General features: G+C 43.0%; 2 protein-coding genes and 1 pseudogene across 3 annotated transcripts; 1 reads left to right on the top strand and 2 right to left on the bottom strand.

Moving 5' to 3' along the window:
• Window positions 1–108,829: 108,829 nt before the first annotated feature.
• On the top strand, window positions 108,830–131,284 carry LOC141141558 (multiple coagulation factor deficiency protein 2 homolog). The gene is made up of 4 exons (XM_073629152.1): window positions 108,830–108,987; window positions 124,394–124,480; window positions 126,201–126,325; window positions 131,107–131,284. The coding sequence occupies exons 1-4, from the start codon at window positions 108,830–108,832 to the stop codon at window positions 131,250–131,252; spliced, it is 516 nt and encodes a 171-aa protein (XP_073485253.1). The 3' UTR covers window positions 131,253–131,284.
• Window positions 131,285–140,893: 9,609 nt separating this feature from the next.
• On the bottom strand, window positions 140,894–486,882 carry RIOX1 (ribosomal oxygenase 1). 2 transcript variants are annotated; one of them, XM_073627655.1, is made up of 15 exons: window positions 486,736–486,882; window positions 480,015–480,251; window positions 467,993–468,138; window positions 459,664–459,763; window positions 458,774–458,887; window positions 440,480–440,586; window positions 429,042–429,149; window positions 397,808–397,842; window positions 385,777–385,955; window positions 383,508–383,612; window positions 300,312–300,453; window positions 282,569–282,689; window positions 251,594–251,693; window positions 146,043–146,129; window positions 140,894–142,796 (listed from the first exon to the last, which is right to left on the bottom strand). In XM_073627655.1, the coding sequence occupies exons 1-15, from the start codon at window positions 486,796–486,798 to the stop codon at window positions 142,719–142,721; spliced, it is 1,722 nt and encodes a 573-aa protein (XP_073483756.1). In that variant the 5' UTR covers window positions 486,799–486,882; the 3' UTR covers window positions 140,894–142,718. The 2 variants fall into 2 exon arrangements, with proteins under 2 accessions (XP_073483756.1, XP_073483757.1); XM_073627656.1 differs by lacking the exons at window positions 140,894–142,796; window positions 146,043–146,129; window positions 251,594–251,693; window positions 282,569–282,689; window positions 300,312–300,453 and adding an exon at window positions 334,101–334,311.
• LOC141141712 (5S ribosomal RNA) lies at window positions 454,770–454,888 on the bottom strand (annotated as a pseudogene).
• Window positions 486,883–526,878: the final 39,996 nt, after the last annotated feature.

The following is a 526,878-nucleotide window of genomic DNA, read 5'->3' on the forward strand; positions in this document are numbered from 1 at the left end:
GTAAAATATTTTGAAAACCATTTATCATTTTCCTTCCACTTCACAATTATGTGCTACTTTGTGTTGGTCTATCAAATAAAATCCCAATAAAATACATTTACGTTTTTGGTTGTAACATGACAAAATGTGGAAAATTACAAGGAGTATGATTACTTTTTCAAGGCGCTGTATGCTTTCATAAGGAAACCCTGACTATATCCCTTTTGCAGCAGCCATTCTCTTTAAAAATCCACCATATCTGAGCAATTGCATCATAGACACCAGTATTGGCTTTATGGTATGCTCCTGACTAAAGGAGTCAAATGTGCATTGCTTGCATGTAACAGTGTTAACTGCTATCCGTTTCCTAAAGACTGTACTAGCAAGGGTGCCATCTACATTTTGAAGATATGTACATCCAAAAAAACATCTGTGGGAATCAATGGTCATAATCGTGGTTCAATAATTCCACAAATGCATCCAGTTGTTTCTGGGTGCCATCCTACAATATAAATACATTGTCAATTTACCTGTACCACGCAGCACGGATTTATCACAAAAATATCTGTTCTCCCACTCCCTTAGGTAAAGAATGGCATTGGACAGTGCACAGCATGCACCTGGAGGTAGTGGGAGCCACCAAACACAAATACATTATGTGCTAAAATTATACTCAAGTCCTAAACAAAATTATATTTCTATTGCCCTAACTGCAACAGAAATCTTTCAACTACCTCCAATCGTTTCCTATGTGGTAATATCCTATATAATGCTTTGATATCCAAAGCCACAAGCTATGTCTCAGTAGGGACATATTCATCTTCAGTAAGAAGACGCTTGAGAGGGGATATTATTTCAATTTGCAAATCCCATACTGGTGACCCCACAAAAGGGATAAAACTTTTCCACAAAAGGGAGTTTAATAAGACACATGGCCACTCATTACAATTAGAAGAAAAGAGGTTTAATCTTAAACTGCGTACAGAGTTCTTTACTGTAAGAGTGGCAAGGATGTGGAATTCCCTTCCACAAGTGGTGGTTTCAGCGGTGAGCATCGATTAGTTTAAAAAAACTAAAAGACTAAAAACTATTAGATAAGCACCTGAACAACCGCAACATACAGGGATATACAATGTAATAGTGACATATAATCACACACGTAGGTTGCACGTGATGGATTTGTCTTTTTTTCAACCTCACCTACTATGTAACTTGTCTTTTTTATTTTGTTGTCTAAATATACCTTTTCAATAATATTCAGATATTCATTACTAGCATTAGTAGTGAGTATTTGTTTATACTGTTTTCTATTTTAGGGATGTTTGGGCACATTTTCTTTTGTCATCAATATTGCCCCCCTTGTCATAAGGCTAATGATAATATTGATGGTTTTGCAAATCCAAAAAGGGCTTTACATTGAGTTTTAGTTAGATTAAAAGGCTTTTTTTCCATTGCACTGAACTCACTGATGTACAATAAAATATTTTTATTAAATAATGCGTGGTGATTGGTTCCAATAAAAATGGCAAGCAAAGTTTAGTAATTGATCATTCATTTGAGGGATGTTGGTACTCATGACACTATGCAAGTTTATATGTACTCCCAGTCACTATTCGTTCCAAAAGGCAAGGAGGCATTCTTTGCATCTTGGACGTAAAGAGGCTGTACAGTCCTTTACATTCACTTACAGAGAGGCTCCTTTACAGTAAGAGCTGTATATGTGTCAAATAGATTTCCACATCAACTGGTTCTAGCCAACTCTTTGTATTGATATAAAAAGCAGTGTTTCTAAATGCACAATTTTTTCTAATGTACTATTATTATGTATTATAAATAACTCTTTAGATTGTTGACCCAGGGAATATCAGATTGCCATAGTGGATCAATACGTTTTTCCATGTTGGAGCATACTTTTTAAAGGTTTTTGCCTACCTGCAGGTTTTGGCTTCTGTTAATTCAGGTTCTTTATTATTGACTTTTGGTTCAACGTGATGGAGTTTTTTTTTTTTTTGTTTTTTTAGTCTGCTCAACTATGCAATTATGTAAGAAAATAAATGCTCATGTAGCCCTAGCCAAATCACCAGACTGCCCTCAAAAGACAGCTAATGCACTAGTGTTTGAAAATTTGGAGCTCTAGCCTTATTAGGTGACTGCCAACAAGTGGTTACGTTTATCAGAAGCAACATATTTAAAGATCTAATTCAGTGGGGGTTTTTTTATGTATAAATGTTCATACTTTTGCAATTGATATGTATATTCAACACACAGCATTAAATTGACCAGTAATCATAGTCCATGCAATGGCAATGTCCTATCATTCTTTGTTATTCTATATAACTGTTTTATTTATCAAACTTTATATCAGTCAAAACCAAATCCATTTACAGTGATTACAACTTTGCAGAACTTTTGCTAAAAAGTTGTCAGGTGTTGACATTTTTTGGTGAAATTTTGACTCCATTCCTTTATTCATTTCTTTCCAAATGCTACTGGCTTGTAAAACATTTTTTTTTTTACCTTACAGTGATGCTCTTCCTACAAGAGCGTGTCAGGGTTAAGTTATGGATACTTTAGTGGCCAGTCCATTTTAAGTGGTAGTCTGGCTTTCTGTTTCTTCATCAAACAGGTTTTGAACAGGCTATAAGTATGCTTCGGGTGTTTGTCCTGCTGCATGTTAGTAAACCAACATGATTTAAAACTAATGGGGCGTACACACGGTCGGACTTTTCAGCTACAAAAGTCCGACAGCCTGTCCGACAGACTTTCGACGGACTTTCGATGGACTTGCGGCGGACTTTTCTAACGAACAGACTTGCCTACACACGATCACACAAAAGTCCGTCGAATTCTTACGTGATGACGTACACCGGACTAAAATAAGGAAGTTGATAGCCAGTAGCCAATAGCTGCCCTAGCGTGGGTTTTTGTCCGTCAGACTAGCATACAGACGAGCGGATTTTTCGACCGGACTCGAGTCCGTCGGAAAGATTTGAAGCATGTTTCAAATCTAAAGTCCGTCGGATTTGAGGCTGAAAAAGTCCGTTGAAAGTCCGGAGAAGCCCACACACGATCGGATTACCAGCCAGCTTTAGTCCGTCAGCGTCCGTTGGACTTTTGTAGACGAAAAGTCCGACCGTGTGTACGCGGCATTAGTGGTAACCTTTCTTGTTCAATATTCCACTAGTCCTATCAGAACTAAATTTCTCTCCCTATGTTTTTTGAAGGTATCGGTCACTACTCCCGCATCCCTTAATTTGCTCTACATCTAAAGTTTGTCTTTTTGATGCAACACCTCAAACTTGGACTCGTCTACGGCTCAGGGTCTGTTTTTCTATTTCAACCTTTCTTTTTTTATTTGGCTTTTTTTCCTCTGACACTCTGTCTCTAAGGCCATAATCACAGATTCCTCTTTTTACTATCAACATTTATTTCTTGGCTCTAGTTGTAAATCATTTCAGTGGCAGATTGATGAAATGTCATAACATATGAAAACCATGTAGAGAATACCTACAAACCACAATGGATACGGAGTGGGTGGAGCCCAAAAATAACTATGTATATGTAATTCGTAATAAGAACACAGTAACCCTTGCAATGAAATGACGTGGAACCCAAGGTATGTATTGGTGAGCTTACTTTCATTTCTGTCAGGCATCCCTGCCTGTCTCAATTGGCTAAAAAAAAAATAAATGGTGAAAACAAGAGGACCCAGGAGGAGAAATGGAATAATAATATAAAACAATGTAAAAATGCAGTAGAACAATACAGATGTACAAATGTACAGTAATAAATGGTGTATAGGTCACAGGTACCCAGGCAAAAAAAAATTGACAGCTGAGCTACAAAGAAAAAATTAAATGCTACTGGGTGCCCAGAAGGGAAGCTTCGGAGCATGCAAAATATAAATGAAGAAAAACCAGCGCAAAGGCTAATAGTGTAGTATGTTTAAAAGAAAATAATATGCACTCACACATACAGTCAAGGGTAACACACGTAACCACTGGGGCAAAATGGACCACACAAGCGGCGCAGATACTGGAGATTGAGAAAACCTCCCCTTCCTGTTACTGACCCGAAGCAACTGTGTAAAATGTCATGACTGGGTCACTTTGTCTCGTTCTCCAGTCAGTATGGCTGGGGAAAAAGCTAATGGAATGTGATTTGCATTCCATCAGCTTCATTGTAGGACTGGTGAGACATCAGGGGTGTCTCAAACCCCTGATGTCTCATTAAAGAGAACTTATCACCAAAATATTATTACCTGGGGACTTTCTGTCCCCTATGTGATGAAGCATGCACATACAAACGAACAAACACATGCTTTGTGGGTGCCTATGCAAAAAAATGTTGATTGCCCTACACATTACATATATTTGCGTACGTCAGACTGAGAGCAATAATTCTAGGCCCGTTATTTATGGTTAATGCTAAACTGATAACCTATAGGGGCTGAGGTTTCACTGTTTGACGACCACACCCAGTTTTAGGGTTTGATATATTGGGTATCTATTTACTTATTTTTTACTTATTTTTTATATTGTAGGGAAAAAAAATGGTAATTTATTGCATTTGTGTGCCCTAAAATTAACATTAGTGTATTTTTTGTACTGAAATATGTGCATTTCCTAAATCGTTAGGCTGACATCATGTGACACACAATTGGTAGTTCCAATTTTTTGTATTCTCTAGGGTGTCTGCATTGGGGTGTCTGAAAATATATCATGTTTGGGGGTTTTAATCTAATCTTCAGGCTTTAAAAAATGTTAAAAAAAAAAACGCTTTAGGACTAAATTGTGAGAATCGTATAAGTGTGGCAAAGGGGGGGGGGGGGGGTTGAAAATTGGAGCAGTCCTTGGAGGGGCTGTAAAAGTTTTGGGTAGGACAAACCAGAGCAAATCGTAGGGATTTAAAAACCGGTCGACAAGTTCCATGCAACCCAACTTGATGTTCCACCACTGCGCTCCTGTATAAAAATAATTCAAAAAGTCCCTAAAGCTGCCAACTTAAATATAATGAAATGAGAAAAGTATTTTAAATGAAAAAATAGTGGTGCTGTGTTCAAATTAATCCAGTGACACCTGATCTAATATATCAATACCTCATAGCAGTGAATTGCACATTATGCTGTATGCTAGGTGACCTTAATCAATCCAAGCACTATAGCCTATATGTAAATATATCTATAAGTGAAATAAAACAGTGAGATGAGGGAAATAAAGAATTGATGATAATAAAAGTCCATGCAAAGTGAAGTATTTCACAAAATGTTCAGTGAATAATCTTCTTATGTACTTTAAATTTTCTTCCACCACACCAATTGTGACTGTGAATCACTCCTTTAAAACAGCACTCGCCACAAAGCTTTGCCTTGCACTCTTGTGCTCGGCTCATAACTTTGGAAGGACTTTTATTATCATCACTTCTTTATTTCCCTCATCTCACTGTTTTATTTCACTTATAGATATATTTACATATATGTTATAGTGCTTGGATTGATTAAGGTCACCTAGCATACATCATAATGTGCAATTCACTGCTATGAGGTATTCATATATTAGATTAGGTGTCACTGGATTAATGTGAACACAGCGCCACTATTTTTTCATTTAAAATACTTTTCTCAAATCATAGGGATTGTTTTGGCAGTTGGCTCATTATCCAAGTGACTTCTTCCTCAAAGATTGTGAGCTGAATTTCCACTTCCCTTTCCCCACCTTTCTGAAGAAGGATGCTGGTGTACAGCTCAGCATCTATTCTTTACGCCTTGTTGGCAACAGTTCTTTCCCTTGTTTGTCTTTGATGCCTTTGCGAGCAGTAAAAGGTGTTCTAATCCTTTTTACTTGTGCAAATGCATTCCTGGTGTGGCCCTTCATTTAGTCCTCTTCTAGCTATTTGCATTGTTGGATCCCGTAAACATCATCTTTCCTCACAGCCCTTTGGAAAACCGTGTTCAATCGCCTTGCATCCTACCATTGCTGCTTTTCTTTGCTCGACTATTGTGATGGTTTCATCAGAGAGGCGCTTGCATCTTTTCTCTGGCTTTTTCCATGGTATGTAGCAGCTGCTACAAGGATGGTTGGCTGAATTTCTTGCCATGGCTCGTCGGGTATGTTCTTAGGGTCAAGTAGTTTGAACCTATTTTTCATTTCAATTGCAATATGTTAGGGGGATTTGGATGACGTTGAACCTCCTAGTGAAACTGTCTTCATGTAGCAGAGTTTTGTTCTGATCTTAGCTGCCAGTAAATTCATATTCTGAACCATAGTTGGCACCTAGAAATATTTTGCCAGCAAAGACTTTCCATTGTTGACTGCAAGGGACATAGGATCCTAGGATTCAGTTCTATCCAAAGCTGATAACATAAGTCAACGCCCATCTACCCATTGGGGATGGAAAACTGTTTCTTTACAAATTAAGACAAAATAGGTATAATGTCATAGTGCATAAAACCCAATTAATAGGGGAACTTTTAATACTAATTTGCAAAACATCTTAACCACTTCAGCCCCGGAAGGATTTACCCCCTTCCTGACCAGAGCACTTTTTACAATTTGGCACTGTGTCGTTTTAACTGCTAATTGCGCGGTCATGCAATGCTGTACCCAAACAAAATTTGCGTCCTTTTCTTCCCACAAATAGAGCTTTCTTTTGATGGTATTTGATTACCTCTGCCGTTTTTATTTTTTGCGCTATAAACGGAAAAAGACCGAAAATTTTGAAAAAAATGATCTTTTCAACTTTTTGTTATAAAAAAAAAATTCCAATAAACTCAATTTTAGTCATACATTTAGGCCAAAATGTATTCGGCCACATGTCCTTGGTAAAAAAAAAATGTCAATAAGCGTATATTTATTGGTTTGCGCAAAAGTTATAGCGTTTACAAACTAGGGTACATTTTCTGGAATTTACACAGCTTTTAGTTTGACTGCCTATCTCATTTCTTGAGGTGCTAAAATGGCAGGGCAGTACAAACCCCCCCAAATGACCCCATTTTGGAAAGTAGACACCCCAAGGAAATTGCTGAGAGGCATGTTAAGCCCATTGAATATTAAATTTTTTTGTCCCAAGTGATTGAATAATGATAAAAATATTTAAAATTTTTTACAAAAAGTTGTCACTAAATGATATATTGCTCACACATGCCATGGGTATATGTGGAATTGCGCCCCAAAATACATTTAGCTACTTCTCCTGAGTATGGAGATACCACATGTGTGGGACTTTTTGGGAGCCTAGCCGCATACGGGGGCCCCGAAAACCAAGCACCGCCTTCAGGATTTCGAAGGGTGTAAATTTTTGATTTCACTCCTCACTACCTATCACAGTTTTGAAGGCCATACAATGCCAAGATGGCACAACCCCCCCCCCCAAATGACCCCATTTTGGAAAGTAGACACCCCAAGCTATTTGCTGAGAGGCATGTTGAGTCCATGGAATATTTTTTATTTTGACATAAGTTGCAGGAAAATGACAAACTTTTTTTTTTTTTTTTTGCACAAAGTTGTCACTAAATGATATATTTCTCAAACATGCCATGGGCATATGTGGAATTACACCCCAAAATACATTCTGCTGCTTCTCCTGAGTATGGGGATACCACATGTGTGGAACTTTTTGGGGACCTAGCTGCATACGGGGCCCCAAAAACCAATCACTGCCTTCATGATTTTTAATGGCGTAAATTTTTGAATTCACTCCACTACCTATCACAGTTTCGTAGGCCATAAAATGCCAAGATAGCACAACCCCCCCCCCCAAATGACCCCATTTTGGAAAGTAGACACCCCAAGCTATTTGCTGAGAGGCATGGTGAGTATTTTGCAGCTCTCATTTGTTTTCGAAAATGAAGAAAGACAAGAAAAAAATTTTTTTTTTCTTTTTTCAATTTTCAAAACTTTGTGACAAAAAGTGTGGTCTGCAAAATACTCGCCATACCTCTCAGCAATTAGCTTGGGGTGTCTACTTTCCAAAATGGGGTCATTTGGGGGGGTTTTGTGCCATCTGGGCATTCCATGGCCTCCGAAACTGAGATAGGCAGTGAAGAGTGAAATCAAAAATTTACACGCTTAGAAAGCCTGAAGGCGGTGCTTAGTTTTTGGGGTCCCGTACACAGCTAGGCTTCCAAAAAGTCTCACACATGTGGTATCCCCGAACTCAGGAGAAGCAACAGAATGTATTTTGGGGTGTAATTTCACATATTCCCATGGCATGTTTGAGCAATATATCATTTAGTGACAACTTTGTGCAAAAAAAAAAAAATAAAAAATTTTGTCTTTTTCCCGCAACTTGTGTCACATAATAAATATTCCATGGACTCGACATGCCTCTCAGCAAATAGCTTGGGGTGTCTACTTTCCAAAATGGGATCATTTGGGGGGGTTTGAACTGTACTGGCATTTTATGCACAACATTTAGAAGCTTATGTCACACATCACCCACTCTTCTAACCACTTGACGACAAAGCCCTTTCTGACACTTTTTGTTTACATGAAAAAATAATTTTTTTTTGCAAGAAAATTACTTTGAACCCCCAAACATTATATATTTTTTTTAAAGCAAAGGCCCTACAGATTAAAATGGTGGGTGTTTCATTTTTTTTTCACAGTATTTGTGCAGCGATTTTTCAAACGCATTTTTTGGGGAAAAAACACTTTAAATTTTAATGCACTAAAACACACTATATTTCCCAAATGTTTGATGAAATAAAAAAGATGATCTTAGGCCGAGTACATGGATACCAAACACGACATGCTTTAAAATTGCGCACAAACGTGCAGTGGCGACAAACTAAATACATTTTTAAAAGCCTTTAAAAGCCTTTACAGGTACACTTTAGATTTACAGAGGAGGTCTACTGCTAAAATTACTGTCCTCGATCTGACCTTCGCGGTGATACCTCGCATGCATGGTGCACATGCTGTTTACATTTGACGCCAGACCGACGCTTGCGTTTGCCTTTGCGCGAGAGCGGGGGGGGGGGACAGGGGTGCTTCTTTTTTTTTTTTTTTTGCTTTTTTATCTTATTTTTAAACTGTTCCTTTCATTTTTTTTTTTTTTTTTTTTAGCATTTTTATTGTTATCTCAGGGAATGTAAATATCCCCTATAGTAGCAATAGGTAGTGACAGGTACTCTTTTTTTTTTTTTTTTGAAAAAAATGGGGTCTATTAGACCCTAGATCTCTCCTCTGCCATCTAAGTCATAAAATGCTCGTAGCTTCAGGTTTCTTAGGCCATAGAGATGATTGGAGCCATTCTGGTCTCTGATCAGCTCTATGGTCAACTGGCCGAATCAACGGCTGCATTCTCAGGTTCCCTGTTGGGACAGGAGAGCCAGAAAAAAACATGGAAGACGGTGGGAGGGGGGGCATTCCCTCCTACTGCTTGTAAAAGCAGTCTAGAGGCTAATTAGCTGCTAGGATTGCTTTTACATGAAAGACTACCGCTGGCTAAAAAGAATGATACCAAGATGATGCCTAAACCTGCAGGCATCATTCTGGTATAACCACTTAAAAAGCCAAGAAACATACCAGTACCTTGTTGGGCATATATTGTAAACTTTTTTTTCATGCAGCCTGTGGGCTGAACGAAAAAAAGAGATTGATCAGTGGGTATGCCCACCGTTAGAATACCTCCCTTCATCCACCCACTTTTAATGATGGGCATATATGCACCGTTTATATATGCCGAAGCATGGGGGCATCCTCCCGCAAAAGGTAGGAGCAAATCGCTCCTCCGCCCACTGCTGCCCCCACGCTTCAGCATATATGCTGAAGTATGTAACTGTGGTGGTGAAATCACCTCCGACAGTGCTGGAGTCACAGCTTTATGTATCGTGGGAGCAAACGCTGTTGCTGTCAAGATAAATAAATCCGCGCTGCAGCTGAACGGCGTACCTGAAAACAAAAAAATGGTTAAAACACAGTAAACTATAAAAAAAAATTACATACCTGAAAAGCAAACATGATAAAACATAACAACAATAAAATTTTATCAAAGATCCCACAAAGAATAATGTACCTAAAAACAGGGTGACACTGTAGGTACAACAAAACAACGGTGTGCCAACGTCCCAGTATTGGTTTGTCATATAAAATGGCTAGAAAATTTGGACTTTAGAGGCACCCAGATAATTGAAACGATAATAAGTATGAAGGATAAAAGTATATTTTTTTTTTTAGTAAACTGTATCTCTAACAATTTTTGATTATATATATAATCTTTTTTAAAATTTAAACATAATAAAATAAAAAATACTTTTATCCTTCATACTTTTTATAGTTTCAATTATCTGGGTGCCTCTAAAGTCCAAATTTTCTAGCCATTTTATATGACATAACAACAATAAAACATTGCAGAATAGAATACAGTAAAAAAGAGCAGAGCAATAGAGAGCGAATAGACAGAGAGAGAACAATAAAATGACAACTATTTTTGTTTTTTTTATTTTATATTTTTTTGTGTATTTTTTTTTTTTTACTTTTTTTTTACATTTTTTTTTTTTTTTATAACTGTAACTTTTAAAACTGTAACTGTTCCAGGTTTGGGTCTCTCAAAATGCGATGGCATCTTGGGAGACCCTGTGAAAGTGTGTCCTAGTCTGTGCAATGCTGTACCCTACGCTAAAACTCAACTAGTATATGGTAGCGCTCAAAACTTTCACCAATGCAAATACCAGGATTGCCAGGACAGGAGGGACAATAATACCAGGTGTCACGCCTATATCCGTGCTTTCTGCAGACATGACATTTTCTTTGGGGGGCTCGTTGGGTAGGGGTACTCAGGAGGACATAAGGAAAATGCCTCCCATGCAGCCGGCTTACTGCATCTGGTTGGGGAAGGTGAGGTGGCGCACCGTCTGGATACAGAAGGGCTCTGACGATCTCTTCCTGGAATTTAAGGAAGGATCCAGTCTGTCCTGAAGCTCTGTATAGCACATGAGCGTTCACCAAAGCCAATTGAAATAAGTATACAGACACTTTTTTGTACCAGCGTCTGGCCTTACGGGCAATTAGGTACGGCGCCAACAACAGGTCGTTGAGGTCCACCCCTCCCATATTTTGGTTATATTCGTGGACACAGAGGGGTTTCTCCACAACACCAGTCGCCGTAGTAATTTGGACCGTCGTGTCTGCATGAAGGGAGGTAAGAACGAAAACATTCTTATTGTCCCTCCACTTCATAGTGAGCAAATTATTACACCGCAAGCAGGCTCTCTCCCCCAGCCTAAGACGGGAATCTAGAAGCCGCTGGGAAAGCCCCGGCAATTGGGTCGCACGTTGCCACATGCTCCAATTTGATGATCAAAAAGGTGACTAAAAAGTGGCACGCTCGTGTAATAATTGTCCACATATAAATGGTACCCCTTTCCAAATAAGGGTGATACCAAGTCCCACACTATCTTGCCAGCGCTTCCTATGTAGTCAGGGCAGTTTGTCGGCTCTACGTGACTATCTTTGCCCTCGTAAACCATAAAACTACATGTATAGCCTGTGGCCCTGTCACAGAGCTTATACATCTTGACCCCGTATCTGGCACACTTGCTGGGAAGGTACTGTTTGAATGACAAACGGCCAGAAAATTTAATCAGGGACTCATCAACGCAGACAACTTGATGGGGAGTAAACAAGTCTGCAAAACGCTGGTTGAAGTGGTTTACGAGGGGCCGAATTTTGTAGAGCTGATCATATTCAGGGTCTCCACAAGGACGACAGAGTTTATTGTCATTGAAGTGCATGAACCGCAAAATCTGCTCGTATCGTGCCCCGGTCATGGAGGCAGAGAACAAGGGCATATGGTGAATTGGGTCAGTGGACCAATATGACCGCAACTCACTCTTTTTAGTTATGCCCATGTTGAGGGAAAGGCCCAGAAAGATCCTAAATTCGGAGACCGTAATTGGTCTCCAATCTCTGGCAAGGGAGGACTGGGGAATAGTGGCAATGTGTTGACCAGCGTATAAATTGCTTTGGTCCACAATAGATCTATAGAGATCTTCGGTGAAAAACAGTGAATAAAAATCCAGTGGCGTAAAATCAACTGTTTCCACCTGAATTCCGGGTTGGCCAGTGAATGGGGGAAGTACGGGTGCTGCAGCAGTGATGGGTTCCCAATTCGGATTGGCGAATGCAGCAGGAAGGGCACTATAGGCACGACGGGCCTGTGTTCGTCTTCTTGGTGGCAGCGGGACACTACTAGTGCTTGCCACCTCGCCAGCTTGAACTGCACTTATGGGACTCGCCACGTCACCACGTGATACTGCAGTGCTGGATGTACGACCAGGGTACACTAGCTGCTGGTGCTTGCCAGTTCACCAGAAGGAATAGTGGCGCTAGTACTGCTCTGCTCCATACGAGGGACCTGCGGTTCTTGCACTTCAAGGACAGAAGAAGAAGATTGGGGTCTGGTACGCCTGACCTTGGCAGGGACCACAACTCCGTCGTCAGAGCTATCTGTCATGGAGCCGCTGTCGTCTACAGGATCGTATTCTGAGCCTGAATCTGACAGATGAGTGACTTCCTCTTCACTATCTGTCATGCTCAGAAACGTGTAGGCCTCTTCACTAGTGTACCTTCAATTTGCCATTTTGGGCTGTAAATTTAGGGGTACACTAGTGAGACTCACAGGCAAAAAAGCTCCTGACTGTCAGCGACTGTATCAAAACGCTACCAAAAAACTGTTAGCGATCGCAGGGATCAGGCCTGACTCTGCAAACGCTGCAGTTGTGTGCTTAGTGTTTTGTAAGTGTCAGTGATCGATCGATACTGCACTTGGGTGGGCTGGGCTGGGCTGGGCCGAGGGGCAAAACGCAGGTGCTAGCCGGTATCTGGGCTGATCCCGCTACCAGTGCGTTTTTGGGGACCCTAAACTGCTGGGGATAATGGAATAGATCTGATCGGATCAGATATTGATCCGTTCAGATACTATAGCACTAAGGGAGGTGTATGCTGCGTGCGTGGGTTTTAGCGATACTGGCGCTAACCTGACGCTGCCTGGGGTGACGCAGACCTTGTCTGACCCTAAAAACATAACTTTTATCACCGCCGGGCGACCAGGGGGTTAAACCTTTATAAGGTAATAAACGGCGGGTGCCCTAAAACTATAAAAAACAAACTAACTAACCAGCGTCACCCGTAACAATTATATGGTGATCACTGGTGAAAAGGTTAACTAGGGGGCAATCAGGGGGTTAAAACCTTTATTAGGTAGTATATGGGGGTCCCTGTTGCTATAAAACACTGACGGCGAACCTATATACTTACCTCCCTAACTAGCGTCACCTGTGTCACTAATACATCAATCAGAAAAACGATCGCTTAGTGACACTAGCGACGGGGGGTGATCACGGGGTTAAAACCTTGTTAGGGGGGTACCCCAGACCTAAAGGGGGCTAACCCTAACTGCCCTAACACTTATAACTGTCACAAACTGACACCAATGCAATAATCAGAAAAAAAAAAAAAACTGCTTTTGGGGTCAGTGTGACAGGAGGTACGGGGAGGTGATGGGGGGGTGAAAAGTGTGCCTGCATGTTCTACTGGCAGTGTAGTGTTGTGCAAACTTACTTGGATGTCTTCTCTCCTCGGCGCCGAAACGTAAAGACCGGCTTGAGGAGAGATGACATCACTTCCTCCGCTTCTGTCTACATTACAGAAGCCAAGGAAGCCTGTCATTCGCCAGGAGCGATCGCAAGGGGGGGAGCCACGAATGAGTGGCCTCCCCCTCACCTTTGATCGCCCCTGACCTGAATCCGACCGCCGCAGGCACCGGGAGGGGTCCGTTCGGACCCCCCCGCCCGCGGGAAGGCAAGGACGTACCTGTAAGTCCTTTTGCCTGCCCGTGCCATTCTGCCGACGTACATCATCGTGCTGCAAGTGGTTGAAAGAAATGCTCCTACACTTACCAACAAGGACAAACCAAACATTATATAAACTTTACAAACACTGAACATCAGAGACACATGGAACGCAATCCATCTCAATGAACCAGGGCATCATACCTTCTTCCACATCTCCAAGTCCCATGCGCAGCTTCCTGGCTGATGAATGCAAATGTTCCTCCAGTATTTTTTGATAACATACTGCATTCATCTTGCCATCAATTTTGACCAAATTTCCTGTAGCTCACACATCCCCAAAACATCAGCGATCCAAATCCGTGTTTCACAGTAGGAATGGTGTACCTTTCATCATAGGCTTTGTTGACTCCTCTCCAAATGTAGCATTTTTGGTCGTCACCAAAAAGCTCAAATTTGGTCTCATCACTCCAAATGACCCCTCAATCATTTAATACAAAACAGCCTTTTTGCAGACCTTATTCTGTACAACAGAATAAATAAGATATATGGTATACAGCTTGCCAAAAGTGAAGTGAGTGTAAAAATACACAATATGTGAAACCCAAAAAATATTCAAGATAAATATACACTACTTACACAGTGCAAATATAAACAGTGCCTTGAAAAAGTATTCCCTTTGAAATGTTCCACACTTTGTCATGTTACAGCCAAAAACGTAAATGTATTATATGGGGATTTTATCTGATACACCAACACAAAGTGGCACATAATTGTGAAGTGGAAGAAAAATAACTGGTTTTCCAAATTTTTTACAAAATAAATATCTGAAAAGTGTGGTGTGCATTTGTGTTCAGCCCCCTTTACTCTGGTACTCCTAACCAAAATCTAGTGGAACCAATTGCCTTCAGAAGTCACCTAATTAGTAAATAGAGTCCATCTGTGTGCAATTTAATCTCAGTATAAATACAGCTCTTCTGTGAAGCTCTCAGAGGTTTGTTAGAGAACCTTAGTGAACAAACAGCATCATGAAGGCCAAGGAACACACCAGACAGGTCAGGGATAAAGTGGAGAAGTTTAAAGCAGGGTTAGGTATAACAAAAATATCCCAAGCTTTGAACATCACACAGAGCACTGTTCAATCCATCATACGAAAATGGAAAGAGAATGGCACAACTGCAAACCTACCAAGACTTGGCTGTCCACCTAAACTGACAGGCCGGGCAAGGAAAGTACTAATCAGAGAAGCAGCCAAGAGGCCCATGGTAACTCTGTAGGAGCTGCAAAGATCCACAGCTCAGGTGGGAGAATCTGTCCACAGGTCCACAATTAGTCATGCACTCCACAAATCTGGCTTTTATGGAAGAGTGGCAAGAAGAATGCTATTGTTGAAAGAAAGCCATTAGAAGTCCTCTGTGTAGTTTGCTAGAAGCCATGTGGGGGGACACAGCAAACGTAGAAGAAGGTGCTCTGGTCAGATGAGACCAAGATTGAACTTTTTGGCCTAAAAGCAAATGTCACGGTCACATGACTTCATCAGTGTATATTTATCTTGAATATTTGTTTGGTATCGCATATTGTGTATCATTACACTTACACTTCACATAGGTTTATTCATTATTGTTTTGGCAGCACTACACCACATATAATGTATTTATTTTGTGGGAACACAAATTGGTATATTAGCAGCAGCTGTTTTTTCTAAACATTTTCACAGGAATAGCAGGTGCTCTAATGATTTCTTTTTATTTCATTTTGTTTGTTCCTAAGTATATATATACAGTTGTGCTCATAAGTTTACATACCCTGGCAGAATTTATGATTTCTTGGCCATTTTTCAGAGAATATAAATGATAACACAAAAACTTTTCTTTCACTCATGGTTAGTGTTTGGCTGAAGCCATTTATTATCAATCAACTGTGTTTACTCTTTTTAAATCATAATGGCAACAGAAACTACCCAAATGACCCTGATCAAAAGTTTACATACCCTGGGGATTTTGGCCTGATAACATGTGCACACAATTGTTTGGGATGCAAAGAAAAACCCACAAATAACTTCAGGTGAAATACAGAACTCTCGGAAAACATGTGGTGTGGCTGTTTCAAGATGCACAATAAGGAGGCACTTGAAGAAAGATGAGCTGCATGGCCGAGTCGCCAGAAGAAAGACATTACTACGTAAATGCCACAAAGTAGCCCGCTTATATTACGCCAAACAGCACAGAGACAAGCCTCAAACCTTCTGGCACAAAGTCATTTGGAGTGCTGAGACCAAAATTGAGCTTTTTGGCCACAACCAACAATGCTACATTTGGAGAGGAGTCAACAAGGCCTATGATGAAAGGTAGACCATTTCTACTGTGAAACACGGAGGTGGATCACTGATGTTTTGGGGATGTGTGAGCTACAAAGGCACAGAAAATTTGGTCAAAATTGATGAGATGAATGCAGTATGTTATCAAAAAATACTGGAAGACCATTTGCATTCATCAGCCAGGAAGCTGCGCATGGGATGTACTTGGACATTTCAACATGACAATGATCCAAAACACAAGGCCAAGTCGACCTGTCATTGGCTACAGCAGAATAAAGGGAAGGTTCTGGAGTCGCCATATCAGTGTTCCGACTTCAGTATCATTGAGCCACTCTGGGGAGATCTGCAAATGTGCAGTTCATGCAAGACTTACAAGAACTGGAGGCTTTTTGCCAAGAGGAATGGACAGCTTTACCATCTGAGAAGATAAAAAGCCTCATCCACAAATACCACAAAAGACTTCAAGCTGTCATTGATGTTAAAGGGGGCAATACACAGTATTAAGAACTGGGGTATGTAAACTTTTGATCAGGGTCATTGGGGTAGTTTCTGTTGCCATTATGATTTAAAAAGAGTAAACACAGTTGGTTGATAATAAATGGCTTGAGCCAAACACTAACCATGAGTGAAAGAAAAGTTTTTGTGTTATCATTCATATTCTCTGAAAAATGGCCAAGAAGTCATAAATTCTGCCAGGGTGTGGCCCAGAAGGAACCCCTAAATTTCAGTGGAAACCAGACAGCATAACATTTCTAAAGATCTATTTAATCCAAACCCAAAATACATGTTCTCCTTTAGTTATGCCCCCTTTACTAAAGTAAATTAATTACAGAGGGCAACAAATATAAAATTTCCCTTTTGAGCATGATAAAATCTATTAAAATAAAAAGATATTACCGCAAGATATTATACACATGTTATTCTATACCTATTCCTGTTTCCTCAACTGAAGTAAAATAGTTAAAACAAAATTAACTAAAAAAACTTAAAAAACTAATAGAATAAACTAAAATCGCATAACTCATTTTGTGTAGCAGGGAGGAACAAAGAATATAGAGAACTATCCTAGTGCAATCTAAATTATAAGAATTTAGCCTGCCCATCTTCCAAAAATACTACCTTGCCACCAAGTAGGCACAGATGCTTCTATGTAATGTTCCCCCTTCTTCAGTGAGGTGGGTTGAAATGAAAGCAAGCCTTTTCAGTTACCGTATATCAATAGTTAATAGAACTGAAATAAATGGAAGAACATATAGGCCCCCATAACTGTTGAATACAGAAGGCAGTTCACAGATGATAGGAAAAAGAAAGAGTTAGTAAATCATTTTTTTTTTTTTTTTATCTCCAGTTTTTACAGATGAGAAATTAGATGGTTTGATAGTCTTAACAGTAGTAATAATTGTTTCACTGACGGTACCTCTGTGGTTGACTGAAACCCAGGTACAAAAGAGACTAGAGAAACTTAACCACTTCAGCCCCGGAAGGATTTACCCCCTTCCTGACCAGAGCACTTTTTACAATTTGGCACTGCGTCGCTTTAACTGCTAATTGCGCGGTCATGCAATGCTGTACCCAAACGAAATTTGCGTCCTTTTCTTCCCACAAATAGAGCTTTCTTTTGATGGTATTTGATCACCTCCGCGGTTTTTATTTTTTGCGCTATAAACGGAAAAAGACCGAAAATTTAGAAAAAAAAATGATATTTTCTAATTTTTGTTATAAAAAAAATCCAATAAACTCAATTTTAGTCATACATTTAGGCCAAAATGTATTCGGCCACATGTCTTTGGTAAAAAAAATGTCAATAAGCGTATATTTATTGGTTTGTGCAAAAGTTATAGTGTCTACAAACTAGGGTACATTTTCTGGAATTTACACAGCTTTTAGTTTATGACTGCCTATGTAATTTCTTGAGGTGCTAAAATGGCAGGGCAGTACAAAACCCCCCAAATGACCCCATTTTGGAAAGTACACACCCCAAGGAAATTGCTGAGAGGCATGTTGAGCCCATTGAATATTAATTTTTTTGTCCCAAGTGATTGAATGATAAAAAAAAAAATTTTACAAAAAGTTGTCACTAAATGATATATTGCTCACACAGGCCATGGGCATGTGTGGAATTGCACCCCAAAATACATTCAGCTGCTTCTCCTGAGTACGGGGATACCACATGTGTGGGACTTTTTGGGAGCCTAGCCGCGTACGGGGCCCCGAAAACCAATCACTGCCTTCAGGATTTCTAAGGGCGTAAATTTTTGATTTCACTCCTCACTACCTATCACAGTTTTGAAGGCCATAAAATGCCCAGATGGCACAAAACCCCCCCAAATGACCCCATTTTGCAAAGTAGACACCCCAAGCTATTTGCTGAGAGGCATGTTGAGTCCATGGAATATTTTATATTTTGTCACAAGTTGCGGGAAAGTGACAATTTTTTTTTTTTTTTTTTTTTTGCACAAAGTTGTCACTAAATTATATATTGCTCACACAGGCCATGGGCATATGTGGAATTGCACCCCAAAATACATTTAGCTGCTTCTCCTAAGTATGGGGATACCACATGTGTGGGACTTTTTGGGAGCCTAGCCACGTACGGGGCCCCGAAAACCAATCACCGCCTTCAGGATTTCTAAGGGCGTAAATTTTTGATTTCACTCTTCACTGTCTATCACAGTTTCGGAGGCCATGGAATGCCCAGGTGGCACAACCCCCCCCCAAATGACCCCATTTTGGAAAGTAGACACCCCAAGCTATTTGCTGAGAGGCATGGTGAGTGTTTTGCAGCTCTCATTTGTTTTTGAAAATGAAGAAAGACAAGAAAAAACATTTTTTTTTCTTTTTTCAATTTTCAAAACTTTGTGACAAAAAGTGACGTCTGCAAAATACTCACTATACCTCTCAGCAAATAGCTTGGGGTGTCTACTTTCCAAAATAGGGTAATTTGGGGGGGTTGTGCCACCTGGGCATTCCATGGCCTCCGAAACTGTGATAGGCAGTGAAGAGTGAAATCAAAAATTTACGCCCTTAGAAAGCCTGAAGGCGGTGCTTGGTTTTCCTAAAAAGTCTCACACATGTGGTATCCCCGTACTCAGGAGAAGCAACAGAATGTATTTTGGGGTGTAATTTCACATATTCCCATGGCATGTTTAAGCAATATATCATTTAGTGACAACTTTGTGCAAAAAAAAAAATTTGTCTTTTTCCCGCAATTTGTGTCACAATATAAAACATTCCATGGACTCGACATGCCTCTCAGCAAATAGCTTGGGGTGTCTACTTTCCAAACTGGGGTCATTTGGGGGGGTTTTGAACTGTCCTGGCATTTTATGCGCAACATTTAGAAGCTTATGTCACACATCACCCACTCTTCTAACCACCTGAAGACAAAGCCCTTTCTGACACTTTTTGTTTACGTGAAAAAAATTATTTTTTTTGCAAGAAAATTACTTTGAACCCCCAAGCATTATATATTTTTTTAAAGCAAATGCCCTACAGATTAAAATGGTGGGTGTTTAATTTTTTTTATCACACAGTATTTGCGCAGCGATTTTTCAAACGCATTTTTTGGGGGAAAAAAACACACTTTTTAAAATTTTAATGCACTAAAACACACTATATTGCCCAAATGTTTGATGAAATAAAAAAGATGATCTTAGGCCGAGTACATGGATACCAAACATGACATGCTTTAAAATTGCGCACAAACGTGCAGTGGCGACAAACTAAATACATTTTTAAAAGCCTTTAAAAGCCTTTACACCTTACCACTTTAGATTTACAGAGGAGGTCTACTGCTAAAATTACTGCCCTCAATCTGACCTTCGCGGTGATACCTCACATGCATGGTGCAATTGCTGTTTACATTTGACGCCAGACCGACGCTTGCGTTCGCCTTTGCTTTTTTATCTTATTTTTAAACTGTTCCTTTCATTTTTTTTTTTTTTTTATCATTTTTATTGTTATCTCAGGGAATGTAAATATCCCCTATGATAGCAATAGGTAGTGACAGGTACTCTTTTTTGAAAAAATTGGGGTCTATTAGACCCTAGATCTATCCTCTGCCCTCAAAGCACCTGACCACACCAAGATCGGTGTGATAAAATGCTTTCCCAATTTCCCAGTGGCGCTGTTTACATCCGGCAAAATCTAAGTCATGAAATGCTCGTAGCTTCCGGTTTCTTAGGCCATAGAGATGTTTGGAGCCACTCTGGTCTCTGATCAGCTCTATGGTCACCTGGCTGAATCACCGGCTGCATTCTCAGGTTCCCTGTTGAGAAAGGAGAGCCAGAGAAAAACACGGAAGACGGTGGGGTGGGGGGCATTCATTCCCACTGCTTGTAAAAGCAGTCTAGAGGCTAATTAGCCGCTAGGATTGCTTTTACATGAAAGCCGACCGCTGGCTGAAAAGAATGATACCAAGATGATGCCTGAACCTGCAGGCATCATTCTGGTATAACCACTCAAAGTCGTGAATGGCGTACCTGAAGACAAAAAAATGGTTAACAATAAAACACAGTAAACGGTAAAGTATAAAAAATTGCATACCTGAAAAGCAAACGTGATAAAACATAATAACAATAAAACATTGCAGAATAGAATACAGTAAAAAAGAGCAGAACAATAGAGAAAGAATAGAGAGAACAATAAAACGACAACTATTTTTTTTTATTTTATATATTTTTTTGTGTTTTTTTTTTTTTGTAACTGTAACTTTTATAACTGTAACCGGTTCCAGGTTCGGGTCTCTCAAAATGCGATGGCATCTTGGGAGACCCTATGAAAAAGTGTGCCTAGTCTGTGCAATGCTGTACGCTAATACTCAACTAGTGAATGGTAGCGTTCAAAACATTCACCAATGCAAAGACCAGGATTGTCAGGACAGGAGGGAAAATCATAGCGGGTGTCACGCCTATATCCGCGCTTGCTGCAGACACGACATCTTTTTTGGGGGGTTCGTTGGGTAGGGGTACTCGGGAGGACATAAAGAAAATGCCTCTCATGCAGCCGACTGCATTTGATTGGGGATGTGAATGGGGGAAGTACGGGCGCTGCAGAAGTGGTGGGTTCCCAATTATTAGGATTGGCGAATGCAGCAGGAAGGGCATTATGGGCACGATGGCCTGTGTTTGTCTTCTTCTTGATGGCAGCAGGACACTACTTGTGCTTGCCACCTCACCAGCTTGAACTGCACTTATGGGACTCACCACGTCACCAAGTGTTACTGCAGTGCTGGTTTGACTACGACCGGGGTGTACTAGGCCGCTGGTGCTTGCCAGTTTCACCAAAACGCTACCAAAAAAACTGTTAGCGATCGCAGGGATCAGGCCTGACTCTGCGAACGCTACAGTTATGCGTTTAGTGTTTTGTAAGTGACAGTGATCGATCGATACTGCACTTGGGTGGGCTGGGCCGGGCGGAGGGGCAAAACGCAGGTGCTAGCAGGTATCTGGGCTGATCCCGCTAACACTGCTTTTTTGGGAACCCTAAACTGCTGGGGACGCTAGTATAGATCTGATCGGATCAGATATTGATCCGTTCAGATACTATGCCACTAAGGGAGGTGTACGGTGCGTGCGTGGGTGTTAGCGCTACTGGCACTAACCTGACGCTGCCTGGGGCTGGTGCTTGCCAGTTCACCAAAACGCTACCAAAAAAACTATTAGCGATCGCAGGGATCAGACCTGACTCTGTGAATGCTGCAGTTATGTGTTTTGTAAGTGACAGTGATCGATCGATACTGCACTTGGGTGGGCTGGGCTGGGCTGGGCGGAGGGGCAAAACGCAGGTGCTAGCAGGTATCTGGGCTGATCCCGCTAACACTGCATTTTTGGAAACCCTAAACTGCTGGGGATGCTAGTATAGATCTGATTGGATCAGATATTGATCCATTCAGATACTATGCCACCAAGGGAGGTGTATGGTGCGTGCGTGGGTGTTAGCGCTACTGGCACTAACCTGACGCTGCCTGGGGCTGGTGCTTACCAGTTCACCAAAACGCTACCAAAAAAACTATTAGCGATCGCAGGGATCAGACCTGACTCTGCGAATGCTGCAGTTATGTGTTTTGTAAGTGACAGTGATCGATCGATACTGCACTTGGGTGGGCTGGGCTGGGCTGGGCGGAGGGGCAAAACGCAGGTGCTAGCAGGTATCTGGGCTGATCCCGCTAACACTGCATTTTTGGGAACCCTAAACTGCTGGGGATGCTAGTATAGATCTGATTGGATCAGATATTGATCCATTCAGATACTATGCCACCAAGGGAGGTGTATGGTGCGTGCGTGGGTGTTAGCGCTACTGGCACTAACCTGACGCTGCCTGGGGCTGGTGCTTACCAGTTCACCAAAACGCTACCAAAAAAACTATTAGCGATCGCAGGGATCAGGCCTGACTCTGTGAATGCTGCAGTTATGTGTTTTGTAAGTGACAGTGATCGATCGATACTGCACTTGGGTGGGCTGGGCTGGGCTGGGCGGAGGGGCAAAACGCAGGTGCTAGCAGGTATCTGGGCTGATCCCGCTAACACTGCATTTTTGGGAACCCTAAACTGCTGGGGATGCTAGTATAGATCTGATTGGATCAGATATTGATCCATTCAGATACTATGCCACCAAGGGAGGTGTATGGTGCGTGCGTGGGTGTTAGCGCTACTGGCACTAACCTGACGCTGCCTGGGGCTGGTGCTTACCAGTTCACCAAAACGCTACCAAAAAAACTGTTAGCGATCGCAGGGATCAGGCCTGACTCTGTGATTGCTGCAGTTGTGTGCTTAGTGTTTTGTAAGTGACAGTGATTGATCGATACTGCACTTGGGTGGGCTGGGCAGGGCTGGGCGGAGGGGCAAAACGCAGCTGCTAGCAGGTATCTGGGCTGATCCCGCTAACACTGCGTTTTTGGGAACCCTAAACTGCTGGGGACGCTAGTATAGATCTGACCGGATCAGATATTGATCCGTTCAGATACTATACCACTAAGGGAGGCGTATGCTGCGTGCGTGGGTGTTAGCGGTACTGGCGCTAACCTGACGCTGCCTGGGGCGATGCAGACCCTATCTGACCCTAAAACCTAAGTTATATCACCGTCGGGCGATTAGGGGGCTAAACCTTTATTCGGTAATAAACGGCGGGTGCCCTGACACTATAAAAAATAAACTAACCAGCGTCACCCGTAACAGTTATACGGTGATCACTGGTGAAAGGGTTAACTAGGGGGCAATCAAGGGGTTAAAACCTTTATTAGGTAGTATATGGGGGTCCCTGACGCTATAAAACGCTGACAGCGAACCTAAATATTTACCTCCCTAACTAGCGTCACCAGTGACACTAATACAGCGATCAGAAAAACGATCGCTTAGTGACACTGGCGACGGGGGGGGTGATCAAGGGGTTAAAACTTTATTGGGGGGGTTAGGGGGGTATCCAAGACCTAAAGGGGGCTAACACTAACTGCCCTACCACACTAACTGTCACAAACTGACACCAATGCAGTAATCAGAAAAAAAAAAAAAAAACTGCTTGGTGTTAGTGTGACGGGGGGGAGGGGTGATTAGGGGGTGTATTGTGTGCCTGGCATGTTCTACTGTATGTGTGTGTGTGTTTGTGCACTCACATCGATGTCTTCTCTCCTCGGCGCTGGAACGGAAAATACCGAGCCGAGGAGAGATGACATAATTTCCTCTGCTGCTGTATAGTAAACAGCAGCAGAAGAAGAATCTGATTGAATGGGAGCGATCGCGAGGGGGGGCCACGAATGGATGGTCTCCCCCTCACGTGTGATTGCTGCCAGACACAAGCCGACCGCCTCGGGCACCGGGGGGGGTCCGATCGGACCCCCCGCCCGCAGGAGGCAGATCACGTACCAGGTACGTGATTTTGCCTGCACGTGCCATTCTGCCGCAGTATATCTGTGTTAGGCGGTCGGCAAGTGGTTAATGTAAACAAATTACCAGGTCTAGATGAATTATACCTATGAGTTCTTAGGGAACTGGAAAAAAATATTTTAAAGGGGTTGTAAACCCTCATGTTTTTTCGCCTCATGCATCCTATGCATGAGGTGAAAAAACACCTGGCAGTCACCGGCCCTCCAGCCCCCCGTTTTACTTATCTGAGGCCCTTCTCTTCAGCGGGGACGCGCTGTCCCTCTCTCCATGGGGTCCCAGCTCTTGATTGGATAGATTGATAGCATCGCAGCCAATGGCTCCCGCTGCTGTCAATCAAATCCAATGACGCGGGCGGGGCCAAGTCCAGCATTCATGTCTGTGGACGCAAATGCTGTACTCGGGAGCGCGCCCGCAAGGTAACCCCCTCGGGAGAGAGCTTCTCCTAGGGGGTTATCTGATGTGGGGAGGAGCCGCGAGAGAGTCACCGGGGGACCCCAGAAGATGGTGTTCGGGGCCACTCTGTGCAAAACGAACTGCACAGTGGAGGCAAGTATGATGTTTGGTATTTTTAAAAAAATAAAAAGCGATCCTTTACAATCAATTTAAGCATAAGACAGCTTGGATTCATGAATGACAGAAGTTGCCAGACAAATCTGATTTCTTTTTATGAGGAGGTAACTAAAACCTTAGACAGAGGGGTGGCATACAGTGCATCCTGAAAGTATTCACAGTGCTTCACTTTTTCCATATTTTGATATGTTACAGCCTTTTTTTCCTCAAAATTCTACAAACAATACCCCATAAGGGCAACACGAAAGAAGTTTGTTTGAAATCTTTGCAAATTTATTAAAATGAAAAAAATCACATGTACATAAGTATTCACAGCCTTTGCTCAAAACTTTGTTGAAGCACCTTTGGCACCAATTATAGCCTCAAGTTTTTTTGAGTATGATGCTATAAGCTTGGCACATCTGTTTGTGGGCACTTTCTCTCATTCTTCTTTGCAGGACCTCTCAAATTTCATCCGGTTGGATGGGGAGCGGTGGTTCGCAGCCATTTTCAGATCTCTCTAGAGATGTTCAATTGGGTTTGAGTCTGGACTCTGACTGGGCCACTCAAGGACACTCACAGAGTTGTCCCATAGCCACTCCTTTGTTATATTGGCTGTGTACTTAGGGTAGTTGTCCTGTTGGAAGATGAACCTTTGCCACAGTCTGATGTCCAGAGTGCTCAAGAGCATGTTTTCATGAAGGATGTCTCTGTACATTGCTGCATTCATCTTTCCCTCAATCCTGACTGGTCTCCCAGTTCTGAAAAACATGCCCACAGCATGAATAAACATATATGACATGCGCTCAGGGTGAACCCCTATAAAGGGCTGTGTAAAAACAAGTCCAAGTACTTATAATAAAGTTTTGCAAAAGTGGATATGATATCCAACAGGGTCCATATGATGTTCAATTAAAGGTAATGCAGGACCAATGTGGGAGGAATGGGCCACAGGTGGAAGTCTGTAATGCTTGTGTACTCAGGGCGAAGGCTTTTCTCAGGAGCAAAGTCGGCTCTGTGGTGGATGCATAAAAAGACAGAACGAAAAGAGCCTCTAAGTGTAGCATTTATGAGATATGGCAAGGGTAACAATATAAACTCACAGGAAGGATATAGAGCATAAGCTCATATGTAGATGAGAGTGGGCTCCTCCAGAGAGGCCAAGACCACGGTGTCACAGGGAAAGAAGGAAGGAAGCCAGCAAGGACCGTGTGGTTCAGGGTATGATAGTGTGGATGACAGCGTCCACGCAGCATCAAAAATGGCGTATGACGTCACCGGAAGATTTGGAAACACAACACGTTTCAGAGCATGCTCAAAACCCACACTGGGTATGCGCGCTCCTTTGTCAAGTGTGATTGGAGTAGAAAGTAGCCGCATAAAATAGGATAGAATTGATTGTCAATCAAAGTGAGTGAGCAGGGATGATACATAGCAAGGCTGGTAATACACTTGTACAACAAACACTAAATATTAATGACAGTATGAAGCAATCAAATAGAAGATCGGATGTATAAAAAAAAGGGGGGGAGAAAGGAGGGGATCAGGGAGGAAAAATAAATAAATAAATAGAGGCTCATATAAATACATGTATGAAGTATAAATAGCTTTGACATATAGATTAATTAATTGATTTCCTTGCTTCAATTAGCTGCTATCATTTTATGTCAGATATATATATATATATATATATATATATATATATATATATATCTGACATAAAACAATAGCAGCTAATTGAAGCAAGGAAATACATTATTAGTTAAAGGAACATTAAAACATATCAGAAATGAAATAAGTAATATCATAGATGGACTAGTATCATGGATGGGATAATGTATAAAATTTAGATTATGACTTAATATGATTGAATTAATTTAAAACACCAATTTAGAGTATAGATGGCGAAAATCTGAGCTACTTGGAGATAACCTAATCTCTATATGAAAATGAAAGATATAGTGTGTGTATCTGCATATACACAACCAATTTATTAGTAAGAATGAACATTATGTGTTAAGACGTACTAGTGGAAGTGTATCTATATATAAAAGTGGTTCAGGTATATATATGTGAATCCAATATGATCGATTGATACTTACAGTGGATGCTCTTAAAAAGATAAGAGCGAGGAACCTTATATGCTATGTGATGTAAATTTACCTGAAAGTTATAAAAAGTAATGTATTAGTGTAACATAAGAAAAATGTATTAGATTAGTAACAGAACACCATTTTGAGGAGAAAAGATGAAAAGGAATGTAGTAATGGCTATACAATTATAAGATAGTATTAATTTCTCATTCCTTTTTTAAGCTGTTAGGCACAAGAGTATCTAAGGTGTATATCCAGAAAGTCTCATGCTGACTGTCACGTACCTGGTTGGAGGCCGAAATGCCAAGAGGGCTCCCCTTGCGGCTGAGTGCAGTACACCCCTGAAGTTGGGTACAGAGGGTGTAGTGCCCAGAAAAGCACAGGCTGCCAGATGGATTCCGGAGAGAAGAGATGATGGGCACCTGAAGGACACCGGGTAGTACAGGAAACAGCTGGGCTAAAGTCTATAAGAATCCTCGGTAATACTTGGCAAGGTGTGCACATGGAACAGTAGTGAAAGCCAGGCCAGGGGTCAAACACAGTAGATCCGTCAAGAGGAGGAGGCAGGTTGCAGAAACAGGGACAAGCCAAAGGTCTGGTATCAGGAAGCAGGCAGGAACAGTTAATGTAGCAAAGTCGTTTATACAAGCCGGGATCAGGTACAGGAGAAGATAAGTCGGTAAAGCAAGCCAGGGGGGTCAAACCAGGAGAGCAGGTCGGACAGGTCAGGAACAAGCTGGGTCACAACAGGAATCCAAACAGTAATTTGCACAGGCTCAGGAACACAGGAAGACTGACAAACCAGCAACTGCAGACACTAGCAGACTTCCTTATATAGGCCCATGCGACCTGCTGGTAGAGATAAAGGGTCCTAGAGCCCTTCTCCTGCCAGAGATGCTGGGTCCTAAAGTCCTTCTCCTGCTGTTGGTGCCAGTTCTCCTACGGCCATTTCCCTGACAGTGCCCCCCCAAGGGGCAGCTTCCAGATGCCCCCACGGGCCAATGCTTCGGGATGTCTGCTGTGAAAGTCCCGCACAAGTCTAGGCGCATGCACATTGTTTGCAGGCTCCCAGGAATTGTCTTTGGGAGGTTACCCCCTCCATTTGATTAAATACTGGACTTGCCTACCCCTCCTCCGGCAATCCATAATGGCTTCAATCTCAAATTCTGTTTCCCCTTCTACCAAGACTGGAGGTGGAGGTGGCTCTTCTCTTCCAGGGAAGGGACTGGGTACAGCTGGTTTAAGCAGGGAGACGTGGAACACTGGATGGATCTTGTAAGTATTGGGAAGTGCCAGCTCGAAAGCCACCGGATTTATCTCTCTTTTGATTTCAAAGGGACCGATGAATTTGGGTCCAAGCTTCCGGGAGGGACATGAGAGCTTGAGGTTTACTGAAGAAAGCCATACCTTGTCCCCAATCTTAAAGACAGGATTCCCTCTTCTTCTTTTATCATGGAACTTTTTATAGTCCTCTTGGGCTTTTTGCATGGCCTCCTGAAGCAACTTGTAGTTGGATTGAATGAACCTTAATCGATCCTGGACAGCAGGAGCAGATGTTTCAGGTATAGTATTTGGAAGGATTGAGGGATGGAATCCATAGTTCGCCCAGAAAGGGGACTGATTGCTGCATGTAAAGAGTTATTATATGCAAACTCAGCACAGGGAAGAAGGGAGATCCAGTCATCCTGCGAGCAAGTAAAGAAACATCGAAGGTACTGTTCTAAGGTCTGGTTAGTCCTCTCTGTTTGACCATTGCTCTGAGGGTGGTAAGCTGAGGAAAGACACACTTCTATTGATAGAGACTTGCAGAGATCCCTCCAGAATTTGGAGGTGAACTGTACCCCTCTATCGGAGACAATTCTATCCGGTAATCCATGTAATCTGACAATCTCTTCAATGAACATGTTTGCTGTGTCCGAAACGGAGGGTGTGCCAATCATCGGAAGGAAGTGTGCCATTTTGGAAAGACGGTCTTCCACCACCATGATGGTGGTGCATCCCCCAGAGGGGGGCAGGTCTACTATAAAGTCCATGGATAGTTCTTTCCAGGGTTGTTCAGGAATGGGTAATGGCCTCAAAAGTCCCCATGGCTTGGCATTGGAACCCTTGTTGCGCTGGCAAATGGTGCAAGAGTTCACATACTTTTTGCAGTCCTGTCTTAGGCTGGCCCACCAAAATGAGTGCTGAACAAGTTCAGTGGTTCTTCGTATCCCTAAATGCCCGGCAAGTTTATGGTCATGTGACATTTTTAGAACTTGGAGTCTGACTGGCTGGGGAACAAAAATTTTATCCTGGTGCCACAGAAATCCATCTTGGTTTCTCAGTGAGGACACTTCTGATCCAGAGCACTGGGTTGAGGCTTGCTTGATTAAGGTCTTTAAGTCAGGTTGGATAAGCAAAAAATTCTGGGTGGATAGGATCGTACTTGGCTCTGTCGTTTCAGGGGTGTCCAGAAACATTTGGGAGAGTGCATCTGCCTTCCCATCCTTGGAACCTGGCCGATATGTAAGATGGAAATTGAACCTGGAGAAGAACAGAGCCCAGCGGGCTTGTCAGAGTCTTAAACGTTTGGCTGTCCTGAGGTTCTCCAGGTTCTTATGGTCTGTAAAAATCATAATGGGATGAGCGGCACCCTCCAATAAGTACCTCCATTCTTCTAAGGCAGATTTAATGGCCAGAAGTTCTCTATATCCCACATCATAATTTCTCTCTGGTGGGCTCATTTTTCGAGAGAAAAAGGCTACGGGGTGAAGAAGAGCCTTAGGTCCCTTCCGTTGGGACAGGCATCCACTTCCAACACATAAGGCAGGGTCGGATCTGGGTGCTGTAGGATTGGTGCGGAAGTGAACAGCTTCTTTAATTTGCCAAAGGCTGTCTGGGCTTCTGGAGACCACTGTAACCAGACCTTCTGGTGGGTCAATTGAGTGATGGGTGCTATGGTGGTGGAGAAATCCTTCACAAACCTTCTGTAGAAATTTGAGAACCCCACGAATCGCTGAACACCTTTCTTGTCCAAAGGAGCTGGCCAGTCTAGTATTGCTTACACCTTCTTTGGGTCCATTGCTATTCCTTCTGTGGAGATGATGAGACCCAGGAATTGAATAGATGTTTTTTCAAAATCACATTTGTCTGCCTTGACCTATAGTCCATGTTTTCTCAAGGTTGAGAGGACCTTTTTTACGTGAATTCGATGAAGCTCCATAGAGGCAGAAAAGATGAGGATATCATCGAGGTATACGATTACAAAGTAATCAAGGAATTCTCAAAAAATGTCATTCACTAGATGCTGGAACGTGGCTGGGGCATTGCATAACCCGAATGGCATCACAAGGTATTTGAAGTGGCCAAACCGCGTCCGAAATGCTGTTTTCCACTCATCACCCTGGCGTATGCGGACAAGGTTATAAGCGCCCCTCAGATCCAATTTAGTGAAAATCTGGGCGGTTCGGAACCTTTGAAAGAGTTCAGGAACGAGAGGGAGTGGGTATCTGTTCTATACAGTGATCTTATTGATTTCTCTGTAGTCTACACATGGCCGCAACATGCCATCCTTCTTCTCCACAAAGAATATACCCTCCCCAGCAGGAGAAGAAGAGGGTCAGATAAACCCCTTTTCAAGGTTCTCGTGAATATATACTCGTAGGTTCTCAAGCTTGTTTTCAGATAGGGGGAAGATTCGTCCAAACGGGATCTCGGCCCCCGGGAGCAGTTCAATAGGACAGTCATAAGGCCGGTGAGGTGGGAGGACATCGGCCTTTTTCTTGTCGAAAATGTCTATAAACTCATGATAAGCTGGAGGAACAAGCTGGAGATTACTGAGAGCAGGTTGTACCGCCAGACAGCTAACAGGCTTACTGGAGCTGGGAGTAAAGCAATGCTGCAGGCAATATGCTGAAGAGAGATTTCCTTCTTGGCCCAGTTGATTTGCGGGTTATGTGCCTGCAGCCATGGAATTCCCAGGATGATGGGAAACATGGGGGAACATAGGACGTCAAAGCGGACAAATTCTTGATGGCCGGTATCTGTAGTAGTGAAGATTGGCATTGTTTCCTGGGTGACAAGTCCAGAACTGGGCTGGGAACCATTGGCCAAAAGAACCTCAAGTCTTTGCTTTTTTTCACAGAGGGGCAGACCAAGTTTTTTAGCCAGAGATAAGTCCATAAAACAACTACATGCCCCGTAATCAATGATTGCTTGTAGCCCGATCTCCCTTTCTGCCACTTGTAAGGAAATGGGAAGAACAAGGTAAGAATGGCAGGATCCAGAGACTTGGAGATATGTGGAACTTGGTGGGTAGACCTTACTGGGTCTTATGGGGCAGCTGTGTAAAAAATGTCTGGCCCCTCCGCAGTACAGGCAGAGATTGGCTTGCTGGCGGCGTTGTCTCTCCTCAAGAGTAAGGGAGGAACGGGCCAGGCCAACTTGCTTTGGTTCCCTTTCCGGGATTGCAGGGCAAACAGACGTGGGTGCAACAGCAGGAGAAAACTTGGGTAGCATTCGTGTAGGCAGGAAGGATTGAGCACGTTCCGACCGCCACTCCCGCAGGCGCCTGTCAAGCTGAATGGCTAGGTGAATAAGTCCATCAAGAGTGTCGGGAATAGCAACTCGAGCCAGTTCATCCTTAAGGATCTCAGACAGTCCTTGGCGGTACTGGAACTTGAGTGCTGCCTCATTCCAGCTTGTGTCGGAGGACCATCTGCGGAAATCCATGGTATAATCTTCCACTGGGCGTTTTCCTTGCCGTAGGGCAACTAAGGCAGATTCAGCGGAGGCCGCACGCTGGGGGTCATCGTACAACAAAGTCATAGCCTCAAAGAAAGTGTCATTGTATTCAAAGCAGAGTCTTTTTGTTCCAGCAGGTTATGAGCCCAGGCTTGGGGTTCCTCAGATAATAAAGAAATGGTAAATCCTACTTTCACAAACTCAGAGGCAAAAGTTCTAGGTTGGAGGGCCAGGTACAGTAGGCAGGCATTCTTGAAGGCCCTGAACTTTTTCCGGTCACCGGAGAATCATTCGGGTGTAGGTACGCGTGGTTCAGGAGGAGGCAAGGACACGGGAGCCATGTTAGAGGAGGAAGAACTGGAGTCCACCAAGGCTGGAGCAACAGGCAAATGCTGCAGCAGATCCTCCAACCGGAAGTAGCCATCCTGGAGCTTCTGAACGGCTTGTGTAAGGGTGGTGACTTGTTGACACATCATCTTGAGTGGGGAAGCACCTCCGTCTGCCTCGGTCATGGCTGGTTTGTACTGTCACGTACCTGATTGGAGGCCGAAATGCTGAGAGGGCTCCCCTTGCGACTGAGTGCAGTACACCCCTGAAGTTGGGTACAGAGGGTGTAGTGCCCAGAGAAGCACAGGTTGCCAGATGGATTCCGGAGAGAAGAGATGTTGGGCACCTGAAGGACACCGGGTAGTACAGGAAACAGCTGGGCTAAAGTCTATAAGAATTCTCGGTAATACTTGGCAAGGTGTGCACATGGAACAGTAGTGAAAGCCAGGCCATGGGTCAAACACAGTAGATCCGTCAAGAGGAGGAGGCAGGTTGCAGAAACGGGGACAAGCCAAAGGTCTGGTATCAGGAAGCAGGCAGGAACAGGTAACTGTAGCAAAGTCCGTTATACAAGCCGGGATCAGGTACAGGAGAAGACAAGTCGGTAAAGCAAGCCAGGGAGTCAAACCAGGAGAGCAGATCAAACAGGTCAGGAACAAGCCGGGTCACAACAGGAATCCAAACAGTAATTTCCACAGAGGCTCAGGAACACAGGAAGACTGACAAGCCAGCAACTGCAGACACTAGCAGACTTCTTTATATAGGCCCATGTGACCTGCTGGTAGAGATACTGGGTCCTAGAGCCCTTCTCCTGCCAGAGATGCTGGGTCCTAAAGTCCTTCTCCTGCTGTTGGTGCCAGTTCTCCTATGGCCATTTCCCTGACACTGACATAATCTAGAAAAACATTCAGCTTCAGATACGTTTTTTGGTATGGACTCGATGACCCAGACTTGTAGTCCTACAGTAGATTTGTTATGTACTTCTAAAAAATGTTGCAGTACATTAGGTTGGTCCCAGCCCTCAACAAAGCGATGGTGTTTGCCAAAGCGTCATCTGAGGGGTCTAATGGTACGACCAACATACAGTAACCTACACAGGCATATAAGACAATATACTACATACGACAGCAATACATCCCTTTGAGGGGAAACAGTCACAATGGATTGGTTATTTTGGTGATGCTCTTAAGCTTGCTAGGAGCTATCTTATATTTCAGTGTAGGTGCTCTCCTATAGGTAACTTTGGGTTTTAGATGCAAATCTTGTTTTAGAATATTCCAATGTTTATATAAGATCCTTTCAAATTTTTTGTACTGATTATGGTATCTGGTAATAAAACGAACTGGTGGGTCTTCTGGTATTGATTTAGATTTGGGTGGCTTTCCTGAGAGAAAAGTGGTATAAGCCTGGTCAATCAGATCTTCAGGGTATCCTTTATCTAAGAATTTGTCTTTAAGGTGTCTGCTTTGGGTGATATAATCACAGTTCCTTGTCCAATCGTCTACAAAATTGACCTTTTCGTATGTTTTTAACCCATTGCGGGTGATGGCACCATAGTGTAAATATGAATTACCCGCCGTGGGTTTGGTGTAATTTCTGGCAAAAATGGTACCTTGTTCAAGGTCTAGTAAAGACAACTTATCTTTGTTCCAAACAGAGGTAAAAGAAGAGGCCTAATTTGATTGCAACAAATGATTCAATCAAAGTGGAGGGGCCATCCCAAATCACAATGTCATTGATATATCTACCGAAGAATATTATGTGTTTGGCGAAGGGATTATTTTTCCAAATGAACAGGGTCTCCCAATACCCCATTGTAAGATTAGCGTATGAGGGCACAAAGTTAGCCCCCATCGCTGTACCATGGATTTGTAGATAAAAATCATCCTCAAAAAGGAAGTAATTATGTGTCAAGCAGAAGTGTGTTGCATCTAAAATGAAAGTGGCTTGATGAAGATTGAGCATGGGATCTTGTAATAGAAAATATTGTGTGGCCAGCAATCCTATGTCGTGGTGTATAGATGTACAGTATCTCACAAAAGTGAGAACACCCCTCACATTTTTGTAAATATTTTATTATATCTTTTCATGTGACAACACTGAAGAAATGACACTTTGCTACAATGTAAAGTAGTGAGTGTACAGCTTGTATAACAGTGTAAATTTGTTGTTCCTTTAAAATAACTCAACACACAGCCATTAATGTCTAAACCGCTGGCAACAAAAGTGAGTACACCCTGGGCCCAATTAGCCATTTTCCCTCCCCGGTGTTATGTGACTCGTTAGTGTTACAAGGTCTCAAGTGTGAATGGGGAGCAGGTGTGTTAAATTTGGTGTTATCGCTCTCACTCTCTCATACTGGTCAATGGAAGTTCAACATGGTACCTCACGGTAAAGAACTCTCTGAGGATTTGAAAAAAAGAATTGTTGCTCTACATAAAGATGGCCTAGACTATAAGAAGATTGCCAAGACCCTAAAACTGAGCTGCAGCACAGTGGCCAAGACCATACAGTGGTTTAAAGTGACAGGTTCCACTCAAAACAGGCCTTGCAATGGTCGACCAAAGAAATTTAGTGCACATGCTCAGCGTCATATCCAGAGGTTGACTTTGGGAAATAGATGTATGAGTGCTGCCAGCATTGCTGCAGAGGTTGAAAGGGTGGAGGGTCAGCCTGTTAGTGCTCAGACCATATGCGGCATACTGCATCAAATTGGTCTGCATGGCTGATATCCCAGAAGAAAGCATCTTCTAAAGATAATGCTAATTGGGCTCAATTTGGACATTTTCACTTAGGGGTATACTTAGTTTTGTTGCCAGCAGTTTCGACATTAATGGCTGTGTGTTGTTATTTTGAGGGGACAGCAAATTTACACTGTTATACAAGCTGTACACTCACTACTTTACAATGTAGCAATGTGTCATTTCTTCAGTGTTGTCACATGAAAAGATATAATAAAATGTTTACAAAAATGTGAGGGGTGTACTCACCTTTGTGAGATACTGTACATAAGTATTTTTTTTTTTTAAATAAATTTGCAAAGATTTCAAACAAACTTCTTTCACTTTGTCATCAGGCCAGGTTTGCAAGATAACTGAAATACATCACAGGTGATATCATTTGCTGCTCAGTGATTGCAGTACTCTAGTCTGCATCTCCCCAAGGTAATATATAAAACGTGGCCTGTTAGTGGGTCCTGAGGACAGGGTTGATGACGGTCTAAGGTTATCAGTTGTGTACCCCAAGGTTCAGTATTGGGACCCTTACTTTTTAATATATTTATAAATGATATAGGGTCTGGGACTAAAAGTACCATTTCAGTCTTTGCAGATGACATCAAGCTATGCAGTGGAATAACGTCCTTACAGGATGCCTCCAACTTACAAGCCGACCTCAATGCACTGTTTAATTGGGTAATTATGTGGCAAATGAGGTTTAACCACTTAGCGCTCGCCATATAGCAGAATGACGGCGGCAAAGTGGTTGTAATATCCTGACCGGACGTCATATGACATGATCAGGATATCATAGCCGGCGGGCGCGCAGCACGGCGATCGGAAGTATTGTATGTCAGTCTGACACACCGCAACTCCAATCGTGGTATGAAGCCTCTGACAGAGGCTTCTTACCATGTGATCAGCTGTGACCAATCACAGCATGAACCAGGAAGTGCCGGTAAACGTCTTTCCTCGGTTCACGCTGACAGGGAGAACCCATCAGAGGGGGTCTGTGCTCATAATCAGCACATTGATTATCAGCACAGCCCCCATCAAAAGGCGCCCATCTGCCAGCCTGTCCCCATAATAAATGCCTGTCAGTGCCCACAACAGTGCCCGAAAAAGTGCCAATCAGTGCCCCATCAGTAATGCCTGTCAGTGCCCCATCAAAGTGCCACTCAGTAATGCCTTTCAGTAGCTCCTCATCAGTGCTGCCTATCCAGTGCCACCTGTCAGTGCCACCTATCAGTGCCCATCAGTTTTTTTTTTTTTTAATTGACGGTCTTTTTTTGTTTATAGCACAAAAATTAAAAACCGTAGAGGTGATAAAATACCACCAAAAGAAAGCTCTATTTGTGGGAAGAAAATTATAAAAACTTAGTTTGGGTACAGTGTTGCATGACTGCGCAATTGTCATTCAAAGTGCAACAGCGCTGAAAGCTAAAAATTGTCCTGGGCAGGAAGGGGGGAAAGTTCCTGGTATGGAAGTGGTTAATGTTGATAAATGTAAAGTTTATGCACTTGGGGGCTAAGAATATCCATGCATCATACATACTAGGTAAAAAGACAACAAAAAGTGTAGCGCTAAAAGCAAATCTTTAAATGACAGTAGATAGGTATATAGTAAAGGGGATCACCTATATAAAAACCTATGCATGGATAAAAAGTCTTAATGAAAGATAGCAACAGTAAGTCCTTAGGTAAACATAGTGTAAACAGGTAAATCCAGTGTCCCAGGAAGGCAAATAAGCTCACTACCACCGGGAAGAATGAAGGCTTACCAGATGTGGTGGACCCAACAGGGCATACGCCGAGTTGGGTCAGATAAGGCTTGGGTGGTAAGTGGCTGTAGGTGTCTGTGATGTCACGGCTTGCTGGATTCCTCCAAATAGTGCCCAGGTCATAGAAAATATGGGATGTCCCAAAGATGTAGATGATCCTATGGATCCTAGGGGAGGGATGGGATGTTCCGTGGACGGATTCCTCAAGCCAGCATGGGTAGGTAATGATGTTAATATGGAGAAAAGAAAAGGGAGGGCTACATAGTGTAAATCCAAATATAAAATATTTATTAAAAATATAGGAAATACACTCACGTATAAGTCCAAAGTAAAATACAGCGCTGTGGTAAAGTGGCGACAATGGGGTCCTGCCCGACGCATTTCGTCCTAAAAAGACGTCATCTGGGGGGGTTACCCCCACTGTAGCCACACTCATATATATAGGGGGTGCCATAATGGTCATGGAAAACGAGTCCACATTGAAAAAACGGCACTTCCGGTATAGGCCCAAAATGGCCGACCGGCGTGCGTTCCAGGCATGCGTTCCACGCACCACTTCCGGAATAAGAGGTAAACCGGAAGTGGGGGAGCGATCTACAACAAAAAAACAAAAATGAGTCTGATGGAAACTCTTAAATTAGTGCCCAATGAATTCGTGCAGCGAAGTGATGGTGAATAAGGGAAGACTCCCAAAACTGCATACAGCGCAGTATGTGTACACAAAAAGAGGAAGTGTCTCCGGATTATAAACAGGAAGTGACGTGAGACAGTGAGCGCCATATAGGCGCTGCAATTGGCCATGCGCAGTGGGGAAACAAGGAGGGTGAACACCACAGGATAGTTGGTCATGCGCAGTGAGAGTGAAGACAATGCTTTGAAACAGGATACCTCTATCGGCATACTAGTGTCATGCGCAGTGCGGACTAAAGGGAATGTAAACAAACAAGAAGGCAGAACAAAGACTGCACGGAGTGTGTATATATAGTGATGATGTAGAACCCAAACAAAGGTGCATAAATATACTACATGGATGAGCTTGTGATCCTGAACATGTGAATCAAGCGCTTCTTAGACACGCTAAAAAATCAATATAAAAGGGGGGAAAGTGGAGCGGGCTTCCATGGGACAATGTATGGGACACTATGCCCATATATATAGATACAAAAGGTAAATGTACAAAATAATATAAACATATGAGGCACTCCCTGTGACCATAAAATATAAAAAACATAAATAATAAAATGTACATTTAAGTGCCGCACAGGTATGTATGAGACATAAAAACAACGATGTATATAAATGTAAAAAAATCACAAAACCCCAAACAAAAAAGAAGAAAAAGAAAGCAAAACGCATAACCCCAAAAATGGGATGAAAAATGAAAGGAGAGAGTTTGTTGTATAGGGATGGACGTCAAGCTTTATTAATGAAAGCGTTGACGTCCAATTCCACATTGATACCTAGCGGAAAAAGGGTACGGAGCTCATGAATCCAAAAAGTTTCCAATCGTGATACACCTCTGGTCATGGCTCCGCCCCTCCATGGGGGAACGTATCGATCTATCACTGTAAATTGTGTACCCGCAAACACCCGATTATGATGTAACTTGTAATGTCGGGGAACTGTATGCTTGGTATCACCGCTTTTAATCAAAGCAATATGCTCTGCTACTCTTATAGAAAAAGAGCGAATAGTGCGGCCTACATATTGCTTGCCACAATGGCATGTGATTAGGTATACGATGTGGCTAGTAGTGCAGGTACAAAATCGTTTGATGGAGTATCGTCTCTGTGTGACTGTTGAAATAAAAGATGTGGTTTTCCTACCTATGCCAGAATTATGACGACATACTATACATCTTCTACATGAGTAGAAACCCTCCATTTCGTAAAAAAGGGGTTGATGTACAGGGGGATTGATGATGTTAGGAGCAATTTTACTTTGTAAGGTGGGGGCACCCCTAAAAATGACTTTAGCCGTGTCAGGCAAAACAGTGTTCAAAACTCGGTCATTCCTGAGAATGTCCCAATGTTTGGACATAATGGCTTTGATGTGTTTGTATTGATTAGAAAAAGCGGTGAGGAGGGACCACCTAAAAATTTCACCTCGCTCTTTCTTCGGCTTCTCAACAAGAAGTGACTCCCTATTAGTTTCTAGGGCACGTTGAAACTCCTGGTCGACTAGTTGGGGGTCATAGTTCTTATCACACAATTTCGCCTTCAAAAGGGCAGATTGTGTTTTGAAGACCTCAGTACTAGAGCAATTTCTTCGTAATCTAAGAAATTGGCTTTTCGGAACTGAATCTAACCAGGACCGGTGATGGCAACTGTCTGGAGGAATGAAACTATTCCGGTCCGTGGTTTTGAAATGGGTCTGAAAATGAAAACGACCATTACATATCTCAATGTCTAGATCCAAAAAGTTGATTTTTTGTTTACTGGCTGTATATGTCAGGGAGATGCCCCGATCGTTGGTATTTAGATGTTCAAAAAATTGATCCAGCGATTCGGCACTACCCTTCCACAGGAGGAGGATGTCGTCAATGTACCGTGCCCATATAGTTAGGGAAGGATCCCTGTTGGCGTAGACGACATCCTCCTCCCACTTGGCCATAAACAAATTAGCGAGGCTAGGGGCAAATTTAGCACCCATGGCTACGCCACGCAACTGTTGGTAATATTGCTGGTCAAACCAGAAGTAACTTCGCCTCATAGCGAACTGCAAAAGTTCCATAATAAAAGAGCACTGGAAAGATGCAATACTAGGCTCTTTCTCAAGGAAGTACCGAACGGCCTCCAAACCCTTATCTTGAGGTATGCAAGTATACAGGGAGGCCACATCGGCCGTAGCAATGATGTGTTCACCCTGTAGTTCTAAATTTTCAAGCATACGTATAGTGGCCCCTGTGTCTTTCAGGTAGGAGGGCATACGCCTAACAAGTGGCTGTAAATAAAAGTCAATATACCGGCCTATACGTGAAGTGACAGAATCTATGCCACTCACGATAGGCCGGCCTGGGGGTTGAACGGGGTTTTTGTGTACCTTTGGTAGGTAATATATAGTTGGAACCCTAGGTGCCAACGGCACCAGAAACTCTCTCTCCTTTCTATTCAGGATTCCCTGGTCATAGCCCTTCTTAACGATGGTAGACAGCTCTCTTTTGAAACGGTTAGTGGGGTTGTTAGACATAATTCTATATGTATCAGGTTCGTTAAGAATCCTGTACATTTCAGTTATATAGTCCTTCTTATCCAGGACCACAATACCACCCCCCCTTGTCCGCTGGACGGATCACAAGATCTTTTCGTGAGCATAGGGACTTCAAGCCAGTGTTCGACAAGGAGTGGTGGGATGTGCGTTTATCCGGAAGTTCGGATAGATCTTTAAGGACTAAGTCCCTAAACAAACTAATGGCGGGCGCCATAGGGACTGGAGGGATAAATAATGAGGGGTTCGACAGGCCAGAATGAACTGTACCTGCTGTGGCGCACCTCTCGTTTCTGACAGGATTGGAAATTAGATAGCGTTGGATATGTAACTTCCTTATGTATTTATGGATATCTATAAAAGTGCCAAACCTATCAAGCTTCTTAGGGGGGGCAAATTTGAGTCCCTTGTCTAATACAGACAGCTCCTCCTTAGTCAATGGCTTGGCACTTAGATTAAAAACACCTTGGCCCTTTAAGTTCTCCTTCGTTTTCCTCTTTTGGATTCTCCAACCTCCCCTTGTGCCTCTCTTGGGTCGGGGCCCCTTTTTCTGGGTCTCTGGACCTCGTGAAAAACCTGCGGATGGCGTGGGTAAGTATTGGATGGAGGATAATCCTGAACCGACTGTTCGTGTCTGAATCCGGGATTATATTCATATTCATCCCTGTAATCATCATCCCAGGTTTTTCTCAACGGTAAAAACCTGTTTTGAGTAGTCAGGGGTGGTTGCTCATAATAGTGAGGATTCTGGTGGTAAGTATCCATATATGACCCCTGTCGGGAATGTGAGGCCTCGCGTTGTCCTGAGTGGGATTCAGGGGGATACCCTCCCCGGCCACGTGGACCTCTACCACCCTGTTTGCCTCTAGTATGACCCTTACCCCTCTGGTTAACATAAGGAGTGTCAGGGTCATGGAAATATCTGTTGGTACGTGATGGAGATTCAAATCTTAAATTATCATACCTTGCCATATGAACCGGAGTACCTGAGGGTTGTACCCCTGTGTCAGCTATTCTAGCTGTGGAGGTACTAGGGGGGCAAGAACTGGAGGGTGCAGGGGCGGCATCCTGGGAATTTGTAGAATACAGCTTTTGCCACCCAAACACATTCCCAGTTCTATAGTCCCCTACATCTCTAGAGTACTTTTTTTGTTTTTTATTCCTCTGTTCCTTGTCCTCCTTCTCAAGATGTTTCTGAAGGTTGGAGGAAAGAACAGAGTACTCTGAGGAATTTTTATGGGTTGAAAGTTTGTCTTTAATCTCCTTGATCTCACTATCCAATAGGGATAGTTTATGACGTTTTTTAGAGATGAGGACACCAAGGAGATTAATCCCTGCCTCATTAAAGTATTTGTACCAAGATTCTATGTCTAGTTCTCCTTGGGGGGGATTTACATCCCACCTGAGGCTTCTGGCTTGAAGTCCCTATGCTCACGAAAAGATCTTGTGATCCGTCCAGCGGACAAGGGGGGTGGTATTGTGGTCCTGGATAAGAAGGACTATGTAACTGAAATGTACAGGATTCTTAACGAACCTGATACATATAGAATTATGTCTAACAACCCCACTAACCGTTTCAAAAGAGAACTGTCTACCATCGTTAAGAAGGGCTATGACCAGGGAATCCTGAATAGAAAGGAGAGAGAGTTTCTGGTGCCGTTGGCACCTAGGGTTCCAACTATATATTACCTACCAAAGGTACACAAAAACCCCGTTCAACCCCCAGGCCGGCCTATCGTGAGTGGCATAGATTCTGTCACTTCACGTATAGGCCGGTATATTGACTTTTATTTACAGCCACTTGTTAGGCGTATGCCCTCCTACCTGAAAGACACAGGGGCCACTATACGTATGCTTGAAAATTTAGAACTACAGGGTGAACACATCATTGCTACGGCCGATGTGGCCTCCCTGTATACTTGCATACCTCAAGATAAGAGTTTGGAGGCCGTTCGGTACTTCCTTGAGAAAGAGCCTAGTATTGCATCTTTCCAGTGCTCTTTTATTATGGAACTTTTGCAGTTCGCTATGAGGCGAAGTTACTTCTGGTTTGACCAGCAATATTACCAACAGTTGCGTGGCGTAGCCATGGGTGCTAAATTTGCCCCTAGCCTCGCTAATTTGTTTATGGCCAAGTGGGAGGAGGATGTCGTCTACGCCAACAGGGATCCTTCCCTAACTATATGGGCACGGTACATTGACGACATCCTCCTCCTGTGGAAGGGTAGTGCCGAATCGCTGGATCAATTTTTTGAACATCTAAATACCAACGATCGGGGCATCTCCCTGACATATACAGCCAGTAAACAAAAAATCAACTTTTTGGATCTAGACATTGAGATATGTAATGGTCGTTTTCATTTTCAGACCCATTTCAAAACCACGGACCGGAATAGTTTCATTCCTCCAGACAGTTGCCATCACCGGTCCTGGTTAGATTCAGTTCCGAAAAGCCAATTTCTTAGATTACGAAGAAATTGCTCTAGTACTGAGGTCTTCAAAACACAATCTGCCCTTTTGAAGGCGAAATTGTGTGATAAGAACTATGACCCCCAACTAGTCGACCAGGAGTTTCAACGTGCCCTAGAAACTAATAGGGAGTCACTTCTTGTTGAGAAGCCGAAGAAAGAGCGAGGTGAAATTTTTAGGTGGTCCCTCCTCACCGCTTTTTCTAATCAATACAAACACATCAAAGCCATTATGTCCAAACATTGGGACATTCTCAGGAATGACCGAGTTTTGAACACTGTTTTGCCTGACACGGCTAAAGTCATTTTTAGGGGTGCCCCCACCTTACAAAGTAAAATTGCTCCTAACATCATTAATCCCCCTGTACATCAACCCCTTTTTTACGAAATGGAGGGTTTCTACTCATGTAGAAGATGTATAGTATGTCGTCATAATTCTGGCATAGGTAGGAAAACCACATCTTTTATTTCAACAGTCACACAGAGACGATACTCCATCAAACGATTTTGTACCTGCACTACTAGCCACATCGTATACCTAATCACATGCCATTGTGGCAAGCAATATGTAGGCCGCACTATTCGCTCTTTTTCTATAAGAGTAGCAGAGCATATTGCTTTGATTAAAAGCGGTGATACCAAGCATACAGTTCCCCGACATTACAAGTTACATCATAATCGGGTGTTTGCGGGTACACAATTTACAGTGATAGATCGATACGTTCCCCCATGGAGGGGCGGAGCCATGACCAGAGGTGTATCACGATTGGAAACTTTTTGGATTCATGAGCTCCGTACCCTTTTTCCGCTAGGTATCAATGTGGAATTGGACGTCAACGCTTTCATTAATAAAGCTTGACGTCCATCCCTATACAACAAACTCTCTCCTTTCATTTTTCATCCCATTTTTGGGGTTATGCGTTTTGCTTTCTTTTTCTTCTTTTTTGTTTGGGGTTTTGTGATTTTTTTACATTTATATACATCGTTGTTTTTATGTCTCATACATACCTGTGCGGCACTTAAATGTACATTTTATTATTTATGTTTTTTATATTTTATGGTCACAGGGAGTGCCTCATATGTTTATATTATTTTGTACATTTACCTTTTGTATCTATATATATGGGCATAGTGTCCCATACATTGTCCCATGGAAGCCCGCTCCACTTTCCCCCCTTTTATATTGATTTTTTAGCGTGTCTAAGGAGCGCTTGATTCACATGTTCAGGATCACAAGCTCATCCATGTAGTATATTTATGCACCTTTGTTTGGGTTCTACATCATCACTATATATACACACTCCGTGCAGTCTTTGTTCTGCCTTCTTGTTTGTTTACATTCCCTTTAGTCCCCACTGCGCATGACACTAGTATGCCGATAGAGGTATCCTGTTTCAAAGCATTGTCTTCACTCTCACTGCGCATGACCAACTATCCTGTGGTGTTCACCCTCCCTGTTTCCCCACTGCGCATGGCCAATTGCAGCGCCTATACGGCGCTCACTGTCTCACGTCACTTCCTGTTTATAATCCGGAGACACTTCCTCTTTTTGTGTACACATACTGCGCTGTATGCAGTTTTGGGAGTCTTCCCTTATTCACCATCACTTCGCTGCACGAATTCATTGGGCACTAATTTAAGAGTTTCCGTCAGACTCATTTTTGTTTTTTTGTTGTAGATCGCTCCCCCACTTCCGGTTTACCTCTTATTCCGGAAGTGGTGCGTGGAACGCATGCCTGGAACGCACGCCGGTCGGCCATTTTGGGCCTATACCGGAAGTGCCGTTTTTTCAATGTGGACTCGTTTTCCATGACCATTATGGCACCCCCTATATATATGAGTGTGGCTACAGTGGGGCTAACCCCCCAGATGACGTCTTTTTAGGACGAAACGCGTCAGGTAGGACCCCATTGTCGCCACTTTACCACAGCGCTGTATTTTACTTTGGACTTATACGTGAGTGTATTTCCTATATTTTTAATAAATATTTTATATTTGGATTTACACTATGTGGCCCTCCCTTTTCTTTTCTCCATATTAACATCATTACCTACCCATGCTGGCTTGAGGAATCCGTCCACGGAACATCCCATCCCTCCCCTAGGATCCATAGGATCATCTACATCTTTGGGACATCCCATATTTTCTATGACCTGGGCACTATTTGGAGGAATCCAGCAAGCCGTGACATCACAGACACCTACAGCCACTTACCACCCAAGCCTTATCTGACCCAACTCGGCGTATGCCCTGTTGGGTCCACCACATCTGGTAAGCCTTCATTCTTCCCGGTGGTAGTGAGCTTATTTGCCTTCCTGGGACACTGGATTTACCTGTTTACACTATGTTTACCTTACTGTTGCTATCTTTCATTAAGACTTTTTATCCATGAATAGGTTTTTATATAGGTGATCCCCTTTACTATATACCTATCTACTGTCATTTAAAGATTTGCTTTTAGCGCTACACTTTTTGTTGTCTTTTTGCGTATATACCTTGTTGGTTGTGTTAGCTGCTTTTCTCTTGTTTTTCTTGTGAGCAGCGCAGAATTTTTTGTATATATACATACTAGGTATCCACACTCAATGGTGGAGAAGGATCTGGGTGTTCTGGTTTCTGGTACTAGACTCCAGAGAGGGAAATATCATTTTGCCTTTGTACAAATCATTAGTAAGGCCTCATCTGGAATATTTCAGTTCTGTTTGGGCACCAAGTCTCAAACTGGAGAAAGTGAAGAGAAAGGCAAACAAACTGATAAAGAGGCATGGAGGAGCTCAGCAATGAGGAAAGATTAAAGGAACTAAATTTATTCTCTCTTGAGAATAGGAGATTATGGGAGGTTATGATCAACATGTTAAGTTGGTGCGTATAGTGAACTTAGTGTTGAGTTATTCACTTTAAGGTCATCACAGAGGACACTTTACATCTGGAGTAAAAGAGATTTAATCTCCAAATACGTAAACGTTTCTTCACAGTATGAGCTGTGAAATTGTGGAATAGACTCCCTCAAGAGCTGGTACTGGCCAGCTCAGTAGATTGCTTTAAAAAATGCCTGGATTCTTTCCTAAATGTATATAATATAACTGGATACTAACAGTTATAAGTAAAGTTGATCCAGGGAATATCCGATTGCCTCTTGGGGATCAGGAAGGAATTTTCTTCTCCCACTGGAGCAAATTAGATCATGCTTTGCCGGGGGTTTTATTTTTTGCCTTCCCCTGGATCAACTTGGAAGAGGTTAAACCTCTTTTCTTCTAATTTTAATGAGTGGCCATGTGTCTTATTAAACTCCCTTCTGCGAAAAAGTTTTATCCCTATTGTGGGGTCACAGTATGGTATTTATTAATTGAAATCATATCCCCTCTCAAGCATCTCTTCTCCAGAGAGAATAAGTTCAGTGCTTGCAACCTTTCCTCATAACTAATATCCTCCAGACCCTTTAATAGCTTAGTTGCCCTTCTTTGTACTTGCTCCATTTCCAGTACATCCTTCCTGAGGACTGGTGCCCAGAACTGGACAGCATACTCTAGGTGTGGCGGGAGTGGGAGAATTATCCTTTTTTTTTCTGGAGTTGATCCCCTTTTTAATGCATGCCAATATTCTGTTTGCTTTGTTAGCAGCAGCTTGGCATTGCATGCCATTGCTGAGCCTATCATCTACTAGGACCTCCAGGTCCTTTTCCATCCTAGATTCCCCCAAAAGTTGGAATTTGTTTTTCAGCCTATCAAATGTATATATCCCTGACTCATCATAGATATCCCTCAAATATTTGATGCCTTTACTGGCCCACAAACCCAGGTCTTGCAGAGAGTGGAATTCCCTCAACCTTGGGTTACTCCAGAGCGGTGTATTAGGGGACCATTTGGCCTTTACCAAATTAGGTTTAATCACTACCGTGTGCCATAGCTTAATAATCGCTTTCATAGCCAGTGTTAAAGGTACCGGAGAACCCCCGACCCCTATAGAGGGCATTGCGAAGGGCCTCAAAGGATCCCAATTGTGCTGCCTCTAGGATGACTGACGCATTTGTGTCGTCCGAGACCAGCCAGTTATGTACATGAGTGAGCATTGCCGCTAAATAGTAGGTGTGAAAGTCTGGGCAGGCAAGCCCCCCCTGTGTCCAGGGCCTACGCAAGCTCTACTAAATCTAGCCGGGTGTGATTGCCACAAGAATGAGGCCACTGTGGAATCCAACTGCCGGAAAAGAGTCTTAGGTATCCAGACCGGGGAGTGCTGTAAAATATACAGCAAGACCGGGAGTAGTTTCATTTTTATTAAGTTAATTTTCCCTATAAGAGATAATGGGAGGTTCGACCAGGCCTTCAGTTTCAGTTTACACCACTGCAGCACTGGGGATAAGTTAAGTTTGCTAACGCCCTGGGTATTGGAAGAGATATTGATTCCTAGGTATTTACTGGTGCTTGCCCATTGTAAAGGAGAAGCAGGGTCACTCAGCCTCTTTGCCCCGAGATCTATGGGTAGAATAAGTGATTTGCTCCAGTTGGTTCGGAGGCCAGAGAGAGTCGCAAAGCGGTCCAGAAGCCGAAGCGCCCCAGAAAGCGAGGGACTAGGGTCCCGGAGGAAGAGGATTAGATCATCCGCATACAATGCTAGTTTCTCGACCACCGAGTCAACCCAGATTCCAAACAACTCACTCGATCTCCACAAAGCCTCAGCCAAAGACTCCTTCACCAGGGCAAACAGCACAAGGGAAAGAGGACATCCCTGTCTTGTCTCTCTATTAATTGGAAAAGAGGGTGAAAGCCTACCATTTAGTTTAATATGGGCCGTGGGAGTCCTGTGTAATAAGCCAATCCATTTCCGGAAAATTGGGCCAAAGCCAAAGTCTTCCAGAACCTGCATCATATAGGACCATCTGTATCGAAAAGCCTTTTCAATGTCAAGGGATACCAAAACCCAGGAGGCATTCTCCTCAGGTGGGAGCTGGAGATGGGTAAAGACTCGTCTAAGGTTTATGTCCATGGACTTGCCAGGCATGAAGCCGGTCTGATCTATATTGACAAGGGATGGTAGGACCTTCATGATTCTATTGGCTAGCATTTTGGTAAGTATCTTAAGGTCGTAATTCAGCAAAGAAATAGGTCTACAGGATGAGCAGCAAGTGGAGTCCTTGGTTTGGGCAGCAGCACTATGTGTGCCTGATAAATACTATCTGGCAACCTCTTGGATTCCAAGCAATCTGTGAATAACTGAGTTAGTTTGGGGACCAGTAAAGCAGCGTGTGTTTTGTACCATTCCCCAGGTAAACCATCAGGGCCCGGGGATTTGTTGTTGGGCAAGGAGTAGATTGCATCTTGTCGTGTTAAGGGCTTATATATGATAAAAGTGCAGCGCTATAAAATTAAAATTAGTTGATACAGACATGCATGTATCGAAACTAGATATTAAAGTGCAAAAATTAACCATGACTTTTAAACATTAATCGTGTAAATTCAATACAATGCACAACAAAAAAATGTAAGAGGTGAAAGTCCAATGCATCATGAAGTGTACAAAATACACATATTCATATAATTCATAAGTGACTAGAGTTCATGGATTAAGATCCTAGTGCAATGTGAGTTCAGTGGGGTGGATTATTCATGAAATGTTAAGCATAGAAAATAAACTTGACCACGTGAAACACAATACCACAGAGAGACAAGAGTCTTATCGGAAAGCCAGCGACCACCCTTACTCATACAAGGCTTGTTGGATCTTGGATCCGTTGAAAAGATATCCTAAAGATTAAGGCTTGACGGGATATCCTGATGTATTAGGCTTTCCCCACCGGAAAATTTCCACAGATGCTAAGCGGTAATCAGATCCAATTCCACAGCATTAATGCCAGAGTGCAGGTAAGTGAATATGTTAAAAAATGAAGGAAAAACTCCAATAGTACAACACTGCTTTAAAATGTTTTATTGGAGGGTAATGCAATGCTGCATGTAACGAAATGACCCACAACCAAGTCGCTCGATCGTTTAGGTAAAAAAAATGGAATTCCAAACAGAATAAAATCACATCAACATGTGAGGGCGATCGCGCATGCGCAGAGTGTGCGTGTGTAGCGTCCTGAGGATCGTTTCGTCAGATGTGACGTCATCAGGGGTTAAGGGCTTATCTAGTGCATCCCTGTCCTCGGAAAAAAGAGGTAAGGTGATTCCCCCTAATTCCTCCAACATGGCATCAACTGAGTTAGAGAATGAATCATCTTACAGTTTGCTATAAAAGAGATGAAATTCCCTTAGTATACCTTCGGGGTCTGCAATGAGGCAGCCAGTGAAACTCTGTATTCTAGGGATTACTGTTTGGAGCGTGGGTTCTGCCACCAGGTTGGCCAGTAGTTTGCCACTCTTGTCCCCTGATTCGAAAAGCTTAGCTACAAACTTCCGTGCATCAGATTGCACCAGCGAGGTGTAGTGGAGCTTCAAATCTCTTCTCGCTTGGGCTAGAGTAGAATCATTTTCAGGTGTTGGATGCCCCGTGAAAAGTTCCAGTGCCATCCCTTCACACTGTTCCAATTGAGTGGTCTGTGACGCAAAGCCGGATCTCACTGCCTTGATAGAGGAGACATATTCCCCTCGGGCATGAGCCTTACCCGCCTCCCAGATCACATCAAGGGAAGATGACCCCTCATTAAGCGTCCAGTATTCTGTGAGCTTGGACTCTACTAACTCCTGGATTTAAGGATTGTCTATCCAATGGGATGCTAGCCTCCAGCATCCTGGCTCACGGGAGGTACCAAGAGTCAAGCCCAGCTCCAGCAGTGAGTGGTCTGAAAGACCTGCCGGGAGATAGGAGACCGCCCCAACCTGAGACAGAGCAGAAGCAGACGCAAATAATAAGTCTATACGAGACCCTGATCTATGCGATGCTGAGATATGTGAATAAGTCCTATCCTCCAGATGTTTCCACCGCCAAATCTTCTGAAGACCAAAATTGACTGCCCAAAGGGTCAAATCGGGGGGGGCAGATCTAAGGGGGTTAGTAGTGTCCTTGGTATGATCTAGGATGGCGTTAAAGTACCCTCCAACCATTATATTGTGGACCTGGAATGGGGCTATTTTTGTAAGGATGGTGTACAGGGTGGAGGAGTCAAACGGGGGAGGGATATACACATTGACTATCGCCCAGCGTTGGGCATACATTTCAAGAATTAAGATGAGGTATCTTCCCCCCGGATCAATTAAAACTTGTTCTACCGAGCAAGGGAGTGACTTGCTCAGCAGAACAGTCATGCCCCTCGCAAAGGAGGAGTATGTGGCATGAAACCTTTGTTTTACCCATGCACGCTTGAGAGCTAGGATTTGCTGCCCATTAGGTGAGTTACTTGAAGAAACAAAATGTGGGGTTTATGAGACTGCAGAAATTTAAACAACAATCTTTTCACCCTGTCATTCAATCCTCTAATATTCCAAGATATCAACTTTAAATCTATACCCATTTAGAATAGGGAAGCTTAATGACAGTAGGAGCATAAAAGACCCATACCCATTAGTGTCCTGTCCACAGGCCAGTTGCAGAGGCAGTCCAGATGATGTAGCCGTCCAAGGATTCTGAAGAGGAAAGAGGTGAACAGGAGGAAAGAACAAAATGAAGACAACATAGTCCAGCAAGAGAGACGGTGTGGAACCTGAGCAGGTGTGGTAACCAACTAAAAGTACAAGTAACACCTTACCGCCTGGCATAACCCCAACTGCCAAGGCAGTTTCTTACCCTAAACTTGATAGTAGAGGTCGTCAACTGTAGGCTCAAAGTTCCTGGGATAACCCCAGCTTGTGTTCAACCTATAACAGTAGGCGAGGGTTAGGGGACATGTATCCCAACACCGCAAGGGGGACCGGGAATCCAGAGCAGTTCCTCCAGATAGTGAAGTTTCTCCAGGTAGATGGAGAGCACCAGGTCCTCCGCTCCTTAGGAAAAAAAAAACCCATGGGGGGTCACGTGTAGAGGTACATTTGAGGTAACTCCAGTGTTTACAGAGAGTTTAGTAGGATAGAGCAAACAAGGATGTGGAAGATCCGTGCATCAGATGGATTAGTGAGAAGAATCTTTCATTGCAAGGTGGTCAGCCAGTCGACAGCATCCGCTGGGTTGTCAAAGAAGCAGATCGCTCCGTCATGCTGGACTCGTAAGCCGCTTGGGTAAAGCATGCTATATTTAATCTTCTATTCTCTGAGTCATCTGCGGACATCATTGAAGGTTTTTCTCTTTCTCTGCAAATCAGCCGAAAAGTCAGGGAAAAGAAGAACAGGGGTGTTGCAATATTTAAGTGTGGGATGTTTGCAGGCTTCAGAGAGAATCCTGTCCCTGTCCAGATAGTTAAGGAAGCGGACCAAAAAAGGCCTAGGAAGATTCCCCAGGATGGCACGGCCCGTGGGCACCTAATGGGCCCTTTCAACCACGTAAGTAGGGGGAACATCCGTAAAGCCCAGGAGATTTTTAAAGAACCCCTCTGTGAATACAGCAGGGTGATCCCATTCTTCTCCCTTCTCCCAGATCCAGGACTCTGATATTATTGCGCCTCAGCCTGTTTTCAGCGTTGTCTGATTTTGCAACAAGGGTGTGTGCTGCAGCTCAGCAATGGAGGTGGCATGGTTGGCCGTAAGATCTTCGATGGCTGATACTCTGGACTTGGTTTCGGTCATTTTCCCCCCCTTATTTTGTCGAGATCGTTCCGTATGAGATTACACTCCTCAGCGAGGTGGTCGATGCTCACCAGCAGCGAGGTCCTACTTTGCTTGATCTCAGCAAGGATCATTGCTATACTGTCTTGAGACAGTGGGGCTGACCCCTCTGCCATTGGAGCCTCACCAAGAACCATTTCCAAGTCGGCCAGCAAGGCCCGAAGCCACCTGACCAGTATGGGATCTGTTTGCGGGGAAGATGACAGTGATAACCTGTAGCGGTGTTTTGGTCTTAGCAGCTTTGGGGGTCCCCATCCCCTTTTTGGAGGAGGAGGACGACATCTGATAGTTCACCAGGGGTCCCACTATACAGGATATTTGTCCATGCCCAGGTGGGCATCCAGGAAGCAGTTAGGGGGCGACCCCAGCTGGCAGCAGGCGTTGAGCCCCAGGAGAGCACAAGCTGGACAGGCAGTCAGTATTTGCCAGCAGCCCCTCACTTCACAGCAGACACGCAGGCAGAGACAAGGTAGTGAGGATGTGATGCTGGGAGCACCAGGGTGGGGAGGGCCCAGAGCTGTGTGACTGAGACAGAGGACAGGAGACACTAGGCCCCAGGATTTCACAGCCGGCTCAGACAAGCAGTCTCTGCTGGGCAGCACACCAGGCCGTGGCAGGGATGTGGGGGGGTGACAGGGCGGGTGGAGACAGGCGATCCACGCTACAGAGCTTGGCCAGGCCAGCCAAAGCGCACCCCCGCAGGATAGCGGCTCAGGAAACACCGGTGCTTTCCAGGCTTCACTAGGCCGCACCAGACCGCATTAGGCCTCGGCCGCATTAGGCCACAGCCGCCACGGGCGTCTCCAACAGCCAGGCAGGCCTCCGGACTGTGCCAGGCATGTGGATGGGGGATAGTCCCTTACCTACAGTCAGGCCGGGATCGGTTCTCCCCAGAATATCACAGGCAGGAAAGATGGCGGCGGCCGCAGGTGTATGGAAGCTATGGCATGCAGGCGACCTCGGGCAGAGCCACTCCACTATACCGGCCCAGGACATAACAGGGGACACAGAGGAAGAGACTGGCAGGGTATCAACTTGTTTTAGCTAGTCAGATGCACGGATGGCAAAGGATTCGATTCAGGATACCCGGAGCTCCTCACATACACATCCGCCGGCGCTCACATTAGGACACGCTCCTTGGGGGTCTTTAATGTTGGAGCAGCAAACATGAGGAATTCCCTCTCCCAGGAAGTGATGCTAGCATTGATAGGTTCAAAAATGTTTTAGAGGGGGGAGATGGGCGGAGCCTAGCGGAGCAGACATGCATTGTTAGAGCTCCACACTGCTGAGGAGAGAAGAGAAGGACAAAGCGGAGCCTGCAGGCTCAAAATGTATCCATTTGAACCTTTTTGCCCCTGGGAACAAACTGTGAAAGTTTGGGCAGGAAATATGGTACTGGGAGGAAACCGTGGCAGAAATAAAAATCACCTCACAAAGAGCTCACAGGCACTCACTGCAGCTGAAGCAGCTCCAGTCACCTCACAAGATACAGCATCAGGGCGCTCTCACAGACAGAAAATGTCACAGCAAGACTCTCCATTTGAGTCAGATACAGAACAAATCCTCTTACAAACTTCTCCACAAGCCTCCTCAGCATCCCCAGTAATATTATTACAATTTGAAAAGATGCTTCATAAGGTTTTAAAACAAACCTCAGACCAAATAACAAAAAGCCTAACCAAAGAAATAAGAGAGCTGGGAAACCGCACCGCAGCCTTAGAAATAAAAATGGATGAAATTGAAATTACAACCCAAGAAAATATAACAGAATTGGAACAATTAAAAGAAGAGAATTTAATACTTCAAACTAAGCTCGAAGATTACGAAAATAGAGCCAGACGTTCAAACTTGCGCATAAGGGGAATACCTGAAACTGTGACAGACCTGCAATCTACTATTACTGCTCTATTACAAGAACTAAAGCCAGATATCCCTATTGAACGTTTAGAACTGGACAGAGTACACAGAGCCCTCACAGCCAAAAAGAAAGATGGACCCCCACGTGATATAATCACAAAATTTCATTATTACAGAACGAAAGAACAAATACTAATTGCTGCAAGAGAAAAAAAGGAACTTAATTTTCAAGGACACAATTATCAAATTTTTGCTGACCTATCCCAACTTACTATTACTAAAAGACGATCCATGAAACCCCAACTAATGGAACTGCAATGCCACAACATTATGTATCAATGGGGCTTCCCCTTTTCAGTCAGATTTAACCACCAAGGTACAATTTACAGAAGCAGATCAGCAGATGAACTACAACAAACCCTTTTAAAATTAAATCTGACAGAACCCACAAGCAGCAACTCTCCCACACGCAGAAGAATGGCATCATCTTCACTTTCAGGCAGCACCCAGAAAACTCCAGAACAAAATGGGAATCATCATTCTCACAAAAGAGGCCGTTATGCCACATCATCCATGGACCAAGAAGATTCAATGGACTGACATCCTAATTCCTGATATCTCTTCATTTATTATACTAAGAGATGGTTCTCTATAAAAAACCTGTATTTATAACTGATTGTAACTGCATTCTGATAGTCACACACTGTGTGGGATCATGTTACATTCCAGTTATATTTCTTATTGCTTCTGATTCATATAGCCTTAGAATATATAAGTGAAATAAGGAAATTCTTGTTCAGTTATATATTATCAGGTAATAACAATAGATTTATTACTTTTTAGGACAAATATATTCAATAATCCAGAAGTAATGGAAGCTTTTTCTTTTTTTTCTTAAAACAAATATATTATTACCTAACTAGTTCCTAGAATTATGTTTTTGTTTATTCTAATCTGAAGCAATACAACCTCAATTAAATGAGTTAACATATCTAAACAGTTACATATGAATAAAATATGTAATTGTTTACTCTAAAAGGGTTAAAATCCCCAAATAATTCAAACTATCTTCATCAATACCAAAGTTATTAACAGTACCTTTCTAACTGAATTATTTAGCCTACGGCAAGACTAACCATATACAACCACCCTGGAATAAATAATTTCAACAAAAACTATATTCTGCACTCCAATTAATGAAACATAATTTTGATGTCTTTTGACATAGCACTTCTCTCCTGTAAGCGGAAGATCCGTGTACCCCCATTAGCCCTCCTCATTCTCCCAACCATATTATGTGGGAGTGTGACGAAGGCACTTATTCCCCTGAGAGAGATATTTATTCTCTTTCACGGGTAAATTGTGATTACTTGCAAAAAATAATTTATACAATGTATCATCTAATCTCATATGTTTTTTGTTTACTCTTTACTCCAGAATTCACTGGTTTCTTTTCTATCTTTTCATCTCTTCAGTCCACACAGGTTGATCTGCGCAGTCAGCTCTGCATAACAAAAAGTAAGTCAAAACTATTTGATCTGTTGCCATGGCACCACTGAATATACTTTCCCTGAATATTCAGGGAATAAATGTCCCTCAAAAAAGGACCAAAGCCTTCCGTACTTTCCATAACAAGAAGGCTCACATAGTATGCCTCCAAGAAACACACTTCACCAAAGATTCTACTCCAAAATATATTTCTCCTTTTTATCAACAAATTTACACGGCTTCTGCCTGTACCAAGCAAAGGGGAACTCTAATTGCATTTCACCGATCCACACCATTCACCTTATCATCAGAAATTAAAGACCCAGAAGGTAGATACCTGATACTCATGGGTTATATAATGGATAAAGCAATCACGGTGATTTCCTACTACGCTCCTAACAAACAACCTACACCATTCCTCTCACATATATTACAAGTGATTAATACTCACAAAATAGGAACAGTGATAATGTGTGGGGATTCGAACCAGGTCCTCCTCCCATTTCTAGATAAATCACCTTTTACACCATCCAAAATAACCTCTAGATTACCTTTTTCTCAACTTCTTTCCAAATACAATCTGGTAGATTCGTGGAGAGAAAGTAACCCAATGAAAAAGAAATTCACTTATTTCTCGCACCCTCATCAAACCTTCACCAGAATAGATCATATTTTTCTAACAATAGGAATGTTACCAGAAATTATTGCATCAGATATAATTCCGATTCCGTGGTCTGACCATAATGCAGTATACACTACCATAGCCTCAGCCATACCAAAAGCGCATGACCCAACGTGGTACTTACCGGACATAATGCTCAAACACCCACTACATCAGATGGCCATTGAACAAGCTTTAAAGGAATACATATCAATTAATAATACAACAGACATCTCCCCAATAACACTGTGGGAAGCTCATAAGCCTGTCTTGCGTGGTACAATACAAAGACAAATGGCACTATTTAAACGGGAACGCAAAAATCTAGCAAAGAAACTAGAACTCAATTTTAATGCAGCCTATATATCATTCCAAGATAATCCATCTCAGAGTACAAAATCTCATCTGGAAAAATCTAGATTGGAATACGATCTATTTCTCACTGAGTCAGTTGATAAATCCCTCAAACGCTCCAAACACAATTTCTACATGAATACAAACAAACCAGGTACATATTTGGCTCGGGCATTAAATTCAACTAACAAATCTTTCAAACCAATACGTTTGAAATTATCAAAAAATGTTTATACTTGTAATCCAGTTAAAATAGTCCATAAATTTCACTCACATCTCGCAACTTTATACAAGACAAACAATGAATTTAATCCTACAGAGGCTGAATCCTTCTTCTCAAAAATAACCTTACCTGAGTTATCTCAGAATCAAAAAAGCAGTTTGGATGAGCCTATAACTATAGATGAAGTTGCTAACGCCATAAAAGACCTAAAACTTAACAAAAGACCAGGCCCAGACGGCTACTCGGCTTTATACTATAAAACATTCTCAGAAATACTCTCTCCCATTCTCACTGAAACTTTTAACAAACTTCTAGATGGACATTCTTTTCGGCAACAAACACTAATGGCAATTGTTTGTATGATCCCAAAACCCCTTTCTGATGATACTTCCTGTGTGAATTATCGGCCTATCTCTCTGTTAAACCTCGATATTAAATTATTAGCAAAAATAATAGCAAAACGCCTCAATAGCATTATAGGAAAATTAATACATAGAGATCAAGTAGGCTTCATGCCAAATAGACAGGCAGGCGATAATATACGCAGGGCAGTGTTATTGGCACATATTGCTAAAAAACGGAAAATCCCTTTATGTTTTCTATCTCTCGATATTAAGAGGGCATTTGACACAGTATCCTGGCAATATATGCAATATTCATTACAAAAATGGGGTTTTGGACCCCACTTTTTAACATGGATCAAAGCATTATATAATAAACCCAAAGCCTATATAAAATATGCTGGATACAAATCTGAAGCCTTTAATATCGAAAGAGGTACCCGACAGGGTTGCCCATTATCTCCCTTATTATTTGCCCTTATACTCGAACCCATGGCCCAATACATCAGAACAAACCAAACTATAACTGGCATTGAAGTAGGAGGTATTACACACAAATTATGTATATTTGCAGACGATATATTACTTTTTCTATCATCACCACAGGTCTCTGGTCCTAACGTAATACCAGCTCTTGATGGATTTGCAGCCCTATCCGGCCTTATGATTAATCCTAAGAAATGCCTAGTGCTTAATATTTCACTCACAAATATGGAATTGATCCCGGCTAGGGCTGCACTCCCATTCACATGGGCAGAAAAATCAATCCCATATCTTGGAATTCATTTAACAGCATTTCATTCTGACTTATTCTCAACCAATTATCCTCCTGTATTAAGACAGATCACAAATCTAATAAAACAATGGTCGCAACTTCCTTTATCCTGGATAGGGAAGATTAATGCAATCAAAATGACTATTCTACCCAAATTGCTTTATCTATTCAGATTCCTCCCTATTCCAATTCCTTCCTATTTTTTGAGAATAGTATAAAAAAGAGCAACTTCGTTTATATGGGGCTCTTCTAAACCACGTATACCTATACACACACTACATCTTCCCAAAAATAAAGGAGGCCTGGGATACCCTAATTTTACTAACTACTACAGAGCAGCACATTTGGCCAGTCTGTCCAAATACCATGCAAAACAGAAAATCCCATTATGGGTATTTATAGAGGCTTAAGAAAATGACCCTCTATTAATATCAAACTTATTATGGCTTGATCCTAAAGACCGCTTTAAAATTCATAATCCCATAACTAAACACTTCTTATCTCTCTGGGATAAACTAAAAACCAAATATCAGTTACAATCTCCACACGATCCTCTCCTTTCTTTCTTTCTTTTATCAGAAATCCGGCCTTTTATCCGGCATGGATCTACCCAAATTCTTTTAAAGCTTGGACAACATCAGGCATTCAGACACTAAATGACTTCATAGCATCTAAATCATTCCTTTCATTCCCATCGCTTAGAGAAAAATATGATCTACCAAACTCTGAGATATTTAGATATCTCCAGATCAAAAATTTCTATACACCATTCCTAAAGGGGGATACACCATTATCCCAATTATCCATTTTTGAATCAATCTGTACAAAAGATCCATTTGCTAAAGGTACAATTTCATCACTTTATAATCAATTATATGGAGTAGCAAATCTTAATAGACCCTCTTACGTTCAGAGGTGGGAGGAGGACCTGGGACGAACTTTAGAAGACACGGACTGGTCTAACATATGGCTCACATCTAAGTCATCTTCACCCAACATCTTAGCACTGGAGACAAATTATAAAGTCCTAACTCGCGGGTACCTTGTACCCGCTAGAGTGGCAAAATATTCACCTAATACCTCAGTTCTTTGTTTTCGAGGATTCCCAGAAATAGGCACACATTTACACATATGGTGGACGTGCCCAGTAATCCAAACCTTCTGGAAGGAAGTCTTCGTGATTGCATCTAAAACATTTAAAAAAATAATACAACCAGATCCATATATAACTTTACTTAATCTAAAACCGGAATGGTTAACACTCTCTCAATTCAAACTTATGATCCAACTAATAACGGCTGCAAAACAAACAGTGGCCAAGGCATGGAAATCTCCTACATTGGTACTAGCAGAAACAATTCACAGAATGAATAATACAATGTCCCATGCTAAGATGGTAGCCATCGATCAAAATCAAATTCCAAAATTTGAAAAACTTTGGCATCCTTGGATAAAACAACAGTTCCTGTCAAACTTCAATGACTCTGTCCTGTTGCCATGGTAACAGATTAAATGACTTACAGAGACACCCATTCTAAGGCTTCAAAGAGAACTAAAAAGAATAATAAACTGACGAGCGGGACAACCTTGTGGACCATACCTCTACCTTTCTACCCTTTTTCTTCTTTCTCTTTCCTTTTCTCCACCTTACGATTAAAGCTCATTATCAGAATTTATTTGACCTATATACACTCTACCTGTAAACAATATGTATAGTAGGTATAAATCATTTAAATACCTACAAAAGTAACTAAGGAAATGATATATATCTTTCATTTAGGTTTACGTGAATCCAATGTTTAATATTTGAAATTTCATGATATTTACCTATATAAACCCTACTGTAAAACAATGAGCTTACTTTATAGATCCTTGTAAACTTACTTTATGTATCTTTATAATATTGTATACTCAATAAACTCCTTTTGACAAGGCAAAAATGTTTTAGATATCTTTCTCAGGAAGCACAATATACAGAGCTGTGGGAATTGTTAGAAAATAAAAATCACACGCACATACACAAATACATTAAACTGGTGTGTCTTTTTTCAACTTTATATCAAGTTATCCTCTATAATCTAAAGTTACATTGCAAAAACAGCCTGAGACGTAGACATGGGCAAAATGTGTCGACACCTAACCATTACACCTACAGTATATGAGGTTGTTGGACATACAATTCCAAAACCATGGAGATGGGCCCTTTTCTGCAGCTATAAAAGACTTGGCATGTAATCATCAGGGGAAATAATTTGGATTGTGCTTATGGGAATTTGTGTACATTCAGCCAAAAGAGCATTTGTAAGGTCAAATACTGATGTTGGACAGAAACACCTGGTTTGAAATCAGCTTTCCTATTTATCCAGAAATGTTCTAATAGTCAGAACTCTATGGAGGCCACTCAAGTTCCTCCACACCAAACATCTAATTCATGTCTTGTCTTGTCATGGGACTGTCTTTGCTTAAAATACATCCTAGAAATATATAGTTGAGAGATTTTGACACTGTTAACCACTTCAGGCCCGGACCATTTAGCAGCTCAATGACTGGAGGTCTTTTTACAATTTGGCACTGTGCTGCTTTAACTGGTAATTGCACGGTCATGCAATGTTGTACCCAAACAAAATTTTCGTCCTTTTGTTCACACAAATAGAACTTTCTTTTGCTGGTATTTGATTGCCTCTGCAATTTGTATTTTTTGCGATATAAACGGAAAAAGACCGAAAATTTTTTAAAAAATTACATTTTCTACTTTTTGTTATAAGAAAAATCCAATAAACTCAATCTTAGTCATACATTTAGGCCAAAATGTATTCAGCCACAAGTCTTTGGTAAACAAAAGTCAATAAGCGTATATTTATTGGTTTGCACAAAAGTTATAGCGTCTACAAACTAGGGTACATTTTCTGGAATTTACGCAGCTTTTAGTTTATGACTGCCTATCTCAATTCTTGAGTTGCTAAAATGGCAGGGCAGTACAACCCCCCCCCCCCATTGACCCCATTTTGGAAAGTAGACACCCTAAGGAAATTGCTAAGAGGCATGTTGAGCCCATTGAATATTTTATTTTTTTGTCCCAAGTGATTGAATAATGACAAAAAAAAAAAAATCTTTTCACAAAAAGTTGTCACTAAATGATATATTGCTCACACGTGCCATGGTTATATGTGGCATTGCACCCCAAAATACATTTTGCCGCTTCTCCCGAGTACGGGGATACCACATGTGTGGGACTTTTGGGGAGCCTACCGCGTACGGGGCCCCGAAAACCAAGCACCGCCTTTAGGATTTCTAAGGGTGTAAATTTTTGATTTCACTCCTCACTACCTATCACAGTTTTGAAGGCCATAAGATGGCACAACCCCCCCCCCCCCCAATGACCCCATTTCGGAAAGTAGACACCCCAAGCTATTTGCTAAGAGGCATGTTGAGTCCATGGAATATTTTATATTTTGCCACAAGTTGCAGGAAAATGACAAAGCTATTTGCTGAGAGGCAAGGTGAGTATTTTGCAGCTCTCATTTGTTTTTGAAAATAAGGAAAAGAAAAGAAAAATGTATTTTTTTTTTCTTTTTTCAATTTTCAAAACTTTGTGACAAAAAGTGAGGTCTGCAAAATACTCACCATACCCCTCAGCAAATAGCTTGGGGTGTCTACTTTCCAAAAAGGGGTCATTTGGGGGAGTTTTGTGCCATCTGGGCATTCCATGGCCTCCGAAACTGTGATAGGCAGTGAGGAGTGAAATAAAAAATTTACACCCAAGCCTGAAGGCGGTGCTTGGTTTTCGGGGTCCCATACGCGGCTAGGCTCCCAAAAAGTCTCACACATGTGGTATTTCTGTACTCAGTAGAAGTAACAGAATGTATTTTGGGGTGTCATTTCACATATGCCCATGGCATGTTCGAGCAATATATAATATAGTGACAACTTTGTGCAAAAAAAAAAAAATTTTATTTTTCCCGCAACTTGTGTCAAAATATAAAATATTCCATGGACTCGACATGCCTCTCAGAAAATAGCTTGGGGTGTCTACTTTCCAAAATGGGGTCATTTTGGGGGGGGTGAACTGTCCTGGCATTTTATGCACAACATTTAGAAGCTTATGTCACACATCACCCACTCTTCTAACCACTTGAAGACAGAGCCCTTTCTGACACTTTTTGTTTACATGAAAAAATTATTTGTTTTGCAAGTAAATTACTTTGAACCCCCAAACATTATATTTTTTTTAAAGCAAAGGCCCTACAGATTAAAATGGTGGGTGTTTCATTTTTTTCACACAGTATTTGTGCCGCGATTTTTCAAACGCTTTGTTTTGGAAAAAACACACCTTTTTTAATATTAATGCACTAAAACACACTATATTGGCCAAATGTTTGATGAAATAAAAAAAAGATCTTAGGCCGAGTACATGGATACCAAACACGACATGCTTTAAAATTGCGCACAAATGTGCAGCGGCGACAAACTACATGCATTTTTAAAAGCCTTTACAGGTTACCACTTTAGATTTACGGAGGAGGTCTACTGCTAAAATTACTGCCCTCTATCTGACCTTCGCGGTGATACCTCACATGCATGGTGCAATTGCTGTTTACATATGATGCCAGACAGACGCTTGCATTCGCCTTTGCGCGAGAGCAGGGGCTGACAGGGGTGATTTTTTTTTTAATTATTTATTTTGCTTTTTTTATTTTATTTTTAAACTGTTTCTTTCATTTTTTTAAATCATTTTTATTGTTATCTCAGGGAATGTAAATATCCCCTATGATAGCAATAGGTAGTGACAGGTACTCTTTTTTTTGAAAAAATTGGGGTCTATTAGAACCTAGATCTCTCCTCTGCCCTCTGAGATTGGTGTGATAAAATGCTTTCCCAATTTCCCAATGGCGCTGTTTATATCCGGCAAAATCTAAGTCATGAAATGCTCGTAGTTTCCGGTTTCTTAGGCCATAGAGATGATTGGAGCTGTTCTGGTCTCTGATCAGCTCTATGGTAAGCTGGCGGAACCACTGACTGCATTCTCAGGTTCCCTGTTGGGACAGGAGAGCCAGAGAAAACCATGGAAGACGGTGGGGGGGGGACATTCCCTCCTGCTGCTTGTAAAAGCAGCCTAGAGGCTAATTAGCCGCTAGGATTGCTTTTACATAAAAGCCAACCACTGGCTGAAAAGAATGATACCAAGATGATACCTAAACACGCAGGCATCATTCTGGTATAACCACTCAAAGTCCAGCAACATACCAGTACGTTGCTGGTCCTTGTCAGACATATATTGTAATCTTTTTTTTCATGCAGCCTGTGGGCTGAACGAAAAAAGAGATTGATCGGTGGGTATGCCCACCATTAGAATAACTCCCTTCATCCACCCACTTCTAATGATGGACATACATGCACCATTTTGTTTTTAACTGTGGTGGTGAAATCACCTCCTACAGCGCTGGAATCACGGCTTTATGTATCGTGGGAGCAAACGCTGCCAAGATTAATAAATCCGCGCTGCAGCTGAATGGCGTACCTGAAAACAAAAAAATGGTTAACAATAAATCACAATAAAACATTGCAGAATAGAATACAGTAAAAAAGAGCAGAACAATAGAGAGAGAGAGAGAGATCAATAAAACGACAACTATTTTTGTTTTTTTATTTTATATTTTTTTGTGTTTTTTGTATCTTCTACTTTTTTTTTTTTTTTACACTTTTATTTGTAACTGTAATGCCGCGTACACACGACCAGACTTTATGGCATACTTTGCCCGGCGGCTTTTCGACAGACTTTCCGAATGAACGGACTAGCCTACACACGATCAACCAAAGTCCGACGGATTCGTATGACCAGACTAAAACAAGGAAGTTCATAGCCAGTAGCCAATAGCTGCCCTAGCGTCGGTTTTTGTCTGTCGGACAGATTTGAAACATGTTTCAAATCTAAGTTCGTCAAACTTTTGAGAAAACAAAGTCCGCTGGAGCCCACACACGATCAAATTGTCCGACGAAATCCGGTACGCCGGACCAAGTATGCCATAAAGTCCGATCGTGTGTACGCGGCATAACGGTTCGGTTCCAGGTTTGGGTCTCTCAAAATGCGATGGCATCTTGGGAGACCCTGCGAATGTGTGTCCGAGTCTGTGCAGTGCTGTACCCTATGCTAATACTCAACTAGTATATGGTAGCGTTCAAAACATTCACCAACGCAAAGACCAGGATTGTCAGGACAGGAGGGACAAAAATAGCGGGTGTCACGCCTATATTCGCGCTTTCTACAGACACAACATTTTATTTGGGGGGCTCGTTGGGTAGGGGTACTCGGGAGGACATACGGAAAATGTCTCTCATGCAGCCGGCTTACTGCATTTGGATTGGTAAGGTGAGGTGGAGCACCGTCTGGAAACAGAAGGGCTCTGACGATCTCTTCCTGGAATTTAAGGAAGGATCCAGTCCGTCCTGAAGTTCTGTATAGCACATGAACGTTCAGCAAAGCCAATTGAAATAAATAAACAGACACTTTCTTGTACCAGCGTCTGGCCTTACGGGCAATTAGGTACGACGCCAACAACTGGTCGTTGAGGTCCACCCCTCCCATGTTAAGGTTGTATTAGTGAACACAGAGGGGTTTCTCCACAACACCAGTCGCCGTAGGAATTTGGACCGTCGTGTCTGCATGAAGGGAGGAAAGAACGAAAACATTCTTATTATCCCTCCCACTTCACAGCAAGCAAATTATTACACTTGAAGCAGGCTCTCTCCCCCAGTCTAAGATGGGAATCTACAAGCCTCTGGAGTGAGCCCCGGCGATTAGGTTGCACGGTGCCACATGCGCCAATTTGATGATCAAACAAGTGACTAAAAAGCACAACGCTCGTGTAGTAATTGTCCACATACAAATGGTACCCCTTTCCGAATAAGGGTGACACCAAGTCCCACACAATCTTGCCAGCGCTCCCTATGTAGTCTGGGCAGTTCGGCGGCTCTACGTAACTATCTCTTCCCTCGTAAACCATAAAACTACATGTATAGCCTGTGGCCCTGTCACAGAGCTTATACATCTTGACCCCGTATCTGGCACGCTTGCTGGGAAGATACTGTTTATTCTGACTCCGATTGTTGTGAAGCGATTTATCCCTTGTGAGACCTCTATGCCTGGCCTGTATAAGCAGATATAATCACTGAGGACAATCCTAATCAGATAGCTTGAACTCACCAACACCGATTCCATCCACAGATGCTTTATTCTGAACATCAGATTACAACAGATGACAGGATACAAACAGATGAATAGGTTGTGGTATTGTGCGGTCAAAAGATGATACTGTCTGTAGCTTGCAATGGAGAATACATGTGCCCTGCTACATGTGGCTCGTAACTGCATAGATGACACAAGAAGTACAAACACAGGAAGAAGGGTGGAGCATTACATTCAAAGGAAGTGTGTCATACCATAAGGGAAAATAAACTTCAGAGACAAGTGCATTACCACAAAGGGTCACTAGATGGCAGCATGTAAACTAAACATAAAAGTCCATAGAAAAATGGTTAGGAAAACAATATATATAAATCCTATGCCCTGTTGGGGCAGCACACTCCCCGTCTGGCATTGGTAAATGTCACTATGTATATATCAGAACGGTAGTGATACAACTGCAAATAACAACAGTGTAATTTGCTAGATGTCTTGAAGACCTGAAAGACATAAAGAACATGCATATAATGCAAAAACAACAACTATTAATTCAAGGCTTCAAGATATGTCAACTTAAGTCCAAGACACTTTCTTCTTGAAGTCGCAGGTAAGATCCAGCAGCGTAGTCAAACAAGTTCATTCTCCAAAGGGTAAGAGCAGAATAAGTTCCGTGATAGGTCTGATGAAGGTCTTGAAACCTTCACCTCCACCTTGAGTACCTTACCGTCATCACTAGGAACGCTCTTTACAATAAGTCCCATGGGCCATTCAATTCTTTCAGTTTGCTGGTCTTTAAGCAGAACAAGATCTCCAACTTGTATGTTAGGGTTCAGGCGTTGCCATTTCCTGCATCCTTGCAGAGTAGAAAGATACTCCATCTTCCAACAATTCCAGAAGCAGTTGGCGAGGTGTTGTACTCGCTTCCACTGGTCATAGCAAAGGTTTCCTGCTTTGAAGTTTCCAGGCGGAACAGGAACAGAACCAAGCTTCTGGGTAAGAAGAATAGCTGGAGTAAGGATAGTTGGGGTCTCTGGATCTTTGGACACTGGAACAAGTGGTCTTGAATTGATTATGGCAGATTCCTCTGCCAGGAAGGTAGTTAGAATCTCGTGGGTAAGTCTTGTGGAATTAAGCATAGAATCCAATATTTTACGTGTGATACCTATCATTCTCTCCCATGAACCACCCATGTGGGAAGAATGAGGAAGATTGAAAATCCATATACAGCCTTTTTCAGCTAACAGGTCTTGGATTGGCCTAGAGTTGAGCTGTAGCTCTCGACAGGCTCCAACGAAATTAGTTCCACAGTCAGATCTTAGTGTCTTGACTGGTCCTCTGATGGCTAGGAATCGTCTTAGAGCATTGATAAAACTTGAAGCATCCATAGATTCTATTACTTCAATGTGTACTGCACGCACACTCATGCAAGTGAACAGCACTGCCCATCGTTTGCTATTTGCTTGGCCACCTCGAGTTCTCGGGCCATTACCATTAACCTGTCAGCTGGCAAATCTGACATTTGCTGTTGATGGTGTTTCCCTCTCAGTTTACGGCAATGAACACAGCTGTGTAGTGTAGCTGTGATCTGTCTTTTTGCTCCTATAATCCAAAGGCCTGCAGCTCTTATGGCACCCTCTATGAAGTGTCTACCTTGGTGCTTAACCCCTTCATGGTAGTGCCGTATGAGCAAAGTGGTGATGTGATGGCGAGCAGGTATAATGAGAGGATTCTGTTCTTGCTTACTCAACTCAGCCTTGTTTAAACGTCCACCAACACTTAACATACCATGATTGTCAATGAATGGATTCAGGTTGGCAATTTGGCTGTTTTTTGCAATGTCCCTCTTGTCACGGATACATTTAATTTCTGAGCCAAAGACACTCTGTTGTACACTTCGTATTATGATCAGTTCATCTTCAGCAATGTCTTTTGCAGAAAGAAGCTTTTGGCACACGTGCCAACCTTGACAGTGAGCATCTGTGGGCTTTGTGTGGAAGCAATCTGCAATATGAACTAACCTTGCGATGGTGCGTACAAGCCTTCTCCACTTGGAGAAACGTTCAAAGCGTTGACAGCCCAAGGTGAATCTTTGTTCAGTTCTGGTGACGATGGTTTTAACTTCAGGACGAATCTCTGGATCTTTGTCAGGTTCTAGAAGACTGAAGACATCAGCTGTGGTTTCTTCTGGATGATCCAGCAGGAATTCAGGCCCTGTTAACCAAGAAGAATTTGCAAAGACATTTGCAGACACTGGCCTGGTGGCATGATCTGCAGGGTTAATTTCAGACGGAACATAATGCCATTGTTCAGGTTTAGAGGATTTCCTGATTCTCTCTACACGGTTGCTGACATAGACATAGAAACGTTTAGTCCGGTTGTATATGTAGCCCAGAACAACTTTTCTGTTCGTGTAGAATCTGACATCATCTATCTGAATGTTTAGCTCACGCAGTATGAAATCTGCTATTTCTATGGCTAGCACAGTCCCACAAAGTTCAAGCCTGGGAATCGTGTGTTCAGGTTTAGGTGCTAACTTAGCTTTCCCAAACAGAAACCCTATGTGGGCTTGATTAGAAGAATCTCTTACCTTGAGGTAAGCGACAGCTGCTATAGCCTCAGTAGATGCATCTGAGAGTATGTGAAGCTCTTTCCTCTGACTTGTTGCAAGGGAGGCAGAAGTGTAGCAGCGTGGTATATGGATTCCATCTAAGGCATGTAGAGATTGTTTCCAGGACTCCCACTTTGAAAGCTGGTCTATTGGTAGTGGAGCATCCCAATCTTTAATAGTCTCTGAGAACTGTCTAAGTAAGGATTTACTTTGTATGGTGATGGGAGCCACGAATCCCAATGGATTGTATAGACTGTTCACCACTGACAGAACAGCACGTTTGGTAAATGGCTTGTCTGCACAGCTGACTTGAAAGCCGAAGGTATCTTTTAATAAGTTCCACCGTAGGCCCAGACTTCTCTGTACTGGTGGTATGTCCATTCCAAGATTCAAGTCTTTAAACCCTGTGGCATGATCGCCAGGTTGAAAGACTTTCATAACAGCAACACTATTTGAGGCAATCTTGTTTAGTCTGAGGTTAGCCTCGGAAAGCATACCTTGTGTCCATTTGAGCAGGTCTATGGCTTTTTATCTGTAGGTAAAGATTGAAGTCCGTCGTCCACATAGAAGTCTCTCTCAACTAAGTGTCTCGCATCCTTGCCATATTCCTTTTCTCCATGAAGGGCGATCCTTCATAAACCATATGTTGCAACAGCAGGTGAGGGACTATTTCCGAAAACATGTACCTTCATGCAGTATTCAATCATCTCATTGTCCATGTTGTTGTCACGGTGCCACAGAAACCTTAGGAGGTTCCAATGATCTTCACACACAGTGAAGCAATGAAACATTTGTTCAATGTCAGCAGTTATGGCAACTGGCTCTCTTTTAAACCTCATAAGTACACCTACAAGGTTGTAGGTTAGGTTTGGACCAGTGAGAAGAACATCGTTCAGGGATACGCCTTGATGCTTGGCACTGGAGTCAAATACTACCCTGATTTGCTTTGGCTTACATGGATGATACACTCCAAAGAAAGGCAGGTACCAGCACTCATCGAGTCTTTGAAGTGGTGGAGCTGGTTCGGCATGATCATTGTCAAAGATCCTTTTCATAAAGGTGATGAAATGGTCCTTCATTTCAGGCCTGTTCTTTAGTGTTCGTTGAAGTGAGTTGAATCTGGATAGAGCCTGTTCACGATTGGTTGGGAGTTTAACTCTTGCAGTACGAAGAGGTAGTGGTGCAACCCAGCTGTTAGACTCATCCTGGAAGAACTCTTTGTCCATTATTTTGATGAACTCTCTGTCTTCGACTGACAAGGCTATTTTGTTGTCATCGCTTGTAGTACAAAACACTGTGGTACCTAGGTTGTCATCACAAAGGTTAGGAGTGACATCAGGTACTTGGATGATGTCAAGATGCTTCTCTTTTACTTCATAATGGCGAGAGCACTGTTTGAAGTGGGATGAACGTCCATTTCCTAACATGTAAGTTTTGAAGGAGTGGATCTCGGATGACGTACGCATACTATCCAAGCATACGTTGCCCACGATTACCCAGCCTAGGTCAAGTTTTTGTGCATAAGGGGCATCATCGGGTCCATTGCACTGCTTGCGTACTTTATGTACTCTGAGAATGTCTCTTCCTAGCAAGATCAAGATTTCAGCATTCATGTCCATTGCAGGAATTTCATTAACAAGGTGCCCCAAGTGAGGATGGTGATATGCAGCTTCTGGAGTAGGAATTTCTTCCCTTTCTTCTGGTATCTGGTCACACTCGACTAATGTTGGTAGGGGTATGCCCTCTCCCTTATTGATATGAGAGACCATGAACCCATCGGCCCTTCTGCCGAAGGTCTCTTCACGAGCAGAACAGGTTCTGAGAGTATACGGTGTTGCGTGTCCCTCTATACCAAAGATCTCAAAGAATTTATGCTTAACCAAGGATCTGTTGCTCTGTTCATCTATTATGGCATACATCCTAATAGCTTTCTCAGGTTGACCCTTTGGGTATATTTTGACTAGGCATATCTTTGCACAGCATTTGTTATCTAAGCCTTCTCCACAGACTTCTGTGCATGAAGAAGAAAGGTTAGCTGTGGCTGGAGCATGACCTTGTTGCTCCCCGCCATGACTTGAGACAGGGCTGGAGGTAGGAGGCTGCTGTGAATTGTCTGAGGGTGGACCCAGATGCATAGCTGTAACATGTCTGTCGCTACTGCATTCTGTGCACTTGATGACAACTTTACAGTCTTTAGCAAAATGTCCATAACAAGCACAGCACCTGTAGCATATTCCAAGTTTCTGAAGAATCTCCCTGCGCTCTTGTAACGTCTTTGCCCTAAGCCCACGACATTTCTTTAGGGGGTGAGGCTTCTTGTGAATAGGGCACTGACGATTAGAGTCTTTATCTCTGTCACCCGAATCGCTCTGGTGAGCAGGAGAGGATACGTGTGGTGAGATGTCTGTCCTTTTAAGAGATATTGCTCTATTAAAGTCTCTACGTTTAGCTGCTATGTTATCATACCTTGATGAAGATGATGAAGCAGGCAAGTTGGGTTCACTGAAGCTGAAGCTGGGATCGTTTCTTGTCCAGGCTTGATCACTGATGAACCTGCAAAAATATGCGAATGGAGGAAAAGATACGTTATAATCTCTTTTGTACCTTGAGCCCTGTTGTGTCCATTTCTCTTGCAGGCCATATGGCAGTTTAGACACCACTGGATTGACACCATGAGCAGTGTCCAGGAAGCTTAGTCCAGGTAGACGTGGGTCTGTCTTTGCCAACTCTAGCTCCATGAGAAGATCACTCAGATCTTGGAGCTTGCGGCTTTGTTCCCTATTTTTGGGAAGTTTTGCAGTCTCTTGAATAGAGCGCTTTCTATGGCTTCAGAGCTACCATAGGCTTGCTCAAGTCTTGCCCATGCAGCAACAAGACCTGCATCTGGCTGGTCAACGTGCACTGTTCTCAGTCTTTTAACACGATCTGCAGATTCCGGCCCCAGCCACTTTATGAGCAAATCAAGTTCCTCCTTGGTATTAAGGTTGAGATCAGCAATGGCAGCTTTGAAGGTTGATCTCCAGGCCCTGTAGCTCTCTGGACAGTCGTCAAACCTTGAGAGGGTAGTGTTAATGAGCTCACGGCATACCATATATCTGACAAAGTCATTCAAGTCCGATCTCTCACTCTTCGGTGCCAAAGTAACTTGTGGAACCCCTCGGGTGTGAAAGTTCTCTGGTGAAGTAGGGTGAGGTTTACCAGGATGAAATGATGTTGCACGAGCGTTTAACTGTGGTGTAGTCCCTAAGGCTTGTGCTGGCTGTGGCTTGAGCTGCGGCTTGTCACTGGAAGTCACCTTGTTGTCAACAAGAGGTAATGTGGGTTGCTGCATAGATTCACTTGTGTTGTAGACTTGAAGAGGCTCAGGCATTTGGAGCTGAGAGGTCTCAATGTTGAGTCAGAACAGTGTTGTTAGTAGGAAGTACAGGAGATGACTCTGTATCATTGCAAACATTATGCTTTAGTACATATTCACTGGTGTGTTCAACTGGGTCTTGCAGTTGTATTGGGATGGAACAGACTGAGTTAGCATTTTCTCCCATCGCTTGTTCAAGGACTCTCAGCCTTGCTAGGGCAGCTGCTTCCTCCTTTTCCACTTGCAGAATCTTTATTTGAGCTTCCATCTCGTCTTGCATTTCTGCTTGCCTTCTGGTAAAGGAGCTTTGCACTTTTTTTGCTTCCAGACTTGCACGGGCCTCTATTAGCTTGTCGCTTAATGTTGAACTTCTGGAGTGAGAGGATCTAGAAGAACATGCAGTGTGCTTGGTTGGTGTGGATCTGTGGGATCTGGTCTCCTGCAGTTGAGCAATGCGGAGTTCTGCCTTACACTGGGCATTTTGCACTAAAAGATCCCTTTGTTGGTTTAGTGCATCAGCCCTGGTCAGTTCTGCTGAAGAGTCCAATATATTACAGCCCTGCAAGAAAACTGTGTATTTTGCAGACAGCCGCTGGTAGCGTTTATACGTGGCAGATAAGCGATCTATAGAGTCTCTTAGTTCAGCCGGTCGATCATTAAAGTATGACAAAACTGACATGCAGTGTGAAGTTCTGTCCCATAAGCCTGACAGATTGCTGGAGAATTCATCTCTAGTGGTTTCATAGTTTTCTCTGCGTTTCTGTGTAGGTTTCATTGTACATTTGGGTCTTACACTCTGTTCAGCAATATCTGCAGAATCTGCGGGTTCAGAGGCATGATGAATCTACGTTGGTTTAGCCACAAAAGGGTGCTCAGAGTCATGTGTAAACATTTTTCACATTTTTGCAAAAAATGGTACTGTCTCTTTAAGAAGACGAACAGCAGCTTAGACAGGTGGGGTAACACAGTTCAATATAGAGAAACAGTTTTTAACATTCACATGAGGTGCAGTAAGCTTGTGCGACCATGTGCTTTCACAAGATGGCGGATGGCACTGAGCTTGATTGCAGATTAGGCGCACACATATACACAGCAGGCTGTAGGAATTCTATACATCTTTTGACTATTCTGACTCCGATTGTTGTGAAGCGATTTATCCCTTGTGAGACCTCTATGCCTGGCCTGTATAAGCAGATATAATCACTGAGGACAATCCTCATCAGATAGCTTGAACTCACCAACACCGATTTCATCCACAGATGCTTTATTCTGAACATCAGATTACAAGCAGATGACAGGATACAAACAGATGAATAGGTTGTGGTATTGTCCAGTCAAAAGATGATACTGTCTGTAGCTTACAATGGAGAATACATGTGCCTTGATACATGTGGCTTGTTAACTGCATAGATGACACAGGAAGTACAAACACAGGAAGAAGGGTGGAGCATTACATTCAAAGGAAGTGTGTCATAACATAAGAGAAAATAAACTTGAGAGACAAGTGCATTACCACAAAGGGTCACTAGATGGCAGCATGTAAACTAAACATAAAAGTCCATAGAAAAATGGTTAGGAAAACAATATATATAAATCCTATGCCCTGTTGGAGCAGCACACTGTTTGAAAGACAAGCGGGCAGAAAATGTAATCAGGGACTTATCAATGCAGACAACTTGATGGGGAGTAAACAAGGCTGCAAAACATTCGTTGAAGTGGTTTATGAGGGGCCGAATTTTGTAGAGCCGATCGTATCCGGGGTCTCCACGTGGACGACAGAGTTCATTGTTGTTGAAGTGCATGAACCGCAAGATCTGCTCGTATCGTGCCCTGGCCATAGAAGCAGAGAACATGGGCATATGGTGAATTGGGTCAGTGGACCAATATGACTGCAACTCACTCTTTTTAGTTATGCCCATGTCGAGGGATAGGCCCGGAAAGGTCTTAAATTCGGAAAACGTAATTGGTTTCCAATCTCTGGCAAGGGAGGACTGGGGATTAGCGGTGATGTATTGACCAGCATACAAATTGCTTTGGTCCACAATAGATCTATAGAGATCTTCGGTGAAAAACAGCGAATAAAAATCAAGTGACGTACAATCAACTATTTCCACCTGAATGCCAGTGGCCAGTGGTTGGCCAGTGAATGGGGAAAATACGGGTGCTGCAGAAGTGGTGGGCTCCCAATTCGGATTGGCTAATTCTGCAGGAAGGACACTATGGGCATGATGGGCCTGTCTTTGTCTTCTTGGTGGCAGCAGGACACTACTTGTGCTTGCCACCTCGCCAGCTTGAACTGCACTTATGGGACTCACCACGTGTTACTGCAGTACTGGTTTGACTACGACCAGGGTGTACTAGGCCGCTGGTGCTTGCCAGTTCACCAGAAGGAATAACGGCGCTAGTACTTCTCTGCTCCACACGAGAGCCCTGCGGTTCTTGCAGCTCAACAGCAGAAGAAGAAGATTGGGGTCTGGTACGCCTGACCTTGGCGGGGACCGCAACTCCGTTGTCAGAGCTATCTGTCATGGAGCTGCTGTCATCTACATGATCGTATTCTGAGCCTGAATCAGACAGATGAGTGACTTCCTCTTCACTATCTATCATGCTCAGAAACGTGTAGGCCTCTTCACTAGTGTACCTTCGATTTGCCATTGTGGGCTCTAGTACACTAGTGAGACTAACAGGTAAAAAAAAATCCTAGGCTGTCAGCAACTGTATCAAATCGCTACCAAAAAAACAGTTAGCGATCGCAGGGATCAGGCCTGACTCAGCGAACACTGCAGTTATGTGTTTAGTGTTTTGTAAGTGACAGTGATCGATCGATACTGCACTTGGGTGGGTTGGGCTGGGCGGAGGGGCAAAACGCAGGTGCTAGCAGGTATATGGGCTGATCCCGCTAACACTGCGTTTTTGGGAACCCTAAACTGCTGGGGACGCTAGTATAGATCTGAGCAGATCTACATAGTATAGATCTGAGCTGAACCTAAAATCTTACCTGGCTAACTAGCGTCACCTGTGACACTAATAGGGCGATCAGAAAAAAGATCGCTTAGTGACACTGGCGACAGGGGATGAAAGGGTTAACTGGGAGGTGATCAAGGGGTTAAACCTTTATTAGGGGGCTTAGGGGGGTACCCTAGACCTAAAGGGGCCTACCACTAACTGCCCTAACACTTATAACAGTCACAAATTACACCAAATACAGTGATCAGTAAAAAAAATAAACACTGCAATCATTGACACTGTGACAGGGGTGAACGGGGGGTTTATGTGCCTACCTGTACTGGTGTTAGTGTAATTTTGGTGCAGACTCACATTGATGTCTTCTCTCCTCAGGCGCCGGAACGAAAAGGCTGCATGAGGAGAGATGACATCACTTCCTCTGCTTCTGTTTACATTACAGAAGCAGAGGAAGCTTCTCATTCTCCAGGAGCGATCGCGAGGGGGTGACCATGAATCGGTGGCCTCCCCCTCAGCATGGATCGTTCCTGGAATGAAACCGACCACCGTGGGCACCGGGGGGCCCCTACAGGGACATACAGGTACACGCCCATTTGCCTGCCCGTGTCATTCTGTCGACGTACATCGTCGTGCGGCGGTCGGCAACTGGTCAAAGTGTATCTAAAGCCAATTCTTTTTTGTTTTGGGTAAAGTATAAAAGCTGATTAAAAACCTCAGTCAGTGTTTTTTTTCTGTCCCAATAGGGAGATTTCCCTTCACTTACTGCCTGAAATACAACAGGAAGGATAGGGGAATTCTCCATAAAGTAACAGTAAAAAAAAAACACAGGATTTTTGACTTGCATGTAAACTAATTTTCATTAATTAATGTAAGTACTGTATATCACAGGTTTTCTAATCATTACTGTTATATACTGCCACCTTTATGTGAATGGACATTGACAATAAGGCCTCATGCACACTGGACATTTTTATAGCTGCTGTTTTTGGCTTCAGACTTTTTTTTCAACAGTCAATAAACTCCACATCATGTTATCCTATGTCTCCATGCACACATAGGCTGTTATCAGCAGTTTTTGGCTGGGGTGTTTTTTGCTTTAAAAAAAAAAACAAAACAAGTGGGTTCCGAGAAGAGTTTTTAATTTTAATGTCCAGTGTGCATGAGGCCTAAAAGTGAATAGATGGTTGGCCTTATCCCAGGTTTGTAACCCCTTCTACCCCAGCAAGCCCACAGTTTATTGGCAAGCAATAGGAGAACAAAGGAGCAAAATCCCTGTGTCATGTGATGTATAGAGTTGGGCCGAACACCCCCCGGTTCAGTTTGTGCCAGAACTCTCGAACATCACAAATGTTTGGACCCAAACTCCAAACCCTATTAAAGTCTATGGGACCAGAAAAATCAAAAGTCCCCCATTTTGAAGGCTTATATGTAAGTTATTGGCCATAAAAAGTGTAAGGGGTCCGGGTACTGCCCTGGGAGGACATGTATCAATGCAAAAAAAAAATTTTGTAATGTGTTTTTTACAGGAGCAGTGATTTTATTGATGCTTAAATAGGAAGTAAAGTCTTCCTTTTTAATTGTACCTACAGGTAAGCCTATAATAAGGCTTACCTGTAGGTACTATAAATATCTCCTAAACTTGCACCGTTTAGGATATATTTACTATATACACCAACGTCATCGGCGCATGCGCTCTGAAGAAACGGCTGCCGGTGCTGTTTCTTCAGGACCCTGTGCCGTGACCGGCGGCCACTGTGCGCATGACGTCATCGTGCCTCCGGCCAATCACAGCCACAGAGCCCGTGATCCAGCGGTGTGCAGGTGCCACTGAGAGAGCTTTGTTCTAAGGTAAGTATTTCATAATGAGCTAGTATGTGATGTCTTACAGGTTTTTTGAATTTTTTTTAGGGGGATTTTCAACCTCTTCAGCCACCTCAGTGCAGGGCACTTACGCCCCACTTTCAGCGTTGTCACACATTGAATGACAATTGCGCGGTCGTGCTACGCTGTAACCATGTGAAATTTGTATCATTTTATTCACACAAATAGAGCTTTCTTTTGGTGGTATTTTTTAGTTGTTTAATAAGTTTTTATTAAAGAAAATATATCATGCATACAGTTGTAACAGTTATAACACAAATCTTCGAATATTTTAACAACAAAGGTTATAGGATTTGTAGAGTTCACTACTTAGTTAGTTTTGTCAGGTGCGCTTAAAAAGTTACAATAAGTCAACCAAGCAGCTGATTTGGATAAAGAAGTGTGAGCTAGGTGATCATCATACATTAAGTGGAATTAAAATAGAAAATATTGCTTTAGTTTAACAAAAATATACATCAGGACAAAATAGTGGTAAAGAGAGAGAGGATAGAAAAGAATGAGTTGAAGATGGGAAGGAGATAGGGTAGGAGGTTGCTGGCATGCTAGACCATGTATTAAGCATAGGGGAGGATTATCTTGGGTGGGTGTTTAATGGCTATGCTAAGGTATTTGGGTTGAGGGGTTAGAGCAAGAGGTTTATATATGTGGCAGTAGTCTGAAATTTTTTCCAGGGTTCCCAGGTTAAGGAATGTTTCTGGGAGGTCCCTCTAATATTGTGGGTGATACTCTCCATAAGGTATACATTGTCAATCATTTGTAGCCAGGCCTTCATAGAGGGAATAATTGGTTGGCCCCACAATGTGGGGATTAAGGCTTTGGCAGTGTTTAGTAGATGAGGGATGATTGATTGTTTGTACGCCTTTATGGGGGTTTTTGTGATATGAAACAGAATAGCCCATGGGTCATTTGGTATTTGAACATCCGCTATCTGAGCAATCAGAGTGCGAATGTTTTCCCAGTATGGTTTAATCAATGGGCAGAACCACCATATGTGTGCGTGAGTAGCTTTGTTCCCACAGTTCCTCCAGCACAATGGGGAACTGGCGGGGAACATTTGGTGTAGGCGAACTGGGGTGTAATGCCACCTGGTGAGCAGTTTATAGTTGACCTCTGTCATTCTTGAGGCCATGGACGAGGTATGAGCAAGTTGGAGGATCCTATCTTTTTGGTTGTCAGTTAGGGAGAGACCAAGGTCAATTTCCCATTTAATCAGGTAGGAAGGAGGGTCTGGGTTTTGAAGTGTAATAAGAGCTTTATAGAATATAGAAATGCAATGTAGAGGGGGGTCTTTTGGAAAGAATATGACTTCTATTTCGTTTAAATCGCTAATACCCCTAAGTGGATTAGGAAGGGAGCTTAGAAAGTGTTGTAATTGGTGGTATCTCCATTTATCTAGGAACGTGGCTGGTTTAGGGGTGAGGATTGAAGTTAAGGGTTTAAGTGTATTGCCTTTTAGAACATGGTGTAATAAGAGGGGATCCCCTGACCTCCAGGACTGAAAACCTGGGTCCAAAAGACCTGGCAAAAAGTATGTGTGATTGAGAAGGGGTAACAAAGGGGAGTCATAATTCCAGGAATGTTTTTTGTGTAGTGCATCCCATATATCCAAAGAAGAAATGGTAAGGGCCGAGGTGGTGTGGGCGAGGTTCCTGTGGGAGCGGGGTATCCAGGGAGCCATTGAAAGGTCCACTCCACTCAGGTGATATTCGATTTGTACCCATAGCTTCCTGCCAAGGGCATATTTCCATTCAGCTAGTCTGGCCAGTACCGTTGCTTGGAAATAGGCTTTAAAATTAGGAAGTGCCAAACCACCTGAGCATTTGGAGCGGAACAATAATCCCCTGGATATTCTAGGGTGTCTATCCTTCCAGATAAAGCGGGAGACCAGGGACTGTAGAGTAGTAAAAAAACCCACCGGAACACCTAGTGGTAGCATTTGAAAGAGGAAGAGGATGCGTGGCAGTATGTTCATTTTAATTATATTAACTTTCCCTAACCAGGTATGTGACAGGTTAGACCATTTTCGTAGGTCAGTTCTAATTTTATTTAACGTGGGGATATAATTATATCGGAAAATGGATTGAAGATTAGGGGTGAGGTAAATACCTAGGTATTTCAAACAGTTTGATTCCCATCGAAAAGGAAAAAGGGGTTTGAGGAAGAGAGTCTCGGCCTTGGGGATGTTAATGTTTAAAATTTCAGATTTAGATAAATTTATTTTGAAGTTAGAGATTGATTGAAACGTGGAGAATGCAGACATCAGATTCGGAATCGAGATCCGAGGTTGTTGAATAAAAAATAGTACATCGTCTGCATATGCCGCGTATTTATGGGATCTATTGCCTATTTGTATACCTTTGATGTTAATATTGTTCCTGATTGTGGCGAGAAAAGGTTCTAGAGTGATAGCGAATAGGAGAGGGGAGAGGGGACAGCCCTGCCTGGTACCGTTATGTAGGATAAAGGGGTCGCTCAACGTTCCATTAATCCTGACCTGAGCCGAAGGATTAGCATAAAGAGAGGATATACGGTGAAACATTTTAGGACCCACCCCAAAATGGCGTAAGGTTAGCTTAAGGTACTCCCAGTCCACCCTATCGAAAGCTTTCTCGGCATCAGTAGAGAGGAGTAGGGTGGGCTGGGAGCACCGTCGAACGTATTGAATCAGAGAAATTGCACGAAGGGAGTTATCTTTCGCTTCTCTGGCGGGTATAAAACCTGATTGGTCCGCCGAAATCCAGTTTGGAATAAGGGGAAGTAGGCGGTTTGCCATAACTTTGGCAAATAATTTAATGTCAACGTTTATTAACGATATAGGTCTAAAACTATTACAGAGTGTAGGGTCCTTGTCTGGTTTAGGGATAACTGTAATGTGGGTCAAAAGTGATTCTGGGCGTAAGCCTGAAGAGTGGGAGATTGAGTTTGCGTATTCAGAAAGTCGAGGGAGAAGGATGTCACTAAATGTTTTATAGTATAAGATCGTGAATCCGTCAGGTCCAGGGGCTTTACCAGAGGGGGAGGACTTCAATGCTGTCTGGAATTCCTCAACCGAAAAGTCTTCTTCTAATTCTTTTAGAACAGATATGGGTAATTTGGGAAGATTTGCCTCTCTCAAGTAGGATAGCATACGGTTTCGTCTCTCCTCACAGGGGAGAGATGATAAGTCATTTTTAACATTATATAGGTCCGCGTAGTAGTCTCTAAATGCTTTAGCAATATCTGGGGTTGCATGGGCCAATGTACCTGACGGAAGCTTAATCTTGGGGATGAATGATTGCGACTGTTTAGTCTTTAGTGATCTAGCTAGAAATCTACTTGGTTTGTTCCCCCATTCGTAAAATTTTTGCGACAAACGCTGAAATTTTCTCTTGGTATCTAGATTGAGGAGGGACTTCAATTCCTCACGTTTAAGTGTGAGAGATTTAAGGTGTTCATTATGTAAAGAAAGTTTATGTTGTTTATCTAAAGCCTCTATTTGTTGTAGCACCCGGTTAACTTGTTGACCATGCTCTCTTTTTATCCGCGCACCAAGCTCAATGAGCCGACCTCTAATGGTAGCCTTATGAGCTTCCCAAACGACCGAGGGGGAGGTATCAGAGGATTTGTTATCACTAAAATATTGCGATAAGTGGGAGGCTAGTATAGAGACCTCTGCTTCATTAGTGAGAAGGGAATCGTTAAGCCTCCAGTTGGTAGTGCGTCGGGGTAGGGAGGGCATGGTCAACGTCATCGACACAGGTGCATGATCTGAGATTGATGTGAGACCAATGTGGGCAGAGTGTAAAAAGGGAAGATGGAAATGGTCTAAGAATATATTATCTATTCTAGAGTATGATTGATGTGTTGAGGAGTAGTGTGAGAAATCCTTCTCCTTAGGATGAAGAAGGCGCCAAACATCCATCAATTGATGATCAAGAAGCCGTTTTTTCACAAATTTCAGTTTTTTGAAAGAAATAGTAGAACGGCTTTGTGATGTATCAATAGTGGGGTCTAACGGCATGTTTAAGTCCCCTGCTAAAATAGTGAGTCCTGTGGCAAAGTGTGATAACTTAGTCAGTATTTGGGAAAGGAAGGTAGTTTGGTCATGGTTCGGGCTATAGATATTTGCAAGCGTGCATTGGACATTTCCAATGAATCCCTTAAGGAAAAGGAAGCGACCATAATCATCCGCAAGCATGTCAGTAAGTCTGAAAGACAAACCTTTGCAGAAACCAATAGCTACACCTTTGGACTTATTGGTGTCTGACAGGCTATAGTACCACTGCGGAAAGTTAGGTGAGGTAAGTTTAACGGGTGTTGTATGGGTTAAGTGTGTTTCTTGGAGAAATGCAATGGAACATGTAGCATGTTTAAGTTCACGATATAATTGATGTCGTTTAGCAGCAACATTAAGACCCCTGACATTGTAGGATACAATCTTTACCTTAGCCATTTAAGAAGAGCATGGATATTTTCAGTTTGTTTTGCCAAGCATGCCAGCAGAGAGGGGGGAGAGGGGGGGGGGGAGGAGAGAGAAGAATAGTAGGAAAGAAGGAGAAGAGAAGAAGAAGAAGACAAACATATACAATAATTATACATGTAGGTCAGATAACTAGTGGGAAATGAAAAAATATCACGCAGTAAACTGCAGTGGTCCCGTTGGGGAGAGAGAGAGCGAAAGGCCATCCCAATCCTTAAACAAGGATTGAATAGGATATCTTCAGGGCCATTCACGCTCGCCATCCCCAGGAGGAGGTGGGGGGGTGGTGTTACGCTGTGGGGGGAGGCGGCGAGGGGAGTGTGCCCCGACAGCACACGGCCTGTGAAAGAAAAACATGTTACCAGCCCGTCATTAATAGGAGAGCAGTGAGTTCCAGTCGGAAATAAGAAAACCCATGTAAGTGGAACCAGAATCAATAAAAACAATAAGCAACCTGCAAGAAATCGCAAATATAGACCAATTGAAAACATGCAACAATTAACACAATAATAAAGGAAAACAAATATTGGTCATTTTACCGGTGAGTCCACCCCGGCTTCGCAAGCACGAGTGCAGAAAAGAGTAAAAAAAAAAAAAAAAAAAAAAAAGGATTCTATATGCACACGCAAACACAGAGATCGGGTCCGGACTCAGCCAATAGGGCCGTTTTGTAAGAATAAAGAAAAAAATGACTTATATTATTATCAATAATATGGGTGAAAAAATAAATGTTTTAGCCTTGTGTTTGTGCAGAGCCTGGGAGAGAAGTGCGACTCCTTTTTGAGGGGGTCTTTTTCCAGACAGAATCCATGGGACATGAGAATTTTGGAATCGAATCCTGCCAGCCTGGAAGTTCCATGGGTGAGAGATGTAGGTCCTGCATAAAAGTTGGAAGTTCCTCAGGAAATCTTAATGTATGGGAGCGACCATTTTTGGTAGCAATCAGGCAGGCAGGAAAACCCCATCTGTATGTAATCCCGTCGGATCGTAAGTTATCCAGTAGCGGTTTTAATGCTCTGCGGCGGTCCAGAGTATCTTTAGAAAGATCTGGATAGATACTAATGGTGGCACCGTCAAAGTCAATGTTAGGTATGCCTCGCATCTTTATCATGATGGCATTTTTGTCTTCAAAATAATGTAGGCGGCAGATGACATCTCTGGGCTGGTCCGAGTTAGCGTTACGGGGTCGTAAAGCCCGATGCACACGATCAAAACGCAGTGGCGCGGCGACAGGGTTCCCCAGGATGGTATTAAAAATGCCTCTTATGGAAGGTTCAAGATCAGTATCCCTAGTGGCTTCCGGCAACCCTCTGACTCGAATATTGTTTCTACGGTTACGGTTTTCGAGGTCTTCGAGCTTATATAAGGACGTACGATGAGCAAAAGCCAGCTGGGTAACGGTGTCTTGCAGTTCTTTAATGGCTAGTGCCTGCGTTTCCTGTCTCTGCTCCGTTTCCTCCACCCTGACCAGGAGATGTGACATATCAGATCGAACAGCAGTGATTTCTTTTTTGATAGATTTCTCCAAACTGTGAAACATACCTGCAAGTTCTTTTTTGAGGCCGCTCATGAGTGCTGACATTTCAGAGCCTACGGGGGATCCGGGATCGTCCATGAGATCCGAGCAGCAGGAAGAAGCTGGAGAGCTCTCCCTCACAGAGGCAGCGCGGGATGATGGAGAGGCACTTACTCTCGAGGCCCTGTCTTGGTCACCGCGTGCGTTGGCTAGGTATTGCTGAATAGAACCTGTGGAGACTATATTAGAGAGTGATCTCTTGGTTGTACGTTTAACAGAAGCAGAACGGGGCTTAGATGTTTTGGCGGGCATAATTGGAGCTATATGGCCGATGGCTGCAAGGGACACCCCCCCTCACATTTGAGCAAAGTTATATATTCATCAGAATGTTGTCAGCACCCGGATGGGTTCCCCTTTAAGTGGAGCACAGATATCAAAAAATGTATTCTAATGACAGTGGAGGAGCAAGTAGAATTATTAAAATTATTGTAATTAAGCAAAAATAGAGGCTGTAAAGGTAATGCGTCAGATAAGAGAGATACTTGCTGAAAAATGAGTGCTGTAGGCAAGGTTCAATAAGAAAGGTAGTGGAGAAAGATGGTTGTGGGAGTACTTGGAGCACCAAGATGGCCGCCGACCTCCAGGGGTAGGCCGGAGCCGCGGACTTTCCTAGTGATTGTGTCCGGTCTGACGAATGCCTTTTTCAGTGTGGAGTGTAGGTTCAGAGCGGATCTTTAGGGAGGGGGAGCTGTTACTCACTTAGTCCCAGGGGTCAGGCAGGACAGATCCACCTCAAGCCGGTGTCCAGCTCCCCAGATGATGCAGGCCAGAGGCTCCAGATATGTAACAGGCCACGGGGCAGCGCCAGGCCGTAGCGCAGCGGAGCGGAGGAATCGGGCCTCCAGGCAGATCTCGGGTGTCCTCCCCCGCCGCTCCCCCGACCGGTCGGCAGCCACTCGCCGAGGATGAGCGTCCGCTCGGCGCCCGGCTCACTGGGGCGGCAGGCTAATAGCTCCGATCGGGCCGTAGGCCTCAAGATGGCGGCGGAGCTCTCAGCCAGAAGCGATCCACAGGCCCGGGACACCAAAAACAGCGGGAGTCCATAGAAATAGCACTCCGGGCGCCAAGCAGGACAGCCTCAGGGGCTGGTAAGGTGCAAATCCGGCTCTCAGGGGATATTTAGAGCCCAGATGGCTGCGGATTGTCCGTGGCTTGGAGGAGCTCAGCCAGAACACGTCCTCCACCTTGCTCGTCCAGACACGCCCCCCCCCTTTTGGTGGTATTTAATGACTCCTGGGTTTTTTAATTTTTTCTAAAAAAAAAAAAAAAAAAAGATCACAAGTTGTGAAAAAAAGACCAAAAATTAAAAAAAAAATAGTTTTTCTTAGTTTCTGTCAGTAAATTTTGTAAATAAGTAATTTTTCTCCTTCACTGATGGGTGCTGAAGATGCAGCACTGATGGGCACTGATAGGCTGCACTGATGAAGTGGCATCTATGGGCACTGATGAGGCAGCACTTATGGGCACTGATTAGGTGGCACTGATGAGGAGGCATGAATATAACCGCGCTTATGGGCACTGATAGGTGGCACTGTTAGGTGGCACTGGGCACAGATAGGCGGAATTGATGAGCAGCAGTGATGAGCATTGATGGGCAGCAGTGATAGACAGCACTGACTGGCATCACTAATGGCCACTGATTGCTGGCACTTGTGGGCACTGATTGCTGGCACAGATTGGTGGCAATTGTGGCCACTGATTGCTGGCAGTGGTGGGCACTTAATTGTAACCAGGCACTGATGATCAGTGCCCTGATTACATCCCTAGCTGTCCCCTGTGAGGAGATGCCGCTAATCATCTCTCCTCTCCTCACACTCTGTCAGTGTGAGGCGAGGAGCGCCGATTACTGGCATCTCCGTGTTTACATGTGACCGGCTGTGATTGGACACAGCCGATCACATGGTTAAAGAGCCTCAGCCGCGGGCGGGAAGTGGTTAAAGTGAAATAATAAAAATGAAAAATGCCTTTAAATTTAGTGCCCTTAGTCTGCCTGTAAAGTGGCACATCTGTACCAGAACCTGCTGCAGGAAAACTGACATTTATAAAAAAAAAAAAAATGCCATTTAAATTGCTAGCAATACAATACCATTGCCCAAAGCACCTTGACCCCATGTTGATGGGGATAAGGGCCTCTTCCTAACAACCCCGGGCTGTGGTTGTGAGAGTCTGCAGCAGGCGAATGCTTATTGGAACCTGGAATCCCCCAGATCCCAGCCCCCTCCATACAATGAGGGAAAAAAGTATTTGATCCCTTGCTGATTTTGTATGTTTGCCCACTGCCAAAGAAATGATCAGTCTATAATTTTTTTTTTTTTTCCCCTTGTCAAAAAAAAGTTTATTGAACATACAATAATATAAAGATACATGAAGTTTGTTTACAAGGATCTATAAAGTAAGCTCATTGTTAATCATTAGAATTTGTATAAGTATTTAACTTAAAATTATCAGATAATAAAAATTAGGTACACAAAACCTAAAATAAAGGTGGAAAGTAGTACATCAATTTCTTTTAGAGTTATTTAAGAAATCTATATCACCTATAGATATTGGTGATATTGATATTGATATTGGTAATATGTGTACAGATCAGATGTATTCTGATAAAGAGCTTTGATCATGAGGTGGAGGAAAGGAAAGAAAATGAAGAAAAAGGATAGAAAGATAAAGATATAGTCCACAAGGTCGACCCGCCTGTCATTTTATCATCCATTGGCTTCTTCCTGAAGCATTGAAATGGATGTTTCTATAAGTTACTTAATCTGCTACCATGGCAAAAGGACCGAGTCATTGAAATTTGACAGAAATTGTTGTTTTATCCAAGGATGCCATAATTTTTCAAATTTTGGGATTTGGTTATGATCGATAGCTGCCATCTTGGCATGAGACATTGTGTTATTCATTTTTTGAATTGTTTCTGCCAGAACCAATGCAGGGGATCTCCATGCCTTGGCCACTGTTTGCTTTGCTGCCGTTAATAGGTGGATCATAAGTTTGTATTGAGAAAATGTTAACCATTCTGGTTTCAAGTTAAGCAAAGCTATGAATGGGTCAGGTTGTATTTTCCTTTTGAATATTTTAGAAGCAATCACGAAAACTTCCTTCCAGAAAATTTGGATTAATGGGCACGTCCACCATATATGTAAATGTGTGCCTATGTCTGGACACCCTTGAAAACAAAGAGCTGAGGTATTAGGTGAATATTTAGCCACTCTGGCAGGTACAAGATACCATCGGGTAAGAACTTTATAATTTGCTTCCAATGTCAAAACATTGGGCGAGGAAGATTTAGATGTGAGCCATATACTTGACCATTCCGTGTTCTCTAAAGTTCGCCCCAGATCCTCCTCCCATTTATGAACGTAAGTAGGTTTTTGAAATTTGTGACTCCAAAGAATTGATTATAAATAGATGAAATTATTCCTTTAGCAAATGGGTCTTTTTCACAGGTTGATTCAAAAATGGATAATTTGGACAAAGGTATATCCACATTTAGGAATGGTGTGAAGAAGTTTTTAATTTGGAGGTATCTAAACATTTCAGAGTTTGGTAGATCATAGTTTTCTCTAAGAGTTGGAAATGGAAAGAATGATGTAGATGTAACAAAATTGTGTAGTTTCAGAATACCTGAAGTTGTCCAAGCTTTAAATGATTTTGGATAGATCCATGCCGGGTAGAAGGCCGGATTTCTGATAAAAGATAGGAGGGGATTGTGTGGAGATTGTAAATGATATTTCATTTTTAGTTTATCCCAGAGAGATAAAAAGTGTTTAGTTATGGGATTATGTATTTTAGAACGGTCTTTGGGTTCAAGCCATAACAAGTTTGTTATAGATAGAGGATCACTTTCTGAAGCCTCTACAAATACCCATAACGGGATTTCCTGTTTTGCGTGATACTTGGAAAGACTGGCCAAATGAGCTGCTCTGTAATAGTTAGTAAAGTTAGGATATCCCAGGCCTCCTTTAGTTTTGGGAAGATGTAATGTGTGTATTGGTATACATGGTTTTGAAGAGCCCCATATAAATGAAGTTGTTCTTTTTTGCACTAGTCTCAAAAAATAGGAAGGAACTGGAATAGGAAGAACTCTGAATAGGTATAGTAGTTTAGGTAGAATAGTCATTTTAATTGCATTAATCTTTCCTATCCAGGATAGAGAATGTTGCGACCATTGCTTTAATAAGTTTGTGATCTGCCTTAGTAAAGGAGGATAATTGGTTGAAAATAAGTCTGAATGAGATGCTGTTAATTGAATTCCAAGGTATGGGATTGATTTCTCTGCCCAGGTAAACGGGAGTGCAACCTTTGCCGCAATTAGTTCCAGGTTTGATAGTGAAATGTTGAGCACTTGGCATTTCTTAGGGTTTATCATAAGGCCAGAGAAGGCTGCAAATCCATCAAGGACAGGCATTAGATTGGGACCTGAGACCTGTGGTGATGATAAGAAAAGCAGTATATCATCTGCAAATATACATATTTTGTGTGTAATGCCTCCTACTTCAATGCCAGTTATAGTATGGTTTATTCTAATGTATTGGGCGATGGGTTCGAGTAAAAGGGCAAATAAGAGAGGAGATAATGGACAACCTTGCCGGGTACCTCTTTCAATATTAAAAGCATCAGATTTGTATCCAGCATATTTTATGTAGGCTTTGGGTTTATTATACAATGCTGTGATCCATTTTAGAAAGTGGGGGCCAAAACCCCATTTTTGTAAGGAATAGTGCATATATTGCCAGGATACTGTATCGAATGCCCTCTTAATATCGAGAGATAAAAAACATGAAGTGATTTTTCGTTTTTGAGCAATATGTGCCAATAGCACTGCCCTGCGTATATTATCGCCTGCCTGTCTATATGGCATAAAGCCTACTTGATCTCTATGTATTAGTTTACCTATGATACTATTAAGGTGTTTTGCTAATATTTTTGCTAATAATTTGATATCAAGATTTAATAGATAAATAGGCTGATAATTTACGCAGGAAGTATCGTCAGAAAGGGGTTTTGGGATCATACATACAATTGCCATTAGTGTTTCCCGCCGAAAGGAATGTCCTTCTAATAGTTTGTTGAAAGTTTCAGCTAGAATAGGGGAAAGAATCTCTGAAAATGTTTTGTAATATAGGGCCGAATATCTGTCTGGGCCAGGTCTTTTGTTAAGTTTTAGATCTTTAATGGCATTAGAAACTTCCTCTATAGTTATAGGTTCTTCTAGACTGTTTTTTGGTTCTGGGACAACTCAGGTAATTTTTGAGAAAGATTCAGCTTCTGTAGGGTTAAATTCTTTGACTTATATAAGTGTAAGATGTGAGTGAAATTTGTGAACTATTTTAACTGGATTGCTAGTATAAACGTCTTTTGATAATTTCAAACGTATAGGTTTGAAAGACTTATTAGTAGAGTTTAATGCCCGTGCCAAATATGTGCCTGGTTTGTTTGTATTCATGTAGAAATTGTGCCTAGAGCGTTTGAGGGATTTATCTACTGATGCTGTGAGGAATAGATCGTATTCCAAACTAGTTTTTTCCAAATGAAATTTTGTACTCTGAGACGGATTATCTTGGAATGATATGGAGGCTGCGCTAACATTTAGTTCTAGTTTCTTTGCAAGAAGTTTGCGTTCTCTTTTAAATAATGCCATTTGTCTTTGTAGAGCACCACGCAAAACAGGTTTGTGAGCTTCCCATAATGTTATCGGGGAAATGTCTGGATTATTGTTGATTGATATGTATTCCTTTAAAGCTTGTTCAATAGTCATGCAATGTGATGGGTGTTTGAGCATTATGTCCGGTAGGTACCAAGTTGGGTCATGTGCTTTTGTTATTGTTGAGGCTATGGTTGTGTATACCGCTTTATGGTCTGATTAAGGAATCAGAATTATATCTGATGCAATAATCTCTGGTATCATTCCTATTGTTAGAAAAATATGATCTATTCTGGTAAAGGATTGATGAGGATGTGAAAAATCAGTGAATTTCTTTTTTATTGGATTATTTTCTCTCCAAGAATCGACCAGATTTTATTTGGAAAGAAGTTGGGAAAAATGTAATTTAGAGGTCGTTCTGGATGGGGTAAAATGTGATTTATCGAGAAATGGGAGGAGGACCTGGTTTGAATCACTGCACATAGTCACCGTTCCCATTTTGTGCGTATTAATCACTTGTAATATGTGCGAGAGGAAAGGTGTAGGTTGTTTATTAGGAGCGTAGTAGGGAATCACCGTGACTGCTGTATCCATTATATAACCCATGAGTATTAGGTATCGACCTTCTGGGTCTTTAATTTCTGATGATAATGTGAATGGTGTGGACCGGTGAAATGCAATTAGGGTTCCCCTTTGTTTGGTACTGGCTGAAGCTGTGAAAAATTGTGGGTAAAAAGGGGAATTATTGGTGAAATGTGTTTCTTGTAGGCACACAACGTGGGCCTTCTTGTTATGGAAAGTACGGAATGCTTTGGTCCTTTTCTGAGGAAAATTTATGCCCTGAACATTCAGGGATAGGATATTCAATGGTGCCATGGTAACAGATCAAATAGTTTTGACTTACTTTTTATTAAGCCATGCTGACTGCGCGGATCAACCTGTGTGGACTGAAGAAATGAAAAGGTAGGAAAGAATGCAGTGGAGTCTGGAGTGAAGAATAAACAGAAAACATATAAGATTAGTTGGTACATTGTATGAAGTATTATGTGTAAGTAATCGCAAGTTGCCCGTGAGAGAGAATAAATATCTCTATCAGGGGAAAAGGTGTCTTCGTCAGACTCCCACATATTATGGGTGGGAGAATGAGGAAGGCTAATGGGGGTACACGGATCTTCCGCTTACAGGAGAGAAGTGCTAAAAGGCATCATAAGGATGCCTCATTAATTAGAGTGCAGGATATTTAATATTTGTAGAATTAGTTGTTCTAAGGTAATTGTATATAGTTAATATCACCTTATGTTAAATAATTCAGTCAAGCAAGTACCATTCATAACTTTAGTATGGATAATGATTAATTTTATAATTTTCGGGAATTTAAACCTATTAGAATAAACTATTACATATTTCAATCATATGTATTTGCATAAATATGATAATTCATAAGTTTAAAATTGTATTGATACTGATTAGATCAACAGAAATCAAAAGTAGAGGAAGTATTTAGGTAATAATATACTTATATTGTGAAAAGAAAAGAAAAAGCTCCTATTACTTCAGGATCAGTTTTTGCATGTTTGCAACTAAAAATAATTTATCTGTTATTATTGTCTAAATTGGACAACTGAGTAAAGAGTTCCTTATTACATTTTTAGATTTTGAAGCTATTGAAACCAGTAATAATAAGAAATATAACTTGAATGTAATTTGATCTCACATAGTATGTAAATATCAAGATAAGGTTACACTCAGTTATATTTTCAAATCTCGTAGAGAACAGTCTCTAAGTGAGAATGTTGAAGAGATAATAGCAATTAAGTTGTCAGTCCATGGAATCTTCTTGGTCCATGGAAGCAGTTACATATCGGCCTCTTTTGTGAGAATGATGAATTCCATTTTGTTCTGAGATTTTCTGAGTGTTGCTTGAAGATGAGCATGATGCCATTCTTCTGCGTGAAGGGGAATTGCTGCTTGTGGGTTCTGTCAGATTCAATTTTAAAAAGGTCTGTTGTAGTTCATCTGCAGATCTACTTCTGTAGGTTGTACCTTGGTAAGTAAATCTGACAGAAAAGGGGAATCCCCATTGATACATAATATTGTGACGTTGCAGTTCCATTAATTGGGGTTTCATGGAGCGTCGTTTGGTGATAGTAAGTTGGGATAAATCAGCAAAAATTTGATATTTGTGACCTTGAAAATTCAGTTCCTTTTTTACTCTTGCAGCTGCCAATATTTGCTCTTTTGTCCTGTAGTAATGAAATTTTATAATTATATCACGAGGGGGTCCATCCGTTTTTTTGCCTGTAAGGGCTCTGTGAACTCTGAAATTGTGAAATTGTAGATAGTAAGTCTGTCACTGTTTCAGGGATTCCCCTTATGCGCAGGTTGGACTGTCTGGCTCTATTTTCATAATCTTCATGCTTAGTTTGAAGTATTAAGTTCTCTTCTTTTAGGTTTTCGATTTCTGTTATATTATCTTGAGTAATATTTTCAATTTCTTCCATTTTTATTTCTAAGGCTGCGGTGCGGTTTCCCAGCTCTCTTATTTCTTTTGTTAGACTGTTTGTTATTTGCTCTGAAGTTTGTTTTAAAGCCTTATGGAGCATTCTTTCAAATTGTAACAGTAATGCTGGGGATGCTGAGGAGGTTTGTGGGGAGTTCTGTGAGAGAATTTGTTCATTTTCTGACTCAAATGGAGAGTCTTGCTGTGACATTTTCTGTCTGTGAGAGCGCACTGAAGCTGTATATGGTGAGGTGACTGGCGCTGCTCTAGTCACGGTGTGTGCCTGTGAGTTCTTTGTGAGGTGATTTTTAGTTTTGCCATGGCTTCCCCCAGTACTATTTTTTCTGCCCAAACTTTCAAATTTTTTTTCCCAGGGGCAAAGAGGTTCAACTGGGTACCTTTTGAGTCTGCAGTCTCCGCTTTATCTGTTTCTTCTCTCCTCAGCGGTGCGGAGCTCTAGCAACGCATGTTCGCCTCGCTAGACTCCGCACATGCGCCCCCGATCAGTCTATAATTTTAATGGTACAGTGGAACCTCGGATTAGGAGCATAATCCATTCCAGCGAGTTTTCCCATTGAAGTCAATGGAAACAAAAATAATTCGTTCCGCATTGACTTCAATGGGATGCAATACCGCATGCGGCCAGAGGCGTGGGGGCGCCGGAGAGCCTCGGAAATGGCCGAAAAGGCCCAAGGACACTTCGGCGGACCTCGGCAAACCTCAGAAAGTCTTCCTACCCGAGATTTGCCGACGTGCTGTACTCGGGCCTCTCCGTGCATTTCCGAACGTGACAGCCTGCTCGGCTCCGGCGCCCCCCCACCTCAGGCCAAAAGCGGTACTGCACACTGCTCTGGCCTGAATCGTGCTTGTTTTGCAAGACAAGACTCGCAAACTGAGTTACGATTTTTTAAAATACAGTGCTCGTCTTGCGAAACGCTCGTTAACCGCGTTACTCGCAATCCAAGGTTCCACTGTAGTTTATAAATTGATTTGCATTTTAATGAGTGAAAAAAGTATTTGAACCCCTATTAATCAGCAATTTCTGGCTCCCAGGTGTCTTCTGTACAGGTAACAAGCTGAGAATAGGAGCACTCTCTTAAAGGGAGTGCTCCTAATCTCAGCTTGTTACTTGTATAAAAGACACCTGTCCACAGAAGCAATCAGATTCCAAACTTTCCACCATGGACAAGACCAAAGAGCTGTCCAAGAATGTCAGGGACAATATTGTAGACCTACACAAGGCTGGAATGGGTTACAAGACCATCAGCAAGCAGCTTGGTGAGAGGGTGACAACAGTTGGTGCGATTATTCGGAAATGTAAGAAACACAAAATAACTGTCAATCTCCCTCAGTCTGGGGCTCTATGCAAGATCACATTACTCCATGAAGGACTGAAATCCTCCAGCACCCGCAAGGTCCCCCTGCTCAAGAAAGCACATGTACAGGGCCCGTCCGAATTTTGCTAATGAACATCTGAATATTTCAGAGGAGAACTGGGTGAATATGTTGTCAGATGAGACCAAAATCAAGCTCTTTGGCATCAACTCGCCGTGTTTGGAGGCAGAGGAATGCTGCCTATGACCCCAAGAACACCATCCCTACCATAAAACATAGAGGTGGAAACATTATGCTTTGAGAGTGTTTTTCTGCTAAGGGGACAAGACATCATAGGGACGATGGACAGGGCCATGTACCATCAAATCTTGGGTGAGAACCTCCTTTCCTCAGCCAGTGCATTGAAAATGGGTCGTGGATGGGTATTCCAGCATGACAATGATCCAAAACACACGGCCAAGGCAACAAAGGAGTGGCTCAGAAGAAGCACATTAAGGTCCTGGATTGACCTAGCCAGTCTCCAGACCTTAATCCCATAGAAACTTTGTGGATGAAGCTGAAGGTTCGAGTTACCAAATATTAGCCTCAAAACCCTGATGACTTGGAGAGAATCTGCAAAGAGGAGTAGGACAAAATCCCTCCTGAGATATGTGCAAACCTGGTGGCCAACTACAAGGTTTGACCTCTGTGATTGCCAACAAAGGTTTTGTCACCAAGTACAAAGTCATGTTTTTCGAAGGAGTCAAATACTTATTTCACTCATTAACCGCTTGCCGACCAGCCATCGTCATTATACTGTGGCAAGGTGGCCCAATCCCGCAATCGGCTCAGGAACTCGCTTTTGTGGGCGCGCGCGCTCCCATTGGCCAGCGGGGGGAGCCAATCAGCAGGTCAGGCGGACTCGATGTCCGCCGGCCACCCGCGATCATTCCCCGCCGTGGCAGAATGGGGATCTGCCTGTGTAAGCAGGGCAGATCTCCGTTCTGACAGGGGAGATCACACAGATCCTTTCTTTCTGCTAAGCAGGAAGATGGATCTGTGTGTTTCTCCAGTCACACGATCCCCCCCATACAGTTAGAAAACACCTGCAGGGAACACATTTAACCCCTTGATCGCCTCTGTTAACCCCTTCCTTGCCAGTGTCATTAGTACAATAACAGTGCATATTTTTAGCACTGATTACTGTTATAATGTCACTGGTTCCCAAAAAAGTGTCAAAAATGTCAGTTAGGTGTCCGATCTGTCTGCCGCAATGTTGCAGTCCCGCTAAAAATAACCGATCGCCGACATTACTAGTAAAAAAAAATAATAATGCCATAAGTCCCCTATTTTGTAGACGTGATAACTTGTGCGCAAACCAATCAATATACGCTTATTGGGATTTTTTTACCAAAAATATGTAGCAGAATACATATCGGCCTAAACTGATGAATAAATTCGTTTTTTTTATATTTATTTTTTTGGGAAATGTTTTATAGCAGAAAGTAAACATTCTTTTCAAAGTTGTCACTCTTTTTTTGTTTATAGCGCAAAAAAAAAAAAAAAAAACGCAGAGGTGATAAAATATCAGCATAAGAAAGCTTCTTTTTTGTGGGAAAAAAAGGACATCATATTTGTTTGGGTACAGCGTTGCACGACCACGCAATTGTCAGTTAAAGCGACGCAGTGCCGTATCGCAAAAAGGAAGTGGGTAAATCCTTCCGGGGCTGAAGTGGTTAAAATGCAAATCAATTTAGAACTTTTTTTAAATGTGTTTTTCAGGATATTTTTGTTATTATTCTGTCTCTCACTGTTAAAATTAACCTACCATTAAAATTATAGACTGATCATTTCTTTGTCAGTAGGCAAGTGTACAAAATCTAGGGGGTAGTTGCGCAAAAAGATGTGGCATACAATGTAAACGTAAGTCCATACAAGAGTCCTTTTAGCTGTGTTGCTCTAGTGTGAGATGACAGTCTTTTATACCCAGGGCAGCCTTACAAGGGGAGTTGAAGCAAACTCCAAAACATGCGAAAAAGGAAACAAAGAGAAAAGGCGCCACTTAAGTAAAACTGTATGATTTTAATGAACAAGATGCATTAAAAGACTCACATGGAGGTATCTTTATAAAGGCATAGTGAAGTCCAGTGGAACGTCAGTCTCCTTTATGGCTGGCAGCATCAGTGTCTTCCTGTAGATTGGTTTTTTGATTCTTTATTTCCTGGGCACTAATATTCTAAATATTAATATATTCCTGTTCTTTTCCCATGTGAATATCCATTTCTGTATTTTTTATTAGTTGTATTTTAATATATGGGTATTATCATCTATTTAAGGCTTCTCATATGTTTAAAGTGCTTATTGTATTATTTATAATTTATATTTTATTATTTATTACTATTATATATTTTTTATTTATTTTATTCATTTTTCCAAGTAAAAACTGACATTTATTCCATATAATATCGTTTTGGGAAGTATTGAAATGTGTATATATATTGACATTTTTTAATATATTTTTCTAATATTGCAATTTATATTTTATTATTTATTACTATTATATATTTTTTATTTATTTTATTCATTTTTCCAAGTAAAAACTGACATTTATTCCATATAATATCGTTTTGGGAAGTATTGAAATGTGTATATATATTGACATTTTTTAATATATTTTTCTAATATTGCAATTCTGTGACCCCTTGTTAGTCTATTGCACACATTTCACCCTTGCCCCCATAATTGTAAGCCTCTATTGTTGTATGCAGTGTACTTACAATTATTCCCACAAGGTGGTGATACCACTGAGGCATATAAAAAGGCTGTTCACAGCCTATACAGATTAGCTCGAAAAAGGAGCGTGCAGTGCTTCCATCTCACCACTGCACACACTCTGAAACACATTGCACTACGTCAGTGACGTCATCCCGCCATATGCTGCATTCCTGCCCTCTTCCTAGGCCTGCTGACTGCGCTCCGGACCTTGTTCTGGTTCTGGTTCCAAGAGCTGGAAGACACCTGTCGGACAGGACACGGTCCTACAGGAAGACACTGATGCTGCCAGCCATAACGAAGACTGACGTTCCACTGGATTTCACTATGCCTTTATAAAAGATACCTCCATGTGAGTCTTTTAATGCATCTTATTCATTAAAATCATACAGTTTGTGGTGCCTTTTTCTCTTTGTTTCCTTTTTCAAGTGTACAAAACCAGCAGGGGATCAAATACATTTTTCCCTCACTGTATGTAAATGAGTATAGGGTACATTGTACCCCTACCCATTCACCAAAAAAAGTTTCAAAGATAAATAAAGACAGAAGGCAGTTTTTGACAATTCCTCTATTAAGAAAATAAAAAAACAATATCCCCCCGATGTAGCTCCATCATCAATCACGACGCCGGACCTAAAAAAAACAAAAACGCTCAGCCCGCAACAAAGGCTAACCGCCGAAAGCCTGCTCTGCCATTTGAATGTTCTTAAAAAGGTAAGGGACGGGGCCACCTGGTGACGTCACCTGGTGTCACAGCCCCCTTGTGACATCACAGACTGGTACATGCTGGGTCGGTGACATCACAAGGGGGCAGTGCCACCAGGTGACATCACCAGGTGGCCCCTGCCCCTTACCTATTTAAGATCTGTCAAATGGCAGAGCAGGCATTTGGTGGTTAGCCTTCATCACGGGTGGAACTTTTTTCTTTTTTTAGGTTTGGCGGTGCACCAGGTGTCGTGATTGAGGATGGATCTACATCGGGGGACAAACTCATCTCAAGTTTGCAAGTTTCCTGATTTAGTTGGTTTTGGGGTTTCGTTCTTTGTTAAACTGATTTTTTTATGAGACCTCAGCCGGGCAAAAAGAACGATTCTTAGGCAGTGACATAGAAGGCTTACCAATGGTTTACCCTCTTTTCCTTAGAGTCAACAAGGTAATTATATCACCCCAAATTCGTGAATGCAAGTATCTAAAGCCTAGTGGGCTAAACAAAAAAACTGAAGAGCTTGGGAGGAGAGCCTGTACTAACTATACAATGTTAGTACAGCGATCTCCCCACTGAGTTATTGTGTTCTGACAGGGGGACAGCCCCCCTGCCAGCACACACAGGTCAGCAATCTCAGTCATTGGCTGATCAGCAGACCTTTTTCGATCATGCCCCTTCGACAGAAACCGGACGTTCCGCCAGCTTCTTTCGGACCGGTTGCCGTACACAGGGGCTGAATGTTGGCCAGTTTCTGTTTAACCAGACAATACCATCCGATATTTGGTCCGTGTGTATGCCTGTGTGCCCCTCTACCTGTTTTTATTTGATTTCACAATATAGTCACTGGTAACACTTATTAGAATTGAACTGCTGTTGACAGATATCCAGATAGTTTCCTTGGAAGAACAGGTTTCTCTCCATGCAGACAACATGCTGCAATACCTGACAAATCCACACCACACATTAGATAAAATGTTGCAAATTCTCCAAAACTTTGGCATCTACTCTCTACATTTAAATATTTAGGGATTGATTACCAGTATACCCAGTATACCCAGTCTATTAAGCTTCCCAATTGGTATAGACCAGATATACAGTGGGGTCGGAAAGTATTCAGACCCCCTTAAATTTTTCAATCTCTGTTATTTTCTGCAATCAGCCATTTGCTAAAATCATTTAAGTTCATTTTTTTCCTCATTAATGTACACACAGCAGCCCATATTGACAGAAAAACACAGAATTGTTGACATTTTTGCAGATTTATTAAAAAAGAAAAACTGAAATATCACATGGTCCTAAGTATTCAGACCCTTTGCTGTGACACTCATATATTTAACTCAGGTGCTGTCCATTTCTTCTGATCATCCTTGAGATGGTTCTACACCTTCATTTGAGTCCAGCTTTATTTGATTATACTGATTGGACTTGATTAGGAAAGACACACACCTGTTTATATAAGAACTTACAGCTCACAGTGCATGTCAGAGCAAATGAGAATCATGAGGTCAAAGGAACTGCCTGAAGAGCTCAGATACAGAATTGTGGCAAGGCACAGATCTGGCCAAGGTTACAAAAAAATCTCTGCTGCACTTAAGGTTCCTAAGAGCACAGTGGCCTCCATAATCCTTAAATGGAAGACGTTTGGGACGACCAGAACCCTTCCTAGAGCTGGCCGTCCGGCCAAACTGAGCTATCGGGGGAGAAGAGCCTTGGTGAGAGAGGTAAAAGAAGAGCCCAAAGATCACTGTGGCTAAGCTCCAGAGATGCAGTCGGGAGATGGGAGAAAGTTGTAGAAAGTCAACCATCACTGCAGCCCTCCACCAGTCGGGGCTTTATGGCAGAGTGGGCTGACGGAAGCCTCTCCTCAGTGCAAGACACATGAAAGCCTGCATGGAGTTTGCTAAAAAACACCTGAAGGACTCCAAGATGGTGAGAAATAAGATTCTCTGGTCTGATGAGACCAAGATAGAAATTTTCTACCTTAATTCTAAGCGGTATGTGTGGAGAAAACCAGGCACTGCTCATCACCTGTCCAATACAGTCCCAACAGTGAAGCATGGTGGTGGCAGCATCATGCTGTGAGGGTGTCTTTCTGCTGCAGGGACAGGACAACTGGTTGCAATCGAGGGAAAGATGAATGCAACCAAGTACAGGGATATCCTGGATGAAAACCTTCTCCAGAGTGCTCAGAACCTCAGACTGGGCAGAAGGTTTACCTTCCAACAAGACAATGACCCTAAGCACACAGCTAAAATAATGAAGGAGTGGCTTCACAACAACTCCGTGACTGTTCTTGAATGGCCCAGCCAGAGCCCTGACTTAAACCCAACTGAGCATCTCTGGAGAGACCTAAAAATGGCTGTCCACCAACGTTTTCCATCCAACCTGACAGAACTGGAGAGGATCTGCAAGGAAGAATTGCAGAGGATCCCCAAATCCAGGTGTGAAAAACTTGTTGCATCTTTCCCAAAAAGACTCATGGCTGTATTAGATCAAAAGGTTGCTTCTACTAAATAGTGAGCAAAGGGTCTGAATACTTAGGACCATGTGATATTTCAGTTTTTCTTTTTTAATAAATCTGCAAAAATGTCAGCAATTCTGTGTTTTTCTGTCAATATAGGGTGCTGTGTGTACATTAATGAGGAAAAAAATGAACTTAAATGATTTTAGCAAATGGCTGCAATATAACAAAGAATGAAAAATTTAAGGGGGACTGAATACTTTCCGTCCCCACTGTAAATCCATTGGTGGCTCTTCCCACATTTGAATAACTCAGCAACTGCTGTGATTGTTTCCACTTATGAAACAATGGCAAATTTCATCTGTAGACAGACTTTGCCAATAGCGGGCACTGGTATTTTGAAAGTTTTGTTGAAAAATTCCAACAAGAGCGTGTCCCTGATGCCTGATTCTACACAGCTTTTCTCTCCAAATCAACCTATATGGTTTAAACCTGTGTTTGCACACTTCTATTTCCTGTCCGATGCTTGCCAGTGGGTGCAAAGGGGTCTGAAGTATATTCATTATCTTTATACACAAGGCTCTTTCCTAATGTTAAAGCAGGGGTTGGGCATCACAGACACTTGGCTTTTCAGATACCTTCAACTCTGACATGCAGCTGAAACCTCGTTTTGGACCACAAATGTACAATCTTGTAACTTTGAACTAAAAAACACCCCACTTCAGCTGGCTCATACACGAGTACTCTCTACTTTCTTTAGCACTCTTCTACGAGCCAAATCCACTAAATTCTCTACTTTGCAATGCAAATGGGTGACTGATATTCTAGCTATCTCAGAAGAAAATTGGAGTATGATATTTTAATACTACTATATCGGCCAGAGATAAACTCATCTAAATGAGGTTCTTCCATAGAATATATTATACACCCTTATGACTCTTTCAAATGCATAAAAAGGACACAACCATGTCATAAATGCCAAAAAGAAACCAGCAATTTCCTTCACATGATTTGGAGTTGCAACAAAGTCACTGCCCTCATACTTTGATCTACCAAATATTTGTAACCCTAAGGGGTGCATACTGGGTATTTTTGAAGACCTAGAAATAAGCAACACACAGAAACAACTTTTAAGAATTCTACTGTACTATGCTAGGAAAATTATGGTACTCTGGTGGACATGTATTCCAGTAGACCCTCTGGGAAAACCTCATTATCCAAACCTTACCACTTTATAAAATAACATATGAAGCTAGGGACTGTAAAATTTGTTGTTTGTTAAAATTTGGGGTAAGTGACTAAACTTTACTGATATATATGATATACCTACTACGTATGTCAATGATTTTGAGCTAAAATTTCCAGGCATACCCTTGTCCAGTTTTATTTTGTCATAATCATAAAAGCACATGACATTGCTCAACATTGTTCCATTCTTTCAACAGTCTTTTATTGCATACAGTTGTTGTACACTCTTATGTTTCTTTTTTATTTCACAGTTTTATTGTATTCTTCTTTTTGTAATAACCAGTCGGATGTTCTATTCTGTATGTCAATGGTCCAGTGTTTATTCTGTACATCCATGTTACTGCTTTTATTTGTCTTTTGCATTTCAAAGTCTATGTACTTTGAATGAATTGTGAATGTAAACCATTGTTCCTGGACCACCACTAACTTGCAATAGGGCAGTAAATGGTTAGGAAGAATCTGGGTGTTCTGGTATATCATAAAATTATTAATCACATGCAATGCCAAGCTGTAGCTTCTAAAGCAAGCAAAATACTTTCTTGTAGTAAAAATATCTCCAGGTAGAGACATAATCGTGCCCCTTTACAAACCATTAGAAAGACCCCATCTAAAATATGCAGTTGAGTTTTAAGTTCACAAAAAGGATATCGGTGAACCGTAGAAAGTGCAGAAGTCAACCAAACTGATAAAAGGCAAAGTTCAGCTATAAGGAAAAATTGGCTGAACAGAATATATTCTTTCTTGAGAAGAGACGATTTTCGAGATGGGGGGTTTTGGGGGTTGAGGAGAATGATCACCATGTAGAAATACATAAGTAGTCCATATAGTGAATTTGGTGTTGACTTATTCACTTTCAGGTCAAAGCATTTCAAAATGCAAGTAACAGCCCACGAGACCTCTTGCTGTTCCAAGGTAAGAAGGGAACTCCATCACAGCCCCAGGGGTATTCATCCAATCACGAAATTCAATAATCAATCTCAAATCATCAAACGTATTTTAAATACCCACTGGCACCTTTGGATTGATGACCCCACTCTAAGATTATTTATAGAACCTGAACCGCATGTCATTTATAAACGTAACCAATCACTACGCAAAATCTTAGTCTCTAGCCATTTTATGCCACAGGGATCTAAAGACCCATGCAGTAATTTACTGCGAGGTACTTTCCAATGCGGCAATTGCGATTTCTGCAAGTATATTATAACTGGGAATAATGTTGTTCTACCCACAGGGGAACATCTACGTATGCAACATTTCATTAATTGTGACACCATTGGTATTGTGTATGTGTTAACATGCGGTCGCGGTAATCATTATGTAGGTAAGACCAAGAGAAATTTTTGGAGAAGAATTAAAGAACACGCTGTAGATATAAAGTTAGGTGTCATTGAGAAACCAATACCCAGGCATTTTACGGAATGCCATGACTATAGTACCGAATCCTTGAAATTCCAGGTACTGGCCCGGGTACACCCCCCCTATCTGCGGAGGAAACTTTGACCAAAGAATCCTTCAAATAGAAGCTAAGTGGATTTTTAAATTAAGGGCAACACATCCACAAGGAATGAATGATGCGATCAGCTATGCCCCTTTATTATAACACTATAATTCGATCCATGTACTTTTTGCCTGTTTTCATTTGAAATTTGTTGTTTTTTCCTCTCCCCCCCCCCTCCTTTTTTTTTTTTTTTCAATACCTCCACCCTTGCAACCAGCAAAATGTTTATTTACTACAACCCTCCCACGGTACAAACTTAACATCCTCTGCATTTGTTTTACGTATTTTTGCTTAATAGTGTATGTATTAATTTGGATGTATATATATGGCTGAAACGGTGAGAGGAGTTGGAGGGTTTGTTTTATTTTTTCCTGTATTTATGCATTAATGTGTTGGCAACCATCCTGTCTAACTATTCACTTGTTTTTTTTTATGTGCCCCCTGCTCTGGAAGTGACCCCTGACTCATGAAGCATTTGGCCACGCCCGTGTCTATTCACTGCCTGAGGGGTCTGCCAATGGGCCATCGTCATAGATGGCTATACATTTGACAGTCTCTTGGTGATTTCACCAAATCCCCACAGAGGCGTTTTAAACAGATCCTCCATCAGGGGACACCGACACCTGACGGCCTCTGAGCTGACGAGTGTACGGCCCCTCCCCCATCCTGTGGAACGCAGCGTCGCCGACGCAAATCCACCAGCGCCGGCCAGACGCCATGCCGTCCAGGTGCCGCCCCTTTTCTCCGCACACTGGTGAGGCATAGCGATCCTCCCCCTTTGTTCTATCTGGACTGTGGAGTTATCAGGATGTGGATCGGGGGTCTTCTGCGTGCGATTCCTTCAGCATGCACTACCCACGGCATTCAGTGCATAGATGGACTTGCTCCAGGAATCCTTCCTCCCACACACACCTCCCAGGGCTAATTATGGCAGCTGGGCTTCCCTATATAGGATGCTATCCCTCAGTCTTTCCCCAGCAGCTCATCCCCCCAGTTGTGAGGAACGTTGTGGAGAGACTTTGGGTACTAGATCGCAGGTATTTGATCTGTCTTTTTTTTTTTTCCCTGTTAGCAGCCCTTCCTTTTAGACTCAAAAATCCCTTTTTTTTGTTTGTTTGGATTAGACTATCATCAGCTGTAAACTGTGCCCTCTTTTCCACTCTGGGACGTGTTCTAAAGCTCACATATACATCACCTTTCATCATAACTGAAACCAACGGTTTAATCTTTGGAAACAACCATTTTTTGGCCCTTAATGGTAATTCAACCTTTCAGTTAGGTTTGGTCTAATCCCAGTATATATACTTGGTGAGTAATCTTCAATATACATTCTCTTGCCCTAGGGGCTTTCTTTTTTTTTTTTTTTTTTTGGATCACTGAATTCACTACCTCCTATCAACCATCTGCATATTTATTGGCCCCTCCTCTTTCGTCCGTCCAGGTGGGGAGGAGTATTCCCACGGGCTCCCAGACCTCCTCTGTCCCACTGAGCCGGTGTTCTCCATGTGCGGTCCTTTTCGGTGAGTTGAGGGGTATGTCATTAAAACTTTGCATTTAGCATTTTATTAGATTGCCACATAAATATTTAATTCTATCTACATGATTTTCCATACTAAATTAATTATAGGCAAAACATGACTGTACACCTATGGGTATATATAGAAACCATCATTGTGTTTATATGTGCAATATTTTTTAATATAAAAATTATTTATTAATATTCGTTGCAATATATTTATTTCTAGATATGAATCCATGTAAAGACAAACAGGTCAACACATGTATGTTATTTGCATCATTATGTATTTATACTAATCATATGATGTATGGTACTAATTAAGACTCTATTTGTAGAATTCACATGACGCTTTCATCTGTGCTATCCGTAAGGCCCTGACGAAGCGGAATATCCGTGAAACGCGTAGGCCATTCCTTGTATAATTTGTTGGGAACCAGCACATCCCTGAATTCAAATTGAATTACCAAGATTGTAATGTATTTTAAACTTTGTTCTTTAAATAATAAAAATTTGATTACTCTTGTATAAATATATTGTATCTCATTCTGTTTATACTCGAGGCATAATTAGAGTCCCATTTTTCTCTACAAGTTTTTGGACATATAAGGAAAAATTGGCTGAACAGAATGTATTCTTTCTTGAGAAGAGACGATTTTGGATTGCCTCCTGGGGGTTCAGGAAGAATTTTTCCCCCCCGCTGGAGCAAAAAGTGAAGCGATGTGAATATTTTCCGGATGCACTGTACCCACAGTTTATACATGGGAATTGCATATAAATTATGATCCATGCATAAACTGTGGGTACAGTGCATCTGGAAAGTATTTACAGCGCTTCACTTTTTCCACATTTTGTTATGTTACAGCCTTATTCCCAATTAATTTTTTTCCTCAAAATTCTACAAACAATACCCCATAATGACAACGTAAGGGAAGTTTGTTTGAAATCTTTTCAAATTTATTAAAAATAAAAAAACGAAAAAAAAAAATCACATAAGTTACATAGTTAGGTTAAAAAAAGACAAGTGTCCATCTAATTCAACCATAAAAAAAATAAAAATAAGTATTCACAGCCTTTGCTCAATACTTTGTTGAAACACCTTTGGCACCAATTACAGCCTCAAGTCTTTTTGAGTATGATGCTACAAGCTTGGCACATCTATTTTTGGGCACCTTATTCCATTCTTCTTTGCAGGACTTCTCAAGCTTCATCAGGCTCGATCGATGGGGAGCGTCATGCACAATCAGTTCTCTCCAGAGATGTGCAGTCAGGTTCAAGTCTGGGCTCTGGCTAGGCCACTCAAGAACATTCACAGAGTTGTCACATAGCCACTACTTTGTTATCTTGGCTGTGTGCTTAGGGTCGTTGTCCTGTTGGAAGATGAACTTTTGCCCCTGTCTCTGTACATTGTTGCAATAATCTTTCCGTTGATCCTGACTAGTCTCCCAGTTTCTGCCACTGAAATACATCCCCACAGCATGATGCTGCCACCACCATGCTTCACTGTAGGGATCGTATTGGCCAGGTGATGAGCGGTGCCTGGTTTCCTCCAGATATGACACTTGCCATTCAGGCCAAGGAGTTCAATCTTTTTTTCATCAGACCAGAGAATTTTGTTTCTCATGGTCCAAGAGTCCTTCAGGTGCCTTTTGGCAGTCTCCAGGCAGGCTGTCGTGCCTTTTACAGTGGCTTCTATCTGGACCACTCTACTATACAGGCCTGATTGGCGGAGTGCCGCAGGGATGGTTGTTCTTTTCGAAGGTTCTCCTCCCTCCACAGAGAAATGCCGGAGCTCTGTCAGAGTGACCATTGGGTTCTTGGTCATCTCCCCAAATAAGGCCCTTCTCCCCCAATCGTTCAGTTTGGCCGGGTGGCCTGCTCTAGAAAGAGTCCTGGTGTTCTTCCATTTACAGATGATAGAGTCTACTGTGCTCCATGAAAAATTCATTGAAGGTCCCAAGCTTCAATGCTGTAAAAAAATGTCAGTACCCTTCCCAAGATTGAATTTAATCCCCAAAAAAATTTCCACTGCATTTATGAAGAAGGCTTCAGGACACCCAAGAAAATCCAGCAAGTGCCAGGACCGTCTCCTATAGTTAATTCAGCTGAGGGATCGGGGCACCACCAGTGCAGAGTTTGCTCAGGAATGACAGCAGGCAGGTGTGAGTGCATCTGCATGCACAGTGAGGCGAAGTCTTTTGGAAGATGGCCTGGTGTCAAGAAGGACATCAAAGAAGCCACTTCTCTCTAGGAAAAACATCAGGGACAGACTGATATTCTGCAAAAAGGTACAGGGATTGGAGTGCTGAGGACTGGGGTAAAGTCATTTTCTCTGATGAATCCCCTTTCCGATTGTTTGGGGCATCCAGAAAAAAACCTTGTCCGGAGAAGAAAAGGTGAGTGCTATCATCAGTCCTGTGTCATGCCAACAGTAAAGCATCCTGAGACCATTCATGTGTCGGGTTACTTCTCGGCCAAGGGAGTGGGCTCACTCACAATTTTGCCTAGGAACACAGCCATGAATAAAGAATGGTACAAAAACATCCTCCGATAGCAAGTTCTTCCAACTATTCAAGAACAATTTGGTGACAGACAATGCCTTTTCCAGCAAAATGATAACTAAGGCCTCGTACACATGGTTCGATTGTTGTACAAACAAGCGTCTGATTTTTGTGCAGGATTTTTTCTAGCATACTAACTATCTGCAAATTGTCATTCGACAAACACGAACGTAGTGACGCACTGTGAGAGTATAAAGAGGAAGTTAATTTCTCAAGCGCCACCCTTTGGGCCCCTTCTGCTAATTTCATGTTAGTAGAAGTTTGGTGAGCGTTGATTCACACTTTTTTGTTAAGTTATTTTTATTTGGATGGCAGATAGCATTTCTAATTTAATTTCTGTTGTTTTTTTTTCTGCAGAATAAAAAAATTGTGTATAATACTTGGCTATGTGTTTTTCTTCAAATGACAGTTTGGGAGTAGGCAGTTACATTAAAAACAACACAATAGAAAATTAACAAGGGACACCAACATAGTTGTATCGTTGATTTTAAAAACTCAGGGATAATGGTGTTGTGGTAACTTCCCCAAAAAATCAAACAACCATAATATTAATATTATTTATATCACTACAAAACAAATGCCTTTTAAAATACGTTTGGCATAACTACATCGGTATCACCAGCAAAGCAGCTTCATTATTATCCCATTAAAAAAGATGAGAATGTGCGCTACATTTCGCCATTTCATCAACTACCGTGTCACGAATGTTAATTCTAGATTACGAACGGTAGTTCACAAGACCGAACTCTTCCCGGTCGTTCCTTGATTCCGATCATGCGTGTCTGATTTTCGGATGGTCAGTACAGAAATCGCCACACAAAAGTCGAAAGTACAGACATTGAGTTCACATCTGACAGCTTTTGTCTGACGAAAAAGCGAAATTGGCTGTCGAAAGTATCGTACTAACGATCCGAAAATCCACAGGCAGCTCGTCTTACGAATTTTCCCATTTAATTTGCTTTTTCATTAGACAAAAGCTGGATGTGCAGGCTATAAAATTTTTGTCGGATGTGAACTCAATGTCAATGTCCGATTTTCGTTTCATCAGTACGGTTTTCGTACGAAAAACATCGTAAGAGCAAGATTACGCATGCTCAAAAACTAAAGAATACATACAAAACGAAAGACAACAAATACATTGATGTTTTTAAAAAGATTGTTTTAGACGAAATAAAGGAGGTGAAAATCAAGAAAAAAGAAGAACCGAATTTTATTAAAAGTGGGATTCAGAAGCTAATTAAGAGGCAAGATATAGTTATTCGACCAGCTGATAAGGGAGGTGGGATTGTGATCCTCTCCAAAGAACAATATCACAACACCATGACTCTTATGCTGAATGACACCAATACATATACCAGACTACTTAAAAACCCAGTCTTTAGCTGCCGGAAAGCACTAGAACAAGTGGTACATCTGGGGTTCAAGAGGGCAATACTAAATAAGAAAGAAGCACGCTACCTCATCCCAGACTCCTGCCGGACGCCAATAATTTACTCAGTGCCTAAAATACATAAAAATAGAACTGACCCACCTCCCAGGCCGATAGTCAATGGCATCGAGTCAATTACATCAAGGATGGGTCAGTACATAGATGCCTTCCTACAACCGGTGGTTCAAAAAGGGAAGCATACCTTAAGGACAGTAAAGAGATGCTACGAATTATTGAGAATATCCAGGGAGATAATAAATCTTGGATTATGGCAACCGCCGATGTTTCGGCGTTATATACAATTATTCCGCACCATAAGGCGTGCGAAGCAGCCAAATGGGGCCTTAGAAAATATACTCAACTCCCATGTACACAGAGGAAATTCCTGATCAAGTGTCTAGAATTCAATTTAAAAAATAATTACTTTTGGTACAATAAATCTTATTACCATCAGCAGACTGGGGTAGCCATGGGCGCCAAGTTTGCCCCAAGCATAGCTGGTATATTTATGGCACAGTGGGAAGAATATAGCGTCTTTGGAGACCGCCCCAGCCAGCTTGTCATATACAAAAGGTACATAGACGATATTTTTATACTGTGGGATGGAGAAGAAAAAGACCTAACGGAATTCCTCCTTAAACTTAATAAGAATGACAGAAATATCGCACTAACCTGGGACATCAGTACGGAAAAAATTAACTTCCTCGACTTAGAGATTTCACTGAATGGATCCGCATTTAGTACAAAGACGCACTTTAAAGGAGTAGACAGGAACAGCTACCTTCCAACCACAAGCTGCCACCACAAAAACTGGATTTTCAACATCCCAAAAGGACAATTGATATGTATAAAAAGAAACTGTACCAAAATCAACACATACTTTGAACAAGCTGAAAAATTAGGCGAGAGATTCATATCGAAAGGCTATGAGCATAGATTTATCCAAACCAAAATTACAGAAGTCTCCAAACTGGATCGTAATCTACTGATCGAAGAGAAAACCAAACAGCAGGAGAAGACACCTGAGGGAATACCACTGATCCTGGACTTTAATGTACAATATAGAAAAATTGAAAAAATAATCAAGAACCACTGGCACATTTTACTGGCAGATAAGCATTTACAAGACATCCTTCCCAAAAAACCAAAATTTATATATAAAAAGGCACCTACAATTAGAGATATAGTAGTCAAAAATGTTGTAGACCCACCCAAAAAACCTTTTTCCTTTTTTACTGGGAATGGATTTTATCCATGCAAAAGGTGTTTTGCCTGCCTTAGGACCAAACGCCCAAATAAGAAAATGTTCGACTTCACCTCCACCAGCACGGGGGAAAATTTTGCAATTAAAGATTTCATTTGTTGCAATACCGAAGGGGCTGTATACGCACTGGAATGTAGCTGCGGCCTCCAATATGTAGGCCGCACAAAAAGACCCTTGAGAGTCCGCATTAAGGAACACGTTAAAAACATTCTTAATGGCTACGACAAACACTGTGTGTCCAAACATTTTTTAACCTGTCACAACAGAGACCCCACCCACCTGAGGTTTTGGGGTATCACCCCATACATGAAACACTGGAGGGGAGGCCACAAGGTGAGAACCCTCAGTAAACTAGAATCCAAATGGATCTTCACCCTAGACACATTTTGGCCCCGTGGCCTAAACATAGAGTTTGATCTCAACTGCTTCCTGAGTGATTTTTAACTTTTAAGCAATTTTAATTACCAATTTTATCTGTTCTAAAGAACACCCTCTCAATATTTTTATAATATCTATAATAATATTTTTATTAATATTTTTTAACGTACACAATGTTGTGTCTCCCATGCCCTTATGGAAATACACACACTGTGATTGATCCATTTCTGTAGTCCGTATAACCTCACCCTCAACGGTGGCATGCAATAGAAACACAGTCAGCATGCACTGTAAGATAAGAGACCCAGATATAGAGGTACTATTCACATTATTATTAGCCACAATTATTCTAACGCCCTAAGAAAGACACATCATCTGATTTTTCTTGTTTCACATTTTTCAATATATAAATAGATTGTATTATTTTCCCATTCACCCTTGTTTCCGTATTTTATATCTTATCTATTTTTTATTTTATAAACAATCAATACACATCACTATTTTAGGGGTACATATTTATTAATGGCCATTCACCTTATTATTATATACATTGTTTTTATCTAATATGTTTGTGTATATATATTGTCTATGCCACTGGTGTCTGCTGCTTTTCTTCCCCCCGGGCTTCAAATCACAGACTTAACCAATAGCATTGCAGGATGTGTCCCCTGCACTTAATTAGCACTTGATCTGATCACTAGACCCATTTGGATCTAAATTATTTCCAACACTTGGTCCTTACTACAATTTAATCAGCGCTAGTACTTTTCTATTGTCCCCATCCAAATGCTCCCTCGCCGGTTTCCGGCTAACGGATTAGAAATTGACTCTCTTTGCTGACACTTGGAGACATCATCCATGCCTGAACTGTCTCCATTGGTCGAACGAGTCAGCTGAGGCGTCACACAGACGCATTCCTCAGCGGAAGTAGCGGCGCACAATCTTTGAGAAAATGGCCGCCGCATCCACTTCCTTTAGACTCCAGGAAAATGGCCGCTCCATAACGGCCAATTCTGAACTACTTAAGGACACAATTTCAAGCCTGTAATCATCCCCTGATGAAGTCACGTGTGGTGTGACGTCACGCGTAGGGACGAGACAGGCTGCATTCACCACAGAGGCACACGAGCTCGCCGCTCGTCGGACTACATTCACTGTTGTTCAATTTTAAATGTGAGTACCTATATACTTTTAATAAAAGAGGTTCAATTTACCAAAAACGGGATTACACTATTGGCCTTTTCCTTTTTGCCTATCATTCCTCATACCCCCCGCCCTGGCACTATATCTGAGGGAACCCCATTCCAGGACGTAGGTTGGTGAGGGACGCGCTGGAGCTAATAGGAGGATCCCAAAGAGTTATTTTGGCTACATGCTGTTGCCCTATTACCTAAAGGTAAGGGGCCACTACCTAACCAGAGTGGTGTTACACGAAGAAGCACTGGATGTTTTGCACTTGAGCACTTTAACTGCAACGTGTGCATGCCAAGACGTTGTCGTCACATTTTGTTGAATTTTTATGGACCTTTGTGTGTTTTTTTTGGTTTTATAAGACTTTCTCCCTGCCAAACCTTTTTCAAAGATTTGAGACACTTTAATATTCATTTTTTATATCTAATTTTTGCACTTACGCACTGTATGAATTAGCAGTCCACTATTACCTCACTGCCTTAAATAGGCTTGTCACGCTGCACTTTATACTAGCACAATTAGCATTGGCTACCCCCCACTGTGGATGTATTTACTCCCAATGGTTATGCACTATATTTATTTATCATTGACAGTCACTTAAGCTATATATCATCTTTTACTAGTACTGTTTTTATGTTTACTCCCAATTGTTATGCACTATATTTATTATTGACAGTCACTTATGCTATATATTATCTTTTATTAGTACTGTTTTTATATTGATTATCATCTGATCCCACTCAATCTTATTGATTCCACTCAAAAATTATCGCCGCCCCCTTATGCTGGATATAGACCCCTGCCTAGATCCCAGGGGGTATTCTTATTGTATATTGTATATATCATTATTTTAGTCATCACACCTTTAATCAATACCACCTTACGCTTATTTGACCTTAACAAACAGTCACGCATTCAAGTTCCTTATGTATACTACTGAATATACACCTTTTTGATAAAAACCTAGGATTAGCGCAGCACTACCCATTTTCTAGAATACATACAAAACTGTTCAACACATTACATCACTTCTGACGTTGTATTCTGTCGTATGAAAATCTTTGTATTGTAAGTAACCTCTTCATTTTCTACATTAAACTAGCATGCCACAAAAAACGGACGTTCGGTCATCCGAAAATCTAAGCGTGTGTACGAAGCTTAGGTGGATTGGGGAACAAAACATCTACATTTTGGGTCTATGGCCAGGAAACTCCCCAGATCTTAATCCCATTGAGAACTTGTGGTCAATCCTCAAGAGGTCCGGTGCGTCTCCATTCACTGTTTCAGGTCTGATTTCAGCCCAAATTTTTGGCTGAACTCGGACCTGAAACGGACCAAAAGACACACAGGACTCCTGTGCAATTCGCATCGGAGCCGCTCCAGAGATGTGTGAACCGGCTCCATTCGCAATACCCAGCCTGAAGCAGCAGGAAATTTATATTTGTGTCATTCTCAAAACTTTTGGCCATGGCTGTACATGTGATTTTTTTTTTTATTTTTAATAAATTTGCAAAGATTTTAAACAAACTTTTTTCACGTTGTCATTATGGGGTATTGTTTATAGAATTTTGAGGAAAATAATGAATTTAAACCATTTAGGCTGTAAAACAACAAAATGTGGAAAAAGTGAAGCGCTGTGAATACTTTCCGGATACAGTGCTTCACTTTTTCCACATTTTGTTGTGTTACAGCCTAAATGGATTAAATTCATTATTTTCCACAAAATGATACCCCATAATGACAACGTGAAAGAAGTTTGTTTAAAATCTTTGCAAATTTATTAAAAATAAAAAACAAAAAAATCAGAGGTTTTCTATTTGTTTTGGTCTCTTTCTGTTAGTTGAACTAGAAGCACTGTTTTTTTTCAACCTATAAAAAAAATGGCTGGAGTTAGCCTTTAAGTGACATTTGTACCTAAAAGAAGCTAATGTGGCTCAATACATTGCTTAGCTATTATTTAGAGGAGCTTGCTTGCATCTGTAAAGGTGGGAGGACACTGTTCAACTACTAAGTCTTCCAATGCCAGATGCTGTTGGGTTCTCTGGGAAACTGGGCAGCTGTTAAAAAGGCCACCTCAGCAGTATTCCTCAGTCACAGAGTCATGATGGAAGCAGGAGCAAGGAATGTCTTATGTTTTGTGCTGTTCTTTCTTGTGCCGTGGAGTGTTGTCAAAGCACGACCAGATGAGAAAGGGACATCTATTAAGAACAACTTTCCTACCAATGCATTTCATAATAAGACAATCATCACTGACCACCAGTAAGTTTGACAATAAGGGGAGATCTGTATGTAAACCATTTCTTTACAAAGATGTCGCAGTTGGCTGCTCGCGATTCCGGGCACAGGGGTTGCAAATACACTGTAAACTTGTTGCAGAGACTTTGCTAGAGCCTGATTCTTGTCCAGTTGTGTCACTAATTTATTTCATACATTTATTGATACACAAACTATTTAAAATTAATTTTTGTTTACAATTCAGCAAATCGTAGCTATACAACTGAATATTGGAGATCTTGGAACTTTAGAAGTCATACGGCCTTTTATAGAACAACTTTTAGTTAATAAACACACAGACATTTAGTTTTCAATTCCTAATACTTGGTAGTATCAGCTTTGGGTGTAATTACATTGTAGCATTTGTTGGTGCACCTCTGGTTCCCCCAATTTTTGCCTATTCTCAGAAAATTGCTTTTTCTCTGTCAGATTTGTGGGGACTTGGCATGAACAGTTCTTAAGCATTGACACATGGGGGAGATTTGCTAAAGCCGGAGCAAATAGAATCTAGTGCAGCTGTGCATAGCAACCAGTCAGCTTTTATGTTTTATTGTCAAAGCTTAAGTGCCAGTTCACACTGGGACGACTTGTCAGGCGACTTAGCCGCCTGACAAGTAGCGTCCCGTTCTGTACAATGGAACCATTCTAATCGGAGCGACGCAAGTCGCTCCGATTTAGAAAAAGGTTCCTGTACGACTTTGGGGGCGACTTGCATTGACTTCTATACAGAAGTCGTTTTGCAAATCGCCACTCCTGTCGTATCCAGGTCGCCTGAGGCAGTCGGGCTGCAAGTCGTGCTGCCTCAGTGTGAGCCGACACTAAGTGAACAAGCTGAAGTTAGAAGCTGATTGGTTACTATGCACAGCTGCACTAGATTCTATTCTATTCTGTGTTCCAGTTTTAGTAAATCTCCCCCATATTGTCATTTCGATTGAGGTTTGGGCTTTGAATGGCAAAACCACAGACTTTGTTAAAAGCAAACCTGCACATATAAGTATGCAAGGTTACAATTTCCAACCTCACGTTCTGAAGATAATATTTCCCTGGCTGTTTGCAGAAATATATTTAAGGGTTGTAAAGCATGCAATAAATATATTAATGTTTTTTTTATCCAAATAACTAAAGTGTTTATGAAAAAATACCAACTTATTACAACAATGTGAAATGATACAAAATGCCAATAATAATGTGAAAGGCAGATATTCAGGTTAGTGCAACCATGTTTGTCCTAGGGAGGTTCTAATCAATGGCACTTAATATGGAATGTCAGATTTTTAATGTATTGAATTAGAGGTAATTGCAAATGCATGTACTTACATTTATCACATACCTTATTTGTATTTTAGTTCATTTAAATTATGAAAATAAATATGCCATGCCAGGTTTATATGTAATTTGTTTACGTATATCAACTTTATCTGTAGGTACTGTTAAATGAAGATAAGTATAATGTTTGCCTGTTGAGGCACCTACTGTATTTTTTATTGGGTGCATCTACTCAAGTTGCTTTATCCAAAAGAAGAGGCATAGTATAATCCACCATTTACTGTTTTGTGATATGGAATTTATACTTATTTATATTTGCTATATTAGTAAAGTACTGGTCATACCTACCTAAATTTCTCAATTACCAGAATATCATTACAGTGAAAAAAAAAAAAATTATGTGCAAGGTCCATAAAGACATGGATGAGCAAGTTTGGGGTGGAGAAACTTGACTGGCCAGCAGAGAGTCTTGACCTCAATCCGATAGAACACCTTGCGAGGCCAGGCATTCTCGTCCAACATCAGTGCCTGACCTCACAAAGGCACTTTTGAAAGAATGGTCAAGCATTCCGATAGACCAGGGATATGCAATTAGTGGACCTCCAGCTGCTGCAGAACTAGAACTCCCATGAGGCATAGCAAGACTCTGACAGCCACAAGCATGACACCCAGAGGCAGAGGCATGATGGGACTTGTAGTTTTGCAACAGATAGAGGTCTGCTAATTGCATATCCCTGCCATAGACACACTCCTAAACCTTGTGGACAGCCTTCCCAGAAGAATTGAAGCTGTTATAGCTGCAAAGGTTGGGCCAACTCAATATTGAACCCTACAGACTAATGCCCCGTACACACGGTCGGATTTTCCGATGGACAATGTCCGATCGGAGCGTGTTGTCGGAAATTCCGACCGTGTGTGGGCGCCATCGGACATTTTCCATCGGATTTTCCGACACACAAAGTTGGACAGCAGGAGATAAAATTTTCCGACAACAAAATCCGATCGCGTCAATTCCGACCGTGTGTGGCCTGTTCCGACGCACAAAGTGCCACGCATGCTCAGAAGAAATTCCGACACGGGACAGCTCGTTCTGGTAAACTTAGCGTTCGCAATGGATACAGCACTTTCGTCATGCTGCAATGTTCAAAATGGTTTAATACAGCGCACTCTCTTCTTCTTTATAATGTGACAAGAATTAAGTAGTTTTGATGCTCATATTCACACACACTTCTCACAAACTTCTTTCGTTACTATTTATCGGGATTCCCTCAATATATTTTGATTTCTCACATCTGACAACATATTTTTTTTGTTTTTTTTTTTACTTTAATGTAGATTCTTTTTTTGTGTTTCTCTTTTTTTAATTTTTTTTTTTTGGTGATTTTGATTTGTACTCCCAAAAATGTTTGTGTGTTTTTTGTGACAAGTTCCCACAACACCATTGATATGTTGTTCTATTTAATCTGTAGGAGATTGTTTGGTGTTGTTGTCCCTTGTTAATTTCACATTTTATGTTTTTAGAAATGTACCTGAATCGTCACCAACAAACTGTCCTTTTTGGATGAAAACACACACAGGAGAGTAGAATTTACCGAAAAAATTTTATTAAGGGCTCACAACTATAAAAAAACAAAGAGGGAGGCAACGCTGGAGAAACTGCAGAAGTGGGTGAAGCCTTGGACCCCCAGGGCAGACATCAATTATTTAAAAGCAAAATTGGTGGCCTGAGGAGTCCATATCTAAGGGAGGGCAGTCTGGTCCAGAAGTCCCAGAGATCCGGAAAGCAGCAGATGACATCTATGTCCCCAGGCTGTGGTCATACGAGAGACTGCAGCTTTTGTCAGACCAGACTGAACCCAGGGCAATCACTCTTTGGTCTTCCTTCCATGCTTCCTTCCAGGCTTTGGCTGTGGTGGTGGAGTTGTGGCAGCAGGAGGAGGAGGAGGATCGTCGATCTCAATGACATCCGTCTTGTGTGTCAGTTCCCCACTCTCCCCCTTACGTAGGACTTTATAAATCAGGTCCTCAGAGATCTTGCATTGGCCCTCCTGCATGCCCAGCAATTTGGTTGCAGCCATGCAGGCAAAGGCCTCTTCAGGACTGGGGAAGGCTCTGAGGGACGCCGAAGCCTCCTGGATCAGCCTGTATGCTGAATCCTGCACAGGACTGGGAATCATCTTCCTGGCTCGTTTATGTGGCAGGCGGAGGGGAGGAACCTGAGACTCAGTCAGGCTGCGACTGGTCCCAGGCTTCTCTTGGCTGACACTTAGCCCCGCCTCCTCCTGGCTGCCACTAATCCCCGCCTCCTCCTGGCTGACACTAATCCCCGCCTCCTCCTGGCTGCCACATTTCACAGCCTCCTCCTGGCTGAGGTCTTCCTGTGTATGAAAAAGGGACATAGTTTTAGTATTTTTTACATCAATCACACACAATTTTCACCTCCTGACTGCTGCAAATTGAATGTTAACAAATATAACAGACTATCATTCTGAGCCCAGCATTTTGCATTCTTGTCCCAATTTTGGGTGCCCACTACTGTCTATTTATATGTAAAACACTTTTTTTAATCAGCAATTAGTGATCAATACTAACATCTAGTAAACATAATTTCTTTATTGCCCAGAAATCTGTAGAAGAATGCTATACCTGACTCCAGCTGGGCTCCTCCACTTCTTCCTGGCTGGAAGGCCCAGGTTGGACATCAGAAGCCTCAGCTGGGATGGAAGGAAGGGTGGAAGGAAGAGTGGAGAGGGATTCCCTGACTTCAGTGTGGTCTGACAGAAATCGCAGTCTCTCATAGTACCACAGCCTGGGGACATAAACGTCATCTGCTGCAGCTCCGGATCTCTGGGAATCTGTGACCTTCTTGCGCTCCTTAAGATAAGTGCTCCTCAGGCCACCAATTTTTGCTTTTAAATAAGGGATGGTTGCTGTGGGGACCACCGGCTTCACCAACTCCAGCAGTTTCTCCAGCGCTGCCTGCCTCTTCTGTTTGTGATTATAGTGGGGGTGTCTCACTTGCCACAGACAGGGCAGCTCCCTGTACTTATCAATGAACAGGGGCAGGAAATTGTGGTCGTTGAACCCATCCATTTTCTCTGCAAGACACAACACAAGACAAACCCTAATGTCAGGCCAAACTCCCCTAATATTGTTACAATATAGGCTTCCATTTCGAAGCAGTATAGGCGCAAGTTTAGATCCTACCTTCGTTAGCACGATCGGCGTCTCTGATGCTCCTTCCTCCGCTCACAGATCGTACGTAAGACGCGCGCGTTACGATTTATACACACTGCGCATGCGTATAACTCCGCCCGCCCCTGACGTTCTTTCTAGTCTATTCCCCGCCCCTTTTCGTTCGGCGCAGTGGGGGAAGAGCACATGGCGGATAGACAGCAGGATCGTGTTAATTGTAGCAACGAGGAGGAGGAGGGGGAGGAAAGGCCAGAGCCTGAAATTTCCCGATCCAGAAGGAGATTAAAGGACTCAAATATGTCCTTTGGGGAGATGTTGGAGATGGTGGACATCCTGAAGAAGGCCAACTATGATGGAAAGTATGGGCCTTACCCCAACCACAATGTCCGAAAGGCCAAGATCATGGCAAAAGTGGTCAGGAGTCTGCACCGGAAATTCGGGGTACGTCGATCGAAAGATCAGCTCAGGAAGCGGTGGTCGGACCTGAAATTACGAGAACATGAGCAGTACAGAAAGATCCGGAGAGTGCTGCAAAAAAGTAAGTATTTGTGCTGTGTTCCTATTCTTTTTGTGTTTATTACGTTCGTGCTGCTCCATGTGCTTTTAGGAACTGTTGTACAGTTTAAAATGGCAACTTTCATGTTCATGGGCACATTATTCGTTCGGATTACACATTTTTATTTCGGACGATAAAATACCATTGTTTAGGCCATATGCATTTGGCCACCATTTTGACGCCCTATACTTGTCTTCAAAGAATTGGGTTGTGTAGATGGGTTTGTTACTAGAATGAAATGCAAACTAGATTCTGTGTAAGGAGAGGACACTCAGCAGCTGTTTTCACATCTGGACACTGGAGCACTAGTGTGGGACCCCAGAACACCATTTTTATTAGGGGGCCACACAGGTGCTCCAGTGTATACTATAGGGGGGGTCTCCATCTGTGAAGCTTGTACCAAACAGGTAAAGTATTGCAGCTTGACAAAGGACACTAAAAAAGCTACATCTTGGAACTCTGCTAAAATAGATCATTGTACCCCACTTCCAAGCAATGTTTCATCTTTATAGTTCTGCCATCAAATATCTGTGTGCTAATTATACCATTTTTGTTTTACATAGGGGAGAAAAGACTCGGAGGACACCCCTCATCCCAGGAGACCAGAGCCCCCCCCCCTCTGGAAGAAGGGGAAATCCCCCCAACACAAGCTGAGCAGGAGGATGAAGACGTGGTGGAACTAGTCACCACAACAGGTGAGTGTCTGCGACCACAGGCTCAGATAAGAGATGGATGGCGGCATTTTTTGCAAACCTAATTTATTTTGGGTTTCCTCTCTTTTTAGGTGATCGTGAGGTTGTGGATGAAGATCCTTTCACATCCGAAAGTGCCCAGATCCTGATCGGGGAGATCATGGGGTGTAATTTACAATCGGAAAACATCAAGCAAAACATCAATGATGTTATTCCAAAATATAAAAACATCATTGATGTTTTGGGGCGAGTTTAAAACCCCTCCAAATCACTTTCTTCTTTTGTGTGCTACAATGTGCGAAATGTTTTTGTGATTTTTCCCAAAGCCAAATTTGAAGGATGCACACAGTGTGTCAACATGTGCTATCTGCTATCACGGGAGATCAATGGACGCGTTTTGGGGGTGCAACACCTTCCTCAATAATAAAGTAGCGGTGAGGAAGGGCTTTCTCCCCCAAAACACGTCCCTTCATCCCCCGTGATGGGAGATAGCACATGTTGACATTGGGACATTTGTGTGCATCTTCCAAATTTGGCTTTTCCAGGGGTGATTTCCCCCCATCTGAACGCAATATCAAACACAGTTCCTAAATACTGATGTCTGATATTGCCTTCAAGTTCTACCAAATGTGAACTTTGTAAGATCAAGATTTGTGTCTTTCTTGTGGGTTTTACACAGGCCTGTTTTCTATAAAATGCACATTTTGATTTTGGATAATGACACCACAAAAATTGTTATACAACAAACATGTTGGTTTGTCAGAAAAACCTTTGGTAAATGCACATGTGATTGTGCAGGTATTAAAAAGATTGTTAATCAAGAACGTGTGGATTATTGTCTCAACGCTACAACACTTTTGGGGTGATGTAATTGTTGTTTTAGGAGAAAATGGGGGTAATTTCCTAAGGGCAAATCCTCTTTGCACTACAAGTGCAGTTTCAGTGCAGTTGCAAGTGCACTTGTAGTGAAAAGTGTCTTTGCATTTAGTAAATAACAGCCAACAGTGCTTTGTATAAGGTTACACAATCACGACATTTTCTGGACTCCACACATTTCTGTCAGGGTCAGCTAAAACAAACACAAGCAGTAAATGTCCACAAAGAAGAGCCTGGGGGGAGATGCCTGTCGAGAACTTGAGGTCCTGCAGGCTTCTCCCTGTGGCCAAATACCGCAGGGTAGCGACCAACCTCTGCTCCGCAGTGATGGCTTGCCTCATGCAGGTATCCTGCCTGCTGATATAGGGGGTCAGCGAAGCCAACAAACGGTGAAACACGGGGTCCGTCATCCTGAGAAAGTTCCTGAAATCATCAGGATTATTCTCACGGATCTCACGGAGCAAAGGCATATGACACTACTGGTCACGCTGAAGCAACCAATTCTTGGTCCATGAACTCCTCCCCACCCTGTTCATGGACTGGACTTGTGTCAAGGTCAGGACCCCAACACCAAGCCCCCGCACAGCACGAACTCTACGAGGAGTACGCATACGAAACATGGCTAGAAAACGGTCGGCTGCTCAGAACGAAGTAACAGAACGCACTGAAGAACAGCAAGGCCTGTGAAGAGCGACCTGAAAACCAGTAACGAACGAACAAGAATACAATGACTACCTAAAGTCACGCGGAACTTGCTGCACGCACTGAAGAGCAGATACAAACCCACAAGCACAAACTGAACGGCAGAAAACGATCTGAAAGCCACGAGTCTGAAAAAGCGCGAATCGTCTCTCACCAAACTTTTACTAACACGAGATTAGCAAAAGGAGCCCAAAGGGTGCTGCGCTTGGTTCTGAACCGGCCTTTTCTAGTCTCGTTGTACGTGGTGTACGTGACCGCGTGGTTGTCGATCGGAAATTCCGACAACTTTGTGCGACCGTGTGTAGGCAAAACAAGTTTGAGCCAACATCCGTTGGAAAAAATCCTAGGATTTTGTTGTCGGAATGTCCGAACAAAGTCTGACCGTGTGTACACCCTATAAGACTGGAATGCCATTAAAGTTCATGTGGGTGTAAAGGCAGGCATCTGGCAATATAGTGTGTGTGTGTGTGTGTGTGTGTATATATATATATATATATATATATATATATATATATATACTGCATCACAGGACTTCTGTGGGATTGCATATATGCGCACCTGTGTTTGTGCTGGAAGACTGCTCCATAGCAACTGAGCTGTCACTAGGTCTTGTACTAACGATTGTAAGCCAAGAGGACTGGCACCATATCACATGATAGGGGATTGGCGCTGTTCACTAGTGAATAAATAAACTATAAACAGACTCTTACCACAAGGAGAGCACTACACCACAAATCTGGGTGAATCACAGTATAATTTAGTATGTATCAATAAATATACCTGCTAAAGATACCAAAAAATGTGCAAACAGCTCAAAGTGAAGAAATATATAAAATAATAAATAAGGCTCCAAACAGTAATATCAGTGAATGATCATTCAAGTGTGCAAAAAATGCAAAATCCAAGGATAATAATCATTGAAAGGTGTAAGTGAATAATGCCCTGAAAAAAACACAGTGTTACCCACTCCAGAGTAGTGTTTGTGCTAATGAAGTGAGGCTGGATAGTGATCAAATAAAAATATTAGAAACACAAAAAAAGCAATTTACATATGGTGTGCATGAAAATGTTTTGTTCAAGAATTAATAAATGAAAAAAATATGTATTTGAAAAATTTTTTTTTAAAAACTGACATAATAGTCTATGGTTTCAAGAGAAAAGTCCGTGCATGCAAAAATTCCAGAAAATGCCGAAAAAATGCTATATATGTTAAAGTGCTATATATATTAAAAATGTCCAGTGTACGTAAAAAGTTCTTGTGCAGCAGACTAGTATATCTTCAAATGGTTCCAGGTATGTCCGTCCCATTAAATATATACCGTCCTGTGTGGAGCCCCCTCTAGTGTCCCCACTCACCGGAATGCCTAACCCCTGCAGGGGTAATAGGCATGTAGACGTGAGTCCAATGATCCAGGCGGTCGGTGTCCCCCTCACCACCTGCTATCCACTTGTGTCACCAGATCGCTCTCAGAAGGCATCCACCAGGACAGAATACCATGTACAGGGAGAAGAGAAGAGCCTCATAGTGTGATTCCAAATATAACTTTATTTAGCTCAAGCTTACATTAAAACTAAAAAATGGTGAACTAAAATCAGACAACTCTCTGCTGGCTGGCTCCACGCCAGAAGCCGCAGACAGTGCAGTGTTAGCGGCGTGCGTTCCACGGCCGACTCCAGAAACCGGAAATGAATGACATAAACAGAAGGAAAAAAGGACGTATGCGTACCAAGAGGCCACGCCCTACGCGTTTCGTCATCAAGACGTCATCTGAGGCGCGGCCATCTTGGTACACCATACGTCTATAAATACTACATGGAGGCGCCAAGGAAGCCAATCGGGAAGCGGTGTATGACGAGCACATCCGCCCAGCTTGAGAAATGGGATGACCGCTGTAGTGAGAGGTGGGATGGTATAACCATCACAGCAGTCTGATACCCCCTAGTGGCAGTTCAAAAATAGTTCTAGAACCCAGGTTAACTGAAAAGGAGCGCCTCCGTGTGTAACAATGACATATTACCAGCATTTCAACAGACATATCTGTACTTCCAAAAAATATATATATTCAATACAAAAATGCTGAAACCTATGTTACAAAATGTTTTGTACCCCCATATTTATAGTACAACAGTATGTTACAGGATAAAGCCAGTGGACCTAGGGCACTCATGTTTCCTCTTTCCAGTTTCACCCATTTTTCCAGGGCTTAATTTCATTTTAATTTCATCTGATCTTCATTTTATGTTGTACCCTATTTATTAATTTAAGCCAAATTAGCTCTTCCTTGCTCTCACATACCTTTTTAGGTATGGTTGGTTCTGTTGTTGCTCTCATGATCCTAGACTTTAATCCAGGGGCTTCACCCTTAGTATCTTGAGCCTGGATGCATATATTTTTAACACGTCAAGTCCTAGGTTTTATACCCGTAATATTATAATTGCTCTTGGCTATTTTTACCCTACACTTTTATCTATTTTTTTTATAGTTTTTACATTTTATTTTAATCCATTTCATATTTCATTCTTTCGTTTAATATATTACAAGATAAAAGAATTTTTATTTTTATGTTTATCTTTATTTTTATCTTTTGTACAAGGTCAGTTGTAATATTATATCTTCTTCATGAAAGATCTTTTTTTATATGACATTCCATTGCTCATATCGATATGCCCTTCCCTTTATATCATTTTTAATTTATTCCTCTTGTTTCTTTGTTACATAGGTTTCAGCATTTTTGTATTGAATATATATATTTTTTGGAAGTACAGATATGTCTGTTGAAATGCTGGTAATATGTCATTGTTACACACGGAGGCGCTCCTTTTCAGTTAGCCTGGGTTCTAGAACTATTTTTGAACTGCCACTAGGGGGTATCAGACTGCTGTGATGGTTATACCATCCCACCTCTCACTACAGCGGTCCTCCCATTTCTCAAGCTGGGCGGATGTGCTCGTCATACACCGCTTCCCGATTGGCTTCCTTGGCGCCTCCGTGTAGTATTTACAGACGTATGTACCAAGATGGCCGCGCCTCAGATGACGTCTTGATGACGAAACGCGTAAGGCGTGGCCTCTTGGTACTCATACGTCCTTTTTTCCTTCTGTTTATGTCATTCATTTCCGGTTTCTGGAGTCGGCCGTGGAACGCACGCCGTTAACACTGCACTGTCTGCGGCTTCTGGCGTGGAGCCAGCCGGCAGAGAGTTGTCTGATTTTAGTTCACCATTTTTTAGTTTTAATGTAAGCTTAAGCTAAATAAAGTTATATTTGCAATCACACTATGAGGCTCTTCTCTTCTCCCTGTACATGGTATTCTGTCCTGGTGGATGCCTTCTGAGAGCGATCTGGTGACACAAGTGGATAGCAGGTGGTGAGGGGGACACCGACCGCTTGGATCATCGGACTCACGTCTACATGCCTATTACCCCTGCAGGGGTTAGGCGTTCCGGTGAGTGGGGACACTAGAGGGGGCTCCACACAGGACGGTATATATTTAATGGGACGGACATACCTGGAACCATTTGAAGATATACTAGTCTGCTGCACAAGAACTTTTTACGTACACTGGACATTTTTAATATATATAGCACTTTAATATATATAGCATTTTTTCGGCATTTTCTGGAATTTTTGCATGCACGGACTTTTCTCTTGAAACCATAGACTATTATGTCAGTTTTTAAAAAAAAATTTTTCAAATACATATTTTTTTCATTTATTAATTCTTGAACACAACATTTTCATGCACACCATATGTAAATTGCTTTTTTTGTGTTTCTAATATTTTTATTTGATCACTATCCAGCCTCACCTCATTAGCACAAACACTACTCTGGAGTGGGTAACACTGTGTTTTTTTCAGGGCATTATCCACTTACACCTTTCAATGATTATTATCCTTGGATTTTGCATTTTTTGCACACTTGAATGATCATTCACTGATATTACTGTTTGGAGCCTTATTTATTATTTTATATATTTCTTCACTTTGAGCTGTTTGCACATTTTTTGGTATCTTTAGCAGGTACTGTATATTTATTTATACATACTAAATTATACTGTGTTTTACCTTTGATTCGCCCAGATTTGTGGTGTAGTGTTCCCCTTGTGGTAAGAGTCTGTTTATAGTTTATTTATTCACTAGTGAACAGCGCCAATCCCCTGTTTTCTTAGAGTTTATAGCATTTGGATCGCACCTAGGTGCTTTCTTTATCTGGGGGGCTGCAGTTCGGTTACGAGCCCGTCCTGAGCGCGGAATACTAATACAACCATATCACATGATAATGGTGATTGACTATCATAGGGCTCACTACCTGTAAAACCTCTAAAGTTGGGTTCACACCGCTGCACAGAGCGGCTCACAGCAGGGGTCAACTGCGTCCCCATTCACTGTTTAAGGTCCGATTTCAGCCCAAATTTTGGGCTGAATTCGGATCTGAAATGAACCAGAAGACACACGGGACTCTTTTGCAATTCACACCGGAACCGCTCCGGAGATGTGTGAACCGGCTCCATTGAGAGCTGGTCACAATCTCCTTACATACAAATTGAATGTGGAGAAACACGCATCCAATTCGCACTAGTGTGAACCCAGCCTAAATGATGAAAAAGATACATTGAGGGTTATTTACCAGAGCTGGAACATACAGAATCTGGAGCAGCTGTGCATAGTAACCAAAAAGCTTCTAACTTTAGCTTGTTCAGTTAAGCTTTGAAATTGAAAGCTAGATGTTGATTGGTTGCCATCTAGATTTTGGCTGCTCCAGACTGAAGCTGGCTATAGATGGTTGTTTTTTTTCCATTTAGCCAGGGGGCTGAATGAAAAAAAAGGAACAGATTCCTCCATCAACACAAGCGAGGAATACCCTCCTTACTTATGTACAAGCAACAAATATTTTACACATACAGTATGTGGTATCACCACAAACATCATTAGAAGGAACATTTATTTTGGGTTTTTCTCAGTGGTGGGTCATGGTAACAACATAAAAATATAGTTACTTGTCAGCTCCATATTTGATAACTCTTAATCCAGTTTGATTAAGGATTTATCCATCAAGACCAGCCTTCTATTTGCTATCGCCTCAGCCAAAACAGTTTCCAAGATTGGGGCCTTGGGTTACAAGGAACAGTTTTTTACCTTCTATCTAGCCTAGGAAGTTTTTTATTTCCATGCAGTGATCCAATGCAAAAGTGGCTTCAACGTTTCACAAGAACCAATACATTATTCTCCCTATATTCAGGATGACTGAGAATGATCAGATCCATCTGCTGGGTGTTGGCAGGATGCTACATGCTTACTCACAAGCTACAGCTTCATTTAGAGATTCAGTCCTTCTTTTTGTTACTTTCTCTGGTAAGAAGCAAGCATAGTCCAAACCAATCACTGCATGGATCCTGTTGGCTATCCAACTGACTTATAAGGCAAAAGGCCTGGCTCCTCCTGAGGTGGTGACAACACACTCACAGCCTGGAGTGTTTCAACTTAATCGGTGCCAGAAATAATTTATAAGGAGATGATGTGGTCCTTCATTAATATCGTTTTTATCCTGTTAAGTTTTTTATTCGCAGCTATTTGCTGACACAAACTTTAAAGCCAAAAATTAACTTTCAGCATCCTACCCTTGGTTGTGGGGAGTTATTCTGTATGCTGCCATGGTGTTAGTAAGGAAAATGGAAAGGTCATTATCAAATACTTACCATAATATTCCAATCTTGACTCAACCACTTCAGCCCCCGGAAGGATTTGCCCCCTAATGACATGGGAGCGCTCCCGCACGAGTGCCCCCACGGAATGCGGCTCTCTGTGGGGACACTTGATGCTGAGGAGGGGCCAGGAGCGGTGCTGGGGGACACCAGAAAAGGAGGATTGGGGCTGCTCTGTGCAAAACCCTTGCACAGAGGAGGCAAGTATATAACATGTTTGTTATTTAAAAAAAACAAACAAAACTTTACAATAATTTTAACTCCATGGAAGTATAGTAGTTGTTGAGTAGACTAGTCATAACATGTTTGGCCTCAGTTAGTTTCAAATTTATGGGAGTGAGGTCCTATGAAGTTGAGCAAGGGTGGAAACCAAATCATATGCTGCCATGGTGTTAAATTGGGAAAGGAAAATGTTTGTATCTAATAGGGAATTTTCCTTTTTTAGCTGCTGCTCTCACTGCTCTTCAGGGTCTTGGCATTGGAGTCTATAGCTCTCCCCCCCTCCCCTTCCTACACCTCAGACACAGTTTCTACCCTGAAACTGTATGCATGTGAAGTTAACCGCTTGCCATCCGGAGGACGTCATATGACGTCCTCGACTTTCGGGACTTATATCTGAATGATGTCTGAGGCTACAGACATCATTCAGATACCGGCATTTTCAGCCGGCGATTCCGTACACCATAAGAATGATCATAGCGGCTGTTCCGCCGCTTGATCGTTCTTACGGGCGGCGGGAGGGGACGTCCCCCCCCTCCCGCCGCCCTCCGGTGCTTCTACCAACTCACCTCAGCGATCGGTGAGTCGGACAGCGGATCCGCCGGCGTCGGATGTTCACCAGATGGTCGCCAGAGTCTCTATGGTCGTTCGGAGGCCGGGCGCGATGTTATGACGTCACGCCCGGCCTCTGCATTCAAAAAAACGGCGCCGCTTCGGCTGTGAAGCGGCGATCGTTTTATTTATTTTTTTTATTTTAGGCTTCCCAGCCTAGAGGTGAGATGTGGGGTCTTATTGACCCCATATCTCACTATAAAGAGGACTGATCGTGTCATATTCCTATTACAAGGGATGTTTACATTCCTTGTAATAGGAATAAAAGTGATCAAAAAAAAAAAAATTTTTTTAAAGTGTAAAAATAAAAATTTTTAAGTAAAATTAACAATAAAAAAAAAAAAAATTTTTAAAGCGCCCCTGTCCCCATGAGCTCGCACGCAGAAGCGAACGCATACGTAAGTCCCGCCCACATATGAAAACGGTGTTCAAACCACACATGTGAGGTATTGCCGCAAACGTTAGAGCGAGAGCAATAATTTTGGCCCTAGACCTCCTCTGTAACTCAAAACATGTAACCAGTAAAAAATTTTAAAGCGTCGCCTATGGGGATTTTTAAGTACCAAAGTTTGGCGCCATTCCACGAGCGTGTGCAATTTTGAAGCGTGACATGTTAGGTATCTATTTACTCGGCGTAACTTCATCTTTCACACAATGCAAAAAAATTTGGCTAACTTTGCTGTTTTGTTTTTTTTTAAAGCATGAAACAGTTTTTTTTTCAAAAAAAACGCGTTTGAAAAATTGCTGCGCAAATACCGTGCAAGATAAAAAGTTGCAATGACTGCCATTGTATTCTCTAGGGTCTCTGCTAAAAAAAACATATATAATGTTTGGGGGTTCTATGTAATTTTATAGCAAAGAAATGATGATTTTTGACATGTAGGAGCGAAGTGTCAGAAATGGCCTGGATGCGTGGAGTAATGAGGAGTTTTAGTGAGGTCTCGCTTAAATCATGTTTTGCAGTTTTGAGAGAGATGATGTCTTATTGTGGCTAATGGCATATTTAAATCTTTGTAAAGTAGACAGCTATCCCTGTATTCTGTGATGATTGTCATGGATTGAGTAATATGCATCCTTGCAAAGGTCTGATGTTTTCAAGATAATAATTTCCCCTTGAGCATATTGCTTCCTGTTGTACTACAAGCTGAAGCCCATGTGAACAAGGTCTAAAACTTATAAACCTTTCATATGTAAGCTACATAACTGCCCATGTTGCTCTTTATTCAAAATCCTTCTATTGCTAGCCTACGAAATTTCAATAATTCTACATAATAATAATAATAATAGGAAAACCTCATAAGCAATAATGGATACATTACTTTTTGTTTCACCAACTCGGTCATCTAGATTGTGAAATCCGAGGGCAATAATGATCCTTTATATCTCTTTGAATATGTCCCATTCACAGTATACTTTTTCTTCTGCCATGGATTAAAAAAAATGTGATTTTATGACTTATAGCTACAGGGCAGGCAGGGCATTAGAAACTCATTGCTTTTCTTTGGTGACTGAATTATTTCTAATGATGTACGAATAATACTAATGATAATCTACTCTGTTACCTGTCTAGTCATTTAGAAGATGAGTTAAGGCACGAGATGGGAGAAGTTGATTTAGATAAAGCCTCAGAAGATGAACTTGAATTCTATTACTTCACGTAAGTGTGATTTATTGTTATAGGTGATACTAAAGGCATTGGCAATGTTACATGAATAGGAATGGATTTTTTTAAAATGCATGTAATTGTATCTAAGCACTTAAAAAGCAATCAGATATTACATACTTACAGTATCTGGTTTAACTAGTAACGGTCACATTCAAATGGACTTGTTCTCTACCGTTAAAGACATTTTGCTACTTGGCTTCCTCAGCTCATATAAGCATCAGAAATATACCCCAGCATACCCCAGGTAACAGTCACCTCAATCCAGTCATTATGGTTTAGGGTACCTACCATGTGACGTTTGAGTTTATCTTGCTGCATGGCAAATATTACCTGCACCTTCTATTACCAGAATCAGTGTTTTCACTAGGCCAGTACATAACACTTTTTCTTTTAACCATTCCTTGGTGGATTTGCTAGTGTGATTAAGATAATTATTGTGTTACATAGTAGGAGAGGTTGAAAAAAAACACAAGTCCATCAAGTCCAACCTGTGTGTGTGCTTTTATGTCAGTATTACACTGTATATCCCTGTATGTTGTGGTTGTTCAGGTACCTATCTAATATTTTTTTGAAATTATCGATGCCCCCCCTGCTGAAACCACCGCCTGTGGAAGAGAATTCCACATAATTACCGGTCTTACAGTAAAGAACCCTCAACGCAGTTTAAGGTTAAACCGCTTCTCAACTAATTTTAGTGAATGGCCATGTGTTTTTTTAATTCCCTTTCACTGAAAAGTTTTATTAAAATATTTATTTCTGGTTCAACTTCAACTTTTTGGATAGATGGCCTCACATTCTCATTCAGCACACTACATTATGTTGCAGAATTCCTAGCTGACATGATTGCAAGCTACCCAGGCCCTGAAACAGCAAACTATAACATTCCCACCATCAGGCTTCCCAGTTGGTATGAGGTTATTCTGTCTTCAGTTTGAGGCAAACATGTCTAATACCATGACCAAACAACTATCTTTGATTCATCAGTCCACTGGCAAGGACTTCTAATTTAAAAAAAACACTTAGATGGGCACCTTAGCAAACGCAATATACAGTGACGCACACACGTTGAACAAGATGGAATTATTAAAGACTTGTTAAACCTTACAAACTGTGAGACTAAGAAGAGCATGCAACCCCTTTCTTGCTTGAGAAATGCTTCTTTGAATATTCATAGTTGTTATGACAGTATAGGGCTGGTGCATTTTTTACATCAGCTATGGATTCCATACACCCAAAACTGGCAGGTACCATTTAAGGGACAACAAATGGGTGAGCAGATCTTGGCAGTTCTAAGCACTTAAGCCCCGTACACACACAGCCGAATATCGGGCAGTACTGGCCATTTCAATAGAAACCAGCCCAGCATCTGGCCCGTGTGTATAGCAGCCGGTCCGGTTTCTCTCAAAGGGACAAGACCAAAAAAGGTCTGCCGATCAGCACTCTCAGCCAGTGGCTGAGAGTGCTGACCATTGGGTTCCAGCAGGGGGGGGCTGTCCCCCTGTCAGAACACAATAGCTCAGTGGGGAGATTGCTGTACTAACATTGGATTGTTAGTACAGTTGCTCTACGGTTTGTTTTTTTTGTTCAGGCCTTTGGGTTGAACGAAAAAAAAAATTTTAGTGTCTAAGAGGCTTTAGCGGCCATGGCCTTTTTTATTTCTCTGCTGTTAAGTTCAAATTAGGATGCGTAATGCTCTTATTTTCTTCTGAAGGGTGCATGACTTTGATCACAATAAACTTCTAGATGGGCTGGAGATTATGGCAGCATTGCACGATTCCCTTGATGAATACATAGGCAATGTATTTACGAAGGATGAAAAAATTAAGCACTACATTGGTATGTTACTCTATTTGTGTAATGGTGATAAAATTACTTATGTAAAGAGCTACTAAACATTAAGAGTATTATTAAAACATCCATTATATTTTCAGGGCAGTCTTAAAGTGATTGTAAAGTCAGAAGGTTTTTTTTTATCTTAATGCATTCTATGCAGCAGGTGCCCCACCCTCTAAGACTGCATACACACTATACAATTTTCTGCAGATTTTTGTCTTCAGATTTACCAAAACCATATAATATGAGGTTAAACCTTAAGAGTCCCAATTTGTATGCAATCAGGCAGGCACTATATGGTTTTGTTAAATCTGAAGACAAAAATCTGCAGAAAATCCAATAGTGTGTATGGGGCTTAATACGTACCTGAGCCCCATCTCTATCCAGCAATGTCCACGAGTGCCTTGGCTGTCTAGGACTCTCCCACCTGATTGGCTGAGACACAGCAGTGGCACCAATGGTGCCTGCTGCTGTCAAAGTCAGTTAGCCAATCAGGAGAGAGAGGGGGCAGGGCTGAATGGACACAGGAGGCTGGGACTCAGCTTGGGTGCCCCCATAGCAAGCTGCTTGCTGTGGGGGCACTCGACAGGAGGAAGGGGCCAGGAGAGCCGAAGAGGGACCCGAGAAGAGGAGGATCCTGGCTGCTTTGTGCAAAACCATTTCACTGAGCAGGTAGGTCTGTTATTTTTATGGAAAAAAAACATTTACAATCACTTTAATGTAATGTTTAGATTTTTTTAAAGGTATATTTTAAATAATTATGGTGATGGATAATTTACACACCACATCCCTCAGAATTAAATCAGAGTACAAAAGAATGTGGGACTTGTCTGTAAATAAATATTGGAATTTAAAACTATTATGTATACATGTCTCTTGCCCCTGATGAAGATCCCACATTCTGTTTCCTACTGGCTATTTTTTTTTTTAGTGTTTATGCATGCATTTTATAATAATATAACAACCAAATTGCACACCCACAGGTGTGCTAAAAAGATGTTTGCTGTATACTCTATAGCCGTGGCCAAAAGTTTGAATGACACAAATATTATTTTTCACAAAGTCTGCTGCCTCAGTTTTTATGATGGCAATTGCATATACTTCAGAATGTTACAAAGAATGATCAGTTGAATTGCAATTAAGTGCAAAGTCCCTCTTTGCCATGAAAATCAATTTAATCCCAAAAAACATTTCCACTGCATTTGTGAAGGTGGCTTCAGGGCGCCCAAGAAAGTCCAGCAAGCGCCAGGACCAGTCAGCTGTGGTAGCTTGCTAATGAATGGCAGCAGGCAGGTGTGAGTGCATCTGCATGCACAGTGAGGCGAAGACTTTGGAGGATGGCCTGGTGTCAAGAAGCGCAATCAAAGAAGCCACTTCTCTCTAGTAAAAACATAAGGGACAGACTGATATTTTGCAAAAGGTACAGGGATTGGAGTGCTGAGGACTGGGGTAAAGTCATTTTCTATGATGAAAATCAGAGATTGTTTCTTCCGATTGTTTGGGGCAGCCGGGAAAAAAACCTTGTCTGGAGAATAAAAGGCGAGTCCTGTGTCATGCCATCCAAGAGCAGCTTTGGTGATGAACAATGCCTTTTCCAGCATGATGGAGCACATTTCCATAAGGCAAAAGTGATAACTAAGTGACTTGGGGAACAAAACATCAAAATTTTGGGTCCATGGCCAGGAAACTCCCCAGACCTTAATCCCATTAAGAACTTGTAATCAATCCTCAAGAGGCGGGTGAACAAAACCCCCCCCCTCACAATTTCTGACAAAATCCAAGCATTGATTATGCAAGAATGGGCTGCCAACAGTCAGGGTGTGGCCCAGAAGTTGATTGACAGCTTGCCAGGGCGAATTGCAGAGGTCATGAAAATATTGTAACACTACATGTATTGACTCTGCATAAACTTAATGTAATTGTCAATAAAAGCCTTTGACACTTATGAAATTCTTGTAATTATACTTCAGTATACCATAGTAACATCTGACAAAAAGATCTAAAAACACTGAAGCAGCAGACTTTCTTAAAATGTATATTTTTGTCATTCTCAAAACTTTTGGCCACAGCTGTATGGCCTTGCGTGCTTCCCTGGCAAGATAAGTTCTTGCCATCCTTTCATAAGCTGTAAAGGACTTGCAACTTTAGGGGACCACCCATAAACATGGTAAGTTCAGATTTATAAAGGATGTCTTCCCATCAGTAACCCTGGTTAGTTCAGGGGGAGACACCTAAGGTAAAAGTGTTTTTTTTTTTTTTTTTTAACAGGTAAAATGTTAACAGTTTATCTGATATATGCTAAGGGTGGAAGGGCACAGCTTCTAGATTTAGGCGAACACTGGATTCAAAGTTTTGGCAGTCATTCTCTTTCTCATACCTCTCAAGTTTGCTGTAACTTTAACCCTGGCTGCTGCTACGCTAACTTCTTTATCTGCATGTAGTTGCTGAATTTATTTTTTTTCCTCCTGCAGCTTGGCATCTCTGCTTCTTTGTTTTATCACAACCAACATTTTTGCTTCAATAAGATTCTACTCACGCTCTTATTTATGAAGCATTGCTTCATAAGCCTGGGTTCAAAAGTTAGCTGCAAACTCTGCTCTGATAGTTGGATGAACTTGAAGTTGGCATTAGAGCTGTTATCTGATCTTTGTGATAACAGTGGATATTCTGCGCTGTCAGAATACAATATTTTTGTGTGGATGGAAGAATCTATTTGACTTGTATCTTCTTGCAAACTTCTGGGAAAATCAAACACACAAGTGGGAAATAAAATTTCTGAGGGTGTTCTGTATACCAGCAGTGTATATATAATATATATATATTGTAAAGTTGGGGGTTGTTTAGCTCTCGTAGTAAAGGCTTCTGTATACCAGCAGTGTACAGAATGCCTCCTTTTACATAAAATCACAGCTGCTGCAGCTTTAAAAGGCAAGATCATTTTTAATAACATAAAAATTACAATATGGCTTTGTGTCCCCATTACAAGTGCACTGCAAGTGCACGTGGAAGTGTAGTCACTAGATCTGAGGGGAACATGCAAGGAAAATAAAAAACAGCATTTTTTCTTGTACATGATTGGATGATAAAATCAGCAGAGCTTCCCCTCATTTCAGATCTTCCCCTGAGATTTACAGCAAGTGCACTTGTAGTGCAAAGTGGATTTGCCTTTAGTAAATCAACCCCACTGTGATGATGCTGTAATGCTTATAATAAGGTTACCTCAGAGCAGAAAATGTAATATAATTATAAAGAATTGGGTTTTGGACAGTGCTTGTCTGGAAGATACTAAATGACCAGACCGCATCCAAAATGGCATAATAAAATGACTAACATTTACTACCCTTGCATACATTTAAATATTATGAGATGTAAGTTTCATTGAAGTCCTACATTAGTTTAATTTAATTAAAGTTTTCCTTACTGGTTAATTCTTGCTTTTAAAAATCTAAGCCAAATAGCGAAGCAAAGTTCAAAGAGATGTAAAACTAGGTGGGAGCTGTGCTAGATAAAGAAGATCAAAGCAAAGTTGTCAGTTCCTGCAGAGTTTCTGCTGTCACTGTACTTTTCTCTGGATTACAGTTTTAAGTCAGCCCAGGCAATCATTTGTGGAATTTTCTATAATTTCATCTGAGCAAAAAAAAAAAAAAAAAAAAACACATAACTAACATAAAACTTGCATTTTCGTTTTATTGGCATTTGTAGGACATCTAGAAAACAGATGGCTTGTACCACCCAAAAACCAATGCAAATTTTGTAAAAAATTTTGCAAACTGCATTAGTAACTATGGCAGACTTTGGCCATCTGCCTTTCAATATGTCATACTAATCAGTAATCGATAGGATATACCAAAAATGGCATCTACTTGTCCCCAGTAGATGACCATTTGGTTGAAACGCATAGGACGTTCTCATCACTCTTCATATTGCCCTTTCTTTTTATGTGATCACATGTATTTTATTGTTTTTTTAATAAATTACCTCCCGTTTTTATCTGCACCATGTGGAAGCATTGTTTTTTCTCCACATGATTCCCTGTTATGAGTGGACACCATAACTTGGCCATACCCACCCTTCAAGATTTTTGTTCCTGAGTCCCTGAAGTGGCGTTGGGTTTGGAGATCTCCACAAGCATTACCTCCTGGTGTGAGCGGTTATTCCTCCTGGCTTCATCCACCTTCTGTGTTTCCATTCTGTGGTTCCTGAATTCGTGTTGGACCCGAAAGTCCAGAGGAGTGCCCTTGGATTTCGTGTTGAGGTTCCATCCATTTGGACATACATACACCATCCTGTTGTTGATGTTCGCTGTTGATGTTCGCTGCCCTTCTATGTTCCCTGCCATGGATGGATCTGCATATTGATTCCCATCATTTTAGGAGCTACACCATCCAGTTGCTGTATAGTCTGTTTAGACATAGTGGGACTTTCTATTTTCCCTGTTCGGATACGGACACTTTCATTTTTTGTTTCTCATTTCTTTGATGTATTGATTCTCACCCTCCTCTACACCATATGTTTTTTTGTTGTTTTATATGGTTAGCACTAATCGTATGTTCTTTTGTCATGCGCTACGTAGTTATCACCACTTTGCCCAGTGTATTAGTCGCACCTTATGTAGCTGCTCCCCACCACGATTTACATCATAGTTAGCGCAGTGTTTTTTTTACCTCCATTTCTATTGGTAGAAGTTGCTGCCTGTCTGAAAGAGACCTTACTGTTTTCAACTGAGAGCACAATTCTACCTTTATGACACAAGTATTTAAAATCATTTTTCTGTTTATATGCAGATATGACTGATGAGGTCCTAAAGGAAGATGATCTGGATAAAGATGGGTTTTTATCTTTCGTCGAGTACATGCACTCACAAAAACGAACAGCAAGTCCAACTACAATTTTGGACAAAACAGCAAAGGAAAAGGGCTCCAAGAGCTGAAACCGAGAATAAATTAGAGACAGTACCTTATGTACCATGTTTCTATGTTGTCATGTTTTTGCAGCGAGCTTATCTTTACTTTATTGCAGAAATCATGCTCAATTCATTACTAACCATTGCTGTTAGCAATACATGTTTTTTAATTATCTAGTAAATAAAAAGTGCATACAAAATGTTATTATTGCTCAATCGAAAAGAAGTAGAGCTTAAATTGGTTCTAAAGCCTTGGTGTTTTTTACCCCAATACATTCTCTGCATTAAGGTGAAAAAAAAAAAACCCCAATAAAATTTTCCCATCCCTCCCTCTCACTTACCTGATCCTGTCAGCGATCCAGCATTGTCCCGACTTTAGGTCTTCTCTCCCCTCTCTTCCTCTTCTCACACACTTGTACAGCATTGGGAGCCATTGCGTCTGCTGCCGTCAGTCAAATTCTGTAAGCAAAGAGCAGGAAGTGGGGCTGAATTGCACTGCGTGCATTTATAGATGCACACAGTGTGGCTCAGGGGCAAGCCGGAAGGTGTGCCCCCATAGCAAGCAGCTAATTCACTTCCTCTTTGGTAACCAGGAAGTGAGTTGAAATCTCCCAGGGACACGGATGGCAATAAAGACCTAATAGAGCTTATAACATTTCTCTGCTCTAACTAAAAAATATTTTGTTGTGGACTCAGGCTTTAAAGGCGGTGTTAAATCCAAAAGCAAATATTTAGATGTGATGGCTGCATTATTTTTCTCTTTTAGGCTTGCTTTCCTTTATTTTTACCTGGTCTGGTAAGTCTGTTTCTCAACAGCTGTCCTGCAGTCTTTTTGGGGGGGAGCGGGTACCCAGTTTTTAGAGGCACCCAGCTCCCAATTCCTCCCCTGGTGGCGCAGCGCTGGAAGATCACCTCTCCCCCCTCCCTGCAATCTTCTGGGACACGTCACAGGTCCCAGAAGATTGCCCGGCCATTTCACAGCACGCAGCACAGAGCGCATCTGGCTGTGAAGCCACAGCCGGGTGCCCACAGTCAGAATGCTGGCACCGGGGAGAGGAGCAGGGCTTTGTACTCCCGCATCGCTGGACCGTGGGACAGGTAAGTGTCTGATTATTAAGTCAGCAGCTACACTTTTTGTAGCTGCTGACTTTTAAATGGGTGGAACTCCACTTTAAGTATCTGGAGATTTAATTAAATTTGCCAGTGTAACTAAATCTGGTAATGCATCTAACACTCCCCTACCCTTAGATTAACAATGCTGTTGTCCACAGGTGTCTCTGCTGCTCCTTTATCCAGAGTGCAGGCACCCTAATGCACGAAGTGTGTTACTGGAAGGATCACAGGTGAAAAAATAGAGGAAAAATATGTAACAACATAATTTGTCAAGAATTGCATAAGTGGGAGAAGGTACCTGTCAGAAAAAAAAAATGCTGCGAATAAAGGTAGAGAAGTGAGGAGGAGGAGGAGAAGAAGTGGAGACTTTCCCTCTTAAGTGAAGTTATGCTTTTAGTTGGAAGGTTGGGAGTTTTTTTTTTTTTTTTACAAAAGATGAACTTATGTTTACGAAGGATTTACAGGGTTTGTTAGGACAATATTTTCACTAGCCATACAAATTTTTGCATATTTTTATGCAAATATAGCTCATTACAACCTTGCAGAAAGCACAATGTTTTTTGGCAGGACCAAAAGATGTGGCTAAAGTCCACAGGATAGTGGGCGCACCGCCAGCATTAATCTAAAGAGGGAATTTTCTATTTTGCTTTGCATTTTTACAGGGAGGGTGCAATAGGGTTGATTTACTAAAGGCAAATAGACTGTGCCCTGTGCAGTTGCACCAGAGCTTAGTAAATGAGGGGGAGCTGTGCTCACTTCCTTCATCCAATCATGTGTAAGCAAAAAATGCATTTTTTTTCTTGCATGTAATTGGGTATTCTTTGTAAAGTGTAGCTTTACCTCATTTACTAAGCTTGGTGTAACTGCACTTGCTAAGTGTACAATCAAGTTGCCTTTAGTAAATCAACCCCAATGTGTTGCTGGATGGGTTAGATAATGATTTACCTATTTTTCCCCCAATTCTGAAGTCCCTAACTGTTTAAACCTAATATGTCAATATGATAAAATACCTTGCTTGTAGTAGATGTCTTTAATCCCATGCTGCTGTTTATAATAAACATAGTCAGGTCAATAAATATTGGGACATCGACACAATTCTAATCTTTTTGGCTCTATACACCACCACAATGGATTTGAAAGGAAACAAACAAGACGTGCTTTAACTGCAGACTTTCAGCTTTAATTTGAGGGTATTTAAATCCAAATCAGGTGAACGGTGTAGGAATTACAACAGTTTGTATATGTGCCTCCCACTTTTTAAGGGACCAAAAGTAATGGGACAATTGGCTGCGCAGCTGTTCCATGGCCAGGTGTGTTATTCCCTCATTATCACATTTACAAGTAGCAGATAAAAGGTCCAGAGTTCATTTCAAGTGCGTTATTTGCATTTGGAATCTGTTGCTGTCAACTCTCAATATGAGATCCAAAGAGCTGTCACTATCAGTGAAGCAAGCCATCATTAGGCTGAAAAAACAAAACAAACCAATCAGAGAGATAGCAAAAACATTAGGTGTGGCCAAATCAACTGTTTGGAACATCCTTAAAAAGAAAGAGCTCAGCAACACCAAAAGACCCGGAAGACCACAGAAAACAACAGAAAACAACTGTGGTGGATGACCAAAGAATTCTTTCCCTGGTGAAGAAAACACCCTTCACAACAATTGGCTAGATCAAGAACACTCTCTAGGAGGTAGGTGTATGTGTGTCAAAGTCAACAATCAAGAGAAGACTTCAACAGAGTGAATACAGAGGGTTCACCACAAGATGTAAACCATTGGTGAGCCTCAAAAACAGGAAGGCCAGATTAGAGTTTGCCAAACAACATCTAAAAAAGCATTCACAGTTCTGGAACAACATCCTATGGACAGATGAGACCAAGATCAACTTGTACCAGAGTGATGGGAAGAGAAGAGTATGGAGAAGGAAAGGAACTACTCATGATCCAAAGCATACCACCTCATCAGTGAAGCATGGTGGTGGTAGTGTTATGGAGTGGGCATGTATGGCTGCCAATGGAACTGGTTCTCTTGTATTTATTGGTGATGTGACTGCTGACAAAAGCAGCAGGATGAATTCTGAAGTGTTTCAGGCATTATCTGCTCATATTCAGCAAAATGCTTCAGAACTCATTGGACGGCGCTTCACAGTGCAGATGGACAACGACCCGAAGCATACTGCGAAAGCAACCAAAGAGTTTTTTAAGGGAAAGAAGTGGAATGTTATGCAATGCCCAAGTCAATCACCTGACCGGAATCCAAATGAAAATGCATTTCACTTACTGAAGACAAAACTGAAGGGAAAATGCCCCAAGAACAAGCAGGAACTGAAGTCAGTTGTAGTAGAGGCCTGGCAGAGCATCACCAGGGATGAAACCCAGCGTCTGGTGATGTCTAAGCGTTCCAGACTTCAGGCTGTAATTGACTGCAAAGGATTTGCAACCAAGTATTAAAAAGTGAAAGTTTGATGGATGATTGTTAATCTGTCCCATTACTTTTGGTCCCTTAAAAAGTGGGAGGAACATATACAAACTGTTGTAATTCCTACACCGTTCACCTGATTTGGATGTAAATACCCCCAAATTAAAGCTGAAAGTCTGCAGTTAAAGCACATCTTGTTCGTTTCATATCCATTGTGGTGGTGTATAGAGCCAAAAAGATTAGAATTGTGTCGATGTCCCAATATTTATGGACCTGACTGTATTTGTGCAAATCAAGTGTGTGAACTAAAAAGCACCTCTTTCTCCTCAAATATCAATATGTAACCAATAATAATAAAACAAACTGTTATAAAAATAGAATTAATTCATTTGAAAAGTTAAGTATGAAATCCAGTAATAGACATTTTATATATAGTTACATTGGTCCAGCTTGGACCAATAACTATACATATACTATACCTTGCCAATGCCCCTGGAAGCTGGAAATCACAGAAGTAGACACCGCTACTCTACTCCAGTGATCTCCACTTGTTCCCAGGTCCCACACCAATCGGCTGCTTTGCTGTACTCTGAACACAGGAGGTCGGTCGCTTGGCATGGGCACCAGAGAATGCTTTGCATTTTCTGAATGGATAAGTGTGAAAGCTGCGCTTAGGACAGAGGTTCAGGTATGCAGCCCCCTAAAGGAGCTTCCCTAAGGATTCTCCACAAAGTGCTTAAATTTAAGTTAAATAGGGTATGGTGCTCCCTATGGGATTATATGGGATGGTGCATAGGGGGAGGGGGAGTTTTGTAAATATAGTCCCTAGCTTTCCTAAAGTAGGCTATATCAAGGGCACTATGAAGATAATGTTCCCAAAGTGGTTTGTCCCCCCACTCGTACCCCTGTGTGTAGTACCAACAAAAAATAGTGAAATACAAAAATAATTAAATACAAAAACGATCTACAAGGGTTAAATATTGCAAAATCAAAAACCTTATATGTGAACACACTATATAAAACGGTGTATGCTAAACATCTACATCCGTGATAGGTCTACACCACCACAGATGATAGTGACCTCAAACATAACCATAAGCATAAACATACAAGTGCACCTCTGCCCAGGTGGTGCAAAATGTGCAAATTAATTATAAATGGTGATCAATGTCCAATGAACAATAAAAGTGCACATCAACCTAATTGGTGCAGGTACAAATCAATTAATGATTAGTGATCATAGTCCATAGATCCAGGACTGGAGCATCCCAATAAGTACGCTCCATTGAGTGACATTGGTGTTACCAGTCAGGGACCAGCACTGCTGGAGATGAGGGACTCTCCTAGCTGCCAGGGGAAGAACTCCTCCAGTGAGAGTGGGGGGGCAGCAAAGGGAAAGGAAAGACAGATTCTGGTGGTAGGGGACTCAATTCTTGGAAGGACAGAGAGGGCAATCTGTAACCAAGACCTGAAGCGCCGAACAGTATGTTGTCTACCGGGCGCTCGGGTTCGGCACATCACGGATCTTGTGGACAGATTACTGGGAGGGGCTGGGGAAGACCCGGCTGTCATGGTGCACGTTGGCACCAATGACAAAGTCAGAGGCAGATGGAGTGTCCTAAAGAACGATTTTAGGGACTTAGGAGCTAAATTGAGGAAAAGGACCTCCAAAGTAGTGTTCTCAGGAATACTACCGGTACATCGAGCCACACCAGAGAGGCAGAGGGAGATTAGGGAAGTAAACAAGTGGCTGAAGAGCTGGTGTAGTAAGGAGGGGTTTGGGTTCCTGGAGGACTGGGCCGACTTCTCAGTCGGTAACCGGTACTATAGAAGGGACGGACTGCACCTAAATGAGGAGGGTGCAGATCTGCTGGGAATGAAGATGGCCAAAAAGTTAGAGGGGTTTTTAAACTAGGCGATGGGGGGGAGGGTCCAGAGACAGTGATAGCCAGCGCGGAAGATATTCCAGAGGGTAGTATTGGGGGGCATTAGTGGTAGGTTAACCAAAGCACAAAAACACAAGGTGAGTATAGTAGCAAGTCCAAGTTGCAATCTTGAAACACCCAATACGAGGACAATATGCGACCGGTCTAAACTATGTGGCATGTTCACCAATGCCAGGAGCCTGGCGGACAAGATGGGTGAACTAGAGATACTGTTGTACAAGGAGGATTTGGATTTTGTGGGAATTTCAGAGACCTGGTTCAACAGCTCTCATGATTGGCTGGCAAACATTCAAGGGTATACCCTGTACCGCAAGGATAGAGAGGGTAAAAAAGGGGGAGGGGTATGCCTATATATCAAGAATAATGTACAAGTGAATGTGAGAGATGACATCACTGAGGGGGCTAGGGAGGAGGTGGAATCTTTATGGGTAGAGCTCCAAAGGGATGAAGCTAAGGGGAAAATAATACTGGGAGTATGCTATAGGCCCCCTAACCTGAGGGAGGAAGTGGAGACGGATCTCCTATCACAAATTGGATTAGCAGCAAGGATGGGAAGTGTTATCATAATGGGGGATTTTAATTATCCAGACATAGACTGGGCGGAGGGAACCGCGCATTCATTTAAGGCTCGCCAGTTCCTTAATGTCTTGCAGGACAATTTTATGGGTCAGATGGTAGACGCACCAACTAGAAATAAAACATTACTAGATCTACTGATTACCAACAATACAGACCTGATAACAGATGTGGAAATACGGGGCAATTTAGGTAACAGCGATCACAGGTCAATTAGTTTCAGTATAAATCACACAAATAGGAGACATGAAGGGAACACAAAGACACTGAATTTCAAAAGAGCCAACTTCCCTAAACTACAAACCTTGCTAAAAGGCATAAATTGGGATAAAATATTAGGAACAAAGAATACGGAGGAGAGATGGGTTTGCTTTAAGAGCATATTAAATAAGGGCATTAGCCAATGTATCCCATTGGGTAATAAATTTAAAAGAGCGAACAAACATCCTGGATGGCTTAACTCCAATGTAAAAATGCATATAAAAGCAAAGGAGAAGGCCTTCAAAAAATACAAGGTTGAGGGATCATCCACAGCATTCAGAATTTATAAAGAATGCAATAAGAAATGTAAGGGTGCAATTAGGATGGCTAAGATAGAACATGAAAGACACATAGCGGAGGAGAGCAAAAAAAATCCCAAGAAATTCTTTAAGTATGTAAACAGTAAAAAAGGGAGGACAGGCCATATTGGCCCCATAAAGAATGAGGAAGGACATCTGGTTACAAAGGATGGGGAGATGGCAGAGGTATTGAATTTATTCTTCTCCTCAGTCTTCACGAGTGAATCGGGGGGCTTCAGTAACCAAAACTGCAGTGTTTATCCTCATGACACAACACAGGAAGCACCTACATGGTTAACAGAGGACGGAATTAAAATTAGACTTGAGAAACTTAACATTAAATCACCGGGACCAGATGGCTTGCATCCGAGGGTACTTAGGGAACTCAGTCAGGTGATTGCCAGACCGTTGTTCCTAATTTTTACAGACAGTCTATTGACTGGAATGGTACCAGCTGATTGGAGAAAAGCCAATGTAGCACCAATATTTAAAAAGGGCCCAAAAAACATCCCTGGGAATTACAGACCAGTTAGCCTAACATCAATAGTATGTAAACTCTTGGAGGGGATGATAAGGGACTATATACAAGATTTTAGTAATAAGAATGATATCATTAGCAGTAATCAGCATGGATTCATGAAGAATCGTTCTTGCCAAACCAATCTATTAACCTTCTATGAGGAGGTGAGTTGCCATCTAGATAAAGGAAGGCCCGTAGACGTGGTGTATCTGGATTTTGCAAAAGCATTTGACACAGTTCCCCATAAAGGTTTACTGTACAAAATAAGGTGCGTTGGCATGGACCATAGGGTGAGTACATGGATTGAAAACTGGCTACAAGGGCGTGTTCAGAGGGTGGTGATAAATGGGGAGTACTCAGAATGGTCAGGGGTGGGTAGTGGGGTCCCCCAGGGGTCTGTGCTGGGACCAATCCTATTTAATTTGTTCATAAACGACCTGGAGGATGGGATAAACAGTTCCATCTCTGTATTTGCAGACGATACTAAGCTAAGCAGGGCAATAACTTCTCCGCAGGATGTGGAAATCTTGCAATAAGACCTGAACAAATTAATGGGGTGGGCGACTACATGGCAAATGAGGTTCAATGTAGAAAAATGTAAAATAATGCATTTGGGTGGCAAAAATATGAATGCAATCTATACACTGGGGGGAGAACCTCTGGGGGAATCTAGGATGGAAAAGGACCTGGGGGTCCTAGTGGATGATAGGCTCAGCAATGGCATGCAATGCCAAGCTGCTGCTAATAAAGCAAACAGAATATTGGTATGCATTAAAAGGGGGATCAACTGCAGAGATAAAACGATAATTCTCCCGCTCTACAAGACTCTGGTCCGGCCGCACCTGGAGTATGCTGTCCAGTTCTGGGCACCAGTCCTCAGGAGGGACGTACTGGAAATGGAGCGAGTACAAAGAAGGGCAACAAAGCTAATAAAGGGTCTGGAGGATCTTAGTTATGAGGAAAGGTTGCGAGCACTGAACTTATTCTCTCTGGAGAAGAGACGCTTGAGAGAGGATATGATTTCAATTTACAAATACTGTACTGGTGACCCCACAATAGGGATAAAACTTTTTCGCAGAAGAGAGTTTAATAAGACTCGTGGCCACTCATTACAATTAGAAGAAAAGAGGTTTAACCTTAAACTACGTAGAGGGTTCTTTACTGTAAGAGCGGCAAGGATGTGGAATTCCCTTCCACAGGCGGTGGTCTCAGCGGGGAGCATTGATAGCTTCAAGATACTATTAGATAATCACCTGAATGACCGCAATATACAGGGATATGTAATGTAATACTGACACATAATCACACACATAGGTTGGACTTGATGGACTTGTGTCTTTTTTCAACCTCACCTACTATGTAACTATAGATGGGCCTCTTCAGAACCAGCGTTCAAACATTTGTTCTTTGCAAGAAAACCGTGACTGGAGTGCTCTCAAGTGGTTTTTGTGACTTTTGTGCTCCCCCTCAAGGGTCCCCACTCACCGAATCCAACAGCCCCAGAAGGGGCAAACAGCATAGAATATCTCGACCACAATCTCCTCACGATCTCCTCTCAGTGTAAGGCATCCAGGATACCCTCCTTATTAGTGGTTAAATGGTAATCCCAATTGCTCCCTCTCACAGCTGTTGGCTTTTTGGCATCCCTTTAGATGTGCATGCGCCTCCCTGGTGGTCACAGATTGCTGCGGACTTACAGCTATTGTCTTTTCCTGCCATCAATGATCATTGCCTGTCATGTGTGGGTGTAAATTATAAAGCTGGTCTCAGTCACTGTGCTGCTTTTCCAGAGTGTTAGGTATATTTTCTGAATGAATGCAAAGCATTCTCTGACTGGATGAGATGACGAGCACAACTTTACTGCCCTGCCACTTCACCTTGTCCAATCAGAGTACGCTTTGCATTCTCTAAATAGTACCCACACTGAACGGCTGACCTCCTGTGTTTAGAATGCAGCTGGGCAGTCACTTGGCACATGACTCAGAAGCAAGTGGAGATCACTGGAGTAGTGATGTCTACTTCAGTGATTTCCAGCTTCCAGGGGCATTGGCAAGGTATAGTATATGTATATGTATATGTATAGTTATTGGTCCAAGCTGGACTATATCTATACATATATATCTATATCTGGAATTCATCCTTAACGTTTCAAAATAATTTCCAGCGGCATTGGCCAAGTATTGTATATGCATAGTTACATTGGTCCATGATGAACCAATGTATGTAGTAAAATAACCATGCCTGGAATTCATCTTTATATCATTTCATATTCCAAAATAAAGTGTCAGCCCCAGAACCAAAGTAAAACCGTCAGTGACTTCATAAATCGATCCCATTTCTTCTTTTGGTGACTTTATGAACGTCTCAAAAACTGTGATGATGTGAGCTCCCTAGGTGAGCTGCAAAGAACCCTACAACATTGGCCTGTACAACAATATAAGATCTTACAAAGACAGATTCAGTTCAAGTAGGGTGACAGGTAGTCTCCAGAGTGACAATAAGTGGTTGGGTATGGGGCAAAGAAGGAGCTTCTAAGTGCAGTAAAAAAAGACTTTAATTAGCCCAAAAGCGAATAAAAACACTTACAAGAGATGATGTGAATACAGGCTCATCAAATTACAAAAAGGACCCCCAGCAGGAAGTTCTCCCTAGAATATCCTAGTCGGCCAGCAGCGTGGAGCTGCGTGTCAGGCAACCAGGAAGAGCCACCACACTGCCGAAGCCAGCGTGCAATGTAAGTACCTGGATATGACGTCAGAGAGGGCGGGGCACATTTTGGAGCATGCGCACTAGCTCCTCCTTCATGACCAGGATACAGGGCAGATGGAAGGCTTATATAGTCGCTAGAGTGGGACTATGTGTGGGTGCAGAGGCGGCAAAGTGTAAAACACATATGCTGACTGACAGATACTGATAAGATGAAATAATAGTAATGGAAGCCAAAAAAGAAACAATGGAAGTACCAACTAAATTATAAACACAAAACAAGCAAGGACATAACTAAGACATGACAAAAAAAACAATAAGGGATGGTTTATTCACGTGGAACCACAAGGGCTAATTAAAGTCTTGTTTTACTGCACTTAGAAGCGCCTTCTTTGTGTTGCATAGTTATTTTAATTTTGGCACTAATTCCATCCTATAGTGTTTATACCATTCCCTCGGAAATCCATCTCAGGGTTTCCCTCTTCATTCAACAGTCAGTGGGATTTGATCTAGGAGATTTCTTAAAACTATTTGGTGAACGAGAGGGGGGAGGGGGGTCTTGGAAGTAATCAATAAGGCTTGCATTTTTTTTCTTGGGGTGATAGTTCCATCTGCCTTCACTTTATTCAAGATGTCTTCCTGCAGGTGGTATTCTGCAGCCACTCTGGCTAGCAAGCCAGTTCATCTTTTTTCACAAAAAGACTACAGGTTAAGACTTTCATTTTCATTATTACTCTTTGAAACAATATAGATGACAATTTCTAGCAGATTGTGGACATATATTTCACTGGAGTGGTAAACGGCTCAATTTTATCTCCTCTAAATAAAAGTGTTCTTAACACAAACGTACTTGTTTTTCTTCTGGTGCCGTTCACTTAAGTGCTTTCTGAAAAAGTTGACTAGTTTTAGCTCCTCCAAGGCAGCCTTAACTACACCCCACTAATGAATCATATTATTCTTACATCATATCATCCAAATTTCTATCATCTACATAGAAAAATTTTGAAAAGCAAATTACTGAAATGTGTTCATTCAGAAAACAGAAAATAAGACCATTTTTTTTAGGCAGTACTTTGACTTTAAAAACGTACATTAACAGAGGAAACACTCATCAGTGAATAAAGCGAGAAACAAAAAAAATTACAGACACTTGCAGAATTTTCAGCTAGACAATTATATCTCACTTGAAAATATTTGAAATGTAATTCACCATTGCTGGAAAATAAGAACAATGAGTATTATGAGGACTATAATACACCAGTAAAAAATCAATATAGAATTAGCTGCTATCTTTGCACCTTTGTTTGTTCATTAATTGCTCAACCAACCCTTAATTTATGGCATTTTGCATGGTGACTGAAGCGAATATGACCTTAAATGCCATTTTTTTCCTCGTATAGCGTTAGTTGTGATTGTTTCTTAGTTATTGAATACAACAAGGCAGATGTCTCTTTGTTACATATCAGTTCAACCATGAGGAAATAATGTATTTAGAAGTGGATTTGAGATGCTTCTTATTTTCTCCAGGTATGCTGCAGAGTTTATAAATTGCAAAGGCACAAATTATCACAAGTCAGATAAAAGTGTATATATATCATCACAGTTCTTGTAGACTCTTGACAATTGTCTATGCTTTACAGATCTTCAACAGTCAGTCATTTTTCAGAGAGAGAAGAAACGTGTTCTCTGGTGGTCAGTAGGCCTTTCTCAAACAACACTGTGGTCAGGGCAAGCTGCACAATGAGAATACAGGGTATTAGGTTAAGCAGGTTAACAATTACCAATTCAAATTAAACAAAGAAACAAGTTCAACAGCATTGATGTATTTTCAGAGAGCAATTGAAAGGTAGTGAGAAGGAATTATATTGCCTCCTCGCTGTCTGTTTGAACCCCTTTCACCCCACACCAGCACACTTGCATTGCATGTGATTACAGATTGGTTGCAGGGAGCTCCATTCAGTGAAATGGGCCATTTTTCACAGGCAATATGGCCCTCAGAACAAGACAGGAAAATTTCTGCTGCGTCACGATGCAAAGCATCATGTCCTTGGCATATGTACACCGCTGTCTGTGCATCTTTAAGAGGAGGGCAGTAAAAAAAAAACAAAAAAAACCCCGCTTAACCACACATTTTTACCGCTCACCAACCGCAACTGTAAACTAGGCCTAAGTGTAAGGCAGACCATTTTTACCTGGCTCACCACACAGGACAAGACATGTTTTTTTTTTTTTTTGTTTTTTTTAACAAAACAAGTTATACTTACCTGTTCTGTGCAGTGGTTTTGCACAGAGCAGCACCAATCCCCCTCTTCTTCGGTCCCTCACCGGCGCTCTTGGCCCCTCCCTCCTGCCGAGTGCTCCCGAGCTGCTGCTCTGTGTGTTCCCTGCTCTCTCCTTACTGGCTTTGGCTGTGATTAACAGTAGCAGGAGCCAATGGCTCACCCTGATGGCTCAGCCAATGAGGAGGGAGAGATCCAGGACAGCCGAGGCTCTCATGCACATCGATGGATTGAGATGGGGCTCATGCTGCTCACAGTTGTTTTTTTTACCTTGAGCCTTTAAACCATGTTAAAGTGTTAATAAACCCAAAACAGTTTCTGTGTACATCTCTTTAAAATTCAGCACTATAGTTGTGTGTGGAACCTTTTTTCAATCTGTTACTTCCTTGCAAATACCTAGTTGATCCTGCCACTTCCATCCACTGTGTTGTGAGCATGCCCTGGCTGCCTAATTCTCCTCTTGAAGCTGTACCACGTGACTCTTTGTCACTTGTAGGGCAGTTCCAACTGTCTGATCATCGGTTCCCCTGCCCTCTTCTAGCTGCTGCATAACACGTTCTGTGAACCTCCTCACAAGCCTCTGGAATGTGATGCAATGTAATGTTGGGTGAGTTATCAGAGGAGAGAAAACCTTCATCAATCATCGCTGACTGAGACACAATTTTGTGTTGCGGATTCTTCTCCTGTGATACAGCAGCCTGTCCAACTCAAGCCGGTCTAAGGACCAGCTTTTATCGAACGAGCATGCTGGAAAGCCAATGGCTGCGATCGCTGACCACTGTGTTCTGGCAGGGGGGCATATATGCTGGTATTTTTTTTTTTTTACAATACTAATGGCAGTGATCAGCGACTTATAGTGGCACTGTGACAGTGCAGCGGACAATGTGACACTAAGACCCCTTTCACACTGGGGCGGTTTGCAGGCGTTATTGCGCTAAAAATAGCGCCTGCAAACCGCCCCTAAACAGCCTCCTCTGTTTGTTCAGTGTGAAAGCCCGAGGGCTTTCACACTGAAGCGGTGCGCTGACAGGAGAAGAAAAAATCTCCTGTCAGCCGCATCTTTGGAGTATTCACCGCTCCTAAACCGCTCCTGCCCATTGAAATCAATGGGACAGCGCAGCTATACCACGGTAATACCGCGCTATACGAGGGGTTTTAACCCTTTTTCGGCCGCCAGCGTGGGGTTAAAACCGCACCGCTAGCGGCCGAATACCGCGGTAAAACAGCGCTAAAAATAGCGCTGTTTTACCGCCGACGCCCCCTACCGCCCCAGTGTGAAAGGGGTCTTAGGTGGCGTTTTTCAGGCGCTTTTTAGGCGCTTTAGTGTTAAAAAAAAAAGCGCCTGAAAGAAGCCTCATCTGCAATCCCAATGTGAAAGCCTGAGCCCTTTCACACTGCCAACGCCCGAAAAACGCTTGTAAAGCGCCGCTTAAGACCCTTTTCATACTGGGGCGTTTTTCAGGCGTTTCTCGGGCGCTAGCAGTGTGAAAGGGCTCGGGCCATCAGCGCACCCAGCCCGGTGGCAAAAACACGAAAGCGCTGCAAAGAAGCTGCGTGCAGGACTTTTTTTGACGCCCTGCCAGCGCAGCGCCCCAGTGTGAAAGCACTCGGGCTTTCACATTGGGATTGCAGATGAAGCTTCTTTCAGGCGCTTTACAGGCGCTTTTTTTAATGCTAAAGTGCCTGAAAAACGCCCCAGTGTGAAAGGGGTCTCAGTGTGAAAGCACTCGGGCTTTCACATTGGGATTGCAGATGAGGCTTCTTTCAGGCGCTTTACAGGCGTTTTTTTAACGCTAAAGCGCCTGAAAAACGCCCAAGTGTGAAAGGGGTCTAACGGACACTGGGTGGGAACCGAGTAACTGACACGGACATCACCGGTAACACTAATACAATGATTAGTGATAATACTATGCCCTGTCATGTTACTAATGACACTGGGCGGGTCAGTTTTTGATAGGAAAGCAGAGGGACTTGCAGGAACACCACGTATTTTACACAAAGGAAGTAATACAAAAAGAACAGGATACTTTTTCATATAAGTACATCGTACAGCAGGCACATATCAGGAATATGAAATGGTGGGATTTTTAAGGCACTACCATAAATAATACAATGTAAGTATAAAAATAGTTTTATTACAAAGATCAAAAAACGACAAAAAGTGAACAAAATATACAAATCAAATACAAACAATATGTACGATAGAATACATCAAAAGAAACATGTAATTTGGGATACCACTGCATGGCAATGGAAAGAAAACCAAAAATTGGAATGTAATAAGTCTCACTGAACCTGGTTCAGTGAGACTTATTACATTCCAATTTTTGGTTTTCTTTCCATTGCCATGCAGTGGTATCCCAAATTACATGTTTTTTGCTTTTGATGTATTCTATTGTACATATTGTTTGTATTTGATTTGTATACTTTGTTCACTTTTTGTCGTTTTTTGATCTTTGTAATAAAACTATTTTTATACTTACATTGTATTATTTATGGTAGTGCCTTAAAAATCCCACCATAGGGGAACTCTTTGATCTCTTTTAAATTAATTATCTAGGACATTTTAAAATCCTCCTGAAATATTACAGACACCAACATCTGCTTAAAAAATATACAGGGGATCACAATTTGACATAACTGCCATGAACACTCAATTTTTAAACCATTTCCTAAAATAAACACAAAAACATTATCTACCTTGTCATCGATAGTTTCACAGGGAAGGTCGTCAACATTCACGTAATTTGGGTAAGAACGCAGAAGATAATCTATGGCATCCACATGCTGAATCAGAATGAATAGGAAGAATGGTAAGTTTATTACATACAGATAAAGAATCTGCACATATTAAATAAATTAAAAAAAAAATCTTGACTATTTCCCTTACCCTATACCCAAACACAAGGCTCTAGAATTAATTTTCAATTGTACTGTAGGGGTTTAACTTGGCAGCAAAAGTAATTAATTGACTGACTTCTTCAAGCACAAAGTATGTTCATTCAACATCCAGTTCCTAAAATGTTTCCGATTTTGGTATGATCTTTGTACTTATTGTTTACCATTACTGCATATTTTCTCATCTGTATTAGATCATAAGAGATTGGAAATTACTATTTCTTCAACCAAAGCTCTAAGCACATTATTGCCAGATTCACATTCTTTGTAGTATAACAGGAAACTAGTACTCTGTAAACCCGGCCTTACTAGTAGGTGCAATTCACTAGAGCAGTGGATTTTTCATTTACAAAAAGTGTATGTTTAACACAACTTTCCAATTGAGCATTCACTTAGAAGTGATCAAAGTGTGCTTATGCTACCAGCAGATGTCTAGAATCTGCCTGAAAATGATAACTGAATTACAAGACTGGCTACACAGAACTGCAAAATCTTTTGGCAAGTAGAGCAATTTCCATATGTGTATTTCTTTAAATGGCGTTGTAACAAATCTCCCTAAAACACACGACTTTTTAATGTTTCTCAGATTTTAAACCCTAATTACATCCATCTTTTCGAGTTTCAGAGGGGGAACCAAAGAAAGTGAAAGGGTTGACCACAGCAACCATATTCAGGCTGACATTTCAAATGGAGGTTTAAAATTGCACTACAAACAAATTTTCATTTCCGATAGATACGCTAAACTCGTCCTTCCCTCTGTGAGCATGCATTTTACTCAAGATTCTTTCTGTGGTTCAAGCTTATGCCCCAAACCATTAATATAGTGTGCAGCAGTAGTATGGGCTTTGTGCAAATATTGGACACTACAGCTAATAACTGATTCATGGGCCCTTTGCAGTCAACAAGACTATCAGAAAACCAACATGGACCGTGTGTAGGCTCCATCACACATTTTCCATCGGATTTTCCCACACACAAAGTTTGTCAAATCTGACGCACAAAGTGCCACGCATGCTCAGAATAAATAAAGAGATGAAAGCTATTGGCTACTGCCCCGTTTATAGTCCTGACGTATGTGTTTTACGTCACCGCGTTCAGAATGATTGGATTTTCCGAAAACTTTGTGTGACCGTGTCTATGCAAGACAAGTTTGAGCCAACATTCTTCGGAAAAAATCCTAGGATTTTGTTGTCGGAATGTCCGATCAATGTCCGATCGTGTGTACGGGGCATAAGATTACAACTTTTTAAAGAAGAAATTATAACAGTCTAGTTTAAACTAGCCGCTTATGCTGTTTTGACTACTGGACCAATGACTTCGCTGCCCAGGAAAAAAAGGAAGAGCATAAAAAAAAAAAAACATTGTGCCTCTCTTTCATCCCTTGCTTGGTAGTATTTTGCTCTTAGTCTGAATAACTCAGCATCCCAGCACTGGCAAGTTAGCCACTCACAGTTGATTGAGTCCAGATGCACAATCAGGGCTCAAACATCACACATATCAGCCAAAGAGAAGTCATAAAAAAAAAAAAATTGGTGCTGGGAATATGCAAGCATCTTGTAAAAATACTGGAGGTGCAGAGATAGGCCAGATGGCAGGGCCACTCACTAGAAGTGCAGAGGACTCACAGGAAAGCATAGGAATCAATAATGAGCTGGAAAAATGGGGTCGTGAAGGTCCATGATGTCCACAGAAACCAGGACTTCTCCCTCAGAGAGAGCCTTGAACAGATCTGGTAGGTTTGATGTGGAATTTCTGGACCTGAGTGAAGACATTTAAGGCCTTGCGCTCCAAGAGAGGGCACATAGCCCCTTTTTGGTTTGGGAAAATGTGAATAGGTTGGAGTAGAAGCCCAGGAACTGTTCTGCCGCAGGGACTGGGACAATGATGCCTTGCACCAAAAGATCCAGCAGGGCCGTATGGAGATTTGCTAATCTGTGCAGTGACACAGAAAGCTTGGAACAAAAAGAATCACAGTGTGCGGAGAATGAAACTATAGCTTGTAGCTTCTGCAAACAACCTCTCGCACCCAAGCAATGCAGGCTATTCTAGTATCCTCGAATCTCGGTCGGTTCAGCAGTAACCGGCTAAGATGCGAACAGTTAATTGTCAGACTGAATGTACCAAGTTGATCAATCGACCAAATTGGGTACATCCAGCCTGCCGGATTCTCTTGTGATTATCGCTAGTGGCTCCTATAGCCTCAAGCAATAATCAATGTCTTCGCCCGGTGGGGATGGATTTTCTGGCCAGGAGAAGACAGTGATTATTGCCCAGGCAGCACTGTCTGTGTTGATGGAAGAATCAAGTGAATTTCTTTCCCGCAGGCCCGCCTAACTTTGGAAAGTGGGGGCACACCCTCATGTTGAATATTTATCTGACGTTTTGAGGAAAGAAACTTGTAGGTGGCCTGGGTGCCAGACCAGGGCTTGGCTTTGGAAACTGAGGCCTGGGAGAAACAAAAACTTTTATTGGCCTCTGTTCAGTGAGACTTTCCAGAATGAGCTCTAGGCTCTTTCTGCTGAGTAAAGGGTACTCTTGTGGCCAGTGACCACATTCATGAGGGCATTCTGGGTGGCCTTGAAGAGACATCCCTCTAAGAGCATGTGGCCTTTTAATTGTAGATCAAGGTTTCTCAACCTTTTTACCTGAGAAACCCTTGGCAAAAGTTTGAGATCTCGGGGTAACCACTTACCGCCCGAGCTATAGCCGAATTGCTATGAGGAAGGCTCCAGCCAATGTAGCACTGCTGTTAGTGCCCAATAAGATTTGTAAGAAATGATGGCTACAGCATGGCTAGCAAGTTTTGGGAGTTTCAAGCAGCCGGGGGCATCCGTGATGGCTGGGTCCTCGGGACCCAGCGCATCACGTATCGGGGTAAAGGGCCAATGACAGCAGCCCTTTACCACATGATTGCTCCATCCAATGACAGAGTGATCACTATGTAAACAAACTGTTGTCATGCCCGGTTCAGCTCACTCCTCTCACCGATACAGCGTGTGAGGAGATGAAAGAGATCCTTGCAGCAAAGTGAGTTGATTTTTTTCTGTGCCCTGCAGTGCCAATACAGTGCCACCAGTGCTCTAAATTGCCACTACGGTGCTCATCAGTGCCACTACAGTGCTCATCCATCAATGCCACTACAGTAAAAAAGGGAGGACAGACCATATTGGCCCCATAAAGAATGAGGAAGGACATCTGGTTACAAAGGATGGGGAGATGGCGAAGGTATTGAATTTATTCTTCTCCTCAGTCTTCACGAGTGAATCGGGGGGCTTCAGTAACCAAAACTGCAGTGTTTATCCTCATGACACAACACAGGAAGCACCTCCATGGTTAACAGAGGACGGAATTAAAATTAGACTTGAGAAACTTAACATTAATAAACCACCGGGACCAGATGGCTTGCATCCGAGGGTACTTAGGGAACTCAGTCAAGTGATTGCCAGACCGTTGTTCCTAATTTTTACAGTCTATTGACTGGAATGGTACAAGCTGATTGGAGAAAAGCCAATGTAGCACCAATATTTAAAAAGGGCCCAAAATACATCCCTGGGAATTACAGACCAGTTAGCCTAACATCAATAGTATGTAAACTCTTGGAGGGGATGATAAGGGACTATATACAAGATTTTAGTAATAAGAATGATATCATTAGCAGTAATCAGCATGGATTCATGAAGAATCGTTTTTGCCAAACCAATCTATTAACCTTCTATGAGGAGGTGAGTTGCCATCTAGATAAAGGAAGGCCCGTAGACGTGGTGTATCTGGATTTTGCAAACGCATTTGACACAGTTCCCCATAAACAATTACTGTACAACATAAGGTCCGTTGGCATGGACCATAGGGTGAGTACATGGATTGAAAACTGGCTACAAGGGCGAGTTCAGAGGGTGGTGATAAATGGGGAGTACTCAGAATGGTCAGGGGTGGGTAGTGGGATTCAATCCTATTTAATTTTTTTATAAACGACCTGGAGGATGGGATAAATAGTTCAATCTCTGTATTTGCAGACGATACTAAGCTAAGCAGGGCAATAACTTCTCCACAGGATGTGGAAACCTTGCAAAAAGACCTGAACAAATTAATGGGGTGGGCGACTACATGGCAAATGAGGTTCAATGTAGAAAAATGTAAAATAATGCATTTTGGTGGCAAAAATATGAATGCAATCTATACACTGGGGGGAGAACCTCTGGGGGAATCTAGGATGGAAAAGGACCTGGGGGTCCTAGTAGATGATAGGCTCAGCAATGGCATGCAATGCCAAGCTGTTGCTAATAAAGCAAACAGAATATTGGCATGCATTAAAAGGGGGATCAATGCAAGAGATAAAACGATAATTCTCCCACTCTACAAGGCTCTGGTCCGGCTGCACCTGGAGTGTGCTGTCCAGTTCTGGGCACCAGTCCTCAGGAAGGATGTACTGGAAATGGAGCGAGTACAAAGAAGGGCAACAAAGCTAATAAAGGGTCTGGAGGATCTTAGTTATGAGGAAAGGTTGCAAGCACTGAACTTATTCTCTCTGGAGAAGAGACACTTGAGAGGGGATATGATTTCAATTTACAAATACTGTACTGGTGACCCCACAATAGGGATAAAACTTTTTCGCAGAAGAGAGTTTAATAAGACTCGTGGCCACTCATTACAATTAGAAGAAAAGAGGTTTAACCTTAAACTACGTAGAGGGTTCTTTACTGTAAGAACGGCAAGGATGTGGAATTCCCTTCCACAGGCGGTGGTCTCAGCGGGGAGCATTGATAGCTTCAAGAAACTATTAGATAATCACCTGAATGACCGCAACATACAGGGATATATAATGTAATACTGACACATAATCACACACATAGGTTGGACTTGATGGACTTGTGTCTTTTTTCAACCTCACCTACTACGTAACTATGTAACTATGTGATTATCAGTGCCACTACAGTGCTCATGTAGTGGCATCAGTGCCATTACAGTGTGACTACTGTGCTCATCAGTGCCCTAATGGTGTTACTACAATGCTCATCAGTGCTCATCGGTGCCACTACAGTGCTCATCAGTGCTTATCAGTGTCCTACAGTGCACATCAGTGTCATTAGTGAGTGCTTATCAGTGACCTACAGTGCCACTAGTGAGTGCTCATCCATGCCACCCTATCAGTGGATTCTCATCAGTGCCGCCTCATCAGCACCCATCAGTGCAGCCTCATTAGACCAGCCTCATCAGCACCCATCTGTGTAGCCACATCTGTCCCAGTGTCCCTATCACAGCAGCTTGTCCCCACAGCCCACAGTCACCAGTATAGTGAAAAATTTTTTTCCAGTGAAGAGGCATACCAACTTCTAAGCTTGACCGATGAGAGCAGCAGGGAAGCTCTCTGTATCTGAGTCCGATTCTGGTTCTGCTTTTGCGCTCAATTTAGTCAGTGGGTCTGCTACAGGATCAGAGGAGGAGGAAAGTGTGCACACCAAAAGAAGGTGTTCTGGTAGCAGGCTACCACAATTAGAGCAGTGACATCCACCAGCTGTGCAGTGCCATCCAACAGCAGTGCAGAGGCATCTATGAGAAATTGAGTATCTCTACAAAAAAGGCCAGGCACTAGTGGGGTGTCATCTCAGGCCCAAAGGGTTAGGACCCATGGCAGCCTTCCCTATGCCCTTCAAAACCCACTATGGCTTCCTCCTAATTCAGGAACAGCAACCGGTTATCCTCAATTGCGGCCCAGTGTAACCTATATGCCCAACAATTCCTCTCAAGTAACCTTCAAGCTACGCTTGTCCCTATGAGTGGAGAGAACAATGGAGGAATTTAGAATATTTTTGGGCCTCACTTTCAATAACCCAGCATATGACAAATTATATAAAATACGGCCAATTCTACATTTTTAATCTAAGAAATCCGCGCAGTTATTTACCCCCGACCAAAATATCTCCATGGATGAGTGACTTGTCCCCTTCACTGGCAGGCTGAGCTTCAAGCAGTTTATCCCCAGCAAAAGGGCCCGATATGGGGTTAAACTCTACAAATTATGTGACAGAGCCATTGGGTACACCTATGCCTTCCTGGTGTACTAAGGAAAGGACACCCAGCTACATCCCCCTGAATGCCCAGAGTACATTGGATTCAGCAGAAACGTTGTTTGGGAGCTTGTAGATTAACTCCTTGAAAAGGGTCACCATCTATACGTGGAAATTACTACACAAGTTTGCCCCTTTTCCGAAATCTTCACTGGAATAAGACTCCAGCATGTGGTACAGTGAGAGCCAATAGGAAGGGCTTCCTGCAAAGGCTCGTTAGTACAAGACTACAACGAAGGGAGTCGGTGACTTTGCAGAATGAGGAGATAATGGCCATCAAGTGGAGGGACAAACGAGACATATACATGCTCTCATCAATTCATAATGACACCTACCTGCAAATCCCCGGAAGGAACGGTCTAATTCAAAAAACAGCATGTGTCCACAACTACAAATTGTTCATGGGGGGGGGTCGACTTCAGTGATCAAATGATCAAGCCCTACCTTGCTGTAAGAACCCACCATTGGTATAAAAAAAAAGTCTATTTATTTTTTCAATTTGGCCATTTATAATACTTATGTAATTTACCGTAAATCCACCAAGACCCCCGTAACCTATCTCCATTATCAACAAGAAATTGTCACCGCCCTTTTGTACCCTGAAGGCCCACCAGAGCAGACTTCACAAAAGCCATGTTTCTGAGAAAGTCCCTCACTGTGAAACAGGTCAAAGACGTCAAAAGAAATGCCGGGTGTGAGTTAGAAGGGGCACCAGTTTTTATTGTCCCCAGTGTTATTCCCAACCAGGCCTCTGCATAGGTGACTGTTTCCACTGTTACCATACATAATTCTCAATTCCTGCCATTTGCTTTCACACCCCTTATGCCACTGCCTGCTCCTGAACTGACCCTGGACTGTTTTTCGACCACGCCTTTGCCTGCCGTCTAAACTGTACAGACCTCTGCCTGCTCCAGAACTTACCGTGGCCTGTAATTCGACCACGCTTCTGCCTACCGCTTAAACTGTACATACCTCTGCCTGCTCTGGAACTGATCCTGGACTGTTTAACCACATTTTTTGCCTACCTCTTGGACCGATCTTTTACCCTGCTACTGTAGTAGTGGAATTCATAACACAGGGGTCTCACATATGTGAGGGACTCCAGAATGTTTTTTCTGAACGAATATTTTGGTTTTCATATTCCTGGATTAGGGTCTGGAGACTGGAGGCTTTAAAGAGATTTGGGTGGGAGAGCCTCTATCCGCCCCCATTCTTTCCTGACCGAGGCTCGAAGCTTGATATTTCTGCCTGCTGCCGACTTACTGCCATCATGCCTCTGCCTGCCACATGAACTGACCACACCTGTGACTGATACCTGTACTATTGACCAATATTTCCAAAAACCTGTGGAAAAAAAGTGAAATTTTCAAAAGACTCATTATGCCTCATAGAATATACGTTGAGGTGTTTGCTTTCCAAAATTGGGTCATGTTGTGGGCGTTTTGAAGGCTCTGGAGCACCAGGACAATGGAAAGTGTGATAGGTAGGCAGGAAATAAGTTGTGTAATTTATGCTCCTAGAACGCCTGGAGGTGCTACTTGAATGTTGGGCCTCTGAAAATAGCCAGACTATGTAAAAGTCTCACACATATGGTATCGCCATACTCAGGAGAGGTAGCAGAATGTATTTTGTGGTGTAGGTGCAAGTATGCATATGCCATGTGAGAGAAATAATAACCTGTTAATATAACAATTTTGTGAAAAAAAAAGTATCTTCATTTTGCAAAGAAAAATTACAACTTCAAAAAACTCACTATGCTCTTACTGAATAGCTTGGAATGTCTACTTTGCAAAAAAAGGGGTCATTTAGGGTTATTTGTACTTTCCTGGCTTGTTAGTGTCTCAAGAAATGAGATAGGCAGTCAGTACATCAGGTATGATCAATTTTCAGGGATTGGCACCATAGACTGTAAACTCTATAACCTTCACAAAGATCAAATTATATACACTGATTGTGGGTTATTTTTACCAATGTAACAGTATAACTTTTGGCCATAATTTATGAAGAAAAAACAAATTTCTAACAAAAATGCATTTACTTTTTTTATTTATAGCGCAAAAAATAAAAAGCAGAATGGTGATTAAATACCATCAAAAGAAAGCTCTATTTGTGTGAAAAAAGGACAAAAATTTCAAATGGGTACAGTGTTGCATGACTGAGTAATTGTTATTCAAAGTGTGAGCACTAAAAGTTGAAAGTTAGCCTGGTTAGGACGGGAGTATAAGTTCCCAGTGGGCAAAAGGTTAAAATTATGTTCACATCTGCAGCTCACAGAACATTGGAGTGATCAGCGAGCTGCTGATATAACTATTTTTAGAAATAGCATTTAATAGGGATTGGGCGGGGGGCGGAGCTAGATCATGGTGCCTGATAGCAGCGTGCAGCTGCTAGCTTCACAGTTCCCCAAAGGAAGCACGGTAGCACGGTTTTTTTAACCCGCTAAAAGCAATTTATCTGGTCCCAGGAGGTGTGACTGTGTGTTGCTGTGGGATACAGGTTGGGTCCCCTCTGCGGCAGTGGTGGAGGAGAATGTGTTCCTCTGGAGCATGGAGCTTAGAGGCTAGAGCAGAGCAGAGTTGAGCGGCACTCGTGGAGTTTGGTTGCGGCGGAGGATCCAGAGGGAGAGGTCAGAGCCAGGAATGAGCCGACACCGGACTGCTCAGAGCTCCGGAGAGACAGTGAGGCTGTCAGGGGAGGCGACTCTGTCAGTGACGATACCGGCAACCAGCGTCCTCCTCTCCCTGCTCCTGCCTGAGATCAGCTGGCCATGGCAGTGTGAAGCAACAGCTGATGTCAGCCACAGTGTGGAAAGCCCAGAAACCTACCACTCTGGAGCCATTGTTAACCAACCGCTGAACGTACATGGGAAACTCCCTTCTACAGCCAGCAATACAGTGAGTTTGTGTCTGTGTCTTTCTATTATTGCTGAAGATTAACCTCTCTGGCAGTATGATTATGTCAGATTTTTGCGTCTCAAAGCGGTACAATTATTTTGCATAGAAATTTGCCGTTTTATATTGTAGGCCTGTAATTCTTAGCAATAACACACTTAAATCTGTCCAAACAAGAGTCTAGTAGACACCCCGGGTATGATACAGTTTGAAACACAAAATCATAAATTATAATATAATACATAAATATAAATAATTATAAAAAATAATAATATAATAATAAAATGAATTTCCCCTTGATTCACTATCGCTCAATTCTGCAAGTGTTCTAATTTACGATCGCTGTTTTCTAGCTGGTCTAAAACCACTTTTGACGTAAAGGGACACTTTTTGGTTGCTATGGACAATTTCCAGTTTCCAGGCAGAAAGAACAGTATATATCATATAAAGCTGCATGCAGGGCATTGGACAAAGCACTGGGGACAAAAGGGATGTGAAATAATTTCATACAGTAAGGTAATCTGTAAGATTACACTGTACTGTATGTATTATGATTTTTCAATTTTTTGAATTTGCCGCCGGGCTCCGCCCCCATGCGTCACGATGCTCGCAGGGAACGGAGCCCGGAACACAGAGGCATTGGGCAGAGGACAGAACCCACGGACACAGCGGGGGGACATCGCAGGATCCTGGGGACAAGGTAAGTATACCGCACCAGGATCCTGCAATGCAATCCCGAGTGTGGCTCTGGGTTACCGCTAATGGTACTAAAATTTAACCCCGAGCCACACCCGGGAAAACCACCAGGGAGATTAAATACTTGCACACTCTTACTTGAAAGACATGTAAACTTTAGGAACTGCTTGCTGCATGTATACTATCAGCTTCATTCCCTTCATTCTATCCTGCTAAGCCTTCCTGCAAATAGCTGAGTGAAATGCCTAACTGCTTTGGCTGCCCTTAATTCCTTTGTTTAAGGACTTGCTCTCTCCCCCTGCCTCTCACCTATGCTGCTAAGCTTGCTCTTTGGCCAATTGCTGTTAAACGATCAAGCTTTTAAATTGATCACTGTAACTAATTATTTTTTAGCCATCTACAGTGCCTTGCAAAAGTATTCACCCTCCTTGACATTTTTTTGTGTTTTGTTGCCTCACAACCTGGAATTAACATGGATTGTTTGAGGATTTGCATCATTTAATTTACAGAAGATGCCCACAACTCTGAATATTTTTTATTTATTTTTTTTATTGTGAAGCACACAACAAATAGGACAAAATAACAGAAAAAGTCAATGTGCATAACTATTCACCCCCCCTAAAGTCAATACTTTGTAGAGCCACCTTTGGCGGCTATCACAGCTCCAAGTCACTTTGGATAAGTCTCTATGAGCTTGCCATATCTTACCACTGGGATTTTTGCCCATTCCTCCTTGCAAAACTGCTCCAGCTCCTTCAAGTTGGATGGTTTGCGCTTGTGAACAGCAATCTAAGTCTGACCACAGATTTTCTATTGGATTGAGGTCTGGGCTTTGACTAGGCCATTCCAACACATTTACATGTTTCCCCTTAAACCACTCAAGTGTTGCTTTAGCAGTGTGTTTGGGGCCATTGTCTTGCTGGAAGGTGAACCTCCTTCCTAGCCTCAAATCACACACAGAGTGGTACAGGTTTTGCTCAAGAATATCCCTGTAAATAACACCATCCATCTTTCCTTAAACTCAGACCAGTTTCCCAGTTCCAACTGCAGAAAAACATCCCCACAGAATGATACTGCCACCACCAAGTTTCACTGGGGGATGGTGTTCTTTGGGTGATGTGTTGGGTTTGCGCCAGACATAGCGTTTTCCTTGATGGCAAACAAGTTCAATTTTATGCCACGTACACATGAGCGGACTTTTCGACCGGACTGACGGACCGAGTCCGGCGGATAATTCGACCGTGTGTGGGCTTCATCAAACTTGCAGTGGACTTTTTTGGTCGAAAATCTGACGGACTTTAGATTTGGAACATGTTTCAAATCTTTCCGACGGACTTGAGTCCGGTCGAAAGGTCCGCTTGTCTGTATGTTAGTCCGATGGACAAAAACTGACGCTAGGGCAGCTATTGGCTACTGGCTATCAACTTCCTTATTTTAGTTCGGTCGTACGTCATCACGTACGAATCTGTCGGACTTTGGTGTGATCGTGTGTAGGCAAGTCCGTTCGTTGGGAAAGTCCGTCGGACAGACCGTCGGACCAGACCGGTCGAAAAGTCCGCTCGTGTGTACGCGGCATTAGTCTCATCAGACCAGAGCACCTTCCTCCATACATTTTGAGAGTCTCTCACATGCCTTTTTGCAAACTCAAAACGTGCCATTTTGTTTTTTGCTGAAAGTATTGGCTTTCTTCTGGCCTCTCTGCCATAAAGCCCAACTCTATGGAGCCTACAGCTTATTGTCATCCTATGTACAGATACTCCAGTCTCTGCTTTGGAACTCTGCAGCTCCTCCAGGGTTACCTTAGGTCTCTGTGCTGCCTTTCTGATTAATGCCCTCCTTGCCCGGTCTATGAGTTTTAGTGTGCGGCCCTCTTGGCAGGTTTGCTGTAGTGCCATGTTCTTTCCATTTGGTTATGATAGATTTGATGGTGCTCCTAGGGATCAAAGATTTGGATATTTTTTTTTATAACCTAACCCTGACTTGTACTTCTCAACAACATTGTCCATTACTTATTTGGAGAGTTCCTTGGTCTTCATGGCAGTGTTTGGTTAGTGGTGCCTCTTGCTTAGGTGTTGCAGCCTCTGGGGCCTTCCAAAAAGGTGTGTATATGTAAAATGACAGATCATGTGACACAGGTGGACATCATTTCACTAATTATGTGGCTTCGGAAGGTAATTGGTTGCACCAGAACTTTTTATGTGCTTCGTAACAAAAGGGGTGAATACATACGCACATGCCAATTATTGTGTTCTGTTCCATCACATATAATTCAGATTAAAAAAACATTGAATTAAAGGCTGTAATTTAACAAAATAGGTAAAAAGCCAAGGGGGTGAATACTTTTGCAAGGCACTGTACTTGCCGTTTTTGCCCTGTTGCGCTTGCCCATCTACATACTCTTAAACCTGAACAATCAGCTTTAGCAAAGGCAATAAGTTGGTGTAAACATTCTGGAACCTGAGATCTATTCCAGTTTGTTTTTGCTTGTGGGTCCACTTCAACTGAGTAGAGGCCCAGGAACAAGCATTGCTCCTCTGGGGATTATTTTAGGAAATATATATTTTTTTTTTTACTAGTAATGGTGACGATTAGCGATTTTAAGCGAGACGTTGCGGTGGACAAATTGGACACCTAGCTGACATTTTTGACACTTTTTTGGGGACCAGTGACACTAATACAGTGATCAGTGCTATAAAAAAGGCACAGTCACTGTACTGACACTGGCAGGGATGGGGTTAACATCAGGGGCGATCAAAGGGTTAAGTGTGCTCCTAGGGAGTGCTTTCTAACTGTGTTTGGGGTGGCTTAACTGGAGGAAGACCCAGATCAGGGTTTCTGCTCAGCAGAAACACAAAATCTCCATCTTCCTCTCTGACAGAACAGCAGTCTGCTTTGTGTACATAAGCAGACCTCCGTCCTGCCTCTCCTGTGAATGATCAGTGGGTCCCGGCAGACATCACATCCGCTGGACCCACTGATTGGCTCCTGCTGTGTCCAATCACAGCGGGGCGGGTCGCCAGCGTCACGCGCGCCCCAGACCCTATGCACGAAATCATGTACAGGTACATGATTTCACGCAGAAGGGCCGCCCTGTCGCAGTATATCTGTGTGGGGTGGTCCTTAAGAGGTTAAGAAAAACACAGACTGGGCGGCAGGCAGTAAGGCGGAATCAGCTTCACCCCAGTAAAACAAAAGAAAAAAAGAGAACTTGCATGGGAGAGGAGGAAGGAGAGGGTAAATCCCAATTGGAAACTACACAAATATCTAATAAATCTCAATCTCCCCAGCCTAAAGGCAGTAGAACATATACAAGCTCTTCAACAATCCAACAACAGCAGATGATGGAGAAAGACCTAGACAACCCACAAACTCTCCCTACAAAACAAGATATGGCAGATATGATGAATCATGTAGAACAAATGATTAAGGGAGAGCTGACTGCAGTAATAAGGGACATACATGTCCTGCAACGAGTAGAAGAGATAGAGGAACACCTTGATGAGCACAGGCAGGCTATAAATGGAGCTGCGAGCCAGAGCTGAGGCCAAATAGTTATAAATAAGGAACATCCAATATAGACTTGAAGAACAAGAAAATAGGAGTCGGCGCAACAACTTAAGGATCCAGGGCCTCCCAGAGGCCATTAAAGATAAAGATTTGGAAGTCACAGTGTGGGGAGTGTTTAATCAAGTATTGAGATCTAACCTTCCCTTACGTTTTAAAAGGGTCCATAGAATTCAGAGACTAAACAAAATCACAACAGACAGCCCTAGGGATGTAATTGCAAGATTCCATTACTAATACGAAAAAGAGAAAGTGTCACAGGGTATGAGAGAATCTAAGTCTATGCCTCCAGATTTTGATGGAGCAAAGTTACAAATGTTTTCAGATTTATCACTTGAGACACTAGCCCGTAGAAGGGCATTAAAACCAGTAATAACTCAATTGCAAGCTAAAAAAATCTTCTGTAGATCGGGTATTCCAGCATGTTTGACTGATAAAAATCAAGGTATTTCAGCAACTCTGTTTACCGCATCTTAATCTTAATAACTGGAAAAAGAAGCCCCCTGACTGGGACAACTTGAAAGATTGTTCCTGGAATAACATTTGAAGCCTGAAGTAGGATACATGCAAATAGTTATAGAAGGGTAAAATTAGCAATGGTGGGACTTGGGCCAGAAAATTAAGATTTTGGGGAACTTGGGTAGTGTGGTTATGCTCATGCGCTTTCCCAGAACCATCCTCTATTTTTGTCAGATGAGGGCTGGGGGCCCGCATGAACATATGGGGCCCTCCTGATAACCCATATGGGTGGTTGTGAGGCTGAGTATAACATTGACTTACAGTGTTTCCCCAGGAGGGGACTGTTAGTTTTTTTTGGGGGGGGGCTTTATGGGGTTAGGTGTTGCTTATGTTATATGTATTTTTGTTGGTCGCTAAAATGGTGCATCCCTGGACCCCCATCCGATTCCATTGACCATATTTTTAGGGTATGACCCCGATGAAAATGAATAACTATAATTTAAGAGGCCTAAATAGTCACACTAAGAGACATCAGATATATATCGGGAACCAAAAGAATATGCTGCCAATATAGCAATGTTACATAGTAGGTGAGGTTGAAAAAAGACAAGTCCATCAAGTCCAACCTATGTGTGATTATATGTCAGTATTACATTGTATATCCCTGCATGTTGCGGTAGTTTGGGTGCTTATCTAATAGTTTTTTGAAACTATCGAAGCCCCCCCCCGCTGAAACCACCGCCTGTGGAAGGGAATTCCCCATCCTTGCCGCTCTTACAGTAAAGAACCCTCTACGCAGTTTAAGGTTAAACCTGTGAGTAAGCCACGTGTCTTATTAAACTCCCTTCTGCAAAAAAGTTTTATCCCTATTGTGGGGTCACCAGTATGGTATTTGTAAATTGAAATTATTTCCCCTCTCAAGCGTCTCTTCTCCAGAGAGAATAAGTTGAGTGCTTGCAACCTTTCTTCATAACTAATATCCTCCAGACCCTTTATTAGCTTTGTTGCCCTTCTTTCTTCTTCCTCGCTCCATTTCCAGTACATACACAAGGACTGGTGCCCAGAACTGGAGAGCATACTCCAGGTGAGGCTGGACCAAAGTCTTGTTGAGCGGGAGAACTACTTTATCTCTGGAGTTGATCCCCTTTTTAATGCATGCCAATATTCTGTTTGCTTTGTTAGCAGCAGCTTGGCATTGCATGCCATTGCTGAGCCTATCATCTACTAGGACCCCCAGATTCTTTTCCATCCTAGAGTCCCCCAGAGGTTCACCCCCTAGTGAGTAGATTGCATTCATATTTTTGCCACCCAAATGCATTATTTTGCATTTTTTCTACAAGAAACACATATAAAAATTTTCATCCAAAATTTGTCTCAATTCAAAACTCAACATAATATTATGATCATATTATGTTATGACATAATAAGAGATCAAGGGAAATAGCAATAGGATTTGACAGGAATACACAATTTACATTGAAGGCTATAGAGTCCGAAGGACAATATATATTCATTAAAGGATCACTATATAATATTATCTGCACGGAGAATCAACGAAACTTTATTAGAAGACAGCGAGACCGAAAAAAGTATCATAGAAGAAATTAAAAGATATTTTGAGGAAAACGATACACCAGAGGTATCGAAAGCAACTATATGGGAGGCGCATAAATCTGTTATTAGGGGCAAATTAATAGCCATAGGGGCACGAAAAAAACAGGAAAGGAAAACAAACATGCAACAAATAATTAAAGAAATTTATGAATTGGAACGAAAACACAAAAATCAAGTAAACAACAAAATCTTCGGCCTATTATCTCAAAAGAGAGAGCAATTAAAAGACTGGATGGAACAAGAAGAAAGGAAGGAGTACAACATAGTACAAGAAAAATACAAATGGGGTAACAAACCAGGAAAATACCTAGCAAATTTGGTAAAAAAAAAGAAGTCTTTGAATTACATTGAGAAGATCAAAAATGAAAAAGGAGAAGTGGTAAATAAAACTACAGATATAGCGATAACATTTCAAAAATACTTCAGCTCCCTATATGCAATAAAAGGACAGGAAAGTTGGAAAGAAGCAAATACAAGAACAAAGAGGATACAAGAATATCTAAAAAAAGCAAATTTACCAAAAATAAAAATAGACCAACTAGAAGAATTGGAAAAAAATATTACGCAAGAAGAGGTAAAACTGGCATTAAAGGAAACTCCCGTAGGAAAAAGTCCAGGACCAGACGGGTTCACGGTCAAATACTATAAAAAATTTGAAGAACAGCTGACTGCAAAACTATTAGAATATATGAATTCCTTAGGGGAAGATGAAGAAATAAGAAGTGAATCGCTACTAGCTCATATTACAATACTACCAAAAGAAGGGAAAGACAAAGTTAATTGCTCAAGCTACAGGCCAATAGCCGTATTGAACGCTGATACGAAGCTGTACTCCAAGATCCTGGCCACTAGGATAAAAAAACTAATCCCACAGTGGATCAACCCGGACCAGACTGGTTTTGTCCCGGGGAGAGAGGGGCGGGACAACAGCCTAAAATCATTACTGATGTTGCACAAGAAGGTGCAGAATGAGACCCCAGTTCTATTCCTGTCATTGGATGCAGAAAAAGCATTCGACAGGGTAGACTGGGGTTTCATGATGGATACATTGCGGCACTTGGGTATCGGGACAAAAATGATGAAGTGGATAACAAATTTGTATAATGGCCCGACAGCAGTCGTAAAAGTAAACGGTAGACTCTCTCCAAAAATTAAGATGCAGAACGGAACACGGCAAGGCTGTCCACTGTCTCCACTATTATACGTATTGGCTTTAGAACCATTATTAGCAACACTCCGCAATAACAAAGAGGTAGAAGGAGCGAGACTAGGAGGAAAAGAGCATAAGATCGCAGCTTACGCGGACGACATCTTGATGTACGTATCCAACCCAAGAGTGTCACTCCCAAACTTATTGAAGGAAATAAAAAAATACGGAGAACTGTCAAATTTCAAAATTAATCCAATAAAAACGGAAATATTAAACATAGGACTAGAGAAAAAGGAAGTTCAGTTTTTACAAAAAGAATTCCCATTTACGTGGGTAAAAGAACTAAATTACCTTGGAATTAAAATAACTCCTAGAGTCGAAAAAATTTACCAGGCAAATTTTATCCCATTGATCAATGAGGTCAAAGAAGAAATGAAAAAGTTAAGAATACAGCCACTTTCATGGATTGGAAGAATAAATATGTTCAAGATGATGATACTACCCAAAATAAATTACAGATTACAGATGTTACCAGTAAAGATCCCGCAGAGCTTTTTTAAAATAATTAAAACAATTTTGTTAAAATATATATGGTTTAATAAAAAACCAAGAATCAAATACACGCTGATTACAAGGAAAAAGGAGCATGGAGGTTTGGCCGCTCCAGATATAAGTAGGTACTATAAAGCCATAGTTTTAACACGAATGTTAGAGTGGACAAATGAGAAAAATGAAAAAAAATGGGTGGAAATGGAAAACATAATAAGCGGAGTCACATTACATAAGAATATTTGGATCCCACGGAAATATAGAACATTGGACACTGACTCACACGAAATAACAAAAAATGTATTTAAAATTTGGGACACCATTCACTTAAAGAATGAATGGAAATATAATTCACCACTATTAGCACTCACAGGATCGAATTTCTTCACCCCTGGGAAGGAAATATTTGGAATTCAAGGAATACGTAACCCACAATTGAAAGATATCACTAGAAATGGCAAAATAAGAACACGAGTAGAAATAGAGGAAAGGAACGGATGGAAGATGAATGAATGGAATTATAATCAACTAAGGCACTTAGTAAGCACAATACCACACCCACTGAGAGACGAAACGAAATTAACCGCACTGGAAAAGCTATGTAGCAATGAAATACCATTGAAAATGGGAACATCAAAAATTTATAGTACACTGACAGATTTGGAAGCACAAGAAAGACCAGAATACATAAATCAATGGGAAAAAGAAATGAATATAAAAATAGATAACCAAAAAGAGGAAAAAATGATAGAAATGGGATATAATAAGGCCTGGGACATGAAGACTATTGAAATGAATTATAAACTAGTATCAAGATGGTATATGACCCCAGTAAGAATACACAGATTTCATCAAGACAAAACCTCTTTGTGTTGGAGAAAATGTGGCCAAATAGCAACGATCATACACATATGGTGGGAATGCCCAATAATAATGGAGTACTGGAAGGAAGTGTTAAATAACATAAAAGAAATAACTGAAGAAGAAATAGAACAAAACATCTGGACTTGCCTCTTCCATATTTATAATAAACCTAAGAAACAATATAGAAAATCAATAGTACCTAACCTCCTGAATGCGGCCAAGGCCTTAATTTCCAAGAATTGGCTAAAAAGTGGAAAACCAGATATTAGAAACTGGCTAAAGGAAATAGATTATCACTACAAAATGGAAGGAGGAGAGAAAAGGAATAATAGTAGATGGGAAAGTTGGAAAAAATACAAAGTCTCAGACATTTATTTAGATAAGATAAAAGAAAGAATAGGTGCAGAGCCAAGTGGATAAATAAATAACATAAAGGAACGGACCAAACACAGGGGAGGGGGAGGGGGAGGGGGAGGGGGAGGGGGGGTGGGGGGAAATAAGAGGGACTGAGAGAGAATAAGATAATAGTGGGTTCATATTTATAGGAGGCGTTTTGTCGTCGATTTTTAAAATTATTAAATAATATCCTAGAAGGGAAAAACAATAAAGATGTGACGGAAACAATCCACAATGATGTGAAAAATGAGAAGAGATAAAGTTTGACATATAAAGTTGAAATAATGTCTCTCAGAAAAATTTTCGCTGAAGTGGGAAAAAAAAAAAAATAGGAAAAAAAAAAAAAAAAACAAAGAAAGAAAAAAAAAAAAAAGAAAAAAAAAAAAAAAAAAAATATTATCTGCACACTAGTAAACGTTTACTGCCATAATAGATGACCTCCTTTCTTTTTGTAAAGGGTCCTTCAAGTGATTGTAAAGTCTCGTCTTTTTTTAGTTAAAAATACCATGTTATTCTTACGTGCTCTGTACAGTGGATTTGCACAGAGCAGCCTGGATCCTCCTCTTCTTGGTCCCTCTTCAGGGCTCCTGGCCCCTCCCTCCTGTTGAGTACCCCCACAGCAAGCAGCTTGCCATGTAGGGAACTGGGCCACAGCTCCCTGTGTCCATTCAGACACAGAGCCGCAAGCCGGCCCTGCACCCTTTCTCTCCTCATTGGATGACTGACTTTGATTGACAGCAGTAGGAGTCAATAGCACCACACTACTGTCTCACCCAATGAAGAGGGGAGTCCCAGGCAGCCGAGACAATCCTAAAACATCTGAATCTAGATGGGGCTCAGGTAAGTATTAGGGAGGCTGCTGCACACAGAAGGCTTTTTATCTTAATGCATAGAAACCAGTCCTTTTCCTGTCAATCAATGCTGAAAAATAGGATTTTTAAAACAGCTCACCTGTAAAATCCTTTTCTTTGAAGTACATCACCGGACACAGAGCCATAGTAGTTACTATGTGGGTTATAGGCCACCTTCAGTTGATGGACACTGGCACGCCCTAAGACAAAAAGTGCACTCCCTATATAACCCCTCCAACTACTGGGAGTACCTCAGTTTTGTAGCAAAGAAATACACGTGTATACCAAAGAAGGGAGGGACCTCTGTGTCCCGTGATGTATTTAAAAAAAAAAAAAAAGGATTTTTCAGGTAAGCAGTTTTAAAAATCCTATTTCCTTATCGTACATAAAGGGACACAGAGCCATAGAAGTTACTATGTGGGATGTCCCATAGCAATGCCAACTGAAGGGAGGGAGACACAACAAAAGTAGGGCACTAAGAGACTAGAGGACTTATACTGCAGCCTGCAGTACACTGCGCCCAAAGGCGATATCCTCATGACCTTTTACATCTACTTGATAGAATCTGGTAAATGTATGGACTGAAGACCAAGTTGCGGCCTTGCAGATCTGAGCCATGGAGGCTTGGTGATGCACTGCCCAAGAAGCACTAACAGTCCTGGTGGAGTGCGCTTTAATATGAAAAGGTGGAATTTTCCTTTTTAAACCGTAAGCGTGAACAATCACTTGACGAATCCATTCAGAAATAGTAGATTTTGACGCTGCCTGTCCTCTTTTAGGACCATCTGGCAACACAAACAAAACATGTTTTACGACCTTCAAATAGACCTTGACCGCTCTCACCACATCAAGAGAATGTAGTGACCTTTCTTCCACAGAACGAGGTTCTGGAAAAAAATTAAGGCAGAACAATATCCTGGTTTAAATGAAAACCTGACACTACCGTCGGTAGGAAATTAGGATGAGGCCGCAATACAACCTTATCCTTATGAATAATCAAATATGGCTCTTTACAAGACAGAGCAACTAACTCTGATACTCTTCTTGCAAAAGATATGGCAATCAAGAAAAATATTTTCCTCGTCAAGAGGACCAAGGGAATATCTTGTATTGGCTCAAAAGGCCTATTCTGTAATGCCGACAGGACTAAATTCAAGTCCCAAGGGTTCAGGGGTGACCTAACTGGAGGATTAATCCGCATTACCCCCTGAATAAAGTTACGAACCAGAGAGTGTGAAGCAAGTGGTCGTTGAAAAAACACTGATAAGGCTGACACCTGGCCTTTGATAGTACTCAAGGCCAGCTTCATCTCAAATGCCATCTGCAGAAATTCAAGGATCCTACCTATGATATATTTCCTGGGGTGCCAACCCCTGGATTCACACCAGGAGACATATGCCTTCCAGACTCTATAGTATATGACTCTGGAGGCTGGCTTCCTAGCATTAGGCAAAGCAGAAACTACTGAACCTGACAGCCCACGGTCTTTCAGAATGTGGGTCTCAATAGCCAGACCGTTAAATTTAGCGTTTGTAAGGTAGGATGGAATACTGGACCTTTGCGAGAGAAGGTCTGGCCATAGTGGTAGAGTCCATGGGTCCCCTACTGCCATCTTTACGATCTCTGCAAATCAAGATCTTCTGGGCCACAAGAATCACCTCCTTCCCTTCCTGCTTGATCCTGCGAAGAAAGCGTGGATGCAGCAGAACAGGAGGGAACGCATAGATCAGGGAAAACTGATCCCACGTAAAAACCAAGGCATCTGTTCCGCATGCCATCGGATCCCTTGTCCTTGACACAAAATTGTCGATCTTGTTGAACCTGGACGCAAACAGATCCACATCCGGAATTTCCCATCTTTGACATATTGACAGAAAGATATCGGAGTGAAGAGAACATACCCCCGGGAACAACTGTTGGCGACTCAAGTAGTCCGCCTGCCAATTCTCTATCCGTGGAATGAAAATTGCTGACAGACAAGGAATGTTGTCTTCTGCCCAAGATAGGATATGATTCACCTCTCTTTGGGCCGCACGACTTCTCATGCCCCCTTGGTGATTGATATAGGCCACTGCTGTGGCATTGTTGGGTTGGATTCTGGCAGGACAATTCTGTAGTCTGAGCGTCCAGGCCTTCAGGGCCAGGCGTACTGCCCGAATCTCTAGGATATTGATGGGCAAGGTCATTTCTGATTTGGACCATTTCCCTTGGACAGACGCTTCTTCCAGGCCTGCTCCCCAGCCCAGAAGGCTGGCATCTGTTGTTACCACCTTCCAGGTAACTGGTAGAAAGGATTTTCTTTTTTGAAGATTCTTGGATATCAACCACCAACTGAGGCTTTGACACACTTTGGGGGATAAACGCATTGGGAAGTCCAGAGCTTGGACCTTCTTGTTCCAAGTTGACAGGATACTGTTTTGCAGCAGTCTTGAATGAAACTGTGCATAAGGAACGGCCTCGAAAGAAGCCACCATCTTTCCCAACAATTTCATGCAAAGTCAAATAGAAGGATTCTTCTTTGTTTTGACCAACTGAATCAGTTTCTATATGGAACTGATCCTTTCCTGGGGCAAAAACACCCTCTTCTGAACTATATCTATGATCAGCCCCAAGTACTGCAATCTCCTTGATGGTTTTAAGGAGGATTTCTCTAGGTTGAGAATCCAACCTAGGTATTCCAGGTAGCTGACTGCGGTGACCAAACTTTGGTTTAAGCGGGCTACCGACTGATCTATCAAGAGTAGATCATCCAAGTAGGCTAGTATCGTTATACCTTGAGCCCTTAATCTGGCTAAAGGAGGAGCCAGGACCTTTGTAAACACTCGAGGTGCAGTAGCTAGACCGAAGGGCAGAGCTACGAACTGAAAATGAAGATTTTCTACCTCGATGCTTAAATATTTCTGGTGAGCGGGGAATTTTGGCACATTTTATTTATTTATTTTTGGTACTTATATAGTGCCGTCAATTTATGCAGCGCTTTACATATACATTGTACATTCACATCAGTCCCTACCCTCAAGGAGCTTACAATCTACCATAAGGTTCTACGCACATTTACCAGCCCTAGCATAAGCCGCGAGGCCTAGAGAATAGAATCTTTCACAGCGTCTACTATAAAACACAACGCCTCTGATATCCCGGCCAAATCTTGGGCCTGCTTATCAGGAATAATTTTGAGTACCTCTATAAACTGGTCTTTTAGAGACAGATACCCTGATCGCTGGCAGCACAGGCTGAACCACTGAACCTGGGAGCGAAATATAGTTTTTAAAAAGGAATTCCAATTTCTTATCTGTTGGATGCTTCAGCATTTGAGCATTGTCTACAGGACAAGTCAGGTTTTTGTCCACAGAGGATATAGCAGCATCAATTGCTGGAATCCCCCATTTCTTGTTAAACTCTTCCTCCATAGGATAAAGTGTTGAAAACTTTTTTGGAGGAAAAAACTGTTTATCTGGGTGCTCCCACTCAGAATACATAAGCTTTTTTAGCCATGAATGGATAGGAAAAGCATGAACAGTTTGAGGGGGCTTTAGTGAACCCAAACCAGAAGTGGGCTCATCCACTGACTCCGCCGCTGGCAGCAAAAATATGGAGTGGACCAATTTAGTGAGAGATTGTACCAACAACCTTTCTTGTGAACCTGATCCTTCCGTATGAGGTTCTTCGGAAGAGGAGTCACCGGCCTCTTCCTGGTCCCCTGAGAGAAATTCATCATCTCTCACCCCTTGTTCCTCAGCATGAGGGTCCTGAGCAATGGACGGGGACCTGTTAGGCTTAGTCCCACTCTAGGATGCGATTAAAGTATACATTTTTTGCTCCAAGCCTAAAATGGTTGAAGAAAAAACCTCCTTAGTAATATATACAGGGGCTGCAGTGTTAAGCGCAGCTGCAACACTCGTCCCTCCTGATGGCTCACTCTGACCAGCCATATTACTCTCAGGGAAGGATGCCATCTTTTTTGAGATGATTCTAGGCTTCCGTGTGACTGTAGAAGTCTTTCTAGAGCCCTTTTATGAGGTGTTTTTTACCCCCCCTTCCGACCATAACCCGATGCACAAAGCAGAGGTACTACCAGAAGGAACGCATCCACTGCTTAAGCAATAGTCCAGCCCTGTCACCGCTATTAATGCTCAGCCTGATACATTAGTAAATGTGTCAAAAGGAATGCCTGTGTCACCAAACCTCTTTCATGCCACCTTTGCTCTTGTGTCCCTCCACAGCTTGCAGCAACAAAGGTGCCTTTTAAACACTTTTTCCCACGCTGGGCGTTGGAGGATTTCTTAGAAAACTCCACTTACCTTTCCCGCCGTAGACCCAATCTTCACCCTTCATGGTGGGTTCCGTTAAACCTTCAGGAGCTGGGGATCCTCGGGGAAACCCACAATCCTGGACCTGTAATAGCACCACCGCCAGTAAAACTTTATGGCCTTACTACCAAAAGCACTGGATCCCGGGGTCCAACTCTCTAAAAGAGAAGCGTTTACATGCAAAACCTTGTTTCTTCGCATACGAGGCCCGGGTACCATTCAATTCGGCCTAAAAGACACTTTGAATGGATCCGGCTGCATGGCTAGCCCCAGCAAGGATTGCTCCAGTGGAGCTCAGCACAGCACATCTTCACTCGTGACCAGCACCTTAGACACTGGCGAAAAAACTGAGGTACTCCCAGTAGTGGGAGGGGTTATATAGGGAGTGCACATTTTGTCTTAGGGCGTGCCAGTGTCCATCACCTGAAAGTGGCCTATAACCCACATAGCAACTACTATGGCTCTGTGTACCGTGATGTATGATAAGAAAAGTTTTTTGACAGGTTGGACTGGGATTATATGCTCTCAACTTTATGACATCTTGAGCTGGTCCCACACATGTATAAATGTATAGAGGCATTATATTCCAGACCAGCAGCTTAAGTACAAGTAAATGAGACCCTGTCGTGACTATTTGGCCTCCATGATGGGACACGACAAGGATGTCCACTCTCTCCATTGTTATTCGTGCTATCTCTAGAACCCCTCATTGCTACAATACTGGCAAATCAAGACATACAGGACATAGAAATAGCTGGGCAAGAACATTAGGTATCTGCATTTGCACATGACATCATGTTTTATGTATCTAATCAAAGACAAACACTGCCGAATATTTTAATGGAACTGAAAAGATATAGGGTAATCTTAAACTTAAAGGTCAATGAAAAGAAGTCTGAAACATTAAACATTTCTGTCCACTTAGAGGAGAGTGGGGCCCATTGATCCCTGTACTCTTTTTTTTTTTTGAAAAATCTTTATTTTAGTAACATTTTGGTACAAAAGACTGCACACATTATACAAATGTTATACACAACATATGAAACTCATATGAAACATTTCAGGTACGGTCTAGAGCTGAAAGGTTAAGGTGGACCCAAGGTACCGGTGGGGTCAGGAGCATCTAATGAGTTCCCGAGGCTAGGTGATCATGAGACCTTAGACCGGACAGATGTTGGCCTTAAACCTCCAAAAGAGGTATGTGGGTTTGAGTGGTGACATGGGGGGACCATCCCCCAACAGCGATCCAGGCTGAGGGGGGCAATAGCCTCCTACAACCTCGCCTTTCTCGCTGTGTCTAGGAGGACTCATCCCCCCCTGCCCCGCCTGACAGGAAGCGGAGGAAGTATGTCTCCGCCACCACGTGACGAGGCCGTTGTCTTATTGCCAATCACCTTCACCTTGAGTTTAAACAAACAAAATGCATCTTAAATTAGAACCGCCTGATATCAGAAACGTTAAGTAGTCTTTCAAACAAAAATATGGATAGTAGTAAAGAGTGGAAAAGAAGTAAGAGTGAAGGAGTAGTGGGTAGAAAAGGGGGTTAAAGGGGGAGGGAGGTGGAGGGGAAAGGATATGGAGCATACCTCTTAGTCTAAGAAGGTTCTTTTGGTCCGTGCCGGGCGAGTCCTCCAACCGTACACCCCCATGACTGTTAAAGTTGAAGTATATCTTTCAGTGGGTCTTATTTACGTTATCTAAGCGGGATCGTAAGGAGGGCTCTGCTAATTCTAGTAGGGCTATGTCTAAACTTGAAGACATATGATTTGGGTCTAACACATAGTCTTTCCATGGGCCCCATATAATTTCAAAACGTTCCGTCTTTCCTTTACATGATGCTATCCAATGTTCTGCTTCCCTAATATCGTTCACTTTTTTTTTCCAATCTTCTTTTGTAGGAACCCTAGTCTGTTTCCAATATGTTGGAACCAGGCGCCTAGCCGCGTTTAGTAGGTGTGGAAGTATACTCTTTTTATATCCACCAATCGGTATCAAGGGGACATGCAGGAGGAAATAGGCTGGGGACAGAGGAATATCCAAATCCAAAATTTCTTTTACACTGGTCTTAATGTCTTCCCAATATGATTTGATCAGGGGACACTCCCACCAAATGTGCAGGAGTGTGCCTCTGTGGCCACATCCCCTCCAACACTGGTCCGACACCGAAGGGTAGATACGAGCCAAATCTGCAGGTACTCTGTACCAGCGTGATAAAATCTTATAGTTTGTTTCTTGGGTTTTGGTTTCTATAGTGCTTGAGTGGGTGAGTTGGTATAGGTGCGTGAGTTGGGTCGTGGAAAAGTCTAGCTCTAAATCCCTCTCCCATGCCCGTATGTAAGTCGTTTTAGGGTTGTCAGTTGTACCTAGTAAACGATACATTTCTGAGATCAGGTGTGGGATCGGGTCTTCCTCAATAAAAAGTTGTTCGAATGGAGTAAGAGTGGAGATGTCTCGTATGGAACGTCCATGGATTTCAAAAAAGTGGTGGAGCTGCCTGTATCTCCAAAAATTTATTTTGGGACCTCTATGTTCATGTCGTAGCGTTTCATAATTTATCAATTTGCCATCTTTCATTAATTTTCCGCAACTGGCGTTTCCATCATCCACCCATGGGCCGAAAAAGGCCATTTGTTCGCCTGGTGGGAACCAGAGGAATCCTCCTAACGGAGCAAGCGGTGACATTGGTGGGGATAGTTTTAGAGCTATGTTCACTGTGTCCCAGATAGAGAGGACATGGATCGTCAGCGGGGAGGTAGTGTCTGACAATCCGCGGTACTCACGTGGCAGCCAAGGCGCATAGGCCAGGTTCCTGCCGGCTAACCATTTCTCCAGGGAGACCCATAATTTGGACTGGGTGTGAAATCGCCAGTTGAGGATCCTCTGGAGAGCGATGGCTCTATAGTATTTTAAAATGTCTGGAATCCCTAACCCCCCTGTTAGTTTTGAGCGTTTCATGACGTGCATAGCTATTCTAGGCTTTTTTGCGTCCCACACAAATCTTGTTAGTATGCTATTAATTTGGGAAAAGAAATTTTTGGGTAGAGGAATTGGGAGCATTTGTAGAAAAAAAAGTATTCGAGGTAGAACATTCATTTTTATAATATTAATGCGGCCTATCCACGTAAACGCGGTCTTCGTCCAGGCGGACAGGTCTTTTTTAATTGTGTTAAGTAACGGTGGGAAATTCGCAGTATATAGTGTGTCAAGACTATCCGTTAACTGTATACCTAAGTATCGAAAGGAGGATTTGGCCCAGGCGAAGGGGAACGAAGCTTGTAAGCTATTAGTCAATGTGGGGGTCAAGTTGATCGGCAAAATTTCAGACTTAGACAAATTAATTTTGAAATTAGAAAGTGATCCAAATAATTTTAATTCTTTCATAAGGACTGGCAACGAGATCAGGGGTTCTGAGAGGTGAAACAATACATCGTCTGCGTATGCGGACAGTTTATGTTCATTACTTCCTACCGTCAGGCCCCTGATGTCAGTATTTGCTCTGATGGTACTTAGCAACGGTTCTAGCACTAGAGCGAAGAGTAGTGGGGAAAGGGGGCACCCCTGCCTCGTGCCATTCCGAATTGCGAATTGGGGGGAGAGCACTCCGTTCACCCTGACCTGTGCACAGGGGGTAGAATATAGGGCTAAGATAGACGACATCATGCGCGTTTTCAGTCCTAAAGCCTCCAACACTGCTTTGAGGTATGACCAATCGACCCGGTCGAAGGCCTTTTCGGCGTCTGTGGAGAGGATGATATAAGGTTTAGGGATGGGATCTGAGCGGGCCCAATGGATAAGTTGTATTGCTCTTATTGAGTTGTCTCTTGCCTCCCTTCCTTTAATAAACCCAGTTTGGTCCGGATGGATAATGTGTGGCAGAAGACTCCCGAGTCTATCTGCTAAAACTTTTGCCAGAATCTTAATGTCAGTATTAAGGAGGGATATGGGGCGGTAACTTTGGGGGAGCGTCGGGTCTTTGCCATCTTTCGGCAACACAGTGATGTGCGCCAAAAGGGCTCCTGGCGGGATGGGTGATCCCTCTGCTGCGGAATTGAAGTAGGTGCACATGTAGGGTAATAGGAGAGGCAGGAAAGTTTTATAATATGACCCAGTATATCCATCCGGCCCAGGGCTTTTTCCCGTAGGGAGGGACTTCACTACCAATTCAATCTCCCTAGAGGAGATTGGAAGTTCGAGGTCATTACATTGTTCTGCACTTAGGGGCGGGACGCCAGCCGAGGCTAAGTAATCTGTTATTGCAGCGGCCCTGGGTTTTTGAATATCTGGAGGGTATTCAGAGTTTAGGTTATATAAGCCCGAATAGTAATCTCGGAACCCCGAGGCAATTTTGGAGGACTGGATCAGAGTGTCTCCGGATGGAGAGCGAAGCTTTTGTACGTATGTTTGAGCCTGTTTCTTGCGGATAGCTCTCGCAAGCATACGGCCACACTTATTGCCATGCTCGTAATATTTGTGCGATAAGTGTCTGGCTTTCTTACGGGTCTGTCGGTCAAGCAAGCGTAGGAACAAGTCCCGCATTTCATTCCGCCTCTGTAGTGCCTCGGGGCTCCCATTCTGCTTATGTTTGAGTTCAGCTTCTTGTAGAGCTGCTAACACCCTGTCAAAATCTGCCTGAAGCATCTTTTTAAGTTTTGTTCCTAAGGATATGAACTCTCCCCTGATCACAGCTTTATGGCCTTCCCACACTATGCCCGCGCTAAGGTCGTCTGTGACATTTTCTTTGAAGTAATTTGTGATAGTTTCTGATACTTTGGCTACCGCTGCTGTGTCATCTAGCAGATTGTCATTCAGCCGCCATGTCCAGGCTCCACGGGAGCCGGTGGGGAGGGTGATGAGCACTCCCACTGGTGCATGATCAGATATAGTAATATTTCCAATAGAGGCTGATTGCACGAGCTCTAGTGTGGGCCGGTCCACGTAAATGTGGTCTATGCGAGTGTACACATCATGTACAGCAGAGTGATAGCTAAAGTCTTTTTCCCTAGGGTGAAGAACTCTCCAACTATCCAATAATAGATGTGAATGTAGGGATTTCCTAAAGTGTTTCAAGAATGCATACGAATGTGTTTGACTGGAGTTGGAGGTGTCCATTGAAGGGTCGGGGCTAACATTAAAGTCTCCTCCTATAATGACAAATCCCTCTTTGAATTCTGTCAACATGTCAAGGGTGCTATCTATGAAAGTGATTTGGTCTGTATTCGGTGCATAAATTGAGGCAAAAGTAAACTTCCTCCCCGCTATATTACCCTTCAGGAAAATGTAACGGCCCAGTGGGTCTATTTTACTGTCTGAGAGTTGGAAGGGGCAGGTCCTATGAATTGCGATCGTACTGCCTTTAGATTTAGAGGATGGGGAGGTACTATGGAACCATTGATTGAATATGTGGGTAGGAAGTCTAGGTACGGAATGATGGGTGAAGTGGGTTTCCTGCAGGAAAACCACTTGAGCTTTTAGCTTTTTAAGTTCCCACCAGAGTTTGTTTCTTTTCCCAGGGGAGCAGAGGCCTCTAATGTTATATGAAATTACCTTAATTGTAGACATTTTTACGTAGGTGGCAGGGAGGTCGCTGGGTGGACAGACTCGCCCGACACAGAATCCAAAGCAGTGGGACGCTCCTAGGGAGAAAGGAGGGGGGTGGACAGACGGGGAGAGGTGAGAAAGACAGATGGTTAATGGAATATAAGACAAAAACTGATAAATTAACAACAACAATACAGTACAGTAATAATGAAGTCTGTAAACAAGACCTCGGTGTGTTAGGTGGGGGGTCTCCCCTCTTAAGAGGGAGGACCCCAGACCCAAACCTAGTGTCCCGAAAAGGGACCATACCCTGTTGAGGGTGGCCTATGTGGGGGAACGTGAACCTGTATACAAAGGAGAGGGAGGGGACCCCATCTCCTATCACCGCGTCTGAAAAAAGGCTGGGGAGTAGGGAAGGGGGTGCATTCAGCTAGTGAGCTCGCAGTCAACTATTTCCTAAGTGGGACCAGAGTAGAATCAGATAAATGTGTGTGAACACGGGAAAAACTGGGAACGGTGATAACAAAGGGAATAAGAAAATTCAAAAGTCAAAGAAAAAAAATTGTGTTTCTTGTGTCCCTCTTTTCTTCTCTTTTTTCTTCTCTATAACAGAATATGGGACTCATCACAAGCACGAGTTGCCATGTTCAGCAGGCTGGATTGAGAGATAACAGCAGGTCGCCTCTGGAGGGTATAAGCTCTAAGAAATGTAGGGACAAAGTTCGGCTAGGTAGAGTTCTTCATTCCCATTGTAGCTTGTAGAGGGAACATATATTAAAGGCATCTGGTGGTGCTTCTGAGTTGAAGACTTGAGGTGGTATTGGTTTTTAAAAGGGGTTTGGAGGGGTCTCTGCGCCACTCAGGAGTCCTGGTTCGGATGTTGCCTGTCTCTCCGTCTGTTTTTGCGTGTAACCGTCGACCAAGTTTGCGAGAGATGTTGCATTGGTGCATCAGATGGTCCTCTCCAATCTGGAAAATCAATAGGTCCCAAACCAAGAGTTGAGAGAAAGTGGGGTAGGTCATCTTTATTGCGTAAAGTGACTTGTCTGCCATCTTTGGTCACTTGCAGGTAAAAAGGAAAGCCCCAGCGATACGTAAGTCCTGCTTCCTGGATTGCCGTCAGAAGGGGGCGCAGGGCCCTGCGTTGCATTAATGTGCGCCTGGATATATCTTGGTAAAAAAATAAACGTGCACCATCGAAGTCGTAATATGGCCTGTTGCGCATTTTCTGCATAATGCTGTCTTTAAGAGTGTATTTGTGGAGCTTGCAGATTATATCTCTGGGGTTTTCAGCATCTTGAGATGGAGGTCTTAAAGCTCTGTGTGCCCTATCTATTTCTATAGGTGCGGACGCTGGCAATCCCAGGATGTCTCTGAAAATGTCTGTTAGTGTGGGGATGATGTCCCTGGAAGTCGTGGCCTCTGGCAGACCCTTGATCCTGATATTAGCCCTCCTACTGCGGTTTTCGACATCATCCAATTGACATAGCAATGTCTCAATTTGCAGTTCCTGCGTTCTGCACTTAGATTGCAGCAGAGCAATGGTGGGGAGAGCCTCCTCTAGTTTCTCTTCCAGAGATTCCACCCTGTTTCCTAAGTGTGTGGTATCTGCTTTTAGCTGGGCTATATCTTCAGTGAATGCTTTCTCCACTCTAGATGTGAAGCGTTCTAGGTCTTCTCTGGTAGGGAGGGACATAATATGGCGTCTAATGTCTTCCTCACTTAAGTAGTCTGACACTTCAGAGCGACCATCCAGAGATATAGGGGACGTTGGGGGGACAGATTCACTCACCGAGCCTGGGGATGGAGCTTGTGAGGCTGGGGAAGTCGTTTCCTTTAATGCCCGACTTGTAGCTGCAGCTGGATGGGACGATTTGGCTGCTTTCTGTGTTTTCCCGGCCGGCGCCATCTTGGAAGCAGCGCGGCCTTGTCCTCGGGTCCCGGGAAAGTAGGATTCCAGCTGCCCCTGCCGGTATTTGTCTGTCCTTTGTGGCTCCGAAGACTGCTGAGCCCGTTGTGACATGTGGGGAGCCGTTAGACACCGGTATTCCCTGTTTTAGCAGAGATTTTTGCTGCGGTGAGACGGAGCTGAGGTGAAACACAGCCTCACTCCTCCATAGCCAGGACACGCCCCCCCTCCCTGTACTCTTTTAAATGGAAACAGAAGGGCTTGAAATATCTAAGCATAAACTTGTCAGCAACTGATTTATATCAGGATAATTATCTACCTCTCCTCAGTAAAATCAAGTTGGACTTAAACGTTTATCCTGCTGGTAAGCTTTTTTTGGCTGGGCAGAATAAATGTGATTAAATGGTGACTCTTCTGAAGGCTCTGTATATTTTTCCGGCGCTCTCAATAAATATACCGGGGGCTTATTTTAAAACTCTTAGAGGACTGTTAAAAAAATTTATCTGGAAACATAGATGTCCACGTGTTGAGTATAAAATGCTTGTTAGACCCAAGTTATCTGGGGGATTGTCATTACCAGACTTTGAGAATCATCACAAAGTGGCAATCCTGGCAAGAATAGTTGATTAGACGCATAGTGCCCCTTTTAAAAACTGGGTACAATTATAGGATATAATCCTATGGATGAGCGAGTTTGGGGTGGAAGAACTTGACTGGCCTGCACAGAGTCCTGACCTCAACCTGATAGAACTTCTTTGGGATGAATTAGAGCGGAAACTGCGAGACATGCCTCCTCGTCCAGATCAGTGCCTGACCACACAAATGCGCTTCTGGAAGAATAGTCAAACATTCCCATAGACACACTCCTAAACCTTGTGGACAGCCTTCCTAGAAGAGTTGAAGCTGTTATAGCTGCAAAGGGTGGGCCAACTCAATACTGAACCCTATGGACTAAGACTAGGATGCCATTAAAGTTTATGTGCTTGTAAAGGCAGGTGTCCCAATACTTTTGGTAATATAGTGTATATCGCTCCTTTGATGGGATCCTAATGCCGCGTACACACAACCAGTTTTGCAGTCGGAATAAACTCCGAAGGTTTCTCCGACGGAATTCCATTCAAGCGGTCTTGCCTACACATTGTCAAACCAAAGTCTGACCAAAGTCCGACCGTCAAGAATGCGGTGACGTACAACACTTACGATGGGACTAAAAAAAGGAAGTTCAAAAGCCAGTAGCCAATAGCTTCTGTCTCGTACTTGCTTCAGAGCATGCGTCATTTTTGGTCCGTCGGAACAGCATACAGACGAGCAGTTTTCCCGATAGGAATTGGTTCCTTCGGAAATATTTAAAACATGTTCCATTTCTAGGTCCGTCAGAATTTAAAAAAAAAAAAAAGTCTGATGAGGCATACACACGATCGGAATAGAGGATGAAAAGCTTCCGTCTGACTTTTTCTGTTGGACATTCCGCTCGTGTGTACGCGGCTTTAGAGATACACCTTTTACAAATGTTTGTCAGTGTATTTATGTTGCGTCGTGTTTGAGATGTTAGTTTATTGGAAGAATACTGTTTGGGCTTTTTTAAAGTAGTGTTTTATGTTTTGTAATTTTTGTGTCTTAAATTGAATAAAAAAGAATTTATACAGAAATAGCATTTAACAGAATCAATACCTACCTAATGTGAAACTTGTGTTTGCTTTTTTCTGCACAGATGCTCATTTCTGGGTCAAACTTGAGATAAGCAATGTACAGGCGGGCAGCAAGGTGGGATACCGGGGGGTCAGCAGGGAATAACACAAGAGGTCAAGCAGGGCAGAGTACATGGGGGGAGCAGGGCACATTACAGTACCCATTTCCTTCTAATGCAGTAGGACGCAGGGAAGCGACTAGAAAAGTGCTGGTTGTGGTGCGCTGTTCCCCCTGGCCCCCCCTCCCCACCTGTTCATCCCATATGATATAACATAGCACTTCAAATGGACAGGAGGGTGGAAGGGCCAGTGGGGAATGGCACACCACAACAAGCACATCACAGCTGCTTCCCCACGCCCTTCTGCATGTGTCGGCAGTGGGGATGCAATCTACATGTCAGCTGCCTGCAACTGACAGGAAGATTGCTGTGGAACCCCTGAGGACCTCTCACGGAACCCCGGTTGAGAAACCCTGTTGTAGATCATCAGTTTAGTCAAAGGGTTCTCTTTATTTTTTTTATGACTTATAAAGGAGGACTTATAGGGAGATGAGGCGGGAGCAATCCATCCATGCTATAGTTCAAAGCTGCACATATCAGTTAAAATTGCTCTTACCAACTGCCATAGTAATCAGATCTCTTCTAATAGCTCTAGACCAGTCAGCTAGGGTTTGATGGATTAAGGTGGCGGCCAAGAAAGGTTGTCATGCAGGACCTGCCAAAAGAGAACAAAGTTCTCAAAAGGTCCTCAAACCATTTGTCGGCAGGGTCCTTAAAAATAGATGCATCCTCCACCAGGATGGTAGAAGCTTTGTTAAACTTGGACACTGCTGGATCCACAGAGGGGCAGCCCGCCTTTTAACAAAGTCCTCCTCACATGGGTACAAGGCTGATGTTTAATGTGGTACAAAGAGTTTGTCAGGATTTTTCCTGAACTGAGACCAGGGGATTATGAAGGCATTCAATGCCAGTGCTATAGGACCCTTGGGCCTGGCCACAGAGGCAACAATGTTGAATCTGGAGGCCAGGATATCCACATCCAAAGTTCCCCATCTCGAATATAGAAGGTTGATGATCCCAGGGCGAAGGGCCCATTCCCCTTGGTTCAGGCAGTGATGGTAGGTAATCTGCCTTCCATTTGTCCACTCCTGGAATGTGGACAACAAAGATTGCTGAACAGTGTTTCGCTGTCCATGAGATAATCTGGCTTGTTATCTTCAAAGCTGCATGACTCCTGGTATCCCCTTGGTGGTTGATGTAGGCCAGTCATGGCATTGTCTGATTGCACCCTAACTGGGTGTCCTCTTACAAGGGGTTCCAGTGGGGCAGAGCTAACCTTATCGCTTTTAGCTCAAGAATATTGATTGGCAGCCTGGCTTCCAGCTATGGCCATGCTCCCTGAATTTTGTGTGACTGGAACTGGCAAAAAAAACTGGCATCTTTGCTTATCACTTTCCAGTGATATGGAGGGAATCACTTCCCTGTTACTAAACCTGGGCTGGAGAGATCCACCAAGCTAGGGAATTTCTTGACTGACTGGACAAGAGCATAGGTAGGCTGACAGCATGCTTGTTTATTGCCAACAAGATGTTTTGTTGGAGAGGTCTCAAAGGAAACTGGGTGAATATAACAGCAGAGCAACAAACTAGAAGTGATTGTCTCCTGAAAAGTGATGAAGTCCTTCTTGGGCCTTCATACAAAAGATTCATAAAGTGCCTTCTTCGGAAATTCTTTCTAAACCTATATTTGTGACATTGGATACAGATGCTATGCAGCACCTCAGATTTCCCCCTTAGGAAAATGAGCTTTGAGCCCTATTATCTGCACTCTCCTGGGGCACCCAAACAAATTTCTGCTATATACGCAACATTGAATAGCCGTGGCTCTCTGTCAACCATCTCCAACGTGCGGCATTGGGAAAGAGATCTTGTGACCTCTATTGATCTTGAGGACTAAGGAAGCAAAAAGGACCAAAAACCAAAATGCTCTTTTAACACGACTATCCTGGAATCAGCTTACAAAGTTCCTTAGAGGTGGTATTGGGTCCCTGCCACATAGCTAATCATAGTGATGCTTCAGGAGTTGTGGCGAACATGATGACACCCTCCAAGTCTGGGGTTTGTCCGAGATTTATTGCATTTTGGTCCAGTCTTTGGATTGCCCCTTAACCCAATTAGGGGGTGGGCTACAGCATGGCAAATGAGGTTTAATGTAGAAAAATGTAAAATAATGCATTTGGGTGGCAAAAATATGAATGCAATCTACTCACTAGGGGGGAGAACCTCTTGGGGACTCTAAGATGGAAAAAGACCTGGGGGTCCTAGTAGATGATAGGCTCAGCAGTGGCATGCAATGCCAAGCTGCTGCTAACAAAGCAAACAGAATATTGGCATGCATTAAAAGGGGGATTAACTACAGGGATAAAGCGATAATTCTCCCACTCTACAAGACTTTGGTCCAGCCTCACCTGGTGTATGCTGTCCAGTTCTGGGCACCAGTCCTTAGGAAGGTTGTACTGGAAATGGAGCTAGTAAGAAGAAAGAAGGGCAGCAAAGCTACTAAAGGGTCAGGAGGATATTAGTTATGAAGAAAGGTTGCGAGCACTGAACTTATTCTCTCTGGAGAAGAGACACTTGAGAGGGGATATGATTTCAATATACAAATACCATACTGGTGACCCCACAATAGGGATAAAACTTTTTCGCAAAAGGGAGTTTAACAAGACTCGTGGCCACTCATTAAAATTAGAAGAAAAGAGTTTTAACCTTAAACTACGTAGAGGGTTCTTTACTGTAAGAGCGGCAAGGATGTGGAATTTCCTTCCACAGGCGGTGGTCTCAGCGGGGAGCATGAATAGTTTCAAGAAACTATTAGATAATCACCTGAACAACCACAACATACAGGGATATACAAGGTAATACTGACATATAATCACACACATAGGTTGGACTTGATGGACTTTTTTCAACCTCACCTACTATGTAACTATGTATATGTAACGTGGGCGACCGCAAGCTTTTTGGTAAGCCCTTTTCAGACATTTTTTACTATATCCACATATAATGAGTCTATCTCTGAGGGCAAGGCCTCCCTCTCAAAATCTTGTGGCTTAGAACAGTTGCGCTCAATGCATAAGTATTGTCCGTATGGAATACGTTTAATTAAATTGGTGGGGTGTGAGCCGTTAGCTCTCTAGGATAGTGTTACTGGTCGTTTCCTTCTAAACAATGATGTAACCACTTGGCCATCAGGTTGGATGGAAACATTGAGATCTAAAAAGGTGACTCTGTTAAGATATGGTATGGGTGAAATGGAGATTAAAGGCATTATCTTCTAGTTTGTCCAAAAATGCTAAGAGTTCCACGTGTGGTCCTGTCCACAGCATGAGGATGTCGCCCACGTTCAGAACTTCTTTTTAAACGGGAAAATTTGGGACCCCCTATTAAGTTTTATTATTTGACACTGTCAAATTTATCACTACTTATACTTATCATCATATTATAATTAGACAAACGGTTCAAAAATTCTGGTACCTTTTGAGCACTGATGATATCATAGGGAAATATGTCAAATCGAGTCCGGAAATAGTGTTTAGATGTTAACTAGTTCATATTAACTCCACACAACATCAATTGATACAGGAGGGTCCTCTGGGTACCTATAGATGTGGAGATTGCCCTGAATGCCCTTATATTAGGGAATGTGACACATGTATATTACCAAATGGGGAAAGATTCAGGCCCTTGTACCACGTAAACTGCACCAGGACAGGGGGTGGTCTATCTCATGACCTGCAGTTGTGGTGTGTTTTATGTGGGAAAGACTAAACGTCCTTTTCACAAACGTATCCATGACCATGTATATTATGTACCAAAGTTAAACACCCCAATTGGTTGAGGGGGAGACTTTGATAAATTGGTCTTACAACGTGAAACTAGGTGGATCCACCAATTAAAGGCTCTCACCCCTCCAGGATTGAACAATGCGATCAGCTTTGCACCATTCCTTTAATTGTTTTTGCTTAATGATTACTATATGGACTGGCGTTCTTTGCCCTGTTGCCTCTCCGTGGCTTTTTCTGGGTCACTGTGTTTCTGGGGCCTTCATTTTTCCAGAGCTCAATGATGTGATCAGCTCCACACTTATTCTTTAATCACCATGTGCGGTGATGTGCCTTGCCCTATGACCCTGTTTTAGGCCCTTTTACGAATCGCCATGTTGCTTCATATGTATGGGTTAATATGTGGGACCCTCTAAATTGTCAATTGGTGACAATGTTTGAAACCAATCATAGGTTATATCTTACTTTAATAATGGCATATATTACATTGTGCATGTAAAATGTCTCCGCTATTAGTGGCTGCGATAGGAGAATCCAGTTTTGGGCATTGCCCCTCCCCAAGATGGGCTATGACCTGGGCGAATGTGGTTGAATCTTGAGTGAAGGATATTTCTAAAATCAAGGTATGTGTGACTTAATCCCTGATGGAGTCCCCTGGGAGGAGGGTACACACAGCCTATTTTGAATATAAGATAAATAATTAAATAAGTGAAGGTTTGGGTGGTATCTCTGGCACCCACCAATTGAAAGAATTAGTGAAACATTAAATAGAATTAACTAAGTTGGAGGAGGAGGAGAAGGGGGAGTGAGAGCCCACCCTCTTCGGACTCCTTTGCCATGTATAGTTGAACTGTGAGGAATATCTGGATACATGTTGCAGTCCTTGGGGAGGGGTTATGGCATGATGTATGAAAATGTATTATATTGATATGATTACTTAAGACCAATTTTGTCACTCTATTTAGATGGCAGCAATTCAAGTCTGCTAGCTCCTGTTATTCCATACGGACAATACTTATGCATTAAGCGCAACTGTTCTAATCCACAAGATTTTGAGAGGGAGGCCTTGGCCCTCAGAGATAGACTCATATGTGGATATAGTAAAAAATATCTGAAAAGGGCTTACCAAAAAGCTTGCGGTCGCCCATGTTACATATACATAGTTACATAGTAGGTGAGGTTGAAAAAAGACACAAGTGTGATTATATGTCAGTATTACCTTGTATATTCCTGTATGTTGTGGTCGTTCAGGTGATTATCTAATAGCTTCTTGAAACTATCGATGCTCCCCGCTGAGACCACCGCCTGTGGAAGGAAATTCCACATCCTTGCCGCTCTTACAGTAAAGAACCCTCTACGTAGTTTAAGGTTAAAACTCTTTTCTTCTAATTTTAATGGGTGGCCACAAGTCTTGTTAAACTCCCTTCTGCGAAAAAAGTTTTATCCCTAATGTGGGGTCACCAGTATGGTATTTGTATATTGAAATCATATCCCCTCTCAAGCGTCTCTTCTCCAGAGAGAATAAGTTCAGTGCTCGCAACCTTTCCTCATAACTAATATCCTCCAGACCCTTTATTAGCTTTGTTGCCCTTCTTTGTACTCGCTCCATTTCCAGTACATCCTTCCTGAGGACTTTTGCCTAGAACTGAACAGCATACTGTAGGTGCAGCCGGACCAGAGTCTTGTAGAACGGGAGAATTAGCGTTTTATCTCTGGAGTTGATCCCCTTTTTAATGCATGCCAATATTCCGTTTGCTTTGTTAGCAGCAGCTTGGCATTGCATGCCATTGCTGAGCCTATCATCTATTAGGACCCCCAGGTCCTTTTCCATCCTAGATTCCCCCAGAGGTACTCCCCCCAGTGTATAGACTGCATTCATACTTTTGCCACCCAAATGCATTATTTTACATTTTTTCCTACACTGAACCTCATTTGCCATGTAGTTGCCCACCCCATTCATTTGTTCAGATCTTTTTGCAAGGTTTCCACATCCTGCAGAGAAGTTATTGCCCTGCTTAGCTTAGTATCGTCCGCAAATACAGAGATTGAACTGTTTACCCCATCCTCTAGGTCATTTATGAACAAATTAAATAGGATTGGTCCCAGCACAGAACCCTGGGGGACCCCACTACCCACCCCTGACCATTCCGAGTACTCCCCATTTATCACCACCATTTGAACTCGCCCTTGTAGCCAGTTTTCAATCCATGTACTCACCCTATGGTCCATGCCAGCGGACCTTATTTTGTACAGTAAACGTTTATGGGAAACTGTCAAATGCTTTTGCAAAGTCCAGATACACCATGTCTACGGGCCTTCCTTTATCTAGATGGCAACTAACCTCCTCATAGAAGGTTAATAGATTGGTTTGGCAAGAACGATTCTTCATGAATCCATGCTGATTACTGCTAATGATACCGTTCGATTACTAAAATCTTGTATATAGTCCTTTATCATCCCCTCCAAGAGTTTACATAGTATTGATGTTAGGCTAACTGGTCTGTAATTCCCAGGGATGTATTTTGGGCCCTTTTTAAATATTGGTGCTACATTGGCTTTTCTCTAATCAGCTGGTACCATTCCAGTCAGTAGACTGTCAGTAAAAATTAGGAACAATGGTCTTGCAATTACTTGACTGAGTTGCCCAAGTACCTCGGGTGCAAGCCATCTGGTCCCGAGGATTTATTAATGTTAAGTTTCCCAAGTCTAATCGTAATTCTGTCCTCTGTTAACCATGGAGGTGCTTCCTGTGATGTGTCACGAGGATAAACACTGCAGTTTTGGTTACTGAAGCCCCCTGATACCCTCGTGAAGACTGAGGAGAAGAAGAAATTCAATACCTTCGCCATCTCCCCATCCTTTGTAACCAAATGTCCTTCCTCATTCTTTATGGGGCCAATATTTACATACCGTATTTATCGGCGTATAACACGCACTTTTTTCCCCTGAAAATCAGGGGAAAATCGTGGGTGCGTGTTATACGCTGATCCCCCGCCAATTGTGAGCTGTTTGGCCGCTCTCAGCGGCTTCTGGCTCTTCTCGGCGGCTTTGAAAATGGCGCCGCTGTTCTCGGCCGCTTTCGGCCATTCTCGGCGGCTCTCGCCCGCCTTAGTCTATTAATATAACAATACAATTTTATTCAATTGTATATTCTTAATAAGGGACTCTCTGGCGATTGCTCGGTAAGCTGATCTCCTCTGTGTACTATGGCTATGTTGCCTGTGTCCTTTGAATCATTTCCGGCATCAGCATCAGCCTCCCCCCTCTGACTCTCCCCTCCTCCCTCCCCTTCCCCCCCCTCCGCCCTCTGATGATGTGGTTCTAATACCATAACATCAGCGATGTATAACATTATGCTGAGTCAACCCAGGTGACGACCAGCCTCACACATCCTTTCACATCTGCGAGCCTGCGCAGAGGATATGCGTGCGCACCCATACATTCTCGCTTACAGCGAGTATGGGCTGAAGTGGTCGGAGGTAGTGGGGTGGAACGCATATCCACCCGCACTTCCGGCCTGTGTCCACTGCTCATGCGCGAGCAGAAATTACGCTTTTGGGTAGCCGGATATCGCCGGTGGAGCGCATTTGTATCCGAACTTCCTGGTTCTCAAGGCGGCGTGCGTTCCACCATCATCTGGAGCCCTCTAAAGCCATCTGAAGGTCCTCTGTAGCCCCCTCCGGTATGTACAGCTGATATTATTTTTCCTACTTGCAGAGGTGGCACAGGTGTTACTGCCACCTCTGCCTGTCCACACCTATACCTACATCTACATTTGTGATGTGACCGCGTTATAGCCCTGGACAGTCCCTAATCAGCCCGTAGGCATAGTCCCTTCTTGTGCAATATGACTGATTGATCTGCAGAGGTGGCACTGATGAGATGATATGGTCACTTTCGCCTGTTTACATTCACATTTGCATTTATACTTGCCAGGTGGCCAGATTATAGCCCCAGATGGTCTGTATTAGCCCGCAGGTAAAGTCCTTTATTGTGCATTATGATTGGGTACACCTATTATACCAATAATTAAGATTGATTAATATGCACGCTTTTTCTTGGATGTGAGATTACCATGGTGTTACCATGAAGACAAGGTGACACCAGAGAGGGTCCCTTTAGCTGGGAGGGCTTTGCCTTTGGGAAGTGGGAGTGGCCATGGTGGGTTGGTGCTGGTGATCATTGGGAGGCTTGGTTACATGTATGCACACATATATAGAGGAGCTCTTACCTGTGAGCAGTTACCACCTGCTTAGGCTCTGAGGAAAGGGGCTCGCCCCCGAAACGCGTTAGCCGTTGCCGCATCTACTTGATGTCCGGTCCCACTTCATCCTGGTGTTTGTTACTGCATACCTACAGTCTATGTCCATGCCTGTATTTCAAGCTCCTTTGTGAGTATATTACTTGTTATTTTACTTTTTAATAAACGCTACCAGTGGTAATGTGCTAGGTCGGTGCGCCCTCTTTTCTTTTTGTTTCCTCGCCCGCCTTCGGCCATTCTCGGCGGCTCTCGCCCGCCTTCGGCCATTCTCGGCGGCACTCGGCCGCTTTCGGCAATTCTCGGCCGCTTTCGGCGCCTCTCGCAGTCCCGCGGGAGCCGCCGAAAGCCGAGTGCGGCCGAGAGCCGCCGAGAATGGCCGAAAGCCGCCGAGAATGGCCGAAGGCGGGCGGGAGCCGCCGAGAATGGCCGAAGGCGGCGCCATTTTCAAAGATGATGCAAATGACACAGGCTGCAGAGTAACACTGACAAGGCTGCAATCGGGACAAGGCTGCAATGGGGGACAAGGCTGCAATGGGGGACAACACTACAGATGGACACTGACAAGGCTGCAGATGGACACTGATGAGGCTGCATTGATGGGCATTTAAATGTAAGTTTTTTTCCTTAAAATTCCCTCCTAAACTGTGGGTGCGTGTTATACGCCAGCGCGTGTTATACGCCGATAAATACGGTACTTAAAAAATTTCTTGGGGTTATTTTTGCTCTCCTCCGCTGTGTGTCTTTCATGTTCTATCTTAGCCGTCCTAATTGCACCCTTACATTTCTTCTTGCATTCCTTATAAAGTCTGAATGCTGAGGATGATCCCTCAACCTTGTAATTTTTGAAGGCCTTCTCCTTTGCTTTTATATGCATTTTTACATTGGAGTTAAGCCATCCAGGACTTTTGTTTGCTCTTTTAAAATTTATTACCCAATGGGATACATTGGCTAATGCCCTTATTTAATATGCTCTTAAAGCAAACCCATCTCTCCTCCGTGTTCTTTGTTCTTAAGATTGTATCCCAATTTATGCCTTCTAGCAAGGCTCGTAGTTTAGGGAAGTTGGCTTTTTTGAAATTCAGTGTCTTTGTATTCCCCTTATGTTTCCTATTTGTGTGATTTATACTGAAGCCAATTGACCTGTGATCGCTGTTACCTAAATTGCCTCGTATTTCCACATCTGTGATCAGGTCTATATTGTTGATAATCAGTAGATCCAGTAACGCTTTATTTCTAACCACTGCAGTGATTTTGGAACTTTTAAAACCGAAAACTCGGGACCCCCTAATAAGTGCACTGTCAAATTCATCACTACTTATACTTATCATAGTATAATTAGACAAACGGTACAAAAACTCTGGTACCTTTTGAACACCGATGATATCATAGGGAAATATGTCATATCGATTCTGGAAATAGTGTTTAGACGTAGTAGGTCTTTACAAGAGATAAACTAGTTCATAGTAACTCCACACAACATCCATCGATACAGGAGGCTTCTCTGGGTACTTATAGATGTGGAGATTGCCCCAAATGACCTTTTATTAGGGAATGTGACACATGTATATTACCCAATGGGGAAAGATTCAGGGCCATGTACCACGTAAACTGCACCACGACGGGGGTGGTATATCTCATGACCTGCCGTTGTGGTGTGTTTTATGTGGGAAAGACTAAACATCCTTTTCACAAACGCCTCCATGACCATGTATATTATGTACCAAAGTTAAACACCCCAATTTAATGCCATATCGGTTTAAAACATACTTCTTACAACGTGAAACTAGGTGAATCCACCATTTAAAGGCTCTCACCCCTCCAGGACTGAATGATACGATCAGCTTTGCACCATTTTTTTGTTATTGCTTAATGGTTACTGTATGGACTGGCGTTCTTTGCCCTGTTGCCCCTCCGTGGCTTTTTCTGGGTCGCTGTGTTGCTGGAGCCTTCATTTTTCCAGAGCTTAATGATGTGATCAGCTCCGCACTTCTCCTTTAATCACCATGTGCAGTGATGTGCCTTGCCCTATGACCCGGTTTTAGGCCCTTTTACCAATCCCCATGTTGCTTCATATGTATGGGTTAATATGTGGGACCTTCTAAATTGTCAATTTGTCAAAATGTTTGAAACTAATCATAGGTAATATCTTACTTTAATAATGGCATATATTACATTGTGCGTGTAAAATTTCTCCCCTATTAGTGGCTACGATAGGGGAATCCAGGTATGGGCATTGCTCTTTCTCAAGATGGTGGGCTATGACCTGGGCGTATGTGGCTGGCCACGCCCCCCGCCCCTGCATGCGAACATGCCCCAGTCTCTGGGCTGTGTTTGCGATGCTGGGGTGAGGGGAACCTTGTCCACCCCTCCTCCTTGTTCCCAGCATGCCCATGTGCCGAGCAACGCCCGTCGCGTGATCGCGTCACAGCACATGTGCCGGTCTATCTGAAGCCGCCATGGCCATCTAGGTATTGGTCCAGCGTCCAAGTAATTGATTCTGGCCGCCGGACCACAGCAGAGGACAATTTGGACAATAGTTCTCTTATATGGAGCAGTTGGTTCCAGGGTATCTCTCTCTCTGCCCTCTCTACAGCCTGTAAACAGGCTAAGGACTTTTTTGGCTTGTGTGGGATTGACACAGGTAGGACATATCTTTGGAGGGCTGCTCTTCTTAGCAACAATTTTCTTTAATAACTGACAGTTTACTTATCTCCTTGTCTAATCTGCAGATTATGTCAACCTGTGCTCAAACAATGGCATTGGAACTTGCTGTGTTTGAAATATGTACAGCTAACTTTACCTTCCCCCTTTCTTGTCTCTGTGATAGGTTCGTATTAATATTAGCTATTTAATTACTGTGCAAAGAACAGTGTGGTTTCACAGAGGAATATTACTCTGTGTACCAGTAACCATCATTATCGCTATCATCATCTTTATTATTAGTATAATATTACCATCACCCTTATTGAATGATTATTATAATATTATTATTACTTCCATTGAGTGAATGTGAGGAATTAAACTTAAATGTAAATCATGGTTATTTTATAGACCAAATGTGAGGAATCCAAACTGAACATATGAGAGAAGGTTACTTGTCAATCATTTAGTTAATGGACCACCTGTGTCACCACGATAGCTGAAATGACGCAAATGTTTAAATCATTTTATATGGCTGCAATACATAAGGTCAATATTGAATCTTGAGTCAAGAATATTTCTAAAATCAAGGTATGTGTGACTTAAGCCCTGATGGGTCCCCTGGGAGGAGGGTACACAGCCTATTTTGAATATAAGATAATAAATAATTAAATAGGTGAAGGTTTGCGTGGTATCTCTGGCACCCACAAATTGAAAGAATTAGTGAAACATTAAATAGAACTAGAAAAGCTACAATTTCTGGGGAAATTGTGAAAGTGTTCTTGCCTCTACAACTGGAGTGGGCGGAGTAACTGGGTGGGGTGGAGTGGCTTGAGTAACTGTGAAAAGTGTTAAAAAGCTTAATATTTTAAAAAGTATAAATAGTAGTAAAAAAGTTCCATCATTAGCTGAAAGAGCTGAACATTTTTTTCAAAAGTAATTTTTTTTTCTTCAAAAATGAATTTTTTTTTTCAAAAGTAATTTTTTTTATTCAAAAATAATTTTTTTTTTTTCAAAAATGAATTATTTTTTTTTCAAAAATGATTTTTTTTTTCAAAAATAATTTTTTCTTTTAAAAAATGTATTTTTTTTTTTCAAAAATGAATTTTTTTTTTCAAAAATGAATTATTTTTTTTCAAAAATGAATTATTTTTTTTCAAAAATGATTTTTTTTTTCAAAAATATTTTTTTTTTATGGGGCGGTCATAATGTTTTGGCTGATCATGGGGTTGTCAGCTTTTGTCACCTCCCACTTTAGTTTTGAACATTTCGCCATTCATTCCTATGGGACCAATTTCGTCGCAAAAACGACGATATTTCGTGAACCATTCGGCGAAACGTTCCAGAAAGTAATAGCACACCAATTAAATGACATTGATTCCGGATTCACACTGGTATATTTGAGCTTTTCACAAAGTTCCACAAGGTAATAGCACACCAATTAAATGACATTGAACATTTCACCATTCATTCCTATGGGACCAATATTGCCGCAAAAACGACGATATTTCGTGAACCATACGGCGAAAAAAGTTCCACAAAGTAATAGCACACCAATTAAATGACATTGAACATTTCGCCATTCATTCCTATGGGACCAATTTCGCCGCAAAAACTACGATATTTTGTGAACCATTCGGTGAAACGTTCCACAAAGTATTAGCACACCAATCGGGAACAATCCGCACGTTTCGGTATATTACTTGTCTCTGTAGTGTAAAAACAGTGGGAGGAGTCTACAAGCATTATCAAGTCTAGCAGATGAAGTCACATGCATTTGGGGTGTCTCAGCATCTTGTGTTTACAACCACTGTTTCCTAGCAACGCTCATGCCCTGTTTATGCTTCACAAATACTGCTCCATACACAGTACACAGGACCATGATAGATGTAGTAACTATGCAGTAATTCAAATGGCCGTATTTTAAAAACTATAAATCCTACAGCGAAGATCTTTATATTGTGAGAATCACAAGGCCTAGACCTAGATTTTGATGTATAGTATGTCTCTGAAATATTAAAAATGGAGGCACGGTCGCAGTTTAGAAATTGCCCTTCAAATTTGAAGGGGCTAGAGTGTAGTTTCAATGAATGTCAATGGACGGCGTGAGTTGCAAACAAATTGTCATATTGTGAAAACTATCAGGACTACGGTTTAGCCGTGGACATGTTTAGTGGCAGCAGGGATAGCTGAACGTTTTGATATAAGATTTGTGTAGGTGGGCTTGAAAATGAGGGAGTGGCGGCAGTTTAGAAATCATGTTCTGATTTTTCAGCTTTTATCACCTCCCACTCTAGTTTCCCCATTCATTCCTATGGGACCAATTTCGCCGCAAAAATGACGATATTTCGTGAACCATTTGGCGAAACGTTCCACAAAATAATAGCACACCATTCGGGAACAATCCGCACGTTTCGGTATATTACTTGTCTATGTAGTGTAAAAACTGTGGGAGGAGTTAGGGTGGTAAATTTGGCTATAATAATAATAAGAACTAGAAAAGGTACAATTTCTGGGGAAATTGTGAAAAGTGTTCTTGCCTCTACAACTGGAGTGGGCGGAGTAACTGGAGGGAGTGGCTTGAGTAACTGTGAAACGTGTTAAAAAGCTTAATATTTTAAAAAGTATAAATAGTAGTAAAAAAGTTCCATCATTCGCTGAAAGAGCTGAACATTTTTTTCAAAAGTAATTTTTTTCTTCAAAAATGATTTTTTTTTCAAAGGTAATTTTTTTATTTCAAAAATAATTTTTTTTTCGAAATTATTTTTTTTTTTAAAGTAATTTTTTTTTCAAAAATAATTTTTTTTTTCAAAAATATTTTTTTTTTTCAAATATATTTTTTTTTTCAAAAATAATTTTTTTTTTTTCAAAAATAATTTTTTTTTCAAAAATATTTTTTTTTTTTTTCCAAAAATGATTTTTTTTTTTCAAAAATTATTTTTTTACTTTTTTCAAAATTTTTTTTTTTTTTCAAAAATATTTTTTTTTTTTACATGGGGCGGTCATAATGTTTTGGCTGATCATGGGGTGGTCATAATGTTTTGGCTGATCATGGGGTTGTCAGCTTTTGTCACTTCCCACTCTAGTTTTGAACATTTCGCCATTCATTCCTATGGGACCAATTTCGCCGCAAAAACGTCATTTCGTGGACCATTCGGCGAAACATTCCACAAAGTAATAACACACCAATCGGGAACAATCCGCTCGTTTCGGTATATTATTTGTCTCTGTAGTGTGAAAACTGTGGGAGGAGTCTACAAGCATTATCAAGTCTAGCAGATGAAGTCACATGCATTTGGGGTGTCTCAGCATCTTGTGTTTACAACCACTGTTTCCTAGCAACGCTTATGCCCTGTTTATGCTTCCCAAATACTACTTCATCAAAACTGCCCCATCAGAATTACCCCATCAAAACTGCCCCATCATATTCCTCTATTATAAATCAGTACATGGTGTGTCTGTCCCCTCCCCCGGGCTCTGTAATCAGCTGAGATGCTCCAGCCACCTTCCCCCCTGTGTATAACAGAAGCTTTGGTAACCATGGCAACAAAACAAACACTAACAGTACACTCTGATTAATGGCTAAAATTTCCTGAAATGACCTCTAAACAAATGGCCGTATTTTAAAAACTATACATCCTACAGCGAAGATCTTTATATTGTGAGAATCACAAGACCCAGACCTAGATTTTGATACATAGTATGTCTCTGAAATATTAAAAATGAAGGCACAGTCGCAGTTTAGAAATTGCCCTTCAAATTTGGAGGGGGCTAGAGTGTAGTTTCAATGAATGTCAATGGACGGCGTGAGTTGCAAACAAATGGTCATATTGTGAAAACTATCAGGACTATGGCTTATCCGTGGACATGTTTAGTGGCAGCAGGGATAGCTGAACGTTTTGATATAAGATTTGTGTAGGTGGGCTTGAAAATGAGGGAGTGGCGGCAGTTTAGAAATCATGTTCTGATTTTCCAGCTTTTGTCATCTCCCACTCTAGTTTCCCCATTCATTCCTATGGGACCAATTTCGCCGCAAAAACGACGATATTTCGTGAACCATTCGGCGAAACGTTCCACAAAGTAATAGCACACCATTCGGGAACAATCCGCACGTTTCGGTATATTACTTGTCTATGTAGTGTAAAAACTGTGGGAGGAGTTAGGGTGGTAAATTTGGCTATAATAATAAGAATAATATATATGTGAGATAACAGTAAGTGGTCTTGCTATGCAAGAACACTTAACTAGAAAAGCTACAATTTCTGGGGAAATTGTGAAAAGTGTTCTTGCCTCTACAACTGGAGTGGGCGGAGTAACTGGGTGGAGTGGCTTGAGTAACTGTTGTGTGGTTGGAGTGGCTGGAGTAACTGTGAAAAGTGTTAAAAAGCTTATTTTAAAAAGTATAAATAGTAGTAAAAAAAGTTGAAGTCTCATCATTAGCTGAAAGAGCTGAACATTTTTTTCAAAAATTATGATTTTTTTTTTCAAAAATATATATTTTTTTCAAAAATATATATTTTTTTTCAAAAATATATATTTTTTTCAAAAATAATTTTTTTTTTCAAAAATTATTTTTTTTAAAAATTATTTTTTTTTTCAAAAATGTTTTTTTTTCAAAAATATTTTTTTTTTCAAAAATGAATTTATTTTTTTCAAAAATAATTTTTTTTCTTCAAAAATATTTTTTTTTTACATGGGGCGGTCATAATGTTTTGGCTGATCATGGGGTCGTCAGCTTTTGTAACCTCCCACTCTAGTTTTGAACATTTCGCCATTCATTCCTATGGGACCAATTTCGCCGCAAAAACGACATTTCGTGGACCATTCGGCGAAACGTTCCACAAAGTAATAACACACCAATCGGGAACAATCCGCTCGTTTCGGTATATTACTTGTCTCTGTAGTGTAAAAACTGTGGGAGGAGTCTACTAGCATTATCAAGTCTAGCAGATGAAGTCACATGCATTTGAGGTGTCTCAGCATCTTGTGTTTACAACCACTGTTTCCTAGCAACGCTCATACCCTGTTTATGCTTCCCAAATACTACTTCATCAAAACTGCCCCATCAGAATTACCCCATCAAAACTGCCCCATCATATTCCTCTATTATAAATCAGTACATGGTGTGTCTGTCCCCTCCCCCGGGCTCTGTAATCAGAGCTGAGATGCTCCAGCCACCTCCCCCCTGTGTATAACAGAAGCTTTGGTAACCATGGCAACAAAACAAACACTAACAGTACACTCTGATTAATGGCTAAAATTTCCTGAAATGACCTCTAAACAAATGGCCGTATTTTAAAAACTATACATCCTACAGCGAAGATCTTTATATTGTGAGAATCACAAGACCCAGACCTAGATTTTGATACATAGTATGTCTCTGAAATATTAAAATTGAAGGCACGGTCGCAGTTTAGAAATTGCCCTTCAAATTTGAAGGAGCTAGAGTGTAGTTTCAATGAATGTCAATGGACGGCGTGAGTTGCAAACAAATGGTCATATTGTGAAAACTATCAGGACTATGGCTTAGCCGTGGACATGTTTAGTGGCAGCAGGGATAGCTGAACGTTTTGATATAAGATTTGTGTAGGTGGGCTTGAAAATGAGGGAGTGGCGGCAGTTTAGAAATCATGTTCTGATTTTCCAGCTTTTGTCATCTCCCACTCTAGTTTCCCCATTCATTCCTATGGGACAAATTTCGCCGCAAAAACGACGATATTTCGTGAACCATCCGGCGAAACGTTCCACAAAGTAATAGCACACCATTCGGGAACAATCCGCATGTTTCGGTATATTACTTGTCTATGTAGTGTAAAAACTGTGGGAGGAGTTATGGTGGTAAATTTGGCTATAATAATAATATATATGTGAGATAACAGTAAGTGGTCTTGCTATGCAAGAACACTTAACTAGAAAAGGAACAATTTCTGGGGAAATTGTGAAAAGTGTTCTTGCCTCTACAACTGGAGTGGGCGGAGTAACTGGGTGGAGTGGCTTGAGTAACTGTGAAAAGTGTTAAAAAGCTTAATATTTTAAAAAGTATAAATAGTAGTAAAAAAAAGTTGAAGTCCCATCATTAGCTGAAAGAGCTGAACATTTTTTTCAAAAGTTTTTATTTCAAAAATGATTTTTTTTTAAACGAAATTTTTTTTTTCAAAAATAATTTTTTTTTTCAAAAACTGCCATCAAAACTGCCCCATCAGAATTGTCCCATCAAAACTGCCCCATCATATTGCCACCATCAAAACGGCCCCATCAGAATTGCCCCATCAAAACAGCCCCATCATATTGCCACCATCAAAACTGCCCCATCAGAATTGCCCCATCAGAATTGCCACCATCAAAACTGCCCCATCAGAATTGCCCCATCATATTGCCACCATCAAAACTGCCCCATCATAATTGCCCCACCAAAACTGCCCCATCATATTGCCACCATCAAAACTGCCCCATCATAATTGCCCCATTAAAACTGCCCCATCAGAATTGCCCCATTAAAACTGCCCCATCAGAATTGCCCCATTAAAACTGCCCCATCAGAATTGCCCCATCAAAACTGCCCCATCATATTCCTCTATTATAAATCAGTACATGGTGTGTCTGTCCCCTCCCCCGGGCTCTGTATTCAGAGCTGAGATGCTCCAGCCACCTCCCCCCCTGTGTATAACAGAAGCTTTGGTAACCATGGCAACAAAACAAACACAGTACACTCTGATTAATGGCTAAAATTTCCTGAAATGACCTCTAAACAAAAAGCTTTTTCTCAAAAACTGTAAATCCTACAGCGAAGATCTTTATATTGTGAGAATCACAAGACCCAGACCTAGATTTTGATACATAGTATGTCTCTGAAATATTAAAAATGGAGGCACAGTCGCAGTTTAGAAATTGCCCTTCAAATTTGAAGGGGCTAGAGTGTCGTTTCAATGAATGTCAATGGACGGTGTGAGTTGCAAACAAATGGTCATATTGTGAAAACTATCAGGACTATGGCTTAGCCGTGGACATGTTTAGTGGCAGCAGGGATAGCTGAACGTTTTGATATAAGATTTGTGTAGGTGGGCCTGAAAATGAGGGAGTGGCGGCAGTTTAGAAATCATGTTCTGATTTTTCAGCTTTTGTCACCTCCCACTCTAGCTTCCCCATTCATTCCTATGGGACCAATTTCGCCGCAAAAACTACGATATTTCGTGAACCATTCGGTGAAACATTCCACAAAATAATAGCACACCGTTCGGGAACAATCCGCACGTTTCGGTATATTACTTGTCTATGTAGTGTAAAAACTGTGGGAGGAGTTAGGGTGGTAAATTTGGCTATAATAATAAGAATAAGAACTAGAAAAGGTACAATTTCTGGGGAAATTGTGAAAGTGTTCTTGCCTCTACAACTGGAGTGGGCGGAGTAACTGGGTGGGGTGGAGTGGCTTGAGTAACTGTGAAAAGTGTTAAAAAGCTTAATATTTTAAAAAGTATAAATAGTAGTAAAAAAGTTCCATCATTCGCTGAAAGAGCTGAACATTTTTTTCAAAAGTAATTTTTTTTTTCAAAAATGAATTTTTTTTAATCAAAAATTATTTTTTTTTTCTTCAAAAATGATTTTTTTTTTCAAAAGTAATTTTTTTTTTCAAAGGTAATTTTTTTTTCAAAAATGAATTTTTTTATTTCAAAAATAATTTTTTTTTCGAAATTATTATTTTTTTTAAAGTAATTTTTTTTTCAAAAATAATTTTTTTCTTCAAAAATATTTTTTTTTTTAAATATATTTTTTTTTCAAAAATAATTTTTTTTTTAAAAGTAATTTTTTTTTCAAAAATATTTTTTTTTTTCAAAAATAATTTTTTTTTTCAAAAATATTTTTTTTTTCAAAAATATTTTTTTTTTTTCAAAAATGATTTTTTTACTTTTTTCAAAAATTATTTTTTTACTTTTTTCAAAAATTATTTTTTTTTTTCAAAAATTTTTTTTTTTTTTACATGGGGCGGATATTTCGTGAACCATTTGGCGAAACGTTCCACAAAATAATAGCACACCATTCGGGAACAATCCGCACGTTTTGGTATATTACTTGTCTATGTAGTGTAAAAATTGTGGGAGGAGTTAGGGTGGTAAATTTGGCTATAATAATAAGAATAATAAGAACTAGAAAAGGTACAATTTCTGGGGAAATTGTGAAAGTGTTCTTGCCTCTACAACTGGAGTGGGCGGAGTAACTGGGTGGGGTGGAGTGGCTTGAGTAACTGTGAAAAGTGTTAAAAAGCTTAATATTTTAAAAAGTATAAATAGTAGTAAAAAAGTTCCATCATTCGCTGAAAGAGCTGAACATTTTTTTCAAAAGTAATTTTTTTTTTCAAAAATGAATTTTTTTTAATCAAAAATTATTTTTTTTTCTTCAAAAATGATTTTTTTTTTCAAAAGTAATTTTTTTTTTCAAAGGTAATTTTTTTTTTCAAAAATGAATTTTTTTATTTCAAAAATAATTTTTTTTTCAAATATATTTTTTTTTCAAAAATAATTTTTTTTTTTTCAAAAATAATTTTTTTTTTTTCAAAAACGTGCGGATTGTTCCCGAATGGTGTGCTATTATAATAAGAAAAGCTACAATTTCTGGGGAAATTGTGAAAGTGTTCTTGCCTCTACAACTGGAGTGGGCGGAGTAACTGGGTGGAGTGGAGTGGCTTGAGTAACTGTGAAAAGTGTTAAAAAGCTTAATATTTTAAAAAGTATAAATAGTAGTAAAAAAGTTCCATCATTACCTGAAAGAGCTGAACATTTTTTTCAAAAGTAATTTTTTTTTTCAAAAATAATTTTTTTTTTCAAAAATAATTTTTTTTTTTCAAAAATATTTTTTTTTTCAAAAATTTTTTTTTTTGAAAAATAATTTTTTTTTTCAAAAATATTTTTTTTTTTTCAAAAATATTTTTTTTTTCAAAAATAATTTTTTTTTTTCAAAAATATATATTTTTTTTTTTCAAAAATATTTTTTTTTTTTTCATGGGGCGGTCATAATGTTTCAGCTGATCATGGGGTTGTCAGCTTTTGTCACCTCCCGCTCTAGTTTTGAACATTTCACCATTCATTCCTATGGGACCAATTTCACAGCAAAAACGACGATATTTCGTGAACCATTCGGCGAAACGTTCCACAAAGTAATAGCACACCAATTAAATGACATTGAGGCCGGATTCACACTGGTATTTTTCAGCTTTTCACAAAGTTCCACAAGGTAATAGGACACCAATTAAATGACATTGAACATTTCGCAATTCATTCCTATGGGACCAATATTGCCGCAAAAAACTACGATATTTCGTGGACCATTCTGCTAAATATTCCACAAAGTAATAACACACCAATCGGGAACAATCCGCTTGTTTCGGTATATTACTTGTCTCTGTAGTGTAAAAACTGTGGGAGGAGTCTACAAACATTATCAAGTCTAGCAGATGAAGTCACATGCATTTGGGGTGTCTCAGCATCTTGTGTTTACAACCACTGTTTCCTAGCAACGCTCATGCCCTGTTTATGCTTCCCAAATACTACTTCATCAAAACTGCCCCATCAGAATTACCCCATCAAAACTGCCCCATCATATTCCTGAGATGCTCCAGCCACCTCCACCCTGTGTATAACAGAAGCTTTGGTAACCATGGCAACAAAACAAACACTAACAGTACACTCTGATTAATGGCTAAAATTTCCTGAAATGACCTCTAAACAAATGGCCGTATTTTAAAAACTATACATCCTACAGCGAAGATCTTTATATTGTGAGAATCACAAGACCCAGACCTAGATTTTGATGTATAGTATGTCTCTGAAATATTAAAAATGGAGGCACAGTCGCAGTTTAGAAATTGCCCTTCAAATTTGAAGGGGCTAGAGTGTAGTTTCAATGAATGTCAATGGACGGTGTGAGTTGCAAACAAATGGTCATATTGTGAAAACTATCAGGACTATGGCTTAGCCGTGGACATGTTTAGTGGCAGCAGGGATAGCTGAACGTTTTGATATAAGATTTGTGTAGGTGGGCTTGAAAATGAGGGAGTGGCGGCAGTTTAGAAATCATGTTCTGATTTTTCAGCTTTTGTCACCTCCCACTCTAGCTTCCCCATTCATTCCTATGGGACCAATTTCGCTGCAAAAACGACGATATTTCGTGAACCATTCGGCGAAACATTCCACAAAGTAATAGCACACCATTTGGGAACAATCCGCACGTTTCGGTATATTACTTGTCTATGTAGTGTAAAAACTGTGGGAGGAGTTAGGGTGGTAAATTTGGCTATAATAATAAGAATAATATATATGTGAGATAACAGTAAGTGGTCTTGCTATGCAAGAACACTTAACTAGAAAAGGTACAATTTCTGGGGAAATTGTGAAAAGTGTTCTTGCCTCTACAACTGGAGTGGGCGGAGTAACTGGGTGGGGTGGAGTGGCTTGAGTAACTGTGAAAAGTGTTAAAAAGCTTAATATTTTAAAAAGTATAAATAGTAGTAAAAAAGTTCCATCATTCGCTGAAAGAGCTGAACATTTTTTTCAAAAGTAATTTTTTTTTTCAAAAATGAATTTTTTTTCTTCAAAAATGATTTTTTTCTCTTCAAAAATGAATTTTTTTTCTTCAAAAATGAATTTTTTTTTTCTTCAAAAATGAATTTTTTTTTCAAAAATAATTTTTTTTTCAAAAGTAATTTTTTTTTTCAAAAATAATTTTTTTTTTCAAAAATAATTTTTTTTTTTTCAAAAATATTTTTTTTTTTTTAAAATATTTTTTTTTTTCAAAAATTATTTTTTTTTTTCAAAAATTATTTTTTTATTTTTTTCAAAAATTATTTTTTTTTTTCAAAAATATTTTTTTTTTTTACATGGGGCGGTCATAATGTTTTGGCTGATCATGGGGTGGTCATAATGTTTTGGCTGATCATGGGGTTGTCAGCTTTTGTCACCTCCCACTCTAGTTTTGAACATTTCGCCATTCATTCCTATGGGACCAATTTCGCCGCAAAAACGTCATTTCGTGGACCATTCGGCGAAACATTCCACAAAGTAATAACACACCAATCGGGAACAATCCGCTCGTTTCGGTATATTACTTGTCTCTGTAGTGTAAATACTGTGGGAGGAGTCTACAAGCATTATCAAGTCTAGCAGATGAAGTCACATGCATTTGGGGTGTCTCAGCATCTTGTGTTTACAACCACTGTTTCCTAGCAGCGCTCATGCCCTGTTTATGCTTCCCAAATACTACTTCATCAAAACTGCCCCATCAGAATTACCCCATCAAAACTGCCCCATCATATTCCTCTATTATAAATCAGTACATGGTGTGTCTGTCCCCTCCCCCGGGCTCCGTAATCAGAGCTGAGATGCTCCAGCCACCTCCCCCCCTGTGTATAACAGAAGCTTTGGTAACCATGGCAACAAAACAAACACAGTACACGCTGATTAATGGCTAAAATTTCCTGAAATGACCTCTAAACAAATGGCCGTATTTTAAAAACTATACATCCTACAGCGAAGATCTTTATATTGTGAGAATCACAAGACCCAGACCTAGATTTTGATAGATAGTATGTCTCTGAAATATTAAAAATGAAGGCACGGTCGCAGTTTAGAAATTGCCCTTCAAATTTGAAGGGGCTAGAGTGTAGTTTCAATGAATGTCAATGGACGGCGTGAGTTGCAAACAAATGGTCATATTGTGAAAACTATCAGGACTATGGCTTAGCCGTGGACATGTTTAGTGGCTGCAGGGATAGCTGAACGTTTTGATATAAGATTTGTGTAGGTGTGCTTGAAAATGAGGGAGTGGCGGCAGTTTAGAAATCATGTTCTGATTTTCCAGCTTTTGCCATCTCCCACTCTAGTTTCCCCATTCATTCCTATGGGACCAATTTCGCCGCAAAAACTACGATATTTTGTGAACCATTCGGCGAAACGTTCCACAAAGTAATAGCACACCATTCGGGAACAATCCGCACGTTTCGGTATATTACTTGTCTATGTAGTGTAAAAACTGTGGGAGGAGTTAGGGTGGTAAATTTGGCTATAATAATAAGAACTAGAAAAGGTACAATTTCTGGGGAAATTGTGAAAGTGTTCTTGCCTCTACAACTGGAGTGGGCGGAGTAACTGGGTGGGGTGGAGTGGCTTGAGTAACTGTGAAAAGTGTTAAAAAGCTTAATATTTTAAAAAGTATAAATAGTAGTAAAAAAGTTCCATCATTCGCTGAAAGAGCTGAACATTTTTTTCAAAAGTAATTTTTTTTTTCAAAAATGAATTTTTTTTAATCAAAAATGATTTTTTTTTCTTCAAAAATGATTTTTTTTTTCAAAAGTAATTTTTTTTTTCAAAGGTAATTTTTTTTTTCAAAAATTAATTTTTTTATTTCAAAAATAATTTTTTTTTCGAAATTATTTTTTTTAAAGTAATTTTTTTTTCAAAAATAATTTTTTTTTTTCAAAAATATTTTTTTTTTTCAAAAATATTTTTTTTTCAAAAATAATTTTTTTTTTTTAAAAATATTTTTTTTTTTCAAAAATATATATTTTTTTTTTCAAAAATGATTTTTTTTTTTTCAAAAATTATTTTTTTACTTTTTTCAAAAAAAAATTTTTTTTTTTTCAAAAATATTTTTTTTTTTTACATGGGGCGGTCATAATGTTTTGGCTGATCATGGGGCGGTCATAATGTTTTGGCTGATCATGGGGTTGTCAGCTTTTGTCACCTCCCACTCTAGTTTTGAACATTTCGCCATTCATTCCTATGGGACCAATTTCGCCGCAAAAACGTCATTTCGTGGACCATTCGGCAAAACATTCCACAAAGTAATAACACACCAATCGGGAACAATCCGCTCGTTTCGGTATATTACTTGTCTCTGTAGTGTAAAAACTGTGGGAGGAGTCTACAAGCATTATCAAGTCTAGCAGATGAAGTCACATGCATTTGGAGTGTCTCAGCATCTTGTGTTTACAACCACTGTTTCCTAGCAACGCTCATGCCCTGTTTATGCTTCCCAAATACTACTTCATCAAAACTGCCCCATCAGAATTACCCCATCAAAACTGCCCCATCATATTCCTCTATTATAAATCAGTACATGGTGTGTCTGTCCCCTCCCCCGGGCTCTGTAATCAGAGCTGAGATGCTCCAGCCACCTCCCCCCTGTGTATAACAGAAGCTTTGGTAACCATGGCAACAAAACAAACACTAACAGTACACTCTGATTAATGGCTAAAATTTCCTGAAATGACCTCTAAACAAATGGCTGTATTTTAAAAACTATACATCCTACAGCGAAGATCTTTATATTGTGAGAATCACAAGACCCAGACCTAGATTTTGATATATAGTATGTCTCTGAAATATTAAAAATGGAGGCACGGTCGCAGTTTAGAAATTGCCCTTCAAATTTGAAGGGGCTAGAGTGTAGTTTCAATGAATGTCAATGGACGGCGTGAGTTACAAACAAATGGTCATATTGTCAAAACTATTAGGACTATGGCTTAGCCGTGGACATGTTTAGTGGCAGCAGGAATAGCTGAACGTTTTGATATAAGATTTGTGTAGGTGGGCTTGAAAATGAGGGAGTGGTGGCAGTTTAGAAATCATGTTCTGATTTTTCAGCTTTTGTCACCTCCCACTCTAGCTTCCCCATTCATTCCTATGGGACCAATTTCGCCGCAAAAACAACGATATTTCGTGAACCATTTGGCGAAACGTTCCACAAAATAATAGCACACCATTCGGGAACAATCCGCACGTTTCGGTATATTATTTGTCTATGTAGTGTAAAAATTGTGGGAGGAGTTAGGGTGGTAAATTTGGCTATAATAATAATAAGAATAATATATATGTGAGATAACAGTAAGTGGTCTTGCTATGCAAGAACACTTAATAACTAGAAAAGCTACAATTTCTGGGGAAATTGTGAAAAGTGTTCTTGCCTCTACAACTGGAGTGGGCGGAGTAACTGGGGGGAGTGGCTGGAGTAACTTTTGTGTGGTTGGAGTAACTGTGGAAAGGTTGAACTGGACAGATGGGGAGAGTAACTGTGTGGAGTGTTTGTAGTGAGTAAAGATAGTAAACATTACGCTAACCAATTGATTGATCAAATTTAAAAAGTGCACAAGTGCTAATGATGTAGAAGGTAGAAATATCGGTAAATGACTTTGTCGGACACAGACTTAAGGGTTACCAGGATTTATTACGCCCCAGCCAAAGCATAGCACCTGACGGACTCGTGTCCCAAAATCAAGTGTGTCAAAAACAGTTTACACAGTGTACATATAATTTCAATATATTGCATCACAAGCGAACTGGCAGTATATTTCCGTTATACATTGTATTAACATTTTGAACAGTCAACTTTTTGAACTTTTTGGATACAAGGCAATTCATTAAAGCATATACTTTAAACCCTTACAAATTTTCAGTTTCTCTGCAGTTTTGCTCCTTGCTGTTTCTTTGTCTTACTAATCAGCAAGCAGGCTATAGCACAGGAAGGAGAGGGTGAGTGTGATGAGGACAGATGTCTGTGATGGATGGGGGGGAGTAAGTGAGTTCAGTGTCTAAAAAGTACACCGAACATGAAATATAGAGAATGATTTTTAACTAATTGTAAATGGTCCCACATAACTAAAACTGACATAAAACTCACATAACATAAACTGACCCTCATTGCCACTTTATTATCTGTTTGATGACCACTGTCTCACAACCACTGTTTCCTGGCATCACTCATGCCCTGTTTATGCAGGCTCTAAGCGTGTTCACAACCACTGTTCAAAACACAATACACAGGATCATGATAGCTGTAATAACTGTGCAGTACTCCTGACTGGAGACAGTGCTGCACCCTGGAGATGTAAATGTGATCCAACAGTGTGTTTTTTTCTGTGGTGGCTGCCCAGACCAGTTGGGTATATCCTCTTGAATGAAGAAGGTCAGATATTGGCTTCTTTTCTCTGCACAGAAAATCTTCATTGAAATCTCCACAGAGTATTATAGGTTGGCAATCCATTATTTCCAAAGATTCCAAGAGGCCCAGCAGGTTAGTAAGGAATTGGCCAATACTGTAATCCGGTGGCCTGTAAACAACAGCGATCAAAGCTTGTACAGGGACTCCAGTTTGACAACCAAGAACTCCAAATCAGTCACATTGTGATGATACTGCTTTTCAAAGGCCTTGAAATGGTTTCTGACATACAAGGCGACACCTCCACCACTTTTACTTGCAATGTCAGGAAGGTTCGTGTACGAGAGGTGTCTGTTGCGTTTGAACAGGTTGTAGCCCTCCAGCTGGAGACTTTCAGCAACAGAAGAGCCTGAGAGATGAGTTTCAGTGAAACATAAAACATCTCCAAGTGTCAACTCATGGTGAGATTTGATATCTTCAATGTGAGCTGGTAATCCTTCCGTGTTGTGATGGATAATTGTTAATGTTTGCTGTTTGTCTGTTGTCTGTAGAAACTTTAAGAGGGGCATAACACTTTCCAGTGATGCATTCTTCATTGAATCCAGGGAGGCTGTGATTTCAGGATCAGCAAAGATCTTCTTCTCATCAAAGTCGGTTATGTACAGTCCTTGCAGTGTAGTTGTTCTACTCAGAGCAACATAGGCCATTCCCGGTTGGAAGACCCGTTTCAATGAGACCACTGCTGACTGTATCGACATCCCCTGACACTTATGAATCGTACATGCAAAAGCCAACTTCAGGGGGAACTGCCTGCGAACAACTCCTTTCTGTCTCAGGTTTTCCTCTACCCTTTCTATGTACACCAAGTTGTCAGCATCACAAGGCGACTTGTTACGGTATCTCTGTCCTGCATTTGGATTGTCCAGCATAAGCCCAAGCTTGTTTACCGTAGTAGTACCATTCTCAGTCTGGATGATTATTCTTGCAATCTTGCCAAATGTCCCGTTAACAAGCCCGTCTTCTACATCAATGTTTCTTGTGATCATGATACGGGCACCTTCAGCTGCTTGCAGTGTGTCAATCAGATTGTCTTTGTGTCCTTTGAAAGGTTGGTGTTGCCTCAGCATCACTCCTGTCTTAGGGTCTTTTCTGTAATCGTCGGCATCTATGTTGGTGACGTTTGAATGGAGAACAGACACAGTTGCAGCATTATGTTTGTGAACCTCTTTGTTGGTGGCAAATATGTGTAGCACGTCATTAGGGCAGTGGGTGGGATCTGTAAAAGCCTGAGCAAGCAGAGCTTTGTCATCATTGCTTAAGGTGACAGTCTTCTGCTTGACTCTGATTCTATTCAAAAGCTCAGCAAATGAAATGTCATCCTTCTGTCGCATGATCTCTGTCAGCGTGATCATCTGAAAGTTGTCTTTCCAAAGGTCATTGGTATTTTCCTCAAACACGCAGAGTGGCTTACTTTTTCCCAGCGGGGGGACCTGGTAAAAGTCTCCTACTGCTAGTACTGACATACCACCAAAAGGTTTCTTACTGCCTTTGATTTGCTGTAATCTCCAGTTGATGTAGGCAAACAGGGGCTTTGAAATCATTGACACCTCGTCAATAACAATGATCTCCGCATTTGACAGCTGTGCCCTCACTTCATCTATTAGATTTCCAAGTCCTTGGTAGGGTGGCTTCAAGCTTCTTGGCAACTTCAGAAGAGAATGCAAAGTGTTGCCTGAAATGTTGAAAGCTGCTGTTCCTGTAAATGCAGTTAGTAAAACGCTGGGCACGGATATGTCTGCTTCCTCACGTAGTCTGGTAAGTTTACAGAGTATCTTTGTCGCCTCAGCATAGATGCACTTTATCAGGTGTGATTTGCCTGTCCCTGCACCACCAGTGACAAAGTAATAGAATGGGTCAGGATTTAGGCCACGCACACGGTTAGTGCACCAGTCACAAACTGAGTAGAATGTCTGAGCTTGTGTCCGGTTAAGGTTTCTGTACATTTTCCGAAGGAAATCAGGGCACATTTGTGGGGCCTTCACAGTAAGCGCAATTCCACCTGTTTGTTTGTGACGTGTATACTCCGGAACATCATCTTGTTCATTCTCATGAAGTGGCTCCCCTTCTTTGCGTTCCTCTATACATTCCAACCTATCCAACTCAGCTTCTGGGGCAAAGGTGTTCCAAGCATCTTCAACAGGGCCGTTTTTTACAAAGTCATCCAAGACTTGTTCCACAATTTTGTTGTGTTGTTCGAACTTCTTTTGGTTGCTGGTAACAATTGCAGACACTGCTCGGATTGCTTCTTCTCCTGGTAAGCTCACACAGGCGCCTTTGTAAAAATCCTGGTGTGTTGGGAACCTTACAGTTTTCAGTGATGACTCTGAACGGTGGGGGAGGTAGAGTTTAAGCAGTCTGCCGTAGTAGTTCTCGGGGTCCTTCTTCTCTGAGAAGCGTGCGTACCTGATGATTGCAGGGTTCCCTCTCGTGCGTTTTTGAATCATTCCCATTTCATTCAATAGGCTGACACGCTTGCTGTCTTCCTTCTGCTTGCCATAGACAACCCTGTAATGGGATGCAAAGTCTGCCAGACACATGGACTCAAACTCTGGTGTTTCGGGTCTGGCTCTGTATTTGTCGACAAAACTCGTCATCCACACATTAAGAGAATCGGCTGGTTTGTTCTGCAATGCACTGAGCGGGAGACTCATTTTCAGTGCGTTGTCACCAGTTGGCAGAAAAACAACCTCACGTGAGCAAGACTTCATTTTCAGGCTGCACGTACGGGCCACAGACTCCTGGGCGCTGACCTCTCTGTGTTTTGAATAAGCCTGAAGAACCTCTTTCATTTCTTCTCGTTCTGTCGCTGTTTCTGGGCTCATTTCTTTGACTATTGTTTTGAGATAGTCACTCAGCTCCCGTTCTGGCTTGGATATGTAGGACAACATGTACATGATGCAACCATACTCATCAAGAATGTACTGGATGTCCATGTTGGCGTTCCAGGCCGTCAGCAAATGTGGATTGTAGTTGTTCACCCAGCAGTCCTTGACATCACGCTTCATTAGAATCACGCTTGAGGAGGTCAATGCCTGAATGTAGGAGTTGTACTGATTCAAAGTCATATCACACTGTGCCAGTAGCTGTGACATGTCTTCAAGCTGCACTTTTGGGTTATTAAGCAAATCCCAGACTGGTTTCAGTTTGTTTTTGGCTGCTTGTGGTTTCATTGCACAATCTCCTTGTTCTTCTGGCATCGGTTAAGTTATCATCGTTTTTCTAATAGGTGGCTTTGGAAATCCAAATCTGCATACTCTGTTACCTTTCTTGCATGATTTTGAATGAGATCTGCTGTGCATTTGAAGTTCTGTTACAAATCTGTGAAGTAAGGCCTGTTTGGCTTCATCAGGCAGCTGGCATGAGATGTTATGATCTATAAAGGCACACACCTTGTCATCACTGTCTTGTCCAAATATAGGAGCTCCTGCTACCCAACAGAGACAATGTATATGAGGGCTCCCTCTCGCCTGAAATTCAACCCGGTAAAAGTAATCAATAACTTCACCAATTGGCTGTGCAGGACCCAACAGCAGCTCTCGCATCAGAGCATCAACCCGTTTGTCAAACATGCGCATGGTGGTCACTGGGTTGCCTCGAAAAATGTCACACTTTTCAGCCCAGTCTAGCCCCGCAAAATCCACCTTTTGACCTTGTTGTGCCTTTATTGCCGTTATTACCTCTGGCCATCTGAATTCTGCAGCAGAGAAGGTAAGAAAAAATGTTGGCTTACCCAATTGTCTGACCATGGCTAGCAAATTCTTCAGATTTTTATCCCAGTAAGCTGGACTCCCTCTCAGTGGTTGCATGAACCTTGTGGCATCTCGGTTTCGCACCAACCTCTCAACCTCACACTTGTCCTGTAGCGGCTTGTTGGATATTTTCCGTCCATCCCTGGTATGGGGTTTTCCTTTCCTTAACTGGATGGACATGCTGCTTTTGGCCATGTGTGTTTCTGTGACAAACTGCGCAAAGAAGAGGTAGCTTGTGTCTCTTGCAAAACGAGTATCAACACAAAAAAGCCTTGCATTGAAATACATGCTCGGGGACAGTTTGACTTGTCTTGCCTGGTCCAATGTATTCTGTCCAGTAGGGAACTGAACAGGGAAAGCCATTGCCTCAAGCCTAGGAACTTTAAAGAAGCTGACAGGTGTGTTTCCTTGTGCAGGTGCAATGCTGAATATTCCATCACCGTGTCAGTGCTTCCTCTCCAAGGTCAGATGGCTGCAAACAACTGTCTAGGCCAATTCCAGGTCTTAGTGTATCCTTCTCATCCTCTGCATTAGGAGGTTGTTGGTCATGGCCTTCCTGTTGCTCAGAAGCAGCCGGTAAACATGCAGACTGTACCTCTGATGGATCACAATTTTCGATGCGTTCAAGTATCTCCATCATTTCAGTTTCGTCACAACTGTCGAGTTCTATCCCATCATCATCATCATTATCATCATCATCATCATCAGCGATTGTCTCATCCACTCTAATTGAAATGTCACTGTAGTCGGGGTGTGTGTCAATGAGTTTTGACAGACCTGCTACTACATTTCCCATGTTGACATTATGAAACAGCTGGTGGCCTTTGTAAGTCAGACGTCTTTTCAGCTTCACTCTGTGTAACTGGGATGTGCTGTGCGATCTTGGTAGAGTATTGACCGTGGTTTCCACCTCGGATGGCACACACACTACAGCGCCATGTATAGCTGCCTGTCAAAATTTGGGAAGTGTGATGATCTTGGCAAATGGCAGTATTTTGGCCAAAAGTTGTCTTTCCAGCACATTCAAATCGCAGAGCTCTGGGGGAATGGGCGCCAGCTCCATGTTGTTAGCCACAGCGATGGATGATTTGTGTCCTGCTTTTAAATGTGAATCACAGTTGTGACAAATCCATTCTTTGGTCCTTTCATCTGGTACGGTGCATTGTTCAGGTCCTTGACAGTGATTGTTGCACACATGGACATATTTCCCTGTCAAACAGGCAGCAACAATGTGTAGATTCTTCTTGTAGTTGCTGTGAATGCAATGTTTCACTTGGTTAGGGAAAAGGGTGCGATGACACATCGTGCACACAAATGTTGGCCCAGCTTTAATGCATTCATGGAAAGTGGATATAGCTGTCTGCATTAGGCTGTTGTCCACTGGTTGACTGCATTCCCGCATGACACGAGTCCATCGTCTGTATTTCATTCTTATTTTGAAGGCACATTGCATCTTATGGGTTATGCGAAAATCTGCTTGAGTGTGACGCTTCATTTTCATGTAACTCATGCAATGTTGCAAGTGACGTTTTCTGAAAGCAGGATCATTATGATATTTTCTGGTGATGTATTGCTTCTGCTTCAAGTTGAAATCGGCATTTGTCGCATATTTTCTGGTGATGTATTGCTTCTTCTTCAAGTTGTAATCTGCATTTGTCGCATATTTTCTGGTCATGTATTGCTTCTGCTTCAACTTGAAATCTGCATTTGTCGCATATTTTCTGGTGATGTATTGCTTCTGCTTCAAGTTGAAATCGGCATTTGTCGCATATTTTCTGGTGATGTATTGCTTCTGCTTCACGTTGAAATTGGCATCTGTTGCATATTTGCGAATGATATATTGCTTCTGCTTCAACTTAAAATCAGCATCTGCTCTGTATCGGCTGGTGATGTATGTCCTCTTCTTATTGGTGACAGACATCTTTGTAGCCTTGAAATCACGCCTTCTTTCATTTCTGTGTCTTGTCTTCAGTTTTTGTCGTCTCTGTGCATTTAATTTGGACAATGCCTTACTGTCCTTCCATATGCCCTGTGAGGATTTTGCATCAAGTGACCGTGGAGAATGCTTGCTGGCTGGGAATCCAGTGTGTGTTGCATCTTTGGTCATCTGTGTCACTTTGTTCTCCACATGCTTTGCATTATGTGGTTTGTCAGATTGCACCAGTGGGGACAGCAAACCATCTGACAGACGTCTTGCACGATGAAATGAGACTGGCATGAAGTCATACTGCAGTCCATCAATAGGGCCTCTGGTGTCTGTAAGGAGCAATTCATACAACTTATAAATCCTTGCCCCCATATCACTCAAATGTGTAAAAGTGATCATAACAGCTTTTCCTTTTCCAGTGGCAGGAAGTCCATCCTTATTTCGACTATGAGAATCAAACAGTCCATATCTCCCAGACTTGTCTCTGAACAATGCAATGCAATATGGCACTACTATAAAAAGTGCATGTGTAACATCTGCATTGAGGCACTGAAGTCTTGTGGAGAGGTCAACAAACCAACCTTGGTTGTCACCGTCTACCGTGTCTCTCATACATCCCGATAACACTGGAGATTAACAACGTTATACTCATATTTGTCAGTGTTGACTCTGAGGGGCACTTCTTCCATTGTCAAGTGCTGATGCTGATAGACATTTCTTTGTTTTAGCTGTTTTATTGCTGAGCCATACAAGCTGTTGCCCTTCTTCAGTATTTGATCAAGATCACCCTTTCTCACATCATCAAGCTCACTGTGGTATGCCAAAAATGTCAGAGCCATGCATGTACACTGTTTGTTCCTTAACCTTCCATAGCCATGATGACCCTGATGAAATGATGCCTGCACAGAAATCTCACTTGGTACACATGGTTCTTGCATGCCATGGTTTTCAGAAGTGCCCATCACACTGTCACTGTGCTCTTGAACTTGACACTGAGTTGAACATGAAAATGACACCACAGGTTCACTATATACCTCCTGGGCACATTCACTGTCACAAACCTCCATATCCACTATGCTGCTGTGGGGCTCCGGATCCAGTTTAGTCCAGCGTATCTTTGCAGCTTTAGATCTCTTTCCTTTAGATGGCATGATGATATTTGTGGAAGGAGCTATAATTCCCCTCAGAGCTTTGTTCGAAGAGCTATAATTCCCCTCAGAGTTGTGTTGGAGGAGGAGCTATAATTCGCCTCAGAGCTGTGTGGGAGGAGCTATAACTCCCCTCTGAGCTGTGTGGGAGGAGCAATAATGCTATAATTCCCCTCAGAGCTGTGTGGGAGGAGATACAATTCCCCTTAGTGTTGTGTGGGAGGAGCTATAATTCCCCTTAGAGCTGTGTGGGAGAAGCTATAATTCCCCTCAGAGCTGTGTGGGAGAAGCTACATTTCCCATCAGAGTTGTGTGGGAGAAGCTATAATTCCCCTCAGAGCTGTTTAAAAGGAGCTATAATTCCCCTCACAGCGGTGTGGGAGAAACTATAATTCCTCTCAGAGTTGTGTGGGAGGAGCTCTAATTCTCCTCAGAGCTGTGTGGGAGGAGCTATAATGCTAAGCTGTAATTCCCCTCAGAGTTGTGTGGGAGGAGCTATCATTCTCCTCAGAGCTGTGTGGGAGGAGCTATAATGCTAAGCTATAATGCTATAATTCCCCTTTGAGCTGTGTGGGAGGAGCTATAATTCCCCTCAAAGCTGTATTGGAGGAGCTATAACTTCCCTCCAAGCTGTGTGGGAGGAGCTATAATGCTATAATTGTCCTTAGAGCTGTGTGAGAGGAGCTATAATTCCCCTCAGAGCTTTGATTTTTTTTTTTTTTTCAAAAATGATTTTGTTTTTTCAAAAATGAATTTTGTTTTTTTCAAAAATGATTTTTTTTTTAATTTTTTTTTTCAAAAATATTTTTTTTTCAAAAATTAATTTTTATTTTTTTCAAAATTATTTTATTTTTTTCAAAATGATTTTTTTTTTTTCAAAAATAATTTTTTTTTTACATGGGGCGGTCATAATGTTTTGGCTGATCATGGGGTGGTCATAATGTTTTGGCTGATCATGGGGTTGTCAGCTTTCGTCACCTCCCACTCTAGTTTTGAACATTTCGCCATTCATTCCTATGGGACCAATTTCGCCGCAAAAACGATATTTCGTGGACCATTCGGCGAAACGTTCCACAAAGTAATAACACACCAATCGGGAACAATCCGCATGTTTCGGTATATTACTTGTCTCTGTAGTGTAAAAACTGTGGGAGGAGTCTACAAGCATTATCAAGTCTAGCAGATGAAGTCACATGCATTTGGGGTGTCTCAGCATCTTGTGTTTACAACCACTGTTTCCTAGCAACGCTCATGCCCTGTTTATGCTTCACAAATACTGCTCCATACACAGTACACAGGAACATGATAGATGTAGTAACTATGCAGTAATTCAAATGGCCGTATTTTAAAAACTATAAATCCTACAGGGAAGATCTTTATATTGTGAGAATCACAAGACCCAGACCTAGATTTTGATATATAGTATGTCTCTGAAATATTAAAATTGAAGGCACGGTCGCAGTTTAGAAATTGCCCTTCAAATTTGAAGGAGCTAGAGTGTAGTTTCAATGAATGTCAATGGACGGTGTGAGTTGCAAACAAATGGTCATATTGTGAAAACGATCAGGACTATGGCTTAGCCGTGGACATGTTTAGTGGCAGCAGGGATAGCTGAACGTTTTGATATAAGATTTGTGTAGGTGGGCTTGAAAATGAGGGAGTGGCGGCAGTTTAGAAATCATGTTCTGATTTTTCAGCTTTTTTCACCTCCCACTCTAGTTTCCCCATTCATTCCTATGGGACCAATTTAGCCGCAAAAACAACGATATTTCGTGAACCATTTGGCGAAACGTTCCACAAAGTAATAGCACACCATTCGGGAACAATCCGCACGTTTCGGTATATTACTTGTCTATGTAGTGTAAAAACTGTAGGAGGAGTTAGGGTGGTAAATTTGGCTATAATAATAATAAGAATAATATATATGTGAGATAACAATAAGTGGTCTTGCTATGCAAGAACACTTAATAAGAAGAAGAATAATATATATGTGAGATAACAGTAAGTGGTCTTGCTATGCAAGAACACTTAATAATAATAATATATATGTGAGATAACAGTAAGTGGTCTTGCTATGCAAGAACACTTAATAAGAACTAGAAAAGGTACAATTTCTGGGGAAATTGTGAAAAGTGTTCTTGCCTCTACAACTGGAGTGGGCAGAGTAACTGGGTGGAGTGGCTAGAGTAACTGTGAAAAGTGTTAAAAAGCTTAATATTTTAAAAAGTATAAATAGTAGTAAAAAAGTTGAAGTCTCATCATTAGCTGAAAGAGCTGAACATTTTTTTCAAAAATTATGATTTTTTTTTTCAAAAATGATGATTTTTTTTTTCAAAAATTATGAATTTTTTTTCAAAAATATTTTTTTTTTCAAAAATGATTTTATTTTTTTCTTTTTCAAAAATTATTATTTTTTTTTTTTCAAAAATTATTATTTTTTTTTCAAAAATATTTTTTTTTTACATGGGGCGATCATAATGTTTTGGCTGATCATGGGGTGGTCATAATGTTTTGGCTGATCATGGGGTGGTCATAATGTTTTGGCTGATCATGGGGTTGTCAGCTTTTGTCACCTCCCACTCTAGTTTTGAACATTTCGCCATTCATTCCTATGGGACCAATTTCGCCGCAAAAACGACATTTCGTGGACCATTCGGCGAAACGTTCCACAAAGTAATAGCACACCAATCGAGAACAATCCGCTCGTTTCGGTATATTACTTGTCTCTGTAGTGTAAAAACTGTGGGAGGAGTCTACAAGCATTATCAAGTCTAGCAGATGAAGTCACATGCATTTGGGGTGTCTCAGCATCTTGTGTTTACAACCACTGTTTCCTAGCAACGCTCATGCCCTGTTTATGCTTCCCAAATACTGCTTCATCAAAACTGCCCCATCAGAATTACCCCATCAAAACTGCCCCATCATATTCCTCTATTATAAATCAGTACATGGTGTGTCTGTCCCCTCCCCCGGGCTCTGTAATCAGAGCTGAGATGCTCCAGCCACCTCCCCCCCTGTGTATAACAGAAGCTTTGGTAACCATGGCAACAAAACAAACAGTACACTCTGATTAATGGCTAAAATTTCCTGAAATGACCTCTAAACAAATGGCCGTATTTTAAAAACTATACATCCTACAGCGAAGATCTTTATATTGTGAGAATCACAAGACCCAGACCTAGATTTTGATACATAGTATGTCTCTTAAATATTTAAATTGAAGGCACGGTCGCAGTTTAGAAATTGCCCTTCAAATTTGAAGGGGCTAGAGTGTAGTTTCAATGAATGTCAATGGACGGCGTGAGTTACAAACAAATGGTCATATTGTGAAAACTATCAGGACTATGGCTTAGCCGTGGACATGTTTAGTGGCAGCAGGGATAGCTGAACGTTTTGATATAAGATTTGTGTAGGTGGGCTTGAAAATGAGGGAGTGGCGGCAGTTTAGAAATCATGTTCTGATTTTCCAGCTTTTGTCATCTCCCACTCTAGTTTCCCCATTCATTCCTATGGGACCAATTTCGCCGCAAAAACAATGATATTTCGTGAACCATTCGGCGAAACGTTCCACAAAGTAATAGCACACCATTCGGGAACAATCCGCACGTTTCGGTATATTACTTGTCTATGTAGTGTAAAAACTGTGGGAGGAGTTAGGGTGGTAAATTTGGCTATAATAATAAGAATAATATATATGTGAGATAACAGTAAGTGGTCTTGCTATGCAAGAACACTTAATAATAATATATATGTGAGATAACAGTAAGTGGTCTTGCTATGCAAGAACATTTAATAATAATATATATGTGAGATAACAGTAAGTGGTCTTGCTATGCCAGAACACCTAATAAGAACTAGAAAAGGTACAATTTCTGGGGAAATTGTGAAAAGTGTTCTTGCCTCTACAACTGGAGTGGGCGGAGTAACTGTGAAAAGTGTTAAAAAGCTTAATATTTTAAAAAGTATAGTAGAAAAAAAGTTGAAGTCCCATCATTAGCTGAAAGAGCTGAACATTTTTTTCAAAAGTTTTTTTTTTTTCAAATGAAATTTTTTTTTCAAAAATGAATTTTTTTTTTTTTTCAAAAATGATTTTTTTTTTCAAAAATGAATTTTTTTTTTTTCAAAAATGAATTTTTTTTTTTTCAAAAATTAATTTTTTTTTCAAAAATTATTTTTTTTTTTTCAAAAATTATTATTTTTTTTCAAAAATATTTTTTTTTCATGGGGCGGTCATAATGTTTTGGCTGATCATGGGGTTGTCAGCTTTTGTCACCTCCCACTCTAGTTTTGAAAATTTCGCCATTCATTCCTATGGGACCAATTTCGTCGCAAAAACGACGATATTTCGTGAACCATTCGGCGAAACGTTCCAGAAAGTAATAGCACACCAATTAAATGACATTGAACATTTCAACATTCATTCCTATGGGACCAATATTGCCGCAAAAACGACGATATTTCGTGAATCATTCGGCGAAAAAAGTTCCGCAAAGTAATAGCACACCAATTAAATGACATTGAACATTTCGCCATTCATTCCTATGGGACCAATTTCGCCGCAAAAACGACGATATTTCGTGAACCACAAAGCAATAGCACACCAATCGGGAACAATCCGCACGTTTCGGTATATTACTTGTCTCTGTAGTGTAAAAACTGTGGGAGGAGTCTACAAGCATTATCAAGTCTAGCAGATGAAGTCACATGCATTTGGGGTGTCTCAGCATCTTGTGTTTACAACCACTGTTTCCTAGCAACGCTCATGCCCTGTTTATGCTTCCCAAATACTACTTCATCAAAACTGCCCCATCAGAATTACCCCATCAAAACTGCCCCATCATATTCCTCTATTATAACCCTTTCATGACTAAGCCTATTTTTGAAATTTGGTGTTTACAAGTTAAAATCCGTATTTTTTGCTAGAAAATTACTTAGAACCCCCAAACATTATATATATTTTTTTAGCAGAGAATCTAGAGAATAAAATGACGATTGTTGCAATATTTTTTATCACACGGTATTTGTGCAGCGGTGTTTTAAACGCAAATTTTTGGAAAAGTGACACTTTCATGAATTTTAAAAAATCCAAACAGTAAAGTTACCCCAATTTTTTTGTATAATGTGAAAGATGATGTTACGCCGAGTAAATAGATACCAAACATGTCACCCTTTATAATTGCACGCACTCTTGGAATGGCGACGAACTACGGTACCTTTGCATTTCCATAGGCGACGCTTTAAAAATTTTTTACGGTTACCAGGTTTGAGCTACAGAGGAGGTCTAGGGCTAGAATTATTGCTCTCGCTCTGACGATCGCGGCGATACCTCACATGTGTGGTTTGAACACCGTTTACATATGCGGGCGCGACTTCCGTATGCGTTTTCTTCGCTGCGCGAGCTCGCGGGGACAGGGGCACTTTAAAAAATTTTTTTTTATTTTTTATTTATTTTATTTATTTTTGTACTTTATAAATTGTGTTTAAAATTTTTTTTTTTTTTTTTTACTTTTATTGCTGTCACAAGCAATGTAAACATCCCTTGTGACAGTAATATGTGGTGACAGGTACTCTTTATGGAGGGATGGGGGGTCTAAAAGACCCCCCATCCCTCCTTTACACTTCAAAGTATTCAGATCGCCGAAAACGGCGATTCTGAATACTGTGTACTTTTTTAAATTCGGCGCCATTGGCAGCCGAGTAAACGGGAAGTGACGTCATGACGTCACTTCCGCATTTACAAGAAGAAGGCTGGAACGAAGCCGCTGGCAGCTTCGTTCCAGTCCGCCCCCAGCCGCCGAAGGCAGCGGAACGGACACCGGGCCTCCCGATCGCACGGGAGGCCCGGTAACAGCGGCGGGAGGCGGCGGATGTCCCCTCCCGCTCCTCCGGTATAACAGCCGAGCGGCTTTTAGCCGCATCGGTTGTTATACTCGGGTAGCCGATCGCCCGCTGAAAACAACGGTACCGGGATGATGCCTGCAGCTGCGGGCATCATCCCGGTATAACACCGGAAAGCCGAGGCCGCATATATGCGTTCGGTCGGGGGGAAGGGGATAAATCAGTACATGGTGTGTCTGTCCCCTCCCCCGGGCTCTGTAATCAGAGCTGAGATGCTCCAGCCACCTCCCCCCTGTGTATAACAGAAGCTTTGGTAACCATGGCAACAAAACAAACACTAACAGTACACTCTGATTAATGGCTAAAATTTCCTGAAATGACCTCTAAACAAATGGCCATATTTTAAAAACTATACATCCTACAGCGAAGATCTTTATATTGTGAGAATCACAAGACCCAGACCTAGATTTTGATGTATAGTATGTCTCTGAAATATTAAAAATGGAGGCACAGTCGCAGTTTAGAAATTGCCCTTCAAATTTGAAGGGGCTAGAGTGTAGTTTCAATGAATGTCAATGGACGGTGTGAGTTGCAAACAAATGGTCATATTGTGAAAACTATCAGGACTATGGCTTAGCCGTGGACATGTTTAGTGGCAGCAGGGATAGCTGAACGTTTTGATATAAGATTTGTGTAGGTGGGCTTGAAAATGAGGGAGTGGCGGCAGTTTAGAAATCATGTTCTGATTTTCCAGCTTTTGTCATCTCCCACTCTAGTTTCCCCATTCATTCCTATGGGACCAATTTCGCCGCAAAAATGACGATATTTCGTGAACCATTCGGCGAAACGTTCCACAAAATAATAGCACACCATTCGGGAACAATCCGCAGGTTTCGGTATATTACTTGTCTATGTAGTGTAAAAACTGTGGGAGGAGTTAGGGTGGTAAATTTGGCTATAATAATAAGAATAAGAACTAGAAAAGGTACAATTTCTGGTGAAATTGTGAAAGTGTTCTTGCCTCTACAACTGGAGTGGGCGGAGTAACTGGGTGGAGTGGCTTGAGTAACTGTTGTGTGGTTGGAGTGGCTGGAGCTCCTGTGAAAAGCGTTAAAAGGCTTAATATTTTAAAAAGTATAAATAGTAGTAAAAAAGTTGAAGTCTTATCATTAGCTGAAAGAGCACAAACATTTTTTTTTTCAAAAATGATTTTTTTTTTCAAAAGTGATTTTTTTTTTCAAAAGTGATTTTTTTTTCAAAAATATATATATATTTTTTTTTTTTTAAATTTTTTTTTTTCAAAAATATATATTTTTTTTCAAAAATATATTTTTTTTTCAAAAATATATATTTTTTTTTTCAAAAATATATATATTTTTTTCAAAAATATATTTTTTTTTCAAAAATGATTTTTTTTTTTTTTTCAAAAATATTTTTTTTATTTACATGGGGCGGTCATAATGTTTTGGCTGATCATGGGGTGGTCATAATGTTTTGGCTGATCATGGGGTTGTCAGCTTTTGTCACCTCCCACTCTAGTTTTGAACATTTCGCCATTCATTCCTATGGGACCAATTTCGCCGCAAAAACGTCATTTCGTGGACCATTCGGCGAAACATTCCACAAAGTAATAACACACCAGTCGGGAACAATCCGCTCGTTTCGGTATATTACTTGTCTCTGTAGTGTAAAAACTGTGGGAGGAGTCTACAAGCATTATCAAGTCTAGCAGATGAAGTCACATGCATTTGGGGTGTCTCAGCATCTTGTGTTTACAACCACTGTTTCCTAGCAACGCTCATGCCCTGTTTATGCTTCCCAAATACTACTTCATGAAAACTGCCCCATCAGAATTACCCCATCAAAACTGCCCCATCATATTCCTCTATTATAAATCAGTACATGGTGTGTCTGTCCCCTCCCCCGGGCTCTGTAATCAGAGCTGAGATGCTCCAGCCACCTCCCCCCTGTGTATAACAGAAGCTTTGGTAACCATGGCAACAAAACAAACACAGTACACGCTGATTAATGGCTAAAATTTCCTGAAATGACCTCTAAACAAATGGCCGTATTTTAAAAACTATACATCCTACAGCGAAGATCTTTATATTGTGAGAATCACAAGACCCAGACCTAGATTTTGATACATAGTATGTCTCTGAAATATTAAAAATGAAGGCACGGTCGCAGTTTAGAAATTGCCCTTCAAATTTGAAGGGGCTAGAGTGTAGTTTCAATGAATGTCAATGGACGGCGTGAGTTGCAAACAAATGGTCATATTGTGAAAACTATCAGGACTATGGCTTAGCCGTGGACATGTTTAGTGGCAGCAGGGATAGCTGAACGTTTTGATATAAGATTTGTGTAGGTGGGCTTGAAAATGAGGGAGTGGCGGCAGTTTAGAAATCATGTTCTGATTTTCCAGCTTTTGCCATCTCCCACTCTAGTTTCCCCATTCATTCCTATGGGACCAATTTCGCCGCAAAAACGACGATATTTCGTGAACCATTCGGCGAAACGTTCCACAAAGTAATAGCACACCATTCGGGAACAATCCGCACGTTTCGGTATATTACTTGTCTATGTAGTGTAAAAACTGTGGGAGGAGTTAGGGTGGTAAATTTGGCTATAATAATAATAAGAACTAGAAAAGGTACAATTTCTGGGGAAATTGTAAAAAGTGTTCTTGCCTCTACAACTGGAGTGGGCGGAGTAACTTGAGTAACTGTTGTGTGGTTGGAGTGGCTGGAGTAACTGTGAAAAGTGTTAAAAAGCTTAATATTTTAAAAAGTATAAATAGTAGTAAAAAAGTTGAAGTCTCATCATTAGCTGAAAGAGCTGAACATTTTTTTTCAAAAAAGATTTTTTTTTTCAAAAATAATTTTTTTTCAAAAATATTTTTTTTTTCAAAAATGATTTTATTTTTATTTTTTTCAAAAATTATTTTTTTTTTTTCAAAAATTATTTATTTTTTTTCAAAAATTATTTATTTTTTTTCAAAAATATTTTTTTTTTACATGGGGCGGTCATAATGTTTTGGCTGATCATGGGGTGGTCATAATGTTTTGGCTGATCATGGGGTTGTCAGCTTTTGTCACCTCCCACTCTAGTTTTGAACATTTCGCCATTCATTTCTATGGGACCAATTTCGCCGCAAAAACGTCATTTCGTGGACCATTCGGCGAAACATTCCACAAAGTAATAACACACCAATCGGGAACAATCCGCTCGTTTCGGTATATTACTTGTCTCTGTAGTGTAAAAACTGTGGGAGGAGTCTACAAGCATTATCAAGTCTAGCAGATGAAGTCACATGCATTTGGGGTGTCTCAGCATCTTGTGTTTACAACCACTGTTTCCTAGCAACGCTCATGCCCTGTTTATGCTTCCCAAATACTACTTCATCAAAACTGCCCCATCAGAATTACCCCATCAAAACTGCCCCATCATATTCCTCTATTATAAATCAGTACATGGTGTGTCTGTCCCCTCCCCCGGGCTCTGTAATCAGAGCTGAGATGCTCCAGCCACCTCCCCCCCCTGTGTATAACAGAAGCTTTGGTAACCATGGCAACAAAACAAACACCGTACACACTGATTAATGGCTAAAATTTCCTGAAATGACCTCTAAACAAATGGCCGTATTTTAAAAACTATACATCCTACAGTGAAGATCTTTATATTGTGAGAATCACAAGACCCAGACCTAGATTTTGATGTATAGTATGTCTCTGAAATATTAAAATTGAAGGCACGGTCGCAGTTTAGAAATTGCCCTTCAAATTTGAAGGGGCTAGAGTGTAGTTTCAATGAATGTCAATGGACGGCGTGAGTTGCAAACAAATGGTCATATTGTGAAAACTATCAGGACTATGGCTTAGCCGTGGACATGTTTAGTGGCAGCAGGGATAGCTGAACGTTTTGATATAAGATTTGTGTAGGTGGGCTTGAAAATGAGGGAGTGGCGGCAGTTTAGAAATCATGTTCTGATTTTCCAGCTTTTGCCATCTCCCACTCTAGTTTCCCCATTCATTCCTATGGGACCAATTTCGCCGCAAAAACTACGATATTTCGTGAACCATTCGGCGAAACGTTCCACAAAGTAATAGCACACCATTCGGGAACAATCCGCACGTTTCGGTATATTACTTGTCTATGTAGTGTAAAAACTGTGGGAGGAGTTAGGGTGGTAAATTTGGCTATAATAATAATAAGAACTAGAAAAGGTACAATTTCTGGGGAAATTGTGAAAGTGTTCTTGCCTCTACAACTGGAGTGGGCGGAGTAACTGGATGGAGTGGCTTGAGTAACTGTGAAAAGTGTTAAAAACCTTAATATTTTAAAAAGTATAAATAGTAGTAAAAAAGTTGAAGTCCCATCATTAGCTGAAAGAGCTGAACATATTTTTGAAAAAAAAAATAAACTTTTGAAAAAAGAATTATTTTTTTTCAAAAATGATTTTTTTTTTTAAACGAAATTTTATTTTTTCAAAAATAATTTTTTTTTCAAAAACTGCCATCAAAACTGCCCCATCATATTGCCACCATCAAAACTGCCCCATCAGAATTGCCCCATCAAAACTGCCCCATCATATTGCCACCATCAAAACTGCCCCATCAGAATTGCCCCATCAAAACTGCCCCATCATATTGCCACCATCAAAACTGCCCCATCAGAATTGCCACCATCAAAACTGCCCCATCAGAATTGCCCCATCATATTGCCACCATCAAAACTGCCCCATCAGAATTGCCCTATCAAAACTGCCCCATCATATTGCCACCATCAAAACTGCCCCATTAGAATTGCCCTATCAAAACTGCCCCATCATATTCCTCTATTATAAATCAGTACATGGTGTGTCTGTCCCCTCCCCCGGGCTCTGTAATCAGAGCTGAGATGCTCCAGCCACCTCCCCCCCTGTGTATAACAGAAGCTTTGGTAACCATGGCAACAAAACAAACACAGTACACTCTGATTAATGGCTAAAATTTCCTGAAATGACCTCTAAACAAAAAGCTTTTTCCCAAAAACTATAAATTCTAGAGCGAAGATCTTTATATTGTGAGAATCACAAGACCCAGACCTAGATTTTGATGTATAGTATGTCTCTGAAATATTAAAAATAGAGGCACGGTCGCAGTTTAGAAATTGCCCTTCAAATTTGAAGGGGCTAGAGTGTAGTTTCAATGAATGTCAATGGACGGTGTGAGTTGCAAACAAATGGTCATATTGTGAAAACTATCAGGACTATGGCTTAGCCGTGGACATGTTTAGTGGCAGCAGGGATAGCTGAACGTTTTGATATAAGATTTGTGTAGGTGGGCTTGAAAATGAGGGAGTGGCGGCAGTTTAGAAATCATGTTCTGATTTTTCACCTTTTGTCACCTCCCACTCTAGTTTCCCCATTCATTCCTATGGGACCAATTTCGCCGCAAAAACTACGATATTTCGTGAACCATTCGGCGAAACATTCCACAAAATAATAGCACACCATTCGGGAACAATCCGCACGTTTTGGTATATTACTTGTCTATGTAGTGTAAAAATTGTGGGAGGAGTTAGGGTGGTAAATTTGGCTAGAATAATAAGAATAATAAGAACTAGAAAAGGTACAATTTCTGGGGAAATTGTGAAAGTGTTCTTGCCTCTACAACTGGAGTGGGCCGAGTAACTGGGTGGAGTGGAGTGGCTTGAGTAATGTGAAAAGTGTTAAAAAGCTTAATATTTTAAAAAGTATAAATAGTAGTAAAAAAGTTCCATCATTCGCTGAAAGAGCTGAACATTTTTTTCAAAAGTAATTTTTTTTTTCAAAAATGAATTTTTTTTATTCAAAAAGGATTTTTTTTATTCAAAAAGGATTTTTTTTTCTTCAAAAATGAATTTTTTTTTCTTCAAAAATGAATTTTTTTTCAAAAGTAATTTTTTTTTTCAAAGGTAATTTTTTTTTTCAAAAATGAATTTTTTTATTTCAAAAATAATTTTTTTTTCGAAATGATTTTTTTTTTAAAGTAATTTTTTTTTCAAAAATAATTTTTTTTTCAAAAATATTTTTTTTTTTCAAATATATTTTTTTTTTCAAAAATGCTTTTTTTTTTTGTTTCAAAAATTATTTTTTTATTTTTTTCAAAAATTATTTTTTTTTTAAAAAATATTTTTTTTTTTACATGGGGCGGTCATAATGTTTTGGCTGATCATGGGGTGGTCATAATGTTTTGGTTGATCATGGGGTTGTCAGCTTTTGTCACCTCCCACTCTAGTTTTGAACATTTCGCCATTCATTCCTATGGGACCAATTTCGCTGCAAAAACATCATTTCGTGGACCATTCGGCGAAACATTCCACAAAGTAACACACCAATCGGGAACAATCCGCTCGTTTCGGTATATTACTTGTCTCTGTAGTGTAAAAACTGTGGGAGGAGTCTACAAGCATTATCAAGTCTAGCAGATGAAGTCACATGCATTTGGGGTGTCTCAGCATCTTGTGTTTACAACCACTGTTTCCTAGCAACGCTCATGCCCTGTTTATGCTTCCCAAATACTGCTTCATCAAAACTGCCCCATCAGAATTACCCCATCAAAACTGCCCCATCATATTCCTCTATTATAAATCAGTACATGGTGTGTCTGTCCCCTCCCCCGGGCTCTGTAATCAGAGCTGAGATGCTCCAGCCACCTCCCCCCCTGTGTATAACAGAAGCTTTGGTAACCATGGCAACAAAACAAACACTAACAGTACACTCTGATTAATGGCTAAAATTTCCTGAAATGCAAGAACACTTAATAATAATATATATGTGAGATAACAGTAAGTGGTCTTGCTATGCAAGAACACTTAACTAGAAAATGCATTTCCTGGGGAAAATGCGTGGGAATGCTGAATAGCTAAATTGCTAAAATGGCCGCCATCAAAACTGCCCCATCATACTGCCATCAAAACTGCCCCATCATACTGCCATCAAAACTGCCCCATCAGAATTGCCCCATCAAAATTGTTCCCATTAAAACTGCCCCATCATATTGCCACCATCAAAACTGCCCCATCAGAATTGCCCCATCAAAACTGCCCCATCAAAATTGTCCCCATTAAAACTGCCCCATCATATTGCCACCATCAAAACTGCCCCATCAGAATTGCTCCATCAAAATTGTCCCATCATATTGCCACCATCAGAATTGCCCCATCAAAACTGCCCCATCATATTGCCACCATCAAAACTGCCCCATCAGAATTGCCCCATCATATTACCACCATCAAAACTGCCCCATCATATTGCCACCATCAAAACTGCCCCCATCATATTGCCATCAAAACTGCCCCATTAGAATTGCCCCATCAAAATTGTCCCCATCAGAATTGCCCCATCAAAACTAAAAGTAATTTTTTTTTTCAAAAGTAATTTTTTTTTTCAAAAGTATATTGTGAGAATCACAAGACCCAGACTTTGATGTATAGTATGTCTCTGAAATATTAAAAATAGAGGCACGGTCGCAGTTTAGAAATTGCCCTTCAAATTTGAAGGGGCTAGAGTGTAGTTTCAATGAATGTCAATGGACGGTGTGAGTTGCAAACAAATTGTCATATTGTGAAAACTATCAGGACTATGGCTTAGCCGTGGACATGTTTAGTGGCAGCAGGGATAGCTGAACGTTTTTATATAAGATTTGTGTAGGTGGGCTTGAAAATGAGGGAGTGGCGGCAGTTTAGAAATCATGTTCTGATTTTTCACCTTTTGTCACCTCCCACTCTAGTTTCCCCATTCATTCCTATGTGAACCAATTTCGCCGCAAAAACTACGATATTTCGTGAACCATTCGGCGAAACGTTCCACAAAATAATAGCACACCATTCGGGAACAATCCGCACGTTTTGGTATATTACTTGTCTATGTAGTGTAAAAATTGTGGGAAGAGTTAGGGTGGTAAATTTGGCTATAATAAGAACTAGAAAAGGTACAATTTCTGGGGAAATTGTGAAAGTGTTCTTGCCTCTACAACTGGAGTGGGCGGAGTAACTGGGTGGGGTGGAGTGGCTTGAGTAACTGTGAAAAGTGTTAAAAAGCTTAATATTTTAAAAAGTATAAATAGTAGTAAAAAAGTTCCATCATTCGCTGAAAGAGCTGAACATTTTTTTCAAAAGTAATTTTTTTTTTCAAAAATGAATTTTTTTTCTTCAAAAATGATTTTTTTTTTCAAAAGTAATTTTTTTTTTCAAAGGTAATTTTTTTTTTTCAAAAATAATTTTTTTTTCGAAAATTATTATTTTTTTTTAAAGTAATTTTTTTTTCAAAAATAATTTTTTTTTTTCAAAAATATTTTTTTTTTCAAATATATTTTTTTTTCAAAAATAATTTTTTTTTTAAAAGTAATTTTTTTTTCAAAAATATTTTTTTTTTTCAAAAATATTTTTTTTTTCAAAAATTATTTTTTTACTTTTTTCAAAAATATTTTTTTTTTTACATGGGGCGGTCATAATGTTTTGGCTGATCATGGGGTGGTCATAATGTTTTGGCTGATCATGGGGTTGTCAGCTTTTGTCACTTCCCACTCTAGTTTTGAACATTTCGCAATTCATTCCTATGGGACCAATATTGCCGCAAAAAACTACGATATTTCGTGGACCATTCGGCGAAACATTCCACAAAGTAATAACACACCAATCGGGAACAATCCGCTCGTTTCGGTATATTACTTGTCTCTGTAGTGTAAAAACTGTGGGAGGAGTCTACAAGCATTATCAAGTCTAGCAGATGAAGTCACATGCATTTGGGGTGTCTCAGCATCTTGTGTTTACAACCACTGTTTCCTAGCAACGCTCATGCCCTGTTTATGCTTCCCAAATACTGCTTCATCAAAACTGCCCCATCAGAATTACCCCATCAAAACTGCCCCATCATATTCCTCTATTATAAATCAGTACATGGTGTGTCTGTCCCCTCCCCCGGGCTCTGTAATCAGAGCTGAGATGCTCCAGCCACCTCCCCCCCTGTGTATAACAGAAGCTTTGGTAACCATGGCAACAAAACAAACACTAACAGTACACTCTGATTAATGGCTAAAATTTCCTGAAATAACCTCTAAACAAATGGCCGTATTTTAAAAACTATACATCCTACAGCGAAGATCTTTATATTGTGAGAATCACAAGACCCAGACCTAGATTTTGATACATAGTATGTCTCTGAAATATTAAAAATGAAGGCACGGTCGCAGTTTAGAAATTGCCCTTCAAATTTGAAGGGGCTAGAGTGTAGTTTCAATGAATGTCAATGGACGGCGTGAGTTGCAAACAAATGGTCATATTGTGAAAACTATCAGGACTATGGCTTAGCCGTGGACATGTTTAGTGGCAGCAGGGATAGCTGAACGTTTTGATATAAGATTTGTGTAGGTGGGCTTGAAAATGAGGGAGTGGCGGCAGTTTAGAAATCATGTTCTGATTTTCCAGCTTTTGCCATCTCCCACTCTAGTTTCCCCATTCATTCCTATGGGACCAATTTCGCCGCAAAAACTACGATATTTCGAGAACCATTCGGCGAAACGTTCCACAAAGTAATAGCACACCATTCGGGAACAATCCGCACGTTTCGGTATATTACTTGTCTATGTAGTGTAAAAACTGTGGGAGGAGTTAGGGTGGTAAATTTGGCTATAATAATAATAAGAACTAGAAAAGGTACAATTTCTGGGGAAATTGTGAAAAGTGTTCTTGCCTCTATAACTGGAGTGGGCCGAGTAACTGGGTGGAGTGGCTTGAGTAACTGTTGTGTGGTTGGAGTGGCTGGAGTAACTGTGAAAAGTGTTAAAAAGCTTAATATTTTAAAAAGTATAAATAGTAGTAAAAAAGTTGAAGTCTCATCATTAGCTGAAAGAGCTGAACATTTTTTTCAAAAATTATTTTTTTTTTTCAAAAATTATTTTTTTTTTTTCAAAAATATTTTTTTTTTTCAAAAATAATTTTTTTTTTTCAAAAATAATTTTTTTTTTTCAAAAATGATTTTTTTTTCCAAAAATGATTTTTTTTTTAATTATTTTTTTTTCAAAATGAATTTGTTTTTTTTTTCAAAAATTATTTTTTTTTTTCAAAAATTATTTTTTTTTTCCAAAAATATATTTTTTTTACATGGGGCGGTCATAATGTTTTGGCTGATCATGGGGTTGTCATAATGTTTTGGCTGATAATGGGGCTGTCAGCTTTTGTCACCTCCCACTCTAGTTTTGAACATTTCGCCATTCATTCCTATGGGACCAATTTCGCCGCAAAAACGACAATATTTCGTGGACCATTCAGCGAAACGTTCCACAAAGTAATAGCACACCAATCGGGAACAATCGGCACGTTTCGGTATATTACTTGTCTCTGTAGTGTAAAAACTGTGGGAGGAGTCTACAAGCATTATCAAGTCTAGCAGATGAAGTCACATGCATTTGGGGTGTCTCAGCATCTTGTGTTTACAACCACTGTTTCCTAGCAACGCTCATGCCCTGTTTATGCTTCACAAATACTGTTCAATACACAATAGACAGGACCATGATAGATGTAGTAACTATGCAGTAATTCAAATGGCCGTATTTTAAAAACTATAAATCCTACAGCGAAGATCTTTATATTGTGAGAATCACAAGATCCAGACCTAGATTTTGATGTATAGTATGTCTCTGAAATATTAAAAATGGAGGCACAGTCGCAGTTTAGAAATTGCCCTTCAAATTTGAAGGGGCTAGAGTGTAGTTTCAATGAATGTCAATGGACGGTGTGAGTTGCAAACAAATGGTCATATTGTGAAAACTATCAGGACTATGGCTTACCCGTGGACATGTTTAGTGGCAGCAGGGATAGCTGAACGTTTTGATATAAGATTTGTGTAGGTGGGCTTGAAAATGAGGGAGTGGCGGCAGTTTAGAAATCATGTTCTGATTTTTCAGCTTTTGTCACCTCCCACTCTAGTTTCCCCATTCATTCCTATGGGACCAATTTCGCCGCAAAAACGACAATATTTCGTGAACCATTTGGCGAAACATTCCACAAAATAATAGCACACCATTCGGGAACAATCCGCACGTTTCGGTATATTACTTGTCTATGTAGTGTAAAAATTGTGGGAGGAGTTAGGGTGGTAAATTTGGCTATAATAATAATAAGAACTAGAAAAGGTACAATTTCTGGGGAAATTGTGAAAAGTGTTCTTGCCTCTACAACTGGAGTGGGCGGAATAACTGGATGGAGTGGCTTGAGTAACTGTGAAAAGTGTTAAAAAGCTTAATATTTTAAAAAGTATAAATAGTAGTAAAAAAGTTGAAGTCCCATCATTAACTGAAAGAGCTGAACATTTTTTTCAAAAGGTTTTTTTTTTCAAAAATGAATTTTTTTTTTCAAAAATGATTTTTTTTTTAATTAAATGAAATTTTTTTTTCAAAAATGAATTTTTTTTTTCAAAAGAATTTTTTTTTCAAAAATGATTTTTTTTTCAAAAATTATTTTTTTTTTTCAAAAATGATTTTTTTTTCAAAAATAATTTTTTCTTTTAAAAAATGTATTTTTTTTTTCAAAAATGAATTTTTTTGTTCAAAAATGAATTATTTTTTTCAAAAATGATTTTTTTTTTTCAAAAATATTTTTTTTTATGGGGCGGTCATAATGTTTTGGCTGATCATGGGGTTGTCCGCTTTTGTCACCTCCCACTCTAGTTTTGAACATTTCACCATTCATTCCTATGGGACCAATTTCGTCGCAAAAACGACGATATTTCGTGAACCATTCGGCGAAACGTTCCAGAAAGTAATAGCACACCAATTAAATGACATTGATTCCGGATTCACACTGGTATATTTGAGCTTTTCACAAAGTTCCACAAGGTAATAGCACACCAATTAAATGACATTGAACATTTCACCATTCATTCCTATGGGGCCAATATTGCCGCAAAAACGACGATATTTCGTGAACCATTCGGCGAAAAAAGTTCCACAAAGTAATAGCACACCAATTAAATGACATTGAACATTTCGCCATTCATTCCTATGGGACCAATTTCGCCGCAAAAACTATGATATTTCGTGAACCATTCGGTGAAACGTTCCACAAAGTAATAGCACACCAATCGGGAACAATCTGCACGTTTCGGTATATTACTTGTCTCTGTAGTGTAAAAACTGTGGGAGGAGTCTACAAGTATTATCAAGTCTAGCAGATGAAGTCACATGCATTTGGGGTGTCTCAGCATCTTGTGTTTACAACCACTGTTTCCTAGCAACGCTCATGCCCTGTTTATGCTTCACAAATACTGCTCAATACACAGAACACAGGATAATGATAGATGTAGTAACTATGCAGTAATTCAAATGGCCGTATTTTAAAAACTATAAATCCTACAGCGAAGATCTTTATATTGTGAGAATCACAAGACCCAGACCTAGATTTTGATGTATAGTATGTCTCTGAAATATTAAAAATGGAGGCACGGTCGCAGTTTAGAAATTGCCCTTCAAATTTGAAGGGGCTAGAGTGTAGTTTCAATGAATGTCAATGGACGGCGTGAGTTACAAACAAATGGTCATATTGTGAAAACTATCAGAACTATGGCATAGCCGTGGACATGTTTAGTGGCAGCGGGGATAGCTGAACGTTTTGATATAAGATTTGTGTAGGTGGGCTTGAAAATGAGGGAGTGGCGGCAGTTTAGAAATCATGTTCTGATTTTTCAGCTTTTGTCACCTCCCACTCTAGTTTCCCCATTCATTCCTATGGGACCAATTTCGCCGCAAAAACGACGATATTTCGTGAACCATTCAGCGAAACATTCCACAAAATAATAGCACACCATTCGGGAACAATCCGCACGTTTCGGTATATTACTTGTCTATGTAGTGTAAAAACTGTGGGAGGAGTTAGGGTGGTAAATTTGGCTATAATAATAAGAACTAGAAAAGGTACAATTTCTGGGGAAATTGTGAAAGTGTTCTTGCCTCTACAACTGGAGTGGGCGGAGTAACTGGGTGGGGTGGAGTGGCTTGAGTAACTGTGAAAAGTGTTAAAAAGCTTAATATTTTAAAAAGTATAAATAGTAGTAAAAAAGTTCCATCATTCGCTGAAAGAGCTGAACATTTTTTTGAAAAGTAATTTTTTTTTCAAAAATGAATTTTTTTTAATCAAAAATGATTTTTTTTTCTTCAAAAATGATTTTTTTTTTCAAAGGTAATTTTTTTTTTCAAAAATGAATTTTTTTATTTCAAAAATAATTTTTTTTTCGAAATTATTATTTTTTTTAAAGTAATTTTTTTTTCAAAAATAATTTTTTTTTTAAAAGTAATTTTTTTTTCAAAAATATTTTTTTTTTTCAAAAATAATTTTTTTTTTTTCAAAAATATTTTTTTTTTCAAAAATATTTTTTTTTTTTCAAAAATGATTTTTTTTTTCAAAAATTATTTTTTTACTTTTTTCAAAAATTATTTTTTTTTTTCAAAAATATTTTTTTTTTTACATGGGGCGGTCATAATGTTTTGGCTGATCATGGGGTGGTCATAATGTTTTGGCTGATCATGGGGTTGTCAGCTTTTGTCACTTCCCACTCTAGTTTTGAACATTTCGCCATTCATTCCTATGGGACCAATTTCGCCGCAAAAAAGTCATTTCGTGGACCATTCGGCAAAACATTCCACAAAGTAATAACACACCAATCGGGAACAATCCGCTCGTTTCGGTATATTATTTGTCTCTGTAGTGTGAAAACTGTTGGAGGAGTCTACAAGCATTATCAAGTCTAGCAGATGAAGTCACATGCATTTGGAGTGTCTCAGCATCTTGTGTTTACAACCACTGTTTCCTAGCAACGCTCATGCCCTGTTTATGCTTCCCAAATACTACTTCATCAAAACTGCCCCATCAGAATTACCCCATCAAAACTGCCCCATCATATTCCTCTATTATAAATCAGTACATGGTGTGTCTGTCCCCTCCCCCGGGCTCTGTAATCAGCTGAGATGCTCCAGCCACCTTCCCCCCCTGTGTATAACAGAAGCTTTGGTAACCATGGCAACAAAACAAACACTAACAGTACACTCTGATTAATGGCTAAAATTTCCTGAAATGACCTCTAAACAAATGGCCGTATTTTAAAAACTATACATCCTACAGCGAAGATCTTTATATTGTGAGAATCACAAGACCCAGACCTAGATTTTGATGTATAGTATGTCTCTGAAATATTAAAAATGAAGGCACGGTCACAGTTTAGAAATTGCCCTTCAAATTTGGAGGGGGCTAGAGTGTAGTTTCAATGAATGTCAATGGACGGCCTGAGTTGCAAACAAATGGTCATATTGTGAAAACTATCAGGACTATGGCTTAGCCGTGGACATGTTTAGTGGCAGCAGGGATAGCTGAACGTTTTGATATAAGATTTGTGTAGGTGGGCTTGAAAATGAGGGAGTGGCGGCAGTTTAGAAATCATGTTCTGATTTTCCAGCTTTTGTCATCTCCCACTCTAGTTTCCCCATTCATTCCTATGGGACCAATTTCGCCGCAAAAACTACGATATTTCGTGAACCATTCGGCGAAACGTTCCACAAAGTAATAGCACACCATTCGGGAACAATCCGCACGTTTCGGTATATTACTTGTCTATGTAGTGTAAAAACTGTGGGAGGAGTTAGGGTGGTAAATTTGGCTATAATAATAATAATAAGAACTAGAAAAGGTACAATTTCTGGGGAAATTGTGAAAAGTGTTCTTGCCTCTACATCTGGAGTGAGCGAAGTAACTGGGGGGAGTGCCTGGAGTAACTGTTGTGTGGTTGGAGTAACTGTGGAAAGGTTGAACTGGGCAGATGGGCAGAGTAACTGTGTGGAGTGTTTGTAGTGAGTAAAGATAGTAAACATTACACTAACCAATTGATTGATCAAATTTAAAAAGTGCACAAGTGCTAATGATGTAGAAGGTAGAAATATCGGTAAATGACTTTGTCGGACACAGACTTAAGGGTTACCAGGATTTATTCCGCCCCAGCCAAAGCATAGCACCTGACGGACTCGCGTCCCAAAATCAAGTGTGCCAAAAACAGTTTACACAGTGTACATATAATTTCAATATATTGCATCACAAGCGAACTGGCGGTATATTTCCGTTATACATTAACATTAACATTTTGAACAGTCAACTTTTTGAACTTTTTGGATACAAGGCAATTCATTAAAGCATATACTTTAAACCCTTACAAATTTTCAGTTTCTCTGCAGTTTTGCTCCTTGCTGTTTCTTTGTCTTACTAATCAGCAAGCAGGCTATAGCACAGGAAGGAGAGGGTGAGTGTGATGAGGACAGTGTGATAGGGCGAGCTGACGTGCTGCATCTACCGTCTGTAGGACGGGTGATCGTTTTAGCCAGCCGGCTTCTTATGCTTATTTGAATCTGCTACACTGTAAGTGTTATTTTAATTCTTTTAATAAACCTCAAAACCAGGATTACGCTATGTTGTTTCCCTCTCTTTTCCCGGGGTACCCCTAAATGAGAACAACCCCCCAGCTAGGAGTCTTTTATTAATCTCCATGATAAGAGTGATTTCCTGTGACTTGGTGGACTAGTGGTATCATCACCCTTTGGCTGTATGAAGTGGCATGTCGTTTCCTAGAAGCCCATCCAATGAAAGGCCCTGACCGGGTTAAGGTCGCAAGCCCCCTTGTGCTTGCCGTTTGGTAAGCGCGCATTTTATTTTCAGCTACCACCGTGGTGCGGTGGAGGAATTTTTTCTATTTTACATTTCCTGCTTTAAAAAAATGGGGTCTGAGCCTATGTATTTTCACAACATTTATTTGGACTTTATTCACTGTGTTAGGACTGTCCAGTGAACACTTATTGATTTAGGTTTCAAGAACTGTGTTAGTTATTTAATTTGGGTTCTAACCAATTAGTCCTATTCAACACTGGTACTAGTATTTACTCCTATTTACAGCGCTGCTATATTTGTTATATTGTTGTATTAGTGTGTGTATCTCACATAGAGTGGCTGCTTTTGTTATTATGTAGTTTTTTTTAATTTTTTTTCACTAAGTTATTTTCATCACTATTTTGGTTATCCCCTATTTGGTCATTCACAATATTTCACGAACAGGTACCCTTTTTGGGTGCACTACAGCGCGGTATTCCTCTTACTATATGATGAGGACAGATGTCTGTGATGGATGGGGGGGAGTAAGTGAGTTCAGTGTCTAACAAGTACACCGAACATGAAATATAGAGAATGATGTTTAGCTAATTGTAAATGGTCCCACATAACTATGGCCACGTAAACTGACCCTCATTGCCACTTTATCTGTTTGATGACCACTGTCTCACAACCACTGTTTCCTGGCAACACTCATGCCCTGTTTATGCAGGCTCTAAGCGTGTTCACAACCACTGCTCAAAACACAATACACAGGATAATGGTAGCTGTAATAACTGTGCAGTACTCCTGACTGGAGACACTGCTGCACCCTGGAGATGTAAATGTGATCCAACAGTGTGTTTTTTTCTGTGGTGGCTGCCCAGACCAGTTGAGTATATCCTCTTGAGTGAAGAAGGTCAGATATTGGCTTCTTTTCTCTGCACAGAAAATCTTCATTGAAATCTCCACAGAGTATTATAGGTTGGCAATCCATTATTTCCAAAGATTCCAAGAGGCCCAGCAGGTTAGTAAGGAATTGGCCAATACTGTAATCCGGTGGCCTGTAAACGACAGCGATCAAAGCTTGTACAGGGGACTCCAGTTTGACAACCAAGAACTCCAAGTCAGTCACATTGTGATGATACTGCTTTTCATAGGCCTTGAAATGGTTTCTGACATACAAGGCGACACCTCCGCCACTTTTACTTGCAATGTCAGGAAGGTTTGTGTACGAGAGGTGTCTGTTGCGTTTGAACAGGTTGTAGCCCTCCAGCTGGAGACTTTCAGCAACAGAAGAGCCTGAGAGATGAGTTTCAGTGAAACATAAAACATCTCCAAGTGTCAACTCATGGTGAGATTTGATATCTTCAATGTGAGCTGGTAATCCTTCCGTGTTGTGATGGATAATTGTTAATGTTTGCTGTTTGTCTGTTGTCTGTAGAAACTTTAAGAGGGGCATAACACTTTCCAGTGATGCATTCTTCATTGAATCCAGGGAAGCTGTGATTTCAGGATCAGCAAAGATCTTCTTCTCATCAAAGTCGGTTATGTACAGTCCTTGTAGTGTAGTCGTTCTACTCAGAGCAACATAGGCCATTCCCGGTTGGAAGACCCGTTTCAATGAGACCACTGCCGACTGTATCGACATCCCCTGACACTTATGAATCGTACATCCAAAAGCCAACTTCAGGGGGAACTGCCTGCGAACAACTCCTTTCTGTCTCAGGTTTTCCTCTACCCTTTCTATGTACACCAAGTTGTCAGCATCACAAGACGACTTGTTACGGTATCTCTGTCCTGCATTTGGATTGTCCAGCACAAGCCCAAGCTTGTTTACCGTAGTAGCACCATTCTCAGTCTGGATGATTATTCTTGCAATCTTGCCAAATGTCCCGTTAACAAGCCCGTCTTCTACATCAATGTTTCTTGTGATCATGATACGGGCACCTTCAGCTGCTTGCAGTGTGTCAATCAGATTGTCTTTGTGTCCTTTGAAAGGTTGGTGTTGCCTCAGCATCACTCCTGTCTTAGGGTCTTTTCTGTAATCGTCGGCATCTATGTTGGTGACGTTTGAATGGAGAACAGACACAGTTGCAGCATTATGTTTGTGAACCTCTTTGTTGGTGGCAAATATGTGTAGCACGTCATTAGGGCAGTGGGTGGGATCTGTAAAAGCCTGAGCAAGCAGAGCTTTGTCATCATTGCTTAAGGTGCCAGTCTTCTGCTTGACTCTGATTCTATTCAAAAGCTCAGCAAATGAAATGTCTTCCTTCTGTCGCATGATCTCTGTCAGCGTGATCATCTGAAAGTTGTCTTTCCAGACGTCATTGGTATTTTCCTCAAACACGCAGAGTGGCTTACTTTTTCCCAGCGGGGGGACCTGGTAAAAGTCTCCTACTGCTAGTACTGACATACCACCAAAAGGTTTCTTACTGCCTTTGATTTGCTGTAATCTCCAGTTGATGTAGGCAAACAGGGGCTTTGAAATCATTGACACCTCGTCAATAACAATGATCTCCGCATTTGACAGCTGTGCCCTCACTTCATCTATTAGATTTCCAAGTCCTTGGTAGGGTGGCTTCAAGCTTCTTGGCAACTTCAGCAGAGAATGCAATGTGTTGCCTGAAATGTTGAAAGCTGCTGTTCCTGTAAATGCAGTTAGTAAAACGCTGGGCATGGATATGTCTGCTTCCTCACGTAGTCTGGTAAGTTTACAGAGTATCTTTGTCGCCTCAGCATAGATGCACTTTATCAGGCGTGATTTGCCTGTCCCTGCACCACCAGTGACAAAGTAATAGAATGGGTCAGGATTTAGGCCACGCACACGGTTAGTACACCAGTCACAAACTGAGTAGAATGTCTGAGCTTGTGTCCGGTTAAGGTTTCTGTACATTTTCCAAAGGAAATCAGGGCACATTTGTGGGGCTTTCACAGTAAGCGCAATTCCACCTGTTTGTTTGTGACGTGTATACTCCGGAACATCATCTTGTTCATTCTCATGAAGTGGCTCCCCTTCTTTGCGTTCCTCTACACATTCCAACCTATCCAACTCAGCTTCTGGGGCAAAGGTGTTCCAAGCATCTTCAACAGGTCCGTTTTTTACAAAGTCATCCAAGACTTGTTCCACAATTTTGTTGTGTTGTTCGAACTTCTTTTGGTTGCTGGTAACAATTGCAGACACTGCTTGGATTGCTTCTTCTCCTGGTAAGCTCACACAGGCGCCTTTGTAAAAATCCTGGTGTGTTGGGAACCTTACAGTTTTCAGTGATGACTCTGAACGGTGGGGGAGGTACAGTTTAAGCAGTCTGCCGTAGTAGTTCTCAGGGTCCTTCTTCTCTGAGAAGCGTGCGTACCTGATGATTGCAGGCTTCCCTCTCGTGCGTTTTTGAATCATTCCCATTTCATTCAATAGGCTGACACGCTTGCTGTCTTCCTTTTGCTTGCCATCTTCCTTCTGCTTGCCATAGACAACCCTGTAATGGGATGCAAAGTCTGCCAGACACATGGACTCAAACTCTGGTGTTTCAGGTCTGGCTCTGTATTTGTCGACAAAACTCGTCATCCACACATTAAGAGAATCGGCTGGTTTGTTCTGCAATGCACTGAGCGGGAGACTCATTTTCAGTGCGTTGTCACCAGTTGGCAGAAAAACAACCTCACGTGAGCAAGACTTCATTTTCAGGCTGCACGTACGGGCCACAGACTCCTGGGCGCTGACCTCTCTGTGTTTTGAATAAGCCTGAAGAACCTCTTTCATTTCTTCTCGTTCTGTCGCTGTTTCTGGGCTCATTTCTTTGACTATTGTTTTGAGATAGTCACTCAGCTCCCGTTCTGGCTTGGATATGTAGGACAACATGTACATGATGCAACCATACTCATCAAGAATGTACTGGATGTCCATGTTGGCGTTCCAGGCCGTCAGCAAATGTGGATTATAGTTGTTCACCCAGCAGTCCTTGACATCACGCTTCATTAGAATCACGCTTGAGGAGGTCAATGCCTGAATGTAGGAGTTGTACTGATTCAAAGTCATATCACACTGTGCCAGTAGCTGTGACATGTCTTCAAGCTGCACTTTTGGGTTATTAAGCAAATCCCAGACTGGTTTCAGTTTGTTTTTGGCTGCTTGTGGTTTCATTGCACAATCTCCTTGTTCTTCTGGCATCGGGTAAGTTATCCTCGTTTTTCTAATAGGTGGCTTTGGAAATCCAAATCTGCATACTCTGTTACCTTTCTTGCATGATTTTGAATGAGATCTGCTGTGCATTTGAAGTTCTGTTACAAATCTGTGAAGTAAGGCCTGTTTGGCTTCATCAGGCAGCTGGCATGAGATGTTATGATCTATAAAGGCACACACCTTGTCATCACTGTCTTGTCCAAATATAGGAGCTCCTGCTACCCAACAGAGACAATGTATATGAGGGCTCCCTCTCGCCTGAAATTCAACCCGGTAAAAGTAATCGATAACTTCACCAATTGGCTGTGCAGGACCCAACAGCAGCTCTCGCATCAGAGCATCAACCCGTTTGTCAAACATGCGCATGGTGGTCACTGGGTTGCCTCGAAGAATGTCACACTTTTCAGCCCAGTCTAGCCCCGCAAAATCCAACTTTTGACCTTGTTGTGCCTTTATTGCCGTTATTACCTCTGGCCATCTGAATTCTGCAGCAGAGAAGGTAAGAAAAAATGTTGGCTTACCCAATTGATTGACCATGGCTAGCAAATTCTTCAGATTTTTACCCCAGTAAGCTGGACTCCCTCTCAGTGGTTGCATGAACCTTGTGGCATCTCGGTTTCGCACCAACCTCTCAACCTCACACTTGTCCTGTAGCAGCTTGTTGGATATTTTCCGTCCATCCCTGGTATTGGGTTTTCCTTTCCTTAACTGGATGGACATGCTGCTTTTGGCCATGTGTGTTTCTGTGACAAACTGCGCAAAGAAGAGGTAGCTTGTGTCTCTTGCAAAACGAGTATCAACACAAAAAAGCCTTGCATTGAAATACATGCTCGGGGACAGTTTGACTTGTCTTGCCTGGTCCAATGTATTCTGTCCAGTAGGGAACTGAACAGGGAAAGCCATTGCCTCAAGCCTAGGAACTTTAAAGAAGCTGACAGGTGTGTTTCCTTGTGCAGGTGCAATGCTGAATATTCCATCACCGTGTGTCAGTGCTTCCTCTCCAAGGTCAGATGGCTGCAAACAACTGTCTAGGCCAATTCCAGGTCTTAGTGTATCCTTCTCATCCTCTGCATTGGGAGGTTGTTGGTCATGGCCTTCCTGTTGCTCAGAAGCAGCCGGTAAACATGCAGACTGTACCTCTGATGGATCACAATTTTCGATGCGTTCAAGTATCTCCATCATTTCAGTTTCGTCACAACTGTCGAGTTCCATCCCATCATCATTATCATCATCATCAGCGATTGTCTCATCCACTCTAATTGAAATGTCACTGTAGTCGGGGTGTGTGTCAATGAGTTTTGACAGACCTGCTACTACATTTCCCATGTTGACATAATGAAACAGCTGGTGGCCTTTGTAAGTCAGACGTCTTTTCAGCTTGACTCTGTGTAACTGGGATTTGCTGTGCGATCTTGGTAGAGTATTGACCGTGGTTTCCACCTCGGATGGCACACACACTACAGCGCCATGTATAGCTGCCTGTCGACCTTTGGGAAGTGTGATGATCTTGGCAAATGGCAGTATTTTGGCCAAAAGTTGTCTTTCCAGCACATTCAAATCGCAGAGCTCTGGGGGAATGGGCGCCAGCTCCATGTTGTTAGCTACAGCGATGGATGATTTGTGTCCTGCTTTTAAATGCAAATCACAGTTGTGACAAACCCATTCTTTGGTCCTTTCATCTGGTACGGTGCATTGTTCAGGTCCTTGACAGTGATTGTTGCACACATGGACATATTTCCCTGTCAAACAGGCAGCAACAATGTGTAGATTCTTCTTGTAATTGCTGTGAATGCAATGTTTCACTTGGTTAGGGAAAAGGGTGCGATGACACATCGTGCACACAAATGTTGGCCCAGCTTTAATGCATTCATGGAAAGTGGATATAGCTGTCTGCATTAGGCTGTTGTCCACTGGTTGACTGCATTCCCGCATGACACGAGTCCATCGTCTGTATTTCATTCTTATTTTGAAGGCACATTGCATCTTATGGGTTATGCGAAAATCTGCTTGAGTTTGACGCTTCATTTTCATGTAACTTATGCAATGTTGCAAGTGACGTTTTCTGAAAGCAGGATCATTATGATATTTTCTGGTGATGTATTGCTTCTGCTTCAACTTGAAATCGACATTTGTGGCATATTTTCTGGTGATGTATTGCTTCTTCTTCAAGTTGTAATCTGCATTTGTCGCATATTTTCTGGTGGTGTACTGCTTCTGTTTCAAGTTGAAATCTGCATTTGTCGCATATTTTCTGGTGATGTATTGCTTCTGCTTCAAGTTGAAATTGGCATCTGTTGCATATTTGTGAATGATATATTGCTTCTGCTTCAACTTAAAATCAGCATCTGCTCTGTATCGGCTGGTGATGTATGTCCTTTTCTTATTGGTGACAGACATCTTTGTAGCCTTGAAATCACGCCTTCTTTCATTTCTGTGTCTTGTCTTCAGTTTTTGTCGTCTCTGTGCATTTAATTTGGACAATGCCTTACTGTCCTTCCATATGCCCTGTGAGGATTTCGCATCAACTGACCGTGGAGAATGCTTGCTGGCTGGGAATCCAGTGTGTGTTACATCTTTGGTCATCTGTGTCACTTTGTTCTCCACATGCTTTGCATTATGTGGTTTGTCAGATTGCACCAGTGGGGACAGCAGACCATCTGACAGACGTCTTGCACGATGAAATGAGACTGGCATGAAGTCATACTGCAGTCCATCAATAGGGCCTCTGGTGTCTGTAAGGAGCAATTCATACAACTTATAAATCCTTGCCCCCATATCACTCAAATGTGTAAAAGTGATCATAACAGCTTTTCCTTTTCCAGTGGCAGGAAGTCCATCCTTATTTCGACTATGAGAATCAAACAGTCCATATCTCCCAGACTTGTCTCTGAACAATGCAATGCAATATGGCACTACTATAAAAAGTGCATGTGTAACATCTGCATTGAGGCACTGAAGTCTTGTGGAGAGGTCAACAAACCAACCTTGGTTGTCACCGTCTACCGTGTCTCTCATACATCCCGATAACACTGGAGATTTAACAACGTTATACTCATATTTGTCAGTGTTGACTCTGAGGGGCACTTCTTCCATTGTCAAGTGTTGATGCTGATAGACATTTCTTTGTTTTAGCTGTTTTATTGTTGAGCCATACAAGCTGTTGCCCTTCTTCAGTATTTGATCAAGATCACCCTTTCTCACATCATCAAGCTCACTGTGGTATGCCAAAAATGTCAGAGCCATGCATGTACACTGTTTGTTCCTTAACCTTCCATAGCCATGATGACCCTGATGAAATGATGCCTGCACAGAAATCTCACTTGGTACACATGGTTCTTGCATGCCATGGTTTTCAGAAGTGCCCATCACACTGTCACTGTGCTCTTGAACTTGACACTGAGTTGAACATGAAAATGACACCACAGGTTCACTATGTACCTCCTGGGCACATTCACTGTCACAAACCTCCATATCCACTATGCTGCTGTGCGGCTCCGGATCCAGTTTAGTCCAGCGTATCTTTGCAGCTTTAGATCTCTTTCCTTTAGATGGCATGATGATATTTGTGGAAGGAGCTATAATTCTCCTCAGAGCTTTGTTCGAAGAGCTATAATTCCCCTCAGAGTTGTGTTGGAGGAGGAGCTATAATTCGCCTCAGAGCTGTGTGGGAGGAGCTATAACTCCCCTCTGAGCTGTGTGGGAGGAGCAATAATGCTATAATTCCCCTCAGAGCTGTGTGGGAGGAGATACAATTCCCCTTAGTGTTGTGTGGGAGGAGCTATAATTCCCCTTAGAGCTGTGTGGGAGAAGCTATATTTCCCCTCAGAGCTGTGTGGGAGAAGCTACATTTCCCATCAGAGTTGTGTGGGAGAAGCTATAATTCCCCTCAGAGCTGTTTAAAAGGAGCTATAATTCCCCTCACAGCGGTGTGGGAGAAACTATAATTCCTCTCAGAGTTGTGTGGGAGGAGCTCTAATTCTCCTCAGCTGTGTGGGAGGAGCTATAATGCTAAGCTGTAATTCCCCTCAGAGCTGTGTAGGAGGAGCTATAATTCCCCTCACAGCGGTGTGGGAGAAACTATAATTCCCCTCAGAGTTGTGTGGGAGGAGCTATAATGCTAAGCTATAATGCTATAATTCCCCCTTGAGCTGTGTGGGAGGAGCTATAATTCCCCTCAAAGCTGTGTGGGAGGAGCTATAATTCCCCTCACAGCGGTGTGGGAGAAACTATAATTCCCCTTTGAGCTGTGTGGGAGGAGCTATAATTCCCCTCAAAGCTGTATTGGAGGAGCTATAACTTCCGTCCAAGCTGTGTGGGAGGAGCTATAATGCTATAATTGTCCTTAGAGCTGTGTGAGAGGAGCTATAATTCCCCTCAGAGCTTTGTGATTTTTTTTTTCAAAAATGATTTTGTTTTTTTGTTTTTTCAAAAATGATTTTGTTTTTTTGTTTTTTCAAAAATGATTTTTTTAAATGATTTTTTTTTTCAAAAATGAAATTTTTTTTTTCAAAAATGAATTTTGTTTTTTTCAAAAATGATTTTTTTTTTAATTTTTTTTTTTTCAAAAGTAATTTTTTTTTCAAAAATATATTTTTTTTTCAAAAATATTTTTTTTTCAAAAATATTTTTTTTTTCAAAAATTAATTTTTATTTTTTTCAAAAATATTTTTTTTTTTACATGGGGCGGTCATAATGTTTTGGCTGATCATGGGATGGTCATAATGTTTTGGCTGATCATGGGGTTGTCAGCTTTTGTCACCTCCCACTCTAGTTTTGAACATTTCGCCATTCATTCCTATGGGACCAATTTTGCCGCAAAAACGACGATATTTCGTGGACCATTCGGCGAAACGTTCCACAAAGTAATAGCACACCAATCGGGAAAAATCCGCACGTTTCGGTATATTACTTGTCTCTGTAGTGTAAAAACTGTGGGAGGAGTCTACAAGCATTATCAAGTCTAGCAGATGAAGTCACATGCATTTGGAGTGTCTCAGCATCTTGTGTTTACAACCACTGTTTCCTAGCAACGCTCATGCCCTGTTTATGCTTCCCAAATACTACTTCATCAAAACTGCCCCATCAGAATTACCCCATCAAAACTGCCCCATCATATTCCTCTATTATAAATCAGTACATGGTGTGTCTGTCCCCTCCCCCGGGCTCTGTAATCAGAGCTGAGATGCTCCAGCCACCTCCCCCCCTGTGTATAACAGAAGCTTTGGTAACCATGGCAACAAAACAAACACTAACAGTACACTCTGATTAATGGCTAAAATTTCCTGAAATGACCTCTAAACAAATGGCCGTATTTTAAAAACTATACATCCTACAGCGAAGATCTTTATATTGTGAGAATCACAAGACCCAGACCTAGATTTTGATGTATAGTATGTCTCTGAAATATTAAAAATGAAGGCACGGTCGCAGTTTAGAAATTGCCCTTCAAATTTGGAGGGGGCTAGAGTGTAGTTTCAATGAATGTCAATGGACGGCGTGAGTTACAAACAAATGGTCATATTATGAAAACTATCAGGACTATGGCTTAGCCGTGGACATGTTTAGTGGCAGCAGGGATAGGTGAACGTTTTGATATAAGATTTGTGTAGGTGGGCTTGAAAATGAGGGAGTGGCGGCAGTTTAGAAATCATGTTCTGATTTTTCAGCTTTTGTCATCTCCCACTCTAGTTTCCCCATTCATTCCTATGGGACCAATTTCGCCGCAAAAATGACGATATTTCGTGAACCATTCGGCGAAACGTTCCACAAAGTAATAGCACACCATTCGGGAACAATCCGCACGTTTCGGTATATTACTTGTCTATGTAGTGTAAAAACTGTGGGAGGAGTTAGGGTGGTAAATTTGGCTATAATAATAAGAATAATATATATGTGAGATAACAGTAAGTGGTCTTGCTATGCAAGAACACTTAATAATCTAGAAAAGCTACAATTTCTGGGGAAATTGTGAAAGTGTTCTTGCCTCTACAACTGGAGTGGGCGGAGTAACTGGGTGGGGTGGAGTGGCTTGAGTAACTGTGAAAAGTGTTAAAAAGCTTAATATTTTAAAAAGTATAAATAGTAGTAAAAAAGTTCCATCATTAGCTGAAAGAGCTGAACATTTTTTTCAAAAGTAATTTTTTTTTTTCAAAAATGAATTTTTTTTTTTCAAAAATAATTTTTTTTTTCAAAAATATTTTTTTTTTTCAAAAATATATATATTTTTTTTTCAAAAATATATTTTTTTTTTTCATGGGGCGGTCATAATGTTTCAGCTGATCATGGGGTTGTCAGCTTTTGTCACCTCCCGCTCTAGTTTTGAACATTTCACCATTCATTCCTATGGGACCAATTTCACCGCAAAAACGACGATATTTCGTGAACCATTCGGCGAAACGTTCCACAAAGTAATAGCACACCAATTAAATGACATTGAGGCCGGATTCACACTGGTATTTTTCAGCTTTTCACAAAGTTCCACAAGGTAACAGGACACCAATTAAATGACATTGAACATTTCGCAATTCATTCCTATGGGACCAATATTGCCGCAAAAAACTACGTTATTTCGTGGACCATTCGGCGAAATATTCCACAAAGTAATAACACACCAATCGGGAACAATCCGCTCGTTTCGGTATATTACTTGTCTCTGTAGTGTAAAAACTGTGGGAGGAGTCTACAAGCATTATCAAGTCTAGCAGATGAAGTCACATGCATTTGGGGTGTCTCAGCATCTTGTGTTTACAACCACTGTTTCCTAGCAACGCTCATGCCCTGTTTATGCTTCCCAAATACTACTTCATCAAAACTGCCGCATCAGAATTACCCCATCAAAACTGCCCCATCATATTCCTCTATTATAAATCAGTACATGGTGTGTCTGTCCCCTCCCCCGGGCTCTGTAATCAGAGCTGAGATGCTCCAGCCACCTCCCCCCTGTGTATAACAGAAGCTTTGGTAACCATGGCAACAAAACAAACACTAACAGTACACTCTGATTAATGGCTAAAATTTCCTGAAATGACCTCTAAACAAATGGCCGTATTTTAAAAACTATACATCCTACAGTGAAGATCTTTATATTGTGAGAATCACAAGACCCAGACCTAGATTTTGATGTATAGTATGTCTCTGAAATATTAAAAATGGAGGCACGGTCGCAGTTTAGAAATTGCCCTTCAAATTTGAAGGGGCTAGAGTGTAGTTTCAATGAATGTCAATGGACGGCGTGAGTTGCAAACAAATGGTCATATTGTGAAAACTATCAGGACTATGGCTTAGCCGTGGCCATGTTTAGTGGCAGCAGGGATAGCTGAACGTTTTGATATAAGATTTGTGTAGGTGGGCTTGAAAAAGAGGGAGTGGCAGCAGTTTAGAAATCATGTTCTGATTTTTCAGCTTTTGTCACCTCCTACTCTAGTTTCCCCATTCATTCCTATGGGACCAATTTCGCCGCAAAAACGACGATATTTCGTGAACCTTTCGGTGAAACGTTCCACAAAATAATAGCACACCATTCGGGAACAATCCGCACGTTTCGGTATATTACTTGTCTATGTAGTGTAAAAACTGTGGGAGGAGTTAGGGTGGTAAATTTGGCTATAATAATAATATATATGTGAGATAACAGTAAGTGGTCTTGCTATGCAAGAACACTTAATAATATATATGTGAGATAACAATAAGTGGTCTTGCTATGCAAGAACACTTAATAATAATATATATGTGAGATAACAGTAAGTGGTCTTGCTATGCAAGAACACTTAATAATAATATATATGTGAGATAACAGTACGTGGTCTTGCTATGCAAGAACACTTAATAATAATAAGAATAATATATATGTGAGATAACAGTAAGTGGTCTTGCTATGCAAGAACACTTAATAACTAGAAAAGGTACAATTTCTGGGGAAATTGTGAAAGTGTTCTTGCCTCTACAACTGGAGTGGGCGGAGTAACTGGGTGGGGTGGAGTGGCTTGAGTAACTGTGAAAAGTGTTAAAAAGCTTAATATTTTAAAAAGTATAAATAGTAGTAAAAAAGTTCCATCATTCGCTGAAAGAGCTGAACATTTTTTTCAAAAGTAATTTTTTTTTTCAAAAATGAATTTTTTTTAATCAAAAATGATTTTTTTTTCTTCAAAAGTAATTTTTTTTTTCAAAGGTAATTTTTTTTTTCAAAAATAATTTTTTTTTTTCAAAAATATTTTTTTTTTCAAATATATTTTTTTTTCAAAAATAATTTTTTTTTTAAAAGAAATTTTTTTTTCAAAAATATTTTTTTTTTTCAAAAATAATTTTTTTTTTCAAAAATATTTTTTTTTTCAAAAATATATATTTTTTTTTTTCAAAAATTATTTTTTTACTTTTTTCAAAAATTTTTTTTTTTTTCAAAAATATTTTTTTTTTTACATGGGGCGGTCATAATGTTTTGGCTGATCATGGGGTGGTCATAATGTTTTGGCTGATCATGGGGTTGTCAGCTTTTGTCACTTCCCACTCTAGTTTTGAACATTTCGCCATTCATTCCTATGGGACCAATTTCGCCGCAAAAACGTCATTTCGTGGACCATTCGGCAAAACATTCCACAAAGTAATAACACGCCAATCGGGAACAATCCGCTCGTTTCGGTATATTATTTGTCTCTGTAGTGTGAAAACTGTGGGAGGAGTCTACAAGCATTATCAAGTCTAGCAGATGAAGTCACATGCATTTGGGGTGTCTCAGCATCTTGTGTTTACAACCACTGTTTCCTAGCAACGCTCATGCCCTGTTTATGCTTCCCAAATACTGCTTCATCAAAACTGCCCCATCAGAATTACCCCATCAAAACTGCCCCATCATATTCCTCTATTATAAATCAGTACATGGTGTGTCTGTCCCCTCCCCCGGGCTCTGTAATAAGAGCTGAGATGCTCCAGCCACCTCCCCCCTGTGTATAACAGAAGCTTTGGTAACCATGGCAACAAAACAAACACTAACAGTACACTCTGATTAATGGCTAAAATTTCCTGAAATGACCTCTAAACAAATGGCCGTATTTTAAAAACTATACATCCTACAGCGAAGATCTTTATATTGTGAGAATAACAAGACCCAGACCTAGATTTTGATGTATAGTATGTCTCTGAAATATTAAAAATGAAGGCACAGTCGCAGTTTAGAAATTGCCCTTCAAATTTGGAGGGGGCTAGAGTGTAGTTTCAATGAATGTCAATGGACGGCGTGAGTTACAAACAAATGGTCATATTGTGAAAACTATCAGGACTATGGCTTAGCCGTGGACATGTTTAGTGGCAGCAGGGATAGCTGAACGTTTTGATATAAGATTTGTGTAGGTGGGCTTGAAAATGAGGGAGTGACGGCAGTTTAGAAATCATGTTCTGATTTTCCAGCTTTTGTCATCTCCCACTCTAGTTTCCCCATTCATTCCTATGGGACCAATTTCGCCGCAAAAACGACGATATTTCGTGAACCATTCGGCGAAACGTTCCACAAAGTAATAGCACACCATTCGGGAACAATCCGCACGTTTCGGTATATTACTTGTCTATGTAGTGTAAAAACTGTGGGAGGAGTTAGGGTGGTAAATTTGGCTATAATAATAAGAATAATATATATGTGAGATAACAATAAGTGGTCTTGCTATGCAAGAACACTTAATAATATATATGTGAGATAACAGTAAGTGGTCTTGCTATGCAAGAACACTTAATAATAATAATATATATGTGAGATAACAGTAAGTGGCCTTGCTATGCAAGAACACTTAATAATAATATATATGTGAGATAACAGTAAGTGGTCTTGCTATGCAAGAACACTTAATAATAAGAATAATAATAATATATATGTGAGATAACAGTAAGTGGTCTTGCTATGCAAGAACACTTAATAATAAGAATAATAATAATATATATGTGAGATAACAGTAAGTGGTCTTGCTATGCAAGAACACTTAATAATAATAATAATAATAATATATATGTGAGATAACAGTAAGTGGTCTTGCTATGCAAGAACACTTAATTAACTAAGTTGGAGGAGAAGGGGGAGGGAAATCCCATCCCCTTGGGGCCCCTGTGCAATGTATGGTTGAACTGTGAGGAATATCTGGATACATGTTGCAGTCCTTGGTGAGGGGTTATGGCATGATGTCTGAAAATGTATTATATTGATATGATTACTTAAAGCGGAGTTCCACCCTAAAGTGGAACTTCCGCTCATCGGATCCCCCCCCCTCCGGTGCCTCAATTGGCACCTTTCAGGGGGGAGGGGGGTGCAGATACCTGTATAATACAGGTATCTGCACCCACTTCCGGGAATAGCTAGCCGCAGCTAGCCGCAAATGCCCGCCCACCCCCGTTGTGTTCTGGGAAATACACAGTTTCCACAACACAACGGGGACCAGTGTAGACGCGCAGCGCGACTCGCGCATGCGCAGTAGGGAACCAGGCAGTGAAGCCGCAACGCTTCACTTCTTGATTCCCTGGCCAAGGATAGCGGTGGGGGCAGCCGAGAGACAAGCGATCGATCGGCTGCTGACATCGCTGAGCCCTGGGACAGGTAAGTGTCCATTTATTAAAAGTCAGCAGCTGCAGTATTTGTAGCTGCTGGCTTTTAATATTTTTTGTGTAAGTGGACCTCCTCTTTAAGTCCAAATATGTCACTTGACTTAGATGGCAGCAATTCAAGTCTGCTACCTCCTGATAAAGAGGACCATGTCCATGAAACGCGTTGAGCGGAAAGACTTGTTATAAATAACTGCAGTGGTTAAAAATGACTGTTTTATAACTGTATTTTATTACTTCTACTAGATGTTAAATTAAAAAAGAAAAAAAAAAAGAAATTAAATAAAATGTTATAAATCTTACTAAAACGTTGTGCCTCAAAAGTCCCACATGTTACTATAGATATCGTTTCGATACAGAAGTGACCATGAGCTTATAACAGAGGAGGAATGTAGGTCCATACGGCGTACAGACCTGGCCAGCTGGAAGCAGAGTTAAAATAAACCTATGATAAAAATTATAGACCATTTATTTCTTTGTAATTGGGAAACTTACAAAATCTGCAGGGGATCAAATAATTATTTTCCCCACTGTATACTGGACAAGAGAGCATTTAGGGAATTCTGCAAATTTGACTTGTTTTACGTTGCTATTTTGAAGAGGAATATTGTTGTTATGGCAGCAGCTAGTTGCTATAACCTCGGTGTCCTCTTCTTCAGCGGAAAGTCCAGTTTCAAATAAAAATGGTCTCTGCGGCGGATTCACTGATTTCATCGGCGGCGGGAGAGGGCCCCTCCGCTGCTTACCGGAGCCGATGGCAGTGGCTGAGGCGGTTGGGTCCTTTCTCCTGTTAGGTATGGAGACGAGTGAGGGGAAGATGGCCCACACCCATCTCCATATCATTGTCAAAACGTCACTTCCACCCATAGCTCCTAAAAGGGACTTCTTTTATTTTTTTTGTATTGCATTTTAGTGCAAACATGAGATCTGAGGTCTTTTTGACCCCCAGATCTCATATTTAAGAGGTCTTGTCATGCTATTTTCTATTACAAGGGATGTTTACATTCCTTGTTATAGGAATAAAAATGACATTTTTTTTTAAAGAACAGTGTGAAAATAAAAAAGGTAAAATAAATAAGAAAAAAAATTAGTTTTAACCACTTAAAGACCAGCCTCGTTTTGGAATTTAGGTGTTTACATGTTTAAAACAGTTTTTTTTGCTAGAAATTTACTTAGAAAAAAAAACAATATATAATGTTTGGGGGTTCTAACACCCTAGAGAATAAAATGGCGGTCATTGCAATACTTTTTTTCACACCGTATTTGCGCAGCAGTCTTGCAGCTTTTTTGGAAAAAATTCACTTTTTTGAATAAAAAAATAAGACAACAGTAAAGTTAGCCCAATTTTTTTTATATTGTGAAAGATAATGTTATGCTGAGTAAATTGATTCCCAACATGTCACACTTCAAAATTGCGCCCGCTCGTGGAATGGCCACAAACTTTTACTCTCAAAAATCTCCATACGTGACGTTTAAAAAATTCTACAGGTTGCATGTTTTGTGTTACAGAGGAGGTCTAGGGCTAGAATTATTGCTCTCACTCTAATGATCGTGGCGATACCTCACATGTGTGGTTTGACAACCGTTTTCATATGCTGGCGCCTACTCACGTATGCGTTCGCTTCTGCGTGCGAGCTCGTTGGGACGGGGCGTTTAAAAAAAAACATTTTTTACATTTTTCTTATTTATTTCACTTGATTTTATTTATTTTTACACTGTTCTAAAAAAAATGTGTCACTTGTATTCCTATTACAAGAAATGTAAACATCCCTTGTAATAGAAAAAAGCATGACAGGTTCTCTTAAATATGAGATCTGGGGTCAAAAAGTCCTCAGATCTCATATTTGGACTTAAATGCAATAACAAAAAAAAAAAAAAGGAATTTAAAAAAATTACATAGAAAAAAATGTGCCTTTAAGACGTATGGGCGGAAGTGACGTTTTGACGTCGCTTCCACCCTGCAGTGTCATGGAGACGGATGGGGGCCATCTTCCCCTCACTCATCTCCATGCACAGCTAGGGAAAGGACGCGATTGCCTCGGCCGCTGCCGACGGCTCCAGTAAGTGGCGGAGGGCACCGGACCGCGGCTGAAGGGGGGGCCCCTCTTCCGCCACCGATAAAAGTGATCTTGCGGCGAATCCGCCACAGAGACCACTTTTGTCTTGTAACCAACCGCCAGACGAAAACTGGGATACCGGGGTTATGTCAACTAGCTGCTGCCATAACAACGATATCCGCCCCCAAAGTAGGGACGTATATGTACATGCGGCGGTCGGCAAGTGGTTAAATACGCCCCGTCCCGCCAAGCTCGCGCGCAGAAGAGAGCGCATACGTGAGAAGCGCCCGCATATGAAAACGGTGTTCAATCCACATATGTGAGGTATCGCCGCGATCGTTCGAGCGAGAGCAATAATTCTCGCCGTAGATCCCCCTGTAACTCAAAACTGGCAACCTGTAGAATTTTTTAAATGGAGATTTTTAAGGGTAAAAGTTTGTCGCCATTCCCCAAGCGGGCACAATTTTGAAGCGTGACATGTTGGGTATCAATTTACTCGGCGTAACATTATCTTTCACAATATAAAAAAAATTGGGCTAACTTTACTGTTGTCTTATTTTTTAATTCAAAAAGGTGTAGTTTTTCCAAAAAAAGTGTGCCTGTAAAACTGCTGCGCAAATACGGTGTGACAAAGTATTGCAACGACCGCCATTTTATTCTCTAGGGTGTTAGAAAAAAAATGTATAATGTTTGGGGGTTCTAAGTAATATCCTAGGAAAAAAACTGTATTTAACTTGTAAACACCAAATCTCAGAAAGCTGCTCAGTCCTTAAGTGGTTAAACTCTAATTTGTACTCCTTTAAAAAAACCCACAGGTCTGAGACATTTAAGAGCCAGGCAGAGGTAAACTGTAGCAGACACGCAACCTCCCTCCCCCCCACTCCTACAGATGAACGCACCCCTTAGAAGCTGGAGCCTGGTCAGAGTGTGAAAGTGCACTGAATTTAGTCAGGTAGGTTGTTTGTTGCATGCCTAAGATAGCACTAAAACCTAGATAGCACTAGAGAGTGCAGCAAACTGAGTGCGAACCATCCTGTTTAACCAAAGTTCCAATGATCCAGATGGATTGCTCCTATTGTTAAATTAAAAGTTGATTGAAGAATCTGAAGAGAAAATTATAAACTTGAAAGCTAGGAGTGCTTTCTAATTTAAGTGGTTGTAAACCTCAGACATAAAATATGAACAAAGCATACCCCTCTATAGCGTGTACTTGTCTCCAGAGCACTAAGTGACATTTCTGTCTGCTGCATTCCTCTCCACCCCCTTTTTCTGACAGCTCAGACAAGCTCTATTAATTCTGGACTTTGAACAACTGTAGAGGAGAGAACACTTCAGATAAACAGGTACAACTTATGTAGGAGGATTTGTTTCATTTCAGTGTCTTACCTGAGGCCAGCACTTCACTGGGTATATGTAAGGGTTTACAACCACTTTAAGAGAGAAGAGGCCCTTCACCTTAGACCACTAGCAAAAAACTGAGGATTCACGGATCAGGGTAGGGTCCAGTCACCTGAAGGTACCAGTCTACCATACATAGTCTATGAATACTTAGCCTGTGCCCTGCACTGTACAATAATGTTATATTTATTTTGTCTTAAAAGCCAAGTTCCATTTTCAGGAGGTGAGGTAAGCAATGACAGCCTATTTCCCTCAGTATAGGTGTTCCTTAATCTCAGCTATTGGCAAGCAAGGAGGGTTGCTGCTTTTATAAAATACAGATCTGGTTCTACTGGCTTATCTAAAAATGTGTATATTTAACAAAAAGAAAATATGGTACGTCAATTCAAAAGTGCTTCAAGGTAAATGTTGCAACAATAATGAACAAAACAAAAATAAAATACTGAATTGAATACTGAAATAGTGATTTGCTAAGTGAAATGACCTGCTTGTTGCAGTAGCACATAATGTGTGATGGAATTAATATTATCAGTCTACGATTAAAGACATCATACAAGCACACCGTACTGTGTTACCTCAGCATCTATTTCAATGATCTTTGCCTCCTCCTTATGGTATATTCTGGAATTGTCAGTTGAATAATATAACAGGCAAGAGTCTCCTTCACTACACAACCTGAAGAACAAAGATCATTATTTTTTTATAAAGCGTCAACATATCCTGCAGCATACAAAGGCTTAACAAATACAAAAAACAAGAAATTCAGCCATACAAGGGACCATTTTGCCAGCACAAAAAAAAAAAGATCTAAAAATTCCATAACAAGGCCTAAATAAATGATACAAAGTACTATGTCAGAGTTAACAAAAGTGATTGCTGAACATTGCCTAATATTTAAACTGAGTGACACTGCTAGTTGTAGATAGAGCAATAATGGTATTTGGATTTTAGTTTAATTTTAGAGTTAATCTATTATGAGACCTTTGCTTTCATGTTTGCAACTCCCCTTTTTTGATGAGCAGATGGGGCAATCAGACATCACCTGTATTAATTCTGTGTACGAAAATGCATACTTTAATTCGCCTGCGTAATACCGCTAACACCCAGAGGAAGGATGAGTGTCTTGCCAGTTAAAGCTCAGCTCTGCGCAACTAAAAAAATATATACCTTGCAATGGGGCTGTGCCCACACAGCAAGGGTTAAATCTCTCAGTTTATGCTTTTCCCACTCTGGCGGTGGACTGTCCCTCCTCGTCATCATATCCAATGTAGGGCTCATAGGGTGGCGAGTGTGCCTGGGCACACCCTAATCAACCTCTGCATGTTAGTGTAGCCGCATATCGGCTGTCTCCCGAGATCTGCCCGCTGGGCTGCTGTGAAATGTTGCATCCAAGAGTGTGTGTAGCCCACACTGCCTGTGAAACAGTTTCACATTGAGCAGATAGTGAGGCTTGCAAAAGCTGCTCATTGTGTGTGAAACTGTCCGGCATTGGAACTGCTTGCAGGGAGAGAGACCAGCTGTCAAAACTCAGCGGTGATGTTGGGACCAAACAGTTATCAAAAACCAGCCAATGGGATGGGGTCTGGGCGGGCCGCTATGTGTATGTGGCTCCGCCCCTTTCTTAAGCAGCTCAATCATTGGCTGGTGTTTGATAGCTGTTCGGTCCCGCCCGTCCCCGACATCGCTGCTGAGTTTTGACAGCTGGTCTCCCTGCAGTTACACACACTGAGTGGCTCTTACAAGCCTCAGTATCTGCTGCATGTGAAACTTCCCCTTTCCTCTGTCAGTGCCTATCAGTGCCCATCAATGCTTCCTATCAGTGCCAACCAATGCCACCTATCAGTGCCCATCAGTGCTGCTTATGAGTGGCAGTGCTGCCAATCAGTGCCCCGTCAGTGCCAATCAGTGCTGCCCATCAGTGTCGCCTATTAGTGCATATCACTGCCCAGTGCTGCCCATCAGTGCCACCTATCAGTGCCATTTCAGTGCTGCCTATTAGTGCCCATCAATGAGGTCAATCAGTGCCGCCTATCAGTGCCAACCAATGCCACCTATCAGTGTAAATCAGTGTCAATCAGTGCTGCCTATCAGTGCCACCTATCAGCGCCATTTCAGTGCCCATCAGTGCTGTCAATCAGTGCCCCTCAGTGTTGCCTATCACTGCCGCCTATCAGTGCTGCCAATTATATGCCACCTATCAGTACCAATCAGGGCCCCTCTACAGATAATTGCAAAACAAATTAACTTAAATGCAAGCGCTTTTGGAAGAATGGTCAAACATTCCCATAGGCACACTCCTAAACCTTGTGGACAGCCTTCCAAGAAGAGTTAAAGCAGTTACAGCTGCAAAGGGTGGGCTAACTCAATATTGAACCCTATGGACTAAGACTGGAATGCCATTAAAGTTCATGTGCGTGTAGGCAGGCGTCCCAATACTTTTGGCAATATAGTGTGTGTGTATATATAAATATATATATACATACACATATATACGCATGTGTGTTTTAGCTTTGGGGTGCACACCCTAATGCAATAGGCTCCACAGGCCTATGGTAGGGCTTTAGGCCCAGCTTTGGTCTTAATGACGTCAGGACCCTAGACTAGCCTTTTTCAACCGGGGTGCCGCGGCACCCAGGTGTGCCATCTAAAGTTGCCAGGGGGTTACCTGGCATCCTGGTAGAAAAAGGCTGTCACATGAGATTGAACTCCCAATCCCCAGCCAAACTGTAAATCGGCACTTCGGGAGTTTAGTCAAGCAGGGAATGCAAAGTGAAAGCAAGGGAGAAGTGTCTTGCCAAGTGGGTGCTCTGCTCTCTGTCTGAGTGCAGGTCACACCATTATCAGCTCCACTAGGTCCTACTGCTCACCTCATCTGGTATCAACCTGCGGAGAAATCTCCACACCTGCATCACTCATCTGTGGCACAGCTGGCAACCCCTGCTTTGTTGGGCGCTTCTTTGAGTGCACACGCTCTCGGCACACCTCTAGTGACAGCAATTCACGCAAATATGCGGCCCTTTAGAGTCAACGAAAAGTGGCTGAGAGGCTGCATATCTGCGCGAGGCAGGTGCCAAGATTTTGTTGGTTCCTATGCAACTTGCCTTCGCAGCAAAGGGAGTAACACTTAAGCCTAAGGCCTGTTAAGGCCTTTGCCAGTCCTGGAGCTCCCCTGGAAAATGCTGTTCATGGACTTCATCATAGTGGATCTACCCCCTTCTGAGGGATTCACTTTAATTTTTGTAATAGTAGACTGATTGTCTAAAATGTCACATTTTGTATCTATGAGCGTACCCCCTCTGCCGCAGAGACAGCCCATGCCTTCATAAAGGAAATAGTAATGCCCTGTACACACGACCCGTTTTGCCGTTGGAATAAACTTTAACGTTTTTTCCGACGGAGTTCCGACGGAATTCCGTTCAAGCTGTCTTGCATACACACGGTCACACTAAATTCCGACCGTCCAAAACACGGTGACATACAACACGTACGACAAGACTAGAAAACAGAAGTTCAATAGCCAGTAGCCAATAGCTTCCTTCTCGTACTTGCTTCAGAGCATGCGTCGTTTTTGGTGCGTCAGACCAGCATACAGACGATCGTTTTTTCCGATAGTAATTTGTTCTGTCGGAAAAATATAGAACATGTTCTCTATCTAAGTCCGTCTGAATTTTTGACAGAAAAAGTCAGATGGGGCATACACGGTCGGAATATACGATGAAAAGCTCCTATCAGACTCTTGCTGTCGGAAATTCCGCTCGTGTGTATGCGGCATTAGGCTCTATGGCCTGCCCAGAAATATTGTCTCTGAGGAGTACAATTTATCTCCAGATTCTGGAGAACTCTTTGCAGAGCCTAATGCCGTGTGCACACGAGCAGACTTTCCAGCGGACTAGGTCCGACGGTCTTTCTGACTAGGTCCGATGGTCTTTCCGAACCAACGGACTTGGCCACACACGATAAGTCCGTTCGGTTTGAACGTGATGACGTAAACGGGACTAAAAAAGGAAGTTCAATAGCTAGTAGCCAATAGCCCCTTGCGTCGTATTTGGTCCGTTGGACCAGCACACAGACGGACAGTTTTCCCAATTTTAGTATGTCGGACTTTGAGTCCGTCGGACAGATTTGAAACATGTTCTATTTCTAGGTCCGTCTGATTTTTATCCCGAAAAGCTATAGGACTAGCCCACACACTATCGGATTGTCCGCCGGACTAATCCCGTCGGACCTAGTCCGCTGTAAAGTTCACTCGTGTGTACGCGGCATTGGACATTGACATCTGCTTATCCTCAGCCTACAACCCCCAAATCAACGGCCAGACGGAAAGAACCAACCAAACCTCAATACAAATCTCAAATACATATATCAATTCTGAATAAATAATTGATCAATGTGTAATGTGACAGCTTTCAATTAAATTATTAATTAAAATTAAATAAAAAATAAAAATAATTATGCTGTGCTAAATAATATGCAATACACACCAATTAAATATGGATACCGAAATACATACACAGTTAGCATAAACACAAACTGGCAGTGGCGTAGCGTGGGTTGTCAGCGCCCGGGGCAAGGCAAGTAATTTGCGCCCCCTAACCTGCGGACAATTCGCACTCCCTGAGTCCCTTCCCTTCCTACAATAATACTGGACCTACCAGACCACTAATCTGATTCCTAGACTGACCACCACACTATACAATACACTGACCTATCTCATTCCTATACTGACCCTTACACTGACTTACCCGATTCCTACATCGACCACTACACTACACACTGACCTACCTGATTCCTATACTGACCACTACACACCACACCAACCTACCCGATTCCTACATCGACCACTACACTATACAATCTACTATACACTGACCACTACACACCACACCAACCTACCTGATTCCTATACTGACCACTACACTATACTACTACACTACCCACTACACAATACACTATCCACTGACCACTACACACCACACTGACCACTAAACTAAACACCACACACTGACCTACCTGATTCCTATACTGACCACTACACTATACTACTACACAATACACTACACTATCTACTGACCACTACACTACACACCACTAAACACCACACACTGACCACTACACACCACTGACCACCACTAAACTACACACTGACCACTACACACCACTAACCACTACACACTACACCACACACTGACCACTACACACCACTAACCACTACACACTACACCACACACTGACCACTACACACTGACCACTACACACTGACCACCACTAACCACTACACTACACATTGACCACTACACTACACACTGACTACTACACACCACTACACATTGACCACACTACACTACACACTGACCACACCACACTGACCACTACACAATACACTACCCACAGACCACTACTACTCAATACACTACATACTGACTGCTACACAACACTCTACCCACAGACCAATACACTACACACAATACACTACCCACAACACTATACATTACACTATACACTAACTTTCTTGCTGCTCCCTCTCCCCAGACCATATCTACTCCCCCCGGGGCCGAGTGAGTCTCTTACCTTTTTTTCTTCCATCTGCTCTGCCTCTGCGCCGCTGACTATCACACTGCCTGCCCCGGCGGGGACATGATGATCAGTGACCCGGGCCGGAGAGGAGGAGAGGAGGAGAAGACAGCAGCCACAGACTGCCTGCCGGGACGGCTGACGGGGACATGATTGGTGACCCGGGCCGGAGAGGAGGAGCAGGAGAAGACAGCGGCCACAACGAAGGCCAGCCCCGCTCCCCCGCGATTGACAGGCCAGCCCCACCTGCCGCACATGACCCCTTTCGCCCAATCAAAGGGCGCCAGGGGCCGGCCTGAGAATTAACATGGCGGCCGGAGCGCGGGGTCACAGAACACAGAATTTAGATGTATGGAGAGAGGGTGACACATACTGGAGCAGGATTTCGCCCCCCCAAATGTTGCGCCCGGGGCCTACGCCCCCCTCGCACCCTCCACGCTACGCCACTGCAAACTGGTGATCAATATGTGATGTGAAAGGTAAAAATTCAAGGGAGTGAAAAATACAGATGCACAATAAAATATAATAAAATATAAAGTGCTCATGTGTCAAACCATAAAGTTCATAAAAAAGACCATAAAAAAGCTAGTGAATAGATCAATAATCAAAGTGCTCATGTGCAGAAATGTATCACTTAATGGCTGCGCTGAATAGTCCATACAATCCAAAACCACTTGGTAGGTGATCACAAGGTGTCTTCCCTTCAGTGATCCCCTAAGTAGTAAATGCTCACCTTGGAGCGTGCGACATTGCACTTAAGCTCAGTCTAAACACGGGTTCAGAAGGGAAAAACTGCATCCTGGACTGGCATATACCTTAAATACACAGCCGCAAGATCTGAATCGTGGCCCTCTCTCCGCAGCTCCCTCCACTTTCCGCTCTCCCCAGGCTACGACAACCCGGATATAGAAAACCATTAATTTGAAAAGAGGACCCTGGACCACTGAGCAACAGTCCTGTCCTTTTTCACCTTAGCCCAGGTAATACGATTCAGACGTTGTCTCTTGTTCAGGAGTGGCTTGACACAAGGAATGCGACAGTTGTAGCCCATGTCCTGGATACGTCTGTGTGTGATGGCTCTTGAAGCACTGACACCAGCCGTAGTCCACTCTTTGTGAATCTCCCCCAAATTCTTGAATGGCCTTTGCTTTACAATCCTCTGAAGGCTGTGGTTATCCCTGTTGCTTGTACGCCTTTCTCTACCACACTTTTTCCTTCCACTAAACTCTCCACTCTTGGATACAGCACTCTGAACAGCCAGCTTCTTTAGCAATGACCTTTTGTGACTTACCCTCCTTGTGGAGAGTGTCAATGATTGTTTTCTGGACAACTGTCAAGTCAGCAATCTTCCCCATGATTGTGTAACCAGACTAAGAGACCATTTAAAGGCTCAGGAAATCTTTACAGGTGTTTTGAGTTACCGTATATACTCGAGTATAAGTCGAGTTTTTTAGCACATTTTTTTGTGCTGAAAGTACCCCCCCTCGACTTATACTCGAGTCAAGCACTTTTCTGCAGCAAAAAAATTCATTTTCCGAACCGACTTTGGGGAACTGTATCTCGGGGCCACTTGGTGCTAGGAATCCCAAATTTGGTGTGCAAACCCAGTGGAACTGGTACCACAACATATCCAAAGCTGGGGTATCCCTGAGATACGGGGCCCCTAAAGCCAGTTTGGAAAATGTCATTCTCTGCTGCAGAAAAGTGCTTGACATTTTCTTGGTGCCCTGTATCTCGGGGCAACTTGGTGCTAGAAACCCCAGCTATTATTAGGATATTTTATGGTGGTAGTTCCACTGGGTTTGCACACCAAATTTGGGGTTCCTAGCACTAAGTGGCCTCGAGATATGGGGCCCCAAAGTCGGCCAACTGTGTCCATCTGCAGCAATGTCATTTCGGGACCCTTTGGGTTCAGAGACCCCAAATTTTGGCTGCAGCTAGGGGGCATCTAGGAACCCTTAGCTACTGAGTTTGAAGTTCGGCTGACCTATGGCTGCAAATGGGCACAGTGAGGCATGCAAATGGGCATTGTTGACCCTCTTTTCCACTTACAGTAGCTGTGCATTTCTCACCCTCGTCTTATACTCGGGTCAATAAGTTTTTCCCATTTTTTTGTGGTAAATTAGGGCCTCGACTTATACTCGGATCGACTTATACTCGAGTATATACGGTAACTGATTAGAGTGTGACACCATGGGGTTAATTTACTAAAGGCAAAAAGACTGTGCACCTTGCAAAGTGCAGTTGCTCCAGAGCTTAGTAAACAAGGTAAAGTTTCGCTTTGAAAAGCATGCCCAATCACCTGCAAGGAAAATAAATAAAAAAACAGCATTTTTTCTTGCACATGATTGGATGCTGGAGGTCAGCAGAGCTTCTGCTCATTTACTAAGCTCTGGAGGAACTGCTCTTGCAGAGTGCAACTGCACTTTGCAAAGTGCACAATCTATTTGCCTTTAGTAAATCCACCCCCATGAATCTACAATATTGAACTTGTTTACAATCTTCTAATTTTCTGAGATACTGAATTTTGGGTTTTCACTAGCTCTAAGCCATAATCATCAAAATTAAAAGAAAGAAAAGCATCACTCTATGTAATTAACCACTTCCGCACCAGCCGCTGCAGTTTTACTGAGGCAGGTTGGCTCCCCTGCATGAAAGCACATAACTATACGTTGGCTCACGGGGTCCGGATAGCAGGCGCGCGCCCACTACACAGCGATCTTGAGCTGGACAAACAGAACAGGGATAAGTTTGTGTAAAAACACACATCCCTGTTCTGTTCTGACAGGAGTGACAGATCCTTTTTTTCCTATTAGCTAGGAACCACTATCTGTCACTTCCTGTAGTTAGTCCCTCCCCCTTCAGTTAGAGTCACCTCCCAGAAAACAGAGTTAACCCCTTCACCACCCCCTAGTGTTAACCCCTTCACTGCCAGCGACATTTTTACAGTAATCAATGCATTTTTTTTTTTTTTTTTCAAATAAAGTTTTTTATTAAACATATATTCAGGTAAGTAGAAAAGACAGTGACACTGTATTGTACAAAATTCACTAAGCCAGCGACAAAGCTGACAAGCAACCAGCATCAATAAACAATTATTCAAGTATATAAAGCTTATATCAGGTTCCATATAGAGTTCAATAATCAACAAATAGGTATCAACATGGACCTTAGCATTGTCTAGTGAGAAAAAATGGAAAAGAGTACAGTAGAGAAAAGAAAGAAAGAGAGGGGAGGGAAGGGAGAGGGAAGGAGGGGGAGGCTCAATCATTAGCTCAAGGCGGGTCTTCTCGTCTATGCCATTCTTCTCAGACCTTATAATGTGCCTCCAATCTGTCTTGTAATCTAGCAGTCATTTTTTCCATTAGTTCTATATCTTTTATTCTGGTGTATAGGTCTGTTTGAGTAGGCGAGTCCTGTTGTTTCCAATAGAGGGCTATAAAGCACCTCGCGGCTGTCAGAACATGTCTAAGCAGTTTCTTGGAATGCTTAGGTATCTGCAAACCAGATACTCCAAGAAGGAATGATTTCGGGGTTCTAGGGACCTGCACACCTAACAAGCGGGTTAGTAAAAGTTGTGTCTCCGTCCAAAAAGGCACTATCTTGGGACAAGTCCAGTAAATGTGGTACAAGGTTCCCTTATCTCCCTGACACCACCAGCATCTATCCGAGCTGGAAGGGTAGATGGCTCGGAGAACATCTGGCGTCAGATACCAAAAAAAAAAAAATTTTATAGGCGTTCTCCTTATAAAGTGTACAAAAAGAAATCTTACCGCCTGTGACCAAATCGTCTGCCACGTCGTTTCTGGTATTTCCTCTCCCAATGCTCTCTCCCATCAAAGCATGTATGCATGCTTACCCTGCGTGGCGAAGCAGTATGAATTTAGCACCCTGCATATATCTGAGATTAAACCTCGACGTGCCGAACCCTCCAACATCAAACTCTCAAATGTAGATGGAGCTGAGAATTGTAGGTTCGGGGCTATCGATTGGGCGTAGTGTCTGATCTGCAGGTACCCATAAAATACCTGATGGGGTAAATCAAATTTCTTTTGGAATTCTGTAAATGAGAGCACTTTACGTGTACAAGGGTGTACTAGATGCCCAAAGTGGAATAAATTCCGTGTCGCCCATGGTGAAGACATCTGATGTGTGAGGCCTGCAGGCATTCTGGGGTTGTAAAGGAAGGACGTGAGAAGCGATCTCTCCGAACTCAGCTTATGCGTTCTGGATAATTTACGCCAGAGAGACCTAAGATGAAGCATGGGGCCTAGAAGCCGGGCCGAGTCCACCTCCACATTTGCATTCCAGAGCATACTAATTGGGTGTATGGGAGCCAACCAAATTTTTTCAATTTCTGTCCATCTGTTGTAAGACCGTTGGGGAAACCTGGAGGCCAGGGCATGCAATTGGGTAGCTTGGTAATATCTGTTTAAGTCAGGGAATGCCAGTTCCCCTTCTGAGCGCGCCGCCGTTAAGACTGATTGAGATACTCTCTGCCTCCCATAGTTCCAGACAAACTCCACCAAGTCCGCCTGAAGTTTCCTCAGATCTGCCTGAGGGATCGGGATAGGAAGTGTCTGGAAGAGGTATAGAAGTTTGGGAAGGATGGTCATCTTTACAGAGGCCACCCTCCCCTAAAGGGAGATATGGTGGGCCTTCCATTTTTGTAGCAAATCCCTTATGGACCTAAAGAGGGGAGGGAAGTTGGCTCTATATAGGGTGGTGTAGGAAGGGGTGATCTGCACTCCCAGATATTTCAGGGCTGTTGTTTTCCAGTGGTAGGGGAAGCATTGCTGTAGGTGCTGGGTCTCTGCTGGGGGGATATTAATAGGTAAGGCCTCTGATTTAGCTGCGTTTATTTTATAGCCAGAAAGGGAGCGATATAAATCGAGCTCAGCATGTAAATTGGGAAGTGATATCCTAGGCTGGGTCAGGGTAAGTATAATGTCATCAGCAAACAATGCTAGTTTAAATTCCCTGCCCCGCACCGGGACCCCGTGTATGTTTGGTTTTTTTCGAACGGACGCCGCCAGAGGCTCAACACATAACGCAAATAATAATGGCGAAAGTGGACACCCCTGGCGGGTTCCGTTCGCAATCGAAAAGGCTGATGATAAGGCAAAGGGAGTCTTAACCTGAGAGGTGGGATTTGTGTATAAGTGCCGGATGGCCTGTAAAAAGGGACCCTGAAACCCCATACATTTCAACGTGGCAAACAGGGACGGCCATCCAAGGCGGTCAAAGGCCTTTTCGGCATCTAGCCCTAGGACTAATGTTTCCAGGTTGTCCCTGTTTGCCACATCTATGAGGTCAATAATCCGTCTTGTATTATCCCCTGCTTGATGAAGGGGGACAAAGCCCACCTGATCCTTATGTATTAAGGAGGGAAGTATTAGGTTCAATCGCATCGAGAGGAGCTTAGTAAAATTTTTTAGATCAGAGTTTAGAAGTGCGATTGGCCTATAACTTGCACACAGTGAAGGATCTTTGTCAGGTTTGGGGATTAACGTGAGGAATGACCTCTGCATGTCTGAGGGAATAGGAGTCTGCTGGAGAAAGGCATTAAACAACCTACACAGATGGGGCAGGAGGGTCGGGAGAAATGTCTTATAGTATTCGTAGGGGAGGCCATCCGGACCGGGGGATTTATGTGATGGTAAGTTTTTAATGGTGGCTGTCAGTTCTTCCACCGATATCGGGTCATTGAGGGAAAGTAAGTCCGATGCCTGAAGTTTGGGAATTCCACTGTCCTCTGGATATTGTCGCATACGTTCAGCTAGATCAGGGGGGAGTGGGTCTTGTGGAATTTCCCGAGCTATTTCTTGGGGGTGGGAAAGGAGTGTATCTCTTCTATCTTTTATTTGGTGAGGAGTGGCCGTGTGGGATCGCTCTGACAGTTTGCACGCTAATAGTGAATGGGCTTTATTGCCTTTGTCGTAATAAGTTTGTCTCAGTCTAAGGAGTGCTTTCTCTACATGGCCTAATGCTAGATCTCGGAGAGTGGTCCGTAAACAAACAATTTTTTTAAGAAGAGGTATGGATGGTGAAGTTTGTAGTTGGAGTTCTAGGGCTCTGAGGTTTCTCTCAGCCTGAAGTTTGGACGCTTTCACATCCTTCTTCATAGCCGAGGAAATCGCTATACACCGCTCTCTGAGGACCGCCTTGTGGGCCTCCCAAAGAGTGGAAAGGGAGATATCTGAGGTGTCATTTTCAAGAAAATAATTCTGCAATGTTGTTTCAAGTTCCAATTTAGATGGGATATGTTGGAGAAGGAAATTATTTAATTGCCAGTGACATGGCTTACGAATAGGAGTACCCATCTCCAAGGACATGGTTACAGGGGCGTGATCGGACCAAGAGATAGGCAGGATCTGAGTGTCCTTAGTGGCATGAAGGGTGGTGTTGTTAACAAAAAAGTAGTCTATACGAGAGTGCATGCGGTGAGGTGCAGAATAAAATGTGTATTGTCTATCTCCCGGGTGTAGAGCCCGCCATATATCGAATAGGGCATGACGCCTAGTGAGTTGGCGAAATAGTTGTGAGTCCCGTGCAACTCGGGTTTGTGGATCAATAGGGTTCATTACATGGCGATCTAGGCCTACCGAGTGAGATAAATTAAAGTCTCCTACAATGATCAAATATTCATTGGGGGATTTAAATAATACTTTGGTTAGAAAGTGTATTTGTCGAGTATTAGGAGCATACAAGGTACAGATAGTGACCGCCTGAGTTTGCCATTGGCCTCGCAGGATAATGTAGTGCCCTCGTGGGTCCACAAAAGACTCAGAGCATTTGAATGGGGAACCCCTTTTAAATAAGATAGCCACTCCAGCCCGTTTGCGGGGCTAAACCCCTGGTATACCTGAGGGTAGTATCTGGATGCAAAGGTGAAGGCGTCTCCTTTATTAAAATGCATTTCCTGCAGCAGGACAACGTCCGCCCCAGATTGCCTGAGCTCTCTCAATGCAAGATGCCTTTTTTTATTTGAGTTCAGGCCGTGGACATTAAGTGACATAATCTTAACCATAATCGTGGGTGTGTGTGAGCTCAGCGTTTATCCAGCCGCGAGAATGCCCCAACATCCAGGAAAAAAGGGGACCCATGTATAGGATACGTCCAGTTGGTCCTCCAGAACCAATGATGAGCCAGGGACAGGGAGGGGGTGGGGAGGAGAGAGATAGAGGGAAGAGAGGAAAAAGAGAAGAGATTAGTTATAAACATAACAAGTAGAAGTAAACATTGCAATGAAAGCCTAAGCAGCGCAAACTGCCCAGGATCTATTAAGTTCCGGTAAGTCCCTCCGAGCAGGGCCCACAAAGAGGACCCGGGCCAGGGGGACATAGAGAACCATGTAAACAAATATGTGTTCAAAAACCTTTAATTAGGTAGAAAATAAAAGGGGAACTTTAGTAAGGTAAACCTATAGGGGGACTAGTGACCATAGAAACTACCACTGTCAAGTCTCCAGTAAAGGGTGCCTGATGGACAACACAGAGTAACAGGCTTTAGGCCTAAGGGGGGATGCAAATATATATCTGATGGGTGGATCAGGAGAAACTAATATGTCAGTCAGCCATTTCTAGGCTTAGTAGACCCTCGAGGAGAGTCCCTGTCTCTGGGGCTTTTCGTTGGAGGAATTTTCTGCCAAACCACTGGGGGTGGCGTTGGTGTTTCCACTAAGTCCCAGTCTTGAAGACGAGGAACAGGGATCTCCAGGATGCTGCAGAAGTTGTCCAGGTCCTCAGGGAAGCGCAACACTGCAGATTTTCCTTGTCGGCGAGCTGTTAGGCTGAAAGGAAAACCCCATCGGTAAGTTAAGTTGTTTTCTTGTAGTGAAGCGAGTAGAGGTTGGAGGAGTCTACGTTTTTGCAGAGTGATCCAAGAGAGATCAGGGTATAGCTGAATTTGCGTGTTTCCATGAACAACCTTCTTGGTGATGCGAGCTTTTCGCATAATGTCTTCCTTAAGGGGAAGGAGTGGACTCTGCATATAACATCGCGTGGTTTGGAGGCAGGCCCTTTAGGACGCAGGGCAAGGTGGGCTCGGTCCATCTCTATGGGTTTATTCGGGGGGTCCCCCAAAAGGTTGTTGAATAAAGAGTTTCGTGGAGGTCCTCCGGGCCCTCTGGTTCCGGTAGACCCCTGATCCGAATGTCGTTTCTGCGCCCCCTATTATCCAAATCTTCAATATGGCGCTGCATGTTCCGGAGCATTAGGTGATGGTCAGCTCCCTGCAATTGTGTACGGTGCACAGCCAGTTTGGTCTCCTGAATTCCCTCTTCCGCCATCTCCACTCTCTCAGATAAATGTTTAAGGTTGGCATGAATTACTTGGATTTCCGCCCGACAAGCGGATTTGACTTCCTCGATAAGGAGTTTAAAGTCCTCTTTGGTGGGGATGTCTTGGAGACATGTCTGCCATGGGGGGATCTGCTGCAGTCGTGGATCATCCCCCATATGTTGTTGAGGGTGGTGCAAAAAAGAGGATTCCAGCAGTGGAGCAGGGGGGAGCTCGGATCTCAATGCCTCTATGTATGTGGGGGTCCTGCAAATCTCCCCACCTCAGTGAAGGAGAGGGATGAGCTGTTACTAGTCCATCTCTGTGAATCATATTCGGAGAGCTGGTCACTTGTGCATAGGACAGTGCCTGGCCTGTACCCCTCTCTGTAGTTTTGGGGATACTATGTCGAGCCTGTCTCTGTGGCTGGGAAAAGTCTGGAGCTGTCAAACCAGATGTGACCAGATCTGTGTGACTGCGACAGAGTGAACCAGACATAAATAGGTGAAAGTAAGTTTATTTAAGGAAAATGCATATGTGAACACACCACAAATACAAGTGAACAACCAAACAATCAGTGATATAAAACCAACCAGCATATGTAGCAAGAGGGAGTACCAGAATCGTAGTCAAGCCAGGCCGGGGTCAGAAACACGGAATCAGTAGCTGGGAAGGGAGATAAACAGGACAAGAGAAGATGGATGGATGACAGGAGGGACGGGTCAGGTACAAGGCTCAGAGTCCAGAGTCCAGGGTTCAGGGAACGGACAGGAAACAGGATCAACAGGTTCCAGGAATCAGGCTTCAGGCTTCAGGTTCAGACTACAGGATCAGGGTAACAGGATGCAGATCAGGGCTCAAGGACAATACCAGGGCAACATAAGTGTGCAATTGCCGGGTATTTATACTGCAGCTCTGCTAATTAACGTCAGGTGACACCTGTCTGCAGAGGGGAATACCTGCTCCATACTGCCAGGATCCATCCGCTGGTGGACGCCAGTACTGCGGCCCAAAGATGACATAACATTAACAGGGAAAAGCTCTCCTGACAGTTCCAAACTGCCAGGAGACACCTGCTGGTGGACCTCAGTACTGCATGCCAAATAAAAGATATTACCAGCGGATGGAACATTTCCTGACAGGAGCACAATGATGCACCTGCAGGAGGGTACCTTCCCCAATTTGCCTTGCTGACGGGGGTCCCGAGGCCTGGGCATACTCCGGGTCTGGCAGTGGGGGGGGGAGTCTCCTGAATGTAGTGAGGGGGTAGGGGATATCGTTCCTCCTGCAGAGAGGATCGGGTCTGAGGCCGTGCGCAGCAGCCGTGGGAAGGCCTCAGAGCACTGGGTGTAGCTGGCTGCAGTGAGGCCTTGTACAGCGTCCCGGGAATCATGCTGCAGCCCATCCTGGGGTGTGTAGGACTGAGATGGACTCACCCCGCCTGGGTCCTGATAGTGCGAGCCGCTTCTCTCCTGATCCGGTTCCGATGTGCTCTGTGGAAACAGCAGCGGTGGAGAGCTCGGCGGCAGCGGCGGCCTCGTGGAGGAGGCGGATGACGTCGGCGCCATCTTGTCCATCCCGTCGTAGGAGATGGAGGGGAGGTTTAAAGTACTCCCGGAGGGTCGCAGAGGATCCGGAGGGTGGCACGGATGGTCTCCTGGGTTTGGAAGAGCGGGTTCTCCTATTTCCACCCATATACAGGTGCTTAAAGTCCCCTTAATAGGCCGTTAGGCTGCAGGCAAGTGGAGAGCTACAGGTTCAGGCTTCCATGCAGGGCAGCTTCCGGTCACGCCCCCTCAATGCATTTTTAATCGCACTGATCGCTGCATTAATGCCAATGGTTCCAAAAATGTGTCCAACATAATGTTGCAGTCACGATAAAAATCGCAGATCGCCGCCATTACTAGTAAAAAAAATAATAATAAAAATGCTATAAATCTATCCGCTATATTGTAGGTGCTATAACTTTTGCACAAACCAATCAATATACGCTTATTGCGATTTTGTTTAATACCAAAAATATGTAGAAGAATACATATTGGCCTAAACTGAGGAAAAAAATGTTTTTTTTTATATATTTTTGGGGGATATTTATTATAGCAAAAAGTATAGTATAATTGTCGCTTTTTTTTTGTTTATAGCGCAAAAAATAAAAACCGCAGAGGCGATCAAATACCCCCAAAAGAAAGCTCTATTTGTGGGATAAAAAGGACGTCAATTTTGTTTGGGTACAACGTCGCACGACCGCGCAATTGTCAGTTAAAGCGACTCAGTGCCGAATCGTGAAAAAGTGCTCTGGTCAGGAAGGGGGTAAATTCTTCTGGGGCTGAAGTGGTTAATCTATATAATATATGAGTTTCATTTTTTGAACTGAATTTTACTGAAATAAAGTAACTTTTTGATGATATTCTAATTTTTTGAGATGCACCTGTATATGTGTGTGTATATACATTGCTCAGCATAAATGAGTACACCCCAAAAGATTTTTTAGAAAAACCTTTACTTTCCTTTCAGAATCAACATTTTCTATGAGACGCTATACTATAAAATACTCCCACAAATGTGGGCTTTTGATTGCAACCAAGATTTGTTAATTTGCACACACAAAAAGGTATTTTTCAAGACCATGTTGCAAAAATGAACACACCCCAATGAAAGTCTTAGGAGGAAAGCTAAATTTTAGACAACAAAATCCTAATTAACAAGAATTCAACTACAAGGGAGTCTAATTATTAACCACTTGCTTACTGGGCACTTAAACCCCCCTCCTGTCCAGACCAGTTTTCAGCGCTGATGCACTTTGAATGACAATTGCGCAGTCATGCTACACTGTACCCAAATGAAATTTTTATCATTTTTTTTTTGACAAATAGAGCTTTTTTTTGGTGGTATTTGATCACATCTGCGGTTTTTATTTTTTGTTAAAAAAAATGTAAAAAGACCGAAAAAAAAAATAAAAACTAATTTAAAATATTTTGTTATAAATTTTGCAAACAGGTAATTTTCCTCCTTCATTTACGTACGCTGATGAGGCGGCACTGATGGGCCCCGATAGGTGGCAGTGATGGGCACTGACGGGTGGCAGTGATGGGCACTGATCGGCACTAGTTGGTTACACTGATAGGCAGCACTACTAGGTGGCACTGATTGGCACCACTGGTGGGCATTGATAGGTGGCACTTGTGGGCATTGATAGGTGGCACTCATGGGCATTGATAGGTGGCAATGGTGGGCACTGGCAGGTGGCACTGGCAGGGGGTACTGGTGGCACAGATGAGGCAGAATTGCCTCTTCCTCTTCGGGACCGATGTCCCTTGCACATAAGCCGGTGATCAGCTTTTTTTTCTCCTCACGCTTTCAGTGTGAGGAGAAAAAAAAAAAAAAAAAGATTACCGAGCTTTTGTTTACATCATGTGATCAGCTGTCATTGGCTGACAGCTGATCACATGGTAAGGGACCAAGAGGTTGAACAGGTGTCCAGCAGACAAGTGATTATAAAAAGAAGGTACTTAAAGAAAACCCCTTCCTATTTCATGCTGTCAGCATGGCACCACATGAAAAGAAATGTCACAAGGCCTGAGAAAGAAAATCATTTCTTTACACAAGAAAGGTGAAGGCTGCAAGAAGATCAGCAAAGCTTTACTTATCAGTCAGAAATACTGTAGCAAACGTGATACAATTTCAATTTAACAAAGGTGGAACTGCAACATCTAGGCCATCCATGGAAGTTATCGCTTCAACAGGAGCGTCTTCTGATGAAGAGAGTTGAAGAAAATCGCCATGCAAGTTCACTGCAGTTAGCTAAATTAGTAGAAAGCCAAACTGGGGTGATTGTTTCCCATGACACAATATGGCATACACTGCAGAATAATGGCATGCATGGGTGTCGACCATGAAGAAAGCCTCCCCTAAAGCCTATGCACAAAATAGCCCACCTAGAATTTGCCAGTGCCTATGCTAAAAAAAGAAGACGACTACTGGGACTCTGTACTCTGGAGTGATGAGACCAAGATAAATAAATGTTTATGGAACTGATGGCTTCAAAACGGTTTGGCGTTGCAAAGGTGAGATGTAAAAAAGAAAAATGCATGATGCCTACAGTGAAACATGGTGGTGGCAGTGTCCTTCTGTGGGGCTGCATGAGTGCTGCAATTCATTGATGGTATCATGAATTCACAGATGTACCTCTCTATATTGAAAGAGAAAATGCAACCATCACTCCATGCCCTTGGTAGTCGTGCACTTTTACAACATGACAAAGATCCAAAACACACATCTAAGGTCACTGTTGCATTTCTGAAGAAGAACAGGGTGAAAGTGATTCAGTGGCCAAGTAGGTCTCCTGATCTGAGCCCAATTGAACACCTATAGTGAATTCTGAGGAGACAATCAATCTCCATCCAGCATCCAGGATCTAAAAGAGGTCGTTCTTGAAGAATGGAAAAAGATAGATGTTGCAATATGTCACAAACTTGTTAATTCTATGCCTAGAAGACTTGGAGCTGGCCTTGCAAATCATGGAGGTCATACAAAATACTAGATGTAGTTGTTTTTGTTGTGGGGTGTACCCATTTTTGCATAAACTGATTTGAGTAGAACTGAAGATTTTGTAATCTAAGTTATACTATTAACCCTACTTTCATGTAATGAGCTAAACAAATGTTCTATAAAACTCAGTTTTGTCAAAATTTTGGAAATTGTTCTTGTGTTCAAAAGGGGTGTACTCATTTATGCTGAGCGCTGTATATATGTGTGTGTATGTGTGTATATATATATATATATCTATCAATATATATGCGTGTGTGGTATGTGTATGTGTGTTCACATGCATGTGTATGTATGTACATTACTTCTAGTCCTGACCCCTATTCCTGTATGGTTAGAGCCGATTGTTTTTATGGCTTCTTCATAATGCCAGCAAGAACATGCCACTCCTCTGAAAAGTGATTTATGTGCAAATCACTTTTTTAGTGTTTTAACCTCCTGTTTTAACCCCCTAAATGCAGCATCACCCCACCGCAACTGCGTGCAATGCACACAGTTGTGGGACGATTACAGCATGGCCCCATTCACCTGGGAGTATACCCCCAGCTGCTGCCTTTGCAGCTAAACGGGGAGCAGTTGGGGGTGGTAAAACCACATGTTTGAGCTGCGTTTTAACTACCTCACATGTGAACAAGCCCTTGGTTCACATCTGTGAGGCTGCATGCTGCACATAGGGCAGCCCATTAGTTTCAATAGGCTGCCCCACAGAAACACAGGGAAAGAAATTCCTGAATTTTTTAAAATTTTTTTAATGTGCTGCACAGAAAATACACCGCGTTTGCCAATGTGTGGGAGCACCAACAAGCATTAATAGCATTAATGACATCCCGTGTGTCTGCTAAAGAGCAGTGCGTTTGTCTGCGTGCCAGGAACATGCGCAAATTTCCACGCATTCCGCAACACACAGTAATACGAACCAAGACTTTGAGTGGGGTGCCTCAAGACTGCAAATACTTTTCAAGGTCTCCCCAATCAGAAAAGGGTTGAAAAACCCTGCCCTAGACTGCTGGAGCGTGGGCATGAAGATGCTTTGGAGTCTAGCAGTGGAGAGGAGCGGAGGATCCGGATCAAGTAAATCTATTATTGTTCTTAGACCAGGAGTGTCAAACTCATATTCACCGTGGGCCGCATCAGCAGTATAATTGCCCTCAAAAGGCTGGTTGTATCTGGGGTGCTTTACGCACAGAGTGCAGGGTTTAGGGGTGCACTACGCACAGAGTGCAGGGTTCAGGACTGTTTTAAATACAGAGTTCAGGGGTGCGCTACGTACAGAGTGCAGGGTCCAGGGGTGCGCTACGTACAGAGTGCAGGGTCCAGGGGGGCACCGATGTAAGGGGGGGGGACTCTGGGGGCACCGATGTAAGGGGGGGGGGACTCTGGGGGCACCGATGTAAGGGGGGGGGGGACTCTGGGGGCACCGATGTAAGGGGGGGGGGACTCTGGGGGCACCGATGTAAGGGGGGGGGGGGACTCTGGGGGCACCGATGTAAGGGGGGGGGGACTCTGGGGGCACCGATGTAAGGGGGGGGGGACTCTGGGGGCACCGATGTAAGGGGGGGGGGGACTCTGGGGGCACCGATGTAAGGGGGGGGGGACTCTGCGGGCACCGATGTAAGGGGGGGGGGACTCTGCGGGCACCGATGTAAGGGGGGGGGGACTCTGCGGGCACCGATGTAAGGGGGGGGGGACTCTGCGGGCACCGATGTAAGGGGGGGGGGACTCTGCGGGCACCGATGTAAGGGGGGGGGACTCTGCGGGCACCGATGTAAGGGGGGGGGGACTCTGCGGGCACCGATGTAAGGGGGGGGGACTCTGCGGGCACCGATGTAAGGGGGGGGGACTCTGCGGGCACCGATGTAAGGGGGGGGGACTCTGCGGGCACCGATGTAAGGGGGGGGGACTCTGCGGGCACCGATGTAAGGGGGGGGGACTCTGCGGGCACCGATGTAAGGGGGGGGGGACTCTGCGGGCACCGATGTAAGGGGGGGGGACTCTGCGGGCACCGATGTAAGGGGGGGGGACTCTGCGGGCACCGATGTAAGGGGGGGGGACTCTGCGGGCACCGATGTAAGGGGGGGGGACTCTGCGGGCACCGATGTAAGGGGGGGGGACTCTGCGGGCACCGATGTAAGGGGGGGGGACTCTGCGGGCACCGATGTAAGGGGGGGGGACTCTGCGGGCACCGATGTAAGGGGGGGGGACTCTGCGGGCACCGATGTAAGGGGGGGGGACTCTGCGGGCACCGATGTAAGGGGGGGGGACTCTGCGGGCACCGATGTAAGGGGGGGGACTCTGCGGGCACCGATGTAAGGGGGGGGACTCTGCGGGCACCGATGTAAGGGGGGGGACTCTGCGGGCACCGATGTAAGGGGGGGGACTCTGCGGGCACCGATGTAAGGGGGGGGACTCTGCGGGCACCGATGTAAGGGGGGGGACTCTGCGGGCACCGATGTAAGGGGGGGGACTCTGCGGGCACCGATGTAAGGGGGGGGGACTCTGCGGGCACCGATGTAAGGGGGGGGACTCTGCGGGCACCGATGTAAGGGGGGGGACTCTGCGGGCACCGATGTAAGGGGGGGGACTCTGCGGGCACCGATGTAAGGGGGGGGACTCTGCGGGCACCGATGTAAGGGGGGGGACTCTGCGGGCACCGATGTAAGGGGGGGGGACTCTGCGGGCACCGATGTAAGGGGGGGGACTCTGCGGGCACCGATGTAAGGGGGGGGACTCTGCGGGCACCGATGTAAGGGGGGGGACTCTGCGGGCACCGATGTAAGGGGGGGGACTCTGCGGGCACCGATGTAAGGGGGGGGGACTCTGCGGGCACCGATGTAAGGGGGGGGGACTCTGCGGGCACCGATGTAAGGGGGGGGACTCTGCGGGCACCGATGTAAGGGGGGGGACTCTGCGGGCACCGATGTAAGGGGGGGGACTCTGCGGGCACCGATGTAAGGGGGGGGACTCTGCGGGCACCGATGTAAGGGGGGGGACTCTGCGGGCACCGATGTAAGGGGGGGGACTCTGCGGGCACCGATGTAAGGGGGGGGACTCTGCGGGCACCGATGTAAGGGGGGGGACTCTGCGGGCACCGATGTAAGGGGGGGGACTCTGCGGGCACCGATGTAAGGGGGGGGACTCTGCGGGCACCGATGTAAGGGGGGGGACTCTGCGGGCACCGATGTAAGGGGGGGGACTCTGCGGGCACCGATGTAAGGGGGGGGACTCTGCGGGCACCGATGTAAGGGGGGGGGACTCTGCGGGCACCGATGTAAGGGGGGGGACTCTGCGGGCACCGATGTAAGGGGGGGGACTCTGCGGGCACCGATGTAAGGGGGGGGACTCTGCGGGCACCGATGTAAGGGGGGGGACTCTGCGGGCACCGATGTAAGGGGGGGGACTCTGCGGGCACCGATGTAAGGGGGGGGACTCTGCGGGCACCGATGTAAGGGGGGGGACTCTGCGGGCACCGATGTAAGGGGGGGGACTCTGCGGGCACCGATGTAAGGGGGGGGACTCTGCGGGCACCGATGTAAGGGGGGGGACTCTGCGGGCACCGATGTAAGGGGGGGGACTCTGCGGGCACCGATGTAAGGGGGGGGACTCTGCGGGCACCGATGTAAGGGGGGGGACTCTGCGGGCACCGATGTAAGGGGGGGGACTCTGCGGGCACCGATGTAAGGGGGGGGACTCTGCGGGCACCGATGTAAGGGGGGGGACTCTGCGGGCACCGATGTAAGGGGGGGGACTCTGCGGGCACCGATGTAAGGGGGGGGACTCTGCGGGCACCGATGTAAGGGGGGGGACTCTGCGGGCACCGATGTAAGGGGGGGGACTCTGCGGGCACCGATGTAAGGGGGGGGACTCTGCGGGCACCGATGTAAGGGGGGGGACTCTGCGGGCACCGATGTAAGGGGGGGGACTCTGCGGGCACCGATGTAAGGGGGGGGACTCTGCGGGCACCGATGTAAGGGGGGGGACTCTGCGGGCACCGATGTAAGGGGGGGGACTCTGCGGGCACCGATGTAAGGGGGGGGACTCTGCGGGCACCGATGTAAGGGGGGGGACTCTGGGGGCACCGATGTAAGGGGGGGGGACTCTGGGGGCACCGATGTAAGGGGGGGGGACTCTGGGGGCACCGATGTAAGGGAGGGGACTCTGGGGGCACCGATGTAAGGGGGGGAACTCTGGGGGCACCGATGTAAGGGGGGGAACTCTGGGGGCACCGATGCAAGGGGGGGAACTCTGGGGGCACCGATGTAAGGGGGGGAACTCTGGGGGCACCGATGTAAGGGGGGGAACTCTGGGGGCACCGATGTAAGGAGGGGAACTCTGGGGGCACCGATGTAAGGGGGGGAACTCTGGGGGCACCGATGTAAGGGGGGGAACTCTGGGGGCACCGATGTAAGGGGGGAACTCTGGGGGCACCGATGTAAGGGGGGAACTCTGGGGGCACCGATGTAAGGGGGGGGACTCTGGGGGCACCGATGTAAGGGGGGGGACTCTGGGGGCACCGATGTAAGGGGGGGGACTCTGGGGGCACCGATGTAAGGGAAGGAACTCTGGGGGCACCGATGTAAGGGAGGGAACTCTGGGGGCACCGATGTAAGGGGGGAACTCTGGGGGCACCGATGTAAGGGGGGGAACTCTGGGGGCACCGATGTAAGGGGGGGGAACTCTGGGGGCACCGATGTAAGGGGGGGAACTCTGGGGTATGTAAGGGAGCTCTGGGGACACGGATGTAAGGGGGGACTCAGATTTATAAGGGGGAATGCTGGGGACTTTCATGTAAGGGAGGACTCATCCTGACTGCTGCATTCCATATGTTGCTTTTTTGTTACTTACTCCTGTCCAAGCCAGACAGATTACTTGTGACGAGTATTGTTAATGTTTACATAATGTTTGCACTGTTTAAAGGCTAAGTTCAGCTTTAGAAACATGTTATATGTTACACCTGTATTTAGGGTGTAACATGTTGCTAAGCACCCCAATTCTTACCCCCTGATCAGCGAGCATGCAGTCTTTTGACACATCCTCCAGCTTTCTACCAAAAAAAGTTAGAGGAAGTTTCTACAGGAGCCCGATACTGCACCTGTGATCCAAAAAGTAATTGGGGGTTGGTAACACTGATTCTGACTGTTACTCATGTAAATGCATTTTAAAATGAGTTATTCAAAAAAGTTTGGAATGTCAGGACGTGACAAAAAGTTGGTGTAAAAAGGGTCCTTCTTCATAACAGAAAGTTAGTAAGTTAGAAAGTAATACTTTAATACATTTGAACAAAACACAGTGTCATGCAGCTCTACTGTTTTTTTTAATGATAAATGCAGGTTCTGGTCATCAGGGTGAATTGAAAAAGCAAATGAAATGGGTGGTCTTTGATGTCAATAAAAATGAAAAATTCATCCTTTTTAAGTGGAATCAACTACCTTCACCCACAAAAAGAAATAGATCAAAATCATCAACACAGTACTATCCCTTTTTAAATTGACCTGCTTAAAATGGTACTCAACTACCCCCAAGTTTCTTTTTTCCCCTCTTGCCTGTATTCTTGGGTTCTCTTTAAGACACATGCTCACCTGCACAGCAATTTCAGCATTGTCCACTGAGATCTGCTGTTCCAAGTGCAATACAGCGGGTCCCGCATCACCATCTTGATCCTCTTAAGCTGGGTGCAGGCAGTCAGCTTCGATGGCACGTGGGGCCTGCCCCCTGGCTGCTCTGTGAGCCAATCCTGCAGCTTCCTTAGAGATGTGAAGTATCCCAGGAAACTGCAGGATCAGCTGACATTCTTCCCTAGCTTGGAATTGCTCTGAGGCAAAAAAAAAATGTACATTTTTATTTTTTTACTAAATTCACACATTTCTGCTGGGGGGGGGTCGTCGGCGTTTGGTCGAAAAAGATAGACTGATCAATTGTTATCAATTATTGCACAGCATTTTTTCTATTGCCCATCTGTAGATATCTCTTTGGACAGTGATGCTTTTTGATGCTTCCATTTATTCAGTAAAAGACTTTCCTGGTGCCTCCCATGTCAGCATACCCATGGTTGGTTGCTCCGCCCTCTACCAACCCACAGGACCATTTTAACTCTATAAAAAGAGAGTTCCTCCCCTTAGTATTCTTTACTTTGTCCTCATGCCTGCAGGATCATTATCAGCCTTACCTCACCGCTTTATGGTGTAACCGTTGCAGGTTCATGCTCTCCTGCAGTATGGAGTCCCATCGCTTGGGCTGCTAAAGGCGCCAGATAAGTATGGGAGGTCGTTTTTTTCTGTGGATCTTTTTTTGGGCCATAATGGAAGATTAACAGGAGCTTAGCCTCTCCTCTATGCTCTTCCCTGATGGTATGTCTCCTATCCGTATGTGAGCAGGCTGTTACTTGCACATGTGACAGTACGGTGCATGCCCAGTAGCAAACTGAAACTAATCTTGGTACTCCCAAAGTGCTCTCAGCATAAATGGAGAGCCTGGGATTCATTACAGGGCCAGCTATCAAGGTGAAGACATCTCCCTTAAGCGTCTTCCCTATTTTTTGCAATGGAGCCTGGCCAAGGTATTTAGGGGCTTGCAAATGGGTACTTTTGTTTAATGTTATGTATATGTATTGTGTAGATATGTGTGTATGTATATATATATATATATATATATATATATATATATATATATATAGTTAAAAAGGAAAGCAGACAGAAATCTATCCTTTTTTTGTTTTTCTCTTGCCCAGCTGCCCCTAGTAATGTGATACCGCAACAAAAAGATCCTCATCATACCGCTAGGTAAGGGCTGCAACAATCAGGTAAGTTTTAAAGGAAAATAAAAAAGAGCACTACGGGCAAATTAGAACATATTTTTTGTTTCTACAGCCCGCACCGGGGATCATCCCGCAGATCATCTCACCGTAGCTCCTCAGATAGGAGATCCAAAGGTCATAGGAGCTCAGGACACTCTCACTCATCCTCAGCTCATGCCTCCCGCAGTGGCCAGAGGTCACCCCGACATACCCCTAGCAGACACGAATCCCACAGACCGGTGTATCCAAATGAGAAGACCTGTTGGGTATGTGGAAGACAAGCGCTGCCGGAAAAATTGGTATGCGAGAAGTGTCTACTAGAGGCTACAGGGGATAAAGAGAAAGATAAGCAGCAGTCTCTGGAATCAATTAAGAGCTTGATCAAGGATTCAATCAGGGAATTGGCCCTCTCCCAAGACCAAATTAACCCACCCTCGCCTGAAGCAGCAGTAAGAGCGTCCACTCCTCATTGGGACGCAGAGGTGGATTCTGAAGACGAGGCGGAAGGGGTGGATAGCAATATTTCAGCTTTTGACTTCGCTCTAGTTGAGCCTTTCATAACCGCGGTCAAGGATGCAATCCAGTGGGAGGAAAATCCGGAGCCACCTTCTAAAACAAAGAAATATTTCCCACATCTGAAAAAGAAGGTATCAACTTTTCCCTTGATGGAAGAAATCAAGGAGGTGGTAACAGATGAATGGCAGAAGGTAGACAGAAGACCTATGGCGTATAATCGTTTTCTTAAGTTATATCCACTGGCAGAAGCAGATGCGCAACTTTTTGATGCTGTACCAACTGTGGACGCCTCAGTTATAAGGTTGGCTAGAAACTCGACCTTGCCACTAGAAGACGCAGTCTCCTTTAAAGATGTCCTTGACCGAAGGATTGACTCAGACCTGAAAAAAACATATCAGGAGGCTGGGGGAGCATGCAAGCCGGCGGTAGCTCTGACTTCGATCTCAAGGGCCACCAGAGTATGGTCAGACAACGTGGAAACGGCCCTCAGACAAGGGGTAGGTTCAGAAGAAATCATTAAGACACTGGATGAATTAAAGATGGCCTCAGATTTCATAGCAGAAGCGGCTATTGACGTCCTAAAATGCTCTTCCAGGGCCATGCTGTATTCCATAATGGCCAGAAGAGCGTTGTGGCTAAAACCATGGTCGGTCGGCTGACCCAACGTCTAAGCAATCATGGTGTCGTATTCCATACGATGGGAAAGCCCTGTTTGGCGAAAAAATGGATACGGCAATTACCAGAGTCACAGGGGGGAAAAGTGGGCTAATTCCCCAGGACAGAAGCAGGAGGAAGAGATTTGCAAACCGCCCAGCGGGTCAGTTAAGAGGGAAGGACTCCAGATCCTACCGTCCGGGAAGGGAGTATAGAAGGGGCTGGAAAGTTCACAAGCTACCTTTCTGAGGTCGGCTAAACCAAAAGCCTCTACATCCACAGTTGATGGCCAGAAGTCCTTTTGACGCCCTCTCCACCCAAACCGGTCCGTTAGGAGCACGTCTAAAGGCGTTTGGGTGGAAGGTTGCGTAGACCAGTGGGCAGTGTCCACGGTCTGTCAAGGTCATTTCTGGGGATTCAAAAGGCAGCCTCCCCTCTATTCCTTTTAGGCCACCAAGATTCCAACCTCCAGAGAGAAGAAGGAGGCCCTTCTTCAATATGTCAAAATGCTTGTTCTCCAGCAGGCAGCAGTACCAGTTCCAGACTTGGAGAAACACTTAGGCTTTTATTCCCCAGTCTTCTTGGTCCCCCAAAAAAATCGGGGGGTTGGAGGCCGGTGCTAGACCTGAAGAGGCTGAACAGGTATATCTGGGTGGAACATTTCAAGATGGAGTCCTTAAACACGGTCATTCTATCTGTTCAGCCAGGAGATTGGATGGCATCCATTGACCTTCAGGATGCGTATCTGCACATACCTATCCACCCTCAGTTTCAACCTTTTCTTCGGTTCAGAATAGGCGACTTACATCTTCAATTCCAATGCCTTCTCTTCGGGATTTCAACAGCGCCCAGAACTTTCACCAAAGTGCTAGTAGCGATCTTGGCTCCTCTTCGAGAGAAGGGGATTCGAGTACTACACTATTTGGACGATATTCTAGTTCTTTCTCAGCACAGGCAGACCTTGGTGATACATGTACAGTTGGTCCTAGACACACTGATAAAGTTTGGTTGGCTAATCAACTACGCCAAAAGTCAACTTACGAAAATAAGAAATTAGGGTATATTGGCGCTACCTAAAAGAATTATATACTGGGATAGCCTAAAGTATATCACCCCTTGCTTGTAGTAATAAATCTATAAGGTATGCAGCTTATCTAAATCCCCCTTATAGTATAAATGGTACCACAGCTAACAAATATATGCCTACTAGTCATATGCTGTGGTAAATATGTAATAAGCGTCAGGTGTCGCACAGCATAAATGGTCCTACAGCGTCTAGAAAAAAAAAACCAGAGGCTATATTCCATAGTGTGCATTTGCTAAAAACCATATACCAATGCGTTGCCGGCATCACGCTCTGTCAGTCAGCTCTAGGGCATACGAGAGAGGAGTACGCTGTCTAGCGGCTGGTGGATACACACCCCCACCTCGCTGTTTATGCTTGTTTGGAGGGACTTTTAACTTTACATTGCCCAGGTCTATTGCTGTCCTATTCCACCTGGACAGAGATACACAATAGTGCCTGGATTTCTTCTTTTTTATTCATTATTTATTTTTTATTTTTTCATTTTATATTTTCTTGTAAATTATTTTTGGTGGTTTAGCCCTGTTTGTTTGAATTTATTTTTTGCCCAATACCCTTGGTTTGTGGGCACATATGTTTTTAAATAAAGTGGTCATACTTTATTACGCCATGGAAGCTCTTTTTTCTTGAATATATGAGGGGAAGCAACACCTCTATGGATTGAAAAACATAGGAGTCACCCAGCACAATATACAGCAGCAAGATGGTCCATTTCCCAACACAGGAGCATTACCCCGGCGTGGGGCCTGGGGAGCTGATTACAGCATTAATACCTACCAGATGAAGCAGCAAGTGAAGTGACCCGGCATACTACACCACAGGCGTTATACCCCTGGTGGGGTTCTGGAAGCTGGTGAGTAGGCAACCAAAAGGGGGAGCACGAGAGTCACCTGACAAATTGATGCATCACCAAAGTCACCATTGGGAATCTGAATAAGTCATAATAACACCAGTATATGGACTGTCATAATACATATTGGAGATCCAACTGCTGGAAGTTTTGTGTTTCTAGTAGCTGTTTTGTTTGTATGCAATTTCAATTTATGTCTAATACGCATATGGTATTAATTTAGGATAATACAATCTATATGCACATCACTGCATTGGTATATGGTTTTTAGCAAATGCACACTATGGAATATAGCCTCTGTTTTTTTTTTCTAGACGCTGTAGGACCATTTATGCTGTGCGACACCTGACGCTTATTACATATTTACCACAGCATATGACTAGTAGGCATATATTTGTTAGCTGTGGTACCATTTATACAATAAGGGGGATTTAGATAAGCTGCATACCTTATAGATTTATTACTACAAGCAAGGGGTGATATACTTTAGGCTATCCCAGTATATAATTCTTTTAGGTAGCGCCAATATACCCTAATTTCTTATTTTCATACATTTTGCAAAGAACCTCACTAGGGACTTTGTGTAAGGGAGGCAGCAACCTGTGGTTTCTGACCCTATAGCCGGGTCCTAAAGCGCAGTTTTGTTCCATTTTATTTGAAAAGTCAACTTACGCCCGCACAGGAGATAATTTACCTAGGGGCATTCTTCAACACTCCAGGAAGAGCAGTTTCACTCCCGGCAGAAAAAATCCCTTCATTGATAGGGAAAGTGAAAAGGGCGCTAGCGAGCCATTCTATGGCAGCATCAGACTGTCTAAGCCTGCTAGGTTCCCTCTCTTCATGCATACCTATGGTGAAATGGGCCAGATGGCATCTACGGACTTTCCAGGTGGGCTTCTTATCCCAGTGGAAGAAAGATCGCCTAGAGCAGAGGATATTGATTACACCTACAATGAAATCCAGCCTTTGGTGGTGGACAAGTCAGTTAGGATGGGGGGCACATTACCAAGACCAGTTGGTACAGGGCAGATGGCAATTCAATGCGACAGAGGTAGTATCAAACACCTTGGAGCTAAGGGCGGCTTGGTTAGCAATCCTGTCTCTGGCCACCTTCCTCAGGGGAAAATACATCCTTCTCCAGATGGACAACAAAGCGGCAGTAGCTTATGTTCAGAATCAAGGAGGAACGCACAGCAGGTCCCTTCTGAACGAAGTGACACCCATTCTGACATGGGCCGAGAGGAATTTAGTCAACCTACGAGCCTCATATATCCCAGGGCCAGAGAACCAGTTAGCCGATCAGCTTTCAAGATCTTTCAGCCACAACAATGAGTGGTCTCTGAATCCGAGGGTCTTCCCCTGGATATGCCAACAATGGGGCACTCCCCAAATAGACCTATTTGCCTCCCCGCTCAATGCGAAGACACCGCTTTTCTTTTCAAGGTTCCCATCTCTGAAATCAGCAGGGGTGGATGCCCTAACCCAGCCATGAAACTTTCAGATGGCATACGCATACCCACCAACTCCACTGATACTGAGGTTTCTCCAACGTCTAACCACAGAAGCGATCACAGTTTTAGCAGTGATTCCATACTGGCCCAAGAGACCGTGGTTCACGTTGCTAATCAAGATGATCTTGTGCAAACCGCTTCACCTTCCACGCATAGACAACCTTCTGTCTCAAGGCAAGTTCTGTCACCCGTACCCGGAGATCCTAGACTTGAGGGTTTGGAAGTTGAGCGGAAAAGGTTGGGCGAGTTAGGATGTTCGCATAATGTCATTCAAACACTACTACAGGCCAGAAAAGCATCTACGAATTCCACATACTATAGAGTTTGGAGAAAGTTTACGGAATTGGCAGAAACGAACCATTTCGATCCTCTAAACCCCCCCGGAATCCAGAACATACTCTTCTTTTTACAGAGTGGACTGGACTTAGGTTTGGGCCTGAATACGCCTAAGGGCCAGGTTTCAGCCCTTTCAGCTCTAATAGACACCCGGTGGGCTCTAGATCCTCTGGTGGAACGTTTCTTGAAAGCAGTTCTAAGATTGAGACTAGAAAAGCCTAGAAAGACGCTATACCCCAAATGGGATTTGACTATCGTGCTTAATATCCTTTCAAAACCTCAGTTTGCTCCCACAGAAGAAAGCACCTTGGAGGATATTTCTCTGAAGGCAGTCTTTCTAGTCACCATCACTTTGGGTCTCAGGGTATCAGAGATCCAAGCATTAGGGTCACAAGAACCCTACATTACCTTCTTCCCGGACAGGGTGGTGTTGCAACCTATTTATCAGTTCATCCCTAAAGTACCTTCAGTCTTCCATCTGAACCAAGAGTGGGTTCTTCCAGCATTCGGGGAGGATCCAGCCTCCTCAAAACTGCATGAGTTGGATATAGCCAGATCCCTAAGTCACTACCTAAATTTGACGCAGCAGTTCAGGAAAGATCAACGGCTATTTGTCATCCCCAAGGGTGCCATAAAGGGAATAGCAGCATCTAAGACGACCTTGGCAAGCTAGATTGTAAGGTTAATCCAAAGAGCATATCGGGCTAGTGGTCTCCCAGTTCCAGATGTGGTCAGTGCGCACTCAACGCGTGGAATAGCCTCCTCCTGGGCAGCTTTGGCGCGGATCTCCCCTGAGACAATTTGTCGAGCGGCCAGCTGGTCGTCCTTCAGCACATTCATGTCCCACTATAGTGTGGACCCAGCAGTCCTTACTTCACGAGAGTTTGGGGAAAGGACTTTGCAGTCATCTGTACTGTAGCTTTTTTGTTTAATTAAATTGCTTTATTGCAGTACCCTCTCTGTAAGCGAGTTATTTACCATGGGTATGCTGACATGGGAGGCACCAGGAAAACGGAAAATTGAATACTTACCTTTCCGTAATTTTCCTTTCCTGGTGCCTGCCCATGGCAGCATACACCCTCCCTTCAATGATCCTTAGCGTTATGAGATCTAGTTACAAGAATACTGACTAAGGGGAGGAACTCTTTTTTTATAGAGTTAAAATGGTCCTGTGGGTTGGTAGAGGGCAGAGCAACCAACCATGGGTATGCTGCCATGGGCAGGCACCAGGAAAGGAAAATTACGGAAAGTTAAGTATTCAATTTTCCGTTTGATCAAAAGTACAGCATATAAAATGTTTCTCCAGCAACTGCAATCTTCTCAGCTTACCTTTGCTCAACTAATTTTGTTTGCCAAGTCCCTGTCCTTGATTAGACTTTTGTGTTTAAATCTAGCAGCAATGAGCAGGACTGACCTTGCAATATTGCCTCTGAGAAATCTAATCTGTGAGTCCTTTTCCAGCTGCACGGAGCAGTCAATCACATTTCCATTCTCCCATCTTGTTGGGATGCCAAATACACTGCAAGCTTTTTCAGCTGAAAAACAAAAAAGTGAATTGTTAAAGCCCAAAGTGTTTTTCTCATGCTACGATAAATTTACTGTAGAACGGTTTCACGAAAAGAGGCTCCACAGCAACCACTTTACCTGTGTTGTGATTGCAGCTTATATTATGGTGATTTCAAACAATACTAAAGTGCAAGGATGATAATACGGTAATAAATATGCTGAAAATTAAATGAAAAGAATACAAACCAACTTTTTTTGTGTGCTTTTTCTTTTAACTTCTGTGTTATGCCCTGCCTATAGGTTTGACCTTACACACTTTACTCAGCCTCAAGCCCCTACAGTCTTTGCTTAGCATCTTAAGAGGTAAATACTGAGACCTGGAAGTTTTAATCACGCGTATGTTAGACTTTGCAAGACATTAATTTCCTAGCTTTCAAGAGCGTATAGAGAACCAAGATTGATAGGCTCTGTCCATCAGGTCCTTCGTTTTTTACAGCCAGGGTTGTAAAATGGTAATTGGGACAGAAGATCCAGATGATCTAGAGAGCCCCCTGGAGAGTTTGCCAAGAACCTGCCAAGTTCTAAATACAGCACCTTTCTGAGCCAGCTTGGTGCAATTAGAATTGCCAAAATGCTTTCAACATCTATCCTTTGTGGAGCAGGTGAGTTAGGAATTTCAGAGAGGGAAAGGTGTGGATCAGAACGTACCAATCCCATGCAGTCACCAGAACATCCACTGCAAAAGACTAGAGCAGGGGTATTGAATTACAATTCGCCGATGTCCAGTCAGTAAAATTTTCCTCTAGCAGAGGTCCGAATATTAGGTCGGTTCCCTGTCACACATTTTCGTGTGCACCAAACCACATGTTGCTGCAGCACCATGCGGCTTGGTGCGCGCAATTTTTTAAAAAAAGGTCGACTTCTTTCTCTCGGTTTCTTGTGGGTAGTGCAGCCCATTAAAATGGGCTGATCCAGCCACGACTAAGGATGAGCTCAGGCATGTTCGCAATTCCACGTGCCCATGCCCGCCAGAAAGCTGACACTCTGCAGCGCTAATCACAGGCAGTGAGACATTTCCCGATCCGCGGCTGCACAGACTTGTGATTAGCGCTGCGGAGTGTCAGCTTCCTGGTGGGCGCGGGCATGTAGAGTTGCAAACACGCCTAAGCCCCTCCTTACCCAAGACGTGTGCACCTAATGCACAGATGTTAACCCATTCTTATATCAGCGTCCTCAGTTTCCAGTGCACATCACAGACCCCTCCCCCTTCAAATCAAGATCCCCTCTTGAGGAGCGTCCTCAGCTCCCCCTTTACATCATCCCCCTCCACTCCTTGAACAGTAGTGCCCTCACACTTCCTCAACATCAACCCCCATTAACAGCACTGTCCTCTGCCCCTATTTACATCATATCCCCACATTAGTGTCCTCAGTCCCCCCCACACGACAGTCCTCAGCCCCTCCACATCACTGTCCTCAGTCCCCCACATCACAGTCCTCAGCCTCCCCCACGTAACAGTCCTCCTGTCTCCACTTTAATGTCCTCAGCCCCCTCTCACATGACAGTCCTTGGTCCCCCCAATTTAACTTCCTCAGTCCCCCCACACTCCAGTCCTCAGCCCCCCAACTCCAGTCCTCGGCCCCTCCCCCCCACATCACTACAATCCTTGGCATCCTCACCCCACATTCAGTTGTTAGCTCTTAAAGGGGTTGTAAACCCTCAACGTTTTTTACCTTAATGCATTCTATGCAATAAGGTGCAAAACCACCTGTCATGCAGCAGCCCCCCCGAGCCCCCCTTTTACCCACCTGAGCACCGTAATTCCCAGGACAGGACTGAGCATATCAGCTCTGGCCAGTGTCTTGTGTCCTGATTGGATAGATTGATAGCAGTAATGACACGGGTGTCAGGGGGAGGGGCCGAGTCCTGCTGTCTGTGTCAATAGAGCGCTTCTCCTGAAGGGGCACTCGAGAAGAAGAGGAGCCACCAACACCGCTGAGGGACCCCAGAAGAGGAGGATCGGGACCACTCTATGCAAAACCAATTGCACAGAGGAGGTAAGTCAGATATGTTTGTTATTTTAAAAAAAGGACGGTCCTAGCAGCCAATCACCTGTTTGTTAACCTCGGGCAGCTCCGTCCTCCATCCAGAACTGTCCTGCCTCCCGCTGTCGGCTCTGTGAGGATTACAGAGGAAGAACAGGCTCCTAAATGGCGGTACCGTGGTGTTCTGGATTTGACACGCGGTCCACCATTTAGTGATGCCTGGACTAGAGGATACCTGGACTTAGAGGCAAACTGTTTAGTTTGTTGTTGAACCTGAAAGCCAGAAGGTCAATGTCTGGCGTTCACCCCCTGTGACAGAGGTCTCACACCTTAGGGTTAACAGACCATTTTACGGAGGCCAAACATTGGCGACTAAGGAAGTCTATCTGCCATGCTTCAAGCATTTCACCCTCATGTCCACTACTGACAGAATGTTTAGTTGCAATGGTCTGCAGTGAAATTGAGCATATGGAAGCATTGAAGGAGGCACCCATTAAGCCCAAAACTCTCATGGAAAAGCAGAGGATTAATTGGTTCCTAGACAAGAGAGTTAAAACTTGGCAGCAAGGAGTCTAGCGGTAGTCTAAGGTAAAGAATACCCTGGACAGGGCCATATGCAAGATCAGGCCCATATACTTCACATGATGAGAGGGCTTCAGCACTAATTTCTGGAGATAAGGGATCCACCTGAATCTCTATAGAGTCTGCACGTTCTGTTGGACACTGACTGACAGAGTCGGAGCTGTTCCTTCAGAAGAAGGTCATCCAGATATCACAATATGGGGATGGCCTAAGCATGTAGCAGAGCAAGAACAGGGGCTAGCACCTTGTTGAAGATCCAAGGTGCAGTGGACAGGCCAAAGGGAAAGGCAACAAATTGGTAATGATGTGTGCCCACAGAAAAACGCATGTAGCATTGATATGGTCTAGGAGGATGGGGACATGCAAGTAGGCATTTATGATGTCCATATAGGCCAGAAGGTCCCCGGGATGGAGGGAAGCAGCAAACTACCTGGCAGATTACATGCAGAATTTTTGTACCTAGAAAGTGGTGTTAAGAACCAGTATGGGGCTCATGCTCTTTTTAAACTTGAGGACTGGGAACAGGTTGGAATAGAAACCCTGAAACCTCTCCTTTTCTGGGACAAGGGCTATGACCCTTTAGGAGAGGATCTGTGCCAGAGCAGGGTAAAGGTCTGTCACTTTCTGCATACAAATATAGGTTGAACGGAATAGACTAGTGTCTTTTATCAACCATATAAAATATGTAATACTGACAAGTGGACGAGGGGGGCCCCCATTATGAGTACTTGTTTACGGATTTGGAAGACTTGCGGGTTCAGGGATTGAGCAGAACTAAGTTCCAAGTTTTGTCTTGGACTTTGGAGGCATGAAAGAAATGAAAATATGTTTTCTTAGCCTCTGGAGCTGTGGGTTTCCCAGCTAAAAATTCTGTCTTCTCTTTCTAGAAAAAAATGGTGCTCTAACCCCAAGTGATCTCCTAGATGAAGGTGTCCAGGGATTCGCCAAAGAGGCATCTTCCTATCAAAAGCAAACACAAGAGTTGTTTCTTGCAATTATGTTCCACAGACCAACATTTGAGCCAAAGGGTTCAAAGAATATGTACCTAAAGGGGACCCATTCTGGCTATTTGGCATATAATGTCCACAACACGGACAGCTAACAGTCTTGTTAAGACAGAAAATAGTTGGGTCAACAAGGACAGTCCACTTCTTTAGGAACCCCTTAATTATAAGGTATTGCTTGGCAAAACGTTAAGAAGAAAAGACTTCTGAGTTAGGCGAATGACAAGGTGACTGGTTGCAATTGGGAATGCACAAGCTTGGAACTTTTAAGCAAACTCCCAGACTATTAATTTCAGGTGTAGCTGACACAGGTAGGTAAACTTGCTAGATGAAAAAAGGAATTTTGATGGAAAGAAAAAAGTTTATTCACTCAGGAGAGAGAAGGCGTTTGTTATCCTAAGACGATAGAAAAAAAAAAACGAAGCTTGCTGGTAGTGGGAGGAGCTATACTTGGCTGTCCTTTAAAAGCTTTGTTTACCAGTGTCTCTTGAACTCATCAGTCATAACCCAATGTACCTGAATACTTCGTCCTGTGTCCCTGAATTTATGATAAGGAAAACTATATGGTTGGCTTTCAATCGCACTAAAAGAGATTTAAGGTCTTTCAAATCTGCCGTTTAAGGTGCTCTTCATTGTTGCTGACCGGTCATCTGCGAAGGAAGCCTGTGAGATCCCAGCAGTATCCTGTTGTTCCTGCTGTTCTACTAAGCCTGTTTTGACCCTCCCTGAATAAGGGCAGTCGCAGGCTTTTTGGTAAGCCTCCACTGCTTTATTGTGAAGGTGATGGGCAGCACTAGTGGTGAAAGCTCAGACCCAGGGTCTTCCATTGGATATTTCCAACTGGATACATTTCACTAATGAACTTTTTTTACCCACTTTTTTCACATATATTTTTTTATATATTTTATGTTTTGTGCTTTGTATTTATGCACTGTCAGTTGATTAATTTCACATGGACTATTATTAGATGTTATTATCAGTATTATTCGCACTTGATTTAACACTATTGATTTACTGGTATATATTGCACTTATTGTTATCATACACAATTTAATTACTTGTGGTATTTATCCAGCGCTGCACTCTTACCTTTTTTCTATATCTCTTGTGCCCTTATATCAGGGTTATAGTGTTCAGCTGCAGGATATTTTTCATGTTATATATTTTTTTTTTCACATTATTCACGCACCTAGCGCAATTTTTATCTTTGTAATTTTTACACACGTTTTCGATATTTAGTTTTTCAGCTGGTGTATCCATAATGGATATTTTTGACTTTAGATCTCAAGTGGTCACTGACACCACAGGAGTTTTTGATGGTAATGATGATCCAAGAGATGACATAGCAGGATGTTTCCTTAGGTTAAAAAATCTCACCATCACTGAGGTACATACTAGATGGGACATAGCATATTTGGAAGAATATGTGAAAGCAAATATGGTCCCTAGGAGTCTAAGGTGGGAGGTTAATCCCCAGAAAGAGGATAACGAATTGGCTGAGTGGTACAAATATTTTAATGAGGCAGGAGTTAGTTTTTTACAGTTTTTGGTAGCCAAAAAGAAACGTAAATTAACAATGCTGGATCTAGAGATCAACAGCATCAAAAGTAAATTAATCCCCTTCAAAGCTGAACAGGATTATATTCGTAGATCAGAAGCTTTAAAAACTTTATTGATTAAAGAAGAAACTGAACAAAAGCAAAAGAAAAAAAGAAAATACAATAGGGATGCGAAGGATTATAGGGAGAATGTGGTCTTCAAGTGGCAAGTCCCTCCTCCCGTTGATCCTCCCCCCGTTGATCCCCCCTCCTCTACTACCACTGTTGGTTCTCAACCAGCATCTGCAACTCAGGAGATGCGGGGAAGAACCTATTCTGATGCATTATCCTTCTAGGGGTAGGGGCCCTCAACAGTACCCTAACCAGCTTAGAGGAAGAGGTGGAAGAAGAGGTTCTTCTTCTCGTCCGCATTATCAATTGCCTCCACCTTGGAGACATCAGGATGAGCATCAGGCTCATCAGAGCCACAATAATGGGCGTGACTATCGTAACAACAATGGTGGTCAGGGCCAACATGTGGTTAACATCAACACCAGGAATAGATTTATTCCTCTGCTCAATGCCACTGGGGAGTATGCACCTGAATCTGGCGAGAGCCGAAATACCTCTTATCCCCCTCAAGGCCAACATACAGGAGAAAACCGTTTTGGATGGGATTTTCAGTTGGCCAGCAGGGGAAGAAACAAAAGAAATGGCGACGCAAGAGAGGGAGCAGAGGGGGGAGGAACCTTCACTTCAAAAAGAAGGAGAATATAGATGTGAATGGTATCATAAACCTCAGCACCAAAGAACTATCTGGGGAGGAAATGTCAACTTTAAATAAAGGTTTGAAGTTCGCACCACCTCAGAATCTCAACAAATTCCAAACTTTTATAGATGTGCAGAAATACACGCGTAGACTCAATATCAAAAGGTACGTTTTTAGCAACCTGGCTAGACAATTAACCAGTGAAGCATCTGTGGTTGTGCATTCCGGGTTGTCTAATGCCTCGCTCTTTAACCCTCCGAGAATTTGGAACCTAATGTCAATGTATTTCGTGATTTGGTGCTAAATGACTTGGCTAATTTCAGAATAAAATCGGTACAACCCCAATATAACATCAAGGCTGGAATGGAAGCATTATGTAGTAGGAAGGACATAGTCATATGCCCCGCTGACAAGGGCGGAGCTATTGTCATCCTAGATAAAGATTCCTATTCTAAAGAAATGTTAAGGATTCTTTCTGACACAGACACCTATTCCACTCTACCATCTGACCCAACTCTCAAGTTTAAACGGGAGTTGAATGTTTTGATTAACAAGGGTCACGACATGGGGATATTAAATAAAAAAGAGAAGGAACATTTGGTTCCTTTAGCTCCCCGATTACCAGTTATGTACATACTGCCGAAGATTCATAAAACCTTGATTAAACCGCCAGGTAGACCCATCATCAGTGGTATAGATTCCATCACCTCTCGTGTGGGTAAATATATTGACCATTACCTACAACCACTGGTGATTGGTACTCCTTTTCTCATGTCCTAAATTTGTTGAGCGAAATCAAGTGGGAGACCACTTATATGTTGGTTACCGCTGATGTCGCATCGCTCTATACGGCGACATCTCATAGGTTGGGCCATGAGGCTGTGCGACATTTTCTCTATCGAGACTCCAATATCTCCACCACGGAATGTAATTTCGTGATGGAGCTACTGGACTTCTCGATGGAGCATAACCACTTTTGGTACAATGATGTGCATTATCTACAAACAAAAGGAGTGGCCATGGGAGCTAAATTTGCTCCCAGTATGGCCAACCTCTTTATGGCCAAATGGGAGGAGGATGTGGTTCTACATGATAGGCCACCGCAACTTATCATGTGGAAAATATTTATAGATGATGTCTTGTGCATTTGGGACGGTGCTTCTGAATCTGTGGCCACTTTCCTATCCTTCCTGAACAACGATAGGGGTATTGTACTCAGCTATGAAGCTAGCCCGATCCGGATTCATTTTTTGGATTTAGTAATCGCAATTGAGGATGGTAAGATCACTACATCCACTTTTTTTAAATCAACTGACAGGAACAGTTATATTCCACTGGATTCCTGCCATCACCGTTCCTGGCTGTCCCTAAGGGCCAATTCCTGCGCCTAAAGCGGAATTGTTCCGATGTGGATGAGTTTCATAGAGAGGCCTTAATCCTAAAATCTAGGTTTTTAAGTAAGAGCTATGACGTTGCGGCCCTGGATTATTTGATTACTGAGGTAGGGAGCAGGGATCGCAAAGATCTTTTGGGTGATAAACCCCCTCAGGTTGAAAATAGAGAGGATTTCGGCCTAGCTTTTCTCCCCACTTACTCTAGCCAACATTGGGCTATAAAGAGAATCATTAAAAGGCACTGGCCGGTGATTAAAAATGACCGGATTCTCTGACCCTTGCTGTCTGATAATCCCCATGTACTGTTTAGGGGTGCTACTAACTTTAGACACTTACTAGCACCCAATGTTCCGGACCCACCCACACGTCCAACTTTTTTTGGGGACTTAAAAGGTTTCTTCCCTTGCCGAAAGTGCAAAGCCTGTAAAATGAATGCACTACGCAATAGGAGATTAACCGAATTTACATCTGAGGGCACAGGGGTCACATATCCCATCAAATCGTTCATAACGTGCACCACTAAATGTGTTGTGTACCTTTTGAGGTGTCCATGCGGATTGGAATATGTGGGACGTACCATCTGGATGTTACACATCAGACTAGGGGAGCATATAACAAACAAAGAAAGGTTTTGACAAACATAATGTCTCTAGGCATTACCATCTCAAACACAAGAGAGACCCCAAGGGTACTATCTTTATAGCTTTGGAAAAATATATTCCCCACTGGCGTGGTAGCAACGGTAGAAGAACAATATCTAGATCGAAACTAACTGGATCTATAGGCTCGGATCTCATGTTCCCAATGGCCTCAATGTAGAGTGGGACATCAATTGTTTCATTAACAATTGTTGATGTCCCCTCTAGTTACCTCTTTTATTAATCAGACTCTAATAAATACAAAAAGAGCAGCGCTGTGACAAAAAAAAAAGGTGTATATGATATAACCAAATCAGATAAGTTAAATATTAGACCCAAATTTGAGATAGGCTTCAAAGTTCATATAAAAGTACATAATAAACAAAGGTAAAAAAGTCCTATCCAAAATCGATCATAAATAGTGGATAAAGTGGGAAGCGTAGATAGGTGGAAATACAAATAAATCAATATGTCCTTCACCGCACCACTGTGGTATTGATAAGAATGCACGCTTACCAAACGGCAAGCTTAAAGAAGCTTGCGACCTTAACCCGGTCGGGGCCTTTCAGGGTGGAACCATCAAAGGAAAAGCACACCACCTTCGCTTGGATTAAGCACGCTGTTCACCAATTATCACTGTATTGTGGAGATGTGACCCCTGGCTAGGGATAAACCTTGTTAGATCTGTCCATACATCCTCAGATTGTATGTTCTCTTCTGACAATGAAGAGATCTCAGAAGGATTAGGATTTCCTCTGAACATGTAGTGTAAGTTTAGCTGGCTCCATGCATTCCGTCCTCATGGAAAAGATGAAAGAGTTGTCATGCATTCCGTCCTCATGGAAAAGATGAAAGAGTTGTCATGCATTCCGTCCTCATGGAAAAGATGAAAGAGTTGTCTTTTCTTATTAATCAGACTCTAATTTGTAACTAAATTACTGAAGTTTTGATACTTATAGATTCATTTCTGTATTTTTATATTTTTGTATTATATTACAATTTTTTGCATTTTTTGCATCATATAAGATATGTTGTACAACTTTTAATAGCTTTTGGTCACATACGAGCTTGTTTTTATAGGTTTTTTAAATTATGATAATTCTGTTTTGGGAGTATGGAGAAGCGTATTTTACAATAATAATCAATTCTCCCCCAGGGGTTTTTTTTCTGTTATGAGCCAAGATTAATAACCAATTTTTTCTATTTGGCCTAATTATGAAACGCTCACTACACAGTAGTTTTTTATATATGTGTTTTTTTCTCTTTTTTTAAGCAGTATCGTAATGATCCACAAGATGGCACTGTTTTCATTATTACCTTTTTTTACAATATCCTTTTAAGTCTTACCACTGAGCAGTGTTAGAACTGTCCTGTGGATGTCAGGGGAGAGCTAAATCTTTTTTGGCTCAACTCTGGAGGTTAAAGCCATCTTAATCTGACCAATAAGCTCTGAGTATTGTTTTATGGTAACCAATGGCTGTGCTTCTTTGCTTCGCCGTGAGGACTTATAAAGCGCATGCACGTGCGTGGTTGCGTACCCCTGATGACGTCAGTTGTGATGAAACAGTCGTAGGGTCAACACGCTTATACGCACTGCGCATGCGCGATCTTTGTTTTTAGACACGAGCGGAGCCTTTTACTTTATATCCTTGCAAGGAATGTGTATGTGTTGATACTTTTTAAAAAATTTTTAAATAAATCAGCAAAAGATCTTCTACACTAATGGAGTCTCTTTTTTCTCCCTTCCTTTTTTTAATCTACGGAATGCCCATCTCGTACCCATGGAAATGCATGTCCATCACCATATAAGGATTGTCTCCTGGGAATGCGCCGTTTAAGGTGCTCTTCATTGTTGCTGACCGGTCATCTGCGAAGGAAGCCTGTGAGATCCCAGCAGTATCCTGTTGTTCCTGCTGTTCTACTAAGCCTGTTTTGACCCCCTCAATAAGGGCGGTCGCAGGCTTTTTGGTAAGCCTCCATTGCTTTATTGTGAAGGTGACGGGCAGCACTAGTGGTGAAAGCTCAGACCCAGGGTCTTCTATTGGATAATTCCATCTGGATACTTTTCACTAATGAAATTTTTTTACCCACTTTTTTTCACATATTTTTTATATATTTTATGATTTGTGCTTTGTATTTATGCACTGTCAGTTGATTCATTTCACATGGACTATTATTAGATGTTATTATCAGTATTATTCGCACTGGCCGGGAGCTCCGTGAGACGGGTCGCGGGTCCCGCAGACTCGATCGCAGCGGGGATACCCGCAATCGCCTCACGGAGAGGACCAACGGGGAGATGCTGATGTAAACAAACATCTCCCCGTTCTGCCTAGTGACAGTCTCACTGATCTCTGCTCCCTGTCATCGGGAGCAGAGATCAGTGAAGTGCCACAGCTAGTCCATCCCCCCTACAGTTAGAAATCACTCCCCAGTACTGACTTAACCCCTCCCCGCCCCCTAGTGGTTAACCCCTTCACTGCCAGTGTCATTTATACAGGAATCAATGCATTTTTATACCACTGATTGCTGTATAAATGACAATGGTCCCAAAAATGTGTAAAAAATGTCCGACATGTCCACCATAACGTCGCAGTCACAATAAAAATCGCTGATCGCCGCCATTACTAGTAAAGAAAAAAAATTATTAATAAAAATGCCATAAAACTATCCCCTATTTTGTAAATGCTATAACTTTTGCGCAAACCAATCAAACGCTTATTGTTACATAGTTACATAGTAGGTGAGGTTGAAAAAAGACACAAGTCCATCAAGTCCAACCTATGTGTGTAATTATGTGTCAGTATTTCATTACATATCCCTGTATGTTGCGGTCATTCAGGTGATTATCTAATAGTTTCTTGAAGCTATCAATGCTCCCTGCTGAGACCACCGCCTGTGGAAGGGAATTCCACATCCTTGCCGATCTTACAGTAAAGAACCCTCTACGTAGTTTGAGGTTAAACCTCTTTTCTTCTAATTGTAATGAGTGGCCACGAGTCTTATTAAACGCTCTTCTGCGAAAAAGTTTCATCCCTATTGTGGGGTCACCAGTACAGTATTTGTAAATTGAAATCATATCCCCTCTCAAGCATCTCTTCTCCAGAGAGAATAAGTTCAGTGCTTGCAACCTTTCCTCATAACTAAGATCCTCCAGACCCTTTATTAGCTTTGTTGCCCTTCTTTGTACTCGCTCCATTTCCAGTACATCCCTCCTGAGGACTGGTGCCCAGAACTGGACAGCATACTCCAGGTGCGGCCGGACCAGAGTCTTGTAGAGCGGGAGAATTATCGTTTTATCTCTGGAGTTGATCCCCCTTTTAATGCATGCCAATATTCTGTTTGCTTTATTAGCAGCAGCTTAGCATTGCATGCCATTGCTGAGCCTATCATCTACTAGGACCCCAGGTCCTTTTCCATCCTAGATTCCCCCAGAGGTTCTCCGCCCAGTGTATAGATTGCATTCATATTTTTGCCATCCAAATGCATTATTTTACATTTTTCTACATTGAACCTCATTTGCCATGTAGTCGCCTACCCCATTAATTTGTTCAGGTCTTTTTGCAAGGTTTCCACAACCTGCAGAGAAGTTATTGCCCTGCTTAGCTTAGTATCGTCTGCAAATACAGAGATTGAACTGTTTATCCCATCCTCCAGGTCGTTTATAAACAAATTAAATAGGATTGGTCCCAGCACAGAACCCTGGGGAACCCCACTACCCACCCCTGACCATTCTGAGTACTCCCCATTTATCACCACCCTCTGAACACGCCCTTGTAGCCAGTTTTCAATCCATGTACTCACCCTATGGTCCATGCCAACGGACCTTATTTTGTACAGTAAACGTTTATGGGGAACTGTGTCAAATGCTTTTGCAAAATCCAGATACACCACGTCTACGGGCCTTCCTTTATCTAGATGGCAACTCACCTCTTCATAGAAGGTTAATAGATTGGTTTGGCAAGAACGATTCTTCATGAATCCATGCTGATTACTGCTAATGATATCATTCTTATTACTAAAATCTTGTATATAGTCCCTTATCATCCCCTCCAAGAGTTTACATACTATTGATGTTAGGCTAACTGGTCTGTAATTCCCAGGGATGTTTTTTGGGCCCTTTTTAAATATTGGTGCTACATTGGCTTTTCTTTAATCAGCTGGTACCATTCCAGTCAATAGACTGTCTGTAAAAATTAGGAACAACGGTCTGGCAATCACCTGACTGAGTTCCCTAAGTACCCTCAGATGCAAGCCATCTGGTCCCGGTGATTTATTAATGTTAAGTTTCTCAAGTCTAATTTTAATTCCGTCCTCTGTAACCATGTAGGTGCTTCCTGTGTTGTGTCATGAGGATAAAACACTGCAGTTTTGGTTACTGAAGCCCCCCCGATTCACTCGTGAATACTGAGGAGAAGAATAAATTCAAGACCTTTGCCATCTCCCCATCCTTTGTAACCAGATGTCCTTCCTCATTCTTTATGGGGCCAATATGGTCTGTCCTCCCTTTTTTACTGTTTACATACTTAAAGAATTTCTTGGGATTTTTTTTGCTCTCCTCCGCTATGTGTCTTTCATGTTCTATCTTAGCCATCCTAATTGCACCCTTACATTTCTTATTGCATTCTTTATAAAGTCTGAATGCTGAGGATGATCCCTCAACCTTGTATTTTTTTAAGGCCTTCTCCTTTGCTTTTATATGCATTTTTACATTGGAGTTAAGCCATCCAAGATTTTTGTTCGCTCTTTTAAATGTATTACCCAATGGGATACATTGGCTAATGCCCTTATTTAATATGCTCTTAAAGCAAACCCATCTCTCTCCGTATTATTTGTTCCTAATATTTTATCCCAATTTATGCCTTTTAGCAAGGTTTGTAGTTTAGGGAAGTTGGCTCTTTTGAAATTCAGTGTCTTTGTGTTCCCTTCATGTTTCCTATTTGTGTGATTTATACTGAAACTAATTGACCTGTGATCGCTGTTACCCAAATTTCCCCGTATTTCCACATCTGTGATCAGGTCTGTATTGTTGGTAATCAGTAGATCCAGTAATGTTTTATTTCTAGTTGGTGCGTCTACCATCTGACCCATAAAATTGTCCGGCTTTAAGGAACTTACGAGCCTTAAATGAATGCGCGGTTCCCTCCACCCAGTCTATGTCTGGATAATTAAAATCCCCCATTATGATAACACTTCCCATCCTTGCTGCTAAGCCAATTTGTGATAGGAGATCCATCTCCACTTCCTCCCTCAGGTTAGGGGGCCTATAGCATACTCCCAGTATTATTTTCCCCTTAGCTTCATCCCTTTGGAGCTCTACCCATAAGGATTCCACCTCCTCACTAGCTCCCTCAGTGATGTCATCTCTCACATTCACTTGTACATTATTCTTGATATATAGGCATACCCCTCCCCCTTTTTTACCCTCTCTATCCTTGCGGTATAGGGTATACCCTTGAATGTTTGCCAGCCAATCATGAGAGCTGTTGAACCAGGTCTCTGAAATTCCCACAAAATCCAAATCCTCCTTGTACAACAGTATCTCTAGTTCACCCATCTTGTCCGCCATGCTCCTGGCATTGGTGAACATGCCACATAGTTTAGACCGGTCGCATATTGTCCTCGTATTGGGTGTTTCAAGATTGCAACTAAGACTTGCTACTATACTCACCTTGTGTTTTTGTGCTTTGGTTAACCTACCACTAATGCCCCCAATACTACCCTTTGGAATATCTTCCGCGCTGGCTATCACTGTCTCTGGACCCTCCCCCCCATAGCCTAGTTAAAAAACCTCTCTAACTTTTTGGCCATCTTCATTCCCAGCAGATCTGCACCCTCCTCATTTAGGTGCAGTCCGTCCCTTCTATAGTACCGGTTACCGACTGAGAAGTCGGCCCAGTCCTCCAGGAACCCAAACCCCTCCTTACTACAACATCTCTTCAGCCACTTGTTTACTTCCCTAATCTCCCTCTGCCTTTCTGGTGTGGCTCGATGTACCAGTAGTATTCCTGAGTATACCTTGGAGGTCCTTTTCCTCAATTTAGCACCTAAGTCCCTAAAATCGTTCTTTAGGACACTCCATCTGCCTCTGACTTTGTCATTGGTGCCAACGTGCACCATGACAGCCGGGTCTTCCCCAGCCCTCCCAGTAATCTGTCCACAAGATCCGTGATGTGCTGAACCCGAGCGCCTGGTAGACAACATACTGTTCGGCGCTTCAGGTCTTGGTTACAGATTGCCCTCTCTGTCCTTCTAAGAATTGAGTCCCCTACCACCAGAATCTGTCTTTCCTTTCCCTTTGCTGCCCCCCCCACTCTCACTGGAGGAGTTCTTCCCCTGGCAGCTAGGAGAGTCCCTCATCTCCAGCAGTGCTGGTCCCTGACTGGTTTCACCAATGTCACTCAATGGAGCGTACTTATTGGGATGCTCCAGTCCTGGATCGGCCTCTCTGGCACTTCCCCCTCTACCCCTCCTGACTGTCACCCATCTACTCTTTGCTAGTGCCTGCACCTCTTTGTCTCCACCCGCCTCTGTGCTGGCCCCTGCCGGCACCTGCCGTGTACGTTCCTGGCTCACCTTTAGTATGGAGGGACTTCTCAGTGCTGACAGTTGCTTCCCCAGATTCAGAACCTGGGCTTCCAGGGAAACAATGTGCTTACATTTTGTACAGCAGTATTCGCCCTCGATCGGATGAGGGCGATTTTGCGATTGCAAATTTTTTTTTACCAAAGATATGTAGAAGAATACGTATCGGCCTAAACTGAGGAAAAAAAATGTTTTTTTATATATTTTTGGGGGATATTTATTATAGCAAAATGGAAAAAATGTTGCGTTTTTTTCAAAATTGTCGCTCTTATTTTGTTTATAGCGCAAAAAATACAAATCGCAGAGGTGATCAAATACCACCAAAAGAAAGCTCTATTTGTGGGAAAAAAAAAGGACCTAATTTTTGTGCTCTGGTCAGGAAGGGGGTAAATTCTTCCGGGGCTGAAGCGGTTAACCGCTTGCCGACCGCCCGCTGTCAATTGACGGTGGCCGAATGGCACTCCTGCGCGAATCGCTGTAGCTGTACGGTGGGTGCTTTAAGAAATATAGGGCGCGGCGTGACATAGGAGCTCGTGCACGTGGCTACTCGGGATTGCTCCTGAGAACGGAGATCTGTCAATGTAAACAGACAGATCTTCATTCTGTCAGGGGCGAGGAGAGCGATCTGTTGTTCCTAATGCTTATGAACAACGATCGGTCTCCTCACCCAGGCAGTTCCATCCCCCCACAGTTAGAATCACTCCCTAGGTAACACAATTAACCCCTTGATCACCCCCTAGTGTTAACCCCTTCCCTGCCAGTGACATTTATACAGTAATCAGTGGCTATTTATAGCTTTGATTGCTGTATAAATGTCAATGGTCCCAAAATAGTGTTAGTCCCGATAAAAATCGCAGATCGCCGCCATTACTAGTAAAAAAAAAAATAAAAAAATAAAAATGCCATAAATCTATCCCCTATTTTGTAGACGCTATAACTTTTGCGCGAACAAATCAATATACGCTTATTGCGATTTTTTTGACCAAAAATATGTAGAGGAATACATATTGACCTAAACTGAGGAATAGATTAGTTTTTTTATATATTTTTGGGGGATATTTATTATAGCAAAAAGTAAAAAATATATTTTTTTTTTTTTCAAAATAGTCTTTTTTTGTTTATAGCGCAAAAAATAAAAACTGCAGAGGTGATCAAATACCACCAAAAGAAAGCTCTAGTTGTGGGAAAAAGAGGGATATAAATTTTTTGGGTACAGCACTGCAAGACTGCGCAATTGTCAGTTAAAGCGACACAGCGCTATATCGCAAAAAAATGGCCCGGTCAGCAAAGGAGTAAATTCTTCCAGGGCTGAAGTGGTTAAGCAGTAGCTAACACAAAACAGGTGGTCTTTTTTCTCTTAACCACTTCAGCCCCGGAAGGATTTACCCCCTTCCTGACCAGAGCGTTTTTTGCGATTCGGCACTGCCTTGCTTTAATTGACAATTGCGCGGTCGTGCGACGTGGCTCCGAAACAAAGTTGACGTCCTTTTTTCCCACAAATAGAGCTTTCTCTTGGTGGTATTTGATCATCTCTGCGATTTTTATTTCTTGCGCCATAAACAAAATAAGAGGGACACTTTTGAAAAAAACGCATTATTTTTTACATTTTGCTATAATAATTATCCCCAAAAAATATATATATATATATATATATATATATATATATATATATATATATATATATATATATATATATATATATATATATAAAAAAAAAAAAAAAATGTTTTCCTTAGTTTAGGCCAATACATATTCTTCTACATATTTTTGGCAAAAAAAAAAAAATCGCAATAAGCGTTTATTGATTTGTTTGCGCAAAAGTTATAGCGTTTACAAAATAGAGGATAGTTTTATGGCATTTTTATTAATAATTTTTTTTTTTTACTAGTAATGGCGGCGATCAGCGATTTTTGCTGTGACTGCGACGTTATGGCGGACATGTCGGACATTTTTTACACATTTTTGGGACCATTGTCATTTATACAGCAATCAGTGGTATAAAAATGCATTGATTCCTGTATAAATGACACTGGCAGTGAAGGGGTTAACCACTAGGGAGCGGGGAGGGGTTAAGTGTGTCCTTGGGGAGTGATTTCTGTCAGGGGGATGGGCTGGTGTGTGACGTCACTGATCTCTGCTCCGATGACAGGGAGCAGAGATCGAGTGACACTTGTCACTAGGGAGAACGGGGAGATGCTGTTTACAACGGCATCTCCCCGTTCGTCCTCTCCGTGAGGCGATCGCGGGTATGCCCGCCGCGATCGAGTCCACGGGACCTGCAACCCGACTCACGGAGACCGCGGCACGAGCGTGCGCACACGGCGGCAAATTCAAAGTAACGTACGGGTACGTTACTTTTCGCAGCCGTGCCATTCTGCCAACGTAAACTATCAGGGGCCGGCCAGGAACCGATTAATGGATTTTAGTAATATGTACCCATAACAAATGGGGAAATATGTTTTGATGAGTAAGATGAAGGTACACTTGGGGAAACCAGGATCTGAAGATCCTGGTCATCTGCACTGAGTTTTACCAGCAGAAAGCAACCAAAAATGGTTACAACTGATATGTAATAGAGAGATCCAGGTCCCTAATGTCTTTATTCTTTAGATTTGAGAGATCCAAATTATTCAGATCATTTTGAACCACCTCAAAATAGTGGGGGACTGGCTGCTTAAGGATGTGTTTAATTAAATAAAGAGGCAAAAAAATCCTTGGATGCTGTGACGATATCTTTTGGGCAAGATTATCTAGAACAAGGCAGGAGTTTTAATTTGGGGAATATATTCTAAGAGCTCAAGTTAGTGAACGACCACCTATGGTTAAAAGTTGCCTCAAATTGCACATAAACTGTCAACAAGCTGGAAGGTGGATCAAGCCTGCCTTTTTTGGTTACACAAAGGCACAGGATTTAATTGTGCAGCATTACCACTTTGGGCATCATTCGGGCCATCTACTAGCATTATAGCAACTGATGAGGTTATAGGTTGATTGGGCACCTGAAGATGGCCTTTTTTGTTCCTCCCCTGCCCCTCTCTGTCAGCACTGAGGTCACATTATTTCACATTAACATGGCTTACAAAGTTCCCCACATACCAATAGTAAGTACAGGAGGCAGACAGTCATGGAGAAACGCCTTAGCCTTCTGATCTACAGCTGCATCTACTGGAGCATACTCCGTCAGCTTCTTCATCAGCGAGTGAACCTTCTCCATAAATGCATTTCTACGTGGATCCTCCTTGAAAGTAATAGGATATCACTGCATTAGTACAGCATATAAGAATTCACCCCAGCTTATCAAGCAGATCAGTTTAATAAGACATCTCAATATAAAAGTTACAACAAGGTACAAAGCCAAGCATTCCTACCAAAAGCATTTGAACAATGTTTAACTGTTTGGCCCCTTTCACATGAGGCGGATCCATCTGAGTGGAATCTGCCTGCTCAGCGGGAGATCTCTCCGCTGATGCCCGCTGAGCAGGCAGATTACAGGTCTGTGTCTGCTCTGCTTTGCAGAGCGAACGAGGACAGAGCCCGCTCTCCTCTATGGGGTGGTCGGATGGAAACAGACTGCATGTCCGTTTCCATCTAATCCGACCAGCTGGACGGATGGCGAACGTATCGCCATATGTCTGTTTTCAGCAGATTTTGTTGGATTGCATGCTCAGCGGGTGTCAGCCGACACATGTCCGCTGACATCCACCGCCCCATAGCAGACAATAAGTGGCCGATCTGGTCTGTCTGAAAAACGGATAGGCATACCCGATCAGTCCGCTGGTGTGAAAGGGGCCTGTAGGTAAAGAACTCAGATTTATTTCGCTTAAAGGTAACAATATTTAGGATAACAAAACCTGTATTGTTGATTACGATGAAATCATTTCATTAGGCACTGTGTTACTGATACATAGTCAGGTTGAAAAAAAGACAAGTCCATCTAGTTAAACCAAAAAATAAGTACAAAAATAAATAAAATCATACAATCCCATATATACAATCCTTCACCCACAGTTGAACTAGAGAAACACCAGCAAAGCATGATCCAATTTGCTACAGCAAGAGAAGAAATTCCTTCCTGATCCTCTGAGGGGCAATCGGATTTTCCTTGGATCAACTTTACCTATAAATGTCAGTACCCAGTTATATTATGTACAATAAGGAAAGAATCCAGGTTCTTTTTTAAAGCAATCTACTGAGCTGGCCAGAACCACCTCTGGAGGGAGTCTATTCCACACTTTCACAGCTTTTACCATGAAGAAACTTTTCCGTATTTGGAGATAAAATATTTTTTCCCTCTAGACGTAAAGAGTGCCACCCTGTCCTCTGTGAGGACGTTGAAGTGAATAACCCAAACACCAAGTTCACTATATGGACCGCTTATGTATTTACACATGTTGATCATACACCCCCCCCCCCCTTTAATTTGCTTTTCTCAAGAGAGAATACGTTCAGTTCCTCTAATCTATCTTCATAGCGGTGTTCCTCCATGCCTCTTATTAATTTGGTTGCCCTTCTCTGCACTTTCTCAAGTTCTTTTTGAGAACTGGTGCCCAAAACTGAACTGCATATTCTAGATGAGGTCTTACTAATGATTTGTACAGGGACAAAATGATCTCTCTCTCTGGAGTCCATACCTCTCTTAATACAAGTAAGGACTTTGCTCACTTTGGAAACTGCAGCTTGGCATTGCATGCTATTAAGCTTATGGTCTACCTAAACCCCCAGATCCTTCTCCACTATGGATTCCCTCAGTTGCACTCTTCCTAGTATGTAAGATACATGCATATTTGTCAGAAACCATGAACCAGACTGAGACAGAAGTACAGTAGAATCACACTTGTTTAATACTAAAAATAAAAAGGTAAAAAGAGTAAGTATAATCAAAGCATAGCCAGAGTCCAGTAACCTGATCAGGTAATCAGCCAAGCCAGAGTTCAGTAATCTTTACATTTATCAACATTAAACCTCATTTGCCACATAGTTGCCCAATTAAACAGTGCATTGAGGTTGGCTTGTAAGTTGGAGACATCCTGTAAGGACATTATTCCACTGCATAGCTTGGTGTCATCTGCAAAGACTGAAATTGTCATTTTCTTGTCAAATTTGTTTATTGAACTTTAACAATTAGTATACATAAGTACATATGGTGGCAGCAAAAGAAAAGATCGCATGTATGGTAATAATATTGAGTTGTAGTTGAAACATAAACTAAAATTAGTTTGACTAAAACAATTTTACCATGGATCTAACTACTCAAAAGATTGTGTCATACATTGTATAAGAGGGAATAAAACCAACTTAAACCAGGTTAATATAAGATGACCTCAGATTTAAAAAAAAAAAAAAATTATAGAATCTAAAATCTTATACTACATATTGGAACTATGTACAATTGGTATAATGATAACCAAGGAAATAAAAGTTCTGCTGCCAGAACTATATATATATTTTTTTTGTTTCATAAATTTTTATTAAAGAAAAATATAACAAGGATACAAGTAAAACTCAAAATAGAGAGCATTTCCATTTTTACAATAATACAGGAAACAGTACTCACATATCACACCGATTAGAATTCTATAATTGCCTCCAGGGAGATATATAAAATCAGCGCACTAGCTGATTGGGCAAAGGATATAAACTATGTGAGCACTATGAACCGAACGTAGTTGAATATAAACATATTGCATTAGTTTATGAAAAATAAACACTAAAAAAGAGTAGTGGGAGAAAAGTGTAGAAAAAAAAAAAAAGAATAGAAGAAAGAAAAAATGGGAAAGAATATAAGAGGAAGAATTGAAAGAAAAGGGTTAAGAGGGAGGGGAACGAAGGAGGAGGGTTGCCGGCATGCAGGGCCATGTATTGAAAAGAGAGGTGCATTAGCGAAATTAAATGCAATGCTAGGTGGCTAAGTGTGAATGATAGGTTTAAGGGGTTTATGTAATAAGATTTTTATATGTAGAAGTGGTCTGACATTTTTTCCAAGGATCCCAAATTAGAGAATGTTTCTGAGAGGTCCCTCTGATATTGTGGGTGATACTCTCCATGAGGTGTACGTTGTCAATCATTTGTAGCCAATTTTTTATAGAAGGAGTTACCGGTTGACCCCATAAAGTGGGAATTAAGGCCTTGGCAGTATTCAATAGATGAGGAATGATTGAGCGTTTGTACAACCTTATGGGAGTTTTTTTGACATGAAAAAGGATAGCCCACGGGTCATTTGGTATGTGAACATCAGCAAACTGAACAATCAGATCACGAATGACATCCCAATATTGGCGGATAAGAGGACAAAACCACCATATGTGTGCATGAGTAGCTTTGTTCCCACAGTTCCTCCAGCACAATGGGAAACTGGCGGGGAACATTTGGTGCAATCTAACTGGGGTGTAATGCCATCTAGTGAGCAATTTATAGTTAACCTCTGACATTTTTGAGGCTAGTGATGAGGTGTGGGCTAATTGAAGGATCCTATCCTTTTGGTTGTCAGTTAGGGAAAGATCAAAGTCTTCTTCCCATTTAGTCAGGTAAGGTGGGAAGCCGGGATTTTGAAGAGTGATAAGGGCTTTATAAAATAATGAAATGCTATTTAGAGGAGGGTCTTTTGGATAAAATATAACTTCTATATCGTTTAAATCACTGATTCCCCTAAGTGGAGTAGGAAGAGAGCTTAAGAAGTGTTGTATTTGGTGGTATCTCCACTTATCTAGAAACGTGACAGGTTTAGGGGCGAGGATCGCAGATAATGGTTTTAGTACATTGCCATTTAGAATATGATGGAGCAAGAGAGGCTCTTCCGGCCTCCATGATTTAAAGCCTGGGTCCAGAAGACCTGGCAAAAAGTATGTATGATTGAGGAGAGGTAAAAGGGGGGAGTCATAAGTCCAAGAAAATTTTTTATGTAAGGCATCCCATACATCTAAAGAGGATATGGTGAAAGCCGAAGTAGTACGAGTAAGGTTCCTGTGGGAGCGGGGTATCCAGGGAGCCATTGAGAGATCCATGCCACTTAAGGAATACTCAATCTGTACCCATAACTTCGAATTAAGAGCATATTTCCAATCAGCAAGTCTGGCCAAAACAGCCGCTTGGTAATATGCTTTGAAATTGGGAAGTGCCAGACCACCTGAACATTTGGAACAAAACAATAGCTCTCTGGATATTCTAGGATGTCTGTCCTTCCAGATGAAGTGAGAGATCATGGATTGTAAAATAGTAAAAAAACCCACAGGGACACTCAATGGTAGCATTTGAAAGAGAAAGAGGATGCGAGGTAAAATGTTCATTTTAATTATATTTACTTTCCCTAACCAGCTGTAGGACAGATTAGACCAATTTCGTAAATCAGTTCTGATCTTGTTTAACATGGGAATATAATTGTATCGAAAAAGGGATTGGAGATTAGAGGTAAGATAAATACCTAAGTATTTCATACATTTTGGTTCCCATTTAAAGGGAAAGAGGGGTTTGAGAGAGAGAGCCTCGGACTTAGGGATGTTAATGTTTAAAATTTCAGATTTAGGTTAGGTTTATTTTGAAGTTAGAAATTGAATGAAATGTGGAGAATGCAGACATCAAGTTGGGAATCGAAATACGTGGTTGTTGAATGAAAAATAGAACATCATCTGCATAAGCTGCGTATTTATGGGATCTGTTACCTATTTGTATGCCTATGATATTAGCATTGTTCCTAATTGTAGCTAAGAAGGGTTCTAAGGTAATAGCAAAAAGGAGAGGGGAGAGAGGACATCCTTGCCTGGTTCCATTACGTAGAACAAAGGGGTCACTTATCGTCCCATTAATTCTAATTTGTGCTGAGGGATCAGAATAGAGGGATGAGATACGATGGAACATTTTGGGTCCCAGACCAAAGTGGCGTAGGGTAAGCTTAAGGTACTCCCAGTCCACCCTATCAAAAGCTTTTTCTGCATCAGTGGAAAGGAGTAGGGTGGGCTGGGAGCATCGCTGAACATATTGAATCAAGGAGATTGCTCGAAGGGAATTATCTTTTGCTTCTCTAGAGGGTATGAAACCTGATTGATCTGCCGAGATCCATTTGGGTATAAGGGGAAGTATTCATCTATGATGAACACCCCACAGCTACCATGGTAACAACCTTCAAAAAAACAGAGATGAAAAAGCAGACAATGAAGGATTCCATCAGATTTAGCACACAATTCAACACCAAAGCCTTTGACATACAGAGAGCCATCCAGAAAAACTGGAACATTCTCAAGCAAGATCCCATTCTCAATTCAATCTTACCACCCAAACCTGAAGTTGTATTCCGGAAAGCAAAAGACCTCAGAGGTCTAATAGCACCAAGCAGAGTACGCAAACCACTGAACCAAACCAAGACTCCTACAGACCGTTGGACATCCCTGTTTGACCAGAAGGGTAACTACAAATGTGGAATCAGAAACTGTGGAGCTTGCCCTTTCATGGCACATAGAAAAAAAGAAGTCACTGGAACAGACGGCCGGAACCATAAGATTGGCCAATTTATCAATTGCGGCACCCCCTATGTGATTTACGGCCTTATTTGCCCATGCGGGCTACTATATGTCGGACGTACAACACGTCCCTTGAGGACAAGGTTTAGCGAGCACAAATGCAGCATCATCAACAGCAATATACATCATCGGTCCATAAAAAATAAGAAAAACCACAACTACTCAGTACCCAGGCACTTCAGAGAGCACCACAATGGAAACCCAACAGGTCTCAAAGTGTTTGGTATCGAAACCATCAAAAAAGACGATGATGCTGGGAGGAGATTCAAAAAACTCTGCAGACAAGAATCCTTCTGGATATTTTCTCTCGGGTCTATGGTTCCTGATGGACTAAATGAAGATCTGGAAATACATGGCATCATTTAGCTCCAAATTTACATTAGCATCCATCATCACCATTCCCCTTCTTGAGCAATTCCCACAACCCCTCCCCAGTCCCACTCTGTCCAACCCACCCTCTGCCGACTTGTCATTCCCATCATTTTTCATCAATTTACTAATGATAGTGATGATAATATTAATTAAATAATTATATTATATATAATAACCATTTTTTCCACATATATAATTTTTCTTAATTTTTACCGGTTTTGCCGCTGTTACCACTTTCATTTGTAATATTACCATTTATAATAATAGGTTTATCTCTACTTTCATTTTCCATTCATTATAATTTTTTTTTTTTTTTTCCATCATTCTTTCATCACCTTTTCATTTTTTTTTTTTTTATCATCATTTTCATTCCAAATACTTTAATTTTATTTAATTATTTAATTTTTTATTTATTTATTTATTTATTTTTTATTTATTCTTTTATTTATTTTTCCATTTTCATTTTCATGTTTCATTCTCATTTCATCTATTGCTATTCCATAAATTCATTTCATTTCCATTTTCAATACATCTGTATTCCAATATACATCCCCCCCTCCCGATGCCCCTGCACACCTGAGCCGCCTGTGTGTGAGTGTGTGTGTCCGTGTGTCTCCATCCGTTCCACACGACACACACCAGACCGGCTCATTCTCCGCCTAGAGCTCTCTCTGTCTCCAGGCGCTGACAGGAGCCAGATCACGTGACCGCCCTTGGAGCGCACAACCACGCCCACCCGCCTGACGGCGTGCGCTCCACAGCTGGCCACACATACACCTCCCAGTCATCCAATCCTCTTACAGCCCACGCTCAGGCCCGCCCCCTCAACCGGCTTTATAGTAAGTATCCTCGTCTGCCATTCTCCCTCACATAAGACAGAGTGACTGCTGCGAACACACACGGCTGCAGCATTCTCTCGTGAGACCTCTACCCCCCTCCATCCTCCATTTACTGGACAATACCTTTCCAGGAGTGCTACAAGACAAAAGATCTTCCCTCCACCCAGCCAGTGACAGGTGCACACCACCCCATAACCAATCTCTACATACTTAAAGGAGAACCCACACACCATATACTATCACATAGAACGCTTGATGGTGGACTGGTATGGAACACAGAAAACCGCATCTTCCATTTCAGGCCGCTTTGTCCAACTAGCCATCATGTTGATGTACATACTTTGGCCTACTGGCGATTAAAGACTGCACCCTGGTTCTCAAACAGGCTCTGATGAAGAGGTCATCCTCGAAACGCGTTAGCCAACTCTAAATACCTGCCTAAACATGGGCTCTTGATATATTTTTAACCCATTTTTAATTTTTGATGTCTTTTATATTTTGTCACCTGTTTGCATGATACGTAGTATTGGTATTATTCTACTGTTTTTATTTGCTCTTTATTTCCTCTGAAATAAATTTTAAATTTTCTATGTTTTGATGTGAGCTTGATCACGCGCCCTTCATCCATCATTCTCCACTTAGAAGTATGCGGTTTGCCATTACTTTGGCGAATAATTTAATGTCGACATTTATTAATGATATTGGTCTGTAACTGTTACAAAGGGTAGGGTCCTTATCTGATTTGGGAATAACAGTAATATGAGTTGAGAGTGATTCCGGGCGTAAACCTGAGGAGTGGGAGATAGAGTTTGCATATGCGGAGAGGCGAGGAAGCAGGATGTCACTGAATGTTTTATAATAAAGAATAGTAAACCCGTCCGGTCCGGGGGCTTTACCAGAAGGTGAAGACTTTAATGCTACTTGAAATTCCTCAACCGAGAAGTCTTCCTCTAAGTCTTTAAGGACAGATGTGGGCAATTTAGGAAGATTAGCTTTTTTCAAGTAGGAAAGCATGCGATTCCGTCTCTCCTTTTGAGGAAGAGAGGATAGGTCGTTTTTGACGTTATACAGATCCGCATAGTACTCTCTGAAGGCTTTAGCAATGTCTGGAGTTGCATGAGCTAATGCACCTGACGGAAGTTTGATTTTGGGAATAAACGATTGCGATTGTTTAGTTTTTAATGATCTGGCTAACAATCTACTAGGTTTGTTCCCCCATTCGTAAAATTTCTGTGACAGACGTTGGAACTTTCGCTTGGTTTCTAAATTAAGGAGGGACTTTAATTCCTCTTGTTTAAGTGTGAGGGATTGAAGGTGTTCAATATGTAAAGAAAGTTTATGTTGCTTGTCAAGAGCCGCTATCTGTTGTAAAACCTGGTCAATTTGTTGACCATGCTCCCTTTTCTTCCGAGCGCCAAGCTCAATGAGTCGGCCTCTAATAGTAGCCTTGTGAGCCTCCCACACAATAGAGGGGGAGGTATCCGAAGGTTTGTTTTCCTTAAAGTACTGCGATAGATGAGAAGCCAACATGGAAACCTCCACTTCATCCGAGAGAAGGGAGTCGTTCAGCTTCCAATTGGTGGTGCGTCGGGGTAGGGAAGGCATGGTCAATGTCATCGACACAGGTGCATGGTCTGGAATAGATGCGGTGCCTATGTGAGTAGAGTGTAAGAGGGGGAGATGAAAATGATCTATGAATATATTGTCTATTCTAGAGTATGATTGATGTGTTGAGGAGTAATGTGAGAAATCCTTCTCCTTAGGATGAAGAAGGCGCCAGACATCCATTAATTGAAGATCAAGAAGCCGTTTTTTCACAAATTTCAGTCGTTTAAAAGAGATATTAGAACGATTTTGTGACGTATCAATAGTGGGGTCTAATGGCATGTTTATATCCCCCGCTAGGATAGTAAGTCCCTTAGTGAAGTGTGACAATTTAGTCAGTATTTGGGAGAGAAAGGCTGGTTGATTATGGTTCGGGCAATAGATATTTGCAAGAGTGCATTGAGTGTTTCCAATAAATCCCCTAAGAAAAAGAAAGCGACCATGATCATCCGCAAGCATATCGGATAACCTGAAGGACATGTTTCTGCAAAAACCAATAGCTACCCCCTTGGCCTTATTGGTGTCTGATAGGCGATAATACCACTGTGGAAAGTTAGGTGATGTTAGTTTAACGGGTGTCGTATGAGTTAAATGCGTTTCCTGAAGAAAGGCAATGGAACATGTGGCTTGTTTCAGCTCCCGATATACTTGGTGTCGTTTAGCAGCAACGTTGAGACCCCTAACATTATAGGATACAATCTTTACCTTAGCCATTTAAAATAAGATGTGGACCTTCAACCTAGCTTGCCATGCAAGCCAGCACGGAGGAGATAGTGGGGGGGAAGGAGAGAGAAAGAGAAAGTAGAGAGAGAAATGAGGAAGACTGGAGAAAAATAAACATATACAGAAAATATACATGTAAATCAAAGAACTTGTGGGAAACAAATGAATATCACGCAGAAATCTGCAGTGGTCCCGTTGGGGAGAGAAAGAGCGAAAGGCCATCCCAGTCCCTGAGCAGGGGTGGAATAGGACAACTTCAGGGCCGTTCGCACTCACCTACCCCAGAAGGAAATGGGGGCGGGGTTACGCTATAAGAGGGAGGTAGTGAGGGGAGTGTGCCCCGACAGCACACGGCCTGTAGAGAATACCAAATAACTTGCAGCCAACAAGAAAACAATAAGTTCCAGTTAGAAATATGAAAAACCATAAAATAGAACTAGAATCAGTGTAAACAAAGTACATCCTACAAGAGTTCACAAATGTAGACCAATCTGGAGTATGAACCAAAAAAAAAAACCTAAAAATAAAAAGGAAGATCAAACATTGGTCAGCTTAATGGCGAGACCGCTTTGGTCATAAGTAGGCAAATAAAAGTAGAAAATCACAGCGGCTATAGTCGGACAGTATATAAAAAAAAATTAAAAAAAAAAAAAAAAAAAACCCCTTGCAGGAGAGAGATTGGTTACATTAATGATAGAGGCGTGGGTGAAAAAGTAAAAGTTTCAATCATGTTTTTGTGCAGAACCCGGAAGAGAATTGCGCCTCTTCTTTAAGGGGGTCTTTTTCCCTAGAGAGTCCATGGAGCAGGAGAATTTGGGGATTGGATCCTGCCAGCCTGGAAGTTCCATGGGTGAGAGATGTAAATCCTGCAAAAAAATTGGAAGTTCCTCAGGAAATCTCAGCGTATGGGAGCGGCCATTTTTTGTGGCTATCAGGCAGGCAGGAAAGCCCCATCTGTATGTGATCCCGTCAGAGCGTAGTTGGTCAAGGAGCGGTTTCAGAGCTCTACGATGATCTAAAGTATCCTTAGAGAGGTCCAGATAGATGGTGATGGTAGCCCCGTCAAAGTTAGGCAGTCCCCGCATCTTTACCATGATGGCATTTTTATCTTCAAAGTAATGCAGGCGACATATAACATCCCTGGGCAGATCTGAGTTAGCATTACGGGTCGTAGGGCACGATGTACATGGTCGAAGCGTAACGGTGCAGTGAAAGGGTTACCCAGGATAGTGTTAAAAATGCCTCTTATAGAAGGTTCGAGATCAGTATCTCCAGTGGCTTCCAGCAGACCTCTAACCCGTATATTATTTCTACGGTTACGGTTCTCGAGGTCTTCAAGCTTATACAAAGATGCACGGTGGGCATACGCCAACTGGGTAACAGTGTCCTGCAATTCTTTAATAGCTAATGCTTGCGTGTCTTGGCGCTGCTCCGTTTCCTCTACTCTGACCAAGATATGCGACATATCAGATCTGCCTGCAGTTATTTCTTTTTTAATGGATTTCTCCAAACTGTGGAACATACTTGCAAGTTCTTTTTTGAGACCGCTCATTAGTGAAGAAATTTCAGAACCCGCGGGGATCCATGATCGTCCATAAGGTCAGAGCAATAGGAGGATGCCGGAGAGCTCTCTCTCACAGAGGCGGCGTGGGATGATGGAGAGGCGCTTGTTCTCGAGGTTCTGGCTTGGTCGCCACGTGCGTTGGCTAAGTATTGCTGAATGGATCCAGTAGAGACTGGAATGGGTAGTGACCTCTTGTTTGGACGCTTAACTGGGGCAGACCGGATTTTAGGTGTTTTGACGGGCATAACTGGAGCTATATGGCCGATAGCTGTAAAGAGTACCTCCCCTCACATCTGAGCAATATCACACATTGATCAAGATGTTATTAGCACACAGAGAAATTTCCATGTAGACAGTATGCAGACAGCATTAAATGTACTCCAGCGATTGCAGAAAGGAGCAAGGAGGGTTATTGTAATTGAGACTAATATGAGCAGCAGCTATGGAGATGATGCGTCAGCTGAAAATAAGTTAGAGTTGGTGGCAAAGGTGGCCTCTGGTCTCCAGATGCAGGCCGGAACCACGGACTTTCCCAGCGGCAGCGGTCGGCCGGGAGCTGCAGTAATATATGGGGCTCATAAGATTTAATAAAGATCCAAGGTCAGAGTCACAACAGGAGGTGTATAGCCCAGCTCTGTAAGGGGGGGGATCCTGCTGCAGGATGAAAACTGTAATAGGACTTCAATGAGGTGATCAGTGAAGCAGAAGAGTTAGAGGAGTATTTGGAGCACCAAGATGGCCGCCGGCCTCCAGAGGTAGGCCGAAGCCGCGGACTTTCCTGACGGCCGGGTGAGCGCCGCCGCTAATTAAGAGGATGGTATCCGTGCGGTGCGTGGATGGAAGGGGGATGCTGTTACTCACTGTGTCCCGGTTGTTAGAGAGGGCAGATCAGCTCCCGGTTGGTGTCCTAAATCCTGATACTGCAGGCTTCCGAACGAGCAGTAGGCCGCAAGATGGCGTCCGGCCTCAGGGAATCAGAGCTGAGGGCTCGGGCTCACAGGCAGAGTACTGCCGCTGATCACCTGTGATCTTCGGTAAGGCGGGGAACCGTCCACACGGGGCAGACGTCCGATCAGCGCCCGGGTCACCGGAACGGCAGGCCGGAGGCTCCGATCGGGCAACAGGCCCCAAGATGGCGGCCGGCGCGGAACAATCTGCAGGCCCGGAACAAGATAATCGAGTGGAGCCAAGAAAGGTCCCTCCTGGGATATAGCAGGAGAGTCCAGGAGGCTGTATAAGCGTGGTGGGGGCTCAGAAAGGTGAATTAGCCCCTGGATGGCATCGGATTCTCTGTGGCTTTGAGGAGCTCAGCTGGCCCATGTCCTCCTCGATGCACGTCCAGACACGCCCCCCCTGCCAGAACTATATAAAGTGAAAATTGAAAGAGGAGAGAGAGAATAGGTGGAAAAAAGTAGAAGAGAAAGAAGATAAAAGAAAAAGTAATCTTAGGTAGGAGAAAAAATAAATAGGGAAGAAAGAAACGAGAGGTAGTAGGGGTCCCTGGGGTAGTACATGGTAATAAACACACCATGAATGCAGAGAATGGAAGTATAAATCAAGATAACCAAGGTCTTAGTAGGAAAGCATCAAAATTGGAAGGCAAAAAGTGAGTCATAGATTCTATATATTCTCAAAGTTTGATATTTTATCTTGAGTTATAGCCTCTGTTTTGGCATGGATCATTGCTTGATTGACTATTTTTAGTTTCAGCAATTATTAAGGATGGGGATTTCTAAGCTTTGGAAATTGTTTGTTTCACGGCTGTAGTGATCTGTAATAGGTGTTTGAATTGGCGGTAGGCAAGAGTGGCCGGTTTTAAAAGTTTAAAAGTGCTATTGTAGGAACAGGATTGATAGGGATTCCAAACAGTCTTGAAATACATCTTTCCAGAAATTTTTTGCTACCAGCATCCCACCAAGTATGAAGATGTGATCCAAGATCACCACAGCCACGAAAACAAGATGGGGAATAATTTGGAGCATATTTCACAATTCTGACAGGGACCAAATACCACCATGTGAGTACTTTGTAATTTGTCTCTAAGGCAGCTATGTTTTGTGAGGAAGACTTAGTGATCCAAATCTTATCCCAATCGGCTGCTTCCAACGAAAACCCAAGATCCATCTCCCACTTAGCCACATATGATGGTGTGTCTGAGTTGGGTTTAGTAATAAGATGAGTGTAAAGAGTTGAAATTAGGAAGTTTGTGACTTTCGCATAAGTCAGGGAAAGTTTTGAATGAAGTAGAGGATGCTAGTTCACAGAGTTGAGTTAAATTAGTGGAGTTCCATGCTTTAAAAGATTTAGGGGAAGGTCAAGCAGGATAGAAAAGTGGATTTTTTAAGAAATGATAAAAGAGGTATATGGGGAGATTGTAGTCCATTTACTAATTTAAATGTATCCCAAATGGCTAGTGTATGTTTAGTTATAGGATCATTGAGTTTTTTTTACGGTCGCAGGAATTAGACCATACGAGGTTGGTCATTGAAAGTGGGTTGCAATCTATTGATTCCAGCGCAACCCAAAGTGGAATTTCACTTTTTGCGTGACATTTAGGGATATGGGCTAATTGAGCTGCATGGTAATAGGTGGTAAAATTAGGAAACCCTAGTCCCCCTTTGGGCTTTGAAAGGTAAAGAATGTGTTTGGGCAGACAGGGTTTCAAGGAGCCCCAAACGATAGTATTCTGAGAAAGTATGCTGGAACAGGGATAGGTAAAACTCGAAAAAGATAAAAGAATTTTGGGCAGTATAGCCATCTTTATTATGTTAATTTTACCTATCCAAGATAATGGTAGAGAGGACCATTGTGTCAGAAGATTAGATATTTGATGCAAAATTGGAGGATAATTGGCAGTGAAAATGTCAAGATTGGGTGTGAGAGTTCTCCCTAGGTAAAGAAGGCGTGACGTGGACCATGAGAAAGGGAGGGATGTTTGCGCTTGTAAAATATGAGGAGGTAAGGATGTATTTAAGGCTATAGATTTTTGAGAGTTAATAATTAGACCAGATACGTGGGCAAAGTGATCAAGTTTACTTATAAGATTAGGAGCAGAAATTTGAGGGGATGACAAAGATTACGATATTATCAGCAAATAGGCAAAGTTTATGTTGGTGACCAGCTAAATCTAGACCTTTAATAGAAGGGTCAGTACGGATTGATTGAGCAAGGGGTTCAATAAGTAGGGCAAATAAGAGTGGGGAAAGTGGACATCCCTGACACGTACCCCTACAGATGTCAAATAGGTTTGATTTATATCCAGCATATTTAACATAAGCTTTGGGGTTTTTTTATAATGAGGAGACCCAGCTAAAGTGAGGACCAAATCCCCAACGCTGCAGGACAAAATGTAGGTAATGCCACAAAACTGTATCAAATGCTTCTTTGATATCTAAAGATAAGAGACAGATGGGTATTTGTCGTGATTTAGCTGCTTGAATTAGTAAAGTAGTTCTGCGTACATTATCTGCCGCTTGGCGCTGTGGGATAAAGCCGACCTGGTCTTAATTTATTAAAGAACCTATTACACTATTTAAGTGGGTCGCTAAGACTTTCGCTAGTAACTTAATGTCAAGGTTGAGTAATGATATGGGTCTATAGTTAGAACAAGATGTTTCGTCTGACTGAGGTTTGGGGATCATTGAAATTATAGCCATTAATGTTTCGAGGCGAAAGGATAAGGTTAAGGAGAGAATGAAATGCATCTGTTAACACTGGAGCAAGGATATGAGAGAATTTCTTATGGTATAGGGCAGAGAAGCCATCTGGGCCTGGACGTTTATTTGGTTTAAGAGTTAATTGCTAATTTAATTTCGATAGCTGTAATGGGGCTTTCAAGACAATTGCGTTGGGCTAAAGGAATAGTAGGAAGCTTGATTTGTGAAAAAAATGATTCTGCTAAAGTTTGATCAAAAGATCCTTTCTTTTTATATAAGGAGGGAAGATGTTTTTGAAAGGTGTGGAGGATCTTTACTAGATTACTAGTAAGTGTATCATGAGATAATTTCAGACGAATCGGTTTAAAGGGGTGCTTTAGTTTTTTAAGTGTTCTGGCTAAAAGAGTGTCTGGTTTATTCGCTTTAAGATAAAATTTATGTTTAGACTTACATAACATTTTATCTACAGATTCTGATAAAAAAAGGTCAAGGTTTAAACGTGCTTTATCAAGCTGTAATTTAGTCACAGGGGTAGGATTGGATTGAAAGATTGTGTGGCATGTATTCAATTCTGCTTCTAATTTTTGTTTTAGTTGTCGTTTTTCTCTTTTAAGAAATTAAGCTTGGCATATACAAACCCCACCGAGAACAGGTTTATGAGCTTCCCATATGGTCAGTGGGGATATATCAAGGGTCTCATTATTGGCCAGGTAAATTTTATGGCTATTTCTAGATCAGAGAAGTGCGATGGATGAGATAGAATTGAGTCATTAATATGCCATGTAGAATCTTGTGTTTTGGGTATTAGAGAAGGAAAGTACAGCGCAGTGGTCAGTCCATGTAAAAGGGATAACAGATGAAGAAAGGAGTTCAGGGGTCATGCCTATTGAGATCAAAATGTGATCAATACGGGAAAATGATTTATGGGGATGAGAATAAAAAGTAAATTGGCGCCTGGCAGGATTGATTTCACGCCAAGAATCTAATAAAAAGAGTGTTGTTGAAGAAGTTGTTGGAACTTACATGATTGAGAACTAGATGTAATAGGAGTTGGGGATTTATCTAAAAAAGGATAAAGGACTTGCGAGTCTCCACAGATTAAAAGTGCGCCTGTTTTATGAGTATCAATTACCTGTAATAAATGGGAGAGGAATGAGGATGGAGTTTTGTTAGGAGCATAATAGGATACCACTGTGATTAGAGAATCAAATAGATATCCTGCGAGTATAAGATAGCTACCTTCTGGGACTTTGATCTCCGTCAGAAGGGAAAGGGTGTAGTACGATGAAACACTATTACCCCTTGTTTTGTTTTGGCAGAGGCTGTAAAAACTTGGGGATAAGCTGAACCAAAATATTTAGGGGTCGCCTTATCTGCGAAATGGGTTTCTTGGAGGCATACAACATGTGTTTTTGAGGAAGCTAAGGAGCGAAAAACTTTAGTTTGCTTTTGTGGGATATTTAGACCTTGTACATTTAACGTAAGGCCATTGGTAAATCTTAAAGGAAATTGTGACAGACCTAGCTGGGACAGAGGCTGTTGGAGAGGACTGAATGCAAGCCTGTTGCCTTTTGATTATGGGCCCTAGCATTTGGGGGAATGGTGCTCTCTGTGAGCTGTATGCCTGGGGACCCTGGGGTTGGTGTTACTTTGGATTCAGCTCCATGTCCCCCCAAAACACACAGACTCTGGGAACCCTTTATATGCCATATTAGAATGATAAGACTGAATTATACTGTTGGGACACATCCTGTGAGGAGATGCTGGTGTCATCAACTCAAACTACCTGTGTTTATGTTAATTGAATGAGCTGATCACATTGTCCTCTATACAATGTAGGAGACGGGACGACTCCTATTGGAGCTGCTGCTATTGTGAGAAGGTGTCCTGTGATAATTAACTCAGTCTGGGCAAAAGGTCATGTCTCAATCACCTAGGCTGTATAAAGGATTAGTTAATTAGGTTAATTAGGTTACGTTTGTATTGTTAGAGTAATATTTTCTCCTGTATATAAGACTGTATTCTGGTTCTGAATAAGGTGAGTTCATGTTAGCAACAAGCAAGTGTCGCCTTGTTTTGTGCTCAGAGAGGTTGGAATATCTGATATCTGTATACAGACTGGGAGGAAGTGGTATATGACGGAAGCACTCAAGCGGAGTGTGGGACGTTCCGTGACATTGATGGCAAGCAGCGGGAAAGCTTCCTGCAGTCTGGGACATCCAAACTTCCATCTGGATCCAAGGTCCAGATAGCAGGAGAGGAGAGGTACAGATACCAGCCGCCATGGATGAGGAATTCAGAAGGAGGTTGCGAGAGATGCAGATACAGCACAGAGGACCAGTATCAGAGCAGGTCCTGCTGGGATGGTGTGATTCTATTTGCTGCAAACTCTGGAAGGAAGCGCTAGCCTGTGAGCAGCGACACCAGGGAAAAGTTCTCCCCTCCATCGAGGAAAGGTACTGGTCGCAGTACGGACTGCGGGTGCGGTTTTTGGGAGAAAAACCACACAAGAAGCAGACAGCTGAATTAAGCAGGCTGGTCTGGGCAGAGATAAAGCTGGATGAGAGCTACAGAGCCCTCCGGTGGCATGTATCCCAAAAGCATGTCCCTGGATAGCGGATGACAGCCCAACGGAAGGCTTAAGCTACGGCGGCTTGGGACTGTTGTATGTGAAGCTGACAGGGGACTCTAACTTTGGGAGTGATTTGGAGTGGCGGGTGGACGAAATCATGGATTTCAGAGAAGGGCTACTGAACATTTCGGAAGTGCACTGGGCACAGGAAGATTTGGAGTTTCTGGCCGTTCAGGAATGGGAGCTAGAGATCGCCTACAGATGGCTGCTAGACATTGCTCAGTGCCAGGGCTGGGCTCCCTTTGCCTGGGACTATCAGGAAATACCAGCTGACAACCCTGAAATCCTGGCTGAAGAGTCGGCAATGTGGCAGAGCAATAGTGTGCTTTGCCAACCTGGCCCCGCAGCTATGGAGGCGGAGGTCTTATGGCGGATGCAGCAAGTGCTGACTGACCTTGATGATCCTGTTTCTGCATGGGATGATCTTGGATGGAGGAATGTGCCTGTCCAGCAGCATGCCAGAGAATCTGCAGTGGAAAATCTGGAGATTGTCATCCCCAAACCTGAAGTGCTGACAACAGGGCAGAGCTCTGCTAACCTCTGCCCAGCACTGATAGCATCTTCTGGATTCCATGGACAGGAGATGGTGAACCTCCATCCCCAGACACCAGTTGCAGAGACAGGGGATTTGATAGACTTTTCTGCTGAGGAAGAACCATCGGGTGAGCCCCCAGCAGAAGAGTTGGGATTAGGGCCAAACTTCATTGCGCTCTGCTCAGCACTGATGGCATCTTCTGAGTTCCACGGACAGGAGATGGTGAACCTCTATCCCCAGACATCAGTTGCAGAGACATGGGATTTGATAGACTTTTCTGCTGAGGAAGAACAACCTGATGAGCCTCCAGCAGAAGAGCTGCTATCAGGGCCAAAGTTCACTGTGCTCTGCCCAGCACCAACAGTGGCTTCGGCCTTCTTGAGAGAAGAGGTAGTCGGCCTGTCTCCCACAACACTGACAGGGACATGTGATTTTCTGCCAGCAGCATCTATGGAGTTACAACAAACTTCTCCAGCTGAAGATCTGGTAACTGAACAGAGGGTCCAAGACCTTTGTCCCACACTTTTAGCAATTCCAGAGACTGAGGATTTGATAGACGTTTCTGTAGAGGAGGAACCACCTAGCAAATCCCCAGCAGAAGTGCTGGCAACCGGACAGAGGGTCCAAGACCTCTGCCCCACACCTGCAGCAATTGTGGAGGCCCAAGTTGAGGAGGTGGCAGTCTATCGCGATCTGCAGATCAGGATCCAAGGAGAGAATGCAGTCATCACCTCACAACTGCAGCTTGATCTGGTGTCGGTGGATGGGGCTTCAGTTCCCACCTGTATACCCCAGGGATGCTGGGCAGTCGGCCCAGATCCCCAACAGCAGGATGGAGTGAGCTCAGTCCCCCTGTCTTCTCTCCAGCGGCAGAAAGGACTCCAGGTAGAAGGGCCAGTCCAGGCCTCTCCCCAGCGGCAGATATGTTCTCTGAGAGAGGCAGAGGTTGGCTGGGTGAGTAATACTCTGTTTGGAATAATTTATTTGGGGTACTGTGTGGGTACAGGCAGTAGAGGACAGGAACTACTGACTAACTTCGGAGTCAACCCGTCTGGGGTCTCCTCCTGTGTTAGTCTCCTGCCGAAAGGGGAGAAATGTGACAGACCTAGCAGGGACAGAGGCTGTTGGAGAGGACTGAATGCAAGCCTGTTGCCTTTTGATTAAGGGCCCTAGCATTTGGGGGAATGGTGCTCTCTGTGAGCTGTATGCCTGGGGACCCTGGGGTTGGTGTTACTTTGGATTCAGCTCCATGTCCCCCCAAAACACACAGACTCTGGGAACCCTTTATATGCCATATTAGAATGATAAGACTGATTTATACTGTTGGGACACATCCTGTGAGGAGATGCTGGTGTCATCAACTCCAACTACCTGTGTTTATGTTAATTGAATGAGCTGATCACATTGTCCTCTATACAATGTAGGAGACGGGACGACTCCTATTGGAGCTGCTGCTATTGTGAGAAGGTGTCCTGTGATAATTAACTCAGTCTGGGCAAAAGGTCATGTCTCAATCACCTAGGCTGTATAAAGGATTAGTTAATTAGGTTACGTTTGTATAGTTAGAGTAATATTTTCTCCTGTATATAAGACTGTATTCTGGTTCTGAATAAGGTGAGTTCATGTTAGCAACAAGCAAGTGTCGCCTTGTTTTGTGCTCAGAGAGGTTGGAATATCTGATATCTGTATACAGACTGGGAGGAAGTGGTATATGACGGAAGCACTCAAGCGGAGTGTGGGACGTTCCCTGGCAGAAATATTGTAGTATACTGCATTCATAGATTGTGAGTCTACAATTACCGGGGGGGGGGGAGGGCAAGAACCAAGAGGGGAGTAGAGACAGAATAAAGAGGAAGAGAGAGAGTAAGAGTCATATAGTCAAATAATAGTAATTAAATTGTGCGAATGAGAAAAGTAAAAAGGTGGCGTACGGAGTGCGTACAAAATTGCTAATTCAGAGGCCTAGTATCTATCCGAGGAGGTCCTCCAATAATAGGTCAGAATGGAGGTTTATCCTAGGACAGAAAGATAGGGAGAGCAGTGACAATCTTTCGGGACCCCAACGGCCTAGATCTATATACAGAAAAAGAGAAATACTTGGACACCCAAGTTCGGCCGTTACCTACAGGTAACCCTAGGGAAAAAATACATTCAAATAAGAAACTGTATAGTTTGCATAGCAATATTACTTATCATAGGACTGCCAGTAATTAAGAAGGATAATAGTGATCAGTGGCGGCTGGTGCTCAAAATTTGGGGGGGGGCGCAAACAAACTTAAAAATTCTGAAAAATACTTAAAAAAAAAAACATCAATTGCAGCCTCACTGTGCCATCAATTGCAGCCACTGTGCCCATCATATGCAGCCACTGTGCCCAACAAATACAGCCACTGTGCCCAACAAATACAGCCACTGTGCTCATCAAATGCAACAGTGTGCTGTGCAGTGAAGTGGAGGTGTGCTGTGCAGTGTAGTGGAGGTGTGCTGTGCTGTGGAGGTGTGCTGTGCGGTGTAGTGGAGGTGTGCTGTGTGGTGGAGGTGTGCTGTGCTGTGTAGTGGAGATGTGGTGTGGTGGAGGTGTGCTGTGTAGTGGAGGTGTGCTGTGCGGTGTAGTGGAGGTGTGCTATGGAGGTGTGCTGTGCTGTGGAGGTGAGCTGTGCGGTGTAGTGGAGGTGTGCTGTGCGGTGTAGTGGAGGTGTGCTGTGCTGTGGAGGTGTGCTGCGCGGTGTAGTGGAGGTGTGCTGCGCGGTGTAGTGGAGGTGTGCTGTAGTGAAGGTGTGCTGTACTGTGCGGTGTAGTGGAGGTGTGCTGTGTGGTGGTGTGCTGTAGTGGTGGTGCGAAAATTTAGGCCGCAGCTTTGCGGCCTACCAGGCGAGTGTCTTTCCAGGGCTCAGGGTCGGTCCCGATGCACTCGAGACTGGCGACTGGAAATTTAGGCCGCTGCTTTGCGGCCTACCAGCTAGGCTCAGTCTGGTCCCGCCGTGTGCCAAGCACTCGCTGCCAGCGTCCAAAAATTTAGGCTGCGGCTTTGCGACCTACCAGCCGAGTGTTCATCCAGGGTTCAGGGTCAGTCCGGTCCCCCCGCGGGCCGCATGCTTGTGCCAGGCGGCCAAAAAGGCCTCGTGGCCGCCCCCTTCCTGAAGGGTGGCACTGTGAGGGTCTGTGCCCCTGTGAGGGGCACCGGTCTGTGCCCCCTGTGAGGGGCCCGGTATGTGGACCTCGGAGGGGGGGTCCTGGTGGGTAGGACCCCCACCCCCCTGAGGTTTTTGGTGTAGTGCTTAGGTATATAGCCTAGTATAGGGCACTCCTGCTCTCCCCTACCTCCCCTGTTATCCTGAGACTGCCACACGGATGTGGCCACCTTGTGGGCTGGTGGCCATGCTCCCTATCCTGTCAGGGAGTGAGGATGACGGCAGAAGGGCTCGAAGGGGTGCTGGTTGTCACACCTATTACATCTGTGTGGGAACCTTTCAAGATGGGGCATGCAGCTGTGCCTGCGATGGAGGGTCGGTACCCTCTTGGATAAGCCGTCTTGCGTGGTGAAAGCGTTCCCTTCTATCTCTTATTTTGAGGAATTTGTCCATGAAGACTGGGAGTGTCCAAAGTGCCTTTTGTGTTTCCAAAAATGCTTGCTGTAATGGTACCCCTTTGGGGAGTCCCCCATTCAGAAGAGGACTGTTACACCAGTAGTGAACCCCTCTGTCTCTAGGCTGCTTGAGGCAACCATGGCTTCAATAGAGGAATCTCTGGCTTCTAAGGGCCCAGCTGGCATACCTGGAGGGGGAGCAGAATCTCCCTGCCTTTGCTGCTTTGGGGACCTACAGGTTAGGCGTTGCGGTTTGTCCATTATGCCTCTTGGCCGCAGTTCCCCTGGTTGCTGAGTCTTTTGTCTCAGCGAGGTTTAGACATCTATTTTGGGGGGCTACTCTGAATGACATCATGTCGCGTCTTGAGTTTGTCCAGTTGTAAGATAGTTTTCCGGCTGTGTTCCTCCAAACAGTTTGTTGCTTCCAATGGTTGTCTGTCGCCAGACTGCTTTCTGTTCTCCGCGGGGGGCTGTGCAAGCCCAGTTGCTGCAGAGTGTGATTGTTCTGGTTCCTGTGCTGGGAACAGTGTCAGGGGTTTTGTTCGAATCTGTTCACAGTCTAAAAGATGGCGTGCATGGTACATCTAATTCTGGACCTGAAGGCCATGACCTGCCTTGTGTGAGTACAGGAGTTCAGGATACATAATCTGTCATAATTTTGTATACGATGGTTTGTTTCTTATGGTGGCTTACTATTTGCAAGCATCTGAGGACACTTTAGACCTGCAGTTGACATTTACCTACATTCTAAATAATTACAAGTAGACAGGGCTGCCGGTAAAATGACATGAGATTTATGCCGCGTACACACGAGCGGACTTTACGGCAGACTTTGCCCGGCGGACGGGATTTCGTCGGACAATTCGATCGTGTGTGTGCTCCAGCAGACTTTGTTTTCTCAAAAGTTGGACGGACTTAGATTTGAAACATGTTTTAAATCTATCCGTCGAACTCGAGTCCGGTCGAAAAGTCCGCTCGTCTGTATGCTAGCTCGACGGACAAAAAGCCACGATGTCCCCGTCTTCCTCGCTAGTAGCGAGTATTCATTCTTCACCCCTCTTCCTTCCGGGGCCGCGAATTCCGGCTCTGGCCGAAGTCGCGTGACGGCGCGTGATGTCACTCCCGCACATGCGCGTTGAAGCCGCCTTTAACGGCATGACCCGAGCTAGAAAGGGCACAGTGTGCCCTTTCTAACTCCGGTGCATGCGCAGAAGAAATTGCCCTATGGTGATTGGCAAATATCTCCTAGACCGTGTAGGTCTGGGAGATATTTCAAGCACCTACAGGTAAGCCTTAATCTAGGCTTACCTGTAGGTTAAAAGTGGCTGTAAAGGGTTTACAATCACTTTAAGGAGGACACATCAAATGCAGGAACAGCTCACTTCTTAATAAAGGCCTCCTCAAATGCGTATTGGACCTCAAAATGTTTGGGAGGTCTAAACAGTTTATCAGTTTTTCAGTCTGTGATGGACCTGGTACTCAAGAAGAGTATGTCGATCAAAAAGCGTCCCTTGCCCGGTAACAGAACGATACAAGATCCCGCAAACCACCCAGTCACTACTCGGGACACAGTGTAGAGTGGTGAAAAACATAAAAACTGTTTATTTTAAACTCACAGAGAACTTAGTGGCGAAAATAATTATTTGATCCTCTGCAGATTTTGTAAATTTGCACACTTACAAAGAAATGAAGAGTCTATAATTTTTATCATTGGTGTATTTTAAATGACACAGACAGAATATCATCCAAAAATCCAGAAAAAACACATGATACAAATGTTATAAATTGAGATGTAGTTCGGTGAATAAAATAAGTATTGAGGTTAGTTTTACCCTACTGATGATGTGTTGTTGCAATAGTAACTGACTTAGTACTTAGTGGAGAAACCATTGTTGGCAAGCAAAGAGGTAAGATGTTTCTTGTAGTTGGTTACCAGGTTTGCACACATCTCAGGAGGGATTTTGGTCTCCTCTTCTTTACAGATCTTCTCTAAATCCTTAACATTTTTTGGCTGTCGCTTGGCAACTCGAAGTTTCAGCTTCCATTATACATTTTCTACAGGATTAAGTTCTGGAGATTGGCTAGACCACTACATGACCTTAATGTGCTTCTTCTTGAGCCACTCCTTTGTTGCCTTAGCTGTATGTTTTGGGTCATTATCATGCTGGAAGACCAATCTACAACCCATCTTCAGTGTTCTGGCTGAGAGAAGGTTCCCTCTTGGGAGTAATGTCTGAAGTAACTTGGTAGTAATATCTGAAGTAACTTGAAGTATTGGGGGTAACTGAGTAATTTTTAACAACGTGGAACTGTAGCACAAAGTGTAACAGAGTAGTGTAGCGTACTGAGAGTGACCATTCATTTATCCTCATTAGAGTAGCGGGTAAAATGTCCAACAGGATTGATGATGCGACCCAGTGCACATCCTGCTCCATGTATGCGTTCCTTGATGAGCCAATCGAGGGCGAATACTGCTGTGTGAGATGTCAGCTAGTTTTTTTTTCTGGAAGCCCAGATCCTGGATCTAGAAAACAAGGTGGCAACACTGCACAGAATCAACAACCTGGAAGGGAGTTTGGACATTATCCAGCAGATGTTGGCAGGGGCCAGTCTAGATGAGGGTGGAGACATGGAGGCACAGGAGCCAGAGGTAGGTAGTTGGGTGAAGGAGGGGTAGAGGAAAGAGCGCTAGGGAGGCCAGTCCTGAGTTGGTACACCCCAGCAAATATGCCAAGTTACATGATGTTGGGGATATCAGCTCAGGGGTGGCAGTGCTGGAGCAGGAGCCTTCCCCTAGCTGCCAGGGGAGCTACTGTTCCGGTAAGGCAGGGACCAGGGATACAGGAAAGGTTTAACAGGTACTGGTAGTAGGGGACTCAATTATTAGAAGGACAGAGAGGACAATCTGTCACAAAGACAGAGGTCGCCGAAAAGTATGTTTACCTGATGTTTGGGTTTGGCACATCGCGGATCGGGTAGACAGATTACTGGATGGGGCTAGGGAGGACTCAGCTGTCATGGTACATGTTGGCACTAACAATGAAGTAAGAGGAAGGTGCAGAGTCCTAAAAATCGATTTCGACTAGGAGCCTAGTCAATAAAATGGAGGAACTGGAGCTATGACTCGAGGAGGATGTGGACTTCATGGGAACAACAGAAACTTGGTTTGAGAGCTCACATGACTGGCTGCATGACCAGGAGTGATGTAAGGGTAGAAGAGCAAAATAACATCAGTAATGGGGAAAGAGAGAAGGTAGAGCATGGGTGGAACTCCAAAGAGTAGAAGTAAGAAATCACTAGTGGGGGTATGTTACATGCCCCCTAACCTGAGGGAAAAGGTGGAGTTGGATCTCCTTTAATAGTTAGAAATGGCAGCGAGACAGGCAAATGTCATCATAATGGGGGGACATCAACAATCCCGACATTGACTGGGTGGAAGGGACAGCCCACCCATTCAAGGCCCGCCATTTCCTAAATGTTCTACAGGAGAACGTCATGTCCAAATTGGTGGATTCCCCGACTAGAAATAATGCATTGTTAGATCTATTAATTACAAATAATACGGATCTGATTGCAGATGTGGAAATATGGGACAACTTGGGAACTAGCGACCACAGAATTATTACATTCCACATAAATCATAGGAAAGGAAGGCACGAGGGGAGTACAAAAACACTAAATTTCAAAAGAGACAAATTTTCTAAACTGCGCTCAATGCTGCATGATATTAAGTGGGACCAAATTATTGAAAATTATTAAACCTGGGTGGCTAAACCAAAACGTAAAATGTCATATTAAGGACAAAAAATGGCCTTTAAAAAGTACAAAGCTGAGGGGTCATTGTCAGCATTCCAACACTACAAGGAATGCAATAAGAAGTGTAAGAACGCAATTAGGGTGGCTAACAAAAGACTATGAGAGACACATTGCACAGAAGAGTAAAAATCATCCGAAGAAATGTTTTAAATATATTAACGGTAAAAAGGCGAGGTCGGAACACATATGCTCCATAAAGGACGAGGAAGGGTAAGTGGTTACAGACGACAGTCTTCACACAGGAAAAGGATGGATATAACAACCACGACCGTATTGTTGGCAACACGCCACAGGATCTAACCTTGTGGCTAACAGAGGCCGGAGTCCAGAAAGGATTAGAGAAACTTAACATAAATCAATCACCAGGACCAGATGATGTACACCCGAAAGTCCTTAAAGAACTCAGTCAGGTTATAGCCAGACCACTATTCCTAATCTTTGCAGACAGCATACTGACAGGATTGGTACCAGCTGATTGGCGAAAAGTCCACGTGGTACCAATATTCAAAAAGGGGCATATAGATATTTCTGGGAACTATAGGTCTGTTAGTCTAACATCAGTAGTTTGTAAACTATTTATTTGAGAGAATGATAAGGGACCATATCCAAGAATTTGCTGATGAAAATAGTATCATTAGCAGTAATCAGCATGAGTTTACAAAAGGCCACTCTTGCCAAACCAACCTATTAACATTCTACAAGGAAGTGAGCTGCCATCTGGACAAAGGTAGGCCGGTGAATGTGGTGTATCTGGATTTTGCAAAGGCATTTGATACAGTCCCCCACAAGCGCTTAATTTACAAGCTGAAGTCTGCCGGCATGGACCATAAGGTTTGTTCTTGTATAGGAAACTGGCTACATGGGCGTGCGTGTCCAAAGGGTGGTGATAAATAACGTATACTCAGAAATGTCTAGAGAGGTTAGTGGGGTACCCTAAGGCTCTGTCCTGGGACCAATTCAATTTAATTATAAATGATATAGAGGATGGGATAAATAGCTTGATCTCAGTGTTTGCTGACGACACAAAAATAACACAGCAGGATATACAGTACCTTGAAAAAGTATTCATATCCCTTGAAATTTTCCACATTTTGTCATGTTACAACCAAAAACAAATGCATTTTATTGGGATTTTATGTGACAGACCAGGGATATGCAATTAGCGGACCTCCAGCTGTTGCAAAACTACAAGTCACATCATGCCTCTGCCTCTGGGTGTCATGCTTGTGGCTGTCAGAGTCTTGCTATGCCTCATGGGACTTGTAGTTCTGCAACAGCTGGAGGTCCGCTATTTGCATATCCCTGTGATAGACCAAAACAAAGTGGCACATAATTGTGAAATGGAAGGAAAATGATAAATGGTTTTCAATTTTTTTTTACAAATAAACATGTAAAAAATGTGTGGCATGCATTTGTATTGAGCATCCCGGAGTCAATACTTTGTAGAACCACCTTTCCCTGCAATTACAGGTACAAGTCTTTTTGGGTATGTCTCTACCAGCTTTGCACATCTAGGGAGTGACATTTTTGCCCATTCTCCTTTGCAAAATAGCTCAAGTTCTGTCAGATTTGATGGAGAGTGTCTGTGAACAGCAATTTTCAAGTCTTGCCATAGATTCTTAATTAAAGTCTGACTTTGACTGGGCCATTTTAACACATGAATATGCTTTGATCTAAACCATTCCATTGTAGCTCTTGCTGTATGTTTAGGGTCATTGTCCTGCTGGAAGATGAACCTCCGCCCCGGTCTTAAGTCTTTTTGAGACTCTAACATGTTTTCTTCTAAGTTTGTCCTGTATTTGGCTCCATCCATCTTCCCATCAACTCTGACCAGCTTCCTTGTCCCTGCTGAAGAACGATGTTTCACGGTGAGGATGGTGTGTTCAGGGTTATGTGCAGTGTTCGTTTTCTGCCACACATTGAGGGTTATTTACTAAAAGCAAATCCACTTTGCACTACAAGTGCACTTGGAAGTGAAGTAGCTGTAGATCTGAGAGGGACATGCAATGAAAATAAACAGCATTTTAGCTTGCACATGACTGGATGATAAAATCAGCAGAGCTTCCCCTCATTTCAGATCTTCCCCTCAGATCTACAGCATCTGCACTGCCAAGTGCACTTTCATCGTGGTTGCAGTGCATTTGTAGTGCAAAGTGAATTTGCCTTTAGTAAATTGACCCCATTGCATTTTGCTTTTGGCACAAAAAGTTCAATTTTGGTCTCATCTGACCAGAGCACCTTCCTCCACATGTTTGCTGTGTCCCCCCACATGGCTTCTCGCGAACTGCAAACAGGACTTCTCATAGCTTTCTTTCAACAATGGCTTTCTTCTTGCCACTTTTCCATAAAGGCCAGATTTGTGGAGTGCACAACTAATAGTTGTCCTGTGGACAGATTCTCCCACCTGTGCTGTGGATCTCTGCAGCCCCCCCCAGAGTTACCATGGGTCTCTTGGCTGCTTCTCTGATTAATGCTCTCCTTGCCCAGCCTGTTAGTTTAGGTGGATGGCCATGTCTTAGTAGGTTTGCAGTTGTGCCATATTCTTTCCATTTTCAAATGATGGATTGAACAGTACTCCGTGAGATATTCAAAGCTTGGGATAATTTTTTTTTATACCCTAACCCTGCTTTAAACTTCTCCACAACTTTATCCCTGACCTGTCTGGTGTGTTCCTTGGCTTTCATGATGTTGTTTGTTCACTAAGGTTCTCTAACAACCCTCTGAGGGCTTCACAGAACAGCTGTATCTATACTGAGATTAAATTACACACAGGTGGACTCTATTGACTAATCAGGTGACTTCTGAAGGCAATTGGTTCCACTAGAATTTAGTTAGGGTTATCAGAGTAAAGGGGGATGAATACAAATGCACACCACACTTTTCAGGTATTTGTAAAAAAAAACTGAAAACCATTTATCATTTTCCTTCCACTTCACAATTATGTGCCACTTTGTGTTGGTCTATCACATAAAATCCCAATAAAATACATTTACGTATTTGGTTGTAACATGACAAAATGTGGAAAATTTCAAGTGGTATGAATACTTTTTCAGGGCACTGTAGAAACTTTACAAGAGGACCTGCATAAACGCAAGCTACTCTTTAGGGATAGGACTCCTAGGGGATTCCAGGATAGAAAATGATCTAGGGGTCCTAGAAGACAGACTGAGCAATATCATGCAGTGCAAGCTGCAGCTACCAAAGCCAGAAGAATATTAGCATGCATTAACCGCTTCCCAACCGATGCACGATGATATACGTCAGCAGAATGGCACGGGTGGGCAAAAGGTGTACATGCACGTCCCCTTTAAGAAGCGGTGCTGCGGTCGCCCACCGCGTTCTCTGTGACCGTGAGTCCCGCGGACTCGATGTCTGCCAGGTGCCTGCAATCGTGTCACAGAGAGGTAGTACGGTGGAGATGCCTTTGTAAACAAGGCATTTCTCTGTTCTGCCTAGTGACATGACAGAGATCACTGCTTTCTGTCATCGAAAGCAGTGATCGCTGTCATGAGTGTTGAAGCCCACTCCCCCCCCCCACAGTTAGAATCACTCCCTAGGACACACTTAACCCTTTCATCGCCCCCTAGTGGTTAACCCCTTCACTGCCAGTGTCATTTACACAGTAATCAGTGCATTTTTATAGCACTGAACGCTGTATAAATGACAATGGTCCCAAAATAGTGTCAAAAGTGTGCGATGTGTCCGCCATGTCGCAGTCAAAAATCTCAGATTGCCACCATTACTGATAAAAAAAATGAATAGTAAAAATGCCATAAAACTATCCCCTATTTTGTAGACGCTATAAATGTAGTGCAAACCAATCAATATACGCTTATTGCGATTTTTTTTACCAAAAATATGTAGAAGAATACATATCAGCCTAAACCAAGGAAAAAAACTTTTTTTTATAAATTTTTGGGGGATATTTGTTATAGCAAACAGTAAAAAATATTGAGTTTTTTCAAAATTGTCGCTCTTTTTTTGTTTATAGCACAAAAAATAAAAACCGCAGAGGTGATCAAATACCACCAAAAGAAAGCTCTATTTGTGGGAAAAATTGGATTTTTACAACAGCTTACCTGTAAAATCCTTTTCTTGGAGTACATCATGGGACACAGAGCACCATAGTAACTACTATGTCGGTATATAGGCACCTTCAGGTGATGGACACTGGTATACCCAATACAGGAAGTTCACTCCCTATATAACCCCTACTCCTACCAGGAGTTTTTGTAGCAAAGCAATATACTTAAACCCTAGAAAGAGAGGAGGGACCTGTGTCCCATTATGTACTCCAAGAAAAGACTTTTACAGGTAAGCTATTATAAAAATTCTATTTTCTTTATCGTACATCATGGGACACAGAGCACCACAGTAATTACTATGTGGGACGTCCCATAGCAATGCTATTTGAGAGGAGGGAGAGACAACCCGTAGGGCACCCCCAGACTTGAGGACCTATACTGCTGCCTGCAGCACACTGCGCCCAAAGGCGATATCCTCATGCCTCCTTACATCCACCTGATAAAATTTGGTGAATGTATGTACTGAAAACCAAGTTGCGGCATTACAGATCTGAGCCATGGAGGCCTAGTGATGCACTACCCAAGAAGCACTAACCGCCCTGGTAGAGTGCGCTTTGACTTGAAAAGGTGGAATCTTACCCCTTAAATCATAAGTCTGAATTATAACTTGCCGAATCCACTTAGAGACAGTGGATTTCGACGCTGCATGTCCTTTCTTAGGAACCTCTGGCAGTACGAATAAGACATCAGTCTTTCGAATCTCAGCAGTCATCTTTAAATACACTTTGATCGCTCTCACCACATCAAGACAATGTAGTGACTTCTCTTCCCCGGAACATGGTTTTGGAAAAAACGATGGCAGGACAATATCTTGGTTCAGGTGAAAACCTGAGACAACTTTTGGCAAAAAATCTGGATGAGGGCGCAACACCACTCTGTCCTCATGAATAATAAAGTATGGCTCTTTACAAGAAAGAGCAGCCAATTCTGAAACTCTCCTTGCTGAGGATATAGCAACCAAAAACACCAGCTTCCTTGTCAGAAGGACTAAGGGAATATGCTGTATCGGTTCAAATGGCTGTTTTTGTAACACTGACAAAACTAAGTTCAAGTCCCAAGGGCTCAAAGGTGATTTAACTGGCGGATTAATCCGCATCACCCCTTGCATAAAACCCCGGACTAAAGAATGTGCAGTAAGCGGTCTTTGAAATAAGACCGATAAAGCTGAGACTTGGCCCATAATAGTTCTCAAGGCCAACTTTATCTCTATCCCTAATTGTAGAAAGGCAAGAATTCTGCCTATGATATATCTCCGAGGGTCCCAACCCTTGGATTCACACCAGGAAACCTAAGCCCTCCAGACTCTATAATATATAGTTCTGGAAGCTGGCTTCCTTGCATTAATCAAGGTAGAGAAAACTGACCCGGAAAGCCCCCATTTTTTCAGAATGTGGGTTTCAATAGCCAAGCCATTAAATTTAGCGTTCGTAAGGTAGGATGGAATATCGGCACCTGTGAGAGCAGGTCTGGCCGTAGTGGAAGGGACCATGAATCCTCCACTGCCATCTTTACGATTTCTGCATACCAGGACCTTCTGGGCCACACGCTGGGGCTACCAGAATTACCGGCTTTCTTTCCAGCTTGATCCTGCAAAGAAGTCCTGGCAACAACTAAGTAGGGGGGGAAATGCATAAATCAGTGAGAACTGATCCCACAGGGTCACCAATACATCTGTTTCACATGCGAGTGGAACCCTTGTCCTGGACACAAAGTTGACTAACTTCATGTTGAATCTGGACGCTAGAAGATCTACGTCTAGAGTCCCCCATCTTTAGCAAACAGCCCGGAAAATGTCGGGGTGAAGAGACCATTCCCCCGGGAATAACTGCTGGCGACTCAGGTAGTCCGCCTGACAATTCTCTACTCCGGGAATGAAGACTGCCGATAGGCACGGAACATTCCTTTCTGCCCAAGTTAGAATATAGTTTACCTCTGTCTGCGCTGCAAGACTCTTGGTGCCCCCTTGGTGATTAATATAGTCTACAAGTGTGGCATTGTCGGATTGGATCCTGATAGGACAATCCCATAACCTTAAAGTCCAGGCCTTCAGAGCCAGACGCACTGCCCGAATCTCTAGGATGTTGATAGGCAAAGCTCTTTCGGTTCTTGACCACTGTCCCTGAACAGTTGTCTTCTCTAGTATTGCTCCCCAGCCTGAAAGGCTGGCATCTGTCGTTACCACTTTCCAGATAACAGGTCTGAAGGATTTTCCTTTTAGCAGATTCTGGGTTAGTAACCACCAACGGAGGCTTTGGGACACCCTTGGAGACAGCCGCATTGGCAAGTCTAAAGCTTGAATCGTTTTTGTTCCAAGCAGACAGGATACTGTTTTGCAACAGTCTGGAATAGAACTGGGCATAGGGAACCGCTTCGAATGAAGCCACCATCTTTCCTAACAACCTCATGCAAAGGCGAATGGAGGGATCTCCTTTCGACCTGACCATCCGCACCAGCTCTCTTACGGAGTTGATTTTTGCTGGAGGCAAGAACACCCTTTTCTGGGCTGTGTCTATGATCAGGCCCAAATACTCCAGCTTTTTTAGCGGTTTTAAGGAAGACTTCTCTAGGTTGAGAATCCAACCCAGACTTTCCAGATAACTGGTTGTAATGCATACACTTTGCTCCAAACGAGCCACCAAGTGGTCTATTAGCAATAGATCGTCTAGGTACACCAAGACTGTTATGCCCTGTGCCCCTAACCTGCTTAGAGGTGGGGTCAGCACTTTTGTGAACACCCAGGGTGCTGTAGCTGGTCCGAAGGGCAAGGCTACAAACTGAAAGTGCTGCTGTTTCACTTCGAACTGCAAAAACCTCTGGAGAGCGGGAAATATAGGGACATGCAGATACGTCGATAGACAGCCAGAAGTTCTCCTCCTTGTAGGATAGAAACTGCTGACCTGATCAACTCCATGCGAAAGGAGCAGATTTTCAGGAACTGATTTAGATTCTTTAGATCTAGAATGGGCCTGACATCACCATTCGGTTTTGGTATCGTAAAGAGGTTTGAATAAAACCCCAAACCTTGCTCTTCTGTGGGGATCTGTATGATCACCCCCTGAGCCAGTAATCAGTCTAATAGGGCGTACACACGGTCGGACTTTGTTCGGACATTCCGACAACAAAATCCTAGGATTTTTTCCGACGAATGTTGGCTCAAACTTGTTTTGCCTACACACGGTCGTACAAAGTTGTCGGAATTTCCGATCGACAACGCGGTGACGTACACCACGTACGACGAGACTAGAAAAGGCCGGTTCAGAACCAAGCGCGGCACCCTTTGGGCTCCTTTTGCTAATCTCGTGTTAGTAAAAGTTTGGTGAGAGACGATTCGCGCTTTTTCAGACTCGTGGCTTTCAGATCGTTTTCTGACGTTCAGTTTGTGCTTGTGGGTTTGTATCTGCTCTTCAGTGCGTGCAGTCAGTTCGTATCGGAGTTTTCTGTGTGATCTTGCCTGCTCGTTGCTGTTTTTCAGGTCGCTCTTCACAGGCCTTGCTGTTCTTCAGTGCGTTCTGTTACTTCGTTCTGAGCAGCCGACCGTTTTCTAGCCATGTTTCGTATGCGTACTCCTCGTAGAGTTCGTGCTGTGCGGGGGCTTGGTGTTGGGGTCCTGACCTTGACACAAGTCCAGTCCATGAACAGGGTGGGGAGGAGTTCATGGACCAAGAATTGGTTGCTTCAGCGTGACCAGTTCTGTCATATGCCTTTGCTCCGTGAGATCCGTGAGAATAATCCTGATGATTTCAGGAACTTTCTCAGGATGACGGACCCCGTGTTTCACCGTTTGTTGGCTTCGCTGACCCCCTATATCAGCAGGCAGGATACCTGCATGAGGCAAGCCATCACTCCGGAGCAGAGGTTGGTCGCTACCTTGCGGTATTTGGCCACAGGGAGAAGTCTGCAGGACCTCAAGTTCTCGACAGGCATCTCCCCCCAGGCTCTTCTTTGTGGACATTTACTGCTTGTGTTTGTTTTAGCTGACCCTGACAGAAATGTGTGGAGTGCAGAAAATATCGTGATTGTGTAACCTTATACAAAGCACTGTTGGCTGTTATTTACTAAATGCAAAGACACTTTTCACTACAAGTGTACTTGCAACTGCACTGAAACTGCACTTGTAGTGCAAAGTGGATTTCCCCTTAGGAAATAACCCCCATTTTCTCATAAAACAACAATTACATCACCCCAAAAGTGTTGTAGCGTTGAGACAATAATCCACACATTCTTGATGAACAATCTTTTTAATACCTGCACAATCACATGTGCATTTACCAAAGGTTTTTCTGACAAACCAACATGTTTGTTGTATAACAATTTTTGTGGTGTCATTATCCAAAATCAAAATGTGCATTCTATTGAAAACAGGCCTGTGTAAAACCAACAAGAAAGACACAAATCTGGATCTTACAAAGTTCACATTTGGTAGAACTTGAAGGCAATATCAGACATGAGTATTTAGGAACTGTGTTTGATATTGCGTTCAGATGGGGGGAAATCACCCCTGGAAAAGCCAAATTTGGAAGATGCACACAAATTTCACAATGTCAACATGTGCTATCTGCCATCACGGGGGATCAAGGGACGTGTTTTGGGGGAGAAAGCCCTTCCTCACAGCTACTTTATTATTGAGGAAGGGGTTGCACCCCCAAAAGGCGTCCATTGATCTCCCGTGATGGCAGATAGCACATGTTGACACACTGTGTGCATCCTCCAAATTTGGCTTTGGGAAAAATCACAAAAACATTTCGCACATTGTAGCACACAAAAGAAGAAAGTGATTTGGAGGGGCTTTAAACTCGCCCCAAAACATCAATGATGTTTTTATATTTTGGAATAACATCATTGATGTTTTGCTTGATGTTTTCCAATTGTAAATTACACCCCATGATCTCCCCGATCAGGATCTGGGCACTTTCGGATGTGAAAGGATCTGGATCCACAACCTCACGATCACCTAAAAAGAGAGGAAACCCAAAATAAATTAGGTTTCAAAAAAATGCCGCCATCCATCTCTTATCGGAGCCTGTGGTTGCAGACACTCACCTGTTGTGGTGACTAGTTCCACCACGTCTTCTTCCTCCTGCTCATCTTGTGTTGGGGGTATTTCCCCTTCTTCCAGAGGGGGGGGGGGCTCTGGTCTCCTCGGATGAGGGGTGTCCTCCGAGTCTTTTCTCCCCTATGTAAAACAAAAATGGTATAATTAGCACACAGATATTTAATGTCAGAACTATAAAGATGAAACATTGCTTGGAAGTGGGGTACAATTGTCTATTTTAGCCAAGTTCCAAGATGTATATTTTTTATTGCCCTTTGTCAAGCTGCAATACTTTACCTGTTTGGTAAAAGCTTCACAGATGTAGCCCCCCCTATAGTATACACTGGAGCACCTGTGTGGCCCCCCTAATAAAAATGGTGTTCTTGTGTCCCACACTAGTGCTCCAGTGTCAAGATGTGAAAACAGCTGCTCAGTGTCCTCTCCTTACACACAATCTAGTTTGCATTTCATTCTAGTAACAAAGCCATCTACACAACCCAATTCTTTGAAGACAAGTATAGGGCGTCAAAATGGTGGCCAAATGCATATGGCCTAAACAATGTTATTTTATCGTCCGAAATAACAATGTGTGATCCGAACGAATAATGTGCCCATGAACATGAAAGTTGCCATTTTAAACTGTACAACAGTTCCTAAAAGCACATGGAGCAGCACGAACGTCATAAACATAAAGAATAGGAACACAGCACAACTACTTACTTTTTTGCAGCACTCTCCGGATCTTTCTGTACTGCTCATGTTCTCGTAATTTCAGGTCCGACCACCGCTTCCTGAGCTGATCTTTCGATCGTCGTACCCCGAATTTCCGGTGCAGACTCCTGACCACTTTCGCCATGATCTTGGCCTTTCTGACATTGGGGTTGGGGTAAGGCCCATACTTTCCATCATAGTCGGCCTTCTTCAGGATGTCCACCATCTCCAACATCTCCCCAAAGGACATATTTGAGTCCTTTAATCTCCTTCTGGATCGGGACGTATCAGGCTCCAGCCTTTCCTCCTCCTCCTCGTTGCTACAATTAGCACGATCCTGCTGTCTATCCCCCATGTGCTCTTCCCCCACTGCGCCGAACGAAAAGGGGCGGGGAATAGACTAGAAAGAACGTCAGGGGCGGGCAGAGTTATACGCATGCGCAGTGTGTATAAATCGTAACGCGCGCGTCTTACGTACGATCTGTGAGCGGAGGAAGGAACATCGGAGACGCCGATCGTGCTAACGAAGGTAGGATCTAAACTTGGGCCTATACTGCTTCGAAATGGAAGCCTATATTGTAACAAGATTAGGGGAGTTTGGCCTGACATTAGGCTTTGTCTTGTGTTGTGTCTTACAGAGAAAATGGATGGGTTCAACGACCACAATTTCCTGCCCCTGTTCATAGACAAGTACAGGGAGCTGCCCTGTCTGTGGCAAGTGAGACACCCCCACTATAATCACAAACAGAAGAGGCAGGCAGCGCTGGAGAAACTGCTGGAGTTGGTGAAGCCGGTGGTCCCCACAGCAACCATCCCTTATTTGAAAGCTAAAATTGGTGGCCTGAGGAGCACGTATCTGAGGAAGCGCAAGAAGGTCACAGATTCCCAGAGATCCGGAGCTGCAGCAGATGACATTTATGTCCCCAGGTTGTGGTACTATGAGAGACTGCGATTTCTGTCAGACCACTCTGAAGTCAGGGAATCCCTCTCCACTCTTCCTTCCACCCCAGCTGAGGCTTCCGATGTCCAACCTGGGCCTTCCAGCCAGGAAGAAGTGGAGGAACCCAGCTGGAGTCAGGTATAGCATTCTTCTACAGATTTCTGGGCAATAAAGAAATTATGTTTACTAGATGTTATTATTGATCACTAATTGCTAATTGAAAGTGCTTTACATATCAATAGACAGTAGTGGGCACCCAAAATTGGGAAAAGAATGAAAACTGCTGGGCTCAGAAGGATAGTCTGTTATATTTGTTAACATTCAATTTGCAGCAGTCAGGAGGTGAAAATTGTGTGTGATTGATGAATAAAAAACTAAAACTATGTCCCTTTTTCATACACAGGAAGACCTCAGCCAGGAGGAGGTTGTGGAATGTGGCAGCCAGGAGGAGGCGGGGATTAGTGGCAGCCAGGAGGAGGCGGGGCTAAGTTGCAGCCAGGAGAAGCCTGGGACCAGTCGCAGCCTGACTGAGTCTCAGGTTCCTCCCCTCCGCCTTCCATACAAAAGGGCCAGGAAGGCCACTCCGAGTCCCGTGCAGGATTCAGCATACAGGCTGATCCAGGAGGCTTCGGCGTCCCTCAGAGCCTTCCCCAGTCCTGAAGAGGCCTTTGCCTGCATGGCTGCCACAAAATTGCAGGGCATGCAGGAGGGCCAACGCAAGATCTCTGAGGACCTGATTTATAAAGTCCTACGTAAGGGGTTGAGTGGGGAACTGACACACAAGACGGATGTCATGGAGAGGGACGATCCTCCTCCTCCTCCTCCTGCTGCCACAACTAGACCACCACAGCCAAAGCCTGGAAGGAAGCGTGGAGGGAAGACCAAAGAGTGATGGCCCTGGGTTCAGTCTGGTCTGACAGAATCTGCAGTCTCTTGTATGACCACAGCCTGGGGACACAGATGTCATCTGCTGCTTTCCGGATCTCTGGGACTTCTGGACCAGACTGCCCTCCCTTAGATAAGGACTCCTCAGGCCACCAATTTTGCTTTGAAATAATTGATGTGTGCCCTGGGGGTCCAAGGCTTCACCCACTTCTGCAGTTTCTACAGCATTGCCTCCCTCTTTGTTTAGTTGTGAGCCCTTAATAAAAATTTTTTAGGGAAATTCTACTCTCCTGTGTGTGTTTTCATCCAAAAAGGACAGTTTGTTGGTGAGGATTCAGGTACATTTCTAAAGTACAATGTGAAATTAACAAGGGACAACAACACCAAACAATCTCCTACAGATTAAATAGAACAACATATTAGTGGAGTTGTGGGAACTTGTCACCAAAAATACACACAAACATTTTCGGGAGTACAAATCAAAATCACAAAAAAAAAAAAAAAAAAAAAAAAAAAGAGAAACAAAAAAAGAATCGACATTAAAGTCCAAAAATAACAAAAAATTTTGTCAGATGTGAGAAATCTAAATATATTGAGGGAATCCCGATAAATATAACGAAAGAAGTTTGTGAGAAGTGTGTGTGAATATGAGCATCAAAACGACTTAATTCTTGTCACATTATAAAGAAGAAGAGAGTGCGCTGTATTAAACCATTTTGAACATTGCAGCGTGACGAAAGTGCTGTATCCATTCCGAACGCTACGTTTACCAGAAGGAGCTGTCCCGTGTCGGAATTTCTTCTGAGCATGCGTGGCACTTTGTGCGTCGGAACAGGCCACACACGGTCGGAATTGACGCGATCGGATTTTGTTGTCGGAAAATTTTATCTCCTGCTGTCCAACTTTGTGTGTCGGAAAATCCGATGGAAAATGTCCGACGGCGCCCACACACGGTCGGAATTTCCGACAACACGCTCCGATCGGACAAAGTCCATCGGAAAATCCGACCGTGTGTACGGGGCATAATTCCCAAAACAGAGATTGCCTTTTCCCTGAATCTTTGGGAACGTTTGATCTCAGAAAACGAGACGGTGGAAACTCCTGAAATTCTAGTTTGTATCCTAGAGACACCGTGGAGATGACCCATCTGTCCTGAATTTCCTCTTGCCAGACTTCTGAGTATTGCAGAAGTCTTCCCCCCACTCTGGCGCCTCTTCATAATGAGGCTTTAGAATTCTGCTTTGCAGATTTCCGGCCCCAGGCCTTCTTTTGTGCCTGACCCTGAGGTTTTCCTCTAGAGTCTGACGGCGGAGGCCGTCGCCACTGCCTAGAGGCGGATGCCCCTGGCGCAAGAGAAAAAGTCTGTTTAAATAAAGGATGTTTACACTTTATTTTGACTGGCAAAAGAGTACTCTTCCCACTAGAAATCATTTGGATGTATTTGTCCAAATCATCCCCAAAAAGCCGGTCCCCATGAAAAGGAAAGCCAGTCAGCTTTTTGCATGGTGCTTCGGCTGACCAATTTTTAACCAAATGATCCTACGCATGTGTACTAGCAAAAGCGCAAGGCTGGTGAATAGAGTCTATCATGTTGTCTATGGCAAAACATAATGCCTTTGGTAGTTCGGCCAACTCGCGGGCCTGTTGTGCAGGGACCTCCTTAAGGGCCTGTCTGAACTGGTCCTTTAGGGACTGACAGATGCCTACTGCAGCGACTGCAGGCTGAGTAATGGCACCTGCCGAGGAAAAAGAGGATTTTAACAGGAATTCCAACCTTTTATCCCTTGGATCCTTAAGCATTTGCGCATTGTCTACTGGAAAATTAAACTTTTATTCACACTGGAAATCGCAGCGGCAACTGCTGGTACATTCAATTTTTTGGTGAATTTCTCCTCCATGGGATAGAGAACTGAGAATCTCTTTGAAGGGTGAAAATGCTTATCCGGGTGATCCCATTCAGCATAAATAAGCTTTTCTAGTAATGCATGGAAAGGAAATGCATGAAAAAGGCTGTAAAGGTTTTAAGGAACCCAAGGAAGAAACCGAACTTTCATCCGTTAGGGGTAGCATGAAAGTAGAACGAACCATCTCCGTAAGAGACTGTACCAGCAATTTCTCAGGTTGCGAGGCTGAAAAGGGTTCATCTACTGTTGTTTCCTCCGCAGAGGAATAATCGGTTTGTTTTTCCTCCTGATCGCCTAAGGGTAACACCTCACCCTGTACCCACTGTTCCCTTGGTAAAGGGTCTGAGGTGGGGGAGGGGGATCTAGCACGCTTCCAATCCTTTTGGATGGAGGATGCGATTAAAGCCGCTAATCTTTCTTCTAGGCCCTGCAGGGAGGAGAAAAATGCATCTTCAGTCACGTATACAGGGGCTGAAGTGTAAGAAGCAGTTGCACCACCAATTGGTTCCAATGACTCACCCTGGCTTGCCATATCTGGTATTTCAGGAGAGGATGACAGTGTGGAGGCATGACTGGAGTTCCTATTACCTGGGGGTGGAACTTTTGGTAGCTTTGTGATATCTCTTTTGGAAGCCATTGTTCTAAGCACAAAAGCAGAGGCAATAAGTAAATGCACTACTTGCTAAGCAATAGTCTAGCAATACAATGTCGCTATAAAGATCAGCTTGGTGCTGAGTAACAATGTATTTCCTGTACTGGAAATGCCTGTATACATCCATTACATGCCCCAGCGCTCCTGTGTCCTGTGTGTCAGACTTCCATCTCTTCAGTTGCTCTTATAGAGATCTTCTGATAATGAGCAAGCGTCCGTTTTAAAAAGCCTCAGGTGTGAGCCTGCTTGGCGTCCTCAGCGTCACAGCTCCACCTGCCTTAAGCCATGCCCCTTCACCATTACCCCACCACCCCCTTGTTTCAAATGCAGACCCATTGAAGGGGAGGCTCTGCGATCACCCTCTGGCGAAAAACAAGTATGTACAAGGGCGCATATCATATCCTATCTTATATAACCACCACCTGTTCATCATAATAAAGATCCAAAGTTACAGACTGGTTATTGTAGGATTCAAGGTTTAAATTGGATGTTGAGCTACATACACGCCAGGGGCAAACGTGTAGCGAGAACAGAACAGTGAAACAGCGCCTATCCAGCAAGTGGGATTTAGGACAGTGACTACACAGAGGCCTGCCATCCTGTCAGCGAAGTCACCTGCATACGGCAAAACAGCAGTCTCTACACAGTCAAGCATTCCTGCAAGCAACATGTCACATAGCCAGGCATCCTCACTCAAGACAAGGTCCCAAGTTTTCGGCTCCTCTAGATCTTCCTCCGCAAGCAATGCTATCGCACGTGCAAAAGCTGAAGCCGCCAAGGCCTGAGCAGCCCTTGCTGAGCAAGAAATGCAGATTAAAAAAGGAGAAAGTGAGACTAAAGGCTGAGAAAGTGCAGCAACAGTTACGGTTAGAGGACGAGGAAGCCCTCCTAGAAGTGACCCTAGAGAAACTCACTGTAGAGAAGGAAGCAGCAGCCACCATAGCCGAAGCCGAGGCCTTAGAATTAGCTGTATACCCGAGAAGTGAATGCAGCAGGCGCAGCAATATTCTCGACCCAGAAGCTGAAACTCAAGATTCTCTTCAACAAACTTCAGATTACATCAATCAACATTTTAAGCCAAGCAGTGACAAAGATGACGTCAAAGAGACAAGCCAAAGACACTACACGATACCGCCGCAAGTCAACGACAAGTCTCAAGCCTGCAAGCAGGAGAAATCCATGCAAAGTGATGCCTCCTACGAAAGACTCCCTAAACGTGAGATAACAGAGCCTTTTAATGCCGCATACACACGAGCGGACTTTACAGCAGACTTGGTGCTGCGGACTTTGACGGACTTTCCAAATGAACGGACTTGCCTACACACGATCAACCAAAGTCCGACGGATTCGTACGTGATGACGTGCGACCGGACTAAACAAGGAAGTTCATAGCCAGTAGCCAATAGCTCGTGTGTGTACGCGGCATAATCGTCCTCCAGAACTAACGTCCAAGTCAGAACGGTACTACAGAGGTCAGTTTGACACCCTCAAAACGTATGACTACACACAGCCATCTCATCATGGCAACACACAGCAGGCTAACCAAGCCACCGTAGACTTTGCAAGGTTCTTTGCACGACCTGAGTTAGTCACCAAAGGACTTGAAAAGTTTAATGACTGCCCTGAAAGCTACAGAGCCTGGCGGTTTTCCTTTCAAAATGCCATTAGAGACTTAGATCTGTCTTGCAGTGAAGAGATAAACCTCCTGATCAAATGGCTTGGAAACGAGTCTGCCAAGCATACTAGGCGAATCAGGACAATAAATATAAACTACCCAGATACTGGTTTTAAAATGATTTGGGACAGACTTGATGAGTGTTATGGTTCAGCAGAAGCAGTAGAAAGTACACTATTCAAAAGACTTGATAACTTCCTCAGAATACCTAACAAAGTCTACCAGAAACTTAGGGAGCTAAGTGACTTGTTAATGGAACTTCAAGTAGCTAAATCCGAGGGGGACTTACAAGGAAGATTCTTTTCACAGGTCTGCCAGTTTCTCTAACTCAGAGACAAAGGTCATCTTGGTAAGCAGTGTTCCTTGCATCGGAAGCCACATCCTCTCTTAAAATGCAGAGCCTTCAGAGAGAAAACCCTGCAGGACCGCAAGGCCTTTCTCAAGAAGAACCACATCTGCTACAGGTGTTGCTCCTCCACATCTCACCTCGCCAAGGACTGTAAGGTCAGTTTAAAATGCACAGAATGTGACAGCTCAGATCACAACACAGGTTTACATCCTGGGACAGCTCCATGCACTTCACAATGTAGAGGTCTGCAAGGGAGTCATAGGTGGTAGGTCTTGCTCCAAAATCTGTCTAGTCAGAGTCTACCCAGCAGGCCAAAAAGACAAAGCAATTAAGCTTTACGCAATTCTGGATGACCAAAGTAACAAGTCATTAGCCAGCTCAACCTTCTTTGACATCTTTGGCATTAAAGGCCCCAGCATCCCCTACTCCTTGTGCAGGAATAGTGGAGACGGCGGGGAGGAGAGCATCCGGCTACCAAGTCGCGTCCATTGATGGACCATCATACTTATCTTTGCCAACTCTTATCGAATGCAACCAGATTCCCGACCATAGATCTGAAATTCCTACACCAGATGTGGCTGCTCATCACCCACACTTGAAACGCATAGCACATCTGATACCAGAACTTGATCCTCAGGCTCAGATTATCCTACTCCTTGGGAGAGATATCTTATGAGTCCACAAATCAAGAGCTCAAATTAATGGTCCCAACAACGCTCCTTATGCTTATAGGTTAGACCTTGGATGGGTCATCATAGGAGATGTCTGTCTAGGAAGCATGCGCAAACCTAACTCTGTTAGCAGCATGCTCACAAATACCCTAGAGCAGTGGTTCTCAACCTTACTAGTGCCGTGACCCCTTGATAATATTTCTCAAGTTGTGGGGACCCCTAACAGTAAAATTATTTTCGTAGCATGGGCTGTCAGCACTCAAAGCTAGACAAGTAATTTGCGCCCCTAACCCACAGACATTTAGCGATCCCCGAGTCCCTTCCACTCTTACAGTATTAAAACCCCTTCTGGTACATTACATCTCTGCGTTTTCCTTTCTTTCCCTTTTATCTCTCTCTATGCTAATTTCTTGTCCCCCAACCCTCTCTAGCATCTTTCTTGTTCTCTTATTCTTTCTCTCCCTTTTTCTTTGTTCCTTCCCCTTTTTTCCTCTCTCCCTTTTTCTTTGTTCCTTTTCCTCTCCCTTCCATGTAGTCTCTATTTTTATTCCTTCTCTTACTCCTTGGTGGGGGGGAATGGGATGAGTGGCAGTGCTGGCAGGGAGTTGGGGATGAGTGGCAGTGCTGGGGGGAGTTCTGATGAACTTAGGTGCTCTTGAGCAAAGTCATCTGCTGATCTGAAAACTGGAGTGGGGAATTTTAATGGCAACTATAATCACAGGTAGTGTTACTCACTGTGAGTCTGGCTTCACTTTGTCTCCGACTTTGTGGTGTCTCGCAGCAGTGACAACGATTCCCATTGACAATGTCTACTGATGACGAAACGCGTCTGGTGAAGGCACGTTAGTGACATCACCACGCGAGCGGAGTAGGAGGACGGGCTCCGTTTTTATGTATGCCGGCTCTTTACATGCGATATTTTCGCCTCCTATTTGTAAGTGCAATACTTTATATTAAAACCTTTTTGGAATTTACTACACTATGGTCAGTCTTTCTCTCCTCTGGGCTATGTGCTAATGTGGATGCTGGACGTGAGTCTAAGAGGACGATTTTTCACCATCTGAATGCGGCTCCTATTGTGGTCATCAGCAAGCTTAAAGGCTAAAGCCACCTGCCCTTTAAAGCTTGCCGTCCGGTAAGCTTAATCTACAGCTACGGTGGTCGGGCACTTTGTGAATGCAGGCTTGAATGGAGGAGAGGATTTGGATGCCGCACACCGGATGTAGTCAAAAAACTTCACTTTATTGAAAAAATGGGATCATCAAAATAACAAGACTGTCATGCAGAAAGTACAGGTAAGCTGACGCGTTTCGCACTCAGGACTGAGTGCTTACTCATAGCTCATAACTTTGTGAATGCACACTGGTGTTGTTATGACCTTTTATATTCCAAAGAACATTCATCTGCATTTGATGTCAATTGTTTTGGACTTTTAATTTAGCGCAGCTTTTTTCCTATCTAGTGACAACGATGCCGAAATCAGGAGATAGGGTCTCCTCTAGCCCCACCCACTTCATACCTCACCCGCCAGCTGACCTCTAGTCTCTGCCCCCCAGCCATGCTGTGAACTGAATGGGCGGCTGTGAAGAGGCTGAGTGGGTGGCCGTGGGCTCCAGGAACAGCTCAGCTGGGCGGCTGCAAAAAAGGGGCTGGGAGAGCAGTGCGTGCTTCAGGAACAGCCCAGAATTAGGTGACCCCTGGCAAATCGTCATTTGACCCCTGAGGGGGTCCCGACCCCCAGGTTGAGAACCACTGCCCTAGAGAATGGGCGTCCCTCTCTTTTCCAGTCATGCCACAACCACTTCCTTGTTAAGGAATCGCCCTACACCACCCTCTTGTCTTGTCCCTTCACAAGTCCCACTAGTGACAACTTTGCCTGTGACAGCAACCGAGACCATTTAGGGTGCACAGTCTTTCAAAGAACTAAAGATGACAATCGTGTGGCAATGTCTATTGAGGACAAACTCTTCTTAGAAGTAATGGAGCAAGGACTAATCAAAGATGGCACAAACTGCTGGGTCACACCTCTTCCCTTCAGATCACAGAGACAACGCTTACCCAATAACAGAGAACAAGTGCTACAATGTTTCACTTCCCTTAGACGTAATTTACAAAGAAAGCCAGAGATGAGAGAACATTTATTTTCTTTCATGGGGAAGATCTTTGAGAACGGTCATGCCGAGATAGCTCCCACCCTTAAAGACCCTGAAGAGTGTTGGTACCTCCCTATATTCGGAGTGTACATCCTAAAAAGCCAGGTCAAATCAGAGTAGTGTTTGACTCTACTGCCAAATTCAAGGGTGTCTCCTTGAATGATGTCCTCTTGACAGGCCCAGACCTCAACAACAAACTCCTGGGAGTGCTCTTACGCTTCAGCAAAGATTCTATTGCCTTTGTAGCCGACATTCAACAGATGTTCCATTGCTTCCTGGTCAGAGAGGAAGACAGAAACTTCCTAAGGTTCCTTTGGCTCAGAGACAATGACCCTTCCAAAGACATCTCAGAGTATCGCATGAGGGCACGCATCTTTGGCAATAGCCCTTCACCTGCAGTCGCTATCTACGGACTCAGACATTCCGCCGAAGGTGAACTTGAGTATGGCTCAGATGTAAAACAATTCGTAGAGAAAGACTTTTATGACTGCTTGAAATCCTTACCTTCCAGTGAGTCTGCAATCTGTCTTCTTAAAAGAGCACAGCAAATGCTCGCTTGTTCTAATCTCAGGCTTCACAAGATTGCTTCCAACAGCAAAGAGGTAATGGAAGATTTCCCTGCTCAAGACCATTCTAACGATCTAAGAGACTTAGATCTAGGTACAGACTCTTTACCTGTACAGCGCAGTCTAGATCTACTTTGGGACTTGAAATCTGATTCCTTTACCTTCCAAATAAACGGAGAAGAAAAGTCTTTCACTCGCAGAGGTGTCTTGTCCACAATCAACAGCCTATATGACCCATTAGGATTTGCGGCACCTGTTACAAATCAAGGTAAATTCCTACTTAGAGACTTGATTCATGAAACATCCGACTGGGATTCCCCTACTACCCCCCGATAAGAGGAACTCTTGGGTAGAGTGGAAGAACTCTCTATCAGTCTTATCTGATCTCCATGTTTCACGCCCATATGCTCCCCTACCTTCTACACAGACACAGAGCCAAAACCTTTGCATATTCTGTGATGCTTCTATCAAGGCAATAGCTGCTGTGGCTTACTTAAGAACTGTCGACACTACAGCACGATGCCATGTAGGATTTGTCATGGGCAAGGCAAAGCTAGCTCCACACCCTGAGCACACTGTACCTAGGCTAGAACTTTGTGCTGCAGTACTAGCCGTTGAACTAGCAGAACTAATAACCTCAGAGATGGACATTGACCTCAAGGATATCCAGCTCTACACTGACAGCAAGGTAGTGCTAGGCTACATCTACAATGAGACCAGGCATTTCTATGTCTACGTCAACAACAGAGTGTTGAGGATTGGGAGATCCACTTGTCCAACACAATGGTACTACGTACCTACTGACCATAATCCTGCAGACCATGCTGCAAGAGCTGTTGATGCATGTAACCTTAAAGACACAACATGGTTTACAGGACCTGCATTCTTGTATAATGCAGAACAGACTGTTCCTAAGAGTGACACTATTGAACTAGTAGATCCACACTCAGATGCTGACATCCGTCCTGAGATCTCTACATTTCAGATTGCAGCTTCAGACTGCCAGCTTAAATCTAACAGATTCACCAGATTCTCAAAATGGAAGACGCTTGTTCGAGCTATTTCTTGTCTTATCCATATAGCTAATTTTGTTGTCATCTGAGGAATAGTGGTATGTGATGATACCAGGCGGGGAGTGTCATGCCTTCGGCCTATAAAGAAAAAATAACATCTTCTGGACTTGCAATATAAACATTGCCCACTAGAAGCCACTCTCAACAAATGACTATTGATGGGTAGTGTTCTATGGTCAACAGGCATTTCCTGTCATTCCTGTCATCATACTAAGAACTAGCCCACTTCCTATTGCAGCTCTTTCATCTTCACCATGAGGAGAACAGTATGCAATGGAGCCAGCTAAGCCTGTACTGCATGTTCTTAGGAATTTCTAATCCTCCTAGGGCAGCATCGCTGGTATGCTAAAGACTGTTTATTTGTATACCTAGTAAGCATTTGTTATGTTCATGTAATTCTTATATATGTTCCTTGTCTGTTTATTCCTAGTTTCACCGCACATATCATATCCTATCTTATATGACCACCACCTGTTCATCGTAATAAAGATCCAAAGTTACAGACAGTCTGGTTATTGTAGGATTCAAGGTTTAAACTGTATGTTGAGCTACATACACACCAGGGGCAAACGTGTAGCGAGAACAGAACACCCTCTGTTGGGCATAGCAGGTGTTATGTCCATATCTTTGTTACACATCATAGCTTTGTAACTCATGGTCACTTTGTTTAGTGTTGTGACTGTTTCCTTGCACCATGCTTCCCAGTCCCTGATGCTTCCCTGACAGGCATTCTGCATCGCTGCATCACCTGTTCCAAGAGGAACCCGGGACACATTACCCAATACTGTACATTTGTCATCTCTATAAGCACCACATTGTACAAGCATAGGTTTACTTATGTCACATTGGGAAGATGCTTCATCACAAGGCAGGGTGCAATACACTATTTTGACCAGTTTGTTCTGGTGGCGCTACCATCACACCCAGCTTTACACTACCAGCTTTAACAGGGTGAATAAATTGCTCACCAATCTGGTCACATACCAGGCAGGTGGTCTGCACTCACACACTCTCACTGTGGGGTGCAGTCCTCCCTTGTTCCCCCAGAGTAGTGCCAGAGCGGTCCTTGACAACCTCCAGTTCCAACACAGGGAGATCCTTGGAGATTTCTATGGACAACCCTGCGGCTCTGCCTCTGGTGGTCACGGGAGACATCCTACTCCCATCCTTTTTAGTAAACACATTACCAACATTATTCTCAAATATGACATTTGCAGAAATAGATTTCTCAACCTTTAGAGGATCATCATGACGCTTAGACGTAGCTGTAGCCATTGTGGGTGGCCTCTTACCCACTTGAGCAGCTCCACAGCTGACCTGGGAAACCCTCCGCTCCAACACTGTGGGCTCCTGGGAGGTTTCCCTGGGCAACCCTGCAGCACCTGTCTCTGTCACTAGGGAACATGGTATACAGAGTTCTTTGGTCACCCCTAGTACAGCTCTTCCAGCATTCTGCTGGATTCCACCAGGTATATACAGAGTCCCCATGTCCTTTTTAGTCTTTAGTCCTGCTGCCAGTTGGGCTTTACCCTGTGACCCCCCCACTACCCCGGGTAGCACACTGCAGCAAGTCCACCTGTACTGCAGATCTCCCTGTTGGACACACTTCCACTTCATTTGGTTCTGTCTCATAAACTGCAACAGTCTTACCAATTCTTGTAGCCGGTGTCAAAGCCTTCATTTGAGTGTGTTGTCTCTCATCTGTGGTGTCTCCACAGGCTGACTCTTCCATGTGGTTATGGAGCAACACTGCAGCCTTTCCGGACCCACCGATACCCCTAGCAACAGGGATCCTGTGTTACCTGCAGGGGGTAACAGCAGACCAGCACGCCAAAGATGGCTGGCTACACCTCATGGAGGTTGCAGACTGTTGTGCCCTTCTTTCTGGGCTGGCCACTTCACATAAGCGGCCACAATACACCTCTTTACCTTCCTCATGCTCATTGGTACACCCTGAAGGCCACACAGACTTCTTGCCACTGTTGCCAGAGGTGACCAGCAATACGCTTGCAGAAAACCCAGGGCTGGTACAGTGATGCATACTCATGCTCTCCTGAGCCATTGCTTGACTGATGCTTTGTTGTCCCAGTGATGCATCTCCCATTGCTACGGGTGATGACCTCCCTTTGCTAGAGCGTTGCTGGCGTTCCCATTCACACCGGAACATTTCCCCAAGCAGAATCTCAGCTTTATACTGGTCATAATCATCTCGGCTTGGACCCATCTGTTGGTAGGATACCCGGAACCGATTCGCAGCAAGGGTTGCAGCAACTCTGGCCACTGGTCTCTAGGCCATGCCCTCCATGCTGCAACTCGTTCAAACTCCATTAGGAAACATTCAGCCTCCTCTGTAGGCAGCATTGGCTGTATGAAGTTAGACGCCACTATGTCAACTTCCAACTCTGCAGCCAGGGACAAAGGACGCGGAACAGCCGACACTTTCCTTTCAACTTGATTTAACATGAACTTCTTGTGTTTTGACCGCCTTATCCTTGCAGTCACAAGCACAGCAGCTTGTTACACAGTTCACAGCAGTAGAAAAAAATTCTCACAGGTGCACTACCTGCACGCAATGCTCATTGCCTGGCTACCCTTCCACACACAGCCACTGACAGTTCCTTGACAAACTCACTGCTGGAGCAGAGACCCGGATTTCCACCGTCTGTGTGCCTGCATTCTCCACCACTTGTAATATTTGGGGATGTCTAGCTCAGTGGTAGATGCATTTTCAGTGAGTTCACTTTAAGGGCATGGTAGCCCACTTTTATTGAAAGTATCAAAAATGAAAGTTCATACACACACATGGATTGCCCCCACAGGAGTTCTTCTCCAGCAAAAAAAAAACTCAATGAAAAATGCCAATCCACCTGGCTCTTAAGGCTCACTCAGCCTTGGGCACAGTACCTTGCTGCACAGGCCCACTCCTGGTCTATAGGAAGGAGTTCTCCTGACACTCCAGGCTTTCACACTTCTCCAAGACTCACGGACCCCTCTGGTCCCTAGGACTTTCTCTTCCAGTTGTCTCAGCTATGGTCTCCCCAACTCTCTCAGCTGGCCCAACTCTCTCAGTCCACTGACCTGAAACCTCTCCCTTGAGTGCCGTCTCAAGGATATTGCCTGGGTTCTTAAACAATAGCACACCACCCTCCTGGCTGCAGCAACTGCTCCCACACCAACTCCCCTGAGCGAGTCTCAGATCTGCCTTATGAGTGTGTGTACCTGGACACACACAACCTTCAGAACTTCTGGAAAGCCCGGACACAAGACTGAAGACTCCATCCCTCCCACTGCTCTTTGAAGTCTTCAAGTTTCCAGCCACAATCCCGACTTACAAAATCCAGAGAAGACTTAAAGCATAGTTTTCTCTGCTCACCAATCTTCTGCTGGAACTTCTCAAAATGCCTCTTTGAGAGTCTTGTGTCCATTTTACACTCATTTTCACCGAGACAGGGGCTCTCACTCACAGGGGATATGGGAAATAATTTTTCTACACACACACAGGATGGACTGTTGTCTTTATTCAACCTCACCAACTATGTAACCATGTTCTTATCCAAGATTTTACAATACATGGCCCCGTCCATTGGCCCCTCAATGTGGCAAAATTGGCCTGTACCTTTAGCAGCTCCAAAGCATATTGTTTCCACCTCTGTGCTTGACTGTAGGAATAGTGTTCTTAGGGTCATAGTCCGCATTTTTCTTCCTGCAAACACGGAGAGTCGAGTTGATGCCAAGGAGCTCATTTAGATGTTCACTGGCAAACTTCAGATGGGCCTTGTGACAGGAGTCACTTTGGGCAGGGGGCCCGTGGAACCCAGAATCCCCTGGGGAGGTTGGGAAACCCTTGTTTCAGCTCCCCATGCACCTCTTATGTCTAAGTCACCCTGTGTCTCTAATAGGGTCACAGGGTAATGGGAAAAAGACACATATGGAAGAGACAAAGAGAGCTGCACACCCCGGAAATGTATATTATATTTTTTGGAAAGATATTTCCTCAGTGGGGCTTTAAAACAGCAATATGAATAATCGAGGAAAGTAATCTGATAAATGTAAGCAAATATTTTATTGGAAAACAATGTCCAATGACATGGCTTAATTAATTATATTAGGTCCTGATCCAATAACACAATTCATATTCCACAGTACAGTAAAAACACAAGTACACATCATTATATTTCATCAACATTGCGCAATAAAAAAACAAATGGTACACATCATTACATTCCATAACGTTATAAAAGATATGAGCCCCGACGCGTTTCGACCTAGATACGGTCTCTTCAGGGGGACAAATAGATCTAAAAAATATTATTGCATATATTCAGAATTAAAGAAATATGTCATACTTCACATTAAATGAACTATGATGGCATGTTTTTACCGCTTAAGAGTGGAATAGATGTTGTGTAGTCCAGGATAGGAGGAACCGTTAGAAAAATCGGAGGGCCTGAGGGCCGCCACCACCTCCCGTGGAAGAGGAGCCGACCCCAAGGGGCTTGCAAAGAGCCACACTGTACGCCACCCAATGACGACAGTGGTCGAGGCCTTCGGGTCTTCCGGGACGCCGAGGGAGCCACACGTGGGCTGCCTTTTCACAGCGGCCCGTACGTCATGTCCCTAGGGGGGGAGCACTTGCACTTGTGTGCGACCACACGTTTTCCCAATTTCAGGTATATAATAGACTGATGACTGGAAACAAATTCATTATTCCATGCAGGCCAGGATGGACGGTGCTGCATTTACTTTTTTTCTCTGTATTGAGTCCTCGCCTTTCCTGCACAATTGCAGTCAGGTTCCCAACATCTAATAAGCCTTACAAGCTTAATATATCTTACAGCCCACACGAACTACAACATTGTACAAGGTAAATTACACCTTTTTTTACGAATCACATTATTCCCCATCACATCACATTCTAACACACACACTCTCACATTTTGGTTGTTTCACCATTTAATTGTTATCTTTTTTCACTTTTTAGTTGTTGTTACTATCATAACTTTTTCTTAAGCCACTTTAACACCCTGCACCCAGTGCATGTTTTTTGACTGTGTTAACTGTCAGTCTTGCACATGTACACTTTGCAGTTCCGTAGCACTACATCCAATGAGTTGTAGTATACCAGTTATGTTACGATTTATGAACCATCAACACTTTTTTCTTTTTATATACCATTATAATGTTTCATTATATTATTATCCAAATTTGGTTAGTTATTTTCATACAACGCATTACCGTGATATATTTATTTATATAAGGACAACATATCCTTTGTCAGTCCCAACATATACATTTAGAAGTACCTACAATAATACTATTGATTAATTTCTTCTAATGGACGATGGCTATTATGGATGTTCATTGCAGGTGCATGCTCCTCCGCCCCATGGGGGGCGCGTACAGTGTGGCTCTTTGCAAGCCCCTTGGGGTTGGCTCCTCTTCCACGGGGAGGTGGTGGCGGCCCTCAGGCCCTCCGGTTTTTCGAACGGTTCCTTCTATCCTGGACTACACAACATCTATTCAACTCTTAAGCGATAAAAACATGCCATCATAGCTCATTTAATGTGATGAAGTATGATATATTTCTTTAATTCTGAATATATGCAATAATATTTTTTAGATCTATTTGTCCCCCTGAAGAGACCGTATCTAGGTCAAAATGCACCGGGGCTCGTATCTTTCATAACATGATGGAGAATGATGTGTACCATGTGTTTTTTATTGTGGAATGTTGATGAAATATAATGATGTGTACTTGTGTTTTTACTGTACCATGGAATATGAATTGTGTTATTGGATCAGAACCTAATTTAACAATTAAGCCATGTCATTGGACATTGTTTTCCAATAAAATATTCGCTTACATTTATCAGACTACTTTGCTCGATTTTGCATATTGCTGTTTTAAAGCCCCACTGGGGAAATATCTTTCCAAAACATATAATATAGGGGCACAGGGTGACCAAGAAATCCAGTCTGATCTGTACTAATCGAACTCACTGTACAACCACACTGGAATGTTGTATATATTGTGAGGGGGTTAGCTCGGCAGCGGGTGTGTGTGACCCCCTGGTTGGGTTCACTACACAAAAATTAAGCGCCGCAAACATCAGTGAAGGTGAAAAAACAAAGGTGCAGTTTATTTACATCATTTACAATGGTCCAAAAAAGCAAAAAACAAAAAAACATGAAATTAAATCCTTGCCAACTTGGCCACTTACTACACACAGGTTTCCCTGGCTATCATCTAGGTGCAGCCTTGTGCTGTCCCCAGCACCTATCTCCCTGTTACAGAGGCTTGCTACACAGGCGTTGTCTCACCACACAGACAGGTATCACACTCCCCAGTCTAAACAGGCACAATACTGGTTCCAGGATAGAGCAGCTCCCTTTGCATGCTGGGAGATTTTGTAGAGGCCTTAATGAGCCAACCTAATTCAGCTAGGCTCATTACCTCTACCCCTGCAGGACTCTCAGCACTTCCCCCTAGTGATACAAATAGGCAGAGCCTGAATCTGGGACACACATTTGCCATCCTGGATGCAACCATTTGAACACCAGGGCGATGCTTTACCGTAAAGTTGAATTCCTGTAGGGCCAAGAACCACCTATTTACCCTTCTATTGGTCTCCTTGTTTTGAGCCATCCACTTTAAAGGAGCATGATCAGTAACCAGGTCAAAGTGCCTACCTATAGCAGATAGTACCGAAGGGAATCTAGCGTCCACTTCACCGCTAAACACTCCTTCTCAATCGTGGCGTAATTTACCTCATGGGACTTAAATTTTCTGCTGAGGTAAATGACCGGGTGCTCTTCACCGTTCCAGACCTGGGACAACACTGCTCCTAACCCAACGTCTGATACATTAGTTTGTACAACAAAATCCTTAGAGAAGTCCGGTGAGTACAACACTGGCTGGCTACATAAGGCTTTTTTTAACGAATGCTGCTTTAGCCTCTGGGGTCCATTTACCCATGACAGACTCTTTCCCTTTTGTCAGGTTGGTTAGGGGCACAGCCTGAGAGGCAAAATGGGGGATGAATCACAGATAATAGCCAGCGATTCCCAGAAAGGCTCATACTTGCTTCTTGCTGATGGGACCTGGCCAACTCTGTATGGCCTCAACTTTGTTAACTTGGGAGTTTTATCACTCCCCTCCCAATAGTGTACCCAAGCTATTTGGCCTCCTCCTGTCCAATGGTACACTTCTTTGGACTGGCCGTAAACTCAGCTTCCCGGATTGAGTCTAAGACTGCTTGCACTTTTGGCAGATGTGAAACCCAATCTGTGCTATGGATAATCACATCGTCCAGGTAAGCTGCAGCATACTTCTGATGGGGCCTCAGAATCTTGTCCATTTTTCGGGAATTTTGCCAGTGCATTCTGTAACCCAAACGGCATTCTTCTATATTGGAATGCCCCGTCTGGGGTTACAAATGCAGTTTTCTTCTTGGCCGACTCGGCTAGGGGAATTTGCCAGTACCCTTTGGCAAGATCGAGCATTGTTGAAAATCGTTACAAAACTGCCAGCTCCCATCAGGTTTGGGCACTAACACGATAGCACTGGATTAGTCACTCTGGCACTCCTCTATCACACCCAATTACAGCATTCTTTGAACCTCCCCACATATTGCCTCCCGTCGGGCCTCTGGTATTCTATAGGGTTTTAGATTTACCCTTTCTCCTGGTGGGGTGAAAATGTCATGCTCTATGCCAGATGTTTGTCCCAACAGCTCAGAGAAAACCTCTTTGTTGCAGAGCACAAACTCTTTAACCTCCTGTTGTTGGGGTTTTGATAAGGTGACTGATTCCAACCTCAGGAACCAAGCAATCAGACTGAGCCAGTAACAACAGTCTCTGCGACGGGGGATTTCCTATCCCTCCAGGCTTTCAACAGATTAACGTGATATATCTGTTCTGGCTTTCGCCTTCCTGGCTGTCTGTCTAACCCTGTTGTTCTCCTCACTTACTTTTTCAATTATAGCGTATGGGCACTGCCATTTGGCCAGGAATTTGCTTTCAACCGTAGGGACTAGTACCAATACCCTATTCCCTGGGGAAAAGGTACAGGTCTTGGCCCCACAATTATTCACCCTCTGCTGTACCAACTGCGCTTGGGCCAAATGTTCCTTTACGATAGGCATTACCTGTGCAATTCTATCTTGCATCAGGGCGACACGCTCAATCACACTCCTGTGGGGAGAACTCTCGTTTTCCCAAGTTTTGTTGGCGATATCCAACAGCCCTCTTGGGTGTCTCCCATAGAGTAACTCAAAGGGAGAGAAACCCGTAGGGGATTGGGTACCTCCCCAATGACAAACATCAAATAGGGTATTAGACAGTCCCAATCCTTTCCATCTCTATCCACCACCTTCTTTAACATTTGCTTTGGGTTTTTGTTGAACCTTTCATCCAACCCATCTGTTTGGGGATGATACATGGATGTACGCAATTGTGTCACTTTGAACAACTTGCATAGTTCTTTCATATCCCGGAACATAAAGGGTGTACCTTGGTCCGTAAACAGTTCCTTACAAATACCTACGCGGCTAAAAACAAGAGATAGCTCTTCGGCTATTGTCTTGGCCGAGGTATTTCGAAGAGGAATCGCTTGCGGATGACGAGTGGCATAGTCCAATATAACCAAAATGTACTGATGTCCCCTAGCAGACTTTATTATCGGACATACCAAATCCATTGCGATCCTCTCAAAGGGGACCTCAATGATGGGAAGAGGTACCAGCGGGCTATGGAAATGTGGCATAGGTACCAACTTCTGACACACAGAGCAGGAGGAACAATAATTGTCTCTTTCATGACCCCAGGCCAATAGAATCTCTGCCATACTCTCTCTGGTTTTCTCTGCCCCCAGATGACCTCCAAGAATGTGCCCATGGGCTAACTCCAACACCAACTTCCTTTAAGGTTTGGGCACCACAAGTTGCTCAATGGTTTCTTCTGCCCTTTGAGCCACTCGATACAGCAGATCCCTTTCCACAATGAAGTACGGGTAAGTGCAAGTCTTATCTGGGTTCACTAGCTCGCCATCTATTTTCACCACATTTTCCCATGCCTTTATTAGGGTGGGGTCTTTTAACTGTTCTGTGGCAAAATTTTCCCTGTGAACCTCGAGATCCGAAAACTCCACAGACAGCATGTTTTCGTCTGAGGATGTTGGCTCCTCCCCAGTTTCTCGAGTTTCCCCTGCCAATACCGACAAGGGAAATTCTGGAGAGTCCACACCACTCTCAGAGGATTTCTGGGATTCACCTTCCTGGTCTAGAGGGGCATCAGTGGGGGGGCTCAGCACAATCCCAGGGTTCCCAGAACTTTGGAAAATCCCTTCCCACAATGGCATCACGTGGTGAGACACTAACCCCACCTGATGAGAGGCTACCTTTGGGGGTCTCAAAAAAACACTGTAGCCACAGGATACTCTTGGGTGTCCCCATGCACACAAATAACAGTTACATAGTTACATAGTAGGCGAGGTTGAAAAAAGACAAGTCCATCAAGTCCAACCTATGTGTGATTATGTGTCAGTATTACATTGTATATCCCAGTATGTTGCGGTCATTCAGGTGCTTATCTAATAGTTTCTTGAAGCTATCGATGCTCCCCGCTGAGACCACCGCCTGTGGAAGGGAATTCCACATCCTTGCAGGTCTTACAGTGAAGAATCCTCTACGTAGTTTAAGGTTAAACCTCTTTTCTTCTAATTTTAATGAGTGGCCACGAGTCTTGTTAAACTTTCTTCTGCAAAAAAGTTTTATTTCTATTGTAGGGTCACCAGTACGGTATTTGTATATTGAAATCATATCCCCTCTCAAGCGTCTTTTCTCCAGAGAGAATAAGTTCAGTGCTCGCAACCTTTCCTCATAACTAATATCCTCCAGACCCTTTATTAGCTTTGTTGCCCTTCTTTGTACTCGCTCCATTTCCAGTACATCCTTCCTGAGGACTGGTGCCCAGAACTGGACAGCATACTCTAGGTGCGGCCGGACCAGAGTCTTGTAGAGTGGGAGTGTGACAGACTCACCCGGGACAGAGGCTTTTGGAGGGGACTGAATGTGAGGCTCTTGCCTACAGATTATGGGCCCTGGCATTTGGGGTACCCTTGAGATGTTTTTACTTTGGCTTCGGGTCCTTGTCCCCCAGGACACACAGACTCTGGGGACCCTGTATTTGTCATATTAGCAATAGTGACTGAGTCATACTGTTGGGACTCCACTCACCTGTCTGATGTCTGCTATAATGAGTTTAATGTCAATGAGTCTAGTCTGGCTTACCACAGGTTCTAAGGGTATTCCACACATTGTTGTTTGTATTGTTAATTGTAATTAGCTCCTGCTATTGTGAGAATACTACTGTGTGAAGCTTGGTGACCACAAGTCTGCTCTAGAAGGTCATGTCTCGGACCAGAGTCTTGTAGAGTGGGAGAATTATCGTTTTATCTCTGGAGTTGATCCCCTTTTTAATGCATGCCAATATTCTGTTTGCTTTGTTAGCAGCAGCTTGGCATTGCATGCCATTGCTGAGCCTACTAGGACCCCCAGGTCCTTTTCCATCCTAGATTCCCCCAGAGGTTCTCCCCCCAGTGTATAGATTGCATTCATATTTTTTCCACCCAAATGCATTATTTTACATTTTCCTACATTGAACCTCATCTGCCATGTAGTTGCCTACCCCATTAATTTGTTGAGATCTTTTTGCAAGGTTTCCACATCCTGCGGAGAAGTTATTGCCCTGCTTAGCTTAGTATTGTCTGCAAGTACAGAGATTGAACTGTTTATCCCATCCTCCAGGTTGTTTATGAACAAATTAAATAGGATTGCTCCCAGCACAGAACCCTGGGGAACCCCACTACCCACCCCTGACCATTCCCGAGTACTCCCCATTTATCACCACCCTCTGAACTCGCCCTTATAGCCAGTTTTCAATCCATGTACTCACCATATGGTCCATGCCAATGGACCTTATTTTGTACAGTAAACGTTTATGGGGAACTGTGTCAAATGCTTTTGCAAAATCCAGATACACCATGTCTACGGGCCTTCCTTTATCTAGATGGCAACTCACCTCCTCATAGAAGGTTAGTAGATTGGTTTGGCAAGAACGATTCTTCATGAATCCATGCTGATTACTGCTAATTATACCGTTCTCATTACTAACTGGTCTGTAATTCCCAGGGATGTATTTTGGGCCCTTTTTAAATATTAGTGCTACATTGGCTTTTTTCCAATCAGCTGGTACCATTCCAGTCAGTAGACTGTCTGTAAAAATTAGGAACAACGGTCTGGCAATCACTTGACTGAGTTCCCTAAGTACCCTCGGATTCAAGCCACTTGGTCCCGGTGATTTATTAATGTTAAGTTTCTCAAGTCTAATTCTAATTCTGTCCTCTGTTAACCATGAAGGTGCTTCCTGTGTTGTGTCATGAGGATAAACACTGCAGTTTTGGTTACTGAAGCCCCCCGATTCACTCGTGAAGACTGGGAAAAATAAATTCAATACCTTCACCATCTCCCCATCCTTTGTAACTAGATGTCCTTCCTCATTCTTTATGGGGCCAATATGGTCTGTCCTCCCTTTTTTACTGTTTACATACTTAAATATGTGTCTTACATGTTCTATCTTAGCCGTCCTAATTGCACCCTTACATTTCTTGTTGCATTCTTTATAAAATCTGAATGGTGAGGATGATCCCTCAACCTTGTAATTTTTGAAGGCCTTCTCCTTTGCTTTTATATGCATTTTTACATTGGAGTTAAGCCATCCAGGACTTTTGTTCGCTCTTTTAAATTTATTACCCAATGGCATACATTGGCTAATGCCCTTATTTAATATACTCTTAAAGCAAACCCATCTCTCCTCCGTATTCTTTGTTCCTAATATTTTATCCCAATTTATGCCTTTTAGCAAGGTTTGTAGTTTAGGGAAGTTGGCTCTTTTGAAATTCAGTGTCTTTGTATTCCCTTTATGTTTCCTATTTGTGTAATTTATACTGAAACTAATTGACCTGTGATCGCTGTTACCTAAATTGCCCCGTATTTCCACATCCGTGATCAGGTCTGTATTGTTGGTAATCAGTAGATCCAGTAATGTTTTATTTCTAGTTGGTGCGTCTACCATCTGACCTATAAAATTGTCCTGCAAGACATTAAGGAACTGGCGAGCCTTAAATGAATGCGCAGTTCCTTCCGTCCAGTCTATGTCTCGATAATTAAAATCCCCCATTATGATAACACTTCCCATCCTTGCTGCTAATCCAAATTGTGATAGGAGATCTGTCTCCACTTCCTCCCTCAGGTTAGGGGGGCCTATAGCATACTCCCAGTATTATTTTCCCCTTAGCTTCATCCCTTTGGAGCTCTACCCATAAGGATTCCACCTCCTCCCTAGCTCCCTCAGTGATGTCATCTCTCACATTCACTTGTACATTATTCTTGATATATAGGCATACCCCTCCCCCTTTTTTACCCTCTCTAGCCTTGCGGTAAAAGGTATAGCCTTGAATGTTTGCCAGCCAATCATGAGAGCTGTTTAACCAGGTCTCTGAAATTTCCACAAAATCCAAATCCTCCTCGTACAACAGTATCTCTAGTTCACCCATCTTGTCCGCCATGCTCCGCCAGTCACCTTGTTATTCCCAGAGACTTCTGTAGTAACTATTTCAGCTTCTATCAATGTCCCCAGGCTACCTGAATCCAGCAACACAACATTTCTACCATCAATATATACATTTTGTATAAATGTTTCTCAGTTCCCCAAATGGCAGTGCATGCACCTGTCACAAACAGTGACTGACGTCTGTAACTTAAAGTCACATTGCATAGGTTCATCCACAACTGGGCAATTGGCTGCAATATGTCCCTCTTGCAGGCAGCAGTAGCAAATAATCTTTTTCGCTGCCTCTTGCGGCCTTGACTTCCCGGGCCGCTCTCGCCAGACATTAGGTAGAACTCTAGCAAATATTTAAGAAATAATATAAAGTCCAGATCTTCAAAATGGTAGGATGTTCAGTTTGAATGTAAATAATATTCCAAATGAGCTATGATTGCTCTTACCAGAAATATCAGTGATATGAGCAGATGGCAAAAACCCTGCCAGGGCCTTTGGAATGATAGACCAGTCAGCACCGTCCGTTTTCAAATTAAAACCCCTCAATGGATGCAGGAGAAAAAACAAACAAAAGAAAACTGGCCATAGTGTAGTATATTAAATGTTAGGCATGGACAGACAGACGTACCAAACACCCTGGTGTGCACATAACAACAACCAAAAAGAGGGGAGGGAAGTGAAAAAAACCCCACCACCGTGGCTGTAGATTGTGCTTACCGACTCCCGGTGATAAGCAGGCTCTAAATGAGTTGGAAGCGGATCAAAAGTTGGCAAGGAACACTTTGATTCATCCACATTAGCCCGAAGTCCACATCATCAGTACACAACCTGGTTGCCACCACACACGCTGGACACCATCTGAGCCAAAGAAGACAGTAACAATAAATCATCCAGCAGCAACAGTAGATTCTCCAGCCTTTTATGTATCCTGGCCAGTCTTCCAACTGCTGCTCCCCCTTTCCTGGCCCCCATTGAGGGGTTTTAATGTGAAAACGGACGGTGCTGACTGGTCTATCATTCCAAAGACCCTGGCAGGGTTTTTGCCATCTGCTCATATCACTGATATTTCTGGTAAGAGCAATCATAGCTCATTTGGAATATTATTTACATTCAAACTGAACATCCTACCATTTTGAAGATCTGGACTTTATATTATTTCTTAAATATTTGCTGGTGTTAGGTTATACTACCACTTTACTTCAAACATAAGATTTTTGTTTAGCGCAGTTTATAATTTTCTTTGTTCTAATTGGTGTTGTCGCACGGTTTACTGCTGCTTATCTTTATATGCTTCTAGCGCGGAATTTTTTTATTATATATTAGGTAGAACTCTATCAGAAACCATGAATCAGACCGAGACAGAAGTACAGTTAATCACACTTGTTTAATAATAAAAAGGTAAACAGAGTAAGCGTAGTCAATACATAGCCAGAATTCAGTAACCAGATCGGGTAGTCAGCCAATGCCAATGTCAGAAAGCCAGAGATCAACGTAGTAGTACAGCAAGCAGGGTCGGGAGCCAGAAGGGACGTCTGCTGAGCAAGTCTTCAACAGGAACACAGGAGAAAGTCTCTGAGATGTGACCAAAGGCGAAGGCAGAGATGAAGTGAGCTGGATGGCTTTAAGTAGCCAGGACTGATGAGCAGATCATCAACAGCTGAGTCACTGTGGAGAGAAAGGAGCTGGCAATTAGCCGACAGCTGAGCGGCCAGCTCAGAAGGAAGGGCTGAGCCCAGCCCTAACAAACTCCCACCCTCTCCACCCTCACCCCTTGGAATCATCTTACCCGACGCTGGGGATGGTCTCTTCTTAGGGTGGAAAGTCCATGAGTCCCTGGAAGAGGCGGTCAGGTTCTCTGTAGCCAAGTACCTCTCAACCAGATCCACAAGCTTGTCGGCAGTTTCTGGGTCTCCATGGCTTACCCACTTTTGGATGGCAGTAGGAATAGATCTCAGGAACCGATCCATAACACGGCTCCACAATCTTTGGTGCGGTCAAAGTCTCTGGCTGCAGCCACTCCTGCTCAGGTGAATGAGATCATACATTTGAGATCTGGGGGGTTTTCCAAGCCAGAAAGTCCACTTATGTACACGCTGAGCCCGGGCGGCCAGGGTGACACCCAGCCGTGCCAATATTTAGTTTTTTAGCACCACATAGGCTTTTGCTTGGTCAGGTTCTAGGTCATAAGCAGCTTTCTGCGATTCCCCAGTTTAACAGAGGGGCCACCAGTCCAGCCCACTGAGCCTTAGGCCACTTTTCCCTTTCAGCAGTCCTTTCAAACGTGGTCAGAAACACCTCAGGATCATCCTCTCCAGTAATTTTTGGCAGTGAACGGCTCACACAAAACAATGCAGTATTTCTGGAACCACTTGCCTCACTGGTCTGCGGACATTGCTGCCAAGTACCTCTCAACCAGATCCACAAGCTTGTCGGCAGTTTCTGGGTCTCCATGGCTTACCCACTTTTGGATGGCAGTAGGAATAGATCTCAGGAACCGATCCATAACACGGCTCCACAATCTTTGGTGCGGTCAAAGTCTCTGGCTGCAGCCACTCCTGCTCAGGTGAATGAGATCATACATTTGAGATCTGGGGGGTTTTCCAAGCCAGAAAGTCCACTTATGTACACGCTGAGCCCGGGCGGCCAGGGTGACACCCAGCCGTGCCAATATTTAGTTTTTTAGCACCACATAGGCTTTTGCTTGGTCAGGTTCTAGGTCATAAGCAGCTTTCTGCGATTCCCCAGTTTAACAGAGGGGCCACCAGTCCAGCCCACTGAGCCTTAGGCCACTTTTCCCTTTCAGCAGTCCTTTCAAACGTGGTCAGAAACACCTCAGGATCATCCTCTCCAGTAATTTTTGGCAGTAAACGGCTCACATAAAACAATGCAGTATTTCTGGAACCACTTGCCTCACTGGTCTGCGGACATTGCTGCTGTCACAATATTATATTTGTATATAGTCTCCTTGTGTTGTATACTCTTTGCTGGGTCATTTGGGGTGTGGTTGTATTGCATTATTCTATTGTCTCTGTCTGCCTTGGGAGAAAAGTATATTATGGGATGTATGTCTATGTGGGGGGGGGGGGGATTCCTCCAGCAGCCCCTCCCTGCTAAGACTGTTTACTGATGAGAAGTGTGAATACACCTGACCTGTGTGTCTATTGTTAGTGGACAATTTACCTCACCCTGAATGCAAAGGGAGGGGGAGAGGGGTTGTCCCGAGTGTTACCTCTCTGTACAATAAATAGTTCATATTCCAGCTTGCAGCCAAACGAGTCCTGCCTTGTTCCTGGCTGTAATATGCAGCTAATATCTATATTCAGACTGGAGGAAGCGGTATATGACGAAAGCACTCAAGCGGAGTGTGGCACATTTCGTTTCAGGCCTGTACATGTGTCTTCTTGAGGAGGGGGACCTTGCAGGCGCTGCAGGATTTCAATCCATGGTGGCGTATTGCGTTACGAATGGTTTGTTTGGTGACTGTCCCAACTGCCTTAAGACCATTCACAAGCTCCTCCCGTATAGTTCTGTGCTGATCCCTCACTTTTCCCCATGTTCATCCTTACCCCATGAGGCGGAATCTTACATGGAGCTCCAGACCAAGGGCGATTGATGGTTATTTTGTATTTTTTCCATTTGCGAATAATCGCTCCAACAGTTGTCTCCTCGTCACCAAGCCTCTTGCCGAAGGTCTTGTAGCCCATTACAGTCTTGTGCAGGTCTACAATCTTGTCCCTGATGTCCTTTGACAGCTCTTTGGTCTTGCTATGATGGGGAGGTTTGGATGGAAAACAAATTCTGTGGACAGGTGTCTTATATACACATAACGAGTTGTCATTAGGAGCACCTTCTTAAATTGACGGGACTAATCTGTGTAGCCAGTCTGTGGGAACCCGAATTATTGTTGGTTGGTAGGGAATCAAATACTTATTTTACTCACTGAACTGCAGCTCAATTTATAACATTTGTATCATGTTTTTTCTGAAATTTTGGTTGATATTCTGTCTCTATCATTTAAAATACACATATGATAACAAATATAGACCCTTTATTTCTTTGTAAGTGGGCAAATGTACAAAAGCTGCAGGGGATCAAACTATTTTGGCCACTGTATATACCACACAAAATCAGATAGAAGCTTGATCACATTATCGTACGCAAAGGAAACTGTATACGGGAATATAAATAACATAACTAAGGAACAACCAGCATGTATTATATGCTAATCCTTGATGACATTGATGATATTGTATGTACCAGATAGAAAACTGGTTGAAAGTGTGTCCAGAGGGTAGTGATTAATGGCATATTTTCTAAATGGTCAAGAGATGTGGGTGGTGTGCCCCAGGGTTCTGTCCTGCGACCAATTTTGTTTAACTTGTTCATAAACGTCACAGAAGTTGAGTAGTTTATCTCAGTATTTGCTGAGGATACAAAGCTGAGCATGACAATAACTTCACAACAGGATACAGCAACTTTACAAGAAGACCTAGTTAAAATAGAGACATGGGCTCTATGGCAGATGAGGTTTAATGCTAATAAATAATGCACTCGGGAGCTTAAAATATAAATGCAAGTTACACTCTAAGACAGGGTTCCCAACCCCCAGTCCATGGACCGGTACCAGTCTGTGATCTGTTGATGACCGGGCCGCACGGCAGGAGGCAAGCGGTGACCGTGGTTCAGACAGAACTATCACAGACCACACTTGCTTTTCACCTCTTGCTGCGCGGCCATCCCACTTAACCTGTGTGTCCTCTCCCGCATCCCTCACCCAGCTGCCAATGTCATTCTATCAGCAGAGCAGGGGGCGAGAGTAGCTGGGGATCTGGACAGCTTGTTAACATAAGGCAGCTCGCTCCTGCCCTCCATCCAGATCTGCAGCTTCTCCCATCCCCTGCTCTGCTGATAGGATGACATCAATGGCTGAATGGGAGATGCAGGAGAGGACACACAGGCTGATAACTGTGGGGGAGGCAATACAGTGCCCCCTTTGCAGTGCAGTCCCCTTTATATCACAGTGGCCCTTTACAGTGCAGTCCCCTTTATATTACAGTGTAGTCCTCATTAAATTAATTTAAAGGGGACTGAAGTATAAAGGGGCACTGTAATGCAAAGAGTGGCTGTGATGTGAAGGGAAACTGAGGACACTGTGGTGCTGCTGTGGACCGACTTCGTGAATATCACCCCCTCCCCGTCCCTGGAGCCAAAAAGGTTGGGAACTGCTGCTTTAAGAGAACCTCTGGGGGATTTGAGGAAGCAGAGGATCTGAGGGTCCTACTAGATGACAGACTTAGCAAAACCATTCAATACCAAGCTGCAGCTAGCAAGGCTACCAGGCTATTATCTTGCATTAAAAAAAGGGTATTTACTCAAGAGATAAAACTATAATTCTACCAGGTTACAAAATTCTGGTTAGGCCACATCTTGATTTGATGTCTAGTTTTGGTCACCAATCTTCAAGAAGGATGTGCTTGAACTGGAGAGAGTCCACAGAAGGGTAACAAAACCAATAAGGGGGCTAAAGGACCCCAGTTACAGAGAATTACTACAAAGTGGATATTATCGCAATATGCAAATCTTTAAATGCTGACTGTATCATTGGGAGAAAACCCTTTAATCTAAGGCCTCTAAAGAAATACACAGCCACACATTGAAGTTAGACGAAAAGTAGTTACATTTTTAACTGTGTAAGGGGTTCTTTACGGTGAGGATGTGGAACACTCTTTTACAGCTAGTGGTGTCAGCAGGGAGTGCAGATAAATTAAAAAACTTTTAGAGGAGTTTCTTAGTGAACACAATGTATAGGGATATTGAAAAAGGTAGTGATATAAACACATACACACTCAGGATGAACTGGATGGATCGATATCTTTATTCACCCGTACCAACTATGCAACCATGACATGTTGCACTGCAAACTGGAACATCTTAGCAGAGTATACCAGGTAAAAACCTTGGGTACTCATGAACTGTCTGCTGAGATTAGTAGATGTTCAAATGGCCAGTGGTGACCAGGTCACTGTAGGCAAGAACTACTGTAACGAAGGTGGAACCCCGTGTCTTTTGCCAATGGTGGGATGATGCTACTTCATGTTGAAAGTGGGGACAGAGTGTGGCGTGCACATGCACAACACTTGACTCAATTCCTCAGCATTTTAACTGGTTCTGTGGAGCCCTGAACTTTCCCACCGATTACAAAAGTGACAGCTGCTGCAAAGGAGAAGAACCCCCACATGCTTTCAGGGGGGTAGAGGGGTTCCATTTGCACAATGTTACATGCTAAATACAGGTGTAACATGATGCAAAAGGTGTAGTTAACCTTTAAATTATCTTTAAAACAAATTTGTTTTATAGCAATCTTTCCCAACCAAGGCTGATACAAATGGTAGAAGCTTTTTCTCTGGTTAAATACTTTTTTCTGGATTTGTGTAAAACATGTCATTTACACATATATATAATTCTTCTATAACAATCTGATAAAAAAATGATGCTTCGGACCAAATTTCTGCACAGCAAACATATGTCATGGCCCAAGGCTTCCACTCTGCCTGCCAGTGTATTCCAGCTGGGTTCTCACTGTTGCTGCCCCTGCACAGTCTGTTTTTTTTTTTTTTTTTGGGGGGGAATGATGTATTTACTGTTTACTCTCCTAGAACAAAACGAATAGCAAAGTGGGACGACAGCTGCGCTACTGTTCTAGGTATACTAACAAAGTGAGCAAAACGCCTCTTTCAATCTTCAGACTCCATAAGACCTTGTGCAGCTAGCTTTTTAACCACTCGAGTACCAGCCTTAACTTCCTTTTCAGTACCAGAACCACTCTCGGTTTCCAGTGTTATGATACTTTTTGTTAAATTCTTTATTAAGAGGGACAGTATGAAAAGGATGACATTCAGTATTTATCAGCGTATAACAGGCACCCTAATTTTAAGAGGCATGTTTCAGGAAAAAAACTTAAAAATAACGGACTTTGAAGCACAATAAGGGTCAATGCCCATTAATACAGCCTGATCAGTGCCCATCTGAATCCTCACCATTGCCCATTAATGAAGCCTGATCAGTGCCCATTTGCAGCCCCGCCATTGCCCATCTGCAGCCTTGCCATTGCCCATCATTGTAGTCTGATCAGTGCCCATTTGCAGCCTCAGCAGTGCCCATCGGCAGCCTTTCCATTGCCCATCACTGCAGCCTGCTCAGTGCCCATCTGCAGCCTCACCAGTGCCTGGTAATGTAGCCAGTGCGGATGTAGACAGAGCCAGATCTCCTGTGTACTCGGCTTAGCTCGGCACTCGGCTCGCAATCTGGGACATGCGACATGCTTGGAGCCGTCCAGGAGCCGAGCACACAGAAGATCCCGGCTCTGTCTAATCTGGCGGCGCTCGTCCCCTTCGGCACATAACACAGACCCACAATTTTCCCCCTATTTTCAGGGGGAAAAGGTGTGTGTTATACACCAATACGGTAATTCAATCATTTAACTAATAATATTGGTCCTGACGGAACAACACTAATATATTACAGTGAACAACCAACATTGTGAAAAGTAGCACTAGGGAGTCATAACTGCAATACTCAAATCTAGTGAATGTTTGCCCATAGCATGAATGCAATCAATAAATCTGATGAAAAGTTGTGAAAGCCATGAAGAGCGGGAAAGACAAGTTGCTAGCGGGGGAAACTAAGCACCCAAAAAATTTGGTATTTTTTTCAAAGAAACAGAGAAAGAGTTAAAGAAGAAGAAGAGGAGGAAACTATACCATCATGCAACACTATACCTAATAGAAATTTATATCATTTTTGAGACAGATAGAGCTTTCTTTTGGTGGTAAGTTAATAACCAAAAATTTGAAGAAAAAATGGTTTCCCTTACCCTCTGTTAAAATAAAAATGCCAAGACAGTGTGAACACCCCCAAAATGACCCAATTTTGGAAAGCAGACACCACAGGGTGATCTCATTTACTGTCACAGTTTGGAAATTGAAGAAACATGCTGGTATTGAGCTGGTTATGTGATGGAGCTAGGTAATGGTACACAAGATACAGCGCTTACAGGCCATACAAAGATGGCGGTGGTGGTAAAGGTGTTAATGTACAGGTCATAAAGAGGGAGGATGGACATGAGGGAGTTAAGGTGCAGAATAAGTGAGGTGAAGGATTATTATACAGTTCACTATAGAGACCATAAGATCAGATGTATGTTGGCTAGCTTAGTAGATTTAAAAAAAAAAAAAAAAAAAGGAAAGAAGAGGGGGGAATGCACAAAACAACATTTAAAAATAACAACACCTCAGAGGCCAGGTTCACACTGCTCTGACATGGAAGTCGGACGACTTCCGAACAGACTTTGCCCTACGACTTCATGTCTGACTTCCATGCAAGGTCAATGGATGGGATTCAACTGTACCAGGCCCTTTGAGTCTGGTATTAATCTTGAGGGGGAACCCCATGCCAAAAAGAAAAAAAAAAAAAAAACAGCGTGGGGTCCCCCCCTTATCCGAGCATGCAGCCTGGCAGGTCAGATAAGGTGGGGGGGGGGGGGACCATACCAGATCACATGCCCTCAACATTTGGAGCAGGGGGGCCTCTTCCCAACAACCCTGGTTGGTGGTTGTGGGGGTCTGCGAGTAGGAGGCTTATCGGAATCTGGAAGCCCCCTATGCCTTCAACATTGGAACAAGGTGCTTTGGAGTGGGGGGCACAGAGCCCACCCCTGAGCCGAGGCTGCATGGCTTCTTGACCCACCAAGCTGCATGCTCGGATAAGAGTCTGGTATGGATTTTGGGGGGGCAAAGCACAAGTTGCATGTGACAAGTCGGATTAGTTAAGATGACCTGACATGGAATGCGACTTACATTCAAATCAATGGGCTGAAATCATGCCCAAGTCGGACCAAAGTAGTGCAGGAACCTTTTTCAAAGTCAGGCCGACTTGTGTCGGACCAGTTAAGACAGCTCTCGTAGGGAACCATAAATTTATACACGTCATACGACAGGTGCTCTGAAAGTCAGAGCGTATTTCACACCAGTGTGAACCGGGCCATATTGATGATCCAGGTAATATCAGATTGCCCTCTTGAGGATGGGGGGGGTGGGGGGGGGGGGGAATCTGGATAGAATATAGGTTTCCCACTGTGGTGCAAATTGGACCATGCTTTATCTGCTTTTTTCCGAATATGTAAATTTTCAATTTATTTATTTCAATATGCTGTGGAAAAATGCCAAATCGCACAACAAGAATTTCAGGTGGCATTTACTTTAATGACACCCTAAAAACGCGGTGCGGTACTGCTACGATTGTCATGCAATAAATCGCGCTGCAACCACATCGCATGAAGCTTGTCCCCCAAAAGTAGCTGAACTTTTTTTGGGCGACAAGCTTAACGTGATGCAGTTTGTCGTGACTGCAGTGGTGCTGTTGGAGCGCATACTGCTGTGCAAAGTGTAAGCACAGGTCCTGAATCTAGGGAAGTAGCAGGCAAAACTGAGAAGAATCTCCATACAAAAGGAGAGTTGGGAATGTACAGGACAGAGGCGGGTGGAGACAAAAGAGGTGCAGGAACCAGAGCAGAGTAGGTGGGTGACAGTCAGGAAGGGTAGAGGGGAAAGTGCCAGGGAGGCTGGTCATGGGCTGGAACATCCCAATAAGTACGCCGTGTTGCGTGATATTGGGTAAACCAGTCAGGGACCAGCATTGCTGGAGCAGAGTGACACCCCTAGCTGCCAGGGGAAAAACTCCACCAGTGAGGGCAGGGGTAAAGCCAAGGGTAAGGAAAGACAGATTCTAGTGGTAGGGGACTCAATTATTAGAAGGACAGAGAAGACAATTTGTCATAGGACCTGAAGCACCGAACTGTATGTTTACCGGGCGCCCGGGTCCAGCACATCACGGATCTGGTGGACCGATTCTTGGGTGGGGCTGGGGAAGACCCAGCTGTCATGGAACATGTCGGCACCAATGACAAAGTCAGAGGAAGATGGAGTGTCCCAAAAATTAATTTAGGGACTTAGGAGCTAAATTGAGGAATAGGACCTCCAAGGTAGTATTCTCAGAAATACTACCGGTACCTCAAGCTTCACCAGAGAGGCACCAGAAGATTAGAGAAGTTAACAAGTGGCTGAGGAGCTGGTGTAGAAAGGAGGGTTTCGATATTTAAAAAAGGTATTGGATGGGATGATAAGGGACTATATACAAGATTTTAATAATAAAAACTGTATCATTAGCAGTAATCAGCATGGATTCATGAAGAATCTTTCTTGCCAGACCAATCTATTAACCTTCTACAAGGATGTGAGCTGCCATCTAGATAAAGGTAGGCCTGTACAAAGGCATTCGATACAGTTCCCCATAAACGTTTACTGTATAAACTAAGGACTGTCGGCATGGACCATAGGGTGAGTACATGGATTGAAAACTGCCTACAGGGGCGAGTCCAAAGGGTGGTGATAAATGGGGAGTACTCGGAATGGTCTGGTGTACAAAGTGGGGTTCCCCAGGGTTCTGTCCTGGGACCTATCCTATTCAATTTATTCATAAACGATCTGGAGGATAGGATAAACAGCTCAATCTCAGTATTTTGTGGACGATACAAAGTTAAGCAGGGCAATAACTTTTACGCAGGAAGTAGAAACCTTGCAAGAAGATCTAAACAAATTAATGGGGTGGGCAACTACATGGAAAATGAGGTTTAATGTTTAAAAATGTAAAGTAATGCATTTGGGTGCCCAAAAATAGGAATTTTTATAACAGTTTACCTGTAAAATCCTTTTCTTGGAGTACATCATGGGATACAGAATACCATAGTAATTACTATGTGGGTATATAGGCACCTTCAGGTGATGGACACTGGTATACCCAATATAGGAAGTTCACTCCCTATATAACTCCTCCTACCAGAAGCACCTCAGTTTTTATAGCAAATCAATATATCTAAACCTCAAAAAGAGGGGAGGGACCTCTGTGTCCCATCATGTACTCCAAGAAAAGGATTTTACAGGTTAGCCGTTATAAAAATCCTATTTTCTTTATCGTACATCATGGGACAGTGAGCACTTAGTAATTACTATGTGGGACGTCCCATAGCAATGCTATTTGAGGGGAGGGAGACACAACCCATAGGGCACCCCCAGACTTGAGGACCTATACTGCTGCCTGCAGCACACTGCGTCCAAAAGGCGATATCCTCATACCTCCTTACATCCGCCTAATAAAACTTGGTGAATGTATGTACTGAAGACCAATTTGCAGCCTTACAGATCTCAACCATGGAGGCCTGGTGACGCACTGCCCAAGAAGCACTAACCGCCCTTGTAGAGTGTGCTTTGACTTGAAAAGGTGGAATCTTACCCCTTAAATCATAAGTCTGAATTATAACTTGCCGAATCCACTTAGTGACAGTGGATTTCGACGCTGCCTGTCCTTTCTTAGGACCTTCTGGCAGTATAGATAAGACATCAGTCTTCCGGATCTGAGTAGTCGTCTTTAAATAGACTTTGACCGCTCTCACCACATCGAGACTATGTAGTGACTTTTCTTCCCTGGAACATGTTTTTGGAAAAACGATGGCAGGATAATGTCTTGGTTCAGGTGGAAACCTGAGACCACTTTTGGCAAAAAGTCTGGATGAGAGCGCAACAGCACTCTGTCCTCATGAATAATCAAGTATGGCTCTTTACAAGAAAGAGCAGCCAATTCCAAAACCCTCCTTGCTGAGTATATAGCAACCAAGAACACTAACCTCCTAGTCAGAAGGACTAAAAAAGGACAAGAAGGACCTTCTGGGCCATGCTGGGGCTACCAGAATTACCGTCTTTCTTACCAGCTTGAAAGATGACTAACTTCATGTTGAATCTGGACGCCAGAAGATCTACATCTGGAGTCCCAATCTTTGGCAAACAGCCCAAAAGATGTCGGGGTGAAGGGACCATTCCCCTGGGAATAATTGCTGGTGACTCAAGTAGTCTGCCTGCCAATTCTCTACCCCCAGAATGAAGACTGCTGATAGGCACGGAACATTCCTTTCTGCACAAGTTAGAATATGGTTTACCTCTGTCTGCGCGACTCTTGGTGCCCCCTTGGTGATTGATATAGGCCACAGCTGTGGCATTGTCGGATTGGATCCGGACAGGACAATCTTGTAGCCTGAAAGTCCAGGCCTTCAGAGCCAGACACACTGCCCGAATCTCTGATGGGCAAGGTTCTTTCGACGCTTTACCACTGTCCCTGGACAGTTGTCTTCTCTAGTACTGCTCCCCAGCCTGAAAGGCTGGCATCTGTCGTTACCACTTTCCAGATAACAGGTCTGAAGGATTTTCCTTTCAGCAGATTCTGGGTTAGTAACCACCAACTGAGGCTTTGGGACACCCTTGGGGACAGCCGCATTGGCAAGTCTAAGGCTTGAATTGTTTTGTTCCAAGCAGACAGGATACTGTTTTGCAACAGTCTTGAATGGAACTGGCCATAGGGAACCGCTTTGAATGAAGCCACCATCTTTCCTAGCAACCTCATGCAAAGGCGAATAAAGGGATCGCCTTTTGACCTGACCATCCACCCCAGCTCTCTTATGGAGTTGATCTTTGCCTGAGGCAAGAACACCTTTTTCTGGGCTGTGTCTATTATCAGACCCAAGTACTCCAGCCTTTTTAGCAGTTTTAAGGAAGATTTCTTTAGGTTGAGAATCCAACCCAAACTTTCCAGGTAACTGGTTGTAATGTGAACACTTTGCTCCAAATGAGCCACTGACTGGTCTATAAGCAATAGATTGTCTAAGTATACCAAGACTGTTATGCCCTGTGCTCTTAACCTGGCTAGAGGTGGGGCCAGGACTTTTGTAAACACCCGGGGTGCTGTAGCTAGCCCAAAGGGCAAGGCTACAAACTGGGAATGCTGCTGTTCTACCTCGAACCGCAGAAACCTTTGGTGAGTGGGAAATATAGGAACATGCAGATATGCATCCCTGATGTCGATAGACGCCAGAAGTTTTCCTCCTTGTAGGATAGAAACCACTGACCTGATCGACTCCATGCGAAAGGAGCGGATCTTCAGGAACTGATTTAGATTCTTTAGATCTAGAATGGGTCTGACATCTCCATTCGGTTTTGGTACTGTAAAGAGGTTTGAATAAAACCTCAAACCTTGCTCTTCTGTGGGGATTTTATGATCACCCCCTGAGCAATTAAACGGTCTAGTGCCCGAAACAGAGATTGCCTTTTCCCTGGATCTTTGGGAACGTTTGACCCCAGGAAACGAGACGGTGGAAAGTCTTGAAATTCCAGCTGGTACCCCAGAGTTACCGTGGAGATGACCCATCTGTCCTGAATTTCCTCTTGCCAGACTTCTGAAAACTGCAGAAGTCTTCCCCCCACCCTGTTGAAGGGGGGCGCCTCTTCATAATGAGGCTTTAGAAATCTGTTTTGCAGGTTTTCGGCCCCAGGACTTCTTTTGAGCCTGACCCTGAGGTTTTCCTCTAGAGTCTGACGGCGGAGGCCGTCGCCACTGTCTAGAGGCGGAAGCCCCTGGCGCAGGAGAAAGAGCCTGTTTAAACGAAGGGCGTTTAAACTTTCTTTTGACTGGCAAAAGAGTACTTTTCCCACTAGAATTTGCTTGGATGTATTTGTCCAAATCCTCCCCAAATAGCCGATCCCCATGAAAAGGGAAACGAGTCAGGAGCTTTTTACATGGTGCTTCGGCTGACCAATTTTTTAACCACAGGATTCTATGTGTACTAGCACAAGTGTAAGGCGGGATGCCTGGTGAATAGAATCTTTAATGGCATAGCATAATGCTTTTGGTAGTTCGGCCAAATCCCGGGCTTGTTGTGCAGGAACCTCTTTAAGGGCCTGTCCAAACTGGCTAGGGATTGACAGACACCTATTGCAGTGACTGCAGGCTGAGTAGCCGCACCTGCCTAGGAAAAAGCGTATTTTAACAGGAATTCCAACCTCTTATCTGTTGGATCCTTAAGCATTTGTGCATTGTCTACTGGACAAGTTAGACTTTTATTCACACTGGAAATCGCAGCGTCAACTGCTGGTACATTCCATTTTTTGGTGAGTTTCTCCTCCATGGGATAGAGAACTGAGAATCTCTTTGGAGGGAGAAAATGCTTATCCGCGTGATCCCATTCAGCATAAATAAGCTGTTCTAATAATGCATGGACAGGAAACGCATGCAAAGGCTGTGAAGGTTTTAAGGAACCCAAAGAAGAAACCGAACTTTCAGCAGACTCAGTTAGCGGTAGCATGAAAGTGGAACGAACCATCTCCGTAAGAGATTGTACCAGCAATTTCTCAGATTGTGAGGCTGAAAAGGGTTCACCTATCGTTGTTTCCTCTGCAAAGGAGTCATCGGTTTGTGTTTCTTCCTGATCGCCTGAGGGTAACACCTCATCATGTGCCTACTGTCCCCCTTGCAAAGGGCCTAAGGTGGGGGAGGGGGATCTAACACGCTTCCTATCCATTTGAATGAAGGATGCGATTAAAGCCACTAATCTTCCTTCTAGGCCCTGCAGGGTGGAGGAAAAGGCATCTTCAGTCACGTATACAGGGGCTGAGATGAGAGAAGCAGCTGCACCACGAATTTGTTCCAATGACTCACCCTGGCTTGCCATAATTGGTATTTCAGGCGAGGATGACAGTGTGGAGACACGACTGGAAGGCCTAGCGCCTGGGGGTGAAACCTTTAGTACCTTTTTGGTCTTTGTGGTGTCTTTTTTGGTATGCATACTCCTAAGCACAAAAGCAGAGGCACTACATTTAATTGCACTAATTGCTGAACATAGTCTGACAGTGTAATGCCGCTATATAAGTTCAGCCTAGCGCTGGGAAAAATGTCCTTCCTGTCTTAGGAATGCCACTTCCAGCCCTTACGTGCCCCACCGCTCCTGTGTCCAGAGTGTAGCCTGCTTGCTCCTCCTCACTATACAGCTGAGGAGAGACTGCCCCAGCTGATCCTTAAGCCTGCGTCCTTGTGGAGGCTACACGGTGCCGCGCCTAGGCCCCGCCCCCTCCTTTTTGTTCGAAAAAAATGTTCCCGCGTGCGGCTTTCGGGTCCGCAGACCCAACACGGGGGGGAGAGGCAGAGCCCAATGACACAAGCAGGCAGAGGAAAAAAACATATGGAGAAAACTCGGGACCTCCGCCCCCCCCCCCCCCCCCCGCTTGGGGTATTGTAAGGGGGGTACAACAACCGCTGATTCCCTAACCCTTCTGGTCCCTTCAGGGGGGAGAAAAGCATGGCAGATCTCTTACCTTAAGAGGAATCCCCCTGTGCAAGCTGCTGCGGACACACACAGACTGACACTGAACTGAAGTGAAGACAGATTAAGGTATGTGCATATTCTCCCTCAAGTGGGGACTTAAGGCACGACAACATCTTTCCCTAAAGAAGAAAATCCTAGGTGGACTTTTTAGTTCCTAGGTTTCTTCCCTTACCTTATCCCCACTGCAGGATTTGCTGATTTAACAGACAGATCCAACCTTCACCCATCACGGTGGGCTGCGTTTAGCAAACCTTCAAGGACCGGGTCCCTTTTTATCGGGGTTCCACTCCCTTGGACCTGTAAAAGCACCCCGCTAGGAAAAACTTCAGGTAATGTAACATGACCATAGCCCTGGGTCCCGGGATCCAGCCCTGCAAAGAGAGGCATTACAGGCAAAACCTCGTGCTTTGTATACGAGGCCAGGGTACCATCCACTTTGGCCTCAGTGGCACTTTGGATGGATCCGGTCTATGGAGGCTATTTAAATCCAGCATGGATCCCTTCTGGAGCTCCTCACAGCACATCTTCACTCGTGACCAACACCTTAGAAACTGGCGAAAAAACTGAGGTACTCCTGGTAGGAGGAGGGGTTATATAGGGAGTGAACTTCCTGTATTGGGTATACCAGTGTCCATCACCTGAAGGTGCCTATATACCCACATAGTAATTACTATGGTGCTCTGTGTCCCATGATGTACGTAAGAGAATTATGAATGCAATTTACTTGCTAGGGGGAGAACCTCTGGGGGACTCTAGGATGAAAAGGACCTGGGGGTCCTAGTAGATGACAGGCTCAGCAATGGCATGCAATGCCAAGCTGCTGCAAGCAAAGCCAACAGAATATTGGCATGCATTAAAAAGGGAGTTCACTCCAGAGATAAAACGATAATTCTCCCACTCTACAAGACTCTAGTCCGGCCGTACCTGGAGTATGCCGTCCAATTCTGGGCACCAGTCCTCAGGAGGGATGTGCTGGAACTGGAGAAAGTCCAGAGAAGGGCAACAAAGCTATTAAAGGGACTGGAGGATCGCAGCTATGGGGAAAGACTACAAGCATTGAACTTATTCCCTCTGGAGAAGAGACGCTTGAGAGGGGATATGATTTCAATGTACAAATACCGTACTGGTGACCCTAGCATAGGGAAAAAACATTTCGCGAAAGGGAATTTAAAAAGGAAAATGTTTGCCAGCACACCATGGATCAACAAGGAAGCATCCAAGCAAATTATTTAATGCATGAGCACATCAAAAGAGTAGTGCAATGTTTCGGAGTCATGCAGGACCCCTTCATCAGATGCCTGATGAAGGGGTCCTGCATGACTCCAAAACATTGCACTACTCTTTTGATGTGAATCATGCATTAAATAATTCCCTTGGATGCTTCCCTGTTGATCCATGGTGTGCTGGCAAACATTTTCCATGCGACTTCTGAACCAGTTCCCAGCTGGTTGTTGCTGCAGCACTCAATCCCTTTTCCAGGAACGTGTGCAACAGAAATATGGTGTACAATAGGGAATTTAACCATTTGGCTGCTGAATGACCGGGCCATTTTTTGCGATTCAGCACTGCGTCGCTTTAACTGACAATTGCACTGTCGTGCGACACTGCACCCAAAAAAAACTGACATCCTTTTCCCACAAATAGAGCTTTCTTTTAGTGGTATTTGATTGCCTCTGCTGTTTTTATTTTTTGCGCTATAAACAAAAAAAGAGCGACAATTTTGAAAAAAAAAAAAAAAAACACAATATTTTGTACTTTTTGCTATAATAAATATCCCCATTTTTTTTCAAAAAAGCACATTTTTTCTCAGTTTAGGCCGATATGTATTCTTCTACATATTTTTGGTAAAAAAAAAAAAAAAAATCACAATAAGCGTATGATTGGTTTGCGCAAAAGTTATAGCGTCTACAAAATACGGGATAGATTTATAGCATTTTTATTATTATTTTTTTTTTTTTTTTACTAGTAATGGCGAACTGCGATTTTTATCATGACTGTGACATTATGGCGGACACATCGGACAATTGTGACACATTTTTGGGACCATTGGCATTTATAGAGCAATCAGTGCTATAAAAATGCATTGATTACTGTATAAATGTCACTGGCAGTGAAGGGGTTAACACTAGGGGGCGATCAAGGGGTTAACTATGTTCCCCGGGGAGGTGTTTCTAACTGAAGGGGGGGACTGACTAGAGGAAGTGACGGATCGTGATTCCTAGTTAATAGGAACACACGATCTGTCACTCCTGTCAGAACAGAACAGGGAAGTGTGTGTTTACACACACGCGTTCCTGTTCTGTGTCTCCTGCCCACGATCGCTTGAGGCCGGCGGTCATCGCGACCTTCGGCCACGAGCATCGGCACCCCCGCTATACAGCGGGCGCACGCGTGTCTGCTATCCCGATCCCGCGAGCCGACGTACAGCTACGACGGTTTGCGGGATCGTGCCGACCTGCCAGAGTATAATGATGGCGGCTGATTGGCAAGCGGTTAAAAAAGACACGCGGCTATTCACTAATATTAGAAGAGAATTAAAAAAAACTATTAGATGGGCACCTTAACGACCACAACATAAAGGGGTACACAATGTACTATTAACATATAAGCAAACACAGGTTGGACTGGATGAACTTGTGTCTTTTTTCAACCTCACCAACTATGTAACTATGACAAACGCAGTAGAACCACACCGCATTTTTAGGTGACATTAAAATGAATGGCATCTGAAATTCACATTGTGCGATTTGTACCAGAGCGTTATTTGAAATCTCAGACAGAATTGCAGCGATTCTGCCTGCGATTCAAAACGCCCAGGTGTAAGGGCAGCCTAAATCTGCTGCTGCCATAAATTGTACAGTGATCTAGAACAAATGGATGTCTCATTTATTCATTTGGTCCTCTTTCGTCCCCTTTCTACATTGTAAGAGAAAGGAGAAGGCCCAAAGATGTAAATGCTGTAGGAGAATGTATAAACAATTGTGCCCCTCCATTTTCTTTTTGTACTAATGAACTTCTGTAATGTATGAGTTTTGCCATAAGCAGCCTAAACTTTAGTTTGTATAGAACCACTTCCTTTGAGTTATTGTGGTTAGGCTGATTCCCAGAAAAGCTTCCTGTTTTCTGTGAAGACATAGGCTATTTCTGTTTCTCTTTTCAACAACCTAACTCGTGATAAGGAAGTACTGAGTAAGCTTGTATAACCCTTAAGACACGTATGCCTTATATTCAGCCCCTCCCTTGTTTTACTTGCATATAAGCCATTGTCTTCCTCATTAAAGTCAGACATCTTATGAACACACTCAAGCTTGTTTCTCGTAGTCTCATTTGGTGTCTCACGGATCCGAAGGTCCCTGTGGTCGTCCAGCATAACCAGGGTGGTCGTCAAGGTGTATAATTACTTTTAAATGCTACACTGTTTAAATCTGTGATTGCGGTTATTGGTCTACGTGCCACATGGTACGCTTGGTTCACAAGCGTTAACAGATGTACTGGCCACCCAAAGGTTTTTATAGGGCCCACCACTTTGCTGTTTAACCACTTCCCGCCCAAGGTCATATGACGTATATAGGTGTTACTATGCTGTGTTGCCTCCCTGGTTGCATGTTTCATATAAAAAGTCCCAAATCTTGCTCTAATATACCTCAATTGTCGGGGATGGAGGCACATGTATTTGGCCCCATATAAAGTCTCAAACCTTCTTTCAACGTCATGACGTCGCAGACCCTGGGTTGGGATATCTGAAGGATGCCTCCAGTTACAGGCATCATTCAGATATCTTCTTTTAGAGCCAGCGATTCCCTTCATCGTAAGAACAATCATAGCAGCTGTTCAGCCGCTTGATTTCTGGTGGGCTGGATGGTCCCTGAACTATCTAAGATCATTCGGAACCTGGCCTCTGCATTTGAAAAAGTGCTGCCGCCCCGGCTGGGAAGCTGAGACCTTTTATTTATTTATTTATTTTTTTATATCAGGCTTCCCAGCCTAGAAGGTGATATCTGGGGAATTAAAGACCCCAGATCTCACTGTAAAGGGGACTGGTCATGCCATATTCCTATTACAAGGGATGTTTACATTCCTTGTAATAGGAATAAAAGTGATTAAAAAAAATGTAAAAAGAAAGCATCAAAATAGAAAAATAAAAGTAAAATGAACAATAAAAAGAAATATTTTTAAAAACATTTTAAAGCACCCCGGTCACTGCGTGCTCGCTTGCAGAAGCGAACGCATACGTAGGTCGCGCCCGCATATGTACACGGCGTTCAAACCACACATGTGAGGTATCACCGTGAACGTTAGAGCGAGAGCAATAATTGTAGTGCAAGACCTCCTCTGTAACTCTAAACAGGTAACCTGTAAAAAATTTTAAAGTGTCGCCTATGGGGATTTTGAAGTACCGAACTTTGGTGCCATTCCACAAGTGTGCGCAATTTTAAAGCGTGACCCACCTACCTTTGTGGAAGACCTCCTGCGATCCCTGTTCCCCGGAGCTCAGCTATCCCCTTATTTCACTGTGGAGAGAGCGCACAGAGTCCCGCCGCAGCGGGGACCGGCTGGTTCCCCACCCCGTACACTGATCCTGCGCCTGTTAAACTTCAGGGACTGAGATTAACTTTTGTGGGCTGCACGAGTGATGAAGGAAATCTCCTACCAAAATAACAGGCTGCTTTTATTTCCGGATTATACTGTTGAAACCCAGAAACAACGCAGATCCTTCAATGCGGTCAAGGCGGCCATGAGGGCGAAGGGGATTAAATACAGCATCCTTTTCCCGGCGAAGCTGAGAGTGGTAGATGGCGAGACAGTGCGTTTTTTCACCAATTCCAGGGAAGCTACCTCGTGGTTGGAGTCGCTACCTTCCCTGAAATGAGTGGATCCTCACCTTAAAGTACCTGAATTGTGGGGCACCCTCACACTTAGTATGTTTTGATCTGGGGAGCGGACTTTATGCAGTATTGTTTATACGGGTTTTGTATTCCTAGTTGCTCCCCTGGTCTGGTCTTAGGTGCCGCCTCCACGATGTGTGAAGGAGTCCCGGGATGCCAGTTCACACAAAGCTGCCTGCTGTGGGGTCCCTGGATTCATTGCAGTGATCGGTGACTGTCTCCATGTTGGTTTTGAAGTCAGGACTCCATATGACTGACATCCTGACCAACTCCAGGTCACCATGTACCTAACCCTTTGAAGTTTTGTGCCCCTGGTTAGTCCAGGTGAATTATCTATACTCATATATGTTTGGTTACCTATGGTTCTCTAGCATCTCCCGTTGGGAAGTTCTGTGCACCCTGTTGGCTTAGATTGTGGTCCCCCCTCTGTGTATTTGAGGTAGAGGGGTGGCTGACTCTCTATTGTTGACTAAGGCACGCCTCCCTGAGTGAGCTACTCTGAAAGAGTTGGGTTTGGGGAATTATGCACAATCCCAGTTTATGGGGTCTGCGGGGTGGGGGGAGGGGCGGGTAGCCGTTGCTGACCCTTGTTGGTTTTGGTTTAGTTTTTTTGTTTTTCACGGTATATTTTTCTCAAATTTTTTCTGTGACAATATTCCTTATCTTTAGGTATGGTAAAAAAATCTGTGTCATGATGGACTCGTGGCTCTTGTGGCTGTGGGCACTGGTGTCTGGTCTTCTGCCTGGGTGGTCAATCCTGCCCCCGGGGATGGAGCACGGTGGTAGTTACTACCGGACCACTGTTTTTGCTTATAATCACTCTGGCTAGTTCTTCAGTACTCTCCTGGAATGTCCAGTGACTGAATTTGGCTGTTAAACATTCTCTGGTTTTTAATTATCTAAAAAAGTGTGCCCCTCACATCTGTATATTACAGGAGACCCACCTTGTGGGTTCACGAGTCCTTGGCCTCAGAAGGGCCTGGGTGGGTTCACACTACCATGCCACATATTCTAGTTATTCCCGGGGAGTGAGCATTTTAGTTCACCGATCTCTCCCCTTTCAGCTGCAGGATGTCAAGACTGACCCAGGCGGAAGATATGTCATTATGCATATGATAATCGCTAACACTGCATACGTGATTGTGGGATTCTATCTCCCGCCTCCTGCAGATATGTCTCTTTTGTATGATATTATGCGTATGGTTATACGGTATGGTACTCCACATGTCATGTTGCTGGGGGATTATAATTTGGTTCCGTGTCCGGATGTAGACAGGCTACATCAGTCGACTCGCAGGTCTCCTGACCTTATGCAGAGAGCCGATACCTTTGAGCTTATTGACGCTTGGCGGCATTATAATCCTTCTGAGAAGATGTATACATGTCATTCGTCTACTTTTCTGACCCTCTCCCGCATTGACCTGGGGTTTGTTACGCGGGCGGTGCTGCAGAGGGTTTCAAAGGTACAAATCCTCCCTAGAGGAATCTCCAATCATGCCCCTCTTATGATGATGGTGCGGTCGGGGCCCACTGCTGGGCAGAAACTGTGGAGACTGTCGGGGCACTGCATAGCAGACCCTAAGGTTTAGGAGGATATGTCGGAGGCCTTGTGTCATTATTGAAAATGCTGACTCAACAGGGACATTGGTGGTTTGGGATGCATTTAAGGGATGGCTGAGGGGAGAATATACTTCCCGCATTGCTCATAGCCAAAAGCAGTCTGTGCGGTCGCTGGGGGAACTGGAGAGTAAGCTTAAGGACAAAGAGGCAGGATATGTCGCCGCTCCTACCCCTCTTAACTATGGGGCCTGGCAGTGTGCGCTCAGGGCGGTTGAACTTCTTAGGATAGATATGACAAAGAAGTCAATGCTTAGTACGGCCCAACGAGTTTGAGTATAGAGATAAAAAAGGCAAACTGCTGTCGTGGCTGTCCTGAGGCCAGAATGCTAGTACTCATGTTGGGTGCATCCGGAATGAGGGAGGAGTTACCCTCACGAGCCCTGATGAAATCCTTGCTAGATTTATGTGTTATTATAGTTCCCTTTACTCTATTAGAGTGGACCATGAGTTATCAGATCTCGGGACCTACTTGGATGGGGTGGGGACTTTTCCACTCTGTCCCGGGAGGCCAGTGAGAATCTGGAACAGGATATTACCCTGGAAGAGGTCCAGATCGCTATGACCCAAATGCAACCTGGGAAAACCCCCGGTGTAGATGGCATCCCGATCGAGTTTTATTCCACTTATCAAGAATTTCTAGCTCCCAGACTCACAGGGTTGTTCGCCCAGTTTGCTGAGCTGGGGTCTTTGCCGGAGTCTATGTCCGAAGCTGTGATTGTGTTGGTGCCCAAGCCGGGTAGGGACCCCGAAGACTGTGTCATATCAACCGATTTCCTTAATCAATGTCGACGCAAAGCTGCTGGCAAAGATATTGACCAACCGCCTGGCGCAGGTCCTGGATGAGCTCATCCATGTGGAACAGACGGGGTTCATGCCCGGAAAGGGTACCGATATCAATTTGAGACGACTTCACCTCAACTTGACCATCCCCCATGATGATGCTGGAACAAGAGTCATTGCCTCACTCGATGCCGAAAAGGCATTCGATTCGGTTGAGTGGGGCTACCTTTGGGAGGTTCTGGGTAGGTGTGGTTTTGGCCCTCATTTTTTGCGCTGGCTGCAGTTGCTCTATGACAAACCCACTGCTTGTATAAGGACTAATGGTGGGATTTCCGAAAGGTTTCTACTACAACGTGGCACGCGTCAGGGTTGCCCTCTTTCGCCTTCCCTGTTCGCCCTGGCGCTGGAACCCCTGGCTATCCTGCTCAGGGCGTCCCGGGAGGTGGAGGGGTTGATGCCCTGTTATACTTACATGACGCGGACTCCTCCCTGCGGGCTGCTCTGGAGCTCTTCGACCGGTTTGGCCGTATCTTGGGGGTCCGAATAAATTGGACAAAGTCTATATTATTCCCTCTTGACCCCATGTCATGGGCCACTGCGGCCACCACCCAATTGCAGTGGGTTTCTATTTTTAAATATATTGGTATTCAAGTGAGTCGAGCCCCTCTGAATTTTACGAGCTAAATCTGCGCCCAGTGCTATTACAACTTAGAGCTAGATGTGCCTCCTGGGGAACTCTCCTGCTTAATCTGTTGGGACGCATTAACTTGATAAAGATGGTTTTTCTCCCTAAGTTTAATTATTTATTTAGAAACTCCCCAATGTGGATCCCGAACATATTCTTTAGAGAACTAGACAGCTGTATTGGGACCTTAATTTGGGCAGGGTCTACCCCTCGGCTGGCACGATTCACCCTGTGTCTTCCTGTGCGGTGCGGAGGATTGGCGTTGCCTAATTTTCGGGTATACTACTGGGCGGCCATTTTGGTGTCGGTCCGTTGGTGGTTTGTCCGCTCTAGAGCTAATGCTGCAGTGTGCCTAGAGGCGGCTCTTCTGGGCTCCCTCGGAGATCTTGGGAACCTAGTATATAGGGGATCTGGGGCTTACGTTGATCTTCCGCTTCCGACTAGGACAATGCTTAGAGTGTGGGTGGTAGCTAGGAAGAGGTTTCACAAGCCGAACCAGTGGTCACCTTTTCAACCTTTGTGGGGAAATTCTAGTTTCCCGCACTTTCGTACAATTCCGGACCCGCAAATATGGGCAAAGTATGGGGTGAAGACTCTTCGAGATATCATGCCAGCATTATTGACCTACAAAGACCTCTCCACAAAGTTTAAGTTGCCCAGGTGGATGTATTTCCGATATCAGCAGTTGTGCCATGCAACCCGAGCACAGTTCCCAGGACCCATTGTCCTTTCCATGGATCCCATAGAGGAACTCTTGGCTCAGGAGTCGCTTTCCAAGCCTCTCTCTTCCCTCTATTTGTCACTACTCAGCTTGGACTCTCCCCGGTTGGAGAGATTGTGGGAGATGTGGAGGGCTGACATTCCCACACTTGAGAAAGAGAAGTGGAACGATTGTTTTGAAGAAGGTTTTGGGTTGGTTATCTCTTCTAGGGATAAAGTAATACAGGCTAAGTTTCTTCATAGGGTGTACTACACCCCGCAGCGGCTGCACAGATTGTACCCCTTGAGAGACCCCCTATGTGGTAGGTGCAAACGGGAGGTAGGAACATATTTCCATATGTTCTGGACTTGTCCTAAAGTGATTAAATTCTGGGCTGCGGTGTATGAGGCCATTAATGAGCGCCTTGGGTTATCATTGGTCCAGTCGCCAGAGTTAGCACTGCTCGGTATACAGGAAGATGATCAAAGGCCACGTTATACTAAACTCCTGATTGCCTTCTTACTTTATTATGCCAAAAATACGATTCTTCTTAAATGGACCTCCGCATCCCCCCCCACCATGACGCTTTGGGAAGAAACTATTAACAAAGCTCTCCCACTGTATAAAATGATTATTTGAATAGAAAGTGCCCCAAGAAGTTTGAGGGTATTTGGTCACCTTGGACGGCTTAAGTTTTATTTAAGAGACATATTTGAACAGCACGATGGAACCTTTGTACACTTTTTGTTCGAGAGGCTTTTGCACCCCCCCCCCCCTCCCCATTCATACTCCTTGTATCTGATGGACTTTTGCTGGAGATCCATTCTGATTCATTTAAATTATAAGCTATCGATGATCAATTCTGGTGTGATAACACGTTTTTAAATATGACTGTGACTAGCAACTGGATTCTTGTAGTTCTACCCTCCATTATATGACCTGTAATGTATACTATTTATATTTCTGTCTTGTACCATGCTTTTCTTAATCAATAAAATGAGATCTTTGACCGTGAAAAAGACGCACAGCCAGCAACAACCAAGTGATAAATAACTATTTCTATTTTCCCATGTGAAGCTATCTGTCTAAAGGGAACTGGGAATAAGTAATCAATTTACTGTTTATCTGCTGAAGAAAGTATTAGGTAAATTATAAATATACCCGTACAGTTAGTAAGTGACTCAATAGAACACTCAATCATGCTTACCAAGTCTGCATTTTGTACGCCCATGTACTCTAAGTAGTCTAGAGGAAGACCCTTCCGAAATTCAACATCCTCCTCAGCTGCAATCTGCAGGGATGCTGGTAAGAGCTAAAGATACAAAAGTAAAATTAGTTTGTAAAAAAGAGGATTCCCTATATCTATATGTAATACCCCTTTTTTAAAGTAACTGTATGAACATACATGGCAACTGGCTACTTTAGCTACATGACTATATAAAATGATGTGTTCATAAAGCTTTGAGTTCCCCTTAAGGGCCAGTTCACACCAGATCGCAGTGCAGAAAAGGTGTGTTCAATGTGTGTTTCCAGCACCTCGTTCAAAACGCACTACCTCTGTGATCTGCTACTGGTGCCAATACTGTACATTGTTAATGGCACCCCAAATGCAGGCTGCAAATGCAGTGCGCATTTGCGGACATCAGGTCACATGGTACTGCAGTATTTTAATGGGAAGCCATGCTGTACACATGGGCAAAATGCCATCATGCCAGATGGGCCTGCATTGTATACATATAAATAAATACACACTTTATATATAATTGCCCGATCAATGGTGTCCTATTGCCCGATCAATGGTGTCCTCAATGCTGAGAAATACATGCAGATACTTATCCATCATGCCATACCATCAGAATTTATTCTGCAGCAGGACAACGACCCCAAAACATACAACCAATGACATTAAGAACCATCTTTAGCGTAAATAAGAACAAGGAGTCCTGGAAGTGTTGGTTTGGCCTCCACAGAGCCCTGATCTCAACATCGAGTCTGCCTGAGATTACATGAAGAGACAGAAGGACTTGAGGCAGCCTACATCCACAGAATAACCTGTCAAGTTCCTTCAAAAACTGGGTGCAACTGTACCTAGAAGAATTGATGCCGTTTTGATTGATATTGATTTGATTTAGATTTTTCTTCTGGATGCTCATTTTGAATTTTGTAAATTGATTAAAAACAATTAAATTATATATTTTTGAAGGCATTTTTACTTTACAGCACTTCTTCACAACTGCCTAAAACTTTTGCACAGTACTGTATATACAAGTTTAAATGTGTGTAATTTCCAGATAACTTTTTATGGAGTATGTCTCATGTCAGTATTCACATGGGAAAGGGCAGGGATGCTTTAACCAGTGCGCTTGTAACGGTGTGACAGAAAGTATTGCAAAGACCGTCATTTTATTCTCTAGGGTGTTCGAAAAAAAATGTATAATGTTTGGGGGTTCTAAGTAATTTTCTAGCAAAAAAAAACTATTTTTAACTTGTAAACAACAAATCTCAAAAAGAGGCTCAGTCCTTAAGTGGTTAAATGTCCCTGCTGTGATATATGTACGAGTGAGCAATAGTGAGCATATAGCTCTCTTGTGCTACAGCCCTTCTTGGTTTTTGTTGCTGGTGATTGCTGGGACAACATGGCTGTGTGCAAAATGCAAATATATATATATTATTTTTTTTTAAGTAAAGATTCTTTTATTCAAGCATATCAGACAAGAAAACCCACAAAATACCCCTAAAAAGACACAATGATATAGAAAAAAAAAAAAGAAAAGAGAACTCATAAATCATAAATGCATTAATATACATTTACTACAGAAGCCACACCTGCAGCAAATGTTGGCATTTATGGGCATATTTTTCTAAATGAAAGTTTTAAGTTGTGAAAAATATGCCTAAACATGTGCATGAGTAAATGCCGGTGTTATTGGTGAAAAGGCATACAGGCTTGCATAGGGTTTTCTGTAAAGCATTCCATTGGGCAATAGGAACTAAAGTCTCATTTTACTCTGTACGCCCATATGCTGTAAAAATTACAGATGTGTGCATGAGCCCTAAAGAAAGAAGGCAGTTGGATGCAATTAAGTATTAGTGCCTGCACAAACCTTTACATGACACCCAAGAATCCCTGGTTCCCCAAATCCTGCAGCACTATGACTTTAAGAACTTTCTAAGAGCTGGCTGATCTCTTAGTGTATGTTCCCCGATTAAAATGGGTGGGGTCATGAAATTGTCCCATCAGCTTCCAGAAAAGTGTCAAAATTTGCATTTTACAGCACCCCAGAATTAAAGGTACCCAGTATACAGAAGCCATCTAAAGGTATGTGCAGGCATTATAGTGCTTTAGATTGTTCAGCGGGTAATTACATGCTTTAATGTCAGTTGCTGAAAGTTGATATTTTATTATTATGGAACATGTAAAGGTAAACAGCCTTTGTCCATTTTTCCCAGTTAAAACTGAAAAAATGTCTTCTCACTTTTTCCAGTAGGTCAATCCAGCTATTCTTCTGGAATGAAGAGATAGTTATGTGCAGGGAGTGGACATCAGGAAGACAGTCAGCTTGGTGAATGAACCCTCGAGGGAAGTAAAGGAGATCTCCAGCTTCCAAAATCGTCTCCAGAATGGGCTCTCCAATATCACGGTCTGTGAAATTAGCTGCTCAAAATTAAACATATTCACATTGTTACTTGGGTACAGCCAAAGCAAAGTGAAAGAAAATTTGGTTGTTAAATTTGTATCTAAAAAGCATCTGTGCAGATCAAAAAAAATGTGTTCCCAGTACTAGCAATTAAAGCAAAATCTGCAAGACAGTCTCATGTCAAAACATAGTGTAGTGTAATAGGAACTGCTAAAGTAATGCTCTTTGTATTTTGACTTATCTTGCTTGGACAAATGACAGATTGCTTTTGGTATCAATTTTAGTATACAATTTGAACATACAGTATTTAATTAAACTTGCTGCTATGGCTTGTAGAAATTCATAATTAGCTGAATAAAACCTTAAGGCTGGGTTCTCACTGGTGCGATGCGGGAACCACAGCGATTCCTGTGCGGGTTCCAACATCGCATCTGAGTCAATATAAAGTTAATGACACCCCCAAATCAGTTCGCAGAATGCTGAACAACCATGTGATTCTATTCCAGTGCGGACATAAAGGGTCCCGCACCATTTTGGTCCGAATGTGATGCGATTTCAGTAGGGTTGCACCAATACCGATACTAGTATCAGTGAATATACTGAGCATTTGCACGAGTGGCGGATGATATGAAGGTTCCTATGTTACAAACAACCATTGGAAATGGTACTATTTGTACTAAAATAAAAAATATGCAACATATGTTTGCAAAATATGACAATGAATTAAAGTGTTTGTTCACCAATGCCAGAAGTCTCCCAAGCAAAATAGGTGGAAGCTCTGGTGCACGAGGAGAACTATGATCTAATTGGTATTGCTGAATCTTGGCATGATTGGGCTATTAATATTCCTGGCTATGCCATCTTTTGGAAAGACAGGGTAAAACGGAGGGGTGATGGTGTCTGTCTCTATGTGAGAAGTGATCTCAAAGCGAGTGTGAAAGAGGACATAGTTGGAGAGTGTGATGAGTCCGAAGCATTATGGGTGGAATTGGACATGGGTGTGCGTACTACAAAGGTTGTCATTGGAGTTTTAGACCTCCCAGTGTTAGTGAGGAGGTGGAGACACAGCTCCTTGCACAGATGGAAAGGGCTGCAAGGGCTGGGAGAGTGATAATAATGGGGGATTTTAACTACCCGGAAATTGACTGGAGTAATGGCACTGCTGGGACAGTTAAAGGGCATCATTTTATAAACCTTTTACATGACAATTTTATGGTCCAGTTTATTGAGCCCCCAACTAATAATGAAGCTCTGCTGGACCAGATAATCTCATTTAATTTGATTTCATTTAATGTTAGCTGTAAGCAACAAACACATACGGGTAAGATAAAAACACTTAACTTCAAGAGAGCAAATTTTCCAAGGATTAGGGCTGCTCTCCAGGATTTAGACTGGGAGGGAATATTGCCATCAATGGACACAGAACAGAGATGGTAAATCTTCAAAAAGACTGTATGCGAACTCACTGAAAAGTATATTCCCATGGGCAAGAAGTTTCAAAGGCTAAAAAGAAAACCTATGTGGCTCATGGCCAAAGTTAAAATGGCTATAAATAATAAAAAAAAAAAAAGCTTTTAAAAAATATAAAAATGAAGTAAAGCTATCAACGTTTAAATGTTACAAAGAATATAACAGAATATGTAAAAAGAAAATCAAGAATGCAAAAAATCAAAATGAACAAATTGCAAAAGATAGTTGGACAAACCCCAAAAAATTCTTCAAATATATTAATAGTAAAAAGGTCAGGTCTGAGCATGTAGGCCCTTTACAAAATAATCTAGAGTGGGGGACAAAGACAAGGCAAATATATTAAAATACTTTCTTCAGCTCTGTGTATACAAAGGAGCATGGGGGGGGCTCATGTCCATAATGGGGGTGGTAGTGACACAGCCCCAAATGATCCACAATGGCTCAAAAGTGACATGGTCCAGAAATATTTAGACAGAATAAAGGTGGATAAAGCACCTAGACCAGATGGCATCCATCCATGGATCCTAAAAGAATTGAGCTCGGTCATTTTAAGGCCATTGTTTCTAATATTTAGGGACTCATTAATGACTGGAATGGTACCACTGGATTGGCACAGGGCCAAAGTGGAGCCCATATTTAAAAAGGGATCAAAGTCTTTGCCAAGTAACTATAGACCTGTTAGTTTAATGTCTATATTCGTGAAGATATTGGAGAGTTTAATAAAACACCACATAGACGAGTTCTTGCTGGAAAAAAATATTTTAAGCAACAGACAGCATGGATTCATGAAAGACAGAAGTTGTCAAACAAACCCAATTTCTTTTTATGAGGAGGTAAGTAAAACCTTGGACAGAGGGGTGGCTGTGGACGTGGTATACTTGGATTTTGCAAAAGCGTTTAACACAGTTCCCCATACACGGCTCGTGTAATGTAAAGTCCACACGTTTGGAAATACCAATTTATAAATAGATAGAAAACTGGCTAAAAGACAGAATTTAGAGAGTAGTGGTTAAAGCGGAGTTCTCCCCATTTAAAAGTCAGCAGCTACAAAAAGTGTAGCTGCTGACTTTTAATAATCAGATACTCACCTGTCCCATGGTCCAGCGATGCGGGTGCAAGATGCCTTGCTCCTCTCCCCCTCCTCTCTGAGGCGATGGCATTCTAACTATGGCTTTACAGCCGGGCACGCACTGTGCGCTGCAAATGGCCGGGCAACCTTCTGGGACCTGTGACGTGTCCCAGAAGATTGCAGGAAGGGAGGGGGGAGAGATGATCTTCCTTCCGGCGCCGCGGAGCCAGGGGAAGAAGTGGGAGCTGGGTGCCTCTAAAAACAGGGTACCCGCTCCTCCCCCAAAAAATGACATGCCCAATGTGGTTTGTCAGGGGGTCACCAACACTTAAAGCGGAAGTTTTTTGGATGGAACTCCGCTTTAATGACTCTTACTCTGAATGGTCTAAGGTTATCAGTGGTGTACCCCAATGTTCAGTGTTGGGATCCTTACTTTTTATTAGCTTTATAAATGATATAGGGTCTGGGATTAAAAGTACCATTACTGTCTTTGCAGAGGACACTAAGCTATGCAGTGGAATAATGTCCTTACAGGATGTCTCCAATTTACAAGCCGACCTCAATGCACTGTCTAATTGGGCAACTACGTGGCAAATGGGGTTTAATGTTGATAAATGTAAAGTTATGCACTTGAGGGCTAAGAGTGTGCATGCATCATACATGCTAGGGGGAGTACAATTGGGGGAATCAGTGGTGGAGAAGGATCTGGGGGTTTTGGTAGATCATAAGCTCAATAATAGCATGCAATGCCAAGCTGCGGTTTCCAAAGCAAGCAAAGTCCTTTCTTGTATTAAAAGAGGTATGGACTCCAGAGAGAGATATCATTTTGCCCCTTTACAAATCATTAGTAAGACCTCATCTGGAATTTGCAGTTCAGTTTTGGGCACCGGTTCCCAAAAAGGATATCGGGGAACTGGAGAAAGTGCAGAGAAGGGAAACCAAACTGATAAGAGGCATGGAGGAGCTCAGCTATGAGGAAAGATTAGAGGAACTGAATTTATTCTCTCTTGAGAAAAGAAGATTAAGGGGGGATATGATCAACACTTGTGTATGTGGTCCATATGTGGTATATGTGGTCCATATAATGAACTTGGTGTTGAGTTATTCACTTTAAGGTCATCACAGAGGACAAGGGGGCACTCTTTACATCTAGAGGAAAAAAGATTTCATCTCCAAGTGCGGAGGGGTTTCTTCGCAGTAAGAGCTGTGAACGTGTGGAATGGACTACCTCCGGAGGTGGTTCTGGCAGGCTCAGTAGACTGCTTTGAAAAAGGCCTGGATTCTTTCCTAAATTTACATAATATAACTGGGTATTGACATTTATACTTAAAGTTGATCCAGGGAAAATCTGATTGCCTCTTGGGGGATCAGGAAGGAATTTTTTACCCTGCTATAGCAAATTGAATCATGCTTTACTGGGGGTTTTCACCTCCCTCTGAATCAACTGTGAGTATAGGATTGTATATATGGGATTGTATATTTTTTTTGGTTGAACTAAGTGGCCTTGTATCTTTTTTTCAACCTGACTAACTATGTAACTATGATGTGGCGCCAGAGAGCATGTGCGAGGGCGATATGAAAGGTAAAGTCTACAGACTGTAGCCAGTAAGTTAAATTCAGACTGTAAATTGAGAGGAAACTAAAAAAAAAAAAAACTTATTTAGAGAGAAGTGATTATTGATTCATACTCTTGAATGCTTTATGGTTATTAGTGGTGTACCCCAAGGTTCACTGTTGGTACCCTTACTTTTAACATTTTTATAAATGATACAGGTTTTAGGATTAAAAGGTACAGGGTACCATTTCGGTGTTTGAAAATGACATCAAGCCATGTAATGGTATAATGTTCCTACAAGCAGTGGGGTACCTCTGGCACCCAGTGCGAATTTTACAAACCTTACAGTACAGACTTTCCTCCCCCAGCACATTCAGATCTCCCCAGGCCCCTCTGAGAACAGACTGACCCACCCCCACAGCACAGACCCTCTCCAGTAAAAATCTCTGAGTACAGACACCCCTTCTCTACAGCACAGACCCCTCGGTACACTCCTAACATTCCCAAGTATTTACCCATCTATGTATACTATACTACATAACCAGAGCCGATCCGCCCTATACGCTCACTATGCAAGCTGCGCAGGGCCCCGCAGCTGTGGGGGGGCCCCCAAGGGTGGATCGGCTCTGCTCCCGGAGCTCCAATCTGCTTGGACGATCCCCATTCCCCAGCAGCACCTATTTCCGGATGGCCTCTCTGTCCTCCTCCTCCTCCCCTCCCCCGGGCAGGCCCCTGATGGAGGAGGGCTGGCTTGGAGTGGTAACAAGTTTCTGTTTGAAACACACAGGGAATCACAGATAATACAGGTATGCTGGAGTGCTCAGAGGATAATACAGGTGCCAGGATTTGGGTTGCAGGCAGGAACACACACTAGGGATAGCTGAGAGCAGAACAGTGGAGATCACAGGAGCAGGATGAAGAATGAATGGCGGGAAAGAGGAAGACAGGGAATCACTGAGAATGCTAGGAGGTGTCGGCGGTCTGACTGCTAATGTAAGAGGGAACCTCTGTGCGGTCTTTGATGTAAGGAGGGGCTTTCTGGGGACCCTGATGTAAGGGGGGCTCTCTGGGGACCCTGATGTGGGGGGGGCTCACTGGGGACCCTGATGTAAGTAGGGAGCCTCTCTGGGGATCCTGATGTGAGGAGGGGCTCTCTGAGGACACTGATGTAAGGGGGCTCTCTGGGACCCTGATGTAAGGAGGGGCCCTCTGGGGACCCTGATGTAAGGGGAGGTTCTCTGGGGACCCTGATGTAAGGGGAGGCTCTCTGGGGACCCTGATGTAAGGGCAGGCTCTCTGGGGACCCTGATGTAAGGGCAGGCTCTCTGGGGACCCTGATGTAAGGGCAGGCTCTCTGGGGACCCTGATGTAAGGGCAGGCTCTCTGGGGACCCTGATGTAAGGGCAGGCTCTCTGGGGACCCTGATGTAAGGGCAGGCTCTCTGGGGACCCTGATGTAAGGGCAGGCTCTCTGGGGACCCTGATGTAAGGGCAGGCTCTCTGGGGACCCTGATGTAAGGGCAGGCTCTCTGGGGACCCTGATGTAAGGGCAGGCTCTCTGGGGACCCTGATGTAAGAGCAGGCTCTCTGGGGACCCTGATGTAGAGGGAGACTCTCTGAGGACACTGATTTAAGGGGGGCTCTCTGGGGACCCTGATGTAAGGAGGGGCTTTCTGGGGACCCTGATGTAAGGGGAGGCTCTCTGGGGACCCTAATGTAAGGAGGGGCTCTCTGGGGACCCTGATCTAAGGAGGGGCTCTCTGGGGACCCTGATCTAAGGAGGGGCTCTCTGGGGACCCTGATCTAAGGAGGGGCTCTCTGGGGACCCTGATCTAAAGGAGGGGCTCTCTGGGGACCCTGATCTAAAGGAGGGGCTCTCTGGGGACCCTGATCTAAAGGAGGGGCTCTCTGGGGACCCTGATCTAAAGGAGGGGCTCTCTGGGGACCCTGATCTAAAGAAGGGGCTCTCTGGGGACCCTGATCTAAGGAGGGGCTCTCTGGGGACCCTGATCTAAGGAGGGGCTCTCTGGGGACCCTGATCTAAGGAGGGGCTCTCTGGGGACCCTGATCTAAGGAGGGGCTCTCTGGGGACCCTGATCTAAGGAGGGGCTCTCTGGGGACCCTGATCTAAGGAGGGGCTCTCTGGGGACCCTGATCTAAGGAGGGGCTCTCTGGGGACCCTGATCTAAGGAGGGGCTCTCTGGGGATCCTCATGTAAGGAGGGGCTCTCTGGGGATCCTCATGTAAGGAGGGGCTCTCTGGGGATCCTCATGTAAGGAGGGGCTCTCTGGGGATCCTCATGTAAGGAGGGGCTCTCTGGGGACCCTGATATAGGGGGAGGCTCTCTGAGGACAATGATGTAGGGGAGGCTCTCTGGGGACAATGATGTAGGGGGAGGCTCTCTGGGGACCCTGATGTAGGGGGAGGCTCTCTGGGGAACCTGATGTAGGGGGAGGCTCTCTGGGGACCCTGATGTAGGGGGAGGCTCTCTGGGGACCCTGATGTAGGGGGAGGCTCTCTGGGGACCCTGATGTAGGGGGAGGCTCTCTGGGGACCCTGATGTAGGGGGAGGCTCTCTGGGGACCCTGATGTAGGGGGAGGCTCTCTGGGGACCCTGATGTAGGGGGAGGCTCTCTGGGGACCCTGATGTAGGGGGAGGCTCTCTAGGGACCCTGATGTAGGGGGAGGCTCTCTGGGGACCCTGATGTAGGGGGAGGCTCTCTGGGGACCCTGATGTAGGGGGAGGCTCTCTGGGGACCCTGATGTACGGGGAGGCTCTCTGGGGACCCTGATGTACGGGGAGGCTCTCTGGGGACCCTGATGTACGGGGAGGCTCTCTGGGGACCCTGATGTAGGGGGAGGCTCTCTGGGGACCCTGATGTAGGGGGAGGCTCTCTGGGGACCCTGATGTAGGGGGAGGCTCTCTGGGGACCCTGATGTAGGGGGAGGCTCTCTGGGGACCCTGATGTAGGGGGAGGCTCTCTGGGGACCCTGATGTAGGGGGAGGCTCTCTGGGGACCCTGATGTAGGGGGAGGCTCTCTGGGGACCCTGATGTAGGGGGAGGCTCTCTGGGGACCCTGATGTAGGGGGAGGCTCTCTGGGGACCCTGATGTAGGGGGAGGCTCTCTGGGGACCCTGATGTAGGGGGAGGCTCTCTGGGGACCCTGATGTAGGGGGAGGCTCTCTGGGGACCCTGATGTAGGGGGAGGCTCTCTGGGGACCCTGATGTAGGGGGAGGCTCTCTGGGGACCCTGATGTAGGGGGAGGCTCTCTGGGGACCCTGATGTAGGGGGAGGCTCTCTGGGGACCCTGATGTAGGGGGAGGCTCTCTGGGGACCCTGATGTAGGAGGAGGCTCTCTGGGGACCCTGATGTAGGGGGAGGCTCTCTGAGGACACTGATTTTAGGGGGGCTCTCTGGGGACCCTGATGCAAGTGTCAGGTGTCACTGTGTGGCAATGGCAAATGGTTTACATAACTCACGGCATCACGGGTCAGTTAGAGGGCCCCTTAGCAGAATTTTGCTTAGGGCACCAGGTAGGTCAGGATCGGCACTGTATATAACTATATATATTTAGGAAAGCCGCATGGAGGAGATTCAATTCAATTTGTACAAACATTCGACATCGCTGGATCTTTGGAAGTATACACTGATTGCTCTGTGGTGATTATCTCCCGGTAATACATCATCTAAGGTGTCCCCTGTTGCCACTCATCGGCTGTCCATGAAGGAAGTTGGCGAGATTCCAGCAGTGTCTCCTGTGGTTCTGATATTTCTACTAGGCCTGTTTTGACCCCCCTGAATAAAGGGAGGTTGCAGGCTTTTCGGTAAGCCTCCATTGCTTTATCACCAGGTGGCGGGCAGCACTAGCAGTGGAATACTGACCCAGGACCTTACATTGAACATCTTATTTTTTTTTTGGACTTTATTTCATTTTTCACTTCTTCATATGAACTATTTTTCACATTATTTTATATTTTACAATATTTTATTATATTTCTTTGATATTTTCATTAGCACTTAATTGATTTATTATCTATTAACCTATTTGATGTCAACATCATTATTTATTGGTTATCAATCACTACTGTTTGTTATTGATTCATTGATATATCACACTCACATTTGTCCAGCGCTGCACTGTTCTCTTTATCTCTATCTCTTGTGCCCTTGTATCAGGGTTATATTGTTCAGCTGCAGGACATCCTTCACGTTTTTTTAACATATTTTCATATTGTTTATGCACCTAGCGCAATTCTTTCTTTTTTATATCTTTAAATCTAGTGTTGTTTTTTTTAACTTCGTCGTGTATTGTGGAAACTGCCACAGGCATAGCAATTACAGGTTCTAATTTTCTCCTGGTCTCAATAGGTCCTGCATAAATTGGAACCTGTTGTATAACTCCACTAATTTTTTTCAAGAAGCACAAACATTACCATGCAAGGAACATCTATTTAGAAGCAAAACTATTTGTTTTTTGGGTTAAGTGAAAAAAAACTGTCAGCTGCAGTCAGAGCCGCTGTACTGCTGCTGAGCTGTTGTGTTCTGACAGGGGGAAGGCCCCCTCGCCAGAACACTCCGATCAGCGTTCTCCGCCATTGGCAGAGAGCGCTGATCGAGAGTCGGTCTGCTGCTGGTTTTCCAGCATGGTCGTCCGACAGAAGCCGGCCAAACGACCAAATTCTGTCAGACAGAGTGGCTTACACACAGGCCAAATGTCGGCCGTTTTTTTTTTTTTTAACTTTTTTTGGCACAAGCCACATTTGGAGAGATTTTGTGATATTGATATGATCTTTTGACAAAGCCTTGCCACCCATAGTTGATTGTTTTCTTCAGTTGCACAACCAGGGACTGAAATGATCCAGAAAAGCTCTTTTCATGCTGAGCTAATCAAAATGATCACAATTGAAAGTCAAATGGCTTTATGTGCTATAGAGAAGGTGATTAGCTTCACCTGATTGAGTTTATAAGTCATTTGTAGAAGGGGGTGATAATTTTTCCAACTCAATGATTCTAGTTTTGATTTTTTTTCTGACATGTTGGTGTTATAGCTTTCACTTGAAGGTTACAAGTAAATACAGCTGGATAAAACAAAAAGTGTGCGTCTTCATTTCAGGCTGCATAGCAACAAAACATTTTTTTTCCTAATGAACAACTGAAAAGGAACAAAACCTGTCTCTGGCAGTTCATTACCTGACTGTCACATAAAATAAATAAGAAATTGATTTTAACACATCTTGAACTGTAATATATTGCAACGCATAAAGTGGGGACGGAAAGTATTCAGACCCCCTTAAATTTTTCACTCTGTTATATTGCAGCCATTTGCTAAAATCATTTAAGTTCATTTTTTTTCCTCATTAATGTACACACAGCAACACATATTGACAGAAAAACACAGAATTGCTGACATTTTTGCAGATTTATTAAAAAAGAAAAACTGAAATATCACATGGTCCTAAGTATTCAGACCCTTTGCTCAGTATTTAGTAGAAGCACCCTTTTGATCTAATACAGCCATGAGTCTTTTTGGGAAAGATGCAACAAGTTTTTCACACCTGGATTTGGGGATCCTCTGCCATTCCTCCTTGCAGATCCTCTCCAGTTCTGTCAGGTTGGATGGTAAACGTTGGTGGACAGACATTTTTAGGTCTCTCCAGAGATGCTCAATTGGGTTTAAGTCAGGGCTCTGGCTGGGCCATTCAAGAACCATCACGGAGTTGTTGTGAAGCCACTCCTTCGTTATTTTAGCTGTGTGCTTAGGGTCATTGTCTTGTTGGAAGGTAAACCTTCGACCCAGTCGGAGGTCCTTAGCACCCTGGAGAAGGTTTTCGTCCAGGATATCCCTGTACTTGGCCGCATTCATCTTTCCCTCAATTGCAACCAGTTGTCCTGTCCCTGCAGCTGAAAAAAAAACCCCACAGCATGATGCTGCCACCATCATGCTTCACTGTTGGGACTGTATTGGACAGGTGATGAGCAGTGCCTGGTTTTCTCCACACATACCGCTTAGAATTAAGGCCAAAAAGTTCTATCTTGGTCTCATCAGACCAAAGAATCTTATTTCTCACCATCTTGGGAGTCCTTCGGGTGTTTTTTTTAGCAAACTCCATGCAGGCTTTCATGTGTCATGCACTAAGGAGAGGCTTCCGTCGGGCCACTCTGCCATAAAGCCCCAACTGGTGGAGGGCTGCAGTGATGGTGGACTTTCTACAACTTTCTCCCATCTCCCGACTGCATCTCTGGAGGTCAGCCACAGTGATCTTTGGGTTCTTCTTTACCTCTCTCACCAAGGCTCTTCTCCCCCGATAGCTCAGTTTTCCCGGACGGCCAGCTCTAGGAAGGGTTCTGGTCGTCCCAAATGTCTTCCATTTAAGGATTATGGAGTCCACTGTGCTCTTAGGAACCCTAAGTGCAGCAGAAATTTTTTGGTAACCTTGGCCAGATCTGTGCCTTGCCACAATTCTGTCTCTGAGCTCTTCAGGCAGTTCCTTTGACCTCATGATTCTCATTTGCTCTGATATGCACTGTGAGCTGTAAGGTCTTATATAGACAGGTGTGTGGCTTTCCTAATCAAGTCCAATCAGTATAATGCAGTGGTGTCCAAACTATGGCCATCCAGTTAAGGAACTACAACTCCCATCATGCCTAGTCATGTCTGTGAATGTCAGAGTTTTACAATGCCTCATGGGAAGTGTAGTTCCGCAACAGCTGGAGGGCCGTAGTTTGGACACCCCTGGTATAATCAAACACATCTGGACCCAAATGAAGGTGTAGAACCATCTCAAGGATGATCAGAAGAAATGGACAGCACCTGAGTTAAATATATGAGTGTCACAGCAAAGGGTCTGAATACTTAGGACAATGTGATATTTCAGTTTTTCTTTTTTAATAAATCTGCAAAAATATCAACAATTCTGTGTTTTTCTGTCAATATGGGGTGCTGTGTGTACATTAATGAGGAAAAAATGAACTTAAATGATTTTAGCAAATGGCTGCAATATAACAAAGAGTGACAAATTTAAGGTGGTCTGAACTACTTTCCATCCCCGCTGTAAAACATCAGGACTATTTCATAGAACAATGTGTATAGTGCAGTAGATAGAACTAGAAGGACTTGTGTCTTTTTTCAACCTATGTAACTAGAGGACCTGACCATATTTCTGATATCCATTCAGGTTAGTTAAAAGAGAAGTGCGGGATTTCATATTCAGCTATGTGGCTGCAGCAACAATTCAATACTGCAGCTGTCCCCCACCGGCTCAAAGATCAAAAATCGAGTGATCATATGTCCACTGATCGCTTCCTTCTTGGTCTTCACTTAGCAAAGAGCAGTGACTGTCAGTCACAGCTCTCCGCTCTACCCCTCCAGCGCTCACTAGAGCACCGGGTTGTGCAGGGGGTGAGAGCGGCTGGCTCAGACTCACAGCGGCGTGCTGAGAGGCTGAGCCAGCTGCCAGTCAGGCATCTGGGTTATTGCCGGAATCCCTGCAGAGCCTGGCTCTGTGATGTCAGCTGGCAGCAAATTTTAGCCTGCTGCAGGCTAAATCGGGGACAGAGGAGTGCAGAAATAAAAGCACTCCTGTGTCCCACATGAGAAGTATGGCCAAAAAAGCTTTGACCATACTTCTCCTTTAAGAGTGGATTACTACACATTAGACTGATAGAGAAAGATAGAATATTTGTTGAGACATACATTTAGACATCTGCACAGCACAGCTCTCTGAAAGTATATAAACCAAAACTACTCTTCTACAGACACATTAATCTGCTTACCACTTGAGAACTGAGGAAGCTGTTCTGATGTATTCCTACAATCAAAAAACATAAAATAGTTCTGTTATAAGCAAAGTATAACATACAAATCTAGATATATTAAATGAATTACTGTCAGATCTATTTATGCTGCAATATTCCAAATAGATTACTCCAGGACTGTTTATAGGGGTTTTAAAGGGGCTGTAAACTCTTACATATACCCAGTGAAGTAACTGATACACCGAGATTAAACAAATCCTCCTACATTTGTTGTATCTGTTTATCTGCAGCCCTCTCTTCTCTACATCCATTCAATGTGCAGATTTTACTCAGGATTTCTCGGCTCTGAAAAGCAGGGGTTAGAAAGCTGAAGTTAGACTGCAGAGATCAGTGAGAACAGCTAAGAGCAGATTAAAGGGAAGGGATACAGCACACAAGAACAGGGCTGAGGCTGTCAATCACAGGCTGTGCACTGGAGGTACCTCCCCATGTCGCTTTTTTCCCGTGGTGTCAGGAAAACTTGTTAGAAGTGACTCATGTTGATAACAGAGGAACAAGGCAGCAGACAGAAATGACAACTAGTGCCCTGGATTGAGACAGGTACACACAACAGAGGGATATGCTTTGTTGATATTTCATGTTTAAGGTTTACAACCACTTTAAGGCTCTGTTCACACATACTGTGGTGACCTGCATTTTACCAAATGAATGAACGCAGGTCACCGCTAGGACCCACAGAAAATAACTGCATTTAAAGTGGTGTTCCGGCCGAAATTATAGTTTTTAAATAAAAATACTCCTATAATACACAAGCTCAATGTATTCTAGTAAAGTTAGTCTGTAAACTAAGGTTTGTTTTGTTAGTTTATAGCAGTAGTTTGTTATTTTATAAACTTACAGCAGGCTGTGGCCATCTTAAGTGTGGGCATCTGAAGCCAGACTGTATTTCTTCCTGGATCTCATCCTTGCAGATCTCGCACATGCTCAGTGCAGCACAAGCAGTGTAATAGGTTTCAGGTCAGGTTTCCATAGCAACGGCAGTGTCAGAGGAAGTTGCCGCCCCTTCCCAGAAGGCATGGCAAACAGGAAATGATGCGATGGGCCACGGCCAGGGAGGAGGAAGTGAAAAATGAATACAGCAGATATACAGTAGGTGCCAAGAAAAAAAAATTTAAAAATATCCAATTCGTTTACAGTGCGCAGTTTAATGAGGGATGCTGAAGAGTTGTAAAAATGGGTGGAAATCCACTTTAATGTGCTCTGTTAACACTGCAACGCACTCTGGAAGTGCAATTCAGTGAGCTTTGATGAAATGCAGACATGCTGAATTTTATCAAAACATGGGAAGGGATCACGTCACTGTACAGAAGCACGACTGCATGGATGGAGTGTCACTTCTGTGTACTTCAAATAATGCTTTTGCAAAACAAGAAAAAAAATTAAAAAAAAAAAGAAGAAGAAAGGAAACAGTGTGATGAGGTAAAAAAGGCATCACACCACCCCCTACCGCCAGCTCGTTGCACCTGAAATGGAGAGCTGCCCGCTCAATACCACTGGGGTTTAGTGTGCAGGCTGTGTGAACAAGCCAAAAGTGTTCACCTCCTGGCATTTAAAGGAAAAAAGTTCACACATTCGGCATTACAGGTAATGCCAGTATAACTTCATTGGGCAATAGCTCCCTTTCAATGCGTACAATGTTGTTTCACATCAATGGGTGGCTAGATGAAATACAGTGTTGTTCTAGCTGCCATCCTTCCCAGGGTAAAGCAAGTGAAAAAGTCTTGCTATCCTTCACCAACCGAGTGATTTCTCATACCAATCAAAGACAACAGACAACTTAACCAGTTTTTTGTTTTTTTGTCAAAGTATGTTTATAAACAGTGGATTGGTGTACTGTTATTTTCCCAGTGCCATTTATAAACGGCAATGGGTGAAACAGCTTGGGCAGTCGTACCAACCGCTAATTGCTGTATACCCAGTTGCAGGCTCTAGGTGTACTAGACATGCCCATAACATGTCATCAACGTACACAGTGCGTGTCTAGTACGTCCAGTCCTTCTGCCGGGATCCCCACAGTCACAGTATACAGTAATTCGTAATTCAGCTCTGATTAATCACAGCTGCATTGCCGAGTACACAAAATAGGTGGGCAGCAGGAGATGTAGTTATAAAAAAAAAAAAAAAAAAGCAGTCTGGCAATGTTCATCAAAAACATTGCTCAGCTGTGAATACAGAAAGCTTCAAATGAAACATTGTATTGTTTTTCAACTTACTGTTTCTTCATCTACAGATCAAAGGGATTAACTTAATCTGTAGATGAAGTCAGTTAAAGTGATTGTAAAGTCTTGTTTTTTTCTCGTTTTTTTTCGGAACAAACATGTTATATTTACCTCCTCCATGCAGTGGATTTGCACAGGGCAGCCTAGTTCGTCCCTCTTTGCTGGCCCCTCCCTCCTGTCGAGTTCCCCCACAGCAAGCAGCTTGCTATGGAGGCACACGAGCTGAGGCTCCGTGTGTGCATTCAGACACGGAACTGCGTCCCCGCCCCTCTCTCCTGATTGGCTGAGTTTGATTGACAGCCCTGGGAGCCAGTGGTGCCGCTGCTGTGTCTCAGCCAATCAGGAGAGTCACGGATAGCCGAAGAACTCGTGTACATCGCTGGATAGAGAAGGGGCTCAGGTAAGTATTAGAGGATGCTGGGGAGGCTGCTGCACACAGAATGCTTTTTATCTTAATGCATACAATGCATTAAGATAAAAAAAAAACCTTCTGCCTTTACAACTCCTTTAAAGCAACCTGACAAGTAAAGAACATTTTTTTTTAATTAAATGTTCCTCTGTTAAACTCCTTATTAACCCTTAATTTACTCTAATCAGCCCTAATAAATTCCTTATTCTCCTTCTCCGTTCAATTATAATTTTCCTGGTGATTTTTTTTTCTATTTTATTACAGTAATATTTACAGTAAACTTTTTTTCTGCTTTTTTTTTTTTTACTTTGTTCATTAATACCTCTACACCAGGCATGTCCAAAGTCCGGCCCGCGGTCCGGTTTTGAACGGCCCGCCTGGTTATCTAAACCAGCCTTTCTCAGCCAGTGTGCCGCGGGATCAGGGCTGTCAGATGAGCCCGATCCCCTGCCGAACTGTACATCGGCACTGTGAGAAGCTCCGTCAGCCTCAAAAGTGAAAGTAAAGTGCAGGGGAGTGTGCTGTGCTCTCTGCTTCCCCCTACAGTGCAGTACCCGGCTGAATGAGGAAGCTGGAAAGGTACAGTACTGTGATTGAAGCTAGATTCGTTTTAAAAGGGCTTTATTCATGTGTCTGTGCATGTGTGTCTGTCTGTATGTGTGTGTGTGTGAGCATGTGTCTGTATGTGTGTGTGTGCATGTGTCTGTATGTGTGTGTGTGTGTGCATGTGTCTGTATGTGTGTGTGTGTGTGCATGTGTCTGTATGTGTGTGTGTGTGTGCATGTGTCTGTGTGTGTGTGCATGTGTCTGTATGTGTGTGTGTGTGCGCGCATGTGTCTGTATGTGTGTGTGTGTGTGTGTGTGCGCATGTGTCTGTATGTGTGTGTGTGCGCGCATGTGTCTGTATGTGTGTGTGTATGCGCGCATGTGTCTATATGTGTGTGTGTGCGTGTGTGTGTGCATGTGTCTGTGCGTGTGTGTGTGCATGTGTCTGTATGTGTGTGTGTGCATGTATCTGTGTGTGTGTGTGCATGTGTCTGCATGTGTGTGTGTGTGTGTGTGCTTGCATGTGTCTGTGTCTGTATGTGTATGTGTGCATGTGTCTGTATGTGTGTGTGCACGCGTCTGCATGTGTGTGTGTGCGCATGTGTCTGTATGTGTGTGTGTGTATGTGTCTGTATGTGTGTGTGTGTATGTGTCTGTATGTGTAAGTATGTGTGCATGTGTCTGTATGTGTGTGTGTGTGTGCATGTGTCTGTCTATATGTGTGTGTGCATGTGTCTGTATGTATGTGTATGCATGTGTCTGTATGTGTGTGTGCGCATGTGTCTGTCTGTATGTGTGTGTGCATGTGTCTGTATGTATGTGTATGCATGTGTCTGTATGTGTGTGCGTGTGCATATGTCTGTATGTATGTGCATGCGCATGTGTCTGTATGTGTGTGCATTTGTCTGTATGTGTGTGTATGTGTCTGCATGTGTGTGTATGTGTCTGCATGTGTCTGTGTGTATGTATGCGTGTATGTTACTTTTAATCTGCCCCCCCCATTTCCTGTACCATCAGAACTGCTTTTGTAGGGCTTGTTTGTGATAGCAGCCAGGACTGCTGCTCCTCTGAAGAGCAATCCATGCACAGATCGCTTTCGGAGGCATTTGACAGGTGGTAAAGAGGCATTATGTTGCCTCCTCACCACCTGTTTTAAGCCCGTAAATGCAGCACCACTATACCGCAACCGTGCAATGCACACAGTTGCGGGATAGTTGCAGTGCAGCCCCATTCAGCCTGGGTATACCTCCAGCTGCAGCCACAGCATGTGTACACCCCCAGCTGCTCCCTCTGCAGCTAAAGGGGGAGAAGTTGGGAGTGGTAAAAACAGCTTAATCATGTGGTTTTACTGCCCCTCCAACCTGACATGTGAACAAGCCCTTGGTTCACATCTGTGTGGCTGCGTGCTATGTGTAGGGCAGCCCGTTCATTTCAATGGGCTTCCCTACAATCAAAAATGCAGGGAAAGAAGTCCCCGACCTTTTTTTTTTTTGAATTGCACTGAGAATTAAGGGTACCCCTAAAGAGCAGAGCATTCATCTTGTGAAAACATTCGTATTGTGAAAACAATATTTTCTTTATTCTATTTTAAAAGAAATCCAATAAAATCGAATTTTGTCAGAGATTTAAGCAAAAATGTATTCTGCTACATGTCTTTGGTAAAAAAAAAAAATCCTCTTAAGGCTCGGTTCACACGGGGGCGACTTGTCAGGCGACCTAGCCGCCTGACAAGTCGCCTTCCGTTCTGTACAATGGAACCGTTCTAATCGGAGCGACGCAAGTCGCTCCGACTTAGAAGAAAGGTTCCTGTACTACTTTGGGGGCGACTTGCATAGACTTCTATACAGAAGTCGTCTTGCAAGTCGCCCCGGCAGTCGTGTGCAGGTCGCCTCGGTGAGGCGACCTGCAAGTCGTGCCGCTTCTGGTGTGAACCGAGGCTAAGTGTATAATAATTGGTTTATGTGTTTACGGACAGATGTACGCAAACGATCATGTACAGATGTGCGCAGGTGATCACGGACATATGTGTGCAGATATTGGGACATGTGATTTTACTGGGACATATGTGGGGGACAGGTGTGTTTACTAAGTGGGGACATGTGTATGTATTTTGGGGACATGTGTTTTGGGGGCGTGTTTTGGGACATTGTGTTTTACACTGTGTGTTACTATGCTGATGATCAGTGTGTAAAAAGCTGTAAAAAACAGCTCATACACACTGATCACCTGCCGGCTGCAGCGATCCCCTCTCCTCTCCTCACCGACAACTGTGTGAGGAGAGGAGAGGAGAGATGATCGCCTAGCAACCGGCTCTCTGTTTAAATCACATGATGGCTGTGATTGGACACACCCGTCATGTGATCAGGAGGGCCAATCACAGAGCCCTCCTGTCGATCTGAGATGCGCCGCGTCCGGGTGACACGAGCGCATCGGGATCGCACCACTGCGTGGGCCCGTGCATGCGTGATCCCCCTCCTTCTGAGGGACATTCCTGAATGTCCACTCAGGAGGAGAGAGCGCCCACCCGGCCGTACATATGCAGTGGCCGGGTGGGAAGTGGTTAAACACCACTCAAAAAGGAAAAACTTTATTTAGTTTTATTACGTTTAATTGTCTAAGGATTGTGAAAAAAAATTGGTGCAGGACAATATTCACAAAAAGAAAGCCTTGTTTGTCCTTAAAAAAACTATTTATGTATTATGTTGTTATCCTAAGTAATGACATAATTGTCACCAGGCTCATAGCAGAAATGATTGCTCTAGTCCATAAGGGGTGACCAGGTGTGAGAGCCAAAGCGGATACTGAGCAGCTGTCATAAGATGGCTCGCTACACATACACAGCGTAACAATCCAATCAGTTCCGTACTATGTGGTCTCTGTGATAGTCAATCACATTCTATTGTTTACATTGTAGATCCCATTCCCCTTCCTCTTACAACAGAGAAAGGAGAGAAATTTTAGTAAGTTATGGATGGGAAACAAATGGATTTGTAGTAGCTGATGTATTCATTCAATATCACTGACATTAGGATCATTTTTTAAACCTTCTATGCCCCCTTCCTGTCCTATACATCTGATTTCCAGGCTTTTTTCGTTTGTGAACCCTATTATTAGCCCTTCACCTCTGTTATCCTGCACATCTGGCACATTAACCCCTTCATTTCCACCCCACCCCATTGTACATGACCTGTACAATTATGCATCTAGTACACTATTATCATTCTCCATTTCTTAACCTATAGTTCATATTAATGACAGGCTTGCATGTGCCACAGCTGTATGCATGTTAACAGCACATCCCGTTTCTAAAGGCTGCTGCCCGGGGCTGTAAGCAAACACCTGTAACTTCCAGGTGCAAAAATATGTAATTTTCAGCCATGTGAATAAGGCCTAAAACATGCCACACAAACACATACACATTGTAGTGTACTGCGTTGCAATAAAATGTATGTTTGCATCATTTTATTGAACTAATGCTCAGCACTTTGCCACAATGCATAGGTGTGAGGCCAACCTTCACAATTTTTTTAGCAAATTGTTGATTTACAGATTTGTGTACCTTCAATTTTTTTAGTTTCACAAAAAGGTACAAATTTTAAATTTACAAATATTTGTTGTTCATTACCTCATTTACAGTTTTAAATTTAGTAGGAATGTTGTATCTTCTGTTGTGTGAGTGTGCACAAATAACGATTTTGGTGTATTTTTATTGTAAACATTGTTTTGATAAATGTCAGTGCAACTATGATGGGGCCTACAAAAAATCAGTAATTGCCATAATTTTATTTTGTCAGTCCTGTGCGCATTCAGAAAATATATAGTTTGTGGGGGAAGAGGGGAGGGGGGTAGTCTTTCATAAATACTGAAAGCTGTAGGTGAAAACTGATAGGGTGAAAAAAGTGGTCAAGCCACCTTGTGTTAAATGGAGTGCAAGGCCTGACAGCAAAAGGATTTAAGGAGATATGTCTTTGGACTCCTTGCAGCCCAATTTCAGCCTATAAATTTACTTAGAATTGTTATTATGGCTAGTCTCAACAGAAGTTTGTGTACTTCAGAACTGCTTCTCTTCCCATACAAAAGTAGGGAGTGGGACAGAGTGCGGCATGTAAGAGGACCTACTTCTCAGCGCTCCAGTGGCTGACTCTTCCTCTGATCCTCTCCCCAGAGCAGTCCATGAGCTCTCAGTCACCCGCTGCACCCGCCGATCCACCTGCCACCTCGCTGAGCCGCAGCTATGACAAAATCTAAAAAGAAGGATGGAGCAGCCCCGGACTCCCAACATGGTGCTGCTGGGGGCCGGGGTCTCAAAATCCAAGGGGAACAAGTCCCAAGTTAAAGAGGGCACAAGGGACGCGTCATACTATCTCCAAAAGCTCCATGTGCACATTCTAACAGTGCTGAGGACATGGCTGCTGACACGCTGGAGGACGACGAGGGGGACAACTTAGAGGAGCAGAGGCCATCTTGGCTGAACAGGATGACCAGTCTGAGGATGAGCAGGAGGAGAATCCTACAAAGCAAGAACAACCCACGCTCTGGGAGATCCTGAAAGCTGTTAAGTGTATTTGGCCAGTCTATCAGAAGATGTTGCATTGATCAGACATGACCTCCAGAAAATTAGAGAGCACATGACAGCTACAGAAGGTCGCAAAAGCGACTTATAGGATAACATGTCATCCCTCCTGCATGACTCCCAGATGACTAAACAACTAGCCAGCGCAAACAGCATGTGGGCAGAAGACCTGGAAAATCACACGAGAAGGAATACTGTTCGTATTGTGGGCGTCTCGAAAAAAAACGAGGGACGTGACCCCACAGAGTTCATTGAGTGATGGCTTCTCAATATTTTTGGTAAAGATGCCTTTACACCTTACATACATAGCAGGTGAGGTTGAAAAAAGACACAAGTCCATCAAGCCCAACCTATGTGTTTGATTATATGTCAGTATTGCATAGTATATCCCTGTATGTTGCGGTTGTTCAGGTGCTTAGAGCCCTTGCACACTGGGGCGGGGGGCGGCGTCGGCGGTAAAACGCCGCAATTATTAGCGGCGTTTTACCGTCGGTATGCGGCCGCTAGCGGGGTGGTTTTACCCCCCGCTAGCGGCCGAGAAAGAGTTAAATACCACCGCAAAGCGCCTCTGCAGAGGCGCATTGCCGGCGGTATAGCCGCGCCGTCCCATTGATTTCAATGGGCAGGAGCAGTAAAGGAGCGGTATACACACCGCTCCTTCACCGCTCCGAAGATGCTGCTGGCAGGACTTTTTTTACCGTCCTGCCAGCGCATCGCTCCAGTGTGCAAGCCCTCGGGGCTTTCACACTGGGATGACAGCAGCGGCACTTTCGGGGCGGTTTGCAGGCGCTATTATTAGCGCAATAGCGCCTGCAAACCGCCCCAGTGTGCAAGGGCTCTTATAGTTTCTTGAAACTATCAATGCCCCCCCACTGAGACCCAGGCCTGTGGAAGGGAATTCCACATCCTTGCCGCTCTTACAGTAAAGAACCCTCTACATAGTTTAAGGTTAAACCTCTTTTCTTCTAATGTTAATGAGTGGCCACAAGTCTTGTTAAACTCCCTTCTGCAAAAAAGTTTTATCCCTATTGTGGGATCTCTCTTCTCCAGAGAGAATAAGTTCAGTGCTTGCAACCTTTCCTCATAACTAATATCCACCAGACCCTTTATTAGCTTTGTTGCCCTTCTTTGTACTCGCTCCATTTCCAGTACATCCTTCCTGAGGACTGGTGCCCACTTCTCTCAGTAGAATGGGCCCATCGCACCCCCATTAGACCTTTACCAGGTAACCCTCCCAGGCCAATGCTAGCCTACATGCTTAACTATTGTGACAGAGAGGCTATACTGCGTATGGTACGTGAACGCCGCAACATCCATTATAATGGGGCCAGAGTCTCATTCTATCCGGACTTCTCGGCTGAAGTTTAGAGAAGCAGAGCAAAATTCACCAAAGTCTGGAAGCATCTGCAGCGCCTCCAAGCTAGGTATGCCATACTTTATTCAGCCAGGCTTCACATAACATCAGGTGGCCAGGCGCACTTCTTCAAATCGGCAGCTGTGGCCTTCGACTGGATCGACACACAGGAGGCAGATCTCAGACGTCGCCCCAATGCAGCTAACGCCGACTGAGTGAGGATATCTCTAAGTTCAAGCCATCATCTTAAGTTAGCCCATACCTCTGGGCACCACATATTTTTCCTCTTCGATGACACATTTGCCCCTAAGGAGGGAGCTGGGGAGATGCAGCTTTTTTTTCCCCCTAGGACCACGCAAGGGATCCATGCGTGGTCATGGCATTTGTTGCTTTTTGCTCTTCCAGGAGCTTAATACACTGTGCTGCACTGGTGGCATGTACTTCTTCCTATGGATCTAGTGTGGCAGTAGATTTGCCTGTTGCAATCTATGTTGCCTTATTTTTTAGTTGCTACCAGGGTTCTGGGAGGAGAACACAGAGCCCTCAACAGTTTTCAATGCCGGAGTTTACCTGCACCATTACAGCTTCCTAATATTCAGAGAGGGCCTATCACAAGGAAAATGGCAAGCCTCAACCTGGCCTAACTTGAGCTATGATAATCCCCCCCCCCCACCAATTCTGTTTACTCTGGATTTCTTTGTACTCTCACTGATGGCTCTGATGAATTGTCACTGCCGTTCCTGGTCGATTACTTTTCTGACGGTAATTACATGACAGGAATACCTATGGAATGTGGCGGGCTTATGGGACCTATTGAAAAGATCCATGATTACAGCATTTATTCATAAATATCACTCCAGTGTTTATAGTTTTCAAGAAACTCATCTTACTAGAGACGCAATGTCCTGTATACAATAAGCATGGGTGCGCTGGTCCCCTCACTCTACTCACTCCTACTATTCTAGAGGGGTGAGTGTACTGATACATCACTTCCTAGTATTTCAGGAAATAGATGTGCTGGTGAATAGTGAAGGGAGATATACAGTGGGGACGGAAAGTGTGACAGACCTAGCCAGAACAGAGGCTGTTGGAGAGGACTGTATGCAAGCCTGTTGCCTTTTGATTATGGGCCCTGGATTTTCAATGGAACAATACTCTTTGTGAGGTGAATGAGAAATCCAGGCTGAACTGTACTAATCGGACTCAGTCGTGTATATATGTATATATTGTATGGGGACTCCTTACTGTAGACTTGTGTCCCTGAAGAGGGAGGGGGGATTCCTCCAGCAGCCCCCTGCTGATAAGACTGATTCATTCTGTTGGGATACATCCTGTGAGGAGATGCTGGTGTCATCAATTTCAACTACCTGTGTTTATGTTAATTGAATGAGCTAATGACATTGTCCTCTATACAATGTAGGAGACGGGTCGACTGCTATTGTGTTGATATAACTGTGTGAAGCTCGGTGACCACAAGTCTGGGCGAAAGGTCATGTCTGTCACCTAGGCTGTATAAAGGATTAGATAATTAGCTCATGTTAATTAAGTTACAGTTGTATTGTTAGAGGAGGTTCCAACGGCATATAAAGTCTTGTAATTTTGATTCTAAATAAAGTGAGTTCTTGGTAGCAAGAAGCAGGTTTCGCCTTGTTTGTGCTCAGAGAGGTTGGGATATCTGTATACAGACTGGGAGGAAGTGGTATATGACGGAACCACTCAAGCGGAGTGTGGGACGTTCCATGACATAAAGTATTCAGGCCCACTTACATTTTTCACTCTTTGTTATATTGCAGCCATTTGCTAAAATCATTTAAGTTAATTTTTTTCCTCATTAATGTACACACAGCTCCCCATATTGACAGAAAAACACAGAATAGTTGACATTTTGGCAGATTTATTAAAAAAGAAAAACAGAAATATCACATGGTCCTAAGTATTCAGACCATTTGCTGTGACACTCATATATTTAACTCAGATGTTGTCCATTTCTTCTGATCATCCTTGAGATGGTTCTACACCTTCATTTGAGTCCAGCTGTGTTTGATTATACTGATTGGACTTGATTAGGAAAGCCACACACCTGTCTATATAAGACCTTACAGCTCACAGTGCATGTCAGAGCAAATGAGAATCATGAATTCAAAGGAACAGCCTGAAGAGCTCAGAGACAGAACTGTGGCAAGGCACAGATGATCTGGCCAAGGTTACAAAAAAATTTCTGCTGCACTTAAGGTTCCAAAGAGCACAGTGGCCTCCATAAATCCTTAAATGAAAGACATTTGGGACGACCAGAACCCTTCCTCCTAGAGCTGACCGTCCGGCCAAACTGAGTTATCAGGGGAGAAGAGCCTTGGTGAGAGAGGTAAAGAAGAATCCAAAGATCACTGTGGCTGAGCTCCAGAGATGCAGTCGGGAGATGGGAGAAAGTTGTAGAAAGTCAACCATCACTGCAGCCCTCCACCAGTCGGGGCTTTATGGCAGAGTGGCCTAACGGAAGCCTCTCCTCAGTGCAAGACACATGAAAGCCTGCATGGAGTTTGCTAAAAAAACACCTGAAGGACTCCAAGATGGTGAGAAATAAGATTCTCTGGTCTGATGAGACCAAGATAGAACTTCTTGGCCTTAATTCTAAGCGGTATGTGTGGAGAAAACCAGGCACTGCTCATTACCTGTCCAATACAGTCCCAACAGTGAAGCATGGTGGTGGCAGCAAGTACAAGTCCAAGTACAGGGATATACTGGATGAAAACCTTCTCCAGAGTGCTCAGGACATCAGACTGGGCCAAAGGTGTACCTTCCAACAAGACAATGACCCTAAGCACACAGCTAAAATAATGAAGGAGTGGCTTCACAACAACTCCGTGTTCTTGAATGGCCCAGCCAGAGCCCTGACTTAAACCCAATTGAGCATCTCTGGAGAGACCTAAAAATGGCTGTCCACCAACGTTTACCATCCAACCTGACAGAACTGGAGAGGATCTGCAAGGAGGAATAGCAGAGGATCCCCAAATCCAGGTGTGAAAAACTTGTTGCATCTTTCCCAAAATGACTCATGGCTGTATTAGATCAAAAGGATGTTTCTACTAAATACAGAGCAAAGGGTCTGAATACTTAGGACCATGTGATATTTCAGTTTTTCTTTTTTAATAATTCTGCAAAAATGTCAACAATTCTGTGTTTTTCTGTCAATATGGGGTGCTGTGTGTACATTAATGAGGAAAAAAAATGAACTTAAATGATTTTAGCAAATGGCTGCAATATAACAGAGAGTGAAAAATTTAAGGGGGTCTGAATACTTTCCGTCCCCACTGTATATTTTTGCATTATCAATTGTATACAGTTCAATGTGTTATAGCTGTGGTTTACATACCTCCTCCCTTTTCCAGGGAAGTCCTGCAATCCTTACTGGCTTACCTGCTGGATAAACCAGATTTACCTCTCTTACTGATGGGGACTTTGTTACCTCCACCCCTTGTTAGATAACCACCCCGCTCCTACCACGGGGGGCTCTGGATAAAGGTACTTGTTCATACAAGAGGTGGGCTGGATTGATTTCTGGCGTGCTAACCACTCAATGTCTTGCTTTTCCAAATCTTATATGTCGCTATCAAGGATTAATCCTTGTTTGAGTAAGCCCTCCTTACAGCCCTACCTCTCAAACAATAGCTATCTTCCGAGAGGTATATCAGATCACTCCCACCTGGTGATCTGTCTGGAGGGGAGGCCCTCAACTTACCTAATACCTGCCACATGCTAACTCAATACCTTTTGGCTTAACCTCTTCCCCTGGCATACCACTATTCACTGATCTATAGCTGATTTTCTTGCAGCTAATGAGAACCATGCTTATATAAAGCAAAGTTGTGATACATTTAAAGCATTCCTTCGAGGTATACTTTTAAGTGACATTCTGGAGTTAAACGAAACACGAACGGTTTACGTGTTAAGCTTGAACAATGGGTACACCAACTGGAGAAAGAGTATACAGATGATCCTACTAGGAGGTCCTGGTTGTCTGCTCAGAATGCGCTAGACCATCTGGTATTATCCTCGGCAGATAGGAAATTTTTCCAAGCTGGCATTCTATGAGGGAGAACAAACAGGGAGGTTAACCGCTAGGATTGCTAGAGAATTGCACTCTGGAGGCTGTGGAGGGGTGTCTTGCGGGCCAGGGATGGTAGGTTAACAACCACCACAGATTCCATAATTGGGGAACTTGTTTCCTTTTACTCCACTTTATACCAATCAAAGCAAGCATGCACGCCTGAAGATATCTTGACCTATTTAAAGGGTATCACCCTACCTGAGCTGTCTATCAGAAACAGGAGAATGCTTGACTCTCCAATTACGTTAGAGGAGTTACAACAGGCAACTGCTGCATCCCCTAACTGCAAGGCACCTGAAGACGATGGTTTGCCGGTAGAGGTGTACAAACTGTATGGGGAAAAGATACTGCCATTTCTTTTAAAAGTGCTGAATGCTGCCAGACAATGTGATACCTTACCAGATTCTATGACAAAAGCTAATAATATACTCATGTTGAAACCTTACAAGAATAAATCTCTACAGATTATTCACCCGGATCAGTCCGGCTTTATGCCCCAAAAGTCCACGGCTGTCAATCTGCGTAAGTTGTTCCTCAATATATAGGCCAGGGCCGATAACATGGGTAGCAGGGCTCTGCTGTCTTTAGATGCGGTCAAGGCCTTTGATGGCGTGGAGTAGCCCTAACTTTGGGCCGTCCTTTCCTCATGGCTTAAATTGTTAGATAACCATCCAAGGGTGGCCATCCAGGAGGCTGGGCGGATTTCATCTACATTCCCCCTTGGCAGGGGCACCTGCCATGGATGTCCCCTGCCACCGCTATTATTTGCACTAGCGATTGAACCCTTGGCTGCATCTATTAGACAAAGCCTGGATATAGTAGGATTCCAATTTGGTGAGCTGTAGGAGAAAGTCATGCTTTATGCGGACAATACTATGTTATTACTAGGAGACACCTCACATTCCCTTTAAATGGCTATGAGCACTATTACCAAATTTGGTGAACTTTCAGGTCTCATTATAAATTGGGACAAATCAGCGTTAATGCTGCTAGAGGATAACCCTTTGCAAACCATTGCTCCTTCCTACCCAGTTCCAATTACATCTTCCTTTAAATACTTGGGAATACAGATCACACCACAGCTGATGGATTTCTGCCACCTGAATATAAATCCTCTGCTTAGCCTCTTCCGGGGTACAATTTTAATTGGGTTATCATTGGCTGGCAAAGTACATTTAGTACATTTATGCTTTTGTGCCCCAGCTACTATATTTTCTGCATAATACTCCTGTGGTTAAACCACTGAGTATTTTTCAAGAATTAAACTATTTTTAGTCACTTGCTGTTGCACAATAAGGTACCTAGAGTGAGGTTGGTACACCTGCATAGACCCAAAGATGCTGGGGGTCTGGCTATGCCCAAACCATGGCTTTATTACTTGGCCGTGCAACTACAAACACTTATGTAAGGGCCATTCCCAGCTCAAACCAGCCTAACCCAGATTCCTCTATACATATCTTGCTGTACACAATTGAGGTAGCTGATATACCCACTGGGCTGGAGGCTGCGGCTTTTGCTAAATCTAATCGCCTTCTACCTACAAACACACTCATCCAAAAAGCTGAAATTGAAGTAATGTGACGTCTATCATAGGAGCCGGTCCAAGAGGTGGGACTTTGACAGTGGCTAGCTTTTCAGATGCAAGCTGTGTTACAGCAGGAGATCCTCTCGGCCGGCTCTCCTCCCGATTCCTCTCTGTGATCCCTATGCAGTGATAAGTTGCATTGATGTGCACCGACGAGGCTGCGCTGATGGGCACCAACGAGGCTGCGCTCATAAAGTTGTGCCATTTCATAAAATTTATGAGAGAGTTTTTTTGAGCCCTGGGATAGTGTTATATGTAGGTTTATTTTGTGTGTGTTTTTTATTTTATTGGTTGAACTAGACAGACTGGTGCATTTTTTCAATGTAACTATGTAATGTCAAATGCACCTGCAGTGAATTATGAATGATCTCAGAAGCCACTTGAACTGACAAAATAGAATGCTTTCATCCATTAAAGCCTGTTGACTCACTGGGGTTGTGCTTCCATACAAGTACAACAATAACACAGAAAAAAATAGTATTTTTTCATAATACTTGCCTGTAAAATCCTTTTCTTGGAGTACATCACGGGACACAGAGCAACCATAGTAATGACTATATGGGTTTTACGCCAACTACTGGTGGATGAACACTGGCAGATAGTCAAACAGAAAGTCCTATAGTCCCTATATAACCCCTCCTACACAGGAAGGATCTCAGTTTTGTAGCAAAGCAAAGAATAGCCCCAAAAAGATGCGAGAGATCTCTGTGTTCCGTGATGTACTCCAAGAAAAGGATTTTATAGGTATGACGAAAAAAATCACATTTTCTTTATCGTACATCACGGAACACAGAGCAACCATAATAATGACTATGTGGGATGTCCTAAAGCAGTGCACTTGAGGGGAGGTAGACACAATAACAGAAACTGCCACCTGAGGATTTTGTGGCTTTGATATCCATCTGGTAAAATTCTGTGAATGTATGAACAAAAGACCATGAAATGGCCTTAAAATCCTGAGCCACTGACTCCTGATGGCAGATGGTCCAAGATGCCCCCCAAAAAAAAAAAAAGGGGTGAGGGGCCAGGATTCCTGACCTGTGCTCACAATTCAAGTAATTCTGACTGCCTGAAATACCTCCAGAATATGCAGTGATCTTACTTCTGCCAAATGAGGATTAGAAAATAAGGCAAGACATTGTCTTGATTCAAGTGAAAACTAGACACCACTCTAAGCAAAAAATGGATGAGGACGCAACATCACCTTATGATGTGAGACCAAGAACGGCTCCTTGCATGAAAGAGCCGCCAACTCTGACATTCCACCTAGTAAAGTGATAGCCACCAAAGCAGCCACGTTCCGAGATACAGGACCAACAAAATTCAAGTCCCAGGGACACAAGAGTGGCCTGACAGGCGGGACTGACTACGTTAACCCCTGTATGCAGTATGAATCCAGGAGTGAGAAACAACGGTCTCTGGAAAAAAAAATGATGGGGACGAACTCTGACCCTTAACTGTACTTAAGGCCAATCTCCATTCCCCTACTGATTGGGGAAAGAAAAAGAAAATATCTCTCACTCACATATTTCTGTGGGTGCCACTTCCTGGCTTCACCCCAGGCAAAAAAAAAGTCCTGTAATTGAAGTTCCCTGAAGCGGGCTTCCAGGGGCTCAACAGTGCTGAGATACAGAACTCAAGACCATTAGTCGAAGAAGCTCTATTTTGGATCCGTTGCGTTTGAGGGAGCTAGTGGTCATCCAGTCGTCTATCAATGAGAGGCATTTTTCTAGTCGCTGATATTGTTTTTTTTGTCCGGTGATGCGAAAGTAGAGTTGAGTGTCATCAGCGTATGAGTGGAAGCAGAGGTCTGATTTTCAGGAATAGACGGATGTAGATGTTGAAGAGCACTGGTGACTAAGGTGAACCTTGAGAGACTCCATAACAAATTGCGCGAGTTTCAGAGGTGAAGGCTCCTAGTTTCACTGTCTGCGAACGATTTCCTAAGAAGGATGCGAACCATGGTAGATCTGAATCTGAGACTCCTGCTACTTCTGTGAGAGGGGTGTACTTGTGAGATACTGTATGTATACAGTTTAATGTAAATAAGTCCAAATATATGCAGTTTAATGCAACTAAGCACATATGTATGCAGTTCATATGAAAACATGACAGCCCGCATTTAACCACTTAAAGACTGAGCCTCTTTCTGAGATTTGTTGTTTACAAGTTAAACAGGTTTTTTTGCTAGAAAATTACTTAGAACCCCCAAACATTATACTTTTTTTTCTAACACCCTAGAGAATAAAATGGCGGTCTTTGCAATACTTTCTGTCACACCGTATTTGCGCAGCGGTCTTACAAGTGCACTTTTTTTAGGGCTGCGGAAATTAACGATTAATTCCTCGATTAATCGTTCATTTTTTTTGATTGATCCAAATTTTTTTGATCCGTAACTGCCTGCCCTGGGGCCGCTTTGGGCCAAGCTGTGGCTGCAGCGCAGTGCTCCGCTCCCTCCTCCTCCACTATATGTCATACACAGTCTGCGGGCATCTCCCGCTGTTTGTCTCTGAGCTTAGTGTGAAAAATTTGGCCGCGCTGTGAGAAAAGTCCCGCCTTCCACCTAGATCAGCTCGTGTGATAGACGCAGTGTTCTGCCTATCACACGAGCTGATCTAGGAGGAGGGCGGGACTTTTCTCACATCGCGGCCAAATTTTTCACACTAAGCTCGGAGACAAACAGCGAGAGATGCCCGCAGACTGTGTATGACATATAGTGGAGGAGGAGGGAGCGGAGCACTGCGCTGCAGCCACAGCTTGGCTCCACTATATGTCATACACTTTCTGCGGGCATCTCCCGCTGTTTGTCTCCAAACTTAGTGTGAAAAATTTGGCCGCGCTGTGAGAAAAGTCCCGCCCTCCTCCTAGATCAGCTCGTGTGATAGACGCAGTGTTCTGTCTATCACACGAGCTGATCTAGGAGGAGGGCGGGACTTTTCTCACAGTGCGGCCAAAGTTTTCACACTCAGCTCCGAGATACACAGCGGGAGATGCCTGCAGACTGTGTAATCCAGGCACAGGCACGGACTACAGTTAGGCTGCGATTTTGGGCACGGTGAGACTGCATTATGGGCACTGAGACTGCATTATGGGCATGGTAAGGCTGCCATTATAAGCACGGTGGGGCTGCCATTATGGGCACGGTGGGGCTGCCATTATGGGCACGGTGAGTAGGCATTATGGGCACGGTGAGTAGGCATTATGGGCACGGCGAGGCTGCGATTATGGGCACGGCGAGGATGCGATAATGGGCATGGCGAGACTGCGATAATGGGCATGGCGAGACTGCGATAATGGGCACAGCGAGACTGCAATTATGGGCACGGTGAGACTGCAATTATGGGCACGGTGAGACTGCAATTATGGGCACGGTGAGACTGCAATTATGGGCACGGTGAGACTGCAATTATGGGCACGGTGAGACTGCAATTATGGGCACGGTGAGACTGCGCTTATGGGCACGGTGAGACTGCGCTTATGGGCATGGTGAGACTGCGCTTATGGGCATGGTGAGGCTGCGCTTATGGGCATGGTGAGGCTGCGCTTATGGGCACGGTGAGGCTGCGCTTATGGGCACGGTAAGGCTGAGATTATGGGCACGGTGAGGCTGAGTTTATGACGCGTGACGTCCTAGCCACACCCCGCTATCTCCGGCTTTGGCCGTTGCCATAACAACGGTGCTAAATCAGCTAAAAGTAGTTGGATTTGTGCGTTATAATTAATCGAAATTAGTCGATTAATCAATTAAAAAAAAAATTGATTAATCGAACACGAAAATTTTAATCAGTAACAGCTCTACTTTTTTTGGAAAAAATACACTTTTTTGAATTAAAAAATAAGACAACAGTAAAGTTAGCCCAATTTTTTTTTGCACTGTGAAAGATGTTACGCCGAGTAACTCGATACCCAACATGTCACACTTCAAAATTGCGCCCGCTCGTGGAATGGCGACAAACTTTTACCCTTAAAAATCTCCATAGGCGCCGTTTAAAAAATTCTACAGGTTGCATCTTTTGAGTTACAGTGGAGGTCTAGGGCTAGAATTATTGCTCTCACTCTACCAATTGCAGCGATACCTCACATGTGTGGTTTGAACACCTTTTCATATGTGGGTGCTGCTCACGTATGCGTTCGCTTCTGCACGCAAGCTCAGCGGGGCACGATTAACATTTTTTTTTTATTATTTTACCTTTTATTTTTATTTTTTACACTGTGCTTTTAAAAAAAAAATTGTGTCACTTTTATTCCTATTACAAGCAATGTAATCATCCCTTGTAATAGAAAAAAAAAGCATGACAGGACCTCTTAAATTTGAGATCTGGGGTCAAAAAGACCTCAGATCTCATATTTACACTAAAATGCAATAAACATAAAGATAAAAAAATTAAAATGTTGCTTTATGGGTGGAAATGACGTTTTGACACCGCTTCCGCCTTGCAATGGTATGGAGACGGGTGGAGGCCATCTTCCCCTCACTCATCTCCATACCAATCCAGGGAGAGGACCCGATCGCCTCCGCCGCTACCTATGGCTCCGGTAAGCAGCGGAGGGCACCGGAGAGCGACGGGAGCCCTCTTCCGCCTCCGATAAATGTGATCTTGCGGAGAATCCGCTGCAGAGACCACCATTATCGGAAACCGGACCGCTCACTGAAGAAGAGGATATCGAGGTTATGGCAGCTAGCTGCTGCCATAACAAAGATATCCCTCTTCAAAGTGCCGCCGTATAGCGGCGTGAGCCGGTCCAGAAGTGGTTAAGCAATATGCATTTGTGGAGGCATGTAGGCATGTGCTTATGCAAATATGCGTTTAAACAAAATATGAAAGCGCTTGTCCATGCAAACACGCACTTATGTAATACGTGTTCATGGATACATGCATTTACGGAATAAGCAAGCATGCATGCGTTTATTAAATGTGTTTATGCAAACACGTATATCTATGCTACATGCATACAAACTTATGCCCACACGTCTATACAAACACATGCTTATAAAAACCTGTGTCTACGCAACACGCGTCCACACAAAGGCGCCTTTGCAGCCAGCCTTGGGGGGGGCTGCATACTGGGCAGATGGGCGCCGCCCGCTTGACGGTGGGCCGGGGCCCTCTGAAAACATGTGCCTATGCAAGCTTGTGTTTATTCAAGCAAGCTCCTATGCAAGTAAGCAAGCATTATGAAACATGTATACTATGTTGCACCTGGGCCCATACTAGTTATAGTCAGGATTAGCCAAGTACATAGGCATCCAATGAGGTCCCTATGCTGCTTCAACAGCCTAAGGCCTCTTCCACACCTTTGCGACCCGTCCCACGACTTGGGACTGCAAGGTCACCTGACAAGTCATATCCCATGATTTTCAATGAGTACCCTTCACATCTGTGCGTCTTCAAGTTGCAGCGACTTCAAATCAGTCCCTGCATTACCCCAATCCGACCTCAAGATTACACAGGCACTGCTTCACGTTGCTGCAAAATCGCATCAAAGTCGCATGACTTTCAAGTCGCACTAGTGTGAAAAGGAGCCCAAAACTAAGCTCCTGCAGACCCAATGCATGCTATTCTGGAGACACAACTCCTTCAAGTGCACAGATGCCCATGTTCTTACATGTTCTTGCGATCGTGAGCATGCTGCGTGTGCATGTCGGTGGCGACGTGTTGCCGGGAACACTGCTCGTCACAGACGATGGTAAACAGCCATTGGCCGGTGGCTGTTTACCACGTGATCGGCTGTGATCCTTTCACAGCGGATCACTAAATCTAAACACAGAGCGGTAACTAGCTGTTAGCAGCTCTTCTCTCCTCACACACCGTTTCCAGTGTGAGGAGAGAAGATCCAGGAGCAGCGAGTTACAGATCTGTGTCTGTATTGTACTGCACCCAGCACAACAGTTGTCCTGTGCACCAAAAGAGGATTTCGAAAAGATACCAGCTACCATTGTCCCCAGTGTCCCTCCCAACCTAGCCTTTGCATTGGTGAATGCTTCCAACTTTATCATACATCCCTAAAATATTAGCCCATATTTTTAACCATTTCCCCATTTTCATCATCTGTGCTGACCATTTTGCATGCTTCCCCAAATAACCATGCCACTGCCTTCCACGTGAACGGACCCTGGCCTGTTTTTTGACTATGCCTCTGCCTACCGTTTGGACTGCTTCCACGTGAACTGACCCTGGCCTGTTTTATCAACTACGCTGCCTACCGCTTGGACTGCTTGCACGTGAACTGACCCTGGCCTGTTTTATGGACTATGCTTTTGCCTACCGCTTGGACTGATCTGTTGCCCTGCTACTGTAGTACACAGGGGTCTCACATGTGAGGGGTTCCAGAATTGTTTTTCCGGATGGAGAAAACAATTTTTTTTTGTTTTCTCCGGGTTTCGGAATTTCCAGATTAGGGTCTGGAGTCCGGAGGCTTAATAGAGATTTGAGTGGGTCGAAGGCTCTACCCCTGTGCACAGGCCTTACCTGATTGCGGCCCTCAGCCTGCTGCTGACTTACTGCCATCATGCCTCTGCCTGCTGCATGAACGGACCACACCGCTACGTGGACTATGCAAATAATTAGCTGTAGCAAGAGGCAGTATGTTTATGAAGGGCTGGAGAGCGGTACGAGTGTCTGCAGGTAACAGTGTACCCTTTCCGCAATAGAATTTATTTTGGATTGTAATTTTTGGTATGTACATGCTATGTGTTAGAAATATGAAGGGCCTTCAAAAATAATAGGTTGCCAGGAAATTATATATGCCATTTATGCTTGTAGAACGTCTGAAGATGCTACTTCAATGTTGGGCCTTTGTATGTTGGCCAGGCTGTGTAAAAGTCTCACACATGTGGTATCGCCATTCTCAGGAGGAGAGGCAGAATGTATTTTGGGGTGTCATCTTTGCTATGTACATGCTATGTGTTGGAAATATCTGATAAATGTACAACTGTGTGTAAAAAAAAAATGCGTTTTCATTTTTTTTCCACATTTTCCAAAAACTTCTGGAAAAAAATGAACCGTTCAAAAGACTCATTATGCCTCATAGATTATACGTTGGGGTGTTTGCTTTCCAAAATGGGGTCATTTTGGGGGCAATTTCATTGTCTCGGTGCTCCAGGGTCTTCAAATTATAATAGGTGGTTGAGAAATGAGATGTGTCATTTATGCTCGTAGAACGCCTGAAGGTGCTACTTCAATGTTGGGCCTTTGTATGTGGCTAGGCTGTGTAAAAGTCTCACACATGTGGTATCGCCATACTCTGGAAAAGTAGCAGAATGTATTTTGGGGTGTAATTTGTTGTATGCATATGCTCTGTGAGAGAAATAACCTGTTAATATGACAATTTTGAAAAAATTTTTTTTCGATTTTGCAAAGAATTGTGGGAAAAAATTACAACTTAAAAAAACTCACCATGCTACTTACTTAATACCTTGGAATGTCTATTTTCTAAAAAGGAGTCATTTGGGGGGTATTTGTACTTTCCTGACTTGTTAGTGTCTCAAGAAATGAGATAGGATTTCAGTACATCAGGTGTGATCAGATGATTGGCACCACAGTTTGTAGACTCTATAACTTTCACAAAGACCAAATAGTTTACACTTATTTGGGTTATTTTTACCAAAGATATGTAGCAGTATAAATTTTGGCCAAAATTTATGAAGAAAAATTACTAATTTGCAACATTTTATGACAGAAACAAAGAAAATGGCATTTTTTTCACAAAATGTATGGCCTTTTTATTTATAGCACAAAAAATTTAAAACCCACTAGTGATTAAATACCACCAAAAGAAAGCTCTATTTGTGTGAAAAAAAGGATGCAAATTTCATATGAGTATAGTGTTGCATGACTAAGCAACTGTCATTCAAAGTATGAGAGCACTGAAAGCTGAAAATTGGTCTGGGCAGGAAGGGGGTGTAAGTGCACTGAATTGAGGTGGTTAAACAAGCGTTTAGGCAACAAGCTTCCAAACATGTATACTATGCTGCACCTACCCTACTGCACTTGGCCCCTACTAGTTTTTAGCACATATGCATGATATGCAGCCTTTTTTTGCCTCAGATCAGCATAAAAGTAAGCTCCTGCAGACCAAATGCACATTATTCTGAAGTTTGCCAATATGCACATGTTCAACTGCACCAGGCCTCATACTATTTTTGTGCTAAATGCACAGTATTCTGGAGACACAACACTTTAAAGTGCACTGCTAGGGGTGTATGGACTTACAGTTATACAGGCCACCCTGGATTAAGCAGTAAGTATGTAGTATATAATCATGACTTGTCTGGCCACACATTTCTCCCATAGTAAGTACTCACACATCATTAGTATCCATGGGCTGCTCTTATATCTCAAGAGGCCCTGCCGTCCACATGGCAAAAATGGCCACCCCTCCAATTCCTGCCTATATAGAAATAGCCCCTGCGCCCTCTAGTGGCTGGAGGAGAAACGGCAGCCTATACTCCTAATGGTACACAGAGCATGTTTTTAAACAGCAAACTGCCCCTAGGGGCTACTGAGAGAAGACCAGACAGTCAGATCTTTTTTATTTTTTAAAGAGAAACTGCAAAAAAATGCAGCCTTACCATTCCTGCTGCAGGACTTTGAGCATAATAGGAGTCAAATCTTCACCCATCACGACAGGCTTTGTCATAAATGACCTTCAGGGACTGGGTCCCCCTTAATGTGGGTTCCACTCACCTGGACCTCTATAGCACCCTACAGGAAAGCACCTTGGTCAAAACAAACACTGCACAGGGTTCCATTGCGGAGGGTCCAGCGCCGTAGGACTGCATTACAAGCAAACCTCGAGGAATCTTCTCTCCTTCCCATGAGGCTTGGGTACCACCCATTTTGGCTGACAGCTTTTTCGAATGGATCCAATTAAAGTCCTTGATTCTCAGCAGAACCCTTTCAGACCTCCACGTATGCTCCAAGAGCACATGTATCACATCAGTGACCACCACCTTCAGACACTGGCGAAAAAACTGAGGTCCTTCCTGTGTAGGAGGGGTTATATAGGGGAGGACTTCCTGTTTGACTATCTGCCAGTGTCCATCCAGCAGTAGGTGGCGTATAACCCATATAGTCATTATTATGGTTGCTCTGTGTCCTGTGATGTACGATAAAGAAAATATTAACAATTTTGCTTTAAAATTTGTTATGCTACCAGTTGTCCATGCCAGTCATATGGATGACAGGCAGGGCCAGAATGTGCAGTTCTAGAGAGAATCAAGTTCACTTCTTTTTGAGCAGCATGACTTCTGATGCCAACTTGATGGTTGATGTAGGCCATTGTAGTGGCATTTTCTAACAGGATTCTCATCGGGTGCAATCGAGGGGTCCAATCTCACAGGGACAAATGAATTGCCCTGAGCTCTAGGATGTTGATATGAAAATACGTTTCCTCTGCACTTAGATAGCATCCTGGTCTGCTCCTCAGCCTTACAGGCTGGCATCTGTTGTGAGAATCTTCCAAGTCTTTGGAGAACAGAGCTTTTCTGACTCTAGCGCCAGGCAGAGTCTGGCCAAGGAGATAAGATGCATAGTACAGCCCAAGGGCCGAGTCTATTAGTCCCACACAGCTGGCATTATGAGCTGCAACAGGCTGGAGTGAAACTGAGTGTATGGTACTGCCTCGAAGGAGGCAACCATTAGACCAGAGACCTTCATCATGCAAACTAAAAGCAAGGATTTATCCTGCTCATAAGCTTTGAAGAGTTTTCACTGTCCACTGAATGTCAGCTGACAGGCATGCAAAGAACTGATCCTTTAACAAGAGATCATCCAGGTAACACACAACATGAATCCCTTGAGCATAGAGCAAAGCCAAGATCTAGGCAAGCACGTTGGTGAAAACACGGGAAAGGGCGGCATGGACAGGCCAAAGCAAAGGACAGAAACTGGTAATGCCGATTGCCCACCACAAAATGCAGATAATGTCGACAGGATAGATGGCAATATACAGGTAGGCATCCCAAATATCTACTAACGTAAAGGAATATTAATGCGCAAAACCACAACAACCAGAGGACTGGAAAGGAGCCGCCAACATAAAAAGTGTACTCGCATAACTAAATGTAATAATAAAACAACATATGTAGTGCTCACTAACCTAAGTGAAAAAGCTAACAATACATCCAAGTGCAATAATATAATGAATGATGCATTTCATAAAGTATATCACAATATAAATAACGTAATAATTAGTAAAGTGAAGTAGTGCAAAATGCTAAGGTGCAATGTGAAATAAATAAGCAATCAAGAGCTGTGCAATAATGTGCTAAAAAGTGGAATAAAAACAATGTGCACAGACAAAGATAAATATGATGGCGTGACTCACAAATAAGTGTGAAAAAATGTCCAAAAAAACGCAAATATTCATAAAAAAGTGATAAGTGCAATCCAATAAGCTGTGTAATGCGACCCACAATGTAGACAGGATGAGATCTTCTGATAATGCAACAAAAAATAAAGTGCAAATGCAAAAAAGAAAAATCAATGTGACGAAGAAAGTGTATATGATGTAGATGATTCATCCAATCATACTCCGGAGTGTGACAGCTATTTCCTCCAGCCTCTCACCTCTAGTAGCGGCCCCCAATGGGCAGAGTCGAGCATGGACCAGCAAAAACACAGGCAAACAGCTTCCGGTAGCGTCACAGTATGGTGCACGGGGACACACGATATCTAGCACAAGGTGGCGTTCTCCCACACTCAGTAGATACCATTAGATCAAGGGTGAAAGAAAAAAGGTAGCTCCATTGTGTAGTATTTAAAATGTATTTTCCAAAAAAGCAAGTAGTGACTTACATGAAATTCAATAAAAACAGCAGCAGCACAAACAAATGCTTCTGGGTCCGGCCGTACCAGGAAACAGCGGCACCTGGCTCCTCACTGATGCGTTGCGTCGCTACACACGTGACTTTCTCAAAGGGTCAAGGAGTCAGGTGTCGGACAGCCAGTTTAAATAGTATCATCCACCATCATGACAACGGCGGATGAATGTAAATTAAAATCTTATAGGTAATCCATAATAGAAACATCAAATAAGGCCTGAATACTAAACGATACATAAAAAACAATAATGAACTAAATATTCTAATCCGTAATATAATAAAATGAAACTACCGAATTCACAGACGCCATCTGGTGGTGAAGAGAAGGAAACTGCATACAACACATAATCTAAAACTCGGTGAAATCTAGTGAGTGTACAATATATAACATAGGGAGGATACATTTAATATATAAATAGGGAGGATATCACAGAACTCACAGCTCCACTGATGACATCTAGTAGAAGTGGAGCATAATAGCATTCAAGAAGAAAGTAACCAATAGCCTCCAATAAACGATATTGATAAAAATATGCAAAAATATTATTCAAAAATATTAAAGTAGGAATAAACAGAGGATATAGTCCAACTAATATGAAGGGAAACCTCAAAAAAGTATGATCCAAGATTCGCACTACCATCTATTAACACAATAGCACCTTCCACCAAGGGGAACTAATGACCATATGAAAATAATTTTAATAAATTAATAATTAGAAATAAAGCAATTAAGGTCAAATTCCACATTATGCCCTAGTGGCGACAAAGTACGTAATTCATAAATCCATCGGGACTCAGCTTGACTAATCTTAATAACTTTATTATCACCTCTCCAATGGGGTTTGTATTTTTCTATTCCACAAACTTTTAATGATGAGGGATCACTGTTATGATATTTTGCGTAATGTCTTGATAAACTATGCTTATCACAACTATTTTTGCTGTTCTGCACATGTTCCCAATCAATAAATTTTCTCCAATCCGCGTACCAACCGAGTTAATCCCATTCACTATGGGCCTACCTGGGGTTTTTTTCTTATCCTTATGGATCTTGGGTATCACATCAGTGACAAATTGAGAGAATTTTTAAAAACACTGGGACATCATTAGAACAGATCGCCATTTGGGCACTATTCTTCCAGAAAAACCCAAATGTATTTATAGAAGAGCCCCCACTTTGAGGGATCGTCTGGCAAGAAATGTCCTGGACCCCCCGAATAAGAGAAAGTTTTCTTAGGGTATTACCCATGTAGGAGTTGCTACACGTGTCGACACACAAAAGAAAGCAAGAAAAAGAAATCTAGCTGTACCTCAACTGTGACGTCAAAAAATTACCTAATAGAAGATTTTATATCATGTCGTAGTGAAGGGGTTGTATATCTATTGGAGTGCCCTTGTCAAATCCAATATATTGGCAGAACTAAGAGAGAATTATGGAAGAGGTTGAGGGAACACGTGCAGAACAGCAAAAATAGTTGTGATAAGCATAGTTTATCAAGACATTACGCAAAATATAACAGTGATCCCTCATCATTAAAAGTTTGTGGAATAGAAAAATACAAACCCCATTGGAGGGGTGATAATAAAGTTATTAAGATTAGTCAAGCTTAGTCGCGATGGATTTATGAATTACGTACTTTGTCGCCACTAGGGCATATTGTGGAATGAGACCTTAATTGCTTTATTTCTAATTATTAATTTATTATTATTTTCATATGGTCATTAGTTCCCCTTGGTGGAAAGTGTTATTGTGTTAATAGATGGTAGTGTGAATGTTGGGTCATACTTTTTTGAGGTTTCCCTTCATATTAGTTGGACTATATCCTCTGTTTATTCCTACTTTCATATTTTTTAATAATATTTTTGCATATTTTTATCACTATCGTTTATTGGAGGCTATTGGTTACTGTCTTCTTGAATGCTATTATGCTCCACTTCCACTAGATGTCATCGGTGGAGCTGTGAGTTCTGTGATATCCTCCCTATTTATTCTTCAGTGTTATATATTGTACACTCACTAGATGTCACCAACGAGTTTTAGATTATGTGTTGTATGCATTTTCCTTCTCTTCACCACCAGATAGCATCTGTGAATTCGGTAGTTTCATTTTATTATATTACGGATTAGAATATTTAGTTCATTATTGTTTTTATGTATCGTTTAGTATTCAGGCCTTATTTGATGTACACATTACAGATTTCCAATAAGATTTTAATTTACATTCATCCGCCGTTGTCATGAGGGCGGATGATACTATTTAAACTGGCTGTCCGACACCTGACTCCTTGACCCTTTGAGAAAGTCACGTGTGTAGTGACGCAACGCGTAAGTGAGGAGCCAGGTGCCGCTGTTTCCGGGTACGACCAAACCCAGAAGCATTCGTTCGTGCTGTTGCTGTTTTTATTGAATTTCACGTAAGTCACTACTTGCTTTGTCCATGCTCGACTCGGCCCATTGGGGGCCGCTACTAGAGGTGAGAGGCTGAAGGAAATAGCTGTCACACTCCGGAGTATGATTGAATGAATCATCTGCATCGTAGACAATTTCTTTGTCAAATTGATTTTTCTTTTTTGCACTTGCACTTTATTTTTTGTTGCATTATCAGAAGATCTCATCCTGTCTACATTGTGGGTCGCATTACACAGCTTATTGGATTGCACTTATCACTTTTTTATGAATATTTGTTTGCGTTTTTTTGGACATTTTTTCACACTTATTTGTGTGTGTAGCTTTTTCACTTAGGTGAGTGAGCACCACATATCTTGTTTCACCAAATATCTACTGAACCCAGAAAGTTCCCTGGAAAGAGACCATGACCAACCAGTAATTTGCATGCAGAACATGTAATAAAAAAAAAAGAAAAAAAAAAAACGAAGTGAGATTTTTAGATCCAGAATGGGCCAACTCCTCCATTTGGTTTGGAAACTGTATAGAAGCCTCGATACAGGGGTAATGACCCCTAGAGACAGAACCTGAAGCAAGCTGTGATTGCCCTTGCAGGGAGAGAGGCATGTTTGAAAGCATGAAGTGGGGAGGTAGCAGAGTGCGAAACTCCAGTTTGTAGCCTTTGGGAAATACACTCTGTACCCAGATGTCGAAGAATTCCTGGGACTGTAAGGTCAACCGACTCTGACAAGTGGGAGCACACCATCACAAGAAGGGCTTGAAACAAGCCTTAGCTGGTTTGGAGGACCGCATCAGAGTTTTCTGTCTTAGATTAGGAACTTGAGATCTGAGAGAGACAAAGGAATCTTTACTAACCTCAGGAGTAGATTTTCTACATGTAGAAGCACAAGGCTTTTTCCCAGGGGACTGGCTACAGTATGTGCTAATATGGAACACAGATTGGTCTTATTAATTTAAGAAGGTGGACCCAACGACAACTTGTTATGTTTATAAAAGACACCTATCCACAGAATCTCTTTCTTCCATTTAAACCGACCATCATGGGTAAGACCAAAGAGCTGTCAAAAGACTTCAAGGACAAGACTGTATAACTGTACAAGGCTGAAATGGGCTAGAAGACCATCAGCAAGAAGGTGAGAAGGAGAGCACCATTGGAGCGATTATTTGCAAATGGAAGATATACAAAATAACCATCAAATCACCCTCAGTCTGGAGCTCAATGCGAGATTTCGCCTCATGAGGTAAGGATGATCATAATAAAAGTGAGGGATCAGCCCAAAACTACACAGGAAGAGCTTGTGAATGACCTTAAAGCAGTTGGAACCACAGTCACCAAACAAACCACTGGCAACACAATACGCCGCCATGAATTGAAATCCTGCAGCGCACGCAAGATTACCCTCTTCAAGAAGGCACATGTACAGGCCCGTCTGAAGCTTGCCCATGAACATCTAAATGATTCAGAGAAGGATTGGGAGAAAATGCTGTGGTCAGATGAGACCAAAATTGAGCTCTTTGGCATTAACTTGATTTGCCATGTTTGGAGGAAGAAAAATGCTGACTATGACCCTGAGAACACCATCCCTACAGTCAAGCATGGAGGTGGAAACATTATGCCCTGGGGCTGTTTCTCTGCTAAAGCTACAGGCCAACTTTGCCACATTGAGGGGCCAATGGACCAATGGACATGGCCATGTATTGTAAAATCTTAGATGAGAACTTTCTTCTCCCAGCCAGAACACTGAAGATCGGTTTTCCAGCATTACAATGACCCAAAACATACCACCAAAGTAACAAAGGAGTGGCTCAAGAAGAAGCACATTAAAGCCAGGAAGTGGCCTAGCCAGTCTCCAGACCTTAATCCAATAGAAATTTTAAGGAGGGAGCTGAAACTTCGAGTTGCCAAGCGACAGCCAACTGGAACTGCAGTCTGCTCACAAAATCTGTAATAAAAACCATCTTTGCCATTCTGAAGCTTCCCCCCAGTCACTTTGCATATTATTTTATATATACTGTGATTCTGTACTTGCCAAATATGCTGCAGAAACCTCCCTTCACTGAGTCTGGCTGCAACCATTTTAACTGTGGGCAGCTGAAGCTGCTGCCTGTTCACTTCCTGGATTTACACAGACACTAAGAGGCACACCTCCAGCTCTGCAGCGGTCATTGGCCCTCTTATTACTCATCCCCCCTCTATTCCTGGCAAACGCTCACGAGAGAGAGAGCTGTGCATGATTTCATAAGCCTGGGCTTTTTACCAGACAAGAAACAGGAAGTGGGCTGTGTAAGGTATTTACTGGCTGAAAAAAATGTTTTACCATTCAAAGTTAAAACAACAAGGGCAGAGGATTTAATAGATAAAAAAAAAAGATTTAAAAATTACCGAAGTTCCGCTTTAAGGATTTAGAGAAGATCTGTAAAAAAAAAAAAAGTGCACCAAAATCCCTCCTGAGATGTGTGCAAATCTGGTAACTAACTACAAGAAAATTCCTACCTCTGTGCTTGCCAAGAAGGGTTTCTTCACCAAGTATGAAGTCATGTTTTGCTTGGGGATCAAATACTTATTTTATTCACTGAACTGCACAAACCCCTCAGGATAGATTCACCAACCCTCCCACTTCCAGCACAGACCAAACCCCCAGCAAGAGACTCCTCAACACAAATTGAATTCACACCCAGCAAAGATTCCTCAGCACAGATGGACCCTCAAAACAGACACATACACACACATAGTACTGACAGCCGCCCCCCCCCCCCCCCCCCCCCAAAAAAAAAAAAAAAACTGACCAGATGACCAGCAGGAGATCAGAATGAGAGGAGTACTGCTCTCTACTCTGTCATGTGAGTGGACTACAGAAGGCAACTTTCTCTCACTCTGATCTCCTGCTGTCACTGAAGCAGCAGCCTCGGACTAGCTGGGGGTGTTGCAGCAGCTTGTCAGAGCAGACCACAAATGCACCTTCATTAATACACCATTGCTGACGCTCATTATCGGATAATAATGCTAATATAAAACTGTCCTTCCAGCACAGCCCCTTTACAGACAAAGCATACCCATATATTTGAAGTATAAACACACATACTGTTAAAAAAAAAAAAAAAAAACAGAATCAAGTAAATACTAACAATATATTACCAGGATAATCTTGCTGCCCACAGCAACACTAACCTAGGACTGTAGACTCTCCAGTGCTTCTTGCCTTCAACCTGAACTATAAAGGCTTCAATGTCGTCATAATGTGGTGCAAAACCCTGAGTGGCAGGAGGGGTCAGATACCTAGAGCAAGAAATAAGAAAAGCCAAACAGGCATATCAAGAAATATAATTTGTAACTTTGTGTATTATACTTTTGAATATCACACATGGATATGCTGTAGAGTAACAATATGAAAGACAAGTTGTTTCTTTGAGAAGCACCTATATCCGTATTTAAAAAAAGACAGGTAAAATCTAATTTCACAGGAGTGAAGGAAGCTTTAAAGATCCTGCTTTTAAGATATAAAAACGAACAGGTATCCCTAGCCCAAAATCCTATTAGGTTCTCCCTTGAATTTAGTTTGTTAAAGCAAATGTGAACGAAGTATGAAATACCAAGTTTACTATTATATTTGGAAAACAATTTTGTGTGTCAAATACTATCCTACTTCATATATTATACAAGTTCTACATTTACTTTGCCACTGTGCAAATTAGGGGTCGACTGATAGAGTTTTTTCAGGGCAGATACCGATTTTTCAGCTGCCTTTCAGAATGATAGCTGATATCAGGTGCCGATATTCTGTATATATAAAGTTTTGTGTTGATTTTTCAACTTTCTACACAAATCTGGTATAAACTGTACATGTTAATGTTTATTAAAATTTTAAATATTAAGGGCTCATTCTTCACATCATACCTGCATGAAAACTGATGGGAAAACCACACAGATTTCACTTGCAGAGACATCAGTTTTCATGCGCGATTAAGCAAGTTTTTATGCACGCTGACATCAGTTTTCAAAGCACGTTAGTTATGTGCCATATATTCACACCAACGTTGATGTCATGTCAGTTTTTTTTCCTGTGCAGAAAACTGCATACAAGTTGCACATTCCTGCGCAGAAAAAAATCTGCATGTTGTGTGTTGTGTGAACAGGGCACATAGAGAAAAGTAGAGAACCATTGTTTTTTGTGCCCTTGCAGAATGCGTGCCGAAAAACTGACATCCCTGTCTACACCATGGTGTGAACGAGGCCTAAAAGTAAACAACTGAGAAAAATAAAGTGCTTGAAAAATAATAACTTCTTAAATGGCTTCCCAAAACATAGAAAAATGGCATACCTATGAAATGCAATGCACTGATATAAAATTTAATTTAAATCACTACCGCAGTTCAAAAAACTTGACTTTCAATACTCCCAGTTAAGTAGAACAATATTATAGTGCAGAAAGCATAACATTTCAGCATGTTCACCTGTTAAACGGCTTCTGTTCTTTTCATATATTGCTGCCACTTCACTAAAAACACGCTCGCTTGGTACAGCGGAAGGAGGAGAACAGGTATTTTCTAGCATGAGAGGCAAGTCTTTTGTAGCGTGCCTCATTTTCTTTCCACCACTGAAGAGGATCACCACTTATGTCAATTATTAGTTCCTTCAAATAGGAATGAAGTTCATCATCCAGGCTAATTATTGATGCAGATTCAGAAGAATCCTCCACATGAGGCCCCAATAAAATGCTGAACATGGCATCAATTCAACCATAGTTACATAGTTAGTCAGGTTGAAAAAAGACACAAGTCCATCCAGTTCAACCATAAAAAAAAAAAAAAAAAAAAAGAAGATGATGAAGATTATCTTCTGCCCGTTGTCTTTTTGTACGTTTGTATGTTTTTGCAGCATTCTGCTCTTCCAGATTACCAACAAGCTCTTCCTGACCTTTCTGCAGGAACCTCCTGCACCTCTTGTTGAATATCTTCTGTCAGCCATTGTTTTGTCTTGGTCTATACATCAGAGGAGAAAGCGCGATTCTTGTATCGAGGATCCAAAAAGACATGCCAGCACATTTTTATTCACTTCATGCTTCTCAAAGCATTTGGCGAGGCTGTCCCTCGTGATCTGCCTGAATGTTTTAATGCCACGTGTGTTGGGTCCTTCATTATCTTGAAGAAGCATCTTCAGCACTCTCACACATGGGATGACAGATGACACAGATGGGTCGTAATGACTTCACCTCTAGTGTCACTTCCTCTATGGGGAGGAGGGTCTCAATGACACTGGCTACAAAGTTCCACTGATCAGCAGGACAAGAATATCCTCCATGTTCACCTGAACAGATGCTAAGAGCTTCTGTTCCAGCATTCTATGCAGCATGTGAAGTGTTGAGTTCCATCGTATTGGAACAGCCTGAATCAAGTTGTTTTTAGGCAGGCCAAGGTCTTCCTGAATGCACCTCAGTCACTGCTTGGCAAGGATTGAATGGTGGAAATGGCCTGCGCAAATCTTCAGCATGCTAATTATATTGATCAAAGCTCTCTGGCTTGAGAGACCATCATTTACCACAAGTTGCAGGGTGTCTGCCATGCAACTGAGGTCTGACACTTCAGCAAGCCTCATTCCTTTCACCATGTTTGCTCCGCTGTCACGAAGAACAAGCATCACTCAGTCTTTGTTTATTCCCTAGTCTGCAAGCATACCTAGAAACATTCCTTTAATGTACTCCCCAGTGTGAGATTCTTGCATCACTTGAAGTGGCATGTAAGACTCATTAGCGACTATTGGTTCGTTAACGTTAAAGTAAGTTGCCAGCAATCTCTGGTTGCGGCACAGTCTTTTCTTTCTCAACTACCTTTTGGTGAATCTTTACCAGTATTTCGGTAATACTTTTTACTCTTCAGTGTGTACCTTGGCTCAGCTATGGACATCAACCGCTTAAATCCAGAGTCAGACACCATTGTAAATGGCTGGTTATCAGTAACCATCATCTCTGTGATTGCTCTGTCAAGCAGTTGGGATTTTGCATCCGGATTTAGCCACTTTATTCTTTTATTATATACGCTTTATTCTGAAATATATCTTTTATTGTTGTCTGGGATAGTGAGGTTTCACTTTATGATTCAGTTTGTTTTCTCTGTGCTGCAACATGATGAACTCTTGGGCCCAAAGATTTGATGTATTTTTGTTTTTTGCAGTTGCTGATCCCATGCTCACATTGTTTGTGCATGTGTTGCACACTGCTGCTTTTCCTGGGGATGGTTGAGACGAGAAATAGTCCCAGACTACACTTACTTTTTCTCTCTGCATCCATCTGCATTGAAATTTGAAAGAGTTTACAGATAAGGGTTAAAACTGTCTGGCACGGTGCACCCTGCTGTGGGTGGGTGGCTGGCACCCTGTTGCGGGTGGGTGGCTGGCTGCCTCCCTGCTGCTGGTGGGTGGCTGGCTGCCACCCTGGCCCTGCTGTGGTTGGCTGGCATGTCCTCTCTGGTTCAGTTCTGCCGTTCCGTGGCGTGTACTGTCCAAGGCGAGGGAGGCAGTGGCCTTTACCCTAACCGGGTAGAAGTCAGAACGTTTGCAGGCCTCTGCGCACTGGGCCTGCAGTGCACTGCAAACCTTTTGAGTCATGGCTTCTTCTACCCAGGCCGATGATGATGACATAGTGGGCCCCACAAAAGATGGTCATTGCGGCAGGGGGAGACCAATATCAGCAAGTTTCTGACCGATACCGATTCTTTGTGAATATCGGCCATAATTACATAGTTGCATAGTAGATGAGGTTGATAAAAAGACACAAGTCCATCAAGTCCAACCTATGTGTGTGATATGTCAGTACAGTGGAACCTCGGTTTGCGAGTAACGCGGTTAACGAGCGTTTCGCAAACCGAGCACTGTATTTCTAAAATTCCTAACTCATGTGTTGTCTCGCAAACCGAGCAGGATTCAGGCCAAAAGCGGTGTGCAGTACCGCTTTTGGCCTGAGGTGGGGGGCGCCGGAGCCGAGCAGAGCCGAAAGTCGCCAATCTGCGCCGTTCGGAAATGCACGGAAAGGCCAGAGGACAGTTCGGCTGACCTCGGCAAACCTCGGAAAGGATCGTGAACTGAGTCTTTCCGAGGTTTGCAGAGGTCCGCCGAAGTGTCCCTCTGGCCTTTTCAGCCGTTTCCAGGCTCTCAGGCGCCCCCCGCCTCTGGCCGCATGCGGTATTGAAACCCATTGAAGTCAATGCGGAACAAATTATTTTCGTTTCCATTGACTTCAATGGGAAAACTCGCTTTGATATGTGAGTACATTGGACTACGAGCATAATCCTGGAACGGATTATGCTCGTAATCGGAGGTTCCACTGTATTAATTGTATATCCCTGTATGTTGTGGTCGTTCAGGTGCTTATCTAATAGTTTGATGAAACTATCGATGCTCCCCGCTGAAACCACCACCTGTGGAAGGGAATTCCACATCCTTGCCGCTCTTACAGTAAAGAACCCTCTACGCCGTTTGAGGTTAAACTTCTTTTCTTCTAATTTTAATGAGTGGCCACGGGTCTTATTAAACTCCCTTTCGCGGAAAAGTTTTATCCCTATTGTGGGGTCACCAGTATGGTATTTGTAAATTGAAATCATATCCCCTCTCAAGCATCTCTTCTCCAGAGAGAAGAAGTTCAGTGCTCGCAACCTTTCTTCAAAACTAATATCCTCCAGTCCCTTTATTAGCTTTGTTGCCTTTCTCTGTACTCAGTCCATTTCCAGTACATCCTTCCTGAGAACTGGTACCCAGAACTTGACAGCATACTCCAAGTGGGGCTGGACCAGTCTTGTAGTGTGGGAGAATTATCACTTTATCTCTTGAGTTAATCCCCTTTTTAATGCGTGACAATATTCTGTTTGCTTTGTTAGAAGCAGCTTGCTGAGCCTATCATCTACTAGGACCCCCAGGTCCTTTTCCATCCTCAATTCCCTCAGAGGTTTTCCCCCCTAGTGAGTAGATTGCATTCGTATTTTTGCCACCCAAATGCATTTTTCCACATTAAACCTCATTTGCCATGTAGTTGCCCACCCCATTAATTTGTTCAGATCTTCTTGCAAGGTTTCCACATCCTGTGGAGAAGTTATTGCCCTGCTTAGCTTAGCATCGTCTGCAAACACAGATTGAACAGTTTATCCCATCCTCCAGGTCGTTTATGAACAAATTTAATAGGATTGGTCCCAGCACAGAACCCTGGGGGACCCCACTTTCCACCCCTGACCATTCCCCATTTATCACTACCCTCTGAACTCACCCTTGTAGTCGGTTTTCAATCCATGTAGTCACCCTATGGTCCATGCCAACGGACCTTACTTTGTACAGTAAAAGTTTATGGGGAACTGTGTCAAATGCTTTTGCAAAATCCAGATACACCACGTCTACGGGCCTTCCTTTATCTAGATGGCAGCTCATCTCCTCATAGAAGATTAATAGATTGGTTCATGAATCCATGCTGATTACCGCTAATAAAACTGTTGTCATTGCTAAAATCTTGTATATAGTCCCTTATCATCCCCTCCAAGAGCTTGCATACTAATGATGTTAGGCTAACTGGTCTGTAATTCCCAGTGATGTATTTTGGCCCTTTTTTAAATATTGGTGCTACATTGGCTTTTCTCCAATCAGCTGGTACCATTCCAGTTAGTAGACGGTCAGTAAAAATTAGGAACCAATGGTCTGGCAATTACTTGACTGAGTTCCCCAAGGACACTCGGGTGCAAGCCATCTGGTCCCGGTGACTTATTAAAGAGGAGTTCCACTCGAGGTCCAGTCAAAAAAAAAAAAAAAATTAAAAGTCAGCAGCTACAAATACTGCAGCTGCTGACTTTTAATTGGACACTTACCTGTCCCAGGGTCCAGCGATGCGTGGGATCGAAGCCCCGCTCGTCTCCCCCTCCGTTCAGCAGCGCCGGCATTGCAACTGTGGGCGCCGGGCTGTGGCTTCACAGCCTGGCACCCACTGCGCATGCGTGAGCGGCGCCGCGCGCCGTAATTGGCCGCTCAGTCACCTGGGACCTGTAATGGGTCCCAGGTGATTGACAGGAGGGAGGGAGCAGAGCTGAGCCCTTCCTGTGCCGAGGGGGAAGTGATGTCACCAGCCCAGGCACTGGAAGAGGCAGACTACGAGGGACCCCCTAGCAACAGGCATTTAGAGGTAAGTAAAAAAAAAAAAAAAATATCCACTTTTTTTTGTTTTGTTTTTTTTTCATGTACTTTTTTTTTTTTTGGGTGGAACCCCAAAGTTTTCCAAGTCTATCTCTAATTCTGTACTCTGTTAGCCATGAGGGTGCCTCCTGTGATGTGACATGAGGATAAACATGGTTACTGAAGCCCCCCGATTCCCTCATAAGGACTGAGGAGAAAAATAAATTCAATACCTTCGCCATTTCCCCATCCTTTGTAACCAGATGTCCTTCCTCATTATTTATGGGGCCAATGTGGTCTGTCCTTTCTTTTTTACTGTTTATATACTTAAAGAATTTCTTGGGATTTCTTTTGCTCTCCTCCGCTATGTGTCTTTCGTGTTCTATCTTAGCCACCCTAATTGCACCCTTACATTTCTTGTTGCATTCTTTGTAAAGTCTGAATGCTGATGATGATCCCTCAGCCTTGTATTTTTTGAAGGCCCTCTCCTTTGCTTTTATATGCTTTTTTACATTAGAGTTAAGCCATCCAGGACTTTTCTTTGCTCTTTTCAATGTATTTCCCAATGAGATGCACTGGCTCATGCCCTTATTTACATAGTAGGTGAGGTTTAAAAAAGACACAAGTCCATCAAGTCCAACCTATGTGTGTGATTATATGTCAGTATTACATTGTATACCCCTGTATGTTGTGGTCGTATTTAATATGCTTTTAAAGCAAACCCATCTCTCCTCCGTGTTCTTTGTTCCTAAGATTTTATCCCAATTTATATCTTCTAGCAAGGTTTGTAGTTTAGGGAAGTTGGCTCTTTTGAAATTCAGTGTCTTTGTATTCCCCTTATGTTTCCCATTTGTGCGATTTATACTGAAGCTAATTGACCTGTAATTGCAGTTTCCTAAATTGCCCCTTATTTCCACATCCGCGGTCAGGTCTGCATAGTTGATAATCAGTAAGTCTAGTAACGCTTTGTTTCTAGTTGGTGCGTCTACCATCTGACCCATGAAATTGTCCTGCAAGACATTTAGGAACTGGGGAGCCTTAAACGAATGTGCGCGGTACCTTCCGCCCAATCTATGTCTGGATAATTAAAATCCTCATTATGACGACACTTCCCATCCTTTCTGCTAATCCAAATTGTGATAGGAGGTCCGTCTTCCCCTCCTCCCTCAGGTTAGGGGGCCTATAGCATACTCCAAGTATTTTCCCCTTAGTTTCCCTTTGGAGCTCTACCCATAGGGATTCCACCTCCTCCCTAGCTTCCTTAGTGATGTCATCTCTCACATTCACTTGTAAATTATTTTTGATATACAGGCATACCCCCCCCCATCCCCTTGAATGGTTGCCAGCCAATCATGAGAGCTGTTCAACCAAGTCTCTGAAATTCCCACAAAATCAAAATCCTCCTCGTGCAACAGTATCTCTAGTTCTCCCATAATGCCTGCCAGGCTCCTGGCATTGGTGAACATGCTACGTAGCTTAGACCAGTCGCATACTGTCCTCTTATTGGGTGTTCCAATAAGGGGGGCTGGAGGTAGGATCTCACTGGGAAAGATCTCTCTGGTCCTTCCCCAGTGACATCACTCCTTCTGGACACAGACTGGTCCTTTCCCAGTGATATCCTACCTTCAGCCCCCTTACATTGGTCTCTCCCCTGTATGAGCATTAATCCACCAGTGACCATTCTGCAGTGTATGTGTATTATTCTCTCAGAGATCACCGCCACAGAAGCGTTAACCCCTCAGTGACCTGCCTGCAGTTTACGTGATCGCTTCAAGAGCACAATGATCAGATCCCCCAGTGATGAATTATCAGTGTGAGTGTGTGTGTGTGTGTGTGTGTGTGTGTGTGTGAATTAGCTCCTCAGAGACCTGTCTCCTGCATAAAAGCATTATTCCCTTAGCCCTGCTGCATTAACTCATCAGCACCCATTCTGCATGTGACAACCCCAGCTCAGCTACCATGCTGCTACTCTTTAATTAGTTTGAGTCTCACACTAGTGAGCTCAGCAGCAAATTTACACGTCGCTTTAACTGACAATTGCGCGGTCGTGCGACATGGCTCACAAAAAAAAATTGACGTCCTATTTTCCCCACAAATAGAGCTTTCTTTTGGTGGTATTTGATCGCCTCTGCGGTTTTTATTTTTTGCGCTATATACAAAAAAATAGCGTCAATTTTGAAAAAAAACGCATTATTTTTTACTTTTTGCTATAATAAATATCCCCAAAAAATATTTAAAAAAACATTTGTTTTCCTCAGTTTAGGCCAATACGTATTCTTCTACATATTTTTGGTAAAAAAAAAAAATCGCAATAAGCGCTTATTGATTGGTTTGTGCAAAAGTTATAGCGTTTACAAAATAGGGGATAGTTTTATGGCATTTTTATTATTCATTTTTTTTTTTACTAGTAATGGCGGCGATCAGCGATTTTTATCATGACTGCGACATTATGGCAGACAGATCGGACATTTTTGACACATTTTTGGGACCACTGTCATTTATACAGCAATCAGTGCTATACAAATGCACAGATTCCTGTGTAAATGACACTTGCAGTAAAGGGGTTAACCACTAGGGGGCTAGGGAGGGGTTAAGTATGTCCTGGAGAGTGTTACTAACTGTGGGGGGGCGTGGCTACGTGTGACACGTCACTGATCACTGCTCCCGATCACAGGGAGCAGAGATCAGTGACACTGTCACTAGGCAGAACGGGGAGATGCTTGTTTACATTAGCATCTCCCTGTTTGTCCTCTTCGTGAGGCTATAGCGGGTATCCCCGCAGCGATCGAGTCCGCGGGACCCGCGACCCAACTCATGGAGCTCCCGGCCGGCGTGCACACAAAGGTAATGGCCGCAAATTTAAAGGGACGTACAGGTACGCCCATTTGCCCAGCTGTGCCATTCTGCCGACGTACATCGCGTGTGCCGGTTGGGAACCGGTTAATAAACCAACAAGCACACAAAGACTTCACAGCTACAAATAAAAAAAAAACACACTTATAAAACTTCAAAAGGTGTTTACAGGAAGAACATACTATTTATTGTTCACTAAATAAAAACGATCAAAAGAAAAAAAAACGGGATAAGAAGTTCATAATGCTCATTAGTCCATATTATTCATGTAATCAATCTTTCTTTAGGTTTCTTTTTATATATATACATTCCTGAAGACATTTTATGAAACGTTTTACAGTATGTGTAGTGGCTCACGACTGGACAGCCAACTCCAGCAGCTGGGTGACAAGAGAGAAAAGCAAAGCCTATAGCAAACTGGCATATTTATAGTCAATGCCTTCTCCATTTTGTGTTCCAGTGTGGAAAGCATGGAACTTCCTGTTTTGAGCCAACTTCCAGCACACCATTTTGTCACCTGTCACTTACCTCCACTGTGCAGTTTGTTTTGCAAAGAGTGGCCCCGATCCTTGTCTTCTGGGGTCCATCGGGGCTGTCTCGACTCCTCCCCGCAAGAGCTAACCCCTCTCTGGGAAGCGCTCTCCCAAGGGGGTTATCTTGCGGGCGCGCTCCCGTGTGATACAGTCGGCGGCCATAGCCGCCAAGTGTATCGCTCGACCCCCCCCCCGCGTCATTGATTTGATTGACAGCAGCGGGAGCCAATGGCTGCGCTACTATCAATCATCCAATAAAGAGCCCACAAGAGCTGGGGGAAAGCAACGCGGGATTGCGCCCACGGAAATTCGGGGCTCAGGTAAGTAAAACGGGGGCTCGGGGGGGCCGGAGAGTGCAAGGTGTTTTTTCACCTTAATGCATAGGATGCATTAAGCTGAAAAAACACGAAGCTTTACAACCCCTTCAAAGGAGCATTTATTTTATAGGACTATCACAGCTGTGAAGTCTTTAATTACTGGGGGTACTCCATAGCTATGTCCTTGGACCAGATTCTGTTTAACTACTGTACGTCATTTCGTGTAATAGATACTGGGCGTGCTTGCCCGGTGGTTGCGATGTCAGCTGGCCACCCGCAATCGCTCCTCACAGAGGTAGAACAGGGATCTGCCTATGTAAACAAGGCGGATCCCCTTTCTGACAGGGGAGGAGAGAGAGATGAGCTGTTCCTAGTGATCAGGAACAGCGATCTCTCTCTACTCACAGTCAGTCCATCCCCCTCACAGTTAGAAAGCACCTCCCTAGGGAACACTTAACCCTTTGATCACCCCTAGTGTTAACCCCTTCCTTGCCAGTGCCATTTATACAGTAATCAGTGCATTTTTATAGCACTGATCACTATATCGGTGTCACTGGTCATCAAAAAGTGTCACGTAGGGTCACTTGTCGCAGTCGCCACAATGTCGCAGTCCTGTTAAAAATTGCTGATCCCCGCCATTACCAGTAAAAAACAATAAAAAAAAAAATTAAAAGTCCCTAAATCTTTCCCCTCTTTTGTAGACGCTATAACTTTTGCGCAAACCAATCATTATACACTTATTGGGATTTTTTTTTTTACCAAAAATATGTAGAATACATATTGGCCTAAACTGATTTCTTTTTTTTCTTGGATATGTATTATAGCAAAAAGTAAAAATATATATATATTTTTTTTTTTCAAAATTCTCTTTTTTTTGTTTATAGCGCAAAAAAAAAAAAAAACGCAGAGGTGATCAAATACCAAAAAAAGCTCTATTTGTGGGAAAAAAAGGACATCAATTTTATTTGGGTACAGCACCGCACGTCCGCACAACTGTCGGTTAAAGTAACACAATGCTGTATCACAAAAAATGGCCTGATCATTAAGGAGGTAAATCCTTCCGGGGCTGTAAAGTGGTTACATTTTTTTTTTTTGATGCTCTGGGATAGTGGGTCAGCAAGCCAAGACCACGGTCTACCGGTCACCTGGTCGTGATCTACAGGTTACTGACTCTGGGTCTGAAGGGTGCCCAGGGATGTTTGCTTTTACTGTAACTCTAAGAAACAATAGTCCCCCCCCCCCCCGCACCAATACGCGCGTGCAATGGCTGACATGAATGAAGCACCTAGAAGATAAGAAAAAACTAAGTATTTCAACACTGATACAGCATTTTGAGTCTGTTTAAAAATCTTAATCTTTAGCTGACCATGTATCACATATAGGCTGCAGCAAAAAAAAAAGTTGGCTTTAACACTAACACTCAGCCACCAAACATATATGCTCGCTTCAGGTTGTGAGCCAAGAGCGCAGTCACTGTGTGCCCCCAGGACACTGACCGAGCTGTCACTGCTGCCAGGAGGCAGCGTTAGGGTTAATACTCATTATTAATACCATAATACTTAATATACTTTTGTATTTGTAGACTTTTGATTACAGGCTTTGTGATCAAGCTGCAACTTTGACAACTCAGCAGTGTCTAAAGCCTTCAAAAGCTGAACCTGAATAAGTCAAAATGAGTGGTTGATTTTTTTATCAAATTAATGAGACCCAACATTCAATCAAACAGCCACAATTCAGTCTGCCCCAAACATAAAAAAGTACATACGTGTTTGCCCCAACCATGCTTCCAAAGAGCTCCTGGAGGATAGACAAGACATTCCATACTGTGACAGAGAAGGCCTGGGGATTTAATAACCTCAAAGAGCAGCCGTTCTGTGCAATAAAGAACAAAAATAAAATATAAAATACATAACATCAGCCTATGAGCAGTGCCCTATTTTTATTTATATGTAAAACAATTTGGGCTTCTGGCTTTTTTTTTTTTGCGTACATGTAAAAAATGCACATTTTAGACCTAAAGATTACTTAAAATCCCCAAAACATTATGTACTATATATTTTCAGAAAACAGAGACCCTGGAGAATAACATTTTAGTAATTGCAATTTTTTATGTCACACAATACTGGTGTAACTGTTTATTAAAATCATCTTTTCAGTAAAAAAATCTAATGTAAAATAGATGCCAAATATGTCAAATTGTGTGAGCCCATGAAATGGCTACAAACTACAGTACACAAATCTGCCTATACTGTAGGTGATGATTTAAAAGCTTATACAGGGGACAGGAGGCGGAGCCTAGCGGAGCAGACATGCATTGTTAGAGCTCCACACCACTGAGGAGAGAAGAGAAGGACAAAGCGGAGCCTGCAGGCTCAAAAGGTATCCATTTGAACCTTTTTGCCCCAGGGAACAAACTGTGAAAGTTTGGGCAGGAAATATGGTACTGGGTGGAAGCCGTGGCAGAAATAAAAATCACCTCACAAAGAGCTCACAGGCACTCACTGCAGCTGAAGCAGCTCCAGTCACCTCACAAGATACAGCATCAGGGCGCTCTCACAGACAGAAAATGTCACAGCAAGACTCTCCATTTGAGTCAGATACAGAACAAATCCTCTCACAAACTTCTCCACAAGCCTCCTCAGCATCCCCAGTAATATTATTACAATTTGAAAAGATGCTTCATAAGGCTTTAAAACAAACCTCAGACCAAATAACAAACAGCCTAACCAAAGAAATAAGAGAGCTGGGAAACCGCACCGCAGCCTTAGAAATAAAAATTGATGAAATTAAAATTACAACCCAAGAAAATATAACAGAATTGGAACAATTAAAAGAAGAGAATTTAATACTTCAAACTAAGCTCGAAGATTACGAAAATAGAGCCAGATGTTCAAACTTGCGCATAAGGGGAATACCTGAAACTGTGACAGACCTGCAATCTACTATTACTGCTTTATTACAAGAACTAAAGCCAGATATCCCTATTGAACGTTTAGAACTGGACAGAGTACACAGAGCCCTCACAGCCAAAAAGAAAGACGGACCCCCACGTGATATAATCACAAAATTTCATTATTACAGAACGAAAGAACAAATACTAATTGCTGCAAGAGAAAAAAAGGAACTTAATTTTCAAGGACACAATTATCAAATTTTTGCTGACCTATCCCAACTTACTATTACTAAAAGACGATCCATGAAACCCCAACTAATGGAACTGCAACGCCACAACATTATGTATCGATGGGGCTTCCCCTTTTCAGTCAGATTTAACTACCAAGGTACAATTTACAGAAGCAGATCAGCAGATGAACTACAACAAACCCTTTTAAAATTAAATCTGACAGAACCCACAACCAGCCACACCCCCACATGCAGAAGAATGGCATCATCTTTACCTTCAGGCAGCACCCAGAAAATTTCAGAACAAAATGGGAATCATCATTCTCACAAAAGAGGCCGTTATGCCACATCATCCATGGACCAAGAAGATTCAATGGACTGACATCCTAATTCCTGATATCTCTTCATTTATTATACTAAGAGATGGTTCTCTATAAAAAACCTGTATTTATAACTGAATGTAACTGCATTCTGATAGTCACACACTGTATGGGATCAAGTTACATTCCAGTTATATTTCTTATTACTTCTGATTCATATAGCCTTAGAATATATAAGTGAAATAAGGAAATTCTTGTTCAGTTATATATTTTCAGGTAATAACAATAGATTTATTACTTTTTAGGACAAATATGTTCAATAATCCAGAAGTAATGGAAGCTTTTTCTTTCTTTTCTTAAAACAAATATATTAGTACCTAACTAGTTCCTAGAACTATGTTTTTGTTTATTCTAATCTGAAGCAATACAACCTCAATTTTATGAGTTAACATATCTAAACAGTTACATATGAATAAAATATGTAATTGTTTACTCTAAAAGGGTTAAAATCCCCAAATAATTCAAACTATCTTCATCAATACCAAAGTTACTAACAGTACCTTTCTAACTGAATTATTTAGCCTAGGGCAAGACTAACCATATACAACCACCCTGGAATAAATAATTTCAACAAAAACTATATTCTGCACTCCAATTAATGAATCATCATTTTGATGACTTTTGACATAGCACTTCTCTCCTGTAAGCGGAAGTTCCGTGTACCCCCATTAGCCCTCCTCATTCTCCCAACCATATTATGTGGGAGTGTGACGAAGGTACTTATTCCCCTGAGAGAGATATTTATTCTCTTTCACGGGTAAATTGTGATTACTTGCAAAAAATAATTTATACAATGTATCATCTAATCTCATATGTTTTTTGTTTACTCTTTACTCCAGAATTCACTGGTTTCTTTTCTATCTTTTCATCTCTTCAGTCCACACAGGTTGATCTGCGCAGTCAGCTCTGCATAACAAAAAGTAAGTCAAAACTATTTGATCTGTTGCCATGGCACCACTGAATATACTTTCCCTGAATGTTCAGGGAATAAATGTCCCTCAAAAAAGGACCAAAGCCTTCCGTACTTTCCATAACAAGAAGGCTCACATAGTATGCCTCCAAGAAACACACTTCACCAAAGATTCTACTCCAAAATATATTTCTCCTTTTTATCAACAAATTTACACGGCTTCTGCCTGTACCAAACAAAGGGGTACTCTAATTACATTTCACCGATCCACACCATTCACCTTATCATCAGAAATTAAAGACCCAGAAGGTAGATACCTGATACTCATGGGTTATATAATGGATACAGCAATCACGGAGATTTCCTACTACGCTCCTAACAAACTACCTACACCATTCCTCTCACATATATTACAAGTGATTAATACACACAAAATAGGAACAGTGATAATGTGCGGGGATTCGAACCAGGTCCTCCTCCCATTTCTAGATAAATCACCTTTTACACCATCCAAAATAACCTCTAGATTACCTTTTTCTCAACTTCTTTCCAAATACAATCTGGTAGATTCGTGGAGAGAAAGTAACCCAATGAAAAAGAAATTCACTTATTTCTCGCACCCGCATCAAACCTTCACCAGAATAGATCATATTTTTCTAACAATAGGAATGATACCAGAAATTATTGCATCAGATATAATTCCGATTCCGTGGTCTGACCATAATGCAGTATACACTACTATAGCCTCAGCCATACCAAAAGCGCATGACCCAACATGGTACTTACCGGACATAATGCTCAAACACCCACTACATCAGATGGCCATTGAACAAGCTTTAAAGGAATACATATCAATTAATAATACAACAGACATTTCCCCAATAACACTGTGGGAAGCTCATAAGCCTGTCTTGCGTGGTACAATACAAAGACAAATGGCACTATTTAAACGGGAACGCAAAAATCTAGCAAAAAAACTAGAACTCAATTTTAATGCAGCCTACATATCATTCCAAGATAATCCATCTCAGAGTACAAAATCTCATCTGGAAAAATCTAGATTGGAATACGATCTATTTCTCACTGAGTCAGTTGATAAATCCCTCAAACGCTCCAAACACAATTTCTACATGAATACAAACAAACCAGGTACATATTTGGCTCAGGCATTAAATTCAACTAACAAATCTTTCAAACCAATACGTTTGAAATTATCAAAAAATGTTTATACTTGTAATCCAGTTAAAATAGTCCATAAATTTCACTCACATCTCGCAACTTTATACAAGACAAACAATGAATTTAATCCTACAGAGGCTGAATCCTTCTTCTCAAAAATAACCTTACCTGAGTTGTCTCAGAATCAAAAAAGCAGTTTGGATGAGCCTATAAACTATAGATGAAGTTGCTAACGCCATAAAAGATCTAAAACTTAACAAAAGACCAGGCCCAGACGGCTACTCGGCTTTATACTATAAAACATTCTCAGAAATACTCTCTCCCATTCTCACTGAAACTTTTAACAAACTTCTAGAAGGACATTCTTTTCGGCAAGAAACACTAATGGCAATTGTTTGTATGATCCCAAAACCCCTTTCTGATGATACTTCCTGTGTGAATTATCGGCCTCTCTGTTAAACCTTGATATTAAATTATTAGCAAAAATAATAGCAAAACGCCTCAATAGCATTATAGGAAAATTAATACATAGAGATCAAGTAGGCTTCATGCCAAATAGACAGGCAGGTGATAATATACGCAGGGCAGTGTTATTGGCACATATTGCTAAAAAACGGAAAATCCCTTTATGTTTTCTATCTCTCGATATTAAGAGGGCATTTGACACAGTATCCTGGCAATATATGCAATATTCATTACAAAAATGGGGTTTTGGACCCCACTTTTTAACATGGATCAAAGCATTATATAATAAACCCAAAGCCTATATAAAATACGCTGGATACAAATCTGATGCCTTTAATATCGAAAGAGGTACCCGACAGGGTTGCCCATTATCTCCCTTATTATTTGCCCTTATACTCGAACCCATGGCCCAATACATCAGAACAAACCGAACTATAACTGGCATTGAAGTAGGAGGTATTACACACAAATTATGTATATTTGCAGACGATATATTACTTTTTCTATCATCACCACAGGTCTCTGGTCCTAACTTAATACCAGCTCTTGATGGATTTGCAGCCCTATCCGGCCTTATGATTAATCCTAAGAAATGCCTAGTGCTTAATATTTCGCTCACAAACATGGAATTGATCCCGGCTAGGGCTGCACTCCCATTCACATGGGCAGAAAAATCAATCCCATATCTTGGAATTCATTTAACAGCATCTCATTCTGACTTATTCTCAACCAATTATCCTCCTGTATTAAGACAGATCACAAATCTAATAAAACAATGGTCGCAACTTCCTTTATCCTGGATAGGGAAGATTAATGCAATCAAAATGACTATTCTACCCAAATTGCTTTATCTATTCAGAGTCCTCCCTATTCCAATTCCTTCCTTTTTTTTGAGAATAGTACAAAAAAGAGCAACTTCATTTATATGGGGCTCTTCTAAACCACGTATACCTATACACACACTACATCTTCCCAAAAATAAAGGAGGCCTGGGATACCCTAATTTTACTAACTACTACAGAGCAGCACATTTGGCCAGTCTGTCCAAATACCATGCAAAACAGGAAATCCCATTATGGGTATTTATAGAGGCTTCAGAAAATGACCCTCTATTAATATCAAACTTGTTATGGCTTGATCCTAAAGACCGCTTTAAAATTCATAATCCCATAACTAAACACTTCTTATCTCTCTGGGATAAACTAAAAACCAAATATCAGTTACAATCTCCACACAATCCTCTCCTTTCTTTTATCAGAAATCCGGCCTTTTATCCGGCATGGATCTACCCAAATTCTTTTAAAGCTTGGACAACATCAGGCATTCAGACACTAAATGACTTCATAGCATCTAAATCATTCCTTTCATTCCCATCGCTTAGAGAAAAATATGATCTACCAAACTCTGAGATATTTAGATATCTCCAAATCAAAAATTTCTATACACCATTCCTAAAGGGGGATACACCATTATCCCAATTATCCATTTTTGAATCAATCTGTACAAAAGATCCATTTGCTAAAGGTACAATTTCATCACTTTATAATCAATTATATGGAGTAGTAAATCTTAATAGACCCTCTTACGTTCAGAGGTGGGAGGAGGACCTGGGACGAACTTTAGAAGACACGGACTGGTCTAACATATGGCTCACATCTAAGTCATCCTCACCCAACATCCTAGCACTGGAGACAAATTATAAAGTCCTAACTCGCTGGTACCTTGTACCCGCTAGAGTGGCAAAATATTCACCTAATACCTCAGCTCTTTGTTTTCGAGGATGCCCAGAAATAGGCACACATTTACACATATGGTGGACGTGCCCAGTAATCCAAACCTTCTGGAAGGAAGTCTTCGTGATTGCATCTAAAACATTTAAAAAAATAATACAACCAGATCCATATATAACTTTACTTAATCTAAAACCGGAATGGTTAACACTCTCTCAATTCAAACTTATGATCCAACTAATAACGGCTGCAAAACAAACAGTGGCCAAAGCATGGAAATCTCCTACATTGGTACTAGCAGAAACAATTCACAGAATGAATAATACAATGTCCCATGCTAAGATGGTAGCCATCGATCAAAATCAAATTCCAAAATTTGAAAAACTTTGGCATCCTTGGATAAAACAACAGTTCCTGTCAAATTTCAATGACTCTGTCCTGTTGCCATGGTAACAGATTAAATGACTTACAGAGACACCCATTCTAAGCCTTCAAAGAGAACTAAAAAGAATAATAAACTGACGAGCGGGACAACCTTGTGGACCATACCTCTGCCTTTCTACCCTTTTTCTTCTTTCTCTTTCCTTTTCTCCACCTTATGATTAAAGCTCATTATCAGAATTTATTTGACCTATATACACTCTACCTGTAAACAATATATATAGTAGGTATAAATCATTTAAATACCTACAAAAGTAACTAAGGAAATGATATATATCTTTAATTTAGGTTTACGTGAACCCAATGTTTAATATTTGAAATTTCATGATATTTACCTATATAATCCCTACTGTAAAACAATGAGCTTACTTTATAGATCCTTGTAAACTTACTTTATGTATCTTTATAATATTGTATACTCAATAAACTTCTTTTGACAAGGAAAAGCTTATACAGGTCAACAGTTTAGATTCAACCATGAATGTGGAATTGATCCATTTACCTACATCCCACCCGGCCTATAGCAAAATGACGGCCAGGCGGTGGTTTTGTTATCCTGACTGGGCATCATATGACGTCCAGCAGGATAAGCTGCTCGTGCGGCAGCAATCGGTAGTGAGTTGTGTCACTCTGACACACCATCTCTCCTATGACGTAGGCTCTTTACCATATGATCAACTGTGTCCAAAAGCTGATCATATTGTAACCAGGAAGTACCGGTTATCGCCTTTTCCTCTATCCGCGCTGACAAGATGTGAGTAGAAGAGAGCAGATAAGCGGCCCTCCTGACGGGGGGGTCTAAGCTGATAATCAGAGCATCAATTATCAGTGCAGATCCATCAAGCATGCCCATAAACTGCCCACCTAAAGTGCCAACCCGTACCCACCAGGGATGCCAATCAGTGCCCACCAGGGATGCCAGTGCCTCATCAGTGATGCCTATCAGTGCCGCCCATCAGTGCCTGTCAGTGAAGGAGAAAACCTACTTATTTACAAAATTTTATGACAAAACGAAGAAAAATTATTATTTTTTCAAAATGTTCAGTTTTTTTTTTTTTTATCTGTTAATAAATGCAAGTACTTTATGTGCCGTTACTTGCTAATTTAAAGTGGAGCTCCGCCTGGGTAAAAAAATTAAAAGTCAGCAGCTTCAACTACTGTAGCTGCTGACTTTTAATATAAGGACAATTAACTGTCCTGGGAGCCCGCGATGTCGCCACCCGAAGCCGACCCTTCCCTCGGCTCCGGGTGCCGGCATCATTACTAAGGGAAACGGGTAGTGAAGCCTTGCGGCATCACAGCCTGTTTCCTACTGCGCATGCGCGAGTCACGCTGCGCTTTTTGAATGGTCCCTGCTGTCTTCTGGGATCTGTGTGTGGGCCGGACATTACGTAGTTCACCGCACAATGTGCAGCGATCTTTCCTTGGAAGTGGGATACCTGGATTCGACAGGTATCTGCTCCCCCCTCCCCCCTGAAAGGTGCCCAATGTGGCACCGGAGGGGGGGAGGAATCCGATCAGCGGCAGTTCCATTTGTGGGTGGAACTCTGCTTTAAGCTGGATTTTTCTGTCATCTTGTGGCTGCAAGATCCAGCATAAATATGGGTTTTTTCAATATGACTGTGAGCATGAGGTCTTAAAGCAGAACTAAACCCTCCTATCCTTTACAGCCAAGGAAGCTGCCATCTTAGCCTCTGTGTGATTTGCAGTTGCCATAGTGTTGTATATGAGATCAGTTAGGACACCAGCCATTTTATGATTGAGAGTACAAGCAACTGACCGGTATCGAACAATTCAAAATGAATGGGCCCAAATTGCACCATACTGAATCAAATGTGAATTGAACAGGAATGTGGCGCAGTTCCTGTGCGATTCACACGCGGTTCATAGTTTCAGCCGAGGCTAAACCAAGACATACAATCAAGGCTGGAAATGCACACATTTTGATGACAGAAAATGACAAAATTGTGGTCTCCAGTAACAAAAAATAGGAGCAATGCTTGAGGCCATTTACAGCACACACTAATTTTGGTAGCATAACTATTAATGTAGAATGTATGTTCTTTTGTTAAAGAACATTAATTGTTAGCAAACTGTTATGTGGAAAGTGACACTTTAGTTGTAGTCTTTAAAGCGGAGTTCCACCCACTTTTACAACTTGGACTTTAAGTAAAGACTGACATATAATCACACACATAGGTTGGACTTGACGGACTTGTGTCTTTTCTTCAACCTCACCTACTATGGAGCTATGTAACCACCCCTCATTTTTGGATAACTATTTTTTTTTTTCTTCTTACCTTTTTTGAAGTACATAGTGTACTTCCGTCCTAGCTGAGCCGCGTCATTTCCTCTTCTGCGGCAAGCGCTCCTCTTTTTCCCCTGCTGCCTTCTGGGACCTGTGTGTGTCCCAGAAGACGATAGGGCCATTCAGAAAGCGCCGCACAACTCGCGCATGCGCAGTAGGAATCCAGCTGTGACGCCTGAAGGCTCCACTGCTGGTTTCCCTTAATTAAAATGGTGGCGCCTGCGAACGATTCTTCATGAATCCATGCTGATTACTGCTAATGATGCCGTTCTCATTACTAAAATCTTGTATATAGTTCCTTATATCCCCTCCAAGAGTTTACATACTATTGATGTTAGACTAACTGGTCTGTAATTCCCAGGGATGTATTTTGGGCCCTTTTTAAATATTGGTGCTACATTGGCTTTTCTCCAATCAGCTGGTACCATTCCAGTCAGTAGACTGTCAGTAAAAATTAGGAACAATGGTCTGGCAATTACTTGACTGAGTTTCCCAAGTACCCTCGGGTGCAAGCCATCTGGTCCCGGTGATTTATTAATGTTAAGTTTCTCAAGTCTAATTTTAATTCTGTCCTCTGTTAACCATGACGGTGCTTCCTGTGATGTATCATGAGGATAAACACTACAGTTTTGGTTACTGAAGCCCCCAATTCCCTCGTGAAGACTGAGGAGAAGAAAAAATGCAATACCTTCGCCATCTCCCCATCCTTTGTAACCAGATGTCCTTCCTCATTCTTTATGGGGCCAATATGGTCTGTATTCCTTTTTTACTGTTTACATACTTAAAGAATTTTTTGGGATTTTTTTTTGCTCTCCTCCGCTATGTGTCTTTCATGTTCTATCTTAGCCGTCCTTATTGCACCCTTACATTTCTTGTTGCTTTCTTTATAAAGTCTGAATGCTGATGATGATCCCTCAACCCTGTATTTTTTGAAGGCCTTCTCCTTTGCTTTTATATGCATTTTTACATTGGAGTTAAGCCATCCAGGACTTTTGTTCGCTCTTTTAAAATGTATTACCCAATGGGATGCATTGGCTAATACCCTTATTTAATATGCTCTTAAAGCAAACCCATCTCTCCTCCGTGTTCTTTGTTCCTAAGATTTTATCCCAATTTATGCCTTCTAGCAAAGCTCGTAGTTTAGGGAATTTGGCTCTTTTGAAATTCACAGTCTTTGTATTCCCCTTATGTTTCCTATTTGTGTGATTTATACTGAAGCCAATTGACCTGTGATCGTTGTTTACCTAAATTGCCCCGTATTTCCACCTCTGTGATCAGGTCTGTATTGTTGGTAATCAGTAGATCCAGTAACGCTTTATTTCTAGTTGGTGCATCTACCATCTGACCCATAAAATTGTCCTGCAAGACATTTAGGAACTGGCGAGCCTTAGATGAATGCGCGGTTCCCTCTGCCCAGTCTATGTCTGGACAGTTAAAATCCCCCATTATGTTAACACTTCTCATCCTTGCTGCTAATCCAAATTGTGATAGGAGATATGTCTCCCCTTCCTCCCTCAGGTTAGGGGCCTACAGCATACTCCCAGTATTATTTTCCCCTTAGCTTCATCCCTTTGGAGCTCCACCCATGAGGATTCCACCTCCTCCCTAGCTACCTTAGTGATGTCATCTCTCACATTCACTTGTACATTATTCTTGATATATAGGCATACCCCTCCCTCTTTTTTACCCTCTCTATCCTTGCGATAAAGGGTATACCCTTGAATGTTTGCCAGCCAATCATGAGAGCTGTTGAACCAGGTCTCTGAAATTCCCACAAAATCCAAATCCTCCTCATACAACAGTATCTCTAGTTCACCCATCTTGTCCACCAGGCTCCTGGCATTGGTGAACATGCCACGTAGTTTAGACCGTTCATATATTATGCTCTTATTGGGTGTTCCGAGATTGCAACTAGGACTTGCTACTATACTTACCTTGGGTTTATGTGCTTTGGTCAACCTACCACTAATGCCCCCAATACTACCCTCTGAAATATGTCCTGCGCTGACTATCTCTACCTCTGGACCCCCCCCCCCCCCCCCATCTCCTAGTTTAAAAACCCCTCTAACTTTTTGGCCATCTTCATTCCCAGCTGATCTGCACCCTCCTCATTTAGGTGCAGTCCGTCCCTTCTATAGTACCGGTTATCGACTGAAAAGTCTAACCAGTCCTCCAGGAACCCAAACCCCTCCTTACTACACAAGCTCTTCAGCCACTTGTTTACTTCCCTAATCTCCCTCTGCCTTTCTGGTGTGGCTCTATTACCGGTAGTATTGCTGAGTATATGCCACCTTGTGGATACACAGTATCTCTTTGGTTTACTATTTACATTTTTACTGAGCCCCAAAAGTACAGTTATTGCTGTACTCCTCCTTACTTCAACATTGGTAGAAATGCTAAACATGATAAATGAAGAGAGTAAGTCCTCCTAATGGAGACGCAGACAGCAACAAAAGCCCTGGCAGATGTTCTAATCCCTCTCCACTCTATTTAAAACTAAAGAGTTTTGACATTAGTTATACTAAAATTGTTCAAATGGAGTGTACCAGCAAACTTCAATCAAAGTAGATTTAAATGTTCCATAGGAACAATTTAAAAAAAAAAAAAAAAAAGGTTTCCCCCGTGAAGTGAATGTGTTCTATTTTATTGTTTTTATTGCAGGGTTCACAGGGGGGGCATCCCCAGCTGAACATACTTAATGACTTCTTTCATTTCCCTACAGCTCTGTTTATCCATATACTGTAAATCAATGGAGGAAACCCTGTGTCGCAACTTGAATTTTACAATGGATTTAGAGCCCCTCTCTGCTCCCATGTGACAGTGCTGTCTAGGCAACCAACAGCATTTATATAGCACCAACAGTTTGCGCAGTACTTTACTAAATAAAGGGAGACAGTACAGTTACAATACAACGCAAGACAAGAGGGTTAGAAAGGACCTACTCATGGAAGCTTACAATCTAAAAGGGGAGGGTCAAGTGATACAAAAGGCAGTAACTGTGGGAGGATGAGTTGAGAAGGTTAGTTTGGTTTTGGGTAGGTAGGAAGTTGGGTAGGCTTCCCTGACCAGATGACATTTCAGGGATCGTTTAAACATGGATAGAGTAAAAGAAATTGGGGTGGAACATTCCTTGAAGATGGGAGAGGCTCTAAAGAAGTTCTGGAGGCAAGCATGGGGTTAAGACTAGGAAGATAAAAAGTAGAAGACCTTGGGAGGAGTGAAAAATAGGATTTTTAAAACAGCTTACCTGTAAAATCTTTTTCTTTGAAGTACATCACGGGATACAGAGCCATAGTAGTTACTATGTGGGTTATAGGCCACCTTCAGGTGATGGACACTGGCACGCCCTAAGATAAAAAGTGCACTCCCTATATAACCCCTCCCACTACTGGGAGTATCTCAGTTTTGTAGCAAAGCAATATACGTGTATACCAAAAAAGGGAGGGACCTCTGTGTCCCGTGGTGTACTTCAAAGAAAAGGATTTTACAGGTAAGCATTTTTAAAAATCCTATTTTCTTATTGTACATCATGGGACACAGACCCATATTAGTTACTATGTGGAATGTCCCATAGCAATGCCAACTGAAGGGAGGGAGATACAACGAAAAGTAGGGCAATAAGAGACTAGAGGACTAATACTGCATCCTGCAGTACTCTGCACCCAAAGGTGATATCCTCATGACCTTTTACATCTATTTGATAGAATCTGGTAAAATGTATAGACTGGAGACCAAGTTGCTGTATTACAGATCTGAACCATGAAGGCTTGGAGATGCACTGCCCAGGAAGCACTAGAGCAGTGCGTTTTGATTTGAGAGGGTGGAATACACCTCTTTAACCATGAGCTTGAACGATTACTTGTCAAATCTATTTAGAATAGTAGATTTCAATGCTGCCTGTCCTCCTTTAGGACTTTCAGGCAACACGAATAAAAACATCCGTTTTCCGAATCTGAGCAATTGCCTTTAAGTAGACACTGACTGCTCTCACCACATCAAAAAATGTAGTGATTCTTTTTCCAAAGAACAGGGTTCTGGAAAAAAGACAGTAAAACAATATCCTGGTTTAGATAAAAACCTGATACTACCTTTGGTTAAAAGTTAGGATGAGGACGCAATACTACCTCATCTTCGTGAACAACAAAAATATGACTCTTTACAAGAAAGAGCAGCCAATACTGATACCCTTCTTGCAGCAGATATGGTTACCAGAAAAAATTGTTTCATTGTCAAAAAAGGACCAAGGGAATATGTTATTTCGGCCCAAAAGAGTCCGTTTTGTAATGCCGACAAAACTAAATTCAAGTCCCAAGGGTTCAGGGGTTACTTAACCGGAGATTAAGCCGAGTTACCCCCTGAATAAAGTTATGGACCAAAGAATGTGAAGCAAGTGGTCGTTGAAATAATACCGATAAGGCCGAGACCTGTCCTTAGAAAGCACTTTCTCACAGCTTTATTTCTCACCCCATCTGCAGAAAAAAATCAAGGACTCTACCTAGACTTATTTCCTGGAGTGCAGCTCCTGGTTTCCCACCAGGAGACATATGTTTCCCAGACTCCATAATATATAACCATGGAGGCTGGCTCTGTATAAACCAAGGTAGAAAACTACCGAACCTGACAGCCCGCGCTTCTTAGGAGTGTGGGCCTCAATAGCCAAACCATTAAATTTATCATTTGTAAGGTAGGATGGAACTTCGAACCTTGCGAGAGAAGGTCTGGCCGTGAAGGTAGGGTCCATGGGTTCCCTACTGCCATCTCTATGATCTCTGCATACCAAGATTTCCTGGACCCTGCTGGGGGTCACAAGAATCAACAACTTCCCTTCCTGCTTGATCCTGTGAAGAAGTTGTAGATGCAGGCAGAATAGGAGGGAATGCACAAATCAGTGAGAAACGATTCCACGGGAATAGCAAGGCATCTGTTCCGCATGTTAGCGGATCCTTTGTTCTTGACACAAAGTTGTCAATCTTTTTTGTTGATCCTGGATGCAAACAGATCTATGTCTGGGATCCCTCATCCTTGACATATTGACAGGAAGATATCGGGGTGAAGGAACCATTCTCCCAGGAAAAACTGCTGGCGACTCAAGTAGTCCGCCTGCCAATTTTCTATTCCTAGAATGAAAACTGCTGATAGGCAAAGTACATAGTTTTCTTCCCAAGATAGGATAAGATTCACCTTTCTCTGGGCCGCACAACTTCTTGTGCCCCTTTGGTGATTAATATAGGTCATTGCTGTGGCATAAACGGATTGACTCCTAGCAGGACAATACCTTAAACTGAACGTTCAGGCCCTCAGAACCAAGTGTTCTGCCTGAATTTTTAAAATGTTAATGGGCAAGGCCATTTCTGATCTAGGCCACTTCTCCTGGACAGCTGCCTCTTTCAGGACTGTCCTCCAACTTAAACAAAAAAAGGTTGCCATATGTTGATATTATTTCCCAGGTAACTGAAAGAAGAATTTTGCCCTTTGCAGATTTTTGGAAGTTAACCATAAACTGAGGTTCCGGCGCACTCAGCCTACAGCACCTGGTATTTCCAGGTGGTCTTTCATCCGGGTACTAACCAAGCACGACCCTGCTTAACCTAAAAGATCGGACGAGATCGAGAGATATCAGGGTGATGTGGCCGTAGGCTTTGGAGTCAGACATATTGGGAATATAGAGCTTGAATTCTCTGTTTCAAGCAGATAGGATACTGCTTTGCAGCATTCTAGAATGAGATTGAGCATAAAGAACAGTCTTGAATTAAGCCACTATCTTTCCCGACAACCTCACACAAAGTTTAATAGGAGAAAAACATCTTGCTTTGACTACCTAGATCAGTCCTTTATGGCGCTGATCTTAGCCTGGGGTACGAATACCCTTTTCTGGGTGTACCTATGATCAGACCCAAGTATTTTCTTCATGTTTTAAAGAAAATTCCTCCTAGGTTGAGAATCCTACCTAGATATTCCAGGTAGTCGAATGTGGTGACCATACGTTTGGTCTAAGCGGGCTACCGACTGGTCTAACAAGAACAGATCGACTAGGTAAACCATAATAGTTATTCCTTGGGCCCTCAATCTGGCTAGAAAAGAAGCCAGAACCTTGTACTCGAGGTGTAGCAGCTAGATCGGAAAGCAGAGATACACACTGAAAAAGAAGATTTACCACTTTGAAAGAAAATATTACTAGTGAGCGAAGAAATAGGCATATGGAGATATGCATCTTCATGCAAAAAGGGGGAGATTATATTCAGCAATTGAATTTTAGATTTTTGAGATCTAGAATGTCCATTTGGATTTAACCAAATCCCAATCTCTGCTCTTACATGGGGGCCACCATGAACACTTTTGCCAAAAGCTTGACCAATGCTAGAGAGAAAGATTATTTTCTCTGGATCCTTAGGAACGTTTGATCTGAGAAAACGAGGAGACGGAAACTCTTGGTACTCTAGTTTGTATGTTGGAGCTATTGAGGAAGTCCCCCATTCGTCTTGACATTCCTTCTGCCAGATCCCTGAGAACTGTAGAAGAATTCTCCCTATTGAGCAAGTGGGGGCACCTCCTCATAAGGAGGCTACAGTACAGTATCTTTTAGGCTTTCTCCCTCAAGACCTCTTTTGTCCCTGGGGTTAACCCTGAGGATTACCCTTTGAACCTGACGGCGGAGGCCATCGTGACTGCCTGGAGGCTGATGCCCCTGGCACAGAGGAAGGAGGTTTGAAATAAAAAACACATTTACTCCTTCACTTAAAAGGCAAAAGGGGTATCTTTCTTTTGCTAGAAATTTTTTGGATATATCCAAAATATCCCAAGATAGCTGTCTTACTGCAAAAGGGAAGACTAGCCAGGAGCTTCTTGCACGACGCTTAGTGAAGGCGCAATCTGTCATAGCAACTATTGCAAACACGAAGCTGCCTCCTGGACCTGCTGAGCAGAATAACCTTAAACACCTGTTAAAACTGGTTTCTCAACGATTAACCAATTACTGCAAGCGCATGCTGAGACACTCAACCTGCCAGAGAAAAAAGTGTTTTTTTGTTTTTTTTATTTTAATAGGAATTCCAACCTTTTATCCATTGAATCCCTAAGTATTTGAGTAATGTCTGCTGGACAAGTCAAACTTACTCACAAAGGATATAGTAGCATTAATTGCTGGTATACCCAGCTTAGTGAATTTTCTCTACCATAGGATAAAGTGTGAAAACTTTTTAGAATAGAAAATAATGCTTATCTGGGTGATCCTCCAGGTACAAAAAATTTTCCCAACAAAGAATAGACAGGAAAAAGCATGCACAGCTTGAGGAGGCTTTAGCGAACCCTAACACTCAGTTAAGGGTAAGTGTAGAGCGAATCATTCAACAAGAAATTGTACCATCAATCTTACAGATTGTGAAAGCTGACTCTCCCGCAATTGACACCTCAGAAGAGGAGTCATCAGCCTCACCACGGTCCCTGAGGGAATCGTCTTCTCCTGCCCCTAGCTCCTCAGTCTGAGGGTCTTAGGAAAATGGAAGAGAACCTGTGCCATCTTGACCACACTGGGATGCAATTAATCACTCTGGGATGCGATTAAAGTTGCTAAACTTCTTTTAAAAACCTACCATGGCTGAGGAAAAAGTAAAATGAACAGGGGCTGCAGTGTTGAAAATAGTTGCAAACATTTCATAGCCCTGATGCTCACTCTGACCAGCCACCCCCTCTCAGGGGAGGATGCCATTTGAAGAGTAGGATTTCCATAGCTTGAAGGAGACCTTTTTAGCTCCTTTTTTTGGGTGTTTCAACCCCCCCTTCTGAATATAGCTCGATGCACAAAGCAGAGGTACTACCAGAAGAAATCGCATCCATTGCTTGAGCAATAGTCAGCCACTACCGCTGCTATTAACGCTAAGCCTGATGCAATAGTAAATGCGTCAAAAAGAATGCTTGTGCCACCAACCTCTTTCATGCCCCTCTACGCTCTTGTGTCAAATAACACTAACACTGAAATAACACTAGTGCTTTTAAAAACACTCTTTCCTGCGCTGGGCGTTGAAGGACGCCAACGCCGCGCTAAGTCCCACCCCCCTCCATCGCCTACGGCCCCCCTCCTCTCTTTCAAAATAAGAGTTTTCCCGCACGAGCGCGGGCCTCTGATCCTATAGGATCTTACAGAGAGGGGAGAAAATGGCGAGGAGGGCCTGGAAGCCGAGTAGTGCGGTGTGCCGTTCGTTTTTTTTTTTTTTTTAGTGCTTTTTCCTCTTGAAGAGAGGTAGCAAATAGCACAGATGGGGGCGTCTGGTGGGAAGGAACCCCCCCCCCCCCCCAAGACTTGCCGGGGGTCTGCTGCTGGCTGGAGGTAATTGAAGCTGCTGCTCCGGACACATCGTGAACTCTTTGAGGACGGGTGAGAAGGTATGTGCTCTATACAGCCCCAAGTGGTGACACATAAGCATGACAACATTTATTAACTTAAAGAAGACATTCATAAGAAAATTCAAAAATTTCTTAGAAAAACTCCACTTACCTTTTCCGCCGTAGGGTTTTCTGTGGTAAAACCAACAGACCCAATCTTCACCCTTCACAGTGGGTTCCGTTAAACCTTCAGGAGCTGGGGATCCTCGAGAAAACCCACAATCCTGGACCTGTAATAGCACCACCGCTAGTAACACTTTATGGCCTTACTACCAAAAATACTGGATCCGGGGGCCAGCTCTCTAAAAGAGAAGTGTTTACAGGCAAGACCTCGCTTCTTCGGATACAAGGCCCAGATACCATTCAATTCGGCCTAAAAGACACTTTGAATGGATCTGGCTGCATGGGATTGCAAGGATTGCTCCAGTGGAGCTCAGCACAGCACATCTTTACTCGTGACCAACACCTTAGACACTGGCGAAAAAACAGATACTCCCAGTAGTGGGAGGGGTTATATAGGGAGTGCACTTTTTATCTTAGGGCGTGCCAGTGTCCATCACCTGAAGGTGGCCTATAGCCCACATAGCAACTACTGGCTCTGTGTCCCGTGATGTACGATAAGAAAGGACGGTTTTGGTGATATTTTGAGAAGTGGTTGCTGCTGCATCTCGGGGTAGAGCTGTGGAGGGCTTTGTATTTTGTCCACTAAGCAAGCAAATCCATTAAAGGGCAGCACACACAGCCACTGGTAAGGTGAATATGTTTCCAGCACATCAATGCAACAGTCAAGGTGATAGATAACAGGAAAGTGAATAAGTACCTTGTTGATGTTAAGGGGGGAGGGGGCATATTTTTCAAATGTTACAAGACGTGAAGATGACAAGATCTGGATAGTCATTGGATTTGGGTCTGAAAAAAGACGTCAGAGCTTTGGGTGACCCCTACTGAAAGTAAGAGGAAAGGACGCTATGGAAGTTGTAGGGGACACTGAAGGACCAATTAGACAGGCAGGAGAAGAACCGGGAAAGGAGCAGCGGGTGGGGAGTTTTTGGAAAGCTTCAGAAACATCCGATAGTATGATTAGGGAGAAGTGGCCATCGGTTTTAGCAGCAAATAAAAAGTTTTACCACCTCCTTTTGTTTACCTTGAAATAGTCCCATACAACCAGTGGCAATGCTCTGCCAGGGGAATTGTGGGTTTCCCGTACTCCATCAGTATAACTGGTGACATCCAAGTTTACACCAAACTGCACATTATCCTAGATTTGAAACATAACAGAAAGATTGATAATATGAAGTAAAGAAAACAAAAGTATACAAAAAGAACTCCAAATTTGATAAAGACTAAAGAAATTTTCAACTCCCATTTAGTAAAATGTCTAAATGTCAAAAGGTATTTCTAAGGATTTAGGAAATGTTCACTTCTATAGAAGACAAGAAAAAGGTTTAAGCTACGCTTTACAAGCATAAGGGTAATTTCACTAGACTGTAAGAGTTATTTTAACTACATGTATGATTTTACTTCACAATAATTTTGTCATTAAAAAACATTCAATTCACATCATTTCACAGAATAAAACGTTACATTTTCTTTCACCGGAAATATCTAAAATATTAAATTGTTTCCAACTCCAATGGCTCCATTTTCTGCTTCCTCAAAATACACCTCATATACCCTTACAATAATTGCCAAGCAAAAGTTAGCAATATTTGAACAAGTGGAAATCCCTTCATTAACTTTTGCGAATTGACATTTAGGGCCCAAACATAAACACTGTTACTGAAACGTGCAGTAATGTACCATAAGCGCAGTACAATGCCATAAAAAAAGGTAAATAAAAACTCAAATATATGCACTCACTTGAAGTACACTACAGTTTTCAAAAACCTATTTCTAACCATTTTACAAAAGAACTAATCTTACAGTATAAATGTACCTGTTATGCATAAATACTGCACTTATTTTAACGAGTGGCCTTTATCAAAAACAGCACACATTAAATAACAGTAGTACAAGATTTTTTTGCTCACTTACTTCTCTGAGAATGCAATCAAATTCTGAAGAAGAAAAAAATCCATCATAATACTTGTGGTTGTGTCGTCTAATTAGAGCAGGTTTCTTCTCCCAAATATTACTGCAAGGAAAAAAAAAAAAAAAAAAAAAAAAAAAAAAGCTTATGGAATGCAGCCAGCTAAACATAACAAGCACAATCATAAACCATCAAAAACGAATCATGCATTAAATTAAAGCAGACCTATTTTTAACTTCACAGGTGTCAAGAGAAACTTTTATCATCACCAAGGTTTATATTATTATTCTGAGTGAAAAAAATTATAATTGCAGCTTCTGAGCTCTTTTATGTGAACAAGGTGAAGCTTAAATGGCATTGGTGACTTTCCTGATCTGCATTATTGTCCCGAGTCAGCCAACCAGAAAAGTACTGAAGCTAGAGACAGCAACTAGTATTTTCATAATAAGGTCAGCACTGGTAGGTGCAAATTTACTTTTAGAACAGGTAAGCTCTTCCCCTCCAGAAGAAAACCTGGCCTAGGAGACATTATGAGATGTCTGACTCACATAAAACAATTAACCTTCTCTAGTCTTTATGGTAAGCATAAAGCCTAAGACCAACTAAGTATTTTAAATATTGATAGAGCGGGAAAGGGCAAGAATTGCTGTCAGGTTTTAATTGCTGTCTGAGCATGCAATAAGGATTTTTTCCATGCAAAACATTTCACCTCTTTTCCTTTTTGGCTTGACTCCTGTCGTCTACACAGAAAGTTAGAGGGAGTCTCGCTCAGGAACAAAGGCAGGACCAGAGGTTCTAAACACTGCTACATTTGTGTAACTGCTGCCAGTCTCTCTGTGGCAGATTTCCCTTTACTTATTGTTCTGACACTTGTTAAACAGTCAGAAATTGGGAAAATCTTCCCTCCCTTTATGATAACATCCCCCTAAAGAATCTCCAAAGGGGAAATAGCAATAAACAGTTGAGAGAGCCCCAATTCCTAGAAAATGGAGAATGGCCAGCACCCCCACTATCAATAAATGGGCAGAAGAACTTCACTACATTATGAGGAATCTAGGAACCAACAGCTAGCCTTAAAGAACGACACTCAAAGATCATAGCATTATGGTGTTTGTAGATTGACTTCTCTACTTCAACTATTTGTAAAGCCTTCCAAAGCAAAATCATGCTACATTGCAGAGCCTTCCTAGTCGGGCACCCTTCTTCATCACCCTCCTTGCCTCCCTCTCCTTTCCCCTTCTGCCCCACATGGATCACTTGACCCTTTCTCTACATTTTCTGTTTCATTTCTTCTCAAAGGTCTGTTATATTAAGGCATTCTCAGTCCTTTTCTCAATACCTTTTACCTGCTTGGAGGCACAAAAGACTATAAGAAACGTGTAACTTGCTGTTAATTCAAGTATATGAATGCATTGAAGGAATACAACTACGCAGGTACTGCTGAGAGGCTCATGCCCTTATTTAATTTCCAAAGTAGCGTCACCAGTGCCAGGACAGGTCAAACAACGTAAAGTAACATCATAACGTAATGTAAAAACATAACATAATGTAAAGACAACATACTGTAAACAATATAACATAATGTAAATAAAATCCAGAGAATGTCAGATACCGCAGAGAGTCTCTTGCTCTCAGACAGATCTTGTCTGGTCAAACTTTAGAGAAAATGGGAATCAACCATTGAAAAGCACCAATAAGGAAATGTCAGAGTGTATATACTGTAGGTAATGATCAAATATGTCTGCCCAAAAGCTTAATCTCTTCTTGACTGAGTAACGTGCATCAGCAGGTAAAGAGGGCCTTAACGCCCAGCAGCTCCACATGTGGCACACTGACTGAGCTGTTTCCAACAGCTCTCGATCACAGCTTCAGATGGGGAGCCAGGACAGGCTCCAAATCATGTGACCACTGGGAGAGCCAACGTGTTTTCATTCATTTTCACCTGGTAATTCTGTGAATAACATATTTCCTGTCCTAGGGTAGCTATATTCACTCCTTACTATATCAACAGGAAGCCATGACTGTCACCCAGGTTTCATATAAAAACTTTTTTTTTTCTTGGGTATAGATATCCTTTAATGGACAGCTTTGCTACCCCTGCACTCATCAGCCTTGCAGCAAGCCAAGGACTACTCAACAGCCAGAGAGGTTTGCATCTGTAGCAAGACCCTTCTATCAAAGGGGACGAAACAACATACCTTGCAGCACTATTTCGGATCAGAGACACATTTTGTTTGAGGTAAGAAACAAATCTTTGTGCTAGCCCCATCTATATAGCAGGGCTCAAAATTTCAAGTTGTGGGCTACTAGCCAGGTCAAGAGTTATGCCGCGTACACACGGTCGGACTTTTCGTCTACAAAAGTCCAACGGACGCTGACGGACTAAAGCTGGCTGGTAATCCGATCGTGTGTGGGCTTCTCCGGACTTTCAACGGACTTTTTTAGCCTCAAATCCGACGGACTTTAGATTTGAAACATGCTTCAAATCTTTACGTCGTAAGTACGACGGACCCCGAAATCCGCTCGTCTGTGTGCTAGTCCGACGGACAAAAACCCATGCTAGGGCAGCTATTGGCTACTGGCTATGAACTTCCTTATTTTAGTCCGGTGTACGTCATCACGTACGAATCCGTCGGACTTTTGTGTGGTCGTGTGTAGGCAAGTCCGTTCGTAAGAAAGTCTGCCGCAAGTCCGCCGAAGGTACGTCGGAAGTCTGTCGGACAGGCTGTCGGACTTTTGTAGACGAAAAGTCCGACCGTGTGTACGCGGCATTACTCGCCACCAGTTGCCCCACTAACCCCTACCCTGTCCTGTCCCTAAACAGGTCCTCGTAAATTAGATCTTATTCAGATCATACAGGGTATGGATCATACATGGTATGCAGGGTCATCATTAATGTTAATTGGACCCTGGGCAAACATTTAACATTTTCTTGCCCCACAAACCCCCCACCCTCTGCAGAAACACTACAGGAGAGGGTCAGAGAGACTGCAGACATGGCGCAGGAGAGGGTCAGAGAGACTGCAGACATGGTGCAGGAGAGGGTGAGAGAGACTGCAGACATGGCGCAGGAGAGGGTCAGAGGGACTACAGACATGGCCCAGGAGGGGGTCAGAGACTGCAGAACATGGTTCAGGAGAGGGTCAGAGACTGCAGACATGGTACAGGTACTGTGGATGGTGTGGTGATGGATGCCCCCCCCCCATCTCTGTAGAGGGGGAGATGTTGCAGATCAGTGTACACAGCTCTAGGACCTGGGGGAGCTTGTCCTCCCTCCACCCTGAATACACCTGTTCAGTGTGATCCCTGTCCCCTCCTCCCTCTGTGTCTAGCCATGGCCAGACCCGGACTCCTCTGCTCACTTTCCCCCAAGGACCCTCACTCACATCAGCAGCAATGTCCCGATCTAGACAGCATACAGGTCCTCTCATACTCCCGGCCAGTCAGCAAGTCCTCTTCCGGCCCCTTCCGTTATCAGCAGGAAGCCGGGAAGTACAGCACTTCAGGGGGAGCAGCTCTGAAGGAGGAAGTTTCATCTTCCACTCTTCTGAATACCTGGTCCTTCGAGCACAAGCATTAGTTAGGATGCTAGCAACCAATCGTTTTGACAGGCGGGACTTAGGAGAAGGGTGAATTTACAGGGGGAAACCACTGTTCCACTAATGGCATAGACTTAAGGGATATCTGCTTTGAGCCCGATGTTAAAGATGGCCCTGACTGGGCGCCTCTTCTCCTCCCCCAGCAGGATCCTGGCTGCCGCTGTTTCTGCCTGCTCTACTCACCCTCACTTTATTTGCACTCGCCAAACGCAAGCAGGCAAGTGGAAATTTTGAGGGTTCTATATAGTATCCTTCTGAAGAAATTGGTTGAAAAACATAAGCAAGAAGAATGCAACGTTTAGCCCTAGAACTCGCAAACATAGGCAAGGATGAATGGTTCTACAATCGAAGAAGGGCAATTTGCTGTCTCATCCATCTGAGAATCTCTGAAGGGACCAAGACTCTCGCTATTTTGGTATCCAGTATAAAATCCAGATATTCTAGGCATTGAGACTTAACAGGGGAGAATGTGTAGTTCACAACCCACAAGTGCCACGCATTACTGGTAGAGGTGCACCAGAAAAGTCCCTCCAGGAAATAACATAAGGAGCATGGGGAAAACAAAGTGAAAAGCTTCATATCAAGAAAAAGATTTGTCAGCAGTAATAAAAAGCAGTTACAGAAAATTATCCCATACCCCTGCACTTTGGGACACAGCAGAGCCCCCTCTTAGCCTACTCACCATTAGAAGTGAAGCAAAGCTTTAGTAATTCACTGAATCTGGGCGCACAATATGAAACTGAGCTGCAAGGTGTCAACTGTAATGCATTTCTGTTATCTGGGAGTCTGGTGTGACATTGACCATTACAGCACATGATGCAGTGAATCCTCAGGTCTGGTATGACACTACAGCAGCTGCTGATAGATGACCTTGTAGAAATGGTCTTGATCCAGTAGAGCTAGAGAGACATCCTACTGCCTAAGGACAAAGCCCCTTTATTTGCATCGGTTAAAGCCACTAGGAAACATGGATTCTAATTTGCCAAGTGTCTAAACTACTAGAGAAAGGGTGTGGAGAAATCCAATTTATACACAAAAGAGATGTCCAGAGTTAAAAGTCTCAGAATCATAGCTTCCCTCCATGAACACCAATGACTCCCCTCATTATTTACTTTAACATGGCAGACTTAAGCTGCTTGTTTATTATATCAATTCTCCAGTACTCTAAAATTACGGAGATTAAAAGCAATCCGGTCAACTCTATAGAAAACATGGAAAAGCAGCACCCTGTAAAAGAATACCTATTTGACAGGTCTGTTGTGTTTTAGTATTGTTCTCTTTAATAGCTCCAGGCACTGCGACTATCAGATACTTGTGTGTGTGTGATAGTATGCTCTTTACAGACAAGTAAAACATCCTTAGTTCTTTATCGTACAGAACAGAACACAGGGCCTCCATTAATCAAGACCATAGGACCTCGGGGCCAGCTCAGTAGATTGCTTTAACAACCTCAATACTGGGCACCTCAATACTAGGCACTTTCACCCCCTTCCTACCCAGACCAATTTTCAGCTTTCAGTGGTCTCACACTTTGAATGACAAATAGTCATGCAACATTGTACACAAATTAATTTTTTATCATTTTTTTCACAAAAATAGGGCTTTTTTTGGTGGTATTTATTCATCACTGTTTTTTTTTATTTTTTGCGATAAACAAAAAAGATTGAAAATTTTGAAAAAAAAAATATATTTTTGAAATATTTATTATTATATTAATATTTAATATTTATTAAACTTTCGGTTTAAAAAAACAAAAAAAAAAAAACTCCAATAAAATCAAATTTTGTCATAAATTTAGGCCAGAATGTATTCTGATACGTCTTTTGGAAAAAAAAAAAAATTCCTGATAAGTGTATGAGAATTGGTTTGTGTGGACGTTATAGTGTCTACAAGCTATGCTATGTACAGTGCCTTGAAAAAGTATTCATACCACTTGAAAAACTTTCCACATTTTGTCACGTTACAACCAAAAACATAAATGTAAATATTATTGGGATTTTATGTGACAGACCAACACAAAGTGGCACATAATTGTGAAGTGGAAGTAAAACTAAAAATGTTTTTCAACATTTTTTACAAATAAATATGTGAAAAGTGTGGCATGCATTTGTATTCAGCCCCCTTTACTCTGATACCCCTAATTAAAATCTAGTGGAACCAGTTGCCTTCAAAAGTCATCTAATTAGTAAATAGAGTCATAGGTTATAAAAAAAATGTCCCAAGCTTGGAACATCTCATGGAGCACTATTCAATCCATCACGCTAAATGGAAAGATTATGGTACAACTGCAGACCTACCAAGACATGGCCGTCCACCTAAACTGACAGGCTGGGCAAGGACAGCATTCATCAGAGAAGCCGCCAAGAGGCCCATGGTAACTCTGGAGGAGCTGCAGAGATCCACAGCTCAGGTGGAAGGATCTGTCCACAGGACAACCATTAGCCATGATCTCCACAAATCTGGCCTTTATGGCAGAGTGGCAGGAAGAAAGCCATTGTTGAAAGAAAGCCATAAGAAGTCCAGTTTGCAGTTTGTTCACATTCCAGCAGGACAACAACCCTAAACCTACAGCCAGCGCTACAATGGAATGGTTTAGATCAAAGCATATTCATGTGTTAGAATGGCCCAGTCAAAGTCCAGACCTAAATCCAATTGAGAATCTGTGGCAAGTCTTGAAAATTGCTGTTCACAGACGCTCTCTATCCAATCTGACAGAGCCTGAGCTGTTTTTAAAAGATGTGCAAAGTTGGTAGAGACATACCCAAAAAGACTTGCAGCTGTAATTGCAGTGAAAGGTGGTTCTAAAAAGTATTGACTAAGGGGGGATGAATACAAAATGCTCGCCACACTTTTCACATATTTATTTGTAAAATATTTTGAAAACCATTTAATCATTTTCCATCCAGTTCACAGTTATGTGTTGTTCTATCACATAAAATCCCAATAAAATACATTTACGTTTTTGGTTGTAACATGACAAAATGTGGAAAATTTCAAGGGGTATGAATCATTTTTCAAGGCACTGTATCATTGAAAATTGATCAGTTCTGATGTACAGACCGCCTATCTCATTTCTTGAGGCCCTAAAATGTCAGGACAGTACAAATACCCCCCAAATGAACCCCCCCCCTTTTTTTTTAAAGACCCCTTTTTGTAAAGATGACAGTCTAAGGTATTTAGTAAGAGGCATGGCGAGTTTTTGGAAGTTGCAATTTTTTGCTCACAATTGCTTGGAAAATGAAAACATTTTTTTCCCACAAAATTGTCATATTAACAAGTTATTTCTCACACGTGGTATACGTCAACTTGCAATTGCATCCCAAAATATATTCTGCTACTCCTCCTGAGTATGGCAATACCACATGTGAGACTTTTCCACAGCCTGGCCACATACATAGGCCCAACATCCAAGTAGCACCGTCAGGCGTTCTAAAGGCATAAATCACATATTTGGTTTCCTGACTACCCATCACATTTTTGAAGACCCTGGAGCACTGTGGCCTGTAGGACAGCACAGACCAACCGCAAGGGCTTCCCACAGAGATTGGTCACCACAAAATTGAAATGGGGGGAAAAAGCTAGTATGCGGAATTAAGAGGTACTAGCCCTAAAGTGGAGAGCTAAAAATGAGACATGTACAGCCACAATACACGACAACCCTTTGGTGGAACTTCAGACAAGACGAGGTCCCGTCCAGAAACAAAAATGTGTAGAGGAATATAACCTATTCATGGGGGGAGGTGGATATAAATGACCAGCTGATGCAGCCCTACTTGGTCACCAAGAGATTTCTGTTTTGGTATAAGAAAGTTGCCATTTATTTGTTTTAACTAGCCCTGTTCAATTCATATGTTATTTTTTCCAAGGGCACACAAAGATCCCTAACCTACCTAAAATTTCAAGAGGACGTTATTACAGCTCTTCTCAATCCGCATGGCCATGCCCCTGAACAAAATAAATGATATGTGGAGCGACCGCTTGGGAAGCTCTGACATTACATTTATCCCTGCAGGGTACACTTACATATACCCATATTGGGACAGCACATTAATGTGTAGTTGTATATTATAGGTATTTCCTTGTTATACAATCGTATACATTATATACATTTTCCTTCTCTGATCACATACCCTCCTGGTACTCACATTTTTAGGGTAGCGCCAACCACCCCATCTCTACATCTTTATGCCTCTGAACAAATTTGCTCAGATTCATTGGCCAGACTTCCAAACAGGCCCCAAACCCCCCCAAAAAATGGTGTGTGTTCAAGTAAAGGAGTTCATAAAGACACCCGATACTACTGTCCCCAATGTCCCTCCCAGCCAGGCCTCTGTATTGGAGAGTGCTATCCGATCTATCACTACACTAAGAGTGAAGTATATGTGAAGTGAAGATATTTTTCCAGTTTCCAATATCTATTTCTGTGTATGACCCGGACTGTCACTATGCCTCTGCCAACCACGTTTCTGCCTTTCACGTGAAATAACCTCGGCCTGTTAAATGCCCATGCTTTTTGCCTGCCTCCTGAACTGATCCTTTGCCCTGCCACTGTATTAGTGGGATTCAAGACAGCACAGGGGTCTCACATATGTGAGGAGCTCCAGAATAGATTTTCCGAGTAGAGAAAACTTTTTTACCTTTTTCCAGGTTTTTGGCAGGCAGAGGTTCAGGTTTTTGTTTTTTCCCGAACTTCTCCCAATAGGTGTACAAATAGGTCACAGTAAAACTGGCTTACCTAAAGAATTCCTTGGGCTTAATGGGAGAAATCAGCCATTTGAATAAAGTTTTAGCTCGCTCCTTGCTGTTCTGGATCTTCCCCAGACTCTGTAGTACAGATTGTAGTGAGGGTCCCACATGCTGCTTGATGCTGCTTTGCAAATCCTAAAACAAGGCACAAACATAGCTCTAATAAACAGCAGCTAAAATGTAAAGCTTGTCCTAATATAAGAGTTTCCCAGGGCCAGATAAAATACCTTGCAGTAATTCAAAATTGACAGATGGATAGGCCAGAGGGTTAGTTCAGCTTTACAGGGAAAAAAAATGTAAAAAGGTGATTTTACACTGGAAACCCTCAGGTCCCTGCTATACTTATCTCTGCTAAGCCATCAGCACCCCTACAGTAGCTCCAGGGATTTTAATTTTCCTTCTTCTCCATCAGTAATTCCAGGACTGACTAGCTGGATTTTGTTTGGTCAGCGCTGTCACATTTTTTTCTGTAAAAGTGAACTAACACTTTAAGCTGGCCACAGATGTTTCATTTTCTTCATCCAGCCAGTAGGCTAGAGGATCATCCCCCCTTTCCCCGAGACATTGTATTCTGCCAGCTGGACTCACCTCTGTCAGAATTCACTGATCATTGGCTGCAACGACTGACCGCCAAACGTTTTCCAACTATCCCATTCGACAGAAGTCAATCTAAATATTGACTTCTGTCGAAACAGTGATGGCCACACATGGATCAAAATTCAGCTGGTTCCTGCTGAACCGGGCGACTTACAATCTATCTGCAGCCAACTTCAAGTTGGCCATAGAAAGTTTTTTTTTTCCATTTAGCCAAAAAGATGAATGAACAGATACCTCCATCCACACAATGAAAGTGGATAGAAGAATCCCTCTGCATGGGTCATTGTATTCTAACAAACGGAACTTGCCATTGTCAGAATACACGGATTAGCAGCTGCAGCCACTGACAAAAGATTTCCAACTTGTTCATCCAACAGAAGAGAAACAATTGACTTCTTTAGAACAGGGATGGCTGCACACTGATAAAAATTCAACCAGTACCCGCTGAACCAGGCAATCCATTTATAGACAGCTTTACTTTATGGGAAGAGCAAGGGCCATCAATGATGAACGCCAAGCTACCTATAGAAACCAAGGCAAAAGTTTTAGGTAGGTGTGAAAAATGCTGCAAATTAAAATGGATGTAAACCCGAATTTTTTTTTTTTTTTTATGTCATAATGTTCTTTACACTGAAGATAGTTCTTAAGGACATTGGCTGCATGTGTGGGGCCGTTGTCCAATACATTTGGAGCCATCCACATGCCTTGTCGATGGTATGGCATGATGGAGAAGTATCTGCCTGTATTTATCAGCATGGTGGACACCATTGATCGTGACCAAATCTCTAACTCCATTTGCAGAAATGCAGCCCCATCTTGCAAGGAACCTTCACCAGTCTTCACTTTTGCCTGCAGACACTCATTATTGTACTGTCCTCCATGAAAAAAAACTGTCTTTTGCTACAGCCAAATATTTCAAATTTGTACTCATCAGTCCAGAGCACCTGCTGCTATTTTTCTGCACCCCAGTTCCTATGTTTTTGTACACAGGACATGGAAACAAGGCTAAGCAACTCAAATATACACAAAAACATAGGAACTGGGGTGCAGAAAAATGGCATTAATTCTAGGGCAATAACTCTAAATTGATGACCTGTATTTGCTTTTCTTAGCAATTTTTAGAATGTACCTGTTTGAGATCTATTTGCGAGATGCAACCCCTTCTTTAATATTTTTCCCAAAAAAATTTGGTAATGTATTAGGTTTGCTTGCGCTAAAATAATTTGAGTGTATTTTTTTCCTGAAAATATGCATTTGATAAACAGTTGCGTACATGTTGTGCAACATAAATTGCAACAATTATTTAATTCTACAAGGCTGCAGCTTTGTGAAAACATAGGTGCTGGGGGTTTTATTTGATAGCCAAAAAAGCTGATTTTGACGTGCAACAAATGAAATAATTGCTCCAGAGGGAAACTGGTTAAACATAAGTAGCAGTTGCTCTGGACCGAAGACTCAAAGACATGGGAGTGGGTAATGTGTGAGTTCAGGGCTACTCCGCCCCTTAAAAATGCTCAAGACAGACATCTCCCATGGGACTTTGTTGCAGCCAAACAAAATGATGTACAAAAAATATTCATAAAAAGTAGATTTTTATTATTAGACAAATCAATAAAACGACCATATTAAAATCTTTAGGCTAAATGTGAAATAACATACATTGCCTTCCTTTAAAATAGGAACAAGGCATATAAAATGCACAAGAGATGCTAATATAAGGTGGTCCAATCACAATCCCCTGCCTTCCTATACATGGAGGAAGAGAACTTGCGGGTGCATATTGATTGCTAAATGAATGTAAATTCAATCACCGATCGCCCAACATGTTTCAGTAGTTAACCTTCCTCAGGGTTGTTGGGTGAAAGTGCCTGAATGAAAAAAATAGTAGTAAATACAAGAATTTTCAAAAACACGAATGGTAGTATACAGAAATATTACATATCAGGCACTATGCTATGCGGTCACACTCTCCAACACGCCCGTCTGCTGCATGGGCAAGCGGGGACCGATATGGACGCCGGGGGAGGTCGGCAGCTAGGAACATATGTCGATAGTCCTGGTGGTTCCACTTGCCCCACCCCCCTCTATAATTGCTATGGGCCCTATATAAACCATGCATGGTCTGAGCACAGTCTCAGCAATCTGGGCAGGACACAACCTCCACCAGGTTATGTACACAGGTCAAAGTTACTTTCCTAACAAGATATCTGCTAATGGCTTTGAACTTCAGATACCCATACCACATAGTTGTAATGCACATTTTTTGCCTTAGGCCTAACATAACGGACACCCTTGGTGGCGGTCCTTTGTCAAGATATTTCTTTTTAACTCCTTCTGACCTGGTGAGATTAAGATTATAGTCTTGCCATTTTTGATTACCTAAACAATTTTTGACACATTGCGGGTTATTTATGCAAGGAAAATAAAAAACAGCGTTTTAGCTTGCACGTGATTGGACGATAAAATAAGCAGAGCTTACCCTCATTTCAGATCTACCCCTCAGATTTACAGCGACTGCACTTCCAAGTGCACTTTCAGTGCAATTTCAAGTGCACTTTGCCTTTCGTAAATAACCCCCATTAACATATATTTCAACCTTTAAATTTAGTGAGGGCCGTTTTCTGTCGTCGGAACCCTTCATGAATAGCACTATAAGTGCATAATCTGCCATACCTATGCAAGTCTACTTCAAAAGAGCATAGCACCGATATGTAATATTTTTGTATACTACCACTGGTGTTTTTGAAAATTCTTACTATTATCATTTTATACATTCAGGCACTTTCACCCAACATCCTCCGAGGAAGGTTGTTTAACTATAGAAACGCGTTGGGAATTGGTAATTGAATGTACATGCATTTAGCAATCAATATGCACCCGCATGTTCTCTTCTTCCATGTATAGAAAGGGGGGGGATTGTGATGAATCCACCGTGTATTAGCACATTTATGGGTCTTGTTCCTATTTTATAGGAAGACAATGTAGGTTATCTCACACCTAGCATAAAGATTTTAACATGGTCATTTTTAATGATTTGGTCCAATATCTACTTTTTATGAATATTTTTTGTACAACATTTTGTTTGGCTGCAACAAAGTCCCATAGGAGATATCTTTTTTGTTGGACCGATGACTCCAAATTTTGGTTTTAACAGAAGACAGTTTATCTGCCAACAAGCTTGAGAATAGTACATGTGTGAATGTCTTCAGTCAACAGTAAAGCACAATGAAGGCTCCCTGCCAGTTTTGAGTTGAACTTCCACAAAGACTTTGTGATTTGATCACGACTGATGGCTTACCTATTCCTGAGAAGTACAAGCAGAATCTTATCAATCCAATACCATTCGGGAGAGGTCTAAATTATCCCAAATTTAACATGACAGGGCCTCTAAACAAATGGGCAAAATTAAGGACCCCTTTCGCAAAGTATCAGACAGAACATAAAGGGGTACCCAAAACAACATCCGTCTGTTACTTGAGTAACTTACAAAGCTTTTTTTTGGAGTGCTGGCTTTTTGCCATTTTTGAATTCTCCTGTATCATAGCTGGTAATGAACCAATTTGATGAGAAGGTCAGGAAAGATTGTTTACAGTTACTGGAAATATTTGCTGATACAGAAAGTCTTCAGTGGAACTGTGGTAATGAATATATGCAGTGAAAAGAATTGCTGCTTTGTTAAAGGCAAAAGGGTGGTCCCACCAAATATTGTTAAAGGGTAACTCCCCATTCATGAAACAAAAATATATATTAAAAAAAAAAATATATAAAAATAATATAGCATATACAATTGTTACACAAGCCATAATTTGATTTAATGTTATTCAGAATTAGCTTTTCCTTTTCAATTTACAGCGGATGCAATTTTCTGTAAAATTCCATGCAATATGGCAACCTGCAGGCACCTTCTGAACACAGCTGGGGTACAGAACTTCCCCAGAAATGTAATTTCCTGCTTGTGTGAGTAGCTCGCTGATTTCCCAGAAGTCTGCACTGAGATACAAGTAAAGTTCTAGGTATCCTCTGCAATAGGAATTAGATTTTGGCGAGATATCCCTTAAGGGTGAATTACTTCTAAAAAGGGATGTAGACACGCAACTGCATTATTAGAAGACTGCATGTGCATCAACTGAAGAGATTTAACAGGCACTCCCATTAACAGACCAGACTTCCAATAACATAGTAGAACATACAGTTTTTTCTTAGGAAAAGAAACCGGTAGGACTCTGCTACAAAGTTTGTTTTGTCCTTGCAGTGTACATGGATCACCCTGATGGGTATATTTTTTTCTCAACAAGAGTGGAGTTACTCTTTAAATTTGTATCTACTTAGGTTTCTGAATTTCTGTGAAGTTTGTTACTTAACAGTTCCTTGCATTATTTTTCAAAACATATCTGCTTTATGGCATTTTTTCACAGTTGCCTTAAAGTGGTTGTAAACCCCATTCATGAAATCTGACCTGGGCACATATATCTGTAGTGTTTACTTGTCTCTCTCGAAAGCGCTACGTGCCGTGTCTTTCTGCTGCTCCGTTTCGCTGTTATCAGCGTGAGTCACTTCTGACAAGTTCTCCGACACGAGATAAAAGCAGCTGAAAATCTGTATCAGGGAGGGAGCTTAGCGATAGATTAGCAGAGAGAGCTTGTCTTTTCAGACTGCAGCTCTGTAAGTTTATTTGTTCCTCTGCCTACATGGAGGGGGAAGTGTGCCTTTCCTCCAATCAACTCCCACACAGTGTATATGCCCACTGCTGAAAGAGAAAACAAGATTTCTAACACGATGTACACTTTCTAAAGAGTTTAGAAAGGGAAAGACAACAGATATAAAAGTAAAACATATTTAGGGAGATTTGTTTAATCACTGTGCATCATGAGACTGTTCACTTCACTGGGTATATGCAAGGGTTTACATACACTCTAAAGTGTTACCAAACTCAGGACCCTGCATTCACTATATCTGGTCTCCCACAGTACAGAGAACAAGGAAATGCAATTATTTTAGTAAATATAAACTGCTAAATACTTTTTCTCATCAGCAGTATATAACAGTCTTATGACTTCGATCAGTGTCTAGTTGTAAACCCTGCTTAATTCTTACCTACGGGTAAGCCTACAATACCGTTCCGGACCTTCAGAGCTTCTCACCGGAACCAAGGGCTCCCGCGCACATGCTTGGAAGTGATGTCATTACGGCTCAGGCCACTCAGTGCCGAAACCTGCGATCCCAGCAGAAAGGACGGGAGAAGATGTCAGCCCTCCCAGCGGTGAGCAGGCGACGCTGGAAGGGCTTCATTCTAAAGTGAATATTTCATAATGTGCTAGTATGCAATGCATACTAGCACATTATGCCATTGTCCTGCAGGTTTTTTTTCAGAAGTTTACTACCGCTTTAAAGCTTGCAGGAGTTTTTATTCTACTCTGACTGTCCTATTAGGCTGCATGACCCCTGACCCTTTTGTCTGGACAGTGCGGATTGGCTCTGTGGTGATCACATGCACCCTCCCAAAAAAACTTTCTAGCAACACACACCAAACTGAGCATGTGCACAGTGCCTCCAAGTGCGTCTTGCCTATAATCAAGCATGGTGGGAGTGTCATTGTCTGAGGATGCATGAGTGCTGCCGGCACTGAGGAGCTACAGTTCATTGAGGGAACCAAGAATTCCAATATGGACTGTGACATACTGAAGCAGAGCATGATCCCCTCCCTAGGGAGACTGGGCCGCAGAACAGTATTCCAACACGATAACGACCCCAAACACACCTCCAAGACGACCACTGTCTTGCTGGGGGTAAAGGTGATGGACTGGCCAAGCATGTCTCCAGACCTAAACCCTATTGAGCATCTGTGGTGCATCCTCAAACGGAAGATGGAGGAGCGCAAGGTCTCTAACATTCACCAGCTCCGTGATGTCATCATGGAGGAGTGAAAGTGGACTGCAGTGGCAACCTGTGAAGCTCTGGTGATTTCCATGCCCAAGAGGACAATTTGGACATTTTCACTTAGGGGTGTACTCACTTTTGTTGGCAGTGGTTTAGACATTATTGGCTGTGTGTTGAGTTATTTTGAGGGGACAGCAAATTTACACTGTTCTACAAGCTGTACACTCACTACTTTACATTGTAGCAAAGTATCATTTCTTCAGTGTTGTCACATGAAAAAATATAATAAAATATTTACAAAAATGTGAGGGGTATACTCTTTTGTGAGATACTATAAAGTCATATAGCGATCACATACATCTATCGCTTTGCTTTTTTTGAAAATACTAGGAGACTCACAATATAGTTCAGGACCCTAGCTTCTTAACTAAATTTTAGTCACTTGTTTTATCGCTCTTATCTCCTTCCTCACTTTTATCAGTGCTCTGAATAATAAGCAAAATATGTATATTTTTATATGGAGCTTTGTTGTAGCTTTTGTGTATATTTCATAAATTATTTTTATAGGAATTACCTTTTATGGTTTTGGTATACAATTTTATTTTATCATGTGAATGCCATATTTTACTTACATTTCTAAATTTTTTATATTACAGAAAATATAGATAGAGATATATATATATATATATATATATATATATATATATATATATATTTCTGTATACTTTCTCACTTTTTTCCTGACAGCCCTGAGGAGGAGGGGGGTGTCTCCCCCCCGAAACGCGTTGGCTTGACTTTTGTTGCTACTCTCAATAAAAGGACTACAAATGTACCCATTTTCTGCATATACAGTGGGGATGGAAAGTATTCAGACCCCCTTAAATTTTTCACACTGTTATATTGCAGCCATTTGCTAAAATCATTTAAGTTCATTTTTTTTTCCTCATTAATGTACACACAGCACCCCATATTGACAGAAAAACACAGAATTGTTGACATTTTTGCAGATTTATTAAAAAAGAAAAACTGAAATATCACATGGTCCTAAGTATTCAGACCCTTTGCTCAGTATTTAGTAGAAGCACCCTTTTGATCTAATACAGCCATGAGTCTTTTTGGGAAAGATGCAACAAGTTTTTCACACCTGGATTTGGGGATCCTCTGCCATTCCTCCTTGCAGATTCTCTCCAGTTCTGTTCGGTTGGATGGTAAACGTTGGTGGACAGCTATTTTTAGGTCTCTCAAGAGATGCTCAATTGGGTTTAAGTCAGGGCTCTGGCTGGGCCATTCAAAAACAGTCACGGGGTTGTTGTGAAGCCACTCCATTATTTTAGCTGTGTGCTTAGGGTCATTGTCTTGTTGGAAGGAAAACCTTCAGCCCAGTTTGAGGTCCTGAGCACTCTGGAGAAGGTTTTCGTCCAAAATATCCCTGTACTTGGCCGCATTCATCTTTCCTTCGATTGCAACCAGTCGTCCTGTCCCTGCAGCTGAAAAACACCCCCACAGCATGATGCTGCCACCACCATGCTTCACTGTTGGGACTGTATTGGACAGGTGATGACCAGTGCCTTGTTTTCTCCACACATACCGCTTAGAATTAAGACCAAAAAGTTCTATCTTGGTCTCATCAGACCAGAGAATCTTATTTCTTACCATTTTGGAGTCCTTCAGGTGTTTTTTTTTAGCAAACTCCATGCGGGTTTTCATGTGTCTTGCACTGAAGAGAGGCTTCCGTCGGGCCACTCTGCCATAAAGCCCCAACTGGTGGAGGGCTGCAGTGATGACATTCTACAACTTTCTCCCATCAACCAACTGCATCTCTGGAGCTCAGCCACAGTGATCTTTGGGTTCTTCTTTACCTCTCTCTCCAAGGCTCTTCTCCCCCGATAGCTCAGTTTGGCCGGACGGCCAGCTCTAGGAAGGGTTCTGGTCGTCCCAAAAGTCTTCCATTTAAGGATTATGGAGGCCACTGTGCTCTTAGGAACATTAAGTGAAGCAGAAATTTTTTTGTAACCTTGGCCAGATCTGTGCCTTGCCACAATTCTGTCTCTGAGCTCTTCAGGCAATTCCTTTGACCTCATGATTCTCATTTGCTCTGACATGCATTGTGAGCTGTAAGCAGGTGTGTGGCTTTCCTAATCAAGTCCAATCAGTATAATCAAACACAGCTGGACTCAAATGAAGGTGTAGAACCATCTCAATGATGATCAGAAGAAAGGGACAGCACCTGAGTTAAATATATGAGTCTTACAGCAAAGGGTCTGAATACTTAGGACCATGTGATATTTCAGTTTTTTTTTTTTAATAAATCTGAAAAAAATGTCAACAATTCTGTGTTTTTCTGTCAATATGGGGTGCTGTGTGTACATTAATGAGGAAAAAAAATGAACTTAAATGATTTTAGCAAATGGCTGCAATATAACAAAGTGAAAAATTTAAGGGGTCTTAATACTGTCCGCCCCCACTGTAATTGGATATTGGGCACTCCCTCCTTTTCTACCTCTTCTAGGGTATGCGGTAACGACCTCAAGGCCGTACCCAAGGCAGCAGTCCAGGCCCCCAAAAAGGGCTAACCATCTCCTTCCAGGTGTAGTGGGGCAGAAAGCATCGGAAGAGAACTCCTCCACTCTGCCACTACCATCACTGAACCATCGACTTACTACCAACTGAGTCAGTCCAGCATGATCTCCAACCCTACAGAAGCTTAATAAAAATATAGATTCCATAAACATTTGTGAAAATATATTGTACTTCAACAATATACTTTAAGTGTGCAAAGGTGGCCAGCGGAAAGATTTCAGCAGGCTGTGGCCACGGGATTCAGGTAATTAGGCATCCATGGTAGAAGATTGACAAGGTTACTTTTGTTAAGCATAGCTAGGTATGAAGGATAACTGTATTTTAGGTTGAAGTACAGTTATCCTATAAAATCTCAATTAAAAATGTTTAAATTCCAGGCTGCAACACTGCAAAATGTAAACCACATTCATAATTCTAGTATATCATTGTTCCAACACTCACCAGTACATAGCCACTTGAGAAGAATAGGAACAAGAGTGCAGCGCTATCACTTATACGGCATTTTAAAGTACCCTGTGCATTGAGCTCCAAAACACAAACAATAGAAGATAAAGTGTTGAAATGTGCAATGAACGTAAAAACGCAAATGCTAATAACATTAGCCAAATATAAAAAAAGTGTCTACTGCAAAAATTGCTCAAAATAGGCAATGACAAAAATAAATAAAAATATCAACCACTACATGTGTTAATATACAGTAAGCAATAAAGTCTTTCTTATTGAGAGGTAGGAGGTAATTTCAGATGGAATAATAAACAATGAAAAAATCACAGTCCTTTCGAAGCGTGTGCCAAAGTGCCACCAGGAGAGAGGGTTTATAGAAGATATCTAATGAGAAGAGGTCACGCCACCCTTTGTGACAAATGGGAGACTTACCAGAAGTTCATGGCACTCATTGGGCGGAGCTAGGAGGCACAACATACCACGCATGTGCGACCCCATCGTGGCCATTTTGGAAATTGGCAATCGGAAGAGTCTTCACCTGATTTATTGTACATTCCTGAATGCCGAATACGTTTGTAAGTGCACAACTTTTATTAAATTATCCAGTATTAAAACGGGATTTCACTATGCTTGGTTACTTTCTTATATTTCTCAGTTTCGTGGGGAAAAAAAAAAAATGATAGCCTGTACTATTCCGATACAAGCCATATTGTAATTGAATGTTATTAAAAATTGCCTTTCCTTTTCAATCTGCAGCCGCTGTAATTTTCTATAAATTAAGTACAATATGGCTACATGGAGATGTTCTGTACACAGAATGTGTACTGACCACTCCCCAGAAACATAATTTCCTGCTTGTGTGATTGGCTCACCAATTTTCCCATAAGTCAACCCAAGATACAAGGCAGATTTCAGGCATCCCCTGCAGCAAAAATTTCATTTTTGGTGAGATTTTTCCAATAGGAACACGTCTAAAGGGGTGCAGGCCTGGCACCTTTTCTCATTAGTGCCCTGATAATTATGAAACCACTCCCATTAGACCCACTCAGCACAGGGGTACAGAAACACTCATGGATTTCTTCAGAACAAAAAAAAGGTAGGAATCTGCAACAAAGGATGTTCTAATCCTTGCAATGTACATCGCTCACCCAGAGGGGAATGTTTTTTTCTCAAAAGTGGAGTTACACTTTAAACTGTGACGTGAGACAACGGCTGACTGGGCTGGAGGTGGCTATCCTTATTGTGGCAGACAGGAGTGCTTGAAGGGCTTACTTACTCCCATATGAAAGAGTCAAGAACCGATGTACTAATGCATCTACTAAGGCCTGTATTGACCACTGTAATCGGGGTCATAAACTTCTGGTAAGCCTCCCATTTGTCACATAGGGTGACCTCTTCTCGGGTGCTTTTGATATCTTCTATACACCCTCTCTTCTGGTAGAATCTCAGCACATGTTTCTAAAGGACTGTGGTTTTTCATTGTTTATTCCATTTGAAATCACCTCCTACCACTCAATAAGAAAGACTTTATTGTTTACTGTATATTAGCACATGTATTGGTTGGGTGCACTCAAGCACTTTAAATGTCATTGCTTATTTTGAGTCATTTTTGCACTAGGCACTTTTTTTATATTTGGCTAATGTTATTAGCATTTGATTAGTTTTTTTTGTTCATTGCACATTTCAGCACTTTATCTTCTATTGTTTATGTGTCTTGGAGCTCAATGCACAGGGTACTTTAAAATGCCATATAAACTGATAGTGCTGCACTCTTGTTGTTCCTTTATTGTTATACCTTACCAGGAGTATTGTGCTAGCATCTTTTTTCACCCTTAGGCCTTAAGCGAGCTAACTCTTTTTTCTTCTTTTTGAAGTGTACTTGGGAAGATTAGTGCGATACATCATAATGTAAGCAAGCACTAGTTAACAGTGATAACCAATTATCCTACTGAAGTAGGCATATTGCTGAGGTTCCATATAAACTAAAGCCAAAACTTTCTTTTTGGTTTTAAATAGAAGAGATGGTTAAACCGCTTTTTTTTTTTTGCCACCTATCTCATTGGTGAAACTGCCATTCACTTCCTGTCTTATAGCAAAAATGGAAAGAGAGAGGAAATCCCTTCAAGCTAAAAAAATCCTTGGTTGTCACCAAGGTCAGCAGAACTAGTGCCCCCATTGGAGGATTTCTTGTTCTAGTGACAAACCAAAATTTGTAATTTTATTTTACCTTCAGTGATAATGGTAAACAGGACAAATCAAAAGGGTGAATCTCCCCAAGGAGGCACAGCCAGCAATAAAAACCTGACGGGTGTACTAATCCCAGTTTACACTACCCAAAATTAAATAGGTTTTGCCTCGAAGTACACTTTAAAAGAAGATAAAAGTATTTGTAATAGGATGGCCAATATACATTTCCATGTGGGCTGACAGTACATAAATTAGTGGCTTTTCAGTAGGATGGTTAAGTACAACTGGTTCCCATTTTGACTGCTTTAAGCTGTACTCAAACGTACGTTAACTGTCAGTTCTAAAGGTCCCAGTACTTCATTTGTTGTCTCTGTACACAACTTTTTCTCTTTCTTGTTCAAGTTTTTTGTGTGACTAGGTGCATGCACCCCCCTGTCTTCAGCTACTCCATTTGTGCATTGCAAACATGCTTCAGGATTAGGCCTGGCAAGCTTCCTTTTCTTCTTTGACAGTCTGTATTCTGTCTTGCAGATTACACGCTGCTTCTTCTTTTTCAAGCCAGTCTGAAAAACAATAGGAATAAAAGAATCTTTACTTGGTTTACATGCAAGCAGTTCTATACTGAGAATAAACAATACTTTTCATCTGTAAATGTAAACAAAAAGAGTAAACATATAATATACATTCTGTAAAACTGGGATTTATCACTTGGAAATCACATCATTCTTTAAGGAATATCCTGTTTTACTATATTAGAATGCTTTAAGCTTACAAGAATGACTTGAGCCACACAGTTGATGCCCAGGGACAGCCACTGGCGGGCATCACTAAGTTCCCACTGGTGGTTCATAAAGCTGCATGCACACACTGTGTGTGAACAGCAACAGCTGTCCGATTTGCATGCTGTACAGATCAATGGCCAGTGCTGCCACTGTTTACATTTACCCAGTCATCTGATCATGGAACACCATGTATTCAACAAAATGCATTGTTTTTTTTTTTTTATGAATGGATGGGGAGAGAAAGAGAGGGAGAGCGAGTAACTCTTCTTCACCTACACTAGCTGGCACTGTCAGTCTGAACAGCGGAATCCCAAAGCTGATACTAGCGTAGCTTAGTAATAAAACTAACATTTTTAGCATCCCCAGCCACTATCTGGACATATTTGGCAAAGAATCATATATAACTTATCTGGATTGAATCAAATAAACTACTTTTTTCCTGGCATTCCACTTTAAAGTATAACTGAAGGAACAACTTTTTATTTTAGGTTTTAGATTGAGCGGAGAGAGATTAGTAAACCTATAAGTTTTTTTTATAGCAGACTGAACTTATTAAAGAGATTCACCCTCTTATTTGTCCTGGTGACCATGAATTAACCTGTCTAACAGTATGCGTTAAAAACAGGGGTGCTCACACTGTGGAGACTCGTTAGAGTTAGGATCTACAGGATACAGGGTGCCTTGCCGTGGCCTGCAGCTTATGCATGTATTTGCAAATATGTGCAACTAAAACCCCTCTTTTTAACGCATACTGTTTTACAGGTTAATTTGGTTGGTCGCAGGCTGGTTGGAAAGTTGAGCTTGGAAATCCTTTGGTTTTATTCGAAATCTTCCAAAGGGGAGAATAGTCCTGGTGACTATCAGGAAGTTTCTTCACTTTGGGGGGCTTTCTTCTCACTTCCTGAGAATAATAAAAAAAAAAAAACACACACATACACAACAGAAGTTATAACCTTTACCTTACTCTATTCAAAAAGGAAAATAGAAAGTTATGTTGACAATACAATTTATTTCCCCAGCGGATAAGCCCTTGTTTCAAATAAATGTATTATTTAGAAATGAGAGGATTTATTGAGAAAAAGGAATTCCAGGTATGGATATTATATAGTTACAGTTGGTAACAATTAGACCAACTATGTATGCATATGCCATACCTATCTGATGCCTCTGGAGACTGGAAATCACTGAAGTAGACACCCATACTCCAGTCATCTCCATTTGCTTCCACGTCCTGTGCTGAGCGGCTGGCATGATGCATTGTGGAACACAGGTCGGCTGCTCAGCATGGGCGCTATTCAGGGAATGCAACACATTCTTTGAATGAGTGCAAAGCTTTCTCTGAAGAGAAAGGTGAAGAGCAAGGGGTGTGAAAGGGTTAAAAACCATCTCCCATTGGCTTCTGCTGCCACTGAACAGGAACGATTCATCCAATATTTCTCCCTTTGTAAGAGGAAGGGGGTGTGCTGGTGTCAGTGAGGACGGGGAATAGCGGTCCATGGCTGCTGTCCGTGAGGACGGGGAATAGCGGTCCATGGCTGCTGTCCGTGAGGACGGGGAATAGCGGTCCATGGCTGCTGTCCGTGAGGACGGGGAATAGCGGTCCATGGCTGCTGTCCGTGAGGACGGGGAATAGCGGTCCATGGCTGCTGTCCGTGAGGACGGGGAATAGCGGTCCATGGCTGCTGTCCGTGAGGACGGGGAATAGCGGTCCATGGCTGCTGTCCGTGAGGACGGGGAATAGCGGTCCATGGCTGCTGTCCGTGAGGACGGGGAATAGCGGTCCATGGCTGCTGTCCGTGAGGACGGGGAATAGCGGTCCATGGCTGCTGTCCGTGAGGACGGGGAATAGCGGTCCATGGCTGCTGTCCGTGAGGACGGGGAATAGCGGTCCATGGCTGCTGTCCGTGAGGACGGGGAATAGCGGTCCATGGCTGCTGTCCGTGAGGACGGGGAATAGCGGTCCATGGCTGCTGTCCGTGAGGACGGGGAATAGCGGTCCATGGCTGCTGTCCGTGAGGACGGGGAATAGCGGTCCATGGCTGCTGTCCGTGAGGACGGGGAATAGCGGTCCATGGCTGCTGTCCGTGAGGACGGGGAATAGCGGTCCATGGCTGCTGTCCGTGAGGACGGGGAATAGCGGTCCATGGCTGCTGTCCGTGAGGACGGGGAATAGCGGTCCATGGCTGCTGTCAGTGAGGACGGGGAATAGCGGTCCATGGCTGCTGTCAGTGAGGACGGGGAATAGCGGTCCATGGCTGCTGTCAGTGAGGACGGGGAATAGCGGTCCATGGCTGCTGTCAGTGAGGACGGGGAATAGCGGTCCATGGCTGCTGTCAGTGAGGACGGAGAATAGCGGTCCATGGCTGCTGTCAGTGAGGATGGGGAATAGCGGTCCATCGCCGCTGTCAGTCGGGGTGGGGGAATAGCGGTCCATCGCTAGTGTCAGGGGGGGGGGGATAGCAGTCCATCGCTAGTGTCGGGGGGGGGGGGGGGGTAATGGTCCGTCGCTGATGTCAGAAGGTGGGGAGAATAATGGTCCATCGCTGCCGTCAGCGAGGGGGGGAGAAGGGGGATAATGGTCCATTGCTAGTGTCAGTGATGGGGAGGGGAGGGAGTAATGCCCCATCAGTGTCAGTGGGAGATATACTGCCCCATCGTCGGTGTCAGTGGGAGGCATAGTGCCCCACTGACGGGGGGGAATAATGCCCCAAGGGCAAGATAAAAGCAAGCAAAGGGTCACATCCAGCACGTGGGTCAGGTGGGGGGAGGGGGAATACTGGTCCATCGCTAGTGTTAGTGGGGGGGGGGGGGGGGGAGAATACTGGTCCATTGCTGGCGTCCGTGGGGGGGGGGGGGATAGTGGTCCATCGCTGGCGTCCGTGGGGAGGGGGGGAGAAGGGGAGTAATGGTCCGTCGCTGATGTCAGTAATGATTCATCGCTGGCGTCCGTGGGGGGGGGGGTGATAGTGGTCCATCGCTAGTGTCAGCGAGGGGGGGAGAAGGGGGATAATGGTCCATCGCTAGTGTCAGCGAGGGGGGGGGAAGGGGGATAATGGTCCATCGCTAGTGTCAGCGAGGGGGGGAGAAGGGGGATAATGGTCCATCGCTAGTGTCAGCGAGGGGGGAGAAGGGGGATAATGGTCCATCGCTAGTGTCAGCAAGGGGGGGGGAGAAGGGGGATAATGGTCCATCGCTAGTGTCAGCGAGGGGGGGGGGGAGAAGGGGGATAATGGTCCATCGCTAGTGTCAGCGAGGGGGGGAGAAGGGGGATAATGGTCCATCGCTAGTGTCAGCGAGGGGGGGGGGGGAGAAGGGGGATAATGATCCATCGCTAGTGTCAGCGAGGGGGGGGGGGGGGAGAAGGGGGATAATGGTCCATCGCTAGTGTCAGCGAGGGGAGGAGAAGGGGAGATAATGGTCCATCGCTAGTGTCAGCGAGGGGAGGAGAAGGGGGAATACTGGTCCATCGCTAGTGTTAGTGGGGGGGGGGGGAATACTGGTCCATTGCTGGCGTCCGTGGGGGGGGGGGGAGAATACTGGTCCATTGCTGGCGTCCGTGGGGGGGGGGGGGGGGGGGGGAGATAGTGGTCCATCGCTGGCGTCCGTGGGGAGGGGGGGAGAAGGGGAGTAATGGTCCGTCGCTGATGTCAGTAATGATTCATCGCTGGCGTCCGTGGGGGGGGGGGGGGTGATAGTGGTCCATCGCTAGTGTCAGCGAGGGGGGGGAGAAGGGGGATAATGGTCCATCGCTAGTGTCAGCGAGGGGGGGGAGAAGGGGGATAATGGTCCATCGCTAGTGTCAGCGAGGGGGGGAGAAGGGGGATAATGGTCCATCGCTAGTGTCAGCGAGGGGGGGAGAAGGGGGATAATGGTCCATCGCTAGTGTCAGCGAGGGAGGGGGAAGGGGGATAATGGTCCATCGCTAGTGTCAGCGAGGGGGGGAGAAGGGGGATAATGGTCCATCGCTAGTGTCAGCGAGGGGGGGGGAGAAGGGGGATAATGGTCCATCGCTAGTGTCAGCGAGGGGGGGGAGAAGGGGGATAATGGTCCATCGCTAGTGTCAGCGAGGGGGGGGAGAAGGGGGATAATGGTCCATCGCTAGTGTCAGCGGGGGGGGGGGAGAAGGGGGATAATGGTCCATCGCTAGTGTCAGCGAGGGGGGGGAGAAGGGGGATAATGGTCCATCGCTAGTGTCAGCGAGGGGAGGAGAAGGGGGGATAATGGTCCATCGCTAGTGTCAGCGAGGGGAGGAGAAGGGGGGAGAAGGGGGGATAATGGTCCATCGCTAGTGTCAGCGAGGGGAGGAGAAGGGGGGATAATGGTACATCGCTAGTGTCAGCAAGGGGAGGAGAAGAGGGGATAATGGTCCATCGCTAGTGTCAGCGAGGGGAGGAGAAGGGGGATAATGGTCCATTGCTAGTGTCAGCGAGGGGAGGAGAAGGGGGGATAATGGTCCATCGCTAGTGTCAGCGAGGGGAGGAGAAGGGGGATAATGGTCCATCGCTAGTGTCAGCGAGGGGGGAGAAGGGGGGATAATGGTCCATCGCTAGTGTCAGCGAGGGGAGGAGAAGGGGGATAATGGTCCATCGCTAGTGTCAGCGAGGGGAGGAGAAGGGGGATAATGGTCCATCGCTAGTGTCAGCGAGGGGAGGAGAAGGGGGATAATGGTCCATCGCTAGTGTCAGCGAGGGGGGGAGAAGGGGGATAATGGTCCATCGCTAGTGTCAGTGATAGGGGAGGAAATAGTGTCCCATTGTGTCAGTGGGAGGTGTAGTACCCCATTGTCAAGGTCAGTGGGGGGGGGGGGGGGATACTGGTACATCGCTGGCGTCGGGGGGGGGGGGGGGAATAGTGGTCAACCGCTGACGTCAGGGGGGGCCTAATGGTCCGTTGCTGCTGTCAGTGGGGGGGGGGGGGGATAATGGTCCATCGCTAATGTCAGTGATGGGGGAGGGGAGGGAATAATGCCCCATCGTCGGTGTCAGTGGGAGGTATAGTGCACAACTGTTGTCAACAGTGGGGGGGGGAATAATGCCCCAAGATAAAAGCAAGAAAAGGGCCACATCCGGCGCATGGGCTGAAGTTTTTTGACCACTGGTGTAGAGGGGTGTGTTTTTTTTCCCTACTGATGTGAATGTGGTCCTAGTTTACTGACTTTTACGTGACTGTGTGACAAAGACAAAAATCAGCAAAAAAAAAAAAAGCCTGAACGCCTTTAGACACCTTTCACACTTGAGGCATTTTTCATGTGCTATTTTTAGCGCTAAAGCACCTGAAAAACGCCTCATCTGCAGTCCCAGTGTGGAAGCGGTGGTGCGCTGGCAGGATGTTAAAAAAAGTCCTGCAAGCAGCATCTTTGGGGCGCTTTAGGGCAGCACCGCCAAAGTGCCTGCATCTTTGGGACTCAATGGGCAGCACCGCCAAAGCGCCTCAGCAGCGGTGCTTTTAACCCTTTTATTCACGGTTAAAAACACCCAGCTAGCGGCCTGAACAGCACCTCTAAAACTAGGTTAAAGCGCCACTAAAACTAGCGGCGCTTTTCCGCTAACACAGCCGCACTGTCATTGTACTTCCTCTTCCCACATCCGCTGTCAGAATTTTCAAACAGTGAGGCTCCGCCGATGCGGCCATGTCATTCATTCACAGAATTCTGTGAATGAATAATACGACTACTTGTAGTTCTCAATGAACTGTGAGGGCGCTGATAAGCGTTCTTGTAGTCCATTAATTCAGAGGTACAGTCAGAGTATGCAGAATCCTGGCATTGCACCTGTAATCTGATCGTGGGTGCAATGCCTTACAGGCTGCATTGTTAAATAATAAATGCACATTTTTTTTGACCTTCAAAAAGATGTGCAATTATTTTTTTTTATTTAAAAGGGGAACTTAGCCTTTAAAATGTTGCGTTTTTGGTGCCTATGTGGCAGGGGCCCTAAGGACATGTGCACACAACTTTGTTGGAATCAGGGCTGCTTTACCACCATACAAGTCAATAGGAATGTAGTCAGCTAGACATGCTCCAGACGCAACTATGAAGGAACTCCAAATGATCTCAAGAACAAGCATGCTTAATTTGCCTATCAACACAAACCCTTGACAAGCCAAAGCAATTATCTGATTCCAATAACGGTAAATCTGATTGGTTTAAATAGGTTACCGCACTCTTAACAAACAGCCATGACAGCGCCCTAAAGTGAGTTGTGGTAGCAGTTTATGCCTGCTCACCCCTGACAGAAGCTCGCTCTTCTTAGAAGTAACTACTAACCTGGGATTTAGCCTCTTGATGGAAGGCAGCAAACGCAGATACACGTGGAGCAGCCATGGTCATGTAGTTACCAACCAGAAGGACCTTGTTGATGTCACACTCACGTGATCAGGAAGCTGGTGTGTAATGGGAACGCCCACTGAACACTTAGTTGGAGTGGGAGTTGTGCGGGGAACTGAAAGCAGAGTAGATGTATGGCGGAAGATAAAGCAGGATGAAACTATTTCATTTAGGTGCTGACTAGTGAAGAGCCTTTGATCCATTCCGAGAGAGCGCTTATATCGGGGTGTAGTGCGATATACGTAGTGGTGTCATGACCGGTGTTCTATCAGAAAGCCACTGTTTCGTTAGATTAGGCGACCCGTCAGAATGTGTAACGGAAGTAACGTTTCGTCGCCGCCACCTTGCTACACCCTGCACTCGTCCACAGTAAGGATAGCGTGGGGAGGCGGCAAGCTGACATCTTGTTACACCCACCGTAGTTTTGTATTTTACACTTACTGTTAACAGTAAACTGAGAATATATAGTGAAATGCAGTACTTATAACTCCGTCTGACTGTTTAGAATAGACGTTGAATTTTAAAACCAGCGGCAAGCCTGCTGATCTCACAGGTTTGCTAATCTGACAGAAGTTCGCTGCTTTAAAAATCAGACGGATTTCTAAGTACTGTATTTTGCTACATAACCTCAGTTTACTGTTTAAAAAAAAAGTGCTCCCTTCTCACTACAGTGAGAAGAATGTGTAACTGATGTGACGTTTTTGTTGCTACCATCTTGCTACACCCCGCACTCGTCCACAGTAAGGATACATCCTTACCGTGGACGAGTGCGGGGTGTAGCAAGATATCGGTGACGAAACGCCACATCCGTTGCACATTCTGACAGGTCACCTAATCTGACGAAACACTGATACCCATCAGAAAATGCAACCGAAGTGACATTCCGTCATGGCCATCTTGGTACACCCGCACTCGTTCACAGTAAGCCTACAGTCAGAAGGTGGCAAGCGGACATCTTTTTACACCCACTGATGTCTTGCATTTAACACTTATTTTTACCAGTAAACTCAGCTTATATAGTGAGATACAGTATTTGGAAGTCCATGACACTGTTTTGATGTTGAATTTTTTTAAAAGCATCGGCAAGCCAGCTGATCTCACAGGTTTACTAAATTGACAGAACACTGATTTTAACCACTTCAGCCCCGGAAGGATTTACCCCCTTCCTGACCAGAGCACTTTTTACAATTTGGCACTGCGTCGCTTTAACTGCTAATTGCGCGGTCATGCAATGCTGTAACCAAACGAAATTTGCGTCCTTTTCTTCCCACAAATAGAGCTTTCTTTTGATGGTATTTGATCACCTCTGCCGTTTTTATTTTTTGCGCTATACACGGAAAAAGACCGAAAATTTTGAAAAAAAGATATTTTCTACTTTTTGTTCTAAAAAAAATCCAATAAACTCAATTTTAGTCATACATTTGGGCCAAAATGTATTTGGCCACATGTCTTTGGTAAAAAAAATGTCAATAAGCGTATATTTATTGGTTTGCGCAAAAGTTATAGCGCCTACAAACTAGGGTACATTTTCTGGAATTTACACAGCCTTTAATTTATGACTGCCTATGTCGTTTCTTGAGGTGCTAAAATGGCAGGGCAGTACAAAACCCCCCAAATGACCCCATTTTGGAAAGTAGACACCCCAAGGAAATTGCTGAGAGGCATGTTGAGCCCATTGAATATTCATTTTTTTTGTCCCAAGTGATTGAATAATGACAAAAAAAAAAAAATTACAAAAAGTTGTCACTAAATGATATATTGCTCACACAGGCCATGGGCATATGTGGAATTGCACCCCAAAATACATTTAGCTGCTTATCCTGAGTATGGGGATACCACATGTGTGGGACTTTTTGGGAGCCTAGCCGCATACGGGGCCCCGAAAACCAATCACTGCCTTCAGGATTTCTAAGGGCGTACATTTTTGATTTTACTTCTCACTACCTATCACAGTTTTGAAGGCCATAAAATGCCCAGATGGCACAAACCCCCCCCAAATGACCCCATTTTGGAAAGTAGACACCCCAAGCTATTTGCTGAGAGGCATGTTGAGTCCATGGAATATTTTAAATTTTGACACAAGTTGCGGGAAAGTGACTATTTATTTATTTATTTATTTTTTTGCACAAAGTTGTCACTAAATGATATATTGCTCACACAGGTCATTGGCATATGTGGAATTGCACCCCAAAATACATTCTGCTGCTTCTCTTGAGTACGGGGATACCACATGTGTGGGACTTTTTAGGAGCCTAGCCGCGTACGGGACCCCGAAAACCAATCACCGCCTTCAGGATTTCTAAGGGTGTACATTTTTGATTTCACTCTTCACTGCCTATCACAGTTTCGGAGGCCATGGAATGCCCAGGTGGCACAACCCCCCCCCCCCAAATGACCCCATTTTGGAAAGTAGACACCCCAAGCTATTTGCTAAGAGGCATGGTGAGTATTTTGCAGCTCTCATTTGTTTTTGAAAATGAAGAAAGACAAAAAAAAAAATTTTTTTTTTCTTTTTTTAATTTTCAAAACTTTGTGACAAAAAGTGAGGTCTGCAAAATACTCACTATACCGCTCAGCAAATAGCTTTGGGTGTCTACTTTCCAAAATGGGGTCATTTGGGGGGGGTTTGTGCCACCTGGGCATTCCATGGCCTCCGAGACTGTGATAGGCAGTGAAGAGTGAAATCAAAAATTTACGCCCTTAGAAAGCCTGAAGGCGGTGCTTGGTTTTCGGGGTCCCATACGCGGCTAGGCTCCCAAAAAGTCTCACACGTGGTATCCCCGTACTCAGGAGAAGCAACAGAATGTATTTTGGGGTGTATTTTCACATATTCCCATGGCATGTTTGAGCAATATATAATTTAGTGACAACTTTGTGCAAAAAAAAAAAAAAAAATTTGTCTCTTTCCCGCAACTTGTGTCACAATATAAAATATTCCATGGACTCGACATGCCTCTCAGCAAATAGCTTGGGGTGTCTACTTTCCAAAATGGGGTCATTTGGGGGGGGTTTGAACTGTCCTGGCATTTTATGCACAACATTTAGAAGCTTATGTCACACATCACCCACTCTTCTAACCACTTGAAGACAAAGCCCTTTCTGACACTTTTTGATTACATGAAAAAATTATTTGTTTTTTTGCAAGAAAATTACTTTGAACCCCCACACATTATATATTTTTTTAAAGCAAATGCCCTACAGATTAAAATGGTGGGTGTTTAATTTTTTTTTTTCACACAGTATTTGCGCAGCGATTTTTCAAACGCATTTTTTGGGGAAAAAACACACTTTTTTACATTTTAATGCACTAAAACACACTATATTGCCCAAATGTTTGATGAAATAAAAAAGATGATCTTAGGCCGAGTACATGGATACCAAACATGACATGCTTTACAATTGCGCACAAACATGCAGTGGCAACAAAATAAATACATTTTTAAAAGCCTTTACAGGTTACCACTTTAGATTTACAGAGGAGGTCTACTGCTAAAATTACTGCCCTCGATCTGACCGTCGCGGTGATACCTCACATGCATGGTGCAATTGCTGTTTACATTTGACGCCAGACCGACGCTTGCGTTCGCCTTAGCCTTTATTATTTTTTTGCTTTTTTATCTTATTTTAAAACTGTTCCTTTCATTTTTTTTTTTTTTTTAATCATTTTTATTGTTATCTCGGGGAATGTAAATATCCCCTATGATAGCAATAGGTAGTGACAGGTACTCTTTTTTTGAAAAATTTGGGGTCTATTAGACCCTAGATTTCTCCTCTGCCCTCAAAGCATCTGACCACACCAAGATCGGTGTGATAAAATGCTTCCCCAATTTCCCAATGGCGCTATTTACATCCGGCGAAATCTAAGTCATAAAATGCTCGTAGCTTCCGGTTTCTTAGGCCATAGAGATGTTTGGAGCCACTCTGGTCTCTGATCAGCTCTATGGTCAGCTGGCTGAATCACCGGCTGCATTCTCAGGTTCCCTGTTGAGACAGGAGAGCCAGAGAAAAACACGGAAGACGATGGGGGGGGGGGGGGAATTCTCTCCCACTGCTTGTAAAAGCAGTCTAGAGGCTAATTAGCCGCTAGGATTGCTTTTACATGAAAGCCGACCGCTGGCTGAAAAGAATGATACCAAGATGATACCTAAACCTGCAAGCATCATTCTGGTATAACCACTCAAAGTCGTGAATGCTGTACCTGAAGACAAAAAAATGGTTAACAATAAAGCACAGTAAACGGTAAAGTATAAAAAATTGCATACCTGAAAAGCAAACATGATAAAACATAATAACAATAAAACATTGCAGAATAGAATACAGTAAAAAAGAGCAGAACAATAGAGAGAGAGAGAATAGAGAGAGAACAATAAAACGACAACTATTATTTTTTATTTTATATTTTTGTTTGTGTTTTTTTTTTTTTTTTACACTTTTTTTGTAACTGTAACTTTTATAACTGTAACCGGTTCCAGGTTCGGGTCTCTCAAAATGCGATGGCATCTTGGGAGACCCTGTGAAAGTGTGTCCTAGTCTGTGCAATGCTGTACCCTACGCTAATACTCAACTAGTGAATGGTAGCGTTCAAAACATTCACCAATGCAAAGACCAGGATTGTCAGGACAGGAGGGACAATAATAGCGGGTGTCACGCCTATATCCGCGCTTGCTGCAGACACAACATCTTTTTTGGGGGGGTTCGTTGGGTAGGGGTACTCGGGAGGACATAAAGAAAATGCCTCTCATGCAGCCGACTGCATTTGGTTGGGGATGTGAATGGGGGAAGTACGGGCGCTGCAGAAGTGGTGGGTTCCCAATTAGGATTGGTGAATGCAGCAGGAAGGGCATTATGGGCACGACGGGCCTGTGTTTGTCTTCTTGGTGGCAGCGGGACACTATTTGTGCTTGCCACCTCACCAGCTTGAACTGCACTTATGGGACTCGCCACGTCACCAAGTGTTACTGCAGTGCTGGTTTGACTACGACCGGGGTGTACTAGGCCGCTGGCGCTTGCCGGTTCACCAAAACACTACCAAAAAAACTGTTAACGATCGCAGGGATCAGGCCTGACTCTGCGAACGCTGCAGTTATGCGTTTAGTGTTTTGTAAGTGACAGTGATCGATCTATACTGCACTTGGGTGGGCTGGGCTGGGCCGGGCGGAGGGGCAAAACGCAGGTGCTAGCAGGTATCTGGGCTGATCCCACTAACACTGCGTTTTTGGGAACCCTAAACTGCTGGGGACGCCAGTATAGATCTGATCGGATCAGATCAGATATTGATCAGTTCAGATACTATACCACTAAGGGAGGTGTACGGTGCGTGCGTGGGTGTTAGCGCTACTGGCACTAAACTGACGCTGCCTGGGGCTGGTGCTTGCCATTTCACCAAAACGCTACCAAAAAAACTGTTAGCGATCGCAGGGATCAGGCCTGACTCTGCGAACGCTGCACTTATGTGTTTAGTGTTTTGTAAGTGACAGTGATCGATCGATACTGCACTGGGGTGGGCTGGGCCGAGCCGGGCGGAGGGGCAAAATGCAGGTGCTAGCAGGTATCTGGGCTGATCCCGCTAACACTGTTTTTGGGAACCCTAAACTGCTGGGGACGCTAGTATAGATCTGATCAGATATTGATCTGTACAGATACTATACCACTAAAGGAAGCGTATGCTGCGTGCGTGGGTGTTAGCGGTACTGGCGCTAATCTGACGCTGCCTGGGGCGACGCATATCACCGCCGGGCGATCAGGGGGCTAAATCTTTATTCGGTAATAAACGGCGGGTGCCCTGACACTATAAAAAATAAACAAACTAACCAGCGTCACCCGTAACACTTATACGGTGATCAGTGGTGAAAGGGTTAACTAGGGGGCAATCAAGGGGTTAAAACATTTATTAGGTAGTATATGGGGGTCCCTGTCGCTATAAAACGCTGACGGCGAACCTAAATATTTACCTCACTAACTAGCGTCACCAGCGACACTAATACAGCGATCAGAAAAATGATCGCTTAGCGACACTGGTGACGGGGGGTGATCAAGGGGTTAAAACTTTATTAGGGGGGGTTAGGGGGGTATCCTAGACCTAAAGGGGGCCTAACACTCACTGCCCTAACACTGTAACTGTCACAAACTGACACCAATACAGTAATCAGAAAAAAAAAAAAAAAAAACCTGCTTGGTGTCAGTTTGTGACAGGGGGGGGGCGATCGGGGTGTTTTGTGTGCCTGGCATGTTCTACTGTGTGTGTAGTGTGTTGGTGCACTCACATTGCCGTCTTCTCTCCTCGGCCCGGAACGGAAAATACCGAGCCGAGGAGAGATGACATCATTTCCTCTGCCTCTGTGTACAATACAGAGGCAGGGAAATGATCCCATTGGCTGGGAGCGATCGCGAGGGGGGGGCCACGAATGGATGGCCTCCCCCTCACCACCGATCGCCGGGGGAGATTTGCCGACCGCCGCAGGCACCGGGGGGGGGTCCGATCGGACCCCCCACCCGCGGGCAGGCAAGGACGTACCTGTAAGTCCTTTTGCCTGCCCGTGCCATTCTGCCGACGTATATAGTCGTGCGGCGGTCGGCAAGTGGTTAAAATGTATCACCCAAACAGTTTGATGGATTTCAAAATACTGTATTTCACTATATAAGCTAAGTTTACTGGTAAAAGTAAGTGTGAAATGCAAGACTTCAGTGGGTGTAAAAAGATGTCTGCTTGCCGCCTTCTGACTGGTTTACTACGTACGAGTGGGGGTGTACCAAGATTGCCACGAGGGAACGTCACTTCCATTGCATTTTATGATGGGTAGCGGTATTCTGATAGAACACCAGTGTTCTTTCAAAATAGCCGATTCATCGAGATCTCCAATCGCGTCACTTCTGGTTACTGTAAAGCATCAGTAATTGGAGATTTAGATGAGTTGCTGTTTTGACACAACACCAGCAAGCGTGTACACTCCGATACACAAAGAGTTTGCTGTTTTGAAAGAACAGCGGCTAAGGAGGAAATTGTTTTCGCCGCCTTGGAGGTGGCCATGTTGCTGGTTAGTAACGGGTAAACTAATAATGTCCGCTCATAATATTGTGTACCGGAGTATATACGCTTGTCGGTGTTGAGTCAAAACAGCAACTCGCCTAAATCTCCAATTGCTGATTTCTATTCTGAAAGAATCTGATGCTTTTCAGTAACCATAAGTGACGTGATTAGATTGCGATGAATTGGCTATTTTGACAGAACACCCGTGTTCCATCAGATCTGGTAACAGAAGTGACGTTACCAGCAAAAGTTGCTTAAAAGCGCAATGCGTTCCAGCATGGCCGCTATGCTTTCCAATAGATTTCTTTTCTGACAGAACACGAAGGTGGCAGCAGACACCTTGTTACACTCAGGCAAGTCTGGAAGTAAAGCAGTAAAGTCAGCTTATATAGTGTAATACAGTAGAGGTCGACCAATATGGGTTTTTCTCTGGCCAATGCCGATATTTAGAAATCGCGGTGGCCGATATATGATGCCAATATTTTTTTTTTTTTTTTTGGGCCGATATGTTAGGCCGATATTTATTTATTTATTTTTTTCCTTCATCTCATAAAATCTAACAGTTAGACCCCTTTCACACTGGGGCGTTTTTCAGGCGCTTTTGGGCTAAAAATAGCGCCTGTAAAGTGCCTGCAAAACGGCTCCCCTGCAGTCTCAGTGTGAAAGCCCGAGTGCTTTCACATTGAGGCGATGCACTGGCAGGATGTTAAAAAAAAAAAAAAAAGTCCTGCAAGCAGCATCTTTGGAGCGGTGCATACCGCTGCTCCACCACTCCTGCCCATTGAAATGAATGCGCACCGCTGCCGAAGCGCCTGCAAAGCGTTTCGGCGCATTTATCCCCTTCCTCAGCCGCTAGCTGGGTTATAAGCGCCACGTTAGCAGCCGAATGGCGCCGCTAAAATGACGGTAAAGCGCCGCTAAAACTAGCAGTGTTTTACCGTCAACGCATGCCCGCTCCAGTGTGAAAGCAACCTTAAGTAATAAGTGATACAGAATTTTTTTTACATTTAAACATTTATTAAACAAAATAAACCTCCAATCAGTACACTTGTATGTATACTTTAGATTAAAAAAAACTATATCTTAAATATTAAATACACAAAAACAGGTAATCAAAACTTTTGGACGAAAAAAATGGGGTAAAATGGGGTAACTTTACTGCTTAGTGTTTTTTTTTAATTCATTGGTGTATTTTTTTTTTAAGTTGCGTTTAAAAGACCGCTGCGCAAATACCGTGTGACATAAAATATTGCAACCGCTGTAACCGCTATTTTATTCCCTAGGGTCTCTGCTAAAAATATATGTTTGGGGGGTTTGAAGTGATTTTCTAGCAGAAAATACAGGATTTTTACTTGTAAGCAACAAGTGTCAGAAAAGACTTAAGGCCCATACACACGATAGGACTTTGTACAAACTTTCCCGTGGATTTTTGTACAAAGGGCGTCAGCCATAAACTAATTAAGCATACACACGGCAGGACTTTTTCAGCCAACTTTCACCAAATCATGTGGTTTTTCAGCTCTTTACTGCCACCCTTTGGTCAACTTCTGTATTGTTGTCTGATCTTTTGCATTGGTTCTGAGCATGCGTGTTTGTACTTTGGACTAAAGTCCTATGGACCTGTGTACACACGATAGGATTTTGCATCATAGGACTTTTGTTGCCGGAAAGTTTGTCTGTTCGCACAGCCAACAAAAGTCAGATGAAAACCGAAAAAGTTTGTCCGATGGAGCGTACACACGGTAGGATGTTGCCTTAAAACAGCTAATTTGCATGTTTGTTGTCAAAAAGTCCTATCGTGTGTATGGGCCTTTTTGTCTTTAAATGGTTAAACTGAGAACTCCTACACACAGAGTTCAGTCCATTGATAGGTGTAAACATTGTATCTCTTCAGGTTCTTTTTATCAGATTTGGCAGGCTGCCCAGAGGAGGAGAGAAGTCACTTCAGGCAATTTGCATTGACTTCTATTACAGAAGTCATTTGCAAGTCGCGCTGAAGTTATAATCGGCCTTTTTTATCAGCACAATCGGCCGATTAAATAAAAAAACGCCAAATATCGGCCAATATATCGGTCGACCTCTAGAATATAGTATTGTAAATCTGTGATACTGTTTTGATTGTTGAATTTGAAAACCAGCGGCAAGGCTGCAGTCAGAAAGTGGCGACGGCCATCTTGGTACACCCTGCACTGCTCAACGCCAGACTGATAGTCATAGGCCACAGACATTTTTGGACACCCTTAGTCGGTTGCGTTGATATAGTGTATTTGAATATATGTAAGCTCAGTTTACTGCTAAAATAAATGTGACATTCAAAACTTGCCTGGGTGTAACAAGCTGTCCACTGCCGCCTTCGTTTTCTGTCAGATTAGGAAACCTATTAGAATGCTTAGCGGCCATGCCGGAACGCATGTGCAGTAGGCAAATTCCAGTTGCGCCTCAACCCCCCAGCTGCTGAACTCCTCCCTTCTACCTCATCTTCTAAAAGAGGAAACACACATGCAAAAAGTATATCTAAATAAAAGTGTATCTAAACGGAATCACACTATGGCCCAATTTTTTTTCTCCTTTTGCCATATGTAACACTGAGAGGAACTACTCACGAATTCCGGTTGCTATTCATATGGTGGATACTCACTGATGTCACAATCATAGAACCACATCCGATTCGGTCTAGATTGGAAGTCGTGGTTGCTGTACCTCCTTGGGTGTGTTACACCAAAAGCTTGGTTGACTCATCAGGCGCCTTGTTGGATTCAACCTGTCTGGTAACTTTCCTTACCGTGGTGGATTATCTACAACCAGTTCACATTCATTTATAGTCACCATTTTGATGTCATATATGGACTATATGCACTTTTTATACACTATCACTGTTGATCTACACTTCAACAAAATTGTGGTTTAATAATATTATTGTATTTGCACTTATCTATACCCCAATTTCTCATTGGGATATCTTCACTGTTTGTTTTTTTTCATTGCATTAGTGCTGCACTATACTATTTTATTTGGTTTACTTTTTCACAGACTATCTGATGTGTTGGCAGCTACTATTTTTTTGTTTAAGACAGCGTGGTTTCTTTCACATTTTTTTTTAATACACATTAGTTATTTAATTTAATCAAACTGTATTTTACTCAATAAACGTGGTATTTTATCTCATGACATGATAGGATGGATACAGTGGAGAAGGATTAGAACCCCTGTCAGTTTTTAGTGCTAATAAAGAGGTAAACTGGTTTAAATTGTATAAATATGCCAATTCACTTAGGCAGTGCGGTCCCTGCAGCATACAGTTGTGCTCATAAGTTTACATACCCTGGCAGAATTTATGATTTCTTGGCCATTTTTCACAAAATATGAATGATAACACAAAAACTTTTCTTTCACTCATGGTTAGTGTTTGGCTGAAGCCATTTATTATCAATCAACTGTTTACTTTTTTTAAATCGTAATTGCAACAGAAACTACCCAAATGACCCTGATCAAAAGTTTACACACTCCAGTTCTTAATACCGTGTATTGCCCCCTTTAACATCAATGACAGCTTGAAGTCATTTGTGGATGAGGCTCTTTATCTTCTCAGATGGTAAAGCTGCCCATTCCTCTTGGCAAAAAGCCCCCAGTTCCTGTAAATTCTTGGGCTGTCTTGCATGAACTGCTGGTTTGAGATCTCCCCAGAGTGGCTCAATGATATTGAGGTCAGGAGACTGAGATGGCCACTACAGAACCTTCACTTTATTCTGCTGTAGCCAATGACAGGTGGACCTGGCCTTGTGTTTTGGATCATTGTCATGGAATGTCCAAGTACGTCCCATGCGTAGCTTCCTGGCTGATGAATGTAAATGTTCCACATTCATCTTGCCATCAATTTTGACCAAATTTCCTGTGCCTTTTGTAGCTCACACATCCCCAAAACATCAGCGATCCACCTTGGTGTTTCACAGTAGGAATGGTGTACCTTTTCATCATAGGCCTTGTCGACACCTCTTCAAATGTAGCGTTTATGGTTGTGGCCAAAAAGCTAACTTTTGGTCTCATCACTCCAAATGACTTTGTGGCAGAAGGTTTGAGGCTTGTCTCTGTGCTGTTTGACGTATTGTAAGCAGGATACTTTGTGGCATTTGCTTAGTAATGTCTTTCTTCTGGCAACTTGACCATGCAGCCCATCTTTCTTCAAGTGCCTCCTTATTGTGCATCTTTTAGAGTGGCCTTTTATTGTGGCACACCTGTGCAATACTCATGCTGTCTAATCAGCATCTTTATATGCCACACTTGTGAGGTGGATGGATTATCTCGGCAAAGGAGAAGTGCTCACTAATGCTGTGTACACACGACCGGAGTTTCGACAGACTGAATCACGTCAGACTTTTTGATGGACTTTCGTCGAATCGGACTTGTCTACACACAATCACACCAAAGTCTGACAGATTTGACTGTGATGATGTACGACTGGACTAGAATAATAAAGTTAATAGCCAGTAGCCAATAGCTGCCCTAGCGTAGGTTTTCGTCCATCAGACTAGCATACAGACAAACGGATTTTTCGACCGGACTCTAGTCCGTCGGAAAGATTTAAAACATGTTCTAAATCTAAAGTCCGTCACATTTTCATCAGAAAAGGTCCAATGAAGCCCACACACGGTCGAATTGTCCAACGGATTCATTCCGTCGGACAAGTTTGGTCTAAAAGTCCGGCCGTGTGTACACGGCATTACACAGATTTGTGAACAATGTTTGAGAGAAATAGGCCTTTTGTGTACATAGAAAAAGTCGTAGACCTTTGCGTTCAGCTCATGAAAGATACGGGCAAACACAAAAGTGTTGCATTTATAATTTTGCTCAGTGTAGTGTTAAAAATCGCACACCTATATAAATACAGTTTTTCCACCAATAAAAAAGACAGCTTTGTCATTGGGAAGATTTGCCTTTCACGTCTGTCCCATAGCCAAAACAGGAAGTGAGAGGAAGTTCCTGCAAATCAAAAGAATCCCTTGGGGCCCCACAGGTCACCCAAACTAGTGTCCCCATTGGAAGATTTCCCCGCTATTACTTTTCTGAGCACAATCCAAAATTTGAGATTTCCTATGATGTTCAATGATAATGGTAAACAGGACAAATACAGGGTGAATCTCCCTAATGGGTCACACACAGCAATAAAAACATGACATGGGTGCTAATTCATCTCCACTTTATCCAAAACTTAAAAAAAAAAAAAAAAGTTTTGCCTTTTCGTTATACATTAAGTAAATCAGCCCGATAATTCTGTGTTTTTCCATATTTAGGTTTTTATGCATTACTGTTGAGAAACTGATCCAAAAAGGTAGAGAGACTCCTCCAGATTGGCAAATTTACATTTCTTAAATACCTCATGCCTGGACCACTACTCAATTAACGCATGCATTTATTTATTTCCTTAGTAGTGAATTGACTTTAACTTTGTATTATGAGTTATTTACCTCATGTTTTGTTTTGTTTTGTTTGGTAAATAACTCATGAGATGATAGTGAATTGACATTTTCAGCATCTCATGAGATAATTGGAGAAAATGTGTCACCTGATTCAATTATCTCATGAGATATTCTTATTGAATTGAGCACTGTGCATCTTAATCTCTATGCAGCACAATCACTGCACACTGACAGTCAGCCAGGCAGGCTGCAAATAAGGCCATGTGGAGGGAAAGTCCTGTTATCAGGTGGAAAGGTTTACTTTGATTTAACCCTTTATTTTTCTGCATTTGTTTGCTTGGCTTGTACTCTTAAGCCAGGTACACACGGGCCAAATGTTGGGAGACAACGGTCGGTTAAAAAAAAAATGTCTGACATTTGGCTCATGTGTATGTCGGTCTTTCCGACAGAACCCAGCTTCTGTTGGACATGCATGCTGGAAAACCAGCATACGACCGACTCCCAATCAGTGCTCTGTTAATGGTAGAGAGCTCAGTGGGGGAGATCACTGAACTAACCTTCCGTGGTTAGTACAGTGGCTCCCACTGGAGCTCACTTTTTTTTTTTATCCTTCAACCCTACAGGGTTGAAGGGGAAAAAAACTAATAGTGTGTACCCAGCTTTAGGGTTAGGCTATCTATACATTTAGCAATTTTCTTTCCTTCAACCACCGGAAAGATAATCCCTTGATTACCCCATTAATACAGTCAGTGTTAAACGGGAATCCCTCCCGTGGATCTATTGTACTCTGACAGTGGGAGGTTTCCCCGCCATCACAATTATAATAATAATAATTACTGCTGTTGGCTATAGCTGCTGGCAGTGATCGCATGAAAAAATAAAAAACCCGACATGCTGGTTTTACTGAAGTCGATTGATAGATCGACTTCAGTACAACCAGCCTGCCCATAGATGGATCTAAATTTACCCAGTCCTTCAAGAACCAGCCGAATTTCAACCCATCTTTGGATGGCTTTAGAAGCACCCCCTTACTTTTATCTCTCATTCTTGTTGCCTATAATTCAAGAGGAGATCTTGGGACCCTGATGTAAGGAGGAGAGGGGACCCTGATGTAAAGGAGAAACTTTGGGGGGGACTCTCCTTTTTAAGGGAGTGACTCTAGGGACCCTGATGTAAGGAGGGGGACTCTGGGAACCCTGATGTAAGAGAGGTTGACATAGGGGGTGACTCTAGGGACCTGGATGTTAGGAGGTGACTCTGGGGATCCTGATGTAAGTTGGGTGCTTCTGGGGACCCTAATGTAAGGGGGGTGATTCTGGAGACCAAGATGTAAGGTTGGGCTCTGGGGACCCTGAGGTAAGGCCAAGGAAACCCTGGAACCCTGATGTAAGGGGGAGGGGGCTCTAAGGACCCTGATGTTAGGGGGGTGACTCTGGGGACTTTAATGTTAGGGTGGATGCTGGAGACCCTGATGTAAGGGGGAGGGCTCTGATGTACAAGGGGGGGCTCTGTTTAAGGGGGGATTCTGATGGGGAGTCTTGATGTAAGGGGGGAATCTGAAACTCTATATGTTGTTTTGATTTTACTTCGTCCTAACCCCTGCACTCTATGCATTATGTTGTACATTACATAGTCCTTATCATAGTGTTTATTGTCCCAACAGTTGCTAGTTTTAATAAAGTTCTTCTTTAAGGTTGGTTTGACAGACAAAGTGATCACTTTTGGTATGCAGAAAAGAATAGTTGATGGAAACTTTTACATTTTTAAAAATGATCCTTTGTTCTGAGGTTTATGTTTATCGTTAAGACTGTCACTTGCAACATAGTAAGTAGTATTTTGTGGGTACAAGGACTGTGCTATATGTCCCTGGGCGAGCTTGCAACACACACCCTTTTCCCACCCTCTCTGCCTGCCAGTGTGCTGCATCTGTGAAGAGGAAGAGGGGGCAGGAAGGATAAACAACCAGCCGACAGCCACATTAAAGCCGCTGACTGTGAGCCCCCCTATTAACCATCCAAGTGAGTGAGCTGAGCATTGCCACTGACCAGACCCTGACCCCTTTCTCTGCCCCCCCTGCCTCCCTGTCCCCCCTCTCTCTCTCCCTGCCCTCTCTCTGGCAGCAGGCGATGGTGGCAAGTGACATGCTGCATCTGGTGGCAGGCGACAGTGGCAAGTGACAAGCTGCATCTGGTGGCAGGTGACGGTGACAAGGGACATGCTGCATCTGGTGGCAGTCGACGGTGGCAAGGGACATGCTGCATCTGGTGGCAGTCGACGGTGGCAAGGGACATGCTGCAGCTGGTGGCAGGTGACAGTCTACATCTGGTGGCAGGCGACGGTGGCAAGTGACACGCTGCATCTGGTGACAGGCGGTGATGGCAAGTGACACGCTGCAACTGGTGGCAGGCAGCGGTGGCAAGTGACATGCTGCATCTGGTGACAAGCGACAGTGGCAAATGACATGCTGCATCTGGTCGCAGGCGATGGTGGCACGCTGCATCTGGGGTCAAGTTGCATCTGGTGGCAGGCGACAGTGGCATGTAACAAACTTCATCTGGGCCATTTTGTCCCTAAATAGCAGTTTGGAAATGTGGTCACCCTACTGGGGGGCAGGGTGGCAATTTCCCTCCAGGCTGCTCTGATGCCCCATACAAAGGCTGCACCGCTTCCCTCAGGCTGTGCACGCCCTCTGTCCCCTCCTTGGCTCAGCCAATGGCAGGCGGGCTTCAGTAGCTCCTCAGCTCACTCTGCATGGAAAAGGTAGTTTCGGGTGCAAAAGTTTGTAGGCTGTTGCTAATTAGCCACTGGATTGATTTACTGGCGGCAAGAGGAGTCGCCCCCTCCTGCTGCTCGCAAGTGCCTCTCTGGGATCTCTGACCCACTGGAAAACCCAGAACTGAAGCCGACAATTCTGCTGGCTTACCATAGAGCCCATGGAGGACCGTAAGGTACTGTCATAATTTCAGGTTTCTCCAAAAGTAAACGGGACAATTTTTAAATCTTGAAAACATTTGATCACACTAATCTTGGTGTGAACAGATGCTTTTAGGGCACAGGAGACACCTGGGATTTAATACACCCCAGATCTCTTTATAAGGAGTATCTACCTGTCCCTGCCTATTGCTGTCACAAGGAATGTTTACATTCCTTGTGACAGCAGTAAAAGTGATAAAAAAAAAAAAGTTCAAAGAAACAGTGTAAATTTAAAAAAAATAAATAATAAAATTCAAGAATATTTTTACAGCACCGCTGTCCCCCTGTGCTCGCGTACAAACTGGTACCCTGTAAAGGCTTAAAAGCATTGCCTATGGAGATTTTTAAATAACATAGTTTGGCACCATTTCACAAGTGTGCGTAGTTTTAAAGCGTGACATGTTTGATATCTATTTACTTAGCGTAACACTATATTTTACCAAAAATTGTGTATTATATTGTTTGTATGCATTAAAAATTAAAGTGTATTTTTTCCCAAAAAATTGTGTTTGAAAAAATGCTACACAAATACCATGTGACAAAAAACTGCAAAACCCACATATTATTCTCTAGGGCAGGGGTGTCAAACTTAAATTCATGGGGGGGGGCCGCATCAGCAATATGGTTGTCCTCAAGGGGCCAGTTGTATATCTAAGACTATGTACCTACTCTTTATAATATTAAACAGTTCAAGAGTGTGCTACGTAGAGAGTGCAGGGTTCAGAGGGTGTGCTGTGGACAGAGTGCAGGGTTCACAGTTGCGCTGTGGACAGAGTGCAGGGTTCAGAGGGTGCGCTGTGAACAGGGTGCAGGGTTCACAGTTGCACTGTGGACAGAGTGCAGGGTTTAGGGATGTGCTACACACAGAGTGCAAAGTTCAGGAGTCGCGCTACTTACAGGGTTCAAAAGTGCCCTGTGTACAGAGTGCAAGATCCATGGGTGAGATACATGCAGGGTTTAGGGGTGTTCAGCTCACTCCACCAACTAGTGCCCCTCCACTACCAGATCCACCACCCCCAACTACTGCTCTGCCATTCACCACTAACAGACCCCCCACTGACAAATCACCTCCCCAACTAATGCCCAGCCCCCCAGTAGCAGACCACCACCCACCCAACTACTGCCCCCCCCACTACCAGACCACCACCCCCTGTGAAATCCCTGGGGATAAGCACTCAAATTTTGGCATTCAAGTGGTTCATCCAGCCTGTGCTTGCTCCATTCCAGCCTGTGCCTGCGTGTCCGGTCGACCAATCGGCATGTAAGGAGCTAATTTTTGTAAGCTGCCTGTTCGGCTGCAGCATCTCCGTGCTCGGCTTGTATAGCCTAAAACCAGCGCATACGCAGTAACAGGAGCTGGAACTCTCCGGGACCATAGCTGTCACTGTAAGCACAAAAGTTCCTGTGTTTACAAGTGACAGGAAGAAGAGCGGGTGAGAGCCGAAGGTAGTGGCCGCTGCAGGCCACGTGACTAGGTTCAATGGGCCAGATTCGGCCTACGGGCTTTGTGTTTGACACCTGTGCTCTAGGGCCTCTGTAAAAAAATAAATATATATATATATATATACATATATACACACACACACAGTGCATAAATGTACTGCTAAAAGTATATGTTTATTCGCATGAATTACTTTTGACAAACCATATAGGTAAAAACAAATATAAGATAATAAATGGGTACAATCCCCACATTATGAATATGTTTACCTCTTGTGGTCAACCCTTAAGGTGTGTACAGGCAAACCAACGCAACTGTATGAACAGATAAACACCTGTGCATCAAGGAGATAGAAGTACTAACTGGGATCAAATTCTTGTGACAATGAACATTAAAGAAAAGTGGGGGTGTGTTAAAGACATATTGCACAATGGCATTCGTCAGTGCATTCCAATAGGCAACAAATAAGAGATCAAAAGTCAAAACTGGGTGGCTACTAGGGATGAGCTTCGTGTTCGAGTCGAACCCATGTTCGACTCGAACATCGGCTGTTCGCCCGTTCGCCGAATTGCGAACGATATGGGCCGCTCGCGCTAAATTCGTGTGGCGCGTCACGGCCCATAATTCACTGCGGCATCGCAGTGCATTGCTGGCTGATGATTGGCCAAGCATGCACTATGACCCGCATGCTTGGCCAATCACAGCGCCGTCAGTAGAGAGAGCTGTAATTGGCCAAAGCCAGGGTGGCTTTGGCCAATTATGGCTCAGGGGATTTAGTACACACCCCACACTATATAAGGCCGCCTGCACGGCGGCCCTGTGTAGTGTGTGTTCCGGTGTGCTGAGAGATAGAGAGAGAGAGAGACAGTGTCATTTGATTTGAGTTAGATAGATTAGGCAGAACAGTCAGTCAGTTAGCTGCACTTACAGTGTATTGTGTATATATATGCATCCCAGGTGTTGCATATATATATATACACTGTATTCAGTTTAGCTAGATCCGTTCCTGTTATCTTCTATCTAGACTATTTACATTTAATGCAGTGCGTCCTGCTCACAGTGTTCAGCTAGATCCGTTCCTGCTATTTACATTTAGTGCAGTGCGTCCTGCTCACAGTGTTCAGCTAGATCCGTTCCTGTTATCTTCTAGACTATTTACATTTAGTGCAGTGCGTCCTGCTCACAGTGTTCAGCTAGATCCGTTCCTGCTATTTACATTTAGTGCAGTGCGTCCTGCTCACAGTGTTCAGCTAGATCCGTTCCTGTTATTTACATTTAGTGCAGTGCGTCCTGCTCACAGTGTTCAGCTAGATCCGTTCCTGCTATTTACATTTAGTGCAGTGCGTCCTGCTCACAGTGTTCAGCTAGATCCGTTCCTGCTATTTACATTTAGTGCAGTGCGTCCTGCTCACAGTGTTCAGCTAGATCTGTTCCTGCTATTTACATTTAGTGCAGTGCGTCCTGCTCACAGTGTTCAGCTAGATCCGTTCCTGTTATCTTCTAGACTATTTACATTTAGTGCAGTGCGTCCTGCTCACAGTGTTCAGCTAGATCCGTTCCTGCAATTTACATTTAGTGCAGTGCGTCCTGCTCACAGTGTTCAGCTAGATCCGTTCCTGCTATTTACATTTAGTGCAGTGCGTCCTGCTCACAGTGTTCAGCTAGATCCGTTCCTGCTATTTACATTTAGTGCAGTGCGTCCTGCTCACAGTGTTCAGCTAGATCCGTTCCTGCAATTTACATTTAGTGCAGTGCGTCCTGCTCACAGTGTTCAGCTAGATCCGTTCCTGCTATTTACATTTAGTGCAGTGCGTCCTGCTCACAGTGTTCAGCTAGATCCGTTCCTGCTATTTACATTTAGTGCAGTGCGTCCTGCTCACAGTGTTCAGCTAGATCCGTTCCTGTTATTTACATTTAGTGCAGTGCGTCCTGCTCACAGTGTTCAGCTAGATCCGTTCCTGCTATTTACATTTAGTGCAGTGCGTCCTGCTCACAGTGTTCAGCTAGATCCGTTCCTGCTATTTACATTTAGTGCAGTGCGTCCTGCTCACAGTGTTCAGCTAGATCCGTTCCTGCTATTTACATTTAGTGCAGTGCGTCCTGCTCACAGTGTTCAGCTAGATCCGTTCCTGTTATCTTCCTACTGACAGGCAGGCTTGTCTGGTTACAGTATATAAAGCTACCTGAAGAAAATTACAGGTGTTCTATTTGATCCTATTAGTACCACGGTCAGGCAGCTAGACTATTTACATTTAGTACAGTGCGTCCTGCTCAGTGTTCAGCTAGATCCGTTCCTGTTATCTTCCTACTGACAGGCAGGCTTGTCTGGTTACAGTATATAAAGCTACCTGAAGAAAATTACAGGTGTTCTATTTGATCCTATTAGTACCACGGTCAGGCAGCTAGACTATTTACATTTAGTACAGTGCGTCCTGCTCACAGTGTTCAGCTAGATCCGTTCCTGTTATCTTCCTACTGACAGGCAGGCTTGTCTAGTTACAGTATATAAAGCTACTTGAAGAAAATTACAGGTGTTCTATCCCAGCTTAGTGCAGCTACAGGCCATTAGTATGTCTGGAAGGCCAAGAAGGAGAGGCAGACAGTCACAAGCCAATAAGAGAGGGCAAGCAGGCTCTGTGTCTAGTGCTGGTCGTGGAGACGGTGCATCCTCATCAGCACGTGGCCATGGGACACGCTTGGCCTTTTTTTCGGCAGCTGGCCGTGTTGAGCCGCAACATGCGGAAGACTTGGTCGAGTGGATGACCAAGCCGTCCTCATCCTCCTCATCCTCTCTCACCCATGCCCAGGGTGCTTTGTCTGGCAAAGCAGCGGCCTCTTCCCTCAGCTCAATGTCATCAGTGACTCCTTCCCTAGCTCCACCATGTCCTCATGAGGATTCCCTCGAACTGTTTGACCACAGTGTTGGGTACATGCTCCAGGAGGATGCCCAGCGTTTGGAAGGCTCTGATAACGATACTGAGCTCGATGAAGGCAGTAACATGAGCACGGACAGAGGGGGTGCCCAAGAAGGACAGCAATCTGGCAGTCATGCTCCCCCTGCTGCAGCATACTGCCAGGTTTGCTCCAGTGATGAGGAGGGAGGGGATGATGAGGTCACTGACTCAACGTGGGTGCCTGATAGGAGAGAGGAGGAGGAGGAGAAGGAGGCGGCGGCACATCACCAACGAGGCAGGATGCCCTCCAGGGGCCAGCCTAAGGGCAGCACATTGACTGCATCACACCCCAAAGCTCCACATGTGCAGGGCGCTGCAGTCTCTGCGCGTTATTCAAAAAGTTCTTTGGTGTGGGCCTTTTTTGAGACGAGTGCATCAGATCGCACCGCTGCTATTTGCAACATATGTCTCAAGCGTATCTCACGTGGCCAAAACATCTCCCGCTTGGGTACCACATGCTTGACCAGACATATGTTGACCTGCCATGCAGTTCGTTGGCAAGCGTATCTAAAAGACCCACACCAAAGAACAAAGAGGATCTCTCCTTGCTCCTCATCAGCTGAGATTTCCAACCCCACTAGACCTTCAGTCCTCTCTGAGACCTGCAGTGAGAGGAATGAAGGTGTAGAATTAGGTGTGTCACAGCCAAGTACTTGTGGGCAATCTGCTTTTGGTACACCGACGTCAGATTGTACCAGGCAAATTTCCCTGCCCCAGCTGCTGCACCGCCGAAAGAAGTTTGCTCCCAGCCATCCACATGCCCAGCGGTTGAATGCTAGCTTGGCAAAATTGCTAGCACTGCAACTGCTGCCTTTTCAGTTGGTAGACTCTGCCCCCTTCCGTGAGTTTGTGGAATGTGCGGTTCCTCAGTGGCAGGTACCCAAACGCCACTTTTTCTCACGGAAGGCGATTCCGGCTCTCTACCGGCATGTGGAAGGCAATGTCCATGCCTCGCTGGACAGGGCGGTCAGCGGTAAGGTGCATATTACCGCTGACTCATGGTCCAGCAGGCATGGACAGGGACGTTATCTAAGTTTCACGGCGCATTGGGTGACTCTGCTGGCAGCTGGGAAGGATGCAGGACAAGGTGCGGTAGTGTTGGAGGTTGTTCCGCCACCACGCCTCCAAAATGCTGATTGTGACACACCTCTCTCCTCCACCCCCTCCTCTTCTTCTTCCTCCATGGCCTCTTCCTCGGAACCAGCGGTGCTCCGTAGGCGTTCAAGGGGCTACGCAAGTACGCAGGCCAAAAGATGCCATGCGGTGCTTGAGCTGGTGTGCTTGGGGGACAGGAGCCACACTGGGGCAGAGGTTTTGTCAGCTCTGCAGGGGCAGGTTCAGAGGTGGTTGACGCCACGCCAACTTAAGGCAGGAATGGTGGTTTGCGACAATGGCACCAACCTCCTCTCTGCCCTCCGACAGGGACAAATGACCCATGTGCCCTGTTTGGCTCACGTCCTTAACTTGGTGGTGCAGCGGTTCTTGGGCAGGTACCCGGGCTTACAGGATGTCCTGAGGCAGGCCAGGAAAGTCTGTGTGCATTTCCGCCGGTCATATAATGCCAGTGCTCGGCTGACGGACCTCCAAAAGGAGTTTAACCTGCCCAAGAACCGCCTAATCTGTGACATGCCCACCAGGTGGAACTCAACGTTGGCCATGCTGCAGCGGCTGCACACGCAGCAGAGGGCCATCAATGAGTACCTGTGCGACTATGGCACCAGGACAGGGTCAGGGGAGCTTGGTTTTTTTTCCCCACGCCAGTGGGCCATGATCAGGGATGCATGCACTGTCCTGTCACCATTCGAGGAGGCCACGAGGATGGTGAGCAGTGACAGTGCATGCATCAGTGACACTGTCCCCCTTGTCCACCTGTTGGAGCACACGCTGCGTGGAATAATGAACAGGGCACTTGAGGCAGAACAGAGGCAGGAAGAGGAGGACTTCCTTAGCTCTCAAGGCCCCCTTTATCCAGACAGTGTTCCTGCGTGCCCGCCGATCACACAGGAAGAGGACGAGGAGGAAGAGGAGGAGGAGGAAGATTGTGTCAGTATGGAGGTGGAGCCTGGCACTCAGCATCAGCAGCAGTCTTTAAGGGATCAGTCCCAAGAAACACATGGACTTGTACGTGGCTGGGAGGAGGTGGCTGCGGACCATGTCGTTCTTAGTGACCCAGAGGACTCCGGACCGAATGCCTCAGCAAACCTACGCTGCATGGCCTCCCTGATCCTGCAAAGCCTGCGTAAGGATCCTCGTATTCGTGGTATCAAGGAGAAGGACCAATACTGGCTGGCAACCCTCCTTGATCCACGTTACAAGGGTAAGGTTGCGGACCTTATCTTGCCATCGCAGAGGGAGCAGAGGATGAAACATTTTCGGGAGGCCTTGCAGAAAGGTCTGTGCAACGCGTTCCCAGAGACTGGGAGGTTACAAACTCCTGTTTCTGGACAACGTGTTGCTGAGGCTTCGGTCAGTCAAAGAAGGAGCGGTGGAGAAGGTGGCCGTCTGACCGATGCGTTCAGACAATTTTTTGGTCCGCAGCCCCAAGGTATGATCGGTTCCAGCAACCATCGCCAGCGTCTGTTTTACATGGTGCAGGAATACCTAGGGGCAAGATCAGACTTGGACACCTTTCCCACCGAAAATCCTCTGGGTTACTGGGTCTTGAGGATGGATCACTGGCCAGAGCTTGCACAGTATGCAATTGAGCTACTGGCCTGTCCTGCATCCAGCGTTCTTTCGGAACGCACATTCAGTGCTGCTGGAGGCGTGGTAACCGATCACAGGGTGCGTCTGTCCACCGACTCGGTCGATCGGCTGACCTTCATAAAAATGAATGAGTCTTGGATCACCACCAGCTACCAAGCACCTGATGCTGATGTAACCGAATAATTTTTTTTGAAATCTCAGATCCCTTCAAAGACTGCCTATGCTGATGCTGAGTGACTATCCCTGAGTAATTATCCTCTTCCTCCTCAATCATCACGCTGATAGCTTGTAAGAACATTTTTGGTTCTGGGCGCCACCACCAGTGCCTAAGGCACAATTTTTCAGCCCCTGTTTAACAGGGGCGTGTAATTACAATTTTTGATGTAATACTTTGCAGCAGGGCTCGTTCCTGCATTCCAACTAGAGTGTCTGTGAGGGGTTGCAGTGTTGTGGCACCAGCACCAGTGCCTAAGGCCCAATTTTTCTGCCCCTGTCTAACAGGGGCGTGTAATTACAATTTTTGATGCAATACTTTGCAGCAGGGCTCGTTCCTGCGTTCCAACTAGAGTGTCTGTGAGGGGTTGCAGTGTTGTGGCACCAGCACCAGTGCCTAAGGCCCAATTTTTCTGCCCCTGTCTAACAGGGGCGTGTAATTACAATTTTTGAAGCAATACTTTGCAGCAGGGCTCGTTCCTGCGTTCCAACTAGAGTGTCTGTGAGGGGTTGCAGTGTTGTGGCACCAGCACCAGTGCCTAAGGCCTAATTTTTCAGCTCCTGTTCAACAGGGGCATGTAATTACAATTCTTGATCTAATATTTCACAGCAGGGCCCTGTGAGGGCTTACAGTGTTGTGGCCACAGCAACACCTAAGGCCCAAATTTCTGCTGAGTATATAGGGCAGGACCCTACTTTCAAACATCTAACTTACAAACGACTCCTACTTGCAAACGGAAGGAGACAACAGGAAGTGAGATGAAATCTACCCCTAGGAAGGGAAATTCTTTCCTGTAAGAGTTAATATGGGAAAACAATTTCTCCTTTCCACTGATGCTTTCCAATCCTTGTTCCACAAAAAAACCCAAATTTTCAAAAAACATTTTTCATTGGGACAAAAAAGTGAGGTGAAATCTTCTGAAGAGGAGGAAAGACAGCAAAACAAATGTCACAGGGGTGATAACCCTTCCCTATGTTTTCCAAAAAGCTTAGAAAAGATTTTTTGGCTGGAGCTAAACACGTTAAAAATGTTCAAAATTACAAACAGATTCTACTTAACAACAAACCTACAGTCCCTGTCTTGTTTGCACCGCCTGTATACTGCTGTTCAGAGTATATAGGGCCTGGTGGCCCCACACCTTTCCTTATTTTAATTTGGGTGCGGGGTTCCCCTTAATATCCATACAAGACCCAAAGGGCCTGGTAATGGACTGGGGGGTACCCATGCCGTTTGTCTCACTGATTTTCATCCATATTGCCATGACCCGACATGACATTAAACCCGCAAGCAGTTTTAAATGAGATTTTTTCCTTTAAAAATGACATTTGGTGCAGGGACTGTTCTAAACATGGGAAACACGCGTCACTTTACAGGCATACTATAGACACCCCCCAGGTACGATATTTAAAGGAATATTTCACTTTTTTTTTTTACTTTAAGCATCATTAAAATCACTGCTCCCGAAAAAACGGCCGTTTTTAAAAATTTTTTTTGCATTGATACATGTCCCCTGGGGTAGGACCCGGGTCCCCAAACCCTTTTTAGGACAATACCATGCAAATTAGCCTTTAAAATGAGCACTTTTGATTTCGAACGTTCGAGTCCCATAGACGTCAATGGGGTTCTAACGTTCGTGCGAACTTTCGGTCCGTTCGCGGGTTCTGGTGCGAACCGAACCGGGGGGTGTTCGGCTCATCCCTAGTGGCTACATGCTAGCGTAAAAAGACATATTAATGAGAAAAACATTGTTCTTTGAAAATTATAACCCTAAAGCAGTGTTTCTCAAACTTTTTTGTCTTGCGGTGCACCAAAAAGATATAAATTTTCACGGAAAACCTGAAAAGATTTAACAATTTTTATGGTGAAGAACTTTTTCATTTTTACATATATATTTTCATTTTAAATGCAACGTGAAGGATGTGCCTGCTTTCGAGAGCAAATCAGATTGAAGCAATTGTAATCTTCTTTGTACTTTCGCTTGCTTCCTTGCTTTTCATTTAACAGTTTCTCTCTTGAAACTGTTGAATCGCTGAATCAACACAGATACATCATGCCTCTGACCACGCAGATGTACAGGGAGCAGATTCTGCAGAAATTGCAGACCAAAGTGTAAGACCCAAACGCACAATAATACCAACACAGAAACCACTAGAGATAAGTTCTTCAGCAATCTGTCAGATCTATGGGACAGTACTACATACTGCATGTCAGTTTTGCCACGCTTTAATGATCAACTGACTCAATTAAGAGACTATATATAGTTCGCCTATCTGCAGTGTGCGAACGCTACCAGCATGGGTATGTTATTCCCTTTAAGAGCCTCTGGAGGGTGTGATCACCGCCAGCCATGCGCGATCGCGGGCACGAGAGCCAGAATGGGGATTTGTGTGTGTAAACACAAATCCCTGTTCTGTCAGGGGAGAGGAGACATATAGTTTGTTCCTACTAACAACGATATGGCTCCTCCCCCAGTCAGTCATATCCCTATACAGTTAGAACACATCCAGGGAACACACATTTAACCCCTTGATCGCCCCCTAGTGTTAACCCCTTCCCTACCAGTGACATTTACACAGTAATCGGTGCATTTTTATAGCTCTGATCGCTGTATAAATGTCAATGGTCCCAAAAATGTGTCAAAAGTGTCCGATCTGTCCACCGCAATGTTTCAGTACCGCTAAAAAACGCAGATCACCGCCATTACTAGTAAAAAAAAAAAAAAAAATAATAATAATGCCATAAATCTTTCCTATAGTTTGTAGCACTAAAACTTTTGCGCAAACCAATCAATATACGCTTATTGCGATTTTTGTTTACCAAAAATATGTAGAAGGATATATATTGGCCTAAACTTATGAAGAAATTTGTTTTTTAAAAACATTTTTTGAGATTTTTTTTTTATAGCAAAAAATAAAAAATATAGTTTTTTTTTTTTCAAAAATGTTGCTTTTTTTTTGTTTATAGCGCAAAATAATAAAAATAAAAAATTACGTTTTCTGTAGCAATGTGACAACAACATAAACAATTAAGTGATTGACTACCGCATGAAAGTACATGTTTTCCAAAACAGCACCTCGCCTGCTGTTGCAACATAATGTCTTTGAAGAACTGCTCTTGATGGCGAAAAGGAGTATGGTGCAGATGCATGACACTTTGTTGAGAGAGACTTCTACATGGACGATGGACTCAAATACTTACCCACAGATGAAGACGTCATAGACCTGCTCCAAAGGACTCAAGGTATGCATTCTGAGACCAACCTCAGACTCCACAAGATTGCCTCAAACAGTGCTGCTGTGATGAAAGCCTTTCATCCTAGCGATCATGCCACAGGATTTAAAGATTTAAATCTGGGAATGGACATGCCCCCTGTTCTGAGAAGTCTGGGGCTTACTGTGGAACTTTTTAAAAAACACCTTCGGCTTTCAAGTCAGCTCTGCAGACAAGCCATTTACCAAATGTGGTGTTCTGTCATTGGTGAATAGTCTATACGATTCATTGAGATTTGTGGCTCCCATCACCATACAAGGTAAATCCTTATTAACACAGCTATCAGAGACTATTAAAGATTGGGATGCTTCACCACAAACAGACAAACATTCAAAATGGGAGTCCTGGAAACAATCTGTACATGCCTTAGGCCAGGTTCACATATGTGCAGGCCGTGGTTTCCACCATGGGGTCTGGTGCATTTCTGTTTACCAGTTCAGGTGCATTTCAATCTGAATTTTTGCCTGAATTCGCACCTGAACCGGACCCAAAAACACAAAGGAGCCTTTTGGAATTTGCCCCGCGGCCGCCCCGAACATGTGTAAACCGCTTCTTTTCAGAGCCAATCACACTCACATGTCATGCAAATTGGATGTGATGAAAACTGCATCCAATTCGCTCATATGTGAACCCAGACGTAGATGGAATTGACATACCACACTGCTACACTTCGGCTTCCCCTGCTGCAAGTCGGAGAAAAGAGATTCACATCTTCTCAGATGCATCCAATGAGGCCATAGCAGCTGTTGCCTACCATGTAAGAGACTCTCTCAATCAAACCCATGTAGGGTTTCTGTTTGGCAATGCTAAGATAGCATCTAAGCCTGAGCACACAATTACTTGGCTTGAACTATGTGGGACTGTGCTAGCCATAGAAATTGCAGATTTTATACTGTGTGAGCTAGACATTCAGATAATTGACATCAGATTCTACACAGACAGCAAAGTTGTTTTGGGCTACATATACAATCGGACAAAACGCTTCTATATCTAGGTCAGCAACCATGTAGAAAGAATCAGAAAATCCTCAAGGCCTGAACAATGGCATCATGTTTCATCAGAGTTTAATCCTGCAGATCATGCCACCGGGCCAGTTTCTTCAAGAGTCTTTACAAATTCTTCTTGGTTAACAAGACCTAAATTCCTGTTGGATCGTACAGAAGAAGCTACAGCTGAGGTCTTCAGTCTTCTAGATCCTGACAACAATCCAGAGATTCGTCCTAAGGTCAAGACTCTTGTCACCAAATCTGACAAAGGTTCACCTTGGGTTGTCAACGCTTTGAACGTTTCTTCAAATGGACAAGGCTTGTATGCACTATTGCAAGGTTTGTTCATATTGCTCACTGCTATCACACAACAGAATGTGTTTAGCACAGAAATTAAATGTATCCGTGACAAGTGGGACATTCCGAAAAACAGTCGAATTGCCAACCTGAACCCATTCATTGACATAGCATGCTAAGGGTTGGTGGACGTTTAAACAAAGCTTAGTTGGGAGAGCAAGAACAGAATCCTCTTATTATACCTGTTCGCTATCATCTCTCTACCTTGCTCATACGGCACTACCATGAAAGGGTGTAGACATTTCACAGAGGGCGCAGGCCTTTGGATTGTTGGAGCAAAAAAGACAGATTTCAGCTATACTGCACAACTGTGTCCAATGCCACAAACTAAGAGGGAAACAACAGCAATATGTCAGATTAAGTACAGACCCGTCTTTCACTTGACAGTTCCAAATCGCATGACAAGTCGCACCCAATTGCCGGAAATGGAACCGCTTATATCACCCCGACTCATGTCGCAGAGATTATGAAACAGGAGCCTACACTACTTTTTATCAATGTCATTGCAACTTGCCTAGACTTCTGTTAAATGAAGTTGCAAACCGAAATGAAATTGGCAGTGCAAATTGCACCGATGTTCAACTTTGAAATTTCGCTATTTTATTACCTATTGATATTTAAACTTTTTTGTTTTTGTTTGTTAATATTTTTACACTTTTAATGTATATTTACACATTTCCCATTTAGCCCTTGTTCACACTGCCGTGGCTTAAGGCCTCATGTCCACGGGCGTTTTTACAGCCGCTTTTTGGAGCGTTTTTCACAGCTTAAAAACGCCTCTCCATTTTAGCCTATGTCCTCCTGCCCACGAAGGCGTTTAGGAGCTGTAAGTGGCAAAAACCCAGGACCAGCGCATTCTGAGGCTTCAGCGCTAGAGCTGTAAAAACACCAGACATTGGTAAAAGGCGTTAAATGCAATTTAATGAGGCTTAACGCTGTATACACAGCGTTAAGACTCGTCCATCGTTTTTCTGCCTCTATTCAAAATCAGTGGTTCCCTATGGGAGCTCATTGATTTGAATAGAAGTCGCACCAGAAGTCAGATCAAGATGATCTGCATGCGGTGCGACTTGTGTGCTGACAATCTTGAAAGGGAACCCTGCCAAAATGTAAAAAAAAATTTTGCGTGAGGTTCCCCCCAAGACGATACGAGGCCCTTAGGTCTGGTATAGATCTTAAGGGGAACCCCCCCACACCAAAAAAATGGCGTGGGGATCCCCCCAAGATCCATACCAGACCCTTATCCGAGCCCCCCACCCCAAAGCACCTTGTCCCCATGTTGATGAGGAGAAGGGCCTCTTCCCGACAACCCTTGCCCGGTGGTTATCGGGGTCTGCGGGCGGGGGCTTTTTGGAATCTGGAAGCCCCCTTTAATAAGGGGGCCCCCGAGATCCTGGCCCCCACCCTAGGTGAATGAGTATTGTACCCCTACCAATTCACTCCAAAAAAGTGTCAAGAAATAAAAACACTACACAGGTTTTTTAAGAGATTTATTAAATCAGCTCCGGAGTCTCTTCTGATTTCTTCTTCCCTCTCTGGCTCTTCTCCCTCCTCCGGCGATGTCTTCTTCCTTTGCCGGTTCTTCTCCCTCTCTGCGTTGTCTTCTCCCTCTTCTGCCGGGTCTCCTCTCTCCGCTGTCTTCTAGCTCTTTTGCTGGGTCTTCTCGCTCTTTTGCTGGGTCTTCTAACTCTGTTCTTCTGATCTCGACTCAACGCGATCTCCCGGTGTAATGTTGGGTCTGCCATGTGCAATGACTTATATTGGCATGGGGCGGGGTCACCAAATGACATAATTTGGAGGCCACACCCTTTGTGATGTCACCACCCGGGGCATGATGTGGTGATGACATCACAAGTGGCGTGGCCTCCAAATTGTGTCATCGGGTGGCCCCGCCCCATGCCAATATAAGTCATTGCACATGGCGGACCCAGCATTACACCAGGCGATCGCATCGAGTCAGCATCGGAAGAAGAACAGAGCGAGAAGACCCTGCAAAAGAGGGAGGAGACAGCGGAGAAGACCCGGCAAAAGAGCAAGAAGACAGCGGAGAGAGGAGAAGAACCGGAGAGGGAGAAGACGTCACCAGAAGAGGGAGAAGAGCCGGAGTTGCCTTAAAAAAATACTTTGAAAACCTGTGTTGTGTGTTTATGTTTGACACTTCTTTTTTTTTTTAGGTGAAAGGGTAGGGGTATACTCATACTCATTCACCTAAGGTGGGGGGCCAGGATCTGGGGGCCCCCTTGTTTAAGTCGCCGCCCGCAGACAAGTCGGTAAGGGGCCCTTGTCCTCATCAACATGGGGACAAGGTGTTTGGGGTGGGGGGCGCAGAGACCCCCCTGCACCAAAGCACCCACCCCCCCATTTTGAGGGCATGTGGCCTGGTATGGTCCAGGAGGGGGGTGGGGGGTGCTCGCTCATCCCCCCTTTCCTGAGCTGCCGGTCTGCATGATCGGATAAGGGTCTGATATGGATCTTGGGGGGACCCCCCCCCCCACACCATTTTTTTTTTTTTTATGTAGGAGTTCCTCTTAAGATCCATACCAGACCGGAGGGTCTGGTATGGTCTTGGGGTGGAACCTTCTGCAAATTTTTTTTTACATTTGGGTGGGGTTCCCGTTCAAGATTCTCAGCACACGAGTCGCACCGCAAGTCGAATCATCTTGATCCGACTTCTGGTGCGACTTTTATTCAAATCAATGGGCTCCCATAGGGAACCATTGATTTTGAATAGAGACAGAGAAACACGGCTGAAAGATAGCACGGTTAAACGTGCATTGATGCCAATGCAAAACTTGGATAAAATCGTGTTTTTAACGCCACTTTTTTCCTGGCGTCCGTGCTAGTTTTACAGCTCCTTTAAAACGCCCGTGGGCATGAGGCCAACTTTGAATCCAACATCCCTGCGTGACCTCATTGCAGCTCGCATACGACTTCTTTAACAGAAGTCAATGCAAGTCGTGTTGAAGTCGCACCAAAGTATTGCAGGAACCTCTTTCTAAGTTGAGTCACACTCTCAAGTCGCATGACAAGTCACAGCAGGGTGAACCGGGACTTAAGAAACCGTAAAATTGAAAAAAAACTACTTTATTTTATTTGTAAATAACTTTGCAATGCTTTGTACCAGAATCATATGTAGCGCTGACAACTTTTGTTTTTAGTCATAAGTGTGTTATAAAGGTATAAGTTGATCTAGTGCCATCTAGTGGACAATTGAAAAGGTACAACACTTTTATGTTTCATGATTAAGAGAAGTGACATGGAAGTGATTGATTGTTTACTTCTGAACATTAACTATGACCTACCCACAATGCTCCTGGACAAGAGAAGAACTGAACTGCATTGTGGGAGGTTATAAAAGGGCTGGGAGCGGCCATCTTAAGTCTCTTGTTCCTGGGACGTGTGGCCTGTCAGCAGGACTCTGTGGGTGTGTGTCCCTCAGGGTTGCGGCCTACCTTGTGAAGGAGTAGAGAAGCAGCAAGGATCCTGCCATCGTATCACAGTGTCCTGAAGCAGCAGAAGTGATTGTTCCGGAGACCCGTGGGGGAGGTAACCGAGGACTTCTGGTTGTTAGTGAACGGAACACTGTGACGGCACAGTGGTGGCTCCATACGGACTGAGAACTGCTGACATGGAGACATCGATCTGCACGGATCCCGTGTGGTGAGAGGGTTAACACCCGGAAGTTTGTTTAATACTACACACACACTTAGAACTTTTACAGATTGTTGCTGGGACAGATAGTCCCACGGAACAAGTTGAGTTGGAGAATATTACATTTGCATAGACTACAATATTCAAGAGCTGACACTAGATGTCTGTCTTCTTCGTATAAGAACACTTAATCAGTTTGCTGGATTATAATTGCCCTTGTGTATTACCTTACACTGCGCAACACCTCAGAAGAAATCTCTGTGGATTACAATTACCATTTCTTAGCTAGCGAAGATTGAAGATGTCAAGACTATCTCTTTTATTGCAGGGCCCTGCATCTAGCTACAATGGGTAGTGACTTTACGGTTTAGAGCAGGGGGAGATCCCTGGTACAAATATATATTTAGGTATATTTGTGTTTGTTACCAAGACTGTCATAACTGTTTACTATACTGTTGCACTACGTTGGTGTGATAGTGTAGTCACTGTAATAACTCTTTATATAAATATATATCATTTACCCAAAGAAAGAAGTTATTTTGGTTATTACAGAAGTTTGTGTGCAGTGTTGTTATTTCTCCTGCAGGTGGAGCTACAAGCACCCAGGTAGAGGTAAATATAAATATAAGTGTATATTGTGGGTTAAAGTTGGTACTAATATCATTACAACACTGCACTACAGCTGTGTCAAGGGGATTGAACAATTTAAGAGGGGTGAAGAGAATAGAGGACAGGCCCAATAATAAACCAGCAGCTCCACCGTGAGTTATTGCTACATGTGGGGGCTCGTCTGGGATAACTGTCACTCTGAAGTCAAGCACCCTCCTAAGGAACCATAGAATGGATCCCCCCACTGTCGCACAGTGGTGTGAGGCGGAAGGCACTCGCTCAGAAGCGAGCGTGGCCATGGAACTCTGGGGAGATATCTGGGAGAAAGAACACATTAACCGAGTAGTAAAAACACTATCCCCAGAACAAAGAGCCAAGGTGGTCACAGTAAGACCCAATCATGAGACATTCCGCACTTATGCATTATTGGAGTGGAGGAAGGGAGTTCCGGAAAATTTCAAGGGTGCAAGTGTTGAACTCGCTGACAAGACCAAATTTTATCTGAGAAGAAGGGGAGAATCTTGCCACCTTCCCCCAGATGAGTTCAGCAGAAATCAAGGTTCCATCACAGTCAGCATCGGCTGCAATTGAGCCAGAACTTTTCACAGCCCTGGGAAACTTGGTGTCCCAATGTCAAAAAGGGAACCCAACATATTCAGGGACTGGGTACCAAAAACTGGGCATTTTCTCGGGCCAACGGCCTGTACCCAAAGGAGTAGACACCTTTGAAGAGTGGTTGGAACAGGCCACGCAAGTGTTGGATGAGTCCCTGAAACGCAAAAAAACAGCGGATTAATGAGAGTCTGAAAGGGCCTGCTTCCGAGGCTATTCGAAATCTGAAGCTCAGCAAACAAAATTGTGTAGCCCAAGACTACTTAGATATCCTGCAAGATGTGTTCGGACGTACCGAGAAGGTTTCTGACCTAATTTATCAATTAGAACACACCTATCAAGAAACAGGAGAGAAGTTGTCAGAATATATGAGATGGTTAGACAAGGTCATTCACCAGATATTGTTAAAGAAGGGATTAGATCCTAGTAAGGTGGATGAAATTCGAGCCAAACAAGTTTTGAGAGGTGCGCAGCCTTTGGATCCCATCACCCTCCAGTTAAGAACTCGTCAAGATGGAGGCATATTGAAGTACCCAGATCTAATTCGGATTGTACGGGAGGAAAGAAGCTATCCTAGAAAAGAAGGAAAAAATTCAAGAACCAAAACACACTGTCGGAGTCAGGACAGTTAGTGTGATGGAAGAGGATCCTCAGAGCTTCTTAAAGACTCAGGTGGCCCAGTTAATGGAGATAATGGCTTTGCTGACCGCAAGATCCCCTAATCCCCCCAATGGAGGAACTAAAAAAAATTAAAAAGTATCAGACGTCACATTCAGAAGGGAATCTGGACTTTGTTTCAACTGTGGAGGAGCTGGACATTTTGGGAAAGTGTGCCCGAGCCCAAGGGCAGCAGTACAACGTCAAAAGCCGGCGGAAAACTTCAAAGGGCCCCAGTGAAGGAGTCAACTGGGTGCCCTGTAACAGTCGTCAACTCCAACGAAACCCAGGTTCACAAAGTTTTGAGAGTAAGAGGAGGAATGAAGTTAAGTGAGCGTCCATGGAAATGAGGAGTGGAAATGCGCACTATCAAGCAAAAGAAGCCGAACGCTCATGGTGAATTTCCCCTCAACCTAGTGGGACCCTCTCCATTCATCCCCATCCAGGTGGAAGAAAATCTATGCCAAGGCACTGCTGGATACCGGAGCCCAAGTGACCTTATTATATAAAGATTTCTACATGAAGCATCTCAAGCATCTGCCCCTGCAAAAGTTGGAAGAGTTGGAGATATGGGGCCTAGGTACCCAGAACTTCCCTTATGAGGGGTATATCCCTATCAAACTTGCCTTTGACCCGAGTGTGGCTGGAAAGGCGGAGACTTTTGACACCTTGGCAGTTGTGTGTCCTCGGCCCCCTGGGGCTCATAAAAGTTCCCTTATCATCTGAACAAATACTGATCTGGTCAGAAGACTCCTGACACGGCTTGTACAGAAGGAAAATGCCCCGGCCATGAAGGTACATCCCATGCTAACCCAAGTGTACAAGGATATAGTACACAAACAGAAGGCCCCACCAGAAGGGGTGGGAAAAGTTTGGAGTTTAGACGGAGGTGAAGAACTGCTAAAACCGGGTGAAGTAATATGCATGAGGGCCTCTGTCAAGTTGAGTTGGAGACAACCTGGTCCTTTCGTTGTCTTGGAGACGGACACTCGAAGAGGATGTGGGTCTGGAAATACTCCCAAAAGTGTTATCAACTAAGGCACTTAAGAGAAGCAGAGGGAGGGTTTCAGTCAGTGTTCGGAACACGACAGCCTTGCCTGTGAAGATACAAGCAAGAATGCTGCTGGGGCAGGCGAATCAAGCAACCCCGGTCTCACCAAGTGATGTCAAAAGAGGACCCGAAGAGGAGATTCCCACAGAGAACTTCTACCCAAAGAACACCTCCCTTACGCCTGTCTGGATAGAGAGGGCCAAAGCTCAGCTTATGAAATGGAAAGAGGTTTTCTAGAAGAGTGAGTTTGATGTGGGGTATGCCAAGAGTGCAGAGCACAAGATTCGGCTGGAAGAAGACAAACCTTTTCGAGAAAGGGTGAGGAGGATCCCACTGGGAGATCTTGAGGACCTTCGAGAACAGCTGGCTGAGCTGAAAAGGACTGGGATTATCAGGGAGTCCAGGAGTCACACATAGGTTGGACTTGATGGACTTGTGTCTTTTTTCAACCTCATCTACTATGTAACTATGTAATTATGAGTCCATACGCCTCCCCTATAGTAGTAGTGAGGAAGAAAAATGGGTCACTACGGCTGTGTATCGACTATAGGACCCTGAACCGACGGACCATTCCCGATCAATACACTACCCCTCGTATAGAAGATGCCCTACAGAGCCTGTCAGGGGCGAAGTGGTTCAGTTTATTAGATTGAAAGAGTGGTTATTATCAGATCCCCATGATTTCTGAGGATAAGGAGAAGACTGCTTTCATTACCCCCGTGGGATTCTATGAATTTTACCGGATGCCACAAGGTTTGTCTGGGGCCCCAGCAACTTTCCAGCGGCTCATGGAGAAGACGGTAGGCGACATGAACTTGATTGAGGTCTTAGTATACTTAGACGATATCATAGTATTTGGCCGAACTCTTGAAGAGTGACTGGAAAAGGTTCTGAAGAGATTACATGATGAGGGCTTGAAACTTTCAATGGAGAAATGTCAGTTCTATCAATCTTCGGTGAACTATTTGGGGCACATTGTGTCTGAAGAAGGGATAGCAACTGACCCTGAGAAGTTGGAAGCTGTTACTTCTAGGCCCAAGCCCACAAATGTGACTGAGCTCAGGTCATTCCTAGGATTCTGCTCCTACTATCGGAGGTTTGTGGAGGGGTTTGCGAAGATAGCCCACCCACTCACAGAGCTACTGAAGAATCAGGAAGCGGCTGATGTGAACTCAGAGGAACCTGGGAGGCGAAAGGAAGGGCCTTGGAAGAAAAAGGAGTCTATCCTGGATCAGTGGACTCCGCAATGTGAGGAGACATTCAGACAATTGAAATGGAGACTTACCACTGCTCCAGTGTTAGCTTATGCGGATCCTACCAAGCCCTATGAACTGCACGTGGATGCTAGCCGAGATGGGCTAGGTGGAGTACTCTACCAAGATCATGATGGACATTTAAGGCACATTGCTTATGTGAGCCGGAGCCTGTCTCCCGCTGAGAACTACCCCACTCATAAATTCGAGTTCCTGGCCTTGAAGTGGGTCGCGGTAGACAAGTTGAGAGATTACCTGTATGGTGCAGAGTTTGTAGTCAAAACGGATAACAACCCCCTCACATACTTGTTTACCACCGCGAAGTTGGATGTCACAGGCCATAGGTGGTTGGCTGCTCTTTCAACATTCTCCTTCAGCTTGAAATACAGACCAGGAGTGGGTAACAAAGATGCAGATGCGCTGTCAAGAAGACCCCACAGTCCCCTGAGCTCCCAAGAAGATTGGACTCAGCTTGCCCCCAAAGGGGTAAGAGCCCTTTATGAAGGAGCAGAAAAGCAGGAGAGTGGTGGGGCCAGAGCTGAAGAGATTGGAGTGACTACAGCAGGGGTACCTAGGTATTACTGTAATGTCTTTCAGATTTCCGCAGAAGGTCTACCTAAGTTATTGAGAAAAGACCTTAGGGAAGACCAACAGGAAGATCCACTCTGCAGCTTGATATTGGAAGCTCTGGAGAGTCAGCACCCTGATTTACTTTTGAAAAGTGCTCGGAAAGAGGCTCTGTTGTTACATAAAGAGTGGAGTCGGTTGCAGTTGCTACAAGGGGTGGTCTACCGAAGGGGCCCCTCTGAAGATCTGGAGGAGAAGTGGCAACTGTTTCTGCCAGAGAAACACAGAGACACAGTGTTAATCGCTCTGCATGATTGTCATGGACATCTGGGGGCAGAAAGAACTCTTCAATTGATAAGGGATAGATTCTATTGGCCTTACATGAGGAAAGAGGTGGAGAGTTATTGTCATTCCTGTCATAGGGGTATCCAGAGAAAGACTTTGCCGCAACAGGCAGCTCCAATGGGTCATTTATCAAGCCAAGGTCCTATGGATTTAGTTTGCATAGATTTCCTGTGTCTAGAATCTGACCTGAGTGGGCAAGGAAATATTCTGGTAGTCACAGACCATTTTACCAGATATGCTCAAGCTTTCTCCACGAAAGATCAGAAGGCAGCCACAGTGGCAAAGAAACTAGTGGAGAAGTTCTTCGTCCATTATGGCTTACCACAGAGGATTCACTTAGATCAGGGAAGAGACTTCGAAAGTACTCTTATCAGGAGATTATTGGATCTGTTGGGAATTCAGAAGTCTAGAACTACACCTTATCATCCGCAAGGAGACCCTCAGCCGGAGAGGTTTAATAGAACTCTTCTCAATATGTTGGGGACACTGACCTCTGAGCAAAAGCCCAACTGGAGTAAGCATATTGCCGCTTTAGTACATGCATATAACAGCGCCAAGAGTGACGTCACAGGATATTCACCTTATCTGCTGATGTTTGGGCGAGAGGCTAGATTACCAGTGGACCTGGCTTTCGGAACTTCTCTGGACCACACCTCAGAGACTTCTCACCGAGGATATACAAACAGGCTGCGAGAGAGTCTGAAGATTGCTTATGAGAAGGCTCGGACTATGTCAAACAACAGAGGGAATAGAAATAAGAGGAACTTTGACCTCAAAGTAAGGATTCAAGATTTACAACCTGGTGACCGAGTTCTATTAAGGAATTTGAGTATTCCTGGGAAGCACAAGCTGGCAAATCGCTGGAGGTCACAGCCATACATTGTATGAAAACAGCTCCCAGGGCTTCCAGTCTTTGAAATCAGACCAGAAGGAAGTGCTGGACCAATTAAGACTTGGCATCGGAATCACCTTTTGCCCCTTACTGATGCAGTCAGGATAGTCCCCGAGGAGGAGTTATCATCTACATCAGAGGTCACACAAAGGCCTGTAACTAGGTCTCAGTCTGGGACTTTAACAACTGAAGATAGTGAGGAGAGAGACATGGACATTAGCTGGTTGTGGTCATCTGATATACCTGAAGCTGAAAAGAGTGTTTCATCCCCGACAACCGAGGAGGGTAGTGAGGCCCTCAGGCCAGAAGCTCCAGAGTTTATACCATTCTCCGAAAGAGCTGAAACATGTTTATCTCCCTCTGAAGTAGAAGAAAACAGTGTTCATTCAGAAATAGAGGACACACCAAAAGAGCAAAGGGGAAAGAGGAACATTCGCCCACCCAAGAGACTAACATATGATACATTGGGCAAGTGTTCTGAGATAAAAAATGTTACCAGCAAAAGGAATGTCGATGAGCCTAGTCTCTCTTCAGTCAATCTGGACAATTAGAGCCCTGTTTCACCCCTTGACACATCTGTATCTGATACTAAGGTGACAGTTGGGGGTACACAGAATAGCTTTCCAACACCTGAGAATTGGTGGGAGGCTCCTCTGTCAGTCCTGTGCACTTGTTTAGAGGCTCAGATGTGTAGCAGAAACAAGGTCTTACATATCTTTGGGGACCAAAGATTTAAAGCAGGGGGAGTATGTAGCGCTGACAACTTTTGTTTTTAGTCATAAGTGTGTTATAAAGGTATAAGTTGATCTAGTGCCATCTAATGGACAATTGAAAAGGTACAACACTTTTATGTTTCATGATTAAGAGAAGTGACATGGAAGTGATTGATTATTTACTTCTGAACATTAATTATGACCTACCCACAATGCTCCTGGACAAGAGAAGAACTGAACTGCATTGTGGGAGGTTATAAAAGGGCTGGGAGCGGCCATCTTAAGTCTCTTGTTCCTGGGAAGTGTGGTCTGTCAGCAGGACTCTGTGGGTGTGTGTGTCCCACTGGGTTGCGGCCTACCTTGTGAAGGAGCAGAGCAGCAGCAAGGATCCTGCCATCGTATCACAGTGTGCTGAAGCAGCAGAAGTGATTGTTCCGGAGACCCGTGGGGGGAGGTAACCGAGGACTTCTGGTTGTTAGTGAACGGAACAGTGTGACGGTGCGGTGGTGGCTCCATACGGACTGAGAACTGCTGAAATGGAGACTTCCATATGCCTGGATCCCGTGTGGTGAGAGAGTTAACACCCGGAAGTTTGTTTAATACTACACACACACTTAAAACTTTTACAGATTGTTGCTGGGACAGATAGTCCCAAGGAACAAGTTGAGTTGGAGAATATTACATTTGCATAGACTACAATATTCAAGAGCTGACACTAGATGTCTGTCTTCTTCGTATAAGAACACTTAATCAGTTTGCTGGATTATAATTGCCCTTGTGTATTACCTTACACTGCGCAACACCTCAGAAGAAATCTCTGTGGATTACAATTACCATTTCATAGCTAGCGAAGATTGAAGACGTCAAGACTATCTCTGTTATTGCAGGGCCCTGCATCTAGTTACAAAGGTTAGTGACTTTACGGTTTAGAGCAGGGGGAGCTCCCTGGTACAAATATATATTTAGGTATATTTGTGTTTGTTACCAAGACTGTCATAACTGTTTACTATACTGTTGCACTACGTTGGTGTGATAGTGTAGTCACTGTAATAACTCTTTATATAAATATATCATTTACCCAAAGAAAGAAGTTATTTTGGTTATTACAGAAGTTTGTGTGCAGTGTTGTTATTTCTCCTGCAGGTGGAGCTACAAGCACCCAAGTAGAGGTAACTATAAATATAAGTGTATATTGTGGGTTAAAGTTGGTACTAATATCATTACAACACTGCACTACAGCTGTGTCAAGGGGATTGAACAATTTAAGAGGGGTGAAGAGAATAGAGGACAGGCCCAATAATAAACCAGCAGCTCCACCGTGAGTTATTGCTACTCATAATTTTAGCGTCATATTAAACAGGACAAACTACAGAACGAAATGTGCACATTTTTTGTGCAGTAACACGATTTATTTATAAACTAACTTTGCTCAAAAAAAGAAAAAGTGCATTTTGTTTAGTTTTGTTGTGTTTTACTATATATAGATTGTGGGGTGAAAAAAATCATTATTGCAAGACAATAACATGAAAAGAAAGCATTGTTTGTCCTTAAAAAAACAAAATACTATAAAATTACCTCGTTATCTTTAGTAATGACAAAATGACAAAGTTTTGTTATATACACAGTGCTCAGCATAAATAAGTACACCCCAACAGATTTGTCAGAAAAACTTTAGTTTCCTTTCAGAATCAACATTTTCTCTGGGACACTACAGGAGGTCCCTGAGTTACGAACCTCCGACTTGCGGACGACTCCTACTTACGAACAGGAGGCGACATCGGCGGGAACATCGGAAAACGACGTCGGAAACAGCGGAAAACGACGTTGGAAAACATCGGAAAACTACGTCTCTGCCATTCTGCGCATGCACTTCCGACTTGCGAACAAATCCGACTTAAGAATAAACAGGCAGTCCCTAACCCGTTCATAACTCGGGGACTGCCTGTATACTACAAAATAATCCCACAATTGCGTGCCATTGATTGCAACCAAGATTTGTTAATTTGCACACACAAAAAAAGTATTTTTCCTAACAAATTCATTCCAGACCATGTTGCAAAAATGAATACATCCCAATGAAAGTCTTAGGAGCAAAGCTACATTTTAGACAATAAAATCCTAATAGCAAGGATTCAACTACAGGTGAGTCTAATTATTCATTAAACAGGTGTCCAGCAGACAGTTGATTATAAAAGGGCGTTACTTAACAAAGAAAACCCCTTCTCATTTCATGCTGTCAGCAATGGCGCCACGTGGAAGAGAAATGTCACAAGGCCTGAGATAGAAAATAATTTCTTTACACAAGAAAGATGAAGGCTACAAGAAGATCAGCAAAGCTTTATTTATCAGTCAGTATGCTGTAGCAAAAGTGATACAAAAATTTTAACAAAG

Source organism: Aquarana catesbeiana, linkage group LG04 (assembly GCF_042186555.1).
Source record: "Aquarana catesbeiana isolate 2022-GZ linkage group LG04, ASM4218655v1, whole genome shotgun sequence".
Taxonomy (NCBI): domain Eukaryota; kingdom Metazoa; phylum Chordata; class Amphibia; order Anura; family Ranidae; genus Aquarana; species Aquarana catesbeiana.

Excerpts from the sequence above, each read along its gene's own strand:
- LOC141141558 (XM_073629152.1), top strand. The coding sequence starts at position 108,830 with ATGATGGAAGCAGGAGCAAGGAATGTCTTATGTTTTGTGCTGTTCTTT. Across the intron at positions 124,481-126,200 it reads CTTGAATTCTATTACTTCAC|GGTGCATGACTTTGATCACA; the intron begins GTAAGTGTGATT and ends TTTCTTCTGAAG. Across the intron at positions 126,326-131,106 it reads AAAAATTAAGCACTACATTG|ATATGACTGATGAGGTCCTA; the intron begins GTATGTTACTCT and ends GTTTATATGCAG.
- RIOX1 (XM_073627655.1), bottom strand. The coding sequence starts at position 486,798 with ATGACCATGGCTGCTCCACGTGTATCTGCGTTTGCTGCCTTCCATCAA. Across the intron at positions 440,587-458,773 it reads TTGTATGGGACTATTTCAAG|AACGGCTGCTCTTTGAGGTT; the intron begins GTAAACAAAAGG and ends TTTATTGCACAG. Across the intron at positions 300,454-383,507 it reads GCGTACAAAATGCAGACTTG|GAGGATCCACGTAGAAATGC; the intron begins GTAAGCATGATT and ends ATTACTTTCAAG.